The 576,716-nt window shown below is 38.2% G+C and overlaps 3 protein-coding genes, 1 long non-coding RNA gene and 1 pseudogene across 14 annotated transcripts; 2 read left to right on the top strand and 3 right to left on the bottom strand.

Annotated features, from left to right (window-relative positions):
* Positions 1-6,015: 6,015 nt before the first annotated feature.
* LOC122443565 lies at positions 6,016-25,677 on the bottom strand. Its single transcript, XR_006270062.1, has 3 exons — positions 25,531-25,677; positions 8,124-8,130; positions 6,016-6,026 (listed from the first exon to the last, which is right to left on the bottom strand). It is a non-coding gene; the product is annotated as an uncharacterized LOC122443565 (long non-coding RNA).
* A 99,050-nt stretch (positions 25,678-124,727) lies between these two features.
* Positions 124,728-517,045, top strand: TCF12 (transcription factor 12). Of its 11 annotated transcripts, none has more exons than XM_043471865.1 (21): positions 124,728-124,960; positions 125,947-126,043; positions 126,950-127,022; positions 278,797-278,870; positions 322,920-323,022; positions 400,103-400,167; positions 431,059-431,194; positions 435,579-435,631; positions 467,126-467,231; positions 468,279-468,418; positions 468,690-468,834; positions 469,508-469,572; positions 478,059-478,137; positions 485,636-485,709; positions 486,710-486,781; positions 487,537-487,743; positions 496,077-496,191; positions 497,251-497,413; positions 504,297-504,526; positions 511,413-511,566; positions 514,688-517,045. In XM_043471865.1, exons 2-20 carry the CDS (start codon positions 125,969-125,971, stop codon positions 511,553-511,555), a joined length of 2,118 nt encoding a protein of 705 aa, XP_043327800.1. In that variant the 5' UTR covers positions 124,728-124,960; positions 125,947-125,968; the 3' UTR covers positions 511,556-511,566; positions 514,688-517,045. The 11 variants fall into 11 exon arrangements, with proteins under 11 accessions (XP_043327800.1, XP_043327799.1, XP_043327797.1 ...); XM_043471864.1 differs by having other exon boundaries at positions 124,730-124,960; positions 487,540-487,743; positions 504,294-504,526; XM_043471862.1 differs by having other exon boundaries at positions 124,730-124,960; positions 504,294-504,526.
* Positions 188,672-188,766, top strand: LOC122444416 (annotated as a pseudogene).
* Positions 383,262-383,838, bottom strand: LOC122443564 (DNA-directed RNA polymerases I and III subunit RPAC2-like). Its single transcript, XM_043471873.1, has one exon. The coding sequence runs from the start codon at positions 383,726-383,728 to the stop codon at positions 383,327-383,329; it is 402 nt and encodes a 133-aa protein (XP_043327808.1). The 5' UTR covers positions 383,729-383,838; the 3' UTR covers positions 383,262-383,326.
* Positions 517,046-549,017: 31,972 nt separating the features above from the next.
* On the bottom strand, positions 549,018-550,106 carry LOC122444292 (cyclin-Y-like protein 1). Its single transcript, XM_043473018.1, has one exon. It carries the CDS (start codon positions 550,104-550,106, stop codon positions 549,057-549,059), a length of 1,050 nt encoding a protein of 349 aa, XP_043328953.1. The 3' UTR covers positions 549,018-549,056.
* Between the last annotated feature and the right edge of the window lie 26,610 nt (positions 550,107-576,716).

Genomic DNA, 576,716 nt, shown 5'->3' with positions numbered 1-576,716 from the left:
AGAAAAAGAGGGAAAGGAAGATCTAGCAAGGGTTTTCTGAGTCTCCAGAGTCTTATAAACCAGCTTTACTTTGTATTTCTCTTTTATGAGAGTCAGTAAATTCCCTTTTACTTTATTTTGAGATGGGTGTTTATCACTTCAAACAAAGTAAAATTATATGTGTGTGTGTGTGTGTATATATATATGTATATATATATATGTATATATATATATAAAATTAAAACTAACTCTGAAGCTCTGACAGTAATACATTAAAGTTTAAATTGCTCCTTCACAAATACTCCACCAACACCCCAGTCCTTAGCGCATGACAGAGCCTCATCAAAAGAAAACTGTGTGTCCGCCTCTGCACTGTGTGCTAGATGTCTGGGAGCCTGCAGCAGAGGCCACTGTGCACCAGGGGATTCTTTAATAGAGATCAGTGTGTGTTCAGTGGAAGAGGATTTCAGAAGGAAAAAAAGAAGATTCTTATGTAATGCATAAAGGGAAGATGATTGAAGGAATATTAATTCTTCTTTGTAGGGGTTAGATGCAGTAGAAAGTTTTTTGTTTTTTTTCCTGATAAAAAGAGATTTAGGGAAATTTAGACAAGTGTGAAAGATGATTTCTCCCAAAGCCTTTAATAATATATCTGAGTAAATCAAAACAATCTAAGTGTCCTCTGGCCAGTTCTACTTAGACGTCTCAAAAAGAACTAAGATTAATCTGAAACTGAGACTGTTATCTCCCAAAGCTGGTCTTCTTTTAATGTCCCTTATTAGCACAGTGACACTACCACTTATCTGATTCATGTGTAAGCCAGAAACCTGGGGGTTAACTTTAATAATGTATTTGCCTTCCCTTCTCCCACAGCCAATTAATCACCATGTTGTGTTTATTTTATCTTCTAAATGCCTCTTGAATCCCTCTGCTTATTCCCAGCTCTGCTACCACTTCCTCTGTCCAAGCTCTCATCATACTGGACTACTATTCTAACCTACTAATTGGTCTTTCCCGTGTGTACTCTTGCTCCCCTCAAATCTATTTCAATCCATTTTTCACTCTGAAAGCCATCTTTGTGTGTGTGTGAGAAAGAGAGACAGAGAATGTAGACCTGTTTATGTTACTTCCTCTGTGCTTATCCTTCTTAAAACTCGTCAGAAGTGTACCAGACATCTGATTATTTCTGTTCAGAAAATTTCCACCTTCCTGAAGATAATACCACCCTAAATTTCTTTTCAAAAACCACCCCTCCCTTAAGTAGTTTCGGATTACCCCCACTTCCTGCTGCAGAGTTATGAACGCCCTGATTGGTATATTCTCCCCTTGCCACAGAGATTGTTTTAAAGAAAAACAAAGGGCTCTTAACCTATACCTAAACTAATTAAATACTGCATTCCTCTCCCCTAGTCAAAGAACTTAGCTGAAGGTGGGCATGTGATGTAATCAGACCCATTCAGGGACACTGACTGGTTCTTGCAACCATGATGAGAACCAAACTGAAGATTAAGCTAGCACAAGGATTACAGCAGAGTCAAAGGATCCCAGAGAGCCAGAGCTGGAAAAGGAAGTCATCATTCTCCTATGGGTAAAACTGTGCTTGGGTGGAGTCTGAAATTGAACTTCACTATTATATAAGCCAGTGACTTTTTTTTCTTTTTTGACTTAAGGCAAGTTGGACTGGGTTTTTCAGTTACATGTAGCTGAAAGATTCTTACATCCAAGCTAATGTATCATTGCACATGAACAAAGGCAAAAGTCCTTCATACCACCTGAAGCATATCTGCATTTGCTCCCTGAGTTTAAGTCACAGAGGTCAAACTTTAATCTTTAATCTCAAACTTTAATCTCTGTTCAAGCCATTCTCTCTTCCTAAAACACCCTTGGCCTCCTCCACACCCAACAGTATGCTTCTTATCCTACTTATCCTGTAATTCTTAGCTCAGATCCTTTCCATGGATCCTTGTTATTCACTCACAAAGCACAGTATGGAATCTGTTTTGTAACTTACAAGTATACAAACTGTGCATTTATTTGTGAGCTTCTATCATGAAAATCTCTCTCACTTAACTATGAGCTACATGTGAGAATCTGTCTTTCTGCTCACTAATTAAATAAAGTTCCTGACACATAGTAAGTGCTTTATTATTTTTGTTGTTGTTGAATGAAATAATAAAGAAATAAATGAGAGGAAGACATTCTCTTAGCATAAGAAGTTTCATTTAACATAACACTTTGTCAAGTAACAACTTGAATTGCATTTAGAATGAAGAAAGTCACAGTGAATATTACTTGTTCACTTACAAAATGAAAATAAGTTAATAAAATTTATTATAAAGCTATGGTGGGAGGAATTTTACTGGTAATATCTAAGCAATTTACAAAAATGAAAAATTTTAAAAACATATATATTAGAACAGTTTCCCAGGTGGCGCTAGTGGTAAAGCACCCACCTACCAATGCAGGTGACATAAGAGATGCAGGTTCAATCCCTGGGTCAGGAAGATCCCCTGGAGGAGGGCATGGCAACCCATTTCAGCATTCTTGCTGGACAATTCCATGGACAGAAGAGCCTGGAGGGTTACAGTCCATAGGGTTGCAAAGAGTCGGACATGACTGAAGTGACTTGGCACGTATATTAGAACACTTACTGGCTTATCTTAAGAATGGGTTAAATAACAAAGTTAATATCCTTGTAGGGTAAGGGGTTGAAGGATAAATTTATTTTTAATGTAACTCAACCAAAGGTGGCAGAATACAACCAATGTATTGATCTAGAAGTAGATGGAATGACTTGAGAAAAAAGTGGATTTCTGGTAAAGTTCCTCCTCTAGTTTAAGGCTCCAATAAAGAAATAGATAAATGTTTGAAATTCCATTTCAATCTTGGATCAAATCTTAACACACAGATTTTCTCTCAGCTATTAGAAAAAGAATTTGGAATGATTTTGTTATACTACAAATTGCACAGTCCTTCATCACAGTCAATAGACAATTTTAGATGAATTTCAGTTTTAAGAGGACTTATTTCTGCACCAATTTTTCTTTTCTAGTGTTTCATCCTCACACTAGAGAAACAATAGGTGTGTAAGGGAAAGTCAAGCTGACAATAGTTGCTGTAATGAGTTTCATAAATATAACAAAATTTATTACATACTTAAAGGAAAAATACTTTGTTGTTGTTTTCAATAATGATTGAATGAAAATATACCACCATGAGTCAATCTGAACTTTTAATGAGCTATGACTCCATAATCAAGGACATCTAGAAAAGTAAACTCATAATGCTTGTATCTCCAAACTTATTTTTTCTTCAACCTGAAACTTTTTCTTCAACCTTTCCCTCTCATTTCTGCCTAATCTAAATTCTCTTCATTTTTGAAAAACATGCTGAACTCATACCTTACAGCCTTACTATTCTGTGTGTTTTACACTAGTGTTAGTATAATAAGTACTTCTTATTACATTTGTATACTTATTATGTGGGATCAGTGGCTCAATTGTCAATTCAAGGACTATACTATCAGTGTTCGAAATCACCTGAAAACATTTTAAAATACATCTTGCAAATGGCTTCACATTCCTCTCCTTCCACTTCTAAGATTTTTGACTCAGCAATTCAGAGAATGTAAGAAATCTGAAAATTTTTAAATATTCTCTGTATATCCCTGTTCATAGCAGCATTACTCACATAGCAGCAACCAAAAAGTGGAAGCAACTCAAGCATCAAACTGATGATGAAAAGATAAACAAAATGTGGTATACACACATAAGGGAATATCATTCACCCCTAAAAAAGAATGCAATCCTAACATATGATATAACATGGATGAAATTTGAGCTTATTATGCTAATAATAAAATAAGTCAGTCAAAAAGGACAAATATTGTATGATTCTACTTACATGAGGTACATAGAGCAGTCAAATCCATTGAGAGAGAAAACTGAATTATGGTTGCCAGGGGCTGGGGGAAGGAGATAATGGAGTGTTATTGTTTAATGGGTACAGAGTTTTAGCTATTAAAGTGAGGAAAGTTTTATAGATGGATAGTGGTGATGGTTGCACGACAATGTCAATGTACTTAATACCAATAAACTATACACTTAACATAATTAAGATGGAAATTTTTTGTTATATTTATTTTATTGTAATTTTTAAAAATGACTAAGATGGTAAATTTTATGTATATTTATCCACAATTCAAAAATAATTCTGTAGATATGGGAAATGCTGTGCTCAGTAATTTCTATTGGCTCTTTATGCTCCTTTACTATAATATTTTACTCATATGTTTCTTTGAATAAATATTTATGAGCATCTGCTATGCACCAGACATCATTTCAAATCCTGGAGAAAGAGCCATGATTCACAGATAAGGTCCCTGCTCTCAGAGAGCCCTAATTCTACTATCTATGATATTGTATTTGTAAGAGTTAGGCCTCCCCTGGGGGCTCAGGGGAGGTAAAGAATCTGCCTGCAATGTGGGAGACCTGGGTTCGATTCCTGGGTTGGGAAGATCCCCTGGAGGAGGGCATGGCAACCCACTCCAGAATTCTTGCCTGGAGAATCCCCATGGACAGAGGAGCCTGGCGGGCTACAGTCCATGGGGTCACAAACATAGACATGACTGAGCGACTAAGCACAGCATACAGGTGGTATAGCACAAGACACAAAACCCAATTTCATAGTGACGTCAACACTCAAGATGTTATTCTCTCATATAAAATGTCTAACTGGCAGAAATCAGGTTCCTTTTAGCTTTCTTCTTTATCAACAGGAGGATATGACTGTACAGGCATGAATATATGGTCATTGCATCTACATTCCTACCAGCAGGAAGTAGAAAATACAACCCAAGGGGCATAACACTTACTTTAGGAATAGTCTCTGGAAGTAATATCTTGTTGACAACTTAGTCATCTGACTGTAGCTAGCTGCAGGGGAAGCTGAGAACCACAATCTTTACTGTTGGCAGCCATACACCTAGATAAACTTTAAGTGTTCTCTTATTGAAAAAGAGGAGAATGTATACTTGAGAACCATCAGACTTTGCCATAATTATCTTCCCAGCAGATCTTAAATGCTGTGAAAGCCAAAAAGTCTCTCAAAGTATGGAATTAATAAGAAGTGTCCAAGAGGTAAGGTAAAGGAAGCATTTGAAACAATATTCCTTTTAGCATTTCATTAACATACCACTTCCTACTGACAAAGGTTGCCTTAGAGCAGGGGTCAGCAAACTTTTTCTGGAAAGGGCCACAGGGTAAATATTTTAGGCTTTGCAGGCAATAGAGTCTCTCTGTCAACCACTCAACTCCACCACGGCTGCATGAAAATAGCCATAGGAAATAGTAAATGAATATGTGCGGCTGTTTCCAATAGAACTTTACTTATAAAAACATGTGGTATGTTGAGTTTGGCCCATAGGCCATAGATTGCCTTATCTCACAATATAAACTCTTAGGGCTTCCCTGGTGGTTCAGTGGTAAAGAATTCACCTGCCAGTGCAGGAGACATGGGTTTGATCCCTGATCTGAAAAGATTCCACATGCCACAGAGCACCTAAGCCCATACACCACAACAACTAAGCCTGTGCTCTAGAGCCTGGGAGCTGCAGGCTCAGCTGAAGTCTACCTGCCCTAGAGTTCACGATCCCCAACAAGAGAAGTCACTGCAATAGGAAGCCTGTGCACTGGAACTAGAGAGTAGCCCCTACCACTGCAACTAGAGAAGAGTCCTCAGTAACGAAGACTCAGCAAAGCCAAGAATAAAATAAATAAATAAAAATTATTAAAAATCTACAGAAGCGCTTAAAAAGGTCTTTTATATTACCCATATGTTTTACATTTTGTCACCTTCATGAACTAGTAATCAAAGTCAAATGTGATTCAGATCCCTCAGCAGTGTGGGTTTTATTCATACCGTCAGGTAAGCCACTGAAACAAGTACAGGTGATAGTTAAGCATTAGGAGAATTTACAAGCTATATCAGGGGAGTTTGTGAAGGAGGGCAAATATTTTCTCCCATTCTTTGAGCTGTCTTTTCACTTTCTTGATAGCATCCCATGAAGCATAAAAATATTTAACTTTGATGAAGTCCAGTGTTCTTTTTTTCTTTAGTTGCTCATGCTTCAGTGTCATATCTAATAAATCTTAGTCTGATCCATGGTCACAAAGATTTATACCTATGTTTCCTTCTAGAAGTTTTACAGTTTTAACTTGTACATTTAGGTCTTTGGTTCATTTTGAGTTAATGTTTGTATATGGTATGAGATAGTGGTACAAACTCATTCTTTTGTACATGGATATCCAGTTCTCTCAGCACCAATTCTTAAAAGACACTATTCTTATCCCTGTTGACTTGTCTTGGTATCCTTGTCAAAAGTCAATTGCCTATGAAGGTATGGGCTTATTTCTGAACTCTCAATTCTATACATCTATCACTAAGCTACTAAATCACTATTTTCCTAACCACAGTGTCTATTTTTCCAGTATGATGAAAAACATAGTCTTTTATTCATACAATCACTTACCAAATATTTTCTAAGCACGTTCTATATGTCAGGAATTATGTGGGTGCTAAGGGGGAAAAGGAAAATACTGTCACTTAGATTAGGTGTAGGTGAAAAGTTAAGTATTGAGGATTTCCCTGGTGGTCCAGTGGTTAAGAATCCACCTTACAATGCAGGGGATGCAGGTTTAATCCTTGGTTAGGGAACCAAGATCCTACACGCTGCGTGGACAATTGCAACTAAGGCCTGACACAGCAAAGAAACAAATAAGCAAGCTTCCTTGAATATGTTTCCTCCCAGCACCCAGGCAATAGTTCCTTTTGATTTACAGACCTGTGAACTAAAGAGACAAAACATCTCTGCACATTCCCAACATACAGTGATGGGATAGGCGCAAAATAACTGTAATAGACACTGCCATTCAAAAAGTGGGGCAAAAAAAAAAAGCACACCAGAACCACTGGTCCATAACAATACTGAAATCCAGCTGGATATATGTTGCCACTTCCTTGACTAGAGGATAAGTCCTGCTGTCTGGGAACAATTGACCATGGTTCTTGGTTCTATTCTCTGTATTCCTGATCTCTTCATTCGTCACAGAAAATAATCTTCAGTAGCAGCTGAGTAATTTTTTCAACTTGCTTCTGCCTATAGAAATGGGGAATCCAAAAAAAAAAAAAAAAGAAATGGGGAATCCAAAGAGCTCTTTCCATTTTGTATTATCTCTGGGTCTTTCAGTCCAAGTTGATATAATTATCTTAAAACTTTGTGGGGTTTTTTAATAATCGATTTATAATCCACCTCATTAAACAAAATCTATACGTGAAAGTCTCTTTGAGATAAGCCCTTCTCTTACTCTGGTATTCCTATTGGCTCCCGAGGAATAGCACCTATAAGGTTCGTAGAACTCTGAGACCCCTTTTTGTTTGTTTGTTTGGAGTACTTTTTGTCTGACTAAAGGAACCACAGTTTGAATTTTTCTGAGATCATAAAAATGGATCTCATTTTTCTCTGGATTTGATCTTTGCTATGAGGACTTTTTTCTTAATTAAGGATTTTGGAGAGTCTGGAAATCATAGTTTTATTTTCACATTCAGTTCTTTATTTGGTTTATTTCTTTCTTCTCACATTTTACTATAAACAAGAAGAAAAAGTCAGGTGACATATTCAACATCCTTCTAGAAGGATGAGAAACACCAGATCATTAGGGATATTCTCCTTTTTAAATTTTTCTTAACCACACCACATAACTTGTGGGATCTTAGTTCCCTGACCAAGAATTGCACCTGGGCCCTCAGCAGTAAAGTGCAGAATCTTAATTACTGGACCACCAGCATCATCAAGGACCTTTCACCTATCTGCTGCCACAAAGTCCCAAAGCCACTGCCACATTTTCAGGGTTTTGTTACAGCAACCCCCTTCTACCTACTACTTCATTCCCTGGACCACCAAGGAATTCCCAGGTATATTTTCTAGTTTCTACTTTATCCAAGGTTACAATGGTGCTAAACATTCTGTCACTACATAAAAAACAAGGATCCTTTCTCCAATCTCCAATAACACTTTCCTTACTTTTTCTGGGAGCCCTCTTGAGGGTCATCAGACCCTGCCACCAGTATCATCAAGGACCCTTCACCTTCCATCTGCTGCCACAAAGTCCCAAAGCCACTGCCACATTCTCAGGGTTTTGTTATAGCAACTTCTACCAAGTACCAAAGCCTGTTCCAGTTGCTATAACTGAAAAATAAACTACTTCTGAACCCAGTGGTTTAAAACAAGCATATTTATGGCTTCTGTAGGTCAGGAACTTTGTGGGAGTTGTTGGTTTCTGTTTTATAATATTTGTGAGATGGAAGACTTGGAGGTTGGGGGCTGGAATCATCTGAAGTCTCACTACTCATGTCTGGCAGTGAATATAAATCATTCACTAGGAACCTCAGTCCCTCTTTGTGGTCTCTCTGAATGGACTAATTTCATCTTCTTCATAGCATGGTGGCTGGATTCTAAAAGAGGGTATCCTGAAAAAGCATGAGCTAGATAACAGCTGAATTGTTTTTGGTGACCTAAAATTGACAGTCATATAGTATTATTTCTGCCTTATTCTACTAGTCAAGACACTCATAAGGTCCTTCCAAGCTCAAAGACTCCACTTCTTGAAGGAGAAGTGGTGATTTGAGAAGAAATATGAAGGATATATAGGGCTAGAAATAATGCTGTGGCCATTTTGGAAAAGACAGGAGAAATCTAGAAAGATAATCCTTCAATAGATCTTTTGCATAAGAATTTCATTTCAGGCTCTATTTCTAAAAGCTCAAGTGCATTAGTTTTAAGGGCTACCATAATAAAGTCCCATGAACTTAGTAGCTAAAACAAGAGAAACTTGTTCACAGTTCTGGAGACTAGAAATCCAAGATCAAGGTATTGATAGCAATGGTTCCTTCTAAGGGCTATGAGGAAGATCTGTTCCATGCCTTTCCCCTAGCTCTTGGTGGTTTGTTGGCAATTGTTAGTAATCCTTGGCTTGTAGAAACATCACTTCAATCTCTGCCTTCATCCTGACATGGCATCCTCCCTGTGTGTGTCTCTGTGTCGGAATTTCCCTTTTTTATAAAGATAACAGTCATACTAAGAAATCAGACAGAGAATGCCATATAATTATATAATTTCAATTACATGAAATAAACAGAAAAGGCAAAAGCCTAGAGACAGGAAATAGCTCAGCAGTTGCAAGGGGCTGAGGAGAGTGGGGAATGAGGACTAACTCCTTAATGGATATAAGGCTTCCTTTTGGGATAATGAAAATGTTCTATAACTAGATAATGGTAATCATTGCACACGCTGTGTATTAAAAGCCAATAAACTGTAAGTGATTAAAAGAAAAAGATACCAGTCATATTGGGTCAGGGCCCACTCTAACAACATCATTTTAACTACCCACATCTGCAATGACCCTATTTCGACATAAGGTCATATTCTGAGGGTAGGACTTCAATATGTGATTTTGGGGATGGGAAGGGATACAATTAATCCAACAATACTGATATAGATATGAGTATCTACTTTACAGTATTTATTATAAAGTATATCTTAAATAATGCATAAGAAGTTCCTGGTATTGACTAAATGATCAGTACACATTAGTCAACGTCATTACTTATCTTTGGATCTAGAGACAGTAGCACAGTGCTTGGCATCTAGTGAGCAAATAGTGAACATTACTGAGTTCTGTCTGCCTGGCATCCACTCCATCTTTACTGGTAAGAACATCTTATCAGAAGGACTGGCCATTAGTTTCTGTTACTTGGATTCTTAGAACTATTTTGAGTCCTGTCTTTTTCACATCCTGGTGTTTAGCTTTTCTTTTAATACTCTGTGCTTTTCTACATCCTTGAGCATAGTCCCTGTTTTGCTTATGATAGCCAAAGTTTCTTCCATTTATGGAAAAATAGAAATAGACTGAAATAAAAGTAGTTCCTAGAAGTGCCTGTTACAACTGACACTTGGAATGACAGTGTGAAGTTGGAAGCATTATGGTGAGGGAGGAGGCAGTGGGAAAGGATGGCTCCCTTTACAATCATGTTGTATGTGGAGACTTGAGCAATGTGTCTACCCAGGCTGGAGATTTAGGAAAGTCGGTAGAAAAATGTCATCTGCTTAGATTGGGTTGGATTTTTTTTTTCAGGCTGGGATAAGTTATTAGAAGTAAGGCACAACTGACTCATTAGAAATCAGAGACAGAACAGAAACTGCTAACAGGAACCCCTTCTGTCTATGGCCTGTGACCTAAGAGAGTTAGTAACCAGACAATTTTCAGGTTTGCTCATTTAGCAAAGCAAATTCTCTCTCCCAAGGTAAAGTTAGTGGAAGCAGAGTTCAAGATGTTGGAAACCTAAAAGGAGAAAAGATGGTACCCAGGAAAAACTCTACTGAGAACTTCTTTCTGGGTCTTCCTTGCTTGCTAATGTCTTCACTTAGCTTTTCTGTAGAACCCAAACACTGAAAAACATGGGCTGGGGAGCCACAGTTGGTTTTGTCTCTTCCAGCTTTAGCTATTGATTGTCCTTGCCCTCGGGATATGTACAAAATGGAGGCATTATAGTTTAGGGCTGGAGAGAAGGGTAGACCCCTAAGGCCTGTTGCTATGAGAAAGGACATCATCTCAGTGTTAGATATAAACTGAAAACCTATGTATCGAAATAAATTGTAGTCATAGAAAAACGCTGACCAACCTAAGACAATCTCCAGGTTCCTGAACTCTGCTCAATAGAAAATAGGCTCCAAAGTGTCTTTAGCCCCACAAGGGACTCCTCCCCATTGTTCTTCTTAGAACCCTGGACATTTCTGTTCCCAGAGGAGAAAGACAGAGTCAGCTACTTTGGCTGGCCAAGGAAATCACTCTATTGTTGGGGTGTGTGCATGCATTTTCAGTTATGTCTGATTCTTTGTGACTCCACAGACTATAGCCTACCAGGCTCCTCTGTCCATGGAGGTTTTCCCAGCACGAATACTGGAGTGGGTTGCCATTTCCTCCTCCAGGGAACCTTCCTGACCCAGGGATTGAAACTGCATCCCACATCTCCTGCATTGGCAGGCAGCCTCTATCACTGAGCCACCTGGGAAGCCCATTGCTGGGGTAGGGAGTGCTTTTTATTCCTAGGAAGGATGTGATTGATGCTATAGGATGGCAACCATTCTGTTTGCTCTTCTTCTCTTTTCCACATAGGACTTTTTTAAAATTAAGGTATCCTGACTTTTTTGCACAGCTGTAGCTTAGGTTAAACTTATCATTTATCTCTTCCAATTCAAAATTTTCTTAAAAAGGTAAAAAAAATTATCACTTACCCATAAGTGAAAGTCACTCAGTCATGTCCAACTCTTTGCAACTCCATGGACTATACAGTCCATGGAATTCTCCAGGTCAGAATACTGGAGTGGGTAGACATTCCCTTCTCCAGGGGATCTTCCCAACCCAGGGATCGAACCCAGGTCTCCCGCATTGCAGGTGAATTCTTTACCAGCTGAGCCACAAGGGAAGCCCAAAAATACAGGAATGGGTAGTTTATCACTTCTTCAGAGGAGCTTCCTGATCTAGCAGTCAAACCAGGGTCTCCTGCATTGCAGGCAGATTCTTTACCAACTGAGTTATCATGGAAACCCCCATTTACCCATAGGTTGCCAATATATAGGAGATATTCTTGACCAACTTGAGAGCAAAACACTGTATTAATCAGGGTTCTCCAGAGAAACCAAACCATATAGGATGTATGGTTTGGTATAACCAATAGGATATATAGAAAGGGATGCATTATTAGGGATTGGTTCAATGTGACTATGGAGGCTAAGGAGTTCCACAATCTGTTGTCTGCAAATGGGAGGCCCAGGAAAGCCAGTGGTACAGTTCCAGTTCAAACTCAAAGGTCTGAGAACCTGGAGAGCCAATGGTGCAAGTCCAAATGCAAGTCTAAAGGCCTGAGAACTAGGAGTCCTGATATTCAAGAACAGAAAAAGATAGCTTTGCCAGTTTAGGCAGCAAGAACAAACCCCCTCTTTCTCTGCCTTCTTGTTTTATTCAGGCCCTTGATGGATTGGATGCTGTCCACCTGCATTGGTAAGGTAAGTATTCTTTACATACTCAGTGTACTGATTCAAACACTAACATTTTTCAGAAACACTCTCATCAGATACACCCAGATACACCCACAAATAATGTTTTACCAGCTACCTGAGCATGCCTCAGCCTAGTCAAACTGACACATAAAATTAAACATCAAATGCACATTGCTGAGAGACGCTAGAGCAGGATGCAATAACTGGCATAGTCTGCGGAGGAAGGGAGCTTTAGCGTATACATGGAAGAGGTGCACTATTGTGGACAGGAACACGTATGACACTGTAGGCAACAGAGGAATAGTATAGTATGGACATTGAACAGTCAAATAGCAGAAAGCTATTGTTTTTGCCTGCCCTGCATCCCAGTTTTCCTTTATAAAACCCTCCTTACTCAATACTTCAACCAAACAGTTCTAGAAGGTTACTTCACTACATACTTCACTAGTTCAGCTGGCATGTAATCCAGACCTAGGGTGTTAACTTATTCCATCTCCCTTGCTCAATGAATGATTTAGGAAAACTCATGCAATCCAAGTTAGATCAATAAATTCAACTCCAAAGAGCCACAGATGTAAAGAACAGACTTTTGGACTCTGTGGGAAAAGGCGAGGGTGGGATGATTTGAGAGAATAGCACTGAAACATGTATATTATCATATGTGAAATAGATCGCCAGTTCAATGCATGAGACAGGATGCTCAGGGCTGGTGCACTGGGATGACCCTGAGGGATGGGATGGGGAGGGAGGTTCAGGATAGGGAACTCATGTACACCCAAGGCTGATTCATGTCAATGTACGGGAAAAACCACTCAGTTCAGTTCAGTTCAGTCGCTCAGTTGTGTCCGACTCTTTGCGACCCCGTGAATCGCAGCTCGCCAGGCCTCCCTGTCCATCATCAACTCCCAGAGTTTACTCAAACTCATGCCCATTGAGTCGGTGATGCCATCCAGCCATCTCATCCTCTGTCGTCCCCTTCTCCTCCTGTCCCCAATCCCTCCCAGCATCAGGGTCTTTTCCAATGAGTCAACTCTTCACATGAGGTGGCCAAAGTATTGGAGTTTCAGCTTCAGCATCAGTCCTTCCAATGAACACCCAGGACTGACCTCCTTTAGGATGGACTGGTTGGATCTCCCTGCAGTCCAAGGGACTCTCAAGAGTCTTCTCCAACACCACAGTTCAAAAGCATCAATTTTTCGGCGTTCAGCTTTCTTTACAGTCCAACTCTCATATCCATACATGACCACTGGAAAAACCATAGCCTTGACAGACCTTTGTTGGCAAAGTAATGTCTCTGCTTTTTAATATGCTATCTAGGCTGGTCATAACTTTCCTTCCAAGGAGTAAGTGTCTTTTAATAAAACCACCACAATATTGTAAAGTAATTAGCCTCCAATTAAAATAAATTAATTTAAAAAATTCAACTCTAGATTTTTGATGGAATCATTGGGAAAGAGAAAATTTTTACACAAGGTCTGCTTGGATGCTAGCAGGTAAATTTGTAGCTCTCAGGGACCAGCATGCCACTATTTGGAGTAGAATGGCACTTCGGCAGAGAAAAGCAGAGTGAGAATGAGAGTCAATCAATGTCCCTTCTGCTTAGCCATTCGGAGGAGTAAGTGGGCATTTGTCTGCAGCCCAGCATTTTGTGAACACTTCCTCTGGATAGGGAGTTTCCTTCCTCCCCAAGTTAAAAGTCAGAAATCATGCCTCCCTAGTGCCGCATGTAGCTGAGCACAAGCATGTGACCCAGATCCCCCAGTCACCCTTGTAAAACTTCCTTTCAGAAGAGACCCAGCTGAGGAAGAAAAGCCACGTGGAATCCATTTTCACCAGTCAGAGGGACACCGCTGCCACTTGGCCTTTAGAGGTGGAATTGTTGAATGCCTGGTAACACAGCTGGCAGCAGCAACTGCATCAGTAAAGTCAAGTTCCTGCTGGCAGTAGAAAATGTAGCACTGAATTCCATGAGGGGCTTTTGGAGGCAGCAGTGGTGTCCTTGGGCTAGTTCTGATGCCTTTTCTAGGGGTGTGCTGGAAGTTCAGCCTTGAACCTGGCTCTCAAGCCCATCTGGCAATTCTGTGACCTACCAAATATCCTTTAATACATTTCTCTTCTGATTAACCAATCAATTAGATTTGACACCAGCAACTAAAACTTCTGGTGCTAATATTACAGTCAGTAAAAATCTGTTATATGGATAAATAAATGACAGTTCTATGAGGTAGGCATTATTATTCCCATTACACAGATGAAAAATATGTCCAGGAATATTAAGTGCATCCTGCCCAAGGCCACACAGTGAGTAAATTCTAAAGCAGAGATTTGAGTTCTAGTCTCTCTCTCTAATTTCCAAAGTTTGTGTTTTTTTAGTATGCCACTTGAAACATGCTTTCAGAAATAATCTTGTGACAGAGTAGATTGACTTGCTCCAATTTCATCCCCATCTCCTTCCAGTGGTCCTTCTCATACCGCTACTGCTGCTGCTAAGTCGCTTCAGTTGTGTCTGACTGTGCGACCGCATAGACGGCAACCCACCAGGCTCCTCCATCTCTGGGATTCTCCAGGCAAGAATACCGGAGTGGGTTGCCAGTTCCTTCTCCATTTCCCATACTATAAAGGCTGAAAAGCTAAAAATGACATTTTTCAGACTCATTTAGAGCTAGGAATATGATTTAGGCTTCACCAATTAGATGCACTTGTGTGAAAATTAAATTTAGAGCTGAGTCAAGCAGGAAGAAAAGAAGGCCTTCATTTTGATGGTATAAATCAGGTACATATGGTTTCAGGCAAACAATTGAGGCTACAACTTTCTGATTCCTGAATTACAGCAAAAGCAGTGTGACCTTGGACCTGGCAGGTGGCACACCGGCTTCTTGATTCTCCAGCTTCCAGACTGTTGCAGAGATGGTTCTCTAAACAGAGATGTTTCTCTGGGTGGTATTCTGGAGGTCATTCCTGGAGACCCAGCCTAGAGCCCCTCCTAACCATGAGCATCTCATTCCTTGCATCCCATCCTTTCCTGTTTAAATGACTAAACCTGTTTTTATTTGCTTCCAAACCCTATCTAATATAAGCATGTACAGAGGTCAAGTACTATATTGCCAAAGAGCATTGCAGAGAGATTCTCATGTTTTCTTAGAGTCACAATTAAGGGGAGAAGTATATATTAGAGGTAAATTGATATACAGAAATAATAATAAGTACCCTGATCTTTCCAATCTTGCCACATTTGTATCTCAAGAAACTGAATTTATCAGGTAGGGAACAGGCAAGCAATAGATGGCTCATTCAAACTGGATCATTTGGAGAGACTTGAATAAAGATTAAATTTTAAAGATAGGCACAGAGCATAGAGAACCACAGGGGTTATGCAGTACCCCTAGACCTGAAATAGTAAGAGGAAAGAGCCTGTTATGAATTAAATGTTTGTGTCTCCCCAAAATTCTTATGCTGAAATTCCAACCCCTACTGTGATGGCATTAGAAAGTGTGCCCTTTGTGAGGTAATTAGATCATGAGGGTAGAGCCCCCATGAATGGGATTGGCACCCTAATAAAAGAGGGCCTGGAGAGCTCTCTAGCCCTTTTTCCATCTCATGCTGTGCTTAATCACTTCAGTCATGTCTGACTCTTTGTGACCCCATGAACTACAGCCCACCAGGCTCCTCTGTCCATGGAATTCTCCAGGCAAGAATACTGGAGTAAGTTGCAACTCCCTACTCCAGGGGATCTTCCCAACCCAGGGCTTGAACCTGCATCTTCTGCATTGGCAGGCAGATTCTTTACCACTGAGCCACCTGAGAAGCCCTTCCATCTCATGAGAATACAGCAAAAAAAGTCGACAATCTATGATCAGAAAGTGGGCTCTCATCAGACACTGAATCTACCTGCACCCTGATCCAGCCCTTAGAATGTGAGAAATAAATGTCTACTGTTTATAAGTCACCTAGCCTAACACACTCTGAACTGACTAAGAGTCATTAGGGAAGCCTGGAGACAGTGATGGAGAGAGGATGCCTTCCAGGAGCTGTGGACCTGTGGTGAGGAATGCAGCTAGTTCATGGCAAGCTCTCACAGGCAGGGAGAATGCAGAGGGCAAAACCTCTCACTCCACCCCTCTATCAAAGGCCTGCCCAGTTGCTGAACCACCTAGAAGTCAGAGAACAGGAGCCTGTGCTGTGCCTGGTTGCTATGCAAGACAACCTCCTGGGGTGGAGAACAATGTACTGCCAATTTGGGAAGCAAATGGGAGGTTTCCAGCATAGCAAGTGAAAAATCAACAACCCCAGTGTAGTAAGAGATCATAAAGAATATAGGTTGAGGGAATTGCCTGGTGGTCCAGTGGTTAGGATTCTCTGCTTATACTGCCTAAGGCCAGGGTTCAGTCCCAGGTCAGGGGATTAAGTCCCATAAACCCTGAGGTGTGGCAAAAAAAAAAAAAAAAATTAAGTTGAAGGGTTTTGGTGCCACTGAATTTTTTAATGCTCTCAGGTTGACTTCATTCATTGTTTTTAAAGATGGTCAATATCATCTGCCTTATAGGATTTGAGGGCATTTCCCCCAGTTTAGCACAGGGTATGAGAAGTGGACTCACCTGAGATATCTCGGTAAACATTTCTCACAACATAGGTGATAAAACAAAGACTTACAGAAGGGACATAAATTCCTCCAAATTCACATATCCGAAAACCTGCAGAGCCAGAAGGCACGCCCAAGTCTAATGATGCCTGGTAAAGAATTTCTTCCACCGTCTGCCACTAAAATCCATGCTGGACACGAGTTATGCTCACCACAGAGTGCCAGACTGTGATGTGGCTGCAGTCTCTGCCTTGAGCAGCCCTATGCCTTGGTGTTTTTTGGTTTTTTTTTTTTTCCTTCATTTTAAACATTTATCAGAGAAGCTGAATTGCAGAGACATTTTTCCTAAAAATAACTAGAAGATATGCAGGAGAAAATTAGCATAATGTATTTTATCTATAATTTACAGTGTGTAATCTAAAAATGTGTGACAAAGCAATGCTAGTAGTGCAGAGAAAATTCCCCTGGGATATTTGGTTCCATTTAAAAACACCTCAGTATGGGGGGATGTGGGAGCAGCAGCCTGTGACACACTCCCATCAGGGCAAAATGTTATTCCAGTGATTCACAGCGAGAGGCCTGCCAAACACTTTGAATCGACATAAAGGTTCTTGCCATCAGAATGAAATGAGAATTGCAGTGGGTGGTCCCATTCTAGCCACCCGTCTCCTTCTACTTCAGTCCTGGCTTAGGTGGTTGCCCTGGAAACCGTGGGGTGGCAAACAAAACCATGTGGAACAACTTTTAGGAAGCCTTATGCATGGGGCCCTAGTTTTTATTTGCTGCTGCCTGTTTTCTCTTCTTTAAAGATGACTTTTCTAAGGCTGTCATTTCTGGAGAAGGTGTGCTCTTCAGACTACCTGGAAAGCTGATTTATTCTAAAGTCTTTGGAAGATCCAGGGGGAGGGCTGGGCAGAGTCTAGTAGATAGTAGGGGGAAAGGGGCTTTATTTCTCATTATTCCGCTTTGGATCCTGACACAGATGGTCCTGATCTCCTCCTCCCCCACCTAAGAATTTTTCTAAAATGACACCCAAGTTTTTCTTGGCAGAAGTTATAATTCCTGGCAAACAGTTCACTGCAGCTCTAATTATGATGACAGCTTTAATGGAGAAGATAATCATATTAAATGGTTCTTATTCAGTTCCATGTGATGAATTAGTGATTACCATGAAATGTGTTAAGCAGCCAAAAGTAAGGGGAAGGGATAATATGCTGAGCTACAAGTTAGGGGTTGAGGGATGCCAAAACTGGGTGGGAGATAGGACAAAATGACCTTTAAAGAGGAGATGCTGATTCTAATGCTTTTCATAGCTTATTTACTAAGAAACTCCTTTTCCTGATGTGTCTGTTGAAGAAAAAATTATTTTGACAAATATTAAAACAGTAAAGAAGATTTTACTCAAGACTACTCCAGTATTCTTACCTGGAAAATCCAATGGATAGAAGAGTCTGGCAGTCCATGGGGTAGTAAAAGAATCAGACAAGATGGAGAAACTAAACAACATTGCCGATTGATTGCAATAGGAGAGAGAGATGGGGCTCAACTTCCAATATAACAGGACAAGTGGCGATTTTATACTTATGTTAGGGGAAGCACACTGATTGAAACCGCCCACCCTGGCCAGGCACCATAGTAACCATTTGCATGAGTTGTTTTATGGCAGGAGATCCTGATAAGGAATACGGAACTAATAGGCCACCACCAGCCGGAAGAGTTCGGGAAAGATCGGGAAAGATCGAGAGGAGACACTACCTGTCCATCCACTTCCCAGAATCCCTCTTGCTAGCATCCATCTTGGCTGAGCGATGCGTGCGCCACCAGGAAAGACTCTGAATTAGAATGATTGGCCAAAGACCACCCGGAAACTAATCCCATCACCATAAAACCCAAGACTGCGAGCCACGCGGTAGAGCAGTTCTCCTGGGTTCCCTTACCTACTGCTCTCCACCCGGGTGCCCTTTCCCAATAAAATCTCTTGCTTTGTCAGCATGTGTCTCCTCGGACAATTCATTTCCGAGTGTTAGACAAGAGCCCAGTTTCGGGCCCTGGAAGGGGTCCCCCTTCCTGCAACACTTATACAAGCAAAGTGAGGATCAGTGGATTGAAAATTTGTTAGAGGAGACATCAAGGATAAAGAGGTCATATTTTAACAAGATTCCTGCAAAAGGCAGGTGAAGGAGAGTGATGAGGGATTTGACCAGGTATTGAGAATGATCAGATATTGATAGCAGTGAGCGGGGGGAATGAAGGGGGGGGCTGCTGTCCTAAACTTACTTAGCAGCATTCTTGTTAAAATGCAGCCTGGCAAAGACAAGACAGGCTGTGATGATGGTATGAGAGTCTGTCAGTCCCTCTTCTTGGGGACAAACTGAACCATCTATTGGGACTTGGTAGTAGAGTATATTTGCTGGGATAATGCAAATCAAATCATCAGGCATTTAATAAGGGGAATTTCTATGAAAATAAAAAGGAAAAGTAAAGATTAAAGGTTGGAACAGACTATAAAACCAGTTTCTGAGTGCAGAGGAAAGCTAGTTGAGATTTCTAAATGTTGGGCTTGAAGAATCTTTAGATAGTATAGTGTGAACAACAGTGGCAATCTGATGAATTTCCTGGTTTCCCGTTTGAATATCTTTGGTGATGGCACAGACATCAGTGCCACAGTCATGGTTATTCTGTGCACAGAGCACAGAAGATGTGGAGCTTGCAGTAAACTTCCCAAGTGGCCTACACAGCAGCAGCTCCAGGTATGAAGATTGCCTGTCATCCAACTTCAGCTTGCAAGATAACCTAGAGTTCAAGTAAGGAACTGGGCAAACAGGTTTGGATTCTCAGTGACACCACGTTGGGAAAGTGGAAGAACAGTTGGAAACCTTATTTTGAAGATCTGTACCAGATACTGGAGGAAATGTAAGAATCTAGAATTGGGTAAGGAATTACAAAAAGCGCAAGATGGCAGGATTCAATTCAATTTACAAGTGGACAATAAAAGCTCAAAGATAATGAATAGAACTAGAGTCTGATAATCCACAAGGCTACTCCATAGTTTTACAATGACACATAAAATTTCTCTCTCCTCCCACCCTTTTTTCATTATTCTTAAATCTCGTCTTCTTAGATTTGGCCTATTATTTATATAAATGTAGCAAGAATAATAATCAACTGCATAGACCTATGACAGTTTGCTTTGCTGCAATTCTTCAAAAGTAATCTCAAATTAGATTTTAAAAGACTTTCAAGTCTAGAAAGCCACACCAAGAACTTGCCACCTGGTTTTACCAGAACATATAGATTTAGGTAAATTTCTCTCTTCTCTAGGTCCCCCAAATATCCTAAGCTTCCTGGGTTTGCCAGGAGGTAACCTTTCTTATTCATCTGTAAGGCTTGAAATTTTGTAAACCAGGTATCAGCCCAATTTTCCCAAAAGGGCTTTGTAAACAGTGGCTCCATAAAGTCAGCCTTAGTTCCTTAAAATTATCTGTTCATACATGATTCTATGAACAATATTCTCAAATATGACATCCCAGTAAAAGTCTTGGTTATATAACCAATGTTTCCAATTAAGTTCTGTCCAAGGAGGACAGGTTCTTAATGAACTTATGCAAATAATTATACTGTCATTAAAATGAGAATACTCAATATGAGTTTCTGAATTCTGGAGGGATCAGGAAGGGAAAAAGATATATGTTTCACTTCTGTATATAAAAGTATTATCCTCTAAACTGTTATGAGTGATAACTTAAGAGAAAAAGGAAAGAGGTTCCTTAAATCCAGCAGCAATATTTCCAAACAAAGGCTATCATCACCCTCCAGCAGTTCATCCAGTCTCATACAATTAATTCTCATTCTATTTGGTCTTGAGTTAGCAGTTATATGAACCCATCAGCTTCTTAAGTTCTGAAAATCTTTTCTCAGTTGAGTGGTATGGTCTCAAAGTTATTTAAATAATGCCATCAGAAGACTTTATCCCAGAGACCTGTCAGTCCTTTCCATGGGTCTCAAAGACAATCCCTTTTTGTTGAAGATGAAGTACTCTGGCCTACAGCTGATTACAAATGCTTTCAGAGAAGAATCAGTAAAACAAAAACTATCTGTTGATGATGAAAGAATTAAAATGGCAGTGTTTAAAGCTTTGATAACAGTTCACTATAAAAATGATGCAGTTGAAAAGGGGATTTAGTTATTTATACAGCATAAAGCATTTAAAATAATAACTGGAATTATGACTGATAATTTCATACTGGAATATATCATAGACAGTGAGGGTATTGATCAATTTCATATGATATCTTAAAGCCTTAGATTAATAACATTTTATCCATGCAAACATAACCTGGAGAAGGTTAAAGCATCTCTTATTTGACAGTGTTTTTCATGCAACAGAACAAATCAAATAAAATAAATTGCTTTTTGGCATCTCTCTTTTTACAAGATAAAAGAAAAAATCCTTTGAGATTTTCCAAAAGCCATCTGAGAAATCTCAAAGTGAGTTCAAAATCAAACTTTTATTTAGGATCTGATTCTGAGAAGGCAAAACTGTCCAAAATGTCAAAAGTTTTGAATATTTGGCTATATACAATCCCAGGTTACTGTTACTTGGCCACCTATTTAAGCAAAGTGAGGATAAAAGAAATCAAAAGTAAATACAAGAAATGATGTTAAAATACATCTAACAACAAAAAGTTAGCTCTTTTAAAAGTGAGAAGATTTGCTTCTCTTAAATAATTAGACATGATAAAGGTTAAATAAAGCACAGTTAATTATTCTGACAAGATATAATATCTTTGTTTCCTAGGGGGATTACTTAAAAAAAATCTTTTACAATCTCTTAATAAGAGCAGATTCCAAAAAAAGCCAAAACTTCGTTATTTCAACAGAGAGAGAATCAAATTCTAGTTACAAATCAGTGTGTTTTTGATATGAGTTTTTTTAAACCCTATAAAAAATTTATCTAATCTTAACCAACTTTGACCACATGGGATAATATTTCTTTTCCAAAATTCCTTTTCTACAAACCTTCTACAACTTTTTACATTCATTCAGTTTTCATCCTTTATTTTCCTCTTTTACTTTAGGACAAAATTACTGTCTTGTTCACTTAACAAAAACCCATCCTACATAACTTGAATACTTTTTCTTATCAAAAATACAATCTACTTTCCTTGCATACCTTTCATACAAAGTTGTTTCTCCTGGCCATTATTGTTTCTAGTAGTTTCATTTACATACATTGACTCTAATTTTTAACCATTAGTAAGCTTTCTTAAACAGAGAAAACTGCAGAGAAACAATTGTGTCCTATACCAGCATTCTACACCAGACTAGCAAATTTTATGAATATACAATGTCAGTGTTTATAGGTATATGTTTCCTGATAGTACAATTTTTCAATGTGTCAAAAAGATGTTTATTAACAGACTTAAATATGTTTAGGTTCTCTGTACCATACAAAAATAAGAAGGCAAAAGTATATAAACTTAAACTTGTGCTTAGTAAAGGTTTAGTAGTTTTTTCTCACTTAGAAGTAATCTAGATATTCAATGAGTATCTATTATTTAACTTAGCACCACTCTAAGGTTGCAAGTTACCACAAAGATTCTGGGGACATACATTATAATATTAAACAATGCTATCATCTCAAGCTATTTCTCTATTAACTATTTTTACAGTACATGCTGTTAGGCAAGTATCCAAAAAAAATTATAAAAGCAAAGAAACCTAAAAAGAGTTAACTATGTAAAAACAGCAAAACATGTGCTGTTATTACACTTAATACTGATAACTCAGAAGACATACCTCTCCTTATTTAACTAGTTTATAATATTAAACTAGTCTTATTCATCTAAGATTTTTCCAAACTAGAAAAGCATCTGGGTGAGTTTGGCAACCCACTCTGGTACTCTTGCCTGAAAAATCCCATAGACAGAGAAGGCTGGTGCAGGCTACAGTCCATGGGTTGCAAAGAGTCGGAAACAACTGAGCGACTTCACTTTCACTTATATTTCCGGGAATTTTAGAAATATTTAATTTATATAATCATTTATCTCTAAGTCAATCAGAATAGAGCTCTTTTATGCAATTTTATAAATTACTTTGGTAATACCATCTAGAAGTAGCAAAATACTATGTATATATATAAACATACATATAGAAACATTCATGTATAAACATACAGACAGATGCAAATATAGACCTTAGAGCTTTCCTTGTAAAATTTTAGCCATGAGTCAGGTAAACATAGTAATGTAAAACTCAGTGGTTTATAGATAATAATTGTCCCTTGTCTTTGCTCCACTTTATATTTTTACCCAAACTATTTCTTACAGATGTTCTTGTTCTTACAGAACAAGTTAAGCTTACCTGCTCAATAAGAGGGCTAATGCTTTTTACCAATATTTGTGGGGGAGACTTATAAAATAGTCTTTTATCCTGATATGTAGTTTCTTTTGGAGGGTCTCTGAGCCTCTTGGAAGAAAAGTTATGACCCTTGGAAAAGTTATGACTCTTGGAAGAACAGTTATGACTAACCTAGACAGCATATTAAAAAGCAGAGACATTACTTTGCCAACAAAGGTCCGTCTAGTCAAAGCTATGTTTTTTTCAGTAGTCATGTATGTGTCAGGCGAGTGTATGCTCCTCAGTTCTTTGTCTCGTCACAACAAAGATTTGGAGTGATGGACATTAACGCTCCCTTGGCAGGTCACAGCTCTCGGAGGACAGACCGTGTTTTAGCTCTCAGGTCTTGAACGGACCATGTTATAGCTCTTAAATAAATCAGTGTCACAGCTCTATTTTATTTAGATAATAGCAGGAAAATCCATCTTTGAGGCGTGAGGGCACGTTGACCCAAAGATGCGAAGAGAAGAGCGCCCCATTGTGCGAGAGAGAGAGAGAGAGAGAGAGAGAGAGAGAGAGAGAGAGAGAGAGAGAGTGTTTCTTTGTCCCTGGGCCTGTCTTATGTAAATTGGGCCAGCCAGGAGTGTTGTTTGTTTTACCTGAGGTTCTCACTCCGGTCCTCGGACCTTCCTTTGTTCTATTTTCGCGGGCTTTTCCCTTCCAGGTCTTTTAGCCACCACCATTCTGGACTCCTTTTCCCTATTATAACTACCTAATATATGGATGCAAGAATTGGACTATAAAGAAAGCTGAGCACCGAAGAATTGATGCTTTTGAACTGTGGTGCTGGAGGAGACTCTTCAGAGTCCCTTGGACTGCAAGGAGACCCAACCAGTGCATCCTAAAGGAAATCAGTCCTGAATATTCACTGGATGCTGAAGCTGAAGCTCCAATACTTTGGCCACCTGATGCGAAGGACTGACTCATTTGAAAAGATCCTGATGGTGGGAAAGATTGAAGGCAGGAGGAGAAAAGGATGAAAGAGGATGAGATGGCATCACCGACTCAATGAACATGAGTTTGAGTAAACTCCAGGAGTTGGTGATAGAAGGGAGACCTGGCGTGCTGCAGTCCATGGGGTCGGAAAGAGTTGGACACGACTGAGCAATTGAACTGAACTGAACTGAGCCTCTTGAGAGTCCCCAGTAGGGGACAGGGAACGTAATGCTCAAGTGACTATAAGAAAATGTGGAGCTTAAAAAAAAAGAAAGAAAAGAAAGAAAATGAGGGGCTGGAATGGGAAGGCAAAGTCTTGCAGAAGTAGACAGAGAAGTAGAGGAGGTAGGGCTTGAAGGCAATCATATCAAAGGATTCAAGGCAGCTGAAGGGAAGATTGGAGTTAGTAAAAAGAAGCAATTGTAAGGGAGAGGTCTTAAAGGAACCAGTTTGAGGAAGTCACTGAAGTTCTAAATTATCCTCAGTAAAATCCCATTTTTACATTTCAACAAGAATGGAAATGGACAGAGTTAGTGCCATAGTGGTACTATGGCACTTACAGTAAGCAGGGGTATGAGAAGGGGTTTTCAGTTTACTGAGATGCTCCTGTATTGTTAACTAACGGTAACTTGTAAACAAAGAAACCTGGGACTTTAACCCAGCTTCAAGGCTAGAGGACTCCAAAAGAGCCAGGAATTTCCCACTCAAGGGCCAGGGACTATATTCCTAGTGAAACTGTTGGGGGAGTGTGTAATTTCCTTGGTTCTGTCTCGTCACAACAAAATTTGAAGTGACGGACCAGCTTTCAGATGGACCAGTGTTACAGCTCCATGTTACAGCTCAGTTTTATTTAGAAAATTAAGGAAAATACATCCTCAAGGCGTGAGGATGTGCCAACCTAAAAGACCTGAAGAGAAGAGGGAGGGAGACAGAGAGAGAGCGAGAGAGGGGGAGAGGGAGAGAGAGAGAGAGAGTGCGAGTGGGGTGGGGAAAGAGAGACCCCCAGCCCTTTGACTCCTCTTTTTATGTTTTTTCTCCTCCCCCTGGGCCTGCCCTATGTAAATTAGGCTAGCCAGGAGTGCTGTTTGTTCTACCTAAGGTCCTCATTCTGGTTCTCAGACCCTCATTTGTTCTATTTTCCTGGGCTTTTCCCTTCCTTGTCTTTTAGCCACCACCATTCTGGACTCCTGTTTCCTATTCTAACTACTTAACACTTCCCCCTCAAGAGATGGGAGGACCAATTTTTTGGGAATAGGGGCGTCAAGGTCTTTCTGGCTACTTCCTGCTGAACTGGGCTGGTGAGGGGCATTGGGCCTCCCCCTCTTGCTAGTCTCAGGCCTCAGAGTCCTTATAGCAGTGTCCATCTAAGGGTAAGTGCTATTTTCCATGGTCAGCTGTAGTTTCATATATCCTTGTTGAGTTGGCACTGCATGTTGTAGCTTGTTGACCTGGGCAGAGACAAAGAGGATTACACAATTGATAATACATGCAGCAATCATAAGCAGCATCAATATGGCCAAACAAGGACTAGTAGGGGCATTAACCAACTCCAAATTCCCACTGCCAGGATGGCTGAAGTCCCTCCTCGTTCAGGGATCAGAAGATCTATCTCCTGTCTGTTTTGGAGTACAACCCCTGCCAAACTGTGTTGGCTCTTTAGAGCTGTCCTGAGAAATCTTATCCCCAGACTAGATTTTGTTCATTAGAATGGCACTCATTTGTAGTTCTGAATAGGTATCTGAGATCTCCCAGGGGCTCACAGGTGTATTGAGTGTCCTCTTCTGTTTTCTTCCACAGCTTGACTCGTGAGTAGTGAATCCAGGAGTTATGTCCTGGTATCTTGACTGCTGTGGGGGTAGAAAGTATTACAGGGTAGGGGCCCTTCCACGTGGGCTCGAGTTGAGCCTTTGGGGACCCATCTTTCCAGATTTTAATTAGGACTTGAGTCCCTGGAGCATATAGTGGTGACTCCTTAGAATCTTTTGGGTCCTGTTTGACACCCCACAAGCATATATCCTGTTGGAATTGCCCAATGGCCATGGTTTAAGACTGGAGGGTCTGAGCCTCTGGATCTAGGAAGAGGTCGTTGACATAAACAAAATGTCTCCCATATAGCTTCTCATAAGAACTAAGACCAACCTGTTCCTTAGGGGCAATATGGGTGCAGTTCAGTTCAGTTCAGTTCAGTCGTTCAGTCGTGTCTGACTCTTTGTGATCCTATGAACCACAGCACGCCAGGCCCCGCTGTGCATCACCAACTCCCGGATTTTACCCAAACTCAAGTCTATTGAGACAGTGATGCCATCTAACCATCTCATCCTCTGTTGTCCCCTTCTCCTCCTGCCTTCAATCTTTCCCAACATCAGGGTCTTTTCAAATGAGTCAGCTCTTTGCATCAGGTGGCCAAAATATTGGAGTTTCAGCTTCAATATCAGTCCTTCCAATGAACACCCAGGACTGATTTCCTTTAGGATGCACTGGTTGGATCTCCTTTCAGTCCAAGGGACTCTCAAGAGTCTTCTCTAACACCACAGTTCAAAAGCATTAATTCTTCTGCACTCGGCTTTCTTTATAGTCCAACTCTCACATCCATACATGACTACTGGAAAAACCATAGCCTTGACTAGATGGACTTTTGTTGACAAAGTAATGTCTATTTTTTAATATGCTGTCTAGGTTGGTCATAACTTTCCTTCCAAGGAGTAAGCGTCTTTTAATTTCATGGCTGCAATCACCATCTGCAGTGATTTTGGAGCCCCATAAAATAAAGTCAGCCACTGTTCCACTGTTTCCCCATCTATTTGCCATGAAGTGATATGACCAAATGCCGTGATCTTAGTTTTCTTAATGTTGAGTTTTAGGCCAACATTTTCACTCTCCTCTTTCATCAAGAAGATTTTTAGTTCTTCTTCTCTTTCTGACATAAGGGTGGTGTCATCTGCATATCTGAGGTTATTGATATTTCTCCTGGCAATCTTGATTCCAGCTTGTGATTCATTTAGCCCAGCATTTCTCATTATGTACTGTGCATATAAGTTAAATAAGCAGGGTGACAATATACAGCCTTGGCATACTCCTTTCCCTATTTGGAACCAGTCTGTTGTTCCATGTCCACTTCTAACTGTTGCTTCCTGACCTGCAGACAGGTTTCTCAAGAGGCAGGTCAGGTGGTCTGGTATTCCCATCTCTTTCAGAAGCTTCCACAGTTTATTGTGATCCACATGGTCAAAGGCTTTGGTATAGTCAATAAAGGAGAAATAGATGTTTTGTGAATATGGGTGCAGAGGAGATGTATTGGTAAAGCCTCCTTCCATCCCAGGGAGGTCTTTGGGTTATCTTTTTTATCACTGATTTTAAGAATTGGTTGGCTCTTTCTAGTTTTCCTGAAGACTGAGGCCTCCAGATACAGTGGGATAATACGTAATGTCCAAAGCTTTGGAGACCCATTGGGTGACCTTAGAAGTAAATGATGTCCCATTGTCACTTTGTAAATACCTGGGCAGACCAAATCTTGAAATCATTTCAGGGAGCAGTCTTTTTACCACCTCCTCAGCTTTCTCAGTCTGGGTAGGAAAGCCTTCAATCCATCCTGTGAATGTATGTATCATGACTAATAGGTATTTACATCCTTGAGAAACTGGCATCTGGGTGAAGTCCATCTGCCAGTCCTCTCCTGGGTAGGTCCCATGTCATTGCACAGGCTGGGCCAGCTGGGGTCTCCAAGCTCCTTGGGGGTTGTTTAACTGGCAAGTGGGACAAGAGAAGACCACTTGCCTTATAGTCATTTGGAGGCCTGTTCCTCTGAAGGACCTTTCTAGCAATCTTTGGAGAGCCTTTTCTCCTAAATGAGTGGTGACATGTAAGGAGTTAACCAACTTCCACTGGAGGTTCCCAGGCAGAAAAAGGAGTCCTTCCTTTTGGAACCACCCCATATGATCTTCTTGAAAGCCCTCACTCTTAGCTTTAAGAGTCTCACCTTCAGTATGTGAAGGAGTTTCTGGCAAATTAGTTTGTGGAACTAAGGTGGCAACCCCTATTAGGTCATGGTTCTGTAACGCTGCTCTCTTAGCTGCCTGATCAGCTGCTTGGCTCCCTCTTGCCACTTTTGTGCTCCCTTTTTGGTGTCCTTTACAGTGGGAGACTAAAACCTCAGTGGGCAGATGGACTGCCTCCAAGAGTCTAAGGATTTGATCACCATATTTGATTGGGGACCCTCGGGTGGTCAAGTGGCCTCTTTCTTTCCAAATAGCAGCATGTGCATGTAGCACCAAAAAGGCATACTTCGAGTCAGTGTAAATGGCTACTCTTTTTCCTTTTCCCAGTTCTAAAGCTCGAGTCAGGGCTATGAGCTCAGCTAATTGGGCTGAAGTACCTGGTGACAAAGATTTAGCCTCTATGGTCTCAAAATTGGAGACTACTGCATATCTGGCTCTTCTTTATCTGTCTAAGACAAAGCTGCTTCCATCAGTGTACCACATTTCCTCAGGATTGGTCAGAGGATCTTCCGACAATCCCTCTTGGGGTTTTGTCCAGTGGTCCGAGGTTTCTAGGCAAGAGTGAAAGGTGAGAGAGCCCTCGGGGGTAGGCAGGAGGATGGCTGGGTTAAGAACCTCACAAGGGGATATAGCAAGACCTGGATTTTCCATCAGCACTACTTGACATCTGAGGATTCTTTGATTAGACATCCATAAATGGCCTCTCCCATTTAGAAGTTGTTTCACTGGGTGGCTGGTAAAAATAGTTAGTTTTCCTGTAGCACCCAAAATGGTACAGGTTTGGGAGGAGAAGGCTCTGGAGTAGGAGGTCAGGACAGAGTAGGCAGCCCCTGTGTCAAGAAAGAAATTCTCGGACCTACCTGCCACATCCAGTTGCACCCTTGGCTCCAACCCCGTGATGGTTATCTGTGACAGGCGGGTTGGCTGGAGTGGGCTGCTTCAGTCCTGTTGAACCCTCGTGAGGGAAGGCTTGACACTTGACCTTGAGGTTCTCGGGTCATGAGGGCAGACTGCAGTCCGAAGTCCCCATCTATGGCTTTTGTAGCAAGCCATTTTAGGAGATTTGTCACAGTTTGGACACTCTTTGGCTCAATGCCCCGCCTGTCTACAGATTAGGCATTTGCCTGTTGCCTTGTCCTTCAAGGACTCGGGGTTTGCCATAGGGCTTCCTTGTTGGGTGGCCAGCATCTGGGCATGCCTTGTCTCTTTCCTTTTCTCCATTTCCTGGGCCTTGGCCTCCCTCTCCTGTTCTGTGTTATAAAAGGTATTGGTGGCTGTCTAGACCATCTCATCCAAAGAGGCAGCAGGGTCCTGCTGCTGTAGTTGTTGTAACTTTATCCTGATGTCCGATGCACACTGGGACAGGAACTTGTCCTTTAAAGTCACCTGTCCCTCATAAGAGTCTAAGTCCAGATTGGTAAACTTTTGGAGGGCCTCTTTTAGCCTTTCCAGAAAGGTAATGGGGTTCTCATTGGGCTCCTGAGTTATTGCTGAGACTGGGCACAGACTCACAAGTAATAGGCTTCCTTCTATTTCCATGGGTGAACTTCCTTAGGGATGAGTCTTCCTGAAGCTTATCCTACCCAGTACTGTTGCAACCTGAGAGCCAGGCATCCTCGGGTCAGGGTGCAGATCCCCAGGCAAGCTGAGACGGGACAGCTTCCTGGAGATCGAATCCCCAGGCAGGTCAAGGCAGGTCGGCCTCCCGAGAATTGGGTCCCTGGGCAAGTCAAGGTGTGATGACTTCCTGGGACCCCTGGACTGGCAGATCCTCGAGCAGGTTGAGGCATGACAACCTTTTGAGGACCAGATCCCTAGGCAGGTCAAGGCAGGTTGACCTTCTGGGACCCCCAGACTGGAGTTGGGCATCCCCAAGGTCTCCAGCGTGACTAGTGTTGGGTGTAATTTTAACTCATTGCCAGTTTGCTTACCGCAGATGGGAACAGATATGATGTAATGCAATCCAAGTCTGTGCCCTGAGACTGGGAACCTGGTGAAACAGTCTTAAGCCTTATCCTCTTACTGCTCTAAGAGATTCTAAGTCACTGATTTCCTCCCCTAGTCCTCCATAAGAGCAGCTTTAGGCTGTTTCCAATGGTAAACATTTCTTGTCATAGACCCACTTTAGGTAATAACAGAAGTAGTGACAAAGGAGTAGGTTATCTGGCCCTGTTAAGGGCATTTAGAGTATTCTAATAATAAGCGGGGTGGAGCAATGTTGCCTACAAGGGGGCAGGGTCCTGGTTGTAGGAGTTAGTAATTGGCTTAAGAACAAATTGGAAAGAGGCAACAGACCAAATGTTCCATAAAAGTGGAGAGGAGATTTGATCCTGGGGTATGTTTGTAACCTTAGGAGAAGGGTTTAGGCCCAAACAGCCTGCAGGGCTAACTCCCAAAGTGGCAAACATTATCCCTGGAAGCCCAATTGCCTTTAAAGAAATGCTAACAGATGGACTTCTAGCAGTCACTGTGTGCCTGTCTCCCACCCTAGTGGATTCACTGAGAGATGCTGTTGTTGCACATGTTGTAGGAAACATGGAAGATGAAGGCCTGAATATCTAGAGGGATTTGATATTATACAGTATTTCCCTCCCAAGGGCCAGCTATTTTCTGGTTGCCCCTCCAGAAGATTGTAGAGGCAACATTGTGGGCCTGGACGGGGCTCAGGAAAAGAGCATGAAAACAGGAGTGAAGGGGGCAGGGCACAATTTTTGAAAGAATGACATAGTACAAGGGCATAACATAAACCGATTAAAATCAACTGGATCCAGGATGACAAGTCAAATTCAAATAAACCTCAATCCCCAAACTGCAAGCTAAATGACACACCCAGGAAGCAGAACAGTTCCAAGTCACTGTCAAAAGACGGGAGGAGTGGGTGGTTCCCCAATTGTTGGGATGATCCTCCCACTCATTAGCATATGAATTCACCCAGCTTGCAAAAACTAGCCACACCACATTCCATGGTCAAGCACTTGCCCTCTTCAATGGCCCACACCCTGTGCAGTGTGCTTCTCTCTGAATCCGAACAAATCCACCTCTTACCTATCGTGTCTCTCACTGAATTTTTGCAATGAGACATCAGAGCCTGAGCTTCATTACCCAAAGCCAGGCATCATGGGTTTTGGTTGGGCTCAAGTCCCAGGAGAGAGGAGCTAAAGGAAGGGAGGAAGAAACTGTGGGGAAAACGTGCCAAGGAATTCCTTCATAACCTGCCGGAAAATCTGCTAAATACCTGACCTGTGCTCAGTTTTCAGTGGCCTGATCCTTGGCACAAAGAAGATTAAGGACAGAAGAACCCCCACCCGCTTGGGTAACAGCTACTGGGGCTCAGCAGATAGTGGAGCCTTTGGGACACACTGAGGAGTAGCCTCTCCAGAGTCCCTCAATTGCACCCACTGCCACTTGCCTGCTCACGGGGCGGGGCGCTGTTCAAGGAAACAAGAAACGAGAGATTGTATCTGAATTAAGATATTGTTAGGCATATGTCCCTTCAGCCATAGGAGCAAAGACCTTAGCTGGAGGTCTTCTGGAATCTGAGACTGAGCCTTGTGAACTTTCTGCTGAGTTCGTTTTTCACTGTCCCAGTTTCCAGCATGTTGGGCTTCTTGTCACTTCCCCTGCGCTGGGTTTTCCTTGCCTTCAGCTCCCACCACGGGAGCTTTTGCTGAATTGGGCTCCTGCTGTGCTTCGCTTTCTCCTTGCAGGTTGTTTCAGCCAGGTTAAATCGGAGTTACGGTACCATAGATGTTGGGGGAGTGTGTAATTTCCTTGGTTCTGTCTTGTCACAACAAAAATTTGAAGTGACAGACCAGCTCTCGGATGGAACAGTGTTACTGCTCCATGTTACAGCTCAGTTTTATTTAGAAAATAAAGGAAAATACATCCTTGAGGCATGAAGGCATGCCGACCCAAAAGTCGTGAAGAGAGAGGAAGGATGGAAGGGGGGGGAGGGAAAAGCGGAGGGGGGGGAGGGGGAGAGACAGAGAGAGACCCCTGGCCCTTTGACTCCTCCTTTTATGTTTTTTCTCCTCCTCCTGGGCCTGCCCTATGTAAATTGGGCTAGCCAGGGGTGCTGTTTGTTCTACCTGAGGTCCTCACTCTGGTCCTCAGACCCTCCTTTGTTCTGTTTTCACAGGATTTTCCCTTCCCTATCTTTTAGCCACCACCATCCTGGACTCCTTTTTCCTTTTCTAACTACCCAACAAAATCATGCAAGAAGACTTCCATCTAGGAAGATGCTTGTTCAAACAGATACCTTTCAAAAAAGCTGGGACTCTAACCGAGCCTCAGATAATATACTCAGAATCTTAAGAATGAAAATCTCTCCTTACCAGGCCTCAACAGACAGTCACCCAGAGCACTGGCTCAAGAGTTGGACTTACAAATGGAGCCTGAATTAGCCAGGAATGAAACAAAGTCTTCAAAAGTGCACACTTGGGGTCCTGGATGAGATGTTCAGGGATCCAATGATGAATTCAATCCTGTCTGAGTCAGTAAACCACAACTGTAAAAGAAAAAGTCATTCAGATACTTAACACATTGGTAAGAAGGACTTTATTCAGAACTATTGTAATAAGAGTATCACAGTAGGGGAAAGATTACAGCAAAGAAAACCAAGGATTTATAGCCAATGAATGGAGTGATGGAATTAGAGGATGGAAAATGACTAAAAGGAAATATCAAGGATAAGGGGATTTTTACTAAATCCACTTAATAGTATGCTAGGCCAGGTTGTGATCAGATATCACAACCCCTTAAAGATCACAGCTGTCATGGTGAAGGGGCTTGCGTAATTCAGTGAAGCTGTGAGCCATGCTGTTCCGGGACACCCAAAATGGACAGGTTGTAGTGAGAGGTCTGACAAAACGTGGTCCACTGCAGGAAGAAATGGCAAACCACTCCAGTATCCTTGCTGCCGAGAACCCCATAAACAGTATGAAAAGGCAAAAAGATGACACCAGAAGATGAGCCCCCCAAGTCAGAAGGTGTCCAATATGCTACAGAAGAAGAGTGGAGGGCAATTACTAAAAACGCCGGAAAGAATGAAGCCGCTGAGACAAAACAGAAACGACACTCAGATGTGTATGTGTCTGGTGGTGAAAGTAAAGTCCAGTGCCGTAAAGAACAGTATTGCATATGAACCTGGAATGTAAGGTCCATTAATCAAGATAACTTGGACGTGGTCAAGCAGGAGATGGCAAGAGTGAACATCGACATCTTAGGAATCAGTGAACTAAAATGGACAGAGATGGGCGAATTTAACTCAGATGACCATTAGATCTACAACTGTGGGCAAATCAAATCCCTTATGATTATATAGTGTGGGTGATGAATAGATTCAAGGGATTAGATCTGGTAGACAGAGCGCCTGAAGAACTATGGATGGAGATTCGTAACACTGTACAGGAGGTGGTGATCAAAACCATCTCCAAGAAAAAGAAATGCACAAAAGCAAAATGGCTGTCTGGGAAGGTTTTACAAATACCTGAGGAAAGAAGAGATGCAAAAAGCAGGGGAGAAAAAGAGAAAGATATACCCAACTGAATGCAGAGTTCCAGAGAATAACAAAGAGGGATAAGAAGGCCTTAAATGGACAAGGGAAAGAAATAGAGAAAAACAATAGAATGGGAAAGACTAGAGATCTCAAGAACACTAGAGATATCAAGGGAATACTTCATGCAAGGATAGGCAGGATAAAGGACAGAAATAGTGAGGACCTAACAGAAGCAGAAGAGGTTAAGAAGAAGTGGCAAGAATACACAGAAGAACTATATAACAAGGGCTTAATGACCTGGGTAACCACGATGATGTGGTCATTCACCTAGAGCCAGACATCCTGGAAAGTAAAGTCAAGTGGGCCATGGGAAACATTACTACAAACAAAGCTAGTAGAGGTGATGGAATTCCAACTGAGCTACTTAAAATCCTAAAAGATAATGCTGTTAAAGTGCTGCACTCAATATGTCAGCAAATTTGGAAAACTCAGCAATGGCCACAGGACTGGAAAAGCTGTTTTCATTCCAATCCCAAAGAAGGGCAGTGCCAAAGAGTGTTCAAACATACAATTGTACCCATTTCACAAACTAGGAAGGTTATGCTCAAAATCGTTCAAGCTAGGCTTCAGGAGTAAATGAACTGAGAACTTTCAGATGTGTTAGTTGGATTTAGAAAACTCAGAATAACATAGATCAAACTGCAACATTCATGGGATTATAGAGAAAGAAAGGGAATTCCAGAAAAACATCTACTTCTGCTTCATTGATACGTTAAGGCTTTGACTGTGTGGATCACAACAAACTGTGGAAAATTCTTAAAGAGATGAAAGTACCAGACCACCCGTCCTGTCTCCTGAAAAACCTGTATGCAGGTCAAGAAGCAACAGAATTGGATATGGGACAAATGACTAGTTCAAAATTGGGAAAGGAGTATGTCAAGGTTGTATATTGTCACCCTACATATGTACTCTATGCAGAGTACATCATGAGAAATGCTGAGCTAGATGAATCACAAGCCAGAATCAAGATTGCCAGGAAAAATATCAACAGGCTCAGATATGCAGATGATACCATTCTAATGGCAAAAAGTGAAGAGGAACTAATCAGCCTCTTGATGAGGGTGAAAGAGGAGAGTGAAAAAGCTGGCATGAAACTCAGCTTTCAAAAGACTAAGATCCTGGAATCTGGTCCCATCACTTCATGGCAAATAGAAGAGAAAAAAGTGAAAGCAGTAACAGATTTTATTTTCTTGGGCTCCAAAATCTTTGCAAACGGTGACTACAACCATGAAATTAAAAGATGCTTGTTCCTTGGAAGGAAAGTTATGACAAACCTAGATGGTGTATTAAAAAGCAGAGACATCACTTTGCAGACAAGGGTCTGTATAGCCAAAGCTAAGGTTTTTCCAGTAGTCACATACAAATGTCAGAGCTGGACTATAAAGAAGGCTGAGCACCAAAGAACTGATGCTTTTGAATTGTGCTGGAGAAGACTGTTGAGAGTCCCTAGAACTCCAAGGAGATCAAACCAGTCAATCCTAAAGGAAATCAACCATGAATATTCATTGGAAGGACTAATGCTGAAGCTGAAGCTCCAAAACTTTGGCCACTTGATGCGAAGAGCCAACTCACTGGAAAAGATCCTGATGCTGGGAAAGACTGAAGGCAAAAGGAGAAAGGGGTGGCAGAGAATAAGATGATTACATAGCATCACCAACTCAATGGACATGAATTTGAGCAAGCTCTGGGAGATAGTGGAGGACAGAGGAGCTTGGCATACTGCAGTCCATGGGGTCACAAAGAGTCAGACATGACTTATTGACTGAACAGCAAACAATCAGATATCAAGAGTAGAAAATGAGAAAACTGATCAGATATTTAAAGTATTCAGATATCAAAGGTAATGGGATTCTTGTTAACCTGACTTAGAAGGACTCTTGCTAAAACTAGGCTAGACAGGCCAAAGACCAGATATGGGCCAAAGTCAAGACCTAGCAGAGAAGAGGGCTCAGAGAAGTTGACTGTGGTATGGTCAAGGAGAAAGTCTGTCACATACCCTACTGGATACTTTTACATGCAGTGACCCAAATATGAAAAGGTAAGAAAGGAAAGGAAGGAAGGAAGGAGAGGTTTGTAAAATTTCCTGTGAACGAAGACTATCCTGAGTGCTGCCACATATTTGGTTGGGGACATGGTGGGGGTAAAATTGATCTTCTGAAACAACCAAAGGTATTTTGGGTCAAGTCTTAAAAATAAGAAGGGGATCAATCTAATTGAATAACATAGTTGTAACTGTAAAGCAACAGCTGGTAATTCTTGTATAGCTCATGGAGGGACCAAACTCAACCCATTTTGCCTGGCACTCTAAGTTTTATAACTGAAAATCTCTCTCAGACCCAGATAAACCAGGAAAGTTTACCCAAGGCTGCTTAGTTTTGAAAGTCCCACACCCTGCGAAACCCTACAGTCCTGGAAAAACAGGGACGGTTGGTCACTCTACTTGTAAAAAGAACTCTGAAGGTATTTCCAAAGGAAAGTTCCCAGATCATTTTGAGTCATGGCGCATGACAAACTAGGTATCTGGCTTTCAATTAAGAGTTTTTCTTTTTTTTTTTTTTAAGCCTAATTTATTTAGTCTCATATTCTGTAAGAAAATAAACATTCATCCTGACTCCTGTTTAGTTAGAAGTACGTTTACTCGGATATTTTACTTCAACCATGAGGTCCAAACACCTCTCTACTAACGTTGGACTGAAGAAAGTTTGTTTACAAAATTGAGATATTTGTGTACAATTGTGCATGCTTTCTTTTTTATATTAATATACCTCTTTGCTACAAATTTCTTACTAGAAAAAAGAAAAATTTAAATTTGCTATTCATTCATCTGTAAGCTACAATAAACATAGTTACTATGTGTACGAGTAACCAAAGTGTGTGTTTCTGAGTGTGTGTGTGTATGCGCTCTTCAATGGGGAAGAAACCTTCTTTATCCTCATCTTCTCTCAAACCTAATTCCTGGGTGTGCTGTTCGTTTCAGTTCAGGTAGGATCAGTCGCTCAGTCATGTCCAACTCTTTGTGACCCCACAGACTGCAGCATGCCAGGACTCTGTGTCCATCACCAACACCCGGAATTTATTCAAACTCATGTCCATCGAGTCAGTGATGCCATCCAACCATCTCATCCTCTGTTGTCCCCTTCTCCACCTGCCTTCAATCTTCCTAGCATCAGGGTCTTTTCAAATGAGTCAGCTCTTTGGAGTTTCAGCTTCAGCATCAGTCCTTCCAATGAAAATTCAGAACTGATTTCCTTTTAGGATGAATTGGTTGGATCTCCTTGCTGTCCAAGGGACTCTCAAGAGTCTTCTCCAACACCACAGTTCAAAAGCATCAATTCTTCAGCACTCAGCTTTCTTTATAGTCCAACTCTCACATCCATACATGACCACTGGAAAAACCGTAGCTTTCACTAGACAGACCTTGGTTGGCAAAGGAATGTCTCTGCTTTTTAATATGCTGTCTAGGTTAGTCATAGCTTTTCTTCCAAGGAGTAAGTGTCTTTTAATTTCATGACTGTAGTCACCATCTTCAGTGATTTTGGAGCCCCCCCAAAAAAAGTCTGTCACTGTTTCCACTGTTCCCCCATCTATTTGCCATGAAGTGATAGGACCAAATGCCATGATCTTAGTTTTCTTAATGTTGAGTTTTAAGCCAACATTTTCACTCTCCTCTTTCACTTTCATCAAGAGGCTCTTTAGTTCTTCTTCACTTTCTGCCATAAGGGTGGTGTCATCTGCATATCTGAGGTTTTTTATATTTCTCCCAGCAATCTTGATTCCAGCTTGTGCTTCCTTTAGCCCAGCGTTTCTCATGATGCATATAAGTTAAGTAAGCAGGGTGACAATATAGAGCCTTGACGTACTCCTTTTCCTATTTGGAACCAGTCTGTTGTTCCATGCCCAGTTCTAACTGTTGCTTCCTGACCTGCATACAGATTTCTCAAGAAGCAGGTCAGGTGGTCTGGTATTCCCATCTCCTCCAGAATTTTCCACAGTTTATTGTGATCCACACAGTCAAAGGCTTTGGCATAGTCAATAAAGCAGAAATAGATGTTTTTCTGGAACTCTCTTGCCTTTTTGATGATCCAACAGATGTTGGCAATTTGATCTCTGGTTCCTCTGCCTTTTCTAAATCCAGCTTGAACATCTGGAAGTTCACGGTTCACATATTGTTGAAGCCTGGCTTGGAGAATTTTGAGCATTACTTTACTACCATGTGAGATGAACACAATAGTGTGGTAGTTTGAGCATTCTTCGGCATTGCCTTTCTTTGGGATTGGAATGAAAACTGACCTTTTCCAGTCCTGTGGCCACTGCTGAGTTTTCCAAATTTGCTGGCATATTGAGTGCAGCACTTTCACAGCATCATCTTTTGGGATTTGAAATAGCTCAACTGGAATTCCATCACCTGCACTAGCTTTGTTCATAGTGATGCTTCCTAAGGCCCGCTTGACTTTGCATTCCAGGATGCCTGGCTCTAGATGAGTGATCACACCATTGTGATTATCTGGGTCATGAAGATCTTTTTTGTACAGTTCTTCTGTGTATTCTTGCCACCTCTTCTTAACATCTTCTGCTTCCATTAGGCACATACTATTTCTATCTTTTATTGTGCCCATTCAACGTTCCCTTGGTATCTCTAGTTTTTTTGAAGAGATCTCTAGTCTTTCCCATTCTATTGTTTCCCTCCATTTCTTTGCACTGATCACTGAGGAAGGCTTTCTTATCACTCCTTGCTATTCTTTGGAACTCTGCATTCAAATGGGTATATCTTTCCTTTTCTCCTTTGCTTTTTGCTTCTCTTCTTTTCACAGCTATTTGTAAGGCCTCCTCAGACAACCATTTTGCTTTTTTGCATTTCTTTTTCTTGGGGATGGTCTTGATTCCTGTCTCCTGTACAATGTCACAAACCTCCATCCATAGTTCTTCAGGCACTCTGTTTATCAGATCTAATCCCTTCAATCTATTTCTCACATCCACTGTATAATCATAAGGGATTTGATTTAGATCATATCTGAATGGTCTGGTGGTTTTCCCTACTTCCTTCAATTTAAGTCTGAATTTGGCAATAAGGAGTTCATGATCTGAGCCACAGTCAGCTCCTGGTCTTGTTTTTGCTGACTGTATAGAGCTTCTCCACCTTTGGCTGCAAAGAATATAATCAATCCAATTTCAGTATTGACGATCTGGTGATGTCCACATGTAGAGTCTTCTCTTGTGTTGTTGGAAGAGGGTGTTTGCTATGAACAGTGTGTTCTCTTGGCATAACTCTATTCGCCTTTTTTTGCCCTGCTTCATCCTGTACTCCAAGGCCAAATTTTTCAGTTACTCCAGGTGTTTCCTGACTTCCTACTTTTGCATTCCAGTCCCCTGTAATGAAAAGGACATCTTTTTTGGGTGTTAGTTCTGCAAGGTCTTGTAGGTTTTCATAGAACTGTTCAACTTCAGCTTCTTCAGCATTAGTGGTCGGAGCATAGACTTGAATTACTGTGACATTGAATGGTTTGCCTTGGAAACAAAGAGAGATCCTTCTGTCATTTTTGAGATTTGCATCCAAGTACTGCATTTTGGACTCTTGTTGACAATGATGGCTACCCATTTCTTCTAAGGGATTCTTGCCCACAGTAGTAGATATAATGGTCATATGAGTTAAATTCACCCATTCCAGTCCATTTTAGTTCACTGATTCCTAAAATCAATGCTTACTCTTGCCATCTCCTGTTTGACCACTTCCAGTTTGCCTTGAAAGTGGCAGAGGAACAGAGGTCAAACTGCCAACATCTGTTGGATCATCAAAAAAGCAAGAGGGTTCCAGAAAAAAATATCTCTGCTGACTTGGTGAAATATCAATAACCTCAGATATGCAGATGACACCACCCTTAGGGCAGAAGAGCCTCTTGATGAAAGTCAAAGAGAAGAGTGAAAATGTTGGCTTAAAACTCAACATTAAGAAAACTAAGATCATGGCATCTGGTCCCATCACTTCATGGCAAATAGATGGGGAAACAGTGGAAACAGTGGCAGACTATTTTTTTGGGGCTCCAAAATCACTGCAGATGGAGACTGAAGCCATGAAATTAAAAGACACTTTACTACTTGGAAGAAAAGCTATGACCAACCTAGACAGCATATTAAAAAGCAGGGACATTACTTTGCCAACCAAGGTCAGTTTAGTCAAGGCTATTGTTTTTTCAGAAGTCATGTATGGATGTGAGAGTTGGACTATAAAGAAAGCTGAGTGCTGAAGAATTGATGCTTTTGAACTGTGGTGTTGGAGAAGACTCTTGAGAGTCCCTTGGACTGCAAGGAGATCCAACCAGTCCATCGTAAAGGAAATCAGTTCTGAATTTTCATTGGAAGGACTGATGCTGTATTGAAACTCCAATACTTTGGCCACCTGATGCAAAGAGCTGACTCATTTGAAAAGACCCTGATGCTGGGAAAGACTGGAGGCGGGAGGAGAAGGGGATGACAGGATGACATGGTTGGATGGCATCACTGACTCTATGGACATGAGTTTGAGCAAACTCTGGGAGTGGGTGATGGATAGGGAGGCCTGGAGTGCTGCAGTCCACGGGGTCGCAAGGAGTCGGACACAACTGAGTGAACTGAACTGAACTAATTTGCCTTGATTCATGGACCTGACATGCCAGGTTCCTATGCAATATTGCTCCTTACAGCATTGGACTTTTTGCCTCTATCACCAGTCACATTCACAAGTAGGTGTTGTTTTTGCTTTGACCCCATCTCTTCATTCTTTCTGGAGTCATTTCTCCAGTGATCTCCAGTAGCATATTGGGCACCTACTGACCTGGGGAGTTCATCTTTCAGTGTCCTGTCTTTTCGCCTTTTCATACTGTTCATGGGGTTCTCAAGGCAAGAATACTGAGGTGGTTTGCCGTTTCCTTCTCCAGTGGGTCACATTTTGTCAGAACTCTCCACTAAGACCCGTCCATCTTGGGTGGTCCTACATGGCATGGCTCATAGCTTCACCGAGTTAGACAAGGCTGTGGTCCATGTGATCAGATTGGTTAGTTTTCTGTGATTGTGGTTTTCAGTCTGTCTGCCCACTGATGGAGAAGGATAAGAGGCTTATGGAAGCTTCCTGATGGGAAAGACTGACTGAGAGAGAAACTGGGTCTTGTTCTGATGGGTGGGGCCATGCTCCTTTAGAAAGTTGCTTTTTTTTTTTTTCCTTTAGAACTAAAGATGGATGAAAAAAGATTAAATGGCAAAATCTTGTTCAGAAAGTTCTACTATTGATGCTGTGGCTTGATTAATCAGTGACAGCTTATGGTGATATTAGTTTATCTTTTTAAAATCTATTTTAGGGGCTTCCCTGGTGGTCCAAATGCAGGAAATAAGGGTTTGATCCTTGGTCCGAGAAGATTCCACATGCCACGGGGTAATAACTAAGCCCATGCATCACAACTACTGAACTTGTGCTCTAGAGCCTACCAGCTGCAACTACTGAGCCCACGTGCCACAACTACTGAAGCCTGATCACCCTAGAGCCCATGCACCTCAACAAGAAAAGCCACTGCAATGAGAAGCCCATGCACTACAATGAACAGTAGCCCCCAACTTGCTGCAACCAGAGAACCCAGTGCATGGCACGGAAGACCCACAGCAGCCAAAAATAAATAATTTTTTAAAAAGAATTGTTAAAAAAAAAGTTAAGTATAAAATCTATTATATATGTTCTCACATTTGTGTGAGGACCTCCCTCCCTAAGAAGCTGTAACCAGGCAGGGAGCAGAAATGGTAACTGGGAGCCTGTGATGGCTGAGGCTTGCTGAAGCTAAAGAGGGGGACGTTCAAGAGGAAGCAATTTAGGGAGAAGCTGAGTTAAAAACCACTTAATGCCAAAGCATCCAAATATGAAGAGAAACCGAGAAAACCACTGAAAAAAAAAATTAGAAGCTTAAAAAACATGTAAGGTTGTTTTCTTGATTTTTTTATAGGGTGCCAGTAGTCCCAGCCTAACAATGGTGAACATTTTAACCATAACTTGCTCCTCCTCCACTTCACACTCCATTAGATTGTATGACAATTTGGGAAGCTGAAAAGCCTATGCTCAGTGCATTCTGAGTTCAAACAAGATAGTATCATGCTTCTGCTTCTCTAACTGGTATGTTTTCTAAGGAACAAAGTACCAGAGCTGGCTGTGGCACTGCTAGGGATCCAGAATCTATCATAGGAGGGCTCGTCTTTTCTAAAATTTTTTAATTGAAGTATAGTTGATTTACAATATCAAGCAAGTTTCAAGGATACAGCACAATGATTCAGTTATACATATATATATATATATATATATATATATATATATATATATATATACACACACACATATATATGAACATATATATACATATATATTCTTTATACTTATATAAAGAATCTAAAATGTTCTTTTCCCTTATAAGTTATTACATAAGATGGTGTATATACCTACTGGATAGATCCTGTGCTATGCAGTAGTTCCTTGTTGGGTTTACCACTGAGCCATCGGGGAAGCTCTATTTTATTATAGTGTGTATATATGAATCCCAGTCTCCTAATTTATCCCTCCCCCATGCCCTCTTTCCCTTTAGGTAACCATGTTTGTTTTCTGTGTCTGTGAGTGGTAACTGGGCTCTTCTAACTCAGTTGTCATGGTGAGTTGATGGGGTTCTAGGTTGACAGCAGAGTCTGAGTAAGCTGGACTTGTAGAAACCGGTGGAAACAGACTCCACCTCTACTTTTACTAACAAAGTAGGAACAACCAGAAGACAGCTGTGGCAGTTCCCCATCGGCACATTTACTAATTTTTGCCTTTTCTCCCCTTATGCTGGAAGAACTGTCCTGTAGTGGAGGTCCTTTTAGATGTCACAACTTAAGCCCTGGATCCTCTCTTATCTATTTGAAGGCTTTCCATCGTCTACGCTTTCCAGCATTTCCACATTTCCCCTTTATATTAGAACATTCCCACCAGCATATAAACATACTATAATATCTTCTATCTTAAAAAGAAATCTGTCCTCTCTAAAATCTATGCCCACCTCCAACCACCCACTCCTACTTCTCAAGTCCACTTGTACTACCATTTCTAAAATGACTTGTCAATATTCAAGGTGTCCTCTTCCTCACTTTATAGTCTCTTTTTAGTCTTCTCCAATCATGTTTTCTTTGCTGCAACCCAGAGAAGCCATTCTTCTCAAGATCACCAATGAGCTCCATCTTTCCAAATCCTCTAAACAATCCCCAGTCCTCCTCTCACTTGACCTCTCAGCAGCACTTGACTCAGTCAGCCACTTAGTTTCTTGGTCAATGTTCCACCTTGGTCGTTTCCCTACATCCCTGGCTGGCTTCTTCCTCTTATTCCCAAAATTTTAATCTGTTTAAACCACTTCTGCTCATAAATATATTCACTCACTTTGAAGGAGACCTTATCTAGTCACGTGGCTATATAAAAATCTCCCTGTCAATAGCTCCCAGATCTGCATGTTCTTCAGCCCTGGCACTTCCCCTGAGCTCCAGACCTAACAAACATCCTGTTACCTACCAGACATTTCCATTAGATATCAAAGAAGTGTTTCAAGTTGAACATTTTAAAATAGAACTTGATCTTATGTGTAAAAGTCTAAACCCCAAAGGCGATGGTATTGGCAGGTATTGCCTGGTAGGAGGTATTTAGGTCTTGAGGACAGAACACTCATGAATGGGTTTAGTGGCTTCATAAAAGAGGTCCAAAGAGATCTGTAACCTCTTTGACTGCATGAGGATAGATACAGTGAGAATGTGCCAGCTGACTATAAACCAGAAAGAGTTCCTATTCAGAAGGTGATTATGCCGGCACCATGATCTCAGACTTTCGGGGTCCAAAACTGTGAGCAATAAGTTTCTGTTTTGTATAAGATAGTCTGTGGTATTTTGTTAGAGCAGCCAGAATGGACTACGACAGTCCAGTAGATCAGGATACAGACTTAAACCATTTTATCCTTCTTTATACTTAGATATAATAAAAACCCAATTGTGTAGGTGCTATCTGTGTCTGATTATCCATTGGTGATGGCTAGGACTGGATATCCTCAGAACTCTCAGCCAGATGATTTCCAGGACTGGTAATGAGTCTTCCCTTGGGGTCCTATGACTTCCAGGATTGGGTGTGAAATGACAAACCCAAAGTGTTTGAAAAAGGTGACCCTAGTGCAAACTGAGTTTCTGAATCTACCTTAGCCACTCTAGCCTCTTTGACAAGTGATTCTTGTTTCCTAAAAGGATAAGCAATTGAATTTTTCCAAAAGCCAATTTCCCAAAGAAGGAAACCCAAGATATGGAGGCACAAGAGCTGAGTTTCGGTATTCCTGGGGTCTAATGTTTACCATCTATACGGTTGGAGACATTCATGTGGGCTGGGCTAGGTCAGGTAGGTTAGGGGAAGTTGGAAAAATTAAGCAAGCATTATTGGAAGGCAACATCTGCCTCTGAGCGCCAAAAACAACAAACAAAAAACCTCCTCTCCTTTGGAGAATGTTAGTTTTTATAACATCCAAGGAGAAGAAATGTGTAATGAACTTTGTAGTAAACCCCAGGAATTCTAAATATATTTGCTGAGCCATGGGGTTCTAACTCTAAGACTATCGGCACTTGAAACATAATGCAGATATCTTAGCTTTAGAGAATACAGTCCAAGAACCCCTTCATTTTTTTGGACATGCACATTTCAGAATTGGCCTGCAGGTGGTGGTGTAGCCCACAGAGGACTGTACGGACAAGGGGCTGATGGGATGCTAGACCAAGATAATGTATTAGGATTTTGTCCAAGTAGATCTGGCCTCTTTCATCCCAGATGTGATTCATTCAGCACAAAATGAGTAGGGCACTGCACAGGCAAAATGACACTGCAATTTGCCAGACTGGCCCTCTCCCATTGATCTCAAAGGTCTTGGACCAGTAGGCTGGAGTAGGTACAACCTCCTTCATGTCCAGGCAGGTGATAAGAGAAAAACTGCCTTCCAAATAAGCCCCAAATGATCTTCCCATGTGAGATAGCTAGTGCCTTTGAAGAAAGGGCATCTACAAGTTAAGTAGCCAATTCTGTCATGATGCTGGCTCTGAGGCTCAACACAGCAGGGTAGCATCCCCACCCCAACTTCTGTCACGCATTTCACCTCTGCTAAAGCTTATGAATAGGACTGCTGTCACAAACTGGCTGGGCAAGAAGCCAGACATATTTGTAGTGGGGTCACAAATTCATTCACTGTGCGCTTAGATGCACAAAGAAAATGCAGTTTCTTTATTTCTCCGTAACTCATCTGCTCATCCATAGAAAACCATTCAGTTAAACTTAGTTCAGTTCAATAGTTCAGACAATTCCTTTATATTAACTCTCTTTATTTCTTTAGGGAAAATGTTAAGACTTTCTAATTTTCTCTCCATCATTTTGGGGTCTGTAAAAGTTTAGATGATCTGTGGCAGCAGGGGTGGTATTATCCAGATCTTCACTTGTGGACAGTGAGTGACTGGATTTTCTGTTCTCTGGACTGGTAACCATTGACGTATAGTTTTTCTGCTGTGACTTTTTAGATGAAGTACTATCTAGTTCTGAAGTTTGTAGTTCTGGCCTTCTCAAATGTCCTATGCAGCTACATCTTTGTTTTAACTAGAGCCCTCTGACAGATCTCTGTGCTGTCAAGACCTCTGTGTCTCATCAAAACACATGAGATTTGCTGGGTCACTTGTATACCCAGGTCATGCAGGCACAGGAGGGATGGCTTAAGCTCACCAATTAATTCACCACCCACTACACCTCCTCACCATCACTCCTTGCCAAGACTCTGGCCCTTAACCTTGCCTCATCTTTGTCTCCCTTATTTCTTCCATAGTCACTTAGAACTGGAAGGGGCAGTCTTTAAGCAATTTATTTGTCCACACAATAAACTCCCTTGTAGGTTACAGTAAAGAGCCTCATGAACTAGCTTTCTTGGGTGGAAAAGATCTTCTCTGTAATTATGGAAAAAAATTGATTTCAGTTTCCCCATCTAGTTCTTGATATGCCTTAAATCTGAATTTAGAAAATCCTTTCTGTACAAAGACTAACTTTAACTCTTGATATAAAATCAATGCAAAATAAAATCAAAGCACCAGAGGTCAGAAATTACTTTGTTGTTCTAGATCTACACTGTCCAATATGGTTGCCTGTTGTTGCCTGCCTACACTGTCCAATATGACTTGCTGTTGTTCAGTCGCCCAATCATGTCCAACTCTTTGCAACCCCATGGACTGCAGCACACCAGGCCTTTCTGTCCCTCACGATCTCCTGAAGTTTGCCCAAGTTCACGTCGATCGCATTGATGATGCCATCCAGCCATCTCATCCTCTGACTCCCTCTTCTCCTTCTGCCCTCAATCTTTCCCAGCATCAGAGATTTTTCCAATGAGTCGGCTGTTTACATCAGATGACCAAAATACTGGACTTTCAGCTTCAGCATCAGTCCTTCCAATGATTTCCCTTCAGATTGGCTGGTTTGATCTCCTTGCTGTTCAAGGGACTCTCAGGAGTCTTCTCCAGTACCACAGTTCAAAGGCATCAATTCTCTGACATTCTGCCTTCTTTACAGTCCAGTTCTCACAATTGTATGTGATCACTGGGAAGACCATAGCCTTGACTATATGGACCTTTGTTGACAGAGTAATATCTCTGTTTTTCAACACACAGTCTATATTTGTCATAGTTTTCCTGCCAAGAAGCAATCCTCTTCTGATTTCATGGCTGCAGTCACCATCCATAGTGATTTTAGAGTCCAAGAAGAGGAAATCTGTCATTACTTCCACCTTTTCCCCCTCTGTTTGCCATGAAGTAATGCAGCCAGATGCCAAGATCTTAGTTTATTTAATATTTAGTTTTAAGCCAGCTCTTTCACTCTCCTCCTTCACACTCATCAAGAGGCTCTTTGGCTCCTCTTTGCTTTCTGCCATTAGACTGGTATCATCCACATATCTGAGGTTGTTGATGTTTCTCCCACCTATCTTGATTCCAGCTTGTAACCCATCCATCCTGGAATTTCTCCTGATGTGCTCAACATATAGGTTAAACAAACAACCCTGTTGTACTCCTTTCTCAATCTTGAACCAATCACTTGTTCCATACAGGGTTCTAACTGTTATTTCTTGATCTGCGTACAGGCTTCTTAGGAAACAGGTAAGGTGATCTGATATTCCCATCTCTTTAAGAGCTTTCCACAGTTTATTATGATCCACACTGTCAAAGGCTTTGGTGTAGTTTATGAAACAGAGATAGATGTTTTTCTGGAATTCCCTAGCTTTCCCTATGATCCAGCAAATGTTGGGAATTTGATCTCTAGTTTCTCTTCCTTTTCTAAACCCAGCTTGGACATCTGGAAGTTCTTGTTTCAGATAATGCTGAAGCCTAGCATGCAAGATTTAAAGCATGACCTTACTAGCATGGGAGATGAGTGCAACTGTCCAACAGTTAGTGCATTCTGTAGTACTACCCTTCTTAGGAACTGGGATGAGGATTGACCTTTTCCAGTCCTGTGGCCATTGCTGGGTCTTCCAGATTGGCTTTCTGGGTCTTCCCATATGGCTATTTAATTTTAAATTTTATATAATTAAAATTCAGAAATTCAGGTCCTCAGTCATATTAGCCACATTTCAAGTTCTCAGTAGCCACATGTGACTGGTGGCCACAACAAAGATATAGAACATTAACATCACTGCAGAAAGTTCTATTAGACAGCTATACTAGAATTGTACTCTCTCACTTTCCTGAAGCCCTAAATGCTTTATTTAGAGGGAAGCTTCCCATAAGAATAAGTTTTGAATAGCGAAGCTCAAAAATATGTAAAAAAAATTTTAAAACAATTACTCCTCGTGGTTGTTGCCCTGGACTCTTAAGAAGATGCGTTAGTCAGTAAGTCCCACCCACTTTTCTAAGACTCAGTAATGTTCTCTGTTTCTACTAAGGAGACACTAAATAGTTTGCAGAGCCTAGTACAAATTCAAAATTTTGAAACTTTTTATTCAAAGTTTACTTAAAATTTCAAGACAGCAACAGCAGAGTATTAATCCAAGTACTGACCTTTCTGAGTGTGGGGCTGCATAGGTCTCACACCTATGAAGACAGCTTTGTCCCAAGATAAGTGTACCTGAAAGAGAAGTCAAGGCAGGTCTGTGGACTCCCTGGGGAATTTACCGTGAGTGGTGATGCCAGGCCCCACAGCTGCCCTGGTGCTAGCCAAGCTCAGATGTTAACTCAGACAACTGCCCAGGGAATGCCTGTGGCCAGAGGGAGCCACCTAGCCAAAAAGAAGTGTCAGGCAATAAAGGGCCCCCACATGTTATATTGGAGAGCTCAATGCTAGAAGGCTTGAGCATGCCAGCTGCTTCCAGCTGGGTATGTTTCCATCAATGCCAGGAGCGTGACCGGCCAGGAAGGCAGAGAGCTGCAGGGCCATCATTTCAGAAACTGCTGGCAGACAGGGGAAAGGCAGTGCACCCAGGAACTTCAGGACAGAAGTTCGTCCAGTTTTCCCACCTGGACTGTGGACATAAACAGAGCCCGGTACCAGGGGCTTGTGCACAGGGGAGGGTTTACTTCCTCAGTCTGAGAGACAGGTGATACAAGGGAAGGCCAGAACAATAGCCACTCAGAACTTCAAAATGAATCATCAACGCCATGGAGCAAGACAGAGAAAAAAGTATCTACTTGTAAGATGGCCAAACAGAAACTGAGCAAAACAGATTAAAAACAAAAAGATCCAAGGTGGAAGATGAGACTTGGAACCTGTAGACATCCTGTAATATCAGTAAATTAACTTCCATAGCTTTTTAGAGTATAGCAGACTGGCCCCTACACATGGAAATGCTGCTTAGTATGCAGTGAAAATAATTTTTTAATAAATAGCTAAGCTCAAATGGAAAAAAAAAGACTACAGAGTAAAGACAGAAAACAAAACTACAGTGAACTCAGTCTGAGTTAACCCTCTGATTCATTCGATAGCCCAATTAGCTCTTCGGGGTTTTCTTCAGGCGCCCTTGTCGCTCATCCCACCCCCAGCTAAGAGCAGCGAAGGCCTGGCACTGGTCACCCATCTTTGTGACCACCTTCTTGGAGGTTCAACTTCAGAAACTGCATAAAGGATCACCCTGAGCTCCCTAAGACAGATTCTGGGGACCCAAGAGATGTCCTTGGAGGAAGACCCTTGAAGGGGCCTACCTCTCCCATGAAAAGAGAAGTAGAGAAATCTAACCCCCAAGCTTGGGAAAGCAGTATGAAAGCCTGGGGTTTTGTTTATTCTTTTTATTTTTTGTCTGTACCAGGTCATCACTGCAGCTCACGGGCTTCTCTAGTTGCGGTACACGGACCTAGTTGTCCCACACCATGTGGGATCCTAGTTCCCCAAACAGGGATTGAACTTGCATCCCCTGGATTGGAGGGCAGATTCTTAATGACTGGACCACCAGGGAAGTACCAAGCCTGGCGTTGTAATTTCTCACAGGGGACATTTTAATATTAAATCTAACCTTAGACAGATAGCAAACTTTCAGGAGAGAAGAAAAGAGAGAATAAATTTTAAAACTTATATCAACTGAATATAGAGAAGAAAAAAAGGAATCAAAAGTTAAATAATGGTAAATAGAAAACTTAAATGCTCAAAATAAGTCCAAGTAGGTCGATAACCAAAGCACATACAAATATTAATATTTTGAACTTGCCTACTTAAAGACACACATTCTCAGAAGGATTTTTAAAAAATCAACCATGTATTGATTATAAGAGACACACCTAAAAGTGATGACAAAGAGGTCATTATATAAACAGATGGACAAAATGTCCTAGAAAAATATTAAAATTAAACTGATAATTTAACAATATTGATATCAAATTTTTAAAACTTCAAGGCAAACAGAACATGAGAATAAGTAGAATAATTCACATCAAAGAAACAGTAATTTTCACCTCATATATACCTATATATAGGTGTCTGTGTGTGTATGTGATGGTAAATGTACCATCACATTTGTAAAAGATGCAAATAATGTAAATAATCCTATACTCTGAATGACAAGAAATATATTCATTCTAGCACACATGAAATATTTTTTAAAAACTGACTATGCCATTACCAAAGGGGAAAAGAAGAGAGGACAGATGAATTTGGAGTTTGGAATTAAAATATACACACTACTGGATATAATATAGATAACCAACAAGGACCTACTGTACAACACAGGAAAGTATAATAAATATCTTGTAATAATTTAAAATGGAAAAGAATCTAAAAAAGAATATATACATACATACATATATATATATACACACACACATACATATGTATAATTGAATCACTTTGCAGTACATCTGAATCTAACACATTGTAAAAAAAAAAACTATAATAAGATGATAAAAAAGAAAAGATTATCCATTGAATTCCCTTTTTAAAAAAACTGTCAAAAAGCAAATTTCAAGTATCAATGAATCAAAGTCACTTAAAACATGTTCTATAATAACAATGCAATAAAATTAGAAATCGATATAACAGGTATACTATCCTATTCATTTTAGAAATTTCTAAATAATTATGAAGAGAGAAAAACTAATAGAAATTACCAAATGTTTAGCATTTCATTCAGACAATGAAAACACTAGTACTAAAATGTGTGATATGCAATCTAGACAGTATTTAGAAGTAAATTTAAAGACTCAAAAGCATATAGTAGAAGAGAAGGTAGCATAGAGAGGAAAGTCATTCAGAACAGAGAAAGCAGAAGGAAAGAAATAGTAACAATAGAAAAGAACTAGATGGAAGGGGGGCGAAATCAATAAGGAATCAACAGATCCAAAAGCTAGTTCTTTCAGAAAGCTAATAAAACTGACAAACCTAGTGAAACTGATTGAGAGAAAAATAGGAAAATGACATAATTACAAACAGAGTCAAGATTTTTAAAAGCACTATGAATATCATTACACTAATAAATTTGACAATTTAATGAAATAGTCCTGTACAAATAAATAAATCACTAAAACTGATTTGAAAAAGAAAGGTCTATCTATATATTTATGTATAACCATTAAATGAATGGAGTCTGTAATTTTAAGAAAGTATATCCATTAAAAAAGCATCATGCTAACCAAATATTACTCAAAGAGATGAGTCTTACCAAATCTTCAGAGATTATTTCTTATATTGGTGAGACTTTTTCAATGAAGACAAAAATGGAAGAGCTCTTTACTTCACTTTAATGAGGTAAGTATATTCGTGATACTCAAATCAGACAAAGATAGTATGAGAAAAGAAAATACTGGCTATTCTCACTTTTGAACACATAAATACAAATACTTGAAAACATTAGTTAAATGAATAAGCACATCATAACAAATAAGACACAAAGCAAATACAATAAAATGTTAATTGTAGAATCTGGGTGGTGGATACATGGATATTCACTGTACAAATCAACTTTTCTATGTGTTTAAATGTTTTCATATTAAAACTCTGGAAAAAGAATATTTGGACATCTGCAAACTCTAAGGATGTATCATGACAGAATCCCAAGGATGACTGAACATTAAAAAATCTATCAATATAATTTTCTTTAACACAGATCAGCAACTTATAAAAACACAATTTATGAAAAAAAGAAAAACTACTGGCAAATTGGGAATTTATTACTCATTACCTTGATAAAGAGTGTTGTAAGACTGGACTTGGCTATGACTGACGAAAACTTGAACTACCTAGATTTTTTTTTATTTCTCTTGCATGTAAAAGATTGGTTGGGTAGCCCAGAGCCAAGTTCTTACTATCATTTTGTTATGTTTTTTGTGATCTTTATTCCTTAAGATCACTTCAAGTCCAATATGATTGTTCCAATTCTAGTCATCACATCTGCATTCCAGGTGGCAGGAAGGAGAGAAAGGGGAAGCAGTTATGTTTTCCCTTTAGGGATAAGACTGGAATTTGTGTATATGACTTTTAAGTTATGTGACTTCACCTAGGTGGAGGTCGCTGGGGAATGTAAGCATTTTTCTTGACACCCATGTCTCCAGATAAAAATTTACCAAGGAAAAAAGAGAGAATCAACTTGGGGTGTAATAGGGGGCCATCAGTCTATGATGGTATCTACCACAAACCTCCATGTTTTATTAATACTTAGTGGTAAAACTTTCCAACTCAGGGATCAAACCCAAGTCTCCCAAATTGCAGGTGGATTCTTTATCAGCTGAGCCACAAGGGAAGCCCAAGAATACTGGAGTGGAAAGTCTACAGCTTCTCCAGTGGATCTTCCCAACTCAGGAATCAAACTGGCGTCTCCTGCATTGCATAAGGATTCTTCACCAACTGAGCTATCAGGGAAGCCCACCATAAACCTCAATGTTTTATTAACACTTAGGGGTAAAACGTTAGAAGTGTGCTGTTTAGAGTCAGGAACAAGTCAAGAGTACCAATATCACAGCTTCTCTTAATTCTCTAATGTATACAGTCCTAGCCAATGCAACACTTTTTAAAAGATCAAAAATTAGAATAAAGAAAACTATCCTTACTTTCAGGCTCTAAAATTATTTACATAGAAAACTGCAAGAGAATTTGTGTACAAATAATTCAAATACATAAGAGAATTCAGCATTTAGGATCCATGTTCAGGGTGTAAGAGAAACATATATATATACACATATATATATACAAATATAATATCTAATTTATAGTAGATACCTAGGCAAAACTTAAATAAAATACATACACGACCTGTTTGGAGAACAAAGATGGATACAATAAAGGACAGAAATGGTACGAACCTAACAGAAGCAGAAGATATTAAGAAGAGGTGGCAAAAATACATAGAACTACACAAAAAAGATCTTAATGACCCAGATAACCACACCGGTGCAATCATTCACCTAGAGCCAGACATCTTGGAGTGAGAAGTCAAGTGGGCTGTTGGAAGCATCATGATAAACAAAGCTAGTGGAGGTAATGGAATTCCAGTTGAGCTATTTCAAATGCTAAAAGATGATGCTGTTAAAGTGTTGCATTCAATATGCCAGCAAATTTGGAAAACTCAGCAGTGACCACAGGACTGGAAAAGGTCAGTTTTCATTCCAATCCCAAAGAAAGGCAATGCCAAAGAATGCTCAAACTACTGCACAATTGTACTCATCTCACACACTAGCAAAGTAATGCTCAAAATTCTTCAAGCCAAGCTTCAATAGTAAGTGAACTGTGAACTTCTGGATGTTCAAGCTGGATTTAGAAAAGGCAGAGGAACCAGAGATCAAACTGCCAAGATCCACTGGATCATAGAAAAAGCAAGAGAGTTCCAGAAAGACATCTTCTTCTCCTTTACTGACTATGCCAAAGTCTTTGACTGTGTGGATCACCACAAACTGTGGAAAATTCTTCAAGAGATGGGAATATCAGACCACTTACCTGCCTCTTGAGAAATCTGTATGCAGGTCAAGAAGCAACAGTTAGAACTGGACATGGAACAATGGATTGGTTCCAAATTGGGAAAGGGGTACACCAAGTCTGTATATTGTCACCCTGTTCATTTAACTTATATGCAGAGTGCATCATGCAAAATGCCAGACTGGATGAAGTATAAGCTAGAATCAGATTTCTGGCAGATGACACCACCCTCATAGCAGAAAGAAAAGAGGAACTAAAGAGAATCTTGATGAAAGTAAAAGAGGAGAGTAAAAAAGTTGGCTTAAAACTCAACATTAAAAAATCTAAGATCATGGCATCTGGTCCCATCACTTCATGGCAAATAGATGGAAAAACAATGGAAAAACAATGGCAAAAAACATGGCAAAACAATGGAAACAGTGAGAAACTTTATTTTCTTGGGCTCCAAGATCACTCCAGATGGTGACTGCAGTCATGAAATCAAAAGATGCTTGGTCCTTGGAAGGAAAGCTATGACCAACCTAGACAGCATATTAAAAAGCAGAGATATTACTTTGCCAACAAAGGTCTGTCTAGTTAAAGCTATGGTTTTTCCAGTAGTGTTGTATGGATGTGAGAGCTGGACCATAAAAAGAGCTGAGCACCAAAGAATTGATGCTTTTTTTTTTTTTTTTTTTTTAGAATTGATGCTTTTGAACTATGGTATTGGAGAAGACTCTTGAGAGTCCCTAGGACAGCAAGGAGATCAAACCAATCAGAAATCAGTCCTGAATATTCACTGGAAGGACTGATGCTGAAGCTGAAACTGCAGTACTTTGGCCACCCAATGCGAAGAACTGACTCATTGGAAAAGACCCTGATGCTGGGAAAGATTGAAGGCAGGAGGAGAAGGGGATGACAGAGGATGAGATGGTTGGATGGCATCACTGACTCAATGGACATGAGTTTGAGCAAGTTCCAGGAGTTGGAGATAGACAGGGAAGGCTGGCAAGCTGCAGTCCATGGGGTCTCAAAGAGTCAGACATGACTGAGCGACTGAATTGAACCAAACAAAACATCACATAAAAGATGCACTGGAGAAATGATGAGTCACTGAGGGATTAAAAGATATAACTGTGTAACTCCGCTAGTTCCCGACATAAGTTTATAATGGATCTATGAATCATTATAACTCCATTCAGAATCCCAAAAAGAGTTTTCAAGGAATTTAATAAACCTATCTAAAGTTCATATGGAAGATTAAAGAGATAAAACTAAGAAAGAAACTTATCAAAACAGAAGGGTAAGGCCTGGAATCTTGCCCTATGAGGCTAATTATAAGGATATAACTATTTAAGCAGTGTGGTATTGGTACAAGGATATAAAAATAGGCCAAAGGAACAAAATAAGTTGATACTGACATACACACATATGGAAACTTGGTATGGGACAAAGATAGCTGTACATGTCAGCAGGGAGCCACAACCATTAGATAAATGGTGCTAAGACAACTGGCCATAGCCAGTATATATACGAGGGGAAAAAATACAAATCTTCACTTCATGCCAAAACAAAAATATATTCCACATGGATTAAAAACTTATATGTATGGAGGAAATCATAAAAGTTAGAAAGTATAGGAGAATATCTTCATTACATTTCTTTGCATTTCTTAAGCATAACATCAAAACACAAATGACAACAATGAGAATTTGAACACGTTAAAATAAAAAAATTCCATTAGACAAAAAAGATAACATAAACAGTTCAAATGCAAGTCACAGACTACAAGAAGTTATTTAGAATACATATTACTGGGTATAGTAATAATACTAGAATCTAAATAGATCGCTATCAATCAACAAGGAAAAACAAGTAATGTGGTAGAAAAACTGTCAAAGGTTATTAGAGGGAACTAAACGGCCAAAAAAACTAGAAAAAATATATAACAAACTATAATGAGGTACTATTTCACATTTATCAGATTGGTAATATTTTAGAAGTCTGAGAAGCCCAAGTGTTGGTAAGAATATGGAAAAAAAGGTGAGATACTTTGAAAAGTAATTGGCGAGCACAGACCCTAGGACCTAGCAATTCAACCTGTGGGAATATACCCTAAAATATTCACATCAATGTGCACAAGGAGGCATGAAACAAAGTATTAACCTGTGGCATTGTTTTTAACAGTAAAAAAACTGGGAAAACCAAAACCTTCAAAAGTAGAATTGCGGATAAATAAATGGTACCAGAGTCACACAAATGAAATACTAAATACATATGCACTAAATTATATAAAAACCAGGCAGAAAGGATACATGCTAATTTCAGTATAGTGATTACCTTTGGACAGAGAACAACAGAACTGGGCAGTAGGGGTGTGGTGGAAGTCTATCTCTTAAGCTGAAACAAAACAAAAACCCCTAAAGCCATTATGACAAGATGTCAACATGAGTTATATCTGTTAAAAACAATGAGCCTGGCACATATGTGCAGTCTGATAAGAAATGATTTCCAGAGTATATTGTTGAGGAAAAAAGTAAGCTGCAGAAGAATATTGACAGTGGATTGTCATGTGTGTAAGAGCTAAAAGGGAGAAAGAATCTGCTTTTTGGTTTGTAATGTTTCTGAATGATACACATAAACTGCCAACATTGAGCCTATGAAGGGAGTAGACAGGAAACTGGAGACAGTAGTAGGAAAGTGACCCACTTTATATACCTTTTTCTACTATTGGGCTGCTTTTATCACTTGCATATATTTTCTCAAAAGTAAAAAACTAAAGCAAAAAAAAGAGCTTTTGATTACAATGATTCCTACCCCAATAATGCACTTGAAGTCGAAATTAGTGTTCTGAGGACTATTTTGTTTAAAAATATAAGTGTATTCTTATGTTTGCCATCTTCCCAAATGACCGATTTTTCCGAAGAGTTCTTGGTAATAAGTTCCTTATGATCAGTCACACAGAAATATACACCCTGCCTTCTGCATCTGCTTTAACTGTGCATCTATTTATATGGGATGACGGAAACTTTCCCTAATAAATCTTACTATTTCCCCTGCTAAGGAACTGAGTGCTGACTAAATAGTTGATGACACGTGGGAGTTATTCCTACATTTTCCGCACACAGAAGACAAATCAACACAATGCTGACTTTGCCTGCTATAAACACCAACAGCTTAGGGACACGTCAGAAAGATGGGGAATGGGGGTGACGTGTAATGAATCCACAGTTCTAGACTTTCCAACCAGAGCCAGCCTGAGGCAATCAGAGCAAAAGCAGGATTTGAAGCTCCTAACCTCAGACGTTTTATTTCCATGAGCTAATTTTCAATCAAGAGAGTCTGACACTGCCAGATCTAGAATTCAACTACTTCAAACACTGAACTTTCCTCTTGTGTTTTGCATTGAGTTTTAAAAGCACTGGGTTGTTTAAAAGCTAATTACCTAAGTAATGATTTTCAAACCTTTTTGTGTAGGAAACAAAACAACCCAAAACAACTGATTCACACTGTCTTCCGTTGCCCTAAGCTCGACCCCTAGGGCCCTGTGCCCCAGCTGATGCAGAGTTCAAGGATCTGGTTTTTACCATTATACAGGTGTCAAGCACGCAGGGGAGAGACTCAGGGTAATAGGGGAAAGGAGGAGAGAGGATCACAGTCAGTCATCTTTTTTTGATGTCTTTTCGTTTCACAACTTCTTCCTTCCCATGCCTGATGGTGCGCTCCCTCGCCTTGTTTCAGAGCCAAAAGACAGGTCAACTTCATTGCTTCTTATCCAAGTTGGCAGAGGTTGTGGCAGCAGGGTGGTAACTCTGCCCGATGTTCTCAAGCTGCAGCTGGGACATGTCCAACGGCAAAGTCACTCAGTAAACAGTTCTCTATTTTCTCTTTTCCTTGAGTTGGCTGGAGTATCTCTAGGTCCTAGTATCACCCACTCTTTAATTCAAGACAAGCCTACAGACCAGAAACTTCACAGATCACCCTGTCTTAAACAATCTTTTACAAATATCATATACTAACGCATATATGTGGAATCTAGAAAAATGGTATAGATGACCTTATTTGCAAAGCAGCAATAGAGGCACAGACGTAGGTAACAAATATATAGATGCCAAGGGGGAGGGGTGATGGGAGGAATTGAACGATTAGGATTGACACATATACATATTGACACATATTGATATTACATATAAAACAGACGATGAGAACATACCATATAGCACAATGAACTGTACTTAATGCACTGGGGTGACCTGAATAGGAAGGAAGTCCAAAAGCGAGGGGATGCATGTATATGTATGGCCTGATTCATTTTGCTAGTAGAAACTAACGCAGCATTGTAAAGCAATTAAACTCCAATAAAAATTAATTTTAAAAGAAAAACAAAAAAGCAATCAAAAGCACCCCTAGCTTTTTGCTAGATACAAAATACTATCTACAAAATCACTGATATACTGCATTACCTCAATTTCAAGCTCTATAGACGTCTTTTTGATGTTTTTGGTTTTTCTATCTTTAGTAATATTCTTGTACATCACTCAGTTCAATATTCAAGAACCTTGTTAAATAGCTATTTTATGATTAGCTTTGACCTAGAGTAGAGCTGGATAGGAGAGATTAACAAATTTTAAAAGTTTACAAACTAATTGGACAGAAAAAAGTCAATATAAAACAATTAATAACTCAAGACAAAATATCTTTAAACACCAAAAGCAAGGGGTAAATATCAGAGACGTGGATTAGTTAGGGAAAGCTTTAAGAAAAATGTTGGACTGGAGCAGTTTTTAAGGAAGGGTGAAGTGTTGGAAGGGCTTCCTAGGTGGCGCTAGTGGTAAAGAACCCACTGGCCAATGAAGGAGACATAAGAGACTCAGCTGGTTCAATCCCTGGGTTGAGAAGATCCCCTGGAGGAGGGCATGGTAACCCACTCCAGTATTCTTGCCTGGAGAATCTCATGGACAGAGGAGCCTGACAGGCTATAGTCCATGGGGTCTCAAACAGTCGGACACTACTGTGCAGCAACTTAGCATGCACACACGCAGGAGGGGCTGGGAAGGGCTTTGTAGGTGTGACAAGATGGTCAAAACCTCAGAGACTGGTCTCAGCAGAGCAGATTGTGGGACTGTCAGAGACAGCCTAATGAAGCAACTCTGATACCGAGAAGACAGGTAAATAAACAAACAAAAGCAAGAGGCAGAGACTGATTAATAAATTAGCTAAGCATTACTTACCTTGCTACATACAGACTCCTAGAGATCAAAGGGACCTCATGAATCATGTCGCCCACCTTCTGCCTTCATTTTACAGATAAAGAACACTGGGGATTAGAGCAGTAAAGCGATTTCACCATATCAGGTAACAAATTGGTGTCAGAGCGGAAATTCAACTTCTGGGCTTCTGATATCCAACACATCACACTGCTTCAAACCATCACTCTGCTATGTACAGATGACTCAAGGTCAGCTGGGACCAGTGACATATCAACAGTAACAATATGATAAGTGCCAAAACAAAGAAATACAAAAGTGATAAGCTCATTTTGTACACAGATATTTAGAATATTTCTAAATTTTTCTTTTCTTGAATTGCAGTATGTATTGCATCATGTTTCATCTCCTCTGACTGACATTCAAAGTCTTCCGTAACATGCCCTGCCTGGCCTTTCTGACCTTATTTCCAAACCCTACACACTCTACAGCCTCCATTCCAGCAAACATAAGATAATTCACAGTCGCCATCTTTCACCAGGCTCATTCTCACCTCTGACCTATTGATCCTATCATTTCCCCCTTCTCTATGTTTTTTTCCCCTTTTCAACACTGACAGAAAACTCAGGTTTCATTGACCCAAAATCCTAAGATCTTCAGCTACCTCAAGTCTTCTCTACACTTCCATTTAATTCAATGCAATCCAATTCATTTCAATACAGTTTTATGAAGAACCTGCTGACCGCCAGGCACTTTTACTGGACACTCGTGATTCCAAAATTAGTAAGGCATTGTCTGCCCTCAAGGTGCTAAGAGTCTAGAAGGGGAAGGCAGGTATTAGAGCAAACCACTACCACCTAGAATCTTAACAACAGGTTGTTGTTGTTGTTGTCATTTAGTTGATAAAAAGAGAGCACAACAGAGGATGGAAAAGGAAGAGATCTTATGAAGAGACTGGTATCTGAGCTAAGTTAATGGATTAGTGGGAGTTTATCAGATCTAAATTGGAGGAAAGGACTATTCTAAGCAGAGAAGATAGGATATGGGAATCCATATTATTTGGTAACTTTCATTTTGTTTTGTTCATTAGGCCAGGTTTGGCTGTGGTACCAGGATTTGGTTTGCTTTTGAAGCTGTGTACAAATAGAAGAGAAAGGGAAGATAATGCAACAGAAGTAGTCAGGGGCTCCTTACTAGGTTACAGAGGCTGGACAGCATCCTGTAGATCATGAAGAGCTACTGAAGAAATTTTAAGTGGATATTTCAATGGAATGTGGGTCCCACCTTACATTGAAGCAATCAGGTAAAGCTAACTGAAGAACCGTTCCAGAGACAGACTTTGAGGAATGTGTAAAATTTCAGCAGGCTGAAATGGAAGTCATTACATCATTACTAGAAATAGCAAAGTGGCTATTTAAGTGTTATCTGGTTGCTCCAGGTATGTCAATTTTTTCTCCTGAGATGTGTTACCTAAATTCTTCAAGGACAGGGATTATTTTTCAAATGTCCTTTTAATAGCTTCAAGTAGCTAACATAGCTCTAGATACACAGTGGGCATCTGGTCAACTATCAATGACTTTTTGGGATATGGCAAAAAAAAAAAAAAAGGAAGAAAGAGAAAAGAAAATTTCTCATATTTGTTCATGGCAGGAGCTTGTTTTTATTCCTAAATCTGTTGCTAAGGATGAAAATGCATAAGGTTTTATAAATCCACATTTGAATAAAGATGGTGTGTATAATCGAAAGCTTATGGTTGTCTAATAAAGGACAGAAGATTCCAATTAAAGCCAAAATTCCATCTCTAAGCATCTTTTCTCACTGTGTGGGCATCCCAACTGCTAAGTTTGTTTAATAGATCAAATTAAATGGATGACTGCTTTTGAAGGGCATGTTGGGGACTTGGGACTTAGCTTTGCTTTGGTGCATGTTTCCCTAAGCTCCCTACTGACAGGAGTATTCAGTCTTGTTATCAGAAAGTCAAACCTCTTTCAGATACTGGGGAGAGTGATAATATGATATAAATGCTTCATGAAAGACTATATATTCAGGTTATTAATTTTTTTCTTAAGAAGAAACAAAGGGTATTCACTTGGTTTTACCAATTCACTTTCACTGCTCCAAAGCTGATCAAACTCTGAAAAATTCCCTGCCAAAAAAATTTTAAGTGCAAAGTAATTTTTGTTCCATAAAGATAAATGACTTTTTATGTGTTCAACAGCGCTCATATTGCATTACATATGTTATTTTTAACTCGTAAGTGGTGAAATGCTGTCATGCAGAGATGATATTCAATATAGTTAACAATGGTACAGCATGTACACCAGCCATTCAGAATGGACCCCTGAGCTATCTGGATGGATGCCAGCTGGTTCATCCAACCTGCACATACAGGCTACATCTCAGCTCTGCTGTAGTGGACTGTTAAGCTGCTTTTGTCCATACATTTCCCATCTGGTAATAGCCACATGTTTTCCTTTGGAGAAGTGCCCTACCCTATCCCAAGTAGCTCTTGAAGGAAATGACCATCATGTGACACCATCTTTCCATGGCTACAAGGCTCGAACATGTGATCCATATTTAGCCAGTCAAAGCAGTCCATTCTTTCACCACAATAACTGATTGAGAAATGGGTACATGACTCCAAGCATAGTCCTCCCCATTAACTTTTCCTCTAGAGTTGATTGAGATTTCTCCTACTTCGAAGATTGCTAAACTTGAAGAATGAGAACCCAAGGCAGCCGGAGGCCATGTTGCCTTCATAGAGAAATCCTACTGAAGAATGAAGCCAAAAAGAAATAAGTAAACTTGAGAGATAAAGACACAGAGTCCTGACAACATTGTTTGAACCTCTGGAAACAGCCATGCCCTATAGCTAGATACAATCTGCTGGACTTCCCATTTATTCAAAGAAATATCTTCTTTCTTCCTTCCTCTCTTGCTTTTTTCTTAAACTAATTTGAGTTGACTTTCTGACCCTTATATTCAAATAGAACTGATTAATAATTATGCCCACATAACATAATTCTATATAGTTTCCATTACACAATGCTGATGAAATCTTGGACTTAATTGAAAACTCTGCTTTTCATTAGATTGTTCTAAGGCTCCAAACCAATACATTACGCAACTAGAAGCCATCATGGGTCCTTAATAAGGGGAATAACAAAATAAAGATGGTGTTCTAGAAAAGTTTGCCTGACAAGAGATGTGTGGAAATAATCAAAACAACACATGTTCATACATGTATTCAGGAATATATATATCCATATATATGTTTATGTGCTTAGTCACACAGTTGTGTCCAACTCTTTGCAACCCCATGGACTGCAGCCCACCAGGCTCCTCTGTCCATGGGACTTTTCAGGCAAGAATATTGGAATAGGTTGCCATTTTCCCCTTCAAGGGATCTTCCTGAGCCAGGGATTAATCCTCATCTCTTGCATCTCCAACATTGCAGGCAGTGTGTGCTGAGCCTCAGGGAAGCCCATATATGTTTATATGGTCTCCTTAATTTTCAGAGGTGCCAGATACCACTTCTTTTGGTGTTAAAACAACTGAAAAGAATTACTATTGCCTATACCTTAAGAAGTTTGAAAATTATTGTATATATTCTGCCTTTAACTATTTAGAACACTAAATCATGGATTTACATTATCCATTTATCTGATAAGCATACAACAGAAAATTGTTATGTGCAAGTAACTGTTAGAGGCTCTATGGATAAAAAGATGAAGTAGACAATTTCTCTGCCCTCCAAGAATTCACATTCTGGTGAGAGAAGCAGAACTGTAAACATGTAAACAGTGTTAAGAGTTGGCAGGACTAGAAGCCTTCCTTTCACAGGAGGTCTCTTTCTCAGGGCACTTTTAGCCTAGAGCTGGACGCAATGAACAGGGTAGGTGCACACATCTCCATAAAAGCAGCTCCTAAGTATTCCAGGCGAAGGTGCTCAGGGAATCAAGTAGTCCTGGATTTTCTGGCATTTCAGGTACAACTCACAACTGTTTTGTCTTTTTTATGTAAAGAACTTTCTCAAGGGAAAAATAAAGAATTAACTATCCCATGGTTGATGAACGTAGTCTTAATTCCTTTTACAAGGCCAGATATAATTTTACAAGGCCAGATATAATCTTCAGGAAGCTACTTTTTTGTGGTTCATATTCCAAATTGTAAATTAAATTTAAGTTTTTAAGTTTAATTATGAATAAAATTCTTGAGAGCACAGAGAGGGGACGCTCTAAATTTACACTTTCAGTCATTGTGAAGTCCCTGTTTATTTGGAGCCACTCCTTCCTTAAATAAGTACAGCAGCTAGGTCTTCAGAGTGGATTTTGTTACAAGAAATTCCTGCAGGCTGCCTCATTTTCCTGTTCTTCACTGGAATTTCACAATAACTTAACCCATAGCTGGAATTCACTTACAAATTCTTAAGAGCTAGAGGCTAAGATGATACTGACAACAATTTCATTCACCTTATTTTCTTATCCTAGTTCCTGCATCTTTCTGTGTTGTTTGTCTTCAGTGGATTACTGGTGTGTTTGAAAAAGAGAAAAAAAAAAGCCCTTTCATTCCTTTTTCCTTCCTATTCTAACTGGCTTTTTAATTAAATGTAGTCTAAAACAGTCTTTTTTTTTTTTTTGCTCCCAAGGTAACTTGTAAAAAGGGGAAAATAAAATATTTTTGTGTCAGATTATTTATTATAAGGGATTTAGAGCTCAACTTCTAAATTAAATCATCTGGGGACTAGAAAACTCTTTGAAATTTATCTAGTCTAATTACTCATTCTACAGATATTCAGACAGGGTAAATTACTTGCCCAATTGACAGAGTTAGTAGGGGACAAAGCCAAAACTACAGGCCAGGTCTCAGCAAAGTTTTCAGTATTGCTGATAAAAGGGGCCAGTTTATTTCTCATAATAGTTATCACAAATCTTCACCAGTGTTTTCCAAAACCTTAAACTACTACTCTCACCCCATCAATCTAGCCCTTACTTCGTAGAAAATTAAAAGCCAACAAGCATGACTCCAGTTCTGCTTTTAACTTCACATCTCATCTCAAAGTAACATCATCTTTACTGTTTCAAGGGTAATTCTGCCATTTGTTATCTGCATCATATTGAGTTTCATCTCCTTTGAGACTTTTTTTCTGTTAATTATTTTTTCTCCTGTGTATGAGAACCCTATTTCCATTATCCCCTTCTTTTTAGTACAAAAATATCCTCAGGGACATGTATTTACAGTGACTTTATGTCCCATTCCAGAAACATTTTTTTTTTCTTTTCATCATAACCAAGCTTATTTTAAGAAAGGTCTCCTCTCACTGTTTCTACAATCTTGCCTCCTATTCACTCCTTTACTTTCAAAATTATGACTACTGACACTATCGTTCAACTGAAAATATTTGGGCAAAGACCATCAGGGCCTTTTAAGGACATTTCAATTTCCTCCTTTTAAGCACTCTCTTCTCTTGGGCTTCCTTATTCTACTCTTAACTTTGGGTTTCCAAGTTTTTTCTCTTTCCCTTCATTCATTCCCTAATTACTCTTGTATCTCAAGGTTCTGTTTCTCAGCAGTCTTTCTTTCTCATTCTGTACTCTCTCTCTGGAGAAGTCTCACTTAAACCCATGGCTCAGCTCTCATCCACGAATTTGTATAATGTACAGAAAACTTTTAAAGAAAAAAATTCTCTTAAGTTTTCAGTGTTGACTGAAATTATTTACAATACTCACTCACTAAAATACAAAACTAAATATAAATCCCTTATGTTTATAGTTCTGACACAAGTATACAACCAAGCACTTTATAAAATGAATTCAAATTAAACTAAAATGTAAAAAAATTCATAAAATAAACATTAATATGTGGATGGTTGTATTTTCTTGAAATCTACTACCAACTCAATATGTGAAAATGGGGCTGGTTCCTAAAGCATAGGGTTCTTTTTAATTTAAACAGAACTGTTTATCATATGATGATTCAGGTCTCCCACAACTTTTCTCTGTTTAAACTACTATGAAACCTTCATTCATATGGACAAGCACACGATGACACCAATTCATCTTCACCTGACCTGTTGCATCATTTACATAGTAAGCCTAGCTCTGTGATACTTGGCATCAGCAAGATTATAAACATAAATACAAATGCAGACACTGAAGTTAAGTTGGTAACACTTCTTACAAGATGGTCATCCAGGTGATCCAGATTTGTTGAAATGAAAACATGAATCTAAAAGTGATTTAGTGAACACACAGACCCCTGAGACTATATTTGACGGATTCCAGGAATCCAGGAACTCTAATTTTGTGAATCTCAGTTTTGTATCTATAGCCCCAAACCCTCTCTTGGGCCTCTGCCCTGTATTTCCAACTGCCTAATAAAAATGTCTCTACCTACATGCATTGTTATCATTCCCCACGCACACACCTACCTTAACCTGTATTCCCAATCTTAGTTACTGACATCATCATCTACCCAGTTGTGTAAGCCAAAAACATAAGTCTCATACTAGATTCCTTCCTCTGCTTCCCCTCCTACATGCAAGACTTATTGATTCTACTTCTTAAACTTCTTTCAAATCAATGGTCATTTTTCTCATCTAGGAATTCTACTCAAAAACTATTCCAAGGAAATAATCTATATATTAATAAAACAAATAAAGAATAAAGATGTTCACCTCACTATTATACTTAATAAAGAAAAAACTAAAACAACAAAACCATTTAAGAGCAGGGGAAAGATTAAGACAAATACAGTACAGATTATCCTCACTCAGAAGCAATGTAAGATTATAGTTTTGGCAGACTAGCTATCAAAAAAATTTTAAATGCTTAGTGGAAAACATCATTAAAATGCTGGTTAAATATTATTTTTAAAAATGCAGATGCATGGCTGATTAACCAAGAATGCAAAAGAGATCCTCAGAAGCCAAAATAAACAGCAGTGGGGAAGGGATCATGAAGCCAGAGAGATTCAAGATCCAAAGTCAGGTTTTACCTGTGGTCTCTGTCAACCTTTGGTACTCTAGAGCTTTAGTTTTAAAAGACAATGAGCATGGCAGACAAGAGACAATGTGGGCCCAAGGAAGGTAGGCTATTTATTGGACTTTGCATAAAGCAAGGAGTCCCCAAAAGGCAATATCCTCGGTGAGCAAGCTAAAAAACAATTCATCCGACAGAGGAAAATGTTAAAGAAAATTTTCTGTCTCAGTCTTGGCTATAAATGGAGGCAAAAAATAAGTCATTCTTGACTATTCAAGACTATAAGTCCACCCTCAAATGGTTTTGGTGACAGAATTTATAGAATCGGAATAGTCCTCAAAACACAAGGAGACATTTTCATTCAAATCAGTCCTAGGTTGGCAGTGCCCCCAGACATTTAGCAAAAGGTAAAACAAATCTCTCTCAAGAAATTCAACTTCAATTTAAACTTCAAAAAAATTAATTAAACCACTAATAAAATTTCAAGGAACATAAACCCATACTACAATCTGATGAGACATGAAAAGTAGGTTACTGTGAATACCATCAGAGAAAATTTCAGGATAAGACTCACAAAAAACATCAGTTATAAGAATTATTAGTGTGGAATATAAAATATAAAATAAACACATTTAATGAAATAGAAGAAAATATAGCCAAAGAATGAGCCTATAAAAGAAAGTATCTGAATAGAGTATTAGAACAGAGCCACAGTCACTTCGTTCCACCCTACATCGTCCTTATAGGTGCTTCTCTGGATGTCTCCCCTCAGTTATGGGTCCTACGCGGCAAAAACCATCTGATTTTCCCAGGGCCCCAGCACTCAGACAAGCTTGGCATGCAGCGGCCTCAATAAAATATTCCTCTATTGAGTCTGCCAAAATTATTTGATAGGGGAAAGAACAACCTTTTCAGTGAACAGATAGTCACATGCAAAACAATGAAGTTGGACTCTTACAGTACACAGAAAAATTAACTCAGGGTGGGTCAAAGACCCAAATGCAAGAACTAAAATATAAAACTCTTAGAAGAAAACATATTTAAAAGAAAAGTTTTAGGAGTAAAACTTCACATACTTGGACAATGGATTCTTACATTAGCCACCAAAAGTATAAACAACAACAAAAAATTAATAAATTTGACTTTATCGAAATTAAGAACTCCTATACACCAAAGGATATTATTTAAAAAAAGACAACCTCAAAATGAAAAACAAACTATTTGCAAAGTATATCTGATAAGCATCTAGTGTCCCAAATATATAAAAACTCTAATAACTTGACAACAAAAAGACAAACAACCAAATTAAAAAACAGACAAAGGACTTGAATGCACATTTTTCCTAAGAAGAATATACAAATGGTAAGCAAGCAAATGAAAAACTACTCTGCATCACTAGTCACTAGAGAAATCAATATCAAAACCACAATGAGATATCACTTCACAACCACTGCTGCTACTGCTAAGTCGCTTCAGTCATGTTCGACTCTGTGCGACCCCATAGACAGCAGCCCACCAGGCTCCCCCGTCCCTGGGATTCTCCAGGCAAGAACACTAGAGTGGGTTGCCATTTCCTTCTCCAATGCATGAAAGTGAAAAGTGAAAGTGAAGTCGCTCAGTCGTGTCTGACTCTTAGCGACCCCATGGACTGTAGCCCACCAGGCTCCTCTGTCAATGGGATTTTCCAGGCAAGAGTACTGGAGTGGGGTGCCATTGCCTTCTCCGTCACACCCACTAGGACAACTGTAATAATAAAACAAAAACAATATAACTGTTGGTAACAATGTGGAGAAACTGGAACCACTATACGTTGCTAGTGGGAACATAAAATGATGAACCTACTGTGGAAGAAGTTTGGTAATTCCAAGCACAGTTAAACAAACAATTGCCACATGACCCAGCAATTCCATCCTAGTTATATACCCAAAAGAATTGAAAATAAGGACTCAAACAGAGACTTGTATGCTGGTGGCAACACTCATTGCAGCATTATTCACAATAGTCAAAAAGTAGAAACAGTCCAAAGTCCATCAACACATGGATGGATAAACAACATGTGATATATATACATAAGTATATCACATACAAATATTTAAAAATATATGTATATAATTATATATATAATAGAATATTACTTAACCATAAAAAGGAATGAAGTACTGATAACTGCTGTAATATGGTTGAACTTCAAAAACATTATGCTAAGTGAAAGAAGCCAGACACAAAAAGTCACATATGCCAGTAGTATGAAAAGTCTATAACAGATAAATTCTTATAGACAGAAAGTGAGTTGTGGTTGCCAGGGACTGGTGGGAGGGTAGAATGAGGAATGACTGCTCGATGTATACAGGGTTTTCTTTTGGGGTGATGAAAATGTTTCGGAACTAGTGGTAAAGAATCTGCCAATGAAGGAGACATAAGAGACCTGGGTTTGATCTCTTTGAAAAGAAGATCCCCTGGAGGAGAGCATGACAACCCACTCCAGTATTCTTGCCTGGAGAATCCCATAGACAGAGGAGCCTGGTGGGCTATAGAACATGGGGTCACAAAGAGTCAGACACGACTGTAGTGACTTTGCACACAAACACACAACCATCATCATCACAATTCATTCCTGGACTATGAATTTCCTGCCTGATCTATTACCACTCAACAGCTAGAAAAAAACAACTAGGCAATTCCATCAGCAATGAAGAAAATGAAAATGACTGTTAGGGTGGCATCCAATATGATACCAACAACCATTTAAAATTGTATGTATATAGCATGATTTAATTAAGAAATCCATGTAGGAAGCAACCTAGATGTCCATCAACAGATGAATGGATACAGAAATTGTGGTACATGTATACAATGGAATATTACTCAGCTATAAAAAAGGAACACATTCTAGTCAGTCCAAAAGAGGTGGATGAACCTAGAGCCTATTATAGAGATTGAAGTAAGTCAGAAAGAGAAAGACAAATATTGTATATTAACACATGCATATGGAATGTAGAAAGATGGTAGTGATGAACCTATTTGCAGGGCAGCAATGGAGACACAGACACAGAGAACAGACTTGTGGACATGGTAAGGGAAGGAGAGGGTGGGACAAATGGAGAGAATAGTGTGGAAACACGTACATGACTGTATGTAAAATAGATAGCCACCGGGAATTTGCCATGTGACATAAAGGGCTCACCCAGTGCTCTGTGACAACCTAGGGGGGTGGGATAGGGTGGGGGATGGGAGTAAGTTCAGAAGGGAGGGGACATGTGTAATACCTGTGGCTGATTCATGTTGGTGTAGGCAGAAACCAACACAATGTTGTGGGGGCAATTATCTTCTAATTAAAAAAAAAACATGTGGAAGGCAATTAGTGTTGTTGCTAATTTTACATTGTTATACAGAAGGCTGCAATGAACACACCTGTAGCTCTTTCATATTCCTTAATTTTTCCTTAAGATAATTCTTAGAAGTAGAGTTTTTGCATCACAGCAAACTTGTAATATTAAAAAAAAAAAGCATATTACCAAAGTATCCTCCAAAATGTTAAAGCAAATATATGCTCTCACCAGGAAAGTATGAGAGAACTTATTTTTCACACTCTTAAAAACATTAATTAGTTTATCCCTGTTTTAAATATTTGAAAATATAATTTAAAATTGTATAACTTCTTTTAAAGTTTAGTTTTTAAATTACAAGAGCAAAAGCTGCTTTTTAGCAAAAATTTAACTGTTCAAACGTGTAAGAAGTAAACATCCTTCCTACCCCACCCCCACTGCCACTGTCTTATTCCCCAGTGGTAATCATTGTTAACAACCTTTTATTTCCACAACTGCAGGGCTTTTATCTTGTTCTTTCCTGAATTCCTGGTTAATGGCCCAGTTCCTGGTATATACTGCCTTTAATACATATTTATTTGTAAAAATGGCATCATACCTGACATTAGTTTCTGAAACGTGAGCTTTTCTTCCAATGAATTGTACATATCTTTCTATTCTTTGTATATATAGATCTGCTTCATTTTTAAAAAATATGAATGGTATTCTATTGTACCAGTGAAACATAATTTATCAGTCTCCTACTTAGATTATCCCAGTTTTTCACTATTTTAAGCTCCAGTGAAATGAGTCTCCTTGGAAGTATATCTTTGTTTTGTAGTGCAAATATTTCTGAGGGATAAAGTCCTATAACAAATTCAAGGTCACAAAATATGTGCCAAAATGCTCTCCAATCAAAAGATTGTACCAATTTACATTCTCTTCACATGTAAATGTTTTCCTATTCTCAAGCCAGCATTTGATATCCTAAATATTTTTACCGTTGCCATGCCAAGATGTTAAAATTCTATCTCGCTATTTGAATTTTAAGCATAACCCCTTGGGCAGTGTTTAACAGTTTCTTATAATCACTGGCCATTTGTATTTCATCTGTATGTTGCCCTTTATATCCTCTGCCTATTTTCCTATTATCTTTTTTGTCTTTTTCTCATTTATCTGAAGGAATTATTGATATATCATAGGTAGTTAGCTTTTCTCCTACTAAATATGTTGAAACATTTCTCCACAGTTTGTTATTTGTTCCTTAACACTGTTTATGGTATATTTTTTACCATATGAAAATTTCAAAATAAAAAATGTCTTTTTCTGTAGAGTACTTTATTTGGAGACTTACTTAACTGCTATAACTTATAACATTTTTGCTATCGTATGGCAAGCCCATTCTCAACACTCTTTTTTTTATGCCTTCACTTTTTGCATTTCCTATTTAATTTACCAGATTTTAATGAAAATTGCTTCTCCTCCTTTTCAAAATGTTGTGAATGGACTACCATGTCAAATCACCTTTCCTTTCTTTCTGCAGTAGTTTATCTCCTTAAATTCTCAAAGTTTTTCTCTTTTCACTGTTCCCACAATCATGGCCTTAGTTCAGGCCTCACCACTTATGAACTGAATTACTGCAATAACCTCACATCACGTTTCCAAATCTCCAATCTGACCTTCATTCAATCCGTTCTCCACATTGTGATCAGAGATATTTTTCTTAAAAAAATTTTTTGATTATGTGACTACATATTTGAAACACTTCAGAGTGGTGTTTGGATCTTCTAATTTATCATGGCAATGTCTACCTATTACTTTGGTCTCCTCTCTGTCCATTTTTCTACAGTTTCTTGCTAATTATCTTTCCAATCCTTTCCTTCTGTTTAGAAGCTTCTCTTTTGGTTTATCATCTAGTCATCTCTTTCTCCCCTAAAAACTCAGCTCAACATTTGCCTATTTCAGAAATAACCATTTGTGATGCCACAGTATCTAGTATATATGTTGTGACAGCACCTGTCAAACCATTCTGCATAGGAATGTTCATAGAAATTTGGTTCACAATAACAAAAACCCTAAATAACCTAAAAATCCACCAGTAATAAAATTGATAAATAAGTTATAGTTTACCCATGCACTAGAATGCTAAACATCAATAAATAAACAATAAATTACCAACCTGTGAAACAAAATGGATGAAACTTTACAGACATAATGCAAAATGGAGAAAAACAGACACAAAAGAGCATTCCATCAGCCATACTAGAAAACTTAATGAATCACAGGCATTAGGTAGAGTACACTGGGGATCATGCTTCTAAAGTAGGGGATGGTTGGCTACAAATTAAGCCTTACTTCAATCCTGCCTAACAAATCTTAAAACCAAGACCAGAAAGGATCAAACTATTTCGCACTGACTTTGTGTCCAAGGACAAAATACAAGAATATTTATAGTAATACAAAAACATCCAGAATCCAACAAAGTTAAATTCCCAATGACCAGGCTCCAATCAAAACTTGTCAGACATGCAAAACAGCAGAGAGAAAAATATGGTTCATAATGATGAAAAATCCAATCCATAGAAACCAACCAAGAGTTAATGCTCAAAATTCTCCAAGCCAGGCTTCAACATTACATGAACCATGAACTTCCAGATGTTCAAGGTGGATTTAGAAAAGGCAGAGGAACCAGAGATCAAATTGCCAACATCCGTTGGATCATGGGAAAAGCAAGTGAGTTCCAGAAAAACATCTACTTCTGCTTTATTGAGTACGCCAAAGCCTTTGACTGTGTGGATCACAATAATCTGTGGAAAATTCTTGAAGAGGGGAATACCAGACCACCTGACCTGCCTCTTGAGAAATCTGTATGCAGATCAGGAAGCAACAGTTAGAACTGGACATGGAATAACAAATTGTTGTTCCATAGGAAAACATGGAACAACTGGTTCCAAATTGGGAATGGAGTATGTCAAGGCTGTATATTGTCACCCTGCTTATTTAACTTATATGCAGAGAACACCATGAGAAACGCTCGGCTGGATGAAGCTGGAATCAAGATTGCCAAGAGAAACATCAATAACCTCGGATATGCAGATGACACCACCCTTATGGCAGAAAGTGAAGAAGAACTAAAGAGCCTCTTGATGAAAGTGAAAGAGGAGAGTGAAAAAGTTGACTTAAAATTCAACATTCAGAAAACTAAGATCTGGTCCCATCACTTCATGGCAAAGAGATAGGAAACAACAGAAACAGTGAGAGACTTTTTTTTTTTTTGGCTCTAAAATCACTGCAGATGATGACTGCAGCCATGAAATTAAAAGACGCTTGCTCCTTGGAAGAATAGTTATGACCAGCCTAAACAGCATATTAAAAAGCAGAGAAATTACTTTGCCAACAAAGGTCCATCTAGTCAAGGCTGTGGTTTTTCCAGTAGTCATGTATGGATGTGAGAGTTGGAGTATAAAGAAAGCTGAGCGCTTAAGAATTGATACTTTTGAACTGTGGTGTTGGAGAAAACTCTTGAGAGTCCCTGGGACTGCAAGGAGATTCAACCAGTGCATCCTAAAGGAAATAAGTCCTGAATATTCATTGGAAGGACTGATGCTGAGGCTGAAACTCCAATACTATAGCCACCTGATGCAAAGAGTTGACTCATTTGAAAAGACCCTGATGCTGGGAAAGATTGAAGGCAGGAGAAGGGGATGACAGAGAATGAGATGGTTGGATGGCATCACAGACTCAATGGACATGAGTTTGAGTAAACTCCAGGAGTTGGTGATGGACAGGGAGGCCTGGCAGTCCATGGGGTCACAAAGAGTCAGACATGACTGAGCGACTGAACTGAACTGAAGTGAGAATTAAAAGAGATGAAAGCATTAGTAGACAAATACATTAAAATGGTATGCCACATGTTCCATTTTCAGTAAAAATATGGAAGATATGAAAAAGATCTACTGAAACTCTTAGAGAAGAAAATTAGAATGAGTAAAATGAAAACCATCGAATTATATTAACAGCAGATTTGACATGGTAGAAGAAAAAATAATGAGCTTGAGCATTTAGCAGTAGAAACGACCCAAAACTAAATATTAAAAGATTAACTCTGAAAGTGAACAGAGCATAAGTCATAAAGAATAACTCCAAGTGTCTAATATATGTGTAACCGGAGTCCTAAAAAGAGAGGAAACAGAGGGAGACAGGAACATATCGGAAGAAATAAAAGTCTAAAAGTTTTCAAACATGATGAAAATTATAAACCCACACATCAAGAAGCCTAACTACTTCCAGAATAAGAAACTTGAGAAAAACTACACCAAGGCATATCATAATCAAATTGCTCAAAAACAGGGAAAAAGAGAAAATAAAAAGTAGCCAAGTGGAAAAAAGAAACACATTATGTAGAAAGAAATACAGACATGGACAACAGCAGGGTTTTGTTTTTTCTTTTTTCCCCCAAGCACAATGCAATAGAAAAGACAGTGATGCAACACTGTTAAAGCAGTAAAAGGAAACACTGTCAACCTAGAATTCTATACCTAACAAAAACATTTCTCAAAAACAAAGCTATGGACTTCCCTATTGGTCCAGTTATTAAGAAACCACCCGCCCATGCAGGACACAGGGGTTTAATCGTGGTCCAGGAAGATCCCACATTGTTGTTGTTATTGTTCAGTCACTAAGTTGTGTCCAGTTCTTTGCTACCTCATGGAGCACAGCATGCCAGGACTCTCAAGAGTCTTCTCCAGCACCACAATTCAAAGGCATCACTTCTTCAGCACTCAGCCTTCCCTGATAGCTCCGTTGGTGAAGAATCTGCCTGCAATGTAGAAGACTCCGGTTCAATTCCTGAGTCGGGAAGATCCGCCGGAGAAGGGATAGGCTACCCACTCCAGTATCCTTGGGCTTCTCTTGTGACTCAGCTGGTAAAGAACCTGCCTGCAATGTGGGAGACCTGGGTTTGATCCCTGGGTTGGGAAGATCCCTTGGAGAAGGGAAAGGCTACCCACTCCAGTACTCTGGCCTGGAGAATTCCATGGACTGTATAGTCCATGGGGTCACAAAAAGTCGGTTACAACTGACTGATTTTCACTTTCACTTTTAAGCCTTCTTTATGATCCAACTCTCACATCTGTACATGACTACTGACAAAACCATACTTTTGACTATATGGACCTTTGTCAGCAAAGTGATGTCTTTAGTTTTTAATATGCTCTCTAGGTTTGTCATAGCTTTCCTTCTAAGGAGCAAGCATCTTTTAATTTCATGGCTGCAGTGATTTTGGAGCCCAAGAAAATAAAATCTGTCATTGCTTCCCCTGTTTCCCACTCTATTTAACATGAAGTGATGGGATTGGATCCCATGATCTTATTTTTTTTAATGCTGAGCTTCAAGTCAGTTTTTTTCACTCTCCTCAAACCAAAAGGTACTTTATTTCCACTTCACTTTCTGCCATTAGAGTGGTATCTTCTGTATATCTGAGATTGTTGATATTTCTCCCTGCAATCTTGATTCCAGCTTGTGATTCATCTGGTCTGGCATTTTGCATGATACATTCTGCATACAAGTTAAATAATCAGGGTGACAATACACAGCCTTATCATACTCTTTTCCCAATTTGGAACTAGTCAGTTGTTCCATGGCTGATTCTAACTGTTGCTTTTTGATCTGCATACAGGTGTCTTAGGAGCCAGATAGGGTGGTCTTGTAGATCCATCTCTTTAAGAATCTTCCATAGTTTGTTATGATCCACACAGTCAAAGGCTTTAGCATAGTCAATTAAGCAGAAGTAGATGTTTTTCTGGAACTCCTTTGTTTTCTCCATGATCCAACAAATGTTGGCAATTTGACCTCTGGTTCCTCTGCCTCTTCAAAGCCCAGATTTACTATGGTACACATATACAAAGGAATACTACTCAGCCATAAAAAGGAATGCATTTGAGTCAGTTCTAATCAGGTGGACGAACCTAGAGCTTATTATACAGAGTGAAGTAAGTCAGAAAGAGAAATATAAATATCGTGTACCGACACATATATATGGGATCTAAAAAGATGGTACTGATGAATTTATTTTCAGGGCAGCAGGAGAAACAGACATATAGAACAGACCTACGGACATGGGGAGAGGGGAGGAGGTTGAGGGTGAGATATAAAGAGAGTAACATGGAAATTTACAATAGCATATGTAAAATAGACAGCAACGGGAATTTGCTATGTGACTCCGGGACCTCAAACAGGGTCTCTGTGACAATTTGGAAGGGTGGGATGGGGAGGGAGATGGGAGAGAGGTTTGGGAGGGAAGGGACATGAGTGTACTTATGGCCGATTCTTGTTGTATGACAGAAAACCACAAAATACTGGAAAGCAATTATCCTTCAATTAAAAAAAAAACAAACAAACCCAGCTTTACACCTGCGAATTCTTGGTTCACGTACTGCTGAAGCCTAGCTTGAAGGATTTTGAACATAACCTTGTTTTATGTGAAATGAACGCAGCTGTACGGTAGCTTTAACATTCTTTGGCATTGCTCTTCTTTGGGATTGGAATGAAAACTGACTTTTTCCAGGCCTTAGTTGCCATGAAGTCTGTACCCCACAACAGCTGAGCACATGCTCTAGAGCTGGCGAGCCTCAACTACTGAAACTCACACACTTCAGAGCCCATGCTCCAAAGCAACAGAAGCCACTGCAATAAGAAACCCTCACACTGCAATGTCACAACCCCACTCACTGCAACCAGAGGAAGCACACGCATAGCAACAAAGACCCAGCAGATGCAAAAGTAAAGAAATATTTTTTAATGGAAGAAAAGTTAAATACAGACTTTTTCAGATGTACAAAACGTGAAAACGTTCTTTATGAGTAGACCTGCACTAATGGAGATTCTTAAAGCAGAAGAAAAATAATACCAAATGGAAATAGATATCTACACAAGGAAATGCAGAGCAATGAAAATCATAATCCTTGGATAAATATGAACAAATTTAAAATTTAAATCCCTCTAAAAGATTAAACAAAAATAATAACAATATATTGTGGGATTTGTAATATATGTAATAGTATGGAAACAATATTAATATACACAGGCTCTTAATATCCCTTAAAAGTAACTGAAAGAATTTTAAATGTATACTATAAACCCTAAGTATTTTATAATAATATCCCTTATAAATCGCTTAAATGTATAATATCCCTTAAAAGTAACTGAAAGAATTTTAAATGTATACTATAAATCCTAAGTATCAAAAAATGCAAAAAGAGTTTCAGCCTAAAATAATACTAAATGTAAATGGTCTAAACACACCCAATCAAAAGACAGAAATGTCAGACTGGGTAAAAAAGCAAGATAATTATATACTGTCTATAAGAAATATACTTCAAAGACAAAACATCAATACATTAAAAGTAAAAAAGCAGAAAATATATACCAGCAAAATAGATTACAGAGCAAAGAATGTTACCAGAGATTTTACAAGGTCATTATTTTTAAATGATGAGTCAATTAATCAGGAGAATTTAACAATCTAAAGACATTTATTCACCTAAGAAGAGAGTTATAAAATATATGAAGCAAAAATTAATAGAATTACAAGGAGAAATAGAAAGTCCACATGACTTCAATAACACTTTTTCAATAATTAATAGTACAAGCAGACAGAAAATCAGTAACAAAATAGTAGAAAATCAGTAACACTATCAACTAGATTGACCTAATGAACGACATATGTAGAAAACTCCATCCAACAACAGAAGAATACACATTCTTTTCAAGTGCATACATAATATTTTACCAAGGTAGGCCATATTCTCTCATAAAACATGTTCCAGTAAATAAAACAATATTCAAGTAATATATAGTAGTAGATATGAGTATATACATAAATGAGATAATGGAGAAATTAAATTAGAAATCAATAAATGAAGATCTCTGGAATATCTCCAAATATTTGGATACAAAATAAAACACATACAAGTAACATACGGATTAAAGCAATAATTCCAAGAAAAATACAAATCATTATATACTGAAATAAAGTAAAAACAAACATATAAAGCTTTGTAATCTTTACTAAGGCAGCACTTGGGAGAAATTCATAGCACTAAAGCTATCAGAAAAGAAGAAAGATCTCAAAATGATGATTTCAGCTTCTATCTCAAGAAACTAGAAAAATGGTCAAGTTAAACTCAAAATAAGCAAAGAAAAGATATAAAGATAAAAGCAGAAATCAAAGAAATAAAAACCTGAGAAATCACAGACAAAATCAGTGAAACTAAGAGCTAGTGCACTGAAAAGATTAACAAAATTGATAAATCTCTAACGTGATCAGGAAAAAAAAGAGAAAACATAAGTTATCAATATCAGGAATTGATAAGGACATCAGTATAGATTCCACAGATACCAAAGGGGCAATAAGAGAATATTATGAATAACTTAAACCAACAAATTTGACAATTCAAATGAAATAGACAAAGCCATGAAAGATACAAGCTACCAAGGCTCACTCAGGAAGAAGTAGATAACCTAAACATAAGATTACTTACTAAAGAAATTGTTTTTGGTTAAATTCTTCCCATAAATTTTCCCTTCCAGATCTAAATGGCTTACTGATGAGTTCCACAGAGCATTTAAGGAAGAAATAACACTAATTCTATACAAACTCTTCCCAAAAAATTAAAGAAGAGGAAAACTTTGCAACTTATTCTGAGTCCCACCAGACAAAGACATTATGAAAAAAGAAAATTACAAATCAATATTCTTCATGAACAGAGATGCAAAATTCTACATAAAATTAAGCAAATTGACTCCAACCATTTGTAAAAAGGATAAAACATTATGACCAAGTTGGGTTTACCTTAGAAATACAAGGTTGATTTATATTTAAAAATCAAATGATATAATTCACTATATTAACATAATCTTAAAAGGAAACCATCTGATCATCTCAACAGACAAAGAAAATGCCTTTGAAAAAAATCCAACATCAAGTCCTAATAAATACCCTCAGCAAACTACGAATAAAAGAGAACTTCATCAACCTATAAAGGGCATTTACAAAAAAAACCTATGTTAGCATCAAACTTAAAAGTAAAAACAGAATCCTTTCCCTTAAGATTGGGAAGAAGACAAGGATGAATGCTCTCACCATCTCTACTAAACATTTTATTGGGGGGTTTAGCCAATGCAGTAAGAAAAAGACACTAACGCCACCCAAATTGGAAAGGAATAATTAAAACCCATTATTTGTATGACATGACTGTCTATGTAGAAAACCTCAAGGAAAAAAAGATACTAAAACCAATAAGTAAGTTTGTGATTAGCAAACCTTTAGGATACAAGATCAATATATAAAAATCTATCATATTTTTATATACTAGCAATGAACAATTGGAAAAATAATAAAATAACATTATAATAGCATAAAAATATGAAATATCTAGGGATAACTCTGACAAAAGATAGGAGAGATTCATACACTAGAAACTTCAAAACATTGCTAAGCCTAATTAAAGAAAATATGAGGGCTTCCCCAGTGCCCCAGTGGTTATGAATCCAACTGCCAATGCAGGGGCCACAGGTTCCATCCCTGATCTAGGAAGATTCCACATGCCGAGGGGCAACTAAGCCTGTGTGCCACAACTATTGAGCCTGTGCTCTAGAGCCCGTGAGCCCCGACTACTGAGCCTGCGTGCTCCCACTACTGGAGCCCACAACAAGAGAAGCCACTACAACGAGAAGGCCCTGCAAGGAGAAGCCCAAGCTCTACAACGAAGAGACCCTGTTTGCCGCAACTAGAGAAAGCCCACGTGCAGCAACAAAGACCCAACACAGCCGAAAATGAAAATAAACTGTAAAAAAGAAAAGCAGAACAAATCTGGAGAGCTGATACCACCTGACTGCAACACTTATATACACTACTATAATCAATATAGTGTGGCATTGCTGTAAAGATGACAAAGAAATCATTGGAATGTAACAGAGTCAAGAAATAGAATCATATATATATACATGTACATATATGTGTATATATATATATATATATATAAAGCAACTGATTTTTTACAAAGGGCAAAGGTAATTCACTGGAGGAAGGACATTGCTTTCAACAAATGAGCAGAGGACATGGGAGGAAAAAAACATTATCTTGAATTAGAGTTTCAAAAGGCACATGAACAGAAAATGGATTAGTGGTTTCCAGGGGTGGCTCGGGAGGTGAGACAAGAGTAGAGGAAATGAAGGTGAAGGTGGTTAAGGGATACAAACTTCCATTTACAAAATGAATAAGTTCCTGGATATAATGTACTGCATGGTAACTTCAGTTAATAGGACTGTACTGTGTATTTGAAAGTTGCTAAAAGAGCAGATTTTTAAAGTTCCCACCACAAAACAAATTGTAACTATGTGAGGTGATGGATATGGTAACTAACTTTATTTTGGTAATTATTTTGTCATATATACATATATAAAATCACTACATTACATCTTAAGCTTACAAAATTCTATCAATCATATATGTCAGTTATATCTCAATAAAGGTGAGAAAAATAAATAAAAGAGAAGCTGTTCAACATCATTAATGATTAAAGAAGGCTGAGAACAAAAGAACTGATGCTTTCAAATTGTGGTGCTGGAGAAGACTTTTGAGAGTCCCTTGGACAGCAAGGAGATCAAACCAGTCAATCCTAAAGGAGATCAACCCTGCATATTCATTGGAAGGACTGATGCTGAAGTTGAAGCTCCAATACTTAGGCCACCTGATGCAAAGACTCACTGGAAAAGATCCTGATGCTGGGAAAGATTGGGGGCAGGAGGAGAAAGGGGTGACAGAGGATGAGATGGTTGGATGCCATCACCGACTCAATGAATATGAGTTTGAGCTAACTCTGGGAGATAGTAAAGGACAGGGAAGCCTGGTGTGCTGCAGTCCATGGAGGTCACAAAGAGTCAAACACAACTTAGCGACTGAACAACAACAATGATTAAAGAAATACATTATTTCCCCTATAAACTTAACACTATCCTATAAAAGATTGACAACAGTCCCCCAAGGCCAGTTCTCCAGTGTGCTCTTAGATGTGGGGTGTCCATCTCTAGGCACAGAAATATAACTGAAACATCATAAAACTTATTCTGTTTACACCTGTCTATATCACCTTGAGAAAAACACGTCAATGTACTGGGTCTCCATGCTCATTCTGAGCAACAAGGGAGCTACACAAGATACTCCCTCAGTCCTTGCCAACTCTAATATATCGCCTCAGATTGACTTAACTCAAGGGAAGATGCCTCACCTTTCTGGAGTGGCCACACAGTGACAAATGCTATGCCATGGACCTTAACTGTTTCATCTCTACCACAATACCGCAAGGTTATTATAGATGAGAAAACTGAAGCTCAGAGAAACTAAATTACAATATGCTTCAGTATTCTTACTTTCTCCACTGTATTATAAAGAAACAGTGGATTTTCCCCAGCTCATTAGCAAATCAAACTATGCAAAAGGCTCTGATGGACATCCAATTTATTAAAATTATAATTAGTAGAAGTTCCACATAAAATGCTGAAAACAATTTGAACATTGCATATTCCTATGATAGGCCCTGATATTTACAATTTTATGTGTTGCAGTAAGAAGAACTCTGGTCTTAGAGACAGAAAAATTTGATCTCAAATCCCAGGTCTGCTGCTTATCAGAGTTGTATTTTTTTTATTTAAAAAATATTTATTAATTTATTTGACTGCATCAGGTCCTAGTTGCAGCATGTAGGATCTTTGTTGCATCACTCAGAATATTTCGTTGCAGCACACAGACTCTCTAGTTGTGGCATGCGGGCTCCAGAGTGCATGACCTTCAGTAGTTGGGGCACACAGGCTTAGTTGCTCTGCAGCATGTGGGATCTTAGTTCCCAGACCAGGGGTCAAACCCACATCCCTGCATTGGAAGGTGGATTCTTAACCAGGGAAGTCCCCAGTGGTATAATCTTCATGAGAACCTAATTCTCTATGCAAAACCCTGACTTCACAGTGTTCCAACTATATGCTATACATAATTCTATGATTATATTAATCATCATTTGACTTATTTTGGACTTAGTTCATGTAACCTGCTTCTCAAAATATTGTGAGCTATTGGAGAACAGTCACTTTGTGTCTCTTACAGAAACCAAAAAGTTACCTGTATGAAAGAATTCACCATACATATTAATCAGATTAATATTTTAATTATAAACAAAACCAAGAAAGATTAGCAATACTAAGAGCAAAAAAATAGGGAGGCAATCTGGTCAGAAGAACAATTTGTCAATGATTATTTAAAGGCCTGCTAAGACTCAAATATTCCCCCTCCATCCCTCCAGGCTTCCTTCACCCATATCTTGATCCTCTGACTTTCTTTCAATCCTTTGAATTGAGAGAAAACTACTAAAGAACAGGGACCATGCTTTATTCGTCTTTTTTTTTGTTTTAATTCGTCTTTAAATTCTCAGAAATAGTACTACACAATGCTCAGTAGATGACTGTTGAAGTGAACTGAATGGTAATTTTGAGAAGGAAGAGATCACTGCACATGGAATATTCAGCTCTAGAGGTAAGGTTACAGTTTTAATTTATTTGCAGTTGCTTTTCTTCCCTAAGTAGAGAAATTCTATACCAGAGACTGAAAAAAAGCACATCATAAAATATGGTTCAGTCCATCAGAGTGCTGTTTCAATTTTCGCACAGAATGTGTTGAACTTTAGTGTCCACGATTCACATTTTTTAATGCAAATACATCATACTTTCAATTATTCAAAAGTGAAATACCAAATTTGGAGATTAGTTAGGCTTTTTGCTGCTTCTACTCCCTCTAGCTACGTAGAACTTTGAGTGCCTTCTCTTTCTTTCCTTGTGCATGAATGGCAGTGGGATTAACTCTATGAATAAAGGAAACATCTGTGATGTTCAAATGGCAGTAAGGAATGCATAGAAATCCAATACCACCTGTATATAGTTCTATTACTGGTCATATATTGTATTGAAACAAAACTGTCACAGTATTCAAAATTCAAAGGATATTTCTTGAAGTAGTTCATCAGGGAACAATTTTTCCTCATATCTATCAAAGAAATAACTAAATGAAGCATTTATAATAATAAAAATGCTATATTGATTCAAATCACTGGCAGTGTCTACAGACACAACAGAAAGCGGATGTTGACATCATTGAAAGATCTGGTGAGTCAGGCTTATCCCAGCTTGCCGATGTCTTTCATTTAGTGGTAGAAAATCTACTATGGGCCCCTATCACTTAGTGATCAATTAACTTAATGTTTTAGTTATATTTAAATCCTTTGCTTTGATCCAGCTGTAATTATCTTGTAAAAGTAAGAAAAAAGCAATCCTGTTTATAACTAATGAGCTTTTTTTAATCCTAGTAAATATAACTTACTCTTTATATTCTTACTTATATTTTTATCACTATTAATACTTGATATTAGATGTGAATATAAGCTTCTATGCACACAAATACATACAACTTCCATTTGAATGTCAAAACTTTCGGAACGAAAAAATAAGACTTGTATAGGGGAACCAGTGTGTTTACGTCATCTAGTGAGTGTACATACTTACAAATACATGAATAAGTAAACAATACAAAAAGTGAGGAAAAGAAAAAAAATTAAGGTGACTGAGTGGTGGGCCTCAGAGCTACTATGCATAGCTGCCTGGATCTTCAACTACATCACCTTAGGGACGGCAGTTACTCTGACCACAGAATAGTGGATGGTGCCTTCTGGTGGTGTGCTCTATGGCAGTGCTGGTGGATTTCCTCTTCTTTGGGATTTAAACATTTTGGTTTGTAAAAGGAACTAGACTGCAACTACAGCTCCAGATCAGACTTCTTCATCTCCTAGCATGGTTGGAAATAACTTGTTCCCTCACAAGGAGATTGGGGGAAAAGAAAGAAAAGTAGAAAGAATAGAAAAAGTATCTATATAGAGGTAATAGTGATAAAATAACAATAGCTCAAATTTTCTGAACATTTACTATATGCTAGGTATGGTTCATAGGACTTTGAACATATTAACTCTTTTAATCCTCACAACCATTGGAGGAGTAGGTACTTTTACTCTCCACATTTCACAAATAAAGGAATTGAGGCCCAGAGATGTTAAATAACTGGTTCAACACCACACAGCAGTGAGGGTGAAAGATGGGAGGTAAGAGAGTGAGAGCTGATTGGCTCCTTTGCTTTGCAAAATTGTGACTATCAGTGGAAAGTCAACTGGAGGCTCCTCTCATTTAAATATTTATTTGCTCTTGTTAAAATAAATATGTTTATGGGGAAAAGCAGTCCTTTAAGAAGACCTCCTGTCTTCAATCATAAAGTCAGATTTAAGAATAAAGAAATAAATAAGATCCAAATGTAATTCTGACAAAAAAAAAAAAAAAACTGTTCTCTAAAATAAGCCCCCAAATTGAAATAAAAATGCCTGAAGTATATTTATTGAATGATTTGCCTTGGAAACGAACAGAGAACATTCTGTCGTTTTTGAGATTGCATCCAAGTACTGCGTTTTGGACTCTTTTGTTGATCATGATGGCTACTCCATTTCTTCTAAGGGATTCTTGCCCACATTAGTAGACATAATGGTCATCTGAGTTAAATTCACCGATTCCAGGCCATTTTAGTTCACTGATTCCTAAAATGTCAATGTTCACTCTTGCCATCTCCTATTTGACCACTTCCAATTTGCCTTGATTCATGGACCTAATATTCCAGGTTCCTATGCAATATTGCTCTTTACAGCATCAGACTTTACTTCCATCACCTGTCATATCCACAAATGGGTGTTGTTTTTGCTTTGACGCCGTCTCTTCATTCTTTCTGGAGTTATTTCTCCTCTATTCTCCAGTAGCATATTGGGCAGCTACCGGCCTGCGGAGCTCATCTTTCAGTGTCATACCATTTTGCCTTTTTATACTGTTCATGGGTTCTCAAGGCAAGAATACTGAAATGGTTTGCCATTCCCTTCTCCAGTGGACCACATTTTGTCAGAACTCTCCTCCATGACCTGTCTCATCTCACACGCTAGCAAAGTAATGCTCAAAATTCTCCAAGCCAGGCTACAACAGTACGTGAACCATGAACTTCCAGATGTTCAAGCTGGATTTAGAAAAGGCAGAGAAACCAGAGATCAAATTGACAACATCCACTGGATCATCAAAAAAGCAAGAGAGTTCCAGAAAAACATCTGCTCCTGCTTTATTGACCATGCCAAAGCCTTTGACTATGTGGATCACAACAAACTGTAGAAAATTCTTAAAAGAGATTTGAATACCAGACCACCTGATCTGTCTCTTGAGAAATCTGTATGCAGGTCAGGAAGCAACAGTCAGAACTGGACATGGAACAACAGACTGGTTCCAAATTGGGAAAGGAGTACGCAAAGGCTGAATATTGTCACCCTGCTTATTTAACTTATATGCAGAATACATCATGCAAAATGCCAGGCTGGATGAAGCACAAACTGGAATCAAGACTGCTGGGAGAGATATCAGTAACCTCAGATATGTAGAGGACACCATCCTTATGGCAGAAAGCAAAGAAGAACTAAAGAGCCTCTTGATGAAAGTGAAAGAGGAGAGTGAAAAAGCTGGCTTAAAACTCAACAGTCAGAAAACTAAGATCATGGCATCTGGTCCTATCACTTTATGGCACAGAGATGGGAAACAATGGAAACAGTGGGAGACTTTATTTTGGGGGGCTCCAAAATCACTGCAGTTGGTGACTGCAGCCATGAAATCAAAAGAAAATCTATGACCAACCTAGACAACATATTAAAAAGCAGAGACATTATTTTGCCAGTGAAAGTCTGTCTAGTCAAAGCTATGGTTTTTCCAGTAGTCATGCATGGATGTGAGAGTTGGACTATAAAGAAAGCAGAGCACCAAAGAATCGATGCTTTTGAACTGTAGTGTTGGAAAAAACTCCTGAGAGTCCCTTGGACTGCAAGGAGATCCAACCAGACCATCCTAAAGGAAATCAGTCCTGAGTATTCATTGGAAGGACTGACGCTGAAGCTGAAATCCAATACTTTGGCCACCTGACACAAAGAACCGACTCATTGGAAAAGACCCTGATGCTGGGAAAGATTGAAGGCAGGAGGAGAAGGGGATAACAGACAATGAGTTGGTTGGATGGCATCACTGACATGATGGACATGAGTTTGAGTAGGCTCCAGGAGTTGGTGATGGACAGGGAAGCCTGGTGTGCTGCAGTCAATGAGGTCTCAAAGAGTCAGACACAACTGAACAACTGAACTGATTTGAAGTTACATTTATTGTTAGCACAAATACTAAAGGAATAAACAATATTTTAAATTGATCAGTTAGCATTTTGTGAAAACTTCTGGCTTTTAGAATGAATAACTAAAAATGTTAGGAGGTGATGGGGAAACATCACAGAAGCACTGACTTCAAAAAAAAAAAGGAGTCGTCACATACAGAGAAGCAGTCACAAGAGCTTTTACAACTAAAGGAAATGAGAGTTGGGGTTGGGGCAGAGTTACTAAAACACAGCAAGAGGTCTAAAATATTTCTGAAGTGAGTCATTAGCCTTTGTATATCTAATTGATCTCTTGTTTCATATCTTCTGAATATTTGAATTTCTGCACATCCATTTTATTAACAGAATCACATTAATCCTGACCCAACTTCAACTTGGTGTGAAATTTTAATCTGAAAACCTAACTTAATGAAATTATTACTTCAAACATAATAAGAAATTATAACAATTATCTCTGTGTATTTGCTCCCATGTCCCATCCCAGTACTACTGTGTTAAGTCATTTGTGCAACTGAAATATTTACCGCTACAAAGAAAAATTTTATAGGTGAAGCTAAAACAGCACTTGCAATATGACCACTATTAAGACTCTGTCCTGCAGATTGCTGGCAAATAGTCTATTCTCCAGCTTGTCAAAACAACCCATTTTCCAAGCATGTTCAGAGTTTGCTGAGGTCTTCAATTATACCAGAATGTCAGGAATTGGAGAAATGAAAATATTTTCAAAATGATCTGCAATGTACATTGTTTTGTTGAAAATCTAATCAAATGGGGCCAACCTGTCAATGTCTAGAAATGCTACTTGCCTTCAAGGGGTAGGATGCAGACCTGGCCACCCACTCACCAACTGCAGGAAATCAATTTAAAATTTGTTGGTCATTTGCCCCAAGATAAAGAACAATTGCCAAATATTTTATCCCAATTTGTCAGTCCTGCTCTATTCCAGTGAATTTCATCAATCAAGGCCAGTCCCATTGTTTATTCTCTTGAGAACAATAAGCTTAACCTAATAGGTTTATTTGTTTGTCATCTGGTGAATTCTCTTCAACTATGACTTGTTTCTAGTACTGCTTGCATTTTGCATTCATGTAAGCTTTTGCTGCAGCTGCTTCAGAAGAAAAGGAAAGAAGTCTCTTGTGGAGCAGTGAGAAGAGAATACATTTTAAAACTTTCCTTTCTTTCTCCTAAAATTAGCACCTGGCATATGGAATATTCAGCAGGTGGCTCAGCAGGGACAGGCTTACTGTTTTTTTCATAACTGCCACTGAAATATTTGACATTTGACTTGCTAAGGAACAAGATTTTTGAGACCACCACTCTATGTGAGTGTGAGTATGTGTGCATGTGTGTGTGTGTGTGTGTGTGTGTGTGTGTGAGTATATGGTGTGCTGTGGGCATGCTGAGGAACATCTCATAGAGGTCACTTGGAAGAGAGTACAAGAGACAGTCACTGTTAACAAAATAATACAATTAAGAAAAATTAAATACTAGAGAAGAGAGGGTGTTTACTCAAATTCCATAGTATTAAAATTGAATAATTAAAATCCCACTAGTGTTAGCAAATAGGAAATTACTTTGTGACTTAAAGAACTCCAGGAGTTATATTTTATAATATAATAGGAATACTCTGAATATTACTGGAGACCCAGTTTAAAGTTCATTGTGATAACTTCCCTGAATTATATGAAAAGCAGTCACTGAATTAGCATTCCACAGACATTTATAAACATAGCAGTGTGCATCATGTACTAATTTAGGCAAAGGAGCTTGGAAGAAAAAAAATGGAGCTACAAATTTGAAAGAAATTTAGGAAGCATAATAAACTAACCTTGGATATGGGCAGTGAGAGAGAGAGAGAAGTTTCACATAATCCTTAGGTTTCTGGCTTCATGACTAGGAGAATGATTGAACCATTAATGATGTCTGACAAAGACCACCAATTGCTTATCTAATATCCACTCTACCAATTTTGTCTAATAGGACATAATGACCCCAAACATAAGCTGATATCTTTGCAGGGAGCATTTGTGAAAATTCTCTAAAGTACACTGACTCAGCAGGGTGGCAGCACTTTTTCACCTTTCTTCTTTCTGCCTGGAATGTGATGGTTGGAGCACTGGCAGCCAGTTTGTGACCATGAGGTAACTTGAAGCTAGACACTTCATAATAAAGATTGTAGAAGACAAAGATGGATTCCTGGCAACTACTGAGTCGCCATGTTAGTCCTAGGTTGCCCAATTCTGAAGTTTTATTTTGATAGAAAAATAAATCTTTTATCTATTTAAACTACTATTATTTCAGGTCTGTGTTGCCAGCCATCAAAACTAATCCTGACTGATAACTCCAGTATAGAGAATCAAGATACCTGGGGCTTTCTGGTAGGTGTCAGGGTTAAGAGGAAGTTCAGCTTTGGATGTGTTGTTTGTGAGGTGGAACACCCAGAAACACTTGGAAACCCAAGCTAGAGATATAGATTTGGAATTGATCCAAGTGGGAGGTTAATGTCTATAGCTTATCATTTCCAGTCAGTGGTTCTCAATTTTCTTCAGATCATGACTATGGTTAAGAACTTTCTATTTTTCACTTCTGAGCATTTAATTTGCACTTTACCTTGAATCATTGAAGGCAATCTTTATTTGGTATGGCAATGTAGAACCATAAAAATGAGCATGGAAGCTGAAATTATGCAAAATGATTTAAATAATCAATGGAAAAATTATGATTGCTTCATGATCTTTAAATTTCTTGTCAAATTTTAAAACTCAGTTATAAATGTGAAGAGAACAGAAAAAAATAGTAAACCTATTATTTATTTAGTATAGTGGAATTTAAGACATGAGTAACATAGAGAGTTAAAGTATTTTATTTGTTAAAAATGTACCAAGTATTTTGAACACTGCTTGCCTTCTTCTTGTTGATAACCTACTGTATAGGGAACAAAGATCTTTTGTATGCCCTAGTGAATTGCTATACTCCTTCCTAAGTTTGGATCAACTTTAAATATTTTATCTTTTCACATTCATACTGTGAAATAATTGCAAGAGTTCCCTTAATGTGAGAATTTTGGCTGTATTACTCCTGGGACATCTTCATCCTTTTTGTCACAACTACTTTTCTTCTTTCTGTTGATAAATGTGACTTTACTAAGTCTCTCTGGCAGAAAATCTAGACTCCCTCAAATGGTGGCAGTGTCAACATTCCCACTGTCAGCTATTTATTTACTCCATAATTCCTCTTATGTTTGTGACAGAATTCACTTCCAGCAACTTCACTTTGGGTTATTTGCTGTACTTTCATCTCTATTGGCCAATTCTCTCTTTTGGTTTTTGTAAAATGTCACACGGATTGACCACTGGGAGACAAGATGACAACACAACTACACACTTGAGTTCACTATCTGTGAACTGAACAGCAGATGCAGAGTGACCAATCGCTGACAAGACTTAAGGAAGTGCCACAACCGGTCACTGATCATGGTGTGCATTTGTTATTTACGTAGTGCCTTGTGGACTGAAGAGCTAGCAGCGAAATTTGTACTTTATATAACCGGACTGAACTGAACCATGGTAACTGAAATGTGAACTGTGATGTTGGAGGACTGGGTTATTTAACTAAACCATGGTAACAGGAAATCGTGCATGTCAGAACTATGCAAAGTGAGGTCTGTCTTTTTACCATCCAGTTCAGCACTGGTGAGTAATATCTGACTGTGTCCATGCAACATTCATTCTCTCCTTTTCACACCTCCTCCTTCTACTTACATTTTAGCCACTTCATTTATTAGTATTACTTCCAAAGAGTCATAAGGGGAATTTTCAATGCATCCTAAATCAGTTTTGCAACTGATAGTTTTGGTTTAATATAGTGGCTAAAATGGGGGAAGGACTTAAATTGCCCTTAATCATGTATTTTCCTGCCTGGCCTTGTATGCTAGAGTCAAGGACTGCTGAATTAGCATGGCTGTAATAATGTTTTGTCATAAAGAATTTTGACATACAAGACATAAAGACATAAAAGTGGAGAAATCAAGTAAGCCATAAGATATACTAACATAGAGCTCAGGAGAGAAAATAACGTTGAATAAAATTACAGTTATCAGCGTATAGATGGTGATGGCTCTGGATGAGATGTAATAAAATCTAGATCGAAAATGGAGAAGAGGGGAAGGAAAGAGGAGAGCACAGATGGGGAGGACAGAGTGCTTTGGGATGAAATAAGAGTAAGCTTAGGGGGCTTCCCTGATGGCTCAGTGGTAAAGAATCTGTCTGCCAATGCAGGAGACACAGGTTTGATCCCTGATCCAGGAAGATCCCATATGCTGAGGACCAACTAAGCCCATGTGCCACAAATATTGAGCCTGTGCTCTAGAACCTGGGAGCCGCCATTATTGGACCCACTAGCTACAGCTACTGAATTCCACTCACCCTGGAGTCTGTACTCTGCATCAAGAGAACCCATGGCAATGAGAAGCCTGAGCACCACAACTAGAGAGTAGCCCCTGGCCCACCACACTAGAGAAAAAGCCCAAGCAGCAATGAAGACCCAGCACAGTCATAAATAAATAAAATTATTTCTTTTTTAAAAAAAAAGAGTAAGCTTAGAAAAAAAAAAAGAGTAAGCTTAGGAGACAGAACTAACCACTGGCTGTGGTATTAATTTTTCATTGGTTGACATGGTCGGTAAGAAACTTTTCAAGGGCACCGATATAAACAAAACCAGTTTAACACTAACTAGCACTAGCTCTTAGTCTTTGAGAGTTGCATTTTTCAAATCTTATTTATTAGACAAATATCTTCTGTTCCTTCAAACAAACCGTCTCATTATTACAATAAACCACTTGGTACTGTGTTCTTTAACTTCAGCTGTTGGTTTGTCAGCAAATTGAAAGCACAGATGGAAACTGATGACATTTGAGACATTCTTATTTCCAGGCATTTACATCATCTATTATTACCATTCGATCTCCAAGTCTTGCCCTGACAAATTCACACTGATTAAGTGAAAATCAGCCTGAAAACTGTGAGGATGAGGAGAGCAGAGTCCTCAGAGCAGTGAGGTTCTTGGCTGGGCTAGAGCTCTCCCGTCACCCTCGCTCCACCTTGCTTCTACCAACACTGGTCACACATTAACTGAGCTCCTTTCCTTGCTTCTATTTTTCTTCCCCAAAGCCATCACTGTGTGACATTATGTTATACTACTTATTCCCTTATCTTTTTATTATATTCCTACCTCATTCCCATGTAGAATAAAGCTCTATAAAGTCATAGACTTCACCTGCTTTAGTTACCCCTACTATATCTGCTACCTAGACCAGTGGCACATACTAGGTACCCAATTTTGCTAAACAAATGAACTTGTCAGAAGTAGCCTGGTTGAAAATGGAAAAATCACAAGTAGTGCAACAATTAGTTCATTTCCTCCTCAAAATTAAGAGGAGCATATTATGTAGTGAATATAATTATTGTAATAAATACACAGAATATACTTGTGTGTCAGCACAAGTTCCGGCTAAGTTTTTTAAGAGATAGTATGCATTTCAGGGAGTTATCAATTCTCAGGTTACTCATTCTCTCTGAAACTGGACAGTTTGGAAGGGATATGTCTCTTCTATTTATATCTTCACTCTCAGGATGAGATCAGAAAAAGAGAACAAACACAGTAAAGAAACAACTGAAGGCCAGCTCTAGGAGCACCAAATTAGGAATGAGCTTCACAGACATCACAAATCTATCATATTCCCATTCTCATTCATTCATTCTCTCTGTCTGTCTCTCTCCATCTCTTTCTCTAAATTTGACTTCCCCTGGCCAACTAAACACTTACCCTATCCTTAATTTGCCTTCATTGTAGTATATCTTTCTCACTCCAGTGTATGCTCTTAACCTATATGCCAGTTTTTAAACTCCATTGAGCACATCAACCTATTGTTTGTTACAGATGCTGCATTTCCCCCCTGTATTCTATTTAGTTTTGTTTAGTTGACTCCAGTACAGGGGTTGGAACTAAATAATAAAGTTAGCTCCTATTTCTCCCTCCCTTATGACACACTGTGATTAAGCATCTATTTTAGATCAAGCACGATGCTGGGCACTGGAGATACAAATGTTAACAAGACACAATCTTTCTCTCAAAGCTCTGACTCTCTTGCCTAGCTGAAGGCAGTGCTGGTACCGATGCAGATAGAGTAGCTTTCTTTTTTCCTGAAATCTTTCTTCCTTGCCTCCTGTTCTCAGAGGAAAGTAGAGGCTTGTTCACTTCTATCACTTCTCAAAGATGAACATCATTATACCTTTTAAATGTATTTATTATTTATCATACATTATTATACAGCTTATATTAACTATATATTGTGTACAGACATCGTCAAGGATTAACTATGTAACTTCTTTGTATAAAGACTCAAAGTCTGACTGTGGTTGCATCATATGGCCTGCTTTTAATTTTGGAAATATTCCAAGCTTTTTCTTGTTCAAAGCCTTGTTAATGCTCTTAGTATGTATGAGACTCTGCCTGGAATGCTCTTCTCTTGGCTCTTAGGCACAGTGAGCTCTTCCAACATGAGGCCACTATAACTACCCGACATATTAGCCAGTTCAGTCGCTCAGTCGTGTCTGACTCTGCGACCCCATGAACCGCCGCACCCCAGGCCTCCCTGCCCATCACTAACTCCGGGAGCCCACCCAAACTAATGTTCATCGAGTCAATGCCACCACTATCCCCTATCACAAGACTTGTTTCCTATGTAATATTTAACACAGTTTTTCGTCAGTTTTTTTTTAACACAGTTTTTGCTTGTTTTCACATGGATTGTTCTCCTCACTAGACTGGGAGCCAAATCCTTGTCTGTCTTGTCCAGAGCCATATCCCCAATGCCTAGCAGAGTGACCAGCATATAACAGCTGTTGAGTAAATGTTTGTCAGATAACAGGAAAATTAAGGAGGAAAAGAGCAAAGGGAGAGAGAAAAAACAGAGAGAGAGAGAGACCTCCCAACCTGCAATCATCTTGCTCTTCTTCTGAAACCCTAAAGGGTAAACTGTCTGGTAGTCTTCAAAACACTTTGCTCATTTACCTCCTAAAATAAGGTATTTAAATGACATATGCCCTCACACATGTTTAAGCTGATATTTAAAATCTGTTGTAAGTTTAAACAAATGCAGAGGATAAACATCCTACATATTGTAAATATCATCATTGAAAATAAATCTATTACATAATATTCTGGAAATGCATATCCAGTGGGACCTAAATAGAGTAGATATTTCATATTTACCACCATCCATTTTAAAAAGGCACAAAGATTCAGCAATACCACTTCTAGACATAAGAGAGAAAGTAGTGTACAGGTTCTCCACAGTGTATGTACAAGAATATTCATAACTTTATCAATAATAATCAAAAGCTGAAGAAAAATGAACTATTCCTCAGCAGTAAAATGGCTAAATAATGGTACATACAAACACATATACACTGGGTTATATAATAACCAGTGGTTATTTTATTAACTGGTTATTATATAATAACCCAGTGCATTCTCAAACTTTTTGGTCTCAGGACCCCTTTATGCTCTTAAAACTTAATTGAAGACACAACTGTTTTAGTCTATTTGGGTGCTGCTATCAATATTTGTCATATTAAAAATTAACACAGAGATCTTTAAATTTTGTATTAATTTACTTTTAAAATAACAGTAACATGGATAAATCCTGAAAACATTAGAGTAGTGAGACAATCTAGACACAAAAGGAAAAATATTGTTTGATACAGAAGGTATCTAGAGTAGTCAAATTCAGAGAGACAGAAAATAAAGTGGCCACTGTCATAGGCAGTGGGGTGGGGAGAGACAAACGGAGAGTTTTTATTTAATATCAAAGAGTTTCAGTTTGGGAAGATTTTTTTAAAGTTCTGGAAAAGAATGGTGGTGATGGTTGCACAACAACGTGAATGTACTTAAGGTCACTTAACCTAAAAATGGTTAAAATGGGAAATTTTATGTTTTGTTAGATTTTAACCACAATTAAAAAGTAACAATAATAATTCCATTACATGTTAATGTACATATTTTCATGATGACTATATTTTCTAAACAAACATATTAGTAAGAAGTAGCATTATTTTAGATTTTGCAAATCTCTTTAAAGATTGGCTTAATAGATGACAGCTGGATTCTAATATCTGGTTCTGTTTTCAATCAGCTATAGTATGTCGCTTTAGGCTGAAGTATATGAAGAAAATTTAGCCTCAAAAAGATATATAATGGAGAAGAAAAGGATTATGCTAATAGCCTTTTCAGAAAATTGTAAACAGTCTTCTTTAATACTATATCAAAACTTGATAAATTGTAGCTTCTAAAAATATTGGTCAAAATATTCCAAATATTAAATATACATATATATATTCCAAATATTGACACACTTCACTACAGCAGAAAAGTCACATTTGTTAATATCACCACCAGTCTCAAGAGAAAAGTCATGAAGTACCAGGAAGATGTTAAGTGAATATAAACATTCCAAAATTCTAATTTTTGTTTGAAAATGCAAATTTTATCAGTGTCAACAAATATAGTCTTGCAGTGGCAGACTCAAAACAATTTTTCTTTTTTACAAAATACCTACTAAATATCTGAGTAATCCTAGTTCTTGGTCCTTTTAACTAAAAATGGGGTTCTATGAAAAAACTACTTCAATTGCATAAGTGCTTTCTCTTGAGACAATCATCATACATAAATATGCAGAAGCAGTTTATGTGTTCTTCCCATTTAATTGCAAAGTTAAGAAGACATGTATTAATCTCAGCAACCTAGGAACAAAAAGGAATTTTTTCAACATGATAAAGTGAAGTGAAGTCTCTCAGTTGTGTCTGACTCTTTGCAACCCCATGGACTGTAGCCTACCACACTCCTCCGTCCATGGGATTTTCCGGGCAAGAGTACTGGAGTGGGTTGCCATTTCCTTCTCCAGAAGATCCTCCCAACCCAGGGATCAAACCTGGGTCTCCCGCATTGAAGGCAGATGCTTTGCCATCTAAGCCACCAGGGAAGTTACTCAACTTGATAAAAGACTAGTAAATACTTATATCTAATATCATAATTAATGATAAAAGAGTAAACATATTCCCTCCAAAGACTGAAAACAAAGCAAGGATCTGCTTTCATTGCTTCTACTCAAAACTGTACTCAAGAATCTAGCCAGTGTAATAAGAGAAGAAAAAAAAAGCATATGAACTGAATAGGAAAGAAAAAACTTTTTATTCATGGATGACAATTATATTCACTAAAAAATTTCAAAATATCTACAAAAAAACCTCATGGAATTAATAAGTGGGCTTAGTAGGTTCACAGGATATCATGCTAATATATAAAAATATATGCAGCTAACAATTTAAAGTTGAAATATAAATAACAATATCATTTTCAAAAGAAAAAGAAATCCAACAAAATTTGTGCAAGATTTGTATCCTGAAAACTGCAATATACTCATGAGAGAAAATTTTTAAAATGTAAATAAACAGAAAGAAAACCATATTGATGGAGCTAAAGATTTAATATTGTTAAGATGGCAACATTCCCAAACAAGTATATAGATGTAATGCACTCTCAATCAAAATCCCAGACTTTTTGTAGAAAATGACAAACTAACTCTAAATTATATACAGAAAAGCCAAGCATCCAGAATAATCATGTGAAATTTTTATTTTTTCTTCTAAAGTTCATTAAATTGGCATGACTGGGACATGCCTATTTAAACTTTTTAAGCAAGAGTTTAAAACAAAGAGGCTGTCACATAGATTCTACAGACATTAAAAGAATAAAAAGAGAACTCTACAAACGCCATTATGCCAACAAATTCAGCAACACAGATAAATAAGACGAGTTTCTTAAAATACACACTGTATCAAAATATACACAAAGAAAGGTAGAAAATCTAATAGGTCCACCTCTAATAAACACACTAAATTTATTACAGAAAGCCTTCCCTCAAAGAAAACGCCAAGCCCAGATAATTTAAATGATGAAAACACCAAAGTTATTAATATACAAATGTTTTTCAGAAAAGAGAGGAGAGAACATTATTCATCTCATTTTATGAGGCCAAGTATTAAGGGTCTAGTGTGTCCCCTAGAAAATTAATATGTTGTAGTCCCAGCCCTCAGTACCTCAGAATATAACCATGTTTGGAAACAAGGGCTTTATAGAGGTGATTAAGCTAAAGTGATACTGTTAGTGTAAGGCTCTCATTTAATATGACTGTTGCCCCTAAAAGAAGAGGGAGCAGCACCAGGGGCAAGCAACTGCACAGAGAAAAGACCATCTGAGGACACAATGTGGAGGCAGCCATCTGCAAGCCAAGGAGAGAGGCCTCGGGAGAAATTAAACCTGCTCACCACTTGATCTTGGACTTCTAGCCTTCAGAAGTCTGAGAAAAGAAGTTTCTGTTGTTTAAGAAACCCAGTCTGTGGTTTTTTTGTTATGGCAGCCTTAGCAAACAAATACACCAACATAAGCATAATACCAAAACCTGACAAAGATGGTATAAAAAACTGCAGACTAAAATTTTTCATGGATATAAAGGCAAGATTCTTAAGAAAACACTAACAAGTCAAGTCAGTAGTATATAAAAAGAATAAAGCTTCAAATTAGAACACAGTGTTCTAAATGTAAGACCAGAAACTAAAAATCTTGGAGGAAAACACAGGCAGACACTCTTTGACATAAATCACAGCAAGATCCTTTATGACCCACCTCCTAGAGTAATGGAAATAAAAACAAAAATAAACAAATGGGACCTCATTAAGCTTAAAAGCTTTTCTACAACAAAGGAAACTATAATCAGGGGAAAAAGAAAACCCTCAGAATGGGAGAAAATAATAGCAAATGAAACAACTGACAAAGCATTTACTTCCAAAATATACAAGCAGCCCAATACCAGAAAACAACCCAATCAAAAAGTGGGTAGAAGACCTAAACAGACATTTCTCCAAAGAAAACATACAGACGGCTAATAAACACATGAAAAGATGTTTAACATCACTCATTATTAGAGAAATGCAAATCAAAACTACAACGAGGTATCATCTCACACCAGTCACAATGGCCACCATCAAAAAGTCTACAAACAATAAATGCTGGAGAGGGTGTGGAGAAAAGGAAACCCTCTTGTACTGTTGATGGGAGTACAAACTGATGCAGCCACTATGGAGAACATAGTGGTTCACACAGCCAACATGGAAATTCCTTAAAACACTAGGAATAAAACTATCATATGATCCAGCAATCCCACTACTGGGCAAATATCCTGAGGAAACCATAATTGAGAAAGACACATGTACGTCAATGTTCACTGCAGTACTTTTTTACAATAGCTAGGACAAGGAAGTAACCTAGATCTCCATGGACAGCTGAATGGATAGAGAAGCTGTAGTATATATATATATATATATACAACAAATTATTACTCAGCTATAAAAAGGAACACATTTGAGTCAGTTCTAATGAGGGGGATGAACCTAGAGTCTATTACACAGAGTGAAGTAAGTCAGAAAGAGAAAGACAAATACCATATATAAACACATATACATGGAATCTAGAAAGATGGTACTGACGATCCTATATGCAGACATAAAGAACAGACTTTTGGACACAGTGGGGAAGGAGGTGGGGGATGATTTGCGAGAATAGCATTGAAAAATGTACATTACCATATGTAAAATAGATGGCCAGTGGGAATTTGCTATGAGATGCAGGGAACCTAAAGCCAGTTCTTTGTGACAGCCTAGAGGGATGGGATGGGGAGGGAAGTGAGGGGAATGTTCAGTAGGAGGGGGACATGTGTGTGCCTGGGGTCAGTTCATGTTAGTGTATGGCAGAGGCCATCACAATATCGTGGAATACTTGTTGTCTAATTAATAATAAAACAAAAACTAAAAAAAAAAATAAAATAAAGCTTTAAGACTAAGTAGGATTGATCCCAGTAATGCAAGATTAGTTTACAATTTTAAAATCAATTGTTAATTCACTACAGTAACAGACAAAAGGAGGAAACTTAGATGATTATTTCAACAGATACAGAAAAAGCATTTGACAAAATTCAACATTTATTCCTAGCATAAACTTCCAGCAAACCAAAAATAGCACGGAACTTCCCCAGATGAATATATGGCATCTATAGCGTAACTAACGGTGAAAGATAGTATTGTTTCCTTTACAAAGGGAACAAGGCAAATATACCATTATAACTACTTCTATTCAACATTGTACTAGAGGTCCCAGTCATAGTAAGAAGGAAAGAAAAGGAAACCAATTGTGTTAAGATGAAAAAAAGAAGAAAATTTTCTCTATTTGCAAATTAAATGATTATTAATGTTAAAAAATCACAGGGAATCTATTAATAGAAAACAGTAGCTAGAACCCCTAAGTAAATTTAGCAAGGTAACAGGATACAGTTTCATATATAAGAATCTGCTAAAAGCAAACATTAAAGATATATCTTTATATACTAACAGCAAACTTGGAAAATGAAATTTTAAAAGCCATTCCACTTACAATAGCACCAAAAAATTATGAATAAGTCTAACAAAAGATCTTTATATTGGAAACTGCAAAACATAGTTAAAAGAAATTAAAGTATATCTAAGTAAAAGAGAGAGCTACAATGTTCACATTGAGAGGATTTAACATCGTTAACCTAACAATTTTCCCCAAACTGTAGTACTGGTGAAAGGGTACACATATAGATCAATGACACTGAATGCAAGGTCAGAAACAGATGTATGTGTGTGCATATGTGGGTATATATATATAGAGAGAAGTATTTTGACAAAAATGCCAAGTTAATTCAGTGGAGAAAGGGAGAAAGAATACTTTCCAAAAAGTAGTATTGTAACAACTGGATATTGGGTATCCATATTTTTTTTAAAAAGCAAGGGGACTATCAACCCTGAAGTCACACCATATGCTAAAACTAACTCAGAATGGATCACAGTGCTATATGTAAAACCTAAAACCATAAAACTTACAGAAAAGAATATCCTGGAAAATATTTGTGTCCTTGGATTTGGCAAAGATATTTAAAAAAACATAAAGATATGAATCTAAGGAAAAACAGTCATGCCAAGGTACCAGCAGTTTTAACCATCATTGCTTTTTCACCATCAACAAAAATATCAATGCACTGAAAAAGGCAAATAAATAAAATGCTAAATTATTATGAAAACAATTTTGGTTCATGGACTCCCCTGAATACTCTCAGATAACCCATCCAGGAATTCTCAGATCACACTTTGAGAATAGTTGTTTTGCAATAATTAAAAAGAATGAACTCTGATGTATGCAACAATGGATGCATCATATAGATATACTGTTGAACAACAGAAGCCTGGAACAAAAGAGAACATATCATGTAACTCCACTTACATAACTTCCAAGAACAAGCAACAGTACTTCCCAGAATATGAAGTCAGAATAATGGTGAACTCTGGGGAGGGTGATGATGGGAAGGGCATCACGTATATTTTGATTTAGGTGGTAGTCTGTGTATGTTGGGCTTCCCAGGTGGCACTAGTGGTAAGGAACCTGCTTGCTAATGCAGGAGATGTAAGAACCGCAGGTTCAATCCCTGGGTCCGGTAGATCCCCTGGAGGAGGGCGTGGCAACCCACTCCAATATTCCTGCCTGGAGAATCCCTTGGACAGAGAAGGAGGGCTACAGTCCATGGGGTCACAAAGAGTCAGACATGACTGAAGCGACTTAGTATGCACACACTGTGTATGTTACTGTATGGATGTTATACCTCAATAAAAATACAAAAAACAATGTAAACAAATTATTTTTAAAACAGTTTTATGTCTTTTCCCCCCTTGAACTTACATTTCAATTCTACTTCCTTACAGAATGTTATCCTAATGAAACATATTGCTATATTTCAAAGTCTTTTATTAAACATCCTCTAATATTTTTATGTGATATATCTAGGCACATTCTCAACCAAGTCAGCCTTAGGGAAGAATTCATAATGAAGCTAAGAATCTGGAAATTCTAGGTTGAAGATAATGGGTTATAACATTCACTTTGTATTTCATACCTGAATTGTTAAGTACATTTTTAATCTGTGTATGTCATTTCACTAGAAGGTTAGTTCCTTAAAGGCAGGGATGTATCTTGAGTCTTCATAGCAAGGGACCTGGCATGCAGCAGGTCATGGATCACTGGTTCATTTTCTCATTCACTCATGCAACAAAGATTTCTTTATCATTTATGTGTAATGTACTTGCTAGACTCTGGCTGCATAATGATGTGTAGATACAGGGCTCAGTATATTCCTGTTGATAACTGATAATTATCAGCTATATTTCAGAAAGAGGATAATTCTCTTTTCTTCTGAACTCCAAGTGCAAGAGCACTACAAGTCTGATTAACCCTGTTGTAAAAATGGGGACACCAAGACACAGAAATTAATTAACTGCCTCACTTAGGGTCATGCACTTTGTCATGAGTCGAGTGAGGATTAAAACCCTTACAGGTTTTTTCCTGGACTTGAGGTGCTATGGGAATTCATTCAAATTGACTGGAGTTCATATTTCATTTAAATGCTCTCATTTCACTTCTCTGACTCATATTTCAGGCCCTGCCATCTGAATCAGTTGACTTCCATTTCAGACACTGTCAAGATAAATTAGACACTGAGGGCCCATGACACAATCTGAAGCAGAAGTGCTCTTAGTAGAAAATACATAAACAGGTTTACTTTCAATATAGTACAGCACTTTTTTAGAGAATCTATTTTTTTTTACTATAAAGTGGAAATAACAAACCTGAGTGAATTTTGAAAGCATTAAAAATTTTTTGATTTTACTATACAGCCTCAGGCAAGCGTAGCCAAAGAAAGGTAGGTAACAGTAAATATTTCTGTCTCTCACAATGCATCTACAAACCATTGTGCTGAATTAGATCTGGCAGGTTCCTGACTAGGAGCAAAGATAGGGTATAACAATTCTGATGAGACATAAACTTGTATCAGATACAGCCTTCATTTTTGCTGTAATCATCCATCTATAGCCTGCTCTGTTCAGCTGACAAGGTATGTTATTAATAAAGCCTACTGTACCACAAGTGCCTTGCCCTACATGGTGTTATTACCGTTGGAAACTGTAATTGTCTGAAACAACGGTCTTTGTGAAAAGATGTGATATGTTATGAGCTGTGTCAGATCAAAATAATTTAGACAATTAATGGTAACTGTTTGTGAAGGATTAAAACATGGGTTGTGCAGCAGAGTTAATGACTTGGCCTTGTTTTTAAGTTTTACTTCCATTCTGGTTCCTGCGAGATAATGTGGAATTTCATGCCAAGCCTTGTTGGAGAAACAAAGTTCCCCCAACAAAATGTAAACCCATTGAAGGCAGGTAACTCTGACTATTCACGAGTGTTTCCCCAGCACAAAACACAATACTTGCAAGAGAATCAACACTGAATATTTGCTCAATGAAAAAAATGAATGAGTACAGAAAAGAAATAAAACAAGTTTTAGGTTTGAACCATTATCAGAGTTCCTGCAGGTTGTGGCTTGGAAAAATAGAGTGGGACCCAGTCTCTAGGAGATCGGTACTCATGGGGAGGGAAAGGCTGAAATGGAAGCAGCCTGAAACCAAATAGCTGACGATACCATGTGGCACTCACCCATTGCTGAGCCAGACCGAAAAGGTCTGGGTACGGGATCCTGCTAGGAAAGAAAAAGCTTGCCCGTGGTCCTTACCTCTCCACCCTCACCTGATAGGATTTAGACAAGTTCTTGCATCTTTGAATCTGGATTCTTGGAAGACAACAGAAGGGGCTTCGGATCTCCTGTAATTCCCACTAGTGGAGTGCTAGGTGCAACAGCCTACAAGAGCTGGCTTGTGGCTTAGGGACCACTGTGAGGGGCTAGGACAAGAGCAAGGTTGTGAGACAGGTAGACAGAGGGCCAAGTCCTGAAATGGAGGTGGGTTACCTCTCCGTTGCACTAGCAAGGATAGTATATGAAGGAAGATTTAAAAATTTAGAAGTCATAAAGGAGAGTAGATACACAAATATTTTTGAAGTAGAGAAAAAGAAAAATGAAGGAAACTTCTGAGATCTAAGCCACAACCAATTTTCCTAATTTTTTTTCCTGACAAAATTTGATGATGATTATACTCTCCTGCTCATGGAAGGTAATTTCTCATCCTGGCATGTGGGGTGGATTATGTTCAGCATCATTCTTTCAGCAAATAATTAGTTTACAATGTGTGTTTGTCTTACCTCTGTGCAGTGGGACTCAGTCCTACTAGAGGACTCTAGAAAGAGTTAACCTTCCTTTATTATGAAAGAGACAGGTTGGAAAAAAGTGGGAGACAACATTCCTGTTCGTTGGATGCCCTTGACTGCATTTGATGACAAGAAATGCTAAAGCTATGATGGTGCCTTGAAGGGAGATGGCAGGAGAAACTACCATCGTTTGAAGATGCCAGACTAGAAAGAAATCTACTTGGGTCCTCAGTGACATAGTTGAAAGTGAAAATCGCTCAGCTGTGTCTGATTCTTTGTGACCCCATGGACTATACAGTCCATGGAATTCTCCAGTCCAGAATACTGAAGTGGGTAGCCTATCCCTTCTCCAGGGCGACCTCACCAACCCAGGGATCGAACCCAGGTCTCCCACGTTGCAGGTAGAGATTCTTTACCAGTTGAGTCACAAGAGAAGCCCAAGAATACTGGAGTGAGTAGCCTATCCTATCTCCAGTGGATCTTCCTGACCCAGGAATCGAACCAGGGTCTCCTGCATTGCAGGAAGATTCTTTACCAACTAGCTGTGAAGGAAGCCCGGGGACATACTTGTTAATTAACAAATAAATGAACCTTCTTATTTCATAGGATAATAAATTCCTTATTTTTCAAAAGTCACCTCTAGTCTGGTTTTCTATGCTTGCACTTTTGTTGATAGCTTGACTTTTCTAATAAAGCTGCAAGTGTGCATTATGAATGAGAAACACAGGGCTTGAAAAATTTGAAAGATACTTCGGCTTTTACCCCATAGGCTCCATCTTTTTCTCCCTTCCCCACTCTTACTGGACTCAGACAAGGGCCAGGAGACACAGGATTGGATGCAAAGGAACCTCTCTCTTCTCAAGACTTGATCTCTATTTTTGACTCAAGCTCACTGGGTTTGACTCTTTCCCTGAGGACATGTTCTGTCTCAGGAAGCTCTTCATTCACTCCAGTAAACAGGCTCCTGGCGACTTGCCCCATAGTTCCACAGAAATACCCAGACATGTCTGAACCCCAAGCCACAGCTTAGGCTCAAGTGGGGAGCTCCAAGCACAGCACCATTCTGAACCAATCTCTAACAATGCTTTGTGGCTCTTGAGCAGAAATTACAGAATAAAAATGGTCAAGATTAATGATGGGAACTGGCACAGGGATGGGATAAGATCTGGTACACAGGATTTAGCATAGATTCTTGAACAACACAGGTTTGAACTGCATAGGTTCACTTATATATGGTTTGGGTTTTTTTTCCAATAAATGTGCATAACTCTTATGAGGACCAGACAGCACCAAGCTTAGAACTCCGCATCTAGAGTTAGTGTCAATATATGTGCAATTAAATTTAACTTAAATGACCAGGTGGTCGGCTGAAGATCAAATGGTTTCCTTTCACAAACTCTTCCGTCCAGAGTGGTCGTTCAACCAGGACCACTACCTTCCCCTTCCAAAACGAAACCTTCAGTGTTTTCACCTCCTTATCCAAGTTTATTTTTAAACTTTGAGATTGGGAGCAGTAACAATAGTTCTAACTTACCGGGAAGAGAAGAAGACACAAAGAGATGATGTGACTTGGCTACGGTCCCAGAGGGCATCGTGGCAGCCCTAGGATGGTCTCTAAGTCCCTGGGGGCTCTCAAGTCATTGTTCTGATGTCCCTATATGTAATTGTTTTGACAGTAATTTCCCTGGTTCTCTCTCACTAGTCCGCTAATCACGCATGTCAATCACTCCATGAACGCCACGGGCCTAGGGTCAGCCACCGTCTCAGGAGGGTGTAATTCAAAAGAGAAAACAAGGCACCACACAGCACTGTCTCCTTCCAGCGTGTATGTCAGTTGTGGCCTCACGGGTATGACAGTTGTGTGCAGGAGATGTTCCCCCCTCAAGCCCCCGGAGGGAGAGAGGATGTATCAAGTGTTCTGACCACAACTAAGAATCAATGAGAAATCCAGTGAGAACGTTCTCTGAGTAGAGAATACTCAAGGATATGGGAAGAGTTCTCCACCCAATATCTAAATCGTCAAGAGGGCTCTTTCTTCCTCCTCAACCACAGTCTCTGTAGCTTCACTCAAAGTCTGTTAAGCGAGCCTGAGGGTGATGGAGGCTTAGCTTGAACCTTGACACAGATGCTAATTACGCCTCTCCTATAGCCCAGCGGCCGTCCTTCCTCATTTCACTTTCACTTTGGAGAACAGTACTGAGGGGCCCAGAAAGCAGAGTCCGGGCCCAGACTTGGAGAAGGCCCCAGGAGCCGCGCGCGTGCGGCCGGGAGGGCGGGGCGGGCAGGGGAGCGGGCGCGGGGGTGAGAGTGTTCGTGTGAGGCGTGGATTCTGGAATGTGCGTGTGCGCAGCCCCCGAGCACCGCCCGCGGAGCGCCGATTGGCCGGGGGAGCGCGTCGGGGGAAACCTTTGGCTAATCTCCTGCCACTCAGCCGGGCCGACGTCTGCGCCGGGCCGCAGCGCCCCGCGCGGAAGGACAAATAGTCCCGGCGGCGGTGCCGCGCGCCCCTCCAAGGCTCTGCTTGCCCCGCCCGGGGCTGCCGGGGCCCAGAGGCCCGCGCGGCGGGGGAGGGGCGGCCTCCAAGGCCCTCGACCCCCGCCCCCTCTTCGCCTTCGGACCGGTGGATTGCGCTCCCCCGGGAAAAGTAATTGGATTCCGGGCTCCCTCCAGCCGGGATCAGCGGAAATCAGAGGCTGAGCCTGCGGTGGGAGGGGCGGGTGGGTAGAAGCCGCCGGGGAGGGAAAGTTGCTGAAAACACCACTTTGCCTTGAAGTGTCGGCGTTCCTGGTTCTGTGCAGGCCGCGCCAGAAAGCTGAGTGGTAACGAAGCATCAATGAAGATTGTCCGCCCCCACCCTCCACCCCCCGTCCCCCATCCGGTTTTCCGCCTGGCATGAGACTCCCGCCCTCTCCAAGAGACCATCGTTCTGAAATTCACCTGGATGCCGATCCCTGGGAAGAGAAACTATTTCGGAAGCTTTGAGACTTTCAGCCACCACCACTTCGGGTTTCTCTCAGAGCTCTCCTTGGAGCTGAGATGATGAAAGAACCCTATCCAGTCTGGGACTGGAGATATGTCTTCTTAACTTAGCAGTAGCTCTGGAGAAAGCAACATTCTTACCAGAATCCTCTGGGAAAGAAAACTATCTTAAGCCCTCGCTTTAGCAGTCGTAAACTTCCCTAATTCCCTTTCCCTTGCGGAGGTGGAGCAAAAGTGCGAACTTTAAGCAGAATTTTTGGCTGAAATGATAGGAATGTTCTAGGAATTTGAGAGAGTAGCGCGGCCCTCTTGTGATTTTTTCCCCCATCTCATTTTACTGCTTTTCATTCATTCGCTCATCATCAAACAATCTTTCATTGGGGACTTTCTATGTGCCAGACTCTTTGTGCTTACCAAGGATACATCAGTGAATAAAACAAGTACCTGCGCGCGGGAATCTTATTATAGTTCCTCCAGTGGGGAGACAGTATATTTACAAACACAGATATATAATATAATGTCATGTAGTGATCAGTGCTGTGAAGACAAAGGACTGAGACGGATGCAGGCGGAAGTAGTGAGTTTATATTTTAGCGAAGTTGATCTAAAAGGACCTCTTTGATGAAGTCATGTTTAAATAGGGCCCTGAATGAAATGAGGGAGAAAGCCAAGCAAAAGTCTTGGGGAAGAATTTTCCACGCAGAGACAAGAGCAAGTGCAGAAATGCAGAGGCAGGACAGTGGGTGAGTTTGAGTTACTAGTGTGAGGGCTGTGCAGAGAGCAGAAAGAACAGTTGGAGATGGTATTTCTGACTTCCTTCCAGCTCTGCATCAATCACATGCCAGAATAATCATTCTAAATCTTTACTTTTGGCATATCTCTTCATGCTTCAATAATTTCATGGCTGTATTTTCTAGTACATTAAATTTACTGTTCTGACTGATTTTTTCTGTCCCCGTCTAGTTCCCTCTTATGTTATAAACCACTCCTCAATCTTACCCCTTCAATTTTAGTTGGATCTGCCCCTCAAGTATATTCATATTCACTTATTCCTTTGTTTTGGGTTGGCCAAAGAGATCTTATGGAAAAACACAAGTGGACTTTTTTGGCCAACCCAATAGGTGTGTGTGTGTGTGTGTGTGTGTGTGTGTGTGTGTGTGTGTGTGTGTGTGTGTGTGTAAAAACACAAGTGGACTTTTTTGGCCAACCCAATAGGTGTGTGTGTGTGTGTGTGTGTGTGTGTGTGTGTGTCTACCCTCAGACAACTTGGTATTAATTCAGTGAGGATCTGTGGTTGCAAGTGACAAAGTCCAACTCAAATTGACTTAAATAGGGAAGAAAATTTATTGGTTCACTTAACTGAAAGTTCAAGATGGTTTTCTTAAACATGGCTTGGATTAAGAATTCAAATTACGTCATCAATATTGGGATTCTCCCTGAAATGTTGGCTATTTCCTCTGTCATTGGCTTCATTCTCAAGCTCCACAAATCAGCAGCCTGCAGCTCTAGGCTCACACTGTCCTCACTACCAGTGAACATTGTGTCCATTCCTAAACCAGCTACTGTTGCCCAGAGGAAAAGATACACAGATTGTCCTGGTCTGAATCAGAAGCCCATACCAGAAGTTCAGCCTATTAATAACACATGAATAGCACAAGAAGGTGATTCCACTTTGGAAAATGGGAGTATGGTTATCAGAGGAAGGCTCGGTATGTCCTGGGTAATGGAAATAGCAGACATACAACTTATCCCTGTTCTTCTGTTGATGTCCCCAAGCATTCCTCTTCTTCAGTTCAGTCGCTCAGTCGTGTCTAACTCTTTGCGATCCCATGAACCGCAGCACGCCAGGCCTCCCTGTCCATCACCAACTACCGGAGTCCACCCAAACCCATATCCATTGAGTTGGTGATGTCATCCAACCATCTCATCCTCTGTCGTCCCCTTCTCCTCCTGCCCTCAATCTTTCCCAGCATCAGCGTCTTTTCCAGTGAGTCAGCTCTTTGCATCAGGTGGCCAAAGTATTGGAGTTTCAGCTTCAACATCAATCCTTCCAATGAACACCCAGGACTGACCTCCTTTAGGATGGACTGGTTGGCTCTCCTTGCAGTCCAAGGAACTCTCAAGAGTCTTCTCCAACACCACAGTTCAAAAGCATCAATTCTTCTGCTCTCAGCTTTCTTTATAGTCCAACTCTCACATCCATACATGATCACTGGAAAAACCATAGCCTTGACTAGATGGACTGTTGTTGGCAAAGTAACATCTCTGCTTTTTAATATGCTGTCTAGGTTGGTCATAACTTTCCTTCCAAGGAGTAAGTGACTTTTAATTTCATGGCTGCAGTCACCATCTGCAGTGATTTTGGAGCTCAGAAAAATAAAGTCGGCTGCTGTTTCCCCATCTATTTGTCATGAAGTGATGGGACCAGATGCCATGATCTTAGTTTTCTGAATGTTGAGCTTTAAGCCAACTTTTTCACTCTCCTCTTTCACTTTCATCACGAGGCTCTTTAGTTCTTCACTTTCTGCCATCAGGCTGGTGTCATCTGCATATCTGAGGTTATTGATATTTCTCCCAGCAATCTTGATTCCAGCTTGTGCTTCTTCCAGCCCAGCGTTTCTCATGATGTACTCTGCATATAAGGTAAATAAGCAGGTGACAATATACAGCCGTAACGTACTCCTTTTCCCATTTGGAACAAGTCTATTGTTCCATGTCCAGTTCTAACTGTTGCTTCCTGACCTGCATACAGATTTCTCAGGAGGCAGGTCAGGTGGTCTGGTATTCCCATCTCTTTAAGAATTTTCCACAGTTTATTCCTCTTCTACATATGCCTTTTAAAATGTTTATGCCCACTCAATTCAACAATTTTTTTTTTTTTTACCACCACAAATGTACTCACTTCCTCCACAAAGAGAAATGATCTAAAGATCATCTAGTTAACTGATGATAACTTCAAGTCCAAAATAGCAGCATAAAGCATTTCTCCAGCTTGTAGCCATACAGTTCTTCATGGTCTAGCAACCTAAGGCTACATGATAAAATCAGCTACAAAATACTTAATTTGTAAGGACAAGAAAAGAAACGAACACCTGCAATGAAAACTCATATTTAGAAAAAGGGCTATGGCAAATACACTGTGGTCTCCAATTCATAGCCTATATTGTATCTAGCTGGACAGGAATAGCTAAGGCTTCCTACCATGAGAGAAGAGAAAGTTCTTTGATCAACCCATCTGGCTGCCATATGTTCTGCTCTTGGAGAATCTCTCATCCTTTATTCTCCCATGCCATAACTGTAATAGACAATGGGGAGGATAATCCTTCTAGGGGCCATGCCTCTAGCATCCAGCTTCTTGCTACAGTGAGGAGTGAAAAATCTCTTGCTATGGTAGACATTACTAGCTTTCACCATCAAATAGCTCGGATGCTCTTCTTTTAAGTAGAGTTGTTGCTAAAAGTAGCTTCTTACCCAGAGACTACATTTCCCAGCTTCCCTGTTAATCTTGGTAAAGTCTCATGTCTGTCTCATTGGACTATGAGTAGAAGTGATCCGAATCACTTAACAATGTGGTTCAGAACCAGGTAAGCCTTCGCTGGTCTCTTTATCCTCCTAAGACTGCACTGAAAGAACTCTAAGACCCTGAAGAATACATAAGAGAGCCATGAGATGGAAGGAATCTGGGTAGCTGAATGATCTTGTAGAAAACCACTTGTTAATCAGGAATACTGATACTGCACTCTACAAAAGTGCAAAATAAATATCTATTGTGTTAAGCTACTCAGGCTTATGTTTACCTTTACAGCAATAAGTAACCTGGGTTTTGTTCTCTAGATTTAGGTTTCTTTCACAATGCAATTTCCTTTCCTTCTTCGTAATCTTCCAGTCTATTGGTATGTGGCCAATCCCATGGCAGAAAAAAACACCAAAGTCAGAGATCATTTAAAACTGTAGTCTTTGCATCTAGATTTTGATATGGTTATTTTTATCTTTTGGTAATAGGCCTTGGTATTCTCCCATTTTGGTTTCTCCCTGAGAACAGTTTGAAACAATAGCCACTGGTTTTGCAAAGGGGCTGGAGGAGGGAAAGCGGATGTAAGGGTGGAATGGCATGGTGATGCTGGAGGAACAGAGTGATAATTATTATGTTCCTAGGAATTGCTTGAGAGAAGCCAGGGAATGTTCAGATTTCTCCCAAGTTCCAGTCTTTTCCATTTCTTGCTTTCAATGGTATTAACAGTCTTTGGGGGCTTTTCCTACCCTTAATGGCTCCAGATTACTGAAGTTTCCATCATATTTGATTGCAGCCTATAAGCAAAAATGATCATTTAGGGACTCCCCTTGCAGCGAGGGATTGGGAAGGCTTCGCAGGTGGTGTTAGTGGTAAAGAAACACCTGCCAATGCAGGAGACGTAGGAGACATGGGTTCAATCCCTGGGATGGGAAGATCCCCTGGAGGAGGGCATGGCAACCCACGCTCCAGGCAAGTATTCTTGCCTGGAGAATCCCATGGACAGAGGAGCTTGGCAAGCTACAGTCGGGAAACTAAGATCCTGGATACTGTGTGGTACAGCCAAAAAAAAAAAAAATATATATATATATATATATAAAACAAAACAGTATTGTTTCCTCTCTGCTTTAGATAAATAAAGCTCAACTTTAAACTTGAGTCTTTCTCATAGGATCTAACTAAAAGCCAGCACATAAGAGTTGATATACTCTAGTATCTGGTCCTTTTGTGTTTCATACTTGATAGGCACATTTTCTGAATCCTAGTATACAACAGGTGCCAGTTTAACCTACTACTTTGCTCTTGAATTCCCAGCCCAGGATAGATGGAGCCTCCTCTGAATCAACTGACTCAACAGTTTAAGATCTTTCTGTTACTAATTTCCACTCCCAGTACCAATTTATGAATTGTTAGTACTATTTTAGTTGCAGGTGACAAAATAAAAAAATACAACTCAAACTGACTTATGCAAGAAAAAAGAGAGAGAGAATATTTTGGCTATTGGCTCATATAACTAAAGAAGTAGTGATATATTTAGCTTAAGGCATAGCTTGATCCAAGGGCTTAAGCAATGTCATTAGAATTCTATTCCGCTTCATCTCTTGGCTCTGCATTCTGTGTTGGCTTCTTTCTCAGGCTCCATATGGTGGTTCCTGGCAGCTCCAGTTCACATAATCCTTACTGTTAGCAATCTCAGTGGAAGAGTGCATACCTCTTTCCCAGAAGCACAAGCAATAATCTCCTTATATTTTATTGGCTTTGATTAGGACATGTGGCCAGAGGAATGATTACTCACGTTGTTGAAAGTGGAGTCCACCCCACCTGGAAGACCCTGGCTGAGAGTGACAGAGGAGGAAAATCAGGGTGTGGTTATCAGAAGAGTGAACTGATGCTGAGTGGCAAAAAACCAAATGTCTCTCGGATACCAATGTGTAGTGTTTCCTAATTGCTTCACATGTGTTGGTTTTATCTCCTTCACTGGGCTGTAAGTGCCTTGGGAGCAGGATCGTGTATTATATGTCTTAACAGTGCCAACCCAGCAGGCAGACCTTAGATACTGGCTGACTGATTGCCTCCTCTCCTAACACTGAAGATGGCATACTCAAAGGGTAAAAAGAGCTTAATAAAGGGACAATTTACAGAGGTAATCATATAGTAGAAAGGGTTAAGGGAACCAAGTAATAATGGTAAAGCAATTAAAGACTGGTAACAATGAGAAGACTTAAGCCTGAAGGAGCGGGGAAGGCAGCTTTTTAATGGAACCCAGTAAGAGCCATAGTTTGGAAGGAGATGCCTGATAAAAGCTGTGACTATAAATAGAGAAATGCAGCCACTGCCAAGTGTGGCCCAGCAAAGGAATGGGAAATAAAGCACTTGTCTTCTTTTTTCCAACCTTTCGCATTGGCCAAACTCAACCAGAAGCTAGAGGGCTTGGATAGTGGAATCTATAGAGGTCAGCCTCCGATATAAAGCAAAGCAAATAGGATGAAAAATGGAAAAATGGATCTGGAGAAGCAAATGAAAAATAACCAGGACATCCCTATTATATTCTTTAGAGAAACCCTAATTAAAAACAATTCAATATGTCATAACCATATAGCAGGCTATATGCTGGAGTTACCTGGAAAATAATTTTACCCTTTCCAATAAATTTGTTAAATATGAAACTAATGTGATTTCATTTCTAGAGCAGTTTAAGACTTTAATGCTCATGAATTCATAAATCACAAAAGTCTTTTGTTAGCCTATGTAGTTAAAAAGTTATCGTCATTGTATTGATATGGAACTCCTTCAGAATATTGTACCTGGTAATCCATCAGAAAGTCCTTGCACAGCACTTGTCAAATAGTGACAGATTTGATAAATGTTTGATGATTTGAAGAATGATTAAATGAATAAAGCATTTCATATAGACGTTAAGTGAGAAACTAGATGAGTTTTCTTTGTTAGAGGTTGACGCTAACTGTACATCTACCAACCCTGTCTCTTAAAGTCTGACATTAGCATCTTAGCTCTTGATCAAGGTGTTATCTCATAGGAAATAGAACTGCAATAAATTTTCTTTGTCAATCTTCAGAAGAAGTTCTATAATTAGCTGTCATGGTAATAAACTCACTATAAAGTCCATTTCAGTTAAGGGACTATTATTTTTTTAATCTAAAACTGGGTTTCTTCATGGAATTGTCACTCAACTGTATGAAAAATAAATATACTTGCTTCAGTATATAAACTGGCATTAGAAAGTGTCAGTTCAAACTATTTCTCTAGCAGATTTTAGTGAAGCCAAAAAAACATACTTTTGTTCTTTGGCAATCCTGTGATATAGAGCTTAAAACCATTTACAAAATGCTTTCATATGTAGCACCTTTCATTTACTCATACAAAAAATAGTATTGCTTAATTACTATATGCCACACATTATCTCTGTCTTCATTGAACGTACATTCTACATTAGTGTTTCTCAGACTTGAGTACTTACTGAATGCCACACATATCTCTGTCCTCACTGAATGTACAGTCTACAGCAGTATTTCTCATACTTAAATGAAAAAAATGAATCACCCAAGGATCTTATGAAATTGCAGATTCTAAATCTGAGATAGGGCCCACGGCTGCATTTCTAACCAGCTTCCAGGTGATGCTGAGACCACACTTGGAGGAGCAAGAGTCTGATGGATTCATTTAATCCTTTCAACAACAATATAAGATGTGTACCAGTGTTTATCTTATTATCTTGAGCAGTTACTATGTAGAAGCACTGTGCTACCATTGTAAACAAACAATTCAATTAGATATAGGCCTCTTAGAAACTCACTATATAGCAGAAAAAAACTATGACAAATAATTATGGATGTGTGATTCTAATTTTTATGAAACATCCATTTATCTATCATAAATATTTATCCAAATAATATGATATAACATAAACAAATATAATAATAAACATGTAGTCTAAACGGAGTTCACAGACACAATGATTAGCCCAAAGTCATATAACTAGTTAAACAGGGTTAGCGTGTAAATCTAGTCCTATCAAGCCAAGATTGGTCCTTGTCAGAAAACTCATTGACAGAGGAGGCACAGAGATGCACACCAGAAAGCAGACATCCTTCACTGAATAGAGGTTATACCTGTCTCAGAATTGTCCTCACCCTGTGAAGCAGAGATCATCCTGAGTGGCGACCTAGGTGACATCCGTACACGTACTGCCAGGTGATGGGTTGTGCCAGCTAGCTTCTGGTGGACGCCTTGGCTTCATCAGGGTTCTCAGTTTCAAGCAACAAAAATCAAATGATTCAGTAGAAAAGTACACAACTCATGAAATCATTATGAGGGTTGAAAAGCAAGCCCAGAACTGCCCTAAATCATACTGCAGAAACACCCCAGGGAGAAGATAGCTATTACTGATGCTGCTCAGCATGCTGGACTCTGCCCCCTTTCTCTGCCACCATCACTGCCCTGGGAACTGAACTTGGCAATGGTAATGCTGCAAGAGGGAGAACTGGCTGCTGTCCTTGCTTCTTTGTGTCGTGATTGGTTAGGTGCTCAGTTGTTTCCAGCTCTTTTGCGATCCCATGGACTACAGCCCATCAAGCTCCACTGTTCATGGGATTTCCCAGGCAAGAATACTGGAGTGAGCTGCTGTTTCTATTTCTAGGGGTTCTTCCCAACCCAGGGATGGAACCCACGTCTCCTACATTGGCAGGCGGATTCTTTACCACTGAACCACCAGGGAAGCTCCTTCTTTGTGCTACTAGTAAACTGGTAGAAGTTGTCAAATATTTTACTGTCCTCCCTTCCACCCTAGATTCAGGTTCACAGGCTGCCCTCAGCCAATGAGAAGCACCTGCATGGCCGTACTCTGAGTAGACAAGACAAAAATCCAACCAACCCAACAAAAACAAACAGACAAATACATGTCCATCACAACCTTGAATACATGGTGGCTTGTGGAGAAGCAGTATCAGCACCAAGAAGGAGTTTAAAAATACGGAATTTCAGCTCTTATTCCAGATCTTCAGAATCAAGATCTGCTTTCTAATAAGTCGCTGAGGTAATCTGTATGAACTTCAAAGTTTTAGAAGTGTTGCTTTACATTATACAACATGTTGTTCTTTTTAATTTTCAAAGATCAGTGACCATTAGGCTTTATTAATCTATAGGGTTGCCAGATTTAATGCAGGATGCCCAATGAAATTTGAATTTTAGATCAAGAACAAATCATTTTTAGAATGAATATGTCCCATGAAATATTTGGGACATACTTATACTAAAGATTATTACTTGTGAATCTGAAATTCAAATTTAATTGGGTATGCAGTATTTTATCTGGCAATCATACTCACCCAAAAATTCTCTCTCCACAATAAATGGAAATGAACAAAAACAGTCTACAGGAAAGCATTCATACCAGTTTTCTATTTTACATGGTAGATTTTAAGTGTTGAAATCAGAACATGGAAACTCTATACAGTTTAAGTCCAAAAAGTATTTAATGCCTGAGGTCCCCTAATAAAATGAAGGGTGAAGATTCTGTTAATCCAATGAAAACTATTCTGTAGGATGAGTTAATTTTTAAATACACCTTTGAACTAACTAATTTAATGAATTTTGACCAATATCACCTTTATCCCATAGAACCTGACCACATGAACTAAGTAAACAGGAAATAAGCGACAATAGTCACCGTCAGCCTCCCTCTGGACATAGCTACTTAAATTTTCTTCCTAAAGAAAAGGGTTGCAGCCTATACCCAGGAGTTTTAGAAAAGTAGCTTTCAAACATTCAGTTTGGGGGGCTTCCCTTGTGGCTTGATGGTTAAGAATCCTCCTGGCAATACAAGGGACACCTGCTTGATCCCTGGTCTGGGAAGATCCCACATCCTGCAGAGCAACTAAGCCCTTGTGCAACAACTACTGAAGCCCCGATGCTTTAGCGTCAGTGCTCCGCAACAAGAGAAGTCATCACCGTAAGAAGTCTGTGCATCACAACTAGAGAAAAGCCCGTGCAGCAACCCACCACAACCAAACGTAATAAATAAGTAAATAAAGCCTTAAAAAATTCTGTTTGGGAAAAAGGCAGGTTGTATCACATTCAAAAAGTAAAGGAAACTTTACTTTTGTGTGTTAGTTGCTCACCTGTGTCCAACTCTTTGTGACCCCATGGATTGTAGGAAAGGGGTTCTCTGCTCTATCTGTGGGATTCTCCAGGAAAGAATACTGGAATGGGTAGCCATTCCCTTCTCCAGGGGAATCTTCCTGACCCAGGGATCGAACCTGGATCTCCTGCATTGCAGATACCAATTGCATTTATTTGGAAGATAGTTTAATTCACTTTAACATTTAGTCTATCTAAATATTTCCAGTCAGCCAAGTGAGGAATTTTGGGTGGTTGAGAGATTGTAAATTTCATTCCGAAACCTTTTGTATAGTTATCAGTGGGCCACTTGCAATGCAGTTTATCAGTAAAAAATCTTCCATTTATCATACCCAACAAAGTCTTATCCTCTTGGCTGGTAGTGAAATGTCTAAGGTCTAGGAGAAGGACTTCAGTTCCAAGGTAATATCCTTAAGGACTGATGAGTGTTAGAGACTAAATAAATATCCATAGTCTCCCTCCCACCAGAGGTGTTATCTTGTTGTCACCTTTTAATTAACAATTCATAAGCCATCCCCTATTACAGATGATTTTAACAGGTGAATGATATATCCTCGTTTACATGCCAGGCCATAAATGCGCCAACTGACTAACCTTTCTTAAATTTAAAAATAGAAAAAATTATTTAAGTACAAAACTGGTAAGTAGTTAATTTATAATAGAGAATAGTTAGAAACTACTTAAAGCCTCTTCCTCCCCAATAGTGGACTGGTTAAATAAATAATGGTATATGCATAGGATGCAGCCATTACAAATCTTTTCCAGGGCTCCTTGGAAAAAGGGCTGAATTTGGGACTGGAGCAGGAAATTACATGGTGATCCTGGAACATCTTGTCATCTTGTCAAAGGTAAGTGTCAGATATTACTGGGTCATGTCAAAAAGGACTCAGGAGTCAACTTGCAGATGCTCCCATTGGTCAAAGAAGAGACCATCTGAATATGAATCAAGATAACTATAATGATATGGGTTTCAGTCTATTAGTTCAGATTGATATTCTAGAAAAAAAACTCTATTGGTGCCCTTGGAAAATGCTAAGGAACCAACTCATTTTGAAAACTGATAAATAAAGAGAATAAATCAAGCACCTATGTCACTTTTCATACACAGATTTTGCCCTAATAGTTGATAAGAAGAAGCTTCTCTTTACAGAGCATTCCAGCTAGTAATAGGTGAAGATATGATAGAATATCATCATATTGTAGACCATAATGAAATGATGCAACTAGAAAATGATTATCAATGATGGCTAACTTAACAAAAAGACAAGCAGAAATTACTCACCTTCTGTATATAACATCACATACGGAACATTCTTGCCAAAAATCAAACTAGAATTTGATCAATCCAAATTGATCAATTAATTTGATCAATATATGTGTGTGTATATGTATACACACATATACATATGTATATGCATATATGTATATACACATACATACATACATATGCATACACACACACATATACATGTATATACACACATATGTATATACACATATAGATGTATGTATCACACATATATATACATATATGTATGTGTATATACACACATATATATATAAACAATAATTTACAGAAAATAGATAAGGAGCATATGAAATGACACCAGGAGAGTTACAATCAGAAACCCCAGACTATGGGAAATCCTACAGGACAAAGAACACAGTTTTGCTTCAAGAAATCAATTGGAAGAGGAGGGAGAAACTATGGATTAACAGACTTACATATCAGACAATTCACTGTGTGGATTTTTTTGGATCCCAATTTAAACAAATCAATTGTAATGAAAAAACATCCATGAAACAACTTGGGGAAATCTGATTTGAAATCACTGTCCTCAAGAGATATCTACATCCCCATGTTAATTGCAGTGTTATTCCAGTATGCATCTATATTCAGTTACTTTCTAAATATGTGATATTAAAACACTTTTATAAACATTGTAGATGTGATAATGATAGTGTCATAATTTCTAGAAGCAGCCTATTTAGATATAAGTGCTGAACTATCGTGGATGAAGTAATTCGATGTTTGCTTCAAATTAAGATGGAGGTAAGGATGCTTGAATAATTGTTGAAGCTAGGTGATAGGTTCAAGGGCATTCATTATACCATTCTTTCTACTTTTGTATGTGTTTGTAATAAATAATTAGGTATTAAAATTATTTTGGGGGTATAATCTTGATTTTAAATTTGTAATGTAAGTGCAGAGAATTAGTTCCCACTAATTGTCTTTCCCCAATCCCTACACTCTTACCAATTACTCACTCACCTTAATGTTTTAAATAGTTTTCTTTAATTTCTATGTGTACCTATCACTAAATCAGTTCAATTCCATAGACGGAGCAAACAAACAAACAAAAAAGGCAACACACAGATGGCATTATTGATGGGCCAGTTGCATTCTTGTGCTCTGTCCTTCAGGGACCAATACTTTTGAGACAATCAGGAATAGAAGACTGATCTGTAGTGAAGAGACCCCTGCTTCTCTGAGAGAAGTTAACGGATCCTTTGGGGATCAGACTATGATTTTGATCTCATTAGTATTCTGAGCTTCATTCAGCTGTGACTGACAGTCACACAAGTCAATACAGGAGCGCTTTGGGAGAGCCAAGTTAGAGATTTTTTTTTTTTCTTACAGATTAGTGCTTCCATTCTTACGGAGCTCATCAGTAAAACAAATCAGAGTACTTTTGATTCAACAAATGAGTAAAATGAAGCTGTGTTTCTAAGAAAACTGCATTCTTGGACTAGAAGAGAAATAAAAGTCTAAATTACTTGTTCAAATAAAAAAAAAGTTAGTGAAGGAAATGAGAGTATATTCTAGATGATTATTAACGCTTTCATTTTCACTTTCTTTAATCCTAGATCAACTCATAGCCACAGCCTAAATGCAACCTTACAGATTCAAAAAGCAACAAATTTTTATCTTTAACAGTTTTAATCCCATCAAGCACACTTCATAAACAATAGAGTAAAATTAAAATGGAACACCATCAGACCATCAGAAACAGAGGAGAAGAGGGCAGCCGAAGACATGGAAAACGATGAGTCAGTCCCAGCTAGTATTTTCCTTAGGTTTCATTCGCAATTCCAGAAGAAAGCAATACTTAAAATATGCAGTGGCATCCTTTTATCAGGTTACTGAATATAATTTCAAAGCTTAAGGTGATATGTTTAAAGATTGGAAACAATAAAGTTCTGTAGGCTTTTAACGCAGTTGAAACAGGGAAAACTGTTTAGTAAGATATTTTGGATTTAGAGAAGAATGTGCCAATCACCAAAACTTAATGTGTAATTACATAAAAATGCTGGTGCAGTGAAATTAGAAATTCAACAGATGGTCCCCAAATAAAATATTTCCACAGTATATGAGAACAATTGTTTCCTAACTCCTCTCAAGTGAAAGTGTGGATAATTCAGTGCAATCTAAACCATCCCATCCAAGTCAGTTCATTTTATCAAATCACCCAGGGGAATGAACTCAAGACAAAGCAACTTTCACTGAAAACACAATTTCTCATTTAATTAATTAAATAGTTACTGAGGGATTATTGGGGTTACAGAAAAGATACAGATGTTAATAAGAAAAATAAAATACAGGGGATTTCCCTAGTGGTCCAGTGGCTAAGACTGTGCTTACAATGCAGGGGGCCAGGGATAGATCTCTGATCACAGAACTAGATCCCACATGCTGCAACTAAAGATTTGAAGATCCCAGGCGCTGCAACTAAGACCTGGTGCAGTCAAATAGATAAATAAAAATAAATATGAAAAAAAAGGAAAAAGAAAAAAAGAAAATACACCCTTTACTCCTGAAGAGCTCCTAGCTGAAACTGAGAATATGCACCTAAGAACCTGAATATTGACCATGTAGTCTTCTGATTTTTCATAAATGTTAAACAATAAATTGTAATAGGTTGAAATGGTCAAAGATACAAATGATTGTAAGAAAAGACTTATAAGATCCACACATGATGAGAGCTGAACTTGGTGTCACCTAGCATCAAACGATCCTGGACTTTTTACCAGGAGAAACTTTTGCTTTTAGCAACCATTTAAAAATGGTTGATCTATATGTACTTTATTCCTCTCAGCATCGCTTTACCTTATTCACTACATTTCTCCAGTGGTCATTATCTATTCAAGGTAACTATACTCTAGCAGCCCATTTCATGTTCAATTTTATTATTCTGAGGCATTATGGTCCCATAGGGACATCCTACTAAGGTACTGTTTCTCACACTTTATTATGCATCAGAATCACAGGCAGGAAAGACTTGTTAAAAATTAGGTTGCTAGCCCCACCCAGTACTCTTGCCTGGAAAATCCCATGGACGGAGGGGCCTGGTGGGCTGCAGTCCATGGGGTCGCTAAGAGTCCACACGACTGAGCGACTTCACTTTCACTTTTCACTTTCATGCATTGGAGAAGGAAATGGCAACCCACTCCAGTGTTCTTGCCTGGAGAATCCCTGGGACGGGGGAGCCTGGTGGGCTGCCATCTATGGGGTTGCACAGAGTGGGACACGACTGAAGCGACTTAGCAGCAGCAGCAGCAGCAGCAGCCCCACCCTTGGGCTTCCAGGTGACTCAGTGGTAAAGAATCTGCCTGCCAATGCAGGAGATGCGGGTTTGATCCCTGGGTCAGGAAGATCCCCTGGAGAAGGAAATGGCAACCCACTCCAGTATTCTTGCCTGAGAAATCCCATGGACAGAGGAACCTGGTGTATTAAGTCCACGGGGTCACAAAAGAGTTGGACACGACTTAGTGACAAACCACCAATAAGCCCCACCCTCAGAGTTTCTGAAATGGAGCTGCACCCAGAGTAGGTCGAGGATGTAGTCTAAGAATTTGGATTTCTAATTGGTTACCAGGTGATAGTCATACTACTGGCCCAAGGACGACACTTTGAGAACACTTTTCTGAGTGATATCTATCTGCTTCTCAGAAGTAAGTAAGAGAGGTCAAGTTGAGGAAATCAAGAAAGTTTTCTTACTCCTATGAAAATCTCAGACCTGCCTCTGTCTGTTCATATATTTAAGCCCAATTTCTTCCTTTCTGGAGGCTTCTGATACTGAGTGTCTTTTTAAGGTAGGTAGCTCCTGACACACATGCTCGTAATGGTATAATAGAAGTCAGCTTATCTATTTAGAGAGATGTATGACTACACTCACAGATTAAGGATTAATTATTTCCAAAATAGATAATAAGATAAAAGACAGAATAAGGGATGGATCTAGATATTGTCATACTGACTGAATTAAGTCAGACAGAGAAAGATAAAACATACAATATCACTTACATGTGGAATCTAAGAAATGGTACAAATGAACATATTTACAAAACAGAAATAGAGTCACAGATGTGGAAAACAAATTTATGGTTACGGAGGGGAAAAGGGGGAGGAGGGATAAATTAGGAGACTGGGATTGACATATACACAATACTCTATGTAAAATAGATGATTAATAAGAACCTACTGTATAGTACAGCTTCCCAGGTAGCTCAGTGGTAAAGAATCTTCCTGCCAATACAGGAGACACTGGAGATGTGGGTTCGATCCCCTGCAAGAGTAAATGCAACCCATTCCAGTATTCTTGCTTGGGAAATTCCAAATACAGAGGAGCCTGGCAGGCTACAGTCCATGGGGTCGCACAATCAGACAAAACTGAGCGACTGTGTGTGTGTGCACACACGCACACACACATATGCATAAACAGGCAGGGTGGTGGAAGAGCAGAAAGGCACATGGACCATTGGGAGACTGTAATCCAGGCAAGGGATATGAGGACCTGAAATAGGACATCGGTGAGAAGAATGGAAAAAGAGGAATATTTCTGAGTTAGAAACGGTGGGGCATAGGCTTTGTATCAATTTCCTAGTAATAAAGGACAGATTAAATGGATGAAGCACAATCAGTAGTCTGAAAAGCTGTTTGTCAGCTTTTACACGATGGTTCTATTAGTTGGTTTAGTTCCTAGGCACCTGTCTCTTCAAAATACATGACAAAGATACTTTAAAATCTGGTAAAAAAAATTTTCAATTTCGATATATTAAAAAATACTGGGAATTCCCTGGCAGTCCAGTGGTTAGGACTCTGTGATTCCACTGCAGAAGACCCAGATTTGATCCCTAGTTGGGGAAACTAGGATCCTGAAAGCATGTGTTGTGGCCAAAATAAACAAAACCAAAATGCATACCTCATTGCAGTGAATAATTGAGATTGAACTACAAGAAATATGATGTTAAATTTGACTAGTCAAAAGAGAATATAATAACTAAATAAGAGGATTCTTTTCTTGCCAAAATTTAATAATATTTTAAAAATTCTTTGGCGATGTTGAGAAAATAGAGAACAAGAACTGTATGTGTATTTGCAGGTGATGCCACTGTGTGTTCTATCTCGGCCTCAGTTGGGTGTATCTCTATCCGTAAGTCATATGCAATTAGTCACATTGATAAAGTCACACTGACCAGAGAAAATATTTGCTTTTAAAATGATATTGCATATACAGTTATTTTAAAAAATACTTCCAAATCATTACTTCATTTAGTGTTTTTCTCTTCAGAATGTTTGAAGGCTTTGATCCAGTGCTCTCTAACTTCTAGTGTTATTGACTGACAGATGCCCTGTTTTGTGTTCTCTTTGGAAGCTTGAAGGTCTTATCTTTGTCTGCTACATGCTCAAATCTCCTGATGACATGCTTCGGTATAGATCTATTTTTATCCATTTTGGTGGTCACTTGGTGAACTCATATAATTTGGTAACTCATGTACTTCAGTTCTCGGGAGTTTTCTTAGATTATTTCACTGATGACTTTCATCATTTTCCCCTCTTATCTCTGTTTTTGGAGCCATTATTATTTGGATTTTGGACTGGTTCTCTTTACTTTCTAAGAAATTTCCTTAATTTTCTCTTCCAAAGCTTTTATCAATTTTTTCCCCCACTTATTCTCTATGGTTTTCAATTCTAAATGCTCTAAATGTCTCACATGATAGAGCCTTCCCTCAAATGTCTGATAATCCTTGGTTGTCTGCTAATATTTAAGAACAGGACAATAAAATGCTGATTGGAAACTCTGAATGACTGGGTGAGAGGTTGTCAGCTATAGTTTCCTATAGTGTGATTTGTTTGGGCTGATAGGTGGGAACCTCCCATGTCAATATCTTCAGGTCTTTCCTCTTAGAAAGAGGTTAATCAGGTTCCACACAGATAGACCTTCTAATCTCTTCCATGGAAGCTGAAGGTCTGGCTGCTGGAATCAGGGAACTGAGTTGGTAAAAACATTTGCAAGCCTCAGAATCTAATATCCAAATGTTCACTTAATCCCCCTTGCCTCTAGAGATCTCCAGTTTCACCTTCTGCAGAGAATAAGTTTTCAGTACAGGCATTTAATCACTTAAATAATAAATGTCACTATCAAGGAGTAGAGAACTCCTTTTAGCTATGACCAGAGAGGAAAGGTGAAATCTGTACTAGGGAATTCCTCAAAGCTGAGGGATTTTTGCTGGCTGATAGAAGAGAATGAGAGTGGATTGTTGATGACTAGTAGAATCTGGCTTAGGCTAAAAATGGAAAATCTTGGCTTTTAATTCATCTTTGATGGGAGTGCCATGAACTGAAGGTAATACTTCTTATTAAACTAATTGTTACATGACGTTGTTTCTTTTAGTCCCAAGGAGACAGCTGTGGAAAAGAAAGCACCAACTCCTGGCTGCTCTTCTGCAGTGCGGGCAGCTACAAGGGCGTCTACTGGTCATCACCCTTGGTTCTAAGGGGAAAACGTTAGCAGGCCAGTCATTCCATCTAAATAGCAACTTGCCACTTGACTTGATTGGCGCTATTCCCTCTCCTCCTTGTCTGAGCTTTCTAGAATTCTTGCCCTCTGAATAAGAGGCCAAGGTCAAGTCTTTCTCCCAAGGGAGCAAAGCCCATTGTTTCCGATGCTTTTCCTTTTGACTGAAAAGTTTCTTTGGGCAATAAAGATCTCCTGATAAAATTGGGTGTATGAGTGTAGATTTGGGGGTGCTATTAGAAAGAAGAGACTGAAACTATGCTGACAAGAATTCCTGTGTCTGCCAGTTAAGGTGAATGAGCGGTAAACTTAAAATCTGTGAGATTATATCCTTCTTGAGGACAGGGGGGTTTGATACTTCTGTTCCGAAACAGCACTTAGTACCATGCCATGCATGTAAGAAGTGTTCATTAAATATATTTCAACGTTTATTTATTGAGGCTGATTAGCTTACACTATAGAAACAGTACTATTAATTACCACTGAATTTGGGTTACTGGCTATTTCTCTCAGCTTTTATTTATTATTTTAAAAATATTTATATATTTATTTAATACTTATTTAGTTGCAGCTCATAGGATCTTTAGTTGTGGCATGTGGGATCTAGTTCCCTGACAGGGATTGAACCTGGGCCCCTCGGCATTGGGAGCATGGAGTCTTAGCCACTGGGCCATCAAGGAAACCCCTCTCTCAGCTTTTAAATAAAGTCTTCTGGCTCTATCTGGCAAGGTCGGCAAAAGCTCAGAAATGACTTACAAGTAACAAAACTCCAGTTTTTAAAACTGTTTTTTGTCTTCCATATATATATATTGTAGATTAATAGAAAATCTGTTTGTGGGAAACACATTCCCTTATAAAAATGATACATGAAAAGACTGTACTACAGGATGAAGAATAAATTCATGTTTAATGTCAAATAACTGACAGATTTAATTCCAGCCTCCCTTTCTTGAGTGTGTACTATACACCTGGCACTCTGCTAGGTGCACACTACAGACAGATGTATGGCAGCCCCATCCTCTAAGGAGTGTTTAATCTACTGAGGAAAATAAACTATATAATAACATGGGTCATAATAGATACGAAAAACTTTACCAGTCAGTCCCTCAAAGGAGTGAGGGAGCCTCCATGACTGAGGGTTTGAGCAGTGATTTCTTCTTCTAAATTAGTCGTATGAGAAGGATGAGAAGAAACTGGCTCTTCTTTTCTCTTGAAAATAGCATAAATCCTTGAATGGGATTACATGCTTTCTCCTCTCCTAAAGATCTCATTTCAGTTTTACCACTGAGACTATTTCTGATGGAATGAGGCCTAACAGTTCTAATTAGACTTCTCTTCTTGACGTTTAGGTCTTTGCTACAAAAAATGGCCATTGGGCCTTATATCGCTTAGAACACGTTAGACTACAAACAGCAGAGTACTCTAACCCTGTCGGTTCCATCAGGGACGGTAGACCTGGGTTCAGAAACTGTGATCAGAGACTCAAAAACATCACCGAAGAATATCTTTTTCTGTTTATGCTTTCTCCATGTCTACTTTATTTTCACCTGGCAGGACCTGCTGGAAGGTTGGAAGATGGCGGTTCAAAGTCCAGGAGTTTCTTGATTTTTTTTTCCCCCCATAAAATATGCTGCTGATATTCCTTCACGTTTTTGGGTTGCTTTTAAATGCTCCTGGATTTCTTGAGCACATGCAGAAACAGGAGGTTGCCTTTGAAGCTCTCTTGGAATATGAAACAAACAAAAACTCTCCCCGAAGCCCCCAGTGTTGGCCGAAATTGTGTCATGCACATTGCCAACCAGTAACTGCAGCAGGGAATAGAACTATGCTAAGTTATTTAGGTTGGAATTTTGCTAATTTGCTTACACTGGAACCACATTCTCTAGTAGACAGCTAGGCCAGGGATGTGACGCCAAGCAGCAGGGTGGCTGTTTACCCAGATAAGGGGGAGTAGATACAGGGGAGGCTACAGAATCTGGCACAAGTACAGAATGTGGCAGATGACAACGTCATGGAAACCCTTACCCTCAAGCTACAACTGCCTTCTTCCGCTGGACAGCTCTATTTGTAATAAAGTATAGTAATCGCATATCTGCAACTGAGCTTGTTTCCATGCAGATCAGGCCTCCAAAGGCTCCTTCTTGCCTTCATGGTGTTGGCTGCATTTTTCAGTGTTACTCTGGATCTGTCTTCTTTCCTCACTGTTTCTTCTGCCGGGGCCTTACTGGTCCTTACTGCATTCACTGACCCAAAGAGTCAAACCCTGGCTGATATTGGAGAAAACCTTACTCTGATATCCAAATGGAAAAAAATTGAGGTTTAATTATTCTGTCGTCTTTCCACTCCGTTTGGGGTTCTTCAGGCCAAGTTCAGTACTTGCGCCAAGACTGCGGCTGTGCGACAGAACCTACCTGGGCCATCTCTAAAACGAAGGGACTGGCTTGATCCATTTACAAAAACTCTTCTTGCGGTGCGATCCGGTAGTCTTGATTGGAAATCGGACAGGACGAGAGGGCTGCAGACGTGGAAGCTTGAGTGAGTGGAGTGTTTGGGAACCTGAAGCCCACGTTGCTTTGTGTGGTTTGAGGGAGGTCTTGCCTCTTCTGCGTTCCGCCCACCAACGAATTTGACCATCCGTACCTACTCCAAGAGCCCACCAAGGTGGCCGGTCCCCCTTCCCCACGCACTCATCTTCCGCGCCGAGCCATGCGTAGCCTCCTGGGGCCGAAGCCTCCAGGCCAAGCCAAGCCTGGCGTCCGGCGTCCGGCGTCCAGCGCGGCTTGCTCCGGAAAGCCTTTCAGGATTCTTGCGGCCTCGGGCTAGGTGGCCTGGGCAGCGGATCCAGATGCGCCCGCTGTTGCGTCTCCGCCGCTCTGCTTCGGGAAGAGAGGCCAGAGCAGAACGGGCTGGGGGAGGCGCCACGGCGACTGCCGCCCATCTCCCGAGGGCCCGACCAGGCTTCCTCGCAGGCGGCCCGGCCCTGCCTCACGGGGTGCCTGCGCGTGCCTCCCGCCCCTCCCCACCCGCTCCGGTCCGCCTCACCCCACCGCCGGCTTTGTCCGCCAGCCGCGCGGCGGCCCCTCCCCGTTCCCGTCGGCTCCTCCCCGCCCCCTCCGCTGGCCCCACTTCCTCGGCGCAGGCGGCGGGAGCGGACCGGGGACGAAGGGGTTAACCCGGGGCTCTTCCCGGCGCGGAGGGATCCGGAGCCGAGCCGAGCGCGGTGCTGAGGCTGCCTCAGCGAAAAAAATGTCCGCCTGAGGAGACCCACAAGTTCTATTCGGGGGGACCGCCAGCCCGCCCCGGGAGGAAGGGGCGGCCAGGCCCGAAAGCCGCCTCCCCGGCCCGGATCCGAGAGCTCGCGCGGGGCAAAGTGAGCCGAACCGCCGGGCGGTGCAAGGGGAAGCCCGAGCCCGCTCTCCCGGCCAAAGTGAACTTTAATCGAGGTGGTTGGATGCGGAGACGGGGCGGCAGGTAATTGCGGGCCGGTGAGCGGGAGGGGGACGCCGTGGCGGGGCTGGGAGGTGCGGGGCGCCGCCGTGTCCCGGCCGGAGCAGAGGCGCCCCCGGCCCGCGCCCCAACTCCGCACCCCTTTGTACAGAAGCGAACCCGGGGTCCCCTCCAAGTTGGGGAGCGGAGTGGGGGTGGAGGTGAGAGTCGCGGACGGCCAGGCCCGCGGGCGGCGCGCTCGGCCTGCGAGCCCGGCTCAGCGCTCGGCAGGGGCTCCCGGGCGCGCGGGAGAGCGGGCTCTTCGGCTACCGAGCCAGGCTCATTGTTAAGCAGCTCCGGGGTCGGCCGTCCGCAGGCAGGGCAGCAAAAGTGGGAGGAGGCCGAACCGGGGGAGGAGGACGCCGGGCGAGAGCGGGACTAGTTGTCCGTGTTTCTGTTTTCTTTTTAAAAACGTCTCTGGGACGCGCGGGGGATGCTTTCCGACCCCCGGGGCCCGCGGGGGACGTCCGGGCGGCGGCGGCAAGAGACGCGGGCCTGCGAGCGGCGCGTTCCCTGCAACTTGTCAGTTCTATTGTTGCAGAGCCAGTGAGTCACTTCGCTACTCCCCTCGCCGCCGTTCCGCTCCCTGGATGCCCAATCGTCCCTCACCCCGCCCCTGGAGACCCCCGCCCCGGCCGGGCCCCGCGCGTCGGGCACCCGGCGGCGGCGGCGCGGGGTAGGGGGCGCCGGGGAGGGGGCAGGACGGGCTCGGAAACTTGCGGGAGAGGTGACGAGTTGCGGGAGCCCCCGCCTCGCTCCCGGGCCGGGCCGGGGAACGCGTGGATTCACGGACCCGTGCGGGCGCCGGGCTCTCCTGCCCCCTGCCCGCGCGGCGGTGGGGAACGAGGAGGGTATTGGAAGTCAGCCTGGCGCTTTTCCTCTTCCTCTACGCCCCTCTCCATCCCCGAACACACTTTGGGCCTCGGCGGTCTCTGGCTGGTCTCTAGCTGAGCCTCTTTTCTCTGCCTCAGGACCTGTTAAAAGTGGCCGAAGATGAATCCCCAGCAGCAGCGCATGGCCGCTATAGGGACCGACAAGGAGCTGAGCGACCTGCTGGACTTCAGTGCGGTATGAGAGCTCTCCACGGCATCTTGGGGTTCTACTGAGGTTTACAGAAAAAAGAAAAGGGGGAGAGCGACATGGAGACTAAGCAGCGTGAACTCCATCTGCTTTGAGCAGTAGTTCTCAGGGCTGGAGTCCAGCTCCCCCAAGTTGGACACCTGAACTTTGATGTAATGTCTAGACTTGCAGATTTAAAACTTTAATGCCAGAGGGGTCACTTGATTTAACCAGTGAAAAGGAGAACAACTTAGTCTTGAGCTTTGGTTTAGTCACCCTCTGACCCTGATGGTTATTAGGGATTTTGAACTTCATATGAAAAAAGAAAATTGTTTTTTTCTTCAATACTCCTAATCATTTCCTTTCCCAAGATGTGGTATAGTTTATGGTACCTGAACTATGAAACTAGTGAAGGGCTAAAATTTCCTGCCTTTTGGGTTGAACCCTCTTAAGATAAATGTATATGGACTTCACACGTGTATGTGTGTGTAAATGTATACATATTATGAGAAGTGTATGTGTGTATATATGTTTGAAATTTTTTTAACACAGGGAAAAATATAACCTGAAATCAAAGAGCCCATTGCCTTTATTTCTAATGGGTTGAATTTGTTTATTAACTGCTTTTACAAAATGAAGATCATTGACCAAAACTTACCATTTAAACTTAATAATCTCAGAATTTCTCATACAAGTGACGGGATTTTCAGAACAGAAAACAGCCAGTATTTCCAAATAGTGTGAGGAAATAGTATTACCAAGTGTGTTTGCCTTTCTGGATCTGAATGTATATCTATCTCCATTTTTAACTTCTCTCTGAAATACAGTAGCTAGTTGATAACTCTTGATGAACTGTGTTTGCAAGGAGTCTAGCAGAATTTCAGGACTAATAGAAATGTTTGGGTTATTTTGTAGATGTTTTCCCCACCTGTTAATAGTGGGAAAACCAGACCAACGACACTGGGAAGCAGTCAGTTCAGCGGATCAGGTAAGATCATGTCTAAAATCAGAAACTCTTATGTTGGTGTTATGGTATGTTTATGTAGAAAAATATGAAGTGTTTTAGTATGTTTTTTTAATGCCATTCTTTAGCGTCTAGTTAGAACCATCAACAAAAACAACAAGCCCCAAATGTGGGCTGTAGCTCTAAGGATCCATTGACATTTCTTTGAGAATTTCAATGTGACTTTAAAAAATTTTCTTTTCTCTGAATTTTTAAGTTGAAAGTCATCTTGTTTGAGTACAGGTGATTGTGTCATGCTTCTGTATTTTGAAAAGTACAAGAAGAAAATGCTCTTTGGTGTATGTGTGTTTTTTTTTGTTTATATATACATGTGTGTATTTTAAAATTTTTTCTAAATTTTAGCCCATTAGCATTATTAAACCTTTGGAAAAAAAGACTTGGTAAAATAATATTACTTAAAATAGGCATATGAAAACTGAAATTGAGTCAAGCAATAATTAGTAAGGCTTATTTTAAAAGATGGCTATTCCTTTGGAAGTCTGCAGGAAATTAACAATTTTGTAGACAGTTATTTAAAATGTTGCAAATAAATGAATAGCAAGTTAGATTTACTTTCAAATAACACAGATGACTGAATTCTGTCCTACATTCACATTACAGTAGAATAACACTTAGAATAAGTTAAATTCCTCCTCCTACGGTAGTGCTTTGCTCTTTTGATTTACCTCCTGTATATTTATAACTACCTTGCTCCATTATGAATATTTATCCCATATTTCTTAAGAATGCACTTTTTCCTTTATACTCATGATTTAAAAAAATAAATGTTTCAGAAGCTAGGTTCATTCTAGTGTAGAAAAGCTATAATTTTCTGTTTAACTTAGATTATTCCTTAGTGCTCAGAGATGAGAAAAAAATAATGAAAGCCAAGACAGCATCATCCTAAGAAAACCAGCTGTCAAATCTCTAGGCTGAAACTCAATGTATTTCTTTTTGACTGTTGCTTTTTTCTTTCCCCTAATAAAATGATAGCTGATTTCTTAAGTGTGAAAGCAAAACATCAGAAATGGTTAATTTCATAACCAGTTTAACCCTTTATACCACTTTACGTTAAAAAAGTTTCTATTTAAAAATCATACACTACTTGAATTTACTAAAATTCATTTTTAATTATGAAATTACAACTTAAAGGGAAAATATAGCATGTTTTATTTCTCAAATAAGTAAAATAAAAATGTTTTGGATTTTAAATATTCTAAAGCCTAGTATTATTCTTAATCAAAAGACTATCATAAAATGTCAGCCAAACCTCAGCTCTTCTCCCACTTCTGTCTGTTTATTGGTAATTGTTTGGAAAGTCATTGCTTTTTTGGGTTGGGGAGAGAAGGTTATTTGTTAATATAGAAGAAGGCTGTTTTCTCTTTCTTTACTACTGTTTTGAGTACCTGTCAAATTTTGCAGTTGATATACTCAAGAACTTTAAAACTTACTTTGTTGACTACATAGTAGATGCTTAGTATATTTCATTAAATGAGTAATGATATTGCTGTTTCAGATTGGCTTGAATTGCAGAAAATATATGTAACAGACATTGATATCAGGGACATGAGCTTAGAAATTTGCTATTAGAAATACTTTTCTGTTTTTGGAATAATGTCAACTATGTGTTTTTTTTTACTTTTTAAAATTAAAAAGTATGGTGAACTTGATGTGTATTACTAGCATGGCACTGGGGCAGTTGTGGGTCCTTTTTGTAGCATGCATTATACAGATAAAAAATTATTTTTCTACACTGTAGAAGTGTTCATAGTATTTGTTTCTTTGGAGCAGGAAATTTTAAGTTTTAAAACTGTTAGGTTTTGTATCCAATGAAAACGAACTTAAATATTTTTCTGTGCGGTTTTTTTTTAAATTTCAGGAAAAAATTGTAATTAAAAAAAGCTGTGACCTTTAGTAATTCTGAATGGATTTAGCTTTGGGGGAAGGGGAAATTGCAAAGCAATTATTTTATGTGAAAGTATACTGGTAGATATGGCCTTACAGCCGTTTCTTATCTTAAAGGAAACGTTTAAAAGAAATGGGTATGACGGTATTGTTTTACTTACGTATTTTATTGACACTTTAATAATCTTCTGTCCTGATGTCAAAGGATATGTAATACATCCTAATGACTGATTATTTGCAGTATATAAGGAAGGAGCTAAAGATCTGACTTTGCTTTTGAAGACATGACTTAAAGACTAATTACCTTGTTTTTGAAATAACATTTGTAAAATCCCAAGGCTTTGCCTCATGAAAACTGTAAGTGTATAGTATAATTGCCCTTATTGATTGTCCTTTTTGATGCTGACTTAATTTCACTGTAAGTGCTATAGTATGTGATGTTATTTTAAAATCTTATTCTGAATGGAAAATATAACTTATATGATAGCTGACACTTTATCAAAAGTCACCATGGAAAAGGTTAATGTATATTTTCTATTACTTATTTGTCTTGACAATAAGTAATATGTCAAAAAATAAGGCAATAAAAATTAGTCATAATTTTTATTTTTTCAGCGAGGGTGTTAATTTTCTTTGCATTATAATAAGACTGAACTTGTCTACTTGATAGGATATAATCTCTGAGGTATTCTTATTGTGACCTTGAGAGGGGGGCTTCTTTCTGTAGGAGTCAAAGGTGAGGCACTTTATAGGACAACACTGTCCTATTAGAGGAAAGCTTGTTGAAAGGATTGACAGAGTGGAAATAGTTCGGTGTTTAAATCCACTCTCCCCTCCAACTTTAGGTCTTGAGTGTGTAGAACTAAATTGTGATATTTGGCTTAGATTTTAGTAGTTTAAATATTTACATGATAGCTGAAAGATTTCCTTTGTTAGTTTTTGAATCTAAGTCATAAGAGGTGTCCAAAGGAAGTGGGATATATATGTTTTGTAAGTAACTATACGTATTGAGTCTGTCTCTTATATTTCTATCTAGAAAGTTATTTTAGCTACCAAGTAAAGCTTTCACTTTTCTTTGTTCAAATCAGACTTTTGTAACACTATAAATTTCTTGCCGAAGATTTTTGGAAAGAATTACAAGAATTATTTTTCTAGCTCTTAATTTTTAAAAGGAATGCAGGTTTTCATTTTTTGGGTGGTATTTTCATATGTACATATAGACTTTTTGAAAATATTGATATGGGGCAGAAAAATGAATTCTCATTAAATTTATCCCCAGTTTTTTAAATTAAACTTTTTGTTTTGAGATAATTGTAGATTCATACGCAGTTGTAAGAAACAATACAGAGATCCCACTTGCACGTCACCATGCTTCTCACAAGCATACTTGTAAAACTATGGTACAGTATCACAGCTAGGTTTCTGACAGCGATAAAGTCAAGGTACAAGAGCAGTTTCATCATCATGAAGATTCCTGATGTCCTGATGTTTCCCTAATGTAGCTTTATCTATTTTTAAAGTAATTTGAAAAGAAAAAAAGGGAAAAATTAGTCAATACTTACTCACAGATTGCCACAGTGTTACTCAAAATATCAAAAAAGAGAATACCAAAGTTTTACCAATGTATTTTTTAACTGAATTATAAGTATAAGTAGGAGTGGTAATTTTATAAAGGCAAAACTAGGTTTGGGTTTTTCACTTAAGGTATTATAAACTTATGAGTAGGGTATGTTTCATTTTGTGTACCTATCAGTATTGAAATTCGTTGACTACAGTGTGTAATAATACAGACTTACTCAAATTTAATACTGCTACTTGGATAACTGAGCCATGTTAGACATTTGCTTCTGGCAAGCTGTAGTGATCAGGAAGTAACTGCAGAGTCAACAGGCATGTGAAGAAAAATACAATATTTTAGGATAAATATAGTCTATTGTTAAGTTGCTTATTTAAAGTAAAAGTTAAATAGTAAAGGAGTGTTTTTAGAGAATCTGTATATGAAAATATAATCTTAGAAAACAGAAAAATTAGATACAAGATTATAACCATGGGTATTGTGTGTTTTTAGGAGTAGTTCCTATAGTTATTTTAAGTAGTCATGGCTTATAATGGATTTGAAAAGCAGTTTGATTAGGTCACAGTATTTTAGAGGGTTGGTTTTACAGTGAGCCATACCTTTGATTAATTATTATTTCTGTTTTCATTAACAGTTTAAATACAGATTCAACTTTCTGTCTTTTATGTTGTCTTTTTATTTGAGTTTTAAAATCATTCTCTTGGATAGGAAGATAAAAAAGATGAAGATTTCTGTTTTTATTTAGTCACTAAGTTGTGTCTGACTCTTTTGCGACCCCATGGACTGTAGCCTACCAGGCTCCTCTATCCATGTGCTTTCCCAGGCAAAAATACTGGAGTGGGTTGCCATTTCCTTCTCCAGGGAATCTTCCCAACCCAGGGAGCAAACCCCGGGAGCAAACCCATGTCTTCTGCATTAGCAGGCAGATTTTTTTACCTCTGAGTCGCCAGGGAAGCCCAAAGGTGAAGATACTCAACTTTAAATATAAATACAGTTGTTTTCATTTTCACATTTTAGATTTAATGGGGCTATATACAGTAATTTCTTTTTTTATATGTATATTCTTTTTACTTTTTAAATCATTTTTTAAAGTATTTATTTATTTGGGCATTGGGTCTTAACAGTTGCAGCAAGTAGGCTCTTCCTTCGTTGTGGTGCATGGACTCTAGTTGTGGTGCATGGGCTTCAGAGCACTCCGGCTCAGTAGCTGTGGCTCACAGGCTTAGCTGCTCTCTGGCTAGTTCCCAGACAAGGGATTGAACCCGGGTCCTCTGCATTGCAAGGCAGATTCTTAACCACTGGACCATCAGGGAAATCCCAGTAATTTCTTATTAAAGCCAAATAGTCTTTTTTGTTCTTGAACAATTGATAATCATGTGTGGAATGTCATTGTCTGCCTTGTGTTGTCAAAGGCTGGAATAACTTTCCACAAAAGAGTAAAATAACACTATTAGAAAAAGTCTCCTGGAAAAAAAAGTAGTTTTTGGACAGTGTGTGGGATAATTAAAAAAAAAAAATCATATAATAGGACTGCTTTTGTGTATTGCTTGAATATGGTTTTTTGGAAAGGGATGTCGAAATTACTGATCTAATTCTTTTGTGCTTATAGAATAAAATGAAAAGAAGATGAACATTTAAATATATCAGTTAGAAACATTTTCTGCTTTTTTAAATAGTTGAGCCATATTTATCTTAGATTTATCAATTAAACACATTTATTTAGTATTTGCACATCTTGGTATCCTCCTAGCTTTTGGGAAGGTGGCAAATGGAGAAGGATATAGAGAAAAAGGGGAGGCATCTCATTAGATAGATAGATAAGATGTAAAAATACGAGGTAGATAAATATCTGTAACAAAAAATGTCAACAATTGCGCATCAGTGTAGGTTATATTGAGTCCATAAGAATAAGGATGTGCTGAGGAGTGAGGGGACTGGTTTAAAGATAAATCAGAAGTGTTGAATTTAGAGTTGACTTTAAAGGAGATACAAAAAATGAATTAGAGAAGAGAAGAACTGTCTTCCCAAATGTCCTCCTTTTCATTAACAGAGACCTGGAAATGGGAGGCTTGCTTCAAGGTCCTGTGTATACACAATTCAGGGAAAGAGAAACTGATTTTTATTGATGACAACTCCTGTACTCCTAGAGGAGCTCATGTTTATATACTGCATGGGTTCAATTCTAACCATTGCTGTTTATGAGCTGGTGATCTTGGGTATGTTTCTTACCCTTTTTATGCTTCTGTTTCTTACTCTGTAAAAGCCTCATGAGTTGTTACAAGTGTTAGCTGAGTTGATAGAAGTAAAGCTCTAGGAACAGTATCTGGCACATAGTGAACTGTGGTGAAGTGAATTGTTAGTGGTGAGGCAATAAAATAAGGAAAGCATTTACTTACTCAGGAGGCTATTGTGCTAATCTCTGGTGTAAATTTGGACCTGGTATTAGTATAGGAAGTAGGAAGGAAAAATACCAGAAGAAAGGAAAGGATTGACAGAATTTGAAGGATTGGGTTTCTGTAGGTAAGAGAAGTGACTTTTGCAGTTCTGGTGAAACTGGAAGATTGTTGTGCTGGAGGAAAAAAAAAGATATGTTTTGAGCATTTTGATTTTCACATGGCCTGGGACTCTTGCTAATTTAGGGATTTATGAGAAAAGAGTGCTGCAGGATGAGTTAAAGATTTTGGTTTAAAAAAAGCTATTTTCTGCCTATAAAATTAATACATAATCATCATTGAAAAAAGTTAGAACAAAAAAGCAATAGGTGGGGAAAGACATTCATTATTTTACTATCGAGTAGATTTTACAGTTTGATTTATTTCCTTCTAATCTTTTTTTCCCCTGTTGTATGTTTGCAACATTGTGAGCTTACTGATGGTTTCATTTCTTGACCTGCTTTTTTATTTCACATGATGTTATGAATATTATCTCATATTCTTAAAGATTCTTCATTTAGTTTGGTTGCTGAGCTCTTGTGACCCCATGGACTGCAGCACATCAGGCTTCCCCCTGCATCACCAACTCCTGGAGCTTGCTCAAACTCATGTCCATCGAGTTGGTGATGTCATCCAACCATCTCATCCTCTGTTGTCTCCTTCTCCTCCTGCCCTCAGTCTTTCTCAGCATCAGCGTCTTTTCCAGTGAGTCAGTTCTTCACATCAAGTGGCCAAAGTATTGGAGCTTCAACTTCAGCATCAGTCCTTCCAATGAATATTCAGAACTGATTTCATTTAGGATTGACTGGATTGATCTCCTTGCAGTCCAAGGGACTTGCAAGAGTCTTCTCCAATACCACAGTTCAAAAGCATCAAAAAAGATTCTTCATAAACTCCCTTAAAAATTGTTGTATTATTACATGGGATGGATACAGTGTAACTTTTATCAAATAATTTCTCTTACTGCTTGATGCTTCGAGAGTCTGTTGATTTGCTTCTTGGTATTATAAAAAATATGATAGTGAATACCTTTTTGTACATCCATACATTTTTATCCACACTTCCTTTGGTTTCCTTTGGCTAAGAGGTGGAGATTTGGGGTTTTGTTCTTACAAGTTATAATTAAAGCTAAGTGAGTGAATGTATACCCTAGGGAAAGGTCAAGGATTGATGTTAATGGTGGAGTTAAATATATAAAATAGTTACTTTGGCTGATTATTTATTACTTAATAGATGGAGTGTTTGATGACATTGGGTGCAGATTTGTATTTGTATATAATTTGATTGTGTGGTGACTGGAGGGAATTCTTGGCATTCTTTGAGCTGTGCTTGTCGAAATAGAGTGGAATCTAGTTGGATTCTATACATTTCTGATACATCTACTGTTTGTTCTCTGTTTTTTGTTACTTTGGGGTACAAAAGCATCCAAGTGTTACTCTCTGCATTCCATCTTTCAAGTTGTGTGAAGTTCTTCACTTTTTTCCTCTGATGGTGAAGGGAGTGGAGTGAGTCGGCATGATTCTATTTAATGTAGAAAATGTGAGAGAGTCCTTGAATTCTTGGTGTTTTATAAGAGAGGCAGTGTAGTGTAGTGGGAAGAATTGGTATCAGGAGCCAGATGACTGGATTGGAACTTAATAGCTGGGCCCTGGGAAAGTCATTTAAATGATCTGAGCATACTTTTTTCCTTTGTGAAGAGTGAATGATAATGCTTACCTTCAGAATCCATATGAGGATCCAATAAGATCTCTGTATATTGTTTACTACACTGTGCAGCTTCAAAAATGGTAGCTGCCATTTTTATGGTACCCTCTTAAGTAATACTAATGTAATATTCATTATTAATAGTAATAATTATAACCAGTTGTATAGCCAGTGTTGATTGAGCTGTTATCATATGCTAGGTACTGTGCTAAACTGTTTATAAGCATTATCTCATTTTGATTTGGGTAAAATGTGATATTTATGATGGTAGATAGGGTGAAGAAATGCCCATCAAGAACAGCATATCAAAGTTGCTTTTTAGTGCCATAAAATGGTGCCTGTTGTTAAAATTCCAAGAAAATATCAGGCAGAAGAAGAGTTTTGAAAGGTCATTCATTTCAGTTCAGTCACTTAGTCGGGTCTGACTCTTTGTGACCCCATGGACTGCAGCATGTCAGGCTTCCTTGTCCGTCACCAACTTGCTGAAACTAATGTCCATCGAGTTGGTGATGCCATCCAACCATCTCATCCTCTGTCATCCCTGTCTCCCGCCTTCAGTCTTTCCCAGCTTCAGGGTCTTTTCCAGTGAGTCAGTTCTTTGCATCAGGTGGCCAAAGTATTGGAGTTTCAGCTTCAGCATCAGTCCTTCCAATGAATATTCAGGACTGATTTCCTTTAGGATGGACTGGTTGGATCTCCTTGCACTCCAAGGAACTCTCAAGAGTCTTCTCCAACACTGCAGTTCAAAAGCATTGATTCTTTGGCTCTCAGCTTTCTTTATGGTCCAACTCCCATCCATTCATGACCACTGGAAAGACCACAGCTTTGACTAGCTGTGGTTTGTCAGCAAAGTGATGTGCTGATTTTTAGTATGCTGTCTAGGTTGGTCATAGCTTTTCTTCCAAGGAGCAAGCGTCTTTAATTTCATGGCTTCAGTGATTTTGGAGCCCAAGAAAATAAAGTCTGTCACTGTTTCCATTGTTTGCCCATCTATTTATCATGAAGTGATGGGACTGGATGCCACGATCTTAGTTTTTTGAATGTTGAATTTTAAGCCAGCTTTTTCACTCTCCTTTTTCACTTTCATCAAGAGGCTCTTGAGTTCCTCTTCACTTTCTGCCATAAGGCTGGTGTCATCTGCATTTCTGAGGTTATTGATGTTTCTCCTGGCAAACTTGATTCCAGCTGTGCTTATCCAGCCTGGCATTTCGCATGATGTATTCTGCATATAAGTTAAATAAGTAGGGTGACAGTATGCAGCCTTGAGGTATTCCATTCCCGATTTGGAGCCAGTCATTGTTCCATGTCCAGTTCTAACTGTTGCTTCTTGACTTGCATATAGATTTCTCAGGAGGCAGATCAGGTGGTCTGGTATTCCCATCTCTTGAAGAAATTTTCAGAAGTTGTTGTGATCTATACAGTCAAAAGCTTTGGTGTAATCAATAAAGCAGAAGTAGATGTTTTTCTGAAATTCTCTTGCTTTTTTGATGATCCAGCAGATGTTGGCAATTTGATATCTGGTTCTTCTGCCTTTTCAAAATCCAGCTTGAACATCTGGAAATTCACGGCTCACATATTGCTGAAGCCTGGCTTGGAGAATTTTGAGCATTACTTTCCTAGTGTGTGAGATGAATGCAATTGTATTGTGTGGTAGTTTGAACATTCTTTGGCATTGCCCTTCTTTGGGATTGGAACGAAAACTGACCTTTTCCAGTCCTGTAGCCATGGCCACTGCTGAGTTTTCCAAATTTGCTGCCATATTGAATGCAGCACTTTCATAGCATCATCTTTTAGGATTTGAAATAGTGCAACTGGAATTCTATCACCTACACTAGCTTTGTTGTAGTGATGCTTCCTAAGGCCCACTTGACTTTGCATTCCTGTACAATGCGAAGTGCTCTTCAGGCACTCTGTCATTCAGTCAGTTCAGTTCAGTCGCTCAGTCGTGTCCGACTCTCTGCGACCCCGTGAATCGCAGCACGCCAGGCCTCCCTGTCCATCACCAACTCCCGGAATTTACTCAAACTCATGTCCATCGAGTCAGTGATGCCATCCAGCCATCTCATCTTCTGTCGGCCCCTTCTCCTCCTGCCCCCAATCCCTCCCAGCATCAGGGTCTTTTCCAGTGAGTCAACTCTTCGCATGAGGGGGCCAAAGTACTGGAGTTTCAGCTTCAGCATCAGTCCTTCCAATGAACACCCAGGACTGATCTCCTTTAGGATGGACTGGTTGGATCTCCTTGCAGTCCAAGGGACTCTAAAGAGTCATCTCCAACACCACAGTTCAAAAGCATTAATTTTTCAGTGCTCAGCTTTCTTCACAGTCCAACTCGCACATCCATACATGACCACTGGAGAAACCATAACCTTGACCAGGTGGACCTTTGTTGACAAAGTAATGTCTCTGCTTTTTAATGTGCTAGCTAGGTTCCAACCTGTCTCCCAGCTATTCTGTCCTCTCAGGTCACATCATTTTTAATTTATTAATTTATTTAGACTACACTTCACTCTAGAAAAGAAAATTTCAGAGTAATTCTTACACTCGTTCTCACTCTATCATTAGGTGCCTAGTAAAATTACCTTTATTTTTTTTTAGCTGATTTCTTCTTAGTACTATTATTTTATGGACTACATATTGTATAATGCAGAATGATTAACAGAAATGTGTATACTTATTGAAACCCTTTTCCGTGTTAATATCACCACTTGGTTAAAGTGTTTTCTCTATATTCTGTCTCTAGCTGCTTGAAAATTTTCTTTTCTGGAGTGAAGTGTAGTCTAAATAAATTAATAAATTAATAAGTTAAAAATGATGTGACCTGAGAAGATAGAATAGCTGGGAGACAGGTTGGATAGAATGTTAAGAGTCTATGGGATAGAGCTCCTTCACTTTTTTCTTAATGGCAGAGAAGGAGCATAAACTTCCCTGATAGCCTCAAGCAGCACATTTTACATGAGCAGAAGAAATCTTAAAAATCTTCATGTGCATTTTACTTTGTATTGCCTGGCACAGACATATTTGTTGTAATGTAACTTTTAATTAGTCATTGAGTAAAACTGAAGTTGTAGGAAGATTCATTGAGTATAGCTTATTTTTCCTTTTTTTTTTTTTTTTTGGGTATAGCTTATGACATCACCTTCCTCCTGTCTTCCTTTGTATCTTTAGGGGTAGTGGCCAGAGTGGAATGGGATGCAGTCCTATGCTATCCTTTCTTTTGTGAGAAGGCCAGCCTTAGAGTTTCTTCTTTGGCTGTCATTGGTCCTGGATCTTTTCTGGTTGCCACAGAAATCTCTGAAAAAGGATTGTTACACTGGTTGGGGGTGGTTTTGGTAGGGAGGAAATTGTTATTCCATAAGCAGAGCACAGAGAGATTTGTTGTAATATATGTAACTGTCATTTGAACCTCTATTTTCTTTTTCTAGCCAGATCATCCTGTAATTTTTTCGCATACCCTTGACTTGAGAAGAAAATGTATGTTTTTACAGACAGAGCTTTGGTTTTTTAATCCATGTTTAAAATGTGCTCTCACGTGTTCCAGGTTAAAAATGTGCCTCATAAAGACTATGGTGAGTCATCCAAGCTACTGTAAGCTGATTGGGGACTTAAAGATCGAACAGAAATGAAAACGGATTAGGGATTGGTTACTAATTTTTATTGCATTGAATAGTGATTCAGGGATAAAACCTTTAAAATAAAATAACATTTTGAGATAAGGCACAGGACAGAAACACTACCTTTCTTAAGAAACAAAACAAACACTCCCATACCTTATCTTTGGCTATTACAAATGAAAAAAACTGGCTCAAGATGTCATTTTCTCAGATCTATTTCAGATATTAAGAAAGTGCATGAATTTGAACTGAGGGAATACTCTGAATTTGGGAGATTATTCCAGTACTCCAAAGGAAGTCTTTTTGGAAGTAGCCTCCCTCAGAAGCTGTTGATTTGTTTTCTTCTGGTGGTATTGCTGGTGAGCCGTTGTGAGGCTTTAAAATGAGCAGTATTACCTCATGATGACTCTCCCACAGCTTCACTGGTGGTTCATGTAGAGAACGCAGATTGAACTTAATATGATCACACAACTCCAGTCAATGAGCAGCTGCACTGCTGTTCTCAGCAAGAGTTGTGAGTTAGTGGTAGGGTACCACGGGGAACCTTGCTTAGAGGGAATTGTAGTCATCAGCCTCTTGGTCCTGAGGTGTGTGTTTTGAGATTGTTGGGAATAAACGAAAGGTTTGCTGTGGCTCACTTTGGATTTATGGCAGAAGCATAATTTGGTCACAGGTTAGAGAATCTGAGCTATATGGGCATTCGTAAACAATGAATGAACATTGTTTAGTTCTCCTGAGTGAGGAGGTCCTCTTCGGTTTTTGCTATTTGGAAACCCTACTGTATGCAACTGACTTTGACCTACTTAGGCTTTGGAAAATGTTTTTCAGTGTTGGTTCTGATTTAGAATAAAGTTAAAGGGGGAGGTTGGTTGTTGCATGTTGAATCTCTTGGTCACAACTTACAGACAACTTGAATTGATTATGCTTTTCCAACTAGGCAAGTAATAGATTCATTTAAAGACTTTATTAAATATCCTAAATGTCTCTTACTTAACCATCAGCTAGTTCTTTTTATTCTAGGTGATAGCGTAGTTTGTTTCTTATATATCAAGACCACCTTTCATCTGCCAAAGGTTCACAGTCACTGATCTGCCATTATGACATCCAAAAAGATCTGAGTCAAAATTTTCCCTTTAAATTCAGCATAAACTATTGTAGTGGCAGAATATTATCTTTTCTGAAGGGAGGTCATTGACATTCCCTATTTTTCTAGTTGGAGCTTCCCTGCTGGCTCAGTGGTAAAGAATCTGCCTGCCAATGCAGAAGACACCGGTTTGATCCTTGTGTAGGGACGATCCCCTGGAGAAGGAAGTGGCAGCCCATTCCAGTATTCTTGCCTGGAAAACCCCATGGACTTAGGAGCCTGGCTGGCGGGCTACAGTCCATGGGATCACAAAAGAGTTGGACACGACTTAGCGACTAAAAAATGACAACAGTTTTCCTAGTTATTGTATAATTACCAGGTTCTGGGGATGATGTGACATACAGCCATATATACTCTTTCTCTTCTAAAATGTGAAAAATGGAATTCTAAAACTCACCTGGCTCCATGGATTTCTGAAAAGGTACTATAGACCTCCCTTTGTGTGTTTGTGGATGTGGGAGTGAGTGGGTGCAGGGGTGTGTCTGTGGGAGTGAGAATTAACCTCCCTCCCTTCTTCACTGTTTTCAACTCAAAAATTTATTTTTTGGACTAAAACTCTATAGACTAGAGACTGAATTATTTGAAATACAGAAAAAAATTGTAGTGGACTTGTTAATATAAAAGGAAATTCTTCTTGTAATACAGCCTTTTTGGACTGAGCTTTGTGCTTTGAGATGTTTGCCTTATATATTGTTTTAGGAAATCAGTTTTTATTTTGAGTAGGGATAAGCTTTTTATCTTTTGGGCCAAGGAGTGTAGTGATACTTCCCTGGTCATTTTGCATGGAAATTTTCAGTGTACTAATAGAAATGTTCTTATATATATAAAACCAGGTAAGAAATAGTTATGTATATATAGATGTGTATATAAAACTAGCTGCCTGTGATTGTGTGCAAGAGAAAGCCTGAGCCCTGGCCCATATCCAAGTTTAACAGTGTGAGAGCAAACCAGAAAATCCCACCAAGCCGTATGCACGAAGAAAAGGAGGTGCTAAGATTTGGTTTCATAGAGGACAGACAACAAAACCAGTCTTGGGTAGTTTTATTCTTTCCTTTTATATTGGTTAAAGGGTTTATAGCATGATGTTTATTCCTGCAGTGTACTCGTTAAAGGCATCTTCATTAAAAACCAATTGTGATTCTAATGAGTGGATGAAGTTTTCCTCAGGAGCCTGTCATTGGCTCAGTGCTATTATTGTTTAACGTAGCTATGAAAGTAGCAATGAAGGAAGTGTGTAATAAACTAGTCCTTGTGTATCTGTTGTTTTGAGAGTCAGGTCAGTTGGCTATTCTGACTTTTCTGGTTTCCTTGCAAACCTGTTTCCTGTAGCATCACCAGTGTTACTGTCTGAAGAATCCTTATATAATATTAAATAATTAAATTGACATAAAGTTTGTAGAGGTTTGAGATACCCCACATTGGGAACACAGAACAGGCTATACAGCTCAGGTCTGTCTTGCCTTCATATTTATTTAACCTCTCTTGTCAAACTTCAGTGTGTTGCCAGAGTGAACAGAGTATTGCCAGACTGAGACTGACGCTTGCTGAACAAGTTGTGTAGCAGTGGGACTTTGCCCAGTGAATGATTCGGGGAATGAGAAGAGTCTTATTTAAAAGAAAATCAATAATGATAAACGCACTTCATAAATATTTACCCATTCACTATTTACTGCATAATTCTTGTAGGAAGTTGGTAACTGTTCATTTTACAGAGGAAATAGAGAAATCAACAGTGATATACATTTGCCTGTGGTTTCTTATTGCCCCTCAGAAGTAGCAAACTGATCAGTTGTAGTTGCACCTGCACTGATACCAATCTACACCAGAGTACGGTTTGTCAGGAGGAATTTAATATCTCTAGAAATTGTTAAAATTTGTTCTTATAACTGGAGGCTTAAATGGTGCCATGTTGATAATCTTCAAAAGAAAGTGCTTCAGGATTTATTTATTGTTAAGAAAATGATAATCAAAAGCCTCCATAAAATGAAGCTCTTCTTGTTAGTATTACACAATATTAAATATAAACAACTACAGTCTGAAATGTCTTTAGAAGAGTTTCTTCTTTTTGTGTGTGGTCCTCTCTTATTGTTCAGCTGTTGTCAGCCTTTGTGCCTTGGGAAGAAGATAAATTTGATAGTTATAAGATACTGGAATATTCACAGGTATTATTTGGTTGAGGCCGTAGAAAAGAATGGTTGTTTCATAGTGTAGAAAATTCTTTATTTTCACTTCCCCCTTTTCAAAGGTTTAGTGTTTATTTAGTTATAAAGGCAAGTAAAAGCAGATGGAAAATAGTTATTCCAAGGGTAGTTTAAAAATATTATTAAACATGTAGAAGAGGTTTTAATGGAAGTTGTTAAAATTTAATTTTGGCAACAGACTTTTCAAAGCATTAAAATGGAAAGATATATTTGAGAGGGTGCCAATCTAGTGAATTTTGTATTTTTATTTATGTAAAGTAGACTGGGCTTTCATTTTGTTGAAGCACTCGGTAGGCATAGGAGAGTGCGTTAATGTGCTGTTTTTTATTGGTCTGTGTAGAATGTTTGTTCACTTTAAGGTGGTGGTGAACAGAGACAGTTACTTTGTGGTATGCTGGAAAGAGGAGGGGTTTGAAGTCACAACGCTTGGTTCGTTGTTGGCTTTATCGTTTACCAGATTTGTGATCCTACAACAGTGTGTTAACTTCTCTGTTTATTTTATGTCTAAAATGAGGAGAACAAAAATACTGCCTAACAAGCTGTGATAGTGATCAAATCAGATAATTTTTAGGGAAATTATTTCTAAAATGTGGAGGTTTGTGATTCTGTACTAATTTTTGTTGTTGTTCAGTCGCTGCATCCTGTCTGACTTTTTGTGACCCCATGGACTGCAGCACGCCAGGCCTCCCTGTCCCTCACCATCTCCTGGAGTTTGCCCAAGTTCATGTCCATTTTGTTCACATTTGCCCAAGTTTGCCCAGGTTCGTGTCCATTGAATTGGTGATGCTATCGAACTGTCTCTGTACTAGTGTACTACAACCATCATCCTTACTAACATTAGTTGTCTTACGTTAGGTGGCATAGCAACTCTTGAAGGGTTTCCAAGCTCACAAGTTTATGGGCAATGAGTGACTATTCATGCAAAACTTCATTTCTGACAGTCAGTTTAGCTCAGGTGATTGCGAGGGATGATAATCTAAGGAACCCTCTTACAGTAGGGAACCCTCAGAATCTCAGAATTCTTCAGATGAGTTCTTTCTCTTTTTGGTTAGATGAGGGAAGTTAAAGCAATAAAGTAAACTCTGTTAGATCTCAAACTGTAGAGCCTCCAAGTTAGTAATTTTGAGTCTTGTATTTTCAGCTTACTTTTAAATGCTTGTTGACAGTCTGTTGTAGTGACAATGTTAACCCTAGGCTTAAGCAGGGTGGCAGCTAAATAGTTCTTAGGAAAGTTTTTGCTTTGTTTGATGAGCAGTTATCTGAACAAAATTTTAGTGTCAGTAAGAGTTAACCTTTTGAAGATTTTAAAGTACTGGATGTGGTGGCCTTTGTATACTCCTGAGTGAGGATGAGAGGATGCAAGGGTGAAATTGGGAAATACAAGTGGAACTCTCATCTGTATGCCTGTGCTTGAAGCAGGAAGGGTTAACTTAGTCTTACTCACAAAGGACCAGGAATCAGGACTTGGGACTGTGTGCTGGTGCTGCTGTTTCCATGTTCTTTGTGATTAGGAAAGATGAGGGCTTCCCCAGGTCCTGTGCTGTCCCTTTCCAATTGGTGTGCTTGTCTGGACATACAAAACACTTAGGTCACTTTTTACTGGGAAATAGTGAGATTTTTACTTACTCTATGTATGTATGTGTTAATGGGATTATGTTGTTTGGAAATTTTCACTTTATTTTAAAGAAAGAAATCAGCAAATTCAGGAACCCAGAGCCAGTGTGGCTGTTGGGGTGGTTTTGATGGAGGCTCTGTACTGGTGAACTTTATTGGAGCTATTTGCTAATTTTTCTTTAGGAGAAGACAATGGCTGGGTTTAGATGAGAGGGGTTATAGGATGATTTAACAGTCATTTGACTGGTGTCAGGAAAACTTTGGGGCTTTATGGTTGTAATAGTTCCTATTCCATCTTGAAAGATCTTGTGTTAAATTGCAATGATGTGAGAGTAGATGACAGGTGAAACAGAAAAACTGTGGACCTTGGGAATGGATAATCAGGTTTCTGAATACAATTTCTAAGAACCCTGGGGCCAGGTGAAGTAGCTTACTTTTCTTTCATAGGTATTTGATGGCTTTTGCATTCTTGTTGCTACCACTGTGATCTGTTACTTCACTACTGGATGTCATAGTAGTCTCTTTACTTGGCCTCCTTGCTGCCATTTGCTCTGTTTTATTCTGCTCAGGCTGCCATAACAAAATAATACAGGCTGAGTGATTTAAACAACAGCAATTCATTTTCCAACAATTCTGGAAACTGGAAGTCTGAGATCAGGGTAATGACATTGTCAGGTTCTGATGTGAACTCTTCCTGGCTTACAGGCTTTCTTTTTGCTGTGTTCTCACATAGCCTTTCCTCAGTGTGTGCATGACAGGAGAGGAGGGAGAGAAAATTGTCTGGTGTCATTTTCATGGGTGTGTGCTAAGTCACTTCAGTAGTGTCTGACTTTGTGACCCTATGGGTTGCAGGCTGCCAGACTCCTCTGTCCATGGGATTCTCCAGGCAAGAATACTGTGGAGTGGGTTGCCATTTCCTTCTCCAGGGGATCTTCCTGACCCATGGGTCAGTCCTGCATCTCATTGTGTCTCCTGCGTTGGCAGGCAGGTTCTTTACCGCTAGTGCCGCCTGGGAAGCCCAGTGTTGTCTTGCAAGGGCACTAATGCCATTGCAGGGGCCCCAGCCTCATGACCTCATTTCATCCTAATTACCTGTCAGAGGCCTCATTCCAGATACTGGCTTCAGTCAATGAATTTATGGGAGGGAGATGCAAACGTTTAGTCCAAAACACAGTCCTTATATCTTTAAAACATCTTTCTCCTATGGCTTGTCACAGAGTCTACATTTGTTCCCTATTGGGGAAACAAACAGTAGCTCCACCTTGGCATTTAAGTTCTTTAATAATATGATAGAAAGTTACTTTAGGAGTAACAGTTTTACACTCAATACTTCCCAGTCTGAATTGTATGGTTCAGTTGCACTGGTCTTTTACCTGACTTCCTGCCTCTAGTGTTTTTTTTTTTTCCTTATTAACTGGAATATTTACTTGCTGTTTTTATGTCTTTTTAACCTCCTTTCCTTCATGAAATCTTTTCCAGCCATTTTGGGTCATAATTTTCAAAAAATACGGCTTCCAGATATTTAAAGGACATTTGGGTAAAGGAAAATACTTGTTCTTTTTTGCTCCTGAAGGAAAAGCTAAAGCCATTAAGGCGGTTATGACCAGTAGATCTTTGATTCCAGCCAGTTACTGTAGTAACTAATGGGTTAGCCATGTAAATTTAAGAGAAGACTGAAGACTGCTTTTTGTGAGTATTGAACAAAGATTTCTGTTTTAGAATATATATTAGATTATATGCTTTCTGAGAGCAAAAATAGTGTTTTACATTTGTATTTCTGCAAAATATCCTGCTTTTAGGTCAAGTACCTGGTGATTGACTATTTTTAGGTTTGGGGATATGTGATAGATTGGTGGAAAGATTAAATCCCCTAAATTAAATTTCTTAGATTAGATGCCCTGAGTTGCATTTTTTGTTAGTATTAGCTTCATGGGGAAGTTTTAAGGGAGCACTGAATTTGTGTGGATTAGCTGACCAGAGACCTGTGGTGTTCATTTATTAGTATGTTTCACCTGTTCTCTTTTTCTTCTGAGAATATCTTAGCTCATCCACAACCCCATATTTAAACATCAAGGATGAGCAGGAAGTGGCCAAGTGGTAAAGCCATTGAGGTTGTATGTGAGTACAGCTGTTTCTACTGAACCACAACCAGCCCTAGCTCTGAAGAGCAAAGAGAAGTGATACTTTCATAGTGTTTTCTTTTCTAAAGGCATGTGTCATTTTTGTTCTTCAGTAACTTCATTTTGTGGGAAGGATGGCTTCTCTGATACTAGCCTTGATTGGGTAGAGGAGCTCTGTTGTATGAGGGCCCATAGGAACCATTCTGTCACAATCTGGAAACCACTAGGTGGCCAGAACCTTGGAAGGGATACTTTTCCTGCAGTAACCCAGAGTTTTGCCAATTGAATTGAACCACAGAAGAGAGGTTATATGACCTAGCATGAAAATAAATGTGGGGAAACACCTATAAGAGCAGAAAAAAGGTAATCTTAATAGAACTGAGTCTATTCGCCTGCTTAATTTGTAGTGGAAGGGTGAGCCATCACCTTTTATTTAATGCTTCTAAAATCATCCCCAGATTTTTGGGCCAAAAGCTGTTTTTGTCAACTGTAGAAAATATGTTGTCTTTGTGTTTTGAAATTAGAACTGCAAACTTCAACATGAAGTCTTTGGAAATTGTATTTTTTATCTTTTTTTTTCTTAACCCAGGAGAATTGAGTTGGCCAGTCTAATGTAATTTGGAGCTAAAATGTTACCCTTGTATGTAGAATTTGGGAGAATCTTGTTTTGAGGGAAACATCAATAGAAAGTGAAGGAGTTTTGCCAGAAGAGATCTAGGGCTATATCAAATTGGAGATGTGATCTCTGTGGTAAAGATGGTAAAAATTCTCATTGCATTAATCCACCTCAGAACAAATACTGTCCACTGTAAGCTTCTCACTGACTTCAGACCACTTTATCTGACTGAGATAATGAGATAGTGGCTGTGAGATTCTCAGCTCTCGTTTAGCTTAACTCTGAAATGTATAGAGTATATTGCCTTGTTTTAGTCTATTTCGAAAAGAAACTGTCATTGCTTGTGAAATCTGCAAATTTTTGAGATGCCACCTTTACAGCCTTGAGATTGATTTTTAGGTCTCTGAAAGTGCCCATTTGCTCCCTGTGAAAGGAGCAGGTTTGCATTTATTCAGTGAGTCTAAGATGAGGTAATTGGTATTTTTATGATTTGAATGGAGGCTTTGTATTTTTGAATTTTGTGAAACAAAGCTGTGTTTGTAAACACATTTCAAAAATATAAATGACACTTTGGTGAAGATGTTCACTGAATAGCAAGAAAGTTCAGAAAAAAGAGAGCTTTTGTTAACATTTAATAATAATCTAACTGTTTTCATTGACTCTTTCACTGATTAAAGAGTACCTGATTTTTAGAACTTTTTGTATTGCAAATAATCCTGAGACTGGGTTGTGGTAGGAAAAAACTTTTTTGGTATCCAGTACTCCTATACTAAGTTGGATTTTTCAGTTATAGTCTTGGTTTAGAAGAATGTATCATAAGCAGTGTATTTTGGTGTAAGAATCATCTTGGGAAACTCTAGGAAAGAATTTTTTAGTACTCTGATATAAGACGAGCAAGTTGCCGTGGTATTGGACAAGTAACACAGAAGTGTTTTGGTATGGCTCAGCTGGTTTAGGTATAAATAAGCAGTGTAAAAGTGTTTAGGAAAATACAGAGTTGAGTCTTCCGAGATTGTAAAATGAACTGGTTAATTTTATATTCCACTCCAATTTCTTCTTTTAAAGGCTTGTTGACCTTTGAATGAAGTTTTCTGTACTGGTATGGAAGTACTGTTTCCAGAGGAAGTGTAGTTTTCTATTTGTAGTGGTTTTCACTAACATCCTAGGTGACTCTGGGAGAAGCGGGAGTGTTAAATTTTAAATTAATTTTGAAGCCTATATGTAAGTGAGTGCTGAAAATATTTTCTTTTATTAACTATTTTTTTAAGAATTATAAAAATACAAGTCAAAGCTAAAAAAAAAAATCTAAATAGCATAGAAAGATACATGGTGAAAAACAAAAGTTCTTCTGGTTATTCCTTCCTGTTCCAGATGTCTACTCCCTTGGCAGAGATTTACTGTTCACTTTCTTCTCAAAGTTTTTCATGCATTTGCTAGTGATACATAGCTCTTGTTTTTTTACATTGTAGGGAATGACAATTCTGCAACTTAACCTTTTCACTCAAGAGAAGGTGGATAGGAGATCACTATGTAAAGGGTATTCTTGAGCCCATATTGATTTTACTAGAATATTTGGTTTTCTAAAATATATGTAATGATTTGACCTGATATAGAAAGTGACATAATTGTACAGTACATGTGACTTAATGAAGCCAGAAGTCCTAAAAATGTTAATGTTTGTTGGAAGTCTTAAGATTTCAGTTCCAACAACTTAAATAACTTCTCCCCTTTAGAAAACAAACAATTTTATTGTAATACAAGGCATTCAATAAGATATTAGTTTCTTATGTACCAGACCTTGTGCACAGGGCACACTTTTACATGAATTATTTAGTGTAATCTTTGTAATAATTCTTTGAGGCAGATTTACTTTTACTTCCTTTTTTTGCAGATGAGGAAACAGGCTTCAGGTGGTTGAGTAACAGCTACTAAGTGGCAGAATCAGATTTCAAAAGTGATCTATACATTTATGCAGTGGCAGCTAGTTATTCAGATTACTTAAAGAAAAACTAGTCTCATGAACAAGTTGTCTGTTAACCTGTTATCAAATACCATAGTGATTTAATACCAAAATTTGGTGAAGTCATCATTGTTATAATGTGTTTGGTGGAGGGATTGGCTGTTCGTGAATCTAAACTCAAGTGTTTTAGCATCACCTGGGGCCTTTTTTAACAAATGCGCACCTGGATCCTGGTGAAATACCCTTCTAATCCCAGTTTGCTGAGTGGTTTTTTTTTTTTTTTTTTTAAATCATGAATGGGTTGAAATTTTGTTAAATGGCTTCTCTCAATCCATTGTAATCATCAGATGAATGTTCTCCTTTGTTCTGTTCATGTAATAAATAATATTGATTGGTTTTTTGATGCTAAATCGTTTGCATTCTGAAATAAATTCTGCCTAGTCATAATATATTGTTTTCACTTTACTGAATTAGTTAATATTTTGTTAAGGATTTTTATATCTGTATTCATGATGGATATTGAGCTGCAGACTCCTTTCTTTTTTGGGGTACTGTGTCTTGGTTTTGTCATCAGAGTCATGCTGGGCTCCCTTGTTCCTCTTCTATTTTATTTTATTTTTATTTTTGGCCACAAGGCATATGGGATTTTAGTTCCCCAGCCAGGGATTGAACCCGCACCCCCTGCGTGAGAAGTGTGGAGTCTTAACCATTAGACCACCAGGAAAGTCCCCTCCTTTTCTGTTATCTGAGAGTTTGTAGAAATGGTGTTATGTCTCCTTTAGATATATAACAGAATTCACCAATGAGAGCTAGGTTTAGTATTTTCTGTATAAGAAGATTTTAAATTGTAAATTTAATTTGTTTAGTTGATTTAAGGCAATTCAAGTTTTCTGTTTCTTCTTAAATCAGTTTTTGTAATTTGTGTCTTTCAAGGAATTTGTCCATTTCATTTGTTGTTGAATTTATTGGTCTAACACTATTTATAATACTGTTAGCCTTTTATCCTGTTGGATATGTAGTCATGTTTCATCTTTCTCTCTTGATATTGATAATTTTGTCTTCTCTCTTTTTTTCTTAATCAGTCTTAAGAGAGTTTGTATTTATTCATGTATTTTCTGTTTCCATTGTTCTTCCTTGCTTTGTGTATATCTAGTTTTCTATTTTGTCTCATTTTCCTTCTGCCTGAAAAATTTCTTTTATATTTCATGTAGTACAGAACTGAAGACAGTGAATTCTGTTCATATTTTGCTGCTCTAAAAAGTTTTTTTTTTTTTTTTGCCTTTATTTTTGAAGGGTACTTTGGCTGGATATAGAATTATCTTGACTTTTTTTTGACAATTTAAAGATGTCTCTTCATTGTACTTTCTGGCTTTCATTGTTTCTCATGACATGTTTGCGCTGATTCTTCTTTGTTCCTTTCTGTGTAATAGTTTTGTTTTGTTTTTTTTTTCCCCCATTTTGTTGATTTTAAGAGTTCCTTGTTTTAGTAATTTGGCTGTAATGTTTCTGTGTATGTATGTGTGTGTTTGATATGTATGTTTATAGTTAAAATGTTTTAGACATTGTATCTTTAAATGTTTCTTCTTTTGGGACTCTATACTAATGTGGATTCTCTTGATATTCATTTCACAGGTTACTGTGGTTCTATCATTTTTTTCAGCTTTTTTCCTCTTATGATTCACTTTTAATAACTTCTGTTATTATGTCTTCAAGCTACTGATCATTTTTTTTTTTTTGCAGTGTCTAATCTTTTCATCCTATCCAGTATTTGATCTGTTCATCCTATCCAGTAAATTTCTCAGATACTGTGTTTTATTTCTAGAAATCGTGTTTTTTGTTTTGTTTTGTTTTGCATCTCTTCACAGTGTTTCTGATTTTCTTTGTCATTGAATAATTTGTAATAGCTGTTTCCAAGTCTTTGTTTGCTAGTATCATCATGTTTTTATGCTAGGCTAGTTTGTATTGAGAGATTTTTTCTTCTGATTATGGGTCTTTTTTTTTTTTTTTTGGTGTCTGCACATGTCTAGCAAATTTTTTATTAAATTCTGGACATTTTGAATCTTACATTATTGAGTAGATTTTGTTGTCTTCTTTTAAATGATATTTGTTGTTTAATTGCTAAGTCATGTCCTACTCTGTTGTGACTGCATGGACTGTATGTAGCCTGCCAGGCTTTTCTTTATTGGGTTTCCCAGGTGAGAATACTGAAGTGGGTTGGCATTTCCTTCTCTTGGGGATCTTCATAACCCAGGGATTGAACCTATGTCTCCTGCATTGGCAGGAGTATTCTTTACCACTGAGCCACCAGGAAAGCCTTAAATAATATAGGACTTTGTTATGTCATGGGATTGAGTTACTGGAGGTCAATGCAATCACTTTAAATGTTGTTTTTAAGCTTTGTTAGAGTGGGTATAGAGTAACTTTTATGCCGAGAATAGTTTTTACTAAGTTGTAACTGTAGAGAGGTATTTATTGAATGCCTTGAGTTTTCAGTGTTTATGTTCCACTCTGACTGCTTCCAGCTTTTAAAACATCTCTCAGTCCTGTTTGAGCTCTGGGAATTGTTGACCTTAAAACTCCGTGGTCATTTTTGCATGCCTTTGTGGAGTTGTACCATAGTCTTGTGTAATTTCCTATTAGTAACATACTCAAGGGGGCCTCATGATTTCTGGAGCTCTTTTTCCATGTAGTTTCCTCCTCTGGATCTCTGCCTGACAGATTCCCTGCCATTGCCTTCCTTCTTTTCAGTGATACCACTCTACTCTGCTTGAGATCCCCTCCCTGCCCAATGATCTGCATATTGACTCTACACAGGAAACTAGGATGGTGGTATTAATAGAATTCATGTAGTTTGTTTTCCTTTTCTCAGGGATCGTAGTCTTACATTGTTAGTTTTCCAGTATCTGGGAGCAGATATTGGTGTGTATTTTTCAATTTTCTAGTTGTTTGCAAGGGGAGGTTAAATCCAGTTGCAGTTACTATGCCATGGATAAAATCAGAAGTCCCCTTTACTTCTTAGGAAGGTACATATGGCTAATAGAGAATGCTTAATAGAGAGAATGGAGGCAGGGTTCTTGAGTGAGAGCACATTGTCAGGACAGCCACATATGTCTGGTCAAGTGTTACATTGCATTGTGAGTGATGCTCCTGAAGATGGGTGGTGCACTGCTTAAATGACAACTTTGCATGTAGCAGGGCTAAGTGAGGATACAAGTGAGAGCATGCAGTTTTGGAATTGATAGGCCCTCTTCTTTAAAAAAAAATTTTTTTTTTTTCAGTACTTGTTCATAGAAAAAAATAATAAAAGAAAATCAGTGGAGGTAATCTTCTCTGAATCCATCCCAATTTGGGGACATTCAAAAGTGGAAAATTAATTTTAAAAATCTTCACTGGTTAGTCTTTGAGATTGGACCTCTTCTTCTGTTTTTTTGTTTTTTGTTTTTTTCAGTTCAGTTCAGTCACTCAGTCGTGTCCGACTCTTTGCAACCCCATGAATTGCAGCACGCCAGGCCTCCCTGTCTATCACCAACTCCCGGAGTTTACTCAAACTCATGTCCATCGAGTTGGTGATGCCATCCAGTCATCTCATCCTCTGTCGTCCGCTTCTGCTCCTGCCCCCAGTCCCTCCCGCATCAGGGTCTTTTCCAGTGAGTCAACTCTTCGCATGAGGTGGCCAAAGTATTGGAGTTTCAGCTTCAGCATCAGTCCTTCCAATGAACACCCAGGACTGATCTCCTTCAGGATGGACTGGTTGGATCTCTTTGCAGTCCAAGGGACTCTCAAGAGTCTTCTCCAACACCACAGTTCAAAAGCGTCAATTTTTCGGCGCTCAGCTTTTTTCACAGTCCAACTCTCACATCCATACATGACCACTGCAAAAACCATAGCCTTGACTAGACGAACCTTTGTTGGCAAAGTAGTGACTCTGCTTTTTAATATGCTGTCTAGATTGGTCATAACTTTTCTTCCAAGGAGTAAGTGTCTTTTAATTTCATGGCTGCAGTCACCATCTGCAGTGATTTTGGAGCCCAAAAAAATAAAAGTCTGACACTGTTTCCACTGTTTCCCCTTCAATTTCCCATGAAGTGATGGGACCAGATGCCATGATCTTAGTTTTCTGCATGTTGAGCTTTAAGCCAACTTTGTCCCTCTCCTCTTTCACTTTCATCAAGAGACTTTTTAGTTCCTCTGCACTTTCTGCCATAAGTGTGGCATCATCTGCATATCTGAGGTCTGGCAATCTTGATTCCAGCTTGTGCTTTTTCCAGCCCAGTGTTTCTCATCATGTACTCTGCATATAAGTTAAACAAGCAGGGTGACAATATACAGTCCTGACATACTCATTTTCCTATTTGGAACCAGTCTGTTGTTCCATGTCCAGTTTTTTTTTTTTTTTTTCCATGTCCAGTTCTAACTCTTGCTTCCTGACCTGCATATAGGTTTCTCAAGAGGCAGATCAGGTGGTCTGGTATTCCCATCTCCTTCAGAATTTTCCACAGTTTATTGTGACCCACACAGTCAAAGGCTTTGGCATTGTCAATAAAGCAGAAATAGATGTTTTTCTGGAACTCTCTTGCTTTTTTGATGATCCAGCGGATGTTGGCAATTTGATCTCTGGTTCCTCTGCCTTTTCTAAAACCAGCTTGAACATCTGGAAGTTCACAGTTCACGTATTGCTGAAGCCTGGCTTGGAGAATTTTGAGCATTACTTTACTAGCGTGTGAGATGTGCAGTTGTGCGGTAGTTTGAGTATTCTTTGGCATTGCCTTTCTTTGGAATTGGAGTGAGAACTCACCTTTTGTAGTCCTGCGGCCACTGTTGAGTTTTCCAAATTTGCTGGCATATTGAGTGCAGCACTTTCACAGCATGATCTTTCAGGATTTGAAATAGCTCCACTGGAATTCCATCATGTCCACTAGCTTTGCTGTAGTGATGGTTCCTAAGGCCCACTTGACTTCACATTCCAGGATGTCTAGCTCTAGGTGAGTGATCACACCATCGTGATTATCTGGGTCGTAAAGATCTTTTTTGTACAGTTCTTCTGTGTATTCTTGCCACCTGTTCTTAATATCTTCTGCTTCTCTTAGGTCCCTGCCATCTCTGTTCTTTATCGAACCCCTCTTTGCATGAAATGTTCCCTTGGTATCTGTCATTTTCTTGAAGAAATCTCTAGTCTTTCCCATTCTGTTGTTTTCCTCTATTTCTTTGCACTGATCTCTGAGGAAGGCTTTCTTATCTCTCCTTGTTATTCTTTGGAACTCTGCATTCAGATGGCAATATCTTTCCTTTTCTCCTTTGCTTTTTGCTTTTCTTCTTTTCACAGCTATTTGTAAGGCCTCCTCAGACAGCCATTTTGCTTTTTTGCATTTCTTTTCCATGGGGATGGTCTTAATCCCTGTCTCCTGTACAATGTCATGAACCTCCATCCATAGTTCATCAGGCACTCTATCAGATCTAGTCTCTTAAATCTATTTCTCACTTCCACTGTATAGTCATAAGGGATTTGATTTAGGTCATACCTGAATGGTCTAGTGGTTTTCCCTACTTTCTTTTTTTCTTTTTTTTTTTTAGGACCTCTTAACTGTATTTGTAGTGTGAGGTGAAGTGGTCCATTGGAGATGTCAAAGTTCTATTTCATATGATTTATTTATCACTATGGAGGTGAATAGCCTTATTCACAAGGATTTTGTGAGGCTTAAATATGCATATGAAAGTGCTTTCTAAGTGACAAAGCAGTATATAAATGGAAGTGTTGCTTATTGCTGAAGTCTTATCTTCTGAATCCCTACAGAAAAGCCTGCATGATTCTCTAGTGTCATAGTCCTGAAAACGTTACTATAGCTCCAAAATATCAGAATTCACGTACAAAGAGCAATTTTCTTCCTCTTTTTGAAAAATTTAATATATGAGAGTTTCTTAGCCTCAGGGAAGTTTGTATAGGACATCTCTTTTTAAAAATCCCTTTACTTCAGAAGAGACTTAAGCTGGAGTGAATACTGTTGTAGTAATAAACATTGTTTTGTAAGTTGAGAAGATATAATGTTCTTGATGATGCAGTCACCTCAGTATGATAGAATCAACTCAGAGGTCATAGCCAAAAGTGCAAAAGGAGCATCAGTCTCTGAGGCCTCTATAGAATATTAACATGTTCTGTTATCACAAACATTACCACCTCACTTACCTTCCTACATATTCCTCTTGCCCTCATCTTTCTGTATCATTAGAGGGAAAAGAAGGCTTATACTTTTCCATGATAAGGACATGGAAACTGGGATGAAAAGCCCTGCTTTTGCGCCAGTGAAACCAGCATCTATAAGAAATGGGATAACAAGGCCCAAATACAAATTGCTTTTAAGTCAGCTGATTTTCTCTGTGAGATTTCTCTTGATTCCAGACAGATTTTGTTGGTTACAGTGTATGAAAGAAAAATGTTCTATTTTGTGACTTCCTGAAAAGGTCATTTTTACAGCTCTCTGAAAAGGCAAACAGTTGTTAATTTTTTAAAATATAGTTGAAATCCTTGATTTTATCTTTATTCATTCTATTCAGTTATTTTAGATGTTTATGTTTTTAGGTGTTCTTGGCTGCTTATCTCATGCTTCCCTGATAGCTTAGTTGGTAAAGAATCTGCCTGCAATGCAGTAGACGCTGGTTCAATTCCTGGGTCAGGAAGATCCCCTGGAGAGGGGATAGGCTACCCAATCCATTATTCTTGGGCTTCCCTTGTGTCTTAGCTGATAAAGAATCGGCCTCAATGCAGGAGACCTGGGTTTGATCCCTCGGTTGAGAAGATCCCCTGGAGAAGGGAAAGGCTAGCCATTCCAGGATTCTGGCCTGGAGAATTCCATGAACTGTGTAGTCCATGGGATTGCAAAGAGTTGGACATGACTGGGTGATTTTCACTTGTTTCACTTTGGCTACCTATCTCATTGGTGCATTATATGTTACCCTTATTAAGCACAATTTATGTATTTCTACATATGTTAATATTATTGTGACTGCTTATTAATATACAGTTTTTTTATCTCGATAATTTTTGAAAAGTATCTGCAAAAAAAGCATTGTAATTTCACTCTTCTAATTATTTCATCAGAATGTGAAGTTCTTTTTGTTTTACTTTGTTTTATTCTGTAATTTATTCTAAGTAAATACAATGTTGTCAGTTACATAACAGAATTCAAGTCATTTTATTGGATGAAAAATTATAGATGTAAAACTCAGTTTACAAAAAAAAGTTGCTTTAAAATTCAGTCAGGTGTCAGTTAAAAGCATTTCTGTAAGGCAAGGATAATTTGACAGTTTCCTTATCACATACACGTGTTATTGTTGTAATGTTTCTTTGTATAGAAAACAATATAGGAAGAGTTATGAAAAACATTTATGAAACATTTGAGCTGTGTGCTTTATTTCAGTTCAGTTCAGTCGCTCAGTCATGTCCGACTCTTTGCGACCCCATGAACCGCAGCACGCCAGGCCTCCCTGTCCATCACCAACTCCCAGAGTCCACCCAAACCCATGTCCATCGAGTTGGTGATGCCATCCAACCATCTCATCCTGTCGTCCCCTTCTCCTCCTGCCCTCAATCTTTCCCAGCGTCAGGGTCTTTTCCAATGAGTCAGCTCTTCGCATCAGGTGGCCAAAGTATTGGGACTTTCAGCTTCAGCATCAGTCCTTCCAGTGAACACCCAGGACTAATCTCCTTTAAGAAGGACTGGTTGGCTCTCCTTGCAGTCCAAGGGACTCTCAAGAGTCTTCTCCAACACCACAGTTCAGAAGCATCAATTCTTCTGCTCTCAGCTTTCTTTATAGTCCAATTCTTTAAGAATTTTTCACAGTTTATTGTGATCCACACAGTCAACCAACATTTATTCAGCATATACTTTGTGCCAGGCTCTGTGCTTGGTATCTGGGGTATAAAGATGACATGTGTATGGTTCTCCTCCTGGAAGAGCTTATAATTTGTTGGGGAAGATAGTCATCACAGTCAGTTCAGTTCAGTCGCTCAGTCAATTTCAGTTGATTTCCTTTAGGATTGACTGCTTTGATCTTGCAGTTCAAGGGATTCTAAAGAGTCTTTTCCAGTACTACAGTTCAAAAGCATCAGTTCTTCAGCACTCCGCTTTCTTTATGGTCCAGCTCTCACATCCATACATGACTACTGGAAAAACGATAGCTTTGACTAGACGGACTTTGTTGGCAAAGTAATGTCTCTGCTTTTTAATATGCTGTCTAGGTTGGTCATTGCTTTTCTTCCAAGGAGCTTGCGTCTTGTAATTTCATGGCTGCAGGCACCATCTGTAGTGATTTTGGAGCCCAAGAAAATGAAGTCTGTCACTGTTTCTGTTGTTTGCCCATCTATTTTCCATGAAGACAATCATGTGAACAGGTAAATAACATATAACCTGGAAAGTGCTTTAATAGAACTGATTCAAGTGTCATAAGCCTGCAGAGGTTAAAACAACTACTTCTGTGTGGAAAGGTGGTGCATCTTTTGCTAGTGTTCTAGGTGAAAGTGTGGTGCGTGGGGAAGACTGAGAAAGACAAAGGTTTTAGATGTACTTTACAGTAGCCACTAGCAACATGTGACTATTTAAATTGCTAGCAGCTAGTTACAATAAATAGCACATATTCAAAGTACAAAATTTCATATGAAACTATGACCATAGTCAAGATAATGAACATATATATCTTTTTCAAAAATTTTCTTATGCCCGTTTGTATGTCCTTTCTGCCTCCAGCTCCTTTCCACCTCAGGTAACTACTGATCTGCTTTTTGTTACTGTAGATTAGTTTTCATTTTCTGGAGTTTTAAAATAAATAAAACCATATAGAATGTTTTTTTTGGTCTGGTTTCTTTCAGCATAATTATTTTGAGATTTATCCATGTTTCAATAAGTTTATTCTTTTTAATTGCTTTAATGATAATTCCTGTGCCATAGTTTAGTTTGTGTATCCCTTCTACTGATGGATACTTGGGGTATTTCCAATTTTTTATTATTTAAAAAAAAAGCTCTTATGACTATGCCTAAACAAGTATTTGTGGGATATTTATATGGTAGCTGTCTATAAGCTTAATATACCAAACTCTTTTTACACAGTAATATAATTTTATATATGAAAAGTGAAAGTGTTAGTCGCTCAGTTGTGTCCAACTCTTTGCGACCCATGGGCTACAGGCTCTTCATGGAATTTTTCAGGTAAGAATACTGGAATGGGTTGCCATTACCTTCTCCAGGGGATATTCCTGACTCAGGGATCATTGCATTGCAAGGTGGATTCTTAAACACTGGATCACCAGAGAAGTCACCTGCACAAATTTTCAAAACTCATTAAATCTAATACTTTTTTTGTGGATTCCATTCCATGAGATACTCTGTTGATGATCATGTAATCTGTGAGTGATCGCAGTTTTACTTCCTGGTTTCTAATCTGGATACCTTATTATTTTTTCTTTTCTGGGATTGTACTTTCTAAAACTACTACAGTTTTGAATGGAACTGGTGAGAACAGACAAACTTGTCTTGTTTTGGATCTCAGAGGAAAAGTATTCAGTCTTTTACCATTAAATGTGATGGTAGCTGTAAGCTTTAATGTAGTGCCGTTTATTACACTGAGGAAGTTTCCTTCTGTTAAAACTTCTAATAGATTTTTCCAGGAGTGGATACTGGGTTTTGCCATATGCTTTTTTTTAAATCTATTGCGATGAATACATGGCTTTTCTTCCTAATTTGTTACTCTATGTGGAGTTACAGTGTTTGATTTTTTTATTGTTAAATCAAGTTACATTTCTCAGAAAAACCACATATGGTCACGAATTTTTCTTTTTGTATATTGTTCGCATTTATTTGTTAAAATTTCTTCACATATGTTGATGAAAATACGTAGTTTTTTTTCTTCTAGTTTGTCTGATTTTGACCCCTGGTTAATTCTAGATTCATAGAATGAATTAAGAAGTTTTCCTTCTGTTTTAAATTTTCTAGAAGAGCTTCTATATAATTAATTCTCTTTCTCTCTTAAATATTTGTTGTTACTCACCAGTGAAACCATGTGGGTCTGGAGGTTGTTTTTGTTGAAAGGTTTTAAACTACAGATTCAGCTATTTAAAAGATTGACTTTTTCTTATTTAAATTTTGGTAGTTTGTGTTTCTCAAAGAATTTGTTTATGTCATTTAAGTTGTTGAATGTATTAAATAGAGTTGTTCCATAATATTTGCTTATTATCTTTTTAATATCTGTAGAACTTGTAGTAATGTCCCTGCTCTTATTCTTGATATTGCTATTTTGTTTCTTCTTTCTTTTGTCCTTTGATCGCTCTGACTAAAAGTGGTTTCATGACTTTCTCAAAGAACCAGCTCTTGGATTCAGTGGTTTTCTTTATTTCTCCTCATTTCCTTGATTTCTATTGTGACCTTATTATTTGCTTTCTCTTGTTTACTTCAGGTGTATTTTTTTCCTTTTTGGTTTTAGATAGATTACACAGTCATTAATTTGAGACTTATTTTCTAATATAGGCTGTTAGTGCTATAAATTCCTGCCTCCTCAAGTACTCCTTTTTAGTAACACTTCACAGATTTTGATATGTTGAGTAGTTATTTTTATTTAGCCTAAAATGTTGTCTGATTTGTTTTTGATTTCTTCTTTCACCCACAAATTATTTAGAAGAGATTGTTATTCAGGTTCCAAATGTTCAGGGAGAATATTCATTTTAGGAATATTTCTGTTACTAATTTCTATTTTAATTGCATTATGGTCAGAGAACATATTTTGTATGAATTGAGCCCTTTTAAATGTATTGAGTCTTCTTTTATGGTCTGGAATATGACTTGATTTGGCCGGTGTTCTGCTCTTGGATTCTATTTTGTATTCTTTTCTCTTAGGTCATTTATATCCTTTCTTACTTTCTGTCAGGTTGATTTACCAATTATTAAGAGAGGGAAATTGAAATATCTGACAAGAATTATGAATTTTTAACTTATCCTTGCAGTTTTATTAGGTTGTATTCATATATTTTGAAGCTCTGTTACATGATTTAATGTTTAGGATTGTTATATCCTCTTGATTAATGAAATGGCCTCCTTTATCCTTGGTAATATTCTTTGCTCATAACTTTACATAATATTAATAAATATATTTCAGCTTTCTTTTGAGGTTTTAGTGTTGTACCCCCTTTCCTTATTTTTACTTTTCACTTTGTTCTATTTAAAGTACCTTTATTGTAGGCAGCATGTAGTTAGGTTTTGCATTTTTATCCAGCCTGAAATCTTTGGTTTTAAACTGGAAATTTTAATGTGGTGTTCGATATGGTTAGAGTTAAATTTGTCATCTTTCTATTTTCTGTTTATCTAGTACATTCTTTGTTCCTTCTTTTTCTGCCTTCTTTAGGATAAATTGAATATTTTTATGATTCTATTTTGTATTCTTTGTCACCTTATTAGCAATAACTTTTATGTTGTTAATTTAGTGGTTGTGTTAGAATTTATAGTATACATTTTTAACTTATCTTGGTGTACCTTAGGTAATATTATGTCATTTCATGATTACTGTTCAAGTACCTTACTGTAATGTACATCCAGTTCTCCCAACTTTTGTGTTATAGTTGCCATACATTTTTCTTTTGCATGTGTAATAAACTTATCACTGAAACTCAACACTTGTTATGTTTATTTAGTCCATCATCTTTTAAAGAAATTTAAATAATAAGAATAGCCCATATACGTTCCTTATTGAAGTTACCAGTCCTGTTGCTCTTAGGGTAGATCTGCATTTCCATCTGGCATTGTTTTCCTTGTGCTTGAAGAACTTTAATATTTCTTGTAGCGCTGATCTGTTGGTATTGAATTCCTTTCAGCTTTTGCATACCTCAAAAATTCTTGCCTTTTTTACTTTGTTTTTAAGAATGTATTTTTGCTAGGTATAGAATTCTGTACCTAGATGGGCACCTTTTTCTTTCAGTATTTTAAAGATTTAATCCACTGTTTTCTTGCTTTTATAGTTTCCGATGAGGAATCTAATGTCATTCTTATTTTTCTTTCTCTCTATGTAATGAGTTTTTTTTTCTTTATTTGCTCTTAAGATTGAAAAATTACTGGCTTTGAGCAATTTGATTATGACATGACTTTGTATATGCATGTCTTCATGTTTCTTTTGCTTTATATTTGTTGAACTTCTTTGATCTGTGGGTTTATAATTTTCATAAAATTTGGGCAATTTTGGAAACTTATTTCTTCAGATAATTTACTGTGCCCTTCACCTTCAGAAATTCCAGTTATATGGAAGGAAGGACATGGACTTGTGCCACAGCTGACTTCATTAAAAAAGGTTCTCTTTTCTCTTTATGTTTCACATTGGACAGTTTCTTTGTTGTCTTCAGGTCTGCTGCCTTTACTTCTGCAGTGTTTAGTCTGACAGTCTTCCATCAATTCTCTTCAGTGTAGTTTTCATTTCCTGCATTATAGTTTTCATCTCTAGAAGCTTGATTTATGTCTTCTAATATCTTCCACATCTCTAAACTTTCAGAACATATGGGATCGATTATAGTAACTGATTTAATGCCCTGCTCTGTTTGTTCTTACATCTTAGTCAATTTGGCTGGAGTTAATTGATTTTTTTCCCATTATGTATGTTTTGTACCTTTTTTGTGTCTTTGTATGGCTAGTATTTTTATTAGACCTAATTTATTAGGTCTTTTCCAATGAGTCAGTTCTTCACATCAGGTGGTGAAAGTACTGCAGTTCCAGCTTCAGCATCTGTCCTTCCAGTGAATAGTCAGGATTGATTTTCTTTAGGATTGACTGGTTGGATCTCCTTGCAGTCCAAGGGGCTCTCAAGAGTCTTCTCCAACACCACAGTTCAAAAGCATCAATTCTTCGGTGCTCAGCTTTCTTTATAGTCCAACTCTCACATCCATGCGTGACTACTGGAAAAACCATAACTTTGACTAGACGGACCTTTGTCAGCAAAGTAATGTCTCTGCTTTTTAATATGCTGTCTAGGTTGGTCATAGCTTTTCTTCCAAGGAGCAAGCGTCTTTTAATTTCATGGCTGCAATCACCATCTGCAGTGATTTTGAAGCCCAAGAAAATAAAGTCTGTCACTGTTTCCATTGTTTCTCCATCTATGTTAGCACTAATACTGTGGAATTCTGTTTGAGTCAGTTTTGCAGTAAGTTCTATATTAAGTAATTTCAGAGGTCTTAACAAATGAATGGAGCAAAATGTAGACTTTCAGAGATTTGCTTTGATATTTGGGGTATTTTGATAGCTATATCCAAAGTACTTTTGTTAACACAAAGCTGTTTATTGTGCCTTATCCTAATTCTGTGCCATACAAATTAATCTTTGAGATTAGATAAAACCATTAGTTCAGTAAGTGTTTACTGTATGTTTGGCACTGTGCAAAGTACTTTGAGGATAGTAAAGATGTTTTGAATATGGTCAGTGTAGCTCCATATATCTAATCAAGAGAGAATATGTGTACTATGCTAATAATTGTAATAGAAATATAAACATTTTTGGGTCTTTGTAAACAGGTTTTAGGAAAAAAGCCTATGAAAACTCTCTTCATGAGTAAATGAGTTAACATGTCTGTCTTTTCCTCCTTATGTATCTAACCTTATTGTTAAAATAAAAGCCACTGAAGTACAAGACTCTGTAGTTAATCTTGTATAAGCGATCTCTAAATCTTATGGTTCAGTGTCTAGCTAAACAGATAGTGTTGTGCATATAGTGCTAATAGATATGTGGGGGAATGAATGCCTCTGAGAACTGTTCTTGAGGCTGTGTATCAGTAACTAACTTAAACTTTTCAAACTGCAGACCATTACCTTTGTAGTGGGTTAAGAAGGCACTTTAGTCCATCTCACACAGCATGATAAAGAAATGGAACAGAAGCCATGAGAATGTAATTTGTACTTAGAGGATTGTTTTTTATGAAATTTTGGTTTGTTATTTAAATAGACGTTTGTGTACACTAGATGGTGATATAAAATGTATTTAACAGTGGATTGTGGTTTTTAAAAAATTGAAAGCCGCAGCTTTAGTAGTTAAAAGTTTTCAAAGTGCCAGTTTCTCTTTACTATTTTGCAAGGTGTGAAAATGATTGGATTTGCATATCTGACGTGATGGGTTTGGTCTTTGTTAATGCTGCTTTGTAAAATGCTAGAGATACTGAAATTTAAACTCCACTCCAGATTTTGCTGTATTTGATGAAAGATCTCTTACAACTTTTTTGTTGTTTTGCAAATACTTTTGATCTTCTGGGTCACTGACCTTTAACTTGGGCTTTCCTGGGGGCTCAGACAATAAAAAATTTGCCTGCAGTGCAGGCAGTGCAATGCAATGCAGGAGATGCAAGAGACCCAGGTTCTATCCCTGGCTAGGGAAGATCCCCTGGAGGAGGAAATGGAAACCCACTTCAGTATTCTTGCCTGGAGAATTCCATTGGTAGAATTCCATGGAATTCCTGGTGACTAGAGTTCACAGGATCACAGAGAGTAGGACCTTTAACTCATGACAGACTGCTGTCTTTAAAGAAAAAAAGGCAGCTTAAGAGTTAGTTGCTCTGTCGTGTCTGACTCTTTGTGACCCCCATGGACTATAGCCCACCAGGCTCCTCTTTTCATGGAATTCTCCAGGCAAGAATACTGTTGTGAGTAGCCATTCCTTTCTCCAGGGGATCTTCCCCACCCAGGGATCGAAGCTGGGTCTCCTACATTGCAGGCAAATTCTTTACCATCTGAGCCACCAGGGAAACCCATAGACATTTTAATCCACATTAATCCTTAATATCTCAGAAATGTAAAGAGAGAAACTTGAATATAATTATATAAAAACAAAAGCAAAAACCACAACATCAAAAAGGTGAAGGTTCTTCCAGTTACTGATGTAACCTCCCTGGACCCCTCATTTTGAAAAGAAAGAAGAGGTTGTTACTGTCAGTAAATTGCTCAGGTTACTTTCTGATAAAATTTGGAACACTTGAGACATCTTTAACTGTGTTTCAGCTCTGGAATTCTACAAATATTTGGAAAGATAATATAAACAGCTTTTGACTTTCAGGAATTCAGAACTCCTAATGAAGTGAAAAGTGAGTTGTGTTTGTTAATGTGTGTGCATTAATATTACACATGTGCATTAATAGTAGAGAGTCTATACTGTTTGATAAAGTTTATATAGGAAAATTAAATGCTCTTAGCCTGCATATTGGAAAAAATATTACAGCATTTTAATTTGTAATGATGTACTGAGGCTAACCTTTTTTTTAGCCCTCTGTAGGATCATTTTCTGAAATGGCAATGAAAATCAATTTCAAAAGATAATTCAGCATTTAAGTTCCCTTTACTCTAACTTTTAATTTCTAGGAACACATATAGTTCTTAGAATGAGGTTATTTTCAGAATCCTTAACAGGTCATTGCCTTTATTGCTTTTTTACCCTCCTTGATTTTTGGGTATTGTTCTCACGGTCTTTGCTGTTATCTTGAGAACTGTGTTAGGCGCTTGGTCATGTCCAACTCTTTGTGACCTCATGGACTGTACCCTGCCACGCTCCTCTGTCCATGGAATTTTCCAGGCAAGAATGCTATACTAGGTTGCAGTTTCCTACTCCAGAGGCTATTTCTGACTCAGGGATTGAACCTGGGTCTGCCACATCACAAGTGAATTCTTTACCATCTGAGCCAAACTTGAGGACTACTTGGGTGTAGAAGTCAGCTTACTCTGTTCGGAAATGTGGAGTGGTATAAGTTGAATAGAGATGAAAAAACAGTTTCTTTAGGTCAGAAGTATTTTACATCTAGAAACATACTCTTGAACTCTAGCTGTGGTTTTTCCACATGTGTCATTTATCAGCAAATGTATTTTTTTGTGAAACTTTGACAGAGTGTACTATGGAAATAGTTTTAGAGCCTCTGCTCTTTCTAACTAAGGAAAGCTTTAATTCTAGGCTGAATTTAGCTTTGTTTTAATAAGGTGTTAAATCTTCAGTCAGGGTAGGAGACATTCTCAACCGCAGTACTATGCCTATACTGTTTTTTATCTTTGCTTTAATTTTTTTTAGGAAAAATGTTTTGATAGATTTGAAAAGGGAGAAATCTTTGATCATGTTTGAGTTGGACTCAGTGTTTTATTTCATTGGCCTTCATGCTTTAGCACATCTGCCTTATAATATGCAAGAGAGTTCCCATCCTCAACCTGCCCTCCCTCTTTCTGGATGTAGCTGTTTATTTTGAATTAACTCTGGTTCTATATGGACTGTCAGGTACTGTTGATTCCTTGTATTAGAGCAAGTGAACATTGGTACAGTTGTGAAAGGGGATATACCCTGTGTTTCAAGGAGAAATCAGTTTGAATATTGTTCATGTATGTATGGTAGGATGCCACTACCTATGTTCCTGGAGAACATGAGATTGCCATGGCAACAAAAGCTCTTTGAAGGCAGAAGTCTTGGCAGAGTGGTTGGGTCTTTTGAAGTGCTGGGTGTTTTGATAGGAAAGGATCCAGGCAGCAGTAAGCGCAGCACTGTCAGCCAGCAGTCAAGGAAAATAAGCATTTCACTTTTAGCTTAAATTGAGGGCAAATACGTTTTGTTTTGCCCTCAATGCTAATCTTCCTTCAGAACAAATATTTACATGAGGTTTTCTTATCACATGTATGCTGTTTCAGGAACCTAAGTTTCCAAGCATGTGCTTGTGATGTTTTGGCTGGCCTAAAATTTTCTCAATTTTTGGATCATTGTGGTGTAATGCGTTCTAATATTAATAGGTTCTGATATTAAAAGTAGAGTAGATAAAAGTCAGTGTAAAACCAAGTATGCAGTTCAGAATTTGATATTTAAAAACTAACGAAAAAAACCCCTCAAACTCCACGATCTGCCTGCTCTTTTCAAGATCCTTATCTAACCAACTTTCCCTGTTTTCTATTTATCTCAACCTTCATCATGGTTTTGCTCTTGTGGATATTCAGACCTACTTCTGAGCCATCATTCCTGTGAGGCATGCTTTCTCATTTTTCTTTCTAAACACTCATTTTTCTTTCTTTCTAAATAAAATGCCTTTTCATTTCTCATAATTTCTTTCTCAGGTTTCTTTTTTTTTAAATTAAGCTTTCACCGACCACTGTAACTTCCAGGAATCTTTTCCTTCCCAGACTCTTGATTATAATTTACACGTTGAATCATTTATAGCTTAATATGATTTTACTCATTTTTTTTGTTTTTGTGTTTTGTGTTGTGGATTGGACTAATGTTCTTAGTAATTAGCCTTTTGTGGTCAGGAATTGTGCTCTCTATTCTGTGTCTTATAATAAAGGACCAGACACATGGTTAGTACTTCAGTTCAGTTCAGTTGCTCAGTCGTGTTCAGCTCTTTGCGACCCCATGAATTGCAGCACGCCAGGCCTCCCTGTCCATCACCAACTCCTGGAGTTTACCCAAACTCATGTCCAACGAGTCGGTGATGCCATCCAACCATCTCATCCTCTGTCGGCCCCTTCTCCTCCTGTCCCCAATCCCTCCCAGCATCAGGGTCTTTTCCAGTGAGTCAACTCTTTGCATGAGGTGACCAAAGTATTGGAGTTTCAGCTTCAGCATCAGTCCTTCCAGTGAACACCCAGGACTGATCTCCTTTCGGATGGACTGGTTGGATCTCCTTGCAGGTTAGTACTTAGTGAAAACTAATTCATTAGTGGTTTTAATTTGAACTATTAATGATCAGAAATTACATTCAAATAATAGACTTTAGCTTTTTATTAGGTTGTATATATAGTTGTCATAAACAGTGTATACTATCTTGAGGATACTGTGTTATTTCTAATGCTTGTTCCCAGGGCTAATTATATAGATCTTTTTCCAACCACAATTGTTCATCCAAACTGAAGAACCCAGAAAACGATTTGAATGACTTCTCAGGTCTTTTTAAAGAATGATACATAGTTGGTATCATTCTTGATGCCTAGGAAACAAGCGAATTTAGTAATTCAGTGAATGACTTGGGTACTAAGACTTAATTTTTATGTGGAACGACAGTTTAGAATGGGACATATGTCATTTCTGTATTACACTCAGTTTCCTCATGTAGGAATGACTGGCTTCAATCTTTCTATATGTTGAGTTTTTTGTCCTTTTCATTTTGAAGAAATAAATGCTGATAAAACTTTCAAGGAACCAGATGAAAGGAACCAGGAACCAGATGAAAGGTTTGCTGTTTTGGTTTATTAAAAGCTATTGAAATGATAGCCCAGTTTTAAGCAGCACTGTTGTCTGCAGATGCAAAATTACAGTTCCCACTTTTAGACTAGACTAATGTAAAATAGGGTAATTTTTGATATTGTAAAAACTCTTAAAATATTTTCTCCCTCTAATCTGTGACTGAAGAGGGAGTAAAATGCTATCTATTGAATCAAGTATTTTAGGATTATTTTATTTTCTATCTGAAGAAGAATTCATTAGTTATTTGCTTACATTTTATACCTAGAAATGTTAAATTTCATCTTTTATTTTTAAAAGTAATTGTTAATTGAGGAAATATCTGAAGTACCTAATTAAATTAATACTTTGCCTTTAGCTCTGTTTTTGTTTACTGAGAAAGTCTAAGGGGAAATGCCTAGAGCCTTAGGGGGAGTGCCAGCATCCTTTGGGCCTGATGAAAGTCTAAAGGGATATTCACCATTGACAGGATAGTCATTAGTTCCTTAATGCGGGTGGATTAAAGAAGCTTTTGTAGTTAATCATTTGATGGTTAATGATTTACATATAGTTGTTCATTGTTTCTGATAGCATAAGTTATATTTAGATGAATTTTCTTGAATAAGTAATATTTTGTTTAATAGTTTTGATTAAAATCTTTATAAAATGTATTGCAAATTTTATTTTCTTAAACCTTACCAAATATCTGTCTTTATTGTGGTCACGGATATTTGTTGTACTTTGCTCCAGTAGAGTGACAGTGTATTGTTTTACAATGAAGGCTGATAGGGTTGTTTGATTCTATTGTGAATCTTTTCCTGATTACTGTACACTTACATGTGGCATTTTAATTTTTTATTTGTGAATTTTTAGCAGGACTAACCAAATTTTGACTTTTTTAATGTTGTGAAATCTTTATTCAGTTCTGTGAACCTAACCTGTTAAAAACTGATCTATGGTTAATGAGGTAGGTAAATATTGTTAAAATCAGAGACTGTGTTACCATTTGAAAATAGACCTGAGAGTGGTTTTCACCCCTCTGTTTAAGCTTTTTCTGGATTATTTTCTCTTTGTCTCTGGGTATAGTTGATTGCAGTCACTTGATATATGAATTTGAAATATAAGGGCTCTTGTCATTTCTCCTTTAGGCGAGTTTGATATTAAAATTTTTAAACATTTTTCTCACATGGTAGCAACATATATTTAAGAAAATATCAAAGTAAATGGTTTATACATATTAAATGTGTTTGAACATGAACTTTAAAGCCAGCCAATTGTGAATTAAAGGTATATCAGGTGCTTATTAAATAATATAAATGTTCAGGCATAGAATGGATGAAGTTGACTGAATTTATAATTATTGGTAATGATACTGTTTCATTAAAAAACTCGAATATGCTGTGATAAGAAACATCCTTTTGAATACATTCTAGTCAGTCTGGATGTGAAGAAGCCTTTTTCTGTAAATGAAAGAGGAAAAAACAATTGAAATAGTGCCTTTTGATTATTGAGAGTGAGGACTGTGTTGGTGAGAAATTCTTGTCAGGAACATTCTTTGGTATTGGATGGAACATAATTAGTTTCGTAATTTGTAGAGTTCTGTATAGTTCCTGAAACTCTTGGTTCTTGCTTGAGCCTTTCTTTAACTCGACCTTTCTCTCTATCTTTTGTGTTTGTGAATCTGTATGGTTCATTGAGTGAGGAGGACAGGCAGAGCTGTCTGCCGAGGACCAGATGTGTCTCTCCCTCACTGCAGTTCTCTTGGCTTTTTGTTGACCGGTACTTATAAGGGATTTGGCTAAACTCAGAGGATAGGAAGTGGGGAGCCAACTGATTAGGATTTATTCTGGGTTCAAAAAAGATTCATGAAGGGAGAGAGGATGTTCATTATTGAGGATTGGATAGCGGTACTGCCCCAGCTTTTTCAGTTCAGCCTCACCAGGGTGAAAAATGGAGATCATATCAGGGTAGATAATCTCACCATTGGAGCTCTTCTTATCTGAGGAAACTTGAACACAGTAACCATAGTGGAATTGCCAAGAAGTGTGTGTTGTTTCATATTAAGCTAATTAATTGAGGAACTTCTCTTTTAAGTTCTAGATATTTAGAAGTTATCTTTTCTAGATGAAAATATATATCAATATTTGAGCTACTTACTGGTTACTAAGCAAGAATATAATTTTGATCCCTATTTCTTTGGCTTGATCTTAATTAGAAGCATTTGAAAAAGGTGGCTCCCATTATTTTCTTTTTGATCTATTCATATAATATTACTTCTAGAGCACTAACCTGAGATGAATTATTGATAGATTGCTTTTCAGTTAATTTGAACAAATAGGAGATATCTGAAAGTGTAGTAACGTGGTTTGACTTACTGAATGAAATGGGTTGCTATGGGAGGGAATGACATCTGACTTAATGCTCTAACAGTATCTCCTTGGCTGCTGTATAGAGAAAAAAAAGAAAGAAGAAGCCAATTAAGAGACTGTAGAACACATGAGTAAATTTTAAATGTAGGTTGAAAGTAGGACTGATAGATGTTAGGCATCAACAACAGAAGGAATAATTACTGTTAATTGGGAGTGAGAGGACTGAAGGAGGAACACATCCATTTTCTTCTTCCTTCCTTTTTTTTTTTTAGAAATAATATTGGGAATCCACATTGATGGCTGTTAGACATCCAGGTGGAGATGCTAATAGGTAATTGAATATTCTATTCTGAGATACTCATTAGAGGTATGAGCTGGCAGTCCCAACTTGGAAGCCACTCTTTTCTGTATTGGCATTTATATTGTTTCTACATTTTGCAGTTACAAATAATGCTGCAGTGAATAATCTGGTTCATATGTACTCTTGTATTGCTGGATGCACATCTTAGAGGTGTATTTCCTGAAGTGGAACCTCTGGGTCAAAAAGCAAATACATACATAGTTTTGTTAGATACTGTCAAAGTCTCTTCCAAAAGAGTTGAGCCCCTAACTTGCATTCTTCCCAGTGATATTTAATAATGGTCACAGATATTTTAAGTGATGGGAAAAATGATTGTTAGTCACCAAGTATAGGTAATTAACTTCTTTTATAACAACTTCATTGAAATATAATTCACATACCATGCAGTTCACACATTTAAGGTGTACAATTCATAGATGAAGTGTTCAAAATAGGCAAATTTATGAAGATAGAAAAATAGATTAGTGGTTATCTAGACTGAGCTTTGGGCTGATAGATTGTGGGGAGAAGAGGACTGACTGCTAATAGGATATGGATTTCTTGGGGGGGTGTGGTTTGATGAAAGTGTTCTAAAATGGTGATTTGATGGTTGCACAGATGTGGTTATACTAAAAACTATTGAATTGTACACATCTGAGTATAAATGGAATTAAAAAGCCATGGGATCAGAGTGAATGTAGATGAAGAAGCGATCAAAAGACTGTGTATGTACTAAAGCATTTAGAAGTTAGGGTGATGAGCAAGAGAGACTTGAGAATGCATGTCCAGAAATATAGGAGGAAACCAGACAAGTTTGGAATCATGGAAGGCAAATGAAGAGAGCCTTTCAAGGAAGAGGGCTTAATACTAACAGTATTAAATGTTCTGTATTTAAACCGATTCTAATGAATCGGTTAAAATGAGGATTGAGAGTTGACCACTTGATTTACAACTTCCAAAGAAGCAGTTGTGGTAGAGTGGGTGGAGGGGACAAAAGTCTAGTGGGAGGGGATTTGGGAAAGGGGAATAAAGTAAAGACAGCAAGTATAGGTTCTTTACCGATGAATTTTGCTCTTGTAGGAAGGATAGAAAAGGGGTATAGCTGTGTGATGTTGGGGAGAGGTAAGTGGATTAAAAGCAATTTTAAATTTTTAGTCTTTTTTAGGATTGCATTAACAGCATGTTATATGATCATGAGAATGAGTCACTAGGAAGAAAAAGGAACTGATGATATAAGGAGAGGGAGAATTGTTTTAGTAGGTCAAAGGAAGATGGATCAAGTGTACAGGTAGAGGAAATGGATTTACAGCTAAGCAAGGACAGCTCATAGGAAAAGGAGAGAAAATGACGTATGTTAGGTTATTAGTATGACTCCTATTTTAGAAATATATGGGTGAAATACTGTCATGGTCTTTATTTTACTAATTTTCTCTATATGACTTTTATTAAATCTAGTAATAAATCTGTGACTGTCGTGGTTAAAATTAATATTGAAAGGTGGGGAGGAGCTATGAAATGTTTATGCTTAGTGTTAAGAAAACTGTCCAGATACGTTTAATTAAATAATTTTGCTCTTCAAACTAAGCCAGTATCTGTCTGGTGGTTCTGTTAACTATCAATTGATGGGACAAAAGTTTTAAGGTAATATTTGTAAATCAGCAAATCCTAATAATCAGTCAGTTGTATATTATTAGGCCAATAAGTTTTATCATGTTCACTTAATAGTGACTGTGGATGTGGTATAGGTTTGTTTTTAAAGTGTTGGATAGAGAATGGAAGGAATTTTTTTTTTTTAATTGAAGTAATGATTTACAATGTTGTGTTAGTCTCTGGTGTACAGCAAAGTGATTTAGTGATTCAAATGAATATGTGTATTTTTCATATTCTTTTCCATTATGGCTTATTATAGGACATTGAATATAGTTCCCTGTGCTATATAGTAGGACCTTGTTGTTTATCCATTATATATATAATAGTTACATCTGCTAGTCCTAGACTCCCAATACAACCCTCCTCTGCCCACCCTTCCTCTGGCAACCCCAAGTCTGTTCTCTATGTCTGTGAGTCTTTTTCTGTTTCATAGATAAAGTTCATTTGTGTCATATTTTAGATTCCACACATGAGTGATATCATGGTATGTGTCTTTCTCTTTCTGACTTACCTTCACTTAGTGTGATAATCTCTGGGTCTATCCATGTAGCTGCAAATGGAATTATTTAATCTGTCTTTTTTTTATGGCTCAGTAATATCCACTATACATATATGTACATATACAAACACACACATATACCACAATTTCTTTATCCATTCATCTGTTGATGGACATTTAGGTTGTTCTCATATCTTGGCTGTTGGGATTAGTGCTGCTGTGAACATAGGGAGCATGTATCTTTTTGAGTTAATAGTTTTGTCTGGATATATACCTGGGATGGGATTTCTGGATCATGGGACATTTATGTTTTTAGTTTCTTTGAAAAACCTCCATACTGTTAGAATGGAAGGAATCTTAAGCTACATCTCATTTGCAGATTCAATTTTTGTTTAATGTCCTGTAGACAGAAGAGTGAAATTGAATAGGAAAATTGAGATAATAGACCCAAGACATACGGAAATTTAGTACATGATAAACTTGACATTTCATAGAGGTAAAAGTGGATTTTTTAAGAAATGATTAATCATTTGGAAAAAGATAAAATTAAATTCATACCTCACATCATACAGAAAAATAAATTGCAAATGAACCAAAGATCTTAATGTAAATGATGAAACTATATGAATACAAAAAGGAAACATGGATGGATTCTTCTGTAACCTGGGTAAAAAGAAGGTTTTCTGTGACTCAAAATCCAGGAGCAAGAAAAGGAAAAATTGGTAAACTTGAGTTTATAAAAATTTTAAGTAAGACTTTTGCACAGCAGAAGACCCCCACTAACCCACAAAGCCAAAAAAATACAAAACTTGGAGAAAATATGGATTATATATCATAGATAAAAAGCTAATATACCTCATGTAAAGATAAAATAGAAGAAGATCAAATAGAAAACAGGTAAAAGACATGGACAGATAGTTCTCACAGAAAGCTATAAAAATTTCCCTTAAAAATTTGATAAGGTAATCACTCTCACTTATAATAGAAATCTGAGTAAAACTGCACTGAGATACCAGTTTTCACCTGTGAGATGGACAGAAATTTAAAAGTACAAACACTCTTAGCTGTGAGGAAAGGGGTATTTTCATACTTTGTTGATTATACAACTGGTATTTTGATACCACTGAATCCCCAGTTAGTATAGGGTGACTCAAGAACTGGCTTCCTTGCAGAGCAAGAGCGTGAGGGAAGAGGAGTCCGTTATCTAAGGCACTTCAGGACATAACATCTAACCACTTAACTAGATCCCTTTTACTCTTCTTCCCACAAATCCCTGAAGTCAGAAGGAGGTGGGAATTGTGGTCCCCTTCCTTTTTGGGCCTCAAAACTCTATGATCTCTCTCACCAAGACTGGCTTTTGAGATGCTAAAGACAAGTTAAAGGACAAAAATTATCCTTTCCCAAGATAGTAGTGGGACTACAACATGGGAAATGTTTTTGATTGTGGGGGAGTGAATATTCACTAACTGTTCTGTTCTTTGGTAGCAAGTAATGGGGCTCTTTCAGTAAATGGATTCATCAGGCATGTGAAAGCAAAGGTCAGGTAATTGGAAAGGCCAAAATTATTTTGTTAACTTAATAGTCCTCATTAGCTGTCATTGCCATAAGCCATGTATTATATATATGTATCAGATGTCATATATTAAATGTCATCACATTTAGAATTATTTTGTTTGTGCCAGCTATTAGAGGATTTTTCTCTGGCAGCACAGTGGTAAAGAATCTGCCTCTCAGTGCAGGAGACCCAAGAAACGTTGGTTTCATCCCTGGGTCAGGAAGATCCCGTGAAAGAGGAAATGGCAACCCACTCTAGTATTCTTGCCTGGAAAATTCCATGGACAGAGGAGCCTGGTGAGCTACAGTCCGTAGGGTCACAGAAAGTTGGACACAGCTGAGAGACTGAGCACACACAGTTATTAGAACTGGAATAGAAGGTGATGTGGCAATTGATAATAACATGGTGCTCAGTCGTGTCTGACTCTTTGTTACCCCATGGACTGTAGCCCACCAGGCTCCTCTGCCCATGAAATTTCCCAGGCAAGAATACTGGAGTGGGTTGCCATTTCCTACTCCAGGGGATCTTCCCAGCCCAAGGACTGAACCCCTGTCTCTTTCATCTTCTCCATTGGTGGCAGATTCTTAACCACTCAGACCACCTGGGAAGCCCAATAATAAGTCAACTTTAAAAATGAGTTATCCTGTTGGTGAGAATATAAAATGGTACAAGCTGCCTTGAAAATCAGCCTGGCCATTCCTCAAAATATTAATCCTAGAGTTACCATATGACCCAACAGTTCTGCTCCTAAGTGCATACCCAAGAGAGTTGAAAACATGTCCACTCAGAAACTTGTAGAAGTGTTTGTATAAGCATTGTTTATAGTAGTCAAAAAGAAAAGATAAGCCAAATGTCTGTTCACTAGTGAATATAGGTATTGTATACCATATAATGGGGAATTAATCGGCCATAAAAATGAAGTAATGATATATGCTACAACATGGCTGAACCTGGAAAACATGATAAATGAAAGAAACCAGTTATAAAAGATCACCTATGATTCCATTTCTGTGAAATGTCTAGAATAGACAACTCTGTAAAGATAGAAAATAGATTAGTAGTTACCTAGGTCATGAGGAGTGGCGGGAGTAGTTTGAGGGAGGAAGGGGACCAACTACTAATGGATTTGGTTTCTTGAGGGTCTTGTGTGGCAAAAATGTTTTAAAAATTACAGTGGTGATTTGATGGTTGCACAGCTATGAATATACTGAAAACTTGAATTGTAAACTTTAAAAGTGAATTGTGAAGTATGTGAGTTATATCTTAGTAAAGTTGTTAGGAAAGAAGTGAATTATCTATACTTAGTAACTAAGAAGTTTTTTTCCGCATCACTAAAATGTGTGTGACCTATTCCTATATACATTGCTGGTGAGAATGCAAATTGGCACAACTCTTTTGAAAGAGACTTTGGCAGTATCTAACTAAACTGCTTACCTATTTACATTTTGACCCAGCAATTCCACTTCTGGAAATCGACCCCGAAGATTTGCTTCCAGCAATACAAGAGTGCATGTGGACAAGAATATTCATTGTAGCATTATTTATAATCATAAAATAGTGAAAACAAAATGCCTATGCATAAAAGAACAAGGAAACTTCTATAATGGATACAGAGTGATTTTTAGGATTATATGGTTAAGTGCCACAAGCAAAGTACAAATTAGCATCTATATTATATTACCTTATATAAGAAAGAAGGCAGCATAGGAAATTACACTTATCTGCAAATGAAATACAGGAATGATAAGCCAGAAACTGCAGACACAGTGAATAGGAACAAGGTGGAAAAAATGAGGAATGGTAGTTGGAAGGACTGATGCTGAAGCTGAAACTCCACTACTTTGGCCACCTCATGCAAAGAGCTGACTCTGGAAAAGACCCTGGTGCTGGGAGGGGTTGGGAGCAGGAGGAGAAGGGGACGACAGAGGATGAGATGGCTGGATGGCATCACTGACTCGATGGGCATGAGTTTGAGTAAGCTCCAGGAGTTGGTGGTGGACAGGGAGGCCTGGTGTGCTGCAATTTATGGGGTCGCAAAGAGTCGGACACGACTGAGCAACTGAACTGAACTGAACTGAACTTAGTGGGATTAAGGAATGGAGGAGGTTGTGACATTACTGAGTGCACTTTTTTGTATGGTTCTGAAGTTTTGGAACTGTCAGTGTTTCACATGTTTGTAAAAAAATTTATAAAGTTAGAGGAAAAAAAGTGAAAACAAAAATGGGCTAAAACAGAAACAAATGAACTCAACTGGATTTCAAAAGAATTACGTAATTATTTGTGGTTTGGTGTGGGGGCAAACTAACAAAACTTTTGAACACAGTATTTGGACTGTATGGCCTAAAGGCTGAAGACCAAGAGACCTCTTAAAAAATACCCAGTTTATAGGCTTTCCTTTTTCATGCAGAGCTATGGGTTAGCAAATCTAAAACTACTTTCTTTGTATACTTTGTATACTTTCTCTGTATACTTTGTATACTTTCTTTGTATATAACTACTTTCTTTGTATATGTCGAGTACATGGTAAATAAATAGTTTGTGAGTAATAGAAGCCACATTTCTTATTGTTGGAGGAGGTAGTTTTAAATATGCTAAGGAAGAAGGATAGAAGGAAAGAACCTCATGGTGTTTGATTGGAGCTTGAAGTACAGATAAACTCATCTTTCTTTCTTCCATCCATCCATCCATCCATCCATCCATCCATCTGTCCATCTATAAAAATAATTACAGATGAGACAGGGTTGTGTGTGTATGAGTAAATGTATGTCTATGAATATCTGTGTATATGTATATATATTAATTTAATTCATACTCTTCTATATCAACCCTTTGTATGAATCTGTTTCCTAGATGATTTTAGTCAGTAATTTTATCATTGATTAAACTTGGTAGGTAGAATATTACAAAAAAATTCATTTAGATGCTCTCTTTGTTTTTGAAGTTTGGCATTTACAGAATGTATTTGTTAAATACATTTGCTAAAAACATTAGATTTCCAGCTGTTTAATTGTGATTTGTAGGGACCTTCTTGAAATATATTTAGTTTAACTTTGTAAATATCCCCCTAAATTTTCCTTTAAGGAAAATGTTTGCAATGTTAATAAAATGTTAGTAAAGAACCGCCCATAATAAACATCTCTAGTATGTACAAATAGGAAACAACATGTCTAGCAGTCTTCACTGATTAATAGATTAAATTCATTTCAACATTTGGATTTATATACTAGCATGTAGCAAGGTGAGATAAGAAAGCCTTCCTCAGCGATCAATGCAAAAAAAATAGAGGAAAACAATACAATGGGAAAGACTAGATATCTCTTCAAGAAAATTAGAGATACCAAGGGAACATTTCATGCAAAGATGGGCTCAATAAAGGACAGAAATAGTAGGGGCCTAACTGTATGCAGGTTGGGAAGCAACAGTGAAAACTGAACATGGAACAACAGACTGGTTCCAAATAGGAAAAGGGGTACGTCAAGGCTTGTATATTTAACTTATTTAACTTATATGCAGAGTACATTATGAGAAACGCTGGGTTGGAAGAAGCACAAGCTGGAATCAAGATTGCCGGGAGAAATATCAATAACCTCAGATATGCAGATGACACCACCTTGATGGCAGGAAGTGAAGAGGAACTAAAAAGCCTCTTGATGAAAGTGAAAGAGGAGAGTGAAAAAGTTGGCTTAAAGCTCAACATTCAGAAAACTAAGATCATGGCATCTGGTCCCATCACTTCATGGGAAATAGATGGGGAAACAGTGGAAACAGTGGCTAACTTTATTTTTGGGGGCTCCAAAATCACTACAGATGGTAATTGCAGCCATGAATTTAAAAGATGCTTACTCCTTGGAAGGAAAGTTATGACCAACCTGGATAGCATATTTAAAAGCAGAGACATTGCTTTGTCAACAAAGGTCTATCTAGTCAAGGCTGTGGTTTTTGCAGTGGTCATGTATGAATGTGAGAGTTGGACTGTGAAGAAAGCTGAGCACCAAAGAATTGATGCTTTTGAACTGTGGTGTTGGAGAAGACTCTTGAGAGTCCCTTGGACTGCAAGGAGATCCAGCCAGTCCATCCTAAAGGAGATCAGTCCTGGGTGTTCATTGGAAGGACTGATGCTGAAGCTGAAACTCCAGTACTTTGACCACCTCATGTGAAGAGTTGACTTATTGGAAAATACCCTAATGCTGGGTAGGATTGGGGTCAGGAGGAGAAGGGGACGACAGAGAATGAGATGGCTGGATGGCATCACCGATTTGATGGACATGGGTTTGCGTAGACTCCGGTAGTTGGTGATGGACAGAGAGGCCTGGCGTGCTGCGATTCATGGGGTCGCAAAGAGTCGGACATGACTGAGTGACTGAACTGGAAGGAGAAGATATTAAGAAGAGGTGGCAAGAATACATAAGAGAACTATATAAAAAAGATCTTCACAACCCAGATAATCACGATGGGGTGATCACTCACACTCACCTAGAGCCAGACATCCTGGAATGTGAAGTGGGCCTTCGGAAGCATCACTATGAACAAAGCTAGTGGTGGTGATGGAATTCCAGTTGAGCTATTTCAGATCCTGAAAGATCATGCTGTGAAAGTGCTGCACTCAATATGCCAGCAAATTTGGAAAACTCAGCAGTGGCCACAGGACTGGAAAAGGTCAGTTTTCATTCCAGTCCCAAAGAAAGGCAATGCCAAAGAATGCTCAAACTACCACACAGTTGCACTCATCTCACACGGCAGCAAAGTAATGCTCAAAATTCTCCAAGCCAGGCTTCAGCAATACGTGAACCATGAATTTCCAGAGGTTCAAGCTGGTTTTAGAAAAGGCAGAGGAACCAGAGATCAAATTGCCAACATCTGTTGGATCATCAAAAAAGCAAGAGAGTTCCAGAAAAACATCTATTTCTGCTTTATTGACTATGCCAAAGCCTTTGACTGTGTGGATCACAACAAACTGTGGAAAATTCTGAAGGAGATGGGAATACCAGACCACCTGACCTGCCTCTGGAGAAACCTATATGCAGGTCAGGAAGCAAGAGTTAGAACTGGACATGAAACAACAGACTGGTTCCAAATAGGAAAAGGAGTACGTCAAGGCTGTATATTGTCACCCTGCTTATTTAACTTATATGCAGAGTACATCATGAGAAACGCTGGGCTGGAAAAAGCACAAGCTGGAATCAAGATTGCCGGGAGAAATATCAATAACCTCAGATATGCAGATGACACCACCCTGATGGCAGGAAGTGAAGAGGAACTAAAAAGCCTCTTGATGAAAGTGAAAGAGGAGAGTGAGAAAGTTGGCTTAAAGCTCAACATTCAGAAAACTAAGATCATGACATCTGATCCCATCACCTCATGGGAAATAGATTAGGAGACAGTGGAAGCAGTGTCAGACTTTATTTTTCTGAGCTCCAAAATCACTGCAGATGGTGATTGCAGCCGTGAAATTAAAAGACGCTTATTACTCCTTGGAAGGAAAGTTATGACCAATCTAGATAGCATATTAAAAAGCAGAGACATTACTTTGTCAACAAAGGTCCATCTAGTCAAGGCTATAGTGTTTCCAGTGGTCATGTATGAATGTGAGAGTTGGACTATAAATAAAGCTGAGCACCAAAGAATTGATGCTTTTGAACTGTGGTGTTGGAGAAGACTCTTGAGAGTCCCTTGGACTGCAAGGAGAGCCAACCAGTCCATCCTAAAGGAGATCAGTCCTGGGTATTCATTGGAAGGACTGATGCTGAAGCTGAAACTCCAATACTTTGGCCACCTGATGTGAAGAGCTGACTCATTTGAAAAGACCCTGATGCTGGGAGAGATTGGGAGCAGGAGGAGAAGGGAACGACAGAGGATGAGATGGTTGGGTGGCATCACCGACTCGATGGACATGGGTTTGGGTGGCCTCCGGGAGTTGGTGATGGACAGGGAGTCCTGGCGTGCTGTGGTTCATGGGGTTGCAACAAGTCAGACGCGACTGAACTGAACTGAACTAACATGTAGCTCATGGCATGATCCTATAATAGTTAGGATATGGTAATACTAATATATTAGTAATCAACATGTTTTTATCTATGGTTGACAAAATGTAGGCTAAAGAATTAAAACTGTATTGGAGTCATTGGATTTGCTACTGAACACCACATTTAAAGTATATAATTACCATTGTGTAATTATTAAATATAATCAGAAGCTTATACTTTGTTTATAACCATACTCCTATACTTTAAGGAAGAAAATATGTGTGAGTCTTAGGTACCTTAATGATTATTCATTATGTAATAATTGAATTTTCTTTTGTTGATTTCAAATTATTAGAATCTCATCCTGAAAAAATCAAATTACATAATAAAGTATATCTTGCTCTATAGCTGGTGTGAATATATTAAAAAAGAAATTATTGTAAAACCCCAAACTAATTTTTTGTTTACTACCATATAATTTGAGGCAGTTCTAGGCATTTATGGCAGACAACTGACACATAACTAATTACAAGTAGCAATTTTGATAAAAATTTAGAATTAGGTTTTTTAAAAATAATTCTCTTTGCATCTAAATTGTAGCCTGTACATATTGTTTCTCGCTAAAAATAGTCAGAGATACTTGGAAAAAATGGCTGGTTTTGTACTTGAAGCAGGAAATGCACAAAATAAACCTGGAACATCTTGTTATACCAGGTAATAAGGAAGGTTAAAGACTACTGGAATCTTTTCAAAAAGACTTCCATGGGCTGAAAATGGAACAGTTTGAGCTTTAATAATTTCTACAGTGGTTTGAGACACAACATATATGTTTAAATACAGGATTCATAATGACTCTTTAAAAAATAACTAGTCATACTGTTGAGGATACTGTTGAACCAGTCTGAAAGAATTACTTATCCTGTCTCTCCTTTGAGAACTGTACCCTTGGGCAACTACATCGATGATGAGGGGGAAATTTATTTTTACAGAACTATTCTAGCTGAGAAATGGGAAAGGAATTATAAAATTAGAATATCATCACTTTGTAAACCTTGGTAAGTTAATGAATTTAAGCATTGAATATCATGGATTTTAACACTACCAGAGAAAAGCGGCCAGAACATTTGCCTCATGATGTAAAACAAAATACTACCCATGAAAAACTCTTGCCGCTGCCAGAAAGAAGAATTGAACTTCAATCTGATCAAGCATCTAAATTCAACTACTAATTTATGGAAAATACAGAAGAAGAAAATGTTAAATACTAATAGCAATTCTTTGCTGGATATAGTCAGAAAAATCCAGCCCGTAGAAAGCTACAAAATAACCAAAAATTTTTTTCCTCTCCTCCCAAATCTCAAAGAACAAACAGGAGGGGACACATTTAAAAATTAAAGTTAAATAAAATTAAAAACTCAGATCCTCAGTTTTCTTTAGCCATATTTCAGGTGCTTAACCAGCCATATGTGACTTATGGCTACCATATCAGACACGGCAGGGATGGAAAATTTCCATCTTTGTGGAAAGTTCTGTTGGATAGTTGTATTAATTTCCTAGGGCTTCCAAATAATTTACCACAATCTGGGTGGCTAAAATTACAGAAATTTATTCCCTGACAGTTCTGGAGGCCTGAAGTTCAAAATTAAGGTGTTAGTATGGCTGTACGCCCTCTGAAGATTCTAGGGGCTTATCCTTCTTTGCCTCTTCCAGCTTCTGATGGCATTCTGATGTTTTTGGTTTGTGGCAGCATATTTACCCTTACTCTTTTAAGGATACCAGTCATTGGATTTAGAGCCTACTCTTAAATCGAGGATGTTCTTGAGATCCTTAATTACTTCTTCAAAGACCCTATTTCCAAATAAAGAATACTGGGTTTTAGGATTTGAACATAATTTTTTTAAGAGACAGAATTTTAACCTACTACAACAGGGCTGCTAAGCATTAAAAGGGACTTGAGACATATCGAACAATTGGAGTGTTTGGACTCTTTGGATTCTGATACAAGGAAACGTTATAAAATTAAGAATTATGAAATGAGGGAATTCCCTGGCAGTCCAGAAGTTAGGATACCATTTTTCCACTGCTGGAGTCATAGGTTCAATCCCTGGTCTGGGAACTAAGATCCTGCATGCTATGTGGTGTGGCAAAGGGGGGAAAATGTCACTTCAAAAAACTGTATAAAAATTATGAAATGATCATGCATTTGGATAATGAATATCTATATTAAATTTTGTTAGCTCTTTTATGGGTAGTAATAGTGTTTAATCCTTTTTAAAGAAAGAACTTTTATTGTTTAGAAGTAGAGCAATATTTACAGTTGAGATGAAATGATATATTGGAAATTTTTCAAAATAATGCAGGAATGAGGAAATGAATAGGTTATGGATCAGGGGCTGCAAGCTACAACCCAGGTAGCTTACAGCCTGTTTTTGTAAATAAGGTTCTATTGGAACAAAGCTATGCCGATTCAAGTACATATGGCCTATGGCTGCTTTTGTGCTATGAAGGCAGAACTGAGTAATTTGAAAAGAGACCCGTGGGCCTTGGAAAACTGAAAACATGTACTGCGTGACATTTTACTTAAAAGTTTGGGGACTCCTTCCTGGTATAGTTCAAAAGAGGTAGACAATGAATTGATAATAGTAAAAGCTGTCTCTTTTTTTGTATATGTTTGAAATGTCCCATAATATGTTAAATTTTCTGAAAAATAATAGTTGCGTGTTTCTCTGATTTGAGAGCAAAAAAGAGCTATGTCTTAAAAAAAGAGAAACAAAGGAAAGTATGTAAATATTTTATTCTAGAAAAAGTTCTATTTGTGATATTTTATCTCTGAGGTATGAAATGACTGGTAAAAAGATAACATTTGTTAAATCTGACTGTTGGAAACATGAGTCTTACATTATTTTGTATTTATCTATATGCTGAAATATTTTTAATTAAAAAAAGCCAAACTCACATGTTATAAATGTAAGTTAAAATGTGTAAGGGCAAACTAAACATTTGAGAAAGAATTTATAATATATAACAGCAGTTTGAGAGCCTTAAATATATACACATCCTTTATAAATTTCCAAGAAGAAAAAAAAAAATCTCCCTGTTAGAAAAATTAGAAAAGGACACATACAGTATTTGCCAATAAAGGCAGTTGGGCAACTTGCATATGGGAAAAAAGAGAGAGACCATAAGGAGAAAAGTTAATTAAAAAATAGACACCATTAAGATTTTAAAAATATATATGTAAATATAAAATCTCTCACCACTATATATGGAGAGGGCAGAGAACTATGTATGTATATGGAGAAAGTTAAATTTGTAGCTTTGCTGTTTTTTGTGTATATTTTGGCCAATCAGATTGTTTTGAAAGTAATATTTTAGGGTAAGCTGAAGTTTCTAAAATTTAACAAGTGAAGAAAGGATATATAATCTATTTTTCATTATTAAGTTTGTTGGTCAACAGAAATTTCTGTTCATGTTTAACATCTTGTGTATACTGATTGTTGAAATACTTCTCTAGAGGTTCTTAAACTTTAGCACATATCATAGTCTCCTAGAGGGCTTGTTCTATAACATGACTCTTGACCTCATCCCCAGAGGTTTTTATTCACTGGGTTAGGGATGGGGCAAAGGATTTCTATTTTTAAAAAGTTCCCCTGTGAGCTGATGCTGCTGATTTTGAGGGACCACACTTTAATAATTGCTGCCTTACAGTGACGAGAAAAGAGAAGGTAAGGAAAAAAAGATATTTGTATATAGCAACTATATACAGAGGATTGTATTCAGTATCTTATAATATTGTCTTTGATGCACAAGGTGTTATGATCAGTTGAATGAACATACAGTATATGAAAAACATTCCTTTTTTTTTTTTAAGAGAATCATTTGGAGCCTTAAGCTTTGTATGTGTAACTTGTATAGCTTTGGTATGTAGGTGATGGTTTCATTGATTTAGGCCTAACTTTTTTGAACAATACTGAGCTTTTAAAATTTTTTTGAAGTATAGTTGATTTATTAATACAATGTTGTGTTAATTTCTGCTGTGCAGCAAAGTGATTCAGATGTATATATATGTATACATATACACACATTATTTTTTTAACATTTTTTTTTTTTTTTTTTAAGCTGTAGGGTGTGTGGGCTTCAGTAGTTGTGGCACACCCGCGCATTTGCCCTGCAGCATGTGGGATCTTCCCAGACCAGGGATCGAACCAGAATCCCCTGCATTGTAAGGCGGATTCTTAACCACTGGACCACAGGGGAAGTCCCCACACATTATTTTTTAAAATATTCTTCTCCATTATGGTTTATCATAGAATATTGAATATAGTCCTCTGTGCTATACAGTAGGATCTTGTTTATCCGTTCTATATATAATAGCTTACATCTGCTAACCCCAACCTCCCACTTCATCCCTCCCCCAACCCTGTCCCCCTTGACAGCCACAAGTCTGCAAAACTGAGCTTTTTGTAGATTATTGAGTTGACGTGTTATTTAGGTGAATGAGAATGACTTCAGAGTGGAAATAGTGAGAAGAACAAGTGATATAAAGAAAAAGTATGATTCTACTAATGTAAAATTAAGCAGGCAAAGCAAAACACTACATTTTTAGGGAAATATATTTGGTAAAGTTATTTTAAAAAGCAAGGGAATAATAAAGCTAATTTCAATATTGTAGTTACCTCCCAAGGGAAGAGTATTTATACTCCATTATTTACATTTATTACTTTATTTATATGGTGTAAATACATTAAAAAAATAATATTCAGTAAGAGTAATTAAATCCTAAAGTAAAATGCTCTATTTCCTTCAAATAGGAAAAAAATAGGAAAAAAAAATCTTGAGAAGAGTTAAGACTCCCTTAGACTCTTAGTTGGGCCTGCCAGATACCCTAGGCTGACACTGTATGTTAGAACTTCTGCAGTGATGAAAATTTTAAAAATCTTTGTTAAATGTGCCTAATAAGTGCTTGGAATGTGGTTAGTGCAGTTGAGGCAGTGCTTTAAAATTTAATTATTTGAAATTTATATTTAAATAGGCACATGTGACTGATTTCTACCATACTATTACAACAGACAGTTTAGAACATGGTTTAGCCCTTGATTTAATAATCTGTTAATAATTCTCCTATTGAATATTCAGTGTTTGGTTTGCTGACATTTTGCTTCGGTCACTGAAATTTGTATATTGTGTGCTTTGACTCATGCTTCTTATGTTGATTGGTAGCAGTTTGATTTATTTCTCTTGTACCTTATATTCCAAAAATTGAGTCTTCAGGATCAGTAGCTCTTGGACTAAAGTTTATTGAAAACATAGTATTTTATTAATTATAATGTGTTTTGAAATTTTCGTAGGTTGTTATTTTTAATGTTAGAATTTTATGACTTGATATTCTGTTGATTTCTACTTAAAATATTAATCCATTGACTTTTCTGAGCCCCAAACAAAATTCTTTTTATTTTGTAACTTGAGTCATTCAGCAGATATTACTTATTATGAACCATGCATTCTTGAGAATTGGGGAATGATAGAGGAAATAAATTCTGACTTATGATGTGAGCATATTTGGTAGTATTTTTAGAAAGAAAGCACAGTGTGCTTGAGAGAAACACTGGATGGTCATATAGCGGAGGAATGAGAATAAGATAGTATATGACCGGGAAGAGACCAAACAAAAATGTTTATATATTTTTATTTCATTATTTTGTGACTTGATGGTAATGGAGATTGTACATCAAAATTCTTAAGAGTTCCTGTTACTGTGTAAATGAGATTTTTTAATTCACCAAAGGACTAGTAATATAGAAAGAACTTATAACCAAATATCTGACAACTCAATTTTTTTAAAAAATAAGGCAAAATTATCTAAAAATACACTATACAAAGAAGATACATGAATGGCTAACAGTACTTGTAAACATGTTCAGTGTCATTAACATTGATATCAGAGAAATGCAAATAAAAACCACAATGAATCACTCTATAATCAATTAGAATGACTAAATTAAAACACCAAGAATAAATCATAATACCAAATATGGCTGTGTCTGTGGAGCAACTGCAATTCTCATGTCAAATGGAAATGAAAAATATTCTAGACACTTTAGGAAAGCAGCTTGACACTTTCTTACAAATTTAGCATACACTTACCATATAACCCAACATTCCCACTCCCTGGAATCATCCAAGAGATATAAAACATGTATATACATTATTTTTTTTTTTTTTTTGAGAATCATCATAGATGATTCCAATACCATCATAATAATACCAAATGGGAAATGACCCAAATATTTATCAACTGGTGAACAGATTTAAAAAATAATACCACAATACAGATAACTCACATCTACATAAAAGAAAAGTACTCAGCAGTCAAAAGAAACAAAATATTGATAAGCATGTACATGATTATATCTCGAAAGCGTTAAGCCAGTTGAAGTAAAACACTACATACTGATTCTTTCTGTATGAAACTTCTCTGTCCTAATGATGGTTATTGGTTTTACCTATTTAATATTACAGTTTAGTCCTCATGTTCCAGCTTTGTTCTTCATCCTTGGCTGAAAGCTTATTATGGTAATAGGTGTTATTCAGATATCTGAAACCTGTCATGAAGTGCTTAGAAGTGAATCTGTTTTCTCTGTCCGTTTGAAGCCGATAGCATCCTTGATCAGATTCCCCAGATGGATGTCTGCTTTTTGCTCTTATTCCTTTTACAGACCAGCTTCCTTTACTTATCACTTTGCCCAAATTCACAAGATCTGTAACTTAAGCACTGCCTTTATGTCTGACTTTTGGGTCCAGTTCACAAGAGAGAACATTTGATTATTAATAAGCCAATGGATTGACTAGTCTCAGATTAATCACCCCTGTCTCGTCTAGTTGGGATTAGGGAATGTGATCGTTGACTGGTATGCCTGCCTGCACTGCACATTTAACTGAGTAGAATTTGTGATGTGACATTACACAAGTAATTAAATGAATTCTCCATATGTTAGGTTTCTTTGATTACCTTTATGTATGTTCATTAACATATTTTTTAAACACTTATAAAAATATACAGTGACAGGTGATGGTACTACAAAGATGACTAGAGGCAGGTATAATCCTTGCCCCCAAGGAGTTATAGTCCTAGTGGAACTAAGGGAATGGGAGTGACACATAAACAATAAAAATGATGTAATACAGTGATAATAAGTAGGTAACTGATACAAGTAGACTACTTGATAGTCATATCAAGTAAGGATGTAGAGTTGGATTTCTGTCCCTGCAATAAACAGTATGACCTTGAGTAAGTTTCTTAAAATATCAAAGTACCAGTCTTTAAAAAGAGAGTGACGCACAATTTCATGGTGTCACCCCAGAATAATGTACATGAAGGTGTGAAGTGTAACAAAAATGTTATAATTGTTTTATTGAACTATTTCATTGCTTTCAGTTTTAGTGTAATCTAGTAATTTTTGAAAGACTAATCTTTTTTTTTTCTACTGCTGTAACCTTAGAGGATATGTCACCTTTTTGAGACTTGACTTTTGCTTTCTTTTTCATGTGGAAGTAAATTTTGTTGTGAATTTTAATGTATTGCCCTTTCCATATTACTTGCTGATTTCTTAGTTCTTCTGATAGGTACTTTGCTATTTTGTCAGGCTCTTTGCTTGTACTTTTTTTTGCTTTTCTGTATTTTTACTTTTCTCTTTGAATTTAACATTATTTTTGATACAAATATTTGAAGCTCTACTTTTATACATAAGTATTCTTTGTGTATAGTATTTCTACTAAGTTGCTTTATTTTTAAAATCAATATTGTTGCTCTTGTTTTGTATTAGCTCAGGTTTATATTGATGTATCATTATTAATTGATTAATCAGAAGTAAAGGCATCTGTCACTTGCGAATCTGTGTATTTTTCCTCCCAACTCAACTACAGGTTTTATATTTTAGAAATAAGATATTTTTATGCTTTCAAGTTACATTGCTTTCTGTAGTTTATTCTGTTGGGAAATATGGAAACGATTATTTTGGTTTTCATTTGAGGCAGATACATGCTACTGATTGGAAGTCGTGTGTGTGCGTGCGTGCTAAGTCATTTCAGTCATGTCGGCTTCTTTTTGACCCTGTTGATTGGAGCCCACCAGGCTTCTCTGTCCTTGGGATTCTCCAGGCAAGAATACTGGAGTGGGTTGCCATTCCCTTTTCCAGGGGATCTTCTGACCCAGGAATTGAACCTACATCTCTTACATCTCCTGCATTGGCAGACATTTGCCACTAGCGCCACCTGGGAACCCTTGATTGTAGGTCTTGTATTATTAAAAAAAGTGGTCCCTTACATTGGATGGTTACTGTATTGGATAATTGGCATTTTACATTGACAGCTATCAGCAAAATTAGCTCTTCAAAAAGGTGACTGATAAATATATGTTATTTATTTACTACATGTGTCTTGTGTAATGAATGATACAGTATAGTTATGGGGTCTAGAATTTAAACAGTGGCACTCAGTGATATGAAAAAAGCATATAAATTTTTCTTTTGCAGTACTGAAAATGTCATTTGTAAAGTAATTATACACACATGTACATACAGAAAGTGAAAAAATATAAATAAGCAAAAATAAGAAAATTAAAAATACCATGTTCCTATCACCTAGAGATGACATAGTTAATACTTTAGTGTTCTAGATATTTTTCTGTGTGTGTGTATGTATACTTGTATTTCTTTACTGGTAATATATTATTTTGTACATGTTATTTTAACATATGCTTTTTTATGTTAATTTCTGCTTTTCCGTATCAGCAAATTTTTATCTTACCTATCCATGCTCACATTTTTTCAGTTTATTCTAAACTGTTATTTGCAGTTGATCTGTTCAAGACAGGTCCAATCCAGAATAACTATTCAAGTCTTTTAAATCTAGCACAGCACTGCCCCCTGCCACCACACACACACCTTTTTCTTGGCACTGACTTTTTGATTAGCCATTACCTTTTGTTGTGCATGTCTCTTTTGTTGGGGGCGGGTGGGCAAGTGAGGTGGCATGTTTAGTTGTGTCCTGTTGGTGTTGTTTAGATTATTCCTCTGTATCTTTTTTTTTTTTCAGCTCTCTATATCTTGTATTTTAAGTAAGCTAATAATTTTAAATTTAGCTACAATATAAACTCTTCTCAATAATCTTTTAACCAGATCAGTATGGTAACTACAAATATTGAATGACTTTTGTCCTCATCTTCCTTTTTGTTCAAAGACTAGAAGAGTTTTCATGAATTACCTATGTACACATTTCTTTAATTATGGTATGTTAATAAAAAAGAAATCTAGATTCACTTAGGTCCACAAATATTATTATCTGTGTGCTAGTCTGTCCAACTCCTTGTGACTCTATGGACTGGAGCTCTTCAGGCTCCTCTGTCCATGGGATTCTCCAGGCAAGATTACAGGAGTGGGTTGCCAAGCCTTTCTCCAGGGGATCTTCCCGACCCAGGGATCGAACCCGTCTCTTAGATCTCTTGCATTGGCAGGTGGATTCTTTACCACGAGCGCCACCTGGGAAGCCATTATTATCTGTAGCCTGTGATAATCTACTTGAGTATAAATTCAAGTTATCTCTAGGGTTTTCTTTAAAAATACTTAATAAAACATGTAAAATAATGTTTTCTTTAAAAAGGAAAATGTGAAGCAGGTGCATTGCTGAACCATTTGCATACCTTTCCTTGTATTGATAGGAACATTATTGATCAAATTAGAAAGTCTTAATTACAAGGTCAGTTCTTAAAATTTAGATCACTACATGTTTCAATTTTGGGAAACGCATATTGTGGAGTACAAAATGTTTTAATGATTACTTAAGAAAGTGGATTCCTGAGAGATTTGACATTTCCGTATATTACTTACTTGAATTTCACTGCTTCTTACTTTGTATTAATAATTAGGAAAGTGCTAATAGATTGTATTATACCAAATCTTAAAATCCGTAGGCTACTGAAACATGGAAATATTAATAGATGTATCTAAAAACATAAAACAGGAAGTATGAACCTTAAAACATATTTCTGAAAATCTCATTGGTGATTTTACAGTTGTGAATTTTGATTTTTGAAAATATAGGTGTAGGGATTCAAACTGCAAACGAAGATGAGTCCTAACATTTTTATATCTATTAACCCAGGAGAGTAAAATAAACTTTAAACAGAAATGATTTATAGTGCTTGCTTCGGCAGCAAGTTGGAACGATACAGAGAAGATTAGCATGGCCACTATGCAAGGATGACACACAAATTTGTGAAGTGTTTCATATTTTGGGGGGTTTAACAGAAAACAACAACATTCTGTAAAGAAATTATCCTTCAGTTTAAAAAATGCATTAGAAATTTATGAAGATTTTACATATTTCAAATTAGATGAGCATTATGCAGTGAATTTCTGTTTATTAACCCTAATTACTGAAAACATTGTACCCCTTCCCAAAAAGTTTCAGTGGAGTGGTTTTATTAATTCTTCTTTTATCCAAATTGAGTAGTTTATGTCTTCTTTCTTCATGTGCTTACTACTTTTCTGATTTTATCACTTAAGACTAATGGATGCCTGCTCATTTCTCATTATGGACCAGAGACAGGTGTGGATGTGTGAGCAAGGGAAAAGCTTTGGAAAATCTTCCCTTATTCAGTGATTATGTCTGATCCTTTGCTGTGCTCTTTTTTTTCTTTCTTTTTTTTTTTTTTTTTTCTTTGCTGTGCTCTTTAAAACCTAAGGCATGAGCAAGGCTGAGCTCTCTGACTTGGATCAGGGTATCCTTTCCTAATTTAAATTCTCTTCCACATCAGACATAGGAGTCCTGTTTCTAATACCTAGTTTTAATTTTCTTTCCTGTGCTTTAATTACAAAAGCCTCTACACCTGCTTGGTCATACTTCTTGTCATATATGTATATATACATATGTACAAGACACATACATATATATAAACAATCTTTAGATACCTCATTTTCTAAATATACCTCACTTGAATAGTTGAGTTTGAATCTCTTAGTTGAGGCAAATGCAATCAGAAGTGAATCTGCATGTATACAGTTAATTAGTGGCCCATTAGCTGGTAAGGAGAGTTTATGGTTTGGAAAGAATGTGTATAAGTTTACATGTAACACAGTAATATATCAGTATATAGAAGGTGACCTTGATTTATCAGGTTACAAAAGTAGCATTACAGAGACAAAAGGAAAATTTCTCCAATCCAATTTAATCTTAAGCAGTTACTTTTTGTTTGTTTTAAATGATCTTTTAGCTGTTTTCTTAAGAAACGTAGATTTTCCTTCATAACCATTATTTAGTTGAAAAATCAGTTATATTGCTCAGTATTGGGCCAAATCACCGTCATCTACTCTGGTTATTGACCCCTAAGATCCTTAGAATATGCTATCATTTTAGAAAGTAGAGGGTAAGAAGGGCATCTCTCCTGATAACTGAGGTTGCTTCGTCTACCAAGAATTCATGCTGTTTCCTAGCCCTTCCACCCAAGTTCAGTTCAGGAAGTAATTGTTGAGCATCGTTCATTTGTATTTGAGCACTTTTGATGGTTTGGGTTGGCCTCAAGTTAGAGTACTGACTGTTGTGGAGGAGGTTAGCCTTATCACAGGGCATGATGAGCAATGATAAGAATGACTGTGGAGTGTTGGAGGGAAGGAGGGAAGGTCTAAGTCACCCCCAGGTGGGCAGAACTCAGAATGCTTGAACTTCAGTTAATATTTTGAAACATACCTCTTTTAAACCCCCAAATGTTAACTTGAAAACTGTTGGCTTAGAAGACACTTCTTTCAAGAGAAAATACAGATATCATTAAAAAAAAAACAACAAAAAAACCCCAACTCATTTATGGCCATTAGCAAATTGTTTCCCATGATAGACACAAGCAAGAATCTATGATCATTGACTTCCAGATCTATTTCTTTTGTTTCACTGTCCATTATCCTGGGTTGCTTCAAGGTTCATTCCCACTCTTTAAAATCTCAGTGTGTTGATTTAAAAAACCAGAAGAAAGAAAAAGACAGGGGTCAGATTTAAGGGAATGTGGGACTAGAGGGGCTAGTGGGAAGGAAAGCTGGAAAAGCCAGGCCGGGAGTATTAATCCAATGTTTACACAGTAAGGAGAGTGATATCTTTATATGATTAGTAAATTTTCTATGATGGAGATTTCTGAAAAGAAAGTTCTGAAATTATTTGTAAAGCAGCAGCATACATAAAGTATTAAACTTTTCAAGAAGACAGTTTTGAAGAACAGCATAGTTTTGGTTTAAGTGTTGACATGCTTATTTAGAAAAGAATTAGTCTTGCTACAGATCATATTAAATGGTTTAAAATAGCTGATGAGTAGAACAGCTGTTGGTTGCAACTCATGATTCCATGATGAAGTATAGAACTCGTGGTCCAATTTTCAGTATCAAGCTGTTTTCTCTGTCTTTGATTCTAGCCACCATTGAAGTCAAACACACTGGGGCTTGTTGAAGTCTCAGAAGTAATAATGTAGAGGGATCAGAGGATTATTATTTTAGTAAAAATAAAAGATGCTTCATGCATTTAAAGTCAGGTATTATACATGCTACAATATAGGTCTGAAAGAAAATCAAAGCTTCTAGTGTTCATGAGATGGCAACTCAAAGAAAAACAGACTTTATGGCTTTTGAGATAGTTATACAACAGTCTGGCTTACTGGAAAATGAAAAGGGAAAAGAAAAGCTAGCTGAATAGTCCCAGGTCAGTTTTATTTACTTGTAAGATACTCCTTTCACATATAGATCATGGTGTAAGTCGAGTGGAAATATACTGGTGGGGACACTACTTGTAGCTGTATTTTCAGAACCTCATGGTTATGCTATTATGTGAATTATATAATCTTTCTTTGAGGGTACTTTCTCTTTACCCAGGTAATAATGGGCCCTCATTTCTATAAGAGTTTTCAAACGATAACAAAACAACAAAGACAAAGGAAATCAGACTTCAAGTTCAGCCAGCCATAGACGGGGTTATGGTGTAAATAATCAGTTGAAATAAACTGTCCTCAAAAACAAAAGCTCGATTTTTTTTTTTTTTTTAAAGAATGACTTTGGTTGTAATGCTCAGTAAAATGAAAGGATTACTATGAAATTCTTGCAATACACACCAAGATTACAAGCCTAGATAATCATTAGAAATACTTTGTAATGTTTGTAATATTTTATTATTTGCGTTCTCTTTTAATCCTGTCTTGTAATATTTAAAAATTGGTATTAAGAATTAATGAGAATTGCTTTTTCAATTAAAATCACTTTATAGGCAGCTTCCAGGAATATTTTTATTTCTGAAAGCAAGGTATATATAATCAAAGCTTTTTAATAAATAAGTTCATTTTATTCCTCATGTGGGAAATAGCCTTAATTTCATACTTTTAATATTTATAGTACTGTGTATTGAAAGTGAAAAGAGTGAAGTCGCTCAGTCGTGTCTGACTCTTTGTGACCCCATGGACTGCAGGGAGAGACACCAGGCTCTCCGTCCATGGGATTTTCCAGGCAAGAGTACTGGAATGGGTTGCCATTTCCTTCTCCAGGGGATCTTCCTGACCCAGGGATCGAACCCGGGTCTCCAACATTGTAGGCAGAAATTTACCGTCTGAGCCACCAGGGAAACCCAAAGTACTGTGTAGTATTTCACATATATTCTTAACACATGTTTACCTCAGGCTGTTTCTTTTTTAAATACTAAGGTATATTCATGGACTGCTACCCAGTGTTTTAAATATAATCAGCTTTTCAATTGTGAATTTATCCTTCAGTCATAGAAAGAATAGTTCCTTTTACTACTAAAGCTCATCAAGTGCTTTTTCCCTACCCATATTTTTTTTAATACATATTTTATTGAAGTATAGTTGACTTACAATGTTTCAGGTGCACAGCAAGGTGATTCAGTTATACAAATACACATATTATTTTTGAAATTATTTTCCATCATAAGTTATTACAAGATACTGACTGTAGTTCCCTATGCTATACAGTTAACCTTTGTTGCTTGTTGTGTATCTATTTTTTAATTAGAAATCTAGTATTCTATTCATATTTAGTCAAACAAGTGGAATCAAAATGTCATAATTTTTTTAGTTAGGCAAAAATTCATAAGTTTTCTAAAATGTATATATATATGTAGAAAAGCTTTTCTGCAACACTTGATAAAGGCTTGAGAAAGAACATAAAGAAAAAAAGAAGAGATGGAGAAATTGGAGAACAGAAGCTAAATGAAATGGGAGCACTGAATATCAAATAGAAAAAGTGAAACAAGCTAGATAAAAGTAAAAAGATCATTGTATAGTCCAGTTGTTTTTAAACACGACTGCTTGTTAGAAACATATCTGAAGTTCTGGAGAAAAAAAGCAATACCGGGCATTTGTATTTTTCAAAAAATCTCAAGATAATTCTGATACGTATCTGGATTTTAAAAAGTGATCACAGGTTTGGTCATAAAGAGTTCTATTGTTTTTCTGTTAACCAATCATGATAGAGTGGTATTAAGTGAGTAATAGTTACATATCACAATAATAAAAGATGTTTATCAGTTTTCACAATGAGTAGCCAGACAAAAAAATAAAAGACAATTACTATTGCAAGCCGTAATGGGAACACAATTAACTTAACAATATAAAATAATTACATAAAATTTGGGGGGGTTCAGGCAGAGTGATGTGGTAAGTGGAAGTGCATACATGCACATGTTTTCATCCACCCAGTCAGTCTATGTCTTTTGGTTGGTGCATTTAATCCATTTACATTTAAGGAAATTATTGATATGTATAATTCTATTACCGTTTCTTAATTGTTTTGGGTTTATTTTCTTTTCCTTCTCTGTGTTTCCTGCCTGGAGAAGTTCCTTTAGCATTTGTTGTAAAGCTGATTTGCTGGTGCTGAATTTTCTTAACGTTTTCTTGTCTGGAGCTTTTGATTTCTCTGTCAAATCTGAAGGAGAGTCTTGCTGAGTAGTGTATTCTTGGTTATAGGTTCTTCCCTATCATCACTTTAAATATACCATACCATTCCCTTCTCACTAGTAGAGTTCCTGTTGAGAAATCAGCTGATAGCCTGATGGGAGTTCACTTGTATGTTACTTGTCATTTTTCCCTTGCTGCTTCTAATATTTTATCTCTGTCTTTAATTTTTGTCAGTTTGATTACTATGTGTCTTGGTGTGTTCCTCCTTGGGTTTATTCTTCCTGGGGCTCTCTGTGCTTCCTAGACTTGGTTGAAATTTTCTTTCTCGTGTTCAGACGGTTTTCAGCTATTATCTCTTCAAATGTTTTTTCAGGTACTTTCTCTCTTCTTCTGGGACCCCTCTAATGCAAATTTTGGTGCGTTTAATTTTGTCCCAGAGGTCTCTTAGGGTGTCTTCATTTCTTTTCACTCTTTTTTATATATTCTGTTCTGTGGCAGTGATTTCCACCATTCTGTCCCCAGGTCATTTATCAATTCTTCTGCCTCAGTTATTCTGCTACTGATTGCTTCTAGTGTGTTACTTATCTCTGTTTGTTTGTTCTTTAGTTCTTCGGTAAACATTTCTTGCAGCTTCTCAATCTTTGCTTTCGTTCTTTTTCTGACAGCCTGGGTCATCTTCACCATCATTATTCTGAATTCTTTTCTTGGAAGATTGCCTGTCTCCACTTCATTTAGTTGTTTTTCTGGAATTTTATCTTGTCCCTTTATCTGGACATAACTTCCTGCTTTTTCATCATGATTCAGTTCAGTTCAGTCGCTCAGTTGTGTCCGACTCTTTGTGACCCCATGAACCATAGCACGCCAGGCCTCCCTGTCCATCACCAACTACCGGAGTCCTCCCAAACCCATGTCCATTGAGTGAGTGATGCCATCCAACCATCTCATCCTCTGTCGTCCCCTTCTCCTCCTGCCCTCAATCTTTCCCAGCATCAGGGTCTTTTCAAATGAGTCAGCTCTTCACATCAGGTGGCCAAAGTATTGAAGTTTCAGCTTCAGCATCAGTCCTTCCAGTGAACACCCAGGACTGATCTCCTTTAGGATGGACTGGTTGGCTCTCCTTGCAGTCCAAGGGACTCTCAAGAGTCTTCTCCAACACCATAGTTCAAAAGCATCAATTCTTCTGCGCTCAGCTTTCTTTATAGTCCAACTCTCACATCCATACATGACCACTGCAAAAACCATAGCCTTGACCAGACGGACATTTGTTGACAAAGTAATGTCTCTGCTTTTTAATATGCTGTCTAGGTTGGTCATAACTTTACTTCCAAGGAGCAAGTGTCTTAATTTCATGGCTGCAATCACCATCTGCAGTGATTTTGGAGCTCAGAAAAATAAAGTCAGCCACTGTTTCCACCGTTTCCCCATCTATTTCCCATGAAGTGATGGGACCGGATGCCATGATCTTAGTTTTCTGAATGTTGAGCTTTAAGCCAACTTTCTCACTCTCCTCTTTCACTTTCATCAAGAGGCTTTTTAGTTCCTCTTCACTTCCTGCCATCAGGGTGATGTCATCTGCATATCTGAGGTTATTGATATTTCTCCCGGCAATCTTGATTCCAGCTTGTGCTCCCTCCAGCCCAGCATTCCTCATAATGTACTCTGCATATAAGTTAAATAAGCAGGGTGACAATATACAGCCTTGACGTACTCCTTTTCCTATTTGGAACCAGTCTGTTGTTCCATGTCCAGTTCTAACTCTTGCTTCCTGACCTGCATACAAGTTTCTCCAGAGGCAGGTCAGGTGGTCTGGTATTCCCATCTCCTTCAGAATTTTCCACAGTTTGTTGTTATCCACACAGTCAAAGGTCTTGGCATAGTCAATAAAGCAGAAATAGATGTTTTTCTGGAACTCTCTTGCTTTTTTGATGATCCAGCGGATGTTGGCAATTTGATCTCTGGTTCCTCTGCCTTTTCTAAAACCAGCTTGAACATCCAGAAGTTCATGGTTCATGTATTGCTGAAGCCTGGCTTGGAGAATTTTGAGCATTACTTTGCTGCCGTGTGAGATGAGTGCAACTGTGTGGTAGTTTGAGCATTCTTTGGCATTGCCTTTCTTTGGGATTGGAATGAAAACTGACCTTTTCCAGTCCTGTGGCCACTGCTGAGTTTTCCAAATTTGCTGGCATATTGAGTGCAGCACTTTCACAGCATGATCTTTCAGGATTTGAAATAGCTCAACTGGAATTCTATCACCTCCACTAGCTTTGTTCATAGTGATGCTTCCTAAGGCCCACTTGACTTCACATTCCAGGATGTCTGGCTCTAGGTGAGTGTGAGTGATCACACCATCATGATTATATGGGTCGTGAAGATCTTTTTTGTACAGTTCTTCTGTGTATTCTTGCCACCTCTTCTTAGTATCTTCTGCTTCTGTTAAGTCCATACCGTTTCTGTCCTTTATTGTGCCCATCTTTGCATGAAATGTTCCCTTGTTATCTCTAATTTTCGTGAATAGATCTCTAGTCTTTCCCATTCTGTTGTTTTCCTCTATTTCTTTGCACTGGTCTCTGAGGAAGGCTTTCTTATCTCTCCTTGCTATTCTTTGGAACTCTGCATTCAGATGGCAATATCTTTCCTTTTCTCCTTTGCTTTTTGCTTTTCTCCTTTTCACAGCTATTTGTAAGGTCTCCTCATACAACCATTTTGCTTTTTTGCATTTCTTTTCCATGGGGATGGTCTTAATTCCTGTCTCCTGTACAGTGTCACGAACCTCTGTCCATAGTTCATCAGGTACTCTTGTCTATCAGATCTAGTCCCTTAAATCTATTTCTCACTTCCACTGTATAGTCATAAGGGATTTGATTTAGGTCATACCTGAATGGTCTAACCGTTTTCCCCACTTTCTTCAATTTCAGTCTGAATTTTGAGTTTTAGAATTTTTCGATCAGGGATTATGGACCTCTTCCTCTTTGTTTTAGTGTTCCCACAGATCTGTAGAACATTTTCCTATGCAGAGAGGAAGATCTTTATGTTTTAATTTTTATGAACCGTATATATGTCTGAGATGATGTGTATATATAAAAAATATATACAGTATACATATGTGTACACATATAAAAATTTAGGGAAGCATGTGCCTGTTGTGTTTGTGTGTGTGTCAGAGGTGGAGAGAGAGAAGGTGGGATGGGGAAAAGGGGGAGAGAAGTGTATGTTTGTGGATGGTAGGGATGGGGAGACAGTGAGTGGAGATGGGGAGACAGGGAGTGGCTATGTGGATTGGTGTAGCTGTTTCATCCTTGTGTTAGCTCAGGTTTGATTGCTAACATGGTGTGAAATAAAACCTTAATTGCAGTTTCACAGCTTTGTTATCACTTAAGCTTATCACTAACAAATTCTCTTGCAAGAGATTTACCTAAAATTTCTGTGTAAAATTAAAACCAGAACATTGTGTGTGCCATACAAAATAATAGTAAACAAAAAAAAAAATCAACAATCAAAACAGACCATGTCTTAAACTCTTTTACTAATCCTAAGGGAGTATGAAATGTTTTTGGTGCTATATAGTTACCCAAAGAAGCGGTTTCATTTTGCTTCTTTAATAATTATTGTTTGGACTAAGGTTGAACACAGGAAGTGAAGAATGGCTGAGCCAGTTGTAGTGGTAGTAGTAATTTAGTTAAGCAGAAACTAATGATCCAAATTGGAAATAGACCAGGTCATTGGGTATTAACACCATCCCATTATGAAAAGTCTCATGAGATGTTAGATGACCTCAGGAGACTTGTAGTTTTGTTTCTAAGGACCTTTGTAAGATTGTTCTAAGACACTTTGAGAAATACTGAAACTATAATATTGCTTATCAGTAAATGTGATAGAAATTACTTTTCTACTCAGTTGTAAAACAAATAATTTTAGACCCTGAATCAGTCAGATGAAATAAACTCTTAGGTTAGAATGCTATGTTTCTTTTTAAATATAAAAATCTTTAGTATTTCTTAAATTTAAGACCCTGAACCTTTTTACACATTACTGTATGAGAAGGTAAACTTTCATATCCTTCCAGTACTTCTGTGATGCTTTTTCTCCAATCCCTGTGTTCTTTGCTGACAACAGCATTTGTATGTACTTTGTGAGGTCAATAAATGCTGATTTCTGCAAAATGAAAACTCTTAGGAAGTGAGCTTAGTTGTGAAGAGGAAGCACAAAGAATGAGGCAATTGAATGAGAAGTATTGCAAGGGATTATTAAAAGTGTGAGTCAGACACCAAATTAATATTACTTCCCTTGGGTCTCCCCAGTCTTCATATGTATATTGTGATTTATTTTGGCTTACCTGGTTTGTTTATGTAGATATGTGGATGGTAGCAAATACGGATTATCAAAGTGTCTCTTTTCTCATAGTCCAAAGCTAAATACATACGCTTGTAACTGTAGTTCTTATTTTCAGGAAAAATGTGCTAAAAAAAAATTTAAGCCATGTAATTTAGGGTTACAAAATAGATAGCACTTAGTGATGGAAGGTTGACCTTATAGTTAGTGTATCTTTATTTATCCCATGATGTCTAATTAATTGAAATCTACTTTTTTTTTTTTTAAAAAATTCCTTGTGGGATACAAAGCCTTATGAATTGTACTATAACTTATTTAATTCTGATTAGTTTTCCTATTTAAATGAGGAGCTCAGTGACCAAAGAAGTTATTTCTTGTAGTGCTTTTTTAAATTAGAGAATTTAGAAATTATTATGTGGTAAAACTAACTAGACCAACTACGAGGTTGAGGGAATTTTAGTTATGAGGTTTTTGTTGTTTATTAAACTGTGTGGTTTGAAGAGTGGGCAGAAAGGGAGGAGGAACATTTTGAAATTATGCCCTACAGTTTTCAATCTTTTGTCAGCTTTTTGTGATGCTGTAGATGACTGTAATTTGAAACTGGGAAATGTGAAAGATTTGTGGATTGGATGATTCACATACTGTTGGATTTTCCACATGGCTTAAATTCTTCATAGAAACAGTTTTACAGACACATAGCAAGAGGACAGGGTAATATTTATTCCATAGGACTTGAAAAATAGTGACCTATGTTCTAAAAAGATGAAAGTACAGTTTTATTCAACATTATAAAAAATTGCCTTATATGCTTTATTTTACTGCTTATACTTCAGTTTTTTGATGTGTGTATTTTCAGTGTTGACTAAAAGTAACTGGGTGTGTTGACAGAACCACAGAAAAAAATTTGAACCTGTGTTGCTAAATAAAATTAAGTACTGCTTTTAAAAATAAAACTTTACCCTTATAGACTGTTATGTATGATCTGTGTTTCCATGAGGAAATGTTGATTAAGTAGTTTCCATTTTGGTATTACAGTATGTCCTGTTGTAAGTTGCTGACTGTGGAAAATTTTTTTGAGTAAAAGAAGCAGCTCAGCTTAAACCCTTAGTTTTTATTATGGCAGACACCAAAAATAGAAATCTAACAATTATTTTGTAATCTGTTAAATTTCTCCATATCTTAGAATAAGTTAGTTTTGAAAGTTTTAAACAAGGTTGTTGACTGTAGAATTGAATTACCTTTGTACCTGAAGCGTCCTTTTTACTTGAGCTACCAAATACATGTCTGCAGTTTTTTCAAAAAAGTAAGCCATAGCCTAAAGTAAATGACAAAATTTTCTATTTAGTATAGAGATGTTATGTGAGAGATGCTGTTAATCTAACAAACTAATTAAATACAATTCTGACAAAACTTGTTTATATGTAAAACTTAGCAGGATAGACTTATTTTGGATGAAACAAAAAGTCTAAAAATATGTTTTCTCTTAAATGAGTAAACTTATTTTTGGAATTTTTGATGGTATTTGGTTCTCCTTGATAACAAAAGGATCGGGATTTGTAATATTACTCTACCTATGTAAGATAAGTTTTTGAGGATAATTGAATTTTGATGTCAGCTTATAAGTGCAGTAATTCAATATTGAAATTAAGTCTTTGCCTTTGAATTATTCTAACAGAGGCTGCAGAGTGTGGTTTTTGTTTTCTGAAAAGATGTTTTAAGTTTCTTGCTCAGTGCTTGCTTCTGTCATCAAGAGAAGAGGAAGAGGAAGGCAACTCATATAGCTGCTGTTTTATATGAAGTTAAGGCTCTAGTTTTGTGTTAAGTAGCTGTGGAATCTATAGTTTTGGTGCATGGCATGATCAATAATTTTTACTTTCAAAAGCTGGTATTTTTACATTTTAATGAGATTAGTTTTTTTTTTTTTAAACCAGTGAATATTGTATTGTAAAGGGAATGGGCTTTCCTGGTGGTTCAAAGGGTGAACAATTCTGCCTGCAATGCAGGAGACTTGGGTTTGATCCCTGGGTTGGGAAGATCTCCTGGAGAAGGAAGTGGCAATCTACTCCAGTAATCTTGCATGGAGAATTCCATGGACAGAGGAGCCTGGCAGGTTACAGTCCATGGATCTCAGAGTTGGACACAACTGAGTGACTAACACTTTCACTTAAAGAGAATAGAAAGTGAGTAGCACTTGGAAAGAAAAGCTGTTGTTGGTAGTCTGATAATGTGGTACTGTAATTTAAATTTATGCTTTGAGAGAATTAAATTTGGACTTTGACTTCACTTAGAAGTAAGACTTACGTGCATTTTCAAGAAAAACCCAGGAAATAAACCATAAAGTGAAGATTAATTTTTATTTCAGAATGCATTGAAGATTTAACTTTTAAAGTGTCTTCTAACCTTTCAAAGTAAACCTTTCATTTATCAAGTCAAAATTAAATTGGTCATAATGACATACCATATATTATATATATTAGTATGTCATATCATGTTTATAAAGTTAATGTGCTTCAAAATAATAGCTAAAACATGTAAGCCATAATTATTGAAGAAGGAAATTAAAATACTGTTCATGAATACAGTCAAGATTGATTCATTGTACCTTAGGGTTAGCAGAATATTTTAATAGTAACATTTCATTTTCCATCAGTAAAAATATACTTTTGTTTGAACTGTTAACAAGAAATTATACGAATCAGTATGACTTTAAATGTTAATGCTGTAGCTGTAAAGAGGGTATAGAATGTGCATAGAATGTACTTGGAGTTTTAATCATTATTTTAAAAATGTTTTGAAAAATACATTAAAGCTAACATTAATATATTTGAATTGGACTTTAAATTGTATTAAAGATATTGTAGTGTGCCTGAATTTTAATTACAAAGTAGTGACTGAATTCAGATCAATGCCTGTGACTTCTGATAAGCAAAACAGAGGAACTTCTCTTTTTTAGTGTGTTGAAAGATGTAAAAACATCGTTTTATTTCTTAACAGTTTGCTATATAGATATTGGTGAATACCAAACTGTTACTGAACCTGTATGTAAGTAACCACATGACTACAGTTCAGGTCACTGATATTTTTGTTCTGTAAGTTCTTATAAAAGTATACTGTAATCTCTTAAAACTATTTGCTGGTTGTAACAAAGATACAGTCACTTTTAGAAGATTTGAAAAGTACAGAAAAATTGAAAATACCATTTACCAAGATAAGTTAACTACATTTTGACATTTTGATGTTGATTTTCTTCCTGCTGTTTTTCATGTGTATATGTAATATATTATACATGTTGATACCAACATATAAATGGAGATCATGCTGCTTCTTAAATGGTGTTAGATTTTAACATTGGAAATATTGGTTCTTTATAGTCATATTTACATGCTGTAGCTAGAATTTATAGGGAAACATAGCTTTTGCTTTAGAGAAGAAGTTGGCAAAGTTTTCCTGAAAGGGCCAGATAGTAAAATATTTTAGATTTTGCAGGGCAAAAGCAAAATTCAAGATAAGAGTGTAGATTCTCATAACCGTTTGGACTCTAACTGTTTAAAACATGTAAAAACCATCCTTAACTTGCGAGACTTAAAAAAAGATAGCTGTCTGGATTTGGCCCATCAGATGTGTTAATAGTTTAACACATTGTGCTTTAGAAGACTATTTTCCTGTATTTTATTTATATATCTGTGTGTGTGTGTGTGTGTGTGTATGTGTGTGTGTCTTTAAGAGTTCTTGACATTACTACCTAAAGGGCACAGAGCCAGCCTCTATTAAAAACCCAAGGAGCCAGATTGGAATGGTAGTCTTACTGCTGCAGGAATCAGTTTGTTGGTTTCCAGAGGGAGTGCTGACCCTGATTTAGTAAAATATGGTACTTGTTGTCTCCGGAGTAGAAGAACTGGCTCAATTTAGAAGTGAGCATTATTTAGCCTTTACAGGAAATAGGAAAATGTTAAACTTGGGTCTGATGCTAGATGAGGATATTGTGTAGGAGATGTTGGATCTACCTGAAGGTGTTATTTAGCCTTAAAATATTAAGGCTGCCCTCCCAAATCTAGTTTTCCTTGACCTGGCTGTGTTCCCTTTTTAGTATCCATTTTTCTAACTTCAGAGACAGAGCTAAATTATTTTATATGAACATTATTATATTATATGAATGTTACATTATTAAGTTACATATGAATGTGAAAGGGTAAAGATGAAAAAGATAGGAAAAAATAAGCTAAAGCAAATGTCAAGAAAGTACTTTTTCTTGTCTTATCCTAAGATAATGATGAATCTTAAAATGTATCCAGGAGGGAAAGACTGCTGTTGGTATTGCAATGGTCCTGTTTATTGTTAAGCTTAGTTTTTGTGCATGTGTGTAAATATTATAGTTTCTGTTTTCATTTTATGTGGAAAGCTTTTCCAGTTAACTCTTGTCGTTATTTATGGTACCTTCAGTGAAAGAAAATGTGTTTGGAGCAGAACAGTAGATTTAAAGGAAGATTGCATGCTGTTATGTCAAGCTGTATATAGGCTGCAAAAGCCTGTGTTGTGCCTCCGTTTTTGGGACATATTCACAAACTTACTTATAGACTCACAGGCAATTATAAATGAAGCTTATTCAAAGCAAGCTTTGTATTAAGATGATTTTTCTTTATTATGTTTGTATTTGGCAGGAACATTTAGAGGGACAGGATGCTTGTGTTTTTATTTGCCCTTCTAACCAGCAGTTTAAAAATATTGAATCCACACATTTGAGTGGTAAATTCTAGATTGAATTTCATAGCTTGTGTTGCCTGTAATACTGTAAGTACTTATTTTAATAAGAAAAAAGGTTATAATTAGTTTTTAACATGGAGAGATTTGCTGTTTTTAATACTGGTCTGCATCTCTCTTGGTCTATAGTATCCTTCCTGCAGAATTTGCAACATAGTAGTATGTGTTTCTCAGTGGGCCAATGTGTTCTTCTTGGAGTGCCTTTTGGAATACTGCCGAACTTTTAAGAATTTATTAATAACTTTGACCAGAACACCTAAATTAAAAATTTCTCATTACTCTTGAGATTTGTTTACTAAATTCTCAGGCGTTTGCTTTAATTTTCCAGGTCCCTTATATGGGACTAGGTCATGGAATGAAATAGGATATTCCTGATCCATTGCCTCACTCACTAAATTGTTCTTCCACTAATGGTAAAAGATTTGAACTGACTTATATGTCCATCTTTCCCTGATTCCTTTGCCTTTTTTTCTCTCTTCCGCCCTCATCAGTTCTCCCTTCTCATCCAGTGAATGTGTCTTCACGCTGGGCAAAATTAAATGGTTGTTCATATCTAGGGGCATAGGAAAAAGCTGAATATTAAACTTGCATAGAAATGTATTAAATTTGCGACCTTATGTTATCTTCCATGTGATTGTAATTGCTATATTATACTTTATTAACTTATTGAATTAAAAATTTTAATTGGTTAACAATAGTATGGGCTGATTTAAATAAAGCTTGTAAGAAGTAAGATCTCAATAATATGCATTATGAAAAATGTCTTCTTTAGTCTGTGGATACAGAGACCTGCCTACTACTTAAAATGATGATGGTCTAAACATTTAAGACACATTTAGGGTTAATAAGTTTTTATGGCAAAACATTTAATATTTTTTAAAGAAATGAAGAGCAGTACTAATTCTTGTATACCTCAGTTCGTTGGAAATTCTTTTGCCAGAACCACAAAGTTGAATCTCATATAAATAAATACTTGTATTATAGTTCTCGTTTTAAATTTATGGTCATTGACTAATTCATGTACAATAGTTAACGGTCATAACAGAGTGGAGAAAAAGAAGTTGTTTGAAACAGGTTAGCAGAGAAGTTTTTAGAGTATTATAGAGACAGACACCTTTGTTGATGATTCCCTTCATTTAAAAAAAAAATATCGACCTCCTTAAACTTTTAAGTCTTGCTTCAAATCCAAGACCATTTAAATTTTATTGACGTATTCTTTCTGCTTTTGACCTTTTTTGTTGTTTTTTAGAACTAAATTTTAAAACTTTTTATTTCTCAGTCAGGAACCAGTTTGGAAGTGTTTAAAGATCATGTTTTGAAAGAAAATATGTCCTTAATGATTTTAATTTGAGTCTACTACTGAAAGTTATTTAACATTTCATTGAATGATGACTGTTAACTAGTCAGCTGTAAATGGATCACCCACATAAATACCTGGTGATGTCCCCATCATATTATTGCAGTTTATATAAAGAGCAAGGAAGCAAAGTCCTTTTTTATATTTTAAAATATTTAATTTTGAAACAATACTCCTGAGGGAAAGAACATAGGAAGATACAAAGTTGGATAAGCCGCATCTCTTAGATTTAATTATAAATATCACTTTATGCTTTTATCATCTTGTTTTATAATTATATTTAATAATATTACAGATACCATAACATTTAAACATTTTTATTAAAATCTTTTTCTTTCAGTTTTATAGAGATATCATTGACATTTCATGTCATCATACAGCATAATGACTGGCATATAATGTGAATGATTACCACAGTAAATTTAATTAAAATCCATTATTTCATGAAGATACAAAATAAAAGAAAAAAATGTTTTTTTCCTTGTGATGAGAATTTTAGGATTTACACTCTAAGCAACTTTAAGACATAACATAAGCAATGTTAACTGTAGTCATCATGCTGTACATCACATCTCCAGTGCTTATTTATCTACCTAATTTTGTACTTTTTGACCACCTTCATTCTATCTCCTCCCACCTCTGGTAACCACAAATCTAATCTCTTTTTCTATGAATTTGCTTGCTCCTTTGAAGAAAAGCTATGACCAACCTAGACAGCATATTAAAAAGCAGAAACATTACTTTGCCAACAAAGGTCTGTCTAGTCAAAGCTATGTTTTTTCCAGTAGTTACCTATAGATGTGAGAGTTGGACCATAAAGAAAGCTGAACGCTGAAGAATTTTGAACTGTGGTGTTGGAGAAGACTCTCGAGAGTCCCTTGGACTGCAAGGAGATCCAACCAGTCAATCCTAAAGGAAATCCGTCCTGAATATTCATTGGAAGGACTGATGCTGAAGCTACAGTACTTTGGCTACCCGATGTGAAGCCTGACTCATTTGAAAAAACCCTGATGCAGGGAGAGATTGAAGACAGGAGGAGAGGGGACGACAGAGGATGAAATGCTTGGATGGCATCACTGACTCAATGGACATGAGTTTGAACAAGCTCCAGGAGTTGGTGATGGACAGGGAAGTGTAGTGTGCTGCAGTCCATGGGGTTGCAGAGTCAGATATGACTGAGCAGCTGAACTGACTGATAAGTGATGTTGAGCACTTTTCATGTACCTGTTGGCTGTTTTGGTATCGTCTTTGAAAAACTGTCTGTTCAGGTCCTTCCCCAGTTTTAATTGGATTTTTTGGAAAGTATACGAGTTCTTTATATATTTTGATATTAATGCCTTATCAGATATGTGCTTTGCATAAGTTTAAGGATTGTTTTTGCTATTTCTGTAAAAAAGAAAAATACCATTGGAATCTTGATAGGAATTGCATTGAATCTGTAGACGGCTTTGGGTCGTAAGGACATTTTATCAATATTAATTCTTTCGATCCATGAATATAGGATTTCTTTTCAATTATTTGTGTCTTAAGTGGAGTCCTTCTTTTCTGATAGTGCTCTATAAAGTTTTGAAGCTTGCAGAGATAGTCTATAATCATAAAAACTTTTTAGTAGTGTTATGACTATTTTTTCATTAATTACTTATTGTGTGAATTAGTGATTTTTTTTTTTAAATGGAAGGAGAACTCACAGGACTATTTTTTAAATTTTAGATTACTGATATCTTCTGATAAGGATATTTGTAGAGTCCCTGTGTTAGAACTGAATATTGAGAATAGAAGTTAGAGGTTAGTTTCATTTTCACATATGATATATTAAGCATGCACACCTTATTTCTCCTTCTGAATTCATTTATAAAACCCAGACAGAATGGGTGAAGCAGCTATTTTGAGGACTCTGAAGAATAAATAATAACATGTTAGATTGGGAAAGAAGACTAGAATGTAAAATATCATCAAACTGGCGCTTAGTTTACCTTTGTTTTTCCCTTTGGTATTCCTGAAGCTGAATTGAACACAATCTGCAGGCTATAAGTGAGCACTTAGGTATGGACGGAGAGCTCCAAAAAAAAGCCCCCTAGTTCTGGCTCAGGGTGTGGGAAAGATAACAATACTTAGTGTGAATGCAGAAATTCTGTCTTTCTCCCTTTTTCTCTGTTGTCATTTTGAAGTCCTCAGTAACCCTGCAGTGATGGCAGCAGCCTGCAACCACGACATTGAGGGCTGAGAATCTTCCTCTCATACTAACAAACCCAGTTTGTTAGTGGTGGTGGTCCTCCCCCCACAACCCCTGCTTTTTCTGTCCGTCTGCTGATTGGTCCCTAGAGCAAGTATAATAACATAACTGTGTGGGCAAGCAGACTACCTGAAGCCCCAGGTTCTGACTGAAGAAATGGAAAGAGATGCCTAGTGGAATTTGAAAGTACCAAGATTATGTAGAGGGAGAAATTTGGGAAAACAATTCCATTGTAAGTTTTTTATGGATTAACGGGCTTGCGCCCCAGCTGTATATACATGGAAGTAACAGACTACTGCCCAAGTCCTAGACTGATTATTGGATAATACAGAGTGACACAGATTCAAAAGCATAGCAAAGGCTTTGAAAATTGAACTGATAATGGAACCATACCCATAGAAACCATGTTAAAACTTGCATTATGAACCTAATCATCTATTAAAACAAAAATATTAACATTAACCACTGAATATAAACAAGAACCACAATTATATAGTGTATTTAAAATGTCCAGATTATAATCCAAAATTATCTAACATATGAAGAACCAGGAAAACTTCAGTTGACATGTGAAGAAGAGATCAACATATACCATCATGATATAGATATTGGAATTATATGACAGAGACTTTATTGAAATTATTTTATGAATGTTCCAGTGAGCTATTGTGGATGCCGTTGAAATAAATGGAAAAGCAGAAAGTCTTTGCAGGGAAAGAGAATATATAAAAAGGATAAGGCATTGTTAGAAATGAAAACTGCAGTAAGAGGGGAAAACCCACTGGATGACTCAGTAGCAGAGGGGAAGAAATTTTAAAAATTCAACAGAGCCTTGTGGGGAAAAAGAAAAAACAGGAAAAAAAATCTTGAAAGCAACCAGAGAAAAATGACATATTACCTCTGGGAGAACAGTGATTAAGGAATTCTCATCAGAAACCATGGAGCCAAGAAGAAAAGGCAAAATTTCTTAAAGTGCTTAAAGAAAAGAACTGTCCATAGCCAGCAAAAATATTTTTTAAGGATGAGAGTGACATAAGGACATATTCAGATGAAGGAAAGCTGAAAGTGTTCATTGCCAGAAGATCAGATCTAAAATTTACTAAAGAATGTCCTTAAGACAGAAGGGAAAATGATACCAGGAGGAAACTTGGACATCAGAAATAAAAGAAGATCAATAGGAATGGTAAATATCTGTGTAAATATCATAGATTGAGTTTTTTTAAATATATTTGATAGTTAAGAATTACAACATTGATGTGTTTTTCAGTGAATATAGTGTAATACATCTATTAAGTGGTAAAATACTGATTCTAAGTAGATTCTGAAAGGTTCAGTATTAATATGTATATTGTTGTCTCTGCAACCACTGTTTACAAAATACTATTTAGAATCACAATGGATAAAGTAAAGTGGAACTTAAAAAATACTAAATACAAAAGGGAACTAGTAGAAAACAAACAATGAAATGGTAGATGTAAATTTTTACCTGTCAGTAATTACTTTAAAATTTTAAATGCTTTAAACATATCAATTAAAAGAGATCATTACAGTCCATTAAAAAATGACCCCATTATTTGCTTTAGAAACTTACTTCAAATAAAATAATATAGGTAGGTTAAAAGTGAAATGAAAGGAAAAGATATATTCTGCAAACACTAATCCAAAGAAAACCAGTGGTTATATTAAGCAATCAAAATACACTTTGAAACAACCTAGGATAAAGAATGGGATATACATTGACAAAAGGATTAATTTACCAATCTTAAATGTGTGCACACCTAACAACAGAACTTTAATAATACATGAAGCAAAATCTAACAGAACTTAAAGGAGAAATAGAGAGCTTAACAATTACAGTTGAAGACTTCAACATGATTTCCTAGGAATAGATCAGAGTAGCAGACAGCATCATAAGGGTACAGAGTGACTAAACAACACTGTCCACCAACTAGATCTGATTGATATTACAAGAATACTTTACCCCAACAACAGCAGAATGTACACTCTTTTCAAGTACACGTGGATATTATCAAGATGAAATGTACCTTGGTCATAATAAAAATCTTAGATTTAAAAGAATTGAATGCAAAGTATGTTCTCAGACTATGGTGGAAATGAACTGGAAATTAATAACAGAGATAAAAGGAAAATCTCCAAGCTCCAAGATAATTAAATAGCAGACTTCTGAGTGATCTGTTGGCTAAAAGAAGAAGCCTCAGAGGAAATTAAAAAATACTTTGAACTGAACGAAACTGAAAATATATATCATGTCAGAATATATGCTGTACAGGCAGTGTTTACAAGAAAACTTACTGTATTTAGTGCTTTCATTAGGAAAAAAAAGAAAGTGTGCAAATCTTTGTGTTTCTGTCTCAAAAACTAGACAGATGAAAACAAAATAAATCCCAAATAAGGAGAAATGAATGAAATTCAAAGCAGGAAGACAACAAAAGTCAGTAAAACCAAAGATTGATAACACAAATTGGTAGTTTCTAGCAAAACTGACAAAAAGAAAAGAGAAGACATATAGAACCAGTGCCAAATGAAAGAATATCACTACAGACCCCACAAGAATCCAAGGGATAGTAGAAATACTAAGAGTAACTATGTGGACATAAATTTGTCAAATTAGGTGAAGTGGACCAATTCTTTGAAATAGATTAATTCCTTAGCAGAGTACATAAACTCACCCAAGAAGAGGAAGATTATTGTAACTAGTCTTAAAACTGTTAAATTTAATTCATAGTTTAAAACTTTTCAAAAAAGAAATGTCTAGACCCAGGTGGTTTTTCTGGTGAGTTATTGCCAATACTTACAGAAGAAATGATATTACAGGTTTCCTTCTTATGCAAAAGTAGGCTGTGTTGTGAAACCTCTTGTAGGAGAAATGGTCTAAATCAAAGAAGCAATTACCTTTTTTTAAATAAAAGCTAAAATACTCTTCAGAGTTGTATTTTGGTTTTTTTTTTGTTAGTGAAAACACGTACTAATAATGTAGGTCTTTTGTGAAATAAAGTGATGTAAAGCAGAAGTGATTTATTGTATCTAAATTTTTTTAAATTAGATTTTATCAAAGCAGTTTTTTAATTGAAGTATGGCTTATTTACAGTGTGTTCATTTCAGGTGTTCAGCAAAGTGTGTGTGTGTGTGTGTGAGTAACTAAATCACTAATAATTAGCAACATTAAACATCTCTTCATGTGCCTTTTGGCCATCTGTATGTCTTCTTTGGAGAAATATATATTCAGATCTTCTGCCCATTTTTTGATTGGGTTGTTTGTTTTATTTTATATTGAGCTGTATGAGTTGTTTATATATTTTGGAGATTAATCCCTTGTTGGTTGCATTGTTTGCAAATATTTTCTCATGTTCTATAGGCTGCCCTTTTGTTATGGTTTCCTTTGATGTACAAAAGGTTTTAAGCTTAATTAGGTCTCATTTGTATTTTTATTTCCATTACTCTAGAAGATGGATCCAAAAAAATATTGCTCCAGTTTATGTGAGTGTCCTACTTGTGTTTTCCTCTCGGAGTTTTATAATATCCAGTCTTACCTTTAAGTCTTTAATCCATTTTGAGTTTGTTTCTGTGTATGGTGTTAAAAAATGGTCTAATTTCATTCTTTTATGTGTAGGTCTCCAGTGTTCCCAGCACCACTGATTGAAGAGATTGTCTTTTATCCATGTATATTCTTGCCACCTTTGTCATAGAGTAATTGACCATATGTGTGTGCGTTTATTTCTGGCTTTCTATCCTGTGACATTGATTCATATTTCTGTTTTTGTGCCTGTACTGTGACGCTCTGATGACTGTAGCTTTGTAGCATCGTCTGAAGTCATGAAGTCTGATTCCTCCAGCTCTGTTTTTCTGTCTCCAGATTGTTTTGGCTATTTGGGGTCTTTGTGTTTCAATATAACTCATACAGATCAATATAAAAAATTAATTTTATTATATAATAATTTACCAAATATAATTTTTAAAAGAATTAAAAATAGAAGTTAGGGTCCACATACTGATGTGGACCAGAATTGCACAAAATTCAGGAATTTGTTTCTGACTGAAGATAAAGACCTGGTTTTAAGGATACTGTTTTCTACATAGTAAAGTCAGTCACAAGTTACTATTTTAAAAAACATTTCTAACACTGTTTCATTTCATAATGTTTTACTAAAGTTCCTAATTTTTTTTTTTAATTTAGAATGTTTATTCACCTGTGTAGTAAAATTTGAAAGAAAAAACTTATGTGTGTAAAATCTATGACCAATGTTCATTTGACCTTTATAAGCTATCTTACTTCTTGGGTCTTTATTTTTTTTATTAAATAATAATACATGTCTAAATAATGTATGAATCAAAGAAGAAATCTCAAGAGAAATTTTAAATTATTTTGAGCTTAATGAAAGAGAAAACAATTTATAAAAATTTGCGGGATTCAGTGAAAATAGTGCTCAGAAATTTAGAGCATTGAAAGCATATATTAGAAGAAGTATCTACAATCAGTAGTAGAAGGTTCTACCTCAGGAAACTAGAAAAAGAAAAGCAGATCAAGTTCAAAGTAAGTAGAAGAAAAGAAATAATAAAAATTATAGCAGAAATAAATCTATGAATTTGAAAATAGGAAGTCAATAGAGAAAAATCAAGAAAACCAAAAGCTGTTTCTTTGAAAAGACAAAATAAAGACTGCTGAACCTGATGCTTTTCCAGAACCACTTTTCAGAGTCTTTTGTTTTTATTATCTATATCTTTTTATTAATGATTTCTAATTCTGCACATTAAGCCTGATTATTATCCCTACTGTAACATTTGCCATGACCAGGGCTTGACTTCTGTTTCTTCTTTTTTGTCTTTTACCACTGCATTTCTACCTTAGTGCTTTATTTTGCAGATATACATTTAAAATGTGACTGTAGCCATATTTTTTCTAGCCTTAAGTTTTACTTTTTTTCCTGAAATTCTTCTCATGCAGTAATTCATATTTCAGTGTCCAGAAATCCCACAAGTTTTATTGGTTTTTATAGGCTTCATGTCAGTTTTAAACATCAGCCTGCTATTCTTCAGTAAGCATTTTATGAAAAAGGTCCTGCTCCTGTTTAGTTGCATCATAATTTCCATGACAAAGAAAATTAATAGCGATTACTCTAATACTGCTCCTATTTTTCTTAAATTGTCCCAAAAGATTTAAAACAGTTTACTTTACAATTGACCTTTTAAAGAAAACACCTTCCTAGTGGAGTGGCTTTCTAGTAGAATGGCTCACATTCTGGACTTGTCTGATTTTCCTTGATGTGTCATTTAATCTGTTCCACTATCTCCCATCTTTCCTGAAACATTCATGAAACATCTTTTGACAGTAAAACTTTGTAAATGATGTTATATATAACATCAGGAGGCGTATTCTATTGAATGAGTGGTTCTTAATTTGAACTGTTCACATAGTTTGTCCTGAGAGTTGTCTGTCTTGTAAGGTTTCAACAGGAAAGATAGAAGGGAAGGAATGCTGTTGTCCCTTGAGAGTCACAAGAGGAAAAGAGTGGGTACAGGTATAGAAAGTTTTATAACATCTCTAGTGTTACCATCTGGACTTTATAAAAGAGAGGGACTAGTGAGTCATGAATTTGGAATGTGGTTATTTTGAGTTTGAAAAGTAAGGTCACTTTCTCCATTTCTTGTGTACAGTATTTTCCTTGTCTGCATTCAGAAGTCAGTCCTGGAGTTCAGGGTGACATTCTTGAGGTGTCACCTTTCAAGGTGAGTCTTCCTCCAGAAGAGAAAAACTGAGAGCTAACTCTGTAGGCAAAGACATGGTGGTCATGGTACTGTGCGGGAGGGGTGGGTGGGTGTTCCTCATGACCCACGGGAGAGACCAGTACTTCTTCCACTTTTCACTCTCCAGAAAACTGAGCATATAGAGGAGTAACCAAATATGCCTTCAAAGAAATAACATTCTCTTTTTCCTCTCTAGGTGATCACCCTTAAAGCTGTATTCGATCACAATTAAGTTTTAGATTACTTAACTTGTCAAGTCTATTAAAACAAAAATACACTCCACCTGAAAAGTGAAAGTGTTAGCCGCTTAGCTGTGTCCAGCTCTTTGCAACCCTATGGACCATAGCTTGCCAGGCTCCTCTGTCCCTGGAATTCTCCAGGCAAGAGTACTGGAGTGGGCTGCTATTTCCTTCTCCAATAAGCCACCTAACATCTATATATTTTGTATTTATAAACCCAGTATTGCTTTACATGAAGACAGCTACCAGTATTGATTGGCTTCAGTTAATCGACTCTGTCATCTTGACTATCAAAAGACAGTCAAGCGTGTCATTTCTGCAGTCCTACACATATGTCCCCATCTGAAAAGAAAACTAACTGATTTGAGATAAGTTCCTAAAAGCTTTTCTTTTGACTGACAAACTGTCAGTCTAAAGGGAAACACGATTTCCATTCAGTAAGTCTCTCTAAAAGCTTCAAGTTTGAACAGATAAAGTAAAGCAAGCATGGTCTATGGATCTTTTCATGCTGTACTACTTATACATAATACTTAGCACTCTGTGGATAGCGATTGATTCAAATTAATCTTTTATCGTGTTCACACCTGGGAAATCAAGAGAGCATGAACTCTGCATCTGAGAAAAGAGGATCAATTTTGAAGACAATGAATTGGATTGGTAAGCTGAGAATTCACCATTTAAAAGTAATGTCCTTTTCCCAGAGTATACCACTTCTTAGTTAACAGCAAACTTAGAAATATCCATTCTTCTACAGGAGGAACATGATTATTTCATGAGGGCTCTTATATGAGAAATTTAACCAACATTCATTCATTTGTGAGAACTTTTCAGCAAACCCCAACTTCATGGGTCGATGGTACCTGAAGATAGTGTATTATAGTGTAATGGATAACTGTGATCATTCTCATTCAAGGTAGTTAAGTTCTAGGAAGTCATCATGGATACTGAATTAACAAATACTGAACCCATTGTTCCTAGAAGAAGTACAGGATTAGGTTCCTGCAAACCTCTTGTCACATTTATTAACTGATCGTGTATAACTTTGTTTTATGTATGCTTGTGCTTAAAGACTCCTTATTTAGTATATTCTGTTGATTCATTAACATTGAACTCTTGGTCAACGACACCATCTCATGCCTGAAAGTAGGCATATTTAACACACATATTTTTTCCATTAAGCACATCACAAATTTCTTGTGCTTTGAAACACTAGACAGCACTTGATGGCTTGAGAGCCATTTTCACCAGTGAAATCACCAATAAAAAAGGACAAAAATCCAATAAACATTGCACTTAAATAGTCTGCAAGAAGGATACTTGTTTATAATATGAGACCTTAAATAGGAAGCCTTGTTTGGCCTCAGTTGGGAATGTGCCTGTTGGGTATTCCCCATTTTTGCTTCTTTGCACATGTCCATGAATGACTGGAAAGACCAGCCAAAATACAAATAAGTAAGTAGGCAAATTTGTAGATATAGAATCCATGAATAATGAGAATAACAGAATCTAATGATCCTTGGGTACCTATGCAGAGAAAGGAAGGAGCTAAATATGTTACTTTTCTTCTATGCTTTCAGCGTCTTCATTTCTCCTTACTTGGTTGGTCTTACAAGCAAACTTAGATTTGAATAGAACTTTTCATGAGTTTCCATTTGATAAAGGCTTCTTGACTCAGGCTGCTCATGTGGTAATATATCAATCTGCCTTCACTCTTAAGGGCTTGATGGGCTATTTACCTTTCTTGAGGGAAATAGCTTATGATATTGCTGATGAAATTCCTTTAAGGATTGACTCTCACTTCAATTTATAATAAACTAGAATTCTGACTTTATATAAAGTTACATAGTTTTTTCCATTCTCTCCTCAGAATATTAATAATTAAAAATCCAAGCAAAATCTAAACATAAGACTTAACATTTATTTATTTTTCCCAAACTCACTTGTTCATTTTTTTTAAGTTTCACATTGTGAGTTTATACTCAGTTCTCTTAACTTTTCAGCAAAATTTAGAAATTCATTTTAATCCTAAAAGTATTAGCTATGCCATGTGTTATTTTAGAGGACTATTTTTCTTCTGTTTTATGCTTATTTTTGTACCTAGGAGATCGATAACAGCTGCATAATATAAAATCACTGTCACTCTACTGTTTTTCTGGAAATTCTTCTTTTCTGAGATTTATGATCAGTATGACATCCTTAGAAAAGCATTATTCTATTAACACTTCTCAATATTTTGGGAAACAAAAATAGGTACAGTAATAGCAAAGTGTTAGTTGCTCAGTCGTGTCCAACTCTTTGTGTTTCCATGGACTGTAGCCTGCCAGGATCCTCTGTCCGTGGATTTCTCCAGGCAGAATACTGTAATGGGTTGCCATTCCTTTCACCAGGGGATCTTCCTGATCCAGGAATCTAACCTGGGCCTCCTGCATTGCAGGCAGATTCTGTACCGTCTGAGCCACTAGGGAAGCCCCGCAGCAAGAGAACAACTCATGATGAAATATTTGAAGAACACTTAATTATGCAAAGTTAAATAATCTTTCTTAGTATAGGACTTATTAGCATTCATGTACATTTTTATCTCCCAGAGGAACTCTAATATTACAGGTACTATGTATATATCCTGCATATGTCTACTAAATTTATAGGAACATGGAATGCTTTCTAAGAGGTAGCTTGAGGGGTAGCTTGGCTTTGATAAGTCTCTGTACAACTCCCTCCTGTAGATCTCATTTCTGCTCTTGCAGCAAAACAAAATGAATTTATTTCCTCTTCTATATATAATAGCCCTTTGAGTATTTTAAAGAAGCTGTCACTCTATAAGCTTTTTATTTTACAGGTGAAATGCCTCTCTCCTTGGATTCTTACTGATACTCTTATTTCTAGACCTCTTACCAAACCTATGATTATTTTATTGGGCATACTGGTGTCACCTTTATTAGACTAGAGATTAAAGTGACTAGGAATGCCCACCCCTTTATATTGGTTGCAGTGTTTAGCACAGTACTGTGCATGTACTGTGCACTTAGTTAATACTTTGCAAATTGGAATGAATCTTTGCAAATTGGAATGAATCTTTTTGTCATTTTAATTATATTATTCTGTCTCCACAATAAGTCCAAGGGAATCAGTGATATATTAGATGTTCGGCATTTTGCAGTGAGAACAGATAGGGGTTTTACTGTAATTAAAAAATAACTCTATGTCAAAAATTATGGTTTTGCCAGTACTTGATTTAAGATTGCTATTTAAAATGATTGAGAAAAAAGCCACAAGAAACAAAAATGAGATTTTGGCAATTAACAAGCTGGAGGAGACATATTTAGTGTCATGTTCATTAGATTTTTTTCTAGGTAAATACTTTTGGAAATTGCTCCATAGTGGTGTGTCATTATGAGGTTAATGAAATCTCTTTCAGAGTTTAGCTTTTCTTTTAGAGTCTAGACATTGTTTTCTGCAAAGGATAGGTAGTTACATCATATAATTGTGTTAAGCATCACATCTGAATTTTTTTTTTTTTTAAGAAAATTAAGTATCTGGCACATAACTAAATATTTTTCTGCAAGAAACAGTAAACTTATAGGTCAAAATAAAGCTACTTTATTATGATCTTCCAACATTAAAATCCATTCAGAAAGTTAAGTATAGGTCAGTATTTTCAGCCTTTCTCCACAGTTATTTGTAGGAAGGCATTCTGCAAACTGAGGTCATGCCTTCCATTTGACATGTGAGTTATTGTCCCCACCAGCATATTCTACTCTTTTGAAGGAAACAGTAAAGTCAGTAAAAATGTGAATTGAGAGATTTATTCAAGGGAGTTTTCTCAAGTACACTGAGTATTCTCCACTTTGTAGTAACAGGAAGAATGATACACTAAGAGGATGAATGATGATCTGTTGCTCTACCTTTAACTGTTAATATTCTACATGTCTCTTTACCTTTCTAGAAATAGGTTGTTTGCTTTGTAAAATGAGGAGGCAGTATTAGGTTATCCCCAACGTCTTTTCGAGCTCTAAAATTTTGTGGTTTTATATATAATGGTAACTAACTAACATAAAAATAAGTTTAAGGTACTGACAGATTTGAGATGTATCTTTTGAATTATTAAAGAAAACGATGTAACCGAAATAATACTCTTTTTAAAATATTTTGAATGTATTTTATTGTGTTTTATTATATTATTTACAGTATATGTGTTGTCACATTCACTACTTTTACTAATCAACTTATTCTTCTTGATTAATGAAAGGTTACTTTTTTTTTAGTTGTCTTGAATCCCTCATTTGTCAGTTTTGTTGAAGTACTTGTTATATAAGTATTCATAATCCTAAATCTCCACAGATAGAGATTGCAAAAAGAAGTGAAAGTTTTTGTGGCCAAGGATATTGAAGTGAAGTGAAGTCTCTCAGTCTTGTCCGACTCTTTGCGACCCCATGGACTGTAGCCTACCAGGATCCTCAGTCCATGGGGTTTTCCAGCCTAGAATACTGAAGTGGGTTGCCATTTCCTTGCAGACATATTCCCCAGCTTGACTGTCTAGCCATGGTCATTGGGTCAGAATCCTTATTGGTTACTTTCTATTGAAAGTACTGTACAAACTGAGCATAGAGAAAAATTGTAGATAGTGCAAAAAGTGCAATATTTAATGAAGTTCGTGAAAGGATCACTGGAGAACAGTTCCAGGTATGTGCAGAGACATATTTAGGTGAGTTTCTGACAGAATTAAGTTAGTTAACAATTATAGGTGAGAGAGTTGCCAAGAGAATGACTCAATAGCTTTTTCAGTAGGGAGTGGTTTAGATATCAAAGATTTAAGAGAAACCTTTGTGGAAAAATTACCTTTGTTTTGTCAGTGTTTTGAAAGTCACTGGGAAGTAAAGGATGTTGTTTATTGTACAGTGTCAGTTAAATTATTACCTCCCTCTCATTTTTGTTCATTCTCCTCAGATTTAGCACATGCTTATGATAACCTAGACTTCACTGGTGGCTCAGACAGTAGATCTGCCTACAATATGGGAGACCCAGGTTCAATCCCTGGGTCGGGAAGATCTCCTGGAGAAGGAAATGGCAACCCACTCCAGTATCCTTGCCTGGAAAATCCCATGGATGGAGGAGCCTGGTAGACTATAGTCCACGGGGTCGCAAAGAGTCGAACACAACTGAGCAACTTCACCTTCACTTATGATAACCTGAATCTTATTAAATGAAATGAATTATTTAAAAAATAATTTTCAATTTTTAATTTAAGTCTTAAAGCCTTTTTTTGCTTGTTTACTGTGAAAATTTGGTCCTGTTTTTCCATGGGTTGATTAGATGGATTTTTTTTTTTTTATTGAGCACCAATTATCTTTGGGTACTGAGAAGTCTGTAGATTTATAACCAGAGATGAGAAGGATAGGTTTTCTAGTATGCAGCACTTTTCTTGATATCACTATTACAAAGCATTTATTGAATATCTCTTTTTGCTTGTTGGGCGTTAATAAGTGTATTAAGTAAGTTGATTGATTTGTAGAGAGGAGAGAGCAGAAGAAACACTGATAAATATTTCAGGACTTGTTGTTCAGTTGCTAACTTGTGTCCTGCTCTGCGACTCCATGGACTGTAGCCTGCTAGGCTCCTTTGTCCATGGGATTTGCCATGCAAGAATACTGGAGTGGGTTGCCATGCCCTCCAGGGGATCTTCCCAGACCAGGAATCGAACGTGCGACTCCTGCCGCTGTCTGCAATGGCACCTGGATTCTTTACCACTGAGCAACCAGGGGAGCCCATATTAGTTAAGCTTGATTGCTTTGCAGAGAGAGAGAGAACAGAAGAAACACTGATAAATATGTTAGGGCTATACAGCAAAAGATTAAGCTCATGTGGGACATTGCTGAATTTCTCAACTCGGATTTATTCTGTGCTCTGTGAAGTTCATGCTCCCAAAGGAGATGTCCTTATCATGCTGCCTGGCTCATATACTTAGCCCAAGTTGAAAGTAAACACTTCCATAGAGTTTTCCATATACAATTTGAAAGTAAAATGAACCCCATATGTCTGTATGTAAAATCAGTTTTTGGTTTTGGTATTTGGGACATTTTTTGATGAAATGAGCTTCTTATACATGTATATTGGAAGGTAGATATATTAATAAGTAGTCTGTTGGGAATAAATCATAGGGACTTTGTAAGTTGGCACTCAGGTTTAGAGGTAATGGTTTCTTTACCTGATGTGGGTTTGTATATTTGGCATAAATATATTAGCAAGTTACGACTCTTTCCTTTGTATATATGATTTTATTTCCTTTCGCATGCAATAGATTTTACATTATTGTTCTTCCTACTCCCCGCCCCCCCAGCCCCACCCCACTTTTTGTAAACTCTTTGACAATTAGTGAAGGCCAGGAAAGGTGCAAAATCTAAAACTTGGACTGGACCCAAGTAGAGAACATTAATAATATTCATTTTATTTGCTTGTGGGGAAGCAGAGGTAGGGTAAAGAAGACAGCTTACTTGCTAAACTCTGAGGCTTAAATACAAAATATATAACTTAGTTTTTAAAAATGAAAATTCTTCAGTGAATTCTTCATAAAAACAAAAATTCTTTGTAAAAAGCAAAAAAAAAAACAAAACAAAACAGTCTACCTTACCACTGACGGGACAAATGAATAGGAGGAAGGAGAGATACAGTAGAATCAGTTCACTTTCATTTGATTCAGTTGGTCAAAGCTGATTTCTTTTATAAAGGAAATCTTTTTCCTTCTCTTAAGGAGAATACTTATTGTCTAATTTACTGATTATCTAAAAACAGTGACAACCACCAGGATACTGGGGTGTATAGAGAGGGCTGATGTGGTTAGTCTAGTTCTAGAAGATGTTTGGAGACCTTCTTAATTTTAGAGGATAGTTAACAAGTGTCCTTCTGGGTAGTAAGTCCTCAGATATTCTTGATGTTGTATTTCCTACAATAGAATTCCTGGCAGTTTTTGTGTCTTCATTTTTACTTTGTCATATTGCTTTGAATCTGAGAGCTGGGCAGGTAGAGCCATGAGCTGGTTCTTTTTAAAGATTTAGGAATCGGAAAATGCCTAAGATCCTTCCTAAAGTAAAGGAGGATGGCCTTTGAGTTTGTGCTTCCTTTCTGCTGGACTCAGCTTGATACCATCAATATAGATGTTGTATAAAATGTTTCAACAAAATTTTTGTTCATCTTGGTAGTCATTTTAAATTTTGGAAATGATTATATGTTAAAGAAAAGAGAAAACCAACTGTGTTTTACTGAAGAATGTTTTTCTCCCCATTATCCTTATTTCCTTATTTCTTGTGTGGGCAAAAATTAATTTTTATTTCAGATATTTACAAAGAATATGAAGGCTTTCTATCAGATTTTTAAAGAATTTTATGATTTCAGGACTTCTAAGAGAATTGATTGTGTTTTCAAAGCCAGCTATGAAAGTGGACGTAGAAAGTATTTTCCTATTTTTCTTCATGTGATTAATGCAAATTACAAAATGTTTCAACTTTGCTTCTTAGCAGGAGATTATATGAATGATCCTGTGGTATCTAAATTATTTCCAAATGTTTGCATTCTGCTGTAATATTTCTGGAGAGTATTTCCTTCCTCTTAAGCAGGAGGCATAGTTTTCTGAATTTTAATTTGCTTACAGAAAATAGAATACTTACATTGGGAATTTGTATTATGGTTAGAATTAAAATATGAAAATCACATAAATTATTATTATAACCTGATGCTCAATATGCTAAATTTATATATTCAGTTCAATTCAGTTCAGTCGCTCAGTCGTGTCTGTGCGACCCTTTGCATGCCAGGCCTCCTTGTCCATCACCAACTCCTGGAGTTTACTAAAACTTGTGTCCATGAAGTCAGTGATGCCATCCAGCCATCTTATCCTCTGTCATCTGCTTCTCCTCCTGCCTTCAATCTTTCCCAGCATCAGGGTCTTTTCCACTGAGTCAGCTCTTCACATCAGGTGGCCAAAGTATTGGAGTTTCAGCTTCAGCATCAGTCCTTTCAGTGAATAGTCAGGACTAATTTCCTTTAGGATGGACTGGTTGGATCTCCTTGCAGTTCGAGGGACTCTCAAGAATCTTCTCCAGCACCACAGTTCGAAAGCATCAATTCTTCTGCGCTCAGCTTTCTTCCAACTCTCACATCCATACATGACTACTAGAGAAACCATAGCTTTGACTAGATGGACCTTTGTTAGCAAAGTAATGTGTCTGCTTTTTAATATGCTGTCTAGTTTGGTCATAACTTTTCTTCCAAAGAGCAAGCGTCTTTTAATTTCATGGCTGCAGTCACCATCTGCAGTGATTTTGGAGCCCAAAAATATATAAAGTCTGTCACTGTTTCCCCATCTATTTCCCATGAAGTGATGGGCCCAGATGTCATGATCTTAATTTTCTTAATGTTGAATTTTAAGCCAGCTTTTTCACTCTCTTCTTTCACCTTCACTTTTAGTTCTTCTTTGCTTTCTGCCGAAAGGGTAGAGTCCTCTGCATATCTGAGGTTATTGATATTTCTCCCAGCAGTCTTGATTCCAGCTGGTGCTTCATCCAGCCCAGCATTTCTCATGCTGTACTCTGCATAAGTTAAATAAGCAGGGTGACAATATGCAGCCTTGAGATACTCCTTTCCCTGTATGGAACCAGTCTCTTGTTCCATGTCCAGTGCTATCCCTGCCTGCTTCTGACAGGTTGATGTTACACCTTTGACTCCCTTTTGAAGCCATTGGTAGTGTCTCAGTGCTGTTGACTCATTTTCAGGTTACAGTATTGTCATTCCAGTCTGATCAGCCAAGTCTGACCACACCATTGTGGCCCTTGAAACTACTCTATTGTATGTTCAGCTTATCAGACCATGTGCATCTTGACGATGGTTTGCCTTTAATCTGCAGAGCCATTCAACAGTTGGCTGGTAGTCAAAGTATCCAGTGGATCTTCCATATTCCCAATCATCCATGGTATTATCCAGTATTGTTGATTGTTGGAATGGTTTAAAAAAAAAAAAAGACTCAAAAAACATTTTTGATGGTCTCTCGCTTCCTCCCGGTCCCACATCTTAGAAAGTGGTATTGTCACTGGATAGGGGTATCCTCAGAAATATCATCTTCTTTTGCCTGCTTTCTGGAAAATGATCAGGATAAAAGGGGAAGGGAGTTACTCAGCCCCATCTTGACAATTCCTGGGTATGGTGGGTCTTTTAAAAAAAAATAACCTAAAAGTTTTCTGAGGACAGCCTCGTTGGTATTCTCTTGAGGTGGCAGTCTATCTAAATGAGTCTTGGGTGATTCAAACTTAATTCTCCTTCAGCCACCTAGATTCTTTTGTCAGATTCTAGTGCCCTAGATTATAAGGATAATGACCATTTGGTCAAATAAAATGGATTATTAAGTCCCACTATGATGGCTTATGTGGGTCAAAATGAGAGGACATATAATTATTCTCTGGAATTTTAATATTTTTAATAAATGCTTGTTTCTCTTGCATCTGACATTTCAGATGATGAGTCTGGATCTGAGGAGGAAATTACTAGATAAAAGCTGAATTTATAGCTACTGAAATCAGAGGACTAGTTTTTTCCTGACTCCTAGGTGGAGAATATGTTAGACCATGGGAAGTAAGCCAGGGTGGAGTGGGGTTATTAGTGATCTTTATCTTTCAGAACTGCCCACAGAAACTTCCAGTGCAGCTCTCCCAAACTGTTGCAAATACCTTAAATTTAACTGTGTGCTGAGTCTGCCGTTCATATCCAGGTGGCTCTGACCATGATTTGATCGCCATTCCTCTTACCATGGGGCTTCTCTGGTAGCTCAGATGATCAAGAATTAGCTGGTAATGCAAGAGACCTGGGTTCGATCTTTGGGTTAAGATCCCCTGGAGAAAGAAATGACAAGCCACTCCAGTATTCTTGCTGGAGAATTCCATAGACAGAGGAACCTGGTGGCTACAGTTCATGGAGTCCCAAGGAGTCAGATACAACTGAGCAAATAATGCTTTGCTCTTTACCTTACAGAGAGTTCTATGGGAAACGGCAGGGGAGGGCCCGATTCCGGCACATCCCACACACAGCACCTGTCAGCACCTCCAGGTGCCTTCCCTGCCCCATTCTAGTAGCCATGGCTCAGTCATGCCGTGAAGTGGCTGAATGTCATCTGGCTAATGTTTGAACAAACAGTACTTTTCTTAGGCAGTATGCAAAAACTAAGGACTACACTCAGTTATTCAAACTAAACTCTAAAGCATACCAAGCCTGTTAAAACACCACATTTGATGTACTGTCAACCTTTGCCCCTTGACTGATTAAGATCTCTCTTGTGGACCTTCACCAGTTGTAAACAACAACTTCCAGGGATACCCCAAGTGCTCCCGGCATTGTTGTTCTTGTCTGGAAGCCATACATTAGCTTGCCTCCTTATAGTGATTTGCATCATACGGACAGTTGTTAAGAGACCATCAGGTGTTTAATGAAACATTATATAATTTTCAAATGATTATAGAGTTCTCTCTAGTATTAGGCTAATCCTGATTAGTTAGGGGAACTTCTTGGAGGGACAGCTAATTCATTACTTCACACACTCTGCAGGCAGTTATCACTAGGATGGAGTTAGGGTAAGTGTTATGAAGTGGGTCCCTGACTTTAGCTGAAGTGATCAGTGATACCAGATCATCTCTAGAAGGTATTCACTTCAGCCTCAGGTCCCTGGCTAGGGTTGTCATGGATGATAGAATTGCCTTAGATTTTCTTGTGAGCCAGACAGGCTACAAGGAAGAATCTCTGTAGTTGCTAGTATATAATCCTATTCCTGGATTAATGGTCTGAGTGAAAAGGCCCTTTTAGACACGTAAAAGAGAAAGCTGTCTGAATTTCTTAAGATTGATCTTGACTGTTTATGATCCTAATTTAGCCCAGGACCCTTGAGGACCTCATAGAGTTCAGTACTATAGGTTGGCCTCAGCTTGCTGCTTGAGTCCTGTTTATAGTATCTATCCTTAGTTACACAATGCATAAGATAAATAAATTTGAGCCTTCCTTTGTCCTTCAGATTAATCATCTTGGTTGATAGAGTGGAATGCTTCGGAAAAATTTTCCAGAGTCCAAGACAGTGTAGGACAACAAATACATAGTGTTGGAGGTAATTTTCTAAGGGCCTCTTACATTTCCTCATGTTTTGCAAGCAGAGGCACTGACTGCTTTTGTTTTAGACTATACTTTGAAGGATGCTATATGGTAAACAGCCTTGGAAAATAGAGTGCCTCTCTCTGGAGCAAAGGGCAAGTACGTTTACTGTTCAGTATAATAAAGATAACATCTCTCTTCAGAGCTAAGATCAAATGTATTCAATGCATACCGTAAAAGACTGGGCTTCCTCAACTTAGACTTCCTCTCCTTTAGACTCACTGTGTGTAGAAACCCATTTGGGTTCATCCACATCGCTGCAGTGGGATATTGGGGGAAAGGGAGATTAATGCACATATGCTGTTGCTCATTGTGCTTGCTGGGACATGTCTCATGAAGTAGTTCATCTCTGACTTGGGAACCTCATGTTTTCTGTCTTCATCCATGAAATCTTGACAGTCTACCTTGTTAGTTTACAAATAGGGCAGAATCTCAGACGTGTCACAATTCTTGACAAAGAAATCATGAATGCTGTCTCTGGAATGTCCATTTGAGGGTCCCATATCTCTATTTGAATATCAGTAAAGATCAAATTAAACGACACTTGCTCCTTGGAAGGAAAGCTATGACACACCTAGACAGCATATTAAAAAGCAGGCATCTTCTGTATAGTCAGTGCTATAGTTTTTCCAGCAGTCATGTACAGGTGTGAGAATTTTTATCATAAAGAAGTCTAAGTGCTGAAGAATTGATGCTTTCAAACTGGTGCTGGAGAAGATTCTTGAGTGTCCCTTGAACTGCAAGGAGAACCCTGAAATTCATTGCAAGGACTGATGCTGAAGCCGAAGCTCCAATACTTTGTCTACCTGATGCGAGGAGCAGACTCATTGGGAAAGATTGAGGGGAAAAAGGGAAAGATTGAAGGCAAAAGGAAAAGGGGACAGCAGAGGGTGAGGTGGTTAGATAACATCACCAGTTCACTGGACAGGAATTTGAGCAAACTCCATGGGATAGTGAAGGACAAAGGAATCTGGCGTGATATAGTCAGTCCATGGGGTCGCAAAGAGTCAGACACTACTTAGTGACTCAGATACAAAGAGAAGCAGCAAAAGGTCAAAAGCATATAACTTTCAGCCTATCAATGCCATTTAAATGTACAGCATCACAGCTACTGCCCTAGCCCTTGGAGCCAAATCTGGCTCACTGCCGGTTTTTTGCAGATAAAGTTTGATTGTATTGAAGCCACACTCATCTATATTGGTGTTGTTTATGATTACTTTTGCACTGGAAGGCAGAGTTGGGTAGTTGCAACAGAAACCATGTGGCCCATGAAGTTAAAAATAATCTGTCCCTTAAAAAAATACAGTTTATAGAGCCTTGCTCTAGCACTCTAGCCCAACATTAATTCCTTTAAATACACTTGCAAAAATGTGTCAAGATAGATGTACAAAGATACTGCAGGGTTGTTTATGATTGTTTTAAAAAAAAAGTTAAAAACTAATAGCTTCAGATATTATGCGGTCTAGATTTATTGCCTGAACATTGACTTGTCCTATAGATTTTCAGAAATCATCCTTTTGACTGAACTCTTCCCAGTGAGTCTGAGGCACTGCATTACATACTGGAACTTCAGTATACATGAAATGCAGTTTTCTTCTTCATGTAGTTTTCTTTATCACCCGGAATAAGAGTTTGTCAGATAACGCAATCCAGGAGAGAAGGCAAGGGACACCAGATTGATTTGGCAAGCCTCTGCATATAGTAAGCTCCAGGGAGTGCAAAGAACACCCAGTAAGAGGCTATGGTGTTGCTGTTTATTTTAGTCCAAAAATCTTTGCAAACCCTTCAAAAGGTAGACATTGGGAAAAACAAAGTAAAACAAAATCAAAACCAAACAAAACAGATTGGAAAAACATGAACAACAACAAAGGTATTGTTTTTGATGTTGGCAAGGCACACTAAGTACTGATTCTTTTCCGTTGAGGGATGGTGGGGGGTGGTAGAGGAACTCTGTGTGTGCTCGGGTGTGAGGATAGGAACCTTAAATGAGGGGAAGGCTTGTATTGACTGAGGTTTCAGAGATAATTAAATTGACTTTTTAAATGAGGTTTTAGCAGGTAAGAAGACAAAACGGTTTTTGGAGTTTGGTAGCCTGTTAAGAAGGGAATGTGTTGATAGTCTAGTAGGAACTTGAATTTAAGAATCTGTATAAGGAGAAAAAAAGGCAAAGTTCTAATATGTGGTGGCCAGCATTGGCCAAAATGTAGTTTTTTAGTGACCAATATTGAAGATGTTTCAAAAATATTTTGCTCAATAGCTCTAAAGGAGTTGTATTTTTTCACTGCCCTTTAGCTATAAATGTGTAGTAACCAAATGTTTTGAACAGCAGATTAGTATTATTTAATTCCTTTGGTTAGACAAAGAAATTAAAATTATTTTTATTCACAGTCTTAAAAACTTAGAAAAATACAGTCATGCTTAATTGTACATTTGATATCCTCATTGGAAGAAAGCGTATATGAGATAGGGATTTTCCTTGAGAATCTAGGAGATGTGTGACATATGTGTGTAGCCCAGTATTATAGATTGTGGTCAGGAGATAAGTGATGAAGCGGTCTATAACTGAGGGAGGGGCGGAGCAAATATATTGAGTGCATTTTGAGGTCCTTTTGCAAAGAATTCAATATGTTGTGAACCTTGTGTTTGTATTTCTTCAAGTATGAAATGTCTTGCAATGTTTGACTCATTGGTAAGGCTGTCTTTTTAAAAAGGTGCTTTCTTCTCCTTTTGAAAAAATGTAGAAGTAGTGAGGGGAAGACTTATTATTATTTAACTTGTTGCCTAATATATATATTTTTTATTTTGCCCTAACACATTACATTTCTAAATACACAAGCAACTCAGGTAGGCAAGCAATATAGAGAATCATCACATCTTACTCAAAGCTAATACAAGCCAACTAGCTGAATAAGATCACTTGGGAAATGTACTCAATTAAGTAAATAGATTGTTTAAGTGGTTTATTTTCTATATGGGCAGTTAGGAAAGCATGTTATTTCAGGTGGCAGACATGGAAGAATTTTGGGACTGTGTAGGTGGAACAATGCTGAGCCTTCTTGTAGTTAATCAGGGAAGACTTCATGAAAGAGGATGAGTAAGTGTGGATAAGATGCTGAGGGTGATATGGCTATCTTGTGAAGAGCTTCAAAACCAAGAGGAACAATTTATGATTTTTCAGATTAAGGATAACAAGCTTTATGTTTTGTGTTATATGAGGTAGATGGATTATATTTTTCTAGACTTGAAGTAGTGTTACACTGATTTATGTTTATTCCTTTCCATGTTTTCTCTAATCAGATTGAGTATTTTGAGGGTGGGAATTATTTTTCTGCTGCCTTTTATTTGCCCCACGTAGAACAAAATTTTTTAAAATTTGAGATATCAAATATGAAAAGTTTCAAACATTTTGTTAGCTATTGAGCAGAATGTAAGTAAAGAGAAGACTTGGGACCAAGAGCTGGGCAAAACCTTTCAAGTATTTTTAGCTCTGAGGGGCAGGCTGAGGTCAGAGTGTCATGCTGAAATTGGAAGACAGAGTGTAGCAGTGTACCTGCTCCTGAGTGTAGCTGGTTAGACTAGTGGTGGGAGAGGAAGCACTGGCATCAAGTGTGTCTTAAGAAAAAAAATTGAGAGTGCTGTCCAGGATGAGATCCATGGCTCAAAATCCGTAGTAACAGAAAAATGTTTTTATGTAGGATTGGAGTCAGGTAAAGAAGTGAGTTTGGCCCTTACATATCTTACTTCAGTGGCTGAAACCTAGCAGATATGAACTCATATTTAGTATACTATATTTTGGTGTACTGACCTATCATGATAAGGAAGTGTGATTATGAGTAGTTTTAAATTTCCTTCTTTCTTTTAATAGTCTTAGACCCTGGTGTTTTTTTGTTGTGTGTGTGTGTGCTGGTCGTCTTTTGTCAGGCTATGGGACTGCTAGATGGAAATAGTAATACCCTGATTTTATGGGATTTCTGAACTGAAAGAATATGTTACTGTTGGTGGCTCACACAAGTGGAAGAGGAGTAAATAATCTTCATAGCACCAGCTAGTTTTCCTTGTCTTTTAGGATATTAATACTTTTCCTCTCTCTGTTGATATATAGAGATATTAACTGTCATTTATGCTCTTAAGGAATTTAAAAAATTTGTTTTGGTTTCCATGCCAAAGGTTAGTTGAGATTATGAGAAATAATCTCCAACAGCATTTCAAGTTTTTGCCTGAGATTATTCGGATAAGATTGATTTGTGTTATAGAGATGCTGTATTGACATGGAGCTTGGATCCATTCAGTGCTGTTTTCATTTATTTATTTATTGTATGTATTTATTGAGCACCTGGTATGTGCCAGATACTGTCCTAGGTACTTTTACCTAATACTTTATTTAATATACATGGGAACCTTAAAAGAAAGATAGTGGTATCCCTATTCTAAAGCTGAAGGTATTGATGCTGTCTTTTACCAACCAGATTAATGAATGGATCCTTTTATTCCCCCTGGAAAATACACTGCCTGATGACAGTGGCTCCATTAGCACATATGTCTAAGTGATTATATTCTGGTACCTTCTGTACTTCTGCTCCAGCCACATGAGTTGCATCCTTACCAGGAAATCAGTTGTGTTTGTTCCCAAACCTGTTAATACTTACTGAAAATTAAACCAGTGAATTCATAAAGAAGGCTATTTTATGAAAGCTGAGTTGAATACTTAGAATGAACAAGGAGCTATAAAATATTTGTTACTGAATGTAAATTAGAGAAAAATTCTGAAAGCTTCTGAATTTATTTCTTTGCAAATGCTTTAGTTTTTACTGTAAAGAAGCATGCTCTGAACACTGTGGAGAATGCACTAGGAATATGACTTTATGCAAGAAGGGCAATATGGAACTCTCAAAAAAGAGAGTACTGATCCTGAGTTCAGAACGAAATGAAAAATAGGACACAAGAGGGTAGCATATGAAGATTAAAATGTCAGTTTTATTAATGATAAAACGATTAGAGTTCATGGGTTTAGAGCTGCTGCTGCCAGATGGGCTTGCCAACGCTGCAAGAAAATACCCAGAATTTCTGCCTTATACCATTCCAAGACCTGATTGGAAAAATAGTGCCAATCACTGGTATTAGCAGCTTTGTATAATATTAGCCACACATGTTCAAGAACTGTGCACACTAGTCAGGAACTCAATCTTCCTTGGAATAGTTTAGGGAGGGAAGGAGATTTTTCCAGAAAGAGGCTTGAGGCTAGTGTTAAAATACTGGGTTATGTCTTAATGTTTAAAAAGTGTTTAAGGCAGTACTTGGCTCATTGATTATAACTTCACTTTAATCTGCCTTTGAAATTATTGTTGTATATTATATAGCTAAAAAGGAACAGAATCTAAATCAAGCCTAGTTCTCTCTGCTTAATAAGCCTTTGGTTATTTTCACTAAGTCATACTTGTTGAGGCTTCTTGTGGGCACCCTCTTGATTCCTTTTTTCTATCTTTATTTATGCACTGGTTTCTTAAATTTTCCCCCTGAGACTTTGACTGCAGAGCCTATTTTGTTTCATTCAGGAAAATAATCCTCTAACTGAAAAGCTTTTATAAAATAAGCATAATAGAATAAAATTGTAGTCAACTATAAGTGAAGAGAAAGAAGAAATAGTCACCTTGAGCTTTAACTATCTGAAATACTCTTCTGGTCTTCCAGATACAGACAAATTATGTTGAAAAAACTTGTGGTTATATCCTCATAAAGTGTTTTTGTTTACAAAAGTAATATATGTGCATTGTTTTTGTAAAAAATTGTTACTGTGAAATATGTGACGGAGCATAAAAGGAAGTAAAATAAACCTTAAACTGAATTAATAGGAATGTAGTATCAAAATCATAGATGCTAATGGTTCCATTGTCATTTTTGATAAGGTGATGAATTCATTTTTACACTTGTAAGAAGGATACTTATCAACTGTAGTGTCTTGAAGGGCTTGTTGAGGAGTTGAGCTACTGTGAGTGACATAGGAGTAGTAGCCAATAAATGGTGAAAAGACTAAACACAAATGGGACTAATGTGCTTAAGGTTTTTGGCTACTGTCATGTAGAAGAGAGTGCAGACTTCTGTGGTATTCCTCTGGTACACTGGTAGGAAAACTGTAAAGGACCAGAGAAATATTTTATGTTATAGCCATTCAAATCAGCTGTTGTAACATGAAAGCAACAACAAACAGTTTGTGGTAAACAACTGGGTATGGCTGTATTCCAGTAAAACTTATTTGTAAACACAGACAGTGGACTAGATTTCACCTGCATGACAACTGCTACTCCAGAGGAGCACAGTTTTCTTTTTAATTTAGGAGAGAATTTTGCAAGAGATTCTGTGTTTCACCAGTGGAAAAGACTGTCTCCAGAAGTCCGAGTTTCCGGTTAGTGATGTATTACAGCTTTCAGCTTAGTATGCTATTGGTAGGACTTGACACTCAATAGGAGGATAGACTACATGAATCCAAGACTTACCCCATATTTTCTCCATCAGTTGTCCATGTGTTTCTAAAAGTTCTTTGATTTAGTCATTTGCGGGGGGGGGTGGGGTGGGGGGGGTGGGGGTGTGTGTGTGTGTGTGTGCGCGCGCGCTCATTTACTCTTTGATTGCTCTTTATCTGACTCCTTGTGACACCATAGACTTTAGCCTGCCAGGCTCCTCTGTTTGTGGAATTTTCCAGGCAAGAATATTGGAGCAAATTGCCCAATACCTACTCCGTGAGCTCTTCCCCAACCCAGGGATCAAACCCACGTCTTCTGTGGCTCTTGTGTCGGCAGGCAGATTCTTTACCACTGAGCCACCTGGGAAGCCAGTTATTTGAATAGTTAAAATTTAATGGGAAAAAATTTAGACCAGAAATCAGTCTGTATTAAGCTTTGCTTCATAAGAGTTTGGTGAATTTCATTTTATTGAATGTGATTCATTATTTTATTTAATATATGTATGTATTGTATGTATGCATTTTATTCAGTTCAGTTGTCACTCAGTCATGTTCGACTCCCTGCGACCCCATGGACTGCAGCACGCCAGGCCTCCCTGTCCATCACCAACTCCTGGAATTTACTCAAACTCATGTCCATCGAGTCAGTGATGCCATCCAGCCATCTCATCTTCTGTCGGCCCCTTCTCCTCCTGCCCCCAGTCCCTCCCAGCATCAGGGTCTTTTCCAGTGAGTCAACTCTTCGCATGAGGGGGCCAAAGTACTGGAGTTTCAGCTTCAGCATCAATCCTTCTAATGAATACCCAGGACTGATCTCCTTTAGGATGGACTGGTTGGATCTCCTTGCAGTCCAAGGGACTCTCAAAGAGTCTTCTCCAATACCGCAGTTCAAAAGCATCAATTCTTCAGCGCTCACCTTTCTCTATAGTCACATTCATACATTACTACTGGAAAAACCATAGCTTTGACTAGACGGACCTTTGTTGGCAAAGCAATGTCTCTGCTTTTTAATATGCTGTCTAGATTGGTCATAACTTTCCTTCCAAGGAGTAATAAGTGTCTTTTAAATTCATGGCTGCAGCCACCATCTGCAGTGATTTTGGAGCCCCCAAAAATAAATTCTGCCACTGTTTCCTCATCTATTTGCCATAAATAAAATATATATTTTATTGTAAACATAGTACTGTATATAAGCATATATACAGTAGAATACACACATTTAAAGTATATAATTAAATACTTTGAGATTCATTTGACAGATGTGTAGAAGATGTCCATCATTCCAGAAAGTTGCTGTACTTCCTTTTGTAGCCAGTGTTGTTCACTGCTTGTCCATTGGAACCACTCATTTGATTTCCATTACTGTCAATTAGTTTTAGCCTTTTCTACAAATAACGTCAAAATAATTGAATTATACAGAGTAAACTCTTGTATCTGGCTTCTTTGACTCAAAGCAATGTTCTTGAGATGCATTCAGTTTGTTGCATGTATCAGAAATTAGTTGTTTCAGTTGCTGAATACTAGTTTTCCATATACCAGTGTTTATTCATTCATTCATCTGTTGATTGTATTTGGATTGTTTATAGGTTTTTTGGCTGTTATAAATAAAACTTTTTTGATGTTACTATACAGGGCTTTTTAAGGACATTTGTTTTATTCTCTTTATTCTTTTTTTTTTTAATTCTCTTTATTCTTGAGTAAATACGTAGGAGTAGAGTTTCTGGCTCAGGTTGTAAGAGTATGGTTAAGATTCTGTGAAAGTGCTTTTTAGAGCTTTGACATTCCCACCAGCAGCATGAGTGGGACCATACACCAGCATGAGCATTCAGTTCTTAACATCCTCTGTAACACTTGCTGTTGTCAGTCTCTTCATTAGCTATGCATGTGGGTATGTTGTTGTATCTCATTATGGGTTAGTTTGTGTTTCCCCAATGACTAATGGTGTTGACTGTCTTTATGTTATTATTATTCATCCAGGTATCTTCCTTGCCCGTTTTAAAGTTGAGTTGTGAACTTTTTATTGAAAGCTTCAAACTTACAGTTTTGTATATAAGATTTGTCAGGTTATATGTATAGTTGACTTTTGAACATGGAGGGTTTGAACTGCATGTTGTTATTGTTCAGTTATCCAGTTGTGTCTGACTCTTGGTGACCTCATGGACTACAGCATGCCAGGCCTCTCTGTCCCTCACCATCTTCCAAAGTTTGCCCAAGTTCATGTCCATTGAACTGCATGGGTCCACTGAAATGTGGATGTTTTTCAGTAGTAAATACTACAGTACTACACGGTCTGTTGGATAATTTGAAGGCATCACTGACTCAATGGATGTGAGTTTGAGCAAACTCCGGGAAATGGTGAGGGACAGGGAAGCCTGGCGTGCTGCAGTCCATGGGATCGCAAAGCATCGGACATGACTAAGCGACTGAAGAACAACAACACGGTCTGTAGTTCATTGAATCCACGGATACAGAAGACTGGCTATAAGTTATACTGAATTTAATCCCCCTTGTTGTTCAAGGGTCAGCTGTATTATGAATATTTTCTCCCACTTCGAGTCTTGCCTTTTCATTTTCTTAACAGTCTTCTGAAGGGCATTAGGTTTTTAATTTTGCTGAAATCATATCAGATTATCTTTTGGGGATTAAAGCTTTTTCTGTCCTTTCTTAAAAAAATCTTGCCTGATCCAGAATTGCAAGTATTTTTCCCCTGTGTTTCCCTCAAAAGTTTTATAGGTTTAGATTTTACATTTACGTTTCTAAACTATTTAAAATTTTTGTGTGGTGTGTGAGATAAGAATTGAGTTGTTCCCCTCCCTGCCCCATATGGTACTCAGTTGTTCTAGCACCATTTGTTTGAGACTGTCCTTTTTTTATTGAATTTTGGTGGAAAATCATTTGAGCATATTTTTTTATCTCTCTGGACTCCATTTTCTTCCATTAATCAATATATCCATTGTAATTTATGCCCATCTCATATCTTGATTTATTGTTGTTGTTGTTCAGTCGCTAAATGGTGTCAGATTCTTTGCAACCCCATGGACTAGAGCACACCAAGCTTCCCTGTCGTCCAGTATCTCCCGGAGTTTACTGAAATTCATGTCCATTGTGTTGGTGTGCTCATTCTCCACTTTCCCCTTCTCCTTTGGCCTTTAGTCTTTCCCAGATCAGGGTCTTTTCCATTAGTCTGCTCTTTGCATCAGGTGGCCAAACTGTTGGAGCTTCAGCATTAGTCCTTCCAGTGAATATTCAGGGTTGACTTCCTGTACAATTGACTGGTTTGATCTCCTTGCTGTCCAAGGGACTCTGAAGAGTCTTTTTCAGCAACACAGTTCAAAAAGATCAATTCCTCTCTTTATTATTGTAGGGTTATGGTAAATTTGAGATTGGATACTTAACGTAAATCAGTCCAACTTTGATTCTGTTACTAAAAGTTATTTAGCTTATTCTGGACCTTTGCATTTCTGTATACATTATTTCAAGTAAGCTTGCTGGAAATTTTATTAGAATTATTGATTCTGTGTTTGCTTTATTTTTTGTTACTCTGCAATCCTTGTTTGAAGAAAAATGTATTTAATAGCATTCTATATCGATTGTTCAATAGAGTTGTTTTATATTTTATTTTTTAAATTAACATATAGGAAAAATGTTTTCTTTTGGTGTTTGGTTTCATGAATTTTAACATATATGTAGATTCATGTGGTCTGACCATAAAATACAAAATAATTTTATTATCCCCCCAAATTATTTCATGCTGTTCCTTTCCCTTTTCCTCTCTTCTTAAGTTCTTATGATTGTAATAATACAGTACATAACATTTTGAGACTGCCTTCTTTCACTAGCCATGTTATCACTGAGATTCACTTACGTAGTTGAATCTGTGAGTAGTTTGTTCCTTCTTGTTCCTGAGTAGTAGTATTATACTATGTGGATATACCATAGTTTCTTTATACATTTTAAACTACATGTATATAGTTTATGGATTTTGAAGAATATGATTAGAATGGCTGTGAACATTTTTATGCCTGTTTTTCTGTGATTAAGGTTATCATTTCCCCAGGAGGGGAACTTCTGGGTCATATACTAATTGTGTGCACCTTGGTTTATTTTGAATGAAGGTTTCTTATTTAATAATTAGATTCATTAGAGTGATTCTTGAAAGTGGGGGCAGAAAGTAAAACTGGAAATACTGTTCACGGTGTCTCTGCTGAAACCCAAACACAGTAAAAATTTCAGTGTGTTTCTTTTTGTTCTTCCTCTTTCTTCATCTCCCCCTCCCTTCCTCACCTGCTCTCCTCTTCCTCCTTACCTCCTTCTCCTCTCCCCCTCCTCCTCTTTTCCCTTGTTTCTCTTCATCTTGTCTTTATCTAACATTAATCATACTGAAAAATAATTTACTATCCATTGTCTTTCTCTTGTATTATTTACATAATAAGACTCGCTAGTTGGTAGTTTTGTAATTAGCATATGGCATCGTCTCAGGCATGTGCATAACTCTGATAACATGTTTATGTGAGGGAGTTACTGTGGTGAGACTGTAGGCAGTAGAGCAGGCTCTACTGTTCAGTTTAGTCGCTCAGTCATGTCTGACTCCCTGCGACCTGATGGACTGCAGCACACCAGGCCTCCTTGTCCATCACCAACTCCTGGAGCTTACTCAAACTCATGTCCATTGAGTCGGTGATGCCATCCAACCATCTCATCCTCTGTCGTCCCCTTCTCCTCCCGCCTTGAATCTTTCCCAGCATCAGGGTCTTTTCAAATGAGTCAGTTCTTTGCATCAGGTGGCCAAAGGAGTGGAGTAGATGGACCAGATGCTATTATCTTTGTTTTCTGAATGTTGAGTGTTTTTTTTTATTAATTTACTTATTTTAATTGGAGGCTATTTACTTTCCAGTATTATAGTGGTTTTTGCCATACATTGATGTGAATCAGCCATGGGTCTGAATGTGGAGTTTCAAGCCAACTTTTTCACTCTCCTCTTTCACTTTGATCAAGAGGGTCTTGAGTTCCTCTTTGCTTTCTGCCATAAATTTGGTGTCATCTGCATATGTGAAGTTATTAATATTTCTCCCAGCAATCTTGATTCCAGCTTGTGATTCATACAGTCCAGCATTTCTCATGATGTACTCTGCATATAAGTTAAATAAGCAGGGTGACAATATACAGCCTCAACATACTCCTTTCCCGATTTGGAACCAGTCTGTTGTTCCTTGTCCAGTTATAACTGTTGCTTCCTGACCTGCATACTCTTGAGATTTCTCAAGAGGCAGGTTAGGTGGTATGGTGTTCCCATCTCTTGAAGAATTTTCTACAATTTGTTGTGATCCACACAATCAGAGGCTTTGGCATAGTCAATAAAGCAGAAGTAAAAAAGTGAAGTGAAGTCGCTCAGTCGTGTCCAACTCTGCGATCCCATGGACAGTAGCCTGCCAGGCTCCTCTATCTATAGGATTTTCCAGGCAAGGCTACAAGAGTGGGTTGCTGTTTCCTTCTCCAGGGGATCTTCCTGACCCAGGGATCAAACCCGGGTCTCCCGCATTGTAGGCAGACTCTTTACTGTCTGAGCCACCAGGGAAGCTCCCCAATAAAGCATAAGTAGCTGTTTTTCTGAAACTCTCTTGCGTTTTTGATGATCCAACGGATGTTGGCAATTTGATCTCTGGTTCCTCTGCCTTTTCTAAATTCAGGTTGAACATCTGGAAGTTCATGGTTCACGTATTGTTGAAGCGTGGCTTGGAGAATTTTGAGTATTACTTCGCTAGTGTGTGAGATGAGTGCAATTGGGCAGTAGTTTGAGCATTCTTTGGCATTGCCTTTCTTATGGATTGGAATGAAAACTGACCTTTTCCAGTCCTGTGGCCACTGCTGAGTTTTCTAAATTTGCTGTCATATTGACTGAAGCATTTTCACAGCATCATCTTTTAGGATTTGAAATAGCTCAACTAGACTTTCATCACCTGCACTAGCTTTGTTCATAGTGATACTTCCTAAGACCCACTTGACTTTGCATTCGAGGATCTCTGACAGTAGGTTGGAGATCACACCATCGTGGTTTTCTGGGTCATGAAGATCTTTTTTGTACAGTTCTTCTGTGTATTCTTGCCACCTCTTCTCAATATCTTCTGCTTCTGTTAGGTCCGTGCCATTTCTGTCCTTTATTGTGCCCACCTTTGCATGAAATGTTCCCTTGGTATCTCTAATTTTTTTGAAGAGATCTCTAGTCTTTCCCATTCTATTGTTGTCCTCCATTTCTTTGCACTGATCCCTGAGGAAGGCTTTCTTATCTCTCCTTGCTATTCTTTGGAACTCTGCATTCAGATGGGAATATCTTTCCTTTTCTCCTTTGCCTTTTACTTCTCTTCTTTTCACAGCTATTTGTAAGGCCTCCTGAGACAGCCATTTTGTTTTGCATTTCTTTTTTTTGGGGGTGGTCTTGATCCCTGTCTCCTGTACAATGTCACGAACCTCCGTCCATAGTTTATCAGGCACTCTTGTCTATCAGATCTAGTCACTTAAATCTATTTCTTACTTCCACTGTATAGTCATAAGGGATTTTATTTAGATCATACCTGAATGGTCTAGTGGTTTTCCCTACTTTCTTCAATTTCAGTGTGAATTTGGCACTAAGGAATTCATGATCTGAGCCACAGTCAGCTCCCGGTCTTCTTTTTTTTTTTTTTTTTTTAGGTGCATATATCTTTTTATTTATTTTTTTTGTTAGTTGGAGGCTAATTACTTCACAACATTGCAGTGGGTTTTGTCATACATTGACATGAATCAGCCATGGAGTTACATGTATTCCCCATCCCGATCCCCCCTCCCACCTCCCTCTCCACCCGATTCCTCTGGGTCTTCCCAGTGCACCAGGCCCGAGCACTTGTCTCATGCATCCCACCTGGGCTGGTGATCTGTTTCACCATAGATAATATACATGCTGTTCTCTCGAAACATCCCACCCTCGCCTTCTCCCACAGAGTCCAAAAGTCTGTTCTGTACATCTGTGTCTCTTTTTCTGTTTTGCATATAGGGTTATCATTACCATCTTTCTAAATTCCATATATATGTGTTAGTATGCTGTAATGTTCTTTATCTTTCTGGCTTACTTCACTCTGTATAATGGGCTCCAGTTTCATCCATCTCATTAGAACTGATTCAAATGAATTCTTTTTAATGGCTGAGTAATATTCCATGGTGTATATGTACCACAGCTTCCTTATCCATTCATCTGCTGATGGGCATCTAGGTTGCTTCCATGTCCTGGCTATTATAAACAGTGCTGCGATGAACATTGGGGTGCACGTGTCTCTTTCAGATCTGGTTTCCTCAGTGTGTATGCCCAGAAGTGGGATTGCTGGGTCATATGGCAGTTCTATTTCCAGTTTTTTAAGAAATCTCCACACTGTTCTCCATAGCGGCTGTACTAGTTTGCATTCCCACCAACAGTGTAAGAGGGTTCCCTTTTCTCCACACCCTCTCCAGCATTTATTGCTTGTAGACTTTTGGATAGCAGCCATCCTGACTGGCGTGTAATGGTACCTCATTGTGGTTTTGATTTGCATTTCTCTGATAATGAGTGATGTTGAGCATCTTTTCATGTGTTTGTTAGCCATCTGTATGTCTTCTTTGGAGAAATGTCTGTTTAGTTCTTTGGCCCATTTTTTGATTGGGTCATTTATTTTTCTGGAATTGAGCTGCAGGAGTTGCTTGTATATTTTTGAGATTAATCCTTTGTCTGTTGCTTCATTTGCTATTATTTTCTCCCAATCTGAGGGCTGTCTTTTCACCTTACTTATAGTTTCCTTTGTTGTGCAAAAGCTTTTAAGTTTCATTAGGTCCCATTGTTTAGTTTTGCTTTTATTTCCAATATTCTGGGAGGTGGGTCATAGAGGATCTTGCTGTGATTTATGTCGGAGAGTGTTTTGCCTATGTTCTCCTCTAGGAGTTTTATAGTTTCTGGTCTTACATTTAGATCTTTAATCCATTTTGAGTTTATTTTTGTGTATGGTGTTAGAAAGTGTTCTAGTTTCATTCTTTTACAAGTGGTTGACCAGTTTTCCCAGCACCACTTGTTAAAGAGGTTGTCTTTTTTCCATTGTATATCCTTGCCTCCTTTGTCAAAGATAAGGTGTCCATAGGTTCGTGGATTTATCTCTGGGCTTTCTATTCTGTTCCATTGATCTATATTTCTGTCTTTGTGCCAGTGCCAGTACCATACTGTCTTGATGACTGTGGCTTTGTAGTAGAGTCTGAAGTCAGGCAGGTTGATTCCTCTAGTTCCATTCTTCTTTCTCAAGATTACTTTGGCTATTCGAGGTTTTTTGTATTTCCATACAAATTGTGAAATTCTTTGGTCTAGTTCTGTGAAAAATACCGTTGGTAGCTTGATAGGGATTGCATTGAATCTATAGATTGCTTTGGGTAGAATAGCCATTTTGACAATAGTGATTCTTCCAATCCATGAACACGGTATATTTCTCCATCTGTTTGTGTCCTCTTTGATTTCTTTCATCAGTGTTTTATAGTTTTCTATGTATAGGTCTTTTGTTTCTTTAGGTAGATGTACTCCTAAGTATTTTATTCTTTTTGTTGCAATGGTGAATGGTATTGTTTCCTTAATTTCTCTTTATGTTTTTTCATTGTTAGTGTATAGGAATGCAAGGGATTTTTGTGTGTTAATTTTATATCCTGCAACTTTACTATATTCATTGATTAGCTCTAGTAATTTTCTGGTAGAGTCTTTAGGGTTTTCTATGTAGAGGATCATGTCCCGGTATTGTTTTTGCTGACTCTGTAGAGCTTCTCCATCTTTGGCTGCAAAGAATATAATCGGTCTGATTTTGGTGTTGACCATCTGGTGATGTCCATGTGTAGAGTCTTCTCTTGTGTTCTTGGAACAGGGTGCTTGCTATGACCAGTGTGTTCTCTTGGCAAAACTCTATTTGCCTTTGTTTGCCCTGCTTCATTCTGTACGCCAAGGCCAAATTTGCCTGTTACTCCAGGTGTTTCTTGACTACCTACTTTTGCATTCTAATCCGCTATAATGAAAACGACATCTTTTTGGGGTGTTAGTTCTAGAAGGTCTTATAGGTCTTCATAGAACCATTCAACTTCAGCTTCTTCTTCAGCATTACTGATCGGAGCATAGACTTGGATTAATGTGATTTGAATGGTTTGCCTTGGAAGCAAAGAGAGATCATTCTGTCGTTTTTGAGATTGCATCAAAGTACTGCATTTTGGACTCTTTTGTTGACTATGATGGCTATTCTGTTTCTTCTAATGGATTCTTGCCCACAGTAGTAAGTATAATGGTCATCTGAGTTAAATTCACCCATTCCAGTTTATTTTAGCTTATAACTGGCTATTGTTATATATATTTTAGACTCACCAGCCTTTCTTTATTTATCACATTTTACTCTCTGCGTGACTACGGACTCCAACCAATTGCCTGATCTTGGGGTAGTGTGTTCGATTTCAGCCACTAGGCTTGCAACTCAGACTGAGTAGAATGTTAAGGCTGCTACTTGTGTGCCATTGTTCATTATGGGAGTGATTATTTCTGGAGTAGAGTAGACCTTTCCTCTAAATGTAATAAGAGAATTGTATAAAGCAAACAAAATGGAAATGTTTCTATGAAATCTCAGAATCCATGTGCTGCTAGTTCCATGTTTTTCTACTTTTTACTTTTACTTTTACATGCTACAGGCTACTCCTGTTTTTCAGAATGTTGACTCTTATCAGGTGATTGCTAAAGCTTTGATGTGGCCTTGTGGAATTCAGATAAATACTGCCTTCTTTGCATTTTGCTAAAGTGCTTGTCAGTCATGTTTCTGTCACCCTTGTTGCTGAAAGTTTGACTGAAAAGATTGTTTGGCTTGAGGTTTGGAGATTAAATCCATCTTAGGAGTCTCTCTTGACCTCGTTTTTCACCATAGTTGGATATTAGAGAATATTATTAAGCTAACAGATTTTGTAATTCAGAATTTAGAAATCAGGAAAAGTAAGGTTCCTTTCAGTTCAGTTTAGTTGCTCCGTTGTGTCTGACTGTTTGTGATCCCGTGGACGCTAGGCTTCCATGTCCATCACCAACTCCCAGAGCCTATTCAAAGTCATGCTAGTCAAATTGGTGATGCCAACTCATCTCATCCAGTCATCTCATCCTCTCTCATCCCCTTCTCTTCCTGCCTTCAATCTTTCCCAGCATCAGTGTCTTTTCCAGTGAGTCAGTTCTTCGCATCAGGTAGCCAGAGTATTGAAGCTTCTCATCATCTCTCATCCCCTTCTCTTCCTGCCTTCAATCTTTCCCAGCATCAATGTCTTTTCCAATGAGTCAGTTCTTCGCATCAGGTAGCCAGAGTATTGAAGCTTCTCATCATCTCTCATCCCCTTCTCTTCCTGCCTTCAATCTTTCCCAGCATCAGGGTCTTTTCCAGTGAGTCAGTTCTTCACATTGGTAGCCAAAGTATTGGAGTTTCAGTATCAGTCCTTCCAGTGAATATTCAGGACTGATTTCCTTTAGGATGGACTGGTTGGATCTCCTTGCAGTCTAAGGGACTCTCGAGAGTCTTCTCCAACACCACAGTTCAAAAGCATCAATTCTTCGGCCCCCAGCTTTCTATATGGTTTCCATCACAAGATGGCAGAATAGAAGGATGTGTGCTCATCTCCTGTGAGACCTCAAAAATTGCAACTCACTGCTGAACAAACACTGACAGGAGAATGTTGGATCCTACCAAGAAAAGATAACCCACATCCAAGAGCAAAGGAGAAGCCCCAGCAAGACGGTTGGAGGGACAAAATCGTGTTTAGAATCAAACCCCATACCTGCTAGAGATGCTCGGAGGGCTAAATCAAAATCTTGTGTGCACCAGGACCCAGATACCCCACAGAGAGTGAGCCAGGCCTGCCTTTGAGTTTTGAATATCTCCGGCGGAGACACAGTCAGCAGTGGCCTGCGTGATGACAGGGCCTCTGGCCACTGCAGACCTGGGACAAACAGTTTGTGGTATAAGTCCTCTTGGAGGAGGTCGCCATTACCCCTCCATATAGCCACTGAGCAGACGACCCGCAGACTGCAGAATAATTATACCAAAGAAATTCTCGCACTGTTAAGAAAGTTCTAGGATCCACAACAGATTTCCCAACCTGGAGATCCATCTAAGGAACTAAGAAGCCCCAGGAAATTTGACTTTGAAAGCCAGTGAGATTTTGATTACAGAACTTCCACAGAATTGGGGATACAGACACTTGGAGGGCACAAACAAAAGCTTACGCACTCCAGGGGCCAGGAGAAAGGAGCAGTATCCCCACAAGAGACTGAGCCAGAGTTGTCTATGAATGTTCAGGCGTCTCCGGCGGAGGCGTGGGTTGACAGTGGCCTGCTGCAGCGTCAGGGGCACTGAATAAACAGTGCCTGCATGATTCCTTTTGAAGGAGGTTGCCATTCAGTGCAGTGCAGTTGCTCAGTTGTGTCAGACTCTTTGCGACCCCATCCACTGCAACCACAGTTCTTCTTGTCCATCACCAACTCCCGGAGTTTACTAAAACTCAAGTCCATTGAGTCGGTGATGCCATCCAACCATCTCATCCTCTGTCGTCCCCTTCTCCTCCCGCCTTGAATCTTTCCCAGCATCAGGGTCTTTTCAAATGAGTCAGTTCTTTGCATCAGGTGGCCAAAGTATTTGGAGTTTCAGCTTCAACATCAGTCCTTCCAATGAACATCCAGGACTGATTTCCTTTCTGATGGACTGTTTGGATCTCCTTGCAGTCCAAGAGACTCTCAGTGTCTTCTCCAACACCACAGTTCAAAAGCATCAATTCTTCGGCGCTCACCTTTCCTTATAGTCCAACTCTCAAATCCATACATGACTACTGGAAAAACCATAGCCTTGACTAGACGGGCCGTTGTTGACAAAGTAATGGCTCTGCTTTTTAATATGCTGTCTAGGTTGGTCATAACTTTCCTTCCAAGGAGTAAGTGTCTTTTAATTTCATGGCTGCAGTCACCATCTGCAGTGATTTTGGAGCCCAGAAAAATACAGTCAGCCACTGTTCCCACTGTTTCCCCATCTATTTGGCATGAGGTGATGGGACCGGATGCCATGATCTTAGTTTTCTGAATGTTGAGCTTTAATCCAACTTGTTCACTCTCCTCTTTCACTTTTAAAGAGACTCTTTAGTTCTTCTTCACTTTCTGCCATCAGGGTGGTGTCATCTGCATATCTGAGGTTATTGATATTTCTCCTGGCAATCTTGATTCCAGCTTGTGCTTCATTCAGTCCAGCATTTCTCATGAGGCACTCTGCATATAACTTAAATAAGCAGGGTGACAATATACAGCCTTGATGTACTCCTTTTCCTATTTGGAACTAGTTTGTTGTTCCATGTCCAGTTCTAACTGTTGCTTCCTGACCTGCATACAGGTTTCTCAAGAGGCAGGTCAGGTGGTCTGGTATTCCCTTCTCTTTCAGAATTTTCCACAGTTTATTGTGAGCCACACAGTCAAAGGTTTTGGCATAGTCAATAAAGAAGAAATATATGTTTTTCTGGAATTCTCTTGCTTTTTCAATGATCCAGTGGATGTTGGCAATTTGATCTGTTTCCTCTGCCTTTTCTAAATCCAGCTTGAACATCCGGAAGTTCACAGTTCTTGTACTGTTGAAGCCTCGCTTGGAGAATTTTGAGTATTACTTTACTAGCATGTGAGATGAGTGCAATTGTACAGTAGTTTGATTATTCTTTGGCATTGCTTTTCTTATGGGTTGGAATGAAAACTGACATTTTCCAGTCCTGTGGCCACTGCTGAGTTTTCCAGATTTGCTGGCATATTGAGTACAGCACTTTCAGAGCATCATCTTTTAGGATTAATAGGTCAACTGGAATTCCATCACCTCCACTAGCTTTGTTTGTAGTGATGCCTGCAAAGGCCCACTTGACTTCACATTCAGGATTTATGGCTGTAGGTGAGTGATCACACCATTGTGGTTATCTGGGTCATGAAGATCTTTTTTGTATAGTTCTTCTATGTATTCTTGCCACCTCTTCTTAGTATCTTCTGCTTCTGTTAGGTGGCCATAACCCCTACCATAGTTTGGCCTCAGGTGAAACAACAAGGAGGGAATACAACCCTGCACATCAACAGAAAATTGGGTTAAAGATTTACTGAGCACGGCCCTGCCTATCAGAACAAGACCCATATTCCCCCACAGTCAGTCTCTCCCATCAGGAAGCTTCCATATACTTCTTATCCTTATCCATTAGAAGGCAGACAGAACAAAAACCACAATCACAGAAAACTAACCAAACCGATCCCATGGATCACAGCCTTGTCTAACTCAATGAAACTGTAAGCCATGCCTTGTAGGGCTACCCAACATGACCGGGTCATGGTGGAGAGTTCTGACAAAACATGGTCCACTGGAGAAGGGAATGGTAAACCACTTCAGTATTCTTGCCTTGAGAACCCCATGAACAGTTTGAAAAGGGTTCCTTGACTTATTTGGAAAAGGGTATATCCTCTGGTCCTGGATAATAAGGAGTAAACATATACCACCCTCTCTTTACAGCCGAATGGAACTGTAAAACTTGGACAGAATACACGGTAAATAGCAACAGGCAGATTGCAGAAAAACATCAATTTTTGAATACCACTGAACTTCTAGGAACTCCTGATGTGAGCACCCAAAAACCTGAAATTAAGCACCATGATATAGGTGCTTAGGCAGAATGTGATCTAAAAGCTTTCTAGTTCTGGTGTGAGGAGTGAGACAGGGTGAACAGCTTAGAGTTAGTGTTGTTATGTTTTTGTTTTTTTCTTTTTCTTTTTACTAACATTCCACAGAATTCTATGTGTAGAAAGATAAAAGTCTACTTTCTTTCTCAGGGTTGTTCACATTCTTCCAGTTTTTCCAGTTGCAAGCAGTCAGATGCTAATGATAACAGTTTACAACTGGTGTCTGCAGGAGCTGGAACCCTGAGAGAAGGGAAACTTAGTCTTTTTGCTGCTGTGGTTCCAAGAGAGCAGAGGCAATCCCCATTGTTTTTAGGATGTCCTCCCAGTGTTTCACTCCAGGCAGGTAATGATCATAGAAGTAGACTTTTTCTGGCTGGAGGACAGAAAAGGGTATTCTCAGGAAATTGGAAAGTGACATACGGAGAAGTCCATAAGTGTCACACAGAGTTGGACACAACTGAAGTGACTAGCACTCACACACACACACATATGGAGAAGAGAAAAGACCTTGGGAAGGAGACCCATAAAGTTGGGCCTCACTGTCTGCTATTGCTACTGCCAAGTTGCTTCAGTCACGTCCAACTCTTTTCAACCTATGAGCTAGGGCCCACCAGGCGCTCTCAGAATCATGCCACTCTCCTGGCAAGAGTACTGGAGTGGGTAGCCATTTCCTTTGCCAGAGGATCTTCCTGACCTAGGGATTGAACCTGCGTCTCTTGTATCTCCTGCATTGACAGGTGGGTTCTTTTCCACTAGTTCCATGACTCACTGTCAGCCTGTGCAAACATAAGGATCAAATCCTAATTAGCGTTTTAAAGACTTTGAAAACTGAATGTATACAACTCCAGCCAGGCTGCAGACTGACCACTGGGTGGCATACCCATGGAATCCAAATAACATTGTAAAGGCTTTGAAAACTGGGCATTGTAACCACAACCTTCAGAAAGCCTATTGGAACTTGCAGCTTGAACCTAACCAGGTCAACTGCCTGTGTAAATAAAATTATTAATATATTCCATAGGAATGAGGAAGAATCCAAGTTATAATAGCATATTATTTAAAATTTCAGGGATCAGTATGCAAAGAACCTACCTCAACTCATGTTGGAAAAGGCAGTAAGAGACCCTTGTGGAAAAGGCAGTAACAGACCCTTGTGACAAGACAGTGTAGATGTTGGAATCATTTGACAGAGACTTTAACCACTGTACAAATGTATGAATAAACCATCGCAAATACCCCTTTAACAAGTGTTAAGCTTCACGTATCATCAAGGAAATAAATGATATAGAGAGGAATCAGATATAATTTTCAAACTGAAAAAATGATAATTACAATAAAACAAACTCAACTGGGTAGATTCTGTGGCAGAATGGAGAGGAAAGGGGAGAGTCACTGAATTCATAGGGAATAGAAAGTTTCAAAGCTGAACAGTACAGAAAAAATGATAGAAAAGATCATCAGTTCTGGAGAACAGTGGGCCAGTAACATAAGGGTCAACATTGGTGTCACGAGTCCCAGAGGAGAGGAGAAATAGTGTGATGCACAAAACATATTTGCAGAAGTACTGGCTGAAAATTATAATTGTGTTAAAATTCATAGAATGTAAACCAAAAGTCAGTTTTATTTTGTGAGAATTTAAAATAAATTTGAAAGTGGGTGGTATTATATTGTGATAATTTGAAATTTTTATTTAGCAATGGTAATTCCTGGACTCTTGACCTTAAGAATTAACTGATTTCACAGTTGGTGATGGGGGACAGTTTTAGTCTTTTTCCTTCCTTTTCTGCCTTATTATCTGAAGTGATTTAATAATTTGGTGTGAGTAGTGGTGGCAAGATGTTTAATTTTTTTTTTCCCTTCTTTTTTGAGCAAGTCTTAGTGTATATGATAATTTGGCTTCTTCTGTCTTTTTTTTAAACTATAGAAATTTCCTACTTATAAGAAATTGGAAAGATGTGAACAACCCTGAGAAAGATAGAAAGTAGAGTCTTATTTTTCTGCGTATAGAATTTTGTGGAATGTTAGTAAAAACAGAGAGCTTTGCTTATTTAATTCTAAAAATGTGCCGTTAACTTCACAGCTCTGTACTCATTTGGAAGGGATTGTACAGGTTCAGAAGGAAGCACCAGGTTATCTATAAGAAGGGAAAAGAAATGTAAATGGTTCAGAATTGGATGCCATGATTTGACACATAAGAATCCATATAAATGTTCTTTGCCCTCCAAAAGAATGCTTAACTAAGCTATTCATTCTGCATTGTTCTTTAGTGTCGTGGTGATGATGACATTGAGGAGTAAATAATGTGTATTTCAGTTTGTTTTATTAATGATCTACTTTGCATCATTGATCATCATGTTAATTTTGGTAACTTCCATTTGAATTTGGACACAATTACCAGTTCTTTCAGTTTCATTTTTCACCAGTTCTTTAAACAAATGACTACTCTTTTTCCGGGGTGTGCTTGGCTAAGTGATATGTATTGAAATTGATTAGAGTTTTAGATTTTGCTTGAGTCTCCAATGCTATTTTTTGTTGTTGCTGTTGATTATACTGTGAGTGGAAGTTTTATTTACTTCCATTAATATATATAAATATATTTAATATTCTGCTTTTCTTGTTAATTGATTGCTAGCTATGAAATGATTAGTGGACTTGAACTATGAGCTACTGAAATTCAAGGTAAACAAATTAGTTTACAGGCTATCCTTATCTATTGCCTTTTTTTCTTCTTTTGCTCTATGTTTTGTCACTACGGTTGACCATTTCTAGGTGAACAGGAAGAGGTTTTGGAGTTCAACTCAATAAAATGTTGCCCCTTGTGAAAGGGATTGTAATGTGGATAGGCAGAAGTGGAATTGATAATTGAGTGGCTTTAATTAAGGTCACACAGGAATTTCAGTATGTTCGTCTCTGTTCCTTATGACTGTGACTGACTTCATAAATTATGAAAAACTAATTTAATGTAAACAGAGGACTTTGAATAAGCTTATATATGTATGATTTATAAGGATATGTAAATAGTTCACAAAAGATTTTGTCATATTTCTATTTTTTACTTCATACAACAGTAGAGTCAATTTAGTCTTGTTGTTTTGTTTTACATATAAGAATCCAAGACAGAGAATTCAGATGACTTTCCCAAAATCATACAGTTAGTAAACAGTAGGGTTGTAACTTGGACATGGATCTAGAGCGTTGACTCCCACCACTGTTATTTCATTTACAGTAGTAATACTTTTTAAACCGTAGTGAGAATCTTTAAGTTACTATTTGAAAAAGGGATATTGTCACCTTGAATTCTGTTTGCTGTAATTTCTAGTGTTTTTAGGGGACATACAATACCCCATAGTGTGGGTACCTTAGGAAAAACAATATTAACACATGAAATATTTCCGTCAATGTGTAAGTTCCCAGACCTCTGCACATGTGTTAGGAAATAATGATAATCATGCTAATTAACATTTTCTGAGTGCTTTCTGTGTGTACTTAATATGAATTATTTTCAAATTAGGAAATTATGTTTTATCCTTACAACCCTCTCCATGAGACAGTAATTTTCCTTACTTACCAGATGAAGAAACCAGAGTTTGATATCTATGTGATTTGTATTAATACAGGGTTATATATACAGTGTATATAGAAATTTGATTTTTTAAAATGATACAGTGTTTCCTGGAAGAAAAAATTTATTCAAATAATAGTGTGAAAAGTGTTTGCAGTCATGTCATTACAGTTGGTTTTGATGGACTCTGAAGGGTGGCTTAGATAAGTTAAATTTCCATTAATTTTATTTTTTGTTTATATTCTGGACAAAAAAGAAGACACTGATGATCTTGACCTGACATGATTAGAAGACTTATTAGTGGAATCTCATGGAATATTATTAGACATGTGGCTCGGGATTGGATTGTGAGAAGCCTTGACTGACAGACTCAGTGGTTTGGGGCTTTGAAAGATCCTTGAAAGATTTTGAAGTGTTATTTGGCAAAGTTTTTCTAAGTGTAATGTGGACTAGATTGATAAGAATACCAGTGATGGAGGGTAATGAGGGCATCTTCATGTAGATAAAGGTCTGGATTAGGGAAATAATAGTAATGGAATAAAATAGTTGGAGAGAATCTATTTTAAAGGGCAGCTAGACTATATTTCAGAGAAGGCAATGGCACCCCACTCCAGTACTCTTGCCTGGCAAATCCCATGGATAGAGGAGACTGGTGGGCTGCAGTCCATGGGGTCGCAAAGAGTCGGACACAACTGAGAGACTTCACTTTCACTTTTCACTTTCATGCATTGGAGAAGGAAATGGCAACCCACTCCAGTGTTCTTGCCTGGAGAATCCCAGGGACGGCGGAGCCTGGTGGGCTGCCGTCTATGGGGTTGCACAGAATCGGACACAACCGAAGCGACTTAGCAGCAGCAGCAGACTGTATTTTGTAATTTGACATTTACTTCATCCGGGCATTACCTGGTAGTGGAATTGCTGGGTCATATGGTGTGATTGCTTGTTTAATATTTTGCGAACCTGACAAACTGCTTTCCAAATGACTTCACCATTTCACATTCTCACCAGCAGTGTCTGAGGGTTCTAATTTCTACAAATCCTGGGCAACAATTGGGATTATCTGTCTCTCATTATAGCCATCCTGGTAGTTGTGAGGTGATATCTTAGTTTGGTCTCTCTTTGCATTTACCTGATGACTAATAATGATTTTGAACATCTTTTCAGTTTCTTATTGGCTATTTATGTATTTTCTTTAGAGAATTGTTCAAATTGTTTGACATTTTTTATGACTACATTGTCATAGTTCTTCATATATTCTTAATACAAGCCCTTTATTAGACATACAATTCTGTCGTCTTTTCATTTTCTTTCAATTTTCATGATGTCCAGTTTACCTACTTTTTCTTTTATTGCTTGTATTCTTGGTGTCATGTTTGAGAGACTTTTAAATGGAGCAGAGTCAGGAAAGAAGCAAGCCCTATATCGTTGTCCCTTGTGTAAAGGGATTTTTTGAGGCTTATAGTGTCCTAAGATTTGGGCAGCTGCAAGTAACTAGCATGCTGGGATGATGTGCTTATTCAGTTGTGTTGCGGAGGTCAGTTAATTAAAAGGAGAGGTCAGTTGTTTTTTCCTAGATGAAGAAATAAAAATTTAAAAAATGATCATTTCCTTAAATTGATGGTTGTGAAGTAATAAAATATAGAGTAATAAAACCATGGTAGTTTGGGAAATTAGTTCCTCTGCAGATTTAAAAAAATAATACAAGTTTCCAAACTGTAAGATGAGGTGGGTGGGCATAGAAGTTGGGTCAAGGGATCCAGAAGATAGAGAGCAGATGAGACAGAGAAAAAGAAGCAGTGCTGGCTAACATTTTCTTATAATCATGAGTCCTGGTAGCAATTTTGGCTACCGTGAAGATTGTTCGTTTTCTTAGTTATATGTGTTTCATTTTTCTGATTCTCTAATGTTATAAGAAGTATCCTTGCTTTTAATGGACAAATTAACTGAAATGTAGAATCCATTTTAGTCCTGATTTCTGCCCCACCCCCATTGTTATGAATATGTAATTGATGGTATATACACGCACACTCCTTAATTAGACATAACACAAAATCATTATTTCTTGTTCAGGAAAGACTTTCTCTCTAGTGTTAAATGTGTGTATTACTGAGCCAAATTAAATGGTATATCACAGTCAACACTGTAATATGATACAAGCCATATTTAAAACAGCTGGATAGATTTCTAGAGGAATGGAATTTTACATACAAAATTAAAGTCTTTGAACTAATATTTATTATGTATTTGAGCAAAATCAAAATTAGTAAAAATTTTCTCTTTCAGTTTTGTTGGAAAGAGGTTAAATAAAATAGCTATTAACTCAATGTCTGACTAGGAAGTTGAGTTAGGGAAAGTTGTCAATAATAGAAAAGTGTCTACACACTCTTTTGTACTACTCACAGGTTGAATTTTTGAAATCTACTCTTGCAGGTTTCCAGAGGTGAGTAAACTTGCATGAAAATCTATTCTTATACAAAAAAACAACAACAACAAAAAAGAAAATCTATTCTTATGTCTTCATTCTTGGGGAAGCATGTCTTTCCTTTAATCAGGAAAGGACAATTAAAGTATAATTTGCGTGGAAATAAAAAGAGAAGCCATGGGGTTTATCTAAAATACTTGAAAAATTTTTTTGCTGTCTTTAACAGAAAACATCAGTTTTAGGAACAGGGGAAAGGAAGATTAGAAAGAACTATATTTTATTTAGCTAGTCGTTATTCAAGCATATTGAAGGTATAGGGTAAAACTTGGAATTACATTGAAGCACAGTGGTTCCCTGGGCATATGCCAGGGTGTGCATGTCCTGTGTACTGTAACTGGTTGAAACTTGGGAGGTTAGACAGATGATTTAGCCTTTCTGGCATGTTGTTTTTTAATGTGTAAATGAGGAAAGGGGAAAAGTACCATTATTTCTGTGGTGGAGTACTTTGCCTAGCTCTTTCTTGCCAAGTGATTCCCTCTCCTACAACTCCTGTGCTCCTGACACACACATATCTAACTTAAGTATTTGGACCAGACTGCTTTGGCATGCCCCTATGCATTCTGGATCTTTTTTAATTTATTTTTTTATTCTTTTTTTCATTCTGAATCTTTTATTCACAAAAATTTATCTGAAGTCTTCCAGTACTTTTTTATCTTTTATTTTAATCAATATGTCCCAAAGTACATTGTAGAGTGTCTTCTACTTCTAATATCTTAGGGTTGAGTGAGGATCTATTCATTTCACTTCTCTGGGTAACTAATGATTTAATTGAGAATTCGCTAATGAGTAATGCTACGTAAACAGGGCTTGGGTTGTTTTTTTGCCCATATTGAAACTCATCTGCTACTCTTGGTTTTGTTTTTCTGTGAAACCTTTAAGGACAAAAACATATCCTTTATTCCATCTAACTTAGGGATTTGTTTTTGCTGTTGGTTTAATAGGCCATATTGCAAAGTCTTTTTAAACTAAATAAATTATACCTTCTGAGATGGACCACTTTCTGCCTATGGTATTTTTCTAAATAAACTCACTTGCACTTGAAAAGAAAAAGAAAAAAATTATACCCGAGTGTTGCTTTTGACATTATACTTCCACATTGTCTCAGGAGGAAGTCTAACAGAAGAGAGACTAGTCTTATGTCACTCTCCATCCTCTCCCATCCCAACCTCAGTAGCTTTGTTCCCAAACTCTCTGTGGGACTGAGTCAGTGGACCTTCTATTTTTCTCTCAGACCAGCTCTTTAAGCATCATGAGACCAATTTCTCTGTACAGTTAAGCTTTCTTCTAGACTTCCTTAAGAACAGGTAGTTAGTTAATCTTATACCATCTGACACAGTAGTCTAATCACTTAGCAATCCCATTTTTTTCAGATTGTCAGAAGTCATGGTTGGTTGTTATCTAAACTTAGACTTTCTAGTATCAGTTATCTTTATTACTCTTTGATCTAGTATTTTAAACTTCTGCTTCAGAATTTATATCATTCTTAATCAGTTTCTCCAATAAATACTGAATCATGAAATTTTTGAGTATTCATTTTCTCTTTATTCCCTAAATAAGAACTTTTATTGCTGAAATACTGTTTACTTGCAAAATAATTTCCAAACTCCTTTCCAGTGGTATGATTTTCTTTAAAGAAGCTTTATTCTCTTCTTGAGAACATGATTGTACTGGTTCTTACTGGTTTCCCCTCATATAATAAAATTTTAATGCAACGAAGTAGCATAAATACTCTGAACCATTAATTTCTTGTTCATTCTAGATTTCTACTGTGTTTGTAAAATGGACTGTATATTTGGTTGTAGGCCTATCTTGACATTTATGCATGATGGCTGTTCATCTTTTTAATTAGTGTTATTTAGTAACAAGTAAATTGATTCTTTTCCCGTTTGTCTTCACCAATGGATTCAGTATCCAAAGAAAGTTCTTTGGCAAGTGCATAACCTGACTGAAATGTCAGGGAACAGATGGAAAGGAGTTCCACAAGAATTGGCTGAATAGTAGGAGTTTGACTTTCTGGGGCAGGGGGAGGGTGTGGGGGGATAGCTTTACTGGCTTTGCTTTCCACCGAGAGTATATGAAGAACTCAACCTTCACATGAAGGAGCAGCTGTTTTTAGGATGCTGTTTAGGAGGAAGAGATAAAAGCCCTTCAAATAAAGTCCTAGCCTTATGATTTATTTATTTTTGAAGGACTGTGAGTTCTCAGAACATTGAGGATATCTCAGGATCAGATGTAAATATCAAGACGAAAAAAACATAGCTCAAAGCCAGTAAAATTCTTCTGATTTTTTCTAGTAACATTGCTGTCTTGATTAGGATGAAAAATTGCATGTAGTGTGATTGGCTTACTCATAATATGAATATGAAGGCAGTTGAGTTTATTTATGATTTTAAAAATGAGAATTGTGAAAGTTACTATAGTCGCATTTTGTGCTTTATGTCCATGTAGGGTACCCATGCACATTTTTAAGTTTCACCATGAATGCTGAAGTTCAAAGTTATAGTACTGTATAAATCCCTTTAAAATTACTGATCCGTTGCATGGTCAACTCATGTGAGTCTATAATGAGGGTCTCAGGTCTTTAACAAATTAAACTGTCATTTTCACAGTTAGGTGAAGAATTTGAGGCAGGAGACTCTACCTGACATCAAGTATTAGATAAAACTAAAAATACATTGGAAGGACATACAGTTGAAAACAAAGATGGGGATTTTGGCAGCCAAACAAATTTAACTGTGACTGCTGGGGTCATTTCTGATTACTCAGCTTTTAGTACATTAAAATTGGATAAGATCTTCATGATCAATCTTTGGTGCATACGATTGAACCAAATAATTCTTTCTCTTAACTACTATTTAAATCATCAGATAGAGAAATTAGGTGCTGTGTTCTCTGTGTTTTTCTTTTGGGTCCACATAAACATACATTGCAAGCCTTTGCCACAGTGGGAATTAATTGTGGAGATGAAAGCTAAAATGTTGTTTCATGCTAATTTTATAATGTGTATATATACTGCAGAAGTTAGACAAAGGAACTAAGTTAAACAAAGATCTAGAGCTACTGCCAGACCTAAAAACAACAATGGCACAAAGAAGAGAACAGAATGCAGGGTCCAAAGCCAACAAAATCCAAATGTGAATTTGCTAGTTGACAGGCATCACATGTAAATGGGCTTATTTTGGCAACCACTGGAGTTAAAATACAAAAGACATCACTTACACTAAAGCAAAAGTAATTGAGTTTTTTTTTTTTTTTAAGAAAATGGTCTTTCGAAATTTATAGTAACCATTTAGTTTGTGTGAAGAATGCTGCCTTTCTTTTGTTAAAATGCATTTATTGTTTATTTAATCTCATTACTAGTATACTGTCCTTTTTCATATTCGTGAAAATTATTTCGGGGACATAAGAAGACATGACCATTACATCAAAAGTTTACTGAACACATTTTTGAAAAAAGTCTTGGATTGGGACCTATAATTAGAATCTTTTGGTATGTTTGCAGCATACCTTATATTGTGAATATAATTGTCATTTTCTAGCCTTTGCCCATGTGGCATTTATTGGATGTAATTATAGAAATGCTTTTTACCTTATTTTATGAATGAAAATTTTATGGCAGGGAATAAAATGAATGCCTAGCTAGCTGTGGGTCTGACTCAGTTGTGGCTTATCAGATGGCCATGGTTAAACAGAAACAAAGGTAGGAAGGTTTCTTTGAGGATAAAGTTAAGTACAGAGATAAGATTAAAAGAAACAGCATCACTTCTCCATGTGTTTAAAAAACAGTGATTTCCCCATCTTCATTGGATGATATTACATATTATATTACATATTATATGATATTACATATAAAATGTGTCTCAGGAAATATTAGGTGTTTTATTTTAAATGTTGTAAAAACACATTAATATGCCCTCCTAAAATGTTAAGTGTTAGGTACAGTATTGTTAAATATTGTTAACTATGCAGATTGTGGCACACCAGATTTCTAGAACATTTTCGTCTTGCATGACTGAAACTCTGTATCCTTTTAACAGTACCTTCTTTCTCCCTTACGCTAGCTACTGGCAACCATCATTCTACCTTCCTGTTTAGATACCTCATATAAGTGGAGTCATGCAGATTTTGTCCTTCTGTGACTGCCTTATTTCACTTAACAAAATGTTCTCAAGGTCTGTGTTGTAGTGTATGACAGGATTTCCTTTTTTTAAAGGATGAATAGTATTCCACTGTACAAATATACTGCATTTCCTTTATCCATTCATTCATGGATGGATGTATATGTTGTTTACACCTCTTGGCTATTGTGAATAATGCTGCAGTCAACTTGAAAGTGCAGATATCTGAGATTTTGTCTTCAATTCTATTGTATAAATATGCAGAAATACAGGATTGCTGGATAATAATGATAGTTCCGATTGTTTTGGATTTCATTCCAATCCCAAAGAAAGACAATGCCAAAGAATGCTCAAACTACCGCACAATTGTACTCATCTCATATGCTAGCAAAGTAATGCTCAGAATTCTCTTAAGCCAGGCTTCAACAGTATGTGAACCGTGAACTTCCAGATGTTCAAGCGGGATTTAGAAAAGGCAGAGGAACCAGAGATGAAATTGCCAACATCCGCTGGATCATCAAAAAAGCAAGAGAGTTCCAGAAAAAACATCTGTTTCTGCTTTACTGACTAGCCCAAAGCCTTTGACTGTGGATCACAACAAATTGAAAAATTCTTAAAGAGATGGGCATACCAGACCACTTGACCTGCTTCTTGAGAAATCAGCATGCAGGTCAGGAAGCAAGTTGAAACTGGACATGGAACAACAGACTGGTTCCAAATCGGGAAAGGAGTACGTCAAGGCTGTATGTAGTCACCCTGCTTATTTAACTTATATGCAGAGTACATAATGCGAAATGCCGGGTTGGATGAAGCACAAGCTGGAATCAAGATTGCAGGGAGAAATATCAATAACCTCAGATAAGCAGATGACACCACCCTTATGGCGGAAGGCGAAGAAGAACTAAAGAGCCTCTTGATGAAAGTGAAAGAGGAGAGTGAAAAAGTTGGCTTAAAACTCAACATCCAGAAAACTAAGATCATGGCATCTGGTCCCATCACCTCATGGGAAATAGATGGGGAAACAATGGAAACAGTGGCTGACTGTATTTTTCTGGGCTCCAAAATCACTGCAGATGGTGACTGCAGCCATGAAATTAAAAGACACTTACTCCTTGGGAGAAAAGTTACAACCAACCTAGACAGCATATTAAAAAACAGAGACATTACTTTGCGAACAACGGTCCGTCTAGTCAAAGCTGTGGTTTTTCTAGCAGTCATGTATGGTTGTGAGAGTTGGACTATAAAGAAAGCTGAGCACTGGAGAATTGATGCTTTTGAACTGTGATGTTGGGGAAGACTCTTGAGAGTTCCTTGGACTGCAAGGAGATCCAACCCGTCCATCCTAAAGGGAATCAGTCCTGAATATTATTTGGAAAGACTGATGCTGAAACTGAAACTCCAATACTTTGGCCACCTGATGTGAAGAACCTACTCATTTGAAAAGACCCTGATTCTGGGAAAGATTGAAGGCACGAGAAGGGGATGACAGAGGATGAGATGGCTGGATGGCATCACTGACTCAATGGACATGAGTTTGGGTAAACTCTGGGAGTTGATGGTGGACAGGGAGGCCTGGCGTGCTGCAGTCCATGGGGTCTCAGAGTTGGACACGATTGAGCGACTGAACTGAATTGAATGATAGTTCTATTTAAATTTTTTGACAAACCTTTGTTCAGTTTTCTTCCTTATTCTTATATCACCACCAACATTATACATGGCTCCAATTTCTTCACTTCCTTTCTGGTACTTATTTTCTGTCTTTTTGTTTTTGTTTTCTGTAATGGCTGTCCTAACAGGTGTGAAGTAATATCTAGTTGTGGTTTTGATTTGCATTTCCTTGATGATTAATGATCTTTACAGCCTTTTCATACATTTGTTGGCCATTTGTATGTGTTCTCAATTCATTCAAAGAAATATTTAAGTAAATGAAATTTCAATGAAGTTAAAGATACTTAATTTCTTGATGTCGTTGTGATTCCATTTAAATTATATATAATTAAGAAAAATATTTAAACATATACATGTTTAAACAATAATGTATGTTAGACTGTAAGAAGTTCTCTATTTGCCTTGTGATTGCTTTTGGTTTAGGTTTTTTTTTAAAACCTTATTTTTATTTTTTTAAATTTTATTGACATAGAGTTGGTTTACAATGTTCTGTTAGTTTCAGGTATGTAGCAAAGTGATTCAATTATATATGTATACATACTCTTTTTCATGTTATATTTTTCATTATGATTTATTGCAGGATATTGAATACAGTTCCATTTGAAAAGGCATTCTTTAAAAAATTTTTTTATTAAATTATGGTTGATTTACAATGTTATATTAGTTTCAGGTTTACAGCATAAATTCAGTTACACATACATGTAAAAATATGTATTCTTTTTTACATTCTCTTCCATTTGGGATTATTATACAATATTTGGTATTGTTCCATGTGCTATACAGTAGGTCCTTATTGGTTGTCTATTTTCTATGTAATATTGTGTATATTTTAATCCCAAACTTCTGAATCATCCTTCCTCTCCTTTCTTCTTTGGTAATGATGTTTGTTTTCTATGCCTATGAGTATTTCTGTTTCATAAGTTTTTTAAAAAATCTTTATTTTCAAATTATATACTCATTTAAAGATTTTCAAATAATATAAGCTTATTTCAGAGAAAGAGAAAAACAGTAAAAAAAAAAGAAAATAATCCAGCTTTCCAAATGAAATTTTTAGTATTTTCTGTATTTTCCTCTAGTTTTTTCCCCCTTAAGCATTATTTTTATGGAGTTATTGTAGTAAACATGCAATTTGTATCTTGCTTTCTAACTCAGACTGTAATGGAAAGAAAATTTTTATTATTGGATAATAATATTAATGGATAAAAGAGAAAAATAAGGTAGAATAGTTTTCTACATTCAGAATGGACAGTTTCAATTTGGAAAAGTTTAAATTAAAAAAAAAACCTTTTAAACTAGATGGGGAAAGTGAAAAGGCAGAGATGATAGTTGCTAGGAGGAGAGCGTGGGAAATAACCGTTGCATTATTGCATTTATGTGACATAGTCGTGAGTAAGAACACATTATTTTAAATCTACATAATCTGTCAGACTCTTATGCTGGGAAAGATTGAAGATGAAAGGAGAAGAGAGCAGCAGAGGATGAGATGGTTAGATAGCAACACTGATTCAATGGACATGAATTTGAGCAAAGTCTGGGAGTTTATGGAGGACAGAGGACCCTGGCATGCTGTAGTCCTTGGGGTCACAAAGCGTAGGACACAACTTAGTGACTGAACAACATTCAATAATGAGCCACGTGATTCTACCGGGCTTTATATGTTTTATTGTGTAAGAATTTATCTGTGGATTTAAAAATACAGTTTAACACTTCTTATACATTGCTTAATTATATGCATTTTAATGAACTTTTTGTTCATTTGGGAAGGTCTTCCAAGGCATACCTTTTACTTGTTGAATGAATCATGCTCAGAGTGTTACAAATTTGTGACTGATTCACATTGTTAATTTTTCTTCTTTTCTAAAACTATTCTAAAAAGTTTTAAAAATTAGTCTTGCTTTTAACACATTTTTGTGGCCAGAATTAAATACATTCTTAACTTTACTTTGTTAGAATTAAAGCTTTTCATTCTCTCAGTCACAAGTGATTTTCAGGTTAATTTCTTCTGTGATCATTTTTGAGGCAACATCCTATGCTTGAAAAGAGTTCGGTATGTTTTTCCTTTGGTATTATATGCTTGAAAAGGTCGATAAATTTCTTATGTTTTCCACATAAATATATGCCTGGAAGTCAGTAAATATAAAAATGTAAAGGATGTCTTCCCTGGTGACTCCATGATAAAGAATCCGTCTACCAGTGTAGAGAACAGGTTCGATCCTTGTTCTGGAAAGATCCCCTGTGCCACGGAGCAGCTAAGCCCATGTATGACGACTATTGAGCCTGTGCTCTCGAGCCAGGGAGCCCCGAGTGCTGAAGCCTGCTCGCCCTATAGCCTGTGCTCAGCGACAAGACAAGCCGCTGCAGTGAGAAGCTTGTGCACTGCAACTAGTGAGTCGCCCCACACACCACAACTAGAGAAAAGCCCACACAGCAACAAAGACCCAGCACAGCCAGAAATGATTAAATAAATAAAATTATTTTTAAAAAGGTAAAAGAATTTAATGGGGGAAGGACTTCATCTGTTTTAACAACTTTAGCTTAGTTTGTCATATGTGGGGCTGATGGCCTGTTGCATGGAAGACGTAAAAAGCAAATAAGAGAAATTTGTGCCCAGACTTCTGAAGCCCTTCTGCCTTAGAGCCCATGAACCTCAACAAGAGAAGCCACTGCAATGAGAAGCCTGCACACCACAACTGGAGAGTAGCCTCCACTTGCCACAACTAGAGAAAAGCCTGTGTGGCAACGAGGATCCAGCACAGCCAAAAATAAAGTTAAGAAAAAAGAAAAGTAGCTTCTTATGTACCTGTAATATCATTGGGTTGGTGCAAACATTATTGTGGTTTTTCCATTGTTGAAATTTGCTGTTTGATATTGGAATACATTCTTAATAAATATGGTTAAGTTATACATCATTTTTAATGAACATTTCTCACTTTATGTTTTTTGCTGACTTACTACTTGCTGTTTATTTTATATTTATTTTGGACTGTGGAGATGATGTTTGACAAAAAGTGAATTTGAGCAATTTCTTTTTTATTCAAATTCAAAATGGGTCGTAAAGCAATGGAGACAACTTGCAACATCAAAAATGCATTTGGCCCCAGGAACTGCTAATGAATTTACAGTGAGGGAGTGAATGACACAAAGTGTGGTTCCTAACCCATAGTAGATCTTCAGTAAATGCTTGTTGAATAGAAGTTATTAAATTATGGAAACAGTTATAACTAGGTAGCTGTACAAAAGAGTGACTTAATGTTTTCTATCTTATGTTGCCTTTATCTTTGCAGGGAAGCACTTGTTGGAGAATGTACGTGTGTTGGTAGTCACTCAACTGTGTCCGACTCATTGCGCCTGTATGGACTGTAGCCCACCTGGCTCCTCTGTCCATGGAATTCTCCAGTCAAGAATACTGGAGTGGTTTCCCATTTCCTCCTGGGTAGATCATTAGAAATTACTACATACAAGATACTTTACAAACAGTTCATATGCTACAAATGTTTCATTGAAGTAGGCAGAACCATGGTTACTTGATTTTCACAAATGAGTAAACTGAGGCAAAGAAAAAGATGTGACATTTAAGTCATACAACTTGAATTGTTTGGCCTATTACCTTGAATCCTTCATTTATTCCCCCATTCTATGAAGATACCATCATCTTTTGGTATCTGCAGGGGATTGATTCTAGGTTTGTCCTGTAATATCATCATCTGTGGATTCTTGAGTCCCTTATATTTAATGGAGTAGTATTTGTCTGTGATCTATGCACATCCTCCCATAAACTTTAAATCATCTCTAGATTATGTATAATACCTAATACAGTGTAAATGCTATTTAAGTAGTTGCTAGTGCACAACAAATTGAAGTTTGCTTTTTGGAACTTTCTGGAATTTTTTTCCTCAACTATTTTCCATCTGTGGTTTGTTGATTTTGCAGATGCAAAGCCTGCAGATACAGAGAACTGATTGTACCATTTCTTTTTTACTTTCTAGATTTTTGTCTCAAAAATGACATTGGTTTGACATAAATGTGAATGTCTTTGCAGCATGAGTACATGACAGGCTCCATGTTGTGTCCGTGTTCTACTCTGTGTTCAGACTTTGTGTGATGACGTCATTTACTATGAATAATCGTTCATGCTGAGGAATTTTAAATATAGATTTTTGCTCCAGCAGGCTATCATTATTCCCTTCAGAGAGGAAATGATACTGGAAAAGACAATACCACGCATGTAAAGTACAATCTAGACCCAGTCACTTCATTAAACAATAGATACTCACCTTCCACGGTTTTCTCATGTGGCTAGATTGCCAAATAGGTTTTCTAACAATGAGAATGAAAAGACTATCTCTGAAGTTTCAAACAGCTTGTATTTATTGAATCTTTACTTTGTGTTAGACACTGTAACCTAATAAGTATCATCTTATTTAATTCTCATTCTCAGTCTGTGAATTGTATACTTTTATTAAACCCCATTTTATAGAGAAAGTCATCACGTACAGATAATCAGTGCATTTCGAACCTTTGAGATTGAAAAGGGATGTATAAAACAACGGGATATCTTACATAGAATTGAGTGTGTGTTTGACAGGTTGATGGAAGACACAGATCTGTTTTTTGATCACTGTGAAATTGAAGTATATTTATTTTCTCTTCCTCTTCTCTCTTAAAACAGTTCCAAACAATTTATACACCCCTCATATTTTACCTATCCTTTCCCCTATTTTGTCAATGACGTAATTGAGAAGGTCACAAAGCTAAGTCTAGTTACATGCTAATAGGGAGAAATCCATTTAAATGATGAATTTTATCTTTACAACTTCTTTGGGTTTAAGGTTTTAAGGGACAGATAATGGCTAACTCAGCCAAAGGCCACAGAGCACAGTCAGAATGAGCTGATTCTGACTTCAGGAAATACTGTCAAAGTATTTTTGTAGCATTTGAGCACTAGCATCACTTTTTTCCACATAGCTTTAAATTCTTGAAAGGCATCCTGAATGATACTTTTAAATTAAAACATTTTAAGTTATACTCAGAGGTACAAATAGGTTATTTTATCATAGATATTTATAGAGCAAAACTGTGAGATTTTTACCTCTTCACTTGTATTTGAAAATTAGCAAAGAAGCGGGTCTATAAACCACTCTTTTCTATTCATTCGTACATCAGTTACCATCTTATTTTCAGGAAGATTGAGCAAGGTAATGATTTCATACACTTAAGACTATTGAAAATAATTTTAGTATGTTGATAGAGGTCTTAATGTAAGAAATTATAATGCTGGTAAATGGTCACAAGTTGATTGTATTATGGAGAGCTTCACCTTGAGCAGAAATTGAAGATAAGTTTGTGTTAGACAGTAGTATCTTATTGCAGTAGTGTAAAAATATTACAGAATTATTCGGGGCTTACCCTCTTTCACTTTATTTGGATTGCGAGGGAAAGCAAATATTTCTGAAAACTGACAGAATTTACCCTCAGGAAATTTCCTTTCCTCAGGAAAGGAAAAAAACATTTCCTTTTAAACTCTGGATATAAATCACATATTAACAACATAAAGTTTTCGACTTTTGACTTGCATTAAATTTTCAAAAATAGCAGTATTTACTTTCTCACCCTTTAGATTTAGTTTATCTCCATGGTGTAATTGGATGAATTTACCAACCTTAAACTGCCACTCATAATCTTCCACTCAAGTTAATACCATGGTGAAAGACCAAGATTTCTTTCCTGTTTTGTAAAAGGCATGCACTCTCTATTATTTGGACTCTCTATTATTTGGGTAGTTTTTTCATTATATCATTTTGGTTTGTACCAACCAGTACTCTTGCCTGGAAAATCCCATGGATGGAGGAGCCTGGTAGGCTGAGGTCCATGGGGTCGCTAAGAGTCAGACGTGACTTCACTTTCACTTTCACTTTTCACTTTCACACATTGGAGAAGGAAATGGCAACCCACTCCAGTGTTCTTGCCTGGAGAATCCCAGGGACGGGGGAGCCTGGTGGGCTGCCGTCTATGGGATCACACAGAGTCGGACACGACTGACGTGACTTAGCAGCAGCAGCAGCAACGTTCCTTCCCAGGTGTCACAGTGATAAAGAATCTGTCTGCCAGTGTGGGTTTGATACCTGGGTTGGGAAGAGCCCTGGAGAAAAAAATGACAACCCAATCCAGGGTATTTCTTGTCTGAAAAATTTTGTGGTCAGAGGAGCCTGGCGGGCTACAGTCATTGGGGTCACAGAGTCGAACAAGACTGAGCAATTGAGCATGCACACAGGCGCACACACAGCCCAACACTGTTGATGGGCAGAATTTGCTGCTGTTACTTATATCTGTACCCCTGTTCTTTAGGGACTCGCAGATTTAGTTTTATATACACAGAATCAAATATGCTCATAATATTGTAAGATTCACTTTTTATTTTATATTGCTCTAAAAAGTGTTTTGCTTTTTACAATGTAGTTTTTAATGCCTTAATTTCTCAGGAACCTCTGAAAGAATTAATCATCTGAACAATCTTTCCTTTAGTTCGCTGTACAGTTTTTCACAACATTGTAATTTTAAATATCTGATAGCATTGTGTTGTTTGCATTGGTATTAATCATTCATTTTATTCCATACTGCCAGTCCCAAAACTGGAAAAAGAGATACTGATTATAGGAATAGGTAATCTTTGAAAGATAATGAAAAGGTAACACTTTGTTTTGCACTTGTTTTTAAAAGAAAAACCTTTTAGATTTGGGGAAATTATTGCTAATTTTTTTCCAACTATATATTCCACCGCGTTTTCTCTTTCAACTCCTTCTAATACTCAAATTACATATATTTTAGACCATTTAATATGGTCAAACATGGCAGTCCCCAACATTTTTGGCACCAGGGACTCATTTCATGGAAGACAGTTTTTCCACAGACTGAGGTGGGAGGAATGACTTCAGTATGATTGAAAGCATTACACTTACTGTGCACTTTATTTCTGTTATTACCTCAGTTCCACTGCAGATCATCTGGCACTAGAGCTGGAGATTGGGGACCCCCCTGAAGCTAAAGCTCTACTCTTTCTTTCCAATATTTCTTCACTTCAGTTACACTTAACATTTCTTCCTCTTCAGTTCATTGTTAAGTTGTTCAGCAGATTTTTTTATTTCAGAAATTATAATTTTAAATTCTAGGATTTCCAGTTTTAAAAACTTTTCTGTACTGAGTTTCCATCTGTGCATTCATTTTGACCATTTTTTTCTTGATGTCTTTAAATACTTATAATAACTGCTTTAAAACCCTTTCCTGCTTATTCCAACATCTGTGTCATCTTGAGTTATGTCTGTGCAGATGTGTTTTAGAGGTTTTAGTTTCTCTTCATCTGTACAATTTTGGTTTTGCCATGCAAAACAAACTTACAAATTATTTGTAAGTAGTTAAAATCTTTGATCAATTATCTTGAGTCTTTATTTTATGCTTTGTTAAGGCCGGTCTGTAGAAAGCTCAAATTATTTTTCAAGCTCTCTAATTACTTTCCTCTCTGGTACCCAGTAGCGGAAACCCAACTGTGACTTTCTCCTTTCTTTTTTTCCCTCCTTAATTTCCAGCCACACTGGTATTCCCAAATTCTATTTTTTGGTTCCTTAAGCAAAGAAGATGTGGCTTTCTGCTTGTCTATCCACCACATGCCTTGCTGACTGGGAAGGGCCCTTATCAGACAAATCATAAAAGATTTGGATCTTACCTAGTGAGTCTGCTTTTCTTTTTTCACTGATCAAATCCTTTTCAGTTTCTGCCTCCTTTTGTTTATTCTTTCTTCAAATAGTTGTTTTAAAAAATGTGGTCCACAGTTTATGATTGATATTTTCAGTTGAACAACATTTTCCTCACCCCATTAATATCCCTTTTCATCATCCTTTCTTGTCAACTCTCTAGCTGAGAAGCAGACACAGTCTTTATTTTTATGACTGTGATTTTGTTTTTTCTGCTGTAAGTCAATATATAAATAAATCAGTCTTTTATATCTGATATCTTTTGTTAGGCACAATGTTTTAAAAATTTATGCATGTCATGCATGTACTACTAGTCTATTTTTGTGTGTGTGTTGCTGAGTGGTATTGCCTTGAACAATAAATTGCAGTTTGTTCATCTTTTTTATTGATTGTCACCTGGATTATTTCCAGTTTTAGCTCTTCTAAGTATCGTCCTTAATATTCATGTAAAACACTGTACTTTTTTCTCACCTTATCTTGGATAAGTACCTAGGAGTACTTGTGTCAAAAGATACATATATGTTTACCTTTTAAGAAACTTCCAGTTTTGCAAAGTTTTGTATTTAAAGATACAGTTTTGTATCTTTTTCCATGCCCTCAGGCAATATGTAAAATTTAGGGTGCAGATCTTATTTCCTGTCCAAATTATATTGTTATATAACTGAGATTTCTTTAGTGTATATTTTAAATTTCTGAGAAATAATTTTAATAAGTAGTTCTCTATTTTTAAACTAAAAGTGCTCTGAATTAGAGACTTCAAGACTGATACGGTGGTAGGGCCAAGATGGCAGAGTGGAAAGACCGTGAGCTTACCTCCACTCACAGACATACCAAAATCACAAATGTCTGCAGAAAAATCATCAATTAAAAAGAATAAAACTTACCAGAAAAGATTTTCTACAACAAAGACATAAAGAATGGCCGGTGGCAGGGCGGTGGCGGGGTGGGGGGTGGAGGGGAACTTGAGATATAATTAAGTCCTGTGTCCCTGATGGGCAACCGAATATAAAATAGAACATTACTCAACCATAGAAAAAGACTTATTGCCATTTGCAACAATATGGATGGCCCTGGAGATTATTATGCTAAGTGAAGTCACACAGAGAAAGACAACTACTACATGATATCATTTATATATGGAATCTAAAAAATAATATAAATAAACTTATTTACAAAACAGAAATAGACTCACAGACATAGAAAACATGGTTACTAAAAGGGAAAGGATGGGAGGAAGGATAAATTAGGGGTATGGGATTAATAGATACATACCACTACATATTAAATAGATCAACAACAGGATTTGCTTGTAGCCCAGGGAACTATATTTAGTATCTTGCAATAACCTATAATGGAAAATAATCTGAAAAATGCATATGTATAACAATCACTTGGCTGTCCACCTGAGACTGACACAGTATTGTAAGTCAGCTCTGCTTCAATTTAAGAAGAGTGTTATGGTTTATTTACATAGGCAGCGTTCAACTTTTTCAACTAGTTTATTAGCCCTAAAAGTTGAATAGTGGGGGAGTGTTTTGGTGTGATTATTTATCCTTGTAAGTTGTAAATGTTTTTAGAATACTTAAATTCAGTTTTTTAATTGCTGGACACTAACTATGAGAGTTTGAAATTTAGAAATCTTCACATGGCACTAATTTTTACTTACATGTTACTGTAATAAATACATGTGAATATGAACAAGAGAGTTTTAGTTCATTCCCTTAGAGCACTGAGCTCATTTCGGCTGCTTCATTTGAGTGTCTTCTTGATATGGTTAGTTTTGTTCTGTGCTTTGGTCATCAGTTGTATCATTTATGAATGCCCTTTTGTAAATTCATACTGTTCATCAGTGGGACTGGCAAAAGTAAGTAGGTAAATAAACAGCTGTAGCTGCTGCTAGAAAACCTGTCCATATATTTAATTAGCAGTGTCAGTTTGCATACAAAAAGTTTTTCATTGTCTCCTATGTATTTAGCACTGTAGGTGAAACAGAATGAGAACTGAATGAATTAGTGTTTTTGATCATTAGGGTTGAAAGTGGTAAGGTAATGTAACTGTTTTCAAATGCTCTAAACATAGGAGGTAATAAAACCTAGCACAAAACCTGGGCGTTTGGGGAATAGAGGAATAAGTGCTCAGTTTCAGGTTAAAGAATTTGGGATTTATTCTGTTGGTGGTAGGGCACTGGAAGTATTTACTTTTTGAATCTGAGGGTAATGTGTTTTGAAGGATAACTTCAGGAAGATTACACTGGAAAGCTATTATAAGCAGGTTAAATACTTTGAAGTAGTGTTTTAGGGGGATTCGGAGAGATTCTAGCAAAAACCTCTAAATAGGATATCATGAAAAATAATAGGATATTATGAAAAACCTTTTCATAAAATTTTCATAAAATGAAAAGGTGTTAGTAGGAATGGAAGAGCTGCTTCAGGAGACATTCATAAGGAACACTCAGTGTTTGGGTAGAATAGTGGAGAGAGAAGCGCGAATCAAAGATGGTGCCAGTTTACAAGTCTAGTTGACCTGCACTATTATAGTACTACCTGTAGTATTAGAAATACTAATAATTAGCATCAAGAGGCATGTAAGGAATTTGATGATTCAAGACGCAAAATGCAGAAATGAGCTTAAAGCTCAAAGTGTATGTTTGGCAAATGATCATTCAGATAGAAGAGTCAAAAATCATTAAACTGAACGAACAGTTGAAGGGATAGAGCATAAAATAAGATTTGGGATGATGAGCAGGTACTTTCAGTTTTCCACACAGAAAGGGAAGTGTTAACATACAGACAAGGGGCCCAAAGGTTAATGTCAGTAAATCCCAGAGAGCAAGGTGGTTAAAAGGATTGGATGCCATAGAGTAGACAAAATATGGCCCATGGTTCATCATGTGCTTTTGTAAATAAAGTTTTATTGGAATACAGTTACTCTTCATTTATTTACATATCTCCTGGCCTTTTCTGTGCTACAGTAGTAGAGTTGAACAGTTGGTAAATCGAGTGTATGACCCACAGATGTAAAATATTTAGTGTCTGGCAATTTGTAGGACGTCTGCAATAGAGATCTAAGAAATGACCAAGAAGGGGCCTTTATAAGCTTTATAATTAGAATAACTTTTGATGACATGAAGGAGTTCCATTTTATCCTGTAAACAAATATTTACTGAGAGCATTCTTTGTGACTGGCATTGGGTTTTGCTTGTCTGGTTTATGAAGAATCTCTTTAGCAAGAGATTCGTTAATAAGTACATAAATTGCAAGGAGTGAAGGTAGTCAATATAAATATTTGTTTTGTGAGTTTAGAAAGAAGTGAGTGGTAGTTTGAACAGTATATGAGGAAGAGATTTTAAAATATGAGGAAAATGCTATGGAAATATTCTTACAGCATTCCTTTGAGAGAGGCAGAATGTGTTACCATTACAGGAATTAATGGTCTAAAACTTGAATGCAGGGAGTCTACAGGCTTCATTACAGGAAATGAATAGAATTGTTTGTGGAATTAAGTTAAGAATAGTAATTGCTCACACAGCTGTTTTTAAATAGCAAATTATGTTATATAATCAGCAAAAATCCACCAAAATGTACTTGATAGTTATGCAGAAGCTGCTTTATTGGTACTGACTTATGATCCTGATGGGTACTGTAAAAACAAAAAAACCCTCTGAATGCAGTTTTCGCACTAGTGTGGTACTGTGTATTTTTTGTTTAATGTGCAAGGGCAGTGTAATATTTTCATCTTTCTTTTCCCACACGAAACCCAAATATAATTGTCTTGTTGAAGAAGAGCAACAGTGTGAACTTTATGAGCTCACAGAGCAAGGAGGTGTGTTCTCCTTGAAAGGGGTAGTATCTGTTGGATTGCTTCTCAGTCTTTTCCCTCAGACAAAAATGTAATGGTTTATTGTATGCTTAGATTAAGGTCTTCTAATTTGTTTGTTTGTGATTTTTTTCTCCCTGTATTTTATTCAACTGTATTTCTTTCTTTGGATTTGACTGTTTCTTAAGACTCCATTTTAATTTATTGGTTGGCTTTTTAGTGATGCCTCTGCTTCCTCCCCAGCCCTCCATTTGGTATTTTCTCTCAGGTTGTATATGTCATTGACTTCTCTCAGTCTATTTAGAGTTAATATTATACCACTTCACAAAAAATGTAGAAATCTTATAACTTTATAGGTACCCCCAGTCCTGCCTTTTTTAATGCTATATTTGTCATATGTGTTAACAGCTAAATACATTGTAACTCCTTTGAGAGAATATTGCCATTTTTATATAAACAACTTTTAAAAGAGTTAAAAAGAAGGTGTCTTATATTTAGTTTCTTTTTTTTTTTTTTTTTAGTATTTTTGATGTACTTTTTTCCTTCCCCTTTGAAGAACTTGTTTCAGTATTTATTATACTGAAATTTTGCTGGTAACAAATTCTTTAATTTATTTGAAAATGTTTTTCATCTCTATTCTTTTTTGTAGTATTACTTTTATTTATTTGACTGTATTGTGTCTTAGCTGTAGATGCAAGTCTTTAGTTGTGGCATGTAAGATCTAGTTCCCTGACCAGGGACTGAACCTGGATCCCCTGCATTGGAAGCATAGGGTCTTAGTCACTGGACTACCAGCAGCTGCTGCTGCTAAGTCGCTTCAGTCGTTTCCGACTCTGTGACCCCATAGACGGCAGCCCACCAGGCTCCGCCATCCCTGGGATTCTCCAGGCAAGAACACTGGAGTGGGTTGCCATTTCCTTCTCCAATGCATGAAAGTGAAAAGTGAGAGTGAAGTCGCTCAGTTGTGTCCGACTCCCAGCGACCCCATGGACTGCAGCCTACCAGGCTCCTCCATCCATGGGATTTTCCAGGCAAGAGTACTGGAGTGGGGTGCCATTGCCTTCTCCACTGGACCACCAGGGAAGTCCCCATATTTATTTTTGAATGATATTTAAAATTTTTTTATTGGAGTATAATTGCTTTATGATATTGTGTTGGTTTCTGTCATACATCAACACAAATCAACCAAAGGTTGATATGTCCCCTCCGTCTTGAGCCTCCTTCCCATCCCCCACCCCATCCCATTCCTCTAGGTTGTCACAGAGCACTGGATTGAGCTCCCTGTGTCACATAGCAAATTCCCACTGGCTATCTATTTACACATGGTACTGTATATGCTTCCATGCTACCCTCTCAGTCTGCCTCAGCCCCACCCTCCCACACTGTGTCCACAAGCCTGTTCTCTGTGTCTGTGTCTCCATTGCTGCCCTGCAGATAGGTTCATCAGTACCATCTTTCTAGATTCCATACACGTGCATTAATATACAATATTTGTCTTTCTCTTTCTGACTTCGCTCTGTACAGTAGGTTCTAGGTTCATCTACCTCATTAAGAGTGACTCAAAAGTGTGCTTTTTTATAGCTGAGTAATACTCCATTGTATATATGTACCACAGTACCTGTATCCATTCGTCTGTCCATGGACATCTAGGTTCCTTCCATATCCTAGCTATTGTAAAAGTGCTTCAGTGAACACCGGGATACACGCGTCTCTTTCAGTCATGGTTTTCTTAGCATATATGCCCAGGATTGGGATTGTTGGGTCATACGGTAGTTTTATTCCTAGTTTTTTTAAGAATCTACGTACTGTTTTCTACAGTGGCTGTGTAAGTTTACATTCCCACCAACAGTGCAAGAGGGTTCCCTTTTCTCCACATCCTCTCCAGCATTTATTGTATGTAGATTTTTTAATGATGGCCCTTGAATGATATTTTTATTCTGGCTGAGATCTCTATGCTTCACTACTTTCAAGATGTATTTCCACACGTGCTGACATTCATAGTTTCTAAAATCAAGTCTGCCATATTTGAATTGTTGTTCTTGTATATGTAATGTGTGTGTTTTTTCCTGTCCACTTTAAAGGTTTTCTCTGTACTTTTGTTTGTCAAAAATTTAACTGTGGTATGCCTGCATATGGTTTTCTTAATATTTATCCTGTGTGGGTTTACTAAGGATATTCATTATCATTAATTGATAAATATGTGTCTCTTAATACATTTGTGGATTTTTTGGCCATTGTTTCTTTAAAATATTTTCTACCCTTTTCTCTAGGAGGTAAAGAATCCACCTACAATGCAGGAGACCTGGGTTCGATCCCTGGGTTGGGAAGATCCCCTGGAGAAGGAAAAGGCTACCCACTCCAGTATTCTGGCCTGGAGAATTCCATGGACTGTGTAGTCCACGGGGTCGCAAAGAGTCAGACATGACTGAGCAACTTTCACTTTCTACTACATTTGTGGATTTTTTGGCCATTATTTCTTCAAAATATTTTCTACCCTTTTCTCTTTGTTCTCTCATTACACCTGTGTCAGACTTTTTAATATCTTCCTTTAGGTCTCTAAGGCCCAGTTTTATTTTCTTTTAATTTTTTCTCTTTTTGTCAAATTGAATTATTTTTATTGATCTGTCATCAGATCCATTCATGCTTTACTCTGTCCATTCCTTTATTAAACTCATCCAAAAATTGTTTTTAAAGATTTCAGATATTGTAATCTTTATTTCTAAACTTTTGATTTTTTGTGTATGTGTTTCCTGAGATTTCCAGTCTGTTCATTCATTAAGAGCATATGTCCTTTATTTTACTGGGTATAGTTAAGGTATTTGATTTAATTTCCTTGTCTGAAAATTTCAGTATCTGGGTCATCTTAAAGTTGGCCTCTGTTGATTATCTTTTTCTTTGAGATTGACTCACATGTCATTGTCAGGGAATTTTGGCTTGTATTATAGATATTATGAATGTTATTTGTGGAAATGTTGGTTTCTTTCATGCTCCTCCAAAGAATTTTGATTTCTTTGTTTTAGTGAGCCATTAATTGGATTAGACTCTCATAGTGAAAACTCTTTGTCTTGTCTGAGATTGACAGCTGCTTAAATCTCAGTTTAATTTGATTCTTTTAGCCTCAGCTGCAAACTACCCTATGAATGTGTACATGAGGACTCAGCCAAAGACCTGAGTAGAGACATACCCAAGATTTGGGCCTCATCTTTTCTGGGAGTCTTTCCTTATTTCCTGGCGATTATGGTTGTCCTATTCTGTCCTCCTTTCCTTCTATTCAGAAAGACAGTGAGTTTTCTATTGAAATTTTAGTTTCTGCTTGTTGTGTCTGCTGCTTGCCTGCAGGATAAAGCTTTAAAATGGGAAACTCACCTGTACTGAGTTTTAGGGAAACTGATATAAAAGCTGTTAAAAGGAAAAATTCAGTCTCGTTTCCATCCAAAATCAGCCAAGTTTTGTTCATTCTCTTGGTAGACCTGTTAGGTTTACTCTTAAGGTGGAGCCTTTAGGTAGTTTGTTTAATTTTTATATTTTTTCTGGGAATTTATAGTAGCTGTCTTTCAGAGCTTAGTGTATCATGTTGGAAGCTGAACTCACTAGTTCAGTTTTGAGATTTCTTCTAGCATATGTGCAGTCTGCTTTAAAAAATAATACTTTAAAAATAATATTATTTTACTAATTCTTGAAGAGCTACTTAGATTGTTACACATCCCTCTTCTATATTGAATTTTTTTTAACCCATCTTTAGTTACTGAATTCTTAATGACAGACTGTTATGTGAATACTCTGATTTTATATATTCCTTAATCAGTTAGTAGACATTTGAATGCAAATTGCCACACTTCTGCAAAGTACCAGAAGTACATAGAGATGAGCAAGGTATGTTCCTGTTACAAAGTTTTATTGGTAGGGTATTCATGAAAAACGGCTATCAATGTTGAAGACAAAATAAGTACAAATTGTTTTCTGAAGAAGTGTGATTAATTTTGACTTAGTTGATGGAGAACACTTCACAGAGGAGGGGACATTTGATCTTAGACTGATTTAGAATTAGAAATTCAGTAAGTGAGAGAAAAGGTAAGGGAGAGTATTCTAGGACTTGGAAACAATAGGAGTAGAAAATAAATGTGTGACAAGTTACTGTACATTTGGGGAGTGATTAATGTCTTGGTGAGGCTGGAGCATTGAGTTTTCTGAGGGATACAGTATGTATTGAAGCTGAAAAAGTGAATTGAGGCCACTTTGAAGCATGCCATACTCAGGAGTGTGAGTGTTATTTCTGAGGCAACAGAGGATCATATTTGAAAAGTGAATGGATGTGATCCAGCTTATGTTTATGGCAAGGTAAGTGTGCTGGCAATGTTAACTGGATTGGAACGGAACATACTAGGAGAATAGGCAGTATATAGGATCTGAACCAGCGCACTGTATACGTGAGAACAAGGGATAGTTACTTAAAATATTGCCGAGGTAGAAATTAATACAGTGAGTAACTGGTTAAGGGAATATGAAAGATGTGTTAGCAAGTTTAAGAGAATCACTACATTTCTAACCACATTTGTAAATGTCTCACCATCATGCTGACTATGAAACTTCTGGGAATAGTTTTTATTTAGACTTCCTTTTGTAACAATATACTTTAGTCAGTACTATCATGAATACAAAATGATTTTTCAAAGGACATATGATGAGCTCATTTCAAAGCTGTGATATTTAATGTCTGTGTGTTGTTTAGCTACCAAGCCTAATAAGGATTTAGGTTTCTCTATAACTTTTAAAATAATTTTTGTTCTTTGGGGTTAGTTACTGTCTAGTTCATAGAGTCATTTATAGCCTAATTGCTTCTTACTGTTATTTTCAAACTACTGTTCAATGTAAATATTTAGAATATTGGTTTTGATTATTGTCTAATTAAGAATGATAAGCTAACAAATAGGGAACCAGTTTCACCCCCACTTTTATTAAACTGATTATTCTACTTGGTACATTTATTTCTTCCACAAATGTTTGTTAGTGATTACTATGTGTCGAACTTCCCTGGTGGCTCAGACGATAAAGCATCTGCCTATAATGCGGGAGACCCAGATTCAATCCCAGGGTTGGGAAGATCTCCTGGAGAAGGAAATGGCAACCCACTCCAGTATTCTTGCCTGTTAAGTCCCATGGACGGAGGAACCTTGTAGGCTGTAGTCCATGGGGTTGCAAAGAGTTGGACACGACTGAGTGACTTCACTTTTACTGTGTGTCAGGCATTGTTCCAGGCACCAAACATGAAACACTGAATAAAATAGACTAGTCCTTTGTTTTCATGGAGCTTTCAGTGTCCTGGGGGGAAAACCCAGACTGTAATGTCCCTCCATAGTAATGACATTTGAACAGAGAGACCTGAAGGAAATTTCGGGGAACAGACCATTCAGATATCTGGGGAAGCATTTTATGAAGAGGAAAGAGCAAGTGGCAAGGCCCTAAGGAGAGAGCATGCTTGATGTGTTTGCAAAAATAGAGATCCATGTAGTTGAAGAAAAAGAATGATCTGAGAGAATGAATAGTAGGAGATGAAGTCAGAGAGGTGGGAGGTGGAAACCATGAAACATTGTTGACCAGTGGATTTAATACTGAATGAGATGAGTCAATTTTGAATATAGGATTGACAGAATTTGAGTTGTTTTGAAAAGGTTGTTCTAGTTCCTATGTAGAGAATATAGACTGTTGCAGGGCCAAGAAACAGGGAGACTTTTCAAGATGCAGTTACTGTGATACAGGTAGAGAATGGTGACTTAGACTAAGATGATTGTGTTAAAAACAGTGAGTCAGATTTTGGAATTGTTTACAAGGTAAATCTAATGGGATTGTATCATTGAGGAACTGAATAGGGACATTTTTGGCTGAGACTTATCCAGAGTTGGAAAAGAGGCATTGGGCCTTTTTTGAGTAGACTTCTGTTGTGCCTCTATGGAAGAAAATATCTGTTATTGTTGTTTAGGTGCAGGGCTTCATTGTTGAGACTACAGAGGAGTACCACAGTTGCTTCTCAGATGCACTGAGAGGGCCTTGTTTCCAGAAATTTGACAGCCAGCTAGTTTAGAGGAGGTTTGGAGATGGCTCAAGATCTTTGTCAGGGTTAGAATGGCTCTTTAGACCATCAGAGCAAATCCTCAGTCTATCAGGTCACTAGATAGTTCTAAAGTTGGTACAAAATACTTGCTTGCCCTCTGAAAACTTAGTTTCTTTCAACCTCTGGGCATTAGGCAGTTTATTTTTCCTATACAGATAGACCTGCCTTTTGATCTTCTACTCTTACGTCATTGATTAAATAGCTGTTAATGTCCTGTTTAATTGTATATTTATGGGACATTTATATAGAATGATGTGGCTAATAAAAATAGCATAGCAAAAATCACTATTTGGAAGTTATTTTCAAAATAAGTCATTTTACTGAAATCAGTCATGCTTAATTATCTTATTCTAGTATACTTTGGCACTAGAATATCCCTACTTGTAAATCTTTGTTCTCATCAATACCAAACAGAAATTGTGATTAAATTCTAAAGATGAGCTGAAAAGATCATTCCTTCAAATCTTTTTACTGATCTTATTTTCCTGCATGTTTTATTAGTTTTTGGCTGTGCTTGGGTCTTCGTTGCTGCATGGGCTTTTCTCTAGTTCCAGCGAGTAGAGGCTGCTCTAACTGTAGTGCCCTGGCTTCTCACTGCAGTGGCGTCTCTTACCGTGGAGCACAGGCTCTGGAGCACGCAGGCTTCAGCAGTTGGGGCGCAGGGGCTCAGCAGTTGCAAGTCCTGAGCTCTGGAGCGCAGGAAGGTTCTGAGCTCTCCAGCACAGCGTGGAGCACGGGCTCAATAGTTGTGGCTTATGGCCTTAGCTGCTCCTTGGCCTATGGGATCTTCCTGGACCAGGGATCAAACCCATGTCTCCTGCATTGGCGGGTGAATTTTTTACCACTGAGCCACCAGGGAAGCCCTCTTGCATACTTTAAAAAGAATCAAACTTTCTAATATGACAATTCATTGTACAGAAGCTCAAGTTTTTATTAGTAAAATAAAAGCTTCTGTAAGCCATGTGTATGCCTATGAAGCAGAAGGTCTTCTCTAAATATCCTTACAATTTCTACATTTCCATAGCTTTTCTGTCTTATTTGTTTTTCATGCATGTGTAGCATAAAATCAAAGGATTTGCTTTTATAGTCTAGTTGATTCTGTTTCACAGTGAGTTTCTGGACAAACATATCAGTAGATTTACTTCACAAGTATCTAAAATTTGAAAAAATATAATAAAAAATGATGGTAGGTTTTTAGGTGTATATTATTTTAGAATTGATTGCAGCCTTTGAGTCTGATCTAAAGGAATATCATTACTCTGCATATAAAATTGAGTGAAGAAACTACTGAACAGATACATCCATGGCTTTGGTTATCTGACATAGCTATCTCTAGTCAGATTTCTTTTATCAAATCATCTATTGAATCACCCTATAGCAGATGGCAATCCTACAAAAGTATATTATCTTTTCCTTATTTATAACAGTGTTTGGATTTGGTATTTTTGAAGTACGTTTTATTTGCCAGAATAAAAACTTGATTTCAGTGCTATTAAAGGCTCTGTGTATGTGTGACTGAGACAGAAAAGTATACGATCATCCCCTGTGCCCTTCCTCCCTACTTTATATATGTCCCTTTTCCACAAGGATGAGCTCTGACATAATACCAGGCAAAGTGGCTGTGTTGACTTCTTATAGCTTTGCTGCAAGGATATTCTTTGTATTGCACTCCTTTCCCTTTCAGTCCTCCTCTGCGCTCTAGACTCCCCACCAGTACCTGAAATATTTTCCACATCTAGACCTGTTTCTCCCTTTACCCTCCTTGCAGTCTAGGGTGGCAGAGTCTCTGGTGATAGGTCTGGTGGTGGCAGGTGGGAAAGAAGGAGCTGGTCAGCAGCTCTACTTGTCATTCACCTCTTTTACCTCCAGGCAGTTCTTGTCTGAGACTCACTAAACCTTGAATAATGCTTTATGTACAAACTATGTACTGTTTGAGCCTCTGGAGGCCCAGATGGGGTGGTGAGATGGGAAACAGGCATATAGAGTATATAAAATAAGTCACTAATTAATTAAAAAAAACTCATTTCCAGTTTTTGCTCATTGTTAAAAACCTAGAGAAGTCTCTAATACTCTGCGCTAGGAAAATGAAAGGAGTGGGATAGAAGCTGTGACATAAACTTATATTGACTCAAGAAAGGGAATACTTTCAAGTCAAAAATGGTGGTGGAGTGGAGAAGCAAGCAGACTAGTATCTGAGTCCTTCATAGAAACGAAATTAATGCTAGATGCGTTACTTTCTCCTTATGAGTGTTGCTCTCTGACATCTCAAAACCTTGGTTACACCTTTTATTCCTTCTTCAGGTTCCCAGGCCAGAAGGCCCAGGCCCACTTCTTAGGGAAGTGCCTGTATGTATAGTAATTTATGATTTGCTTTCAATTACTTTTCATGTTGAATGTTTTACAAAAGAAGGAAGCAGTTTGTTTCATTTAATTCACAAACCAGTATTTTTAGATACAGGGTCTAAATTTAATGTTTTCTCTTTATTGGAAAATATTAAATAAAATAGTATGCCTTTTATATATTGGATTTTATTTTTATTTATTTATTTATTTTTATATTGGATTTTAATTGGTTCCATACAGAAAAGCAGGTACTTAGATTCTGTATATAAAAGATAAAAAAAGAAAAGTGAAAAAAAAAAAAGAAAAGTGGCATTTAAATCTCTACATTAGTTAAATTATTGGTTAATCTTTTTAATTTTGTTGAATAGAAATAGAATAAGTTAATTAAAAAGTTAAGCAAAACTCAAGAAGTATTTCTACTTAATTATTGCTAAATTTTCTGTTGCATCTACCATTTTAATCTGTCAGTTGAGGCACTAGTATATCAAAATTTGTTGAATTGGCATGTGTAGGCTAGAAATAGGAAGGAAAGAAAAATATATGGCAGTGGTGGTCAGGCGTATCGTAATAGAAATGTTTCCCTTCTAATTACTGTATTGCAACTATGCTATATTTTCTTGTTGATAAATAATTTTTCAGATTTTGATCAATTTCTCTGTTGTTTGTTTTCTGTGTTTAATTTCTTTGTTCCTGGTTACCTTGGTCTTATGGCTGATGCTTTGGAAAGTTTATTATTCCTGTCATATTTCAGTTTGTACAGCCATTGTCTTCAGCAGAAAGGAGTCATTGTGCTAAAGGATGACTCTTGCTTTGTCAGTGCCAGCCACGACCTTCTTCTACTCAGAGTCTGGATACATTTAACAATAAAGCTATAGAGCTCTAAGTTTAAACCCTACCCGATCCTTTAAATTCTATAGCATCTTTTGAGTCCCCTACATGCCTAGTATCACCGTTATGTAGTACTCTTTAGTTCGTGGCTTAACTAATTACCATTTTTAAGTTTAATCTTTGCTCTTCTTACATGTTGAGTAAGTAGTGTCACGTGATGAAAATTAAGTATGTGTTTTCTCAAAATCTTACTTATCACTTTAACATTTTGTCTAAGATGTTTCCAATAGCAGGCACCTATTTTTCCTATTTTTTAAAAATAAGTGTATTGAAAATAACACATAGCCCTCATATTTAATTATTTGATAAAAGACAGTTCAGAATCATAAAATGAATTATTTTCATTAGAATAGGATCATCAAAATAAGTTTGTGTTGTATGTTCTAAATGTTCAGTGGAAATCATCCCACCTCCAGGCCCACCAGTCTGTTTTCTGTTTCTATCGATTTGTTTGCTCTAGGTATCTTATGTAAGTGAAACCAAACCGTACTTGTCCGTTTGTGATTGGCTTATTTCACTTAACACAGTGTCCTCAGGTTATAGCATATGTAAGGATTTCCCTTCTTTTTAAAGCTGAATAATATTATATTGTATGTATATACCACATTTTGTTTATCCATACATCTGTCAATGATGTTGAACTTGCTTCCACATTTTGGCTATTGTAAATAATGCTCCTGTGAGTTATGGGTGTACAAATATTTGAGAACCTGTTTTTAGGAACTAATTTACTTTCACATTTTACTTTGGCTATATGATATTTTAAAAATTGTAACACATACAGAAAAAAGTTACAAATAGAAAGTATGATCTTTTAAAATAAAACTTTCCTAAAGTTACATACAATTTCATAAGTAGTTTTATATTAATGAATTTTATAGATCAGTAGTAGTCTTTGTCTTAGATTGAGTCTGATTGGAATCGTATCTAAAATGTTTGGAAAATAGATCACGATAAACGGATACTGAAAAGATGGTAACAGAGTGTGTTTTTACATGATATTCTTGTATTCTTTATTCTCATATAAAGAATATTCTTGATATTCTTTACATGAAGTTGTAGAATCTTTTTTAAATCTAGAATTTTAATGAGAATTCTCCAAGAATGAACAGGACCCTTTTTTTTTTCCCCCCTACATGTAGTCTGTATGTTTTCAGAGCTGCTTTTTCATTTGAAATTATGTCTGGTATGCTATTTGTAGTAGTACCCATCTTTTCTCTGTACTGCTTTTGATGAAGTACAGAATCATAAAAACAATAAATTAGGGTCCTATTACCTGAATTAGTAGTGTATTCCACTTTGGGTACTGACTTCCTTTCCTTCCTGTTGTCACCTAGTACTTAAATGAGTTTTGTCCGTATGAAAGAGCCTTGGGGCTTGTGGCTAGTTATGGGAGGATTTGTACTATTTAACTTAGTTCAGACTACTTCTCATCTAAATCACAGAAGACATCAAGGATTTTTTTCTTTTTTTAAGAAAAAGAGGTTCTAAACTTAATAAAAAGCTGTCTTTGTAACATCTAGAGTTTCTCATGCAAGAATGAAGCAAAAAAAGCCAAGCATTTGTATTTCACCCTAGAAAGAAGGTCAGAAAGGATTGGGAAAGTGTCGAGGATAAGAAAGACTGTTCTCAAAACAGAAAAGGGATAAATGGCTAGATTGAGAGATCTCCAGCTCTTTTGGCTTTTTCTGGAGATTGGTTGGAAGATGAAAATAATGGCACCAAAACTTCAGAAGGTCTATTAAGAAGAACAGTGAATTGTTCTGTTGTTCATGGTAACTTATCCTTCTCACATAGAGTTTTCCTTTGTACTTTTACTAAGAGTGGATCTACTCATTTAGGATCAGATTTTGGGCAGATTTTTTTAGGACAAGTTGTCACATCATTTTAATATCTTTAATGTTGATATGATACGGTTTGATATAGTTTGATTTAGTTTGATGTCTTCAGTTAAGAATACTCAGTGCTTTGATAGAAACCAGTTTATTAACTTGAGCAATTGTTTAACTTGCTTCATTTTATAACCTTTATTGACTTCATATTTTCATGGAGGCAGTGCTAAACTTTGAAAGTGAGATTTCATCTACTGTTAGAATGGATGCAGACACAGGTGGAGAGACCGATATGCTTTGTTTGAAAGTGTCCAAAGACCTATATTGGATCTAAAATTCTGCAGTGTATATAGAGCTGTATGTGTGAGTGTGTATGTGCATGCATGCTTAGTCACTCAGTCGTGTCCAACTCTGCTACCTCATGGACAGTAGCCCTCTAGGCTCCTCTGTCCATAGGATTCTCCAGGCAAGAATACTGGAGTGAATTGCCATTCCCTTCTCCAGGAGATCTTCCCGACCCAGGGATTGAACTTGGGTCTCTTGCATTGCAAGTGGATTCTTTACCATTTGAGCCACCAGGGAAACTCTAGAGCATTGTATACAGCAGTGATAAAGATACTCCTAAATGACTTATTTCTGCAGATTTCTGAGACAAAGATTGATACACATACAGTTCCAATCAAATGCAGGTACCACTCATTGAATTGTAGTCTCTGCTGTACCAAACAAAACCTATCATAGTATCCTCTTGGATTTATGTTGTGTACTTTCTCCTCTCCTTAGGTATGGATGAACGAGGAGGTACAACATCTTGGGGAACAAGTGGTCAACCAAGTCCTTCTTACGACTCATCTAGAGTAAGTTTGCTCATTAACCCTTGATTAAAACTATAAAGATAATTTGGCAGAATAAGTAAGTTCTTTCATATATGAGTTCTATATTTTAAGAGAAGTTGAAGATTATCTTATTTTATGGGAGTATATTAGAATACCCAGTACCTTCACAGTAGCTTTACTTCTTTCCATTAACTGTCACACTTTGGGAGTTTATTTTGTCTCCTACAAAAAAAGAATTATTTTTGGTATTATTTCTACACCTTAACTACTTATAATTACCTTTTACTAAAGTTGGAAGAGCTTGGAATGCCTCACTAAGTATTCTCCAAACATCGTCATTTTTCTTCTTGTATTTATTTGTTTTGAGAGCTCTAAGTACCAACTTGGCGACCAAATTAACATTCTACACAATGAAAGGGGAAAAGGTTAGAGCCTTTTCCAACAATTAAAAAAACAAACAAACAAAAACCCAAAAACCCCCAGAACTTTAAAAGATGAGACTGAGAGTGAAAAGTAGACCAAAGAGTTGACAGTAAAATTAAGTGCTGTGCTTCCAGATTCTGTAGTAAATGGCTGAGGTGAAGAGATGCCTTTTCTAAAAAGTCATACTTTGAAAAATGATGAACTGTTTATTTCCCTCAGAATTAACCTAGAGATAATAGACAAGCACAAAATTTATGGGTACTTAACTCCAGAAGTAGACTGCTATAAGTGGAAGATAACCTGAATAATGTGATTGGAATTCATAGTCTCCATATGGGTTACCCTGTTTTGCATTGAAAAAGGCTGGATGAAAATACTTATTAAAGTATGTGGTTTTACTGTTTTGTTTGGCTGTAAGTGTTTAATTTATTTTAAATACTTTGGAGAAGAACTGGAATATCCAAGTGGAATCCAAATAACTAGAGAGAGAGAGAGAGACTGTTGAACATGGGTTTTAGGGTTTCCTTTTCTGGTATCAGTGCTGTGAAAGCTGGGTTGTGGTGTAAACAGCACTGTCTTGGGTATTATAGGATCTCCTACTGACGCTGCTTTGAACTTGCTGCTTAATCTTAGGCGTGGTATTTTATCTGTGGATAAACTGGCTGGTGTCCAAATTTCCTTCCACCTTTAAAAGTTTTTTATTTTTTGAGTAATACTGTGAATTTGAAATATAAGTTTCCTATTTTGATTTTGAGTAGGAATTTTATATATTGGAGGACACAATGCTACTTATTAATTAATATTGGATTATTTTCTTTCTAAGCCTTGAGTTGCTGTGTGATAACATGTTATTTCTTAAAATACATTAAATGGTGGCTTTGTACCTTACTTCACTTTCAAGCTTTCTAGAAGAGACCTTGATAATATATCCAAACATTTATGTATTTTATCATCCTGAAATTAAGTTTTCCTTTAGAGATTGCTTTTCTTTTTGCTATTTGATCTGTAGGTCAAATTGAAATGCTGTTTTTTACTCTTAATTTTTTTCCACTGTATATTATGTACAGTAAAAAGTTAAATTGATTTTTATAGTAGTTTTCTATTATAAAAATCCAGATTAATCTCAAGATACCCCATACAACCACACATACACACATATTACACACACACATTTTTTTCCCTACTGATCTGCTGAGTGATCAGATAGAGCAGGGATTTACTACCCTTCTTTCTTTTTGTTCCTGGTAAAATCTACTCTTCCAGTAACTTTCTTCTATTTATCCTAGTCATGATTCTGAGTTAGTCAAGATGTTGAATTTTATTTATAATTTCAAAACATTTATGTTTCTCCTGAACTCTTCTCACCAGGGAGAGACATTTATGGTTATCTTTGCATCTGCCTTCAACACTCCTTTTTAAGAGTATTTTCAACTTTTTGAGTTTTACTATTAAATATCTTCCACCATCTTGACCATGTTTTTATTAATCATAAGTATAGATGAATATAAGTTTGTTAATAGAAATTTCAGTTGAACAAAATACTTACTGAGTATTTTAATAGGTTGAGTTTTTAAAATTTAGAAATAAATAATGACTTTGGCTGAAAGCTAGTTTTGACACATTGTGAGTAAAATTAGCAAGTCAGTTTAAACTTTTGTGAAATATTAGGTACCTTTGTAGAAATTATATAAATGAGATTTTTTAGACTTTACCAAATTGTAAAAGTAACACGTTTCCTTCATAAAAAGTTACATCATTTAAAAAAACAATTTGATTTTACATTGCTGATGGAAAAAAATTTTAATTTTACTTTTTGTGATAAATTGTGATAAAAAGGTTTGTAAAAATGGCAGAATGAGTAGTTTGGTGGAGTTGTGAAGCATATACTTTTAATTTAGATGGATTCAACTATCTGAGTTGCTGTTTTCCTCCCTCCCCCACTCAAAACTATAAGGAAGAAAGAATAATTTTTTTGCAGTACTGTAAAACAGCATTTGGCACCTGAAAGCTATTAATACTGTATTACTATGCATTTTAGGCTACAAGATTGGCTATGCAAAATCATGAAGGTTGAGCTCAATATTTATTTAACAACTTTCCAAGGAGAATTTTTGCAGTTTATACTTTTTGCCTAATAGATCCTGACTTTAATTCTAATGAAGATACCATTCTGCTCCAGTAAACTTGATGCATGAGTTCCACTGGCATTGTATGGTTAAGAGGCCACAAGCTTCTTATCTGTGTGTTAGCCTTCTGCCTATTCTTTCAGAATTAAGAAAGGTCACTGCAGTAAAGCTCTTTCTGGTGTGTCTGCCCTGTTTTATGCTAAATCCACCAGAAAAGTAGCCTCATAGTGTACAAGTGATTAGTTGAGTTTCTGGTTATCAAAACTACCCACTGCACATCATTCACTGCAGAGTTTTTGTTACGCAGACACCGAAATAAACACCATGCCTAATAATGGTTATGGAGGAAATGGTAGACATGTCTTAGGAAATGTGAAGATGGAACAGAACATGTTTGAGACACTTGAAGGGAAGTAACACAATATTTGTGGAATCTCTCTCAGCCTCCTCTGTCTTTATTAGAGTTCTGGTTTCTGCACTGTTGACCTCCTCCCAACCTGTGCAGAACAAAAACACGCACGTGAACAGATAAAAGCATGATGATGATTGAATAGCACTTCTAGTTTCAAAAATTTGTGAAGGTGTGATTGAATTTAAAGCACCAGAGACTGGAAGGAGTGATTAATCTCAGATAACTTAGACATGGGCAGAGGTATAATTAATGAGTTTGTCCGCTCCCTCCCTTATTTTTTATCCTTTCCTGCAAATGACTGTTTTCTATATTTGACATTTCTAACCAGGTATAAAGGCCAGAGAATATTATGATTTTTCTTATTTTCTACAGTGTTAATGATTTATTCTAGTTTCAGATTTTTCCCCTCTTCTTTGAAGGCAGTGATTAAGAGCACGTACTCTGGAGCCAGACTGCCTGGGTATGAGTCCCAGCTCTGCCACTTACTACATGTGTGATTCTGGGCAAGTTACTTAAATTCACTGTACCTCAGTTTACTCATCTGTGAAAGGGGAATAATAATAACTACTTTATAAGGTAATTGTTGTGAGAATCAAAAGAGATACACGTACAGCAAGAAGTGCTTAGATCAGTGTCTGGTACATAGTGAGTGTTCTGTAAGTGTTGACTCTAACCTCATATATGTCAAAATTTATCAACTAGATCTATTTGTAACAAACTTAAATGAGTGAATACATTTGCAATATGCTGTATTATAAGTGTAATGAATAAGAATTGTTTTCTGATTCAGTCATGCTTAATTACTTTTCTTTTAGATTTGTAAAGGATATAAAATTGATTTCCTTTCCCTTTCAATTTCTTTCTTGAGAAAGCAGAAATCTTCTGTCAAGCTTTGATATAAAAGTTTTAGTCTTCCTAATGCTTTATACCTAATGAATGCTCTATATGTTTGCTGAACATAATCAAATTGAAGAAGAATCATTAGATATACTAATGATGGTGTTTGAAGATCTTCTCTCTTGGAGGGGAAAGAACCAAAATTGATCTAAGGTGGCAAAGCTTGAAGTACGGGGTTGTATTAATTAATGGTAATAGACTTTTCTTCTGTGCTTACAAATTATTGCCCTAATTGATGACACTACTTAGTGAAGTATTTTATTTAAGGTCACAGCCTCTAAAGAGTTGTACTCCATGACTCTGGGCAAATTACATAACCTCTTTGTGGTTCAGGTCTTTAATGTCTGTAATTATGGTAATCTTACACATACTTTGTAGGATTTCAGAAGAGATGGAATGCAATAATACCTATGAAGTACTTCATTTATTGATACAATAAATGAAAGCTTCTATTATTATCAGCATTATTATTTTCTCCAGATATCTAATATTTCATTATGTGTTTTTGTGCTTATATTTCCTCATGTACAAATTCTATTTCAAAATGTTTGATCATTTTAATTTATGGAAATTCCAAGGGACCATGTCCTCTTGGTTTTTCTGCCATCTTAAGCTCTGCTACCCAACCTAGACTGATCTCAGAATGCAGTTGTACCATTGGAGTTTATATCCTGTCTAGGGGTTATGAGAGAGCTCATAAGAAAGAGAAGTCTTTTTGTTGATACTCTTTCCTAAGATACAGAGTTTGCATTCACTGATAGGTCACTACTAATAGAAGTTATATTTATAGGTACCATCAGTGACCAAGAGCTGGCTGTTTAATCATGAGTATTTTCAAATTACATATAATCCATCATGGTGGTTGTTTTGGAAAAGAAACATCATTCAACTGAGTAGAATTTGTGTGCTTATTTTTTTCTAATTGCTAAATTTCCACCATGGTTTACCTTCTCTTTATAATGTGGTTTGCAGAATGAAATAGTTGTGTGTGTTGCTTTTTTTTTTCCCTCCCCATTTTGCAATATCATAGAATTTTCAGAGCTGGAAAGTGTGTTCGTTATTTATATCCAGTCTTTTTATTTCCTAAATGAGGGAACTAACAGAATTTGAGATTTGGCTAGGTTGAGATGTGTGCTGCTGATACAAAATACACATGAGATTTGGCTAGAAACCTTGCCTAGTTAATGACAGATTCTGGCCTAGAACTCACATATTCTAAATTCTGTGCTAGTACTTTTGACCCCCTTAGTATTCCCAACTCAAAGAATTATCTAAAGTTTTCCACTGTTTACTAAAGGAATGGGAGAAGAGAGAGGACAAAGGTGAAAAAAGAAGAGCATCTGCAACTGTTATCGCTAAAGAAGACATTGGACCTGATTTGATTTGTTTAAAAAAAAATTTGCCTAGCAAGTATAGTGTTTTGTAAGACAGAATAGTGTAGAGTTTAAGAGCTTGAATGTTGAAATCAAGATGTCTGGGCTTTGTTTCTGGCACTCCTTTTTGTTAGCTGTATGACTCTAGACATGTTACTTCTCTTTGCCTCGAACCTTTTTTTCTTTTTTTCATTGTTGGGGGGATGGGGTGGGGTGGATACTAATAATAACTACCTTACTGCAGTTCCGGACTTAAACCTATTAGTGGAGAAGGGGAAAACCAGTTATGTGGTGATGAGTTGGCTTTAAAATACTTAGTTTAGCTGCTGTGTATGACTCAGCGCAAAATAATGTCAGGAACTTTCTGTTGAGGGATAAATAGGTGGTATGTTTTGAGATCTTTCACTGTAATATGTATTGTGGCTTGTGCTACCTACCTGTTGCAGTGAAGGGATATGAGGGTTCAGCTTATTTGAAAAGCACCATCAGTGGTCATTTCTCAGATCACTTATTAGGAGAATACATGGATGGCAGGCAGCTTGACTGATCAGATCAGGTATTAATAGAAAATGAAAATATTAGGGTACAAAGATTCAGAGGTTGTTCTAGACTTCTGAGCATCATACACAAATCCATTGATTGGGTACTTGGGTTAAGGGAAGCAAAAATAACTAAAAATTCAGCTAGAATAAACATAGAGCTTTCAGATTCTGTGGATACTAAAATGAGTCCGTAAGGTTATCTGTATTCGTTATGTGTTACTTCTCTAACAGCTTCTGGACTGTGCCAGATGTGGCTAAAGGGATCTTAATTTTCCTTAGTGCTCGCTCCATTCTTAGCAGGTATTCAATATCTGTTCCTTCATAGATATGGAATAGCTTGGCTAAGAGCCACTCCAAAGTTTGATGGGTAGCAAGTTAGAGATGGCACAACAGAAGCATAGCTCCCCTCATATGCTGTCTATTCAAAAAAAACAAAAAACAAAAAATAGAGGTAATTCTGACCCCAGAAAGGGTTATACTGGATGCAGTTTTGAGAGAACTTGGTGTGTACTTAATTTACATTTGACAGTAGAGGCCTTGGGAATATCTAGGAGTAGAGAGAATGCGTTGTTTTCTTCTTCCGCTAGAGCACAGTGGCATAAGAGTTACCCTTGTAAATAAGGATGACAGTGTTGTCTGCTTTTTTGGAACTTGCATTTACTGTGGTGCCCCAGTGTTACCATGCTGAGATTTGTGGATGCACTCAGTTTTTTTTAAATGTCCTAAGTGAATAAATGTGTATCTTAGAGTTCAGGAAATATGATTAGTAATACAAGTAATATTTATTTTAAGTAAACTATAGAACTTTAACTCTTTAAGGCCTCAGTGAGAAGCTTTAATTAGGTGACGAATAACTAATTACCAAGGTAATTTCATTGATTACCATGAGATTACAGGAGAGGGAGAAATTACTTTGGGTGGTCAGGAAAGACTTATTAGAATAGGAAATGTTTGAATAGAATACTGTAGGACAAACAGTACTTGTGCAAATAAGGTGGAAAGGAAGAAAACTTTTCGGAAATATAGAATGATGGCACCACAAGTTACAGAGGCACCAAAATCACAAATGCAGTAAATACCAAATAACCCTTTGCTTTGTAGGGGATTAGTATGATAGGGCAGATAACCTTTCTGTAGAAGAAATAAAGTCTATCCTTTGGGGAATAGAGAGCCAATTAAATATGGACTTTGACACAGGGAATGGCACAAAGGTTTTATGAAGATCAGTACATTGGGTATGAAGGATGGATTCAGAGTGAAAAAGTGACATGAGATTGGATGATCTGAATCACTGTTATTACAGGCTCACTTGTAATGAAATAAGACTTAAGTTGAGCTAATAAGATTAGGATCACAAAATAATTGAAAGAGAAGAGATGTCACAAAGGAAAAAGAAACTGGCACAGTTAGTGACTGAGAAAGATATAAAATCATGTAGCCTCACTCCCCCCAGAGAATGATGACTCCTGAATTAAACTCCATGTGTTTTATTTAGGTTTTGACAAGTTAGCTGTGGTTGTGTTATACCACTACCAGATTGATTTTGATAAATAGCTTCTCTTATAAATGGAAAAATCTAGTTGTGTGAATAAAAAAATAGTTTTTTTCTCATTGTCCCCCATTTGTCAGTATTGATGGGTAATGAAGTTCTCTCCTTTAGAACACATATTTTTTCTAGATTGTTTTCTGTTTGCAATTGTTTTTATTTTTGAATGGGAAAATGGTATAGGTTTTATAGATACTATGAGATCAAATGCAGTAATTAGAAAGGACACACAAATTTTGAAATAGTATTTTATGCCTCTTGATCTCAGGTACAAAACACGAGATGAAGCAGTTAAATAGCAAAGCAAGACAGGAGGGACAGAGAATTAAAGTAAGTGTTTTCTATATATTGCATCTATGTTCCCATTAATTTGTTTTGTTATGTAACTGCTCCTTCTAAATGTTCTGAATATGAAGAAAACTATGGGTGAGAAAAAGGTGTGTCTTAAAGTTAGGTTCAGATAAACCCATGAGAGAAAATTTTGTTTGTTACTCGTGGTCTTATTCAAAACAATACCTGCCTATAAATTATGATCTTAATGTTTTCGGTTAAGAAAAAAAATTGGATTAAGATGACATACACTCCTTTAAATTTCTTGCTAGTGGATATTTAAAGTGAAAGAAATCACATAGCTATCAGATTTTCTACTTTTCCATTTTTAAGCTAGTCAGACCTTCTGTTTTTTCAGTTTAGCCATTCTTCCAGGGACAGTGTCTGTTGAGATGTTCTACCAAAGATCTTTTGGGCTAGCAGGTCAGTTTCTCATCTCATTGTGGGTTTCATTTAACTTTGTTTGTCTATGAAATAGCATCTTTATCAGGTTTGATCTTTATAATTCTCTCTCTTTTTTTATCTCAGTGTTGTCTTTAAAGTTAACAAGTGAGAGTCAAAACAAGTTAATCTTTGAATCTCTTCTTTGTCCCTTTTTGTAATTTTTTGGACAGATTTTTAATTATTTTCTTTAAATTTAGATGTTTCTTATTCATGAAAAAATAGTGGAGGGTAGATTCTGGCAGGATACATCTTTAGGTCTGCTTAGCCTGTTTTAATTAATAACAATATTTACAACTACCATTTGTCACTGTATGGCTTAAAACCTTTCACATATTACCTTTTGTAAGCTTCATACCAGCTCATCAAGAAACCATTTGAAAAGTCATCATTTTAGAGGTGAAGAAACTGGGGGTCAGAGAAGGTAGATAGCTAAACAAATACTAAGCACCCAAGACTAGTAGCCAGGTAGTATGATTTTAAATTACTGTCCCTTTGGACCGTATCACACTGGCTATAATAGTTTAAAAGAGACCCCAAGTGAAAGCCACTCAGTCGTGTCCAACTCTTTGCGAACCATGGACTATGGTCTGCAAGGTTCCTCTGTCCACGGAATTCTCCAGGCAAGAATACTGGAGTGGGTAGCCATTCCCTTCAACAGAGGATCTTCCTGACCCAGGGATCAAACCTGGGTCTCCTGCGTTGTAGGCATGTTCTTTACTGTCTGAACCACCAGGGAAACCGCAAAATAGTTGTTATTACTACTTATCTGGGACTTGGACACATAGTAGATGCTGTGAGATGATGGTTACTATCATTATTTATTGAAAAAATATTATTTACATTTTAGGCATAAAAAATATAAGCCATGGAATGAGTCAGATAAGTTTGTTTCCTGGTATCACTACTGTATTTGACCTTGGAAAAGATAAAATAACTTAATTTCTCATCTCAGATTTCTCATCTGCAGTGAGATTTGTTGGATAAGAAGTGTGTGAAAATTAAATGAAAGAATAACATTCGGCACATGTCTGTAATTTATTAAAAAGTCTGTAAGTGTTCCTCTTTTTACATTCAGTCTCATAAAAACCCATCTTGGGATTTGGAGATTATTAGGAGAAATAAAATTGGGCAACCCAGATTCTTTGAAAGTAGATTCTTATTAGTCTACATTCTTAAAGACAGAATGTAAATTCTAAAAGAAGAGGCCTCAGATGATTCCTCAAATCTGTTTGAAAGTTATCTACCTCACAAGGTAGTGATGAGACTTCAGTGAGCTTATGTATGTCACAGGCTTCAGTTCAGTTGCGTCCAACTGTTCATGACCCCATGGACTGCAGCACGCCAGGCTTCCCTGTCCATCACCAACTCCAGGAGCTTGCTCAAACTCATGTCCATTGAGTCGGTGATGCCATCCAACCATCTCATCCTCTGTTGGCACCTTCTTTTCCTGCCTTCAATCTTTCCCAGAATCAGGGTCTTCTCAAATGAGTCAGCTCTTCACGTCAGGTGGCCAAAGTATTGGAGCTTCAGCTTCAGCATCAGTCCTTCCAATGAATATTTGGACTGGTTTCCTTTAGGATTGACTGGTTGGCTCTCCTTGCAGTCCAAGGGACTCTCGAGAGTCTTCTCCAACCAACACCACAGTTCAAAAGCATCAATTCTACAGTGCTCAGCTTTCTTTATAGTCCAACTCTCACATCCATAGATGACTGCTGGAAAAAGCAGAGCTTTGAGTAGATGGACTTTTGTCAGCAGAATAATGTCTCTGGTTTTTAATATACTGTCTAGGTTGGTCATAGCTTTTCTTCCAAGAGCAAGTGTTTTTTAATTTCATGGTTGTAGTCATCATCTGCAGAGATTTTGAAGCCCAAGAAAATAAAGTCTGTCACTGTTTCCATTCTTTCCCCGTCTGTTTGCCATGAAGTGATGGGGCCGGATGCCATGATCTTGGTTTTTTGAATGTTGAGTTTTAAGCCAGCTTTTTCCCTCTCCTCTTTGACTTTCATCAAGAGGTTTTTCAGTTCCTCTCTGCTTTCTGCCTTAAGGGGGGTGTCATCTGCATATCTGAGGTTATTGATATTTCTCCCAGGAGTCTTGATTCCAGCTTGTGCTTCATCCAGCCTGGCATTTCACATGATGTTCTCTGAATATAAGTTAAATAAGCAGGGTGACAATATACAGCCTTGATATACTCCTTTCCCAATTTGGAACCAGTCTGTCGTTCCATATCCGGTTCTAACCGCACACAGATTTCTCAGAAGGCAGGTAAGGTGGTCTGGTAGTCCCATCTCTAAGAATTTTCCAGAGTTTGTTGTGCTCCACACAGTCAAAGGCTTTGGCATAGTCAACAAAGCAGAAGTAGATGTTTTTCTGGAACTCTCTTGCTTTTTTGATGATTCAACAGATGTTGGCAATTTGATCTCTGGTTCCTCTGCCTTTTCTAAATCCAGCTTGAACATCTGGAAGTTATTGGTTCATGTACTGTTGAAGCTTTGCTTGGAGAATTTTGAACATTACTTTGCTAGTTTGTGAGATGAGTGTAATTGTGCAGTTGTTTGGGCATTCTTTGGCATTGCCTTTCTTTAGGATTGGGATGAAAATTGACCTTTTCCAGTCCTGTGGCCACCTGCTGAGTTTTCCAAATTTGCTGGCATATTGAGTGCAGCACTTTAACAGCATCATCTTTTAAGGACTTGAAATAATTCAGTTGGAATTCCATCATCTCTACTAGCTTTGTTCATAGTAATGCTACCTGAGACCCAATTGTCTTTGGACTCCAGAAAAGTCAAAGATTTAGCATGATCAGTTAATATCAGTTCCTCGTGTGATATATTTTTGTTGCATATTCTAACATTTTTATTTTGAGAATAACAAGCTTGGACTGATATCCTCTGACATATTGAATAGATACTTAATCCTTTTTGCTGTCAAGTGAAGTAATTATTTCATGTGGTTTTATGTCAGAAGCAGTCTGTAGCATTTTGCATGGAGTAGTTCATATTCTTAGTGTTTAGGAAATTACTTAGTGATTAACCAGTGAAGCATCAGCTGTCCTGAACCAAATGTCTTTTCTGCATTGGTGATACTATGAAATCTCATTAAGTTTATTTTTCTGAGTCCTTACTCTGTAAAAATTTTATTGAATTTTTTTTCCCCTAAGAACCCTACCTTGCTCTTGTAGATAACACTTTTCCTCAGTGTCTTTCTTCCCAGTTTGGAATTTTATAGTCTTCTCTTGGGTGTCCAAATTTTAGTTTGTGGGCTGTTCACATTTTTTCTTCCACTTTTTTTCATTTATGAAAGATTTATTGAGATTTCACTGGCATTTGTTGGGTAAAACAAAAATGCTCAGTCCATGTTTCTTGGGCAGAAGGAGCATTCATTTTCACATGAAAGCAGAGCATGATACCATAGAATGATAGAAGTTATAATCATGAAGGCCAAGGGAGAGTAGAAGCACAAAAATAGAAGCAATACTTCGTTATAAAACCTCCAGAGCATATCAAATGACAAAGATGGTTTGTAATACAAGAATAGAGATCTTCAATCTAGAGACTTCTCCCATTTGATGAGTAAACTTGGTCAAATGAGTTACTTATTCTGGACTTAATTCCTAACATGTAAAACAAAAATTTTTGAACAAGATCAGAGTTTCTTGAACTGGGCTTAGTTTATTAATGAACAGTATGGAAATACAGAGCTCCATGATCCAATATATTTATATATTATTGAGTTAAAAGAAAATTAGATTTCCTTGTTGGTATTAAGTGTCTCAGAATTTATTATAAATTATAAATCTTTAAGAAAGGGATAGAATATAGTACTTCTTTTTTTTCTACTGTCGCATCCTATTACCAATGAATTGTTTGATAGTAACAGTCTCAATAAATAGTAAATTTGACAACGTATATACTTAACTTATTTTTGTTGGTAGTGTTCAATGAAAAGATTGTCCTTTTCCCCATTGAATTCCCGTTATCTCTGTTGAAAATCAATTAGCCATGTAAGGGAGGATCAATTTCCAGACTCTCTGTTCCATTGATTTTTTTTTTAACCTTAGCATCAATACTATATTATCTTGATTACTGTACCTTTAAAATACAGATGAATATCAAGTAGTGTAAGTCATGCAGTCTTACTTTGTTTCAAAATTGTTTTTCCTATTTTAGATATATTGCATAGACAATGAAAAGTTTGAAACCAGCATATCAGTTTCTACAAAAATCTTCTGGGATTTTTGGTGGGATTGCAAGGACTCGCATCAGTTTAACGGGAATTGATTAACAGTGTGGAATCTTCTGATCAATGACTATTGTTATAACTCTCTTGCTCTAATTTCTTTCAGTAATGTTTATAGTTTTCAATGAACACATATTGTACATTTTTCATTTAGTTAATTCTAAATAAATATTTTTGATGTTATAAGTTTCAATTTCTAGTTTTTCATATCTTACATAAAGCTATAATAGGTTTGGCATATTGACCTTGTATCCTGCAGTTTGCTAAACTCAGTGGCTGTAGTATCTTTTTTTGTACATCCTGAAGGATTTTCTGTTTGTATATGAGAATTTAACTTTTTCTTTTCCAACCTGAATTTTTCCCGTTTTTTGAATTGATTGTGATTTCTTTGCCCTGTCCATATATATTGGGATAACAATCAGTCTTTTACCATTAAACTTGATATTAGTTACAGATTTTGTTCATATGATATATTAGATTGAGGAAGATTCCTTTTCTTAATTTGTTGAGAATATTTATAAAAAATGGATGTTGGACTTTATTTAAAATTTTTTTTCCTCTATTGAGGTGATCATATGAATTTTCTTTATTAATGTGTAAAATTATATGATTACTATTTTTAATTTTAAGCCAACCTTGCAATTCTGAGAAAAATAGCTCTAGGTTATTATTGTTGTTCTGTTATGTATTATTAAATTCAATTTGCTGAAATGAATATAAATATAAGAATTTTTATATTTGAGTAATACTGATCTGTAGTATTTTTTTTTTGTCTTGCCTGCCAGAATTTGGCATCACAATGATACCTCAAAGAATGCGTTGAGAAATATTACTTGCATTTTAATTCTTTGAAAGAATTTATGTAGTACTGCTCTTATTTCCTCTTCAAATATTTTTCAGAATTTACCAGTGAAGATACGTGGGCCTGGAGTTTTCTTTGGAGGATTGTTTTTAATTTTAACTTCATTAATTGATAAGAGCTGTTCAAGTTTTTTCTTGAGTGAACTTTGTTAGTTTGTGTATTTTAAGAAATATATCTATTTGTCCATTTCCTCTAAATTGAATTAATGGCATAAAGGTAATAATTTTCTTTACTTTTATATATTTATATTAGTTTATCTCTTGCTATAATATCAAATTACTGCAATCTTAGTAGCTTGAAATAGTACACTTCTATGGATTCATGGTTTCTGTGGGTGATGAATTGGTATAGCTTAGCTTGATCCTTTGCTTCAAGCTCTTTTATAAGGCTGTAAACAAAGTATTCACCAGAACTAGGGTCTCATCTGAAAGATTGATTGGGGAAGGGTCTCCTTCTGAGATTATCTATTTTTGGGTAAGACTCAGTTCCTTTTGGTTTGTTGAAGACGAATGTTCCATTTTGGCTAGAAGCTGCCTTCAGTATCTTGCCAGCTGGGCCTTTCCATCATGGCAGCTTACTTCATCAAAGCTGTCAAGGGCAGAGGGGTCTGCTAGCAAGATAGAATGCACAGTATTATGAAGCCTAATTATAGAAATGACATCCTATCGCTTTGCAATGTTCTGTTGATTAGAAGCAAGTCAATAGGTTAAGTCACACTCAAGAAGAATGGCTTATATAAGGGTATGAATACCAGAAGGCAGATATTGGGGGGCATCTTAGAGTCCACTTGGCACAGTGTTTGTAGAATCTGTAGTTAAAATCCCTACCTCATTTCTGATTTTGGTGAACTGTTTCTTTTTTTTCCTGATCAGTATGCCTAGAGGTGTATCTCTTTTACTGACTTTATCAAAGAATTTGTTTTTGTTTCATTGGTTTTCTCAATTGTTTTTCTCTTTTCACTATGTTTGACTTCTACTTTACCTCTACTTTGAGTTTAGTTTGCTTTTTGTTTTTTAGTTTACCAAGGTGGGAGTTGTGGTCATTGATTTCTAACAGGCATTTAGTACTATAAATTTTCCTCTGATCATGATGTTACCTGTATCCCTCAGTTTTTCCCATTTTGTATTTTCATTTCATTCAGTTAAAAATACTTTATAATTTTGTTACCAAATGAGTAGGGTCCCATCATTCTCCATTTACAAAATCAATTACATACTCAAAAATGGAAGAAATGAAAGATGGCTTTAATTAGAATGCCAGCCATCTGTATAGATGGTAGACTCAGCATCCCCCAAAAACCAACTCAAGGTTCTGCTTGGCCGTGAAACTTTAAAGAAGAAGGAGGGAAGTAATCTCAGTTAATCATTGAGATAGGAGGTCAAAGTTATTTTCATCCCCCACACTGCCTACAGACTCACTGACTTCTTGTGATCTTCCTCTAGATGTTACCTTGTTCACACAGTTTGTTCAGGAGATTACTGAAGGGAAAGCTAGGGAAGCGATCTGGTCATCTGTTAATTGCTTATTCTTCATTTCTACTTCTTTAATCTATGGAAAGAACCCACAAGTTAGGCAAGGTATTGTGTGACTAAAAGCTTTGAAAGGTGTGCTTGGACTGGAGATTAGTAGAGCATGGGGGAGTGCCTGGTAAAGTTTGTTATAATACAGCTTTGCTAAAGTGACAAGAAAAGGGGCTGAGGGTGGTTTCCTGCAAAGGACCACTTGCAGATCCCCACTGGTCAGAACATCATTCCATCTCTATGGAATTAGGGGTGAAGGTCTATTTTCTGTAACTTCATGCTGACATAGGTACTGTATTCTCAGAGTGGAAGGTATCAATGTGGGTCTGTTTTGCTGACAGTTTTGGTTGTCCGCTTAAATATATGGGCAGAGTGAATCACAATTATTTTGATGCTCAAAAAGATAAAGATGATTGATTATGAGCAATAATGTTAATCCCATTCTCTTGAGGCCAGGTCTTGGAATTTTGCAAGCCATAGATTCAGTACTGCTCAAAATGAAACAGCCTATGTCATGGCTACAGTCTGGTTATCATGCACTTAACTCTTTTCCTGCAGTGGCAGTTATAGTATCTATAAAACAATTCTGTGTTGGTTCTAATCATTAACTTCTCAGTTTTGTACTTGGGGTGGGGTACAGGGTTCTGCTCTGTTCCAGTTTTCCTATTGATTTCTTCCTTGACCCTTGGGTTATTTAGAAGTATATGTTTAAATTTGTAATATTTGGAGATTATCTGCAGGTGTTTTTATCATTAATATTTAATTTCGTTCCGTTGTAGCCAGAGTACATGCTTTAGTTCTTTGTATAAATTTGTATTTCTAAACTGGTATTATTTCCTTTTTGATTGAAGAACTTCCTTTAACATTCCCCATCGTGTAGGTCTGGTGCTGGTAAGTTTTTCTTGTTCCATGTGAAACAAGAAATAGTCTTAATATTTTTTTACAAAATGTATAGAGTTCTAAGTTATGGTCTCTTTTTTCTTTTCCTTCTTCCTTTCTTCCTTTTCCTCCTCTCCCTGTTCCCTGCCCTTTCCCTCTCCCCAATAATACTAGGATCCCCCTTGTTTCCTCTGTCTCAGGGGTTACAGTCCTTTACTGCCCACGTCCAGTGTCTCAAAAGTATTGCTTAACATATTTCATTTAGGTTTCTTTTTTTTTTTTTTGGTATTAAGTACAAGGGTTAATCTGGTCTCTGTTAATCTGAACTCTGTCTTGTCTGAAAGTGTAAGTGAAAATATAGTTTTTTAATTAGGCTAATCTGATAGGGACCATGGATTTGGTTCATCAATAGGAGCCCTGTGAGCAGCACATTATAAATGAATGGAGAAGTGAAACCAGCCCTGTTAGCTTTTTTTGCACAACACTGAAAATACTGGCTTATTCAAGAGATCTTTGGAATTTTAATACTCTATTCACTACTGTATAATTGCTTTCCTTACTACCAGCTATCTCCCAAAATATTTGTCTAGCGATACTTTGTAATCAGAAATCAAAAATAATGTTCTATTAGTATAATAAGATTAGATATCTGCTACTAACTGTGTGATCTTAGGCCTGCCCTTGACTTTCCTGAATCTTTCCTCATCTCTGAAATAAGTCCTCTCTCTTAAATAAATTATTTTCAACCAAGGTTTCCAGATTCTGAAAAGATAGTGGTAGTGAGGGATTCGTGATTTATTTTAAAATACAGTAAATAGTTGCATCCAGTAGTATACTTAGTGTGTTTTAGGGACCTCTTGGTGTCCCTGGGACTCCTGTAGAGTGTTGAAAGGTTAAAACTATTTTCTTGATACTACTAAAACTTTGCCATTTCAGTATTATTCTTTCCTTTGTTTGATGTGGAGTTTCTAAATGCTACATATTATATGATGATGTCAGCTCTGACAGTTCTTGTGTTTTTAAAATTCCTTAAGTTTAATTTCTCATATGGTAATTATCAGTGAATATGTCCCACTTTGCCTGTGCCTCAGTGGTGAAAAACCTGCCTGCAGTGCAGGAGACACGGATTTGATCCCTGGGTCGGGAAAATCCCCTGAAGTAGAAAATGGAAACCAGATCCAGTATTCCTGCCTGGAAAATTCCATGGACAGAGGAAGCTGGAGGGCGGCAGTCCATGGGGGTACAAAGAGTCAGACACAACCGAGCGAGCAACTGAACGGACTGATGTCCCACATAAACAGAAGCCTTTTGGGCTTCTTTGTCTTTTAAGAGAAAATGTTTTTTATACAAGAGGTCCCGAGACCAAGGGATTCTGAGACCGTGAAAATGGATGGCCTAATAGAAATTATTCTCTGTTTAAGTACATATTCTGTTGCCAGGTTTCTTAGTGCTGGAGATGGGGAAAAAAAAAATTAGTGGCTAGCAGTAACTCTTCTGCTGTCATGATTCCCAAGTTTAAATAAATTCTGTACCTTAAATAAATTCTGACCTTGGGAAAGTTATTTAAATTCTCTAGGAGAAAATTTCCTCATCTAGGAGATGGAGAAAATATGGTTTCTATACATAGTTTAAATTAACTGATAGAATGCGTGACAGCCCTCAATAGCATATAGTAGTCACTCAGTGAAAGCTAACTGTGATGCTTATGATGCCACTGGAGGCAAGCTTATTGATATTTTTGTTATCTGATTATCACTGTTTCATTTTTCTCTGCCTGCCTGTCACTGCTTATTCTTCTTTGAAGCTGTGCTGGTATATTGCCATTTTCTAAACTATACTCAACCCAGGAAGCTTAACTTGGAGGTTGCCAGACTGTCTTCGGCTTCTTTCAAAATATCACTGACCATGCCAACTTGTCCCTTAAACTAATAGGGAGTCTAATATTACTATCAAACATTTGCAAGCTATAATGTGAAACATCTGAGGCTCAGACCTCACAAATGTTTATTAAAATATTTTCAGATACCGTCTCTTTTTTCTTCCAAACTGTGAACTCCTTGAAAGCAAATACTGTTTTATTCATCCTTGTATCCTAGCACTTAGCACAGTGCTTGATATTATTTGGCAGTAATACTTATATATACATATGCATTGTCATGCTTTCATTCACACATTTTTGCCTCTTTAATTTTGTAAATAACTAGATTAAAATGATATGAGAAGACAGGTAAAAGAAAAGAGAGATGGTTAGAGGAAAGAAGAAAGCCAGAGGGAAGTCAGAAGGAGTAGAGACAAGAAGATCCCTTCTCAGAAGTGTTGATAAACCCACCTGGTGGCATCTATAGTAGAATTTAATAGTATACACTGGAAACATAAGAAGTTGAAGCAGACAGGCAAACGAGAGAAAATCAATTTAGTCATTACTATGAATGAAATTGGCAGATATGATCAATAAGGTGATAAGTCAGTTACTACCACTATTAGCCTTAGTATCGAAGTGGCACGTCTCCCAATCTCTCTTAGGAGGCATATATATATTAAAAAAAAAAAAAAAAGACTGGTCTTATTGTGAACTAGTAAAGGAAAGCCAGTCTCCAATGTTGCTCATTATCTGAAAATTTAGCATGATGTACTTAACTAATCTTGTGTTTTTTAAGTATCTGAAAAATTTGTACTGGGTGAAAATATAGTAAAACAGTATCAAATTAGACTAAATGTCTGAATTACAGTGTAATTTTATTCTTAAGGAAATAACTATCTTGTTATTCTTACTTTTAATTAGGTATATTAGCTGTAAGTATTCTAATGAATTAGTACCGTTTAAACACCAAAATCAGATTGATTATATTCTTTGCAGCCAAAGATAGAGAAGCTCTATACAGTCAGCAAAAACAAGACCAGGAGCTGACTGTGACTCAGATCATGAACTATTTATTGCCAAATTCAGACTTAAATTGAAGAAAGTAGGGGAAACCTCTAGACCATTCAGGTATGACCTAAATCAAATCCCTTATGGTTATACAGTGGAAATAAGAAATAGATTTCTGGGACTAGATCTGATAGAGTGCCTGACAAACTATGGACGGAGGTTCGAGACACTGTACAGGAGACAGGGATCAAGACCATCCCCATGGAAAAGAAATGCAAAAAGGCAGAATGGTTGTCTGAGGAGGCCTTTAAATAGCTGTGAAGAGAAGTCAAAAGCAAAGGAGAAAAGGAAAGATATTCCCATTTGAATGCAGAGTTCCAAAGAATAGCAAGGAGAGATAAGAAAGCCTTCCTCAGCGATCAGTGCAAAGAAATAGAGGAAAACAACAGAATGAGAAAGACTAGAGATCTCTTCAAGAAAATTAGAGATACCAAGGGAACATTTCATGCAAAGATGGGTTCGATAAAGGACAGAAATGGTATGGACCTAACAGAAGCAGAAGATGTTAAGAAGTGGTGGCAAGAATACACAGAAGAACTGTACAAAAAAGACCTTCACGACCCAGATAATCACGATGGTGTGATCACTCACCTAGAGCCAGATGTCCTGGAATGTGAAGTCAAGTGGGCTTTAGAAAGAATCACTACAAACACAGCTAGTGGAGGTGATGGCATCCCAGTGGAGCTATTTCAAATCCTGAAAGATGACGCTGTGAAAGTGCTGCACTCAATATGCCAGCAAATTTGGAAAACTCAGCAGTGGCCACAGGACTTGAAAAGGTCAGTGTTCATTCCAGTCCCACAGAAAGGCAATGCCAAAGAATGCTCAGATTACCACACAGTTGTACTCATCTCACACACTAGTAAAGTAATGCTCAAAATTCTCCAAGCCAGGCTTCAGCAATACGTGAACTGTGAACTTCCAGATGTTCAAGCTGGCTTTAGAAGAGGCAGAGGAACCAGAGATCAAATTGCCAACATCCTCTGGATCATCAAAAAAAGAAGAGAGTTCCAGAAAAACATCTATTTCTGCTTTATTGACTATGCCAAAGCCTTTGACTGTGTGGATCACAATAAACTGTGGAAAATTCTGAAGGAGATGGGAATACCAGACCACCTGATCTGCCTCTTGAGAAACCTGTATGCAGGTCAGGAAGCTAGAGTTAGAACTGGACATGAAACAACAGACTGGTTCCAAATAGGAAAAGGAGTATGTCCAGGCTGTATTTTGTCACCCTACTTATTTAACTTATATGCAGAGTACATCATGAGAAATGCTGGGCTGGAAGAAGCACAAGCTGGAATCAAGATTGCCGGGAGAAATATCAATAACCTCAGATATGCTGATGACACCACCCTTATGGCAGAAAGTGAAGAGGAATTAAAAATCCTCTTGATGAAAGTGAAAGAGGAGAGTGAAAAAGTTGGCTTAAAGCTCAACATTCAGAAAACTAAGATTATGGCATCTGGTCCCATCACTTCATAGGAAATAGATGGGGAAACAGTGGAAACAGTGTCAGACTTTATTTTTTGGGGCTCCAAAATCACTGCAGATGGTGATTGCAGCCATGAAATTAAAAGATGTTTACTCCTTGGAAGGAAAGTTATGACCAACCTAGATAGCATATTAAAGCAGAGACATTACTTTGCCAACAAAGGTCCGTCTAGTCAAAGCTATGGTTTTTCCAGTGGTCATGTTTGGACTGTGAAGAAAGCCGAGCACCGAAAAATTGATGCTTTTGAACTGTTGTGTTGGAGAAGACTCTTGAGAGTCCCTTGGACTGCAAGGAAATCCAACCAGTCCATCCTGAAGGAGATAAGTCCTGGGTGTTCATTGGAAGGACTGATGCTGAAGCTGAAACTCCAATACTTTGGCCACCTCATGCAAAGAGTTACTCTTTGGAAAAGACCTTGATGCTAGGAGGGATTGGGGGCAGGAGGAGAAGGGGACAACAGAGGATGAGATGGCTGGATGGCATCACTGACTCGATGGACATGGGTTTGAGTAAAGTCCGGGAGCTGGTGATGGACAGAGAGGCCTGGCGTGCTGCGATTCATGGGGTCGCAAAGAGTCGGACACAACTGAGCGACTGAAGTGACTGAAATTTCCTTGTCATTTTCATTTAATTGTGCTGTGCTTAGTCACTGCATTGTGTCCAACCCCCATGGACTGCTGCCTTCCATGTTCCTCTGTCCATGGGAATTCTCCAGGCAAGAATACTGGAGTGAGTTACCATGTCCTCAGGGATTTCTCAACCCAGGGATCGAACCTAGGTCTCCCACATTGCAGGCGGATTCTTTACCATCTAAGCCAACAGGGACGCCCAGGAATACTGGAGTGGGTAGACTATCCCTTCTCCAGGGGATCTTCCCAACCTAGGAATCGAACCAGGGTCCACATTGCAAGTGGATTCTTTACCAGCTGAGCTACCAGGGAAGCCCTTCATTTAATACCAGGTTTAGAGTACACATACACACATCAGAGCAAAGGTTTTCTCTGATAATAGATCTCATAACAATTTGATTGTGTACTTGATGAAGTTGCTGTTTTGTGTGTTATTACCATATTGCATGAAGAATAACCTTACACAATAGCATCATGGTCATGGAGTGAGGTGCTTCCACTTAGAAGCATTCAGAACTCATACTAACTGAACAGTCGGTTCACCCCTCATACTCACTTTAGGGTGCATGCTTTTTTTTAGTAGAGTGAAAGAAGGGTTTCTGCTTTCTTTTTTATGAGTTCACATAATTTGGTTAGATAAATATATGTACTATTTGAGTAAATTATGATATCTAGACATGTGAGAAGCTTTAAAAATCCTGCTTTTAGTTATTTAAAAAAGTTGGTTTGCCTTTGTACATGTTCTGCGAACTGATGAATGAGTGCTCCCCCAGGGATCATTCCTCAGCAGTATATTGGAATTACTCAGAGGCCTTGCTAGGCCTCCTCCTGATGAAGGAGTAGATAGCTTTACTTACTGATTCTTAAAAGCAAGGAGATTGACAGACATGCAAAAATGAGTAATGGGTCTTTTTATAAAAGTGCCATGAGAAGGGAGGGTAATGTATTTAGAATTAAATTCCTCTGATCTTCATAGTAGTAAAGGCTAATCTAGAAAAGTTTCTTTAAATACATCTTTGAAATGTTAACATATGGATGGAAAATATAGTGATTCTAAAGCTGCAGTTGTGGGATATTTATAGACAGATACAATTTTTAAAATTCTTTCTTAAACTAAGAAAGAGTTGGTTGGCTTTGTCAGAAATATTTTAAATTCTTCGTCAACTAAAAATTTCTAAAGTTAAAACGGGGGGATTGTTCAGAATCCAAGGAAAACTTGCTGTGTTCTTTCTCTAAGCTAGTCATTTAATATTGAAATCTTTGTTAAGAGAACCATGCTTAGTTTTCAGAAGCCCATTTATCATTAAAAAGTCATGTCTGAAAGTTAGTTTTTCTTTATCAAATATATTCAGAGTAGTTATTACCTACCTTTATATCTGATGGTGATGCCTTTCTGTTATTCAAAGGAAGTCCTGACATTTCAGCTGCTGAGAACACTGCAAGAAAAACTGGATAAGTCAGAAAACAGGGGCCTTATTGTCCGTTGGTATTATGTAGAAATAAAAATTTCTTATTTTGCCATTTCTTTGTTGGAATATTAAATGATACCTCTGGTCCTCTAGCCCTGTAACCACCATGGGCTTTGAGGATCTAGGAACTGAAGACGGGGGTGATGGGTTTGTTTATAACTAATACTTTTATATTCAGTTTCTAATTCTGGGTAGCTTCATTGCTGCAGAACAAATCACAGATTCTCTAAATAAGACTTAATGCTGCCTCTAATACTTTTTCTCTGGTTGAACCTCAGGTTGAAGTTGGATTTCAGGCTGTCACCCTAAAGATTTTTATCTCTGGGGGAATGATTTTATTGTTTTTAGTATTTTCAGTCTTGCACCCAGGCCATTCAGATGCCCCCTTTAGTTTACTGGAATGGAGTTACACAGTTTTTCTCTAGATTTTTTTCTACCCATTTTGTTACAATGAATAATAATTCTTAACTGTAATTGACAAGTTATTATCATAAACTCCATCTTACAGGAGGACACTCAACTACTGGTCCTAATGGTATAACAATTTGCTACTAGATTTGTTGGGGTCTCTATTCTCATTCTTTGTAGGAATTGAGTTAACATTACAATAGATTGCTGCAGTTTATTACCACCTTGGGCAAGTGGAATGTTCTGCAGGAGGAATGAATGCCTGTATTTGATATTCACTTACTAAAGGACTTTCCCTTTCCTATTTTGTTTGCTTTTTCCCCTATCACAATCCGTATGTTTAAAAAGTTCTCAAAAGCTTTTATGACTGCCTCCATTATTTTGAGCACCACTAACCTAATTGAGTGATTAGGAATTTTTTTGTTTGTTTTTTCATTTTCCTGGCTATATTCCTTTATCACCTATGAATTATTATTCAGATAAATACACTCTTTGTTTTGCATGGCTTCAGCTTATCATTGAGCTACTCAAGTCACAGTTCGAGAGAGGAGCAGTTATTTCTAGAGAGACAGCATTGCATGGTGGTTTCTGGAGTCAGACTGCCTGGATTTAAATTCCTTACCTGCTACTTGCTGTTGTATATCAGGTGAAGTGTTAAATTTTCAGTGCCTTTTTCCTTATGTATGGCTTGGGAATAATAGTTCATAGGTTGTAAGTTCATAGGTTGTAAGTAAAGCCTGTAACTCAAGTTTTAGCATATAGGATCATTAAATGTATGCTGATGCTATTATTAATGCTGGCATAGAAACCTTAAATTATAAATTGAATGAAGAATTGATTATTCCTAGAAGGAATCATTCACTGATCCTTCAGCTATGGCTTATTTACTTTCACCTTTAAGGAAATAAATCTAGGTCAGTGGTTCAGCACCCATATGAACCAGTTAGCAAAGAATTACATTATTTTGGGACTTCCAGTGGTTAAGACTCTGAGCTTCCACTGGTATGGGAACAAGCCCTGGTCAGGGAACTAATAAGATCCAGCATGCCACACAGCAAAAGGGCGGGAAATAAAAAACATTGTTTCACTGTTATACTTTTAATCCAGACTTCCTCTTAAAAATGAGTGACTTTACTCAGAAATAAATCTACGCGCATGTAGGCACCTTATCTTTGACAAAGGAGGCAAGAATATACAGTGGAGAAAAACCTCTTCAATAAGTGTTGTTGGGAAAACTGGACAGCTATTATATATATGTAAAGAATGAAATTAGAATACTTCCTAACACCATACACAAAAATAAACTCAGAATGGATTAAAGACTTAAATGTAAGGCCAGAAACTATAAAGCTTTTAGGGGAAAACTAGAACACTCTTTGACATAAATCACAGTAAGATTGTCTCTGACTCACCTCCTAGATTAGTGGAAATAAAAACAAAAATAAGCAAATAGGACCTAATAAAAATTAAAAGTTTTTGCACAGAAAAGGAAACTATGAACAAGATGAAAAGACAGCCCTCAGAATGGGAGAAAATAATTGCAAATGAAGCAACTAACAGGATTAATCACCAAAATATATTAGTTCATATAGCTCAGTATCATAAAAACACACAGCCTGATGAAAAATGGGCAGAAGATCCTAAATAGACATTTCTCCAAAGAAGACATGCAAATGGCCGATAAACACATGGAGAAAAGATGCTCAGCATCACTCAGTATTCACTTCAGTTCAGTTCAGTTCAGTCGCTTAGTCGTGTCTGACTCTTTGTGACCCCATGAATTGCAGCACACCAGGCCTCCCTGTCCATCACCAACTCCTGGAGTCTACCCAAACCCATGTCCATCGAGACGGTGATGCCATCCAGCCATCTCATCCTCTGTCGTCCCCTTCTCCTCCTGACCCCAATCGTTCCCAGCATTAGGGTTTTTTCCAACAAGTTAACTCTTCGCATGAGGTGGCCAAAGTATTGGAGTTTCAGTATTAGAGAAATGCAAATAAAAACTGTAGTGAGGTATCATCTCACCACCAGTCAGAATGGCTGTCATCAAAAAATTTACAAACAGTAATTGCTGGAAAGGATGTAAAAAAAGGGAACCCTCCTGTATTGTTGGTGGGAATGTAAATTGATATAGCCTTTGTGGAAAAGAGAATGGAGATTCCTTAAAAAACCTAGGAATAAATCTATCATATGACCCAGCAATCCCACTACCGGGCATATACTCTACTGCTGCTACTAAGTCGCTTCAGTCGTGTCCGACTCGGTGCGACCCCACAGACGGCAGCCTACCAGGCTCCTCCGTCCCTGGGATTCTCCAGGCAAGAACACTGGAGTGGGTTGCCATTTCCTTCTCCAATGCATGAAAGTGAACAGTGAAAGTGAAGTCACTCAGTCGTGTCTGACTCTTTGTGACCCCATGGACTGCAGCCTACCAGGCTCCTCCATCCATGGGATTTTTCCAGGCAAGAGAACTGGAATCGGTTGCCATTGCCTTCTCCGATATACTCTGAGAAAGCCACAATTCTAAAAGACACATTTACCCCAGTGTTCATTGCAGAAACACTTACAGTAGCCAGGACATGGAAGCAACCTAGATGTCCATTCATCTGTCCACCAACAGATGAGTGGATAAAGAAGTTGTATGTTTATATAATGGAATATTACTCAGCCATGAAAAGGAACGAATTTGTATCAGTTCTGGAGAGTTGGATGAACCTAGACCCTATGGAGTGAAGTCAGTCAGAAAGAGAAAGAAAAGTATTGTATATTAACACATATATTTGGAATCTAGAAAAATGGTTCTGATGAACCTAGTGGTGGAAAAAAACCTGTGGACACAGTAGGAAAAGGTGAGGGTGGGATAAATTGAGAAAGTAACATTGACATATATACATTATCATGTGGAAAGCAGATAGATAGTGGGAAGTTGCTAAATAATACAGGGAGCCCAACCTAGTGCTGTCTGATGACCTAGAAGGGCGGAATGGGGAAGGGGAGGGAGGCTCAAAAGGGAAGGGGGATATATGTAGATAGATAGATAGATATAGATATATAGTAAGGACTGATTAGCCTTGTTATGGCAGAAACCATCGCAAAATTGTAAAGCAGTTTTCTGCTAATTAAAAACGAAAAAATGAGTGGCTTTAGTCACAGGAGTGGGAAGAGGTAGTGTACATGACACATGGTCCATATCACCATGGATCATTACATAATCCAAAAGTATTGTCCTAAGTATTCTACTAGGATATGCAGTATTGATTTAATCATGAACTATGAATTATTATGTCTGTGAGTCAGATTCTAAAAATCAGCATCAGCTAGCACCGTTGTCATGGCAGTAAGAGCCTACACAAAGCTGGGCATCAAGACATGATACTGGCAACTAAAATATCTTACTTCTGTCAAATTTGCTATATCAACACCTGGATATAGTTTTATAGAAACTTCACATGAACTAAAGAACCTAATGCAGATTAATTCATTTAACAAATATGTCTTGAACATTTATCGAGGTAAAAGACTGCCTTTGTACCCAGGTCAGACTATTTCAGATAAGAGTGTAGCTACATAAGGGTTAAGCGAACTAATAAGGAAATGTAGTGGTCTCTACTTTGCCTTTTGCCACCTGGAAAGTACATCACAAATTAGATACAGTTTATAAATGAATTTTGGAAGCTTTCTTTCAGAAGTTTGGGGCTGTCTATGGAGAACTTTGTGATACTGTAATAGGAAACATTTCCCCCTAAACAACAGTACATTTGTTTTCTAGATAATAGTTTGGTAATATCTAGTAAATTTAAAGTTGTACATACTCTGTAACCCAATAATCTTATTCCTAGGTTTTAACCCCTAAAAAATTTCACATAAGTTCTCCTACTTCTGTGTGTGTGTATCTGTGTGAATCATTCAGTTGTGTCCAACTCTTTGTGATCCCATGGACTGTAGCCCGCCAGACTCCTCTGTCCCATCGCGTTCTCCAGGCAAGAACACTGGAGTGGGTCACCATGCCCTCCTCCAGAGCATCTTCCTAACGCAGGGATCAACCTCAGTCCCCTGCATTGCAGGCAGATTCTACCATTTGAGCCACCAGGGAATAGAGAAAACTATGAAAAAAAATGGATTTATTTGGAAAGAGGATTAGATAGGGATAAATGAAGAAAAAGAGGTTGAATGGTGCATATGACTAGCAAAGTTGCTGTAACTGATAATTGCAGATTGGCTCACTGGAGTGGGGTTGTGCCTTTCCGTTCTCCAGGGGATCTTATGGTCTCAGGAATCGAACCCAGGTCTCCTACATTGCAGGCAGATTCTTTACGGTCTGAGACCCTCAGGAAGCCCCATCCTTGTATAGACATATTACTAAAATGTTTATAGCAGCCTTGCTTGTTAATAGTGGAAAATGGGAAGCAAATTAAATGTTATCAAAGGGGGCCTGGATAGATAAATTGTGGTAATTTTATAAATAGGATATTAATATATTAGGGCTTCCCCTGTGGCTTCCCTTTACCAGCTTGTGAGCTGGTAAAGAATCTGCCTGCAGAGCAGGAGACCTGGGTTCAATCCCTGGGTTGGGAAGATCCCCTGGAGAAGGGAAAGGCTACCCACTCCAGTATTCTGACCTGGAGAATTCCATGGACTGTATAGTCCATGGGGTTGCAGAGAATTGGACACGCCTGAGAGACTTTGGCTTTCAAAATGTGTATACCAGTGCTACATTTTTCCAACATATCAGTCTTACATATTGACTGTTAAATAAGTATAGGAAAAAGTATACCATTTGGATACATTTTAAAACATGGGAAGTGGTGCTCCGAGAACATGCATATTTAACAAAAGTATTAACTAATGCATGAGAATGATTTTTAAAAGAACAGGTATAGTGTTTACTTCTGAGAATTTGGAAGAATTACATAGAGTTTTAAATAGTGACAGTTTTATTTCTTGAGTTGTGGATACATACATGACTATGTATTACATACACCTCTCTATGAACTATTTTAGAAACATTTAAAAATTGGAAGAAAATGTGTCAAAATGTTGTTGGCGTTTCACTCTAGGTAAAAAGGGAGTCTTTTTTCTTCTTCTTAGTGGATGCTGTTTGTTTACATTTTCATTTTTTTATAATGAGAGTATCTTATTTCAATCATTAAAAAAGAAGCTATATTTTTAGGAAAAATAAATAAATTTCATGCAAATCTTAGAAAATAATAGGCAAGTAATATTACATTATAATTTTCTAGTTTTTTTTTCTTACAAAGAAGTTAATATTGTTGTACATATACCAGTAATATATTATCAGTTCAGTTCAGTAGCTCAGTGGTGTCGGACTTTTTGCAACCCCATGGACTGCAGCATGCTAGGCCTCCCTGTCCATCACCAACTCCCGAAGTTTACCCAAACCAAAGTCCATTGAGTCGGTGATGCCATCCAACCATCTCATCCTCTGTCGGCCCCTTCTCCTCCCGCCTTCAATCTTTCCCAGCATCAGGGTCTTTTCAAATGAGTCAGCTCTTCGCATCAGGTGGCCAAAGTATTGGGGAGTTTCAGCATCAGCATCAGTCCTTCCAATGAATATTCTGGACTGATCCCCTTTAGGAAAGACTGATTGGATCTCCTTGTAGTCCAAGGGGCTTCTCCAACACCACAGTTCAAAAGCATCAATTCTTCAGCGCTCAGCTTTCTTGATACTCCAACTCTCACATCCATACATGACCACTGGAAAAACCATAGCCTTAACTAGACGGACCTTTGTTGGCAAAGTAATGTCTCTGCTTTGTAATATGCTGTCTAGGTTGGTCATAACCTTCCTTTCAAGGAGCAAGCGTCTTTTAATTTCATGGCTGCACTCAATATCTCCAGTGATTTTGGAGCCGAAAAATATAAAGTCAGCCACTGTTCCCACTGTTTTCCCCATCTATTTGGCATGAAGTGATGGGACTGGATGCCATGATCTTAGTTTTCCGAATGTTGAGCTTTAAGCCAACTTGTTCACCCTCCTCTTTCACTTTTAAAGAGACTCTGCATATCTGAGGTTATTGATATTTCTCCCAGAAATCTTGATTCCAGCTTTTCTTCTTCCAGCCCAGCGTTTCTCATGATGTCCTCTGCATGTAAGTTAAATAAGCAGGGCGACAATATACAGCCATGATGTAATCCTTTTCCTATTTGAAACCAGTCTGTTGTTCCATGTCCAGTTCTAACTGTTGCTTCCTGACCTGCATACAAATTTCTCAAGAGGCAGGTCAGGTGGTCTGGTATTTCCATCTCTTTTGGAATTTTCTACAGTTTGTGGTGATCCACACAGTCAAAGGCTTCGGTATAGTCAGTAAAGCAGAAATAGATGTTTTTCTGGAACTCTCTTGCTTTTTCCATGATCCAACGGATGTTGATAGTTTCATCTCTGGTTCCTCTGCCTTTTCTAAATCCAGCTTAAACATCTGGAAATTAATGGTTCACATACTGTTGAAGCCTGGCTTAAGAGAATTTTGAGCATTACTTTGCTAGCGTGTGAGATGAGTGCAATTGTGTGGTAGTTTGAGCGTTCTTTGGCATTGCCTTTCTTTGGGATTGGAATGAAAACTGACCGTTTCCAGTCCTATGGCCACTGCTGAGTTTTCCAAATATGCTGGCATATTGAGTGCAGCACTTTCACAGCATCATCTCTTGGAAACTGGATTTGAAACTGGAATTCCATCACCTCCACTAGCTTTGTTTGTAGTGATGCTTCCTAAGGCTCACTTGACTTCACATTCCAGGATGTCTGGCTCTAGCTGAGTCATCACACTATCATGATTATCTGGGTTGTGAAGATCTTTTTTGTACAGTTCTCCTGTGTTTTCTTACCACCTCTTCTTAATATCTTCTGCTTCTGTTAGGTCCATACCATTTCTGTCCTTTATTGAGCCCATCTTTGCATGAAATGTTCCCTTGGTATCTCTAATTTTCTTGAAGAGATCTCTAGTCTTTCCCGTTCTATTGTTTTCCTCTCTTTCTTTGCAGTGATCTCTGAGGAAGGATTTCTTATCTTTGCTTGCTATTCTTTAGAACTCTGCATTTCCTTTTCTCCTTTGCTTTTCACTTCTCTTCTTTTCACAGCTATTTGTAAGTCCTCCTCAGACAGCCATTTTGCTTTTTTGCATGTCTTTTTCTTGGAGATGGTCTTGCTCCCTGTCTGCTGTACAGTGTCTCGAACCTCCGTCCATAGTTTGTCAGGCACTCTGTCTATCAGATCTAGTCCCTTAATTCTATTTGTCACTTACACTGTATAATCATAAGGGATTTGATTTAAGTCATACCTGAATGGTCTAGTGGTTTTCTCTACTTTCTTCAATTTCAGTCTGAATTTGGAAATAAGGAGTTCATGATCTGAGCCACAGTCAGCTCCCTCTTGTTTTTGCTGACTCTGTAGAACTTCTCCATCTTTGGCTGCAAAGAATATAATCAGTCTGATTTCAGTGTTGGCCATCTGGTGGTGTTCATGTGTAGGGTCTTCTATTGTGTTGTTAGAAGAGGGTGTTTGCTATGACCAGTGCATTCTCTTGGCAAAACTCTGTTAGCCTTTGCCCTGCTTCATTCTGTACTCCCAAGACCAAATTTGCCTGTTACTCCAGGTGTTTCTTGACTTCCTACTTTTGCATTCAAGTCCCTATAATGAAAAGGACATCTTTCTTGAGTGTTAGTTCTAGGTCTTGTAGGTCTTCATAGGACCGTTGAACTTCAGCTTCTTCAGCATTACTGGTCGGGGCATAGCCTTGGATTTCTGTGATATTGAATGGTTTGCCTTGGACATGAACAGAGATCATTCTGTTGTTTTTGAGATTGCATCCAAGTACTACATTTTGAACTCTTTTGCTTACTATGATGGCTACTCCATTTCTTCTAAGAGACCCTGATTTCTCCAGGCCAGAATATGGAGTCGGTTGCCTTTCCCTTCTCCAGGGAATCTTCCCAGCCCAGGAATCAAACCAAGGTCTCCTGTTTTGGTAGGTAGATTCTTTACCAGCCAAGCAGCCAGGGAAGCCCAATAGTATATTATTATACTATATGCCATTTAACTTTTGTTGTTATTTTTTCCACCTGATATTTTAAAATAAATTTTTAACATATAGGACAGGTGGTTTAGAAATTATTTTAAAATAGGCTATTGTATTGAATATAAGAACATTGTGTTGCTCAATGACTGGTGTGATGCCTTTTCTACAGTTAGTTATTGTTTCTTAATGCTTGAATTTTAATAAATTTACTTTATTCCTAGGTTTGATATATTTGAATTGATTTCATGAACATCAGCAAGTATTTTTATATATTTATTGACAAGTTATGTGTTCAGTCTTTGACATGCAGTAGCAAAAGGTAAAAAGTTTAAAGTATGTAAATTATGAGAATTTTTTGCATCTGAACGTCATTTTTTCTTTCTATTATCTAATTTTCCCTGGTTATGTAGCTTGTGGATGGGGTGGAGGAATTATTGTTTAAAAATCTGAGCTCTCCCAGACTGAATGAGGTGCTTCTGGTGTAGAGGATTTTACTATGTACTAATCCCTATGACTTACAAGATAATATAAACTAGTTCTTCTCTGACTTTAATTTTCATATTAATTTGCATATGAATCTCCTAAAGATCTCAAAGTACATGTTCTCATTTTTTAGGTCTAGGATACACTCAGACAAGTGTAAAATCAGTATGTTTGTCTATGAGTAATCTATTTCTGCTTTATTGACTATGCCAAAGACTTTGACTGTGTGGATCACAGTAAACTGTGGAAAATTCTAAAGGAGATGGGTATACCAGGCCACCTGACCTGCCTCTTGAGAAACCTATATGCAGGAAGCAACAGTTAGAACTGGACATGGAACAACAGACTGGTTCCAAATAGGAAAAGGAGTACGTCAAGCCTGTATATTGTCACCCTGCTTATTTATCTTATATGCAGAGTACATCATGAGAGATGCTGGGCTGGAAGAAGCACAAGCTGGAATCAGGATTGCCAGGAGAAATATCAATAACCTCAGATATGCAGATGACACCACCCTTAGGGCAGAAAGTGAAGAGGAATTAAAAAGCCTCTTGATGAAAGTGAAAGAGGAGTGAGAAAGTTGGCTTAAAGCTCAACATTCAGAAAACTAAGATCATGGCATCTGGTCCCATCACCTCATGGGAAATAGATGGGGAAACAGTGGCTGACTTTTATTTTTTGGGGCTCCAAAATCACTGCAGATGGTGATTGTAGCCATGAAATTAAAAGATGCTTAGTCCTTGGAAGGAAGGTTATGACCAACCTAGACAGCATATTAAAAAGCAGAGACGTTACTTTGCCAACAGAAGCCCGTCTAGTGAAGGCTATGGTTTTTCCGGTGGTCATGTATGGATGTGAGAGTTGGACTATAAAAAAGCTGAGTGCCGAAAAATTGATGCTTTTGAACTGTGGTGTTGGAGAAGACTCTTGAGAGTCCCTTGGACTGCAAGGAGAGCCAACCAGTCCATCCTAAAGGAGGTCAGTCCTGGGTGTTCATTGGAAGGACTGATGGTGAAGCTGAAACTCTAATACTTTGGCCACCTGATGCGAAGAGTTGACTCATTGGAAAAGACCCTGATCCTGGGAGAGATTGGGAGCAGGAGGAGAAGGGGATGACAGAGGATGAGATGGCTGGATGGCTTCACCGACTCGATGGACATGAGTTTGAGTAAACTCTGGGAGTTAGTGATGGACAGGGAGGCCTGGCGTGCTGCGACTCATGGAATCGCAAAGAGTCACACAACTGAGTGACTGAACTGAACTGAAGCTAAACTGAAAGGTTTCACCAGTTTTGTCCACCTGCTTCTTGGAACCACCAGTCTGTTCTCTGTACCTATGAGTTCCAGTTGTTTGTTTAAAATTCCACTTATCAGTGAAATCATTAGATATTTGTCTTTCTCTTACTTCAGTTAGCATAATGCCCTCAAGATCCATCTGTATTGTGGGAAATGGCAAGATTTCGTTCCTATTTATGGCTGAATAGTATTCCATTGTATATATGTACATTTTCTGTATCCATCGATCCATGGACACTTAGATTTCCTCTGTATCTTGGCTATTCTATATCATGCTGCAGTGAATATGGGGATGCATGTATCTTTTCACATTAGTGTTTTGATTTCCTTCAGATAGATACCCTGAAGTGGAATTGTAGGATCATGTTAGTTTTGCTACTTCGCTGGTGGCTCACATGGTAAATCTCCCTGCAGTGTAGGAGAGCCAGGTTTGATCCCTAGGTCTGTAAGACCCCTAGGAGAAGGGCATGGCAACCCGCTCCAGTGTCCATTCTCTGGGCAAGTGGATTCTTGCCCAGAGAATCCTCTGTCCCCTCACAGGTAGAGTGACCTGGTGAGCTAGTCTGTGGGATCGCAGACTGAGCAGCTAACATTTTCATTCTTTTTCATGTTGATTTTAAGGGTTTTTGAGTAACCTCCATGCTGTTTTCTATAGTGGCTACACCAGTTTACAGACACACCACAAGTGCACAGGGTGTTTCCCACATCCTTGCCAACACTTGTTATTTCTTATCTTTTTCTTAACTGCCATTCTAACTGGTGTAAGATGATACCTCTTTTGGTTTGTATTTCCCCAGCAATTACTGATATTGAGCACCTTTTCATGTACCTGTTGGCCATCTGTATTCTTTCAGATTCTCTGCCCGCTTTTCATTGGATTGCTTGATTTTTGTCTTTATGTTTTTACTGTTGTATGAACTCCTTGTATTAACCTCATATTAGAAGATATGTGCAGATATTTCCCCCCACTTTATAGGTTGCTTTTTCATTTTGTTAACAGTTTTCTTTGCTGTATGCAGAAACTTTTTAGTTTAATGTAGTTCTACTTGTCTATTTTTACTTTTGTTGCCTTTGCTTTTAGTATCAAACCCCCCAAACTATCACCAAAACCAATGTCAAGGAACTTACCACCTCTGCTTTCATCTAAGAGTTTTATGGTCTCGGTTCTTATGTTCAAGTCTTTAATCCATTTTGAGTCAATTTAGTAAACCTTTATATGTGTGAAGTTAGGATGTTAGTTAAGGAATTATCTAACAGATTTTCTTAAACATTTTATGTATGCTGCATTATATTTTATAGTTTAATTTTTAAGGTAGTTAATTTCATAAAATACATTTAGGTTTTTATTATTATATACAGCAAACAAAATTGCTCTGCCAGATTGCTTTAAACCATTGTCAAAAGCTGCTTCTCTCTCCTTGCCTTTTTGTTGATTGTTAGCACACCATTCTTGATCCAGCATCAGTTCACAGACTATGCTTTGAGAAGGACTGTCAGAGACGATCAGAAATTTATTAGAAAGGAAGGAGTTGTTAAAGAATCCGTGAGTGATTTTAAATAATGTGATTTAAAACACGTTCAGTATTGTTTTGTAACCACTCCTATGAATTCTAATTAGAAGACTTATAGAAACATTAGAGTGAAAATTTTTAATTGCATACAGGTTTTAAGTTAACATGGGAAAGCAGTTTTTTTCTTTTGCCTCATTACTTATTTTTCTCCTTTAAAACTACATGAAATTTTTAAAAAATCTATGTATAATATGAATATGATCTATTAATAAAGCTTTTGCAGCCAAGTATAAAGTCAGTATGTTTGTTTAGGAATAAACTGAACTCATAAGATTTCCTCAAAATTTTATGTATGATGCACTGTATTTCATAGTATAATTTTTTAAGATAATTTTCTAATCGATTTCACTTTTCTTTTCACTATTTAAAATTTTTTGCTTAGTGGAACATCAGTTCCTAAACTAGAACTTACTGGCCTTAGTAAGTTTTGCCAGTTAATGGGAAGAAGGCAAAAATCTAGACATTAGAAACAATCAACAGAATTTTTTTTTCTCATTTATTTTTATTAGTTGGAGGCTAATTAATTTACAGTATTGTAGTGGTTTTTGTCATACATTGACATGAATCAGCCATGAAGTTACATGTATTCCCTGTCCCGATCCCCCCTCCCACCTCCCTCTCCACCCGATTCCTCTGGGTCTTCCCAGTGCACCAGGCCCGAGCACTTGTCTCATGCATCCAGCCTGGGCTGGTGATCTGTTTCACCCTAGATATTATACATGTTTTGATGCTGTTCTCTTGAAACATCACACCCTCGCCTTCTCCCACAGAGTCCAAAATTCTATTCTGTACATCTGTGTCTCTTTTTCTGTCCTGCAACATAGGATTATTATTACCATCTTTTTAAATTCCATATATGTGCATTAGTATACTGTATTGTCTTTATCTTTCTGGCTTACTTCACTCTGTATAATGGGCTCCAGTTTCATCCATCTCATTAGAACTGATTCAAATGAATTCTTTTTAATGGCTGAGTAATATTCCATGGTGTATATGTACCACAGCTTCTTTATCCATTCGTCTGCTGATGGGCATCTAGGTTGCTTCCATGTCCTGGCTATTATAAACAAGAATTTTATTTCTTGTCTGAACTGTGTCTGTAGTTTTGGGGAGAACCAGATAATACTTGGTGCTAAATTTTATTTTTTTTAATTAAGTGTTGTTTTCTGTGTTCTTACAAGCCTCAGTTCTTCTGCCACTGCTTATTTATAAACTTACAAACTATAAAGTAGCATAAATGGGCTAATATTTTTTAAATAAAATGGTTTATTTTACTTCTTTTTGTACTTGTAGTAGAAGAATGTTTTCACTTTTTATGTATTATATGTCAATGAATTTCTGATTCTGATGTAGTCATTGTTTGAGGAATTGACATTCAAAACCTATAAGGGGAGATGATAGATGAATTCCAAAGACATACTCTGCTTGTAAGTTTCTATTGAAACATAAAGATAATATAGAATTCAACAATCTAGAAATGGAGATCTAGAATACAGAAATAGTCTGCCAGGATTAAGTCTGATTGTTTCTAACATAACATTAGCAGTTACTTGGATAAATTTGTGAACATGAATGGCTTAACTTAGAACGGAACTTGAGTGAACTTTTTTCAGTGATCCTTTGTGATCTTATCTTCAGAAGTATTTTTATGTCATTGTGTTTAAGCAGTATTTCATGTATTCATCATATTTTCTGAGGATCCTTTCCACCTCTGTAAGATTTTGGTTCTTCTTATCCTCCCACCCGTGGTAGTTCAAGACTTGCTCTTTAGTCTGAGGTTTTGGTTATTCTGTGAAACCACTTCTTAGCATTCATAAAGAAAAAGTTACCTGGACAGATTATTCATCCTCCAAGAAAACCTTAAGCTCTTAGTTTGCATGTGAAGTTCTGTGCTGGTCTCTTTTGTAGTGATAAAAAGGAATAAAACTTTGTTGGCTTTTAGGAACTCATGGATCTGGATGACAAAACCCAAATCTATCAAGAAATTTTATTATTAATACCTGATTTATTTAAGAATAGCAGAACCTTAATGTATTGATTATTAGGTAGCTTTTTCAGAGGTAGATCTGATTGATTAACTGAGAGCATTGTTCATTTTTCCTTCATTGATTAAATGAACAGATTTCATTAGTCACATACTACGTGTTTGTTAATGTCCCTGTCACTAGTGATAGGATAATAAGTGATATAGAAACAGTTCCTACTTTCAGGTAACAAACTGTTGTGATCAGATCAACTCACTTGTGTTTTTCATAGATACATTTAACTGAAAGAGACACTTTAAAGGATTTGTTTAAAAACTATAACTTTATATACATAAACATTTATTTCCTTGTCTGTCATAGGAGTAAGTCAAGAAATACAATAAGTACACTTTTTTTCTCTTTTATATTTCATATGTTATTTCTTATTTTTATTTTTGTTTTTACATTTCTTTGGAGTGTGACCACTCATTTATATCGCCTCATCCTGAGCTTTCTCTGGTGTCTTATGACTTTTGGCTGACTATACCAGTTTTGGCCACTTAGAGCTATAGGATTTCAATACTTGGTATGAAATCTTGTGGCTCTTTGAATACCAAAAATCTGTGGTTATTTGTTCAGTCCAGTTAGATGAGCTAGCACCTTATCAACTTTCTTTCTGCTAGTTATTGGGTGTTCTATGGAAAAACTAATTGAACCTTTATGATATCTAAAGCCCTGCAGCATTTTAAAGATTTAGCAACTGAACCCTCTCATCCATCTGTCATTATTGAGCACTTGCTGTGTATGTGACAGACATTGTTCTGGGGCGTAATTGTGAGAAAAGGAGACATGGTGCCTGCCCTGTCAGAATCTGTGGGACATAACCGTCTCTAACTGAGATGGTGATAACAGTGGCCAGCATATATTGTGTTGCACATAGAAAAACTCATTTAATCCTTATAATAACCTGTGAGATAAATATATTATTATTATCCCTATTTTACAGATAAAGAAGCTGAGGCAAGAAATGTTACTTTGTTTCAAGTCACACAGCTGGTATGTGGCAAAGATGAAATGCAGGCCTGTTAGTCTGGCTCCAAGAATTCCATGTTTATCCACTATACCTATACTGTGCAATTATACCATATTTATGGTATAATTTAAATGGATGATTAAATAGATAAATTCATTAAGTGTAAGCAGTGATATGATGGAAATGCTTGCCGTTTTGGGAGCCGAAAATGAGTTCGTCCAGTTTGGTTGGGGTCAGGAAAAGCTTTTCTGAGAAAGTCAGTCTTTATTGAAAGAACCTTTCTCCCCATCCCTTTTTATCTATTGAAAATAATATTTTAAAAGGGAATTAGACAGTGGTTTTCATACAAAGAAATAGCCACATGGTTTAGAAAAAACCTTTCTTGGGAGAGTTCTCTGGTGAATATGCCATATTTACTGGTTGAGTGAAATAAAATTTTTAAAAGAGCTATTTAAAACATTAGGCAGCAAAAAAAGTTCTTGTATTTTTGAGGAGACAGAGGAGAGGAGATCAGTATTGTGTAAATAGCACTAGCTGCTTTGTTTTTTAATTATTTTGTTCATTTATTTATGGCTGTGCTGGGTCTTTGTTGCTGTATGGGCTTTTCTCTAGTTGTGGCATGCAGGGCCTACTCTAGTTGTGATGCTTGGACTTCTTATTGTGGTAGCTTCTCTTGTTGCAGAGCATAGGCTCTGGGGTTCATGGGCTTCAGTAGTGGTGGCGCATGGGCTCAGTAGTTGTAGCTCCTGGGCTCTAGAGCACAGGCTCAATAGTTGTGGCACATGGGCTTACTTTGCTCTGTGGCATGTGGGATCTTCCCGGATTGGGGGTTGAACCCATGTCTGCTGCATTAGCTGGTGCATTCTTCACTACTGAGTCACCAGGGAAGCCCTGTTTTGTTTCTGATAGAACAAAAGATTGGTTTGTTTATGTGCTGTTTAAATTAGTTTAAAAAGGATAGCAGCTTTAATTGATTGTTGTCGTATTGTGGCAAGGATTAAAGTTTCTGAGTTCTGTACCATAAAATGAACATAGAGAAAAGTGTGGAATATTTTGTAGGATATACTTCATAATATTAATCCTTTTATGAAGTGTTATGCATTCATAGATGGGAATATTTAAAAATTGAAAATGTATTTAGATATTAAATACAGAATGAACAGTTTTTGTAAACTGTATCAATCGATTTTATCAGTGATTTATCTTTTGAGTGCTTTCCATTTTTATTGTAAGGCAGAAACAGTTTTTTAAGGGTGTGTTGGGAAATATTTTTGTGGTTAGTAGCATACTTTGGCTAAAGAGCTACTATGATAGATGAATCTGATAGTTCTGCTTGGTCCTCCATAATGTAGTGTTTATCATCTGATGTATGAAAATCTCATTTTTATTAATGAGATTATTATTTGTTTTCATGGTAAAACCATTTCCCAGAATTTAGGATCATAATTAGGAGCTCCAGGTGATCAGGTATGGCCCTCTTTTATTACCACAGTGATGCTCTGTCAGTTAAAAATTTGCATCATGAAAGTTCTGTATTTAATGATCTTACTGGTTTACTTTATATTCCGAAATTGAAAAAGCATTCATTGTTCAGTACCACTTGACTGATCTCCCTGGACTCCATTTTAACAGTTCCTTGTTTGGCTTTTGTTCCTTTCTTGTTACTCCAACCTTTCCTTTCCCACTGGGGAATCACTTTCTGCTCATTTTCTCCTGCCCTTTGATGTTCTGGCTCTTCTACTTCCTTCCTTGCTTTTCTATCAACTCCATTCAGCATTATACCTTTTGCCCTTCCTCCTAATAGACATCCATGCTTTTTGCTTAACTATATGTGGTACTTAAGGGGTCTGCTGTTTAAACTCTTGGTCAACCAGCTCATTTCTTTCATTAAAGCTCAATTTGACATCTGTCTTCTACTGAAAACTAAATGGATGAGTACTTAACTACATGTATAAAAATATTATGCTACTCTAATTGCTTTAGATTTTTATGTTAACTTTGATCAGTCAGTTCAGTCGCCCAGTCGTGTCCGAATCTTTGCGACCCCATGAATTGCAGCACGCCAGGCCTCCCTGTCCATCACCAACTCCCAGAGTTTACTCAAACTCATGTCCATCAAGTCGGTGATGCCATCCAGCCATCTCATCCTCTGCCGTCCGCTTCTCCTTCTGCCCCCAATCCCTCCCAGGATCAGGGTCTTTTCCAATGAGTCAACTCTTCACATCAGGTGGCCAAAATATTGGAGTTTCAGCTTCACCATCAGTCTTTCCAATGAACACCCAGGACTGATCTCCTTTAGGATGGACTGGCTGGATCTCCTTGCAGTCCAAGGGACTCTCAAGAGTCTTCTCCAACACCACAGTTCAAAAGCATCAATTTTTCAGCGCTCAGCTTTCTTTACAGTCCAACTCTCACATCCATACATGACCACTGGAAAACCCATAGCCTTGACTAGGCGGGCTTTTGTTGGCAAAGTAATATCTCTGCTTTTTAATATGCTATCTAGGTTCGTCATAACTTTCCTTCCAAGGAGTAAGCATCTTTTAATTTCATGGCTACAATCACCATCTGCAGTGATTTTGGAGCCCAGAAAAATACAGTCAGCCACTGTTTCCACTGTTTCCCCATCTATTTCCTATGAAGTGATGGGACCAGATGCCATGATCTTAGTTTTCTGAATGTTGAGCTTTAAGCCAACTTTTTCACTCTCCTCTTTCACTTTCATCAAGAGGCTTTTTAATTCCTCTTCACTTTCTGCCATAAGGGTGGTGTCATCTACATATCTGAGGTTATTGATATTTCTCCTGGCAATCCTGATTCCAGCTTGTGCTTCTTCCAGCCCAGCATCTCTCATGATGTACTCTGCATATAAGATAAATAAGCAGGGTGACAATATACAGGCTTGACGTACTCCTTTTCCTATTTGGAACCAGTCTGTTGTTCCATGTCCAGTTCTAACTGTTGCTTCCTGACCTGCATACAGGTTTCTCAAGAGGCAGATCAGGTGGTCTGGTATTCCCATCTCTTTCGGAATTGTCCACAGTTTGTTATGATCCACACAGTCAAAGGTGTTGGCATAGTCAATAAAGCAGAAATAGATGTTTTTCTGGAACTCTCTTGCTTTTTCGATGATTCAACGGATGTTGGCAATTTGGTCTCTGGTTCCTCTGCCTTTTCTAAAACCAGCGTGAAAATTTGGAAGTTCACAGTTCATGTATTGCTGAAGCCTAGCTTGGAGAATTTTGAGCATTACTTTACTAGCGTGTGAGATGAATGCAATTGTGCAGTAGTTTGAGCAGTAGTTAGTACTTAGTAGGTACTAAGTAGTACTAAGTAGTAGTAGTTAGTAGGTAGTTTGTGTGGTAGTTAACTTTGATATTTCCCCCTAATTTTTACTTACCTGGAAACTTACCGTGTTTTAATGTAGTTCTGATTGGTGGGGTTAGGGTGGGGGGAACTCAGCTATCACCTTTGTAGACTTGAATTTTTCCTTTCTATATATGATAAAGATCTTTATTTCTAGATTGTCTAGATTTTTGCTGCTAGAAGTGTGGTGCATGGATAAGTAAGCATAACCATCACCAATTGGTTATAAATGCAGAATCAAATTGGAAGAGTGAAAAATTGGCTTAAAACTCAACATTCAAAAAAAGAAGATCATGGCATCCAGTCCCGTTACTTCATGGCAAATAGATGGGGAAACAGTGGAAACAGTGGCTGACTTTATTTTGGGGGGCTCCAAAATCACTGCAAATGGTGACTGCAGCCATGAAACTAAAAGATGCTTACTCCTCAGAAGGAAAGTTATGACCAACCTGGATAGCATATTTAAAAGCAGAGACATTACTTTGTCAACAAAGGTCCATCTAGTCAAAGCTATGATTTTTCCAGTAGTCATGTATGCATGGAAGAGTTGGACCATAAAGAAAGCTGAGCACTGAAGAACTGATGCTTTTGAACTGTGGTGTTGGAGAACTCTTGAGAGTCCCTTGGACTGCAAGGGGATTCAGCCAGTCCATCCTAAAGGAAATCAGTTCTGAATATTCATTGGAAGGACTGATGCTGAAGCTGAAACTCGAATACTTTGGCCACCTGATGTGAAGAATTGACTCATTGGAAAAAACCCTGATGCTGGAAAAGATTGAAGGCAAGAGGAGAAGGGGCTGACGGAGGATGAAATGGTTGGATGGCATCACCAACTCTATGGACATGAGGTTGAGCAAGCTCCAAGAGTTGGCAATGGACAAGGAAGCCTGGTGTGCTGCAGTCCATCGGGTTGCAAAGAGTTGGACACAGCTGAGCGACTGAAATGAACTGAACTAGTCGGTGGATATGGACATTGAGGTTTGCAAAGCACTGTTACAGGTATTACCCAGCTAGTTGACACAGTTAACATGCTGACTGAGAAATACCTATGTTCATTTTCTGGAACTGATCTTATTTAAGTGTTTGTAAATTGTAACTTTTCATCCTGGTTCCCTAAAAGTTATTTTCTGGATGGGTATCACTTCCACTATGAGGAAGCAATGATAAGAATAGTCTCAAACAGTAGCTAGTCCCAGTTTTTTAAGTAAGGTTCTGGCATACATTCCTGGAGGAGGAAATGGCAACCCACTCTAGTGTTCTTGCCTCCAGAATTCCATGGACAGAGGAGCCTGGCAGGCTGTAGTCCACGAGGTTGCAGAGTCTAACACAACTGAGTGGCTATCACTTGGCATACATAGATCTAAAACTGACAAACATTTAAAGTCCAGTTCCATTGTTCCATTTTGCATCATCACTTTGCATCTACAGATGAAGATTCCTTTCTTGTAGGCTGTGGCTTTTCAAAAATTCTATGCACTAAGATGAACCTTTGAGGTGTTAAAAAAGAATACTCAAATTTCTATCAAATTTTTATCTTATATGAATGAAATTATGACTTACTGAAATTTGAAATGACTTACATCAAATTTCACTATTTACACTATTAACACTATGGTTAATAGTGTATGTTTATGAGTAAGCAGATACTGAGGGCCCATATTCAAATCTTGTTTGTATGTGATGACACAGGTTTATAGATCCTCTGTGGGTATAATATGACAATCTCAGATTTTATTAGTGGGCTAAGATATAATCTTGTGTAACTTCTGTACTGTTCCCTGCTATATGTGGGTGCACTTGGATAATAGATAGTACTTACTGTTATTTGTTTATGGTTGATAGAAAAATAAGTATTGTGTTTTCTGAACATATATTAATAGGGGCTTAGGGTCTTTGCTTAACTGCATTATATGTGATGTATAAAGTTAATGTGTATACAGTCATTTGATGATACCCTGAAACTTAGATTATTTATATCCTTGTACTTTAGAGTTTTAAAATTTTTAAATGTTTTTATTTTTATAGTCAAGAAGGGGAAAAGTTCTTTTTATTATACTTCAAGAATGAAAACTGAGAATATACAAAATTAATCTTTTAGTATCCTTTAACGTTGAAATGAAGTGTGAGCAGCATGGATGACCTACAAGTGCATTTCTTTTGGCATTTTTCAGGAGTAATAGTTATTTAATGATGATAAGCAATATTTCAGTGAGTTTTTTGTAAGCTTCATTGTCTTATTTGACTCTATACCTAAGAATGACAGTGGGAGGGAGTGGCAGAGGAAAACACTGAGATAAATGTGAGGTAGTAGGATGTCACTTAGCACTTCAAGAGTGTTTAATTTTAAGCAACAGAAGTAAACTCCAAGGAGTGGCCTTAGCCTGGAGCCGTTCTGTTTTGTATGTAGCTCCTGCTGCATGTGACTAGGACAGACAGGACTCTGGTTGTGGTTACCAGAGGACACCTTTGTAGTCATAACCAAGTTGTAAATGTCACCAGTATTCTTTTTGAATGTCTGTCACATGTGTATCAGTGATTCTAAAGTAGATAAAAATGAAACAAAGATTCATTTGGGAGTTAGCACTCCCAGCAGATTAGTTTTAAACAGAATAGCAGAAGGAGTTGTGACATGCATCCATAAGCAATTGTAATGATTTGACAGTTATTTAACCCTCAATTCCTAGCCCTTTGGTTGAACTGACAGCATCCCTGCAAAGATAGTGAGGCCTGTTTCAGCCCCATTAATGTCTTCTTAAATGTTAGCCTGCAGTCTGGGTAATGATAAATGTTCAGTGATTGATGATTTTATAGTCCCAGGGGATTCTGGGTGGCTTCTGTGAGCCAAGGCAGTGAGTTTTTGTTCTTGTTTGGGCCTCTTGTAAGATTTTCTTATCTTTACTAAAATCACTTTAAGTTGACAAAAGGGTAGGATAGGTACCACCTACACTTTAAGTAGGGTTCAAAACCTCTATAGAAAGTATGATTTTGGAGGTGATGCTGTACTTAGTATGTATAAGAATCTGAGAACCAGAACAGTTATTTAATCCACTGAGCTTTTGTAACACTTACTTTATTTGTAAACTTTGGTATCTTTTAGGCTCCTTTGCTTTTAAAAAGCATGTTTTAAGTTATTAGGATAAATTTAGTAACAACCATTGTGAAATAATAGCACTAACTTTATTGTTTTCATGGTGTTTGCAGTTTCATTTTTTAGATTCTTAAGAATTTAAATTAACTATCTTTGTGTTTTCTATTTTACGTGTCTCAGTTTGTATAAGAGTATGCATGGCTCAGTATATGTAGTTATTATACTAGTATTAAAAGGAATATAAGCAGGTCTTCTTTTACTAAATATTTCTTTGCCATTTAGGAAAGGATTCATTTCTAGTATATTGATTTTCGATTACTTTTAACATCTTAAGTAAATCTTATAATTGCCCAACCCTTTATTGATAGGGTATGGAGGCAGAGAAAGGAGGATAAATGTTTTTAAGTTTATTATAACTCATAAGTATACGTTCTTAGTTCGTCCATTTAGAATTTTACTTTTTGGGATATAAAGAGATCATAGGGCTAATTTTCTTTAAAATGTATAAAGAAACTTTTTGACTTTAAAATCTTAAAAAGAATAAAAGCAGCACTTCCGTTTAGTTTTTCAAGTAATGAACCAGAAACTCGGTTAGGAATGACCATTTGTAAGTCTGTATATTAATTAGATGAGTGTCATTATGCTCAATTAGCAGGACTGCCAAATAATCTTTTTAATACTCCGGTCTTTTTTTTTTTTTTTTTTTCCCTCTAGGGTTTTACAGACAGCCCTCATTACAGTGATCACTTGAATGACAGTCGTTTAGGGGCCCACGAAGGCTTGTCCCCAACACCTTTCATGAACTCAAATCTAATGGGTAAGTTGGTAATTCTCTGCAAGTAGTCTTCATAAAGCCTCTTGGATCAGAGACATTTTTTTATCTCCTTGTCCAGGAAGGATACATAAGTATCTAAAAGAAACTTCCTCAGTTTCTAGGAGCATCTGGGCTTTGTTTGTTCAGTCAAGTTTGGGGGGCAAGCGTTCAGAAATGTGAGTCCTTCTCTTAGAGCTTTATTGTCATTGCTATCAATAAAGGGAGCAGCAGCGTTTTAACTGTCAGTGTTGGCAGTGTCTGTGACACCAGGCTTTATATGTTTTCTACCTTCTGGGCAGAGAAGCATTTCAAAGACATTTGTTTTTAATTTACTATTTGTCTTAACAGTTATATGTATGTGGTAAATAAAAATATGACAGAGCAGTGATTTTAGGCAAATTTTATTCATGTTGGACAGTATTTCTTTAGACAGTTTGATAAAAACTTAGTAGTACATTTAAATATTGCAGCATTTGTTTTAAGCACTTTGGTTCATATTGGGGATTTAAAAAATTTTTTCTGTAGTAAGTTTGCATTTTGAACATTACTCACCGCCTAAAACTGATTATTTTTGGCATAACCTTTAAGGTTAACCATTCTCTGTATTTCCCTCTACTCCCTGCAAACCTGCCCTCCCTTCCTCTCACTCCCTCCGCTCTCTCTTTCTTGTATCAAAGTTTATAACTATTCAGTCTGAAATGAGAAGCCCTCAATTTTTTCCCCTGAGTTTGGATGCCACTCTTTTTTTAAGTGATACTTTTACCTTTCTGCAGAACCTGATTCAAAAGAATCTGTTTTACGACATTATTTTTTCCATCTTGTTTATGCTGGGGCTAAGCACATTACAGAAGCTTTATTTAATCTGTCTTACTGGTTGTCAGTGGCGTCATGTTAATATGGAAGTTTTGTGTAATTGACATTGATTTCATTACTTATTCTATTTCTTAAGGACATGACCTATATTGTGATCTTAGAATTGTCCTTTTAAGACATAGCCATGGTAATCTAAGTGGATTACCCAAATCCAAAATCCTGGTGGTCGGCAATTTCTTTATAAATGGTTTTATTTTGCACAGTCTTTGTTTATTTCCCTTATCCTCCATAAAGTATGGTGGAGACAGATTCTGATGTGGATTTTGCCTAAGGCAGTTACCATTTTAAAGCCAGAGTCATTGAGTATGACACAAGACTAAAATCAGTGATAAAAATTGTATTTAGAATGACAATTTGTTTCAACCTTAGATGAAACTGAGAATCCTGGTATTAAATATATTATCATCTAGGTAAAAATCAGAATTAAATATGGAACAAAATAATTATCCTTGCATTAGGCTAAGGAAAACTTTCTAATCTATCTTTAAATTTTTTATTGAACTTGCTATCAAAGTAAAATAGATGTAATACTCCAAATAGTTTCCTTTTGTAGTATATCTTTTCCCCAGGTAGTGTTTAATTTATAGTAAGGGTGGTAGACCAAACTATAGGCAGTGTATTTGTAATTTTACATTGCACTAAGCTTTCTTAATTAAGTGTATAACTGAATTGTGAAAACTCAGAAATTGCCCTTTTTTATATTTTATATTAATGTTCTTACTTTCGTTTTTAGCTTACAGAGCTGACTCTAGAAGAATTGCATCGTTAGTGTAGCTTTGAGCAAAGGTGACTTAAAATTGTGAGGGTACATTTTCATTGTACGTTTTAACTATCTAATCTTAAAAATGTTAATTTACTTTTAAGAAAGGGGGAATGACCTTGAAAAGATTAGACAGATAGGTTCAAAAGAATTGCAGTGAGCTAGGCAATATCTGATTTACTACACTTCCTTTCTTTTATTTTTAGTAAAAATGATCAAATGCGATATCTAACTGTTGAGTCTAAGCAATCTGCATGACAATCGCTAGCTTTGGGAAATGAATGTCCTTTAAATTGCGGAACAGCTCCAAACGGCAGCAATTAATCCCACTTGGTGTGAGTTGAACTGAACTAATACCCTAGAAGGTGGGTCTGTCTCACTCGGTAGAGTTACAGTGGATAGATTCACTTTGTTAGCCATTTGATAATTTTAGGGGAGTTTTCAGGCTGAAAATCTGCAGTATTAAAGCAGGACTGAGATGTACATGACAGTATTAGCAGCATTTAGAACTGTTGATACCTAATCATCATAATAGGTAAAACCTTCAGAGTGATTCTGTGAATGATGAGTGCTGAGAAACAGTTACAACTAACTGGAAAGCAGTAACATATTTCATCATTGCTGTCAACATGTAAAAACACCATTTAAGTGGGGGTGGGGGCAGTGAAATTGTACATCTAGGGAATGTTGTTTTTCGTATTATGTTCAGCCATAATAAGCACATTTGCCTGAAGAAATAGTGGATTGTAAAGTGCTACTATCTTTCATGATGGAGCTCTCAAACACTTTAATGATTTTGTACATTGCAAAAATGAGAAATTTTTTCTAACAAGGGTTGATAATGATTCAATAATGAACAATTTGCCATAGAAACATGCACTTCTATATTCATTTAGATATTTTGAAGCATTTTACACAGGAAGGAAAGCTATTATGTTGGATCAGTTAGTGTTTCTTTTTAATGAATTCCAGAATTATCCTGTTGATTTGTCAATATGGAAAAGTGTTTCTTTCTTATGTTTCAAGTGAAATAAGTACATCCTTTTGGCATATCACTAAGTAATTAGCATCAAGCATTTCTGTATTATAGTAAAACTGCAGAGCAGTGAATTGCAGTAGTATCACCAAATTGTCTTATTTACTTCTAGCCTCTTCCAACTTTGGTCCGTTTTTCTACCCTTGGGCCCTTCATTGATTTCAGTAATGTTTGCTTCCCTTTACCTATTGTTGATTAGATGTATTTTTGGTGATGGTAGGACTGTTTTATTAATTGGACATAGAGACAAATTACTTTATAGAATTGCCTCCCTTAGGTTTCCAAGTTATTGTTAACTGCTCTTACCTGTCTATCCCCCATGTCTATTAAAGCTTAATGCACATGTGTTGTCAGTGGTAAACTTAAGATAATACCCTCTGTTTTTCTTTTTTCTGACACCTTTTGTGTTCCTTTCTGAGGCCTGTTTAGCCTCTAGAGATGTTTGGTTAGTATTTTTATCTCTTAAAAACTGGAAACAACGTATGGTAGTATAGAAAAACTATAGGGCTGAGAGTTAAAAGATCTGGATTGTAATTCAGATCTTGAAAAATAACCTTTATCTTTCAGATAAAGTTTTGCTGGATAGTCTAAAAAGTTTCTGTAGCTCTAGAATTTTATTATTTCTATAACTTATGTAATATCTTTTATTCAACCCTGGAAAAGGCTACAACTAGAATTATAATTGGTTTTGTGCAAATGATAAAACTAAGGTGCAAGAAAATTGTTTTTTTTCCTGAGGACATAGAGTCAGTAAATGGCAAAATAAAACCCATGTCCTCTGACTTCCACTAGGCACATTAGGCATATAAAGTATTGGTTCTTTCTATGTAATGCCTTCAGGGTTTTACTAGCTCAATATTTTCTTAAAGTATGGAGACACAGCTTTTGAGAGGTAATAATGAAGAAAAGTTCCATAGTGACGTAACTTTGGGAAGCAATATATCACATGTCCCCTCTTAGAGATTCAGATTGTAGTTTGAAATATTAAAGACACTGGGGAAAACCGGGGTAGCTTATTTATGTTCAGCCCATCATATTCCAGATTCAGATGATGCACAGAAGTCTTTTAAAATAAAAAAGCATCATTACCCTGTGGGGAACTTGTTTTCCATGGAGCACACTCTGGGACATACCTGTAGCTTGTGTTAGAGGTGGGTGTGCATGCATGCACAGTTGTGTCTGACTCTTCGACCGCATGGACTGTAGCCTGCCAGCCTCCTCTGTCCATGTGATTATCCTGGCAAGAATACTGGAATGGGTTGCCATTTCTGATAATGCAGTAGATGTGGGTTCAATTCCTGGGTTGGGAAGATCCCCTGGAAAAGGAAATGGTAACCCACTCCAATATCTTTGCCTGGAAAATCTGACGGACATAGGAGCCTAGTGGACTACAGTCCATGGGGTCACAAAGAGCTGGACATGACTGAGCACTGCTGCAGTGGGTAGCCGTTCCTTTCTCCAGAGGATCTTCCCGACCCAGGGATTGAACCCAGGTCTCCTGCCTTGCAGGCAGATTCTTCACTGTCTGAGTCACCAGGGAAGCCCTGTTGCAGGTTACCTTATCCTTAGTGGTTTGGGGATGTTTTATTTCAGTGCATGCATGCACTTTATTTGTAACTACTCTTTTCCAGAAATAATTTCTTTCCATGCCCCTGCCCTGCATCCTCGCTCTGAAAAGCAGCCTCTTTTCATAGTTAAAATGACTTGATAGCAGTTCTTTCTGAAACCATTCCTGTAACCTGAGATGAGCTGATGGTATCCTTTTTGCCCAGTCTAGGAGAGACCAAACTAGTACCTGACATTGAAAAAGGTTTCAGAGTTTCAAGGGTACTCCTCTGTAGACCTAGGTCCCTTTTATCTATGAGTGATTAGTCCTGGAGTGATGTATATAAGAGAAATAAATAATTGCTGAAAAGAGGTGCCAAGATTTCAGAAGATAGAGGGAAAAATATTAGGGCTTTATTTTGAAAACAAAAACTTCAATTAGAAAGTAATATTAATAAAGCAAAATGTATATTGTCCACTATATTTTAAGTGAGCAAAGAATTAATTGTTGAAGTTTTTAGTGTATTTTTTTTCTTCAGAAAAAATTAATAGTAATACAGAAATGTCTTTTACTTCACATTTGAACCTTGTTAATTTTCTCTTCAATTATTAACTGACTCTTAATTCATTTAGGTTCTAATCCATCAGTGACTTTTGTGTTTATTTAAAGGATTCTTTGGGCTTCGCTTGTGGCTCAGCTGGTAAAGAATCCTCCTGCAATATGGGAGATCTGGGTTCCATCCCTGGGTTGGAAAGATCCCCTGGAGAAGGGAAAGGCTACTCATTCCAGTATTCTGGCCTGGAGAATTCCCTGGACAGTACAATCCACGGAGTCACACTTGGAATTTTCAGTCTTTTGCATGGTATTCCGCTTTCAGTGAATTTCTTTTGTATTTGCTTTGTATCTCTGGGTCAGGAAGATCCCCTGGGGGAGGGCATGGCAACCCATTCCAGTATTCTTGCCTTTGAGAATCCCATGGACAGAGGAGCCTGGAAGGCTACAGTCCATGGGTTCTCAGAGTTGGACACTGCTGAGCAACAAACACTTTCACTTTCACTTTTCATGGGTTATTTAGCAAAAGATTGACCAGCAATGCCATTGACTCATATCTCACTGATATTTTTTTCTAAGTTATCTGGTCCTTAGTGAATATTTTCATCAGGCCACAAGGTTGGCTTAACTCTGCAACCTTGCTAAATGATATCTCCACTGACTTACGTAAAGATGATCACCTTTATTTTTATTTATTTACCCAGTTCATTTGTTCATCGTCACTTGTGTATGTATGCTCTGTGATCAATAGTAATCTTCAGTGATCGGCACAATTTCATAATGGATCAGTGGCATAGATCAGTTAAATGATTCTTCCTTGAATCTTCCTGTTGTTTGTGTCTGATTCTCAACAAGTGAGTCTGAATTCTGAGGATATTCTGAGTTCTGCTTTTACTGGGGTGGGTGACAAAGGCTGTAGCTGCTTGGTTACTGGAGAACAAAAGCATTATACTTTTTTATTAAGGAACTTTTGTAAACCTGACAGTTTTCCCTGATGTGTATAATCTCAGAACCACACCATGGCACACATGAGTATTTGCGACACTGTTTTGATTAGGAAAAGTCCTAGAGCAGCGTCATCAGACTGTGTCTTCGATGTGGTAATGCTTCAGATTTACTGCTTATGGTTATAATAATATCTATATCATTAACTATAGGTTTTCTGAGTATTTTGTTAAAAATAAATGCTAATTAAGTATTAAGTAAAATTCATAGAATATTTGCTCTGGAATGGATCTAGCTCAGTGGTTCTCAATTGGGAGTGTTGAAAGGTATGTGATTGTCATAAGGACTGGGAGTAGGGAAGAGGTGTGCCTGGTACTCATTATACCTTGAAAATTCTGGTAATTTTCAAAGTGAAGGCTTAGTCCTAGGTTGGTTAGTGGTTGCAGTGTTTTATGAAAGTTTTAATTAGCTACCAAATGAAAGTAAATTTTAAAAAAATTTGAAAGCATATCCTGAATTGCTTTGGTTTCAGTTATAGACATGTTATTGTTTGAGGTATTCATGGTAGTTATCTTTCAGTTGACTAGTTGTTGTACTGTGTTACTGCTACTTAGTAAACCTCACATTTTAATTAAAGTCCCTCAAAAAACTTGCTTAATCTTAGTGTCCACTATTTTTTTTTTATCACCATCACATCTCAGGTTATTTCTTTTTTTCTTAAAAGATTCAGATTTTGCTTCAGATCAGATTCAGGTCACGTTTTCTGTGACTTCTGGGTTGAATTTGTTTTGGTGGTGGTGTTACTTGGAATTTTAGGTTTTTAAGAGTAGCAGTAGTTGCTGTTCTACTTGTATAGGGGAGCTTTCTTGTATATATTACTATATTTTCAGTAAATACTGTCCTCTTAAAAATATTTTTTGGCTAGTGGCATATGCATGGTGTAGTGTGGTGAAGTATGTAACAATCATTCTTAAGTTGCTTACTTGTTTTTCACTTTGAGAATACCTCTGGAGAGTTGTCAGACTCCCCAGATTATATGAAATTTCTAGGGAGTCACAATTAAATGGGAGTGGAGTTCAAGGCCACTTCATAGCAAATTAAATCAATTAGTTTTATTTATAGTTATAAATGTTATTAATTTCTATTACATATTTTTCTATACTGATCCCTGAGATCAGGGGTTAGCAAACTTTTTTTTTTTTTTTTTGGCAAGAAGCCAGATAGTAAATAGTTTAGTGTTTACAGCCCAGAAGGCAAAATCAGTGATACTATGTAGGTACTTATATAATCATTTAAAAATGTGAAAAAGTATTTTTAGCTCATGAGCTGCAAAAATAACAGTTGGTGGCTTGGATTTTCTCTGCTGGCTGTAGTTTGCCAATCTTGTTCTAGATAAATTAACCGAAAAAAAAAAAATTAAACAGCAACACTGTTAATTTTTTGACAAGATAATAAATCATATACTTGAAATTGTGTGGAATGAACCAGGACTGTTTCTGGGTTTTTTTGTTTGTTTTTGTTTTTTAATATCCAAACATGGTGATTGGTGGTTGTGGTGGTGGTAAATTATTTGTAAAATTCCAGGGCTTCATTGCCTCGATACAGAATGGTAAGTTACTCATTAGGTGATTTGTTTTCCTGTTGTTTTGTCTTCAAATGTGATATTAAAATTTGCTTTTTAAGGCAAATGTCAGATTTCCTTATCTGAAAACCTGTTTTTCCCTTACTTTTCTATACTTCTGGAAGTTAAAAAGAATCTGTTTCTTAAAATAGTAGTATGAAACTGTAGCTGTAGTGAATTGAACCTACCACATTAGGAGAGGAAAAAGGAAAAATTAGGCAGTTTGGTGATGTGGCAGTGAGGCTGCTCTTCAGAGAGAAATCTTCAGAGAATTGCTGTAGAGAAAGGTCTGTAGAAAGAATCCATTATGAGAGAATAAGGTGAGAATGGCACAGTCATCAGAATAGTACTGTTGCCTTAGTGAGAATCTGCACTCCCAACTGGGGGACATCCCCAAAGATGTATGCAATAAAAATATCACCACACTCTCTAGCTTGTATCTTAACATTTTTTGTAAAATAAGTGTAAATTATGGATATTTGTTACAGTTTATAGAACACGTAAGATATATATAAAAAGGTTTGATCCCTGGGTCGGGAAGATCCCCTGGAGAAGGAAATGGCAATCTACTCTTGCCTGGAGAATTCCATGGACAGAGGAGCCTGGTGGGCTACCATCCATGGGGTTGCAAAGAGTTGGACACAACGGAGTGACTAACATGACAACATAGAATATATATTTAAAATTTTTCATATACAGGCCTTAATATTTTGTGTTTGAAAAGATTTCTGACTTGATATCCTATTCATCTTCAATTTAAAGCTCTCTTTTACCTGAAAGATTTAAGAAAATGTAGTGTTCTATTTATGTGGTCATGTTTATAAATGTTTCTCAGGTTTACATGACATGAAATATGGTTACAACCAATGAATCTCATCTACTTTTTATTTCTCTTTCATACATACTAATGGTTTCAAGGAATTTAAATTGTGCAGTCCTTTAATGGCAAGATTAAGTGCAGAGTGTTTTTACCCTTGTGTACGTGTGCACGTACAGGCATGCATGCATACATCCACATCTGGATATTTAGACAAGATAGATAGAAGCACATTAAACATAAACTTTTGTTTTAATTATTTTACAGTAAGGTTTCAATCAGGTGTCTTCTAAAAAATATTGTTAAGTATTATCTTTAGGTGTTTTACAAAGTTACTAGAAAACATCTTCAAGTACAGGCATAGTGGCAGGTCTCTGCTTGTAATTTACTTTTCCCTCGCGTTATTGGAGGGGTATATGTATATATACACTCCTAATTTCAATGTCATTATGTGTATCCTCTGTTTCTGTTTACATCTTTTTAAAAAATCTGTCTCTGACCTCTTTGGTCACACGTGCTATAGTGAACAGTTTTAGGACATTGCAGCTCATCTGAACTTCCCAGCTGTTTTCTTCATACAGTGTGCTTTTAACTTTCCAATTTACCATGATCACTTAGAAAGAAAACAGTATCCCCAAATATACTTAGGAAAATGAATTTTTATTAAAAAATACGTCGTGGCTCTACGTATCTCCACCAGTAAGAAATTTAACCTAAGAATGTAAAGAAAAATGTCCATTGGGAATTTAAAATGATACAGCCATTCTAGAAGACTCTTTGACAGTTAATTCATCATATAACTAAAATGCAATTACCATATAACTCAGCAGTTGCACTCATCCCAGAGCAATGAAAATTTCTGTTGCCACAAAAATTTGAACATGAAAGTCCATAGCACTTTCATTCATAATAGCCAAAACTGGAAACAGTCCAAATGTCTCTCACTCAGTAGATGGTTAAGCAAACTGTGGTATGCTCGTACCATGGAATACTATTCAGCAATAATAAGGAATGAATTCTTAATCGGTATAATAATTGAGATTGATCTTGAGTGAATTAGGCTGAGTGAAAAAAAGCCACTCTCAAAAGATCACATACTGTTTGATTCCATCTATATCAAAGATTTCACCTTCTATATCAGTTCAGTTCAATTCAGTCGTGTCTGACTCTACGACCCCATGGACTGCAGCATGCCTCCCTATCCATCACCAGCTCCCGTTGTTTACTGAAACTCATATCCATTGAGTTGGTGATACTGCACTTGAAATGGCAGACTTACAGAATTAAGAACAAATTGTTGGTTACCAGAGGTTAGGGAGACAGGAAGATGTGATTATAAAGGGCATCGGGAGGGATCTTTGTGCTGATGGAACTGTTTTGTATCATGATACGGTGATGTGTATCTGAACCTTCATCTGTGGTGGTATTATATAGAACCAACCACATTTGTGTGTGCACATAGATTTTTTTAAAAATTAGGGAAATCTGAACAAGATCAGTAGATTGTAGCAATGTTTGTATCCTGGTTGTGATACTAAAAGATGAAGGAAAATATGTAAAAGGTACCCAAGATCTCTCCATTATTTCTTACACCTGCATGTAAAGCTATAGTTACCTCAAAAGAAAAGTTTTAACTTTACTGTTTGGGATTTCCCTGGTGGTCCAGTGGTTAAGATTTCACCTTCCAGTGCAGAGGGTGCAGGTTCGATCCCTAGTCAGGGAGCTAAGATCTCACATGCCTCAGGGCCAAAAAAACAAAACGTAAGATCCCCTGTGGAAGGGAATGACTACCCACTCCAGTATTCTTGCCTGGAGAACTCTATGGACAGAGGAGCCTGATGGGCTATAGTCCATGGAGTCACAGAGTCCAACATGACTGAGCAACTAACCCTTCACTTCAAACAAACAGCAGAAGCAATACTGTAACAATTCAGTAAACTTTAAAAAAATGGTCCACATTCAAGAAATCTTTTTAAAAAGTAAGTTTACAAATAGATAGCTGAATATATAAATAAATTAATTGAAGGAAATTAAAAATTATAGGAGATTTTTAGGAAATAAAGGAGGGAAGAGAATGGTCAGGGATGTGCAGAGATTATTTTTCTGAAACATTTACAATGGAAATTTAGACCAAAACAGTCACCCTTGTGGCCTATCACTGAAAATCAATGTATTTCTAAGGCTGGAATGTCTCTTGAACTTTTATTTTTAGGAAACTGTACAGCTCTACTAGATGACATTAGCAAGTAAGGAGAATCATCTTTTCATCAACATTTGTTCTTACTAGATGACATTAGCAAGTAAGGAGAATCATCTTTTCATCAACATTTGTTCTTCACTTTGTGTGCACAGCACTTTTGTACCTTTGAATAAGAGGGAGTGGGAAACATCAAAGGCCAGAAGTCTTGTGTGTGTTCTTGAGGATGTCAGCAACTTGGGAATATTTAGGAAACAAGGTAATCTGTATCTTAGAATTGTATATTTACTTGGAAAAATATTAACAAAAGGGCTTGGGGTGAGGGAAGGTAGTATCCATAGAAGAAAAATATTAGAAAGTCATAAAGGTAATTTATTAGTGATAAACTTCACCCAGAGCAGATCCTTGACACCTTTCTTTCCACAAGAGGCAAAGTAGAAAGATGGAACAACAGATTTTGTGACTGGAGTTGTCCTCACTTTTTACATTAGTCAGAAATGAGGTTCGAGGATTGAGTGCCTTTTATAATCTCAATTAGATGTGAAAAACTCCCTCCTCTCTTCTAAAATGCTAATCCTACTTGGGAAACTCTTCTGCAGTTTTCACTTTTTCACTAGTCGCAGGAAGCTGGCTCCACAGGAAGAATTTGAGAATCTGGTGATCCCTGGGGTTAGATATTTTAGACAAACAACTCCTTGGAGGGAGTTCTGGCCTAGAGTCTCTTGTGGTAAATGTAGGAGAGAACTGGGGAGGGTTCTTAGAAATGAAGTTGATAAAAAAAAATATATATATTAGAACTAGTAGGCTAATTCTAACTTCCCCTTGGATTTTTAAAGCTTCTACATAATTTGTCAAATTGTTTTCTAAGCTTTTATAGAAGTCTTGTTTTAAATATTTGTACAAAGAGCCAATAATAAATTTTCCAAAACTCACCTGTGTTGTCAAAATTTGTGTCATTTGTGAAAAACAAAGGCTATAATTGTGGATCTTTTAAAATCATAATAAAATATGGTGCACTATACATCAAAATTTTTTTAAAAAAATGATTAAAATAATCATTTAAAAAATGATTAGTATTAAAAATGTGGTTGAGTCCTTGAAGGCATATTTTTTTTGTATATGTGAATGCTCAAGTAGAAACAAACCACCCTTACTTAAAAAGAGACTTAAGATAAAGTAGCTAAATCTCAAATTTCCCTTTTTTGCTTCATTGTGTCAGTTAATCTTGCTCTGGGTTGTATTTATCTACTGTGAAGTCCACTGATGCATGCAAAACTGAGCAGAGTGCAATTTTCCCCAGTGGGTCTTCTTTCTTCGGGCATTTGTATCTGTGCTTCAGTGTGTGGGGTCAAATGAGGAAAGCTAGAAGGGCTAAGATGTCAGCTATTGTAAAGGTACTAAGATCCTTTCTTAGGAAGGGAATGGGACATCTGATCTTTTAAAAAATATATTTCTTATTTCCTGTGAAGCAATTGGAAGTATATACAGTAGTGATGTTTGTTAATATTGTAAACAGGATAGTCCATTAAGTCCTTTGCTATTTAAAGGATAATTCTGTAATTATTTGTAGTTAACTTAGGCTTTTCTATAAGAATATTAGAATTTTTATCTCTTGTGTTAACATCAATTATTTTAACTTATATTTAGTTAATTTGAACCTATGGCCTAGGTTAACTGCTAATTAAACTAGTTCATATTATTTACTTTAACCTAATGTCATAATATCAGAGAAGGCAGTGGCACCCCACTCCAGTACTCTTGCCTGGAAAATCCCATGGATGGAGGAGCCTGGCAGGCTGCGGTCCATGGGGTCGCTAAGAGTCAGACCATGACTGAGCGACTTAACTTTCACTTTTCACTTTCACCCATTGGAGAAGGAAGTGGCAACCCACTCCAGTGTTCTTGCCTGGAGAATCCCAGGGATGGGGGAGCCTGGTGGGCTACCATCTATGACGTTGCACAAAGTCGGACACGACTGAAGTGACTTAGCAGCAGCAATGTCATATATAGTGTTTTTAATTTTACATGTTATTGTATGTTATTGACATCACACTTGTACTGAAGTCAACCATTAGGAATCCCAACTCAAAGCAAGTTTACATGTAAGGTGTCTAGAAAGCTTTACTTTGTGAAGGAACATAATTAGAGAAGTTGTTAATGGCCACCAAGCTGTATGTAATGGATTAAATAATAGTTTGATTCAGGATCCACATGGTCCTGGTATTTGTAATGAGAAAAAAATGGAGATAATTTAGTGTCATAGGAAACCTGACTGAGGAAATTTGGGGGAAAGTCAAAATGATTCCTAAATTACCCAGCAAATTGTAAAGCCGTAGCTTTCTCAGCCTGCATACTCAAGGCAACACAACAAGGTAGCCTTGAAAGATAATGATTCTAAGGGTCAATAAAGCATGTGATAGAAAAGATTTAATTAACATTATCAATCAAGATTCAAAGAAACTTGAGACTTTGTGTTCATCTGATTGTTTAGATTTTATTTTGAAGAATTCTGTTATAAAACATTTTAAGAGTACCATAGTCAGGAGAAACAACCATGCTTTAGCCTTTGAAAGCCCTGGCAGAATAGAGTAACATCACAAATAGTGTGAAACTATAAGACTGAATTTTGGCTTGTGCTAACAGCCTCTCATCTGATGTGTATGACATTTTTGCTTTTAATACAGAATCTAAGCAAGTGCTTATACACTTGAGAAACTGGAGCCATCTTTCTATAGTGCCCATTACTTATTTACTCTTTGACTAGGCTCTTAGGAATTTGCTTGAAAGTTTGTTTATTTTTAATTGGGGAAAATGAGACTTTTGATTACAAGAAAGAAAAAAAATGCAAGCGTAGTAATGTAGTCAGCTACTTTCTTTCCAGTTCTACAAATTGTTTAATTTGAGAAGCCTAGTCTGTGTTTATAGGCTATTTGGGCTGGGCCAGATAGAATGAATGCATTGGCTGTTGAAAGCTAAAAATGGACCTGATTCATGTCAAAAAGTGAAAAAACTGAGATGTTTAATATTAGGGTACTTGGAAGCCTCGCCTTCAGAATATTAACATTTATTGAGTTGTTAAGTGAAAAGGAAAAAAAGTTGATTGTGATAAAAGGAGATTCAGATGGCAACATGTGGGGTACTAGGCTAAAAATTGTAGACAGAAATGTAGAGTTTCAGTGATTGAAAACACATTAATTTCCTGTCCCATATGCTGTATGTTTGGTGTTAGTCCCATCCGTAGGACATTAAGGTGAAGGCATATTTGAATATCTTCCCTTTTCTGGCTTGTTATGATCCTGTTCTCCTTTTTTTTTTTTTTTTTTTAAGATGGAGCTCACCTGTGGCAGAGCTGGCTGGGCCTGAATTGAGTTTACCTCTGGTTGGCTTCTTGGTGCAGTGTCTTGTTATGTCTCCCTGAACAGAGGCATGGAACAGCTGAATCCCAGGGAGTTTCAGGCCAAATTCTATTAAATCATATTACCCACAACTTTTCTTAGAGATTTGTTGCAGGCATAAAAAATAAATTTTGGATTCATTAGGGATAGTGGCACTTGCTTATCCTCCCTAAGACCTAAAGAGAGTAATTCAAACTGAGGCCCTTGGTATACTGGGACTGAGTGAAGACGACACAGAGAGACTTCATTAGCAGACCTTGATAAGATTTCATAGTTTGCCTGTATGGCATAGAGGAATTTTTAGGTTTGCTTTATGTATCTTGAAAAGATAAAACACTTTGTAAGTAGAAAGTGAAAGTATTAGTCGCTCAGTCTTATTGGACTCTTTGTTACCCCATGGACTGTAGCCCACCAGTCTCCTCTGTCCTTGGGATTTTCCAGGTAAGAATACTGGAGTGGGTTGCCATCCCCTTTTCCAGGGGATCTTCCCAACCCAACCCAGCAATCAAACCCAGGTCTCCTGTATTGCAGGCAGATTCTTTACTGTCTGAGCCGCCAGGGAAGTCCTTATAAGTGGGGAGAGGGCCAAAAGAGAGGGGTTACCAAAAGCAGCATAGGAACAAGAAGCTAACTCCTCTCCTTTTAGATAGCATTGAAAAAAACAAAAGAATTTAAAACCTTCCGGTTGATCACAGGAATATTTCTAGAGGGTATGGTTTATATTTATATTTTCTATAATGTGATTCAGAGGAAGGAATATCCTCTGCTCCTTCTTAAATCTTGGGAAGGTGGAATTGAGTGTTGCTCTGGGAATTTTTTAGTTCCGAAGCATGAGCCTGCTCACAGCTGAAGGTTCTAGCTCCCTCAGTTTGAGGAAACCCTATCTCTGGGACTATCTTCCATGCCAAACTGGCCCTATGACCTGATTCCACTTGAATTTCCAGGTGATCTGAATTTTTAGTGACCTGACACCAGAGTGCAAAGGAGCCAAGCCTCAAGTAGCTTTTTCAGGGATTGGCCCTGGGTTAGCTGTGCCTGAAGGTAGATCACTGTTTTGGCAGATTAATTGGAGGTGGGAAGTAATTCATTTGGAATGCCCTTAAGGAGCTCTCGCTAACTGAGTGATTGTGCCTGGCCAGGCTGCAACTTGATCTCAACAACTGTTCAGATTCAGAGGAGCCTCTGTAAAGCAGCTTTATTGTTCTTTTGGAAATGTATCAGTTGAGTTGCCATCCTTTCAGTAAGACCTAGGTGGCCTTGATTTTCTGTGGAAAACCAATGGGCAGGCAGTTCATTTTAGTAAAACTGGTTTGGTACAGCACAAATTCTGATTGTATCCCCATAAGAGTTTTAATATACCACATGTATATATTTTGTTGACTGCCTTCTATGTGTTAAACACTGTGCTTCTGAGTGTGGGAAATACCATGATGAAAAAGACAGCATTATGTGCAAAAGAACTATTCTGGACTCAGACTTTGTATTTAACAAGTTAATGATGCATATGGTGGGTCTGCCCTGGTGGCTCAAACAGTAAAGAATCTGCCTGCAATGCAGGAGACCTGGGTTCAATCCCTAGGTTGGGAAGATCCCCTGGAGAAGGGGATGGCAACCCACTCCAGTATTCTTGCCTGGAGCATCCCGTGGACATAGGAGCCTGGCACGCTACAGTCCATGGGGTCACAAAGAGTCGGACACAACTGAGCGACTTCTCACTTTTCACTTTCACTTGATACATATAAAATAGAATATTGTCTCGACATTAAGCTCAAGATCAAGCTGGGAGAACATAGTTCATTTGATTTAATTGGGAAAAGAAAATAAAAATTCAGATTAATTTACTTAAATATAATTTTCACTTTGAATTTTTTTTAAGTTTTTAGTTGTAAATTTCTCATTTTCATGACAAGAAGCTGTTATAGATCTTTCCACAACATTATCCTTTGTGCACTACCTTCAGGACCTGTTTTGAGAATACTCAGAACCTGGTGGACATTGGATTATATCGGGTGAAGGTATGACTAACAAAAATGACTCAAAGGAGCAAGTCTGTAGACAAATGCTTAGGAAAGACTGGTCTATTTTTGCCTAAATTTTAATTTTGTCTCAGTGCCTTATATTGTACCAGCAATTGATTTGGGTTACTAAGCATAATCTGTCAGAATGTTAATGTATTATTAAAACTTGGTCAAGTTGGATTGCTTAATTCCTATCAAACAATTCTAATTGAGAGAGGAGGGAATTCAGTCATTCTGGCGTGTGATATACTGTGGATGACAAATCACTGCAGAGATCTGTAGTGAAGAGTTGAGTACCCTGGACACAAGGAGAGCAGGGGGATGCTAGGGAGGAGCAGAGGATTATATAGTGAGATCTAAGAAGAAAAAGATACACCTGTTTCCCATGTACTCAGATAAGGAAGAAAATGCCATTTTTCTTATTTCCTGTTTAGTTTCCAGACTGTGATTTACATAGGACCTTACTATGTTGGATTCTGTTCTGTAGATGAGGATTAACAATGTCTCATTTAATCCTCAGGAAAAACATGTGAGATTGTTATGTTCATTTTACAGATAAGGAGACTGAGGCACAGTAAGTTTAAGTACCATTGATAGGAAGATGTTCGTTCCTCAACCTCAAAGCCTGTCCTTTTAAACCATCACACTTTACTTACCCTGGGTTCCACATAGACACATTTTCTCATATACAGATAAATTCCAGGTACTTAATATAGATAGTTTGTAAACAAGATTATGGGCCTTGGTAACCCATAAATTGTATATATATAAATATATCCCCCCCCGTAAATAATGTTGCATATTTTCCACATATGATTTTCTTCTAATAGTTCTTATTTTACATGATAAGAACTTACTCTACATGATATATAAAACTGTAAGATCTTGTCCTCTGAGAGATTATAGTTTAGTTTATTAATAGCAAACTATAGTTTAAAATATAAAATTTAAAATACAGTACTATTACTCAGCAGTGGCCACAGGACTGGAAAAGGTTAGTTTTCATCCAATCCCAAAGAAAGGCAATGCCAAAGAATGCTCAAACTGCCTCACAATTGCACTCATCTCACATGCTAGTAAAGTAATGCTCAAAATTCTCCAAGCCAGGCTTCAGCAATATGTGAACCGTGAACTTCCAGATGTTGTCAGGCTGGTTTTAGAAAAGGCAGAGGAACCAGAGATCAAATTGCCAACATCCACTGGATCATAGAAAAAGCAAGAGAGTTCCAGGAAAACATCGATTTCTGCTTTATTGACTATGCCAAAGCCTTTGATTGTGTGGATCACAATAAACTGCGGAAAATTCTGAAAGAGATGGGAATACCAGACCACTTGACCTGCCTCTCCTAACCTGTATGCAGGTCAGGAAGCAACAGTTCCAAATAGGAAAAGGAGTACATCAAGGCTGTATATTGTCACCCTGCTTATTTAACTTATATGCAGAGTACATCATGAGAAACACTGGGCTGGAAGAAGCACAAGCTGGAATCAAGACTGCCGGGAGAAATATCAATAACCTCAGATATGCAGATGACACCACCCTTATGGCAGAAAGTGAAGACAAACTAAAGAGCCTGTTGATGAAAGTGAAAGAGAAGAGTGAAAAAGTTGGCTTAAAGCTCAACATTCAGAAAACTAAGATCATGGCATCCGGTCCCATCACTTCATGCCAAATAGATGGGGAAACAGTGGCTCACTTTATTTTGGGGGGCTCCAAAATCACTGCAGATGGTGATTGCAGCCATGAAATCAAAAGACACTTACTCCTTGGAAGGAAAGTTATGACCAACCTAGATAGCATATTTAAAAGCAGAGCCATTACTTTGTCAACAAAGGTCCGTCTAGTCAAGGCTATGATTTTTCCAGTGGTCATGTATGGATGTGAGAGTTGGACTATAAGGAAAGCTCAGTGCCGAAGAATTGATGCTTTTGAAATGTGGTGTTGGAGAAGACTCTTGGACTGCAAGGAGATCCAACTAGTCCATCCGAAAGGAAATCAGTCCTGGGTGTTCATTGGAATGACTGATGTTGAAGCTGAAACTCCAATACTTTGGCTACCTGATGCGAAGACCTGACGCATATGAAAAGACCCTGATGTTGAGAAAGATTGAGGGCAGGAGGAGAAGGGGATGACAGAGGATGAAATGTTTAGTGGCATCACCGACTCAATGGATATGGGTTTGGGTGGACTCCGGGAGTTGGTGATGGACAGGGAGGCCTGGCGTGTTGCGGTTCATGGGGTCACAAAGAGTCAGACACGACTGAGCGACTGAACTAAACTGAATTACTATCCTCATTTTATTTTTACTGCAGCTTTATTTTACTTTTTCCTACATAATTTCATGGTGGGGAGGCACATTTTATATTTTGTTCAGTTGTAATAGAGTAACTGAGAAGTCTGGGGACAGAACGATAAAGGGATTTATTAATAACTTTTATTGACTCCTTTTTCTGAGTGTGAGTTGATTTGAGTATTTAAGTTTCCAAATTTCAAAGTTTCCACTGGCCAGAGAATGTGTTATCATTTTTTGGCCTGAGTATCAGACTGCTAAATATGTAAGTTTATTCTTTTAATGACGTTTTATTTATGAGGAAAAACAGAACAAGTAGAAAAACATGCTTTATGTTGAAATTCAACTTCCAGCTTCCCAAAAACCCAATAAAATATGAGACAGGCAAAAAAAAAAAAAAGCATACTAATTTCTTCTTTATAGTAAAAATCGTGTCTATAATTAGATATTAATGACTTTGATAGAAAAAGACCTCTTACTTTAGTATAATTTTAAAATCTGCTTTGAATGAACAAAACTACTTCATTATGTAGATAAGAGCTACTTTCCTGCAGCAAGTCTGATGTTAGACTACATCGGTTCAATTTCTGACTCTGGTTTTTTTTTTAGTCTTTATTTATAAATGGAGGAATTGGTTTGAGAATTAAAGGGTGATACTCAGTGCAAAGAGCTTAATATAGTACCTGGTACATTGCTAATATTTAGTAAACATTCTCTGTTATTGATAAATTAAAATTTGTAATAACATTTCCCAAGTTTGGATAATGTCACTTTATTTCCATTTGGATCCTATAACTCTTAATATGAGAACTGTTGTTAAAATAGTTGTATAATTTCAAAAGCAGTTTTATGGATCACAAAAGAGTTAGGAAAGTTTAGAGGTACTTAAAAAAAATTGTTTTATTTTGTGAAAAGATCATGTTCAACTACGTAACCTGTCCACTGAAAAATAGCAGGGAGGCATATTAAATAAAGTTTTGTTGTTGATCATTTTTATTGAATCATTTTTGTCTATCTTTGTTCTATCAATTCTTTTAATGCAGCAGGGTTATCTTTTATTCAGTACTGTGATCAATTTAATTGGCTCTGCAGTATTTAGGATGAGGCTGCCAGGCCAGGATGTATTTGGCAGTGTGAGGAAGGCTAGCTTCAATGTTGATTATGATTCCGCCTCATCTCCATTGTGTTATTTCTAAGTACAGATGCAACTTGGTCCCCTGGCAGTGATATACAGTAAACGTCAATATCAACCTTTGTAAATGTTAAAATAAAAGAGCTAACTGAAGGGCAGCGATTCCTTAGAAAAGAATTTTGTCTGAGTAAATTAACTCTTACTCCTGTTGCTGCTGCTGCTAAGTCAGGTCAGTCGCGTCCAACTCTGTGTGACCCCATAGACGGCAGCCCACCAGGCTCCCTGTTAACCCATGTTAAAAAAATCACTGCCTCTTGAGTCTTTGAGTATGATTGAACTGGAAAGTCAATCATATTGAGTTGAAAAAGATGAACGGCCTCTCTTCCCTTTAGTGGGAGCTTTTGAATTTGGGATATGTGCTATTCTTTTGAAATATCTTTTTTTTTTTTTCAATTGTACTTTGACATCTAGCCAATTGATCAGCTTTAGACTGATATTTACCTTAATTTACAGAGCAGTTGTCAGAAACATTCTGAACTTCATATCTATGGAGAAATTCTTTAATTTTAGATATTTCAGTGAGTAGTTGTATTGTTCATGTGTGTGTTACTTTCTCAGACCCACCTGTCCGGATCAAATCACTAGTCATTCTACCTCAACAGCCTTGTGAGGCAGATAGCCAAGCAGCCAATGTATTTTCAGATGTTTGTTTTCTATTTTCTTTCCAGTTTTTCTTCTCTTGCCTAACTAGTGCAGAATCATCCTGTTTTTTAAGTTGTTATCATTCTTAAAATTCATTTTAAATGCTTCTTTAGCCAAAACTGGAACTTGCATATCTGTGTATTTACATAATAGATACCTGAAAATATTTTGTACTTTCCATAAGATACACTTAAAAGAAACTCTTCAGGTTTTGAAAGCTAGCAATTTTTTCCTTTCTTTACTTTTTTTTTAAAACTAGGTTTGATTGTATTACCTACCCACCACTTTCCCAAAATAACTCATGTTTATTCTGTCTTGTGATGGGTTAATCATGAATTTGCAGTCAATGAGGAACTATTTATTTCATGTGTAACTTCACAGAATTTTTTTAGTATCTTCTGCATGCGGGACTCTATACTATGTTATTTTTGGGACAACTTTTTCAAAAAATTGTAAACCAGCTAGCATAATTTGTTACTTATTTGTGTTATTTGGACACAAAATCAAGAGCTAGACTATCTTTTCTTCCTCCCACTTTATCCAGCAGCCCTCACTCCATATGGACACTTTATTCTTTTGATTTTGAAATATTGTAACTCATAAAGAAATGGGCAGTATGATTATAATATCATTGATTTAGCATCATATTAATAAATATTATGTGTTCCTTTGGCAGTAATAAATTGGAATTAATCTCTTCCTCTTTTTTTCATAGTGCTTTGTATCTCTTGTAGAATAAAGTCAGTTGTTTACATTACTACATTGGACATTTTTTGACCACCGGTTTCTGTTTCAGGTCGTCAGTGAAATCCGGGGCATTCGCATATCTCTTCTTTATTTCCAATCACCTCTTCCCTTGAGTCTTAGGTCCTAACACTGTTTACTTGCTTATAGTTACCTGCTTAGTTCAGACAGTTTCATGTTTGCATGCTTTTTCTCACACTCCTTCTTTTAACTAAAATGCACTCCACACCTCTCTTTTTTTTTTTTTAAATTATGAAAGTATGGTAACACGTTTATAGGAGACTTGGAATATACACAACAAAGTTGTGTATAGTTCTACTATATATTATTTTATAAGCAGATAAATTAAGTATTTTAGTTGGAGTTTCAATATCAAACTCTCAGAAATTGATAGTATGAATATACAGAGAAGTAGAAGGATATAGTAGACCTGAAAAGCACTGTGAACCAATTCAACATAATTAAGATTTATACAGTTTTTACACAACAGTAGCATACAAATTCTATTCAAGTTCCCATAGACGGTAAGCTAGGAGATTCTGGAACATATCCAGGGATATAAAACAAGGTGCAAAAATTTCATGATCTTGAGGTATTGAAATCATAGAGTCTGTTCTCTTATCACTGTGTAATTATGTTAGAAATCAATATCAAAAGATACTTAAAAATAACCCTTTTTTCAAGTGCAGTGTGACATTTACCAGGAGAGATCTTTGACTTAGCCATCAAAAGCCTCAATAAAGTTACACTGAAAAGAAAACACAGAGGTTGATTTCAGAGAAGAAAGCATTTAAATGAGAAATTAATACTAAAGATACTTTAAACAAAATCCCATATATTTGGAAATCAAATGTCCACTTTTAAATGATGGGTGTGTCTAAGAAGTTATAACAAGGAAAGTTAGATAATATTTCTTATAAAAATGAGCAGAGAATTTACCAGAATTTGTTGCATGCAACTGAACCTGTTCAATGCAGTAAAATACAATGTGAAACTTTGATTAAGGTATGAGAACAAATAATGGACACTAGCATAAAATTCTGTGAAACTTGAACAAAATATGTACTTTAGTTAATAATACTGCATTGCTTGTTAATTTCCTGTTGTTGTTTTTTTAAACAGCATAGTATTTCTTTATAGTTTCAGAATTGGATTAGAAGTTTCAAGCCTCATTCAAAAATTTTTTAAGATCACTAAGATAATAAATTTTCTAGACTTTTAGCAGTAATACTAAATGCCAAAATACATGGAACTATATATCAAAGTTCTGAGCAAATATAAATTAGATATCTAGCATTCTATTAATACTAAGTCAAACAAGGGGAATCAAAATGTCATAAATGTTTTTAGCTAGGCAGAAATTCATAAATTTTCTAAAATATATATTTTATTGTACATTATATATGTATACAAAAACTTTTCTACTACACTTAATAAATGCTTGAGAAAGATAAACAACAAAAAAGAGAGAAATTGAAAATCATAAAGTAAATGAAATGGGATCACTGAAATGAAGTAGAGAAAGTGAAACAAGTTCGATAAAAGTGAAAGATCATATGTTCTAGTTTTTCTCATGGGGGCTCATGAGAAACACATCTGAAACTTTGGAGAAGAATAGCAATACCTGGGCATTTGTATTTTTCAAAAAATTCCAAGATAATTCTGTTACGCCTTTGGATTTTAAGAAGTGATTACAAGTTTTTCTCTTAAATGGTAGTTTTAGTGATACAGAATTCTATTATTTTCTCTAGCCCAATCATGATAAAATGGTATTAAGTGAATAATAGTTACATAATCACAATAGTAAAAGATGTTTATCAGTTTTAATTACAATAGCCAGGCAAAAAATAAAAATTACAATTGCAAGCCATAATGGAAACATGAATAACCTAACAATATGAAATAATTACATATAATTTGGTGGGTTAAGTACAGTGATGTGGTAAGTAGAAGTGCATACATACACTTGTTCTCATAATTCTACCACTTCATTTCAGAACTTGCCGAGTTTCTATCCTTTGTCAGTTACTGTGTTAGTTTCTTGGATATTCATTGATACAGGAAGCCGTCATGGCCCTGGCCTCCTGGAATTCTCAGCGCCTGTTTTAGTCTCTCTCAGAAGTCTCGCCTGAACTCCCAGCGTGAGCCCGGTGTGCCTGCGCTCTGCGCTTGGCGTCCTGTGAGGCGACACTGGACCTCACCCCTTGTGTGCGCGCACTTTATGTTTCTTTCTAGTTGGACATTTAAAAAAATTTCTATTGTACTATAGTTGATTTGCAATGTTATGTTAGGTTCAGATGCACAGAAAAGTGAATCAACTACATACACATATACATCCACTCTTCTTTTAGATTCTTTCCCCACATAGGCCACCACAGAGCACTAACTAGAGCTCCCTGTGTGTGCACTTGCTTTAGATGGACGTTTCTTGAGGGTAGGATATCTTGTTTCATTCCCCGCGCCGCCCTGTGCTCTTTTCAACACCTGATAGATAATAGCAGATGCTCTGTATTTGTTTGTTGAGTTACTTTTAAACTGTAGTTAAAATGATTCCTGCCTATTGGTGAATTCTCATGACTTGTAATTGTGTATGTTTTGACTTGTTATGATTGCACGCATATCCATCTTTCCCACTAAATTCCCAGCTTCTTAAAGAATATAATGCTGTCAGATTTAAATTGGTAGGCCCCACCATAACTTAATTCCTACTCATGGCAGCTGTGAGTGACCCTTTTCTTACGAATGTGTTTGCTAAATGATGACTCCTATGTGAGCTACCTGAGTGAGATGTCAGGGTAGTGCCCAGACAAACAGGTAGTTTCTTTAATGAGAGACTGAAAGAGCTTATTTGTTCAGAGGACACAAGATGCCTGATAGCTCTGCTCTGCAAATGAACTGATACCGAAAAATAATCTGGAACAGGAATTTTTATGAAGGACAGTTTTGAAACTGGAAGAAGTGGCATACTTTAATGCATGGTCTAGAGCTGAAATGATGTTCAGAGAATGTATAAATGATGATCCACTCATGAGGTTACTTGAAATGAAGCTTAACTTCATTGATGGGTAAGCCAGACTTTGCCGCTACTTACAGAACACATTTCTGGTAATTGTAGTCACTATGAATTCATTTTATTCTGAAATTAGAGCATTTCCAAAAACCTTACCAAATTCATTTGAAAAATGTTTTTCTTTAAAAGGGAAATGTTCATGGATACAACTCCTCTGTTCCTGGAATGATTTGTGAGGGATTCTGTGAAATTTTGTGAAATTGTTGATAACTAATTTGGTTGTCATCAGTATATTTGCATTATGATGAATGCAGTATGTCCATGTGTGAAATCAGAATAAAATAGTTTTATTCATATATTCTTAATTTGTTAACATTTTTTGTCTTCTGTATGTTATTCATTCTAAGATGTTTTCATTTTTTGTACTTATCTTCCTGTCTCCTTCTGCCGAAAACTATTCATGCTTCAATTTTATTTTTAGTCACTCAGTTGGTCCAACTCTTTGAAACCCTACGGACTGTAGCCCACCAGGCTCCTCTGACCATGAAATTCTCCAGGCAAGAATGCTGAAGTGGGTAGCCATTCCCTTCTGTATCCGCCTGCAAGGCAAGAGTCAAATGTCACTTCCTTTAAAAAGCCTTTACTTGATTTTTCTCTCATTTTTATCTTTTCCATGGCATCTTCAAGAAAATGTGAAATTTCCATTTAGTTTCAAGTCCCCTTCATCAGACTTCAAGCCATTTTAGTAGAGGGATTCCTTTTGATTTTTCTGAAACACCATCACAGAGCTTTTATTACACTTTTGTCAAAACCAAGGCGGGGGGAAAAGTCTGTACTTCTCATAATGATAGTTATATAACAACTACAATTTGTTCATTGCATACCTCTGGGCCAGACATTATGAGAAGTGTTTATATTAATAATTTCGTTTGTTACAGCAGCGTTGTTTCATGGGTAAAAAACAAACTTGGAAGTCAACCAGCAAACCTGCCTCAGCAACTAAGAGGAAATGAATTGAGAAGTAGAATTCAGCTGTCTCTGACGCCAGAGTCTGTACTCTTAAAATGTAATGTTATACTGCTGCTAGAATTTCTCAGCTTCAGATAGAACCACCCAAAGAACCTATCAGTTCACCTTATCATTTTCTTTCCATTTCATTTTCATTAGGGTCATTGAAATGTATCATTTAAATAAAATTAAATTTGAAGTGCAGTTTTCAGAAAATGTATAGTCAGTAAACCCCCTTATAAATTAAACCTTGTAAAACCAAGGCTTAAAATTTGAATGTGTGTTCATTAGCTGTAGGGGGAAAAAAAAACACTAGGGATTTTAGAGAGATTTATTCTGTCTACTAATGGGTTTTTTGGGAAGAATTTCTAGGTGAAGAACAGCAATAGTTACGTTATATTGTTGTGTAAATCAAGCAGGACAGACTTACTAAAAATTACTGTTTTAAATGATTTAATGGAAAGAAAAATTATTGTGGAGGTGAGGTTGAATGGATGAGAAAATGAAGCACAAGCTAAATACTAAAATAATGACTAATATTAAAACAAAAAACGATTCACATTTATAATATGAAAGATGAAACTCATTGCTAAAACCTGCATTTCTGTGCATTTTTTTCTGTTAAATTTAAACTTATTTCTTTGCTACTTTGATTTACATTGCTTTGGCTATATAAATGAAGTGGTTGAATATGAATGAAAGGACTTCTTAAGTGAATGAAAGCCAGAGGCTTTTGTAGTAAAGTATACAGTTATCATGTTATTATTCAGTCACTGAGTCATGTCCTATTCTTTGTGACCCCAGGGACTGTAGCATGCCAGGCTTCCTTGTCCTTCACCATCTCCCAGAGTTTGCTCATACTCTTGTCCTTTGAGTCGGTGGTGCTGTCCACCTGCCTCATCGTGTGTCACCCCTTCTCCTGCCCTCAATCTTTCCCAGCATGAGGGTCTTTTCCACTGAGTCACCTTTTTGCATCAGGTGGCCAAAGTATTGGAGCTTCAGCTTCAGCATCAGTCCTTCCAGTGAATATTCAGGGTTGATTTCGTTTAGGATTGACTGGTTTCATCTCCTTGCTGTCCAAGGGACTCTCAAGAGTCTTCTCCAGCATCACAGTTCGAAAGCATCAGTTCTTCAACACTCAGCCTTCCTTATAGTTCAAGTCTCACACCCGTATGTGACTACTAAAAAAAACCCATAGCTTTGACTATACGGACCTTTGTAGGCAAAGTGATGTCTCTGCTTTTTAATACACTGTCTAGGTTTGTCATAGCTTTTCTTCCAAGGAGTGTCTTTTAGTTAGCATAATTTTTAATAATGAACTTTACTTTGAAACTGAAACCACTGCTAGAGACTGCTAAAAAGATTTTTTTTAATTTCCTGAAATTAATTATTTGGGATATTGTTACAGAGTTAAATAACTTTGAATCCCAAGTTGAGATTCCTTTTCAGTCCTTTTAAAATTTTTTTCATTTCTTCTGATTAGGTAGACAATCTCTTATTTGCTACTAACATTTCTACCGATTCTCTAACTCTTGAGTTCGCCTTTTAAAGGAAGAGAATTGGTGTTTGGTGGTTTGGGTTTTTTTTGGGGACCGGCGGGTATGTACCCAGGAGTGGAATTGCTGGGTCATGTGGTAGTTTTATTTTTAGTTTTTTGAGAAACCTTCATACTGTTTCTGCAGTGGCTGTAACCAGTTTACATTCCCACCAACAATGTATGTAAGTTCGGTTTTTTTCACATCCTCACCAACATATTTTGTATGCTTTTTGATGAAGTATCAGGTCACCTTTTGACATGTGTGAAGTGATACCTCATTGTGATTTTTATTTGTTTCCCTAATGATATTGAGCCATCTTTTCATGGGCCTGTTGTCTATCTACATATCCTCTTTGGGAAAATGTCTCTTCAGTTCTTCTGTCCATTTTGAAATCAGGTTGTTTGGTTTTTCTTTGTTGTTACTTATATGAGCTGTTTATGTATCTTGGATATTAACCTGTTATTTATCTTATCATTTGCAAATATTTTCTCCCATTCAGTAGGTTGTCTTTATGTTCATAGCAGGGTTATTTACAGTTACAGATACAGAAGCAATTTCTGTATCCGTCAACAGATGAAAGGATAAAGAAGCTATGATATGTGTGTGTGTGTATGTATATATATATAGATATGTATATGTATAACCTCAGATATGCAGATGACACCACCCTTATGGCAGAAAGTGAAGACGAACTAAAGAGCCTCTTGATGCAAGTGAAAGAGAAGAGTGAAAAAGTTGGCTTAAAGCTCAGCATTCAGAAAACAAAGATCATGGCATCCGGTCCCATCACTTTTTGGCTAACAGATGGGGTAACAGTGGAAACAGGCTGACTTTATTTTTCTGGGTTCCAGAATCACTGCAGATGGTGATTGTAACCATGAAATTAAAAGACACTTACTCCTTGGAAGGAAAGTTTTGACCAACCTAGACAGCATATTAAAAAGCAGAGACATTACTTTGTCAACAAGATCTGTCTAGTCAAGGCTATGGTTTTTCCAGTAGTCATGTATGGATGTGAGAGTTGAACTATAAAGAAAGCTGAGTGCCAAAGAATTGATGGACTCCGAGAGTTGGTGATGGACAGGAAGGCCTGGTGTGCTGCGGTTCATGGGGTCTCAAAGAGTCGGACACAACTCAGCGACTGAACTGATATGTATATATCTCACGGGAATACTAATCAGCCATAAAAAAGAATAGCATACTTGGATGGACTTGGAGGATATTATGTCAGTTGAAATAAGTCAGAGAAAGATAAATACTGTATGATATAACTTATGTGTGGAATCTAAAAACTTCTTTGTTCAGGCAGGTTTGCTAGATAGACTTCTCAAGTTTGTTCCTTTACTCATAAAATAGCACTGCTGTAAGTAATGAATGAAAGGATCAATGTAAACACTTTTTATAACATCTGGCCCATAGGTGTGTACTGAACAAATTATAATGACCATAACAAAAAAGAAATAGAGTCACAATAGAGAACAGACTAGTGGTTACCAATGGGGAAGAGAAATGGGGAGGGACATTATAAAATAGGGGGTTGGGGGACAAACTATTGTGTATGAGAAACTTCGAGGATATATTATATTACAGAGAATGTGGCCAATGCTTTATAATAACTATAAATGGAGTATGAGCTTTAAAAATTGTGAATCACTATAGAAATTTTTGGTTCACTTAGGTTTTGGGCTCTCTTCACAGGGCTTCCCACACTGATGTAAACAAAGTAGGGAACTCCTACCAAGTTTGAGAAGTATTTGTGAAATGCTGATTGAATGAATGTGAGAATAGACTAATCAGTAATAAAATAGTTCTGTGGTCACCCCCAGTGAAGGTATAAGAATAAATACAGAGGACTCTTCCTGGAGGTGCCCCATAGGGGGAGGTCTCCCTGTCTATTCTTCACTGTCACCAAAGGTGATAAATGAATAGGCTTATAAGAATGTGCCTGTTGTATTGTTTTGATCACTATTGCCATTACTCAGAAGGGCCATCTGAAACACCAATTTTTGTTTGTTTAGAGATTTAAAAAATAAGTACTTTCCTGAATATTAGAATATCTAATTCTGATAAATTGATTTGAACAAAGTATTATTTTTTAGAAAGGAAGTGATGTTCATGGCTATAGCTTCATTGTTCATGAGATGATTGCTGATAGACTTCAGAGGGATTCTTTACAGTTGTGTATAACTAATTAGGTTGTCTGCAGTAGATTGTCATTATATTTAGTTTAGCTTCAGATGTAGGCCAGTAAACAAGTCCTTTTTCTTTCAAACTAATGATAGATATGTATAATCTAATTTTCTTGACTGTAACTGTATACTGGTAAACATGTATTTTTGCTCCTTCTGTGCTAGTCAGATGACAAGATTTGAGTAGCTTCATTAAGCTATCAGGTTAAAATCAAAATCATATTTAACTTCTATGGTTTCTGCATTTGACAAAAAGGAGGTCATGTTTCATTAAGAACCTTCAGTGTGTCTGAGACATCATGCAGAGTGCTTTAACTTATTAGTTCATTTAATATTCATAAGCCCTTGGAAGTGCTTTTGTTGTTATTTTTAAATCTTTGATACTCAGTGTGTTTAATAACAGCTTTGTTGAGATAGTATCCAGATACTATAAAATTCACTCTTTTAAAGTATACAGTTTAATGTTTTTTAGTGTATTCCTAGAGTTGTACAGCCATCACCACTAATTTAGAGCATTTTTATCACTCCTTGAACAAACCCAGTACCTGTTAGAAGTCAGTTCTCATTCTCCCCTCAACCTGCCCCCTAGCAACCACTCATCTACTTTCTGTCAGTATGGATTTGTCCATTGTGGACATTGTATATAAATAGAATCATCCAATATGTGGTCTTTGGACTTTTTTTTCAATTAGTATATTTTCAAGATTCATCTATGTTTAGCATGTGTCAGTATTTCATCTCTTTTTGTGCTGAATAATATTCCATTGGATGGATGTACCACATTTATTTATCCATTCATCAATTGATAGTTGAATTGTTTCTACTCTTGCTACTGTGAATAATATTGCTGTGAACATTGGTATACAGGTTTTTGTATGGACGTGTTTTCAGTTTTCTTAAGTTTATACGTAAGGGTAGAATTGCTGAGTGATACAGCTCTATGTTTAACCATTTGGTGAACTGCCAGACTATTTTCTGAAGTGACTCTGCACCATTTTACAATCTGACTAGCAATTTATGAGAATTTCAATTTCTTCACATCCTTGCCAACATTAATCTGTCCTTTTTACTTTATAGCCACCCTTGTGGGTGAGAAAACCTCACTGAGGTTTTGATTTTCATTTCTCTAATGACTCATAATATTAAGCATCATTTCTTGTGCTTCTTGGCTGCTTGTATATCTTCTTTGGAGAAATGTGTTTCAGATTCCATAGTTTAATCTCTGAAATGGAGGTAGTAGTTCTGGCCTTGCTCTGTCCTTAAGGATGATGTAATGGAAGGATGTATCTAATGTCCATCACAGGGTTTGATCCTTAAAAGACATTTATTAAATGTTCATTTCTTCTTTCCCATTTTATCTCCAATTCCACAGATGAAGAAACTGGGGCTTAGAGAAGGGGGGAGAGAGGGAAAGAGAGCAAGCATGTGACTGATCGAGCCACAAGATCAAGTAATCCTCCAGAGTTCATTTGATACTTACTTGGCAAATGCTAGTTTCAAATCTAACATTGAGTCCTAGTAGATTCATGTATTCCTTGCAAGAGTTTCTCCTTTTTGCCTTTGCTGAAATACCTCCTGGACTATGAAATGGCTACTATGAGTCAGCAAACTTAGTTACATGATATTGTACTTTACATCTTTGCTATAAAAACAAATGTAGTTGATTTTTAAACTTTTCAAGGAATTTAATTGACTGCTCAATTAAGTTCTTTGGATCAGTAAATACAAGATAATAGAAGTCAAGTAAATACAAGACTCATACACTTTCGCCTCTCTAGTATAAAATGTCTCTAGTAGATGAAAGGCTCAATTTTGCAAGAATGTGGATGTGTGACCACCAAATGATATTTCAACTAAAACAGTTGAGGAGCTCTGGTTTCCAGATGATGTGCTGTGCTGCGCTCAGTCGTGTCTGACTGTTTGCGACCCCATGGACTCTGGCCTGCCAGGCTGTCAGTGGAATTTTCCAGGCAAGAATGCTGGAGCAGGTTGCCATTTACTATTCCAAGGAAACTTCCTGACCCGGGGAGCAAACCTTTGTCTCTTGTGTCTCCTGCACTGGCAGGAGGACTCTTTACCACTGTGCTGCCTGGGAAGCCATTCTGGATGATGGTGCTACCTTAAAGCTAGCTTGTTTTTAAATGTAGTTTACAGTAAGCAGGACAGCTGACATTTTATTGACCATTTTGGTTTTTTGTGGACTCTAGAGAAACATCAATCAGTTGTATGCAAAAGACGATCTTTTTTTTTAATTTTTTTAAAAATTTTGCACAAATCTAGAGAAAGGGGAGAAATATTTCTAGACAGAAGCATAAACCTTTACTCTTTGGGGTAGATTTTCTTGATTCAGGTTCTCTAGGATGTATTATTAGGGGGCCAGTTGAGAAATACATTGATCAGTATCTGCAGTTGATGGTTATCATAAGGGAACCTTCCATTTTCTTATGAATTATTATCTTTTAAACAAACAGAATTTAGATCACTACTGTTTATGAATTAAGACTAGACCATTAAAGAGATTAACTTTTTCCTGATATTGATATTTTCTGGTTGGTTTTTTTTATTATTAGTTATTAAGTAGTAGCAGAAAAACAGACTGCTCTGTTAAGCTTGTTGCTGATAAGCATTACATGCATTAACTCATTAAATTTTCACAACAACCTCTAAGGTGTAGGTATTGCCTCTGTATTATTAGTCGTCTTTTTCAAATCAAGAAATTGAGGTTTAGCGAGTTTAGGTAATTCATCCAAAAGTCACAAAATTAATAAGTCATGGAACTGGCATTTAAACCAAATACTGTCTGATTCCAAAACTGCTCTCTGAACCTTTTTCTTTAATGCCTTTAAATATAGCTTTGTATTCATAGTAGTTGGTGAAAGTGCAGCTTGCTACTTTGATTTTCAAAGCATTTTTAGGAATGTTTTTAGTAATATGTTTACTGAGTTAGGAGGAAAGGTTCAAACATAGGTGCTTTCATTTAGGATTGAACTTTGGAATCAAGAAGGAGAGAAAATGTGTTTTCTTGGCCACCCAAGGTATGTCTGGTGGCAGCAACTTTGAATGCTATTCAGTCCCTCCTCATTTGCTGAGATGTCACCACTCTTACCTTTGTGGGTTTTTTCCTATATATCATGATCATCAAAATAACAGTTTTGACATTGTTACTCTGTTAGGGAACAAGATAACTTCAACTCAAATGTTGATTATTTTTACTCATACTTCTATAAGCCAAAGGAATAATTGTCTTTTGTATTTTCATAAGAGTGACTTCACATCATCCATTTAAAATGACTACTTGTTCATTTAAACAATAAGCATGTTTTATTGGGCTTATCTGCTAGATTTTGGGAACTAGGACACCTGATCTCTGTTCACCCTTTCCTGGTACTCTGAAAACTACTAGGTAGAGACTTTGTCAGGCCACAAAGGGAGTCATAAATTAGGAGAAACTTCAAGGTCCTCTGTAATCTAGCCAATCTTCAAATTAGTAAATGGAAGTAACTGGCGTTATCTGACCTGATGTAGACTACACAACTAATTAGTAAGAATTTGAACTCGAATTCTAGTCTCTGACTTGAATCTTGTGTCTTGTTCTAGTCTAAGATATCTTCATTTAGAAAGAAGTCAGACTTGCTTTCTAAAGTGAATTGTATGTGATAAGCTATCAGTGAGATTATCTTGCCAGTTACCTCTGTGGAGTAATAATTCCTTTGACTAATCACGAGATTTATTTCCCAAAGGAACTGACCTCTGTTCTAGTAAGTGTGTTTTTGTAAAATGTGTATTCATTCTTTTAGACTGTAGAAGATATAATCACTTTTAGCCTCATGTGGGCAAAGCATGATACTCATGTTTGTAAGTAAGTAAACACCCATGTATCCAGAATCCAAGTATGAAATGTAGTCTTTTGTATGTTTTTTTATGAGAGACAAAATGATAATATTAGCATCAAAAATTAATTACCCAAACCAACTTTTAGTGTTATCAGAGGTCAGTTTAGACTCTCTGAGTTGCCTTGCACTGGTTTCCCTGTGAACCCTGGCTCTAGTGATTGATGTTCCTAATGGGATGTAAGGATCTATAAGGTCCCCAGCTGCCCAGTGAATTATCAAATAAAGCTGCTTTTTAAAAACAGATTTACACCCAGTCTTGTTCGAATAAGGATTTGAGTTGACTGGTTTCCTTTTTATAACAAAACCTATTTTTCCTTTTTTTTTTTTTTAATTAGATCCTGTCTGCATGGTATGTGGTTAATCAGTTATGCACAATACTCAGTTTTCAAGGATATCCTAGCCTACAACCTCTGAAAAATGAGCCAACAGGAGCTCTGTGAATGCTACCTAACAGAGCATGGCACTGTGCCTTGGTGGCATTCTAGCAGTGTTTGCTGGAAATTGTTCTATTTATCTTCTCCTATAATTATGCACTGTACAGAGACACCCCTCAAGCCCTGGGAAAACGTGAGGAAAATAAAGCCAATGAAATATATGTAAGTTTTATTCATGGTCACCTAATTTTTATTTGCATTTGAGTTTTAGTTAGGTTAGTTTAGAAAGATGGAGTGCCTTTTTATCCTTCATACAAGATTAGCAACTTCCCTTTTTATTTTCATTCTCCTTTATCTCTTCAGGCTTACTATTGTTTAACAGTTGCTTTGTGTAAGATAGGAGACTTACATGCCAACTTTGATGTGAGAGAATGGATCATGTTGCCATTGATCTGTCTGAACAGATCAGCCATCTTCTAATAGGAAGAAGTTTCTAGCTTCAGGTTGTTTCAGCCCTGCATGCCTTGCCTAGCCTGCCGTGTAAAGTCAGTTGCTTCACTCCAAACAGCACTGTATTAATATGCACAACATGACCATTTTCAGTAGAAGGTTATTAGAATGCTAGTTTGTATCCTCTAGTGAATGAAATGATGTGTGATTATGAAGTCATCAGGCATGGACCAGTAAGACTCCAGAGAGCCTGCCCCCTCTGAGGTCCTCGGGGGGCCATTGATTGGTGGCCATGTGTTTGTGCCCGATAGACTGTGAAATGGTGTGTTGCTACACGGCTGTGTTGCACCTGCGCCCCACCGAGGTGATTGATTGGTTTGGTCATGTGGAATGTTCCCATCTGGTCTGCAGTAATGTGGTTTTTTTTTTTTTTCATCTGTGAAGAGCAAGTGCTGGCTGGATAGTTACAGCAAACAGTTTCAGAGGCTAAATAATCCTTTTCCTCTAAGAACAAATTGGGATTTGAAGGAGTATGTTTTTGCTTGCCTTGTTTTTATGAAGGTAGTCATTCTCTGTCAGGTTCCTACCACTTCTCTCTAGGATGTTATACTCCTTTTTCTTTGACCTGTTTTCACCTCTACCCTTCATACTAGATTTAAGTGTACTTTGTATATTTCTAATTTGTGCAAATCTAAAACAAAATCTGCTCTTTTTTGCTGTTTGTTATTTTGACATGCCACTTGAGGTAGTTTGCAGTTTTTAAAAAGATGGTTTCTATGATCATAATTGGATTATCAAAGTACTGATGTATTTTTAAGCCTTCATTTAACCTCACAAAAGTAGTGGTTTATTTATTGAAAACTACTGATGTTGCAGTTTAAATGTCAAGAAATTATTTATTACGTTCTTTTTAAAAAAGATTCTATGGTTATATTGGGCGGTCTTGTTTGATATTTCTTAATCTTAGTCCTTTTTCATAATTGATCTATTCATTCCACCTAATGACTAATTACATATCAGAGCACATCATCAGCCACATTCATCATAGTAGAATGTAATAATCAATGACATTTCAACAAAGGAAAAAATAAATATGCAAATAAGGCCTCATTAACATTTGCATGAGTTGTTTGAATAATCACGTTGCTGACAAGGCTGTAATTAACAGAAATTGATGCTGAGTTCAGTATTTGATAGTGTGTTTTCTCAGCGTTTTATTGTTGTCACTGCGGGGGCTGAAATGAAGTTCTGCTCTACTTATACCTTGACTGGAGTTTGATGTGCTGGGCTATGCCAGGTACTAAAGGCTTCTGGGAGCCCTTGATTCATCTGTGACCTACACTTAATGCATATAAAGACACTTTATTTAAATTGCCTTATTTTTTTAATGAGGCACTGTTAGATTTTAGCAATTATGGAACAATTGCAGAAAGAAAACAAACATGAAATTTTAACTCATTCATTATTTTTCCAAAGATGCTTTATATGAATCAGATACTGTAAGACTAAGATTTAGGTTTGTTCATACCATGGAAAATTGATGTCATTAAATTTTGTTTTTTCTTAAATATGGCCCAGTGGATCATGGTCAAGGGGTTGAAGCATACTGTAACTGAAAATCACTTGCTTAGGAAAAAAAATCTAATTATAAAATGTACAATTTTTTTTAATAACTCTGGTCTCCCACATTCCTCCTCCTTTTCCTGTACTGTTTCCTGTTTTTGTCATGGATATTAACTGAAATGCACTAAACACAATAAAGCTGTTTATGTCAGTTTTTTGGATGACTGCAAGTGCTGATTATAACAAGTTTAAGGAATTTCCTTTGTTGAATGTGTACCCGTGCCATATGGCTCAACATGGAACATTAACTTGACAGGGATAATGGATTGTGGTATATGGAGACAATTTTGCCTGCAGCTTTACTATAACTCATTCTGGTTGGGGATCACAGGTTTATAGTATGGGATGCAGCAAACATCCAGATGGATTTACTTTACATAAAAGAGTTGAATTTCTTTTTATTTCCTCTCTGTAATTGGAAAAAGAACATTTTTTTTAAAGAAGCAAAATATAAAGAAGTAAACAAAGAAGGAAGATTGTTCAAAAAAGAAAAATGGATTCTGTGCAGTCTTTTGTGCTATGCTATGAAAGAGACGATTTCTGTGTATACATAGCACATTGCTTTAAAGTCATGGTTTACATTAGCTTGTATTATTTATTCTTTTTAAAGAAATGTCTAAAATGAATTTTCCTTTTATAGGATTAGAGAACTGTCTGTATCAACCTTCTTACAGTCTAGTGTTTCAGGTTTGTAGACCCAAAGGAGCAAGCAGTGTCCTTTCTGAAATTTGGTGTTGCTTAAACAGCAGCCCTCCATGAAATGAATTGAACTCGTTAGATTTAAGACAGAAAAACCTTTTTACAAGGGTATCCAGTCTTGTAACTGAAATATCTTATAGATAGTAAAGGATGAATTTTGTGTTTTTTTGTTAAACAGTAATAAAATAAAATATGTAACTGTAGCTTCTTGATTTTGTATACTTTATCTTTTGAGAATAGGAGAACTAAAACCACTTTGGCAGAATGATCAGTGTAACCAAAGGTAAGTTACCTATAGAATAAATGCTCAAGTACATTGTTATTAAGAACTGATGTGTGTTTTAGCTCAGAAGGAAAAAATTTAGAACATTTTTTTCATGAAAACAGTTTCTTGAGTTAAGAAACTTACTTGCTTATTTTCAGTTTCTTTTTACATCATTCAGATCTTTTTAAAATTTTCCCCTGTATTTAGGTGAAATGTAGAACTGATATCATCAATTAAATCATGCAGAGTCCTATATTTTTCTGCCTAAATAAAACTACTGATCCATGATTTTGAGCTAGAATCTTTTGATATATTAGGTAATGTGCCCTCCCTGAGCTGAGCACAGGGGGTAAAGAAATGTGGTTCCTGCACCCTCTAAACTCTAACTCTCAAATTACTAACATTTTGAAAATTTATTTTGAGTATTTGAGACATACAGAGGAGTCGAAAGCTGAGCTTTTTAATCATCTTTGCTCTCAGAAAACACTAGAAATCTGAAGGAAGATTAGCCATATGGAACACCATGCTGGGTTTTGTTTTGTTTCCTTTTGTTTTTGCTCTGGGGAAACATCTTTTCTTCATGCGTCTTACAACCTCACACTGGTCTTTTAGAACAGTGGGTTGAGGATTTAAACATAAAACAGTAATATCCTCGTGCTATAGTTATGTCACATCTTTTTAATAGATCTGTAGGTATTTTCTATATCTGTATTCCAAAGTATAAAAAAATGGATTTCAATTTCCCGTGTATTATCTTACATTGGTAACCTGCATAGAGAAAAAAAAAAAAAGTGAATTTTCCCTTTAAAAACAGTAGAATTTTGAGGAACATCAAAATCACTTATTTTAAATTTGAGGGCTTCTTAAATTATGTGTTACTTAGCATGTGCTTACAAATAAAACACATGTTTTCTAATAGGAAAAAGATTTGGTAGTTTATAAAGGCTATGTGATATAATAAAACCCTGTTCTTTTTTCTAATTTGGTAAAAGTTTGACACTAATGATATGAAGGGCTTTTATTGTATTATTTTGAAAAATGGTATACAGTATTCAAAGAAAATACTTTTGAAAGTTGCTAGTCTAAATTATATGTCTAAATATACTATTTTAAAAAATATTTTTGGATTAACTTAGAACATTGAAACAAGAATTTTTGCACCATCCATTGATAGTAGTGATGACATTGCTTCTATAATACAGTGGTGCTGTAACTACTATCTAAATTTGTTTAAATTATAGAGTATGATAATTTTATAAAAGTTTTTTAATATGGGAGAAGTTACAGTTTGAGGTACTGTGCTTTTTCTTCAGTGACAGTTAAGTGTTCATTATAAAGAAGATTTGATCTCAAGAATATTGCCATCAGTTCACTTCCCTGATAGCTCAGATGGTAAAGAATCCACCTGCAATGCAGGAGGCCCCAGTTTGATTCCTTGGTCGGGAATATCCCCTGGAAAAGGGATAGGCTACCCACCATCAATTCTACTTTTTCTTCTCTTTTAGCAGGCTATCCTTAAGCCAGTTCTCTAGAGAAAGGAAAAAGAATTCCAGTTTTCTTTTTACCTGTTAGCATCAGTGGATGACTAAATATTGGACCTTGATGCTCACGTCTAAATTAATAGTTCAGCACTTTCTGAGGATTTCTGTTTTTTGGGTTTTTTTTTTCCTCTAACACAGTTTCTCTGCAGTTGGAACTGACTTTCATTGCTTGAATCAGGTTTTGGAGAGTTTTCCCCTAAGCTTGGAATTGGCCTTAGCTTAAGCCCTTTGTTTTATTCTGTGTTATTAAACCATTCCTGGCTTACAAAAGTCTTTGGAAAGTCAATGCACTTAGGATAGCTTGGAGAGTTTGCTGCCTCCAGTGGAGGTTCAGGTAACTGTACAATACAAATAACCAAATCTATTTTGTATCTAAAACATCCCCAAATGATACAGCTTTTATGGGTGTTACTCTTGTGCATCACCTTTTAAGCCATTCTAGCAGTTAGTTCTAAGAGAAAAGAAAAAGGTTTATTTCAGAAGTGACATCATCAAAGGAATTCATTAGGATTGAAACATGGATATAGGCAAAAAGAGTTGGGATTAGAAGAGGCCTAATCACATTTAATTAGATTAAAAGATAAAAGCAGGTGACAAAGTATTGTTGCTGTAGGCATACCTTGGAGATACTGTGGTTTTGGTTCCAGACCACTACAGCAAAGCAGGTGACATGAATTTTTCAGTTTCCTTGTGCATATAAAAGTTACCTTTTCACTGTCCATTATGTGTACAACATTGTTATGTCTGTTTTTAAAGATGTACATACCATAATTAGAAATACTGTACTTCTTTAAAATGCTAATTATTATCTGACCTTTCAGCTAGTTATAATCTTTCTCCTGGTAGAAAGCCTTACCTCAGTCTTGATGGCCGCTTACTGATCCAGGGTGGTAGCTGCTGAAGGTTGGGTGGCTGTGGCAAATTGTTAAAATAGCAGTGAAGTTTGTTGCTTTGTTTGACTCTTCCTCTCATGAACAATCTCTCTGTCACATCCAGTGCTGTTTGATAGTATTTTACCCACAGTAGAACTTCTTTCAACATTGGAGTCAGTCCTCTAAAACCCTGCTGCTGCTTTTTCAACTAAGATTATTCTAAATCTCCTTGTTGTCATTTCACCACTCTTTCACAGCATCTTCACCAGGAATAGGTTCCATTTCAAGAAACCACTTTTTTGATCATCCATTCAAGTTTTTTTTTCTCCATGAAATTGTAGCAATTCAGATGCATCTTCAGGCTCCACTTCTAATTCTCGTTCTCTTGCTTTTTCTGCCATCTCTGCAGTTACTTCATCCACGGAAGTCTTTAATTCCTCCAAGTCATCCATGAATGTTGGAATCAACTTCTTCCAAACTCTTGTTTTTGTTCATATTTTGACCTCTTCCTATGAATCACAATTGTTTTTAATCCTTTCCAGAAAGTTTTCAATTTACTTTGCCTAGATCCGGCAGCTAAATCACTATATATGGCAACTGTAATCTTATAAAAATGTATTTTTTAAAGAAGAAGACTCAGAAGTCCAATTTTCTCCTTGATTCATGAGTTGCAGAATGGATGTTATGTTATTAGCAGGCATGTGTATCTCCGTTAAACTTGTATATGATGTGAATCTTGTATATCTCCATTAAAACTCTTGGATGACCATGGGTACATTGTCAGTGAGCAGTAATACTTTGAAAGGAATTATTTTCTGAGCAGCAGGTCTCAGCAGTGGGCTTATCCAGGCTTTGTTGTTTCGTTTATAGAGTACCAAGGGAGCACATAGAGTACAGGCAGTATAAATTCTTAAGTGTCCTAGGATTGGGCAACTGCTCAGTGACCACTGACTTCAGCTTCGAATTGCCAACTACATTAACCCCTGATAAGAGGGTCAGACTGTCCTTCAAAGCTTTGAAACTAGCCATTGACTTCTCCTCTCTAGCCGTGAAAGCGCTACATTGAAAATCCATTTAGTGTAGTTTGTCTTTATTAATGATCTTCTGGATAACTTGCTACAGCTTTTACATCAGCACTTCCTGAAACCTCATGATCCAGCCTCTGCTAGTAGCTTCAAACTTTTCTTCTGGAGCTTCTTTACCTCTCTCTATCCCAACCTTCATACAGGTGAAGATAGTTAGAGCCTTGCTCTGGATTTGGCTTTGGCTTAAGGGAATATTGTGGCTGGTTTGATCTTCTCCCCAGACCATTAAAACTTTCTCCATATCAGCAGTAAGGCTATTTAGCTTATCATTTGTGTGTTCACTGGAGTAGCACTTTTAATTTTCTTCAAGAACTTTTCTTTTGCTTTCAGAACTTGGCTAACTGTTTGGCACAAGAGGCCTACCTTTCAACCTATCTCAGCTTTTAGCATACCTTCGTCACAGCTTAAATCACTTCTAGCTTTTGATTTAAAGTGAGAGACTTGCAGCTCTTTCATTCACTTGAACACTTAGAAGCCATTGTAGACTCAGCAATTGGCCTAATTTCAGCATTTTTGTGTCTCAGGGGGTAGGGAGTAGGAAGGCCCAAGGAGAAGGAGAGAGATGGAGAATGGCAGGTCAATAAATGCATAATGTTTATAGATGTTGTCTTACATGGGCACAGTTCATGGTGCCCTGTAACAATCACAGTGAGTAGCATCAAAGTTCACAGATCACCCTAACAAATAGAATAATAATGAAAAAGTTTGAAATATTGCAAGAATTACCAAAATGCGGCATAGAGACATGAAGTGAGCAAATGGTGTTGGAAAAATGGTGCCCTTAGACTTGCTCAACACAGCCTCGTAGCAAACCTTCAATTTGTAAAAAAGTACAGTATCTACAAAGTGCAATAAAGTAAAGCACAGTAAAATGAAATGTGCCTCTATACATAAACAAATTGGAAGTTGTTAAAATAGTTTCTTTTTCAGGTGCACATTACCAGTTGATACATTACATTACTGAGAATTGTTCCATTATTAAATGATCAAAGTTTTCTATTTAGAGTATTCTAATATTTCTGAAATTCTGAAGATTTGAGTAAGTGAATTTATGATTATGTTAACTCACAGCTGAAGTCATTTAACTCATTTTAATTGAAAGCCTGAGTTCAAATTTAATTTATAATTTTTGAAAAGACCTTGAGAGGTCCTTTAGCTTAGATTGTGTTTTGATCACCCAAACTCAAATTAGTTTCTTTCTCCACATTTTAATCTGTCTTTCTATTTCTCTCCTCTCCCCATTGCTCTCTAGCTATCCCTCTCTCCCAGTAGTTTTTTCTCTTGTTTTGGTATTCTCTTTCCTTTGGTATTTACTTCCTTTCTGCTCTCAGATTTCTTATTCTTATGTACCACATGAAATGATGATCTTTGATAAACCATTTATGGGTTTTAGTTAATTACATGCACTAAATTTCAAAAGTAAAGTCCTCATATCCTATCATATGGATGTTTTTTGAAATCTTAATAAGTAACATGATTGCAACTATCTGTCTTTAATATGCCCCCACATAGTTTTAGGGTGTTAGTAGTGACTGAAAAGTAGATTCTAAAGAAGTAAGTTACAGCTTTGGCCATGCTCATAGAGAAAGGTACACTTACTGTCTTAGTCCACTTGAGCTGCTGTAACAAATTACCACAGAGTAGGTGCCTTGTGAACAGCAAACATTTGTTTCTCCCAGCTGCAGAGGCTGGGACATGAAAGTCCCAGTTTGGTCTATGAGGGCCCACTTCTGGGTTACAGACTTCTCATTGTATCCTCACATGTCAAGCCTCTTTATAAGGGCACTGATCTCATTTATGAGAATTCTGCTCTCATGACCCAATCACCTCCCAAAGCTCCCCCTCCTTATACCATCACCTTGAGAGTTAGATGAGTACCGTAACAATGCTCACTTTAGAAAATTTGGAAATTATAATAAGCTAAAAGGAAGACAGTAAACTTCATTCACTCATAATCCCATCATCAGTGTTAACATTAACACTTGGAGTATAGTAGAAATTCTCTTTCCCATAGGAATTTGAAAGTTATTCTTTTTAACTAAAAATTTATTTCTCAAAAAATTAAAAACAAGCCAGTAGCCCCACTTCTTGATATACACTCCTCCCAAATTAAAAGAATCTCAGATATTTGTACACCCATGTTCATAGATGTACTAGTCAAAATAGTCACAAGGTGGAAGCAATTCATGTGCCCGTCAGCAGATTACAAAATGTGATATAAACCAATGATACATTATCCAGCCTCAAAAAGAAAGGAAATTCTGACACATGCCCATTGATGAACCTTGGGGATATTATGCTAAGTGAAGTTAAAAGACAAAAGACAAACTACTGTGTAATTCCACTTATATGATGTATCTTGAGTAGTGAAATTCAGAGAGATAGAAAATAGAATGATTATTACTAGGGGCTGAGAGGAGGAGAGAATGGAGAATTACTTAATGCTTATGGAATTTTAGTTTTATAAAATGAAAAGAATTTTGGATAATAGTTGTACAGTGTAAATATACTTAACACTGCTCAACTGTACACTTAAAATTGTTAAGATGATAAATATTATGTTGTATATATTTTACCACAAGTGAAAACACTCAAACATTTTAATGAAACAGGGATGAACTATATCAATGTATGTTCAGTCACCAGTTTTCTGAAGTAATAACGAGGTCTGTCTTTAATGGATGGGACAATTTGATTGGGTTTTAGATTACTTTTTTTGCTTAAAACCCTCCTGTAGTTCACCAAATGACAATCATAGGTGGTGAATTGCAAATATACTTTTAGCAGGAAAAATAATGTACAAAGTTATGGTAAAAATCAAATATTTTTGGAGCAGTTGTGTGTATTGCTTTAGATTTTTATGGATTTGGTCACCACTCCCATCTTTTGCAGTTGTCTAGCTAATGCAAATCATTGGATGATGATTTAGGGTCAGCTTCCTCACACATTGAACCTCCTCACACATTGACCACATTTTGACAGAAATAACTACCTTTCTTTTTGCGTTTTCATTTTGTCAGTTTATAGATTTCATCTAGTTATAGAATTACAACAAAAAGTATGATTTTACTTTTTTTTATTTTATTTTTTTTTATAATAGTCCTCATAGAAAAACTTTATTGGAAAGCAAGGAAAACTACGAAGATATGAATGAAGACAAAAATAAAAAAAGTTCAGACATAATGTGTATGACCTTGGTTTAAGTGGAAATGGAACCCTTTCGTGGTTTGTAATTAGTGACCTATATTTTCACTTTGTGGCACTGCTGCTGCTACAGCTAAGTCGCTTCAGTCGTCCGACTCTGTGCGACCCCATAGATGGCAGCCCACCAGGCTCCTCCATCCTTGGGATTCTCCAGGCAAGAATACTAGAGTGGGTTTCCATTTCCTTCTCCAAGAAAGTACGATTCTAATAAAAAAAGTTTCAGTTCAGTCAGTCGTGTCCGACTCTGAGACTCCGTGAACCGCAGCATGCCAGGCCTCCATGTCCATCACCAACTCCTGGAGTACACCGAAACCCATGTCCATTGAGTCAGTGATGCCATCCAACCGTCTCATCCTCTGTTGTCCCCTTCTCCTGCCCTCAATTCTTCCCAATATCGGGGTCTTTTCAAATGAGTCAGCTCTTTGCATCAGGTGGCCAAAGTATTGGAGTTTCAGCTTCAACATCAGTTCTTCCAATGAACACCCAGAACTGATCTCCTTTAGGATGGACTGGCTGGATCTCCTTGCAGTCCAAGGGACTCTCAAGAGTCTTCTCCAGCATCACAGTTCAAAAGCATCAACTCTTCGGCGCTCAGCTTTCCTTATAGTCCAACTCTCACATACATACATGACTACTGGAAAAATCATAGCCTTGACTAGACGGACCTTTGTTGACAAAGTAATGTCTCTGCTTTTAAATATGCTATCCAGGTTGGTCATAACTTTCCTTCTGAGGAGTAAGCATCTTTTAGTTTCATGGCTGCAGTCACCATTTGCAGTGATTTTGGAGCCCCCCAAAATAAAGTCAGCCACTGTTTCCACTGTTTCCCCATCTATTTGCCATGAAGTAACGGGACTGGATGCCATGATCTTAGTTTTCTGAATGTTAAGCTTTAAGCCAAGTTTTTCACTTTCATCAAGAGACTCTTTAGTTCGTCTTCACTTTTTGCCATAAGGGTGATGTCATCTGCATATCTGAGGTTATTGATATTTCTCCCGGCAATCTTGATTCCAGCTTGTGCTTCATCCAGCCCAGTGTTTCTTATGATGTACTCTGCATATAAGTTAAATAAGCAGGGTGACAACATACAGCCTTGACGTACTCCTTTTCCTATTTGGAACCAGTTTGTTGTTCCATGTCCAGTTCTAACTGTTGCTTCCTGACCTGCATACAGGTTTCTCAAGAGGCAGGTCAGGTGGTCTGGTATTCCCATCTCTTTCAGAATTTTCCACAGTCGATTGTGATCCACACAGTGAAAGGCTTTGGCATAGTCAATAAAGCAGAAACAGATGTTTTTCTGGAATTCTCTTGCTTTTGCGATGATCCAGCGGATGTTGGCAATTTGATCTCTGGTTCCTCTGCCTTTTCTAAAACCAGCTTGAACATTTGGAAGTTCACGGTTCACGTATTGCTGAAGCCTGGCTTGGAGAATTTTGGAGAAGACTTAAAACTAGCTCTTGGTAAGCGTAAAATTCAACTGGTGAGAGTAGAAACATGAGGGTATTAAGAGAACAGCCTGTCAACCATGACATTCAGTATGCTGTAGAGATCAATCACTATGTATTCTAGAGAGAGTATAAGGGCATTGGTTAATCTGGAGAGTTTATTTATCCAATTTATTTCTTTCTGGTCTTTTTCCTTGGCATACTTTTTCAGAGAGGAGAATTTAGCTAATTCAATCTTGTATTGGGCTTTTTCACTTAATATTATATGATAAGCACTTCACATAAACATGATTTTGAAGGATTCTCTGATAATCTACTATGTAGTATATCATGTGGTATAACTTTCTCCATTTCTCACTGTTTGGAGCCATTTAAATTGTTTATAACAATTTTGTATTGAACATCTTTTATTTGTAAAATTTTGTCCTAACTTGGTTATTTCCTTAGCGTAAATTTTTAATATTAAGAAATTGCTTGTTCCAAAAGTATGAGTGTTTTGAATGATTTTCAGATACACGTGTTGTTGATACATCTGATTCATATAAAATTGTTCATCATTTTCTCCCTAAACACAGATATTAGAGAGAACCCAGTGCCTGAGATATATGTATTGAGTCCTCAGTGGATGTTTGTTGAATATATGCAATGCTCTTTTTCACTAGATCCTAGGATTTTGTCTTTCTTTTAAATAGGCAAAGCCACTTAGACACAGTTTATTTCCTCTTTTGTAATTGGTCTCACGAGTCTCCCTTATACATACATCGCTTTCCTCCTCTTGCCCCCTCTTCTTTTCTACTCTTCCCAGTTCTTTTCTACCCATTCTCTGATACATTGTGTAACAGGCCTCATCTACCCAGCTTTCTTTTACAGTTCCTTTTTTGAAATTAATTCAGTCAACAGTACTGAGTCCTGTGAAAAAATAGAAGTGAGCAAAACTCTGTGGCACTGTTTCATGAAGCATATAGTCCAGTGTTAAACATATTTTGCCATATGTTTGTCTTCTTTGATCAACTAGGTTGTAGGTAAATGTGTTTGGCTGATAAATGGTATTCATTGAATTGTTTTATTGATCATTCTAGAGAGACAAAAGAGAAGGTTGCCAAGGATTATAGATATTAATGTAAGGATATTCTTTTACTAATATCACATTGCTGGGTCATAGAGTATCAACATTGGAAGGAACTTTCAAAGGTTCTTTATCCAACAATCCATTAGTATTTTAATCTCCTTTTATTCAACAAATATTTATAGATCATGTGCACAATGCCAGGCATTGTGCTAAAGACTGGGGAAACAAAAGGAACAAGACTGATAAAGTCGCTGCGTTCATAGAGTTAATGCCTAGTCATAAAGCCTTCCATAACTTAGGGTTCGTTGACTACAAAGTATACCTAATTATAAAAGAAAACATTTGTTAAGCATTCATTTTTGACACACTAAGCTGAGCCTTTTGTGTATATTAGTATACTGAGTTCACACAACATTTCTTTTTGATAAACATGATTGTTTTCATTTTACATGTAAGAAAACTGATGTAATTAAGTTGCCCAGGATTAACACCTTACATTGAAAACCCAGGTCTGTTTGACTCCCTAGTGCTTTTAGCCAGCATACTGTGTCTTCTGACTCCAAGTCCAGTACCCCCCTTTTACTCTTTTGTGTGCCTGACATATACATCAAGATGTTGCTCAGCCTGTGTGTTGACTGCCTTCAATAATGTAGTACTTACCCACCCCCGAGGTAGCTCTCTAATCTTTGGATATCTAATAGAAAGAACTGACTGGTTTATGACATGACTAAAAAACAAAACCTGTCTCCCTGGAATTTTTATTTGGGCCTTAGATATGTTCTTGAGATCACACAAACTGTGGCAGCCCTTCGGATATTTAAAGCAAACGTTCACCTTTTCTATGGGATTTCCTGGTGTCTCAGACTGTAAAGAGTGTGCCTGCAATGCAGGAGACTTGGATTTGATTCCTGGGTCAGGAAGATTCCCTGAAAAAGGAAATGGCTACCCACTCCAGTATTCTTGCCTGGAGAATTCCATGGACAGAGGAGCCTGGTGGGCTGTAGTCCATGGGGTCTTAAAGAGTGGGACGTGACTGAGTGACTAGCACAAAATATACATTAAAAAAGAAAAAAAAATCACCTCTTTTACTCCACAAATTGTTCTCCACTGAAATCCCGTGATTTCAGATGTCTTTACTGTCCCAGTGACTGCTGTGGACAAGTTTCAGATTGCTTGCAGTTTTGTTTTGTTGTGTTTTTTTTTCCTATGAATTCAGAAATTGCTTTGTTTTCTCTGGATGTAGAGAAAAGAGAACACTCTTCACCTAAAGTGGTAAAGGCAGGGATTAACTACCCATCTCACTCCTGTTTCTTAGAGACTGTCATTTATTTAATAGCTGTTTTATTAGAAGCACAGTTGTTTATTTATCCGAAATATTTACAACCCAGGAAAGAACCACCTTTCTTCTTATACTACAAGGGACATATAAGTATACATTTAAGTATCAGAAATTAATCAATGTAGATACATCTACATTGGAATAAGAAGATTGGTAGGTTGCAGGAAAAGATTTAGAAACTCTTGGTTGAAAATCATAAAGGAAAGAGGCAAAAACGAGGAGAGTAGTTGGGGTATTTAACACCTTGAAAGAGGGAGGACACAGGCGTGACCCTGCTTGGTTGAGGGCAGTGGCCACTTTGGAAGCCAGAGGTCACCGCAAATAAGAGGAAGAATGGTTAAGAACTTACATGTGCAGGAGGGCATTCATACAAAAGGGTAGAGGATGCTGCAGCAGCAACTGGAAATTGATTAAATACGGGTATTAGATGGGATTTGGAGATGTCGGTGTGAGCTCATATAATTATATGTCATAAGAGGTAGAAAAGTAGAAATATGTGTTGTATATGTGTGTGTGTGTGTATAAATATATTCCCTCAGCTCTCTCCACTTAGTCTAGAAGTAGCAAAACCCTGGAAGCAATGAATATCCCATGTGTCTAGAACTTGGTTTCAGGATGCTGTTCTCGATCAAAGAAACCAGGGCTTCTCAGAGAAACATCTGATCATAGGGATAGAGCAGGGAGAGCACAGGATGAGCCTGGAGCGTCTTGTTGCGCTGGAAGGAACGATGGGGACTTGCAGAGGGGCACAGAAGCCAGCTCCAAGAGCCCCCTCTGGCCAAACCTGGACATTTTGAACAACAAAATAAATAATGATAGTAATGGATTATAAGTCATTGAATAAAATTGAAAACCATAAGTTTGTGCTGATAAAAAAACTTGAAGGCTTTGCAAAGAACACCATTTTTACATAGTTTTTAAGTAAGTAAGTGTTAGTCACTCAATCATGCCCGACTCTTTGCAACCCATGGACTGTAGCCCACCAGGCTCCTCTATCCATGAGATTTTCCAGGCAGGGATACTGGAGTGGGTTGCCAGCCCACAAAAACTTATTAATTACAATGGGAAAAAGTAGATTTTTAGTTGAGAAACCTTAGTAGACATCACCTTAATGAAACAAAATGAAGATCAGTAACAGGATAGTTCAATTCAAATTTCACCTAACAAGATGCATTGGGAAGAACACAGCATCACGTCTGTGATATTCCTGACAAAAATGAATCTCATCTTGAGGAAACATCAGGCAAAACTAATTCAGAATGAGGGACATTCTGGCCTGTAATATCAGGAACATGAAAGTGAAAGTTAAGACAGCTAAGACAACTAAAGGCAGTCATGATTCTGAACTTGACCCTTTTGCTAAGGTGTTATTCAGATCTTTGAGTTCAGTTCAGTCGCTCAGTCGTATTTGACTCTTTGTGACCCCATGGACTGTAGCAAGCCAGGCTTCCATCACCAACTCCCTGAGCATGCTCAAACTCATGTCCATTGAGTCAGTGATGCCATCCAACCATCTCATCCTCTGTCGTCCCCTTCTCCTCCCTCCTTCAATCTTCCCCAGCATCAGGGTCTTTTCCAATGAGTTAGTTCTTCACATCAGGTGGCCAAAGTATTGGAGTTTCAGCTTCAACATCAGTCCTTCCAGTGAATATTCAGGACTGATTTCCTTTAGGATGGACTGGTCGGATCTCCTTGCAGTCCAAGGGACTCTCAAGAGTCTTCTCCAATACAACAGTTCAAAAGCATCAATTCTTCTGCGCTCAGCTTTCCTTATAGTCCAACTGTCACATACACACATGACTACTGGAAAAACCTAGCCTTGACTAGACGGACCTTTGTTGACAAAGTAATATCTCTGCTTTTTAATATGCTGTCTCGGTTGGTCATAGCTTTTCTTCCAAGAAGTAAGCGTCTTTTAATTTCATGGCTGCAGTCACCATCTGCAGTGATTTTGAAGCCCCCAGAAATAAAGTCTTTCACTATTGCCATTGTTTCCCCATCTGTTTGCCATGAAGTGATGGGACTGGATGCCATCGTCTTAGTTTCCTGAATGTTGAGTTTTAAGTGAACTTTTTCATACTCCTCTTTCACTTTCATCAAGAGGCTCTTTAGTTCTTCTTCACTTTCTGCCATAAGGATGGTGTCATCTGCATTTCTGAGGTTATTGATGTTTCTCCCATCAATCTTGATTCCATCCTGTGCTTCCTCCAGCCCAGCGTTTCTTGTGATGTACTCTGCATATAAGTTAAATAAGTTGGGTGACAATATACAGCCTTGACATACTCCTTCCCCAATTTGGAACCAGTCTGTTATTTCATGTCTGTGTATAAATATTAATTTCATTATTTTGATGGTTGTATTGTGGCTACTTGCACAGTACACAGTAGGACATCCTATAGTATTGGGGGATGGTGGGGCAGCATGTGTGTGACTTATTGTCAGAATGGTTCAAGGGGAGAAAAATTCCTTTTACTGGACTTGCAGCTTTTTGTAAGCTTTGGACTTTTTCCAAAATTAAAACAACAAAAAAGTTTAGATTGGAATGTGGAGAACTTGGAATGTCAAAATTTTTAGAAGTGGATTTTGTATTCCATATATTGGGATGTAATGATGAAAGTGCTCTTGAAATATGAGTTTATCAACAATGTGTAGATAGATGAGAGCAAAGAGAGACAAAAGCAGAAGTATCAGTTGGGAGTTGTTGGTGTCAGTTGCTTAGTTGTTCATCTGCAGAAGCCTGAAATGAGATGGTAGCGCTTGAGGAGGGTGGAAAGAAAGTGATGGATATGAGGCACATCTTAAAAAATTTGGAATTTGTTCACTCTTAAAATGAACAGAAAAATAAACAGATGATACTTAATACTAGTAAGATCAAATTCTGGTCAAGAAGCAACAGTGAGAACTGAACATGGAATAACTGACTGGTTCCAAATAGGAAAAAGAGTGTGACAAGGCTGTTTGTATATTATCGCCCTGCTTATTTAAATTCTATACGGAGTACCTCATGGGAAACCCTGGGCTGGATAAATCACAAGCTGGAATCGAGATTTCCTGGGAAAATATCAACAGCCTTAGATAATCAGATGATACCACTCTAACGGCAGAAGGTAAAGAGGAACTAAAGAGCCTCTTGATGAGGGTGAAAGAGGAGAGTGAAAAAGCTGGCTTGAAACGCAGCATTCAAAAAACTAAGATCCTGGCATCCAGTTCCATCACTTCATGGCAATCAGAAGATGAAAAGTGGAGCAGTGACAGATTTTATTTTGGGGGGCTACAAAATCACTGTGGATGGTGACTGCAGCCATGAAATTAAAAGACACTTGCTCCTTGGAAGGCAAACCATGACAGATCTGGACAGTGTATGAAAAAACAGAGATATCACCTTCCCAACAAAGGTCTTACATAGTCAAAGCTATGGTTTTTCTAGTAGTCATGTACGCATGTGAGAGCTGGACCATAAAGAAGGCTGAGGGCTGAAGAATTGATGCTTTTGTGGTGCTAGAGAAGATTCTTGAGAGTCCTGTGGACTACAGAGAGATCAAACCAGTCAGTCCTAAAGAAAACAAACCTTGAATTTTCACTGTAAAGATTGATGCTGAAGCTCCAATACTTTGGCCACCTGATGCGAGGAACTGACTCACTGGAAAAGACCCTAATGGTGGGAAAGATTGAGGGCAGGAGGAGAAGTGGGTGGCAGACGAGATGATTAGATAGCACCACCAACTCAATAGACATGAGTTTGAGCAAACTCTGGAAGATGTCTTTCCCAGAAGGACAGGGAAGCTTGGCGTACTACAGTCCATGGTGTTGCAAAGAGTGGGACACGACTTAGCAGCTGAACAACAACTTTAGTCTTCAATTGTGAGAGTCTTCCCCAGAGTGCTGTCTAGAATTGTCTTTTTTCTCCAGTGTTTTACCAGATCCCAATATACTGACCTCAGCTACTGTTAAGAGGTGGTGGTGGTTTAGTCACTAAGTTGTGTCCAACTCTTGTGACCCCATGGGCTGTAGCCTGCCAGACTCCTTTGTCCATGGGATTCTCCAGGCAAGAATACTGGAGTGGGTTGCCGTTTCCTTCTCCAGGGGATCTTCCTGACCCAGGAATTGAACCCAGGTCTCCTGCACTGCAGGCAGATTCTTTACCAACTGAGCTACAAGGGAAACCCATAAATATGAAACTCATTCCTATTAATGAGTAGTGGTAGCATGGTACAATTCAAAGAGCGTAAGGCTTGGATTCAGGACCTGTATTTTAGCAGTCTGCTCACTTTTCACTAGTTGTGTGACCTTTAGGTAATTTAGCTGATGTCAGTGATTCTTAGTCACCTTATTTATAAAATGGGAGTAATAGTACTTGCTTTTTGGAGCTGTGGTGAGTGTCAAATGAGATAATGTATGGTAAATGTAGATTGTGATATGTAAAAAATTACTAGGCATCATTGATATTGAGTGATGGACTTTATTCTGACCTGATTATTTGCACTTTTATAAGCTCCTATCGGCCAAATTAAACACTTAATTGTCAGAGTTTTAGTTGTTTGTTTGTTTTTTGGGTAATTGAGAAAGTGGAAAAACAGAGTTGTAGGTAGGGATCAGTTCGGTAAAGCAGGCAACCTGGCTTGGCTTATATATTCAGGATTGTCTTCCCAAAGCTATTTCTGGTTCTTTTCCTCCCTTAGAATCCACCTGGTCTTAAAAGCTGTCTCCCATACCTAAACAGTCAGTCAGTTTCCCTCTCCTCTCACTCCCCTCCTGTAGTAGTTGGGGGTAGGAGGGCAGAGAATTTAGAGCTGTGTCAAATCTTAAATTTGGAGATCTCACTAAAGTGCAAGTTCAGATTCAGATCATCCACGATGGGACCTGAGGTTTGATTTCTTAATAAAGTTCTCGCCCAAGCTTCTAGCAAGCGTATTACATTTTGAGTGCATTAAAGATGAAACATGGATGTTTTTCTATATGCTGCATTTCTAAAGTATATAAGAATTTCTCACATTGTCATTACAGATACTTTTTAAAATTGCGTATTTCCTCCATTTAGTCAAAACTGTTTGATACCTGAGTAAAGCTTGGAACTCACTAGTTGTCCCAAGATAATAATAAAGGTAACTGATGCTAGTATAAAGTGGTTACATAGGAGAACCATTACCAGAGGAAAATGTAATTAATGGGGGTGAGTTTTTCTTTTCGTTTTAAAAACTTCATCAGCCTCTCTAACAGCAAATTAAATATGAAATTTAAAATAAAAATAACTACTGAATCAGTCTGAAGTCATTACATTTTCTTCATATTGCAGATTATAATGTTAAAATCACTGGTATTGAATGGCCAATATATTTATAATCAATTAGAATTTTTGTCTTAGGGGAACTGCTAGTTATTAAGTCCTTTTCATTTCTGAGATATAAAAATTACATAAACCCATACCATAGAACTGTAGGGAAATGAATGTTGGAATTAGACAAGGTAGAAACACCAAGACACAAGGGGGCACTGTTTTACCATAATGTGATTGAATTTAACAGCTTTTTGTTTACTGTGACTGTCTCTCCCAGTGAAAGCTTAAACTTTTATGTTCCTCTAAATCTGTAATATGTAAACCAACTAACCTTTCATAATTCACAAATCAAATGTGCTGTTAGCAAAATTCAGAAACTTTTCATTGTATTGGCATGTGTTTGAGAAGGGTGGTTGATTTTAAGATTGGAGATTGTGTAGCACATGTGGTTGTTAGTGTTTAGCTCTAGTGGTAGAGGGAAAATCACTGTGAAAACAATTCAGTTCCTTTGGAGAAATATAGTGTCTCTGTTCTACAGAAAAGAGTTGGGATAAAGATTGAACTGTTACAAGCTGCAGCTGCATTTGCCATCAAATACCAAGTTGGTGCTGATGAATGTTTTGTTTTTATTGTCATGGAAACTTGGAGTCAGAGAATGGATATTCTATTCATCTGGGAAAATAGCAGTTCCTTGCATAAAACATAAGAACTTCCAAAGCAGTTCCTAAAATAGACGTAGGCTGAATGTAATCCAGAAAAGTTGAAGAAGTGAATATGGAATAAATCCTATGGTTTCTGGATCACATCTATTCTCAGTACTAAGAATTTAACTGTATATTTACTTATTAAGCTTATTATTTGCTGCTAGAAAGCTGAATTCCATGGAGCATAGTATTTGTTTAACATCTATATGATAGTTACCCAGCCTTTTAGGAGCTGTTTTATACTTCTTCCTTGATCTTAATATATCTATTAGGAACTCTAAACTTACATCTTATTAAACAGTTATTTCTGATCCATGAATGATTTGTTTTCCATTCATTCTACTTACCTGCTGTAATTGTCTGTTCAGAATATTTTAAAGCATTTTGTACTAGGAAAAAAAGTGGTTTATTCAGATTGAGAAACTCTTCCTTGAAATAGTTAGATACTTGTATTGCCTGAAAAACAGACAGTATAAAATTGTTTTTAAAACATGAAGATCTCATAAATCCTTAGACATACTTTATAAAGTTGTAGAGACATCAGAGGAACAGAAAATGCAAAGAAATTTTAAATTTCAATTATAGCAAATATGATGCTGCAAAATATATTTGAGAAATAATAAAATGTGGATAAACTAGCAATATAAATTAAAGCAGTTTCTAAACTTATATTAAGAAAAGGGAAAAATGTGAGTTGTAACGGTTACCAGCTAAGTTATTGTACCTTTTCAGGGAGAACAAGACATATCTTATGACTTAATTAAAAATAGAGAAAGAAGAGTTAGAGTGGACTGTTTTAGATAGGCTAGTCAGGGAAGGCTTCTCTGAGGAGGTGACCCTTGAGCAGAGGCCTGAGTGCTGTTGCACACAAGCATTTCATGCAGAGAGTCTAGCGAGTCCAGCAACTCTCAGTAGGATTCAGCTTAGACTGTTAAAGGGAAATAACAAAATACAAGTTTATGGAAAAGTTGAAAAGAAAAACAATGTCAAATGGACTTTAAAACAATGTGATTAACTAGAACATATGACCAGTTTTCTAACATGAGACAGGTCCAGGATTAGAGCCCTAAATCAAAGTTCAAGTTGCCAGGATTTAGGAATCTCTCAGAAGAGGATTGTTTCAAAATAATAATTTTAAGTGTGAGTGTTACCGTTACTTAGTATTGGTTTTCAAAATATTTCAGTAAAATCACTTTTTTTATTGTTGAATATAATCTGATGTAGGAAAGGAGCTATTCAGAAAAGTATCAAAATAAATATAGATATGATTTAGCTTAAGAGTTTAAGAAACAATCTGTAACAATATAGTTTATGGACCCAGCATGCTCCCTCTGTGCTACTTTGCTGGTCCAGAATATAGTTTAATAACAGCAGTTTTCACAAATGTATTTAATGCCTGTATGCTGTCTGGAACATGTGTGTATGTATGTGTGGTGTTTGTGTGTATATGTCATAGTACATACATAGGACAAAGAATTGAAGGCCTATACAACAAGATACCTGAGACTAAATTTAGAGAAATAGTCGACACGCCAAAAGAAAATATAGGATAAACTATGAACCGGACATTGTATTCCATAACTTGAACTAATGAGAAAGAACTGGAAAATTGTCAGCTTTTTAACCTTTTAGGAATAACAGTATGTGTAGTTAGTACAGGAGATCATATTCTTAGAGCAATTTGTTCCAGATTTAAATAGCAAGAGTTGGTAGAATTCAAAGTATTTTAGAAGCAGGACGGTGGCCATGGAAGTCGGAATCCACTAAGGAGTGTGTAACAACTCACCTGCCAAATCAACTAGCCCTGAAAATGGATGACGCTGGAGCGTTGGGCCCATACCCGGCCGTTGCACTAGAACACCTTCTAACACCATACACAAAAATAAACTCAAGATGGATTAAAGATCTAAATGTAAGACCAGAAACTATAAAACTCCTAGAGGAGAACATAAGCAAAACACTCTCCGACATAAATCACAGCAGGATCCTCTATGACCCACCTCCCAGAATATTGGAAATAAAAGCAAAAGTAAACAAATGGGACCTAATGAAACTTAAAAGCTTTTGCACAACAAACGAAACTATAAGCAAGGTGAAAAGACAACCCTCAGAATGGGAGAAAATAATAGCAAACAAAGCAACAGACAAAGGATTAATCTCAAAAATATACAAGCAACTCCTGCAGCTCAATTCCAGAAAAATAAATGACCCAATCAAAAAATGGGCCAAAGAACTAAACAGACATTTCTCCAAAGAAGACATACAGATGGCTAACAAACACATGAAAAGATGCTCAACATCACTCATTATCAGAGAAATGCAAATCAAAACCACAATGAGGTACCATTACACACCAGTCAGGATGGCTGCTATCCAAAAGTCTACAAGCAATAAATGCTGGAGAGGGTGTGGAGAAAAGGGAAACCTCTTATACTGTTGGTGGGAATGCAAACTAGTACAGCCGCTATGGAGAACAGTGTGGAGATTTCTTGAAAAACTGGAAATAGAACTGACCCAGCAATCCCACTTCTGGGCATACACACCGAGGAAACCAGATCTGAAAGAGACACATGCACCCCAATGTTCATCGCAGCACTGTTTATAATAGCCAGGACATGGAAGCAACCTAGATGCCCATCAGCAGACGAATGGATAAGGAAGCTATGGTACATATACACAATGAAATATCACTCAGCCATTAAAAAGAATTCATTTGAATCAGTTCTAATGAGATGGATGAAACTGGAGCCCATTATACAGAGTGAAGTAAGCCAGAAAGATAAAGAACATTACAGCATACTAGCACATATATATGGAATTTAAAAAGATGGTAACAATAACCCTATACGCAAAACAGAAAAAGAGACACAGATGTACAGAACAGACTTTTGAACTCTGTGGGAGAAGGCGAGGGTGGGATGTTCTGAGAGAAAAGTATTGAAACAAGTATACTATCAAGGGTGAAACAGATCACCAGCCCAGGTTGGATGCATGAGACAAGTGCTCAGGGTTGGTGGTGCACTGGGAAGACCCAGAGGGATCAGATGGGGAGGGAGGCAGGACAGGGGTTCAGGATGGGGAACACATGTAAATCCATGGCTGATTCATGTCAATGTATGGCAAAAACCACTACAATACTGTAAAATAATTAGCCTCCAACTAATAAAAATAAATGAATAAATAAATGAAAGTTTTTTTAAAAAAGTATTTTAGGAAAAAAAATCCGAGGTTAGAAATTAGAGAACTTCTTTACAGTGTCATAAAAACAGAAGTAGTTTAGATTTTCCAAGAGTCTATCAAACCCAGTTTCTATTATGGTATAGTTTAGGTGAGCTGGATATAGTTAACTTAGGATATTCAAAATGTAAATATTGTAACAAATTTGGAATCTGTTATCTTCTACCATATGAACTCCTTTGGATAGTTTCTTTGTTCAGAATGTTGATTATTAATGGAAATCAAGTTTTGCTCTGTTATTACCTTCCTGATCTATAAAAATAGTTCTGCTAGAGAAAGACTTGGGATAAATGCTTTTTCTTTTTATCCTTTTTTGGGTTTGGGAAGAGGGACTGGTGAAAGATTTCCAAGAAGTGTATAAAAAGCTCAGAAAATTTCATAGTAGTTCTCATTAAACCATTAGTTTTCAGACATTGAACAATAGGCAGTGACTGAGAGAAGGAAAATAATCAAGGTGAGTCCTGCAGTTCTCATTTTACTCCCTGGAGGAAGATTCTAGGCCACATTAGGTGGAAGAGGAAATCAAAGGAATCAAGAGGAATCCAATAGTGCTGCTGAGTTGAGGAGACAAAGAACAGGATTCTGGAAGCCAAGGTCGGTCCGATTTGCAGGGCAAATGAAGGAGTACAAAGAGCTTGAGGTCTGCAGAGAAGTTCCTCGGGGTTTTTGGCTGAATACTGTTCTGTGCAGGTGTGAGAGGAAACTTAACTTGAAACCAGGAAGGAATCACGAAAGGAGTAGGCGGAATAATTCCTGACAGTCGCACAAAGCTAGAATTAGTTCTTCCAGCCAACCAAAGTGGAAAGGTCTCTTAATAAATGGCATTGGGTAGAGTCCTCAGAAGGGTATTGTGTTGGTGAGGCTAAAATAGCCCTGGGCTAAAGGCTGTTCTGGACCTACTTTAGCAAAGCTTAAAGGCAGCCCTAGAAAAATATCAAACTGATTCTGTGTGTCTTAACTGCTTACCAGAACAAAGTCTGACATTGTTTAAAGGAATACAGCAAAATCTAGCACCCCAAAATGTGAACTTCATAAATGTGTGACATCAAAGCAAAAGTTGCTAAGCATGAGAAGAAGCAGGAAGCTAAATTCTATAATCAGGAATAAAACTCATCAGTATAAACAATAGAACATCAGCAAACAAAGATATTAAAATAGCTGTTGTAAATAGGCTCCATAATTCAAAAATATAGACGAATGCAATGAGAGTAAAAACAAGTGGTATAAAAAAGTAAAAGAAAATCCTGGAGATGAAAAATATAATATATGAAATGAAAAATACACTGGATGAGATTAACAACAGATTATTCACTGAAAAAGAAAGGACTGATGAATTTACACACTTGGAAACGATCCAAAATGAAGCTAGAGGATATATAGCTTCTATTTAGGGTACAGAGAGCTGCAGCACATACCATTTTCACTTTTTCTTTTTTAAATAATTTTATTTATTTATGGCTGTGCTGGATCTTCTTTGCTGTGTGTAAGGTTTTCTCTAGTTGTGCCTAGCGGGAGCTACTCTCTGGTTGCAGCTCACAGGCTTCTCGTTGTGGCGGCTTCTCCTGTTGAGGAGCATGGGCTCTAGGGCCTGCCAGTTGCAGTAGTTGCGGTATGTGGGCTTTAGAGCACAGGCTCAATAGTTGTGGTGCATGAGCTTAGTTGTTCCATGGCATGTGGGATCTTCCTGTATCAGGGATTGAACCTGTTTCTCCTGCATTTGCAGGTGGATTCTTTGCCATTGAGCAACCAGGGAAACCCCCATTTTCCCTGTTGCTGATGAGAAAAAAATGGAAAGACCTAATAAAGTACAGAACTCTTTTTTTGAGTCCATCAGCGAGCTGAAATTACATGGCAGTCGTATGACCTGAGTTTCAAGGAGAAATGGTGCGCATGAACTGGTATTGCTCGTGGCAAAGCAGAGGAGGATAAAGGATCACAATACAAGCGGGAAAGAGGAATCTGCAAAAGTTCAACAGAAGCCCCGTTGTTAGCAGAAGGCCAAGGGCTGGCACCATATGAATTTGAAATAACTGAGGGCATCTAACAGAAGAACAGTTCAAAAGGGGACTTCACACTTACTCTCAAACTTTTCCCCCTCAAACCTCCACTGAGTACTCACAAGAAAGATTGGGGTTAGTGCAAGAGACTGAAGATTCCTATTGATGGTCCAGGCTTACGGGTGCTGATCAGCTATTATTATGGGCAAGGCAAGAAATGCATGCTAACTTCCCTGGATCCTAGGTACTTAGCTGCTTTGGGTGGGGCAGCAAAGCCTTTTGCCCAAAGGACATAAGCTAAGACACATTGTGGTCAAGAGAAGACAAAAATCTCTTCTTAGACCTAAGAACCTATACTAAACTAAGCACAAGTCTCCTGCCTATCAGGGAGGGATGAAAATTCCAACCCAAGGTTAACTTTAGGTATAAAGCAGAGTTTTGATCTTATAGACAGGAAAGGATGAAGGATAGAAAAGCAGCAGCAGTCTACTACTGGAAAAGGGGCAGAAGCGTGGAGAGATCCTTCCACTCTGAAGCACACATTTATAGGATCTGTTCAAAGTTGAGAATGAAAAACTAACTCGGAGGAACGTCCTACAGCAGCCCAGCCATATGCCAAGTACTAGACAGAAGCAGCCCATCGCTGGAGGGAGTTGACACTTCTGGTCAACTGAAGGTAACCGTGGCAACAGCTGTCACACCCAGCTAACCTTCTGATTAGATTGGCTAGTTTTTCTCACACTAAAGGCCTTACTCTGGAATAAGCACACTCATTTTCAAGCCTAAATGCTATTTACCTCATTCTCTACTCTTCTACATATGACATTCTGTGTTCAGTCAAAATTATGAGACATGAACATTAAGAAGAAAAGGAAGAAAAAAAAAAACCACTGTCAAGAGGTAAAATAATCAATAGAACAAGACTTAAAGATGACTCAGCTGTTGGAACTATCAGACAAGTGCTTTACAGTAGCTCTGGTTAACATATTAAAGAATCCAGTGGGAAAAGGTGCACAACATGTACAAAGTAATGGAAAATTTTTAGCAGATAGAGGTAGTAATAGTCAAATTGAAATGCTGGAAATAAAAGGCACGATATCAGAGATGAAGAATTCCTTCAGAACTGTCAATAGATAACACAGTTTGCAAAAGAAATATGTCATTTGAGTATGGTTAACATAAATCCAAACTGAAACACAATGAGAAAAAAGTGATAAAAGATCTGTGGGACATTGTCAGTCTATGACTAAAGTCTTGGATGGAGATGGAGAGAGAAAAAAAAATCATAGAGGGTTTGAAAAACAACATAGACACATACCTCTAGAAGTATATTCCAACTGCTGAAAACCAGTAATGAAGAGAAAATCTTGAAGGCAATCAGAGGCAGAAAAACCATATATGTACAGAGCAATGAAAATAATCTACAGTTGACTTGTCATTAGAAAAATTGCAAGCATGAAGATTAAGACATTGCTGTAGTGTTAAAATAAACCCTGTCAACCCAGAATTATATATCCATTGAATTTTTGTTTTTTTTTCCAGTGAGGACAAGGTAAAGTCTTTTACAGATACATGAAAAGCTGAGAGAATCAATTCCCAGCAGACTTATGCTGCAATAACTGTTAAACAAAGTTCTTAAGGCATAGAGAATGTGACATCAGGCAGATACTTAGATCTACACCAGTTTTTTCTGTCAAGGGCCAGATACCATGTATTTTAGGCTTTGTAGGTCAGACAGTCTCTGTCACAACTATTCAACTCTGCCTCTGTAACACAACCACTGTAGATGATGGCTGTATTCCAGTAAAACTTTATTTAGAAAAACTGGAAGGTCAGCTTTGGTTTATGGCTTATAGTATGCTATCCCCTATATATACAAAGAAATCAGGACTCCAAAAATGGTAAAAATAAATACAAAAGGCATGTGTTCCCTCATTTTTAATCATACTATAAAATAACTATATGTCTAAGTAAAAATAGTAATATTGTATGTGGGATATATAAAATATATAAAAGCTAGAGGTATAACAACAATTACCCAAAAGATGGGAGGGAGAATTTTGGAAATATACTTGTATAAGGTTCTTATGTATGTGTGTACGTGTTCAGTCACTCAGCTGAATCCAACTCTGCGACCCCGTGGACCAACCCACCAGGCTCCTCTGTCCATGGCATTTCCTAGGCAAGAATTCTGGAGTGGGTTGCCATGTTCTCCTTCAGTGAATCTTCCCATACCAGGGTTCGAACCCTTACCTCATACATTGACAGGTAGATTCTTTACCAGTGAGTCACCTGAGAAGCCCCAAGGTTCTTACACTATTACATTATTATTTGAAAGTAGATTGTTAGCTACAGTTATATATTGTAAAAATAAATATTTGTTTAAAAAGATATGTATTGTAAATTGAAAACGAGCACTTAAAAAAAAGTAATAGAGATGAAAAAGAATACTTGATACAAAAGCAGGCTGGAAAAAAAAAGGAACAGATGAGACAAACAGAAAACATCCAGTAACAAAAATGGTAGTTTTAAATCCAGCCATGTCAATAATCACATTAAATGTAAATAATCAAAGCACACAGAGAAAGAAAAGATTGGAAAAAAGGTTTTTTACTTTTTTATTCTCTAATTTCTAGTATTTTTTCACATATTTTATTTTATTTTTTTTAAGTATAAGAGGGAATTTATTAGCAGAATACAGTTTCTTGCAGGGACTCCAACAGCTAAGATGAGTTATGAGCTAGAAGCAGGCCCTTCTGCAGGTCACATTGTGCTGTCACCACAATCTTACTTCTGGGTTTCGCCAAGAGCACATACAGAATATCCTAGACGTCAGTTCTCCCTGTATGGTGTGTGAGGGACTAGAATGTGGCTTCGTTTCTGCTGGCCTTTTGATCTTTATATTCCTTTATGCTGGCCTCGAACTTGTCAAGCACATGCTGGCAGACATTCATGAGCTCAGTCAGGCCTCTCTGAAAGGGCTCGACCGCGGGGAGGGCATCTCGGGTCTGTATGCGCAAGTTAATTTTGCTCTCTGAAGGATGGGTTGTAGTGTAACCACAGAATTCCACTTCCGGGTTCTTCATGATCATGTACCGGAGAGAATTTCCTAGGGTATGGTCCTCCTCGTGCAACACAAATGTCACACAGTGTCCATCTGTCCCAGCCGCCTGGACCATCTCCAGGGCTGTCTTCCTCTCGCCTTCAGCTATTGAGGTCTTCACTCCAGACATTTTTCTCTCCAGCTCCTGGTCCTCTTCCATGGCGGGGGCGGCTTCCCGGATCCTCAGGTGGTGCGGGCGGGCCGGAGGCTCTGCCCCATGCCTCGAAACGTGCGGGCGCGGCAGGCAGGCAGGCAGGCAGGCAGGAAGGACCGACGGAAGGAGGGCGGAGGAGCCGCAGCGGCGCGGCAGGGCCCAGCCGCTGGGCGGGTCGTGGAGGCTCCGCCCCTGGCCCCCGCCCCGGCCCCGCCCCCGGCGCGAGGAGCTCACATATTTTAAAGAATAGGTTCTTCCCTACATGAAAATCTTTAAGTAGTAGTTGTTGTTTAGTCGCTAAATTGTGTCTGACTCTTTGCAACCCCATGGACTGCAGCATGCCAGGCTGCCTGTTTTTCATTGTCTCCTGGACTTTGCGCAAACTCTTGTCCATTGAGTCGGTGATGCTATCCAACAGTCTCATCCCTTCTCCTCCTGCCTTCAATCTTTCCCAGCTTCAGGGTCTTTTCCAGTGAGTCATCTCTTTGTATCAGGTGACCAAAAGTATTGTGGCTTCAGCTTCAACATCAATCCTTCCAGTGAATATTTAGGGTTTATGGCCTTTAGGATTGACTAATTGGTTCTCCTTTCCATTCAGGAGATTCTCAAGAATCCTCTCCAACACCACAATTCAAAAGCTTCAGTTCTTTGGCCTTCACCCTTCTTTGTGGTCCAGCTCTCACATCCGTACATAACTACTGGAAAAACCATAGCTTTGCCTAGACAGTCCTTTGTCAGCAAAGTGATGTCTCTGCTTTTTAATATGCTGTTTAGGTTTGTCATAGCTTTCTTCTAATGAGGAAACATCTTTTCATTTTATGCCTGCTGCAGTGATTTTGGAACCCAAGAAAATAAAGTCTCTCACTGTTCCCGTTGTTTCCCCATCTATTTGCCATGAAGTGATGGGACGGGACACCGTGATCTTAGTTTTTTGAATGTTGAGTTTCAAGCCAGCTTTTTGACTGTCCTCTTTCCCCTCATCAAGAAGCTCTTTAGTTCCTCTTCATTTTCTGCCATTAGAGTGGTATCATCTGCATATCTGAGGTTGTTGAACTTTCTCCCGGAAATCGTGATTTCGGCTTGTATTTCATCCAGCCCAGCATTTTACATGATGTACTCTGCATATAAATTAAATAAGCAGGGTGACAATATATAGCCTTGATGTATTCTTTTCCCAATTTTGAACCAATCTATTGTTCCATGTCCGTTTCTAACTGTTGCTTCTAGATCTGCATACAAGTTTCTCAGAAGACAGGTAAGGTGGTCTGGTATTCCCATCTCTTTAAGGTTTTTCCAGTTTGTTGTGATCCATACAGTCAAAGACTTTAGCCTTTGACTAAATGAAGTCAAAGGAAGCAGAAGTAGATGTTTTTTTGCAATTCCCTTGCTTTCTCTATGATGCAACGAATGTTGTCAGTTGATCTCTGGTTCCTCTGCCTTTTTAAAATCCAGTTTGTAGTAAACATCACATTTGTTTACACACTGTGTAAACCTCCTTACAGTGCAACAATGCTGATTCTTCCTTTTTACCTAATAAAGATGGTCTGCTTCTCTGTCTTGCATGAGCATCAGACAGCAACCAAGCTCTGTTCAACCAGTGTCTTAGAACCAAGGTAATCTCCCATAACCATTTTCCCCAACTCCTGAGAAAAAAGGAATAATCAGGTAAAGGACTGCATCTACCATATATCCTCTATGTTACAGAATCTACAATTCTGTTAAAATCCACTTTAGGTTGTCCTCATATGCTTTCATATCTCTTCAAACTCTTTATCACCTTTTTCATGTCTTGCATGCTGTTTTTGCTAGATCGTTCTCTTTATTCAGTTGTTGAACAGAAACTTGATTGTGACCCAGTCTGCAAATTGTGCTAGAGAATTACCCATTCGTTAATGCTAAGGAAAGAGTGAAGCCATTAGCTTTTAATGACTTTGAATGAAATGAAAGGCATAAAGAATTTTGAAAACCGTTGAAAGTTTCTACTAGTTCCATTTAAATTATTTCCCAGGAGTCTGCCTTCTTTATCACTTCTGTTTAAGACTTTTTCCTCAAGCACTGATATTTAGGATAGGCTATTAGGATATATAAATATCCTAAATATTGTGGGTCTTTTATTCAATATATTTTTCTTTAAAATAGTAGCTAATACTGAATTAGCGCTTGTGTTTTTCCTATTCTAAGCACATTGTAAGTTAATACATTTTATCCTCACAAAAACTCAATAAAATTTTTATTATCCCATTACAGCATTGAGTCAACTAAGGGATAGAGAGTTTAGGTAACAGTGTTAGTAAGAGTTGGAGTAACCTAGTTATCCTGCATTCAGAGTCTCTGTTCTTCACCACTTTCTCATACCCACTCTTCTTCATTATTACGTTTTTTCCTTTTGGTGGTTTAGTTGCTAAGTCATGTTCAACTCTTCGCAGCCCTATGGGCTGTAGCTCATCAGGCTCCTCCATCCATGAGATTTCACAGGCAAGAATACTGGAGTGGGTTCCTATTTCCTTCTTCAGGGGATCTTTCTGACACAGAGTTCAAACCCAGTTCTTCTACATTGCAGTCAGTCTCCTGCACTGTAGGCAGATTCTTTACCAACTGAGCTACCAGGGAAGCCCCACTTATTTTCCTTACTTCATTTATTCTTTAATTTCTTCGTTTCTCCCTTCAACAAATGTTTTACATACTGTGAGTAATTTAAATTGATTTGTATAGCCATTTATAATGAGCCGGAGTGTTTGAAAAAAACTTATTTTGAGTTGTTTGACTCACAAATGAACTCTGGATTATATCCTGTTGAGAATATGAGGCAAGCCTTTACCTGTTTTCAAACTTTTGACAAAGGTAGGATGGTCGTAAATTGCAGTACAAGAGGCCACTCATTGAAAACTGAAATGTCTCATACTCTGCCCTCATAGTTACCCAAATGTAGCAAGAAACTTATTTAAATCTTAGCAGACCGTAAAAGGGATTTAAGGCTTTATCTGAGGCTTTCTCTGTTTCAAGAAAGTAGTCTCCTTTCAGTTGCTCCATATCTGTACATTTTCTGTGGTGTTTACCTTCCTGCAGTGTATAGGTGGAGAATGTTCAGCCCTAATGAGAAATTTTATTACCATTTAGTTTTTCTTAATCTGAGTAGTATGAAGTCTTAATAATCCTGAGTATATTAACTTCAGTTTCCTACAGTCAAATACCAACTTCACAGTTTAAATACATCAAAGTGTACTAAACAGAGGTACGATGAACTGCCTGTATACCTCATTTTTATAACTGCATGTCATCATTATTACATAAGTCCCTAAATTTTTTTAGCAGCTTGTCTTCCTTTTAGTGCCAACAGTACCCAAATTTACATTCTGTCAGTAGAGGGTGCCTGATTGATAGCAAAGTAGATGAGGATGTCAGTTTCATAGGCTATTGAAATAGAGATCATCCAGTCCAAACTTGTCCCACCTCACTCCTTTCTTTAGGTAAAGAAACTGATTCCTGGGGAGATTTAATGATTTATGCGTCTCACACTGCTAGTTCACACAAAGACAGGACGCTCCTGGTTATCATTTCTGTGCTAGTTTCATTTCACTACCCTGTTTTTTACTAGATAGTTGTTACATGGTAGCAGTTCCACTGACTAGTTCCTTTTTTTATTCCATTTCTTGCTGTCAAGGGAAACTAGCTAATTAACAGTCATTCATTATCTGCTATTTTAGAGGATGGTTCTCTTAAACTGTCTCTCTGCCTCCACATGGCTGTATGCCATAGATAGAGCCTTGGAGTAGAATCTGTTCCTGGCATGCAAACAAAACAAGTCTTGAATTCCAGACCAGTGTTCCCTGAACAAGTGGCATCTGCCTTCTGGTCCCTGGGTGCCATAAAAAACAGACTCAGACACTGACCTTGCCTGGTTAAGGTCATGGTCTAAATTAGACAGCCAGAATACAGAAACATGTGAGAAGATCACAGGAATTAACAATAGTGAGCTTAATGTTTTGTTTATCATTCTATATGCAAGAAGTTTACATATGTGATTACCAAAATAATTTGATAACATGCTGTATTCTCTCTTCCCCCAGCCCAGTTTTTTGGTGATGTGATTTTTTACCTGATTCTCTTTTTTCCTTTATTTTTGGAGTAAGAGGAGTAGACAAGATTGAGGTGTATTGAAGGATTAGCTCAGTAGAATTGGCTGGAAAGTTGCAAAGCATCAATTGAATTATTTTGAATCCTTCTTCATTTAAGAAATGGCATTAAGAAACGGCATTAGGATACTATGGTTACTTGATTGTTTTTAGAGAATACATATTTACCATGTTTCCTCCTGAAATGCAGCCAAAGGTGAAGAGATAATTCCTGTTTCTATAATCTGTTGGATTATTACAAAAATGAAGTATCTTTATATCTTAAGTTTTAAACTTCATGAGGTTGTAGAAATGAGGAAACACACTTAAAATCTGAGTCTAAGGGAAAGCAACAGTGCAATACAGATATGAATACATTTTCAGATACAAGTTAGAAAGGTAATTTTTAAGTAACATCTCTGAGAGAAGTGGAGTTTAGATTTTGAACTACCTGTAAAGAATACCTTGATATGGGTTCTGAAATGGACCATGAAATGGTCTAGAAAGTTTTGATAAAGGACTAAAATTGATCGATATATTTTCTTTTTCTACTGTGTTCCTTCATTCCCAATTTCTGCCTACCTACCTCACCCTCTCGTATTGAATCCTGCATGTTAATATTTTCTCTTCCAGCTTTCCAGTGACTGAAAAGCAAACTGTTTTGTGTAAGAAACCTTCTCATCCTTGCCATTTGTTTAGTTTGTGAATCTGATTTTAGGAGGAGGGATGGAGAGCATGGGAAGAACAGCTGGACTGGTGAATGTTTGTGTCTCAGACTACTTTCTCTCGGGTTTAGTCGCAAAAAGTCATTTCTGAAGCCTATTCAAATTGCCCAGGTCTGACAGTGTGTTCTTATCAAGAATAATGAGATCCTTTATTGGTACAGTAGCAATTCTGCAGGATTAATTGGGAAGATGCTTATAGTTTGATGCCTGTCACTAGAAGTTGATGCAGAGTTAAGGTGGAATAAAATGATGAGATAAAGACTGGGTTAGAAAAGTGATTACAACTGGGAACTTGCTAATCACTGACCTCTGTAGGGATCCTTTGGTTTATCACTAATCTCACTCACACTTGGCATTTTCCTATGCTGCTGCCTCATCATTCATTGCTGTGTGAGTAATTTGGCACAGAGTGAACAAGAGGAGGGCATAGAGAGTCCAGCAGCTGTGCTTGTTGGCACTAGATATTTAAATATCTTCAATGTAGCCAGCAGCGTGCTTGGCACAAATGTTAGCCAATAATACTTAAACAAATTGTTGTGAAGAAAATAGGCAAGCATTTATGTTAAAAACCCCCTCTCTCTTTCCTTCCCTTTTAAAAAAATCTGTTAGTTTGAGTTCCTTTTAAGGCTCTTTTTTCTTCCGGTAAGTTTAAAGAGGTTGCTTCCAAAATGAAGGCTGTGATTGTAATATTTAGCATTGTGCTAGGTTCTTTCAGATAAGAATTTCCAACTACTTTATAAGCATTAATTAAATTGTACAGGACTGTGTGAAGTACATGTTTCTTGGTTGGTTTTACTGAAAGAGTGAGGTGGGGCCATTGATGTTCAGTGACTTGTAACTTGCCCCGTTCACCAAGTGAGAGAGAAACAGCCAAGATGTGAACCCAGTGGTCAGAGTTCCTGAGTCTCTGCTTAGATATACCCAAAGGCATTACGGATCTTCCCATTCTTAGGACAGTATTTTATGTTTCTCCAGGTGGTTAGTATGATTCAGATTGAATGACAGTTTTGGTACTCTTTGTCCACAAGAAGAGAGGAAAAGCGTCTCTATACATAAATGAGTTAGGTAATTAATGAGTTTTCAAAGATACCCAAGGGGGAGGAGGATATTCTCCTCATAGAACCATGACCAAATTCAGATTTGGGCCCAGGTATTTAGATTTGCCTGTGTAAGAATTTTATATTGTTTCTTTGAAAACTAAATATAGAAAAACTCTCATGATCTATTTATTGAAATATTTTGAAACATTGTAATGTTGATAGTGACAGAAAGTGAAGAATTAAAGAGCCTCTTGATGAGGGTGAAGGAGGAAAGTGAAAGAGTCAGTTAAGACTAAATATTAAAAAAAACTAAGATCATGGCATCTGGCCCCATTACTGCATGGCAAATAGAAGGGGGAAAGGTGGAAGCAGTGACAGATTTCCTCTTCTTGGGCTCAAAAATCAGAGGTGTGGGAGGTGACTGCAGCCACGAAATCAGAAGACGATTGCTTCTTGGTGGGAAAGTGATGACAAACCTAGACAGTGTGTTGAAAAGCAGAGACATTACTCTGCTGCCAGAAAGGTCCGTATAGTCAAAGCTATGGTTTTTCCAGTGGTCATATATGGTTGTGAGAGCAGGACTGTAAAGAAGTCAGAACACCAAAGAATTGATGCCTTTGAACTGTGGTGCTAGAGAAGACTCTTGAGAGTTCCTTGGACAGCAAGGAGATCAAACCAGTCAATCCTAAGAGAAATCAACCCTGAACATTGAGTGAAAGGACTGTTTTTGGTCATCTGATGTGAATAGATGACTCACTGGAAAAGTCCCTGATGCTGGGAAAGATTGAGGACAGAAGGAGAAGAGGGCGTCAGAGGATGAGATGGCTGGACGGAATCACCAGTGCAGTGAACGTGAACTTGGGCAAACTCCAGGAAACGGTGAGGGACAGGGAGGCCTGGCATGCTGCAGTCCATGGCGTCACAAAGAATTGGACACGACTGGGTGACTGAACAACAGTGTTGATCTAGGTAGTTTTTGACATATCCAGGAATTCTTTTTCTAGGTTAAGCCTTTGTCTTTTAAGAAAAATAGTCTAATGCTGCTCGTTGAAAATAGAGTGTTAGGGATTTTGCTGTTAGTCCAGTGGTTAAGACTCCAAGCTCCCGATGCAGGGGGCCTGGGTTCGATCCCTAGTCAGGGGACTAGATCCCACATGCCACAACTAAGACTCGACACAGCCAAATAAATAAAGATTTTTTTAAAAAATAAGATATGGTTATGGAGTTTTTTATTTAATAGATTTTTGAATTTGAATGTAAATCAGTAGGCCTGAATGAACTTGAAATAATATTGGCTTTCAGGCAAATAGGGAAACTATTTGTTCTAATTTGTGCTGTTACTCGTGAAGTCAACAATTCTTCCTTGAATAGTGTCTATTCATTGAAATTACTAAACTTTTTTGGAAGCTTTCAAGTACTCACTAAACTGCTACAGAAATAAATACTGAGCCAGCTACATCTTCCATGATATCTCTTTCTCTGGTCATTTCCTCATAAAAATATTATTGGGTTTCCCATGTGGTGCTAATGGTACAAAACCCGCCTGCCAATGCAGGAAACAAAAAGAGGTGTGGATTCAATTCCTGGGTCAGAAAGATCCCCTGGAGGAGGGCATGGCTGCCCATTCCAGCATTCTTGCCTGGAGAATCCCATGGACAGAAGACAGAGGAGCCTGACGAGCTACAGTCCATAGGGTCGCAAAGAGTCAAATATAGCACATGTTGGTAGGAAAAGAGCACTTACAGCTGGGGCAGGTTTCTAGAAACCTGTAGATTGAGAGATCCTGAAAATTTACTGTCCTATCTCACAGCTTCCTTCAGTGACTCCTTGGTATTAACAGAATATCTAGGAAGATGAAAAATAAAACTAGCAGTGCTACCAGCAGTGTAAGGAAAGCACCTTTCCACAGTGCCTCCTTGCAGGTAATAGCTGGTCAGCAAATTCCGACAGCAACCTCAAGACGTTGGGAGTGAAAAAGAGAAAGTGGAAGAGTCCTACACTGCTGCGTACTCTAAAGAAGGTTCAGCAAAGCAGCTGGAGAGTTCATGAGCCCACGTTGGTCAAGAGTAAAGCCCTGTCTCCCAGGAAGGAGTGTGCTTTGCTTTTCGCACCATACTCTGTCAGATGTGTTGGAGCAAGTGGGCCTCAGGGCAGAAGCAGCCCTGAATTCTAGACCACAGCAGGTGGAGCAGTTCCCCAAAGGACCTGACTTCAGGGAGTTAGTTACATTCCCCAAAACAGGAGTGTTCCACAAGGTGTGTTCTCTTGGCTGGCGTAGCAGTTGATTTTTTTTAATTGTTTAAAACATATACACACAAACAAATCCCTTCATTGGCCACACAAAACAATCTTGCAGGATGCTTTTATGCAACCTCTAATATTGTCCAGCTTGTTTATTCTTACAGATTAGGAAACTGAGGCCCAGAAGGACATGAAAATAATAAATATTTTTCTAAAAGGCACTTGAAGCAAGAGTAACATCATCATGTGTCCTTTGTGAAAACTAAAAACAATTGAGTTAAACCAGCATAACTACATTGCTATCGTATCCAGAGCCAACCTTGGGAGTAGTTGGGCTTTGCTGCCAATCATTTGGGGGATGATTTGTTGTTGGTCCCTCTTTTCATTAGGAGTACATTTCACATCCAGTGCTAAATCAGTTGATTGGTAGAAGCTGCTTGGAGGGCTCAAAAGAGAAAAAAATAATATATTTGGGACCTGCCAAGTGTCTGCATATATGATCAGAATGTAAGAATTGTGTCCTAAACCTCCACTGGAAAGTAGGGCAGTATAAAAGAATGTTAAGAATTTGGTGTCAAGACAACCCTGCATTGTAGATCTTTCAATTCTTTGACTTTGGGTAAATTATTTTTCCTCATTAGTGAAATGGGGATTTAATAGTACCTCCCTCAGTGGGTCAGAACAATTAAATCCATCCCTAGCTTTCATCTGGCTTATTTCAGTAGTCTTCTAAGTGGTCTTCCTGTTTTCACACTTGTTCCCTCATAGTTTAGTCTCCTGGAGAAGGCAATGGCAACCCACTCCAGGACTCTTGCCTGGAAAATCCCATGGATGGAGGAGCCTGGTAGGCTGCTGTCCATGGGGTCGCTAAGAGTCGGACATGACTGAGCGACTTCACTTTCACTTTTCACTTTCATGCATTGGAGATGGAAGTGGCAACCCACTCCAGTGTTCTTGCCTGGAGAATCCCAGGGACGGGGTAGCCTGGTGGGCTGCCGTCTATGGGGTCGCACAGAGTCGGACACGACTGACGTGACTTAGCAGCAGCAGTTTATTCTCCACACAGCAGCCACAATGACGGGTGTGGAGTATAAAGATGTGGATCATCTTTTCAGTAGAACAGTTCTGAAGTCTATTGGATATCCCAACAGAAAAAACTTGTTCCTTGACCTTTTACCAGCATACACAAAAAACCAAAGTCAGATTTAAGTGTGTGAAAGATTAAGCTTTTAAAAGAAAGCATAGAGAAACAGATTCCTAACCTTGGAATAGCAGAGATTCTTAAATAGTGCACACACCAAAGAATGTTAATCATATAGGGAAAGATGGACAGATTGGACTGTGTTAAAATGAAGAATTTCTGTTTGTCAAAACACACCATTACGAGAGTAAATAGGCAAGCTACATAAAATATATAGATACAGTAAAATGTCTTGTTTGAAATATGTATACAAATCAGCAAGACAAACAATCCAGTAGGAAAAAAAGTGAGCAAAATTGTGAATGATCATTTTACAGTAAAACACCTGAATGTCTAATAAACATGAACTCATTGTGATTCACCAGTAGTAACTTGACTGCTAAAAATGTCTATTTTTAGGTCTTCTGCATTAATAAACAAATTTGCAACAAAAGAGCTAATTGTTCCACGCATCTCTTTACAAATAAGAAAAGCTGGAATGTCATATTATTTTCTGCACAGTTTTTATTTCACTATTGGAAATTCTGTTTTCTGAGTGTTATTCCTCAACAGCCCCCACTTTGGCTTTTTAGTGTTATTCTTAAACTGTGAGTGATACAAAATAGAAAGCAATCATCATGGATCTTTTTTTCATGACACTGTTTATGTTCAAAAAAGTACTGCTTTGGGCAGGAGTTGGAGTAGGTAACCTCTGAAGTCTCACTGAAAAAATGAATCTCTGATCCTGGGAAAGATCATGTGGTCTTATTTAGTATTCACAATTACTGAGAAATGACGTAGGGGGTCCTTTAATTCACCTGCACTTCAAGGAGTTTCCAAAATTGGTGTTTACTTTTACCCTGCTGAAGATCTGAACCCTTTTAAACCAGGGTTCCCACAATTGGGTGTGGCGCATTCTACCAACATAAATGACCTGCCAAGAGGATTCCTGTCATTTCAACTCTTTCCTCCACTCCTCTGGGAGGGGACATGCCTTCAATTTTTGAAGTGGAGTAAGCGTTAGAAATTTCTGGTCTTCTTCTTCCTACCTCTCTTTTCTGGGGCTTCCAAGTACTTAGCATAAATTTAGATAGGTTCAGGTAATGTGATGAATCAAAGATGAAATTTAAAATACTTTTTTTAGGAAAAGAAATCCTGCATTTACATCTAGAAAAATCAGTTGTATAAGTACAGAATAGGAAGGCTTGGTTTAACAGTGTTTCAGCTTTCTTTTTTTAAAAGTCTACTTTGTGCCCAACAAGATAGTATGACTGTTAAAAAAGCCAGTGTATTCTGGACTGCAGTTACGGTGTAACTAAATTCCAGTAGAGGTGTAGAGGAAGGCACATTTCCTTGTTTCTCTTCTGTCGTGTCTTCTTACATTTCCTTTTCTCTTTGCTGTTTGTGTTTTCAGTCTGTACCTTTCTACTCCTTTTTTTTTGTTTGTTTTTTCTCTTTTGCTGATTAGGGGGAAACAGCATTTAATTGCTTTTGAAAAAATCAGTGACTATCTGTCTGTACAATGAAAGATGGGGTCCTCTGTTTATATTTGGTTCTCAGCACACTGCTGCTGCTAAGTCACTTCAGTCGTGTCCAACTCCGTGTGACCCCATAGACGGCAGCCCACCAGGCTACCCCGTCCCTGGGATTCTCCAGGCAAGAACACTGGAGTGGGTTGCCATTTGCTTCTCCAATGCATGAAAGTGAATCTCAGCACACTAGAAACTCCCCAAGACTGGCTGGATTTTCATTCTTTGGTCCTTCAGTAAAGAAAAGGTGCTCACCTCAGCCCTTAGTTCACTCAGGTGTTTGACTGACTTGTCTCAGTCAGCACGTACTGCTTCTGTCCTTGAGACTGATTGTTCTCACAGCCCGCGGATAGCGTGAGCTGGGTCTAAACGAAAACCAATCTGACAACACTTAAGCTTTACGTAGGGCAAAATACAGCTTATTTCCGACACCCCTTTTGTTTGAAAGTCACTTGCCTAAAAGACCATATTGGGCCACCTCCTCAGAAGACCCTTCTTCTGTGCTCAGAAGATCCTTCTGTAAGATGGGTGGGTGGTTTCATCTCTACTTCTAGTGTGACTATGCATGCTGAATCACTTCAGCCGTGTCCGACTCTTTGTGACCCTGTGGGCTGTAGCCCTCGGGGCTCCTCTGTCCCTGAGATTTTCCTGGCAAGAATAATGGACTGGGTTGCCATGCCCTCCTCCAGTTAGCTCCCACATTGCAGGCAGATTCTTTACCAGCTGAGCCACAATGGAAGCCCAGTACTGGAGTGGGTAGCCTATCCCTTCTCCAGCAGATCTTCCCAACCCAGGAATCAAACCAGGGTCTCCTGCATTGCAGGTGGACTCTACCTACTGAGCTGTCAGGGAAGTCCTGAGTATTACCAGACGATGTCTATTACTTCATTCAGGTTTGAATATGACTATCCTTCCTTGTTCAGTAAGCCTTATGGATTGTGTCAGCCCCAGACAATTCTCTGTCCATTCCTCTAGAACCACCCACGGTGTGTTTGGATCTGGACCTCAAGACACCTGACCTTAATTGTGAAACTTGTTTTTCATCCAGATAGGCTATAAGCTTTTCTGCTTATTGACACCTATTAAGGGCGCAGGCTTGGCTCTTCATCTTATAATGCCACCATCTCTCAGAGTGATTAACCCATAAATGTTTGATGGAAGTTATCAAACTCAGATTCTTCTATCTAGTCAACTCCTGCATATTTGTGCTTGGGTTGGGGAGGAATGGGAAGGTAAACTTGCCTGTCGGTTCCCAGCCTCAGCTTGACTGCTGATTATGTCCTGTGCCAAAAGAATGTAGGTGAAACGATCTTCTGAAGAGTTCTTTATAGACTAATATTAACATTAGTTTGTGTTTCTGGAGTTTAGACAAGCAGTGGAGAGTTTCAACTTGCTGTTAAAATACGTATGTTATTCCTAGGGAACAAGATGACTTAGAATTTTATTTTTTTTAATACAAGAAAATTTGTTACAGTAATGACTGTTTCTAGTAGTTTATATATCTTTCACAAACACCTGGGTAAAATAATTTCTTGAATCAGTAATTTGCTTTTTCTTGAACAGTAGTTATAAATCCTGTCCAAATTATTCAAAATCTTCTGTCATGTCTTGAACATTTCTGTTTGGGGTCAGAAAATACTGGGCTGATTAATGTATAATATACCATGCAAGTCTAAATAAAAAGCTTTTGCACACAGAATATTTATGAAATACATGTTGGGCTCAAGATACAAATATATATATAAATATATCTTTAAATAATATGTTTCTCTTCCACTAGTGTTGGGGTTCTTAAAGTGAGTCCATAGACTCTCAAAATGGAAGCAAAATCAATGAACTTGGACAGGAAAAGAATTGTTATTTTCCCAGTCTCCAAGTGAAATTTAGCATTTCCCCTGATGAGGAATTTCCTTGAATGAGGGTAGCAAAACAGACCTGATAGTATTTATGGTTTTTGTCACCAATAGAACAGATATTCTCATAGCATAATATAGTTGTTAAAGATATCTTAAATTGTCATTTGTGATTTAAAATTACCATTGTTAATAGGCCTACTTCTAGATCTTGCACTTAATGTGTTAGTAATGAGGCATTACTATGCAGCATATTTGTTTAATATTTTAGTAACTTATTAGATTATAATAGTACATATCTTGCTTTGTACTTTTAAAAACATTATTCTGAAGAGTAGTTCTAGGTTCAGGATGGGGAACACATGTACACCATGGCTGATTCATGGCAATGTATGGCAAAACCACTACAATATTGTAAAGTAATTAGCCTACAATTAAAATAAATAAATTTAAAAAATAAACAAAAATAATAATAAACAGACTATGTATAAGAAAAAAAATAATAAAACCAGTGAGAAGAGTGGCGTTATTTTTTTTTAAATGAAGAGTAGTTCTGCCAAAGAGGCCTGTGGTTCATACATACCCACACGCAAAAAAAACCCCTCTACTAGAATATCTCAGTAAAATTTTTGTAATATTTTTAATAGGTGTTTCAAAGGAAATGAGATATATGTTGTTACTAGTAGTTCTTAAATTGTAGTCAGAAGTTTTTGTTCTTTATCAGACATCTAAAATAAAATAAAAAGACATAGGATTCACCTTACTTGTTGAAGACTGTTCTTGTGAAAAGTAATTTTGTAAGAATTAGAGATTATTGTCTTTTAAATCTCAGACATGATATGTGTTATTATATTTCAGGAGTACCCAGATTTCTAAAGTCCCTAAGAGGTAAATAGTTCTAACAAGTTAAAAGTGAACTAAAAATGTATTTACATTTTTAATCTCATTTGAATAGGATAAGTGTCATTTTAAAAACAAGCTCTCAACTTTCCATTTCAGAGGAAACTTTACTTTGAAATATTATGGGCTAATATTAAATGACTTTCATTCTCTCTGGCTTGAACATCTTCTGTGAAAGAAGTTTAGAAATTTAAATAGGTACAGGAAGTAAATTTTAAAACTTGACTTTTTTTTAAACCGTCTTTATCTAATGGGTAGCTTCCACACAGATATTAAGATTGCATTTGAAATCTGTACTTTATTTTAAAAAAAGACCTAATATCTCTCATTCTGTTTCCTTGTCCACCTCAACAATTAAAAAAAAAAAAGTCCTTACTCTAGTACAGTTGAGTGAAAGTATAACAGTTGTTTAGTTTTAAGTCTTTACTGTTTGTTTGAAATAATGTTTAAGGAAGAATTTGCAAGGTAAAAAGGACTTAATGAATATTTCAACTAATAATAAGTTGATAGTATATTGTTGTGAATGACAAGTCATTGGAACAGTCTTTTTTTTTTTAAACTTTATGGTATTGGTTTAAAATGTTATTGTCTCCCAGTTCTGTCCTGCTAGGTATATGACATCCCATCTTTGTTCAACAGGGAAGGGTGTGTGTCAGACTTGAAAATGTATAATCCTTTAAGAATTTTGTGAAGCAGGTTACAAGAGTTGAAATGTAGAATCCAAAACTGCAAGATATTATTTTGACTTGTATAAGCAGTCTTACTTGTAAAGGATATATTTAAAGAGTTACGAATGTTTTCGTTTTTATTTCATATGTATATTTTGCCAATTAAAATTCTTTATATAGAACATATTACTTGGTGGTGAGAATGAGGCAAATCACATTATTTAACCTGTTTTCATAAATCACGTAATTTTTATATGTTGGCATTGCTTCACCTGTAATAGGTACTTCATCAGTAGTAAACAGTAAGTGCTTCTTAAGACATATTCTAATGGGCTCAGAAATTATATCCTTAATTATTAAAGTATTTTCTAATAATTTGCTTTGTTATTACAAGAATTGTTTTGTGTATCTAAAGGTTCAGTAGATGCCAGGTTCAGAGTTGTAAGATTTCTGTATCAGTTGGCCAGTTGAGTATCTCAGTAGCATGCATACATCAGTGAAAATGATCAAATATTAATACATACATCTCTGAAGTTTTTTTTTTAAAATCATGTACCACATCAGTAAACAATTTTGAGCATGTCATCTACGTGTGGAGTTTTTTTTAATTAATAAACTGTAGTTTTATATGGAGAAGGCAATGGCAGCCCACTCTATTACTCTCACATGGAAAATCCCATGGACAGAGGAGCCTGGTGGGCTGCAATCCATGGGGTTGCTAAAAGTCAGACAGGACTGAGCGACTTCACTTTCACTTTCCACTTTCGTTCATTGGAGAAGGAAATGGCAACCCACTCGTGTTCTTGCCTGGAGAATCCCAGGGACAGGGGAACTTGGTGGGCTGCCGGCTGTGGGGTCGCACAGAGTCAGACACAACTGAAGTGACTTAGCAGCAGCAGCAGCATAGTTTTATATAATCACAAGCCAATATCTCATTGTGTAGTGTACAGTTATGGTGAAGTTCATATAGCCTCAGTAACTTTAAATATTTTAGGTAACTTGTCAGATTTAATTTTTTTTTTTTTTTTACTTTGAAACAGAGAAAAAGAATTAGCTCTTCCATTATCATTGTTTATTTGCATTCCCATCTTTGATATTAACATCAAATTGTGGTCCTTGCAGAAATCTTTTTAAGCAATGTGTCTATTTGTGAGAGATCATTTAGTTTAAAACTATATGCTATTGAAAATTCACTTTACTAAACCTACTAAGCTCCTGTGTATTGAAAAGCAGATTAGCACTGGTGTCAGTTGTCAGCACTTTGGGACATCTGCCCTCCCTCTAGAGCTGGCCTATACCATTCCTGACACTTGGCCATCAGCTTTGGAACTGCAAATATAATCCCAACAGGAATTCTTATTTTTTTCTGGGAAAGGTATATATTGGAATGAAAACTGCAGAGAAAGGTGATGCATAGTTGAAAGTGTTCATCCTTTAATCCAGCAGTTCCACTTCTTTGTGTCTATCCTGAGAAACTCTTCTGTGTGTAAACAATATGTACAAGGATATTTGTTTAAGCACTCTTCATGATAACAACAGAAAAAGTAGAAACTATTTTTCTGTTTTTCAGTAGGAAAATAGATCAACTGTGCTTTTTATTTGTATATTGGTACATTTTATAGCAGCAAAAATGAGTGAACTACATATCTTTAATGTATATCTCAGGTTATATAACATGTAATCCCATCTGTTTAAATGTATTAAACACAGATAGTTATGTCTATTTTGTTGGAGTACATAAATATATGCTAATAGATTCAAAATATACATGGGAATCATATACCAATTTTATGGTAGTGGTTACCTTTGAGTCTGGGGTAAGATGTGAGCTATATCGATACTGTTTTAATTTTGGAGAGAGAAGGGGAAGATGTTGAATCTGAAGCAGGTATGGGAAAACGTATGCTTACTTGTACGTATATGAATCATACTGTTGGCTGTATAGATATCCATTCTTTTGAATTTTTTTTCGTTTTGTCACATGACTGAAATGACAGTAAGCTATTCAGATTTTGTTTATTGGATTTTATTTTCTTGTTTATCATTTGTTCTCATAAATGGTCTAGAAGTTTAATTGATTGTGTGTCAGTCAATAAAGATTTTTATATAAAGTTACTTTCTTTGTTTTACAGGAAAAACATCAGAGAGAGGCTCATTTTCCCTGTACAGCAGAGATACTGGATTACCAGGCTGTCAAGTAAGTTAATAAATACAAAATCAGTGCGATAATTTCTTAACATGTAAGTAAAGACATTAACAGACAAGGTGGAAATTTATCCAGTTTATTTCACCCTTTTTGTGCATTTAATTTGTGACTAAATGTAGTGGGGTTTTAGTAATTAGACATTTTCTTTCTGCTCCTCTGTTTGAAATGGTTTCCATTCTGTGGTTCACCAAACTATTTCTCTATCGTCAAAAGAATTTCATAACTCACCTCCATTTTAACTGGAGGCAAAGTACCAGTTACCTTCCTACCATCTTCCAAAATGCTGATTTCTGAAAATGATGTCTGTTTATTTCCTCATAAAAAGAACAGTGTTGCTGGTAAACTTCAAGAAGAACATGAAATTGCTCTGTGAGGCTTGACTATCGTATGTTAAACTTACTAATGTTGGAAGTAGTTTCATCATAATCTGTACTCAACTCAGGTCCGGCTGTTTGCTACTTGCAAATCAATACCTGAGGAGCAGGTGTTGGTAGAAAGGAAAGTTGCTTTTGATCAGAAAGTTGACAATCTGGGGAGAAGGCAGACTTGAATACCCCTGCCAAAACCAATTCTGAAGATGCTGCTCAACCATGACGGTGTATAAAGGGGGAGAAAGGGGGGAATTAATTTCAGGTAATCATTGAGATGAAGAGTCAGAGACATTGCAATTCCCCACTGCATGTAGTCTTATTGGCTTCTTCTTGTGATCTTTCTTTAGAGGCAGTCTTTTTTCTTTGGTCACAGGACATCATGTGAGATATTAATTCCCTGGCCAGGAGTTGAACACCTGCCCCCTGCGATGGGAGCATGGAGTCTTAACCACTGTACTGCCAGGGAAGTCCCTTAGATGTCATCCTGTTCACAAGTTTGTGCATACAGCTTGTCCATGAGATTACTACAGGAGAAGCTAGGGAGGAGGTCTGATGGTCATCTGCTACTTATTCTTCATTTTGTCATCATTGATCTATGGAAGGAAACAGCAGGTGAGGCAAGGTATTATTATATGATCAAAAGATTTGAAAACTGCTTGGGCCAGAGATCAGCAGAGCATGACAGGTCCCTGGTTTAAGGGTAGTTGTAATATAGCTTTGCTAAAGTGACACGACACAAAGGGTTTCCTGATGAGGGGAGTTTCTTGGAAAGAGCTCCTTGCAAATGTGCAGTGAAACCATTTTTAGAGTTTCCTCCAGTCTCTTTGACTTGGAAATGTTCTTTCAACTCTTCATATTTCTTAGTATGTTGCATTTCTACTAATGGCCATTTCCTCTGCTTTTTTCCCCACATCTTTACACTGAGAATCCTAAATACACAGTTTGCCTGCAGATTCCCACCACAATCAAGCCAAAAAGCATACAAAGGAAAGGCAGAATACATTTAAGTGTTTTCTGCTGTCTGCATGCCTTTATCATAAGACCCACCTTAACTTTAGACATGGGCACTTAACTGTCAGTGACAATGAAAAGTAAAGTGAAAGTGTCAAGTCGTTCAGTTGTGTCCAACTATTAGAGACCCATGGTTTGTAGCCCTCCAGGCTCCTCTGTCCTTGTAATTCTCCAGGCAAGAATACTGGAGTGGTTTGCCATTCCCTTCTCCAGGAGATCTTCCTGATACTAGTAACTATCCCATAGTTGTGCCATTCAGAATACCTAGCTTCAAATCTCATGTCTGTGATTACTGACCTGTGGTTCTAAGACAAGTCATTTAACCTTAAATCGAATCTCTGCATTGACTTCTTCATTTGGAAAACAGAATTAGCAATTTTTTCCCCCACGTATATAAGTCTCGGAAGGCTAAACTGCTGTACAGGAGACAGGGATTAAGACCATCCCCATGGAAAAGAAATGCAAAAAAGCAAAGTGGCTGTCTGAGGAGAACTTACAAATAGTTGTGAAAAGAAGAGAAGCAAAAAGCAAAGGAGAAAAGGGAAGATATACCCATTTGAATGCAGAGTTCCAAAGAATAGCAAGGAGAGATTAAAAAAAAAAGCCTTCCTCAGCGATCAATGCAAAGAAATAGAGGAAAACAACAGAATGGGAAAGACTAGAGATCTCTTGAAGAAAATCAGAGATACCAAGGGAACATTTCATGTAAAAATGGGCTCGATAAAGGACAGAAATGGTATGGACCTAACAGAAGGAGAAGATATTAAGAGGAGGTGGCAAGAATACACAGAACTGTACAGAAAAGATCTTCACAACCTAGTCACTATGGTGTGATCACTCAGCTAGAGCCAGACATCCTGGAATGTGAAGTCAAGTGGGCCTTAGAAAGCATCACTATGAACAAAGCTAGTGGAGGTGATGGAATTCCAGTTGAGCTATTTCAAATCCTGAAAGATCATGCTGTGAAAGTGCTACACTCAATGCCAGCAAATTTGGAAAATTCAGCAGTGGCCACAGGACTGGAAAAGGTCAGTTTTCATTCCAATCCCAAAGAAAGGCAATGCCAAAGAATGCTTGAACTACTGCACAATTGCACTCGTCTCACATATTAGTAAAGTAATGCTCAAAATTCTCCAAGCCAGGCTTCAGCAATACGTGAACCGTGAACTTCCAGATGTTCAAGCTGGATTTAGAAAAGGCAGAGGGACCAGAGATCAATTTGCCAACATCCGCTGGATCATCTAAAAAGCAAGAGAGTTCCAGAAAAACATCTATTACTGCTTTATTGACTATGTCAAAGTCTTTGACTGTGTGGATCACAGTAAACTGTGGAAAATTCTTCAAGAGATGGGAATACCAGACCATCTGACCTGTCTCTCAAGAAACCTGTATGCAGGTCAGAAAGCAACAGTTAGAAATGGACGTGGAACAACAGACTGGTTCCAAATAGGAAAAGGAGTACATCAAGGCTGTATATTGTCACCCTGCTTATTTAACTTATATGCAGAGTACATCATGAGAAACGCTGGGCTGGAAGAAGCACAGGCTGGAATCAAGATTGCCAGGAAAAATATCAGTAACCTCAGATAGGCAGATGACACCACCCTTATGGCAGAAAGTGAAGAGGAACTGAAAAACCTCTTGATGAAAGTGAAGGAGCAGAGTGAAAAAGTTGGCTTAAAGCTCAACATTCAGAAAACTAAGATCATGGCATCTGGTCCCATCACTTCATGGCAAATAGATGGGGAAACAGTGTCAGACTTTATATTGGGGGCCTCCAAAATCACTGCAGATGGTGACTGAAGCCATGAAATTAAAAGACACTTACTCCTTGGAAGGAAAGTTACAACCAACCTGGATAGCATATTTAAAAGCAGAGCCATTACTTTGTCAACAAAGGTCCGTCTAGTCAAGGCTATGGTTTTTCCAGTGGTCATGTATGGATGTGAGAGTTGGACTGTGAGGAAGGCTGAGTGCCGAAAAATTGATGCTTTTGAACTGTGGTGTTGGAGAAGACTCTTAAGAGTCCCTTGGACTGCAAGGAGATCCAACCAGTCCATCCTTAAGGAGATTAGTTCTGGATGTTCATTGGAAGGACTGATGTTGAAGCTGAAACTCCAATACTTTGGCCACCTCATGCGAAGAGTTGACTCATTGGAAAAGACCCTGATGCTGGGAATGATTGGGGGCAGGAGGAGAAGGGGACAGCAGAGGATGAGATGGCTGGATGGCATCACTGACTCAATGGTCATGAGTTTGGGTAGACTCCGGGAGTTGGTGAATGGACAGGGAGGCCTAGTGTGCTGTGATTCATGGGGTCACAAAGAGTCGGACACAACTAAGCGACTGAACTGAACTTAACTGAAACCTTCTAGATCATGCTTGATAACTGTAGAATTCCTTACTTCCCTCTCATTTAATTTGTTTGGTCAAGGAGGGGCCTGAGAACTTGTGTTTTTAATACATGCTTCAGGTGATTTTAATTCCCATGAACTGGGGATTATGCTTTGAGAATCCCAGTTCCTCTGTATACCCCAAAGGTAAGCATATATGGAGTATTAAAAAAGGAACTACAAAAAAATAAAAATAAAAAAGGAACTACAAGATCATTGTTTAATAATTATCCTATGTTGGAGAGATCAGGCTGGCCCATGGAAAAGAGAACGAGGTTATGGGAATATATAAAATATAAAATAATGATATTGCTGTATCAGGAAGTTTTATAGATATTCGAATCAGGAAAAGATTTGTTTTTGAAGAATGTACAGAAGCAATGCTTGAACCCCCAATAAAAGCCCAAAATTGAGCACAGAGTAGAGAGGATAATACTGCAATAAGAGTAAATAACGTCAGTGAAGACTGGAGGTCTTTAAGTAGAAGGTTTCCTTAACTGTGAATGGAACAATGGCTTTGCTGTTTATTACTGTTACTTAGCTCTGACTATACTACAGTTGCTGGGAGAAATTACCGTGGATCATACATACCAGCTGATTTGAGGCCTAAGTAGTAAATTCAGAAAATTCAAGAGTATATCACTCCCATTCAAAAAAACCCCTGTATTTCAAACAGTACTTACTATAATGAGTCAAAGAAAAAAAAATACATGAAAACAACTGGCTGCCATTTTGTCTTACCTATTCACAAGCAACATAATAATCTTAACCACACAATGATAATGGAGGAAAATATGAATAGTGGCTACAAAGTTATATCTAAACACCACTTTGAAACCATTTTTCCTCAACAAAATCCCCAAGGAACATTTATTTTGCTATTAATGTACTTAAAATGCTGCTGACATAACACAAAATTCAGGCTAATTTAATAGTGCCTGATGGGCCTTACTTCATGTAAAGATGATGTAATAATATGTTGCTAAATGAGTCTGCTCGTATTACCTTCACGGCAATTGCATAACTGATGAGCCATTAAAAGGAAACTGGTGTTGCAGTATTACTGGAAACATTGATAGATCATTCTGCAATTGAATTTTTTTTTTTTATTTAACACAGAGCATAGAAGCCAACATCTTTACTAACAGTAGGTATGGGGGCAATAAATTGGAAGATTGGGATTGAGATATACACACTACTATATATAGGTAACTAATAAGGACCTACTGTGTAGCATAGGAAACTTTACTGAATACTATATAATGACCTATATGGGAAAAGAATGTAAAAAAGAGCAGATAAATGTATAACTGATTCAGTTTGCTGTATCCCTGAAACTAGCCCAAGATTGTAAATCCAACTATATTCCAATAAAAATTAATTATAAAAGTTAAGTGTCAAGAAGAACTCCATTGATATAATATTTTAATAACTGCCCCCATGAAATGAAAGATTCCTTTTATGATTATGACTATTTGTCATTGATTCCTCTTAAACAAGTATTTATTCAAAGGGCTCAGCCTAGAAGAGACAGTGTCTTGTATTTTTTCCCTAAGAGATTTAATTTTCATCAGAGTTAAGATATTTACCCTTGAAAAAATAGCAATTAACTTTCAAAACTCAGTTAACAGTTACTTAGAAATTTACCCATACCATTTGCTTCTTTACCATTTTCTTTTTCCATTACAGTCAATTTCATTGTATACCACATTTGATTATGATAAAATAATGAGTCAATACATAAAGAAACAATGATAAACTGTGTATACATCTAATAGCAGAGCTTCAAAATGAAGGAAACAAAAATTGGTATAATTAAAGAGAGATTCATAATTATAGTTGAAGATTTGGATACCTCTGTCTCAGCAATTGACAGAATAGCTAGACAGAAACTTAGTAAAGACATAGAACTAAATGAACCACTGAAAACTACTTTGACCTAATTGATACTTATAAAATTCTGTTCCCAACAACTGACGAATATAAATTCCTTTCAAGGGTAGATGTTACACTTGACAGGATTGAACCATATGCTGATCTTTAAATCAATATCAGTAAATTGAAAAAGTTTAAAATCATACAAAGTATTTTTTATGACCACATAAGAATTAAATTAAAAGTCAGTAAGATACCTAGAAAAATGCCAAATATTTGGAAGTAAATGGGTTGTTTCATTTAGACATGGGCATGTCTAAAAAACCCATGATTTTGAAAAGAAATCAGAAGGGAATGTAGAAAGTGTTCCTAACTAAATTATAATGAAACAAGATAGCAAAATTTGTTAATGCAGTTAAAGCAGTGCCTTGAAGAAAATGTATGGCTCTGAATACTTGTATTCAAGATTACGGTGCGTGACATGAGGCTCTGCCCTTTGCAGTCAGAAAAAGAGGGGAGAGCAGTACAAAGGAGAGCACTAATCGGTGTACTGTTACACAAATAACAGAAAGAGCTAACGAAGCCAAATGCAGTTATCTGTAAGATCCATGAAACGAATAACTCCTAGCTAGACTAATTAAAGGGGGACGGGGAGGTGGGGACAAAACAGCCAATTACCAGTATCTGAAGTGGCAGAGAGATTATCACTGTGGGTCATATATACATTAAAAGAATAATAAGGAAGTGTTGGGAATAAGTTAATGAATTTGAAACTTAGGTGAAATAAGCAAATTTCTTAAAAATTACTTACTGAAAGGGGACAAGATGAAGCAAGAGTTTAAATAGCTCTATATCTATTAATGCAAGTGAATTCATCTCAATTTTTTTACAGAAAACGTTTGAGAATCATATAGTTTCATTGGTGAATTCTTTCAAATGCTTGGGGGGGAAATTAATACCAATCAATCATACATAAACTGTTTTAGAAAATAGATGACAAGGGAACACTTTGCACCTCATTTTATAAGATGAACAACACCCTGGTACTCAGAATGCATATGGTGTGTGTACCAGTGGTGAAAGAGTAGCTTAATTGTTGAAAATCAACACTGAAAATCAGTCATTGTAGTTCAGCACATTAACAGAATTAAGGAGAAAAATATTTTGAAAGATTTAGAAAAAGTATTCAACAAAATCAAATATTCATAATAAAACCTCTCAGGAAACTGAGCACAGATAGATGCTTCCTCAGTTTGATAAAAAGACTTGCATGAAAGATCTCTAGCTTTTAAGTGTAACAGCAGGCTTAAAGGTGAAAGACTAAATGTTTTCTTCCTGTTAGGAACAAGGTAAGAATTTCTATTCTTACTACCTGGATTTTGTATTCTAGTCAGTGTAATAAGAAAAGGGATAAAAATTGGAAAGGAATAAATTCAGCTGAATTGGCAGATGATATGTCTGTGTACATAAGAAGTCATAAGGAATCATCAGGAAAACTTCTAAAACTGATACGTACTTTTAGCTAGGTCACAGGTTACATAGCCAATCTAAAAAACAATTAGATTTCTATATACTAAGAGTGAACAATTAGAAAATGAAACTATCAAAGCAGTATTGTTTAAAATGGGACCTAATCAAACTTACAAGTTTTGCACATCAAAGGAAGCTATAAGAAAAAATGTAAAGACAACCTGTGGACTGGGAGAAAAATATTTGCAAATGATCTGACACACAAGGGCTTAATCTCCAAAATATATAAACAGCTCTTACAACTCAATGGCAGAAAAACAAACACCCCAAATGAAAAATAGGCAGAAGACCATAATGCACTATTCTCCAGAGACTTACAGATGCCCACTAGGCACATGAAAATATGTTCAGCGTCACTAATTATTAGAGGAATGCAAATGAGAGCTTCAGTGAAGTACCACCTTACACTGGTCAGAATGAGCATCATTAAAAAGTCTACAAATAACTTGCTGGAGCAGGTGTGGAGAAAAGGGAAATGTTGGTAGGAATGTAAGTCCATATAGCAACCACAGAAAACAGTATGGAGGTCCCTCAGAAAACTAAAAATAGAATTACCATATGATCTGGCAATCCCACTTGTGAGCATATACTTGGACCAAGCTATAATTCAGAAAGATACATGCACCCCCATATTCATAGCAGCAAGTGCCTCATATTTATGAAATACTACTCAACCATTAAAAAGAATGAAATAATGCCATTTGCAGCAACATGGATGCACCTAAAGATTATCATACTAAGTGAAGTAAGTCAGAAAGACAAATACCATATGGTATAACTTATATGGAGAATCTAAAAGATGACACAGATGAACCTGTCTATGGAACAGGAAGAGGCCACAAGAGAATAGTGTGATTGCCAAGGGGAGGAGACAGGGAGAAAGAGATGGACTGGAAATACAGGGTTGGTAGGTGCAAACTGTTACATTTAGAATAGATGAACAGCAGGGTCCTAAGGTATAGCTCAGGGAACTATATTCAATATCCTGTGATAAGCTATAAAGGAAAAGAATATTTAAAAAAGAATGTATATGTGTAACTGAGTCACTGTGTTACACAGCAGAGATTGGCATAACACTGTAAATCAAGTATACGTCAGTTGAAAAAACTATTATTTATAGTCACATCAAAAAGTATAAAATACTGAGGGATAAATTTAATAGATTATAAGGCTTCAGCAATAAAATCTATAAAATATTGCTGATAGAAATCAAAGATCTAAATAAATAAGTATACCGTGTTTATGAATTGGAAGACAATATCATTTAGATTTTAGTTCCAGTGGGCTATAGATTTAATGCAATCCCATTCAGACTCCCAGCAGGCTCTTTATAAATATTGACAAGATTATTTAAAAATTGATTCAAAAAAGTATGGGATTAAGAAGAGCCAGGATAGTCTTTGAAAAGAAGAAAGGAGGAAGGACTTTACCTGGCTTTAAGACTTCCTGTAAAGCAATAGTAATCAGGATAGTGTAGTTTTCATATAAAGACTGACAGATAGATCATGGAACAGAATACAGAGTCCAAAAAGAGACCCATACCTATATAGAAAATGATGTTTGAGAAGAGCATTCTAGCAATTCAGTAAGAAAAGAAGCATCTCTTTTTAATATATTGTGCTGGAACATTGTATATCAATACTGAGCAGGGAAGCCCTTCAATTCTTAACTTACTTCATTTGCTTTTGTTGTTTAGTTGCTAAATCATGTCCAACTCTTGCAACGCCATGGACTATAGCTTGCCAGGCTCCTCTGACCATGAGATTTCCTAGGCAAGAATACTGGAGTGGGCTGGCCATTTCCTTCTCCAGGGGATCTTCCCAACCCAGGGATTGAACCCACATCTCCTGCATTACAGGCGGTTTCTTTACCACTGAACCACCAAGGAAGCCCTGCCTTATTTCATAGATGTAAATTTGAGATAGACTTAAATATGAGCTAAAATAATAAAGCTGCTAGGGAAAAATATAGATTAATATATCACTTCAGGACAAAATTTTTTTCAGAAGATACAGAAAGTATAGAACGTGAAAGAAAATTGATGAATTGAACTTAATTAAAATTTAAAACTTATGTTCCTTCCAGAACACCATCAAGAAAAGGAAAAAAGAAGCCACAGAATGAGAGAAAGTATTAGCAACAAGGACTTAAGTGTAGACTATATAATTATCCCTCATAACTCAGTAATAAGAAAGAAGCAATCTAATTTTCATAGTAGGTACTTTACAAAAGATACACAAATGAGCAATCAGCACATTAAAAAATGCTCCATATTACTAGCTTTCAGGCACATGAAAATTAAAACCACAGTGACATGGTAATACACAATTACCAGAATAGCTGAAGTTTATTTTTTAAAATTTTTTATTGAAATATATAGTTGACTTACAGTGTTATGCCAGTCTCTGATAACAAAGTGATTCAGTTATAGACATGTTTGCATTGTTTTTATATTGTTTTCCATTATGGTTTGTTACAGGATATTGAATATAGTTCCCTCTGCTATATATTAGGACCTTGTACAGAATAACTAAGAAAATTTAAAGCTAAATTTAAAATTGCTAATTGGACTGTAAAATGGTATGACTTTAAAAAACTATATGACAGTTTCTTAAAGTTAAATATGCATCTGCCCCATGACTCAACAGTTTTGTTCCCAGGTATTTTTCCAAGAAAAAGTTGTTCATCAAAAGCTTTCATCAAAAATATTCATAGCAGTGGCTTCCCTGATGGTCTGATGATTAAGATTCCATGTTTCCACTGCAGCAGGTGCAGGTTCGATCCTTGCTCAGAGAAGCTCAGCATGCTGCAAGATGCAACTAAAAAAAATATTCATAACGGTTTATTCATTATAACCTAAAACTGGAAACATCACAGATGTTCATCAACAGGAGAGTAGATAACTGACCTGTATTATGTTCATACATTGAATGCTATTCAACAGAAAAATGGAGTGATCTAATGATTTTATAGACTTCCCCAATGGCTCAGCAAGTAAAGAATCCACCTGCAATTCAGGACACACAGGAGATGTGGGTTCGATCCCTGGGTCAGGAAGATCCCCTGGAGGAGGAAATGGCAGCCCACTCCAGTGTTCTTGCCTGGAAAATCCCATTGACAGAGGAGTCTCATGGGCTACAGTCCATGGAGTTCTAGAGTTGGACACAACTGAGCGACTCACAACGACAATGACTTCATAATGTTATGCTGAGTGAAAGAGATGAAATCTTAAAAATACACTATCTCTCCATTTATATGAAAAACAACAATAGGCAAAACTCCTGTGTTGATTAAAAAGAAATCAAATCAGTGGTTGCCACTGGAAGTTCTACTGTGACGGTAACATTTCTGAGGTGATTGAAACATCTTGTATCTTAACATGCATTCATCAGAACTGATTGAGTGACACTTAAGATCTGAACATTTTATTGCATGTGAAAAACAGCTTAGTTTTTGTTTTGTTTTTTTTTTTTAATGAAAACTAGTTATTTACAGTAGCAACTAAGGAACTTTATTTAAATACTTTAGGAGTAAATGTTAAAAGATATACAAGACCACTGAAAACTGCCAAATTACTAAACATTGCTTGGAGAAATTTCTAAAGACCTCAGCAAATGGAGAAATGTACCATGTTCATGAATAGGAAGACAGTATTCTTAAAATCTCAATTCTTAGATAGATCTGTAGATTGCATATAATCCCAGTTAAAACATCTACTTCTGCTTTATTGACTATGCCAAAGCCTTTGACTGTGTTATCACCACAAACTGGAAAATTATTAAAGAGGTGGGAGTACCAGACCACCTGACCTGCCTCTTGAGAAATCTGTATGCAGATCAGGAAGCAACAGTTGGAACTGGACATGGAACAACAGACTGATTCCAAATAGGGAAAGTAGTACGTCAAGGCTGTATATTGTCACCCTGCTTAAGAAATGCTGGACTCGATGAAGCACAAGCTGGAATCAAGATTGCCAGGAGAAATATCAATAACCTCAGATATGCAGATGCCCCACGCTTATGGCAGAAAGCGAAGAAGAACTAAAGAGCCTCTTGATGAAAGTGAAAGAGGAGAGTGAAAACGTTGGCTTAAAGCTCAACATTCAGATCATGGCATCCGGTCCCTTCACTTCATGGCAAATAGATGTGTAAAACAGTGGAAACAGTAGCTGACTTTATTTTGGGGGGCCCCAAAATCACTGCAGATGGTGACTGCAGCCATGAAATTAAAAGACACTTGCTCCTTGGAAAAGAACTTATGACCAACCTAGACAGCATATTAAAAAGCAGAGACGTTACTTTGCCATCAAAGGTCCATTTAGTCAAGGCTGTGGTTTTTCTAGTAGTCATGTATGGATGTGAGAGTTGAACTATAAAGAAAGCTGAACGCAGAAGAATTGATGCTTTTGAACTGTGGTGTTGGAGAAGACTCCTGGGAGTCTCTTGGACTGTAAGGATATCCAACCAGTCCGTCCTAAAGGAAATTAGTCCTGAATATTCATTGGAAGGACTGATGTCAAAGCTGAAACTCCAGTACTTTTGCCACCTGATTCGAAGAACTGACTCATTTGACGAGACACTGATGCTGGGAAAGGTTGAAGGCAGGAGGAGAAGGGGATGACAGAGGATGAGATGGTTGGATGGCATCACCTACTTGATGGACATGAATATGAGTAAACTCCAGGAGTTGGTGATGAACAGGGAGGCCTGGCGTGCTGCAGTCCATGAGGTCGCAAAGAGTCGGACACGACTGAGCAACTGAACTGAAATGAAAACCCCACCAAGATTTTTTGTGTTTGCATAGGTATTTACAAGCTAATTTTAAAATTGTTTGGAAATATAAATGACCTAGAGTGTGGAGAAGTAAAGAACGAAGCTGGAGAATTTATGCTGCTGGACTCTGTTTAACGTAAGACTTAGCACAAAGCTGTCATAATTAAACAGCACCATACTGCTGTGACTGAAAAATGTGACACTGGCGCAGAGTAAGGCCCAGCAGTGCACCACACTTAACGCGGTTCATTTGATTTTTAACAGTGTTTGCCAAAGTATTCCAGTGGGAAAAGGAAAGATTTTTAATAAGGGATGCACTAACAAATGGATATTCCTATGGATAATTACGAATGTTAGTCTTTCTCCTACACTAAAAGCAAAAGTTTTACAAGATGAACCTAGACCTAAATGTAAAAGCTAAAATTACAAAGCTTTAAGAGAAAAACATAAGAGAATCTCTCTTCAATTAGGGGGTAAGCAAAGCTTTCTTGCATAAAATACACAGAAAACTACAAAAGAAAGAAAATGATAAACTTCATCAAAATTAAAGACGTCTGCTTTTAAAAAAGCCTAGGTTTAAAAAAAGAAGACTGTACATCTAACAAAGGATGGGTATCCAGGGTATAAAAAGGACTCCCACAACTCTGTAAGGCTTTCCAAGACTTCTACAGTTTTTCTTTTTATGACAGGGTTAACTTCAGTTGATGAGCAAATTTCTAGTCCCTTCTAAATCAATAATTCTATGGTAATTTCAAGAATAGGATCAACTTGACATGACTACAAGTTGTTACATAAAAGATACCTGTGTTGTAGCTACTTCTTTCATTTTCTTTCTTCCTCCCCTCACTTCCCCAGTAACTTTTTTTTTTTAACGACAGGTTTCCTTTGCCCATGACAACTGACAGTTTTGGAGACTGAACAATTACTTGATGGGATGTTTTCTGGCAGTGTAGTTATAGAAAATCCCTAAAGAATGATACCAATGGAGTAATTATCTAGCCTAAGAGATCCATAAGTATATTTTTTAAAGTCTTAATTCTATAGGGGAGGAAAGTTTTTCTCAGTCCTCTTAAGGTTCCTGATTGGATCTGAAAAGCAAACTGACAAAGATTAACAGGAGAAGAGCTTACAAATTCATTTAATATAAGTTTTGCATAAATGGAAGCCTTCATAAGGAAATGAAAACTAAAAGAAACAGACCTATGTACTTTCTTTCATGCTCGGTTTGACGAAGGATAGGCAATTATGGATTAATATGATGTATGTTAAGGAGTGTGAGGTAATTGTAAACTGGGGGGAACTTAGCAAAGCCTGTTTGTTAGGGTTCTTCTCGACATCCCTATTTTTTGGACATAAGGATGCTTCTTTTCTTTGGTTGTAGGGAGTACACACCTCTCATGAGGAGAGACTGTTTCAGGAAAATCAGGTTAGGGTCAGGATGGAGGGCATCAGAATGACCTTCCTGCTTCAGTTTCCCAAACTCCTCAGCTTAAAATACTCAGTGTCATAGTACCATATTTTGGGGTGTTGGATCCTGAACTCTGGCTTCCCTTGTGGCCGATTGGTAAAGAACCCACCTGCAATGCAGGAGACACAGTTTTGATCCCTGGGTCAGGAAGATCCCCTGAAGAAGGAAATGGCAAGCCACTCCAGTATTCTTGCCTGCAAAATCCCATGGACAGAGGAGCCTGGGGGGTTATAGTTCATGTTGTCACAAGAGTCCGACCTGACTTAGCAACTAAACAACGACAATCCTGAACTCCTTTCTTTTATTCTTAAAATTAGGTTTTTAAGCTGTTAAGATGAAATTTTTAATGCATTTTAAATTATTTCAGTGTCCTTAATTGTTTAATCTCTAGATATAGTTTGGTTTGGGGTAGTTATTTTATAGATTTCTATGAATTTAAAATAAATTCCTTAAGTATTTTGATGATTTGCTTTATTTCAAATGTGCTTTTAATCAAATAATAGGAGTTTTCACTGATTTAATAGGACCTTTTACACAGATCTATATCCCACAGCAGTAATGTGTTCATTGTATTTTAACATTTTATTGACCAGTTTTTTTTTCAATGTGTGTTTGTCTTTTATTTTTGAAATAAAAAATAACCTCTTATTCTCTAAAAACTATTGTGTCCTTAGAAATTATAGATTTCCAATTCACAGAAATTTATTACCACTTCTGTTTTATGCAGACCAAATTCACTTACAATTTAAATACTTCATCTTTTTTTCTCATACTTCTTTCTTACTGGGTTAAAAATGTAAAAAAAAAAAAAAGAAAAAAAACAACTTCACACATTACAAAACTTGCTTAAAAGATACAGAATCTTATCAATACGTATTTGCTTATTTTTTCATGTGAAGGGAACTGGGCCAGGCAACAGAATAAAAGAATTGATATTAATCTTTAGGAAGCTTACATCCTAATTGAGAAGACCAACTGTGTACACACAAAATTAACTAAAAAGATCCATATTAAATCTCAAGTAGCATAGATATAAGTTAGAACTCAGAAGAGAAAGAAAGGAATGTGATGTTGATACAGAGAAGATTTTGCAAAGAAAGTATAAAACGCTTAAGATCTTGGTGGGTAGATAAAATTTAACAGGGTTAACAGGAGAACATCTTGGGCAAAGAGAAAATATGACTTATAAAATAGAGACAGTAGTATTCTACACATTGTATTGTTTCTTCCTTGATTTTCTCTCAGAAAAACTATCCACTTTGTGAAGGCAGTCAGTGGCTTCTTGTTTATTACTTCCAGGTCCTCCCTCTGTGCCTGATAAACAAGAAGCTATCAGTGAATACCTTTTGAAATGTATTTGGAATGAAAAAAGAAGTGAATGTGTTTTCTTAGAATAGTAGCATTTTAGCTTGGCTTGAATGGAGTGTTTATTTAGCGAAAAGGTGTAAGATGTTTGAACTAAAAGGATGATGCTTGAATACCTAAACAAAGATTAAGGGTTTGGGATTGTTCACATGGCATGATTAAAAAGATACAGGTGTTTCTTAGAAAAGTTAAGCTGTGGGTTTACGATTTACAAGAGAATTTATAAAATGGTGACAAGGAAACTATTTGAAATTATATTACTCTAGGCTACATATCAAGAACAGTAGGATAGGTAGTTTAGATAGATCTTAGTTACATAACAAAAGCACATTGCAGGTGTTAAGAGATAATTTTTTAAAAATAAAATCATGAAAAAAAATAAAATCATGACTTTTGTGTAGATACAAAAATGAACAGGTATAAAGATTTTATCTCATCAATGAAGAAATCTGTAAGGTATTAGAACCAGTTCAAAGGAGAATCCAAAAACAGACACATTCATTGATTATGTGATAATTATTTGTGATAATTTTGTGATATTTATGTGATAATTATTTGATAATTTCCAAAATTATGGAAATTAATATTCAAATAGAGGAAAAACTTTTTTTTTTTCCTTTGGAGGAGGGTGGTAGAGCTGTTGATGGTGGAGAAATGTTATTCATTTCTTTACTGGACAGAATTTTTTTCAGATATACATATAAGAATTATTTTTCTTTGCTACAAGTTATCTACAATTTAGAAAGTTGTAAAATAGCTCCCATAGAATGAGAGTCAGATAACCTAGAAAGGTATGCTCTAGGCCAGGGGTCAGCAAACTACAGCTTCCAGCCAAATATCTCTACCATTTTTGTTTTTTTGTGAATGGTCTTATCAGAACATACCATGTTTATTCATTTATGCATTGGCTATGGTTTCTTTTTGGCCTCCAAAGTGTAGTTAGAACAGAGGCAATATGGCCCACAAAAGTTAAATGTTTTCTATCCGGTCCTTAACTGAACTGACCATACTACAGATAATGCATAATATTCCATCAAAGGTATGTTTCTGACAATGAAGCAAATCAGGGTTTTCATATAGAGCCAATCCTATGGAGCCAAACATATAGAGCCAAGCCTACAGTTTCCCCTAGAGGATTAATTAAAGCTAGTTGTTTCAAAGAGCATGTTGAATGTTTTTTAGCATAACAACAGACCTAATAATAGGGACCTTAGCTTTAGGCTAAATTACTAGAACATATTTAGAACAAGGAAGTTGATATTGTATACCATTCTGAGCAAATTATTTCTAAATAGGCATAAGTAAACACACCTATTCAGAGAAGAATTTGCAAATATTAAAGTAACTTGCAACTGTAGCATATAGAGAATGAATGAAGGACGGAAAGCTATTTAATTTTAAGAAGAGAGGACACCAGTAATTTGGGAAGCATCTTCAGATATTTGAAGCATAATTTGGCTTGTTCTGTAACTTTTAAGGTTAAAACTTTGGACAAAGTAATCCTGATTTTAACTTAGTATGAGAAGGAATGTTCTCCTAGAATGAAATGAAATGAAACTTGCTCAGTCCTGTCTGACTCTTTGCGAACCCATGGACTGTAGCCCACCAAGCTCCTCTGTCTATGGAATTCTCCAGGCAATAATACTGGAGTGGTTAGCCATTCACTTTTCCAGGGGATCTTCCTGACCCAGGGACTGAACTTGGGTCTCCTGCATTGCAGGCAGATTCCTGACCATCTGAACTACCAAAGAACCCAGTCATAGAGAATGGAATATTCAACCTTGGTAAATAATGACTTGCCTCTCAGTGGCTATATTTAAGCAGAAGCTAGACGTTTGTTTTACTGAAAATTTTAAGCTAAAAGGGATTAGAGCATCTGTTGTTTGATTGAAATAAAAGACTTTAAAATTTTCTCCTAATTCCATGAGCTCTCTAGTGACAAGTAAAAAGCTTTCCAAGTGGCATTTATGATCCCTCTGAGTTTGGAGACCAGAAATTACTACCAACATTCATCTATATGATTTTATATCAATACATGTTCTAATTTCCCTACCAGTATTGATTCAGGAATGCTATCATTTTGTCAGTAGACTGACCTAATGCCTGCACAGTGGTAAGGAGTGGGAATTTTATTAATTCTCCACTAGGACTGGGTTGTTTTTTGGTCCAAATCAGAGCTTTCCCTTTTTATCAAATTAACAATTACTGAATTTCTAAACTTGTTTTTCCTTTTGCGAGGCCAATTGTTGGGTTCTCCTAACCAATTTTTCTGAGGTTTTTCTGAACTCCTAACTCATTTGGGGGATTATCCCTTTGGACGATAACAGAGATTTGGCTTCTGCTGCTGCCTTTAAGGGCAGCATTTCTTTTGGAAGTATCAGCAAGGTGATTTTCCTCGGCTTCAAGCAAGTCCAGTTCAGAATGCCCCATAATCTTAATGAAACTAAAGTGGCAGGTAAAAGCATTGCATCCAATAATCCCTAAGCCTAGGGGACATTTTAAACATTATTTCTGCTGAAAGTAAGAAAGCCATGTTGCTTCTGCATTTGAAAATCATGAGCTACTCTGAACGCATGTCTGCTATCATTACAAATATTGGCAACTCTGTCCTTGGCTAAACTACAAGGCCAGGTAAGAGCATGTAACTCCGTCTGTTGGGCCTAAACAAATGGGAATAAGTGAGAGACAAGAACTCTTGAGGTTCACTAGAGAGCCTCGCTGTTTGAACTGTCTCAGTGTTCTGAAACACGGGCTGGTTTATAGTAGAGTTGAGCACTGAGAGTGGCTCTAGTGTCAGTACTGGAAGAGAGTCAGCCCCCCAGATATTGAGAAACGTTTCTCCCAAGATGATTAGAGGGGAGAATTGGGAAAAGCCCCTGTAGTTCCTCCCATTGAGAATTGGCAGGATGTTGGAAAAGCTTATTAGAAAACTAAAGGTGCTAAAAGTACTTAATGCCTTTTTCAGTGTCTTTGCTTTTTATAGTAATAACAAAAACTAGGAGGACTTTTATTTTATTTAGGAACTTTGATTTGCTAGAGTTGAAGATCAGTAATTTTGTTGGTTTCCCTTTTATGTGGTTTGTCTAGAGTGCAAGAGAGCTGGTTTATCAGATTATCTAAATCTGGAGTGGATATAGTTTCCCATTCTATTCTGGCCTCTTTTAGTAGAAGGAAGAGGTCCTAGTTCAGCCTGTTTTAGAGTTAAAAGCTCCCTAGGTGGAATCAACATATGAAGGAAAACCAGAATTTTCTTTTTAAACAATTTGAAACCAGTTGCATGGTCATAAAGAGGTTCATCATATTTTTGTGTACAAATCTGAATTTTATTCTAATCAACAGGATTTGGAAAAGCCCCAGGAATTGCTTGATGAAGTCACCTAGAGATTGCCTTAGCCTGATGATTTAATAAATGAGTTAGTGGCCTGGACTTCCAGTTGTAATTCCAGAGACCTTTTAAGATTTTCCCAATTAACAGTTTTCAGTACTGAGTCTGGCCTTCAGTGACAGGTATAAAAACTAGCTGATATAATTAGAGAAACCAGGTTGATAAGTTTGATTAACTATATTAAATTCCTCTGCAAACCTGTGAAGATCTTTAGTTACTTTGGAAAAGTATTTGGTTGGTGGCTCCCAATTCAGCTTTGGTTCAGGGAATATAAGAAATTAGCCTCTGGATCCTCAGAAGGCTTAATTTTAAAGGAATAAATTCTGACAAGTTCAGAAGAAAAGGGAGTAGGGAGAGTTTCTGAGAAAAAGGGAAATTTGACAAATATTACCTTAAAATCTTATTTTGCAGAGAGGCAATTTCAGACTTCTGTCTGATCATATTGGGAAGCCTCAGAATACCAATTAAAATAGGTATTCCACTCAGTTCTCAAAATTTTTGAGCTGTTGTAGTCAAATTCAGTTTTAAGGAAATTAAAGTTGGGGATTTCATACGTTTTCCATAATAACAATTACATTTGGTCAGATTGGTCCATTTAGTTTAAAATGTGCCTGAGGAGGGTTTTTAAAGATAAAGTCTCTGGATTTCTTATAAGAGGAGGTGGTAATCTAAATATTATCATAATATTTAAATAACCAGGATCCCATTCCTCAGATTTTTCTCTAATATAAAAGAATAATTTTCACACTGCCCAAACAGCCAAGCAAATGTATATTATCCAGTTCTAAGGAAACAGCTTTGTCCTGGAGGATCCCAGCCAGCCAGTCAGTCAGTTCAGTTGCTCAGTTGTGTCCGACTCTTTGCGACCTCATGGACTGCAGCACGCCAGGCCTCCCTGTCTGTCACCAAATCCCAGAGTTTACCCAAACTCATGTCCATTGAGTCAGTGATCCTATCCAACCATCTCATCCTCTGTCGTCCCCTTCTCCTCCTGCCCTCAATTCTTCCCAGCATCAGGGTCTCTTCAAATGAGTCAGTTCTTCGCATCAGGTGGCCAAAGTGTTGGAGTTTCAGCTTCAACATCAGTCCTTCCAATGAACACCCAGGACTGATTTCCTTTAGGATGGACTGGTTGGATCTCCTTGTGGTCCAAGGAACTCTCAGGAGTCTTCTCCAACACCACAGTTCAAAAGCATCAATTCTTCTGTGCTCAGCTTTCTTTATAGTTCAACTCTCACATCCATACATGACTACTGGAAAAACCATAGCCTTGACTAGACGGACCTTTGTTGACAAAGTAGTGTCTCTGCTTTTTAATATGCTGTCTAGGTTGGTCATAGCTTTCCTTCTGAGGAGTAAGCGTCTTTTAATTTCATGGCTGCAATCACCATCTGCAGTGGTTTTGGAGGCCCCAAAAATAAAATCAGCCACCGTTTCCACTGTTTTTCACATCTGTTTGCCATGAAGTGATGGTACCGGATGCCATGATCTTAGTTTTCTGAATGTTAAGCTTTAAGCCAAGTTTTTCACTCTCCTCTTTCACTTTCATCAAGAGGCTCTTTAGTTCGTCTTCACTGGTGGTGTCATCTGCATATCTGAGGTTATTGATATTTCTCCCGGCAGTCTTGATTCCAGCTTGTGCTTCCTCCAGCCCAGTGTTTCTCATGATGTACTCTGCATATAAGTTAAATAAGCAGGGTGACAACATACAGCCTTGACGTACTCCTTTTCCTATTTGGAACCAGTCTGTTGTTCCATGTCCAGTTCTAACTGTTGCTTCCTGACCTGCATACAGGTTTCTCAAGAGGCAGGTCAGGTGGTCTGGTATTCCCATCTCTTTCAGAATTTTCCACAGTCTATTGTGATCCACACAGTCAAAGGCTTTGGAATAGTCCATAAAGCAGAAATAGATGTTTTTCTGGAACTCTTTTACTTTTCGATGATCCAGCGTATGTTGGCAATTTGATCTCTGGTTCCTCTGCCTTTTCTGAAACCACCTTGAACATGTGGAAGTTCACGATTCACATATTGCTGAAGCCTGGCTTGGAGGATTTTGAGCATTACTTCACTAGCATGTGAGATGAGTGCAATTGTGCACTCATAGGAAGGGGCCAGTAGCTGAACTGATGTGCTTTCAGTGAAGCAGCTCCTGTTATGAAAGCTTTGGGTGGATGGCTTCTCAGCCAGCTTTAGTTGAATCAGCCTGTTTTCAAAATCAGACTGAAATGCCAAACAAGTACTCATATACAGAGCAAAGCCTTAACCAGAAAGGTAAAACCTTAAAATAGATCCCAGATAAAGCCCGGAGACCTTCAAACACAAAGGTCTTTGTGAGGACATGGATCCAGGAGAAAGACATACCTTCAGACCTTAGGGTCAGCAAGAAAATCATCACAATGGATGCAGTTGTGGGTACCACACCCCTTCGCTTATCAGCCCCAGAGTCGTTGGAGGTCTTTTTGATCCTCCATGGGCCATCAAAATGTTGGCCCAAAACAAATAAAGTAAGATGGGTTTATTTGAGATCAGCAAAGAACTGCAGTTCAGGGTCTGTAACCATGGTTAGCCATATGCAGGTCTTCCACAGCAGGGAAGGAAAATGCTTTTATAGAGGGAGAAAAGGAAATTGGGACAGCTAAAATAAACGAGAGTTCATGGCTTTTCATTGGCTGAGTCCTTGTCGGGAGAGAAGAACCTTTCTTCTTCCTCTTAGGCTCTGTGATCATTTGATGGTGATGGAGAATTCTTGGAATTAGGAATGTTAAGACATAAAAGTGGCTGATGGATGAACTGTTGAAGCTATCCAATAGATGATTCACTAATGAAGGAGCATGTGAAAGGGGCATGCACAGTGGCTGGCGCACAGTAGGCATTCAAAAAATGTTTGAATCAAAATCCTGTAATCCAGGAAAGAGCATATTGGTGAAGGTAAAAAGCCATCAGGTGTCTTCAGGGTGAGCTGGGCTTTGTGAGTTGTTTGGAACAGAGGTAAAATAAACTGTTTTGTGGGAGGAATGTCTTATCCTGAAGTATGAACAGTAGGCAGTTTTAATTTCCTGCTTCTGTTAGAAGGCCACAGAAAGTTAGATTATGTAGAGGTAACTTGGCAGAGGGAAAAGTCGTCATTTTCTTTGTTTCTATTCCCACCATAAAACTTGCTAATTTTTGGTGCTACTCAGAATATGGTGCTATTTCAGAATATTATTTCAAAAAATCATTTTATTCTTTTGTAAACTTATTTCAGTAGAAAGGAGTCTGTTAAATAATGGTTAAAGATTAGACATTATCCTGGGGGAAAAAGTGAAGAAAGAGGTGAACACAGGCTGGGTATTACATGATAGTAAGGGATTGTTGTCAATTTGAGGTTTGTAACTGAGAGGAAGTAAAATAAATGAAACAGAAACAGCAGAATGCTGAAAGTTGTTGAAACTGAGTGAAAGATACATAAAAAATGGTTCATTGTACTTTTTTCTTCTATTTTTGTTTATATTTGAAAATTCAAAGAGAAAGTTTTAATTTTTAAAAAGATGTCCAGTATAGAATGTTTTAGGTCAAAAAATATTATATACCTAACTAATAGCTTAGTGCTTTATTGGTTTTGTGTTACTCTTAATTGTATTCTTGGAAATGTATGTGATGGGGAAGAGGGAAACATTAAAGGGAAAGAAGAGTGGCTTCAGAGTATTAGAAGTCTGCTGAAAATTTTAGGATTACGTCATACCATTTCCACAGAAGCAAAAGAGAAATGATATTTCCTTCTATCTTCTGCTGTTGGCTAGCATCTCACATAGCTGCCTCCTTTGTGTTCATGAAAGAAAAGGCCCAAAGGCATACTGGTATCTTTATAGGAAATCTTCCAAAGGGTCCTGTTTATCAAGGAAGTTTCTAGATTCAGTCAGAAAAGCTGCTCACTTAGAAGACTTGCTCAGAGTATGCTCACTACTAATGTCCTGAGAGTCTGCCTTGAGGACATCCCTAATAGCATGTCTTGAAAGAGGGGAGGGCGCTTTATGGGAACCTGTAAAATCTTAAAAGAAAGTCATTCTTATTTCATGTTTGCAGTTATTTAAATACTGAATGTATTAAAATAGCTTTAATTTTAGCTGTTTGTTTTTTAATAGTTCTTTTATTTCTGGTAGGTCTTTCTTTATTAGTCTACCTCTCAGATCTTCCTACTTTGTTATCTGTCAGCTGATGCAGGATTCAGGAGAAAACTTCAGAGGAAAAAAAAATAGTGAAAATGAAATATTAAATTGGTAAATTTTCCTTTTGTTTACTGATAATTAAAGAAGATTTTAAGAAAAACTGCTAAGATTGCCATGTTTTAGTAACTTATTAGTACATAGGTAGCTTCTTCTTTTTTCTCTTTTTAAGGCAGAAAGATTGGGCTGATCGTGTTGGCAGGATGCATTTGATGGATGACTGTCATTATCCTATCAAACCTGCAAGACATTTTAAGTATCGAAAATGATAATTAAATTTTCAAGAGACCATGTTGAGTTTATAAGATTTGGGACTTGTAAAAGAATGAGCATAACAGTTGGCGAGTGGTGACTGGTGTGTTTTTATTGACCCAGGAAAGAAATAGAAGCATCTCAGGTTTTCTTTTACTTTGTTTCCTTGTACACCCCTCCTGCTCCCTCCCCCAATTAATATATTGTCCAAAATGTTGGTAATGACTTGGAACTATTCAGGTTGCACAAAGCATTTAATGAAATCTTGTCTTAGACAAAACACTAGAGAGGATCATAATTAATGTCTCATTTTCTGCCAGTTGCTATTGATTACTCATTCAAGATCCCTTTGTTCTCAGAATGATAACAACTGTAGTTTGCATCGCTATCTAATGAGATTCTCAGGATAGAATTCTTTAACAACTTGCTGATAATTGCTAACATATCCCTGGAATTTCAATGTAAATGAATTTGCATCATAATACAATTATTTTGCAAATGTCGGTGTTTTCCAAATTCAAGTATTATTAAATCCCAGCATTTATATTTTGCTGAGTTCCTCTTCACTTTCTGAGATTTTGATTTGGTTATGACATGAGGTGAGACGCTACTTTGTCACTCTTCAGTTGTCCTGTCTCTGAAACTTCAAGTGGACTCACAGCTGAACTGTACTGTGATGTTTCTAAATTAAAAAAACAGTTGCAAATATAACAATACTGTACTAATTTTGCTTTTAAAACAGTTTTGTTTCTTTATTTCTGAGTAACAAAAGCGCATAAAGTTAAAGTGAAGTCGCTCAGTCGTGTCCGACTCTTTGCGACCCCGTGGACTCTAGCCCACCAGGCTCCTCCGTCCATGAGATTCTCCAGGCAAGAATACTGGAGTGGGTTGCCATATCCTTCTCCAGGGGATCTTCCCGACCCAGGGATTGAACCCAGGTTTCCCACATTGCAGGCAGACGCTTTAACCTCTGAGCCACCAGAGAAGCCCAACAAAAGCGCATAGTATAGTCCAAAAAAGTCATCTGAGGGAATTCCGTGAAGGTCCAGTGGCTAGGACTCTTTGCTCTCACTGCCGACACAGGTTCAATCCCTGGTCGGGGACTAAGATCCTGCAAGCCACACAACACAGCCCAAAAAAAAAATTCATCTGGGAAATTTCAACAATTTATATATTCTGTTTTATCATGATTTTTGTTTTATATCTTTCTGTGTCTTTAACATGTCCCCTCTCAAAAGGGCGAATTTGGGAACAGCTGCTTGCTTTTGATACATAATGTATTAAAACTGCATACTATTTCAGAGGTGTATATAGGCATGAAATTAAGGAGTACTATAGAATGAACAAAGAGCAGAGGTTCCAAGAGTCCATATTAAATATTTTAAATTTTTTGACATATGTGACTACATTAGATACTCCCCATCTTATTTTTCTAGAAAGCAAATTATTGTTAAGTTAGTGCTTCAAATTTTTAATCATAAAATGAGGCTTATTTAATCTGATTGTGAATAGATGTGAAAATATATGTAGTACAGCATTTGGACTAAGCCATTTAATGGTAAAAAGTAGTTTTGAGGAAGGAAGTCTGTGTTTATCAATATTTTAGATTCTTCCTTCTTAAGGGTAAAGAGTATCCAAATTATTACAGTGTGATTTTGAATCCTCCTGGCTATTTATCAGTACCATTTTTACATATTATGTTTTCCTGTGGTCCTATTAAATTACATTCACAGTATGTTCCAATGTAATTACGAAGAAGTTGTATTAGTAAATGATGTTGGCCTTGCCCACTACTTTATACCTCTTCTTTACATTTTTGGTCAGTATCACCATGAAGTGTGTTGTTGTTAGTCAGTCAGTCATGTCCAACTCTTTGCAACCCCATGGACTGTAGTAGTCCACCAGGCTCCTCTGTCCATGGAATTCTCCAGGCAGGAATCCTGGAGTTGGTAGCCATTGTCTTCTCCAGGGAGTCTTCCTGACCCAAGGATCCAACCCAGGTCTCCTGCACTGCAGGCGGACTTCCTGTCTGATCACTATGAAGAACACTAAATAGTCTTTTCAGGTTCACATTTTAGAGTCCCAAGTTTCTCATGCACATGCAGAGGAAGAGGGAACTTAAAAAATACTGCACAGGCTACTAAAGTTCCATATAAAGAAATGGGAATTTTTATTTAGGCTAAAAGTATGTCATATGTAATTCAAAATGAAACTTACTGTAGGTTTTTATTATAATAATCTAGGCTATCTTAGTGTTTCAGGAATAACCCTTTATTAATTATTCCTTGGTAATTGATTTTTCACAGATGGAGTTTCTAGATGACTATGAAAAAGATTTTTTCTTGAAGCATGTGTTAAGAAATTTAGTGCAATGCTATTTCAGAATACTAATTCTGCCTTGCATAAGACAGCAGAATAAAGCTGCTTTATCTGGTTCTATATCCTCTGGGATACTTGGGTATTCTTTTTGCCTGAGACACCTCCAGGACAAGATCAATAATGCTTCTCATTTGTTATAGGCAGGCAGAAAAATCAATAGTATGAGCTGATATGTAATTTTATTTTAGGAAAAAATTCAATAGATTATTATGTGCACTTTAGTTTTACCAAAATGTTTAAAGAATCAAATAAAGGAAAAAAATATATTATTTAGTATATCAAGTCCTTGTGGAAAAAACCTTGTCTTAAACTTCTTTTGCATTTCTTACAGTACTAAACATTTCATTTTAGTTGGCAGGATGAAATATTATCTTGTGTTCTTAAGAAGAAACAATTTCTCCTACATTTACTTTGCCTAATCATTTCTATCATGGTACAGATAAAACAGGGGAACTGGTTATTTCTGTGATTCGGACAACTGGGTGAAGGACAGCAGGGTGAAGAACAACTTCTGTGGCTTTCTTGAAATTAATATTAACTGGAGAAAAAGAAGATAGGGTATTTCCTAACCACATCTCCAGATTTGTCTGAGAGGAAGGAGAGAAGTATATCATTGGTAAAATTGGTAACAAGTAAACTTTTTTCCCTAAAAAAAAGTTGTTCTTTTTCTTCCTTTATTTCATGCATATGTACAAAAATCTACAGTATGTATTTTATAGGTAACTCAACTTTAGGATTGTAATTCACAAATTCATTTATATGTCACTTAACATTTTTTCAAGTTACCTTTAAAAATGGTAATTGGACTCCTAGGCTGCTGTAGAAATTTTGTTGTACTGAGGAAAGAACCTCTTCAACAGAACTAGATTCAAATTGGGTCCCACTGTTGTTCTCTGTATAATATCTCTATGTAATGCTTAATACGGTTCCAGTAAATATTAGCTGAGATGGTGTATTTGATAGTATGCTAGTGTACCCTTGATATTTTAGTCTGATATTCTCCCAAGTTTTTATTTTGAAAAATTATAGACCCACGGAAAAGATACCAGAATAGTACAATGAATATCCATGTACTCTTAATCAAGTTTCATCATTTAACATTTCACCACATTAGTGCACACACATTGCTTTTCTTTCACTGAGTATATGCCTGTATTTGTTGGTCTATAAGCTGTATGTGGGTTTGTGCACATAAACATACAAAGTTCTGCTGAATCATTCTGAGAATAAGTTGGCATTTCTCTGCTTATTCTTGATCTAGATTGATACAGTTTAAATCTGTCACTTTCCTCTTTGGATTTAGGCTGTAATTGTCAGCCCTTTCTCTGAGGGCCTGTTTATTCTCTCTTCGATTTCCAACATCCTATCTTACCTTCGCCATTGAGAGTTATAACTCAGCCATCTTGGGTTCAGGGCAGATGAGGTCTCCTTACTTTGTACCCAGGAAATAACAAAAAATGCCCTTCATCGTATTTTCATTCTTTTATGATACTTAGAATATGGTAACCTATGGGGAAAGAAAAAATAAAATTGAGTTTTTATTTTTCACAAGGGGCTACAACCATGCCACTCACTTTTACTTAAGCCTTATTTACTTCTCCAGTAACCCTCTGAACTAGTTAGTAATATAACCATATATAGAAAACAAAGCAGATGCATTCATGTTAGATAATTTGCCCAGGATCTTATAGATAGGATTTGAACTCAGGTACCTAACTCCAAAGCCCATGCTGCTTCCAGGACATCAGAGTATTTACAGACATTTACTTTTAGAAATATAAGAAATACCTTTTCCTGTTCACCTTTTAGATTAAGTTATGCCTCTTTTGGTCTTTATTATGACTGTTACTGGAATTCTTGGAAGAAATAATTCACTGGCTACATTTCATTCACCTGTAAGTACCTATTGTTATCTTATAACTTAAGCACACAGACTTCTTTATCATGCTCCAAACACAGTTCTTGCTGTTTCTCCATCAATACATTGCATAAGGGGTCTATTAGTATTTTCTGAGAAGGGCTACATAGTAAATAATTTAGGCTTTCCAGACCATACATTTTCTGTTGCAACTACTCAACTCTTCCATTGTAGCACAAAAACACCATAACAAATACATAAATGAATGAGTGAGACTGTGTCCCAATAAAAGTATTTTCCAACAGGTCCTATTTGACCTGTAGGCCATGGTTTGTTGACCATGGTATTAATCATCATCATCTTATATGCCCAGTAGAATTTATATGCCAGGGAAATGTTGAAAGGAAGATTGTTAAGTGACATATGAATACCCATCTCCTCTCATGTATTTACTTGTTTATGTGGATGCAGCGACCAGTTTCGTATGTACCTTCTGCATTAGAAAACACAGATGAAGCAATAAATATATCAGGCACCTTAAAACATTGTATCATGAAAGTCAGTTTTGTAGTGAACAGAGAACATCCTATTAAAAGACTAGTGATTTCTTAAAGAAAAATTTCAAGGTACGTGACCCCTGCCCGAAAACATGTGGTAATAATATGTTCCATCTAGCATATTCTAGCCATATTCTGATTGCTATTTGAGAAATGTTAAATGTGCCTAGCACAGGCAAAAAAAAACAGAAACACAAAACAGATGTGACAATGGAAATTTCAGTATAATATGTACAGGAAACTTGATTCCTGGGTCACACTATTCTCACAGAAATAACATAATCAGGAGATCCATTTCTAATGATTTGTTATAGAAATAGAAAGGATGCATGTGTTATTTACATTTATATTTATTATTTCCTCATTTTTATCATTTCTCCTAGAGATAGTTATCTTAAGGGGGACTATTTCTCCTTCATGCCTATTAGTCAACACCTTTCTTTCCTAATCTGTTGAACCTTGTATCTGTTGAAATTTGTGTGATTAATTCTAAGTAATTACATTGATATTATGCAGTTTTTTTCATATACACATCATATTATCTGTTGTTTGAAACTCTCCTTTCCTCACTTTTTCTCTTTTATAAAAGAAGATACCAACTCCATTCAAAGAATCACTTACCTTTTGAGAAGTCTGAGAAAGTTGTCTTCTTAACTATAAACATTTCTGAAAAAATATAGTGATCTTTGGCTCATTTAGTAAACTGATTACTTCATGTGTACCCCAGCATTGTTGAATAGGCTTTTTTCTTAAAAAAAAAAAAAAAAAACTGAAAAAAGAGAATATAGAGCAAAACATGAGATGCCGTGATCAGAAGAAAGTTTATAGTTGTAAATGCCTACATTTAAAAAGAAGAAAGATCTTAAACCAGCAATCTAACTTACACTGTAAGAACATAGAAAAAGAAAAACAAACCCAGGACTAGCAGGAGGAAGGAAGCAGTAAAGATTAGAGCAGAAATTTTTAAAAACAGAGAATAGGAAAACTACAGAACCAACAAAATCAAAAGTTGGTTCTCTGAAAAGATCAACAAAATTGACAGATGTTTAGCTAAATTGACTATGAAAAAAAGGAAGAGTCTAATTAAAAAATCAGAAATGAAAATAGGGGCATTACTACTAATCTTACAAAAATAAAAGGGATTATAAAAGAATACAGTGAACAATTAATTATATGCTAAAATATTAGACACTCTAGATGAAATGGACAAATTCCTAGAAATATGTACACTGGGAAAACTGAAATAGCAAATCTGAATTTGCTATATAAAATAGATAAAATATATAAATATATAAAGTATATTTATATTGCTATAAAATATATATATTGCTATATAAAATATAAAAAAGAAATAGCAAAATCTGAATAGAATTAAAAAAGTAGTTTGGCAGTTTCTCTGTTAGACATAGATTTACCGTGTGACCAAGCAATTCTGCTCTTAAGTGTCTACCCAAAAGAATTGAAAAGTGGTACTCAAATAAATACTTGCACACAAATGTTCATAGCAACTCTATTCACAGTAGTCCAAAGCTGGATAAAACCAAAATGTTCATCAGTGGATAAATGCATAAACAAATTATAATATATCTGTACAAAGGGATAAAGTTCTGATACATGCTACAAGATGAACTTTGAAAACATTATACTGAGAGAAGCCAGACACAAAAGGTCACATACTGCATTATTCCATTTATTTATTCAAAATAAGTCCAGAGAGACAGAAGCAAATTAGTTGTTGTCAGAGGCTCAAGAAAAAAGGGAGGAATGGAAATGACTGTTGAATGGGTATGGAATTGCCTTTTGGGGTGATGAAGTGTTCTGGAACTAGACAGTGACGGTTGCACAATATTAAGAATGTACTAAATGTCACTGGTTGGAAATATAATGGTTAATTTTATGTTAATTCCACCTCAGAGTTTTAAGCTGAAACATAAATATTATTTAAAATTATTAAGTAGTGTGATAAACTGAAAATGAAAGTTTTTCTGGAGGCAGGGCCTGGACTACTATGACTAGTGTTATAAAGTTCTATTGATTCTTTCTCACCAGAGCTGAGGTTTATTTCTCCGCGCCTTTATGATACTCAGTAGTCAGAATGACAGCCACCCAGAGTATGGTGATAACTGTAAATGTTATTAAATATGGGGTGGGAGAATACTAAATATGTTAGTGAAATCACAGTTTTCATTTTAGAACCTCTTCTCAAGTCCATCTAACACGCTTTCGAGTTGAGGTCTTCTTTTTTCCCTCAGCTTCCAGAAGGCTTGAAAACAAATTCTGCTACATTGACTACATTTACTTTATGATAGGGTCAGTTGATTAGCAGGTCGGGGCTGCTAAATCTCTAGATTTCAGTGCAGGACTTGATAGAGTCTCATGATGTCTCTGTGGCTTATGTTAGAGCTCTCTCCTCAGCCTTGTTGTCTTGAACAGATGATTATGGATCAAATATAGCAAGATGAATTTTATTAGAGATAAATGTTAAGTCTTGCACTTGGAACCAAAGAGCACAAACTGAACAAGGAAGCCATTGGAGGGACGTAACTTAATAGCAACTTATATAATAAAGACTAACAGGGTGTGATCTCTCTTAACCTCTCAATATGAGCTATGTAGCACAAATGCGTTGTTTATATGTAGTCTCAGAAACTCCTCTGCATTAATAAGACTACATCTGGGGCATTGTTCTCCATTCCCTTTTCCAAGAGACTTTGACAAATGGAAAATAAATCTGGAAGTCTGTGTCAGGGATGGTGGGGAGGACATTCACACTATGTCATGAGACACAGTTGATGAAAACAGGAATGGCTTGTCTTGAAAATATTGGTACTCTTTTAAACAATGAGAGCTCTCCATAAAGAAAAAAAAAACAAATGGAAAAAAGAAGAGAATTGACTCTCTTGTGTGCTCATGAAAGCATTCAAGCAAAAACTGGGTGGGCATTTTTCAAAAATGATCTTGATGATTAGAGTGGAACTCAGGGGATTTCCCTGGTGGCCCCATGATTAAGGCTCCACCTTGCAGTGCAGGAGACGGCAGGGTCGATCCCGGGTGGGGTCACTGAGCTCCCGCATGCCACTGAGCAACTGAGTTCTTAGGCCACAGCTGGAGAACTTGTGTCCTACAACAAAAGATCCCATGTGATGCAACTAAGACCCAACACAGCCAGATAAATAATTATTTTTAAAAAGCAGTGGAACTACATAGCAACTAAAATATTCTTTCAACTCTAAGATTGTATGAATCTACATAATTTCTAAAAAAGCAGGCAACATGAAGACACAAGGATGGGCAAAAACAGAAAACACAGGTTTAAACTAATAAAATTCAAACAAGTTCTTAGATATTTCCTAAATTCAAAGCATTGTTCAAGTTACCATAAATAATTTGAAAGTGATGTCGTTTTCAGATTAGGGCCCATAATCAATGAGAAGGTAACTCGTTTCCTTGGCCTTGTTTTATAGTCTAGTCTCCTGAGACAAGATCTAGGGCTTGGAAGCCCAGCACAACTCTCTTCTTCAGGAAAACCTGGGACACCCTACTACTCATTTTCTGCCACAAGTTCCAGGAGAAGACCACTTCATGACTCTGCAGCACTTGGTAAGTGTATCACACAGCAAATCCCATTTTAAAAATGTTTCTTCCCCACCATCACCCCCATTAGTTTATGCTTCTGGCTACACTTCTAATTAGAAGAAATTTGATTTCTTGGGTGTCATGATGATATTAGGGCTTATTTGCATAAAGTAGTATATACTTAAACAATTTAATATTTTTATTTGGTCATCACCTTAAGAGGATCTGAATAGTGGAAAATTGAGCTTTAAAAATGGGACTAGTTTTCCCTCTTGTAATAAAAATGTCATGTACTAATATTAATACCTTATTCTTGACTACAGTTGATACAATGCTAAACAGTCTGCAAAATGGTTTTGTAATATACATTCTTATTTCATTCATATAGCAGTCCTACTAGTCAGTGGGCATAATACAAGCTTTAACATAAAACTGAGGCTCAAAGGAGGACATATTCGTATACCTATTAGGTGGTTTATGCAGACTTTCTGACTCCAAGTCCAATGTTCTTTGCGTATTCACTGCATCTTTTCCTCAACTTTTTAAAAATTGTGGTAAAATTAACATAAAATTATCCTTATTGAAGTGTACAATTCAGTGACATTTAGTATATTTGCAATGCTGTACAACCATTTTCTCTATCTAGTTCCAAAAAACCACCTCAAAAGGCAACTCAGTAACTATCAAGCATACACCTCTCGTTTTCCTTACTTCTTCCTTCGTGTCTTGTGTGTAGCCTAACCAGGCCAGTCTGTTTCATATTGCTGCTTACAGCAAGCCTCAGGTGTACTCTGATACCATATCCAGTCAATGTTTAAATGTGGGAATTTTGGATTATTCTTACAAAGAATCCTTTATATGAGAAACTTGAAACTGTAAAGCATGTTTATATTGAGGATAGGCCAACCTCTAAAATAAACATAGTCGACCAAAAGAAAATAGGTCCACAAATACTTGTTATGCTTCTAATTTGTGTATCTACCTCTGTCAAGGGCTTCCCAGGTGGCACTAGTGGTAAAGAATCTGTCTGCCAGTGCAGGAGACATAAGAGACATGGGTTTAATCCCTCAATCGGGAAGATCTTCTGGAGAAGAGCATGGCAACCCACTCTGTTATTCTTCCCTGGAGAATCCCATGGACAAAGAGCCTGGCAGGCTACAGTTCATAGTGTTGCAAAAAGTTGGACATGACTGGAGCAACTTAGCACACAGGCACCTCTGTCAAACCCAAAATTTGGTAAAATATTCCTAGCCTTTGAGTCTAGAGTATGCTTGAGGGTATAAAAGGGCACAGTGATGGATTTTCATATTAGTCATAGAGATCTCTAGTTAAATGTGCCCACCTCTCCTTATATGTGATTGAGTATTTGTGCTGTTGGGAAAGCCCCTGTGATTTAGACCAATATACTTACTAAGGAAATGGTAAGATATAGTATCTTTTCTCCATCTCCGCTTTTGTTTCCCACCAAATCAGTTAGTCAGGGTAAAAACATTCTTTTGACTCTAGATGTGTCAGTGTCACTCTAGAAAAATACCTTGTTAGAATGCTGTGTGAGCACACGCTGTGTCAGAAAGCACTAATGTAGACTAGTGTACTATTACTAAACGTTCAGGGAGGAATGAGCTCCTGAATATTGAGGGTGAGGGGAGGGAGTTGATTTCATAAAAACTCAAGCTTCCCAGAAATTAAAGCTTGTATGTTCATTTTTATTTTGATTATGATGTTAGATACTATGGATTCTCTCTTTTATGCCAGGTACAGTGTTATACATACTGTATCTTTATAAAAATTCTAGTAAGTTATAATATTAACCTCATGTTACATGGGCTTCCTTTGTGGCTAAGCTGGTAAAGAGTCTGCCTGCAATGTGGGACACCTGGGTTCAATCCCTGGATAGGGAAGATCCCCTGGAGAAGGGAAAGGCTACCCACTCCAGTATTCTGGCCGGGAGAATTCCATGGACTGTATAGTCCACAGGGTCACAGAGGCGGACATGACTGAGCGACTTGCGCTTCACATGTTACAAATGAGGAACCAATATGCAGGAAAGTAAGCAACTTAGCCAAAGCTTGATATTCGAGGAGGCCCACTCATCTACTGTGTAAATACCATCTAGTAAATTATTATTCCACTCTTCATTGTTATTTCCTCAGTCTTAGATACTCTTTCTTGGTATCGCAATTATTCATAAAATCTCTGGAAGGATTTCAGAGATAATCTATACCAATTTTAGCATCTTTTCACGATATTTAGGTGCTTTAGAAAATCAACATTCTGCAAAACACTGACTTAACAATTGATAATAGTTTTGCCACAAATTTTAATATAAACCTAATAATAATGGCTAAAATTTATTGTGTCACTTTCTGTTAGGTACTGCCCTGAGCATCTTTCTGTATTCCCTTTATTGCAACAGCTCCAGGAAGTTATTGTAGATAACTGAAGTTCAAAGAAGTTAAGTAACTTGCCCAAGCTCACACAGCTGCTATATGATGGAGCTTAAATTTGAATCCAATCAGCTTACTCTCTTAAATATTATACTTTGAAACCTCCTAAGAGTGAACTCTGTATTCTAAAGTCATGATTTTGAATCCAACATTTATGTATGTAATTGTATAGTGGCAACTGATGATTAGATTAAAAATATAAAAGAAGAATTTCCATTCCCAGGGCAGGGAAAAAACTGACCTAATCTAAAGAACAATGTATTCTACTGCTAGTTATCCCAAAGTAGAGTGATGGGCTTTAGACTTCTAGGAACAGTTCAATTGACCCTCTGTATATATATGGACTGTGTCTTTTGCTCAAGGGATACTGTATTAGTTGTGAAGAGTTGGGTTTTAGAAAAAGCCTCCCAAAGAACAAAAATTTTGCCGGTAAGTTTTATAAATATAGTGTGTGCCAGATGTTGTTTATCTTTGGCACTTTTATTTTAAGGAAATATAGGCTGCCTCTTGGTAGGGACCAGATGCTAATGAGTGTTTTTTCTCTCTCTTTATTGTATATAATTTTTCCACATACTACTTATGAAGTTGCTTTTTTAGCTTTGCAGCCTCCTGGTATATTTACTATAAAGAATCCCAGCCCAAATTTAAATGAATTTCACTCTTTCTTAAACAATTGCATGTTTTACTGTCATATCATTTATGACCCAGGAAAATAGCATTTTTGCCATTCTAACTTTTATAGTTTTCAAAAACATTGTAATTAATGTTAGCCTTCTTATGTATTTTCTCTTCTTAATAGCGAACCCATCTGAGAGATCCTGAATTTGATCCATTATTTGTGTATAATTGGAAGGCTGCATTTAACACCATTTTTTACAATAAAACAAACAAGTATTAAATTTTAAATTTTACAAATAAGTAAAATTAAAATACCAAGTGAGGCTGGGTCAGTCAGTTCAGTCACTCAGTCGTGTCCGACTCTTTGCGACCCCATCAGTTGCAGCATGCCAGGCCTCCCAGTCCATCACCAACTCACAGAGTTTATGCAAACCCATGTCCGTCAAGTCGGAGATGCCGTCCAGCCATCTCATCCTCTGTCGTCCCCTTTTCCTCCTGCCCCATATCCCTCCCAGCATCAGGGTCTTTTCCAATGAGACTGGGTAGGCATATGAAAATATTCATGTTATCCTTTAGTAAATAATCTGTATCTTAGAAAGAAATATACTTTAATTGTTTCTTGGAAATAAATATAAACATCCAAGAATAAATTGTATAGAAATTGGTGCTGAAGTTTCTGTTTTAACCACATATTGTTACAGGAAATATTCTAGTAGAATACTTACAGGATGTATCATATATGACAATGCTTGTGTTTAATAGTTTATGTAACATATCTCAGATATTAGTATAACCTTTTCAGTTATTATATATTTCAAATTTTTAACATAATAATTTGTAGCATAGCATTAGCTTTTAGTCTATTTAATATGCTTTTAAACCTAATTCTCAGTGTGATATGAACACTAGATTTGTGTCTCTCTTAAGGAATCATATTATTAAACTGACCTGTTGCACCAAATGCCCATCTGCAGATGAAACTGAGATAAATGATGTAAAGTGCCTAGTATGAAGCCTGTACATAATAGGTACTTAAGAAATATTATTCCCTTTTCTTAAACATGCTTATTGGTTTGTTATTTTCTCTCTTGTTTTACTTTGTTTGCTGTCATCTTCCCAGACTTACAGGATATGTATTTTCAGAGTATATCACTTCATTAGGAGTACGTGTTTTACACTAGAACTGGTTAGGAAGAATGGAGCCCCTGTCCCTGTATTCCCTTACTTATTCCTAAATCCTGGAAAACGAGGAAGGTACTAGGAGGGAAATTCTTTCCCGCTCATTTGATGTCTGAACTTTTCTAAAATAAATACTGATGAAATATACTGTTTCCCATGTACAGATCCTTTGCAAGCAAAGAAAGTCAGAAAGGTGCCTCCTGGTTTGCCTTCTTCTGTAAGTACCACTTCTTTTTTTTTTTAATTTGTGGTAAGCAAATTAATTTCAGGTATTCAGTATCTGCAGACGGTCAGGATACATTCAGTTGGTGTCAGTAGGCATACTTCACATAGTAATTGTTCTCTGCTTCACAGAATCATTGACTGAGTTAAATCTGAATTCAGTGTTAGGTTTTTAGATTTCTCTGCAATGATTTGTAGCTTACTCATACGCTTTTACTCGGTGTCCCTGTCATTTGAATTCCCCTCTTGGGAAGAGGACTAGGCCGGTAGCTGTCAAAGAAGATCTCCTGTACAGGTCTTTTGATGTTTAATTAGTCATTATGTTGCTGAACTGGAAGACAGACAGAGATTAATAGCTGAGAATCTTAGAAATTTACATTTGTAATAATCCCAATGGAGCTAAAGACATTAGGATTCGACGGACATGTTCGGCTCAGCTTGCCTCAGTAGGACTGAGGTTATTAATATGCATAAATCACCAAGTCAGATGTTCATTGTGAATCTCTTGTGGATTTTAAAGCCTTCATTAAGCCTTTCCTAACTTCAGACTAGCATCAGGAAAGCTTTTGAGCAACTAGTTTGTTGATCCCTCTTTGCTCAAAAATGTATCCTTTGAGAATAAAGAGCTTCATGAGAATAAAGAGGTTGGAAAGGTTTGGTGAACAATCATTAATGGCCATGATAATCTGATGCTGTAGGGGTGTTTGCGCTGTTAAATATACTTTATTCTCTTAAAGAGTAAAAGTATTTGTAAATGAACCTACATCATAAATCCACCTACAATTTAAAAGTCCCTGGTGTGAGAAGGGGAGAGTTTCTTCCTCTCCCTTTGCATAGAACAAATGGGGAGTGGGGCTTTTGGATTGAGGCCGCATGCCTTGTAGGGTACATCTCTTTGTTGTGTAAATAGATGTTGGCCTTTTATTTGGCAGCACTTAACACATGGGCGCAGGTGCTGCTGGGTGAGTCACAGCTCATCCAAGTATACACTGAATGGAATATCCGGCTTGGCAAGTAGTAATCTAGAAGGAGCAGCTTTTTATTTTTTATTAAGGCTGAAGTAGAGATATCATCTTTTTGGTTGTTTGCCTTCCTTCTTTCCTGTGTTCTTCCCCTGCCTTCTCTTCTGTATGATACATGAAAACTCAAATTTGAAATCCTCCTTGAAATTCACTTCCAGATGGATCTGAGTTTTATGCAGCCTAGGGCAGCTGTGCTCGGAACCTGCAGCCTACCTGGAAGGTTGGATTGCAGCTGCAAGCATTCTTAAAAGCTTTTGCTTGCATAAGCACTTGGACCCACTAGAGGCTGAATAGCTGCTTGATAAACAAAATGAACACAATACCTCAAATCATTATTCCCCAAGACAGGATTTTTTTTTTCAGCAACAGCTAAAAATAGTTGGGCAATTTACATTTTAACAGTTGTGTGCTTTGCAGGGGTAGGTGGTTCCACAGTAGAACATGATTTCTGCTAGATTAACAGAAGTCATATTTAAATCTGACAGAACTGCTAAAACATGGAAGTGTGCAATCTTTCTGGTGATTTGTTACTATAATTCTATAAGAGTAACAAGTTAAATTACATATTAATATTGGTAGGACTATACAGGTTTTAAAAAATAACAAATTAGTAGATGAAAAATTCATCTCATTTCTTTGCCTTATAATATTTTAAGAAACAATATCTTTTTGCTGTTTCATAGTTCTTTCATTTTGAAAACGAAAGGGCAAAAAGGACAGAGTAGCCTGGAAAGAGAATAGAGGAGGTCACCAGTGTTCTTTATGTCCTAATAATAACTGTATTCATTACCTAGAGGTAGTTCTCTATATTGTCTCAGGTATTAAAGATGAGAGAGAAAGTGAATGAATTTTGATGAAATTTTGATTTCTTTGAGAACCACTAGGCAATTTCACAAGTCAAGCCTACTTATATATATTGTATTACTAGCTGCTTTATTTAGGATTTATTAGATATGTTTCTATAAAAAAGATTAGAAATTATTATTTTCAATTCTATACTTAACATCAGCATTGAACATGATCATACTGCTTTGAAACCATGCTGAAAATAGTTTTTCAAACATACTAAAAGTTATTAAGAATATATAAATAATACATACATTTTAATTGAAAATATATTTTAGATTAAATGCTATGTTGAAATCTCAAGTTTTAAAAAAATAATTTTTTTAAACTAAAAACTAGTACTTTGATAAATGATTCTAAAATAACAAACTGAGAACACTTATGGCTACACTACTTACCTTTTCATTGTCTAAAACAAAGGGAATTAAAAATACCAGTTTTCTATTTGGATGCTTTTACTGAATATATTTAATTCATAGGCCTTTTACAATGTGTATTGTTTAAAAATGGGTATAAAAATGAAAACGGACTATGTATATTTTATTTCATGGTCATTTGTAGATCTTACTTCCCAAACTAGAAACTTCACCGTAATATTTCAGATATCACAGTTTGCTGCTCGTTCAGTCAGTCTTTAGTCATCTGTAAAATGCATGTTACTTTTACCAAAGAAAGTAGAAGAGCTAGGTTAGTACTGCATCGCTTACACAGCTCTGGAAAAAACAGGCAGGGTTACTTAACATGCCAAACTTGGATAACTACATAATATGACCACAGATTGTTGGCTAGAGGCCTTTTCTTTTTGGAAGCCATGCTACATATTTAAGTGTCATAGTTACAAACCTTAGCTCTTCTGTTCCTCTCTGCAGAACAACTGAATGATAATTTCTGTCTGTGGATAAAGGTCTGGTAGCAGTGTATTGACCTTATTAAAGCAGTATGGTCAGTGAGGTTAAGAAAACAGCATGTTCAGATCTGCTGTCTGAGTTATTGATTGGTTGTATGACCCTGGACTTGTCAGCCCTTGAGAAGTTTGGACTAAGTTCCTTTCAGGTCTAAAGTGTTACATTCTTAGGATTTTAAAATTAATATGCTCAGTACCTAACCAAAAGGCATAATGGGCATAGTTTTCTTCTTACTGTTGCAGGAAGGGGGACCCCTTCCAGGGCCCGAAACTGGGCTCTTGTCTAACACTCGGAAATGAATTGTCCGAGGAGACACATGCTGACAAAGCAAGAGATTTTATTGGGAAAGGGCACCCGGGTGGAGAGCAGTAGGTAAGGGAACCCAGGAGAACTGCTCTGCCGCGTGGCTTGCAGTCTTGGGTTTTATGGTGATGGGATTCATTTCCGGGTAGTCTTTGGCCAATCATTCTAATTCAGAGTCTTTCCTGGTGGCGCACGCATCGCTCAGCCAAGATGGATGCTAGCAAGAGGGATTCTGGGAAGTGGATAGACACGCGGTGTTTCCTTTTGACCTTCCCCGAACTCTTCCGGTTGGTGGTGGCTTATTAGTTCCGTATTCCTTATCAGGATCTCCTGCCATAAAACAACTCATGCAAATGGTTACTATGGTGCCTGGCCAGGGTGGGCGGTTTCAATCAGTGTGCTTCCCCTAACATTACCAGTGAAAAAATGGTGTTCTTAAATTAAACATGTTAAGTTTTCCACTTGTTTCTCTAGACAGGTTGAAATATTGAACAAAGTGAACTTTTGTAGCAGCAACTATAGAGCGATAGATACCTGGAAATTGAATTTGATCATACACACACCATCATTGCCTGCAGGGAACTAGTGTGACAAACAAGCATTTAGTGAATTAATTGTATATATTTCAGTGAGGCAAGTAAAAGTGTGTACCAAGTACTCTGGAAACAGTTAAGTGTTAACCCTGCCTTGGGAAGTACTAATGGCATCAGGAGTTGATGTTTGAACTCTGACAAGATTAGCAGCAGTTGATACAGATAAAAAGCATAGACATGTGAAAAAAATAAACACATTCGAAAGCCACATCTAGAAGTACAGCCTTAACTGAGTTCTATACCCAATACAGCCTTCATGCATTTCCTATAAGGCAGGCCCACTCTCCCATCTAGAGACAATTGAGGAATACATAAGACCAACTCAGGTATGAAAAGGGGTGAATTGTTACGGGAGTCTAGCTTGGATAAAAGCCTGAAGCTTCCTGGCCGATAGCTGATAGGAGGCATTTGTAGTTGTTAGGATCATCTGGGAGTCTTCCTGAGGCATGAGTGTGCTTGGACTTTGCAGGATGTCATCCTTCCTTTTTAGGGCGCCTGAACCTCCCCCTCCTCCGCTCACCACTAACTTTAGTCTTTGTTCTTTGTATGTACACAAGCTGTTTTTCATCTGTATCAGATCTTTACTGAAATAAAACATTTGAGGAAATTTTGAAACACTGGATAGGGATTGAAGGCAATTGTGGTTTGTTTCCTAGTAATTTGTGGGCAGAGTTGAAACATTTGCATTGTATTTGTTACCTTCCTTTACAGTCTCAATGTCACTTTGTTAGAATAACACATATCTTACATGTGTGGGGTTCTGTGCTAACCATTATCTGTATCATCTTGATCTTTAACTTCCTCACGCAAATATACAACAAATACCCTCTTCTTACAAATGAGGAAATTGAGACTCAGATATTAACTTGTCCAGGATTACACATACAGCCAAAAATTACAACCTAACTTAATATCAAAGACCATTTTCTTTTTAATTTGAATGTTAAAGCATATTGTGAATTTTGGCATACTCATAATATGCCTTGGTATATTAAATTTAAAACAGTTTATTCTGTCAGTTATGTTTTTCTTGATCAAACTTATTCATTGCTTTGTTATTTAAAGACCTACCACCATCTGAAAGGATGATATAGAAAATTAGCACATACTTCCTCGTCAAGCAGATGGGTTTTGTCTGGCCTCAGCTGCTTTTTGTTTTGTAGTCTTAGAGAATGCTTTTAAGTTCCCTGAACACCAAGTTTCTGTTTGTCAAAGGAGATAGTAATGCTTATCTCAAATGTTAGTACATGGGCATTATGTGCCTAACATGTGCCTGGTATATAATAGATACTCAGTAAATGTTCCTTTTTTTTTTCTAGTTCCTATCACTACAGCCTGAAGTTTAAAGGAATTTTTACCATTTCATGTTACCCCCCACCCCTTTTCTTTTTACCGAGTCTTGGGATTTTAGTTCCCCAACCAGGGATTGAACCTTCGGAAGTGAGAGTCCTAACCACTGGACATCCAGGGCATTCCCATACCATACTTTGTTGAAAAGCAAGGAAAAGTTTGAAAACATAAATATTATGATTATTTTTTTAAAAAAGTAATATATGTACTTGGAACATTGTAAGTAGTAAATTGTAGCTGCTGTTGTTAAGAAAGCATTTATTTTCAGAAGAGAAACCCATAAAAGGAGGGGAAATTTGTTGAATCAATTCCTGCTTAGAATTCATGCTAATTATTTTTTGTTTTCTGAAGTATCAAGAGTCTGTACTTTCTTCTTCCCTTTATTCTATCATTGGTTGAACATCTTTATGGTCCTCTGAAGCATTTTTCAGATAGAGGGAAGTTTATTTGTTCTTTATTTCTTGACTTGATGTTAGTATTTCCAAACAGAGATCCTTTTTTTTTTTTTTAATATGCTGCAGAAAATGCAGAATCAAAAAAAAAAAAAGAAAATGCAGAATCCTGAAATAAGAAAGACATGATACACTTTGCAGATTTTTATCACCAGAAGATAAACACCTAGTCAAATTTCAGAATGCCTTTAGACCCAAATTGTGATCTTGTTCAATAGCATTTGAAAACATCTTTTGAACAACTTGTCATGCCCTGCATCAAAATGACAAATCTTAATTCATTTTCAGTGTAACTGATGTTGACTTAAAAAGTAGTCAAAACCTAAAATTTAAGAATTATTTTTTATTTGGTAGAGATTTTTAGGACTTCAATGTCTGTGACATCCTTGTTTACTGATTTGGCAGGAAATACTGCATTTCTTCCTGATTTAGAGTCCCATGCATAGACTGATGACTATTTGTTTCTTGGTCAAATAGGCTAGTCTTTGTCCTCTGTCTGTAAGTATGTATATATTATTCAACAAAAGGTATAACAGTTTATCAAATAATTGCTTTGCTTTGATTTTTTTGAGAGTTAAACTCCAAAGTGTATTTTATCTCCCCTGCCATTATGAAAAAAAATTTTTCTGATATTTCGCCCATAAGAAACTTTATTGTTTCTTAGATAAATCAAAGTAACTTACACACCACTTTTTCTTGCTTTGCTGTGGACAGTTATATAGAGTTCTATAACTTTTGGATTGGTCATTGAATGTAGTTTAGGAAATGATTGCTTCCTTTCTCCCAAACTTTTGTGGGAATTAATTTTGTTAGGAATGGCTTTTTTTAATTAATGTGGATATTTTGTCATTTTTAATACTGAATTTTCTATTTTAGGGACACCCCTTGAGATGAACTGGAGATGTTTTGAGTTGGTTCTAAATCACAGAGACCACTAAACTGTCTAAAGATCTAGCATTCTCGTGTACATACTAAATATAATTAGTAAAAACATTAAATAGATAAAGTCAGAATATTAAATTCTGAGAGTGGCTAAAGTGAGGATTTTTTAATAGGAAAGAGAACAAATACAACTCTCTGGAGCTGATAGAAATTAATAACTTAGAAAATCACCACTTAAAAGATTGGTGGTTATCTGAACCAGTAAGAAAAAATCAAGGATTAGAGAACTCTAGAGACATTGTTTACCTCCAGTTTATCCACAAGAATAGTGAGATGAGCAGCAAGTACTATAATTTCAAAGAGAATGTTCTCTGGAAGTCACTAGGAAGCTAGAGTAACTTTTTATAGACAGTTGATTGAGTCCCAACTAGCAAGAATCCTAGTGATTCTAGAATAAATAGTATTTACAGGCAGCACCAGCTTCAGCTGAACTTCATAAAGTGAACACTCCAGCTTCTGAACACGAGTTGGAATAGCTGTTTGCTTAGCTCCTTTAGCTGACAATCCTGTAGGATACACAACTAGGTACTTAAGAGTGTTATTTCAGACTGTTAGATAATCTGTCTCTATTTGAAGGCTACCTCTATATAAAATTTTTCAAGTGGCTGATTCTCTGACCTCATAGGTCCTTCTAGCAGAAAAATCTTAGTATCTAAAAGGAATGGTTCCATAGTCCATTCCAAACTTATACTCAGTTTAGTTATTGAATGAAAGATTTTCTTCATACATTAGTGAGAAGAAATAGCCACTGTTTATACTGACAGTAACTACTGTTCAGAACAGTGTCAGACTTGTATCAGTGTAGATAACGGGCTTTTAATCCATATTTCTAAGATGTTCGTTTTTGTGACAAGCCAGCCCATATTTGATGTTTGTACTGATGTGATGGTTATTTTCTGACCTTTCTTTGTAAAGAAGAAAGAACATGCTGAATTTCACCAGCTTTTGCAATTTATTGAACTCCTCAGCTGCTGTATTTTAGATCTTTGAGACTTTACAAACCAGATGTAAGATAGGACCCAGTGTGTGTGTGTGTGTGAGAGAGAGAGATTTGTATGGCTTTTAAAGTGTAAAGTATTAGTTGCTCAGTCGTGTCTGATTCTTTGTGAACTGGAATCCTCCAGGCTCCTCTGTCCATGGAATTTTCCAGGCAAAAATACTGTAGTGAATTGCCATTTCCTTCTCCAAGGGATCTTCCTGACCCAGTGTTCGAACCTGGGTTTCCTGTATTGCAGGCAGCTTCTTTACCGTCTGAGCCACCAGGGAAGCCCATAAAGGATATGTGGGTGAATTCTATAAATGCTTTTAGATTTTTAAGCCCACTGATGTGTCATTCAACATCAGTAAAACCATAAAGTTTTTTTGGTTTTGTTTTTTATCTAATAAAATAGAGGATTATTTCTTCAAGTATAGGAAAGAAGGTATAAATTAAGAAGCTCCGAATTTTACCACTGGGGATGTTTAGGGCTCTAGATTTTATTCTAAGTTAGGGAAGATATTTACATCCTAAGTAATTTGATGACATGAAATTTGCCATCACTAATATTCCCTTTGTTTAACTAGTGATGATTTTAGTTTGAAAAGTCATTTACTGTACTCCTATAATAATTTCAAGGACTGTAGGACGTCCCTGGTGGTGCAGTTGACAGGGATCTACCTGCCCATGCAGAGGATACGGGTTTGACCCCTGGTCTGGGAAGATTCCACATGTTGAGGAGCAGCTGGCCCCTGCACCATAACTATTGACACCCACATGACTAGAACCCATGAACCACAACTACTGAGCCTGTGTGCCACAACAACTGACGCTTGCGTGTTTAGAGCCTGTGCTCTGCAACAAGAGAAGCCACCCCGGTAAAGCCCACACAAAGCATCGAAGACCCAACACAGCAGAATAAGTGAATAAAAATTTTTTTAAATAATTTCAAGGAATGTAATGTATACTGTATAGATAAGTTCATAGTTAGACTTCTAAGAATTTTAAAAACACTTGTAGCTCCAGGATGGTTTCTTATTCTCCACCCCCCACCCACGCCGCCCCTGTGTTTGTATTCATTGAACAAATTTTAAATGGAATAATATTTTTTAAAATTTTGACTGTGCTGAGTCTTTACTTGGACAATGTGGGCACCTCTTTAATTGCAGAGTCCAGGCTTAGTTACCGCAAGACATGTGGGATCTTAGTTACCCAGTCAGGGATTGAATCCACATTCCGCCCACTGGAAGGCAAATTCTTAACCACTGGACTTCAGGAAAGTCCCTAAACAAATTTTAAAGGGTTAGCCCTTCAAAGTTTTGGGTTTTTTTTAATTTTTTAATTACCTGCATTTAATTTAATATATAAACCAATATAGGAGAAGGGGATGACAGAGGATGAGATGGTTGGATGGCATCACTGACTATGGACATGAGTTTGAGCAAGCTCCAGGAGTTGGTGTTGGACAGGGAAGCCTGGCGTGCTACAGCCCATGGGGTCACAAAGAATCGGACATGACTGAGTGACTGAACTGAACTGAATGACCCAATATATCTGTAATATGGCAATATTTTATTAATTTTCAAAAATAATTTGGTTCTAGAAGTTGTTTCTGGAAAATTTGCACAACCAAAATTTAGAAAGTAAAACTTAACTTGTAAAATCAGGTGGTGAACCATATTTGGCCACAACTGTCGATGGGCATGAGTTTGAGTAAACTCTGGGAGTTGGTGATGGGCAAGGGAGGCCTGACATGCTGCAATTCATGGGGTCGCAAAGAGTCAGACACGACTGAGTGACTGAACTGAACTGAATGATTTGTGAACCCCTGCGTTAGACTTAAAGAACATAAGTTAAGTATATGCCTAGAGTAGATATATTCTTACCTTCATAAATCTACTTCCTATGAAAAGCAGACACAAAGAGAAACAAAATAAATAAAATTAAGTATTTTTTTAGACATGTACCATGTTTTTTGTTTGTTTGCTTTTAGATCCATTACTTGATACTCATTAGTCCCTTCATCATTTGCTTAAGTTCCTGGGCACATACAGACTTTCCAGGACAGTTATTTGCCCTAAAATGTACCTGACTAGGATAGTTGAAGGAACTTCATATATAAAGTAGGTGCCATGATGTCATAATTTTTCTAGAACTTAAATGTCATTTTAGGTGATAATATACAGAATAGTTTATGGCATCAAAAATAAGTCATGTAGAGATATATTATTAAATGTTTATTTGAAACAGTTGAGTTCAAAAAGTAATTTAAGTTTGATATAAACAACTCTACTATAATTTTTTCCTTGAACTTAACATATACATGTCCCCAGTCACCATATTTTCTACCCTGGTTCAACTTCCTCATAGAACCCAAAGCTAAAAAGGTAGTTCCTGGTAGCTTGAGAATCAGTTTGAACCCACGTGTGCTTGTGAAACAGATTGCATTCAAACATGACATGTCTCTCTCTAAACATAAAAGCTACATTCAGAACTTGAGAATCTTTACTCAGATGACTAGAAAACTAACTTTTTTGTTGTTAATATCTGTAAATTTAAGTGAATATTTATGGTTCTTATTTTGTTAGTTTTTTGATGGCTAGTGTTAATAAGAAATAATGCTTAATAAGTAATAAAACTTAAGGCAGGAGGAGAAGGGGACCACAGAGGATGAGATGGTTGGATGGCATCACTGACTTTTGATGGACATGAGTTTGAGCAATCTCCGGAAGTTGGTGATGGACAGGGAAGCCTGGTGTGCTGCAGTCCATGGGGTCGCAAAGAGTCGGACACAACTGAGCAACTGTAGTGAACTGAATAAAGCTCAAGTTTTTCTGACTTGAACTTGATAATTTTTTAAATGTCATTATATTGACATTATTTGAAGTCAAGCTATCAATATCTTTTCAACATCATCAAAAGATACTTGTAAATTTTAAAAATCAATCATTTGAACGAGAATTAGAAATTCATTGCTACTAGCGTGGAATGTGTTTAGTAAATCTCCACTGAGGTTTAATTCATGCAAATTCAAATTCATTCATTCAGGTGAATTCATTCTATTAAAGTTAGTGACTATAGAGTGCTTGTTGTGAATTAAAAATTCTTCTAGGCTTTAGATGTTTAAGTAACAATAAACCATGGACCTCATACTCTGTCTTCAAGATGCTTATAGTCAAAGATAACTTTGACCTTTGGAAATAAGCTAAGTTTAAAATTTATTTCATTTGAGAAATTACTACCCTCTGGGAATGTAGTGGAGTATCCAGGACATGCTTTTTGAATTAAATTAAGAGGATAAAAATAAATACTGTGAAGCAATTATTTTATGTTATCTATATCTATAACAGGGAACATCATCTGTTAATGACTTTCTGCTCCAAGCTGTACCTTTCAGCTTCCTCCTACTCTGACTGTTCAGATCATCAAAAATAAGTTAACTTGCTTTTTTGGTACAAAATACTGAACTATTTGTCCTATTTTTTCCCCCTCAGTTAGGGCTTCCCCATCGCTCAGTTGGTAAAGAATCCACCTGCAAAGCCGGAGACCCCGGTTCAGTTCCTGAGTTGGGAAGATCCCCTGGAGAAGGGATAGGCTACCCACTCCAGTATTCTTGGGCTTCCCTTGTGGCTCAGCTGGTAAAGGATCTGCCTGCAATGCAGGAGACCTGGGCTTGATCCCTGGGTTGGGAAGATCCCCTGGAGAAGGGAAAGGCTACCCACTCCAGTATTCTGGTCTGGAGAATTTCATGGACTGTATAGTCCACGGGGTCGCAAAGAGTCAGAGTGAGCGACTTTCACTTTTACTTTCCCTCAGTTGTGCAGTACTCCTAGTTACACACAATAATAGGAATAGATTTGTGCTCCAAATGGTAAATTACCAGTAATTCAGCTATTAACTCTGCAGTGTGCAAGGACTGATGTAATTAACAATGCATGATCATGATCTTCATAGGGCAGATCACTATGGAAAACTGTAATACAGGAAACCTTTCTTTAAAGGGAAAAAAGTTACAGTTTCATTGATATAAAAGTAAAACAGTTGTTATTTTCCCATACTAAAATTATCTTCAAGAATGATCATTTCTTACCACCTGTTGCTATCTTCATTATCCAAATCACTTTTATCTCTCTGCTGAATAAGGAAGCATCTTCCCAACTGGGGCTTCCCAGGTAGCTCAGTGGTGAGTGTAGGAGATGCAGGAGACCTGTGTTTGATCCTTGGGTGGGGAAGATCCCCTGGAGGAGGAAATGGAAACCCACTCCAGTATTCTTACCTGGAGAGAGGCAAAAGAAAATTCCATGGACAGAGGAGCCTGGGAGGCTACAGTCCATGGGGTCGCAAAGAATCAGACGCAACTGAGCAAGCACACACGCACTTCCCAATTGACCTCCCAGTTTTCCTTAAATCATTTTTTTTAACATAGGCCAATCCTTTTAACATTTAAGTCAGATGATACCCTTCTGCTCAAAATTCTCCAGTAGCATCTCTTATCAGTGTAAAACCAAAGTCCTTAAAATGGCTTTCAAGATCCTTGTTATCTGTTCCCTGCTACCCCCCAGACTTCATCTTCAACTAATTTATCCCTCTAGCCTTCCCACCCTTAGTACCAATATAGCTAGTTTCCTTAATATTTTTCTCTTTGATCACCTGTCAGTTTATCAGTGGAGAATCTTTCCTGACCATCTTGTATAAAATGGCAACATGCCCCATATTCCCCTCTTTCCTTTCCTGCTATGTTTTTCTCTGAAACATTTACTGCCATCTGATGTACTAAGTGTTAGTCGCTCAGTCGTGCTCGACTCTTTGCAACCTCATGGACTGCAGCCCACCAGGCTCCTCTGTCCATGAGATGTACTATAGTTTGTTTATTCTTTATCTGTTTCACCCAGGAGAATCTTGGTACTTTCATTGTTTATTGCTTTATCAGAATACTTATGTTGTTTATTGCTTTATCAGCAACTGCTAGGTACATACTAGATGCTCAGTGAATATTTGTTGAATAAATAAACAAACTCAGATGACAGCCATAGTTCTTTCTTCCTGGATCATACTCAGTTGACTTAGGAGGTATAAACAACATACTGGAAAATCTGAAATTAACATATCCTTCAGAAGAACTAGATATATTTTAGCTATATACTATAAAATGTTTAACATACTTAGACTTTGTAAAAGCTTTTCAGGGAGTGGTGGAAGAAAAAGCTCCAGTTTTTCATCAGAAAGGTGGAAGTCTTTTCTGTGGCAAAGATCACTGAAATTCTTCCCATTTACATAGACCTAGTCTTTCTCTCAGTTAGATACATCACAGCTAGGAAGACCTGCATTTGGTTGTTCATGTGTGGTCTAAGCATTTAGCATTTAATACTTGTGATCCTGTATTCATATTACCTTTATTCCAATTTTAGTAGTAGTAACACAGTTGAAATTTTTTATATCGATCAGTCATTTCAGTCTGAAATAATCAGTGTTAGAGCAGTCCAGTGTTCCTCAAGATCACACAGCTGTGAAGGCACTGCGGTCCTTCTACCTGCTTTTCACTCTCTATTCTCCTGTTATACCCTGTAAACTGTCCACCTTGCATATTCATTACAGCCACCTTTGTTTATAACCCACAGAACAGTCTCTGTTATGATCTACAATGTTCTCCAGCCAAAAGGCACAAAGAAGCAAACAACAGGCCCAAGTTCTTCATTACAGAAGAGTGCAGAGGCCACAGCCTGCTTAGTTAAGATGGGCTCTCTTGAGTTAAAGATTGACTCCTTAACTCTTTGTTGCCTGATGAAATTATAACAAAGCCATCTCTGTAGAGGCTTACATGTTTATTTGAAGAATATGGCCAAAAAATCTTTAATTTTCATGGTGATGCTATAGTAAACATAAAATGTCTGACCTGTAGGTTAAACTGCACATTATTAAGAAATCAAAATTGTATTGAGCTGATTAGATGACAGAGTTAGGTAGGAGTTGTTACCTGTTGGTAAGATGTCAGCTCTTCTTAATTGTTTTGTTTTTACAGTTTTTCCTAGACACTATAGAGCTGTTTAAAAAGATGTTAGTTTTAAATGAAAATATTATTAGACAATGGAAATATATAAACCCCTTGTAAAGATAATTCATTTGCAAGTGTATAAATGTTGTTAGAAGACAAAAAGCATTTTGATTCTTAGATTAGAATTGAGAAGTTATAATTATGTTTTTTGATTCCCTTCCTGATCAGTCTTTCATTTTATGTGAGACTGTAGGCTTTTAACTGTGCCACTCAAAGGTGTGATTATAAAAATACAATATAAAATTGGTGTGTTAACATTAGGTATCATCTATGCCAGTGAGTCTTAATCTGAGTTTTCAAAGTTAATAATAGAAGATGTAAATCTTTCAGAAACCTAACGAATTGTGTAACTTACTGAAATAAATTATCCATGCTGTTGAAAACATCAGATTTCTTTCACTAAAATTCTTTCAGCCCAGCATGGCAATGCTTCGTTTTAATCAGAAGTTCTGAATGGAAGTTGCATGTTTGTTTTTTTGTTTTTTTTAACAGGGAAAAATATTTATTATAACTTAATAAAAAAGTTTGGGAGAAAAAAATCTTTCAAAATAAGAATTCAGTGCTTTGGGGTGGAGTAGATAATAAAAGGTTTTATTGGTGGTGAAATGGCTAGGAAATCTTTGGCCTAGTTTAATGCCTGTGTTTTCCAGAAATGGAAACTTAGACTCAGAGACATTCAGTGACCTCGCCTATGCTCTCATGCCTCCTCAGAGGCAGAGCTAAAACCTAAGTCCCTGTCTTCTGACTCCCAGTCCAGTGCTCTTTTTCATCATATGGTATGACTCAGTGTCTGGAACCTGAGCAGCCTATCTCATGTTACAGAGGACTAATAAACGATAGGGAGAATTATTCTGCCCTTCTGTAAGTACTTGTGGTAAAGATACATAGAACAAGTAGCTTAATGCACTTTTTTCTTTCAGTTTTGTGACTGGTTCTCAATCTTTCTGGTAAGGGCCACTTGTTGGGGTGGTGTATTGCCTTTACCAGTGAAGCATACTAAGCATTACTGAAACTTTTAATTCATTTTGCTTTGAACTGACACCATCTCCCATCTCCTCCCCTGTTGATTATACCCTCCTCAGATGTATTTTCAAACTAAAGTATTGTTTGGTTTTTGTTGAGAATGGTCACCAGAATTTAGTGGTAAGAAATTTTTATTTTTAGGATAGATCTTTTCATAAATTCACAGTCTGCATGATTTCTTCCAGTGAGTATAGCCAAAATGAACTCTACTTAATCATTCAATATATAAGGCAGAGTGATTTGGTGGATTCTCAGTACTTAACTAATTAGAGGTATGAAGTATTAAAAAATTACTACCACTAGCAAGAATTTTTATTGGAACAAAACAGAGATTAGGGGCCAGAAATAACTTAATGTATAAGTTACTTAAAGTTTCCAGTTGCAGATTCTTGAAATGGCTCTGGGCTAAGATGCAGATGTTACTTCTGGTCTCTTTAAAAATAAATTTAAAATAGACTAGACTATCATGGGACTGTTCCATTTCTCATAAATTGAAAGGAACTGGTACGTTCCTGCTCAGAAGAAAAAATTACACAGGTCGAAGAAGAAACCAAAAAAAAAAAAAGAGGTAGCTCTGCTTAATGGAGAGCTAACTGGACCCAAGATCAAATTGTTTATGGTTTAAAACAATAGTTTTATTTGCTCCTAGTTTTATTTTGTTGTTACCTGACAAGTCAGTAGTGCTGCAGTACCCTGTCCCAGTCTTTAAAGTGCTTCAGAAGTGCTGGTTTATTAAAGAATTTTAAAACCAGGGTGCTCTCCTCAATTTTTTTTTTTTTTTTTACCCTCACAAACGTCATTAGGTAGTGCTGTGATTATAGAGCCATCTGCAGGAAAATTACCAAGTTGCAACATGGTTAATGATTCTCTTACCATGTTATTTCAATTGGTAAATGAGAAGTGACAAACTGCAGTTCCTGTGGGGAAAGAAATGGACAGCCAAGAGATGCAGGAATTACTAGGTAGGGGGACTCCCCACTTTAATTTTTCAAAGAAAACTCCTTTGTCATAGTGAGTTCATGATCAAAAGAAACATGCAGTTTGCTTCAGGTTTTACATATTCTCACTAGTTGTAGTTCTGTTTTGTTGAAAGGTATTTAGTGATTGCCTTTAGAAGCTTTGTGTGATCTGTTAGTTCTGTTCATGTTAATGACAGAGGGATACTATTTATTTAGCTCAAAAAGACCAGTATTTAATATTCTCTTCCAGGAGGTATAGCTCTTTTTACAGATCCTCATTTTGGTCATATGGTTGTCAAAAGGGGAATTAAACAAGTGTTCTTTTGCCCTATAAGCACAGTTTATATAGCTGACCGTTTACATTGGCTATACATGTAAGTGTTTTCTATTTTGTTAATCATCACGCATTTCTAATACTCATGTTAGAGATCTTTGTAAAGAGATGATCAGAAATCTGATGTTCTATGTCTGAGACAGATGATGTGATTTGTGAACTGTAGCATGAATTTTACTCTGCTCTGAGAAGTTGGTGTATGTGTGTGTGTGAGTTGCTCCTCACATCCAACCAATATCCAAGTAAACTGTGTACCAGTATTCAGACCAATCTGTAATGTAACTATAACTCTGATGATTGGTTTGACTGAGATTTGACTCAAAATTAAGTCATAATTGAAACGTTTGAAAATATCATCTGAGGAAAGATCACAAAATCAGGTCTTTCATGTTTAATCTTTTCATACAGTGGAAAGACAGTATTTAGGAGCCTTTTTACTGATTGATTAGCACCAGCAAGATGAGAGTAATATTATTGAATTAGAAGAGGCATTATATGATTCCAGATAAATAGCATTATTATATTTAAACAATAGGTACTGATTGTCAATGGATTGGTCTGAAAGAGATGCATTATTTCGCTAGAGTTTTATGTTCTTTGTTTTTTGCAAAAGTAAATTTTCTATATTGTGAGGATATTAGAAAAAAACAGAAGACCAATTTCCTGACCCTTGGGAATCATTTTATTTACAAAACAGGATATACTAGAAAAATTTGCAATATAATGTTCAGATATAAAAGCCTGGACTCTTTTGGTATCTGATTTGGCATCCGATTTAGTTAAGCAGGCCATCTGAAATACTGCACATTTAGGAGAGAGCATTCATTCACCAGTCATCTTTCTACATGCTAAATAAGGAAGAGGAGACACTAGGGAAGGGTATTTTGCTTTTGTATCTGCCCACTTGTAGATTCTCTTATTTATTGTCCTTTTAAACCTGTCTTCACCCCACCCACCCCCCCACCTTCCTTATAGCCAATAATGTATTAGTATTTTACTGAGTATTCATAAAGCAGGAAGATATTGAGTTCATCTGTGGGACTATTCACTTATAAACTTTGTTTGGCTTTGTTTTTTGCTCTGGAAGTCTTGTTTTCCAGGAATTAATTCCCTTAGAAATAATGTTGAGACTTTTCATGAGGAATTCTGTGAGTGGGCTTTAGATTTATATTTCTCACCAGATCTTCTGGCCTTTGGTTACACTGGAATGTTGCCTGCTTGTATTAGAAAAATGTACAGTAAGATTGACCACTAACTAGCCTTTATTAATTAGTTAATTCAAGATATGTAATAAAATTAAATTGAAATTTTTGTTTAAAAACTTTTTAGAATTTTAGGTCACTCTGGAAACATTCTTGTTGTGGATAGTTTAACAAACAGGTTTGAGAGTTACAGTGATTGGGAATATCAGGGATAAAGAAGAGCTAATAAATTAAAATATTGCATGTGTAATCCAAGGAGATTTTGCATAGCTCTCCAAGGAAGATTTATTTCCCAGTCAACATAAAAATAAGAAGGAAATGGAGGCCTGGAATTTAATCAGAAAGTCTCTACCTAGTAGGTTTTTTGGAAACATTTTCCCCTAAATCTTCAGGAAAGAAGTAAATTGCATAGGCAAAACACATAATAGCCTTTTCTTATCTAGTTTAGGTCTGTGCTTAATGATTGTTGGAATGGTAAATAAACATCACATCCTGAACTACGGAGGGTGGGGAAGGGTATTTAAAAGTCAGTGAAATGCAGTAATCCTCAAACCAGGAATCATCAGTTTGCCAATAAAAGATGTATGGCTCCAAGTCATATTTTTTCAGGGTTCTCTGACATTTTCATTAATCATGTTGCCAGTGTATACAGTAATGCCTGTTTTGCTATAAAAGTTGGTAATTTTTTTTTTTTTTTGATTGTTGGCCTTGGTAGTATGAATGTTGAATCAGATCACATAATCTTAGAAGAACACATAAGTGATTACATAGAATTGTGGGTGGAAACAATTCAGGATAAAAAGTGCACGACAGTTCAGAGCTCCTGTGCAGACTGCACGTCTGTCTGAAATCAGGTTTAAAAAGTGGCCCTGTCTCCAGCTGACTCGTTTTGTCAGACTGAGTCATAGGATTAACCCTTGACATGTTCCTTCAAAAAAAAAACAGGCAAAGATTAAACAACTGCATTGACTAGAGCAGCACTTGATCCATCTATATGCATTTTTTCCTGTAATATGATTCTGCTTAGGAAAAAAAATTGTGCTGCAGCTGTTACATAGATTAAATTAGATTTTTTTCAAGAAATATTTTTGAGGAAGCAACAAAGGACTTTATCATGGAAGATAATTTGTAACTGTGATAAGAAAAATGACTGTCTCCATCAACCCGTTTTAAGTTTCCTTTGGGTGAGGCAGACTTCAAAAAGATAGTATTTTGGAGTAACAAAGTTAGAAGACCTTATCATAGCATACAAGCAAAATACAGGAACATTTTATTTAAATTCTGCCAGTTTTCTTGATGACTTGCTGTTTTTGAGGAATAAATTTAATGCCATGTATATGTAAACTCCCACCTTGTCTCTTCTCTCAAGTTTCTACATCCACTCTCAATTTAGACAGTAGTGTATAAGAGTGATTGTGTTGTGGGGGGGGTTAATTTAACATATGTATGAATTTTGGATCTGTGTTTTTGAGAGGAAGAATGAAAAGTTGGAAGCAAAAACTTAATTAATTACTGAGCTCTGCTTAGAAACTATTATGTTTCAACCTTCAGGTTTCAGATCTTAGCCAGATCTTAGCCAGTTCTTAATAAACTGCTTCAGACCAGCAAAAGAGTATGATACTGTCTGGCCTTTACTCTGATCTTTTTTAACTTAGATATTTGTTTCTGCTTTCAGAATACCGTATAGTTGCCTCTAAAATAAAGGAATTGTTAATGAAATACTCAAATTTTCAATGTGCTTTAATAGCAAAGATTGCACAGTTGGATTTATTATTATGCTGTTTGTTTAACAAACATCATAGTACTGTCTCTTTTCTGGCAAGCCCCAAAGAAATGAGCCTAACTACTATAGGTGGATTTCTTTTTTTTAAATCAGTGTAAGTTTTCTGTTTGGAGCACTAGTTGTAGGAAGAGACTGTTGAAGTGCCTTGTGGCTCCCCCCTTTGCCCCAGTTCTCTACATTTATAGCTAAGAGTAGGTTTTTTTACATTTTTAATGATTCAGGGGGAAAAAGGAAATTTTATTTTGGATGGTTGATTGTCCTTTTTTTTTTTTAAGCTCTGTCAGAGAGAGACTATGTCTATAAAAGACTAAAATTTACTTGAATGGTTTTAAGGCATGACATTGTTAATTGTAAGTCAACGCTTTTTACACAGCTCTCTGAGGATTGAAACGAGTCTTTGTGGTCTCTCAGGAGGGAGGAAGTTACAGACCACTCTGCAGACTGGCATTTTAATGGTCTGTTGTACAGTGATGTTCTTTTGCAGCTGCTGCTTAGCCTTTTCTATATCTGGAGAGTGTAGGGAGGTTTTATTGTTATTCCGACACCAACAGCTTTTAAAACATTATGAACTTAGCTGGCCTTATTGTCTTACTCGGTTTTATTGTTATATTTTAATCAATATTTTTCATAAGAATGGAGAGTTTGGCAGTTCCTCACAGAATATTTCTGGAATATTCCTTTAGAGGAATTCTGCTTCATGAAAGGTGCCTTTAAAAAAAGTGATGTGTCCCCTTTTTGCAGCTTGTGAGCCCTCCTCTGATTATCACAGTTCTGGGAGAACCTCCGAGGCGCAGGGAGAAGAGATAATACAAAGAGGTTTTGATGGAGAGGATTGGGGGCAGCAACGCAGGGATGAGAGGGAAGAAAAGTTGTTACTCTGTTTTTCTGGGTTAGAGTGCACACCAAAAGACAAATTGAAAACTTTTTAAGTAACAAGATATGTTTGTGTGTAAGAAATAAAGTATTTACCAAAAAAAAAGCCTAAGACCTTTTGACTTCTAAGTATAATGAATTTTTTAAATCTATGAGACATTCTCACACTGATTATTTTTCCTTTTTGAGAAATTTGAGCATTAGCATAAAAGTTTGAATATATTAAATATTAGTTAAGAATGATAGTAAACTTGAAGGAAAGACTTCTGAGAAATCCATTTTAGTTTATTAGCAACAGTGAACATTTTGTCTATACATACCAGCCTTTCATCTTTTTATGTAAGGAAAAACAAAACCTTGTTTGTTTTTTCTTTTTAATTATTCAGTTGCTTCGTACATATCCTAGAACAGTGAAATCCATTGTAAACTTTCATTTGGTATTATGAGTGAGGAATTTAAGGAGCTTTAGAACTGAAAACCTGTATTAAATATTTATGTTTAAAAACAGATCATTTATTTTCAAGATAATTTTTTGAATTGTTGGAATGAGCTTTTTCATGAAACGTGTTCCTCTCAAATTTTTTCCATACAATTTTTATAACATAAAAAATCATGGTTCTAGCTAGTTGAGAGGTACTTACATGACAGGTCTGCTTTCTCCAGGAAGTGACTTTGTACATGGCTTAACTGTTTAGATCCTTCTTGTTACACATGATTCAGTGTTTCCAAATCCTGATTGCTTGATCATAGTTTATCAAAGTTGGAAGCAACTTTAGGCCATGCCAGATGGTAATATCTTTAGAAGTGTAGCAAGCTAGGTTTCCCTGCTAGAAGTGCTCTAATTTAATTAAAACTAAAAACAGATTAGCATATCTGTCAGTTTGCCTTTCTTTGAGAGAGACTTATATACCATAATATGACAATATTAATAATTCCTTGGGCTATATGCCTCCAGGACACTATATTGCTTTTTATTATTTAGCACTTGTGACTTTTATTTTTTAAAATTCCAAAATTTGTTTTATCAGTGTCCACCACCCTTGCAAGAACTTGATAGAGATTGAAAGAGGTTACTTACAGCATAAACCCTCCCTCTCTGCTCTGTGAGTTGGTTCAGTCCTATTTTGCATAAGTTCCTTTTGAGTAGATCCATGTGTGGATGCATAGTGCTGAAGACTTAACTCTGTTGGGCTGTGTGGATGTATGTGTTAGAGAGAAGCTGTGTGTATTAGCTACAAATAATAACATTTTCAAAATCAACATGTATTGTGCCTATCCTGTCCCTGGAATGGGCAGCAGTTCTTTGATGTATTACTACAATGGAAAAACGGTAAGTCTTTTTCTTTGTTCAGATAGCTTCTTAGTGGCTTGTTTAAGGGAAAGCAGGGTAGATTAATTACTTTTTACTAAAACCTGTGAGGTTTTGTTTTGTCATTTTCTACACTACATTAAGAACGTGTGTTTCTTTGTAAGTAAGGTTGGAAAGTTGTCTTTGACACAGTTACAATAGTTTCTTACTTTTATTTTTAAAATAATATCTGACAAATTCAAGTTTATTTTTTATTTTATTGTTAATGCCTGATGTCTACTAGCAGTGAGCTTCAAACTACATTAGTTTCAATGTTTTTCTTATGTTGTAAACATGTAATTTGTATGTAAAATACACATTTAACAGAGAGAAAGAGAAAGAGGGAAGATTGCTTGATGCTTTGTAGATAGAAGGGAAAGATGAAAGTCATCTTGGATATTCATAAAAATAACAAGTATGAAGCTCTGGGAATGATTAGGGAAGCAGTCAGCTAGTGAGGGCCGTATTTCCTGTTTGGAGTTTCGGGTCCAGAGCCTGACTTTACTCGGATACCATCTGTTTCCAATCAGACTAGAATTTTGACCCTGTACAGATTCATAAAATAAATCACTATTTTTCAAAGAATGCATTTATACATCTTCCAAAGAATTTATTTCTAGCCAATTTATAGCACATGCTTCAATGTTTTAAAATAATACCTTTTTGTGTTGCTAAGTAAAACTTTTCTACTTTTTAATTTCTCAGTATTAATTACATAGTATACTGTTTCCACAGTCAGAGGATTTTGTATATCCTAAAAAGAAAGTAAACGTCTCTGAAATATTCAGTAGAAGTTATCTTTATAAGATAGTTGATAAACATAAAAATGTTATTAGTGAATAACAATCTTGAGTTTATGTCAGGAATTCGGTTTTTTCCTCCTTCGTCATTCCAAAACAATGTTTGATCTCAGGTGTTTTATTAAATACATAAATGACTTTAGTGATTTTTTTTTTTTTTTGGTCATTAATGTAGACATTTTCGGTGTTAATCTTTGAAGTTACCAAGAAATTAATCACATTCATGTTTGTCCCTTCCCTTTTTACCACTTGAAAATGTTGTAAAGTATCATATGGCTTTAACCATGGTACATGAGAACTAAAGAAAGTACTTTTTCATTCTCTGACTGCTTGGTAAGGCCTCTTTGGACTTCGTTAGCATTTGGTTCTTAACTTTTGAGTAAGCTTTCTTAACAGATGACAGTCAAGCCAAAATTTCATAAACTCGTTAAAAAGTATGTGTTCACACTACCCATATAAACAGAGCTTTGAAGAATGTAAGAGGTAGATTTAGATGCATAGTATAGGTGAAATAATTTGATGTCTATATAATTTCCTTGCCAACTGTCTTTCAAATATGAAAATATTTTTCTTCTGTGTCCAATTTTAAGTAAAATAGTCTGTTTGAAAATGGTGTGTGTGTGAGTTTAGTAAAATTAATTATACAAGACCCCTGAAGCAGATAGACTATAACTCAAATTGAGTTTAGATTTTATTCTTTTGCTAGCACAGATCACTCTATTACAGCATTTCTCTTTGTTCTACATTGCGGGGGTGGGTAACAGCTTTGATCGTATTAAGTATTTCCAGGCTTACTGTGGATGACATGGCTGGTATGTTAGAGAAGTGTAGCCTGAAAGTTGATAGCCTGTGCTTGATATGGGTCAAAGGTGACTTCTATGTTCTTAAAAAATGCATAAAGAATGGTATATTTTCTTAGTCCTCTCTATCATAAGGCCTTACTCTTTTTTATATGTGTTTTCCTCTCTGTATTTTATTTTTACCACATCTAATTTATTTATCTATTATTATTATTACTATTATTATTCTTCAATACGAAAATCATATAGTATACAATTATTATCCAAAGACTGTTAAAAATCTCGTCTTTTTATATATTGGGAAATGTCTACCCGTTAATGCTTTATAATAAAAGCTAGCACTTTAAATTAATATTGCCAGAGTCTGAAATAATATTTCTTCACTTGAGTTATGAAATTTTTTTGTATAATTCTCATTATGAGCCAGTTAAGTTTAAGCCCACTTTTAATAACTCCATTTTATCAATTTATTTTAAAATGATAGGACATTAGTATTTTGAAATGCCATTAAACTCACATTGATTTCATTTTTAAAATCCTTTTATGGATATTGCGATGATAGAGTGAAAAATCCTGAGTGATACTAGGCTTCAGGAAAATACTTTCCTCTTTTTCTGATTTTTATTTTTACATTTTCAAACTGATTCCCTATATTTAAGGATGCTTGGGATAATTTAATAAATAGACTGAACAGACTCTAGGAAAAATTCTAGATTAATCAGAGAAGAGCCTTTTCATATTTTGGTATATTTAAGATTATGTGGCCATATTGTATTGCTGGAAATATAAGAGGCTTGGGCATCTTTGTGCAGAAAAGGCAAAAATGTTAACCCTATTTTCCTCACTGAAAAGAGAAAGGGTTAATGTTCTGTATCATACATAATTTTTGTGTAGAAGTATTATATACCATGCTGTAAGATATTAATATGTGCTCATGATAAATAGGGGACTTAAAATCACTTTGAATATTATTTTCTGAACTTTGAAAAATAGCAAGAAAAAATAATGGGTTTCTGAGGTTCCTTACTTACAAAGAACTTGGCCTGCACTCAGTTTTCTCATAGATATGACTAAATTGTGTCCTTTATGCAGAAAGGTAGAGAATGGTAGAGGTAAAGCAAGGAAAGTTTGGGGAGGAGAGGATTCCTGCTCTCTTCACCTTGGTATTCTGGAGTTTTAGCCTTCCTTTGATCTCATCAGCCTCCATTTTCTAGACCTTGAACTGAAGATGCTACAAAGTGTTCCAGGTACAAAAATTGCAGCAAGTACAGACATGATGCTCTTTTCATTATATCAGGGAATTATTTTAATCTTTTAGAGACAACACAGAAATCCAAGTTTTAAAACCAAAGCTTAGAAACACATTTTGAACATTCAGCTTCTTTGTATGTAATCTGGGGAAGAAGAGACAGGAACTAACATGATCTTAAGGGCTCCTCTGTTTCAGGAACTCTGCTGGGGACTTTATGTTTACCTCATTTAATTCTCTCAACCACTCTGTCATTTAGCTGTTACTAACCTCCTTTTATAAGTAAGGAAAATGAGGTGCTGAGTAGTTAAGTAACTTGTATAACCTCCCCTTTCTCCCCCCACCCGCCTGCCGCCCCATTAGTAAGCTTTGAGGCTAGACCTGAACCCAGGTCTCTCTCCCAGGAGCAACTTTTCCTCTTCTATTATCCAAGGACAAGTAAACTGGTCTCCATAGCAGAGAGCCAGATCTCAGTAATCCTTACTATTGGTCGTATCAAAGTACTACATTGGAAAGAAAATGTCACTGAGAAAAGTACTAGGCTATTCTTACAAATAAATATGTTTTACATATTTCATCAGATTTACAGTTTTATGAATGCTAATTGATATAGTCTGTCAAGCAGCTTTTTACTGGTTTCTTTTTAAACTGAAGAACTTAAAACTATCCTAGATATGATTTTAAATGCAGGAAATTAGCAGGTTTCTTCTAATAGAACTCATAGTATTGAAAATTGGTTTAGCCATGGTTTTGGCACCTGCCTCTCCACATAATTTGTATTTTCATAAGAATTAGAGTAGCATGGAGCTAAAATTGCCTTATGAATACTTCTAAGACTTATTTTTCAAATAAACATTTTTGGTTGATAAAAGCACAGAAACCAGTATGAGACCATATAGAGCTACAGTTCTGTTCTTTTGGGGATTTACTGCTAATTAACATGAGAGAGGAAAGTTTAATTAAATTAATTCAAATTTCCAGGCTATCTGTGGACCCAGTAGAGTTAAATCTACATTTTTATGAGGAAAACATGAAGTCATTTAAGAATTCTCTAAAGTTACAGTGCTTAGAGACATTAAATGACAAGTTTAGCTTCCATCTGCTTTGATTTTTTTTTTTCTTTTACCAAGATTAACTGAGACTGTATTCTAGGTATGAATCCAAGAAGGTCTTTTTTTTTTTTTTTTTGATTCAAGTGAGCACAAATAACAGGAAGTTAAAACTAAAACCCCTGCCAGGAGAGTATGTTGCCACTGGTCAGGTTTATTAATGTTTTAAAGAAATTTATGTCCTTTTCCACTAGCTCATGAACATGTTAAAGAAAGGGATCAGGTGCTTTATTGTTAGGTATAAATATTTTTTAAATGTAGATAGCTAAGAAGTCACACTCATTGATGTGTTCAGTATATCATCCTAGCATGTGAATTTCAAACCCAGTCCCTTAAAAATTTCATGGTTTATCTCTTAGGGAAAAAAATTGTACCTATTGTAAAAATGATACTGGTTACAATAAAGAACTGATGAGACAAACCTAGTGATGTTAACTTAAGATTAATTAAAATATGTTTGACTTACCTAAGAAGAAATTCTCACATTTGAAAGCCACTGTTACTCAACTACACTTTTTAGACAGTAGAAGTAGTAATTGATTTTAAGCTACTTTGTACTGAAAGCTAGAATTTTTTTTCTTATTGTTAGAAAGGAAGTTTTACAGTATTTCACCCCTAAACATCCTCTGGAAATTCTTGGAAAGAATTTGATTCTTGGAAAGATATTGATCCTTTTATTGATGATACTTTGAAAATATAAACATGTATGCTTTTTACAGAAATTTCATGTTATTTTATTAGGCTAACTAATTAGATGAAAAGAATCTTCATAGATAGCTTATGTGTCCCTGAGTTGGTCCTTCTACTTTATTTTGCTTTATGATGCTTTTTGGTTTCAGTTCTTACAGTATTTAGTACTGGAACTATATTCCCCACACCTTAGGTTTGGAATTATTACCATAAAAACTTAAGTAGTAGACTGACTTTATGGCAAAATTTGATACTTTTGTGTAATATTAAAATACTAAAAATATTGAGATATTTATCAGATTTGTCATTTGTTTAAATATTCTTGGATTTTAGGAAATTCTTAAATTGCTGTACTTACTTTTTTTAATGTCTTTTTCTTTGAGGTTATACTTGTTTTAATTTAGATTAAAGAAAGAACCAAGAAAGTGGGAAGACCTGAATTTCAGGAACTTTAAGATTTTGAAATTTATGTTAAAGATATGCTCTTTGTCTGAGTTTATACAGTAAGGTCAGTATGCATAGAAAACAATGGATCCAAAATGATCAGAAAAATCAATAGTAAATCATTTTTTAAAAATTTCTTTCTTAACTTCTACCACACTTATCATTGAGTCCAATTATTAAAGCAAAAATTTTACTTGTTTTAAAACAACCCCTTTTTACTAAATTCAAACCCCTCAAAATACAGAAGTAGAAGGAAACTTCGGGTGTATTACTGGGTGTGGGACTTCATAGGTTGATCAACAATAACTAAAAACTTCTTAAAATATTTACCTAGTTTTTCTTTCTTAGTTTTTGAGTGTTGACCCTTAAATGTGCCCAGTTTTTTAAATTAATGGCCCAGTGGTTTAATTACAGTTTTTAAAGCTAGAATTTGAGTTGCGTTGAGGTTTTCTTTTTTCCCAGTGACCTAGACTGTTTTGGGTTTTTTGTTTGTTTTCAGATTTTAGATATTCAGCTAGATCTTGTAAAATTTTTATTGCTTAATACAAAATATAGTTATTAAAACATAAGATAAATTAAGTGTAGTTTTCCTAAATATAATATCACATTTTAATTTTAAAATTATGATGATAGGGTAAGTTAGCCAAATAATTTTGTTTTGCTTTGCTATTTTGATAAGTTGATAAAAGAGTTTACTGGAGATGATTTCTCCTATTAGCATAAACTTTTCAAACATTGGAGGTTGAATCTTAACATTAAAGTGTTTAATGGTATTTAACATATTAAAACTTAAAGAGAACTGCTAGTAAAACCATCTTGACAAAAGTGCTAATGGAAGCCTAAACATAATGAAATATTGGTAATAATTTCTGTGTTAGAGCATGTTCGGAAATATTGATAAGCTTCTCTGTCTTCTTTCCAAATTAGATAAAGATATTCCCAAAATGTTTGAGAATTTGAGTTTTCATAGGCTTTGGAGTTTATGAGGCTTCTAGAATATTTCTTTCAAAATAGTGTATGTAATTTTAAACTGCTGGATAAGGAAAAGTGATTTCATCCTGTGTTGTTCAGTAGTAACCAGTAGCCACAATGACTATTTAAATTAAAATTTAAAATTCAGTTCCTCAGTTGTACTATCCACATCTCAAGTGTTCAATATTCAGATGTAACGAGTAGCTACTGTATTGTACAGACATAGATACATTACCATCTTTTCAGATGTGGAACATTTCCATCATCACTGAAACTTACTGAACAGTGCTTGTCTAAAGCTTTTCTCTCATTTTCTGTGGAAGGGTATCTTCATTAACATATATAGCTAGCTATTCTCACATTCTAAAGAAAATTCCCAATTCGTCTCCTCATCACTTAAAACATTTGAAGATACCAGCTACCACATAGGTTTTGGATCTATTTTTAAACGCATAGGAAATGGCATCATCTTTTAACTCATCACTGGATGTGACAAGATAAAAAGAAAAACTGTCTTTTTAGCAAAAACTTCTACTCTTTTGCATCTTTTCTGAGTAACTATAAGAAAATGATGCCTTTCTGCCTTGCAGTGATGTTTCTAATATTAATTACAAGAAGAATGCTCTGAAGTAAGAACACAGTACACAACTCCAGCCTCTAAAGCTAAATAGAGAGTGCACTGCCCTGAATTGGGATGATCCATATGACTAAACTGAATCATCCAAATAGGAAAAAAGGAATGTTTTTGCTAACTTGACTCCAATTGGTTGTTTGAGCTAAGACATTCCAAGGATAATTGTGTAATCATTGTATACGGTAATGTAAATATTCATGCTTGAAGTACTCTGTCACTCTTAAAAAGTAAATTTGGGTTGATGGAATGAGGACAGTAAAGATATTACCGTGAATTTATTCTTTTCAACCAGTCTTTAACAATGAAAGGGAGATATCTTGTTAGATTTTCAGTTACATTCAATTCCGGATAAATGTTATGGTTCTATTCACTCAAGACTCAAAAATTTCTCTCATTGCCATTCCTAAGGGATAAAATATGTAAGTACCTGAGAAAGAAAGACATTCCCATGATAGCACCTTTGAGCCTGACATTCTGCAATGGAGACTAGAATTTTAAAGAAAATTTCCAATGACCACATTTCAATAGAACATCTAAAATTACTTAATTATGCTTTTCCTATTTCTCTTTAAAATAGTGTGACTCCTGGTAGATTTTTTAATCAGCTTAAGCACACATTTCTTTTTCTTAATTTTAAGATTGTTTGTTGTGATACAAAATCATACTTAAGATTTAAATGTATGATTAGATCATTAACTAGAAAAAAACTGGCATCTGTGTGCAGGTGATCAGATGACATAAGCAGTCTGGTTTTCATTTGCGGCCAGTACTGATTGTAACTGAAAGAGACTTGCTCTTTTTGTGGAATTGGCTGACTATTTCCCTACATCTGGAGTTAATAAAGTCTTTAAGACCACATCAGTTGTGCTTTGCCGCCAGAACTCTTTGATCTGAAAAATCGAAACTGGCACAACTGCTGCTTCATAACATTGCATCTATGTTTCTGCAAGCCACAGTTAGGATACCAAAAGTAAAGTTTTTTGGCCTGTGTTAGAAATGCTGTTAGATGGGCCTCTTTTAGAACCATGATTTTCAAAACATCTTTATTATGATAAAAACTTTGAATTTATGTTAGTAAATAAATGATAAGCTTATAGTATTTTTAGAGTCTTTACCATTTTCACTTATAAGATCTATTCTTTAAAAGCCCGTTTACTTTTTGGAAGTCTATAAAAACTAACATTAAAAACTTAGCAACTGAACAACAATAACAATATTAAAAAAAACTTTGACTCCAAAATGAGCCCTGTGTTCCCAATACAGCTTCAAAAGTTTTGTGTGTGAGTAGGCAAGCCTCTTCTGCGTTGTGTGGTTTATCTTGGTTTTTTTGCTTTCCATGATAGTTACCAATAACTATTATCTCATCAGCATATTCTCCTTTATTTACAGCGATTTGTAAATCAGTAAAGTCAGGTTTATCCCTTTCTTTGCTTTTATAATTGCATACATTTAAGATTTTTTGAAGTCTAAGTTTACCTTTATGAATACAGTGAATTAAATAAGAATAAAGATAAATATATATTGAGAGATTATATGTAAATTTAAACTGACAAACTGAATAGATTTTTTTTGTGAAATGACACATCAAAACTGGAGTTTTTCATGGTTATCATTATGAGATTTACATACTGTTTTAACCTATAGCCTAGATATAATTAGAAAATTTTATATTTTATACTTTCATGTCAGTGATGATATACATAGTAGATAAGCATTTATGAAAAAGCATGTTCTAACTCTATCTTCTAAATTTTACTCTCATTTGTATTTTCTTTCTATATCTGTGGATATACTCTTATCTTTGTTATTTGTGGTTTCAGCCTAGTTTGGGAAAATCCATAGGTAAAGGAGACAGAGGACATCTAGCTAAAGCTAAATTTAGATGCTGAAACTGGATTAAAAGAAAAAAGTACAAAATTCCTTTCCTGATAACATGCCTGTCAGCATACCTCATACGTTGCAAATACATTTGTATATACCCAATTCTTTCTTCCTAACTCTGTCTTTACATAATAGCTCTTTATGTAGTAGCACATCAAGCATAGAAAAATGTTTAATATGTGTAATGTATAATCTCCTATCTAGAATCCTTTATGGGTAATTCTTAGGAATATATCTTATCCCCAACTTCTCAGGTACCACAGATGTGTGTTTTTCCCTCTGGGATATAAGAAGAGGGAAACTAACCTGAAGGCCAGTTCATTAAAAAGACACACCTGCGCTAGTAATAGCATGGCCAGCAAGAAGACTAACAATGAACTTTTCAACCTTTCATTTAGGGTGAACTGTGCATGTAAGGGTGATACTGGACAAAAACTGCAAGAAATAGTCGTTTAGTACTGAACAGGGACAATATGTAGCAGTATAACTACGCCTCTAAGAATTAGAAAGATGATATTATTAGCTAATACTCAGCAAGTGCTTACCTGCTAAACATTTTAGAGCTTTCTGAGTCCCTTAGCTATCTTGAGGAATCCAGGCAGGGTTTTTTGTTTGTTTGTTTGTTTGTTTTTTTGGCCATACTGTGTGCTTATGGGAGTTTAATTCCCTGACCAGAGATCAGTCCTGGGCCTTCAGCAGTGAGTATGCAGAGTCCTAACCACTGGACTGCCAGGGATTCACTAAACGTTTTGTATGTGTTATCTCATCTGATCTTCCCATCAACCTAACCCTCAATGCAGGTACTGTTAGCACTGTCTTACAAATGAGGAAATGGAGTTTCAGATGGTTAGATAATTTGCCAGAAATCTTTGCAGTTAGTTAATGTCTCAGAGAAAGAATAAATGAATACAAATGAAATAAATGTGTATGCTTTTTTCACACATGCTCCCGTAATTTTACTGAGCTAATTGCTTTTTCCACATTAAGTGAACACTTTGAATTTTTATTTGGGAGTAAAAATTAAATAGATGTACCCTTATCAGACTAAACAAAAGAAATGTTTCATCCACTGCTCAAAATAGGACTCCTTTCCATTCTGGATTCCTGGTTCACTTTTACAGATCATCATCACCTTAAGTGTTACACATTTGTTCTTCTTGGTTTCAGTAGTCATCATAAGAATGGTTTGATCATGTTTTGATCATTATAGTTATTTGGCTGCCCATTTAGTTTTTCAGAGAAATGACAATGTTGGCCATTTGCCAATTCAAAATGTTTATACTTTGCTTATCTGAAGCAGAAGTTTACTAAAGGAAATTAATACTGCTCTGACAGATTAAATGAGATTTTTCTGAAAGCTGTGCCAGAGTTGAAAATTTACTAGAAATTAAAGAATTAAAACTGCTCAGACTTCAGCCAACCCTACTAAGTTCAGGAAGTTTCTGAACAATTATGTTGTGCTTTTCACAGTTAACTTTTAATAATAGTAAAGAATAACAACATTTAATCCAGCTCGTTTTGATTTTGATAAATCTTGTAGCAGTGGAAAAAATGAATTTTATGAACCCAAATTTTATTTCATGCTATATTCAAAAGACTTTTGTTTCCACTAGGTTTGAATCATGAGCCTATATGAATTTATGTTTTGTAAGCAGAGTCAACATTTGAGACTTTATTCAGTCACTTGGTATAATTGTTACACATAGATTCATTCCAGGGGTATTTAGAATGGCTTTTTCCTCTAGTGACCAGCTAAAAACAAACATGTAGATAGTATCCAAGTTAGACATTATTTATGAGGATTCAAGCAGTTTCTTTGGATTTGTCGTAGGTCTTTTTAGATATCAGGTAGGCCTTTTTAGGCCCTTCAGGAAGTGTAGCACTCATTTTACATAAGTGGTGTGAGAGTAATTTACATTTTAATTAAATTTCCTGTTTAATTTTAAGGTATATGCACCATCCCCAAATTCAGATGACTTCAACCGTGAATCTCCTAGTTATCCATCTCCCAAGCCACCGACCAGTATGTTTGCTAGCACTTTCTTCATGCAAGGTAAGTACTACCAACTAGTTGTCAAATACTACAACGGCTATCTATTATATATTAGCTAATATTTTTAAGTTGTGAAGAAAGAGAATATCTATATAGAAGTTCAGACATTTTTATATAGATATGTTTGGCTGAAGCAAGTTAAAATTTAATTTTTAAGTTTTCTATTGCTAATTATTGATGAGTGCAATGTAGTTGAATTATTCAGCAAAGCATTGGCATGCTTATCTAGTATTAATTGAATTTAAAAAGGACTTCAGTTGAAAAAAGTGAGTAGAGCTGCTCTTTCTCATTTTAGGATTTTTAAATGTATAAAAGCTATTAACAATTTTAGTTTCTTGTTTAAATGACAGATTCATAACACTCATAGAATTATCAGTGCAAATAAAAAGGTGAATATCATAGAACAGAATTAAGACTTTTAAGAGAGAAAAAGTGTTGTACTTCTTTTAGTTCATGTCTAGCAAATCATTTTTATTAGATCTTCTGTGATTTTAGACTATAGAGAGCAATAAATTGCTACATAAATGGTTCCTTGACTTTATATTGGTGAGTGAAGTCACTGCCAGCACACTTCATTTGAAGGCTGACTATAATAGAGTCATTATCAATCACTTAGGTTGTCTATAAGAGAAACTTCTTTATTCTAATTTGAGAATGTTTGATAAAATATACGTTGCTTGTTATAGATGAAGAACATTTTGGTATATTTATGGATATACCATTTAAGCAAATGTTTAATCTAGCTTCTCCCCAGATTTTGGACTTGTATTACCCTCCCTGATACGAAGTCAGATCTTACGAGGATTTTTATAATGACCTGCCTACTACAGTTTAGATTTCTCCCCCACTCCCCAACTATAAAGCTTTATTCCTTCATTTAAAATAGTAGCTGTACAGTTTGGAGGAAAGAAAACTATATGGAAGACTAGATTGAAAAGAGGAGGAAAGACATATGTAGAGAGTACCCTTTGAATTTTTTTGTATCATCAAAATAAAAGAAAAAAATTTTGGCTAAGGAAAGTTCTATATTTCTCTTTTTTGTCTTAGATGGGACCCACAATTCTTCTGACCTTTGGAGTTCATCAAATGGGATGAGCCAGCCTGGTTTTGGTGGAATTCTGGGGACCTCCACTTCCCACATGTCTCAATCCAGTAGTTATGGCAGCCTTCATTCACATGACCGCTTGGTAGGCCGTAACACATGACTAGGGTGCAGCAACACTTTGTCCTTACTTGTCTTTCTTTTTGGATTACAAGTGTAAGATCTGATTCTGCCAAGACTTCGGAATGTTGAAATACTTCTAGGCTTACTTCATGCCTTTTGAAAGAAGTAAATGAGTTCTTCAGTTGCTAATTTATGTTGTTCTTTATAAGCTATTATAGTAGTTGCCCAGTTATATGTGCTTATTATTGAGAAAATGTATTTAATAGATCATATCTCTTTTCCTCTTTCTTTAGAGTTATCCTCCACACTCAGTTTCACCAACAGACATAAACACAAGTCTTCCACCAATGTCCAGCTTCCACCGCGCCAGTACCAGCAGTTCACCTTACGTTGCTGCCTCACACACTCCTCCCATCAATGGATCAGATAGCATTCTAGGTGAGCTCTTTTGGGTTGGCAAAACTCCTTAAAACTGAACTTGGGCATTTTTAGTGAATCCCATTTTTTTTTATATATGTGTGTGTGTGTATATATATATATATATACACACACACTTGTTCTTTTCATGTTTTTTCCCAACTTTATCAAGATACATCATTGACATATAACACTGTGTAAGTTTAAGGTGTACAGTGTAATGATTTGACTTACAAACATCTTGAAATGATTATCACAATAAGTTTAGTGAGCATTCATCGTCTTATATAGATATAAAATAAAAGCCATTAAAAAAATTTTTTTTTCTTTGTGATGATAATTCAGGATTTACTCTCAACAGCTTTCCTATATAACAAACAACGGTGTTAGTTATAGTCATCACATTGTGTATTACATCCCCAGTACTTACTTAAAACTGGAAATTTGTACCTTTTCACTCAACATGTTTTTTAGTATTGAGCTTAAGTGTGAAAGAAAGGAAGAAAAGAACGTTTCTGATTTTCATTAATGCAGAAACTGGTAAGGAATCCGTCTTTCCTTTAGTTTACTATTTGCTGGTTTATTGTGACAGATGTGCAGTGGAGAACACCATTGAAAAAATGGCAAAGTGCTAAAAAGCATGCCTGCTCACTTGCTAAACTTCTTGATTTGTTTTCCTATTTGAAATACTCAGGAACCAGAGGAAATGCTGCTGGAAGCTCACAGACAGGTGATGCACTTGGAAAAGCTTTGGCATCTGTGAGTATTGATTTTACGTATTTTGCTGAATGATTTCTACACTGCTGAATTGCAGTGATTTGATTTTGTGGGCAGTGTGTGGCATAGTTAAAGGGGATAGTTATAACAGGACCATTTCATTACTCATTTAGAGCTATTCTTAGTTTGTATTGATTTGTACTGCCCTTATAATAACTGATGGGAACACCTCCCACCTGATTCCCACAAGAACTGTCCTTCTAATTTCAATTTAAATATCTGTTTTGTCTTAATGGAACAGATGTAGGGAAAATTTTAAAAACTCAGTCATAAAAAAAATAATAATAAAAAATAAATAAATAAATAAAAACTCAGTCATTTTAAAGCCTAAAGGACGGATTACTGAGATTAATTGTTAAATCTGTTTATTAGTTTTAAACATATACTTTGTGAGTTGCACGTTAAAATAAGCCAAGTGGAGCCAAGAAACGTAGCTGTTATTCTTCTGATCCAGAGAAGGAAGTGCTTTTATAAGGATTTTTTCCTAAGATGGAAGGTATTTTAATATTTTTTAAAAGGAAAAAATAATCTTCTGCTGATTCATTCAAGGCATAGGAGATGCGCGCCTTTCCTAAAAGCAAAAAAACAGATTGACTGAGGAGCCCATGCTTAAATGAGTAAAACTGATTTGAAGGAACCCCATAATATTTTCCTCAGTGACTAGTTTACATCACAACCAGAATGTTAATAACAAAGCAGTGATTTGCTTTAATAAAGGCAGTGATTGGTTTTAATGTCTGATCCTTAAAACATTAAACTGAAATCTATCCTTTTGGGAGAATGTTTACTAGTAATCCATAAAGATTCCAAATCTTAAGTTTTTAAGAGGCATTTCTGCTTTGTATTTTCTAAAGTTTCTCCTTAGGCGTTTTCTTCGTTTTTCCTCCTGAGTGATATGGCTCTCAGATTTCTCAGAGTTGTCTTACTTATGTTCTGCTATGAAATGCAGTTAACTCTGTCAAACATATTTGCTGCTGTTCATAGGGAACCTAATGTGTGGATAGTAGGAAGCAGCTGTTGAACATTTAAGGAGATAAACCTCTTTGTATATGGTTTTATGTAAATATTCTCTGTCCACAGCACTACAGGTTTTTCTTGAGAAATGAAGCCAGGTCAGATTCATCTCCCACGTAGTGGTGGCCCACGTAAAATAGAGCTCAGTAAATGTTCACTGAATTCAGTCTTGCATCATATGACAAAAACGATGTTAATAACAAAACCCACAAAAATATCATCTGTAATTTGTTTGTTTACTAGGTGCTCGGCACTATACTAAGCATTTTCATGCTTCATTTCATTTAATCCTCAAGAAAGCCCTGTGAGGTTGGCATTACTATTCCCATGTTACAGATGAGGAACTAAGGTTTAAAAGGTTAAGTAACTTTGGCTCAGAAAGATTAAATAACCTGCTCTGGGGATCACCAAGCTAGGACGCGTAAGGCCTAGTATTAGATTAGATCTGCTCTGACTAGCTTCACTTACTCTGTACTTCCAGAAAGACCAGTGCTACAGTGACTGTTATTTTATAAGGTGTTGATGAAGGTTAAAGGAAGTTGTCTCCCTTTTTCTGAACTTACCCCACATGGTGAAACTACCTACTTTGAAAGAAAATTATTCTGTAATATTAAATGAGTGCCTCTCGGGTATTTTATTTACTTGCTGATTTCTTCCTCTGATTTGTAAGAATTCAGTAGCAAATATTTCACGTGTAGAAAGACAAATAACATCTGAACTTTTAATATTAGGCAACTTTAAAAAAAATATAACCTATATTTCAGGGGCTTTTTTCTCAAAATTCTTTTGTTCACTTTATTCAAGGAAAACTTCTTTAAAGGATCCTTGGCAGATAGGCAGGCAGGAATTTGTGATGTTCTCAGTGGTGATCCTTCAAGCTTCTTTTCAGTTACCCTTGAAGTCCTTAACTATTCTCCCATATTATAACCAATATACTAGCTGAACCAGTTGGCATTTGGAAAAGAAAATCTAAATTCAGTGTAAGTGGAAGCTAGGGAAGAATGTTTAATCTAGTTAGTGGGTGGGCTTTGGTTGTCATGGAAACTCAGCTCTGTCATCCTGTGTTGTTACTAGGCAGGAGCAGCCAGGTCATTCCATAAATCATTTCTGTCATAGCTGATGGTGATGCATTCCATCTGCTCCATCACTGCATGCCATAGTCTGCACACTTCAAATCCTTTCCTTCAATCCATCTCCTGCCCTACTCCACACCAGACACCTCCCCCCAACATATTCTTTCCCTAACTTCCATTGCAAACTCATATTCACTTTAGTGCTGTCAAAATGTCCTGAAAAACAAAAGCATTACATTAGGGATAGGAAGGATTAAAAGAGATGAGGAGAAGGAATTTTATGAGAATTACAGTTGAGAGTCTGACATTCATATCAGAATTTTTGATGTTAGGTATTACAGATCTTTGGAAATGGTGACCATGAGTATTTGAAATTTGCAGTTCTTTAGAATGTGATGTTTTAAATACAGCATCCAGGTTTAGATGGAGAAATGCTATGCTATTGTCATTAGTAGTTATTTCTAGCTCCCTGAATGTCTGATATATGTCTTAGATGGTCTTTCATGTGTGAAACATCAGAGGGTACAACCTTTGTTCTTCAGTTTAGGTATTAAAGAGCACACAGAATACTGTGTGATTAAACATGGAAGGCCAGATAATACATTTGCAAAGATTCCTTTATTTTAGGTTTAAGCCTGGATAATTGTGGTCTTAATCTCAGGATAGCTAGAAAGAGAATTGTACATGAAAGTATTTACACAAAGTTCCCAAAGCCCTATGGATTATGCATTAGTTTAGATAATAAACTAGGGTAGATAGAAGGGAAGGAAAATCTGGATATTCGTGCCATTTCAGTGTTTCCCTGAACGTTTGCCAGACAATAACCCTTTAAGATTGTGCCCATGGAGAGTTATATAGAGGAAGAAACATCTGGTTTATTTCAGTGCCTAATACCATATCAAAACACTTGGTCTTTAATTTAGAGGAGATCAAACAAGAGGACTGTTTAACTTTGTTGATTATATCAGACTTCTCTGTGATAATTTATGTTTTGATTTCTACCTCAGAGCAAAGGAAAGAGAGAGAGAGAGAAACGAGATAGAGAGTGTGTATGTATGTGTGGGTGTATTTTAATCTGGATAGTTAAATGGTCAGTAGTCTCTAACAAAAGAAAAGAAAATTCAGGGAAGTTGACGTTTAAAAGTTATTCATGAAATAAGTTTCTTTGTTCCTTAGACTCAATAACATTAGCATAATAAAGATTAACTGAAATGTGCACTGTAGTGTTTAAAAAATTGGGCTCACAGTTCCAGGGTTGGCCTTGGGAGCACTCCATTGTTTCTTTTTTGTCTGGGGCCCTTTTCATTAGCCTCTGGCTTATTGGCACCCTGCTGATTGGAATAGACCATGACTGATAGGAGGAGGAGCCTCATTTGTTGCAGTAAAATGAGGCATATTACCGTTTAAGCCTGGCAGAAGGTATTGGGAGTTATTCATCATTGGTCATTTAACAGTATGAGGACCATGGACTGCATGCGGAATGAGTTCTTATTTGTGTTTATGCTCCAGATTCTAAATCACTCCCATCCCCGTTTTTTAAGTGAACTGACTTTTTTCTTCTTTCTTTTTTTTTCCTTTGAAACATCTATGTAGGAGTTCTTCAAGGTCAGAAAGTACAAAAAGTAATGTATTCCTGATTTAGAATGCTCTTCATCAAGTAAAGCCTATGTTTAGAATTTCTTAAAAGTAGCACGACAGTTTCTATGGAATCTGTATAGTCTGTATGTGATATGGTAATAGAATAAATATACAGAGGTGAAATTTAATGAAATCATCTCTGATCTACCAAGTTTGTGTTATTCTGCTATTTTAATATTGTTGCTCCCCCTTCCATGTACACATTCCTTTTATGAAAGTAAAAGGGACAAGAAAAAGTCCTGTAATTTTCCAGGTTCTCTGTCAGTTCAGGAAAAGTATTAATAATAATCGTCTGTCATCACTTTAATTTAGGGCAAAGTAGAACCAGGGAGTGTGATGAGTGAGTGGAGAAAATGGCTTTTATTATACAAATGGAGAAGGTGTTTTTAATAAAAATACCAGAAATTATATGTTGATAATGTTTTTGGTCCCACTTCTGTTTTCACAGTGATTTTTGTAAAAGCTCACACCCATTTTATATGTAATATCATTTTGTTTAGTCATTGCAAGATGGTGATAAATGACTCTAAAATATAAACTTCCTTCTTTGAAGAAACCAGTTCTTCACATGCTTAGGGATTATTTAGCTGTAATAGCAGAGTTATCAGGGGAAATAAGGCTTAATAGTCTGTCTATACCCTCAAAAGCCCATACCTGCCTAATGATGTGGTATGGACAGCTTAGTACATCAACACTAGTTCTCCAAAATATTGGAACCTTACTGTATTGTTGTTCTCAAAACTTATACCATAAAACTGGTATGTAAGCGAATTCATCTTTGTAATAGTACTTGTTTCTCCTCTTAGGTATTCCTGTTACTGAACCCCACTATATAAATGCTGAGATAAATACTACTGTTTACTGAATCCTGCTTTTTATCAAAAAATATTGTAGCAAATTTCAAGTGTGATTTAATCACTCAAGTTTTTGGGTTTTTGTGTTTTTTTTTTAATGTTGAGCACCTACTTGTGCAAGATAGTGACAGACAGTGATGGATTCAGTGTTGAACAGTGTAAGGTCCCTGCCTTCAAAGACCTTGTAGTTGAGGAGAGAGATACAAAAATGGTAATATAAAGCATATTGTGAAGCAAAAGACCAAAGAGAGGTAACAGATTGCTTCCCTGGTAGCTCAGTGGTGAAGAATCTACCTGCAATTCAGGAGACACCAGTTCGATCCCTGGGTCAGGAAGATCCCCTGGAGAAGGAAATGGCAATCCACTCCAGCATTCTGACCTGGGAAATCCAATGGACAGAGGAACCTAGTGGGCTGCAGTCCATGGGATCGCCAAAGAGTTGTATAGGACTTAGTGACTAAAACAAGAACAAGAAGTTACTCTAAGATTATAAGGGAGGTAAAAGTGAGTGTAAATGGAAACATTATAGTTCAGTTGGGCCCTTGACATGTTTTAGAATCCATCAGAGAAAAGTTAAGAAACAGGCCTTTTGAAAGGAAAAACTGTGTTCAAAAAATGAAAAAAAATACTTTGTATATAATGCTTTATGTAAATTATAAGGTAGAAAGGCTTTTTTGTAAGCAGATTATGGAATACGATGAATGTCATTCTGTTTTATGTAGTCGGCAACAGGAATTGCTATATGGGACTTGTTCAAAACTGGTTGAGGACAATAGCTCAGTGAATTATGTATGGGTTGGAAAGAGAATATAAAGACTTAAATAGTTCAGCCACTTCTTTTACTAGAGCTACAAGTTCTAGTAAAAGTTTAAAGTAGTGTCACAGTGATGAGAATGTTTATGCCTATCCCAAAAACATTACAGAGAGTTGTGGGCATCGGTGTCTGTGGTGTGAAGGGCAGAGGGGCAGGAGAAAGGAGAGGGTTGTGAGAGTGGTTTTGGTGACCGTGAGAATGCTGGTGCTGACTGAGATAGAGAAAACACAAGAATAGAGATGGAAAGTTGGGGAAGCTTGCATCAGTGATGCAAAGTTTGCATTTGGACATACTGAGCTTGAGCTGAAAGAAAGATATTCCCAGATGGAGGTGTATAGCAGCTAGAATAGAGGTGTTCACTTTGGAGGCATTCACAGAGATGTCATAGTTGATGCTTTATAAAGAATGGTATTAAAAAAAAGAATGGTATTACCAAGAGATAAAACACAGGTAAATAGAAAAGGAAATAGCCTGGAGTGCTCAGAAAACATGCATTAAGTGAACTGCAAGAGTAAAAGAAAGAAGGACCCTAGGTAAATACATCCAGGGGTTTAAAAGAGGTACTCAATTGGCAACTTCTTAAGTTCATTCATTCTTTTAGCAAGTGTTTGCTTACCAGCACCATTGTAGAATCGGAAGCTAATGCAGAAGGCTGTGTAATTCACATTTGTCTGAATAAGATAGAGAAGTCCTTACTCTCTGGAACATACATTTTATTAGGGAAAAGTGTAAAAGAGACAGATGATAAACAAGAAAACAAGTTTAGACAATTAGGGATTGATGTAAGCAGTGTGACGAAAACAAAGCAGGGAGGTATGACACAGAGGGAATGCTATTTCTCCAGTGCTTTCATGCAATTAATTCATATAGACAAGGAAATTGAAAGTCAGCAAGTAGGTCTAGTTTATGATAGTCAGAGTTTTGCATGGAACTGGAACTTCTCTCACTCCTCACCCACCTACCATTAGTGCTATCAATCCTTCCCTCCCTTACCAATATTATAGTCAAGACATATTTCATAGTAGTCAGCATCAGTTGTTCATAAAAGTTATAATTATATGCATCTTAAACACGGGAAATAATGATTTACAAAAATAAAGGGATATGTTGAGATGTTTTTGTTGGAGTTTGGTAACCTCACCTAATTTACTTACGGTTGCAATAAATCACTGTATGTATTAGGAACCAAAGTATAACCTTTTAGTTAATTTTCACATGTGTGAAAAGTAGCAACTTTTAAAAGGTGACAACTTTGACAGCTGAAAACCAACAACACTGATCTTATAGCATACCACTTCCTTACTACTAAGTCTTCCTACGAAGTCTTTTGATGTCTTCTTGATAACTGTGTTTTTCTAAAATGACTTTGCAACCTGAGAATTCCCTGGCAGTCCAGTTGTTAGAACTCGGCACTTCCACTCCTGGGGCCTTGGGTTCAACCCCTGGTCAGGGAACTGAGATCCTGCAAGCTGCATGGTGTGACCAAAAAATAAAACTACTTTCCAACCTGTATATATGACTTCTAGATCTGGGTCTTCAGAAAGAGTTGGTGTGTAAAGAGATTTCCAATTGCAATTTAATAACATCAAGCAAATTGATAGAGAAATATTCATTTCTAATCACTGCTTAACAATTTAATTAGTGCCACCTTTAAAAAAAAAATAAATGAAAGCTGTTACTGTTCAATGATTGTGACCCGTGGAATTTTGTTTTACATGAGCCTTTCACAGTATCTGGCTTTTTCAACATATTACACTGTCTTTAAAACCAGTGCTGAGACCTCTTATATGCTGTAATTTGGGCATCTTTAAATTTATTAGAGCTCTCAACTTATTCAGAGCAAGATTATTTCTATTGGATGACACTTTGCACCCACAAGTAGTTTTCCTTTTTAAAATATTTGACCACAAATTCTCCAAAGAAGTTGATTTATCTCCCCTAAGTGCTGAGATATGAAGATGATTTATGATACCTGTTATAGTAATGGGACTGTCCTAGAGAAGAGCTCTTGGGAATTGTTGGTGTGTGGATTAGGGAGGCATTTTAAATGTTTATGGCTAGTTATGTAGCTTGAATGAATTTCTGTTACTATTTTTTTTTTCAGCAATGTGAAATAAAGTATTGCAACAAAACCTTTAGCCAAAGTACAAAAATGTATGCATCCCTATATGTTAAACTCTTAGGTGGTAAAGTCTATAAATTACTTAGGGAACATTTTTTGAAGAACTTCCAGCGTTTTTTCACTTTCATCAAAGGTGACAAAATATCCTTTAAAAGCAAGCTTAATTTTTTTTTTTTTTTTTTTTTTTACAATACACATCATTAGGAGCTAAATTTAGCAAAAATGTTAACCAAACAGAACTTTTTAAAAGAAATAAGGGGTAACTTCTAAAAAATCATTTTCTTTGGCCTTTGAAACTATTTTCAAGGACTATTCTCTTCAAAAAAAATAAGTTTCCTAAGATTATTTTGGGGGCTTCCCTGGTGGCTCAGTAGTAAAAAATTCGCCTGTCAGTGCAGAAGACACAGGTTTGATCCCTGGGTCGGGAAGATCCCCTGGAGAAGGAAATGGCAACCCACTCCAGTGTTCTTGCCTAGAGAATCCAATGGACAAAGGAGCCCGGAGGGCTACAATCCATGGGTTCATGAAAGAGTCAGATACTACTTACTGACTAAACAGCAACAACAAAGATTATTTCTAATACATAAAATTTATTTAGATAGTATATTCTAGAAAGATTGTTTATCAAACTTGTTGATTTTATATTTCTAGTCACTTCTTTTTTGTTCTAGCAGTTAGAAATTTAAATTATTTTCAACTAGGATAATAAAGAAGTTGCTATGATCTATTTATGCCTCTTGTATTAGAATATTTATGATACTCTTTAATCCTAGTTTTAAAACTGAGACTTCTATAGTTTTTATGTAATGGAGTAGTCCTAAAATTTATTAAATAGTTTCTCACTCATGAGTCTTAAGGGTGGCAGCTTAGACTACAAAAATATCTCCATGCCAGTGGATTTATATTTTTGCTTTTGTCACATGTTGATGTGTTTGTCTTTGTTTTCTGGTTAGATTTATTCTCCTGACCACACCAGCAGTAGTTTTCCATCAAATCCATCAACACCAGTTGGATCACCCTCACCTCTCACAGGTAAGCTTTTGTTTTATCTAACTACTTGATAACATATGTGAGGCTACTTGAAAATATTTGAAGTTTATTTTTCAATAAAATATAGTAAAGACTCACACACAAAAAAAATCATTTGTTTTGAGACAGCATGTAAACAGAGTCTTCTCCTGAGTTCATTTTGGAGAATGTTGAAATATTTGCTATTTGACTTATTTGTTCGTATCTCCTTTGGTTCTTAAAATAATTTGCAATAATTATTGCAACAGGATAAAAAATAAGGCTAGGCAATTGAGATGAAAGTAAAATATAGAGAAGGAGATAAATTTAAAAATTTGATAAGCTAGCATAGAAAATAAAATAATCTATTTAGACGTACATATGACTTCTTTCTTCCTTATTTTTAAGTCCACTGAGTTAGTATTTCCTATATATGTATATAAATTCTTGGGAATATTGGAGGTGTTTTTCTTTGTTGTTTTTTTTTTGCTGAAGGAAACAACTCGTGAATGTGGGTGAATATTGTTAGTAGAGTTAAATAAATGTTCAGTCTTGTGTTGTGTTTTCCTTTTTTTTTTAACAGCAGCTTTAACAATTTCCAGATAGTAACCTATAGTATAAATTTGTTGAGATACAATTGTTATTCATGTAAATAGGAATTTTTCAATTTATTAGAAATAAAATTACAGGGAAATGCTTGCATTTATTAAGCTATAAAACTTGAAATATATTTTCCTGAGCATTGTTTGGAGAAAAACCATGCTGAAGAAGAAATGTATTCATTCTAAGGAAAAGACATTAGACAACTGGGTAAAAATTGCCATTTTCCTCCAACAGTTGACCTCAGAAACAATTCTGTATTCCTGATCAGGTCACTAGTTCAGGCCATGTGGCATTGTTGTTGCTGTCAAGCCTTTTTGCATTGTTCAGGATTTCTGAAATTCAGGACTCATTGATATATCAGGGCTCTGGCTATCACCTGTGCGCTGTGATTTAGCCTTGTGACTCTGCTAAGAAGCATTCCAGTGTGGAAATGATGAACTGCTGGCAGCTGCTTTCAGCTATTAGTGGTTCTGCCACTTTCTCAGACACCGTGGCTTCAGCTGTCTAGTAAAAGTAGAACAGCTGTTCCCCGTATAGACAGGACTATGAAAGACCCATTGACTTAGAGTTGTTGTTTAACAGAGGGATGAAATTACAGGAACAATGATGTAACTTTAACCATATTCACCATCTTGGCAGAGTTTTACTGAAGTTATCAGTGTCATTTTTGCCACAGCCCATTCCACTTTTTCATCTCGGGTAGCTATGTTGGCCCTTACTGTATGCTCCTACTGCCTCTTCTCCTCTGCCCAGTAAGATAGCTATAGAGGTGTCCTTTAGTTTTCATGAACATTGGTTGGGAAGACAGGCAGCAGAGATGCTCAGCATCTGTGAAGGAATATCAGAAAAATGAGCAATCAGAGACTTAGACATTTTTCAAAAAATAATGGTCCAAAGTAAAATCTCACATTTCCTCCTTCATTTTTATTTGATGTTTAATAAATGGTATCCTTTTTCTGCCTTTAATTCAGCTGATAAATGAAAATCTGTGAACTGTTGGATTATGTAGTAAAGGTAATAATAGATTTCTTTTTCAACTCAGTTGTCATACTCAGAGAAAAATATTTTTATATATTCCTGTTGAAGTGGCAAATCAAAGACTGATTTTATACAGGTGCATCTTTGTCTCATCTCCTGTATCTAGTGTTTTCTTCTTATAACCACATATACACACATATCCCGGATTGATGGGGCAGACGTGGAAAGGGAGGAGGAAAAAGGGAAAGCACTGTGTAATAAAGTTTTCACAGTTGAAGGAAAAATGAGTAAGATAGAGCAAACCCGAGCTCCTGTATAATATGTGCAAATTATTCTGTACCTTGTGTTGCAGTGGCCCATTGTTGAGAGTAAAACATCCCACCCTGTTTGCTCTCTACACTGGGCTTGTTTCTTACGCTTGTTCATCAGTCCAACTCAACACAGACCATGTAAGAATAGTTACAGCACAGGCAGTTTCTAAGGCATTCATCATTCTTGTTTAAATCCTGCTCATGTTCAGTAGTAGTAATAATAGAAAATGCTTATGAGGAAAAAATGTCTAAGATTATTATAATATTTTAGTTAAGATACTTCAGGCTGAAAGAAAGACAAACTCTTGTCTGGAGTGGATTACACAGTAAGGAGATTTGGGATATCTTGTATAAAGCCCATAGCAGGGCAAGTTCCTGGACCAGTCTGGACTCCTGCTCTATTTCTTTGAAATTCTTTCTCAAGCTGGTGGCAAGATAGCAGTTAAAGGTACCACATGTAGACATAACCATGTCTCCTATAAGAAAAAGGACCATCTATTAAATGTCTTTTCAGAATCTTTTTCTGAAAGCCTCTTCAACAGGTTTTCTCTCATGATTCATTGATCAGGACTGGGCCTAACAGTTACTTAACAGAAATGAGACCACCATATTTGTCTTAGTTGTTAGGATTTATCCCAAGAACTAAGAATAGAATTAATTACTCTTTGCAGGTTCACAGTAGGAAAGGATAGACACCCCGCCACCTTCTGAACAAAATCTGCTCTAGCAGCAAGGTAGAAGAGAAGTATGGCTGTGTCTAATACAGTTGTCATTTGAAAGAAGATATGAGTATTTCAGTTAAGAGAATATGTTTACTAAAGAAACTTGGAAAGCAGACAAAACCGTTCTTTACCTAATTCTGGAATATCAGTGAATAAAAGTATAATAACTGCAGCACTCAGTAGCAGTCTTTGGAACATCCGCAATAAAAGCAAAGAGGATGTGGGGGAGATAGGGAAGATTCCTCAGTTTGGACTCATTTCATCAATGAGATATTTATTTTTGTCATCTGTCATTGTGCCTGTTGTTAAAGCAGTTAATCTGACTTCAAGTTTTCAGTTCAGTTGAGAAAATAAGAGATAAACACATGAAAATAGAACCATCAGAATTTACTCTTGAACTATCAGAATTCACTCTAAACTACAGTTCTCCAGATACATTTCATGAAGAGAGTGTAAAGGAGAAAGAACTTTCTGAGTTTAAAAGAAGAGTATGACAGAGGTCAAGATGTGGAAAGTGTATGACCGGTTCATTCAGAGTCATTGAGATGACTGATCATGAGCTCTTCACATGTGAAGAGCTTCCCCTCGAATGGGAAGGTTGGCTGGGGCCAGACTGCAGAAAGCAGAGCATTCAGTGCTACACTGAGGAGTGTTGAACCTTTTCTAAGGTTGGAGTGTATCATGAAAGTTTGAGTTTAGGGTGAGAGTACAAAGAGAAACAACTAACAAAATAAGAAAATGCATGGTAAATAGTCCTAAGAATTTCTCTCAGCCACACAAAATGATGTTATCTATTCTCTAAATTTATTAACCAGTTTTATTAGGGTGGTGTATTACTAAATCCCAGTCAGAGCAAAAACAGATCAGGAATACTAGGTGAATTTTAGATTTAGTGATCACAGAAAGAAAACCTTTCCAGATTTTCTAGCCAGATAATTCGATTCTCTTATCCTTGTCAGCTAACTTGTTTTCTGGAAATAGTAAATTTCAATGCTAAATAATAAGTTTATTATAATCCTTGGATAACAGCTAACTTTTGGGGATGGTCATTAATATAAAGCTCAGGGCAAAGCCCAGGACAGTTACAAAATCTGTTAACTATATAAACAGTTGAAAGCTTGCCCTTATCTAGTAGAAGAATGTATAAGCCCAAAACCTCTACATATGTTTACAACCAGGTATCATGTGACAGGGAAGGAAGGGAGGAAATAACCTATTCTCTGGGAAACCCCATAGGTTTTTGCCCTTTGCACATTTGTTTTACCATTATTTGTATAACAGTGGTATAGCTGGTGATTATAAACCAAAGATAATGATATCAAAATATTCTAAATGGATCTGTATATTTTATTCATTCAGTAGTTTTTAAAAAAGACAGTGATCCAGATCTGTCTAGTATCAAAAGTATTCTGTAGCATTATGGTCTCTGTCTAGAACTTGAATTCCTTTCACAACCCCACAGTTCTTATCTGTAACTAATAAGCCATCAGTGGGCCAGAATTACACAAGACTGTGTGTCTTTTTTCATCATTGGTTACATGATTGGTTTCTTCATCAGGAAGAAATAGTAATAATATTTCATTGTCAGAAAGATCTTTTAGACTCACAAAGCCTGTGTGTTCATATCTTTGACCTCATTGGTCTTGTAAAGGCAGATTAAAAACAAAAACTAAAAAAAAACTGAGTACCTATTTTATGGTGAGTATTCTAAATTAATTGATAGTACAGATCAACCAGAATGCAGGTCCACTGATTCTCAGTATCCATTAAACTTCCATGCTCTGCTTTACCAGACATAGGATGGCCTTTGTTGAACTAACACAGCCTATCTTAACTATCCAGCCATCCCCTTTGTGACCAATAGCATGAATTTTTGAAATGACTGAGCTTTAAAGAGCTCAGTTCATGAAATACAGCTTGTCATTTGTATAAAATTCAAACAGATACAGATGATTTAACCATGTTAGTATTCTACTTTAATCAGGTTCGTCTCAAGTGGGGCAGCCTAATCTATAATAATTTTAAAAAAAAAGGTTTGAGTATGTGTATGTTTTTCCAGTTTAATAAATTACATTTTGAAGTAGATCATAGCATAGATACTTCATGTCACTATCAAAAAATAGTGAATATAGGTGATTTCTTACCTGAGTAACTCTGTGCACACATCTCATTCCTCAATACTAAGGTACCAAAGAACCACAAAAATTGCCTGTTTTGCAAAGCAAATGTGTTCTGAGTATTTAAACATAAAACTTGCATTAATGATCCACACAGATTAAATATCCTATCACAGGCTGATCACCCAAGGATGTTGGGCAAAATGGAGCAAAATGATTGAAAATAAACTATTATAGGGCTTTCCTGGTGGTCTAGTGGTTAAGAATCCACCTGCTAAAGCAGCAGACACAGTTTTGATCCCTGGTCTGGGGAGATCCCACAGGCTGTAAGCCCGTGTGTCACAACTACAGAGCCCATGCTCCATAACAAGAGAAACCACATGTTGAGAAGCCTGTGCACCACAATGTAGAGTAGCTCCTGCTCACCATAACTAGAGAAAGCCTGCACACAGCAACAGAGACCCAGTGCAGTCAAAAATAAACAGATAAATCTTTTTTAAAAAAAAGGTCTTGAGGTCACTTCTTAAAAATATATATATATATACATATATATATATATATACACACACACACACATATATATATAGTAAACATTAAGGGAAACTCTTTTAAAAATAATTTCAGTTCTTTTTAAAAATAGATTATGATTAACCTCTTATCCATGTAAAAATTCACAATCCTACATTAGTTTTGGAAAGCATCACCAACTCGATGGACATGAGTTTGAGCAAGCTTTGGGAGTTGGTAATGGACAGGGAGGCCTGGCGTGCTGCAGTCCATGGGGTCACAAAGAGTCATACACGACTGAGTAACTGAACTGAACTTGAGCTGATATACTGAAATCAGTGGTAAAGTGTTATTTTATTTAAAAAATCTTTTTCTTTGGCTCCGCTGGCTCTTTGATGTGGCAAGAGGACTTTCTCTAGCTGCAGTGCTCACTCCGGCCTCTCTTGCTGTGGAGCACAGGCTCTAAAGCACACAGGCTTAGTGGTTGGGGTGCACTGCCTTCTCTACTTGGGGCAGTTGGGCCTGAGCTGCCCCGCCGCATATGGGGTCTTATTTCCCTGACCAGGGATCGAGCCTGCATCCCCAGCCTGAAAAGGTGGATTCTTAACCACTGGACCACCAAGAAAGTTCCTGGTTCTTTTTATATGAATTCTTCATGTAGTCAGTTACTGGATTTTTCTGATTGCTAAATTCTACTTGCTAAGTGTAAAATTAGCCCACATGCTTTCTGTTTCAATGAGCAATTTTAGATTTTCCATAATTTGTGTAGTTAAATTATGATTATATTTGTATGTCTAGCAGGTCACCTTTAATGGACAGAATAATTTGTAATTTGCTTCCAAGTAAAAAAAATTGTTAGTCGATGAAGTATATATAGCATATATTTTTCTTATAATTTTAGTATTTAAAAGTTTTTGTATAATCAGTAATATCCATATAATTATAAAATATAATCAAGTTATTAGGAATCTTATGTATCCATCTTTTCAACTTAATATAAATGATTAATAGAAATACAAATACTAGGTTGTTCAGCTAAAGTGAACTATAATAGTTCTAATTTACCTTAAGTTTTTAGTTTCCTAAATGTGGCAAATTAACCTAAAACAACAAGCTGTGGTGGAACATAGTTTAAAATTTCATTTAGCTATAAATGAGACAAATTAAGTAAACATTCAACTTTTCTAACTTTAGATTTCTAATATAATTCAGTTTGTCACTGAAGCTTTGGTTAAAAACAATACTATGTATTTAACTGAATGGTCTTCATTATTTTCTGTAAATAACTTATTTTCAAATGCAGTTATGAAATAGTAAAGATTTTCGATCAGTTGTTTTGTCTTTTTCTTTTTAAAGCTATTTTAAAGCACTGCATTCTCCCCAGTACATAAATTAGTCTTTTTTTTTTCTTGTGTTTTTTTCTTTTTATTCTTTCTGTTCTGAACTTGTATCCTTTCTTTTTGTATCCTTTTTTAATACTATTGCTGCTTTTCTAAAGTTGAAGAGTAAATGTTTAACAAAATTTTCATGATAATATTTTCCAACTTAAATGATATGTTTTGGTGTAAATTATGTTGGGAAAATTTTTAGCAAATAAACCTAAATGTATTTGCGGTCATTTGAAATTGGTGCATTTGTGCATTACTAAAGGCACAAGTTAGTATAACCCTTTAGAAAGTAGTTTTGACCTTACGAATTAAGGATCATAAATATGTTCATACCTTTTAACTTAGAAATGCTATTTATCCTTAGACATGTTCCCCAGAAGGAAAACACAGTATTTTTTTATCATTCATAATATAGTGATACTCAATTACTATTCATAATAGCCAAATGAAAGTAACCAAAGTGTCCAGCAGTGAGGTAATGATGTCTAAGCAAATTATGATGTAGAGAATCAGATGAATATTAATGTAAGTCATTAATAGCATTATCATAAAGATTATAAAATATGATGGAAGGGCAGAATTTAAATTATATATATTTTAAGTACATTTTCTCAAGATTCATGTGCATGCGGACAAAGTGTGAAGAACATGTAAGTTTAAAAGTAGTTACATGTTACAGTTTTTTCCCTCAACTCCCTCAATTATTTTAATAACGAAAAAAATTTTAATGTGTTGGGCTTATCAGTAGCCAATACCATGCTGAAGACTAAACAAAAATTTTCACATAAATTTGTACACACCTAGCAATAGTGTATCTTTGCCCTTTCCTTCAGAACATTATCAAGATCACTGAGTTAACCAAGGTGTGTGGGTGCTTTGGGGTTTTGTTTCAACAGGTACCAGTCAGTGGCCCAGACCTGGAGGTCAAGCTCCTTCATCCCCAAGCTATGAAAACTCACTCCACTCCCTGGTAAGAGCCTCTGAGAAACATACAAGATCTATTTCATCTAATAGTATGGAGTTGTTTTGTTTTTTTTTCCCCCAGAAAATCTTGAGTAACAATGAAAAAACAGTAGGATAGCATTACACACGAATTCTTTGCTGACAAATGGCCTGGTTTAGCTGAACAATATGAGACACATTGGGTGTGCCTTTTGCCATCTGTTCTTTGGGACATTGGTTTTAGGACAGCTGGTTTTAAAATAGTGTTATGGGATTCTTGTTTCTTTGACAGATCTAGGATTTAATTTTACTGTAATTTTATGTTTATATGTAAAGAAAATTTAAAGGGGAAAAAACCCAGAGACCAAGTAAGAGAAAATTAGTTCAGCAATGCAAAATGGTTCTATTTTACTCTTTCTCATATGATACTGTGTATAGTTGGTTACATTTCTATTAAAAGTTTCAAATGCAATATCAGTTATTTTTGTCATGCAGAGTATTGTTTTCCATGTTCTCTTTTTATAAAAAAAATGTAAATTGTATTGATATATGCAAAAACATAGATAAACAAGGCAGTAGAATAAAGGAGCCTGTCTAGGTATTGAGCATGAAGAATTTGTGGTAGGATGTTAACTACTGTTGCCTTTCTATGCTTACCACAGAATTACGAAGCATTATAAAAACAAACTAAGGATGACTTGATGGAATGCTAAGTCATGCTATTCAATAATTCCAGGTTGCAAATAGAAAAGTTCTTTTTCTGTGACTAACAGAACATTTTAAATTAAAGGAAAGTTTTCTTCTCACATTTAAGCAAATATAAGCAATGTGTGCTATTTAGATGCTAACATTATAACTTTGCTGTTAAATCCCAGCCTTCTCATACCTTAATACAAAGTAGATCTTGCAGGTCTCCGCGTTAACTTTACTAACATGTTATGCTGACATGCACATCAGCTATTTCCTCATCTCTTTTGGAGTTAATCTTAACCTGTGCTTTGCCTCCTGTTCTGTCTTGACTTTGCCAGAAAAATCGAGTTGAGCAGCAACTTCACGAGCATTTGCAAGATGCAATGTCCTTCTTAAAGGATGTCTGTGAGGTACTATTTCTTTTAGATGGTGCCTTTTTTTGTGTTTCAATTAATTATACTTCCTTTTATCCATTTAAAATCTTCAAGCCTGTGCAGACTCCAGAGTCTTTTAAAACCAAACAATGACTATTTTTGTTTTTGTAACAATATGTAAGAATAGGCCTTTGTTCTCATATATTGTTGAGTATGATTCTTTTTAAAAGAGCTCTACTGGCATGTGCTTTTGGTTTTTTAAATTCTAATATGTTTGTGTATGGGGCATGTGTATATCCGCAGACAGATATCATTTCATCAGTTTTGTGAAAAGAGCACATTTGGATGTGGTCACCATTTCAGATAGGTATTAAATATTCACTTAAAACAAAATTACAACTTAAATATGATGGATTTGAGGACCCTTCCCCAAGTTGCCTTCTTTTCGATGTTAAAAGACAGGTTATCTTTTTTATCAATGATAATTGAATGCCAGATACCGTAGAGTAGCCTTCAGCTTTTGTAGACACTAAAAGAAATAACCTCATGCTAGATTGATAAATAGATTTTTATGAAGCAGTGGTTTGCTTCTGAAGCTTTGGTAATTTAGCATAGTTTACAAATATCCTTTCTTTGATTGTTTATTTATAGTACAGGTAGTTTCTTTTGAAGCTACTTGATGTTGCATATTCACTTGCTGTCTTCTATAAATCCCAAAGTAGAAATCATAGCAGTTTAATGCGTGCAGCAGATAAAAGCAGTAACCTCCGTGTCTTCTTCAATCCCTGCAGCAGTCTCGGATGGAGGACCGTCTGGACAGACTGGATGATGCTATCCATGTGCTGAGGAACCATGCCGTGGGACCTTCTACCAGTTTGCCTGCTGGTCACAGTGATATACACAGTTTATTGGGACCATCACATAATGCACCAATTGGAAGCCTCAATTCAAACTACGGTGGATCAAGCCTTGTTACAAGCAGTCGATCTGCTTCAATGGTAAAATAGTGCTCATGCTTTTTGAAATAACCCCTGAAGCCTATTTTCCTAAATGTTTTTCGTGAAATCTTTAGGGAGAGGGCCCTTCTTCTTATAAACAAGGTAGAGTGGTTTTTAAGAATTTCTTTTACTGTTTTGGACAGGGTCATTGGCTGAGCATTTGACCTTAAAATCCTGCTATGATCATGTGCAAAAAGCAGAAACTTTATACAGAGATCATATTAGCTTAAACTTGAATTTTTTTTCCAGATGTATAATAATTGATGGAACATTTTTTTGCCTTGAAACAATGTGTAGAAAGTCTTAATAGCAAAAGCAAGAAAACAAGACTGATTTTCAGGGGTTCTGGTCCAGAAAAACTGTTTATTATCATTGGAACTAGCCTTCAATGGAACGAACACAACAGTATTTGTACAGGTCCAAATTTAAGTTTTATTCCCAAATGAAGAAAAGAATGTGAGGTAGTTTTGAGAATGGCTGTAATTTAAGTGACAATGAAAGGAAACAGTTTTAGATTAACTCCTGAAGAGACTAAAATCATTCAATCCATCTTTTTTAAAGCATGGTAATTCTTTAAAGTAGGGAAAAGTAACATTCTGCAGCCGTGCACATCGAAAATTGTGTGTTGAATGTCTTACATTATTTTTTATATAAATTATGTTTTAAAGTAATGAAGCTTTTTTTTGAACCTGCTATTTAATTGAAACCATGTGTTTGCATGTTTATGTCATGGTTCTTAAGATTCATTGCATGCTGTGAAATATTCTTCTATGAAACAGATTTCTGACTATAAGCCATGTGATCAAGGCTAAAACTCAGCTATCATTGAAATAATTAGATGCCCCAAATGCTGAAGTCTTGTGTTCTGTAAAATAGGATTGGTTCCAGATTTTTACATTCACATGTCAGGGAGCCATTTATATTCATTCTGGAGCTGCTGAAGTAAACATCAAACAAGGCTGCCTGGTTTCCTAAGAACAATGTTTTCAGCAATATGGGTGACATTAGATGCCTGCATGTCTTAACAACTGTGTTTTTGTTTTCTAATATCAGAAGATCTTAAAATTTAGGCTTTTTTAAAATTAACTTTTGTTGCTGTTAATAAACTAATAATTGCAAAAACATTTATAAATTACTGAATTCATAGAAATTTAAGCAGTATTTTTATCACCACTAGTGATAGTAGCAAAATAATTTTAATATTATAATAAGATAGCATTTGTTGTAAATATAAATTATTACTTTGCTGAAATACCATCTATCCTTATTTGGAAGAAGGACTTACAAATCAGTGTCTTGGAATCCTAAGTTTGTCTCAATTGCAATATGTGCAATTCTTAGTCCTCACCTCTTAATCATTTTTAATTCTTCATTGTTAATAGCTCACTGCTCCTACTTCAGTTTATCTGCTACAATATTTGATATGTCTCTGGATCCTCTTAAATGAATGTAGAGTTTGTATGAAATGGAACTTCTGTCTTTGGGAGGTTGTTTTTATCAACTTTGGATACAAGTTGGAAAAGAAATTTTTCAAAATCCAGTCTTCCAAAGCCATATAAAAACCTAGCACACTTTAAAAGGACTTATAGAGGGAAAAATTGTTTCATTATATATTGCCCTGAAACTTGTAATTAAGAAAGTAGCTTCCATTATATCCACTAGGAATATGCTGCCTGTTTCAGAGTTGCCAGAGATATTCTTTACAAAGGAAAAAAAACTGAAGGTAATCTAGAAAAAAAAGGGTTCTGAAACATGAGGTGAGTCTAATGTAGTCTGAGAAGTAGCACCAGTGCTGCAGCAACTAAGCCCAAGCTATCACTTAGTTTATCTATCAAGGTCTTCTTTCAGTTTTTATAACCTTCTTAGAGGACACAGAGCTGGGGAAAATCTGCCAAGATCTGCTATATCCACCCCATCCAGATGTAATCACTAATGAGAGGGAGATGCAGATGTTTCTGCCAGGCTTACCCTCAAATATTATTAACTGACAAAATCTGACAGTGTCAAGTGAGTCAGTATTAAATTCCCATCCTTCTGAAATGAACTTTTTAGCTGTGAATACTCATTTCTCAGTTTCAGCAAACGACCAAAGGATAGAATGAAATTAAAATCACAGTCAGTCAGACTGTCCCAGCTAAGTGTCAGGCATATTGTTGAGGAAAATTTATCCTGGTGGCTGTTATTCATGTCTGAGGGCTTCCATCAGTACTACCAGGAGCCTTGTTTGCATGCTGACAGCTTTTTTCATGTTCTGAGAGAGTGTGTGATTTGGAGGACATATTGTTGTAACTATTCCCAGCCATCTCCAAGAGTTAATCTCCTGCCTGTATGTATCTCACCTTCATGTATTCTAACTGTTCATGACTAAGAAATGACACAATTTTACATTTTGGAAACACTTCTTTTTTTATCTTGCTTAACTTTCTGGTAGTTTGTGTATTTTTCCTCTGTATTAACATAAATTAGTATTTTGGGGGCTTCCCTGGTGACTCAGACGGTTAAGAATCTGCCTGTAGTGCAAGAGACCTGGATTCGATCCCTGGGTCAGGAAGATTACCTGAAGAAGGGCATGGCTACCCACTCCAGTGTTCTTGCCTGGAGAATTCCATGGACAGAGGAGCCTGGTGGGCTGTAGTCCATGGGGTCGCAAAGATACTTTTCCTCTGTATTAACCTAAATTAATATTTCTTAGACCCTTAAAAATGGAGGTTTACATGGCCACAATTACAAAGTAACTGCAGAAATAGCAGTTTATCAGCAATTCTATATCACCATTTAGAAGCTGTAAAGTCAGCTTCCCTCAATATTTAATTTTCATCATTCCATTTATTTTTCTGTAGAGAGTAGAACTAGTCTGCTAAACCTTTCTAGGAACTCCATAGAACATGCAAGTAAAATTTTTGATGAAGTGGATTTTTGTTCTCATAGGCATTTACTAGAGGTCACCATTTTAATTCCAGGTTTTGAATATGTTACTTTCTCGCCTAGCATTATAAACAATAAGAGCCAGAAACTTTTTCTGTAAAAGGTCAGATAGTAAATATTTTCAGCTTTGCAGGATATATGCTCTGTATCACAGTTACTTAACTCTGATTCAATAACATGAAAGCATCCATAGGTGTTACAGAAACAAATGGGTTTGTCTGTGCTTTAATAAAGCTTTATTTATAGAAAGGGCCTCCTTTATTAGTTTTTTTTTAAAAAAAACAGGACCAGATTTGGACCACAGACATACTTTGCCAATCTCTAGTTTAGAACATAAATTAGCTTCCCAATGTAGGAAGTGAGAATTAGCAGGTTTTTGTTTGTTTTTTTCTTTTTCTTGGCACCTATAGCTTTTTTTATGTTTCATTTCAATCAGTAGTTTGGGAGTTTTGTGAAGTAGTTGGAATATTTAAGGTGAGCCAGAATTCACTGAGAGTGGAAGAAGAGGACTCAGTGGCAGGATAAAAGTAATACAGAAAGTCCTGCTCTCAACCTTCAGGTGCTTCCAAGATTACTAGTGGTATGAATTCTACATGGGCGGGTTAACCAAACAGTCTCCTTGATCAAAGAAGTAGCTTTGTTGCTGAGAACCTTTCCTGACATTATTTTCAGTTATAACAAAAGTATGCCAGTAAGATCATCTGCAGCTTTTAGTAATGATTTGTAGATACATCTGTCTTTCATAGATGAAATAATTACTATTTTTATTACTATTTTTTATTTCACACAAAGATAAGACTACCACCTGCCAAAAATATTAATAGGAGTCAATATCAGAAGAGCTTTAGTAGTTGCAGCTCTCAGGCTCCAAAGCGCAGTACTTGTGACACACAGCCTTAGTTGCTCCACGGCATGTGGGTTCTTCCTGGATCAGGGATCAAACTTGTGTCCTGCATTGGCAGGTGGATTCTTTACGGCTGAGCCACCAGAGAAGCCCCCTGATCGTTTGTTTCTTTTAAATGAACAAACTTGACTAGCACAAAAGGTTAGGATTAAAAGAGATTCCAACCACAGAAATAACATATTTTAAGTATCAATATACACAAAAATTAAATTTCCTGAAGATTATTATATCAGAAAAAAAAAACTAGTAAGTGGATAATTCCTATTCCTTCTTATATAATTAGTGTAGCCAGTCTGCCCTATTTTTAACATTTCCTCTTACTTTTGAATAGGGTTAACATTTTCATATTTTCATTTACTTAATTTCTTACTCCCTTTCAGTATTTTTGACAGTTTCTCCATATCCTCTTAATCCAAATATAAAATTAAGGCTTTATCAGACACTGTTATTAGAATGTGATTGAATCATTTAAAACACAAAATCAGGATTTTTAGAACTACTGAAATGTGACCACTGGACAGACTATAGTTTTGCTCTCATTTACTTAGTGTAAGAATGAACTCTTGGAATAAACTGCTGACTGGAAGAAATAATGTTAATAAGTGGAAAACTGAAAAGGAATGAGACTCATTGATTTCATTTAGGCATTGCAAAGAGGTTTCAACAATATAAAGTTATTGTACATCACATCTGTTTATGGCTGTAATATTTAAAATACCAAGGCCCAATGAGATAGCTCTGTAATAGCTCTTTTATCTTTAAGACAAAGTACCCAGTTATTGTTCAGACCATGATTTCAACTTCAAACTAAGTTGGATTAGAAGCTTTATATTAATGGAAGCTTGATGCAAATCTTTAAAAGTTCCGTATTTATGATACCAGATGAAATTACACCCATGAGGTCTTTTGATTTTGTTATAAGTCCTAAGGAAATTTAACTCTGGCATGTCTTTTTTTTTTGTATTGCTTGAGTTTTTTGTTGCTTAAGCTGTAGTTAGAAATGTGTGTCTTGTATGAAAGCAAATAATGTTCAACTGTAGAACTTACAGCTACCTTACATAATTATTTTAAAATATAAATCATATCTGATTTCTAAATCCTAAAGCAATTAAACTATATTTTTCCTAGTTTTAAAAGATTTAAGATTGTTATTAAAGACTAACAAATAGAGTAATATTTTTATTCACGATTTTAAGCACTTTTTGTCACATATCAGAGTAAATTTGGAATTATTTTAGCCATATGTTTGAACAGTAATTTAATTAGTAAAGGTTTATATACAGTAGAAATTGTGTAGGTTTCAGCTAAACTAAAAGAGTTTGGTTTTTAACTGTACTTTTTCTAACCAATTCTTTACTAAATGGGCAACTTAAATTTTTTTTTATTTTCATTAAGAACACATTATAGTGCTTTTAAAGCATTTTGATGCCATTTTTTTAAACTCAGAATTGTTTAAATGTCAACTTTTAAGCTTGAAAATCAGACAGCTTATATATTTACGGAAATATTATTCAAAAGGAACCATAACAAAAAGAATTCTTCCAAGTTTTAGCATAAAACCCTCTTCAGGTAAAACAAAATACATACAGTACTTAGAGATCCTTTAGTTAGTCCGTAGATTGATAGTGATTTAAGTTAAATCACTAGTATTCAGTGAATAGTACAAATTGAACAAATTATTAGGATAGAATTCAGAATCAGAGAGGAGTTCATGCTGAATATTTTTCAGTCTGTCTCTTAATTCACAAGACCTCTTATTCATCAACTAATGAGATTTAACATCTTTCCATTGTGGGTGTTGAAGCCATTGGCCAAATTAAATGAAAACAAGTCCTTTGTCGGATGCTCCCACAAAAATAAGGCCATACATAAATTGTAAAGGTTCAGAATGTAAGATGACGTCATTTAATGGAATGGGCCTTTTATTCTGAAATGGAGCTCTTCATAATAATCGAGATTTAGAGCATAGCAGGCCTAGAAGTTTTCCTTCCCCTGCTAGTTCCCCAAGAGAAGCAGCCTGTCAGCTGTATGCTAACGAGATGAACAATTAAACAAGGTCCTTTCTGGCTGGCCCCACAGATTCTGAGCTCAGACAAAGAACTGTTTATACACCTGTTGCGTGTGTGGACAGAGCCATTTGAATGCGTAGCTGCAGATTAAAGGGAGGACATGGGAGCCAGGATGAGCATTGGTTAAAGAAAACTGTAAGAACTGTGCAAGTCAAGTTCTCCAGAAAATATATGAGGCCCATTTGTAAGGGGGATCAAGTAACAAACAAAAAGTTCCTGCTAACTTCATTAATATGAAAAACTCCAGACTTAAAGTTTTTGCTAGTCTGAGACCATTTTTTAAAGGTTCAATTTTTTCAAGGTTGTTGTGAGAGAATAGTTTGTAGTATTCCACAGAGACAAAGATATTCACTGGCATTTTATATCCCAAAACAAACTGAGTAACCTTTCTGATTTTCCTTCAGGGAAAAGCAAAATCCCTAAGGTTTATTGTTTAGATAATGATCCTTTGTCTGCCAAGCCTTTGATCAGAAAGGAGGTGATAGAACATTTTTATTAGTTGAGATTCAGAAAATCAAAGAATTATTCATACTAACAAAGTAAAAAAAATAAGAATTTCACAGATGTATCATCACTTACCACTCAGTGAAATTCAGTTTGTTCAGTGGTATTGTCTTCTGAAGCTCTAAAATAGGTTTCACAGATAAAATACATAGTAAATATACTTAGTTTAAATTTTAAAAGCCTATTTTTTTAAATACTTGGTATAATAGCTCAAAATACTATAGAAGAGCAAAATTAGCACATATTACCAAAGATCATAGGAAGTTTTAAGTCCACATTATAAATACAAACATAGAGTCTTTTAGCTTTTGTTTTATCCTGCAATGACTTCCTCAGCCAGTAAAAAATTACTCTAGTAATACATTATCTTTAAAATAGGCTGAGGCTCCTAAGTTCCCAAAGAATTTTTAGCTATGTGTTGTATTTATATCATGCCTATTTTTATAAAAAGGAATTTTGAACCAACGTTTCCCTCAAATCATGCAAGAAAGCAACCTATGTGTTAAGAATAAACATGACTAGGATTCCCTAGATATAGGATATCATAAACTTTTTAAAAAATAATTTCCTCTCTTGAAAGTAATTTTCACAGTCTACTTCACTTGTTGTTAGGTTTAGTTCTTCAGATTTTTCCCAAGATTTTTTATTGGTGGTATGTTGAAGTTCAGTGTAGATGTAAAGGTTAAGGGATAAGGGAAGATTTCCTAAATGGTAAGGGTGTAGAAGGTTACTTTGTTTTCTGTGGTCCCTTCCCAGCTTTAAGATTTTATGATTCTAATGAGTGATGAATTTGTGTGGTTTAGAAAAAGGATATAGTCAATGCTTGATCATCCAGGGGAGTAGTGACACACCTAATCTTCAAATAATTTTAAAAGTAGCTGTGGAATACATTAAATGGTTTTTGTTATTATTGTTGATTGTTTAACTACATTAAAGGCAAGAATAAAGGCAGAGGACAGACATTTCTTCAAAAGTAAAGTGGAAGACCTGGTATGTTCTGATCAGATCCACTACCAATAGCCTGCATTGCCTGAAACTTTTGTTTCTTTTGTTTGGCTCACAGGAAACCAGAGGATAAACTTGCTTAGGGGTATTTATATTAGGGTAAAATCCATACAAAGTCATGAAAGATAAAAGCTATATTAATTACTCAAGAGGGATTCAAAGCATGGTGTTTTACTGGGATTGAAGGATTTGTTGAAAAAAACAGTGGTTCTCATGTATAACTCCAGGCAATAAATCTATTTAAGTAAAGGCTTAATCTTCTAGTTGACTCATCTGCTATTGTTCTAATAAAAAGCTTCATTTGTAACAGTTTTTCTAAAAATACTGCATTAGCTAAAATTGTATGCCATACCTTCTCAGTTTAAGTTAACTCTGACTTGTCTAAATCTGATTAAAACTGAGAATAAAAATAAATGGCAATTTTGGTTCCTGGAAATGTACAACTTACTAAATTACTTTAATTTTATATTGCTTTTGTTGCTCTTTTAATTTTTTTTGAGAAGAAATACAAATTCATGGATAGCTTAACATATTTAAGTAATATGTAGAATAGGTTTTCAGATTGACTGATACAGAATAGAGCTTATAATATGCTGTGCTCTCTCAAAGAGTCAGGCATGACTGAGTGACTAAGCGTAGCACATAGCCTATAGAGTGCTTTATCTCTGTTAGCTCATTTGCTTCTCATAGCAACCCTCTGTGGAATATAAACTTTGAAAGTTAAAATTTTTTTAAGTATTTTTTTAAAAATATTTTTGCTCAGAAACAGTACTGCTACTGTCTTTTACAGTTCAAAAACCAGAAAAGTAGCATCCAAAAACAATTGCTAAATTTAGATAAATGATACTGTTTTCTCTCTTAAACCCAGTGAAAGAATTTGAACAGTTACTGCCCCATGAACTTTTTTGTTTGTTTGTTTACTTTAGGTTGGAACTCATCGAGAAGACTCTGTCAGTCTCAATGGCAATCATTCAGTCCTGTCTAGTACGGTCACTGCTTCAAGCACAGACTTGAACCATAAAACACAGGAAAATTATAGAGGTAACCGTATTGTTGGTTTTCAGCAGTAGTGCAGACAGAGGTATCATTTGGAGCTCTGTCGCCTTTTTCACGGTCAAATTGACATCTGTTAATCAAAAGTCATCTTAGGAGAATTCCAGACAATGGTACTACTGCATGAATGTGCAGGGTAGATATTTAGGGTTCAGTACTTTGATCGGTTTAGCTGATCCAGTTATAGATGTTTATTGGTGGATGGAACCCTGTGCAAACTGTTGTTCAGTGTTTACTGGTCATCCTCTTAGCTTCTGTTCTTTTTTTTTTTTTCCCCCTTTTTTGGCCGCACTGCAAGGCGTGCGGGATCTTAGTTCTCCAACCAGGGATTGAACCCACACCCCCTGCAGTGGAGGCACAGAGTCTTAACCTCTGCACCAATAGGGAAGACCCTGTCCTGTCTCTTTTTAAATCACTTCCCCTCGTGGCTGAGTCTTCATGGTCCCTAGAGGCAGTGAGAAAGATATTTCTGGGTATATTTAGAGTTCTGAATGTCAGTAGCTGTTGTTTAGAAGATTATAATTTAGTTGGAGAGACAGATAATTCGTGTAAAAAGCAAACTGCGGCCAATGTTATAGTAGACCTTATAAATAAGTACAAATATATAGGTAATAAAAGACGATCAAAGTAAAGTTTTCCCAATTATATTTAACCATGATACCTGTTTTATTGTGTTTGTCCAGGAAAATGTTAAAGCTTATTTCCTTTACCTTGGCAGCATCTTACAAGTTAGTTTCTAAAATGCATAATGTTTCTCATACCTTGTTTAATTTTTAAATGGTACCTGAAAGTGAGCATTGGACTCACCATCAGAGTCAACCTTGTTTGTTTGTTTATTTTAATACAGATGCTTTAGAAAGCATTTTTTTCTAAAGTTTGTGGACATGCTCTTTGCACCTCTGAGTAGCTTACTCTTTTACATCTTCAGATATCCATCATTGCTCTAAAACAACTAAGGATATTTGCCATCAAGAAAGCTTTTTACTGTGTTAATTCTGATTCACAGATGAGTCTGGATGTTTATTTTGTTCTTTGCCTCTTTGTTAGGTGGCTTGCAAAGTCAATCTGGAACTGTTGTTCCAACAGAAATCAAGACTGAAAATAAAGAGAAAGATGAAAACCTTCATGAACCTCCTTCATCAGATGACATGAAATCAGATGATGAATCCTCCCAAAAAGATATCAAAGTTTCATCTAGAGGCAGAACAAGGTATTTGTTACCATCCAGGTCATATTTCACTCACTTGCCATGGGTGAAAAGTGTCAGCTGTGTTCTTGATACTGTGTTGGGCCTTTTATGTCTGTCATCTCATTTAATCCTCACAGCATCCCTAAACAGGAGACATGTGAAGCTTGATTCTAAGTTTGCTTTCCATGTTTCCAACAATATTTTAGGGTCTGCCTGTAAAAAAGAATTACTTTTCTCCCCTCAGTGCTTACAGTCTGTATGACCACTAGAGAACGAAATAGCTAAAACAAGTTAAATTCTACAAGTGTAGGTAGATGCAATCTGTCAATAATTATGTGAATATATTAATTTTAAGTATATTAAGTATATTATTAATATATAATAAATTATGTTATATATTGTTAAGTAAGTATATTATTTTAAGTTAAGACCTCGTCTATGATTTAAACCTGCGATTGGCAAACTATGGCCCCTGGGCCAAATGTAGTTTATTGCCTGTTTTTATAAATAAAGGTTTGTTAGAACACTGCCATGCACCATTTATTTACATATTGTCTGTGGCTGTTCTCATAGTGCAGTGGCAGATTTGAGTAGATCTGAGAGATGGCCCACAAAGTTGAAAATATTTACTGCCTGGCTCTTTATAAAAGAAATTTGTGAACTCATGTTTTAAACAATAATTTGAAAAGAGTATGGAAAAGGAAGTACTCTACATGTACTGTTGTTGGGCAAGAAGTTCTAGAAACTGGACTTGACTGCTTTGAAATATGGATATTGACACATAATGAGATTAGTTTTGAATGATTTCTAAATTCTTCCATCAGATTTCTCTTTTAGTTCCACATGAAAAGAGATAATTTATTTGTGATACATCCTCCTCCTAGTCTTTTTTTTTTTTTCCTCTGGTGGCTCAGGGGTAAAGAATCCGCCTGCCAATGCAGGAGACAAAGGTTCAGTTCCTGGGTCAGAAGATTCCCTGGAGGAGGAAATGGCTACCCACTCCAGTATTCTTGCCTGGGAAATCCCATGGACAGAAGAACCTAGTGGGCTGCAGTCTATGGGGTCACAAAAGAATCAGACACAGCTGAGCACTCATGCACGTGGTACATTCTATTTCTTGGTATATATCTATTTATCAGTAATAGGTATATATCACGTCTATTTATATTTAAAACTTTGTTCTTTGGGACTTCCCTCTTGGTTCAGTGCTTAAGAATCTGCCTTCCAGTACAGGGGGTGTGGGTCTGATCTCTGGTTGGGAAACTAAGATCCCATATGCTGCAAAGCAGCTAAGCCCACATGCTGCAACTAAGGCCTGACACAGCCAAAGAAGTAAAAAAATTTAATTGTTCTTTGTGTTAAAGTATGGTACAAAGGAAATTTCAGTAAGTATGCTAGGTTAACTAAAAGAACCAGCATAGGGCTTCCCTAGTGGCTCAGCCATAAAGAATCCACCTTTCAATGCCGGAAACATGGGTTCGATCCCTGACCTGGGAAGATCCCACATGCTGTAGAACAACTAAGCCCATGTGCCAAGAAAAGCCACTGCAATGAGAAGCCCGTGTACTGCAACTAGAGTAGCCTTTATTGCCACCGCTATAGAAAAGCCTGCCCAGCAACAAAGACCCAGCACAGCCAAAAAAATTAAAAAATAAATTAAAAAACAAAAAACCAGCATGGTCCTTTCTGTCATTCATATATTTAAAAGTTGTCCTTTTATATTTGACAGTCTCACTATTTTCAATACTTTAACGTTTCTCTTGGGGAAAATTAAATCTTACAACCTAATACTACCTATTTTTTAAAATAATTCTATCATTTTAATATGCATTGTATTCAGTTGTGCAAGGGCATGAAGAAGACAAAACTGGGTCAGGGAATCCTGAGGCCACTCCTTTGAGGCATCTCAATTCTTTCAGTTTCATGATTCAAATAGAACTTTAGGGGAATAATTTATACCTCTCCTCATCATTCATCCTTTCATCATACAGGTCAGCAAACTTCCTGTATGAAGGGCCAGATAGTAAATATTTTAGTCTTTATGGGTCATGCAGTCTCTGTTGCAACTATTGAACATTACCATTGTTGCATGAAAGCAGCCAAATACATAACGGATGGGCATGGCTCTTCCAATAAAATTTTATTTACAAAAACAGGTAGCTGACTCTCGGGCCAGTTTGCTGAGCTCTGTTATAGGTCATCAGAAATTGAGAATGCAGTATAATGGGTTAGCAAGAACTATACTTGATAGTTTATATAGTAAATTTAAAACATGGCTTTGGACAAAATAAGGCTAACCTGGATTTGAATCATGGCTTCACTACATTTTGTCAAATGACCATGGCAGGTTAGTAAAACTTCCTGAGGTTTGGTTCCATCTTAAAAGAAGTTTTCTATTTAGGATTCTTGTGGGAATAAACTGAAAATTATACATATAAAGCTCTTTTCATACTATCTCCCATGCTGTAAGCATCACTAAAGGTACTATAATAATTTATGATGATGATAATTTTATATACGTGTTCTTGGTTTTCTTATGAAGCACTACCTGGGTTCTTTTCTCCACTCTACAACTAATTAGCAGTCACTAGGGAGGTCACTGATGTTGCAGTGGTTCTCAACCCTGCACCGCAGACTTGTGTAACATTTTAGAAATGCAGGTTGATTTCTGACCCAAGCTCACTGCCCAAGCATCCCCAGCAGTGGGACCTTTGAAGACTGTAGAAGAACTCCTAAAGATGCTGATGAGTGGCCACATTTGGAAACCTTTGGGTTAGATAATCTGGAAAGCTTCCTTTGAAGTCAGCGAGCTAGTGATTCTCTATTATCAAAAGAATACTTTTACCTATTTCTTGACAATTAGGAGTAAAAATCTGTTGTCTACTTGTTCTTTATTAAAGTACTCAAGGCATTAGAGAGGAGGTGGAACATCAATTCTTTGTGCACAGATTTTCCAGATTCTAAGAGACTCTACCCAGTAATTTATTCCTGAAATGTTGAATATAAATAGAATTTTCTAGAAGTTATTCCAGAGCATTTTTCTCAATATTTTTCCAACTAATTAGTCCATTTTCATTACAGAAATTTGAAAATTATAGAAAAGCACACCAAGAAAACACAAAAAAACCCACTCAAATTAACCGCTGTTTACTTTTCAAGAAATATCTTTTTTCCATAAATACAGTTTAAATAGGAAATAAACTGGATATAAGTTTTATAATTTCAGCTTTTTAAATTTAATAATGTATTTTTAACCTTTTCATCTATCCATGAGTATTTTCTGCAACATCTTTTTTTCTTTTTGTTTTTTTTTGCTTTTAGGTAGCTTTATTGAGGTTTAATTCAAAATATAGTAAAATACATCAATTTTAAGTATACAATTTTTGTCCTTTGGTAAATGTATATGGTTATACATAAATACCATAGATATTAATATATATCTAGATATTAATAATGTAGAATATTTCTGCCAGCCCAGAAAGTTTCCTCATACCCATTTATAATCAGTCATCTTCTGTCATCCTCTGGCAGACATTGATCTGCTTTCCCTTACGTTAGGTCTTTTCTAGAAGCTCCTGTAAATGGAATCATACAGCACATGTAGTCTTTTGCTGCAAAATCTGCAGCTTGGTTTTTAGAGGCTGTATCGGTTCAGTTCAGTTCAGTCGCTCAGTCTTATCTGACTCTTTGTGACCCCATGATCCACAGCACTCCAGGCCCCCGTCCATCACCAACTCCCAGAGTTTACCAGAACTCATGTCCATTGAGTCAGTGATGCCATCTAACCATTTCATCCTCTGTCATCCCCTTCTCCTCCTGCCCTCAATCCTTCCCAGCGTCAGGGTCTTTTCAAATGAGTCATCTCTTCGCATCAGGTGGCCAAAATATTGGAGTTTCAGCTTCAACATCAGTCCTTCCAATGAACACCCAGGACTGATCTCCTTTAGGATGAACTGGCTGGATCTCCTTGCAGTCCAAGGGACTGCCAAGAGTCTTCTCCAACACCACAGTTCAAAAGCATCCATTCTTCAGTGCTCAGCTTTCTTTACAGTCCAACTCTCATATCCATACATGACTACTGGAAAAATCATAGCCTTGACTCGAGGGACCTTTGTTGACAAAGTAATGTCTCTGCTTCTTAATATGATGTCCAGGTTGGTGATATCTTTCCTTCCAAGGAGTAAGCGCCTTTTAGTTTCATGGCTGCAATCACCATCTGCAGTGATTTTGGAGCCCAAAAAATTAAAGTTAGCCACTGTTTCCACTGTTTCTACTTCTATTTGCCATGAAGTGATGGGACCGGATGCCATGATCTTAGTTTTCTGAATGTTGAGCTTTAAGCCAAGTTTTTCACTCTCCTTTTTCACTTTCATCAAGAGACCCTTTAGTTCTTCTTCACTTTCTGCCAAAAGGGTGGTGTTATCTGCATATCTGAGGTTATTGATATTTCTCCTGGCAATCTTGATTCCAGCTTGTGCTTCTTCCAGCCCAGCGTTTCTCATGATGTACTCTACTTATAAGTTAAATAAGCAGGGTGACAACATATAGACTTGACGTATTCCTTTTCCTATTTGGAACCAGTCTGTTGTTCCATGTCCAGTTCTTTTTTTTTTTTCTGTTTATTTTTATTAGTTGGAGGCTAATTACTTTATAATATTGTAGTGGTTTTTGCCATACAGTGACATTAATCAGCCATGGATTTACATGTGTTCCCCATTCTGAACCCCTCTCCCACCTCCTTCCCCATCCCATCCCTCAGGGTCATCCCAGTGCACCAGCCCCAAGCACTTGTCTCATGCATCCAACCTGAACTGGCGATCTGTTTCACACTTGATAATATACATGTTTCGATGCTGTTCTCTCAGCTCATCCCACCCTCGCCTTCTCCCATAGAGTCCAAAAGTCTGTTCTATACATCTGTGTCTCTTTTTCTGTCTTGCATATAGGGTTATCATTACCATCTTTCTAAATTCCATATACATGCGTTAGTATACTGTATTGGTATTTATCTTTCTGGCTTACTTCACTCTGTATAATGGGCTCCAGTTTTATCCATCTCATTAGAATTGATTCAGATGTATTCTTTTTAATGGCTGGGTAATATTCCATTGTGTATATGTACCACAGCTTTCTTATCCATTCGTCTGCTGATGGGCATCTAGGTTGCTTCCATGTCCTAGCTATTATAAACAGTGCTGCGATGAACATTGGGGTACATGTGTCTCTTTCAGATCTGGTTTCCTCCGTGTCCAGTTGTAACTGTTGCTTCCTGACCTGCATACAGTTTTCTCAAGAGGCAAGTCAGGTGGTCTGGTGTTCCCATCTCTTTCAGAATTTTCTACAGTTTATTGTGATCCACACAGTCAAAGGCTTTGGCATAGTCAATAAAGCAGAAATAGACATTTTTCTGGAACTCTCTTGCTTTTTCGATGATCCAGCAGATGGCAACTTGATCTCTGGTTCCTCTTCCATTTTCTAAAGCCAGCTTGAACGTTTGGAAGTTCACCGTTCACATATTGCTGAAGCCTGGCTTAGAGAGTTTTGAGCATTACTCTACTAGCGTGTGAGATGAGTGCAATTGTGTGGTAGTTTGAGCATTCTTTGGCATTGCCTTTCTTTGGGATTGGAATGAAAACTGACCTTTTCCAGTCCTGTGGCCACTGCTGAGTTTTCCATATTTGCTGGCATACTGAGTGCAGCACTTTCACAGCATCATCTTTTAGGAGTTGAAATAGCTCAACTGGAATTCCATCACCTGCACTAGCTTTGTTCATAGTGATGCTTCCTAAGGCCTACTTGACTTCACATTCCAGGAGGTCTGGCTCTAGGTGAGTGATCACATCATCGTGATTATCTGGGTCGTGAAGATCTTTTTTGTACAGTTCTTCTGTGTATTCTTACCACCTCTTCTTAATATCTTCTGCTTCTATTAGGCCCATACCTTTTCTTTCCTTTATTGAGTCCATCTTTGCATGAAATGCTCCCTTGGTATCTCTGATTTTCTTGAAGAGATCTCCAGTCTTTCCCATTCTGTTGTTTTCCTCTATTTCTTTGCATTGATCGATGAGGAAGGCTTTCTTGTCTCTCCTTGCTATTCCTTGGAACTCTGCATTCAGATGGGTGTATCTTTCCTTTTCTCCTTTGCTTTTTGCTTCCCTTCTTTTCACAGCTATTTGTAAGGCCTCCCCAGACAAGGCTTTGGATTTTTTTTGCAAATTTGTCCTTCAAAAAAAAATGTTCCAGTTCAACCATGTTTTAAAATCATCACCGCTGATGGTAATATTTCTTTCTGGAACAGAAAGTAGTAGTTTTCTGAGATACTTCTTTCATTCTGTATCTTAAGCTTTTCTTCCTCCTCCTCAGTGGACTGGGGAAAGGAACATAAGAACATAAACTATAATACATTACTATAATAGGACAGTGTTTCTCAGACGTTAATGTACATATGAATCTTGTTAAAATGAAGCTTCTATTCAGTAGGTTTTCAGTAGAGTCTGAGATGCTATATTTTTAACAGTAATGCAACACTGTTATTACAGTATGTAAAAAGTAAAGTTTTTAAACAACAATACTGATGCTGCTAATCATATTTGGAAAAGCAGGGTGCTATAATATGTGGTCATTCAAATTATATTTATGAAGTGTTTCACTAATTTAAAGAAGTCTTTATGCAGTAATGTACAGTGAAAATACGTTTAAGTGTGTGGTATAATTTCAACTATATAGTTATATATTTACATCAAGGAAAGATTGAAAATTAATACACAATATTTAAATGTAGCTGTTATCATTTGATAAAATGTATAGGTCGTTTTAATTTTTATACTTTATAATTTTGTGCAATTAGCATATCTTACTTTATAGGGAACCTAATGGACATTGTTGTTACTTTCTTTTCCAGCAGTACTAATGAAGATGAGGATTTGAACCCAGAACAGAAGATAGAAAGGGAGAAAGAAAGGCGGATGGCTAACAATGCCAGAGAACGCTTGCGTGTACGAGATATTAATGAGGCATTCAAGGAGCTTGGTCGAATGTGTCAGCTTCATTTAAAGAGTGAAAAACCCCAAACAAAACTCCTTATTCTTCATCAGGCCGTGGCAGTCATCCTTAGTCTAGAACAGCAAGTCAGAGGTAAGTAGGTTCAACAGAGACATGTGACTGTTCTGCTTCTAATGGGCAGACATTAGTGTGTCCACTCGCTCTTCGCTTGGGCAACTTGTTTATGTGTTCTCCTAGTCCTCCTGCCACCGCATCATCTAGATCAGGTTTTCCCTGGTTCTCTCACCTATGTCTCACTATGTTGGTCAATATCTGTAGCTTCAGTGCATCCCACAATCCAGCAGAGAGCAACGCTATCAAACAGTGCAGTGAGCAGCCAGCCTGCCACTCGGCATTGGTGTCTCGTGCCTCTTTGTTCTCATTGACTCTGGGATCCCACGCTCCTGAATTTACCTGCCTGCACGTGTCCTTCCTGCTCCTTCCTGTCTTCCCTACTTTTCTGTAGCCAGTCTCTTGCCTGCTTTCCCCTGGGGCATCTGTGAGGCCCTGCTGGTTAATAGGATGTTTGGTCATGGCCTCTCTTCGCTTTGCCTCCTATGACTGTCCTTTGTATGCTTGTCAGTAAGGTGTCAAGAGTTGCTTCATTGATCCCTCATCAGGAATGCCATGTACTTCTTGGATGAATGTGTACTGGCATGCTTGTGTGTCCCTAAGGACAAAAGTGTGCTTTACACAGATTTATCCACTGTTGACTCAGGCAACTCTCCCAACGGGTTGACTCAGACAACTCTCCCAACTGTTATTTTGATGGAATCTTTGGTGGGGGGGTAGAGGGCACAGCTCACGGCGTGCCTTTTAAGTTCTTAGTTCCCCAACCAGAAATTGAGCCCAGGCCATGACAGTGAAACGTCCAGAACCCTAACCACTAACCCACCAGGGAACTCCCTTAATGGACTCTTAAAGAAGCTTTGAAACTTTTTTTTTTTAACGAAGTGTTTATTGCGCATCTCCTCTGTCCCAGGCAGCTATGTTCTAGACCATGGGTTATCAATTAATACAAGCTTCCAGCCCTTGAGCAGTTCTATCATCAAGCTTGCTTTTTTGCATATACCTATATATCTTCTTATTCGAAGCTACGAATGCCTCATCCTAGGCTCCTTTGCAAAAAATTTATAGATTTTGGCATTTGGTTCCAGACTCCGTTGCTAGCCTCTCTCATTGAAAGCAACTTTTCTTCCTTATTTATTGGGTATTTATATGATACTTTATTTAAAGAAAGTTGGAAAAGAAAAAAGAGTAGGAATGGACAGATGCTTGATAACTACAACAGGAACCCTCAGCACTGATCATAGAAGGAATATTCTTTCTAAGGAAACCAGAGTTAGAGAATTTGAACACATTTTCAGAAAGACATACACTAGTAATTAATTCATCTATTTTTTTCCTCCAGTGTTTTTAATAAATAAGAAAGATCAGTAAGTAACATACCTACCACTAAAACCAGATGCTTGCTCCTGTTGTCTTAAGACTTTTGAAGTATCTGTAGAGTGTAGATGTTGGTGAAACCTGATTTTATGCAATCATTTGTAAGATCTGACCTTGTCTTGATTCCATGCAAGCCCCTACAGTAGAAAACCTTAGTCTCAAAGGCTATCTAATATCTCGACTAATCCAGCTGCCTGCTAACTTCCTGGTCATTGTTATGGGTACTGACTTTTTCACACTATTCTGGAAAACTCTGTATAAGGAGCTGTTGACCGATTAGAATGAATAAAACTTAAGTACACTGAACTGTAACTTCATTAGGGACTGCTTTAATATTTATAAAAGCTTATCTTCCTCCTACCCTTAAACTCTGGACTTCAAAACCCAGAGCCCTTATTTTACAAGTTTATGTAAAAACCATGAGATCCATGTAAGACTCCTTGGAAAACACTCTTCTGACTATCTCACAGTGTTTTGAACCCTTCATGTAGCCCATAATCCCTGTTCCTTGTCTACAGAAGCACTTTAGAGTTTGGTGTAATTACTTTCTTTCCCTGAACTTTATCTGCAGCAGTTTTGACTTCTTTTGGTAACATGTTCACTTTTGAAAGTCTCTTCATCACTGCAGGGGCCCCACCCGGTGGCTCCTGGACCCAGCAATTTCTGTAAAAATGTACATGACCTACTTTGGACATCCTCTAGGCATTCTGAATACCTGCTTTGGTATGGGGTGGTGTTCCAAGACCACATCTAGCTATCCACATCCTGGCATCCTTAGACAAGTGGTAACACCAGGAGGGCAGCCAGACTTGGGTCTAAGTGCATCCTTAGGAAAAGCAGGAAGTGGCTTCCAAGCCTCAGATTTTCCCAGAGCACTTTTTGTGCCTTGGTGCCCCATATATATAAGAATCCCATCTGGTCTATCGTTGGCAGTTTAAACCTCTTCATTATCATGACTATAATTTTATCATTACTGTTTTACTAATCCTCAGCAGATTTCACATATTACCTTCAAGTTTGTCCTCTCAGTTTTACTAAAGATTAAATTAGTGGTCAAACGCTTCCTCCTCAAACTCTTTCATAGGTCAGCTTGATAAACTCATTTCTCTTCTTGTGATAATTTAAGGACAGTAGAACTATTAGGATTTTAGCTCCCCAGTCTCTTGGTTAATCTGAAGATGAATAAACTGGGACAGTGATTCTCAAATCTCGCTGGTCTCAGAATTACCTGAGGCTTTTCCTTTTCCCAGACAAATTTCCTACCCTCAGTAGATTTAATTCAGTTGCAATGAGATGGTCAAACATAGTAATAAATGGTCAAAAATATTCATTGATAATACACCACTGAAATGAATAAAAATGGCATAAAGGATAAAGGGGATATAATAGCAGATGAGAGAGTAAAAAATATGTGTAAGATAGTAGATAGAGAAGTGGTAACTGACTGACTTAGAAGAAATTAAGTGTAGCAGAGAGGAATACCAACAAGAAGCCCATCCCCTGAAAGCCGCTGGACTTTGGAGGTACTAATTATTGGGAAAAAGCAGAAGTCAGGCATCAGACCCCAAAACAGAAAGATTCATTGGAGCTTGCTGTGTAAGGCTGGATCCCTAAGTCTCCTCTGTACTACATATTACTTCTGCCCTCTCTTCCCTTCTACCATAGAAGTCAGGGGGGTTATTTTCTGTAAAAAGTGAAATCTGAAAGACTGCAAATCTGGAACATGAAGAACAGAGAATGGGTGAAGCATGAAGCTGAACAGTGGGACCCCTAGCCCTGTATTCTGCCTTGCTTCCCTAATGCTGGCAGCAGAGTATATTAATGCTATCCTCAAGGAAATGGGCTAATTCTTTTCCAGAGAAAATAAAATACTCTAGAGAAAATACTTCCAGGTTTAGGAATTCCTGAGTAATAATGCCTCACTTTTAGATTACCATAGAGTAAAGCCTACCAGTTGATGTCTTACACTAATGTTAAAAGACAACTAAAGATTTAAGAAAAACCAGCATGAAAAAGAGAAATTGAGATCAAACCAAACAAAAGAGAAACTCAGAAGAAAACAAAAACATGCAAAAGGCATTAGGAAACTTTTTGAAAACTAAATATCTTCTAAGAGAAAAGGTATCCATAAAAGAGAAGCCATGAAAAAGAAATATTCAGGTAATATGATAGCAGAAAAAATATAGTAGACAAGTTAGCTGATAAAGCTGAAAAAATCTCCTAGAAAGAGATGAAAGATAGAAGAGAAGAACTAGTAAAATTAGAGAGGATTAATCTAGAAGTCTAGCATCTAACCAATAGGATTTATAGTATAAGAGCAGAAAGGAATGAAGGGGATTATCATGGTAATAATACAGGAAATTTATAAGTACTGAAGATTACATGTCTCAAGATTCATAAAATCTAATCTTCTATTAAGAATAATGACTTTTAAAATTACCTCAAGCTAAAGTATATCATTACAAAATTTCAGAGCATCAGAGTTACAAAAGAATATCCTAAAGCTTTTAGAGACAACATTTAAATAGCTCACAGAAAAAGGAACAAGAGTCAAAATGTCATCAGAGTTCTGAAGTAGTGTTGGATTCCAGGAGATAGTGGAACAATACCTCCAAAATTCTGAGGAAAAATCATATTCAACCTAGTATTCTGTACCTACCCAAACCATTTATTAAAATGTGAAGATAAATATATTTCAGATACACAAAGGCTTTAAAATTTTGCCTCCTTAAAAGTGCTTCTGCCACTTTCTGAGAGAGCATCTGGAACATATGCTTAAACCAAGTAAGGACATAATGAGCAAAGTCAAGGGCATAGCACCTGGGAAAGAAAGGCTCTACCACATAGGAGTAGCAGAAGAAAATCCTATAACAAGAACTGCTAGGCCTAGAAAAGAACTAGTCCATACTGAAAATAGAAGACTGTCAGAAGAAAGGTTTCCCTGAAAATAAGATAGAATTAATAAATAATATGATGATGTGTTTGAGATTTTAGGAAGAAATGTTGAGAGGCATTTGTTAGATCTATTTAGATCATTTTAAGGGGGAAAATTAGCATTATTAACAAATGAAAAGCAAAGCAACTATAAATACAGGAAAAACAATCATACGAACAAGGAAACAATCAACTTAAAATTATTGACTTATATGTATGTCCACATAGAAATAATGACACATATTTATCTAATCATGATATTATAAGAAGTAACTATTGAATTAGCCAAAAACTGTGCTATAAACACGTTAAGAAGAAGATGGTGTTATAAAAGAGGCAAATTCTCAATCATCTACCAGAGGGTAAGAGATAGACACCTGATAGAAATGTGGGAATAACAATCACTTCTCCACAGGGGATGTCTGATTTCTGAAAATTCCATGGACAGAGGAGTCTGGCAGGCTATAGTCCATGGGATCACAAAGAGTCTTCTTAGCTTTACATCAGGCCTTCTTGACTACATTAACATGTTTGCCATGGGCTGCTCACACAGACCAGGAAGTATGAAGCAACAGCACTAGCTTTTGCTTTTTTGAATCAAAGCTCACTTTACTTCACATTTAGTAGATCTTGTGTGTGTAGTTACTCAGTCATGTCCGACCCTTTGCTCTGTCCATGGGATTTTCCAGGCAAGGATACTGGAGAGGGTTGCCATCTCCTTCTCCAGGGGATCTTCCTGACCCAGGGATTGAACCCAGGTCTCCTGCAGTGCAGGCAGATGCTTTACTATCTGAGCTACTAGTAGAGCTTACTGTAGCATATTCTCTTGGTTGTCTAGTCCTAAGTGTTGTCTCACTCATTGTAGGAGTCTACAATATCTTGTCTAACTTGAGTTTTTGGTTCTTGTCCTTTCCAGCTATCTTAATCATACCTCCTAGATCAAGTGTGACACAGAGTCATAGTTAGCTAAGAGTGATGTTCCATGGTAAGAGAAACATGAGAATGTTTCAATTAGGAAATGTTCAAACCTTTTTGAATTTTACATGTTAATTTGTGCCCTCTCTTCAGTCTCTGGTCATCGTATGAGACTCTTGCCTACAAAATAAAGGGGATGTGACACCTCATGAAAGACAAGCTTCTTATTAGTCAGAGGTGCACAATCACTTGTTAAGAAAGCAGCTCCTAGTATTTTTACATAATGATGGACATGCCAATTTCTACTATAAGTTATCCTGATAAATTAAGTAAAAGTATACCTTCCTTCTTTCATTGCCTTCCCAGAGTTGTATAGGCTTCATGTCTTTTCCTAAATGCAGGGGCCTAGATGATGAAGTGTTATCATGTATGAGTAACAGTTAATAGAGTCAGTAAGTTTACCATATAGTAAAGTCTTTTATCTACTTTTTTAAACTCAGAAGTGAACTATAAATGTATCTTGATACATGCACTTTCAAATATGTTTTCACTTTCTCTGAAAGAGGAGATGCATTAAAAAAAAAAAAGCTCTGCTATGTTACATTCAGCTAGGCCATCATTTTAAGAAAATCTAAAAAAAAAAAAAAAAGAAAATCTAATATGTAAAAAAAATCAAATTATACAAAGTATTGTTTTCATTACAGACTAAGTGATCTTTTTATATTTGTTAAGACATTTTAATCAGTTTATAAGAATAAATGCAGCAACTTTTATACTGTATGTTATAAACTGAAACAAAAAACCACCAGGAGGCATCATGAGTTAAATATCTTTTTTTTTTTTTAATATCTTGTACTTACAACTCATTTAAAGAAATTATCAAGGAACTATTGTTCCTAAGTAGGTTTTCATCCAGTGGGTCTTTAGTTCAGTGGATTTCTTTACTTTTATTTTATATGGTAATATTCCATACTTTAAGCATCTTTGAAAATGCCCACATCAGAAGCTCCATTTGGTCTTCTCTGCTATCTAATTTATATACAAAGCGGTAAAGGTTTTTATAACCCTCTCAGTCACAACCCCAACCGTAGAAAGAACATCTCAGTCATCTCGTCCTATGTATAAATCAAAGAAGAAAAACAGATATACTCAGGCTACCTCTCTTCCTGGAGGAATTGGCACACTTTCCTATAGAGGAATGGCTGAGGGTGTCTCTTAGTTTATCATTTTCTGAACTGGCAGAATTCTGGATAAAGCACAGATGTCCCTCTCCAGTACATAGAGAGTGTCAGCATTCATAGCAGTTCAGAGTATCACCTTTGCAGGACATTGAGGAGACTGAGTAGTCTAATAACAGCACTTGCTACGGTGTTTGGATGAAACAGTAGAAGAACGACTTTTAGATACTGATGTAGATCAAGTCAAATCCTGGAAAACCAAGTCATAAGAACACACAAAATGGTCAGTAAGAATTATAAGTTTCAAGGCTTATTTAACACTGAGGTGTTTTGTGAGCATATCATTGTTGCCTCTGCAGTGTTATTCATTATGGGAATGAAATTACAGAGAGATTGGTAATCCCCACAGAAAGAAAAAATAGCAGCAGTCTGTTCAGTTTAAGACCCAAGAGTCCATGATTCATAACTTGTGACTCTAATGAGAAAATTATTTTTCCTTATTTCAGAGAGGAACCTTAACCCCAAAGCAGCCTGCCTTAAGCGAAGGGAAGAAGAAAAAGTTTCTGCCGTATCGGCAGAGCCACCAGCTACACTGCCAGGAACCCATCCTGGGCTCAGTGAAACTACCAACCCTATGGGTCATATGTAAACAGCAGCCAGGTAAGTGTGTGTGTGAGAAAGTGCATGGCAGTCCCCCGGTTCAGCTCAAAGTCGAGTTAGAACCTTTGAGTTCTGACCTTTGTATTTTCTGGTGGCACTGATCATGATAAATAATTTGGAATCCAACAGATTATTTTTCTGCTATATAGTTAGAGAACCCATGCCATTTTGTACCAAATTACTGTTCTCTTCAAAATGTGATACTATGTGTGTGTGTGTTAGTGGCTCAGTCATGTTTAACTCTTTGCAACCCCATGGGCTGTAACCTGCCAGGCTCCTCTGTCCATGGAATTTTCCAGACAAGAAGACTGGAGTAGGTTGTCATTCCCTTCTCCAGGTGATCTTCCCAACCCAGGGATCAAACTGGGGTCTCCTGCATTGCAGGCAGATTCCTTACCATCTGAGCCACCAGGGAAGTATACTTTGATTTATAAAGACTTTGGGACTGTTATGTTCTAGATCATCATGTATACTCCCTCACATGAATATTATTCTGATCCAAGAAAAAACCAATACTATGATTTATCTGTCAAATAATACTTTTGCTACCACTGGTGGTCCTCATTCCCCTACCTAGAAGTACTTGGTGGCATCATCAACCAGTTGTTTTGTTAGCCATCTGCCTCTTCTTTATCATGAGATCTTCATACATAAAACAGTGCTTTCTTCCACTTGAATCATTAATGCAAGTCTGTAATACTCATATTCCTTCTCCTGTAAGAATATCAGTTACACCTTCTGGAATCTATTCAGGAATGTAAAGGTGTTGTGTATGACAGAACCAGAACATCCTTCTCTTGGGAATTTACTTGTTAAAAAACTGGGTTTTTTTTTTATCTTCCTCTTCATGAATTAAGTACAGTTTGCTTCTTTGTGTTTTTTTGTTTTTTTTTTTTTAAACAAAGTGACAACAGTAGTAGCAGGTTGTTGTCCAAGTAGTTAGATAATGTGAACTGTCTTTTTCTTAAACTATATACATTCATTTTATCTATAAGTTGTAAGGTTAATGTTTGCTGTGACAGAAATTAATATAGAACATAATTAAATATTTGGATCAGTAACAAAATACAGCTTGCAAGCATGGATTAGGTATAGAAATGGGAACTTCATTTTTATAACCTGCCTTCACCAATGTGTAGTTATTTTCCTAGTTTAATCCGCAGAGTAAAAGCAATAAGTAAAAGTAAATGGATGTGAGATTTGGAGCAGGAAAAATATATTCGGTGCAATTTCATTTTGTTAACTTTGTGGCTATCTCATTTTGAATTTCATTTCATTTGGAATTTGATAGAATATTTTGTAAACTACAAACGTTAGTTAATAACCCAATTTTACTTGAAGAAATTGATTTCCTACCACCTCTTCATATATCCTTCTTAGGATCAAACTAGACAGAAATGGATGATTTCATTTGGGGACAAAGAAGGGAAGTCTTGATGTAATTATTTAGGTGTCAACTATAATTCTAACATTAGCACCCTGGAAAAAGCTCTCAATCACCTTTCCCACCAAAAAAAAAAAAAGAAAATCAGCAATATAACAGACTATGCTTGTCAAAGAGAAGAGCTAGTTGAATTACAGATCCTCTGAAACCCAAGCCATTGATTGCTTCATATTCTGTGGAGACTATAGAATATCATGAAAAATATTTTTATTCAAAAATATGTTTTAAGATCTTTAAAATAAAAACAAGCCAGTTACCTGTTATCAGGTAACCTGCTTCTTGTGAGAAGAGCACTTCCCATTCAGCTGTCACATTGCCTGCCTCAGAGGCTTTGTCTTCTTTTCTTGTCTCTCTCTCATTTGTTGCACACATTTCCTCTTATTCTCTTCCTAGTCTCTCTCTAGCTCTTTCTCAGTCAGCTTTCCCTACCTCACATCTCTCTTCTTTCCTACTGTTTACTTCCTGTTCTTTCATTGCTTCTGTATCTCCTGCTGCTTTCATAGTTCTATTTTTATCTCTTTTATGTGGAAACTCCCCAACTTTAGGTTAAAAGTAAGTCTTGAGCATTGTCACCTATCAAAAAGAATCCTTTTTTAAAAAGTATGAGGGAGGGGGGTGGGAGTTGTTCAAGGTTATAAGAAATGTAGTAAATGCATTTTGTTCCATAAGATTTCAAAGGCCTAGTGTTGATGAAATTACAATACGTTTTAAAGTTAGCTAATTTCATGAAATCATTTATCTGGTTTCACCTGATAACCTTCAGTTATTTATAGAACTGGGTAGCAGATTAAAACCAGCAAAAGATAATCAACTACTAGAATCCAAATAGTTGATAAAAATGGATGACCACAGAATGACTGGCTAAAAAGTGCAAGAATTTGCCACCACGTAATATAAGGTGAAGTAGCTTTGACTGTTGCGGTTATCCATCCCTAAGAGCATCACTCTAATATAAAACCATTCTGTGGTCCTTGTTTAATAAGAAAGTGAAAGGTATGATTCTTCCTAAAACTGTTTCCATCCAAAATGGCTGAAATGGGAAATTTCAGAGCTACTACTATGTATATTAAGAATATAAACATAAAATTTGTACTAACAGAGTAAAATTCTCTTAATAAATTTGTTGAACAAACATTTATTTAAGGACCTACTATGGACCAGGAACTGAAACCAATGTGAAAATGAGTTCAAAGTGAAAGTTTTTTTATTCAAAACTTTTGTTTTCTGACGTCCCCACCCTCAGAAACTTTCAGTTTAGAAGAAAGAGATGTAAACAGTTAACACAGCACAGTGTACTAGATGTAGCAATAAATATATGTTTTAACGGTGTCTTCCCACTGAGAACTGGACTAGCAGAACCTCAGAGCTCAGGTATTGCCAACCTGCATGTTGCCAAAACTAAGGTTTGCATAATTACCACAGCTGTTATAGCATCCCATATTTTGGGATTCTATACTTACATGAGCTCCTTTAGAAATCTTAACCACATACATCAAGAAAAACCATTTTGGTTATACCTTTAAAGGAAGAACATTTATAAGTTATGTAACTGTGAATTTTTTGTCAACCTGGGCATAAATGAGGAATACCAAGTTGTTTTGTTTCTGGGAAGGTGTTTATTTTTACCAGTGATGTCCTAATTGGTTCTCTTCTCTCCCTTGGCTCTCCCTGCCACAGTTCCAGAGTTATCAATAGGCTAGATAGAAGGTGACCTCTCCTCATAAGGACTTGGACAACTCAGATTATCTGAAGACACAAACCTGATAGGAGGGAGAAGAAAAAAAACACTTGAAGCAAGAAATGCAAATGTAATCCTACGATCAAAGCAACTGGTCAACACTTCCATCAGAAGTGAAGATAGGAAGCTCATCAGATAGAACGTCACCCCATGAGATGTTTGCAACAGATCATTTTGTTGCAAGCAGTGTGTCGCTTCTGCACAATCAGAGACTGTCTCGATCTCTCCACTCACCGTGGAAGTTGCCTTGTGCCTAAACTGAATTGACAAATGCATTGTAACTACAAATTTTATTTATTGTTATGGAACTGTAAGGTCTACATATAAAGGGAAAAAGTTAATGTGGAAAGCTGATCTCCACTCAGCTGATGCCAGCATTAGTTAAAGCTGTTCACGTGCAGAGAACAAAGCAGTGACAACCATTGGCCCTTAGCATTCCCGGCATACCTATTAGTGTCTTAAAAAGGAAGGGAAAAGTCTTTTGTTGCCCTCTCCTGTCCTTTTGCCATATGAATAGTGTTTTCCATGAAATAGGAAAATATTACTTGGTATAGCATTTCTCTCGTGTTCATTTTTTCATTCGTTTTTATTTTTTTGTTGTGGCTGTTGTATTTGGTCTCTGAATCTGAATAGATTATGGTCACAGTCCAGAGTCCTCCACGTAGCTCTATGTGCTTTGCATATTTACCTTACAAAGATAAGCAGAGACCATCTGTGACCATAGCCTAGCTAAGATTTTAAAAGGGGAAATTTTGTCCCCTAGATTTTCCCCAAAATAAATATTTGCTTTATTTCTAATAATAACCAAGACTTTTCAAGCTTCTAGGTTTTCATAGTAAAGCTTGTAATAGCAAGAAGTGTAAATTACAAGGGAAGAATTTACTTTTTAGAAATTGCTTTGTTTTCCAAGCAGTAAGTACTACATATAGTACTTGTAAAGTGTTAGCTGTAAGAAAGCACAAAATGGATTTAAAATACAAAGAAGATTTTTCAGGCTGTGATTATGTTGAACATAACAACCCAGTAGTCAATAAGGCAGGTAGTGTGATAAATGAACACACCACTCTGAGGCTAATTACCTAATGGAATATAAGAGCGATGGTCACGCGTGTGTCCTCCTTCTCACCCTTACTTCTCTGTCATTTGGATGGCTGGTCAGTGGGGAGGAATTGGATGGGTGATGTAATCAACTGCAAACCGTCTGCCCCGTCCCAAGAAGATGAGCCAGATTAGCATCAAACCAGTCCTAGTCAGTCCATCTTATACTGTGCATTAAGGCACCCCTCTGTCTCTAATCCTTAAGAGTTGTTTTTTAAGACATAATAATCACTATGAACTTCCATGAAACCTGTCTTCCACCACAACAACCCTGGGAGAGAAAAACATGCTGAACAAGGTTGTCTTGGCTTAATAATTCCTCATAGCCAATATCGACAGTGGCAATCAGCACACGGAAGAAAGGACCCAAATCACTATGTAACGTAAAGATTTCTGTTAATTTGAAAGAACAAAAACAATTAAGGCAGAACTTCAGATCCTCCGATCAGGATGGTTCCTAACAAATCACTCTTTTGTAAACGTAGTGGACATTTTGGTTACTTTAATTTGCCTGTATTCTCCGATTACATCAGACTCTATCTGTGGCCTTGTTCTTCATTTCAGTGTTAATCAGCTAAACAGAAGTTGTTGCTTATGATGTGTGAGTGAACATATGCCACTGCCTGGCCTTTTTCTTCAGAGCTTGTTGTCTTTTTCGCTATATTAGACTCTGCAGTATGCCCAGAAGCTTTCCTTCATAAAATAGAAAGAAAAAAACATTTGGCTTATTTTTCACTGTAGCTAGTCTTTTATACAATAATCTTGTAAGAAAATTTCTTGAATTCTAAATATTACTCTTTCTAGATTTTTGAAATCGAAAAGTTTTCAGTAAAAAGTTTCTTACTTTATTTTATTATATTAGGTAGTAAAAATGTAGGGTTATTTACCATAACCTGTTCATTAATATCAGAAATTTACAATAGCATTTTAAGACCATAGTAGGATTCTAGCATACCGTGTAGTACCTATGGAGTATTGTAAGAGCTAATTGTTCGAGATGAATTGCTTCTCATCTTGTTCTCCAGTTTCCATTGTTGGTTTATTGCAGATTTGTATCCTGTGTCAAATTCAAGGTATTATTGATAAAACTTTTCAACCAGCAGCAAGAAGTTCAAAATTTTTTCTGTCACTGTAACAGAAAACACAATATGTATATAACATTTATGTAGCAATAAATGTGCCATCTTTTTTTTAACATAGTAAACTAGTGAGTTTTTTACATTCCTCTCAAACAGTAATGCATTCTGGTTTTTTTTCCCCACCATCTCTGTTCCCAGGAATGCTCATACTGCTTTCTTTTCTTTTCTCCTGCCTTTCTTGAGATATAATTGACATACGATATTGTGAGTGTTTAAGGTGTACAACTTCATGATTGCTGTATGTATATATTGCAAAACAATTACCACAGTAAGTTTAGTTAACATATGCATCACCTTAATGTAGTTCTTTTGTGTGTGTATGTGTGTGGCAAGAATATTTTTAAGGACCATGCTGCTTTTCTTGTGTGCATTGTCTGTGACCTTATCTGGAAAACCCATCAAGACAGAATCAGGCTTGTAGAACTAAGCTGATAATGTAGTCTACAGCTTCTCTGGGATTTTTATTTCTCCTCTTACTCTCTCTACTGATAGTGGCCATTTAGCCTTTTCCTGAAGGCTGACCAAACAGTGATTAGTAGTTAAAATGTACTTATTTACAGATTTAGAGCAAAATTGAAGATAGAAGAAGACGCAGATGAAGCTTTTCAAATTAACACTCTTTGAAGCACTTTCAGGTTTTATATCTCCTTCCTCACAAAAAGTCTGTATATTAGGGGATGGTATTTTACTGCTTTCAGATTAAAAGCTCTGCGTTTATTCCAGTTTCCACATAAACCCCCACTAACACTCCCCCACCAAAAATATGCATAATGATTATCCACAAGGACCTCATGGCAAGCAAGAGCCAAAAAGAAACAATGGATAAACTTTTTTGGACAAACATTTGTAGGGTCTGTATGTGAGACACCTGGGTCATCCTCACACCCTCTTGGAATCCTGGCAAATTGCTTTTCTTGGTGAATTACAAAATCTGCTCTTCACATTGTAGGCCCAATGGATCATTTCACCTGTGGGAGTTAATGAAAAGAAACGTTTTAGTCTGATTTCTCTTTATACAAATTGATAGTATAAAAAGCTCCATCTCAGAATAAAATATAGAATGTCAGAGCTGAAATTAAATCTTGAAACTGTCTCGTCAGTTCCTCGTTAATAGATTTTTAAAAACTGAGGCCCAGAGGTGGTGTTATGTCTCCAAGAGCACATAGCTAGTAAGAGACCAAGATACTTAAAATGTGTCCTGTAAAATCTCCTTGCCTTTCTGTTCTTTGTCTTTATAGATCTTTAGGCCAGTTCTATTCAGTAGCTTCACTTTCTTTCCTCTACTGCATTTTTTCTTTCTTTTTCTCTCTTCTTGTTCATTTACTTTTTCTTCCATGGAAACTCAAAAAATTTAGATGTACATCACATTGTGTGTGTGTGTGTGCGTGCGTGCATGTGTGTGTGTGTTGAAGGTTATAGAGTATTAGCTTTGCCATCAGTCTTCAATTCAGTCTGAGCTCAACATCTAATTAGCTCCATTTCCTTATCTGAAAAACGGAGAGCCTGTTAGAATTGTGTAAGTATTGAATGAAACAATGTATGGAAAGCTCTTACCATGGTTCCTGTCACATAAGTACTCAATAAATGATAAATATTTTTAAAATAAATAGTAGCTTTCCTTGTAACCAGCTCCCAGGAAGATTCTTCTCCAACCATCTTGTGAAGAAAGGTAAATGGTAAAATCAACTGCAAGGTGATGTCAGCCCATCTTTGCAAGAGTCTGCATTCTTTGGGGGCAATTCAATGAAACATTTATATTCCATGCCCTCAAATGGGTACATTTTATGAGGACTTTAAAAAAAAAAACAACTTCACAATTTGAAAGAATGAGCCAGTAGGCTTTGCTTGGTCACACTTCATGGGCTGACAGCTATGTCACTTTGGGTCTTCAGGAAGGAGATACCAAGATGGAATTATCAGTGCAGGGGATTTATTGGAAGTAGTACCTGTGGGGAGAGAATCAGGAGTAATTAAGGATGGCCTTCAGACCATAATGCAGGTCTGACTTCTGTGAAAGAAGAGAGGAAGGAAGATTAGGTAGGGAGAACCATGATTGCCTGTAGCTCTGGAGAAAGTCCTGGGCAGTCCTGAGGGCCAGCAAGATTTCCCATCGAGTTTTGTGTTGGACAGAAGTGATATGGTTCCAGGGTCCCTGATTTGAGGAGTCATCTGGGAGTAACCTGGGGAGACAGGCCTCGGTTTGAACACTCCAAAGGTGCTGCACCTGGAGGCTGATGGCTAACTGCCCTCCCCTGACAGGTTATCCCTTAAAAGGAGATCTCAGAGGTGAACCTCCATAGCCTCCACAGGACTTCATTACTACTTCCTACAGAAATGGCAGAACAAAACCAGAGGGTCTTCTGCAGTCATTGGGACCACAGCTGACCTCAACAAGCTGATCAGAATTTCTAAAACTGCAGTTCTTTCTCCCCTGGTATTATGCAGTCAAAGAAACCAACACATGTCATCAAGAAGGATAATCCCACTCCTCTTATCTTCATGGGCCATGATGTGGACTGGTGTAATCTGGGTCTGAGTCCCTGAAGCTGCTGTGTTAATCTGCTGTTCTTCATTGGACATTGTGATGGTTTCTGCCTTCTGGGTCAGTGGATGGTCCACGGGGTCTTTGTGACCACCTGAGTTTGGAAGGCCATAATGTCCTCATTGTTCTAAGGTGTTTGCCTACTCTGCCTCTAGCCCCTGGAACTCATCTCTGCTCTGTACTTGGGGCATGTTCGTGTAAGTGGAAATTTCTTGTCTTCTTTTTCTTTCCTTCTTTAACCAGTTATTCAAGAAGACATCCTTAAAAGGCTTTTCTGTTCCCTTTGGTCTAGACTGCTAATATCCTAGAACTGATGTGGAGCACTGCTGTATGCTCCCAGTTTCTCCTTTCTCACTCCTGACAGTGGGTGCCCCCCTAGACAGGGTGCCTGGCTGTGTGCTCTTTCAGGCTCTGGACCATTTTTATCCTTGGGCATTGCAGGCACAATGACCAAGGTCTCCGAGCCTGTTAAAGCCTGTGAAAATGCAACCTGAAAAATAAAGTGCTGAAAGATGCTGAAAGTTTAAAAAACTGCAAAAATGAAATTTTTTAAAAACAATTACAAAAATCATTTAAAATTTTTATAGCAAACTATTTAATGTTGGATTTGAGCTCATTTAATATATTTGGTATTCTTGCCTGTAAAATCCCATGTACAGAGGAGCCTGGCAGGCTACAGTCCTCAGGGTTGCAGGGTTGCAAAGACTCAGACACAAACTGAGCGGCTGAGCAAAGAATATGATGGAAAGGACTTCAAGACCTTCCAAAGACCTGACATCCTCAGTTCCTTCAATTCCAGTCTCTCTCATTTAATACTTTTGTGTTTGGCTTCTTAAGTCTCGGGAAGACATACAACCATGTCTTCCCCTCTGGATGCAAGGGCCACCAGTGTACCTCTGAAGATCTAACATGCCTAGGCCATGAGGACCCCCAGAGCGCACTGAGTTCTTTAGAAGCTCTAAACAGACCACTCTTCCCTTCCTCCCACGGTGAGGCCTTTCTTCCTCTGTCCCATGCCCTTTGAGATTCTTTGCTTCGCCCCATTGCTCTGATCTTCAGCCCTGTCCTACAAGCCTCAGTTTTCCTCATTGGACTGAGGTGGTAGCCTGGGTTGGGAGCTGGTCCAGGACAGGATGTCTGGTCTGCAAGCTGGAGGTATCACCTTGTCCTGAAATACAGTCTCCGTCTGAGTATTCCCAGTGGCCACCCTTGGAGCTAGGGAATCTGGATGGTGTTCCAAAGCAGCACAGTGATGAAGCTCTGGCCCCTCCCTTGCAGGACTGTGGGCACTGGGATGTCCTCCCATGGGGCCCCCACACACTCAAGCTACAGCCCCTGGAGCCTCTCCTGACACCTCTGTCCTGTGGGGCTAAACCACCAGACCCACTCACTCCAGGGCGCCCCCAGGCCATCCCGCCTCGCCCTCATTAAAGACTGTGCTGAAAGGAGCCGGGTTGTTTTTCAGACTCTTTCTCGGGCAGGGAGGTATTGATCAACCCTGATAGTGCGAGGAGCTTGATCTCACCCCAGACTGGCAGAGATTAATTAGCCTGATTCCCTAGCATAATCCCTAATTAGGCACAAGAAGAAAGGAAAGAAAGCACAAAGGAACTATTCTGTCCAGAGCTGGAGGGGGAGGAGCAGGAAGCCAAGGAAGAAACAGGTAAACATGTCCCAGCACCCCTGTGCCTCCTGCCCACTCCCAGCCAAAGAGCGCAAACAGTGCTAAGGAGGGGGTGTCTTCCTGCAAGGATCGCATATGAAAATGTGTGTTTAGCTTCTTTGCTTTGCTCCCTGCCTAACCACACACAGGAAGGCGCGATCAAACCAGACGCTTTGAAATAACTGCCCTAGGCTTGCTCAGCCTTCAGGAGCTGAGGATGCTGCAGGGGAGAACAGCTCCATTGGGCTGGGAGAGAAAGGTTGACTAGGGAGATGGAAATCACCCTGAGACCCAGGTAGAAATAGTGAAAGGAACCATTTTCCGCAGCAGTGAAGCAGGAGCCATCTTGTTCTATTGTTACAGGAAGGGAGACCCCTTCCCGGCCCAAAAGTGGGCTCTAACACTCAGAAGTGAATTGTCTGAGAAGACACATGTGCTGACAAAGCGAGAGACCATATGGGGAAGGGGCACCCGGGCAGAGAGCAGGAGGGTAAGCTCAGAGTCCTAACCACTGGTATATCAATACTTAGTTGAGAAGTACTTAGTTGCTCAGTTCTGTCTGACTCTACGACCCCATGGACTGTAGCCGGCCAGGCTCCTCTGTCCATGGAAGTTCTTCAGGCTAGAATACTGGAGTGGGTTACCATATCTTCCTCCAGGGGATCCTCCCAGCCCAGGAATCAAACCTAGGTCTCCCACATTGCAGGCAGATTCTTTACTGTATGAGCCATGAGGGAAGCCCTGACCACTGGACCACCAGGGAAAGCCCACCTAGCATTTTCTAGAACTTTCCAGCCAGGACTAATGAGAGTAGGGAGGGTAATGGGAAGAAGGAGGGACTTCACTGAATAGCTGTGGGATTTGGCCTATCGAAACTTCACCCCTCAGAGCTTCAGTTTCCTCTCCTATAAAATGAGGGTAATTTATAATCCTAGCTCATGTGATGTTTTTATGAGAATTAACTGAGGGATTCAGAGGTGCATGTGCATGGCGCAAGTAGGCACTTCTAACCCACCTAACAAAAGCAAACCAAGGGAGCAGCAAATCAGAAAATGATGTAACTGTTAAGAAAATAGTTGTTTATATTTTTAGATGTGATTGTTTTTCTAAAAGTCCTTGTCTTTTAGAGACGCATATGTTGTTCAGTCACTAAGTCATGTCCAATTCTTTGTGACCCCATGGGCTGCAGCACACCAGGCTTCCCTGTCCTTTACTGTCTCCTGGAGCTCGCTCAAACTCATGTTCTTTGAGTCGGTGATGCCATCTAACCATCTCATCCTCTGTCGTCCCCTTCTCCTCCTGCCTTCAGTCTTTCCCAGCATCAGGGTCTTTTCTAATGAGTCATCAGAGACGCATATACTGCAATGTTTACAGAGGGAATGATGAGGTGTCTGGAATTAGCTTAACTATAAGGTAGGCAGGGGGGGTGGGATGGGATGAGAGGGTTTAGATGAAACAAGATTGGCTGTGCGTTGTAACTGTTAAAATTGGGTGACAGATACACAGGGGTTCTTTATGCTCTTTATTTTGTAGAGATGTTTGACATTTCTCTTAAGTTGAAAGAGAGGAGAAAGGGAGGAAGAGGGGAGAAGGGAGTGGGAGAAGAAAGAAGATCCTGCCCGAGTGTCCCTTCCAAAAGCTTCCCTGATCCCCACACTGGCAGGGACAGAGTGTGTTTTCTGCTCATCCGGAGTAATGAGGTCCCTGAGAAGACAGAAGGGACATCCAGGGAGCAGCCCCAAGCTGCAAAGTCCCTCCGGGGATCTTGGAGACAGCAGGACCGGGTGACAATGGACAGTGGAGCCTAGCACAGGTGGTGCCCATGACATTGAGGGCTTAAGGGTCACGGGATCAGAAGAGGCGCACTAGGGGGGAGAACACGAACAGCTGTGGAGAAGGAGGCCACGGCGTCCACGTCCTGCCTAAAGAAAGGCGGGGCGGGGGCAGGCAAGGTTGGGGTGGGGTGCTCCAGGATTAAAGTGGTCCTGAAGGAGGAAGAGAGGCAACTGTACCCCAGGCGGATGTATCTGGAGAGACACAGGCCACTCAAAACAGTTCGTGGTCTGGAAATTGGATATGTCTGCACCCCCCACCCACCCCAACCCCTCCACGCTCCCACCAACTGACAGATGGCGCTGGTTCTAGGTGTTGGGCCTGCCACCATTGGGGGCAGAGTCCCCCACATGCCTGCCTGGGGAAGATAGGCGCCCCGAGCCCTCAGGGGACCGAAGCATCCCCATTTCCCTGAGGTCCCCACAGGACTGAGACGCATACTGCAATGACCCTTCCTCAAGGAAGGGCTGTGTCCCGGAGCAGCTGGCATGGGGGAAAGAATGTGTCGGGGTAACATGTCCAGATCTGCTCGGGGAGGCTGGTAATGCGGAGAGATGTTTCTGCCAATTGACGAAAAGTGGATTTTGCAACAAGCTCGATGATGTTAAAAGCTTGGGTGGGAGCGGCCTGAGAAGACCAAATGTTTAATATTTGGAAAAGAGACTGTCTAAACAAAGCAATTAGGATGCTCCTTTGTAGTGATATGAAAGAGATGAATTGGGTTTATCCGACATCAAAGGACAGGAGACACAATGGGGAATGAGGCCCATGGGCAGCGTGGGCAGGGCAGAGCAGAGACTTGGGAGCAGAGACTTGGGTGTAGAGGAGGAGAGCTCTATATAGTGTGTGTTTGAGGATCACTTTGAAGCCTCCTCACCACTAAGGCTTTCTCCCACTCAGTTAACACACTTCCTAAAACCTCCCCCCAAACTACCTTTTCAAAAGCAGTGTTTACCACCAACGAGGAGAAACACAGGAGCCTGACCTCCACTGTTTACCAAAGGGTGCTCACAAAGGGTTCTTTCTTGAAGATAAACTAAGGACAGGGGCCTGCCCAGCTGGTGGAGCTCTGGGATTCAGCTGAACTGGGTGAATCCTGCCTCTGCCTCCACTGACTGGGTAACCTGGGCAAGTCATTCGGCCTCTCTAAGCATTAACTGCCTGTAAGATGGAACAGTAACCCTTAAGTCACAAGGGCACAGTGTTGAGGAAGGAAGCTGGAGAAAGGGAAAAGGCTCCTTTGGATGAACTCTGATGAGCACAAGAAGAACTAAAGCTGTCACCCCAGGGGACCTTCCCCAGAACTCTAGAAGAGAGCTGATTATAGTCTCCACTAAGTACCCTACATCCTCCTGGGCCCCTCCTGGGTACCCAGTAGGGGCCAGGTCCCTACTGCACAGCCTGCCAGCCTGCACAGCCTGCACAGCCTGCCAGGATGACTTTTGAGGTTCATTTAAGCCCCAAATTCAGTGATGCTACTTTTTAGGTTTTTTTTAAAATTTTTGCTTTGCTGGATCTTCTTGTGCTGTGAGGGCTTTTGTAGTGAGTGAGCATAGTTGCCCAGCGGCATGTGGGATCTTAGTTCCCTGACCAGAGATCAAACCCAGAGCCCAGCATTGGAAGGCAGATTCTTAACCACTGGACCACTAGGGAAGTCCCCAGTGATGCTACATCTTGAGCTCACATTTTGAAGTGTTTTTGGGTGAAATGATATCTGGGTTTTAAGATAATTTAACAACAACCAGAAAAAAAGTACAGAGTAGATCAAATAAGAATGTCAGAATATTGATAATTTTGAAACCAGATGAAGGCTTCTTATTTTATTCTCCCCTACTTTTGTGTACATTTGACAGTCTTCATAAGAAAAAGTTAGTTTCAAAAGTGCATTTCAGGTTCTTGTAGCTCTAGTTCCGTGCCGGTTGGGACTGAAGCTGAGTTGATGGGACTCCCTGCTCCTCCCTCCCTTTCTCCCCACAAAATTCAGGTTCTCCTGAAGCAGCAGGCCCTGCCCTTGATGCTGAGGGAAGCACAGAGATGACCATGATGAAGACCCGCAGGAGAGGCAGAGACATTAATGAGAAATAATAAGATAGTAAGGGCCCCCCAGGGTGTGGACCCAGGGCTCTGGAATCTGAGAAGTTAACTCAGACAAGAGAGCATGTCAGGGAGGACGGACCACAGTGACAAACTAATAGCAGCCCCAGCAGCAAACGTTGGCTGCTAGGGGGCCATGGGCCTCACATGACGGGGATTTAGAGCATAGGCCCATTCACTATATTGTGGCGTTTCTTAAACTTGCTAACCTGAGCTGAATTCTACATTCAGATCGACCCATGATTGAGGAGTCAGATGTACCATTAAGCGGGCAGGAAGTTAAAAGCTCAGTCCAGCCACTGACCTTGGGTCCTCTTGGAAATAAATCAGGTTTCCTGGGCAAACCTCATTCCCATTCCCCCATTCATATAATTTTTCAGTTACAAATAATTTTTTTTTTTAATTTCTTATAACTTTGTGGGTCAGGGAATCAGGCAGGGGTCAGTTGGGCAGTTCCTTTGTTCCACATGGCACTGGCTGGGGTCACCATATCCTTGGGGGGGGGGCTCCAGTCTAGTTGGGGTGTCAGATAGGTTAACACCAAGTTCGAGGAATGTTCACACCTTCCATCTTCATGGGTAGGAGTTCTTTCTAGTGGATGAGAGGATTGCAGGTTAAACAATATTACTGTGTTAGCCAGCCAAGTACACACGGAGTCTGGAGAATGTACAGTGCAGTACTTTACTCCTAGTTCAAGTCACATCCTCTCCAACATGCAGATGGCACAGGGCAGGCCGAGGTGTGTGTGGAGGTAACCCTGCCTCCTACTCTGCCTATGCGATGTGGGAGTCCTGGGACCTCCACCTACGGGGCTGACTCCATGATTCCTCAGCTAGCCTAGTTGCAGGCACCCTGCCCCTTCTCCTTCCTGACTCTCTTCCCTGCCTCCTCTTCTTCCCCTGTGTCCTCCTCTTTGTATCCGACCAGAGCTGGGCCAATCATCCGGGACTATTGTGGGTGGACAGAGGGGAAGGGCCATCACATCCTGGAGGCGGGTGTCTGGGAGACGGCCAAGTCAAGCCTCCCACAGTGCATCTCCGTGGTGTGATCAGGAGCCAAGACTTCACAGCGTAACTAGAGGCCCCTGCGCTGTCCTAGCTTTGGGGTGTGCCTGGACAGGAAAGACTGAGTATTTGAGGGGAGATGGGGATGTCTGGAGTTCACACCCCAGCCCCTCCACTGGTTATAAAAACTGGGGGCAGCCCAAGGAACTCAGTGAGACTCAGGGGAGAGGAGGGAAGGCAGTCCTTTGGGGATCAGGTGACTCGGGCCGCAGGCAACTCCACAGTTAAAAGTGAAATTGTGTTTCTCGTGATTCTGTGGCTCAGGAATTCTTGTCCCACCCTCTCTCTCCAGGCCTGGGCAGAGGAGGGGTTCCCGGACCCCAGCAGACACTCTCGGGTCTTCCCTTAATGCCAGGCAGCCATCTGGGACAGGCTGGTCTCTCTAAGCTAGTTTGGGGATATCTCAGTGGAAGGAACCACAGGGAACCTACAACCAGGTAACCCTTCGTGGTGGGCTTTACTTGGTGGCCCCGTGGGGTTTTCAACTGGGCTGCTTCCTTGCCTGGCTCTCAGCTCCTATTTGCTGCCTGGCAACCTGATCCTACCTATCCTGGAGGGAAAAATTCCATCTCCCCCCCACCAGCCCCCCACATGCTCCTTTTTAGAGCAACAAGGATGCGTGGCTCAGTCCCTTGTCTAGAGTTTGGTGGCAGAGCTTCAGGTGGATGGGGATGTGGATTGGGGCCAGAAAATTTTCTCAATCATTGAATAAAGGATTTAGTTATTTAGACTAATTAAATATGTTACACTATTTTTACCACATAGATTCATTTTTCAAAATGTTTAATGTCTCAACTTTATCCAGAGACTGAAAGGCCTATAGAAAGCAAGAAAGGTGTTGGAGAGGATCTTTGAATGTGCCTAGTGAAAACCACTGGCTGGCTGATTCCCTGAGAAAAGGAGCATGGTCACTGAGAACTGCCAACCCAGGGTCTAGAGAAGGTGAGTGCTCCTCCATTGAGGGTGAGCAAAGTCAGATAAAATGCTACTGCTGCTGCTAAGTCGCTTCAGTCGTGTCCGACTCTGTGCGACCCCATAGACTGCAGCCCACCAGGCTCCTCTGTCCCTGGGATTCTCCAGCCAAGAATACTGGAGTGAGTTGCCATTTCCTTCTCCAATGCATGCATGCATGCTAAGGCGCTTTAGTCGTGTCCGATTCTGTGTGACCCCATGGACAACAGCCCACGAGGCTCCTCTGTCCACGGGATTCTCTAGGCAAGAATACTTGAGTGGGTCAGATAAAATGAGGGAGCTGAAAACAATGGAGGGCCTGGAACAGGGGAGGAGTGTTTTATTTATCGTTTCAGTGGGGAGTCCTCCAGAAATATCTGGGGTCTACAGACAGCTCTCTATTCCAGATCACAGGCATCCTCTCTTTTCTCCTGCTGAGAGAGCGAATCCCGGCCTTAGACTTAAAAAAAAAAAAAAAGTTATTTTTTAATTTATTTTTTGGTTGTGCTGGGTCTTTGTTGCTGTGCGTGGGCTTTCTCTAATTGCAGTGAGCAGGGGCTACTCTCTAGTTGCAATGTGTGGGCTTCTCATTGTAATGGCCTCTCTGTGGTAGAGGACAAGCTCTAGGGCTCTCAGACTTCAGTAATTGTGGCGCAGGGGCTTAGTTGTCTCACGGCCTGTGGGATCTTCCCAGACCAGTGATTGAACCAGTCAAAAATATGGTAAGAACCAAACAACTGGGAAACCACTCAGGAGACTGAGACCAGAGTAGAGCCTAACACATAGTGAGCTCTCAGTAATTAGTCATCGGTTGAATGGCTCAGTGGGAATGAAACAAAGAACACTGGACTGGGATTCCTGTTACTTGAGTCTTTCAGTCCAGGTTTTTTGGCTTGTGTGTGTTTTTTTTTTTTTTGCCAATTTGCTGTGTGACCCTGAGTGAGTTACCTAACTTGTCTGGGCTTCATATTCCGTCTGTGTGAATTGTGAGGACACTGTGGAGACATGGGGACTAGGCCCGGCTAGAAGCAAAGCACTCAGCCCCTCTTCTTCCTCTGTCAGCCCACTTTCTGTGATCCCGCCTAACTGTGGGACTCCTTACTGTGCTTTCAAAGCAGAGGTGGAAATCTTGGCACGTGTGGAAGACCCAGGGCACTGTTGGAAGCTTGCCAGCATGTGCAGGACGGTAAAGGCTGTTGTCCCTGTTCTGCCTGTTTTTGCTCTGCGCGTCCCACACGTGCTCCCTAGGTTTCTCTTCATCCGCCCTGACTGGTCTAGTCTCCTGTTTGTCCTCAGCTGCTGAAAGGGCCACGTTTGTTTTAATTACAATAAGATCCTTGAGGTGGGGGCAGACCTGTCCCACTCTCAAAGGGTCCCCACAGGCTCTCTGAACAGCGATCGGCGATCGTGTCCTCCCACTTCCTCCGTGTTTATTTTTAGACAAAGATGCGATCGAAGGGGCTCCTGGCCCTGAGGGGAGTTTGTCACTCATAACCTGAACATGTGTATTCCTAGACCAAAGCATAGATGATCTCTTTGCCCTCCAGGGAGGAAGATCATGAGACAAAAAAAGGACTTTTCAGAGGTGGAGTTGGGGTGCGTTTGAGGACTTATTCTTCATGTTTGATTTACTTTTCTAACTGGATTCTCCTTCCCAGGCGGGCTCTTTCTAGCCCTAAGCCGCCTCTGTCGGGGCTGCCTTAGTGCCGGGGTGTAGTCCAGCTGCCCCGCCCTCAGGCTTTTCCTCCCCGACCAGTTTCCCTGGAGTCCCTGCCCTCCCCTGGTCACCCAAGCCCAGCCTGGGGCTCGCACACCTGGCCCAGCCAGCCTTTAACTTCCAGCACTGGGGCTCCCCCTGCTGCTACAAATTATTGTGACCACTGGGCAGAGGGTTCATTTAGGGGCTGCTTGGGTTCACCCCACGGGGCAGCAAGCAGTGGCCAACAGTTAGCCGAAAAGAACCTGGGTCATCAGCAGGCCTACACGCTGCTGGGGATTGTGGAGGAAGCAGGGTAAGACGGGGGCCATGGCTGCCGGACTCCAACCGGGGGTGTCGCCTGCACCCTGCCCACCTCCTGCCTGGAAGGCCCACCCCAGGCCACCTGACTCAGCTTTCAGCAAGACCCCAGGCTCTGCACCAGCCTGGCCACTGCAGAGGAGAGATCTGAGACCCCTGGGTGAGGAGGGCCAGTGAGACAGCATCAGGGTCCCATCCTAGCAGACCCCGCCCTCCCGCCTCCCAGACGCTCCTTCCCTAGGGGCCAGCCAAGCAGGGGCCAGTGATGACCCCCCATTCTGGTCCTGCTCCCTTCCCCGCTTCAGAACTGAGTCAGATTTCCCACCTTCCAGGGACCAGAACCCTGTCCCCAGCCTGTGTGACCTCAAGGCCACACAGGGCTACTCACACCAGGACCAGGGCCCACTCACCCACGAAACCCCCAAGAGGCCCTCCATACCTTAAGAGCCTGTGGGAGTGTTTCCATGTCTTGTAAAATCAGATGGTAAAAATAAACTTTTAGGTTGAAGAAAACATTTTGGTATACAATATTAACATTTTCATCTTTATACCAACTCAATCGTAAAATATAACTCCAAATACTATTTTGAGAGTGAAAAGGCCCCATCCCAAGTTCTGATGCCGGGGAAGGCCAGATTCCTCGGACGTGGCAGTGACAGGATTCTCTTTAAAGGGCCTCATGTGGATTCTTGGCTTTTTATTTTCTCTCTTAATAAAAATGTGTGATGTTTACATTGTCGCAGAACAAACAGAACCTTGGCTTGTGTTTCATGTCTTAGGAAATGGGTCTCATGTACTTTTGGCTGTTCCCTCATGTTCCTGGGAGTTATAATCCAGCCCCTTTGGAACGCAGGGACAGTACCTCGGGATGCTGGTGAGGTACTGTCAAGACATAAAATGTCAAGACATAAAAATAAATAAAATCAAAAGGCCATTTAAAAATATAACAATCCCCTCCCCCCCAATAATAAAACATGTATCCAGAAGTCCTCTTTAGTAGAGCTATTCCCCATAGTGTAAAGCCTTTAGGATAGGCACTTGTAACCCCCACCAATGGGGGCAGAGGGCAGGCAGGTCCCCTGTCAGCCCCTCCCTTCGACTGATGGCCCTGGAATCCCGGCTTTGTCTTCCAGGCTGGCCCTCCTCCAGTTCCCACATCTGCCCTTGGGCATCCGATGATTCCCAGTTCCACGCCCAAGTGGCCTTTCTTCTTCCTACGGGCCACCCCTCCTACGTGTCCTCTCAGGGGTTCTGGAAACCTCTTCCGTATCTATTACATTATTTCTCCCACTGTGTTAGTTTGCCAGGGCTGCCAGAACAAAGCACACAGGCCGTGCGGCTAACCCACAGCAATCCCTTCTTCTGCAGCTCTTAAAGCTCAAAGTCTGACAGACTGGTACCGGCAGGTGGTTTCTTCTGAGGCGCTGCTCCCTGGCCTGGAGATGGCCAAGCTGCCCCTGTGTTTTCACCTGGTCTTCCATCTCTCCTTATGTCCTCATCTCTCGTTAGAGGGAGCCCAGTCTTTGGATTAGGACTGGCCCTAATGACCTCATTTTAGCTTCATTGTCTCTTGAAAGGCCCAGTCTCCAAACAGTCACGTTCTGAGGGACTGGACCTCAACATGGGGATTTATGGGGCCACAGTTCAGCCTGCGACACCCACCACCACCTCTCCTTCCACACACAGAAGTGGTGGCCAGAGCTACAGAACATGCGTGTGTGAAGGGTGACAGTCTGAGAAGTCTCAGACTGAAGGGTGACAGTCTGAGAAGTCACAAGAAAGACGGTTTTGAGGGCTGTGGGCCACGATGATGGGAAGCATGGTTGCCAACAGGCCAAGTGCTGCCGAGGCCTGCCAGCATCAGAGCCAAGAGGGGACACCGTGCATCAGGGTGAAGCAGGCTTTCCATGGCGGGAAGAGGGTGTTCACTTGGCCAGCTCTGGAGAAGACTGCCTCTCAATGGTCGTACAATAATAATTAAAATGGGAAGGATTTAGTGCTTCTTAGTCTAAATGTGTGGGTATTCTTTATTCCAGGCTTATCATAAAGACCGATAGTACCCCCTCCCCTAGGCCTTCCTAGTCCATGGTGCTTTGGTCCAGACATTATCTGTCTTTTTAACCAAAAAGTCTGATACTGTCTGAATTTCTGGTCCAGTAATTCAACAGTGATATCTCCAAATTCATGAATTGAGTTTATGAAGAACCTCCTAGAGGATTCTTTTTTCTAGGGGAACTTGGCATGAACCCAGTCTGCACCTATCCTGTACTTGGGTAGAACATTCCTGGAAAGATGCTAACTTCCAACCAGCTTCCCCCATCATGCACCCACCCCCGCCACCCCCCCACCCCACAACTTCTGACCCCACCCATCTGATTGGTGCATGCTCAAGGAGTCCAGTTCATCCAAGAGGAGCACAGTGGGGAAGATTAATCTTTTCCAAAGAGGGCAATTCCCTGTATTCCAAAGCCAAATGCAAGTTAAAATGCTATTTTCTGAGATAAAATGCTGCTCAGTGTATTCTAGGCCTGGTGCTCCTCTTAATTATTACAGTTCCCGGTCTCTGTTCTAAGCCCATCAATTCTCCTGCTAGTAAAATAAGAATGAGCTGGAGGATCACTTTTTAATTTTACCCACTTTGGCAGCAATCCTCTCTGGCCTCCCTTCACCAGACCACATTTTTCCTGGCGGTGGGAGACAGGGAGACGGGGGAGGGGAACGTTGTTGCAGCTGTGTCATCGCCTTCAAAGCAAAGCCCTCTGCTTACGTCTCCAGATGCTGACCAGGCCTTGGAGGAACACTAAATCCCATCCTGATTGCCACTCAGCCCAGAGTCCCTTGTGCAGAATAACAACATCCCCCAAACTACTCTGCACATGGAGTTTGAACCCAGAGGCAGCCTCCCTCTAACTGTGCTCTGGGCCCCACAGAGACCCCCCATGAAAACCTCAGACTTAGTTCCAGGGCAGCTCCCACACTGTTCTTTTACTCCCTGCTTCTCCCATCTCTGCTCCCAGGCACCTTCATCCAAACATACTTCTTGCTTCCTTCCTCACACAAATGGTAAATGGTATGAGTCCCAGGGGCTGCACAGATTCATCAGACGTACTTATGCTGGAACCCAGGTTAGGCTCATCTGGGGCTCCCCCCAGTTAGTTCTGCCAGAGACCCTTCCATCTCTGGAAGTCCCTCTGTCCAGGGATCTCACCATCGTGCCTACTGGTAAGTTAACCTCAGCCTGGGTTCCTTGTGGTCTCAACAGCAGGAGTGAGGCAGGGATCACTTATGGAGTGCCCTGAGCCCTTCCCCCGCCAGTGCCCTCCATTATATTAGCATGCAAATACTTTCAATTTCAATGAGTCTTGAAATCATTTTTTTTTTAACTTTTTATTTTATATTGGAGTGCATGCTCAGTTACTTCAGCAATGTCTGACTCTTTGTGATCCTGTGGACTATAGCCCTCCAAGCTCCTCAGTCCGTGGGATTCTCCAGGCAAGAATACTGGAGTGGGTTGCCATTTCCTCCTCCAGGGGAATTTTCCTGACCCAGGGATCAAACCTAGTCTCCTGCATTGCAGGTGGATTCTTTACTGCTGAGCCACGGGGGAAGCCCATGTTGGAGTCTAGCTGATTAACAATGTTGTGATAGTTTCAGGTGCATAGCAAAGGGACTCAGTCATACACGTCAAATGAGTCATGAAATCTCGAAGAAGGAAGAAACTCTGAAGTTGCCAGTCCAACTCTGACCCAGCGTTTGAGGGGCACAGACAATGGACTATGCTAATCAGGGGTCTAGGGAAACAAAACACCAGAAAGTGGTTTCGATGTCCCGAGAGCTGGAGCAGGGGATAGAGCAGGACAAGAGACACCTAGTCCCAGCCAAGCCCTGGGTCCTGGATGCTTCAGAAGGCCTGGCTTATGAGGGCTGGGGGCCTGCGGAAGATGCAGGGAGCTGCAGGTTTGCCTAGGCAAACCTGCCTTGAGACTTATCTCTGGGACCAGTGTTCCGTTTCACCAGAGGCAACAAAAGAACTGGATTTGAGCTGGAAGTCTAATGGGGATGTCATTAACGCAGCTAGAAAGGGAGCCCCAGAAGGCAAGCAGACTTGGTGAGTTTGCTGCTTGACGTGTGTGTGTGTGTGTGTGTGTGTGTGTGTGTGTGTGTGTGTGTGTGGCGTGGGGGGTGTGTGGCAGAAGGTTTTGCTCAAACTTCCTTGTACCCTGTAGCTGCCCAGAGGACCAAGAAAGTCATGCCCTCCTCAAAATGACTCAGTTCCTTAGGAACTACGCCTGGAACTTCTCTCAGACCTGCACTAGATCTCACCAGTCTATGTCTTGGCTACAAAGTGTGGTCCATGAACCACAGCATCGGCAGCACCTGGGAGCTTGTTAGAAATATAGACTCCTGGGCCTTGCCCCAGAGAGTGATTCAGAACCTGTATCTTCTGATCCTAGGACACCTGTATCCATTCAGGTGCAGAAACACTGCACAGTTCTGGCTACATAATTCATGAGGCCCAACACAAAACAAAAACAGGGGACTTGTTAAAAAACTAACCATTTCAAGACAGCAGCAGCAGCAGAATTCTGTTTTTATTGTGGTAACATCTCTGTAATAGTTGCCATGTGAGCTCTTTCAGAATGTACAGTTTGGTGGTATTAAGTACATCCACACTGTCGTGAAACCACCACCAAGATCCATCTTCAGAACTTTTCCATCTTCCCAAATGGAAACTATTTTCCTTAAACAATAGCTCCTCATTACCGGTCCTCCCGGCCCCTGGCAGCCACCATTCTATTTTCTGTCAATGAATTGACTCTTCTACATGCCTCGGATAAGTGGCATCATGCAGTACTTGTCCTTCTTCCATTGAACTTAATGTCCCCAAGCCTTGTCAATGTGAAGCTGAGTATTAAACCAAGTGTGGGGGCCTTATGGGCACTGGGCCCCCCGTGGCTGCAGAGGTCACAGGTCCTGACACTCCTCTCCAGGAAGAGGCTATTTTTCCAGAACACACCAAGAAAACTTCTCAATGTTTCCTCAAATCAGAGGCTTTCAGATTTTCTTTTAAAGCATCTTTTCAAAACCAAGGAGAAGCCTCAGTACGCTTCCCTAATGAGAACAATAGGGCAATGGGAAAGTCATCATCAAGGTGTGAAAATGTCGGCATGACCTGGACACTTCCGGTAGGAACCAAGGAGAGAAGAAGAAAAAGGTTATTTCTAAGTCACAAGTGCAGAAAATATATCCCCAGTGGCTTCCAAAAAGGAGCAAAAATACATATAGTTCCTGAAACCCCAGAAGAAAATCAGGTCCAAAGCCCCAGAGAGGTGGTGTCATGGAGGCAGTCAGCATGTTTGGTCTCTACCATCCTCCTAGGAGACACTACAGTTTATCCTTGACAAGGGAGCTGTGCACAATATATGTGTGTGCAAGTGGTAACTCATCACACAGTGTGGCCCTCCAAATCGATGACCACGGGCACAGAGCCTTAGTGTTGGGATTGCATTTCATCCACAAAACTGACCCAACCCCTTATCTAAATTAGCATCACATGTTATTTTACATCATTTTCAAAATCACCAATGTATTAATATTTTAAATAATTGTTTAATATTTTAAATAAGCGTTTTACCAACTACTTACTACCCCACTTGAGTGGAGGAGGTCTCAGCAACTTAGTGAATGGCTGAATTCCATCTAGTTTAAAACTAAACAGCTTTATTGCTCCAAGAGCATGCAGAAGCTTAGGCAAGTTAAATCTCAGGGGGGAAGATTCCATTGGGATCATTAATGAAGACTGGAAAATGGTTTATCGCTAGCTTATCAGTTAGTGCGTGGAAATGGAAGATTTCTTCATTCTGGAAAAGCCTGCAGTGATATCTTGTTTACACCATCGTTCGCTCAGCCCACTCCACCCTCACCATTTCCACCAAAGTAAACGTCAGCCCCGATTCTGCAAAACATCACACATTTCAAATTGCTGCATTTAAGTAAATTCTTGATATGTTATCCTGCCTTATTCCAGGCTCTTAACATGCTTTTTAAAGAAAACTGCTTGTATCTGTGGAAATAGGTGGTTCTGATATGTTTCTTTTTGAAGATAAAAGTGCAGAAACGTGAAGGCTGTGACTTCATGACCTGCCTGAGTCCCAGACACCCTGTCGTTCATCTCCTCATTTACGGGGCCAGAATGCCCTCTGCTCACAGTCCTGGGCTTGCGGGAGAGGCCGGGGCGGCGGGGCGCTGCCCGACACCCCCACCGCCCTGTGTGATCACACCACACGCTCGGCTTGGCCGTGACCGCTGCCTGTGCAGCCCCGTGGCCTGGCACCCGACCACGTGTGCCTGCGCTGTCTGAGTCACTTGTTTTCCTCCTGCATCCCGAGGCTGCGTGCCAACACGGCCGTGGCCACAGAAGCGCGGAACCCCACAGCTTCCTGGCGATGACATGATTTTCACACTTCTATTTTTAAAAGCCTTGGGAACAAGTCACCTGGGAGATCAGGGTGGTTGGGTGAATGTCTTTCCAAAGTTCTCACTGTCCTGGCAGGGGTCCCAACACAACTGTGAAACCAAAATGCCAAGACAGGCTGGCTCTGCAGTCCTGTTCCTCATGATAAAAACAAAAACGCCAGAGGCTCCCAGACCACCACGGTCTGTCTTACGTGACCACAAAGAGGACACTCTGGCTCCAGGTCCCCAGGTGGTCTAGACTGTCACCTGGTCGCTTTGCGTGGGTACACAATGCTTTTGCACACAGGAGTCTACCACCATGGGTCCCCAGGGAGCCAGCCCAGGAAGGAGGTGGGCGCTGGAGGGGAATGACTGGGGGTGTTAGGGAGGATTCTTGGGATGTCATCTGGGAGGGGGTAGGTGTGGGTGGAGAGAGGAATCGAGCTGGGGTGCATCTCATTAGACCTTCGGGTGCTCTGAAGCTGGGTGACCCCTTAGAGCACCACAGGGGCCGAGGGGGTCAGAACTTGATACCCCAGGCCAGTCTGGCATTAGAATGGCCCCTGGAAGCAGGGGTGTTATGGGGATGCCCTGTGAGGGGCTGACAACCCAGGCCTGTGTATGGACAGCATCCCAGGAGGCAGGAAGGGGAGGTAAGTCAATGTCGCTTCCTGAAGTGGGCCCTGCCTGCGTCAGAGCACCCATGGAAGCATTTCATTTCTCTTCTTTCTTCTGCAATTTTTTTTTAAGGGAGGCAAATTTCACATCCCACAAAAACATAAAATGAATCATTTTAAAATGTACAATCCAGTGGCACTTATTACATTCACAGTGTTGTACAACTACCACCTATATCAAGTTTCAAAGTACTTGTTGTTCAGTCGCTTAGTCATGTCTGACTGTGACCCATGGACTGCAGCATGCCAGGCTTCCCTGTCCTTCACCATCTCCTGGAGTTTGCTCAAATTCATGTCCATTAAATCGGTGATGCCATCCAAACATCTCATCTTCTATCACCCCCTTCTTCTCCTTCCCTCAATCTTCCCCAACATCAGAGTCTTTTCCAAAGTACTTTTGTTACCACAAATGAAACCCCCTACCCATTCAGCAGTCATTACCTTGCCCTCCTCCCCCACCCCCCACCAGCTCCCCCGCCACCAGCCCTGGGCAAGCACCAGTCTGCTTTCTGTCCCTATGGATTTACCTATCCTGGACATTTCATATAAATGGAATCATATGTGAACTTTTGTGTCAGACTTATATTACTTGGAATAAGATTTTCAAGATTTATCCATGTCACAGCATGTGTCAGTACTTTAAATTCCTTTTAATGGCCAAATAATACTCCATTGTATGGGTATACCATATTTCATTTACCCATTCAGCCACTGGTGGATGTTTGAATTGTAGCATCTTTTATATAGGGAGCTGAGGATCAGTGTGAAAGTTCTTGATTGTCAAAGATATGACCTCATTTCATTTGGAAGCAGAAAAAGCCCCCCCAGACTTGCTGTGTGGAAGGGACATAGTATGAATTTACATCCAAGGAGAGGTTTCTGCTCCATAGCGAGTCCAGTGCCTGCTGGCCTTGCTAGGCTTGACAGCACCACTTCACATGTGTCCCCCACTCTCCTGCCATGCCAGGGTGATCTCAACCCAGTCTTACATTGTTCAGGCCACACTGAGCCAGTTCTGGGCATGCTGCTTGCTCTCACTCCCCTCTCCTCCAGGGAACCAGCCCCAGCCCTGGGCTCAGGCCCCCTTTCCATCTCCCAAGGCTGACAGAAAGTCTTTTCCCTTCAAGTGTCAGAGTCACCCTCCTTGGCTTGAAGTCAGAACCACCATTCTGGCAGACATGGGGGCTGAACTCACGTCCTCCCAGGCTCAGCCCATTGGTGACTCTCCACTTGGCCCTTCTGCCCCAACCATCTCCACCTGAGGGCAGAGAAGATGCTGCTCCCCATGATTCTCTTGTGCCCAGGCCCAGGGAAGATGCTGGCTGGGTAGCCGCAGCCCTGGCTGCTCGTCTGACCCCTCTGGATCCTGTCTGTCCAGCTTGTGCCCACCCACTTCTGTTCACCTCCTTCTCTGCCCCTCCATCACTGTTCCCTGTTCCCTCCCCACCAGGCACTCATTGGTGACCCAGCACCTAGCACAGAGGTGCTCAAAAAAATGTTCATGGACTGAAGAATCTCTTCCTTGGACAATTCAACTCCATACCTAAGACCTTCTCTAGAAAAAACTTTGTGAGAAGGATTTGTCCTCCTGTCATTTGTTGTTCTAATTTTATATACACAGACTATGATCCTCAGAGCAATCACAGGAGGCAGGCAGTACCTGGCCTGCAGGTAAGGAAGTTCAGGACCCAGGTGGGAAGAGCTGACCCCGATGGGAAGCGGCAGGGCCGGGACTGCGCCCACTAGTGCTGCCAGGGCCAGCCCTGCCGCCCACCTGAGCTGCCTGGGCCCATCAGCTCGGTTCTATCGTGAACCCCCTCCTGCCAGGCACAGAGGCTTGCTGGGGCTCCTAAGGTGCTCTGAAGGGTGGGGCTGGAGAGGGTGCTTTCAAGTGACTTTTAGTGGGGGGGGGGGGCACTCTACCACCGGAGAGCTGGGCTCAGCCTGAGGGAAGGGCCCCGTTTCCGTGGAATTTGGGGTGACATACAAACAACTATTTATAGCATGCGTGCCTGCTAAGTCGCTTCAGTCATGTCTGACTTTTCGCGACCCTATGGACTGTAGCCCACCAGGCTCTTCTGTCCATTGGATTCCTCAGGCAAGAATACTGGAGTAGCATGCCATGCCCTCCTCCAAAGGATCTTCCCACCCCAGGGTGGAGCCCGCGTCTCCTGCGGAGCCACCTGCGAGGCCCCAGACGTCAGTTATCCAGATATCGGGAGGAGGAAGGGCGGCAATCTCAAGAGTTTGAAGTGGAGGCAAAGGTGAGTGAGGGTGTCTCGTTTTCCTTTTTCTTCCGGGCAGTGAGTAGTGAATTGTGCGTGCCACGAGACACTAACGCCGAAGCCCAAGGGCACCTGATTGGCGTTTAGCGGAACCCACCTGGCCTGCGCCCGGCGTGCCTGGGCGTGGCCAGCAGCCCAGACTTGGTGTCCGGCCGGAAGGAGGTCGAGGGAGCCGCTGGCTGTATCCCTAAACTGGGGGTGGTCGCCTTTTCCCCCCTCTGCTCCCCCGAGCCCCCAGGGTGGGCAAACCCAGCGCCCCGGGTAGACCACCTGGCTGTGGTGAGCCTCTCAGACAGGGAAGCAGCCTGGCGGTGGCCCCTCGTGCTGCGACGGGGAAGCCTGGAGGAGGAGGCCGGGGAGGCCCACGTCCACACCACCTGTCACCAGGTCGTTTTGCTTCACTGCGTCCCTGACGTGAAGCTCTAAAGCAAAGAGCTTCCCAATGAGGAGAGAGAAGGTTCTGGAGTCCTGGACATGGTGAGTAGGGCGGGCCGAATGGGACGCTGAGGTGGGTGGTATGGAGGTGAAGGCTCTGAGCCAAACAGGAGAGAGACAGACAGAGACAGAAGCGTCCCAGGATTCGGAAGGCGAGAGAGCTCCCCAGCCTTGGAGAAGCTCCATGGGTCTCTGGCTGGTTGAGACCTAGCCCTTGCACTCCCCAAGCCTTTCCTGTCTCTCTCTGCGGCGGGTCCAGGGAGGGCCTGGGGAGAGGTGCTGATGGTCTCCAGTCCGATGCACCCACCTCAGCTACTTGCCTTAGGAGTCCCTGCAGCTATAAATGGGTCCAGGTCATTCCAGCAGAATGCCCTGTGGACAGGAAGGATGAGGGGGACAGCCACAGGGGTATGAGAAAGGGAGGGACCGCTCTCCAGAGAGCCGGAAGCTCCAGGCAGTCGCCACCATGGCAGGGTCCCTCACTTGCCCTCCACTCCCCCTGGGCCAGTGCCCACACATCCCTGCCCACCGGACCAGGATGCCTGGTCCCGCTTCTCCTCTGCCAACGGAGTGTTAGAGGCCAAGTCTGACCAGAGATGGCTCTTCTCTTTCTTTTCCCATCTTGTCCAGAGGAAAGGAGACGCTTTCTGACACAGAGGAAAGGGTGGGGAGGAGGGACGAGAAGGGAAGGTGGTCCCCCCAGCGTAGTTGGGGGAAAAGGCCTGGGCGGCAGCCAAGGCCCAACCGCCGAGGACAGCAGATGGCCTGGGCTCCCCCGCCTGCAGACCTCATAGCAGCCCGCCCCACTCCAGGCTTCCCACATTTCCTCAGATGCCTGTGGGTCTGGCTTGCACTTGGACAGCCCTGATTATTGTTTCCTCTCAGAGGCTCTGCTCAGCCTTCACCTCAGCTGAAGGCTGAAGATTAGGCCAATTTCTTGGTCTCTCAGGCTTATATAGACGAGAGGCCTCAAATCCTAGGCAGAGGGCTTCGTCTCTACTTCCTTCCTAGGGCTCCAAGGACATAAAATGGTTGCTATGGGGATTCCTGCATTTGTAGAGGAATTGTTTTCAGGAAAAAAAAGGATGATTCACAAGTTCTTTGAGGAGGAACAGAGTTGGTCCTTGGGGAGGTATGATGTAACAGGGTTTAGAAGAGGAATGATGACTGGCTTCAGTTTGTGTACTTTTTCTCTTTCCTCTCGGATCCTTGTGCAGACTCGGGGCCTGCCAGCCACTCCCTCAGAGAACCTTATTCTGCACAGAGTTCTAGCTGGTGCCCCACACCCGCATTTGCCTCTTGGAAACATCTAAGTGCAGATTTTAAAAAAAGAATGTTAGAAATACCCAGCTAGGCTCACCAGGGAGTTACCATCAGGGTCTCAGAAAGTGTCTTCATGGCCATTTTTGGGCCTTGCTGGCTGGACATAGTTATTAGCTTGAGGGCCTTTGAACTTTCATCCCCATCTAACTGGCCCAGCAGAGGACCTTTCCTGTAATGACTCTCTGAAAAGTCTGCCCTTAACAGCACAAACTGGAAACTAAGTGTCCACAAGAGGGGAGGGAATGACCCAAGGCCCCACTGTGTAAGTGGCAGAGCTAGTCCCGGAAGCCAAGCTTTCTAAGCTGTGGCCAGCAGAGCAGGAACTGGGAGGAATGCTTTTATGAACACACACATTGTCTAATAATTGCCAAAAGAAAGGAGGTTGATTGGTGGAAGCAATGTAAGTAAATAATAAGGGGCTGAAATTAGATGTTTTTCAGTCTTTTCTTTTCCAGTGTTTTCCAATAGTCAAGAGAGCTGGACTATAGAGAGAGCTGAGTGCTGAAGAATTGATGCTTTTGAACTGTGGTGTTGGAGAAGACTCTTGAGAATTCCTTGGACTGCAAGGAGATCCAACCAGTCCATCCTAAAGGAAATCAGTCCTGAATATTCTTTGGAAGGACTGTTGCTAAATCTGAAACTCCAATACTTTGGCCACCTGATGTGAAGAACTAACTCATCTACGAAGACCTTGGTGCTGGGAAAGATTGAAGGCGGGGGGAGAAAGGGACGACAGAGGATGAGATGGTTGGATGGCATCACCGACTCAATGGACATGAGTTTGAGTAAGCTCTGGGAGTTGGTGATGGACAGGGAGGCCTGGTGTGCTGCAGTTCATCAGGTCACAAAGAGTCGGACACGACTGAGTGACTGAACTGAAATTAGACTGACATGTGATGGAGACAATCCTTCTTTTCTTTTTGAAAAAGCATTCCACTGGGAGTTGGCTATGTGACCTTGAGGAGGTCGCTTTCCCTTTCTGGGTTTCAGCTTTGTTAGCTGCTCAGCTGTGTGCAACTCCTTTGTGACCCCACAGACGGCAGCCCCCCAGGCTCCTCTTCCCATGGGATCTCCAGGCCAGGATACTGGAGTGGGTAACCATTCCCTTTTCCAGGGGATCTTCCCAACCCAAGGATCGAACCCAGGTCTCTGCATTACAGGCAGATTCTTTACGATCTGAGCCATCAGGGAAGCCCAGGGCTTCAGCTTTCTCACCTGCTAAATAAAAGGGCTGAGCTTGAATGAGCTCGGATCCCTTCCCATGATGACATGCTTGTATACTGCCCCTGTGCTGGAAATACGAGTGAGGGCCTCTCCACACTAAACTTTCTGTTCAAAGATTCCTCGTGGCCCACAGCATCAAGCCCACACCCCTTAGCCTGGAGCTCAAGGCTCTGAGTGATGTGTCATAGCTCATCTTCCCAGTCTGGCCTCCCACTCGCTACTTCCTATGGATTACCTGTTTCACAGCCTGTCTGCACCCTCTATGCAGAGCTCACCTCCACCTGCCCCAGTACCCTGGCCAGAAAAAGTCCACCTAGTACTTTAGCTCTCAGTTAAGATGCCTCATTCTTCGGGCACCCCTCCTAAAATTCTGAGCTTGGCCTCGTAATCTTTCCAAGTCTGTATCCACCATTACTGCCTTCACCTGAGTGCGTATTGTAATTATTTAGTCATTCAATCCATCAAATATTCCTGAATGATTAGCATGTGCTCTGACAATGACAGATTTGGACATAGTTCTGCCTTCATGGTGCGGGAAGGGAGACATTAATCAAAGAATCGAGCTGAGGCGTGTATAACTGCAAATAGAAAGGTGTGAAGAGGAAGAAGAAAGAGTTCCCTGAGAGCTTTGCTGATGTCTGGGAGGAGGAGAGAGGGTGAGAGGCAGAAGGAGATGTTCTCTGGAGGGAAGACCACGTGCTGATTCTGGCTGAAGGGAGTGTAAAGGATGAGGGGGCTGGAAGAAGGCCAGGGTGAGGGGAGGACTTCCAGAGATGTCAGGGGTGGGGTGGTGGGCGGGGGAGTGTGAGGGGACAGGGGTTGGCTGTTAGAGGGCTGCCAAGGGGAGCCCTTAGTGATCCAAGTGATCAAGGGGATCACTTAGTAATGGTAATGGTACTAAGTGATCCCCTTGATCAGGGGAACCATCTGGGAAGCCTAGGAGGGGTTTAAAGAGGGGTGTGACAGATCAAATATGTGTTTCAGAACAGTTATCTTGGCTGCTGCTCAAGGTGGCCTGGAGTGGTGCTTTGTAGCCCCAGATGTGTTGGAAGCACAGAGAACCTTGAGAAGGACCCGCACCATGGCCTCCCCTCCTGACATCCCCATTGAGTTATTCTGGAAGGAGGCAAAGGGAAGAAGGCGCCCAGTAGGAGACCCTGCAGTGGTGCAGCCAGGAGACGAAGGCACCTTGGGCAGGGGATGGAATGGACAGGGGATGGAATGAACAGGGGATGGAATGGACAGGGTTTGGCCATTAACTCCCCTGGAGATGAAGGAGGAGGTGTCAAGATTGAGCCCTGAGTTCCTGGCATGTGCAAGCAGATGGAAAGGGTGGCATTTTGAGATGAGAACATGGGCAACGATGGGGTGTGGGGGGGGCAAGGGACTGAATTGCTGATACCAGCCTCCTATCCCAACCTGGCTGGCGTCTCCCCACACTCTGCGCCTGCACAGGGCTGGAGGCTGTGCCTAGCTGGGCCCCCCTGCAGCCCCTAGGAGCACTTGCCCTCAGAAGTCGGGGTGGGTCAGAGAGGCTTGCGGGGTGGAGAAAAGAGGGAGGCCTAGAGGCCAGTAGCACTCAGGCTAGCAGAGCCCAGTGTTCCAGCACATTTGGAAAGAATAATAGTACTAAGTGATCCCCAGTCTGGGAGTGGGTGTCAGCGAGGCTTTAGCTGCCTCCGGATTGGGGGCACCTTCAGGCAGGAAAGTGAAGAGGCAGTGAGTTCCCTGTAACCAGGTCCACGGGGTGATGGGAGCTGGCAGGCGCCTTCCCTCATATCAGACAGACAGACAGACATGGCCATCAGTTCACTCAGGTTCCCTCTGCACGGATGGCAGAGCAGTTGAAAAACCTGTCCACCTTCATTTCCTCTAGCTACTTAATGCAGTCGGAGTTGAGGGAACTGGGTGGGAGGCTTGTTTGGGGGTGGGGGGAGATGGTGACAGATTTTGTGAGTTTGGGGAAGTCACTTAGATCATGAGATCCTGGGAGGGCTGGATGCAGGAGGAAGACTCAGACCGGCCCTCTCTGAAGGCTCCCCGGCTCTCTAGCAGTGCGACAGACTCTGGGCAAAGAGCTACCTGGCCAGGTTTCCTGGAGGGAAAGGAGAGAGAGGGAGAGGTGGGGAGGGCAGGAAGAGAGCGGGGAGGAGAAAGCCTGTCTCCCCCCATCCCCACCCCACACTGCATCTATGGGCAGGAGGAATTGTAGTGTGTTTGTACCACAATGACTATTTTTTGTCTTTTTTTTTTTTTTTTTAATTGAAGCATAGTTGATTTACAGTATTGTGTTAGTTCTTGGTATACAGCAAAGCGATTCAGTTCTACATCTATATACATATTCTTTTCCATTATGGTTTATCACAGGATATTGAATATGGTTCCCTGTGCTATACAGTAAGACCTTATTGTTTATCTTGTATACAGTAGGTGTGTCTGCTAAAATGAAACCCCAAAGTTGAACTTCCAGTTGTTTTCATTTGTCATTTTACTTCCTGTATGAACACCCATAATGACTACTCTGATACATACACTTTTTGTGTGTTTGTTGATTAGCGCTTTCCCCAAAACATGTTTTATTATGTCCCTCAGTCCCTTTATCTATACTATACCTGTAACTCTAGGTTACAGTCTGAAAACCTGCCCTTTTCTCCGTGTGCATTCAAACATGTGTACCTGTGTGCTAAATTGCTTCAATTGTCTCTGACTCTCTGTGACCCCATGGACTGTAGCCTGCAGGCTCCTCTGTCCATGGAATTCTCCAGGCAAGAATACTGGAGTGGGTTTCCCTGCCCTCCTCCAGGGGATCTTCCTGACCTAGGGATTGAACCTGTGTCTCTTACGTCTCCTGCATTGGCAGGCGGGTTCTTTACCACTAGCGCCACTTAGGAAGCCACATTCAAACATATTCACACACAAAGGCTGCCTGCTTTTCTGTCACTGTTTGTTTTACAAAAGTTGCATCACACTGTATACAGCTCTCTGCCACTTGTCTGGCTCCCTGAGCAGTAAATACATCATGAAACTCCCTCTGCATGAGCAAATAAAGACCTTTTTCTTTTTAACGGTATGTTATACTCCGTGGTATGGGCTTAAGAGAACACTCCTACATAGACAAGATATTTTTCTTCCCAACAATAAAATAGAAAGAGGTTTGTTTGTTTTTTCAGTGCTGGAGACTCTAGTGAGGTCTGTTTACCTGGCAGGGAGCTAAACTGCCTGTATGGTTCAAGAGCCTAGACTGGCACCCGCTGTGTATGGGTTTGTTGGTAAAGACAAAGAATGGGCTTTGCTCTGAGGCATTCACTCTGTTATGATGCAGAGATGGTGCCCTGTCCTTAGACAGTGGTCCCAGAAACTCATGCCGGCAGGAGCCAAGGCTCGCCTTAGGCCCCTGTGAGAGGGCAATCTAGAAGGAAAGTGCAGAGCCAGAAATCATCTGATGTCAGAAATTACCGAGTCAGATATTCCCTGGTAGTCCAGGGGTTAGCACTCAGCACTTTCACTGCCAGGGCCGGAGGTCAATCCCTGGTCTGACAACTAAGATCCTACAAGCCACGAGGTGCAGCCAAAAATATATATATATATCTGATGTGCCCCGTGGTCAAGACATGAAGCTAAGAAGGAGAAAGTAAGATTATTCACTGTGTAGGCTGAATAGCCCCCCTCCTTCCCATTGACTTTGCCCTGGAATTTCAGTCCCTCCAGCTTATTTTTGGCCTTTGTTTGGTTTCCCCCTCTGGAGGTTGAGCCTCCTGTCTCTTGATTTTCTAACTGCAGGATGGATAAAAGTCCTGAGATTTCAATCAAATGCTTAAGAAAATAATAATCCCTGGTTGTCCTAATTCTTTCCTGAAAATACCTCACACTGACAGAAATTGTCTCTAAGCCCCTTTTCTCTTCTCTCGTGCTTTAAATTTCTTCCTTAATTACAAAGAATTGTTTACCTGATGTGGCTCCACTGGGCATATTTATTTTAACACTCCTCTTGTTTTTTTTTTCCTTATCTTAACCCGTGACTTGATAACTCTATAACTCTCTATTCCTGTCTCAAAATGTCCACTGTCTCTGTCGCCAAGGGAACATAATAATGAACTTTATAATCAGCCCATCTCTGTTCCCATGGCATGGAAACCATGTCTATAACAAGCAGAAAGCACTGAGCCCCTGAATTCAGCTGCCCAAAATTGGCTTCCTGTCCCTAGCAGAGATTTTAGAATGGTCTTCTAAGAAGAATATTTCAGTTTCACTCAACCCTACCAACGTTTGATGACTCCATTATCTAAAAATTAATGATGAATTAATGCCTGCATTCCAAAGTACCTGGCTAAATTTGCTGTGTAAAAAACAAGGGCGAGAGGCACAGCCAAACAGATATATCATTGAAACCCTGCAGGTGTTGACTGACAGAATTTTTTCCCATCCCTTAAGACGATGAAGTGCAGTACCCAGCCTGAGAATGCATCTGAGGCATGCCATGCAGTGACTTGGATCCTCAAGCTCAGAGGATTGTGATAGAATTAAGTCTGATTCAACAAATGAGGTCACTGGGAAGAAGGAGTGGCGTTAAATTTCCCGTTAATGCTGGGGGCTCATTTACTAAATAGTTATCTGCTTCTGGTTCCAGAAGACTGCTGGGTAATTTCCAGACACTGCCTGGGCTGCAGATAGCTTGGCCATGAAGTCACTGCACCCTGGCCAGTGTGACTTTTGGTGACCACCTCACAGTACACCAGAAAGTATTTGCAGAGGCAGGGTGCCATTTTGGTGTGTAAAACCTTGGAAATCTGTGGAAGGTGACTCCTTATGTTAAATCTAGAAATGGGATGGCAGGAAGGGCGCATGTGACTCTTGGTGCCAGGAGGCTCAAAGTCTGGTTCTTGTGCTCATTAATAACAGCAGATGTTATTAATAACTGCAGTTCAAGTCGCTGAATGGCTCATCTTAGAGGTGTTTCTTGGTTAGACATTGTTCTGCATCTAGAGGTGTAGAAAAGTAAGGAGTTTGCATTCACCAGTTGTCAGGCATAAAGGGTGCCTTCCCCCTCCCACTTCTCTGAGTCCTCCTTTCCTTATCTGTCAGATGGAAACACTAATTACTTGCTTACCTTCCAGTGTACTCTTTTTTACCTTGTTAACATGAGTAAAAAGAGAACATAGATTTGAAATTTCCATGAAAAATTCAAAGTTCGACACAAACAGAAAGCACAGATGGAGATCATTTCTATATTCTGATGAAACTTTTCAGTCATTTCCAACCACAGATTTAGTAATTCATCCAGCACATTCTTGCTGTTGAGCCTGTATCGGTTCAAACGTTACAACCCAATGACCAATGGTCTCTTCTCTGGCCAGCTCCTTGGGGGTCAGTCTGGCCTTCTTGCTGGTTCATCACTGCCTCACACTCTCTGCTCCTGACACTGGGGAAGCAAGAAACAGAGATGAACCTCTTGACTTCCTCCTAAAACTGTCTTCCTCACAGTTTCTCAGTGTGTTATCCAGAGTCTTCTTTTTGAATTCTTGGCTGGGCAACCACTTTCCTTAAACCAAGTCAAGTCTCCTGAATTCCTAGAGGCAGCCAAGCCTGGGACAGCTTGTGGGACTTTGGGCTACAGATCGTTTATTAATTATCCAGCAACCTTACTGAGCTTTGGCTTTCTTATTTGTAAAATGGAGGTAATAAATCTACTTTACCAGGAATCCATGAGGATGAAATAAAAGAACATAGGTGAAAGAACATGGCATTTAATTTATTTTTGGCTGTGTTGTCTTCATGGCTGTGTGTGGGCTTTCTCTAGTTGTGGCGAGCGGAGGTTACTCTATTTGTGGTGTGCAGGCTTCTCATTGCGGTGGCTTCTCTTGTTGCAGAGCATTGGCTTGAGGGTACATGGGCTCAGTAGTCGTGGCACATGGGCCTGGTTGCCCCAAGGCATGTGGAATCTTCCCGAACGAGGGATTGAACCCATGTCCCCTGCATTGGCAGGTGACCAACTTCACTGGACCACCAGGGAAGTTCAGACTTGGCAAATTGTAGAAGCTGAAAATGCATTATTTTCCTTTTTCCTTCTTCCCGCGTTCCTTACCCACTCAGCTGCCTGCAAGTCACTGTCTCCTCTCTCCTGATTATGTGCTCTGTTTACTGTCTTTGCAAAGGAGGTGCCAAAAAGCAGATTTAGCCACCTGTCTGTGCATTTTCCTGGAGAAGCCTTCACAAAGCTAACTCTCCCCATCCACCCTGGCCTTCTCGGTGTGATTCTAGAATCTTCACATTTGGAGCTGTGGGGTGGGGGGAATATCTGGATGTGGCCCCTAATTTTCCAGTTGTGTCTGGATGTGTCACCCAGCCACACTATAACTGCCCACTGAGCATCACGTCATGTGTGCTGCCAAAGCCTAGAGGTGGCTTTGTGTTCTATGCTGGGAGCTGCTGGGCTGGGTCCAGAGGAAGCAAGAGGGAACTCTGAGCGCCTGCAGAGATGAGGCGTCAGATAGGATCATTCACTGAAGGCTGTTGACATACTTCTGGTAAACTCTCCACTTCCTGCTGCTTTCACAGGAGGAAAGATGGTGGGGGCTGGGGATCAAGCTAAGCAAAGGTTTCCCAAGGCACTTTTGCTCTTCCTTTGAATCCAGGGCCCTGGGGTAGCACGGCCCATCAGCCACCCCTGTTTTGTCCTTGTCGCCCATCTCCATTCTGCAGAGGGAGCAGGAGGAGAGCAGAGGGATGATCACAGAAGTGCTGCCATTGACATCTGCATCCCACCCACCATGATGTCCGTTCCCCATCTCCTGCCCTCCACTCTCCCTCTCTCTCTCTCTTTTTTTCTTTTTATTGCTGTGTGTATAAGATAGAATGTTCACTCTTAGTATACACAAGAATCTGCCTGCAATGCAGGAGACCTGGGTTCTGTCCCTGGGTCAGGAAGATCCCCTGTAGAAGGGAATGGCAACCCACTCCAGTATTCTTGCCTGGAGAATTACATGGACAGAGGAGCCTGGTGGGCTACATTCCACGGGGTTGCAAAGAGTTGGACACGACTGAGTGACTAACACTTTCACTTCTACTTCACAATGTATAGTATACACACATGTATATCAAGAAAAAGTTACAAAGAAAATTAACAAAATATTAAGGTAATGAGCATCTTTCAATGGTGGAAGTACGAGGAATTAAATTTTAAATAAACTTTCATAATTCTGTGCATCTTCCCTGTTTTACTATGAAGAATTTGCATTATTTTGATAAACTGGTAAAACCAGATATTTTCTCTAGTTTACAGTTATTTTCCCTGAGGTCTCTCTCTCTCTTTTTTTTTTTTTTAAGTCTTGATTGAATTTGTTACAATGTTGCTTCTGTTTTATGTTTTGGTTTTTTTGGCCATAAGGCATGTGGCATCTTAGCTCCTCGACCAGGGCTTGAACCCACGTTCCCTGCATTGGAAGGCAGATTCTTTTTTTTTTTTTTTTAATTCTTTTTGATACATTTCTCTTTAATAAAGTTCTGATGATCATTTCAGGAACCTACTTTCATTTGAAAAACAGGCCCATACCTTCTGTACAAGAAAAAAATTTCTAGAGATGCTTCTATTAAGAGAAAAATATATTACCAAAGTCACTACTGCACATTCAGCAGTCAGCTGGGCGGCAATGAAAAGAGTATGAACAAATCTGTAAATGAATTTGTGTTCAGGATCATGCTGAAAGTACTCCTCCAGAACCCTTTCTCGTGTGAGTGAATGTGATCTCTCATCAAAAATGTCCAAGGACCTATTGGCATCTCTGTTCTTTATGGGGTAATATATTTCTAAGATCACACATTTTATTGTGGTTCTAAGATTAGTCTGGCTGACTGTGCTGTCATCTAGAAATATGGCTGGGCATGAGCTACACTTTTTAGTAAGCTGCCCTGGAGATACATGGTTTAAATGGTTGCTCTTCCTCTTTTCTCGCACGTCCGTTTGAGATTTGCTCAGGAAAATTGTGCTTGCCCTTGGGTGGTCAGAAGGGTTTGATTCCAAAGCTAAGTCTTCGGGCATCTCCCGGTCGCTGATGTGCTGCAGGTGGTGGCCTTCACCCGCTCGGAAATCCAACTCGGTGGGTTCCACGGCAGCCGGCGCCGGTGCTACGGCCACCGCCTCGTAGACCTCAGACTCGTAGTCTGGCTCCGCCGACCCCGCGCGCCGGCCCAACTTGGGGCTGGCATTGGGGGACACGCAACAAGTCAACGTGTTCCCCGTGGGGCGCCTCCGCTCCTCGCCGCCGTCGCCTCGGCTCGGCCCGGACTCCGCCAAGCTCAGAGACCGCCCCCTCCCCCAACAATGGTGCGGCGGGCACCGGCAGACCCGGGCTATGCTGGGGCTGCGCCGCACATGTAGACGCGGCCTCGCCTGCCTCTCTCCTGTCCGCCACGCCGCCGGGCCCGGGGCAGGGCTCCGGGCCCGGCCGCACCCCCGATGTCTCACCGCCGCCGCCTCCCCGGAGTCAACTAGTCTGTCGGAAGGCAGATTCTTAACCACTAGACCACCAAGCAAGTTCACCTCCACTGTCTCTCCATCCATGTTTCTCTTTATTTTTGTCTGTCCCCATGGCTGTCAGGGGGCTCTTGGGTCACCTTTGTCATCATAAACTCATAGGTTCCAAAGTGTGCTCTGTGGAACACTTACTTGAGAATATACCTCAGAAAAGCAGATCCTACCTAGAGCCTGTTATACAGAAAGAGGGAAGTCAGAAAGAAAAAGAAAAATACCATTTATTAAAGCATGTATGTGGAATCCAGAAAGATAGTACCCACGATCCTATGTGCAGGGCAACAAAGGAGACAGAGACATAAAGAACAAAATTTTGGACACATTGGGGGAAAGAGAAGATGGGATGATTTGAGAGAATAGCGTTGAGACATGTACATTGCCATAGGTGAAATATGACGCAGGGAACCCAAAGTTGGTGCTCTGTGACATCCTGGATGGAAGCGGTGGGGAGGAGGATTCAGGAGGGAGGGGACACATGTATGCCTTGTGGCTGATTCATGTTGATGTATGGTAGAGGCAAACACAATATTGTAAAGTAATTATCCTCCAATTACAATAAATTTTTAAAATTATAAAAAAAAGAAATCTTAAAAAAATCAGATTCCTGGCCAATGACCAGGAATGCACCATACTCTGTGTCCCTCTCAGAGATTATCAGTTCATACTACCTATTGAGAACTCTGAAAAATTCCATAATAAATAGCTTAACATTGCTTAGTTAGTTTTTCCCAAAACCTTTTTGATCATGGATCCTTTCCTGTGAACTCCCAAGGAATACCTATTAGCAGGGTCTAGGGAACTATGCTTTGGGAAAAGCTGGCATGAACAATGTATTATTTGTAGAAATGCTGTGAAGTCAAAATTCACTAATGAGAACTCTGGCATCAAAGGCCTGTGGAAAAATGTGTGTGCTCTGCTTTAATGAAAATATGACATTTGTGTAGATCAGAGGTCCTCACCCCTTTCACCAGAAAGATCCTTTTTAGTTCTTTCCTCAAGGGATTCCGTGCTTTGAAAGCTTTTATCTACCCAACAAACTACATTTATTGAATAATAATTTGTTCCTTTGAGTTTTATTCATCAAAGACATATAACTGCCAATTAGTGCTTCTGATCAGTCAAGATAACCACTGTTACCACACTGAGTTGATATGACTCCAGCCCAAAGCAAATAAACTTAATGTTTTATTTAGTCTGGGAACCTCATTGAGGTAAATGTATGATTTCCTTTGGGCTTTTTTGAAATCTTGAAAATAGCTTACAGACCCCCTCCTTGCCTTCCCAGAGCAAAGGGTGGGTGGGAAGCAGGACTGCGTGTGTAAAGCCAAGGAGGACACATGGTTGGGAGGAAGGGAGGGAAGCGGAGGTTATAGGGTTTGCCCATGGGCAGTGAGGACCGCAGCATGGGGCTTGGGGAGCCTCTGCAGCCTCTGTGAAGCCCGAGGGTCCATGGACTATGGGGTCCAGATCCTGATGAACAGATGAGAAGCCCCTGGCCAAAGGCACACACATCAGGCTCCCCAGATGTGGGCAAGAACCTGGGTAAAGCCTCTCCCCTCCATGCACCCCCTACACCCCAATATCCAGAAGAGCTGTGGAAGATGGCAGGCCCAGGGAGGTGGGGCAGGGGAAAGGAGTGTTTGGCGGAGCTGCTGGCTGCTCTGCCAGGCTCCTCTCCCCGGGCTGGCCTGACACCGGTTAGTTTTTGTCTGAGGCTACTAGGAGGTGCCTGAACTCAATTCGGTCACCCCTGTGGGTATTGATGGAGCCCTTGGAGACTTGAAACCCCTAGGTACCACCTTCCATTCTGTAGCTGGCTCCCCTCTAACACAAAAGGAAGAACCTCTACCCAAGGGGTTCATCCTGGCCTAGCGGTCCCCCTCCAGCTCCTCTGGGAGACTGTGGGCATCGCGGAGCTCAGCCTCAGACACCAGGGATCACAGGCTCTTGACAGAGACTCTCCTAGGACGTTTTGAGACCAGGCGCCCTGCGATCTGGGCTCCACTGGACTTCGCAGAAGAGCTGTGGGGGCAGCTATGGGTGCTGCAGGGGTGGCCCCATTCCCTGCAGTGAGAGGGGGCTCCTCCATGGGAAGGAAGTGCTCAGGCCAAGCCCTTTACAGCCCAAACCACCACCATAGGCTGGGTCCCCAACCCCGTCCAGCCATGGCCTGGACCTCAACACCCAGCCTTGCTTCTCGACTCTTCTCTCATCAGCCAGGACATTTTCCCAGAAGATACAATCTCTGTCTGGCAGAAACCCACTTGCAAAAATAAATCTTCCCCTGAACATTTTCCAGGCCCATTTTAGAAACAAATCTGGGTGATGCCTTTTACTCATTTCCAAAGACAAACAGCCAACGCCCAAGGCCTCTCTCCCCTCAGAAATGTTCCAAGAATGGAGTACAGGCTCTGCCTCCCTTCAAGCAGGGAGGGTGAGCTTCCCTGGCAATTGTACTCCCCCAGACCACTGCCCAGGTCTGGGGACACAGGTGGGATGGAGCTCACAGACCGGGGCCCCAGGATGGTGGAGCCTCACGGCCCAGGGTCTCCCTGTGGAGCCTTCCTGTGGCTTCTGGAAGCTGCAGAAGTTGCAACCGCCCCAGCATACATCCATTCTCATATGAAATATTTGCACTGAGCACCTGTTAAGTCAGTATAGGTGGCATGCTAGGGGCTGCAATTTAGCAGGGAATGTGTGCTAAGGCCCCACGTCTGTGAGGCAACCACTCAATGACTGAGTGATGCGGGCATCACTGGAGTGATGATCACACAGAAAACATCACTGGAGTTCTCTGTGCTTCATTAGGGTATTATCTCATTTGATTTTTACAACAGCCCTGTGAACTGGGAAAGAAGGAAGGAAAAGAAAGGAAGAAAAGGAAGTTTCTATTTACCGGGTCAGTTGTTGTTCAGTTGCTAAGTTGTATCTGACTCTTTGCAACTCCATGGACTGTAGCACTCCAGGCTTCCCTGTACTTCACCATCTCCCAGAGTTTTATCAAACTCATGTCCATTGAGTCGGTGATGTCATCCAGTCATCTCAGCCTCTGCCATCCCCTTCTTCTCCTGCCTTCTATCTTGCCCAGCATCAGGATCTTTTCCAATGATTCAGTTCTTCATATCAGGTGGCCAAACTATTGGAGCTTCAGCTTTAGCATCAATGAATATTCAAGGTTGATTTCCTTTAGGATTGACTGGCTTGATCTTGCAGTCCAAGGGACTCTCAAGAGTCTTCTCCAGCATCACAGTTTGAAAGCGTCAGTTCTTCGGTGCTCAGCCTTCTTTACAGTCCAACTCTCATGTCACATCCATACATGACTACTAGAAAAACCATAGCTTTGACTATATGAACCTTTGTGGGCAAAGTGATGTCTCTACCTTTTAATATGCTGCCTAGGTTTGTCATAGCTTTTTTTTCGAGGAGCAAGCTTTCGTGACTGCAGTCACCATCCTCAGTGATTTTGGAGCCCAAGAAAATAAAACCTGCCACTATTTCCATTTTTTCCCACCTGTTTTCCATGAAGTGATGGGTCAGTGGCCTATGCTTTTACATGCACTACTTGTCTTTTTTTGTATACTTTTATTTATTTTTGACTGTGCTGGGTATTCGTTGCTGTGTGCAGGTTTTCTCTTGTTGTGGTGATCAGGGGCTACTCTCTAGCTGAACTGTGTGGGCTTCTCATTGCAGTGGCTTCTATTGTGGTGGAGCACAAGCGCTAGGGCACATGGGCTCAGTAGTTGCAGCTCCCAGGTTCTAGAGCGCAGCCTCAATAGTTGTGGCTCATGGGGCTTGGTTGCTCTGCGCCATGTGGGATCTCCCCAGATCAGGGCTTGAACCTGTATCTCCTGCTTGGCAGGCAGATTCTTTACTATTGAGCCTCCAGGGAGGTCGTTTTTATCCGTTTAATCCTTCCAACTCTACTGTGTGGTAAGAGGACACCTCTGTTCTCGCTGTCACAGAAAAGAAAGCCAAAGCCCAGAGGAAGTGCCAGAGGAGGGATTGACCCGAGGTAGGTCTGATCCCAGAGCCGCAGAGTCTCTCTGGCACAGGCTCACACACCCAGGTCACACACACACACACGCACACACGCACAGATGCATCTGTTCCACTGGCCCCTGCTCTGGGGACACCCAGTGACTGACCCGCACACTGAGGTTTACTTTCCCTCATCTGTAGAAATGTTCTGAGCACCTGCTCTGAATCCTGTGAGCCCCTCCCTGGGCCTGGGGGCCCAGTGCAAGCCGGAAAGCTCAGTCCCTGCCCCCTGGGTGTGCCACTGAGCACCGGAAGTGTGCCTAATCTGAGTAGAGGTGTGCCGTGAGTGTAAAATACACACAGAATTTCCAAGACTTAGTAAGAAAGAAAGAAAGTAAAATATCCTATACTTTATATGGATCACATGTTGAGATTATGTATTTTGGGGATATAGTAGATTAAAGAAAAAATGTTTTTTCTTTTTTTAATGTAACTGTTGGAACATATAAAATCAATTATGTGGCTCATGTGTGTGGCTTGTATTATATTTCTGAAGAGCAGCGCTGCTATGGATAGAAAGACTCTCAGCAAGTAAACAAATATAGAAGAGGGGTGGTTGAGGGGAGAGGAAAGTGCTGGAGAAGAAATAACGCAAGTGGTGTGCTGAGAGGGGCCGGCAGGTAGACACAGGCGACCAGAACCTCGGGTCATGAGCAGCAGATAAGGAGAGGCAGAAGGCCCTTATAACCATGAGAATAAGCCGTTTCCCACACTGCGGAGGTACCAGGGCCTGTGTCCTGAAGAAAGGAGTCGCCGTGCAAAGATCCAGGGGGCTGGACAGACTCCCCACTGAGCCATGAGGCCTGGAGCTGCAAGGACCCTCAAGGTCACCACCTCCACCTCTGGGTTTTAGAGGGTCAGTGTATACCAAGGTCCTCATGTAGGGCTGGGTGACTCTCTGGTGCCTGGTCTGATGGTGTTTACTCCACAGAAGGTCCTCTGCATGCCTGTGATGGTCCAGCTAACAATAAGCTCTGGAGAGGAAATGGTGACAAAACCAAGTCCCTGCTCCCACAAGCTCATAAACGAGGCGGAGAGAGGGGTGGCTGGAGATAAACAAAAGACAAAGAAACATCTATGTCAGGAGTGGCAGGTGAACAAATCAAGAGGAAGAGAGGGCAGGTGGGAGCTGGGTGCTGTTTCATCAGCAACCTGAATGAAATCAGGGAGGGAGCCCTGAGGACACCGAGGGGAGGAGAGTCCCAGGGAGTTGGAATAGCATGTGCAAATGTCCTGAGGTAGGAACCTGCCTCTCAATTTCAAGGACGGCATCGGGCCAGTGCACTAGGAAAGAGCAGGCAAGAGGAGAGTGACCTAGGTGAGGTCAGGGTGAGGACCTGGATGGACTCGGGGTCATGTGGGTGATGGTTTTCTGTATTATTACCAGTGTTCTAGTACTGGTAGAGTACTAGAGGGGAGCACCGGTTTCCTAGGAAGATGACAATTGCCACTATTCACAGGGTCTTCCAAGATGAGGAGGTGCCCCATCTTGGAGGTGGCCCCAAGGCTTGATGCACGAGAAATAGCCCATGGCTGGGTAGGCACACACTGTCTTATGCTCAGCAACTTGACTATAAGAGAAACCATGAGGCGAGGCACTGGGAATGGGGTGGTGGGGTCTTGGGGTGGAAGTTTGGAGCTGTCAGAGGGGCCGGAGGCCCACATGATGACAGGCTCGGCGATTTCCTACAATCAGGGAGCCAAGGCCCTAGCGGCTTACTGAGGTCCTGCTCTCCCAGGATCTCCTATCCGCCCTCTTGCCTGGTTTACCAGGCCCCTCCCTTACTCGGAGCCCACAGTGACTCCGTATTGCCCGCTGCTTTGCCCTTCAGCTGACCCTGTGCTGCAGTGATCACTCATGCCCCTCAGGTCTCCCTGTCCAGGGATGATTTGCCAAAAAATGTTGGCTATGACTGCTGGAGGAAATTACTTGTTTATTTTTTGCTAAGAGGGAAAGACCTGCTTTAATGAATAATTTTTCCCCAAGAAAATGATCCTCTGACCTTCTCTGAGCCACAAAGTCAGTGCTGCCTTGGCTGTCCCGGCACGTGGAGACGCTTCCCTGTCCCACGGGGAGCAGCAGGCCCGAGAGACTGTGGTTCCGTGAGCATAGCTGTGCTCACCAACCTGGCCTGGACTCAGTGGCCCTCCACGGGAGGCCTGATGGCTGTTAACAGGGTGTGTTCAAAGACCACCGGCCTCCCTCCCCATCCGCATCCACTAAGCCATCATTCACTGAGGACCTACTGTGTGCCTGCCACTGTGTGCTGTGGCCAGAATGCTCAAAATTGGTTTCTGTAGGGACAGGCTTGTTCCAAATATGCTTCTAGTAAAGAAGGGCCCTCACCCGCCCCCCCCCCCTTTAAATGATTCCTTGTACAAACAAAAACCATTCTTTTCTATTTAAGTTTGGCTCCACTGGGTCTTTGTAGCTGTGTGGACTTCTCTCTAGTTGCAGCGAGTGGGGGCTACTCTCTGTTGTGGTGTGCAGACTGCTCATTGCAGTGGCTTCCCTTGTTGTGGAACGCGGGCTCTAGGTGTGTGTGCTTCAGTGGTTGCGGCTTGCAGGCTCTAGAGCACAGGCTCAGTAGTTGTGGCACATGGGCTTAGTTGCCCTGCATGTGGAATTTTCCTAGAGCAGGGGTTGAACCCATGTCCCCTCTTCGGCAGGCAAATTCTTAACCAGGGAAGTCCCAGAAAACCATTCTTTTGAATCTAATAACCACGGTCCACCAAGCTTGTAAAAAATCTTTCCATGTTCTATCACATTTCATAGTGCCTGTGTTTTGGTCTCCAGGGGAGCTCCAGGGTCCCGAGCCATCTGTTTGCCCTTCATCAGGAAGATGGGCATCATTCTATAGTAGTTTGCACATGGGACTCAGAAAGGTAAATTACTTTCTTAGGATCACACAGCTACACAACCTGGAGCCAGGATGGAAGCCCCATGCCTGAATCTAGAGGGGTCTCTTATCCGGATGCACAGGAAACCTCTAGGGGACATTTTACAACTACCAACTCGCCAGCAGCTGTCCCCAGATGGTCCGACTTCATGGGCAGGACCTTGCAGAGACAGGGGAAGGTTAGCGCCCGCAGGTGATTCTAACAGGCTGCAGGGGCTGAGAATCCCTGTGCGGGGCCTGCGGCCCGGGGGCAGAGGAACCATCCCAGTTCTGCCACTAACTTGCTGTGTGGTTTGAGGAAAATCCCATAACCTCTCTGTTCTTCAGTTTCTTCATTTGTCAAAAGGGAGCTCTCTTTCAGGGTCTGTCTCACACGTAGAGTGATCTGAGTCATGGGATACTGGGACAATGCCAGAAGCCCTCAGGTAGGGCCACTGTGGGATAGGGCTTGGGATCCTGACCCTCCTGGCATCAGACTGGAGGGAGAACAGGCCCAGCAAATGGCGTGGCCGGCCCCTGTCCTCCCACCCTGCAGTCTGTGGGGTGGGGATGGTGTTTGGGAGAGACCCAGGGGAGCCCTGCCAGGTCCATGCCTTCCTTGTGGTGCTCAGCCCCCACAGGGCCTGTAGGACCCCGCAGGACTAGGCCTGTGGATCTCCAGGGCCAGGCCTGGAGCAAGGAGAGAGGCCATGTCTGGTCCTGCAAGTTCAGCAGCCCCGAGAAGGGCTGGCCTGGCGTGGGGGTTCACAGACAAGAAGCCAGGCTGCCTGAGATAAGTGGAGAGAGCGGGGATCTTCTCCTAACTTGATTCTCACAACTATCCTTTGTTCTTAGGTCCTGGTGGTGAAACATGTGTTGCAGCAGAAACAGAGCTATGCTTGTTTCCCAGCTTACAAAGGTGAGTTCACATTCTTGAGTGGTTTTTCAGTGTTTCTGAGAGAGAGTTCAGTTTTCTTCTGGGACACTGTGGGATGCACTGGGGCCTTGAGGGGGACATTAGGGGCTGGGGAGCTGGCAGAGGCCATTGCCCCTCCCCACACCACAGCACACTTCCTCCAGAGTGGAGGGGCTCAGAGAGCTCTGGGCTGGGCTGGGGGGTGTGGCTGAGGCTCTGAGAGTAAAAGGGCAGGAGGGCTGGCCAAGGCCCGAAGCCCCGCCAGCCAGGGCCCATCTCCACGGTTCCCTGGAGTCCTGGAGGGGCGGGTGTCACTGACCCTTCTGACTGATGTCAGGGGGAGGCGGCTTCCCTGTGGAGTGACAGACACCCCTGTTGTGAGCTGAGCCCCCAAACATGGCTCCAGCTCCTCTCCCTGACTCAGAGGACATTTTTCTCCCCTGTAAGAGAAAATCCTCCTGGTCCAGAGCAGTCCAGAGGATCCATGTTGACTGGCCACATTCTCACCAAAAATGTGGGCCCTGGGGCCAGAATTTCTTGATTCTGAAAAAAGTGCCTTCTGCTGGCAGTGCCTCATTAAGTGGATCGTAAAAATTCTTCTCTGAGCGCACGTCTTCTTGTGTGTGGGGCCTCCACGTTCAGAGTCTGTAACACGAACCAGTCGTGGCCAGGAAAGGAGCCGCGGTCACTGGGCCGTGTTGCGGGGCACCAGGCCCTCCCGGCGGCAGTGGCTGTGGATCCGCTCTGTGACCTTCAGGTGCGGAAGTGAGCCGTTTCCCTTCATCTTCTAGCCCCCGGGCTTGGAAGGAAACCCTTTCTGTTGTGTGTGGGGAGATTTTCTGCTCCTCAGGTCCAAGAAAGTGGAACCCTGGGACTCAGGTCTCCATGGCACGGCTCAGAAGAGTCTGTCTCTTCAGACATTTTGTCTCTGGCTCAGCCCCGCGGTCCTCAGGCCCCGTCCCTATGAACAACTGTGGCCACCCTGCTTCTACCAAACTCCTCTCCATTTGCTGAGACCACCAGCTCTGTTCCCCCATCATCCTGGCACGCTTGACTCCCCTCTTCAACTCGAGTCCAATCTCATCCCTCTTCCCTCTGGGACCACACAGATTCCTCTCTCTCCCTTCTCCCCATGGACCTAAAATACAACAGTTCCTTTTTTTTTTTTAATACAACAGTTCTTAACTTGCAGAGCTGGGATGAGTAGATGAGAGAGCTCAGCCTTTCGTAAACACAAAAATGGCCTCTTCTTCCCAGAATGGAGACGGGGCAAGGGAAAGACACTTGATTCTTCCTTTGAGAATTCAGAACAAAAGCTTTAGCAAACAACAGTCCCATCCTCTGCCCACACCCCTGAAACAAAACCAAATCCCAAAGACCAATTTTTTTGTTTGTTTTACTAAATTGCTCACCTTGTTACATTAAGCTCATTTTACAGATGAGAAAACCAAGGCTTAGAGGGGTTAGTTACTTCAGCTGCCATTTGGCCTCACATCAGAGTTTGCAGAGACACTGGCCCCACCATTTACTAGTCAGTGGGACCAGTGTCGGGTGGCGGGCACTGCTCTGACCTGTGACCACAGAGCTCCAAGCAGTTACCCACTGCTGAGATGCATGTTCTGTCACAACCTTAGCCACAGCCAGTGAGCAGGTAGAACATGACCAAGAGACGATTACATTCCAGCCACTGAAGACTGAGGTTAAGTGTTCTTCAGGAACGCATCACCACTTAGGACTCTATAGCTTAGGAGTGCTTGATTCCGATCACCTCTCTTGGACCACGCACCATGCTCTCAGTTGTATGTGTGCTATCTCACATCATCCCCCACAAGAATCCAACTATTACTTTCCTTCTCCCGATGAGGAAAAGTTTGCTAAGAATGCTAAGTAACTTTCCCAAGTCCTGTAGTTAGAAAGAAGGTTGACAGAGTTGAGAGTGAGAGTGAATCTCCTAACTTAAAAAAAAAGAAAGAAACCATTAAATATATAACTTATTTATTTATGGCCGCTGGGACTTCATCTCTGTATGGGGGCTTTCTCCAGTCGTGGCGAGCAGGGGCTACTCTCTAGTTGCAGCGCGTGCGTTTCTCATTGCAGTGGCTTCTCTTGTTGCGGAGCAAGGACTCTAGGTAGACGGGCTTCAGTAGTTGCAGCACTCAGGTTCAGGAGTTGTGGCGCATGGGCTTCGTTGTCCCGAGGCATGTGAGATCTTCCTGAATCAGGGATTGAACCCATGTCCACTGCATTGGCAGGCGGATTCTTAAACCCCTAGACCACTAGGGAAGTCCGTGAATTTCCTAATTTTAGTCCCATGTTCTTCCCGTAATTTATCAGTCAAGATAACTGGGCGATTTCATTTTTCAGAGAGACAAAAGCGAAGAGGGCAATGCCAGTGTTTGCTCCTTTCATTTGTGGCGACACACCAGCCCACAGTAGACCACAGGGAAGGCAATCAGACATTTCCGTCTGTCAGGAACTCCATGATGGGAAAGCAGCCCCTACAGCGGTTATTCCACAAAAGACCACTTGGTGGCACCATTGTACAACAGCTGCATACCCAGAGGCTCAACACACCAAAACCGGAAGATGCAGCCCAGGGTAGTGGCCTGCTTTTCATTGAAGGTCACTGGAATGACCTGGAAGTCTAATGAGGCAGTGTCCATGGCCCGTCATAGCTCATGCTGTCCTGATGTCCAGAGCTGCTCTGCGAATAAGGAACTCAGTCAGCTCCTGTCCAACCCATCTATTTAGCAAACATATGCTTTGTACCTTGTAGCTATTTACAATATCCTGACTGTGTTAGATCTTTAATATAACCTAATCTGTTTCTGAAAAGGTTATGCTTCTTTGTCTGGAGGTCCAGGGAGCAACTTTAATGAAGTTCCCCTTTGGCCTGAGAAGATGGTAGGGAGAAGTATTGGATCTGGGTTGAAGGTGAAGGGGTCAGAAGTCATACAAGGGCAGAGGCCGGGTTTGACAGATTGAGGGCCAGGCAGGCAGCTTTGCACAGTACCCAAGGCCTCTGTAAAGGGTCAGGGACTTGGAAAGCTTTGGCACTGGAGAGAGAGGAGCGGGGTGAAGTGGGTAATAAACAACTTCTCACACTGTTGACGGGCAGAGTCATTTCCATTGCTAAGCTGGTTCTTGGGTTTTGGACATTCCTAGGGAGAGTGTGGTGGGCAGGAGCCCAGGGAAGTCTCCAGGTTGGCTCCACCCTGGCTTCAAGAGTGTCTGTCACACACTCTGCAAATACGGGCAGTATCAGGACCCTGACACTTGGGAGAAACGGGAAGTCAAACCAAGGCTCCAGGCATTTTAAAAAATTTATTTATTTACTTATCTTTAGCTGCACTGTATCTTTGTTGCTGTGCATGGGCTTTCTCTAGTTCTGGCAAGCAGGGGCTACTCCCTAGTTGCGGTGCACGGGCTTCTCATTGTAGTGGTTTCTCTTGTGGAGAAAAAAGAGGGGATTTCCTTCCCATTTAGGTCACCACAGAGCCCTGAGTGGAGTTCCTTGTGCTATATCATAGATTCTCATTAGTTATCTGTTTTATACATAGTAGTGTGTATATGTCCATCCCAAACTCCCGGTTCATCCAACCTCCTCCCATTCATTTGTTCTCTATGCCTGTATCTCTATTTCTGACTTGCAAATAAGTTCATCTTGGGTTCCCAGGTGACTCAGCAGTAAAGAATCCACCTGAAATGCAGGAGGCGGGGGCCGGGGGCGGTGGGGGGGGCTGTTGATCCCTGGGTCGGGAAGATCTCCTGGAGGAGGAAATGGCAACTCACTCCAGTATTCCTGCCTGGAAAATTCCATGGACAGAGGAGCCTGGTGGGCTACAGTCGTGGAGTTGCAAAGAGTCGGCAGGACTGAGCGACTGAGCACACACACATACCATTTTTTTAGATCTCACATATAAGCAACAATATACAGTATTTGTTTTTCTCTTTCTGACTTCACTTTGAATGACAGTCTTTTGCAAATGGCACAATTTTGTTCCTTTTTAAGACTAATATTCCATTGTCTATATGTACCACATCTTTATCCATTCCTCTGTCAATGGACATTTAAGTTGCTTCCATGTCCTGGCTATTGTAAATAGTGCTGTGATGAACATTGGGGTGTGTTATCTTTTTGAATGATGGTTTTCTCCAGGTATATGCCCAGGTGTGGGATTGTTGGGCCATATAGTAGGTCTATTTTGAATTTTTTTAGAAACCTCCTTTTTGTTCTGCATAGTGGTTGTATCAATTTTCGTTTTTCTTTTTTAAAAAATAAAATACATTTTTTAAGATTATGTATTTTTTTATGTGGCTGTGCTGGGTCTTAGCTGTGACACTTGGAATCTTTGATCTTTATTGTGACTTTTGGGATCTTACAACATATGGGATCTAGTTCCCTGCCCAGGGATGGAACCCAGGGCCCTGCATTGGGAGCACAGAGTCTTAGACATTAGACCACCAGGGAAACCCCCTCAATTTACATTTCTGTCCAATTATTTTTAAAACTACCACACAAAATCTATGAAGAATGAAAATGAGTATTTTAAAATGTCATAGAAAAATAATTGCTGTCACTTATTTAAATATAGTTACAAAGGAAGTTCATAACAGAATTTGCATTCAAGTATCTTTATTGTGTAACTCAGATAATTTTTCCTTCTGTGTACCCTCTCTTATGTGGAAGCATAAAATGTCATAAACAATTGTTCTGTAAGAAAACATAAAAGTAAATTATCAACAAATAAGATTAAGAAACACAGCATAACCTCTATGCACTGTAGAAATACTTATTTTTACTTAATAATTGGGATTTAAAGGACTTTAAATATTTTTATGTCTCTTGTATATCATTGCTAACTCAAAGTACCTTCAGGCTGTTAAATCTAAATTCTAGTCTGTGTAGAGGTGATGCCATCTTCCAAGTATTAAGGGTTGAATTGTTCTTCCCCCCCACCCCACCCCCGCAAAATTCATATGTTGAAATCTCAGTCCCCAGCACCCTGGAATGTGCCTGTATTTGGAGATATGTTCTTTTTTCTTCCCAACTTTTTTTTAAATTGGGGTATAGTTGTTTTACAGTGTTGTGTTAGTTTCTGTTGTACAAAAAAGGTGAATCAGTCATGTGTGTATATGTATCTCCCCTCCCTTTTGGACCTCCGTCCCACACCCCCATCCCACTCCCCTAGGCCATCAAGGAGCACTGAGCTCCCTGTGCTACATAGCAGGTTCTCACCGCTACTGCTGCTGCTGCTAAGTCGAGTCAGTCATGTCCGACTCTGTGCGACCCCGTAGACTGCAGCCCACCAGGCTCCTCTGTCCCTGGGATTCTCCAGGCAGGAATACTGGAGTGGGTTGCCATTTCCTTCTCCAATGCATGAAAGTGAAAAGTGAAAGTGAAGTCGCTCAGTCATGCCCGACCCTTCGCGACCCCATGGACTGCAGCCTACCAGGCTCCTCCATCCATGGGATTCTCCAGGCAAGAGTCCTGGAGTGGGTGCCATTGCCTTCTCCAAGCAGGTTCTCACTAGCTATCTATTTTATACATGGCAGTACAGATATGTCAACCCCAATCTCACCTCCTCCTGCCACGATCACACACCTGTTCCCTATGTCTGCATCCTATTCTTGCCCTACAGATAGGTTCATCTGTACCATATTTCTAGATTCCACACATATGCGTTAATATCTGGTTTTTGTTTTTCTCTGACTTAATTCACTATGTATGACAGACTCTATGTCCATCCATGTCTCTACAAATGACCTAATATTGTTCCTTTTTATGGTTGAGTAATATTCCATTGTGTATATGTGTGTGTGTGTGTGTGTGTGTTAGTTGCTCAGTCGTGTCTGACTCTTTGTGACCCCATGGACTCTGCAGCCTGCTAGGCTCTTCTGTCCATGGGATTTTCCAGGCAAGGATACTGGAGTGGGTTGCCATTTCCTTCTCCAGGGGATCTTCCCGACCCAGGGATTGAACCTGGGTCTCTTGCATTTCAGTCGGATGCTTCACCATCTGAGCTACTTATATATATGTGTGTGTATATATATATACACATACCACATTTTCTTTATCCATTCTGGGTTCTTCACCAGAGGTAATTAGGATAAAATGAGGTCAGTAGCTCAGACCCCAATCTCATATGACTGGTGTCCTTATAAGACGAGGGAGTCTGAACAAATACACAGAGGGAAGACTGTGAAGTCTCAGGGAGAAGACAGCCATCTGCAAACCCAGGGAAGAGGCCTCAGAAGAAACCAGCTCTGCTGTCACCTTGATCTTGGGCTTCTAGTCTCCAGAACAGTGAGGAGATAACTTTGCATTGTTTAAGCCACCCAGTCTGTCGTCCTTTGTTGTGACAGCCCTAGCAAATGAATACAGAGTTACACAGACTAACAGGGAAGAGCAGTAACGTAGAGGAAACTAAGGCTGCTTCTTTCAGTGATAAAGTCCTTTTCACAGAGTGATCTGTACATGTCTTCTTAAAGTAGCTATTTTCACCAAAGAGAAAACCACGCATTTTCAAGTGTCAAACATGTTCATTTTTATCTATGTAACTGTATGTGGTTTGACAGTGACGTCACCCTCGTGAGCAAGTCGCCTGTCTTCTAAGGAGTTAGGCCTCTGCTGGGTCGAGGCTCTGGCTCCTGTTTGGGAAGATAACTGAACGGATTCCTCAGGTCCCTGTGGAGCTCTGAGCTAGGTGTCAGGAGCTGGCACGGGGATCCCTGGGACTTCGGCAGGGCCAGCCAGACGGTGGAGTGACTCCCAGGCCCCGAGACCAGCTGCAGGAAGCTTGGCGAGGCCCCTGAGCGGGGCAGGGCAGGAGACCCCTGAACAGCCACCAAAGCTGGCCAGGAAGCACTGGCCAGGTAGGAGTGCCGGGTCCCAGCCAAGGTCTCCCGCTCAGAACTGGACTGGGAGCCGGCGACCTGGCCCAGGTGACCGCACCTGGCCGGTCTCTGTTTTGCAGGCAGTAGCTAACTACTGGCCGATTGTTTTTAAAATAATTAGTTGATGGATTGAATAGTACTTCTCAAAATTTGGTTATATGTGGATGGGCTGGATTTTCCTAACACGCAAAGGAAATTTTCTGGGGGAAAAATCTCCAGAATGGATAGCTCTCGGTGTATGAGGTTGACAGGCCAAGGAGAAAAATTAATTATTATAGAGCTTTATTGCTTGGCAGTCGATGTCCTGCTGGCATCGCTGCATACAGGTACCTGAACTTTTTCTACAATAACACCATATTAATTTGAAATCCAAACAACAAAAGGAAAAATTCTCCATCCCCTACTGGATTTTGCATTTACCAGGTTCAGCTTATCTCAGCACTTTCATTAAACAGTAATAAAAGGCGTCTGGTTGGGGTTGGGGACTAGCAGTGGCTTTGAAATAGTCACTATTTTTAATTAACCAACACTGAAATCGGGTTTTACTGTAATTTGGTATGATTTAATTAACTTCGTGTCAGGCCTTAAACCTCCTTAAAACCAAGAAAGTCCTTGGAAAATGGCTTGGGGTAGGTGTTTCACATAACAGTGGCGCCTCTCAGAAGGCTGGTCTTGTTCTGCCCATCAGGCCAGCAGTGGGGACCCCACTTTTGCTCAGCAGCTTATGGAGTAACCTGTTTTTCTTTTTTTATTTGCCGTTACTGCCCACTCAACGTGTCTGAAGGCTTGTCACCTTCTTTTTGCCCTGGGTCCCTGCCACACGTCGTCCATCCACAGGATCCCAGACTTGGAACCACCCTTAACAAGGCTTCTCCTTTTCCCTCACACTGTACCAAATCCTGCACTAGCTTCCTTTTTTAAAAAATTTTTCTTTATTAGTTACTTATTGGCTACACCGGGTCTTGGTTGCTGCACGTGGGCTTTCTCTAGTAGTGGTGAGCAGGGGCTACTCTTCCTTGTGGGGCTTGGGCCTCTCGATGTGGTGGTTTCTTTTGTTGTAGAGCACAGTCTCTAGAGTGCAGGCTTACTAGTTGTGGTCCACGGGCTTAGTTGCCCCAGGGCATGTGAGATCTTCCCAGACCAGGGATTGAACCTGTGTCTCCTGCATTGCAGGGCAGTTTCTTAACCACTGGACCACCAGGGAAGCCAGCCGTCTTCCTTCTCAAAGCCTGTCTGCCTCTGGTTGCCCCCATCCATGGTCCTCGGCTCCCTGCCCTTCTTCTTAGCCTGCTCAATCCATTGCCTTTTCAAATGACCCTCTCATTCTTCTGTGACAACCCTCCCACAGCCCCCCAGCTCTCACTGAGAATTTTCCTTGCTCTGCAGAGCTCCAGAAATTGATGGGGGGACCTTGAGGTAAGAATGAGGGGACAGAGGGGACCTGGACAAGTCACTTTGTTTTCCCTACCTCTGCTCTGACCAGAGCGGCCCGGATTTCTCCTTGAATTCATGCATGAAGCTTCTGGGTAATATTTGATGTGGCAACAAAAGGTGTCTGTTGGTAAAAATAAGTTAGAAACCACTCATCTGTGCAATAGGCCCACGCCCTCCAGCTTCACAGTCATGATCCAGAACCAGGCAACAAAGGCGCTTCTCTGTTTTCCTTCATTCCTCACTCTCTTCAACCCATTCACCCCATGGGGCTTGAGAGCATCTTACCATTTCCCACCTTTTTGCCTGGAATAAAAGGCCCCTCTTCTCTTTCTAATTCCCAGGTTTTGTTTTTTTTTTTTTTTAGATTTTTTAAATGTAGACCATTTTTAAAGCCTTTATTGAATTGTTACAATATTGTTTTTGTTTTATGTTTGTTTGTTTTTTAAATTTTTTGGCAGCATGGTATATGAGATCTTAGCTCTCCCACCAGGGATTGAACCCACATCCTGTGCATTGTAAGGTGAAGTCCTAACCGCTGGACTCCAATTGCCAGTTATTGAAGGCCTACCTGCCCTGATGTGGCTGTGTGTGCCCTGACCACTGGGCCTGGAAGGCTCTCTCTCACTCTGCAGGCCCCTGTTCCTCTCTCTGGCCACAGCTGGATGGACCAGGGGACCCGTCATGGCCTTCTGTGGCCTGGCGCAGAAACCCACGCCCACCGGAGCATGTGAGCTGGAGGATGGAGACTGAGCCGTTAGGTGACCGTGGCTGGTGCCACACAGAGGGACCACATGGAGTCAGGAGCCACTTGTCAATCAAAATTGGGAGGTGGGGGTGCAGGCTGTGGGCAAACGGAGACAGGTAGTCAGCAGAGGCAGGAGAGAGAGGAGGATGGGTGGATGGGGGTGACTAGAGAGAGAGACACCAGTTCTTGTCCTCATTTGTGAGACCCTCGGGGAGGTCTTGTAGCAACCTGCCCCTTACCGGAGTCCACTTGCAGGGGCCTCTGCCCCTGCCCACAGAGAAGCTAGCTCACGTGCCCTGGACTGAACCTTGAGCGCCTCAGGGCAGGCCTTCGTCTCACTCAGCTTTTACCCCTGAAGCACACACCACAGGAGCGTGTCAGAGAGTGCGCATGTGGGAGCCAGCGCCACCCGCCTGCCTCCGAAACACGGTATGTTTGCGCTTTAATGCTGAGTGCGTGCAACCCAAACCTGGGTAGGGAGTGATTCCGAACCACGGGTACTGCACACCCACCAGGAGGGCCATAATCGAAAAGATGACAGGAAGGAGCATTCTCAAGGATGTGGAGAAAGCAGAACCCTCATATGCTGCTGGCGGAAGTGTAAGATGGTGCAGCTGCTGTGGGAAACAGTCTGGCAGTTCCTCAAAAGGTTAGACATAGAGTCACTGTATGATCCAGCAATTCCACTCCTAGGTCTGTACCCAAGAAAAATAAAAACGCACGTCCACCCAAAAACTTGTGCATGGATGCCAAAGGACCATTATTCATAATAGCCAAAAAGCAGGAAACAACCCAAATATCCCCATCAGCTGATGAATGAATAAACAAAATGTGGTTTGTCCATACAATAGTTTATTACTTGAGAATAAAAAGAGATGAAGTACTGATACATACTATAACATGGGTGGACCTTGAAAACCCTGAGCTAAGTGAATGTGCAGTCATGGAAGACCACACATGAGTCCATTTATATCAAATGTCCAGAATAGGAAAATCCATAGAGATATATAGAAAATATATGAGTGATTGACAGGACCTGGGCAGAAGGGAGAACAGCAAGTGACTGCTAATGGTAATAGACTTTTTTGGGAAGGTGATGAAAATGTTCTGAAATTAGATAGTGATGATGTTTGCTTAATCTTGTGAATATACTAGAAACCCACTGAATTGCACACTTTAAAATGGTGAATTTTATAGTGTGTGAATTATATCTCAATTTAAAAAAACGGTCACCCCTAATGATTAAATATCTAAACACTAAGCAGCGATGATGTCTAATATGGTAAAAAGAGACACAACCAGCTATTATGAGCTTCCTTTGAAAGAAAGAGATTCCATCATCTATGAAGGAGCTTTGCCAAAGGAAAAAAAAGGTGAACCTGAGGCCAGGCAAGCCCATACCTCCAACACAGATTTACAGAAAATAGAGAGGCAGAGAAACATGTAAAATGACATCATGGGGAAGTAGTCCAGACTTCAGGAAACTGAACTGGAAAAATGACTCAGTTACTTCAACAAACAAATTCCCAGGGAAAAAAGAAAAAGAGAATGTGAAAGAACCCACAAATTAAAAGAGACAGAACAACCAATTGCTGTATGTGAAAGTTACCTGATTCTGAGTCAAATTACCTATTTTTAAAAATTAGGGCATTTGACACTTTGGAAATGTGAAGACTGACTAGATATTTGATAGTATTGATGCAACATTGTTAATTATTTTCAGATTTCCCCCCCCCCAGCTTTATTGATATATAATTAGCATATAGCATTGTATAAGTTTTTACCTTGGCATGTAACATTGTGTTGCTCTATGATTACCGCCATAGTTTTTTAGCTAACACCTCCATCATGTCATATGACTGCCATTTCTTTTTCATCTCGAGATCTACTCTCTTAGCAACTTTCAAGTATATAGGACAGTATTGTTATCTGTAGTCACAACATGGTGCATTAGATCCCCAGAACTTACCTTCTAACTGGAAGTTTTTACTCTTTGACCAGTATCTCCCCATCCCCACTTCCTCCATCCCATAGTAACCACCATTCTACTCTGTTTCTACAAGTTTGGCCTTTTTAGAGTCCACATATAAAAGAAATCCTATAGTATTTCTCTTTCTCTGTCTGACTTACTTCACTTAGCATAAGGCTTTAAGTTTCATCCCTTTTGTCCCAAATAGCAAGATTTCCTTCTTTTGGCTAGACGATATTCCATTGTATGAATGTAACACATCTTTATTCATTCATCAACAGATACTTAGGTTGTTTCCATGTCTTAGCAATTCTGAGTAATACCAAACATGGAAGTGTAGATATCTCTGAGATTTTCATTCCCTTTGCACATTAAGCCACAGGTGGGACTGCTGCATCATATGGTGGTTCTATTTTTAATCTTTTGAACATCCTCCATACTGTCTTCCATAGTGGCTACACCAATTTACATTCTCACCAACAGTGCACAAGATCTTTTTTCCACACCTTCTCTAACACTTAAGCTCTTGTCTTTTTGATAAAAGCCAATCTGACCAGCATGAGATGATATCTTACTGTGGTTTTGATTTGCATTTCTCTAAAAATTAGAAGTGTTGAGCATCTTTTCATGTACCTGTTGGTATTTACATGTCTTCTTTGGAAAAATTTCTATTTAAGTCCTCTGCAATTTTAAAAATCATATTGTTCTTTGGGTATTGAGTTGTGTGAGTTCTTTGTATATTTTGGATATTAATCCATTATCTCATATATGATTTATAAACACTTTCTCGCATTCTATAGGCTGCCTTTCATTTTGTTGATAGTTTCTTTTGCTGGTTAGAACTTTTTAGTTTGATGGAATCCCACGTGTTGACGTTGGTTTTTGCTGTTTGTACTTTTGATGTTATATGCAAAAAATTGCTGCTAAGAGACATGTCAAGAAGCTTTCTCCCTCCATTTTCTTCTAGAAGTTTCACAGTTTCAGGTCTTACATTTAAGTCTGTAGCCTATTTTAATTGAAGAAATTCTCATGTCCCCATTGAGTATTCCTGGCTGCCTTGTCAAATGTTAGTTGACTGTATGTGCGTGAATTTAGTTCCAGGCTCCTGATTCTGTTACATTGGTCTACGTGTCTATTTTTATGTCAGTATCATACTGCTTTGATTAATATAGCTTTGTAGTATAGTTTGAAATCAGGAGGTTTGGTACTTCTAGCTTTGTTCTTCTTGATCAGAAGTGTTCGGATATTCTGTTTTTTATAATTCTATGCAATTTTAGGATTTTTAAACATTTTTATGAAAAAATGCCATTTGAATTTTGATATAGATTGCAGCAAATCTTTTCAGATTTGTCAATAGCATTTTAGGTTTTGTGTGTGTGGTCAGTTCTTGTTTCTTTAAAGAATCCTTTTCTTTTAGAATTACTGAGATATTTATTAAAAATGATATGATACTTGGAATTTATTACCAAATAGTTAAGAGGGAGGGAAATAAGTGGAGGTATTGATAAAATAGGATTGGCATAAGTAGACAATTATTGAAACTGGGTGACAAGTATATGGGTGCTCATTATATGTTCCTACTTTTTGAAATTTTTTTCAAAAAATTTGAAATTTTTTGAAATTTTCCATATTTCCATGTTAGTTTATTATTTAGAAGAAAAGAAGAAGAGTTGAAAGAGAAAAGTTGTGACAAAGTAGTTGTTGAGGTGGGGTGCCAGGGCAGACCTTTGTCAACCGCTGACTGCCAGACTTGCTTTGTCTGGTCTCTGACTGCACCCAAGTGTCTGTCTCCACCCTCCCTCCCTCACTGCCCCCATGGGCCCTTTTCCAGGAGGGAACTCTCTCAGTGGCCATGCCCATCTGGACCTATGGACTTCCATGGACCAAGGTAGGATGAGCACATGCGACCACGTGAGGCTACCACTGTTATGGAACAATGATTTTACAGTGTGGCCCTCCCATAATCAGAGCACTTTCAAAAGCAAAGAGTTGAGATGTGTGAGGAGAAAAGGGAGGAAACTTCTTGACCAGGAACCTACTGCAGTTTAGGGAAGGCAGAAGTGCTTTTTGGGTCAAAGGTTGGGGCAAATTCTGGTCTAAGGAATGAATTGAACTAAAGCGACAGATAAATCATGCAAACCATCTTTGAGTGCATTTCTTTATGAAAATTAAAAAGTCCTACAGGCAGACATGCTTCTTCTTTGCTCGAATATGCACTTTAGAAATGGCTGGAGGCTCAGTGGAAGATCAGTGGCAGGCTGGCTGTTTCAGGATAAAGAACACATTTCCCACAGAAGCAATGATGCTTGTGGTATTGGGTTTCTAAGCTCTCCATCAATCTTTAGAATTGTATATAATCTTTGAAAATTGTGAATCACTAGGGACTTTCTTGGCAGTCCAGTGGTTGAGGCTCAGTGCTTCCATTGCAGGGGGCACAGGTTCGATCCCTGGTCAAGGAACTGGGATCCTGCATGCCTCAAGGTGTGGTCCCCCCCAGAAATTGTGAATCACTGTATTGTACACCTGAAATTTATATACTATTATAAATCAATTATACCTCAATAAGAAAAAGACAAGAAATCTGAAAGACTAGACACTTATCTAGCTGAAAGACACCACTGACTCTCGGGTATGTCCCTGGTGCTATACTGCAAATCTGACGTTCACTGTGGCACTTACCACGATGGCTTCATGTGCATGTGTGTCTGTGCATGCTGAGCTGCTTCAGTTGTGTCTGACTCTTTGCCACGCTATGGACTGCAGCCATACAGGCCCCTCTCTTCATGGGATTTCCCAGGTAAGAATATTGGAGTGGGTTGCCATTTTCTTCTCCAGGGGATCTTCCTGACTCAGGGGTCAAATCTGTGTCTCATATCTCCTGCATTGGGAGGCAGGTTCTTTGGCACTGGCACTACCTAGGAAGCCCCACTAGATCAACTATACTTCAATTTAAAAAAATACAAGAAATCTGAAAGACTAGACACTTATCCTTGAAAAATGGATTTATGTTACCTCTTTACCACATGTTGAATGCAAGTTTGTAAGGAAAAACAATTTAATTATTTAACAAAAAGAAGTTAAAATTATTGAGTTCCATCTGAGTGTTATTTGTGAAACTTCAATGAAATCATCTTATCAACTGAAGGAAAATTAATTTTTTCCTTATTGAAGAAAATTGACTTCAAATAAAAAAGAAAGTTTATACAGCCAGTTTAAATGCTGAGCATTTGCACCTGAAGTAACAAAGACAATTTTCAAGCTTTGGGAAGTTAGAGAATGCCTGTGTTACATGTCAGGCTAGCAGAGATGTGTGCCCGGTAGCCCTCGGGGACTGTTAGTGAGATTCAGAGGAGGGAGAGGGTCGTTCCAGTTAGGAAGCCAGGGTAGCAGTGAGATTTGGGGTGGGCTTAGAGTGGTGGATTCGTTTCAGGGGTGGAGCAATCCCTCTGACCTCCTTCCTCATATTATTTTAAATTATTTATTTATTTATTTTTGGCTGTGCCGGGTCTTCATTGCTGCACAAGGGGCTTTCTCTAGTTGTGGAGAACGGGCTCTAGGGCATGTGGGCTCAGTAGTTGTAGCACATGGGTTTAGTTGGCCTGCAGCACATGGAATCTTCCCGGACCAGGGATCAAACCAATGTCCCCAGCATTGGAAGGTTAATTCTTAACTACTGGCCAGGGAAGCCACCTTGCTCATCTTTGTTAAGGATGATTCTGAAGTGTGCTTTGGGGCAGTTACTGTATTAGCCTGAATCAGGACCAGGGATGAAGCCTGATTACGAGGAAGTGCTAGGACTGAGGCCAGATCCATCGGAGGCAGACAGAAATGTGCTCAGGATGTGCTGAATGACAGCGCTGCCTCCAGGCCTTCAGGGTGCCTCCAGCTGATCATCGTGGCCCCACGCTCCTCCTCCGTCCGATTCCAGTCTGCAGTTCCTGACCTGGTCTCTCACTTCCACTTCTGTCAAAACTGCCGGGTCATATTGGCTCTTATCTTTGTTTTTGTTATGATGTTCCAAATACAGCCTTCCTCAAGTGATCTTTTCCACCAGGCCCATAACTTCTTCCTGAAACTAGCATCCAGAATACACATATCAGATCCATCAAGCAGGTTCAAAAAATAGGTCTCAGATGGCTTCCTTATTTCGGGAAGCATTGGATTAATTATTTCCACTCAGGAAAATATTATGCTGGAGTCCATTCCTGCTTCTAGTCCCCAAGTGAACTCCAGTAAGAAACAAATGGAAAGCAGTTGTAGTGCGTGTAAATCAAAGGAGGAAAGGTCCTTGTTTTCCCTCACATGAAACTTTAATAAGGAGGATAGACTCTCTTGACTCCCTCCTTTCCACTCCCATAGCATCTAGGAACTCATCTCTCATTTGTTTCTCAGCAATCGACTGTTCATATCAGTTATCTATTGCAATAGTAATGCTGTGTAAATCTCCCAGTTTTAGTAGCTTCCAACAACAACCATTTCTTATTGCTCATGTGTCTCTAGGTTAGATGGGGGATTCTGATGACTTATGCCAGTCTTGTCTGAACTCAGCTGGGCATACTGTAGGGGCAGCTGGTGGCTGAGCTGGGGGCTGGTGGATCCAGTGTGGCCTCAGATGGGATGAATCGGTTCCCCTCTGCAGACTAGCCTGGGCTTATTCTCTCTTCCTGTAGCGTTTTGCTCCCGTGGCTGAGGCAAAGGGTCCTAAGAGAAGAGCAGAAGCATTCAAGATCACCAGAGTCCTGGACTTGAAATGGCACATCACACTTCTGCTCCATTCTGTTGGCCAAAGCAAGTCACAAGGTCAGCTCCAATTCCAGTGGGGAGAGAGCACACTCTGCCTCTTAATGGGAGGAGTCGTGAAGTCAGTAGGCAGGGGGATTGCTACAGGGGGGTCATTAACTGTGCCCACGAATGCCAGAAATCTGTCAGAACTGCCAACATGATTTTTCTTTTAGTTGTGGACTTAGTCCAACTTCATACATTAATGAAACATTCAGATTCTACTTCCAAATTCCTAATTCCTAGGGAACTGGGAAAGCAGAATATGCCAGCCTTCTGTAACCCTTCTTCAAGTGACAAACATTTCCAGAGCACCCACCATGCCCAGCCCCTCGCTCAGTAGGTCCTGGGGAAATGCAGGGAAACGACGGTGCTCTGTACCTCAGGTGCTCAGCCCAGTGGGAGAATCAGGCTGAGAACAGGGAGGGGAGATGCCACTAAGCTCCTATGGGAATTCCTGGGGGGAGTGATATTTGGTCTCAAGTTAGAGTTTTACAGAAAGAGGAGGAAGGGGGGGTTATCCCAGAGATCTTGAAGCTGTAAAGACAGTCGCGTTTTCAGGAAAGAGAGCTGCTTGTAGGGAAGGGCAGACATGGGTTGTGAAAGATACATGAAGCCACTGCAGGGCTTGAACTGAACTCCTGTGTCCGGGTTTGCTTTTGGAAATGTCTCTGGGGTAGCAGGGGGCTTCATAGCTGGCACTAGTGGTAAAGAACACACCTAACAATGTAGGAGACGCAAGAGATGCGGGTTCGATCCCTGGTTCGGGAAGATCCCCTGGAGGAGGAAATGGCAACTAACCCTAGTACTCTTGCCTGGAAAATTCCACGGACAGAGGAGCCTGGAGGACTACAGTCTGTGGGATCACAAAAGAGTTGGACACAACTGAGCTGCTGAGCCCTAGGGCAGCAGAAAGGTGGAGTGATCGCGGAAGACAGGGAGACTGGCTGGGAGACTATTCCCATTCCAAATCTGTCCTGTCAAGTTGACGTTTTTCTGAGGCCCACCTGCCGGCTAATCTGCAGAGCCTCTCCGCCACAGCTCAGAAGAGTACATAAGCCTGTGTGCCATGGGGGCAGGGCCGGGAGGCTTTGCCCTTCTCTGCTCTTGGCTGACTTCGTAACAGGTTAGCCTTTAAACTTCTGGCTCGTTCCAGACACTGTGCCTCAGGCCCTGGGAGAGAACTTACCCTCCCTGACCCTGCATAACATTTCCACTTTCTGGGAAATGCAGCCTATGCATGATCAGGTGAGAGAGGTGCACACAAATCCTCTGAGTCTCAAACCTCCCTTCTCTGCATCGATCCTACTAAAGCCTCATCCTGGGAGAACTGTGGGTGCAGTTTTCTTCTGCTGACCCCTAGTTCAGTTCCTGAGCTTTCAGAGCCCCCGCCCATCTCCCACCACAAGCGGTTTGTCACAGAACTCCTGGGGAGCGTGGTGGGCAGAAGAGTGGCCCCAAGACGTCCACATCCTGCCCTGATCCCCGGTGTGTCGGGGGCGGGAGGCCTGATGGTTACCGGTCTCACTGGACCCGCGAGGCCCTCGAGCGGCAGGTTCTTGGCAGCAAGGGCTTCTGGGTCACACCTGGATCGTGGGAATGTGCTGACTTTAGTCAGCCAACAAATGCGACTCATCTGAAGTGACTGTTGATGGCTGAAAGGGTGCTGGGGAGACAGGCGGTGGGACTGCAGCCCAGGGTGTAAGGGGGAAGGGTCAGTGCTGGCGCCTGGGCAGGAAGGGGACCCCAGCGGGTGCCGCGGCACTGAGGTGGTTACTGCTACCCACAGCGCCCCCCCAAACCCCCGTGACAGTCATTCACGGCAGGCTCCGCGAGGCTTCCCCGCCCCAGGCAGAGATGCAAGCTCAGCTGCTGGTGTGTGCTCCTCAGGGAGCACGTGGGAGCCAGTTCCTGCTGGTGCCCCTCACTCCTTCAGTGAGCAGGAATCCCGTCACACAACGGCCTATCTCTCCTCAGTAAAATCCCCCACAGCTAGCTGTTCACAGTCTGAAGAGACAAAAGTTCCATTCTCAGAGTAGAGAAACATCCCTTCTTCCAAAGAGCCACTAAGAGCCAGCTGCTAACTAGGTGTCAGTTGAAATCCCATAGCCACCCCAGGGCACTCTCACAGCTTGCCTTTGATACAGATGGCTTTAGCAATGGGTTTTGAAAGAATCAAATATTTTAGACATGAGTTTTAAACCCAGTTTTTAGGTAGACATCAAGGGGTTCCTTCATCAAGTAATTTGATGAAAAGGCCACTGGTTGGCTCAGTCAATGAAAACAACTACTCTGGTGTGATTTTCAGTGGCTGGGAGAAGTAGGGCAGTCGGTGTAAAGGATGCACCAAGACTGCATCCTGTGATGAAGGGAACCTCTGAGACTTAGCATCATGTTTGAAATCCTTGGATGGCCTTCTGTGCACAGTGCTATTTGGAAATGATGTCAGGAATCAGAGAAGCCATAGGTGTGTGATGATGACAGCATTGGGGTGAGCCCTCCACCAGCCTGCATGATTCAGTAAACCTGCGTCTGCACTTAGCCACTTGATTCGGCCACATCAGTGCCTTCTCATGAGGACAGCCCTCTCCTCTGCCCTCTCTTGGGCACTGCGGTGGGTGAGTTAAGATTGTCCCCAGGCCTTCTTCTCTGAGAACAGGTTGTCTTGACCCCTGGTGTGGATTCTCCAGGCACACAGGCTTCTTAGAGAAACAGGCTGGGATTTCAGGATTGAGAAAGGGAAAGAACAGATAAGCCAGGACTAGCTTTTGGTGCCAGAAGATAGAGAAGTGCTGGGAACATAATGACATATCCAAAGATCACAGGAGCCAACTTGAAAGGACTCTCAACAGCCAGAACTGCAGAATCTGAGCAACAAAGTAAATAAGGATAACAGTGGATCATGACCCCTAGAGTCAAATGAGTGTATTTTGCTAAGTGAAAGAAGCCAGATTCCCCAAAACTACATACTGCATGAATCCAC

This window comes from Cervus canadensis, chromosome 6, assembly GCF_019320065.1.
Source record: "Cervus canadensis isolate Bull #8, Minnesota chromosome 6, ASM1932006v1, whole genome shotgun sequence".
NCBI lineage: Eukaryota > Metazoa > Chordata > Mammalia > Artiodactyla > Cervidae > Cervus > Cervus canadensis.
Note: the sequence above shows the minus strand (reverse complement) of the source record. Positions and strands in the feature narration are given on the sequence as shown.

Coding starts and splice junctions, on each gene's coding strand:
- TCF12 (XM_043471862.1), top strand. CDS start 125,969: ATGAATCCCCAGCAGCAGCGCATGGCCGCTATAGGGACCGACAAGGAG. Junction 400,168..431,058: donor CTGGATTACCAGGCTGTCAA/GTAAGTTAATAA, acceptor CTTGTTTTATAG/TCTAGTCTCCTGAGACAAGA. Junction 478,138..485,635: donor ATCACCCTCACCTCTCACAG/GTAAGCTTTTGT, acceptor TTGTTTCAACAG/GTACCAGTCAGTGGCCCAGA.
- LOC122443564 (XM_043471873.1), bottom strand. CDS start 383,728: ATGGAAGAGGACCAGGAGCTGGAGAGAAAAATGTCTGGAGTGAAGACC.
- LOC122444292 (XM_043473018.1), bottom strand. CDS start 550,106: ATGGATGGAGAGACAGTGGAGGTGAACTTGCTTGGTGGTCTAGTGGTT.